This window comes from Canis lupus, chromosome 24, assembly GCF_011100685.1.
Source record: "Canis lupus familiaris isolate Mischka breed German Shepherd chromosome 24, alternate assembly UU_Cfam_GSD_1.0, whole genome shotgun sequence".
Lineage (NCBI taxonomy): Eukaryota > Metazoa > Chordata > Mammalia > Carnivora > Canidae > Canis > Canis lupus.
In genome coordinates, this window is record NC_049245.1 from 9,441,959 (window position 1) to 9,882,360 (window position 440,402).

The 440,402-nt window shown below is 38.7% G+C and overlaps 4 protein-coding genes, 1 long non-coding RNA gene and 1 pseudogene across 12 annotated transcripts; 2 read left to right on the forward strand and 4 right to left on the reverse strand.

The window, feature by feature from the left end:
* Positions 1-11,069: 11,069 nt before the first annotated feature.
* On the reverse strand, positions 11,070-17,420 carry LOC119865587 (protein transport protein sec31-like). The gene is made up of 3 exons (XM_038572977.1): positions 17,245-17,420; positions 16,536-17,149; positions 11,070-11,331 (listed from the first exon to the last, which is right to left on the reverse strand). The coding sequence occupies exons 1-3, from the start codon at positions 17,418-17,420 to the stop codon at positions 11,165-11,167; spliced, it is 957 nt and encodes a 318-aa protein (XP_038428905.1). The 3' UTR covers positions 11,070-11,164.
* On the reverse strand, positions 12,855-14,481 carry LOC608183 (annotated as a pseudogene).
* Positions 16,706-330,462, forward strand: TASP1 (taspase 1). 7 transcript variants are annotated; one of them, XR_005377556.1, is made up of 16 exons: positions 16,706-16,835; positions 26,350-26,568; positions 30,527-30,594; positions 33,626-33,694; positions 58,466-58,586; positions 68,738-68,822; positions 76,693-76,772; positions 93,528-93,634; positions 122,531-122,650; positions 128,711-128,789; positions 164,545-164,655; positions 212,996-213,106; positions 233,744-233,817; positions 238,286-238,384; positions 247,824-247,908; positions 273,939-274,875. XR_005377556.1 is itself a non-coding variant. In XM_038571595.1 (15 exons), exons 2-14 carry the CDS (start codon positions 26,424-26,426, stop codon positions 238,343-238,345), a joined length of 1,230 nt encoding a protein of 409 aa, XP_038427523.1. In that variant the 5' UTR covers positions 16,706-16,835; positions 26,350-26,423; the 3' UTR covers positions 238,346-238,384; positions 273,939-274,875. The 7 variants fall into 7 exon arrangements, 5 of the variants coding, with proteins under 5 accessions (XP_038427523.1, XP_038427522.1, XP_038427520.1 ...); XM_038571595.1 differs by lacking the exon at positions 247,824-247,908; XM_038571596.1 differs by lacking the exons at positions 238,286-238,384; positions 247,824-247,908 and adding an exon at positions 39,175-39,445 and having other exon boundaries at positions 16,820-16,835.
* Positions 205,165-205,617, forward strand: LOC106557704 (60S ribosomal protein L23a-like; the record flags this gene model as incomplete). The annotated part of the gene is made up of 1 exon (XM_038571597.1): positions 205,165-205,617. A coding segment is annotated over exon 1 (453 nt), but the record flags the coding sequence as incomplete, so codon positions are not given.
* Positions 241,276-293,028, reverse strand: LOC111092202. Its single transcript, XR_005377558.1, has 3 exons — positions 292,939-293,028; positions 267,269-267,378; positions 241,276-242,485 (listed from the first exon to the last, which is right to left on the reverse strand). It is a non-coding gene; the product is annotated as an uncharacterized LOC111092202 (long non-coding RNA).
* A 9,550-nt stretch (positions 330,463-340,012) lies between the features above and the next one.
* On the reverse strand, positions 340,013-411,455 carry ISM1 (isthmin 1). Of its 2 annotated transcripts, none has more exons than XM_038571590.1 (6): positions 411,271-411,455; positions 366,182-366,421; positions 357,035-357,299; positions 349,056-349,199; positions 345,477-345,566; positions 340,013-341,733 (listed from the first exon to the last, which is right to left on the reverse strand). In XM_038571590.1, the coding sequence occupies exons 1-6, from the start codon at positions 411,406-411,408 to the stop codon at positions 341,216-341,218; spliced, it is 1,395 nt and encodes a 464-aa protein (XP_038427518.1). In that variant the 5' UTR covers positions 411,409-411,455; the 3' UTR covers positions 340,013-341,215. The 2 variants fall into 2 exon arrangements, with proteins under 2 accessions (XP_038427518.1, XP_038427519.1); XM_038571591.1 differs by lacking the exon at positions 411,271-411,455 and adding an exon at positions 410,983-411,024.
* Positions 411,456-440,402: the final 28,947 nt, after the last annotated feature.

A 440,402-nucleotide genomic window follows, 5' to 3' on the forward strand; every position in this document is an offset into this window, starting at 1 on the left:
TTGTACTATAACTTAATCTCTTAATGTTCCTAATTTATTTTTTTTTAATTTTTATTTATTTATTTATGATAGTCACAGAGAGAGAGAGGCAGAGACACAGGCAGAGGGAGAAGCAGGCTCCATGCACTGGGAGCCCGATGTGGGATTTGATCCCGGGTCTCCAGGATCGCGCCCTGGGCCAAAGGCAGGCGCTAAACCGCTGCGCCACCCAGGGATCCCCAATGTTCCTAATTTATAAATTAAACTTTATTATAGATATGTTTGTATAGCAGAAAACATGGTGTATATGAGGTTCGGTACTATCTGTGGTTTCAGGCAGTGGATACTGGGGGTCTTGGAATGTGTCCTTCATGGATAAAGGGGACTCCTGTACCTGGCACAGAGCTCTAAAACCCTTGGAATTTCCTAAGTGATGAAAGCAGTAAAATGTCTTTTGTTATGTTAATGAGGTGACTTTTGGGACTCCCACCTAAGGATGGGGTCTGGTTGCCAGCAAAACCAAAAAGGTGCTTAAAGAGATGGAATTCTGTTCAACCCTCTGACCTCCAGGGGAAGGCTTCAATCATGATCACCAAAGGCCAGTGATTTAATCAGCCATGCCAATGTAAGGAAGCCTCCATAAAAACCAGAAAGGACTTGTGAAAAAGAAAATCACAGCCCAAAGTTGGGTCACTTAGGTTAAGACCCCAAGTCAGTAGACCAAGACTTAATAAATAACTGCAGTTTCAATGCCCTAAAAATGTGACCTTTAACCAGCCAACATGGAATTTCCTGGTCACAACTAGGAAGTTTACCAATGGACTCCTACTGTTCCCCTTAGAAAGACAACTTTGCCTAAAACAACAGATTTTTTTGCTAATAATTTCCTTTTGCTTATTCCCTCTCTCCTTTAAAATCCCTTTCCTTTTCTGTAGCTCTTAGGAGCTCCCCTCTACTTGCTAAATGGGATGCTGCCCGATTCATGAATTGATTATTAAAGCCAATTCAATCTTTAAACTTTACTTGGTTGAGGGGATCCCTGGGTGGCTCAGCGGTTTAGCGCCTGCCTTTGGCCCAGGGCGCGATCCTCGAGTCCCGGAATCGAGTCCCACATTGGGCTCTCGGCAAGGAGCCTGCTTCTCCCTCTGCCTGTGTCTCTGCCTCTCTTTCTCTCTCTGTCTGTGTCTATCATGAACAAATAAATAAATCTTTAATTTTTTTTTTTTTTTTTTTACTTGGTTGAATTTTTGTTATTAACAGACTGGTTCAGAGAGCTTCTGGGGTTGGTGAACATGTGGGTGTGTGGAGGGGTGGTATGCCTGGAGAGGGCAGGAAGCTGCATGCCTTTTCCTCATACTTTGCTCTATGCACTCTTCTATATTACTGTTCCTGACTTATAGCCTTTTACAATAAAATGGCAATCTCATGTTAAAAAAAAAAAAAAATTCAGAGGTGCCTGGGTGGTACTGTTAAGCATACAACCCTTGGTTCTAGCTCAGGTCGTGATCTCAGGGCCGTGAGATTGGTCATCAAGTCCAGCTTCATGCTCAGCACAGTCTGCTTGAGACTCTCTCCCTCTCCCTCTGCATCCTACCCCTACCGCACCCCCCTCACTCGTACACTCTCACATTCTCTCTCAAATAAATAAATAAATCTTTGAAAAACAAGAAAAAAAATTCAACTGAGTAAATTTGAAGATCTAATTGGCTTTAGTAAGCAACTTATGAATCAGGCAGCATCCCAACTAGAAAGTAGAGGGGAGCTCCAAGAAGTTGTGTAAAATGAAAGGTTTTTGTAGGAAAGCAGGCAGAGCAAGAAAGTTATAGGCAGAAGAAAGACAGGATTACTCTAGGCAAGGTCATCTTCCCTTAGGTGGAAGGGCAGGGGGTCTCATTAGGTGGATTATCTTAGGTGGAGAGGACCCATGTGACAGATTACCTCATTGGTGTTTATCAGAAAATTCTGATTGACAGATTAAGACTTAATTTCTGGAGGACAGGTTAAAACTTAATTTCTGGATGGAAACTGTATTTCCATTAGGTATTAAGCCCCAGTTTGATGACTTGGTCTAAGTGACAGCAATTTAGGCCTGTGATTTTCTTTGAACACTAACAAGTAAAATGTTTTCTAAATTCTGTGAGTGGCTCTAGCAAATTAACCAAACCTGAGAAGGGTGTTGTGGGAAACTCTGATCTTTAGCCTGTTGGCCAGAAGCATAGGTAACAATCTGGGCTTTCAATTGACAGTCTTATGGGACTGAGCCCTTAACCTATGGAATCTCATGCTATCTCCAGATAGACAGTGTCAGAATTGGTTTCAGTGGTAGGACAGCCAGCTGTTTGTCTGGAGCATTTGTTATTGTGGGGAAACCCTGAAACCTCCCCTCCCACCCCCATGTTGAACTGGAGGTGCAGATCCATTTTACCTTGTATGATAACATACTCACAGGTTCCTGAGATTACTACACAGACATCTTTTGGGGGCCATTATTCTTCCTATCACAGATTAAATTGGAAGCACTCTAGTTTTTGGGGTTTTTTTGCTTAGAAATGGGTTCTAGAAAACAAAAAAGAGGAGGGCCAGCCCAAACAGCTTCTCTTTATCCATGTTTCTCACACCCAGGGGCTGTGCAAAAAAAGTTACATGACTAATTAGAAAGTAGGAAGTATCCATAGCTGATAGTAACTATTTATTGGATGGATGATTAAAAAGTACAATGAAATTAGAGGTACTTTTATTGGCAGCTCCTCATTGGAGTGTTTAGCATCTCTTGGGGCAAATAAGAGCATTTCCTATAATTTATTACCTGTCATGTTATGTATTTGCAAACTTTAGAGATAAGTCATAGAGATTTGAAGAAAATGATATTACTAATCAAAAAATAATGTCTCAGTTGCTCAGTGAATGCTTTTGGACTTGGGTAAATCTATGAATATTTTTTTCTATTGGGTTACCTTCCTTGGGTATAGATGATTCACATAACTATCCAATTGATCTTCATTGGCTTCTGCCTCTCCTAGTTTCCATGAGCGTTGGTTAATAATGTATGAATAATACTGGAATGCAGGAGAGAATTCATGCACTTGTCATTGATAACACCTCCCCTGGCTCTGATGGAAGATAACTCAGGTCCTGGGTCAGAGGACTCCATCATTTCCACTTGCCTAGAGATCTACCTCCCCATGACTAAACTGGACCCAAACCTTAGTAGGTCTTTAACAAATATTTGCAGATTCATAGATTGGGTGAAAGAGTGTTTTGGAATAGATGAACTTCTTCTCCTCAGGTCTTACATGGGATTCTTCAGAAGCAGGTCCTGCAGTTCAAGTCATATGTTAAAGAGGGACTTCAGAGAGAAACAGGTACCAGTGTTGGGGAGATAGGATGGGGAAAGGAAGAAGCCAAGCAAAGAAGTGACTTTGCTTCAGCAGAGCCCCAGCTTCTGCTAGATCCCACAGGGAGGCTCTAGAGTTGAAATTATACATCAAAGTTAATTACTTTTTCCAGGAATGGGAGATGGGCTTTATATTTTGGTACCAGTCACTAGTGGAGTGTGAACTCCCAGGCACTTTCAGGTCTCAGTAAGTGGGCAAAGTGTCTTCAACAACCCAAAGGTTGGCTTCTGGAGAATCACAACTGCTGGCTGTTAAAAGCAAAACACAGAAGACAAGGGAGGGGCACAGAAATGGCTCCTCAAGGGGATGTAGGTAAGCCCTGACAGCATTCACAATAGCTTCTTCCAGCCCTACAGTTGTAGAAATATTACTGCAAAGTGACAATGCATCTGTATTTGTATGTGCAAATATTCACATATTGAGAATTCTTGAGAGACACTCCTGTACTTGAGAATTGCCCTTAATAAATATAGTTTTGTTCCCAGGAAATAAACTTTTCCAATGATAAATCTGGCTCTAAATGACCATGGTATACATAAAATCTACATTTTAAAAAATTCCATTTTGTTGTCTCTAAGGGTATTTCAGACTATTTGTACTATTTCTGTAATATTGGATTAGAAAAATGCAGTTGACCACATACTAGATCCAAATGTCTTTCTGATTGGTTATGGTATTAATTTGTTTTAATATTGATGCTTTGGACATTAATCATGGCACGGTTAAAAAACTCTAAAAATAAAACTTGAAGCATATGTTCTTTGGCTCATTTTTGAACAAATATCTCCACAATTAAAGAAAAAATTACTGAATATAAAAGAAGCTGAAGAGGCCCATCTCCTTATGATCCTGAAACCAATGAGGGTAAAATGGTCCCTCAGAAGATTAAGACATTTCATGTATAAAGCTTGAGGTTAATCTGGTTTCCAGTGAGGGCAGGGCAAAAAGGCACTGGAAAGCAATGCAAAGTGTTGGTTTTGGATCATTTTAATGCTAAAACACATATTTAAGCCACTTAAACAAGATAAACTAACAATTTTTTTGGCCAACAGCCTGCCAATTATGGTGTTAAAAGAGCAGCATAAGAAACCATGAGTTGTTTGGGATGGAATTTGAGCCTGTTCTTTGGACCAGCAAAATTGTGAAAGACCAACATGTTCCTGTTTAGGGCCAGCTTGTTTCTGTAGGCTTATGGGCTGCTGTGTGTCAAAGCTACTCTTGGAGCTGTTTATCTGTGTCTAGAAAGTGACTGGAAGAGTTATGAAGATAACCATTTGGCCAATATAATTACAAACAATACGTAATAATTCAACTCACCTAGAAACAGCAATGACTGATTATTAAATATATCACATGTACTTCCAATCATAATGAGGACATTGATGATGATGTTGATGATGAAGAGAAGAATGAAAAGAAGAAGGAGGAGTAGGCAGAGGAGGGGGGGAAAAGGGGAAAGGAAACGGCGGGTACTGTGCCATGCTTATTTATGTTACTAGGGTTCTCTGGGGTCTTTTTACTTGCTCTTCCTTCTGCCCCAAACTTGTTATTTCATATTTTGGCATGTTTGGTTCCCTTTTTCACTGAGATATAATCCCAAAGTCACATCTACTATGAACTTTTCCTAGGACTGATCTGGTATTGTATTCCCTGACACACAAGAATGCTCTATGATATTGCTCTGCCTTATATTCTTCCTAACACTCATCACTAACAAAAATTATTTTGTCCACTTATGTTTTTACTTTTTTGCTGTGAATTTCCTCCAGGCTCACCACTCTTAACTTATGGAGGCTTCTGACTCACATCTACTTCCCTTCCTTTCTCATCCCTGGTTCCATTCTGTGCCATGAGGGGCCCTTGTACATCATGCATATGGACCAGCCAGTGTGCCCATCCAAGCCCCATCTAACATACCATCATGTCTATAAAGGTGAGATACAGCATGACAAAGAAGAGTGGTTTCAATTTAGTTTGAAACTCATTTTATTTTATTTACTTATTTTTAAAGATCTTATTTATTTATTTGAGAGAGAGTAAGTGAGCATGTGAGCAGTGGGAGGAGCAGAGGCAGAGGGAGAAGTGGGCTCTCCACTGAGCAGGGAGCCTGATGTGGTACTTGATCCCAGGACCCCGGGATCATGGCCTGAGCTGAAGGCAGACACGCAACCACTGAGCCACCCAGGTGCCCCAAACAATTTCTTTTTAATGTAATTCTCACAGTGTCTGGGATTTGTCCAAGGTTAGCTCTACAAGTGGGTAGCAGAGCTGGAACCTTCCAACTTTCAAACCAATAGATATTCCAAACCATAGATCTGACTTCCAGACCAATTCTCTTATTTTTTTTTCTGTTTCTTCCAACTTTGTATGATGAGGGGATCCCTGGGTGGCTCAGCGGTTTGGCGCCTGCCTTTGGCACAGGGCGGGATCCTGGAGTTCTGGGATCCGGTCCCATGTCGGGCTCCCAGCATGGAGCCTGCTTCTCCCTCCTCCTGTGTCTCTGCCTCTCATTCTCTATCATAAATAAATAAATAAATAAATAAATAAATCTTAAAAAAAAAAAACTTTGTATGATGAAAATTTTCAAACATACAGAAACCTTAAAAAATAAAAAAAGTACCTATATAACTACCACTTACATTCTACCATATACATTTAACTGTACTTGCTTTATTATATATCTAGCCATTTCTCTATCCAGGCAAAAATCTATCTCTTTTTTATTTTTTTTAATTTTTTAATTTTTATTTATTTATGATAGGCACACAGTGAGAGAGAGAGTGGCAGAGACAGGCAGAGGGAGAAGCAGGCTCCACGCACCAGGAGCCCTACGTGGGATTCGATCCCGGGTCTCCAGGATCGCGCCCTGGGCCAAAGGCAGGCGCCAAACCGCTGCGCCACCCAGGGATCCCCTATCTCTTTTTTAAAATGAGTTTCAGGGGTACCTGGGTGGCTCAGTCAGTTAAACGGTCCTGGGATCAAGTCCCACATTGGACTCCCTGAAGGGGAGCCTGCTTCTCTCCTCTGCTTATGTATCTGTCTCTCTCTATGTCTTTCATTAATAAATACATAAAAATCTTAAAAAAAAAAAGAAATCGTTTGATTATGTATCAGTCACGACTCTTTTGGTTGGAAGTGACAGAAAACCATCTAAAAGTAGTTAAGAAAGAGGTTAGTACACATACCTGGGAGGGAAAAGCTTTCAAACTAGACCATTTGAAATTTCTCCCCATCTCTTCTTTTTATGTGTTGGCTTTTCCCAACACATATTTTTTTCAAACTCCATTTGGACTTTTTCCATGGAACAGAGAAAGGGAATGGCCACAGATATCATCTCTTTCCAACTTAGTAACCTTACATGTAAAAGAGGATTCTCTCTCTTGGGAGCACCTAGCTGACTCGGTAGAACATATGACTCTTGATCTTGGGGTCACAAGTTCGAGCCCCACCCTGGATATGGAGACTACTCTAAATTTTTTTTTTTTTTTTTTAAAGAGGACACTCTTTCTAAAAATCCATAGTATAAGACTCCCGGGAAGAATTTTGATTGGCCTGGAATGAGTCATGAGCCAATATTTATAGCCTCAGGATGGTATGTGATAAGCTATGCCTTAATTACATGTTCATACCTGCTCCAGACTTATGCCTGGAACACCCAGCAAAGCCATATAAAATGGGAGTAGGAATCAGTCTCCATAGTCCAAGAAACATTGTTACCAGGGGAAAAAAGAAGAGAACTTGGAGAGAGAAAAGAAGATGCCTATTATTGAGCCTGGGCTCTAAAAAAAAATCTTCTAGTACTAATATTTTGAAAATGCTGATTAGACTGCTAGTTACCTAGTATATGCTCAGAAAGTATTTCTTCAACGAAAGAATGTGTTAAAAAACCATGAAAATGACAAATTACTGGAAATATTAGTAATGGGAAAGTTCTTTAGAGATCAGCTAGTCTATCCTCTTCATTTCACAGATAAAGGAAAATGAGATCCAAAGAAGTTAAGTGGTATTCCCAAAGACATGTGGCTACGTCTAGAACTCAGGCATCCTGTTCTCCCATACTGCCTCTCCATCTTTCTTTAAAGCATTCTTATTTCAAACATATTCCCTTTGCCCCTCAGCTTTCAGTAGACTAACCAACAGCTAATGCCACCCAGGCATCCTGATAGCAAAGAAAATAGAGGTTAAAAATTACAAAGAAAAGGAAAAGAAAAAAAAAAACTACCTTTGTTTAATTGTTATTCTAATGAGTTAAGCCTTGCATTCAACACAGGCAGGCTCTTCTAACAGAAAAGAAAAGACAGATCCATTGGCTGCCCGCACAGACAGCTTGTGGATAAAAGTGTGTTTACACAGCTGGATTGGTCCAGAAGGAGCCATGGCTGAAAACAGTCAGTGAACAGGCTGATGGCAGGTGACAGCTGGGAGCATCTGTTTTCCATTACAGACACTAGGCTACAACAGTGCTGTCCTCTGACCCTTGGGTCCAGCTTCCCTGGGGGCCTGGGTGTGTTCTCAGGTCTCAGGTGCTGACAGCCAGTTTACTTGGTAACACATCCTAAGAGTTCTCCTGACTTTAGAATGGTTCTAATCTGGGATTTGGAAGTAAAGCTCAGAATTCAGATGGGGTGGATGAAGTTATTTATATTCAGCTCCTAAAGCAAAATTTGATTCTGTAGTAAAAACTGTCAGAATAAGTCATTCATTTCCTTCCTTAAGCTTCTTTCCTCCCTCTTGCCCTTTCTTTCTTTCTTTCTTTCTTTCTTTCTTTCTTTCTTTCTTTCTTTCTTTCTTTCTTTCTTCTTTCTTTCTTTCTTTCTTCTCTTTAACTAAGCAGGAATATTATAAGAAAATGCTACTCTTAATTTTTGTAGAAAAGCAGAATTATGCTGCTCCTAACTACTCTACAGCATTTAGCCACATTGACCAGTGCCTGGAAAAAGGTCTGTCCTGTCTGCAAAATGATCTTCATAGGAATGAATATTAGACTTTGACCATAGTCAAAAGATATGACTGGGTGAAGGATGCCGTCTTCATTTGGGTTCCCCTGAATATAGACCCTGAGAAGGGAACTCAGGTGCAGGAAGTTTTTTGGGAAGTGGTTGTAGGAAGCATAAGTGAGGATCATGGAGCATAAGGAAGGGTGGCTGGCAGGAAGTGCTAGTGTAAAGATGCTTCATTATTTGCTGCTGTAGGCAACTACGGTTGCCTACAGCCTCTCAGTACCCTGAGAACTCTGCAGAGTTTATAACAATGGCTTTCATAATTGAGCTGAAGGACAGAGGTGGAGGCTTTAAACCTGTTTTTGGCTGAAGGTTGCCCTGGGGAATGTTAATACCCAAACACTGCCTAGAATCATTTCATTGCATTAAGGCTGAGAAAGCTACTATGCATTTGGAAATGGCCTGGGGCCAGAAAGCCAGGGAAGCTCACAGTCCAAGTGGAAGCTACCTGCTCGAGATGAAATCAGAGCCAAAGAGATGTGGTAGGGACACCAGAGGCATCTGCTAACAAAATGTGAGCAACCAGAATAAACCCAGATAACTGTAGAGTAATTCGTGATTAGGATACAGGGATGTCATGACAATGTCCTCGCTACTTTTGTACATCTTTAAACATTTCCATAATAAGTTAAAAAAGTTATAGCTTAATATGTAAATTGTTTTCCTTTAGAGTCATCCTCACACTTAAGAGAAAACATTGCAATAGAAGCTAAATAACCCATTTCTCTTCCAAATACTATTAGGCACATTCTTCCTTGTAAAGATTATAAAGCTGGAAGACGTGATATTAGTTCTAAACAATATAAAATAGTAAGTTAATAATTTCAAACAAATAATTTGCTCTAAATTTGCTGGAATTGCATTGGATTCACAGAAGTAGACAATATAGCACAGGCGGATATTAAAATTATAGGGAGGAGGGATGCCTGGGTGGCTCAGGGATTTAGCGCCTGCCTTCGGCCCCGGGAGTGATCCTGGAGACCCGGGGTTGAGTCCCACATCAGGCTTCCTGCATGCAACCTGCTTCTCCCTCTGCCTGTGTCTCTGCCTCTCTCTCTCTCTCTCTCTCTCTCTGTGTCTCTCGTGAATAAATAAGTTAATCTTTAAAAAAAATTATAGGGAAGAAAAAGACCCTGACTGGTCCTCTTATTTTAAAGAGTTACAAAGTTATACACAAAGCATCCTGGACAATGAGCATCTGCCATCCATGTATGTCCTTTTCCCTCAGTTAGTTTTAAGTTTTGGTTTGGATTTAGAAGAAAGGGAAACAGGGAGATGGAGATTTTTCTTGAAGGAGATTAACTAGTAGAGGCCTTTCTTTTACATTTAACAGTTTATGTGAATTGATTAACTAGGTAACTGTGCATCCTAAATATTTCAAAAGACCCAAGAGCTACTTCACTGAAACAGGTCAGAAATTTGAAAAACTGGCTCTGAAGACAGGTTAGACAAAATTTTGTTACTTTCACTTAAATTGCTAGAGGACTCCAGACTGGTGCCTGGATTGTGTGCCCAAGATCAAGGTGTGCAGAACAGGATTGGGAGTGATTGTCTCTTGTAGCTAAATTCCGGGGACACTGCAGGTAACAGTGTTGTCCAAGAAATGGAAGGGAGCCTATCTCTGAGTTTTAAAATTTATTTATTTATTAATAATTTTTATTTGAGTATAGTTGACACACAATGTTGCATGAGTTTCAGATGTATGACGTAGTAATTTATCTATGCATTTGAAAAATCTAAACATCTTTTCTTCTATTTCTGACTGTTCCATTTAACATTGCTGTGTAAAAAACCACTCCACATTTAATGACATAAAAGAACAACAATCTATTATGCTTCTAGATTCTGTGGGTCAGGAATTCAGGCAGGGCACCCTGAAGATGGTTTATATTTCCTCCCCAAAGCCTGGGCTGAACTTTTTGTTTCAACGTAATAAGGGACCCTATTCTCTGGCTTTCAATGACATCTTCCTTAGTTTCTTCTGTGCCTCTGTTGAAGCCTCCTCAAGGCCTTTTAGATTTCAGACATTCTCCTGTAGGATCCCCTCTCACCTTTGCTGCTTCACAGACTCTCAAAGCCACTGCCACATGTTTTACTTTTATTATGTTATTTTGTTACGGTATTTATCCACTTCTGGGTAACAAAATCTGTTCCAGTTACTTCTGCCATATAATAAATGCATACTTTTATGATTATTATGTAATAAGCTTTCCCTTCCACCCCTAGAAGTCACTGGTAGAAAAATAAAGAAAAACACCTGCCAGGTTATCTACAGTGGGAGAGTGTGAAAGAGCGAGAGGAGAGATGACTAGCTAGTGAGGATAAACAGGCAAACTGGAGGCACTGGAGATGTCTAGAACCACGAGGTGATATTCCCAGCCACTAACAGCTTTCCTTGAGCTCCATGGCATGATGCCCTTAGTATAAGAGCTGGTGAATTGTGGCTCTGTGATCAAGTACTACTAGTAGTGTGAACATAGTGATGTAAAACGAAAGCCAGGGATCCCTGGGTGGCGCAGGAGTTTGGCGCCTGCCTTTAGCCCGGGGCGTGATCCTGGAGACCCAGGATCGAATCCCACGTCGGGCTCCCAGTGCATGGAGCCTGCTTCTCCCTCTGTCTGTGTCTCTGCCCCCGCCCCTCTCTCTGTGTGACTATCATAAATAAAAAAAATAAATAAATAAAACGAAAGCCATTTTATTGTATTATTATGATAAGATTTAGAAAGGGCAAGTGGAGATGGCCTGTTTCTGCTCAGGATGCCTATGCTGGGAAGACTCAAAGGCTGGAAGCTAATCCATGGCTGAGGACTGGAATCTTCTGAAGGCCCATTCAATTACACATCTGGCAGTTGGTGCTGGCTGCAGCTGGGACCTTATCTGGAGTTGTTGGTCACAACATCCATACATGGTTTTCCCATGTGGCTGCTTGATCTTCCCCAGAACATGATAGCTGGGATCTAAGAGCAAACATTGCAAAAGAGAATCACAAAGAAACTGCATTGCTTTTGTGACCTTCCTCAGAAGTCACGTGGCATGGTTTCTACCCTACTCACAAGCTGGCTCAGATTCAAGAGTAGGAACATAGACACATCTCTAGATGGGAGGAGTATCAATGTCTCATCATTCAAAGCAGCATGTGAGGTGGACAATGTTGTGTGCAGCGATTTCAGAAAAAATGATCTTCTGCACTGTCATTTACCAAAAACAGTAAGATAATTTATTACAAATATAGAACATTTTGTGGTTACTGGTGATACATCAAATACTTAACCATAAAAAGCAAATAGCACAGATTTCAGAGGATTAGAGTCCAAGTCTGTGGAGATAAAGACAACTCTATAAACCTGTTATGAGAATCTTAGGCTCAGAACTTGGGCTCCCCAAAGTCAACATCTTTTTTTTCTTCAATAATTCTTCTGGAATTATCTTCTTCTTTCTGCATTGTACCTTTATGAATACATTGGTTCATGCTAAATTTTCTTAGTTTGGCTTATCTGAAAATATTCTCATTATATTCTTGTTCCTGAATGCTTGTTTAGCTGGGTAAACAATTCTAGGTTGACATTTCTTCAGTACTTTGGAAATACTTTTCAGTAATTCAAAAATACTATTTTCATCTTCTAATTTATTTTTCTTTTCTTTTCTTTTCTTTTTTTAAAGATTTTTATTTATTTATTCATGAGAGATACACAGAGAGAGAGGCAGAGACACAGGCCAAGGGAGAAGCAGGTTCCCTGCAAGGAGCCTGATGCCGGACTCAATCCCAGATCCTAGATCCCAGGATCATGCCCTGAGCCAAAGGCAGACCTTAACTGCTGAGCCACCCAGGCATCCCCATCTTCTACATTCTTTTTTTTTTTTTTTTCCTGGTTTAATAAGGACTTGTTTATTTGAGAAAAAAGGGTCCCAAACATCAGGCTGTTCACAAAAATAACCCACAGTATCAACTTTAGAAAACAAATCTTAAGACTATTAGACTAATTATTTTTCTAGAGGATGCATTTGATCTGCCAACTCTCATTCACAAAAATACATTGTTACATTTGTGTTAAACAGCCCTACATAGCATTCTTTTTTTTTTTTTTCCTATATAGCATTCTTATGTGGGGTGTAACACACATACCTCTAACTCAAAGCTGCTCTCAGGTGCTACTCAACTAATGCAATTGCCTTTGCAGTTAGGGAAGCAACTACTGAGCTCATGTATGAATGGAAAGAACTGTACTCCCTGCATAACAAGAGATTATTTTGGAGACAGTTGATAAAAACCACACATCCCTTTTATTGTTAAGTCATAAAGAAGTATCAAAATTAAAAGCAAAAATTAGGGAACCCTGGGTGGCGCAGTGGGTTGGTGCCTGCCTTTGGCCCCCCAGGGCGCAATCCTGGAGACCCGGGATCGAATCCCATGTTGGGCTCCCGGTGCATGGAGCCTGCTTCTCCTTCTGCCTATGTCTCTGCCTCTCTCTCTCTGTGACTATCATAAATAAATAAAAAATAAATAAAAGCAAAAATTACAGGGTAAGACTTAACATAAGTACTAGGAGCATCAAAGGAAGTGAAAATGGGACTAGGCACAGGGCAATATGAATTAATAAACATGGGAAGGATAAGGATGGGGAGAACAGTGAGCATGTGCTGAAGAAGATACTAGGGGAGAGGATCTGGTGAAAATTTTGATCTTAGACAAGCGCCCAGGTAAAGAAATAATGGGACAAGATTTCTAAACCCTACTACGTGCTTAAGAGTCATCCTCGCCATTGGCGATGTCTCTGTCATCCTCTCCTTCCTCAGCCTCTTTTTCATCATTCTTGACCAACTCCAGCTGGTCATACCCCCGATCTTCATTATCATCACCATCCAGTAGGTCCCCCTCCTCAGCAGAGTCATCTGCACCCCCCCCTCAGACTCCATCTTCACATTAGTCTCATCTTTCTTCAGGGAGCTGCTGTTCTGCTCCTCTTCTGACTTATCATTCTTCATCTCTACTCCTTGTTTGCTCCGTTCTTTCTCAGTTTTTTTCCAGGCTTTCCAGTAAAGAATCCACTTTTTGTTTTATCTAGGTCAACTCCTTCTTAATGGTCTGAAGGTCATCTCCTTTCAACTTTCCTTACTTGGAAGAAGATCCTTGCTGTCCACTCTTAGAATTGAAACCACGTTTGTCCCTTCCTGAGGTGTTTCCTGATACACGCTGGTATTTTGAGGGAACCACAGCACAAGCAATTGGAGGAGGAGGAGGAGGAACACATGCTGGGAAACTGTACATCCTGTTATAATAATCTTGTTGAAAGTCATAGTCCAAATCAAAAGAGGAGCTGAGTAGAGGGGATGGAGAAGGGTGTTCTGGTACTGACCTGTACATCTCCACTACAGATCGTTTCACACCTGCTTTTCCTTGGTTTACTTTTGACTCTGCAGCCAGATTAATATCTAAAACCTGGCCAGCAATCATTCTGCCATCCTTTCCTGCCACAGCAGCCTGGGCATTTCTCTCATTAACATACTGAATGAAGGCAAAGCCTTTATGAACAGAGCAACCCACAATTTTGCCATATTTTGAGAAGATTGCCTCCACATAAGATTTCTTGACCACAAGAGTATTGAGATTCCCAATGAATACACGGGAGTTCATGGAGCTAGGATCTGTCTTGTTGGTAACATTGCTGGCCATTGTCTTTGATGGTAAGGTTCCTCATGAAGCTGAAAATGTAGCTGTAGATCAAAAAAATCTCACTCAAAGCAAAGCTCCATTAACTTACATATTTCAAGTGATTTGTAACCAGGAGGGGGGAGGGAGAAGGGATTTGATTCTGAATCTCCCACTCCTGGGTTCTACATGGAGAAGCCAACTGCTGCTCGAGGTCCACAACGCGGCCCCGACCACTCAGCCTTTGTCTCTTGACAAAATCCATCTTCTATTTTCATTTGTTAAACTGAGACATCTCCTTTCATTTCTTTGTAGGCATTTTGTCTCTGATTGCTTTTAAGACATTTTTGTCTTTGATCTTTTGAAATTTCAGTATGTGTCTAGGTTTGGATTTCTTCCAGAGTTTTTGTTTTTCATCAATTCTGGAAAATTCATATCTATTATCTTTTAAAATGCTGTCTTTCCCTTGTTCATTTCATTTTTTTAATGTTCCTGGAATTCTAATGTTATATATTTTAGACGTTCTATCCCTACCATTGTATCTTCTATAGCTATTACATTCTCATCCATCTCTGTCTCTCTGATTCTAATTCTGGGTAATTTCTTCATATCCACCTTCTAATTTGCTTAATTTGTTTTTGCAAGTTGTGTCTAAGTAATGTTTAACCCATGTACTGTTTTTTTTTTTTTTTTTTAATGAGCAATTTTGTACTTGTAGACCTTTTATTTATTTTTTTCAATTCTATCAGAAAATTTTTTGGTATTTTCTTAATCTTTGCTTGATTTTCTACTCCATCACTTATTTTTTTTTCTATCCCTTATTTTTAAAAACATTTGAGGAATATTTACTTTATATTCTTTATCTGATGACTTCAAAACCAGAAGCCAATGAGATCAAAACCCACTGTGTCCTGTTTCTGTTCTTACTAAAGGTTGCTTGCATGTTTGTTTCTCATCTTATGGGCTTAAAAACCCAAACATTATTAGGCTTCTATTATATGTAAATGCTTTCAGTAGCGATGAGCTTCAGCACTGGCATCCTACTCTGGATTCTCGAGACATTGATTTTTGGTCTCTGGGAATTTCTTTTAGCTGAGCACAAGGATACTTGCTGTGTTTTATCCAGCATTTTTAAGTGTTCTGTACTTATTGATATAAATAAAATAAAAATGATTTCACCCCTAACTCAATCCAATCTTATTTCCATTAATAGCTTCACTTATATTCTGACACATAACCTTTTAACCATCTTCCACATACACTATGTATGTATATGTAAATATACAGAAAATAAGTAAGTACACAGATATGCATAAAAATGGGATGTAAAATATTATTTTGGATTTTTAAAAAGTCATATGTCTTGGATAGTTTTGCATCTGAGTACTTAAAAAATGGTTGCATCATCAGTTTGCATTTTTATAATATATTAACTAGTCCATATATATATATATTTAAAGATTTTATTTATTCATTCATGAGAGACACAGAGAGGCAGAGACACAGGCAGAGGGAGGAGAAGCAGGCTCTGTGCAAGGAGCCCGATGAGGGACTTGATCTTGGGAATTCAGGATTATGCCCTGAGCCAAAGGCAGATGCTCAATTGCTTAACTAGTCCATATTGATAGAAATTCAAGTTTCCATTTTTTTCTCCTACATGAGCTATGCTGTAAAAAAACCTCCTTGGGCAGTGCCAACCACATAGAAATTATTTGATAAACATTTTTTGCATGAATATATAAATATAAATATAAATATAAATAAATATATATATCGTTGTGCACATGTGGAACATATGGAAATATTATAAGTAGATTCTAAAAGTGCATCTTCTGGGTCAAAGGGTAAATACATTTAGAATTGTGGTAGGTGACCATCAAATTGCCCCCTCCCCCCATTTGTGCAAATCTTTATTCCACCAACAATGAACAAGAGTGATTGTTTTCTCAATCCTCACCAACAGGATATAGTATCAGTTTTAACATTTTATATAATCAGATAGAAGAGGACTGCTATTTTTATCCGCGATTAAAATAATCCCCCCCCCCCCCCCCCCCCCAGCGAGGTGGAACATCTTTTTATAATTGTACTTCTAGGAAGGGCGGAAGGGCCCAGGTCATGTTAAGCTTCTTGTCTGGGGACCATACTTAGAGCTACTACTTTACTTCTTTCAATCTCTCCTTTCTGAAACACGTCTAAAGGTGTGTTTTTTTTTTTTGTTGTTGTTGTTTGTTAAAGGACTCATGTTAATAGTTACAAAGAAACATTAAAGGGATTACATTGTTACTGGGTCTTGATTTTAGACGCTAGATGGTAAAAGACCACCCACACTTTCATGCTCCCCAGGGCAGATCTGGCCCCACCTTCCACCTGGAATCCGCGCAGAATTCTAGTTTTCCCTACTGCATGCGGTGCTGCAGGGACTGAATAAAATTAAGCTCTGAATAAAATTAAGCTCTCAATAAATCAGGGCTATTGTAATTTCATTTTGTATCACATCGCGGGTCTGCCCACCACTGGGATCCGCGGAGTCCCCGGAGACCGGATCACTAAGAGCCTGGGCGAGCGGCGACTGGCAACGGCGCCTGCGCAGCTCAGGGGGGCGCCTCCAGGTGAAGTCCTCGCGTAACTTCTGCCGGCAGGTGAAACGCTCGCAAGCAGCGGGCGGAGTCAGAGCCCCTCGTGGGCGTATGCTTCCGGCCACGTGGCTACGCGCACGCCCAATGGGAAAGCTTGACGTCAGCCCCCGCTTCCTCACCCTGGCAACGGGCGGGTGACTACTTCCGGTGCTGTGAGGGCTCGGGGCTGAGGCGGGTGAGTGTCCCTCTTTCTCACGCTGTCCGCGCCGCTGCCGCCGCTGCGGCGCTGTGTCTGTCCAGGCCGGTCCGCTCGCGGGGACGTCCTCCGCGGGGCCGGGAGGGGGCGGCGCACACGATGCCCACTGCCTGGGGCGGTGCTGAAGGAGCGGGTCCGGGACGACCGTCGTCCCCTCGGTCGCGCGTGGCGCCGTGCCGGCCGCCGTCTCGTCCGCGGCTCCTGCTCCCGGGAAGGGACTGCCTGTGCGCGGGCCGTCCTCGCTGCCCCTCACCCAGTGCAGTGGCGCGCCGCGGGCTTCTCCACGGCGGAGGCTCGCGGAGACCGAGGGGGTGCGCCCTAGCCCTGCGTGCCTCGGGGCCGCCGCGGCCGCGTGGTGTTAGAGCGGCCTGGTTAGAGTCTCCCCGACGTTAGCAGGCGGAGGCGGAAAGGACCGAGAAGATGGAGCGGGAGCGGCCGGAGAGGAGGGTGGAAAACAGGAGCTGGACGTGCCCTGGGAATAGAGGGCACCGTGTTTCCGGGAGGAGGGAGTAGCTTGACTCGCCTCTGCAGGGGAGGGGAAATAAAAGGTATTTTCTGGACCATGTGACCGAGATCGTTTAATACTAAGCTACTCGGGGGTTTGATAATTTCCGTTTTTGCTTGTTTTAAGTAAAGCTCACGCCCCCCCACCCGCACCATTTATAAAAAGCAGCGCATGCTTTTTAAAGAATATCTGGAAAATGCAGGAATAATTAATAGAGGTCACCCATAGTTTCACCAACCCAGCATTTTGATCCCTAATTTTTTTTTATAGTACATTCTTAACCTATTTATGAGCATAGCGTGTGTGTAGAAATACGATTGTAACCAAAAAGTATACTTTTTGTACATTCCACCCATTGCACAGGTCGATCTTTTTTATTTATTTATTTATTTATTCATTCATTCATTCATTCATTCATAGACACAGAGAGAGAGAGAGGCAGAGACACAGGCAGAGCGAGAAGCCGTCTCCACGCAGGGAGCCGGATGCGGGACTCGATCCCGGGTCTCCAGGTTCACACCCCCGGCCGCAGGCGGCGCCAATCGGCTGCACCACCAGGGCTGCCTGGTCCATCTTTTTTTTAAAGATGTAATTCACATACTATAAAAAAACCACGCTTTTAAATTGTAACTTTCAATAGTTTTTACTATATTCATAAATGTATCTAATTCCAGACCGTTTTCATCATCTCCGAAAGAAACTACCCACTACAGTCGTTTCCCATTTGATCTCCCAGTCCCTGGCAACCACTAATTTGATCCTTCCTTCCCCCCTACCCCAGTCCCTAGCAGCCACTTCTGTGTCTGTAGATTTTCCTATTCTGGACATTTCACACAAATGGAATTATATAATATGTGGCCTTTGTGTGTGCCTTCTCTTATTTAGCATAATGTTTCCAAGGCTCATCCCTGTTGAATTTTGTATCAGTACTTCATTCCTTTTTATGGCTGAATAATATTCCATTATATGAATATGCCACATTTTGTTTATCCATTATCAGTTAATGGACATTTCTTTTCTGTTTTTGACTATTATGAATAATTCTGCAAACATCCATGTACAGGTGTTTGTGTGCATATATATTTTCATTTCTCTTGGATTATATGGGGGAGTGGAATTGCTGGGTCATATGGTAACTGTTCAGCGTTTTTTTTTTTTTTTTTTTTTTAAGATTCTATTTATTTGAGAGAGAGGGAGCGCATGAGTAGGGGAGGAGGGACTGAGGCAGAGGGAGAAGCAGGTAGAGCAGGGAGCCCAATGCAGGGCTTGATCCCAGGACCCCGGGATCATGACTTGAGCCAAAGGCAGACCATCAACCAACTGAACCACCTGGGGGCCCCTCTGTTTAGCTTTTTAAGGAACTGCCAGATATTTTGAAAGTGGCCTGTACTAGCAGGATGTGAGGATTCTGATTTCTCCATATCCTTTTAACACTTAAATGATCTGTTTTTTGAATTATAGCTATGCTGTTGGTTATGAAATGGTACCTCACTGTAGTTTTGATTTCTATTTCCCTGATGGCTAGTAATGTTGAGCATCTTTCAGCCCTTTGTGTATCTTTGGAGAAATGTCAATCCAATTCCTTTGCTCATTTTTATATTGAATTTTAAAAACCTTTGATGTTGTTTGAGTCCCTTATCAGATATGCAATTTGCAGTGTTTTTTTTCCATTTTCTCTCATTTTGTGTGTGTGTGTGTGTGTGTGTGTGTTTAACTTTTTTGAATAGTGCCTTTTGAAGTACAAACATTTAAACTTTTGGTGAGTTCTGATTTATCTATATTTTCTTTGATTGGTTGTGCACAGTGTCATATCTAAAACCACGGCCAAATCCAAAATTATGAAGATTTACCACTATGTCTTTTCCTAAGAGTTTTACAGTTTTGTCTCTTACGTTTAGTTCTTGATCTATGTGGAATAGGTAGATAGGAATAAGTAGGAATCCAAGTTGATTCTTTTGCATATGCCTCTCTGATTTTTTGAGCACCATTTTTTTGAAAAGACTATCCTTTCTCTATTTAAGTTCTTTTTAAGGGGAGCAGAGGGAGAGGGAAAGAGGGAATCTTAAGCAGGCTCCACACCCAGCATGCAGCCCTACATGGGCTCATGACCTGAGCCGAAATCAAGAGTTGGATGTTTAACCCACTGAGCCACCCTGGCACCCCTATCCTTTCCCTATTTAATGGTGTTGGCACCCTTGTTGAAAGCCAATTGACCATAAATAATATAGGTTATCATTTCTTTTAACCATTTCTCTATGTTGGACATTTAGATCACTCCCAGATTTTTGTTTTTCTAAATTATCCTGTGTTAAACACAGCGTAACAGGCGTAAAACCCTTTCTCCTTTTGAAGTTATTTTGGTAGAAAGTGTTCTCAGAAGTGAAATTACTGGGTCAAAGATGAAAGAAGTGTGTTTTAGAGCTCATTGAATGAGGCATTAAACCTTCAATGTCATGATGTTAAGAGTGACAGAATGCTTTATTCATCAGTTTCTATAGCTTAAGGGCTGGATTTCTGTAGAAGTCTTTTGCTATAAGATGGATAGATTCTCTGACTTACTATTCTTTTGACTGCTTCTAGGAGACTAAGTCAGTCTAGAGTGAAAAACCAACACCAGAGGCCAACAGGACATGTAGTAGTTTTCTAAATGGTGTAAAGAAAAAAAAAATGTCATCACCATGCAGGAGGAAAATAAAAGTCTTTGAGAGAACTAGAGTCAAGATTTAGACTTTAAATCAATGCCGTGAAAGTCCCTGGAGCAAAAATGATGTTTTATTCTGAGTTTCTCTTCTGATCTTGATAATTGGGTTAATTTACATTCATCTTAGTCTCAGAGATAACTTAAATGCATGTTTAGTAGATAGTACCTGGTGAAAAAAAAATCAAATGCAGAAGGCTATTAGGAGAAAATCAAGTTTCCTTTTCATTTTGCCCTTCACTCTCCCAGTTCTCCTTAGAGGTATCCATGGTACTATTGTTACTTGTGTTTGTAAAGACTAGTTCATACATAAAGTATCTCTGGAAAGATAGTATATGCAAAATTATACATTTTAAGGCTCTTGATGCTGACAAATTCCTTTTCAAAATGGTTATTTACATCAGTTTATGGTGGCAGTACAGTGCTTGTTAGGAAGACTATTTTTGTTTATTTGAATATTCATTTCTTAATATTGGATATCTAGTTTATATTTCCTCTTTTGTATATTGTCTGCTCATGTCTTTTGGCATGCTGTTCGTTTTGATTGGAGTTGTCCTTTATGAAATTTATTTTGGCAGTCTTTTTGTAGTTGTTTTACAATAGTCTGGATTTGGGAAGAAAAGTTAGGCTGCTTTTTGTAACATATATACTCAGAGGTATGTGAGCTGAACAAGGGTCAAGAAGTAGGGAAAAGGAAGTTAAATGCTTGAGGGAGAAATGTACAGGATTTAGAAAGTGGGTGCAGTCCAAGATGACTTCAAGGTGAATTAGAAAAAGAGCAGTCCTATTAAGAAAAATACAGAGTGATATGGAAAGATGAGTTTATTTTGGGGAGGTTAAGAGTGAAGAGGATTCAGGTTGAGCTATCCAGGAGACTTGTGACTAGAGCTCAAGAGTAGAAGATAAAGAATTACAAATAATTTGATTTACTGAGAGAGGATTGTTTTGAAAGGTTGGCAGTGGATGAAATTGCTGAAGGAGACATTTGAGAATAGGTCTGTGAACAGGGAGTCTTACGAGGACAAAATTGGGAAGGGTCAGCGGGGTCATGAAGAGCTAGGATGGTAGATTGGCATGTTTGCCAAGAAGAACAGAGGATCTAGAGAACAAACGTTGCAAGCAACAGAGTAAGAAAAGGCCATTAGGTTTGGTAACTTGGAAAAGATGCAATTTATGGGAAGCATGAAATTTGTTTTGTTCTGAAACAACTTTATTAAGATATGATTCATTTATCATATAATTTATCCACTTAAAGTGTACAACTCAGAGGTATTTATTATATTCAGGATTGTACAACCATCACCATAATCAATTTTAGGACATTTTTATTGCCACCAAAAGAAAGCTTGCCCCCATTAGCAGTCACTCTCCAATGCCCCTTTGGCTTCACAGCCCAAGGCAACAATTAATCTACTTTAGATTTGCCTACTCTGGACATTGCACATAAACGGAAACATACACTATGTGGCCTTTTGTCTTTGACTTCTTTCATTGTTTTCAGAATTTTTTTTTTTTTTTTTTTTTTTTTTTAAAGATTTTATTTATTTATTCATGATAGTCACAGAGAGAGAGAGAGAGGCAGAGACACAGGCAGAGGGAGAAGCAGGCTCCATGCACCGGGAGCCCGATGTGGGATTCGATCCCGGGTCTCCAGGATCGCGCCCTGGGCCAAAGGCAGGCGCCAAACTGCTGCGCCACCCAGGGATCCCTTGTTTTCAGAATTCATGCCATAGTATATATCTGTACTTATTATTTTTTTTATGGCTAGTTAATGTTCCATTGTATGAATGTACCACATTTTGTTTAACCATTTTTAGTTCATGGACATTTGAGTTATTACTTTTTGACTGTTATGAATAATTCTGCTATAAACATCTATGTACAGTTTTTTGTGTGGACATATTTTCAGTTCTCTTGGGTATATATCTATGAGTGAAATTATTGGGTTATATGCTAACCGTGTGTTTAATTTTTGACGCAACTATTGCAGAGGATGGACAAGTTGCTAGTGTTTTTTTTTTTTTTTTTAGAAACAATTAAATGAATTTTAATATCATCACTAGTGGGAAATTATAAAATGTCCCTTTTCAAGCATATTACTCAGAAATAAAGGCATAAAAAATGAGCTATACAATTGTTTTCTGTTGTGTAAAACTGTAACATGCTTATACATTTCCTTTTGTTGGAAACCTTGTGTGTTGAATGTCACCTCAAAGCTTAGCTGGAATGTTAGAGTTTTTTCTTATAGATCAGTATATTGATGTAAGTATACTTCATCAATTTCAAATAATGATTTGTAATAATGAGTACAGATGTGATAAAAAATAATCCCAGGGATATTTGATGTTAATCTACAGTAATGACTTATTTTTTACTCATTAGTCTAAACTAGAGATCAAATACTATTGATTTTTTTTTTTTTTAATTTGGATTACCTGTAGTTCATGTGGCCTCAAAAGTTCAAGATCCAGAAAAACAAAAACAGAAAAAACAACAACAGACAAACAAAAACTTTTAGGTCAGTATTGTTGATTGGCCATGTTTTTAGTCTGTTCCTGACCTAGGTGGGGTGAGTGTTGAGAACAGTCAGCATGTGGTATTTTAAAAATTATTTTTATTTTAATTTTTTTTAAGATTTATTTATTTTATTGGAGAGAGAGAGAGAGAGAGCGAGATAGTGAGAGACAGTGTGAGTGGAGAGGAGAGGGAGAGGCAGGCTACCTGGTGAACAGGGAGCCCAAGTTGGGGCTTGATTCCAGGACCCTGGGATCATGAGTGAAGGCAGATGCTTAACAGGCTAAGCCACTTGGGTAGCCCCTTACAGAAGTTTTTTTATTTTATTTTATTTTATTTTATTTTATTTTATTTTATTTTATTTTATTATTTTATTTATTTTCTTATATTATTATCATTATTAATTATTAATTATTATTTTTTTTTACAGAAGTTTTTAAGTGGGATATCATAGGCTTGCTTTATTGGAACTTGGATTTAGCTAGTCACTTCAGGCTTCCATAAATAAATAAGTGAATAAAAAAAGTTTTGGGGGAGAGTATTATTTTTTTTCAATATTGAAAGGTATAAACTATGAACAATAAAATTTCCATCCTATTTTTGTCTGTCACTCATTCAAATCTTCTTTGGGTGACTACTATTATACTATTTTTTGGGCATATTCTTCTAGATTTATACTTTGCATATATATTTAGCTGTATTTTTTCTTCCCCTTCCTCAAAATATGGTAATTGCATGTATTTCTATACTGTGCCTTTTTTACTACCAAAAATACCTGTAAGATTAGTCAATATGTATTTGTATATCAGGAATATTCTCATTTTTTCCAACGGCTGCTTTTAATTAACTACTTAAATCAAGACATTGTTGGTTCATATCTTTACTATTACAAATAATCCTTCAGTGTGCATTTGTAATTTTGATTGATTTTACTAGATTGCCCTTGTTGAGTTTTGTCATCTTATGCTACTACTAGCAGTGTATAATTACTCCTGTTTCTCAGTAGCCTCAAAATGTGATATTTTGATGTAGGTCAACCCACACTAAAAAATGGCATTTGGGTGTAGTTTTATTTTGTATCTTTCTTTTGAGTGAGGTTTAGCATCTTTTGATCTGTTTAAACTATTATATGACTTTTCTGTTAACTGGGATTTGCCGCTTACCCTTTGTCATCTCGTTTTTAGTCATTTGTTGGAACTCTTTATTTATTAGGCCAGACCTTTAATGGGTTTAGAGTTAAATGGAAACGGATGTTGGAAAAGAAGTTGCTTCATTTCTAATTGAAATCAAAACATTCTGGTAACTATTGGGAGTTGGAAGCCAGAGTCGTACATTGCATAGCCTATTTAAGTTTCTTTTCCAGTCCCGTGGAACTTTGGGAGCCAACATTTTTGGAGGAGTTTATGGAGATGACGTGATTTACTAAATAAATATATTTCAGATAGTCTCTGAGGGATGGTACATTGCTCAAGAAATAGCACATTTATCCTCCACATTTTATTTTTTTTCAGACAAGCCTAAGAAGCAGTGTTTAAAATCTCTCATATACATTAACATGCCTATTACATCAACCTTATTCATTATAAAATATAGATGTTTCAGTTTATTTATGAAAAAATGTATCTTTTTTTCTTTTTTAAAGATTTTAATTATTTATTCATTAGAGACACACAGAGAGAGGCAGAGATGCAGGCAGAGGGAGAAGCAGGCTCCATGCAAGAAACCCCATGCGGGACTTGATCCCGGGACTCTGGGATCATGCCCTGAGCCAAAGGCAGAAACTCAACTGCTGAGCCACCCAGTCATCCCTTAAAAAATTTATCCGATAACAGTGAGTCAGAGTAGCTTTAAGTTTAATAACCCATATTGCCTGGATGTGTTTTCATTTTTTTTTTTAAAGATTTTATTTATTTATTCATGGGAGAGACACAGAGAGAGGCAGAGGCAGCAGAGAGAGAAGCAGGCTTCCCACAGGGAGCCTGATGCAGGCGTCAATCCCAGGACCCTGGAATCACGACCTGAGCCAAAGACAGATGCTCAACCACTGAGTCACCCAGGTGCCCCAGATGTGTTTTCATTTGAACTGAAACTTAATTTTCCAAGGATTGAGTTTTTACTTAACCTATGTCTGTAGTACTAGTGGGCCCAAGCTCATTTCATAGCAGGGTCAGACATGATGGCATGTATAGGCTGGAAGATGAATTGCTAATCACTTAAATTCTGCTTCATCAAGTGATGCATGAATAAATAGTAGTTAAAGTCAAATAACCAAAGAGAAATAACCAAACAACCAAAGTCAAATAAAGGTAACTGGGGCAGATCCTTGTGAAGTCATTAGAAGATCCATTCTTAAACAGCTGCCACCACAAAATAAAAACATATGCAGGCATTTTCATTCACTTTTATTTAATCAACATCAGCACCCCCCCTTTTTTTTTTTAAAGATTTTATTTATTTATTCATGAGATATACAGAGAGAGAGAGAGGCAGAGACACAGGCAGAGGGAGAAGCAGGCTCCGTGCAGGGAGCCCGACATGGGACTTGATCCTGGGTCTCTGGGATCACACCCTGGGCCGAAGGCGGCGCTAAACTGCTAAGCCACCGGGGCTGCCCAGCACTCTTTTGTAATCAAACTTTCTTCCTGTATTTATGTGTTAACATTTTAATATTTAATAGCATATATATATTTTGATTTAAAACTGTTTAGCCTTTAGATGAAATGTTATATAAAAAAGATTCAATGGAGTTTTTTAAACCAAGAATTAGAAGTTAAAATGCCATAAGGCAGTGCTTCTCAGGCCATCTCTGGTATAAAGGTCCAACTTTAAGAACTTTTCAATTGACTGTTGACTGTTTCTTATATAAAATGCAAAAGAACCAAAGCCAAAACCCAAAAAAACAAACCCCAAACAAAACTGAAACATGGAACTGCGAATGAAAGATATCAAATAAAAGCTGAATTTTATTATATTTAATAGATAAAATCAAATATAATTATAAGCAAATAGAAAAATCATAAAAAGTGTACACATTGTTGAAAATGCATATATAAACCAATTAATATATTAACAAAATAATAATCTGTTGCAGACTGGTAACAAACCCTGGTCTGAAGACCATACCTAGGGTAAACACTACTTTTTTTAGGCAGCTAAGTCATTTTTTACGTTACTATTTATGTATTATATTGGCAAAGAAAGACTTATGCCCCTCCCTATTTCTGTTTAGAATAAGGCACAAATTTTACCTAACTGTGAATCTAGGTGTCTTCTTGTGGTAATCATTTTACAGTATGTGTATGTGTCAAATCTGTTTTGTACACCTTAAACTTACACAATGTTATATGTTAGTCTAGAACAATAAGGCTGGGGAAAAAAGTAAGCTGCAATCTAGGCTTTATGTCAAGGTTTTGTGGTGTTTCCAGCATCACCTGTGATTCTAGAGTGTCCCAGAGATTATTAGCATTTGGATTGAAGGGAGTAGAAGGTGATCTCTAAATTATATTAAGGTTTTCTTCAATGTAAATACAATGAAAGATAAAATATCCTTGGACTCAGTATGAAGTCTTTTTACAACAGTTCTTTTATTTATATGATTTTAAGCAAGTATTGTCTGTGGACATAGATTTAAATTCTAACCTTTTCATATTCTTTGTATTACCCAGTTAAATGACTTTAAAATTAGATTTTTGGAAAGTTATCTTTGCACAAATTTGTATAAGTTATGTGTGTGTTAGTGAAAGAAATGTATACCATCTTTGCCTGTTTTTCTTTAGGGTAATTCCTCTCCTGCAGTTACTTTTGGATGGAAGTATGCACTTTTCCCAATAGAAGATGATAATCTCGGAGAATGACCATGGAGAAGGGGATGAGTTCTGGAGAAGGGCTGCCTTCCAGATCATCTCAGGTTTCGGCTGTTAAAATAACAGTCAAAGAGTTGGAAACAAAGCAGTCCCATAAGGAGAAGCGAGGAGGCTTTGTGTTGGTACATGCAGGTGAGCTCTAAGTGGGCAGTCAGAAGATGAAAATAATGTTGATTTTTTTTCTTGCTTTGAAGTACCGTGAGAATTGAATTTCACATCTAGAAGAGGCAAACTGCCAGAAAGGAGTTGGAACTAAAGAGACTGACTTCAATATAGGTCTCTTGGACTTCATACTTGGAAGATGTTATAAGGACAGCTCTTCCTATATCTTCACTGCCCTATCCCATTTTTTACTTTTATCCCTTATATTAGGTATAATTAAGTAGTGTTAAAATCAGAAAAAATAATTTCTTAAATTCTGGTTTGTGTTTTTAAAAATAATGCTGCTGAAAAATTTTATTGACTATGGCTATTTTATTTATTTTTTAAAAATTTCATTTATTTTGAGAGAGAGCACATGCGGGTGGGAAAAGCAGAGGGGGAGGGAGAGGAAGAGATAGAATCTCAAGTGGACTCCATGCTGTGCATGGAGCCCAATGAGGGGCTTGATCCGACGACTCCAAGCTCATGACCATAGCTGGACACTTAACTGACTGAGCCACTCACGCGCCCCAACTGTGGTCATTTTCGAGTCGAATTACACGGTAATGGAGCTGGATTGCCTTCTTAATGTTATAAGTGAGGAAGAGAGAGTCAGCAGTGTCAACCTCACGGCTAGTCTGTACTGGAGCCAGGGTGAGATACCATTAAGTGGGCTTTTAGTTCCAGTGTAGTGCTTTTGGCAACAGATCACCCTGTAATCTCTACTTCAGAGGACGTGGAAGACAGACACAGTGATGTTTAACCCTTGGGTCCCGGATCATTGAAGAGTTTGGGTTTCAGAGGAGTACAGCTCTGCTCAGGTCTGCCCAGCAGGCTTTTTTTAAAAAAAGATTTATTTATCTATCTATCTGTCTATTCGTTTATTTATTTATTCATGAGAGACACACAAAGAGGCAGAGACATAGGCAGAGGGAGAAGCAGGCTCCCTGTGGGGAGCCCGAAGTGGGACCCGATCCCAGGACCCCAGGATCATGACCTGAGCCAAAGGCAGATGCTCAACCACCGAGCCACTCAGGTGCCCCTGCCTTTTTTAAAAGTCATTTTTATTTGCCTGCATTTATCTAAAACTCATGACTTCTATGAAGGTAGAAGAAATGGCTGAATCTCCTTTTAACTTTCCTTAGATAGTCAAGCAGGATGGAATCAAGATTAAATTTGATATGCAGTAAGGAGTAGAATTGTTCTTTTTGTCAAATTGGTGCCCTGCCTGGTCATTAACCTTTGGCTGTATCTGGACTAGATAACTTGGGAAGGCTTACAGAGTCTAATCTAGGAGAATTGAAAAAAACCTAGGTTCAATTTGCTTTTCTTTCAAAAGATTTTACAAAGAAATGAGGTACATTTTAGAAATAATGCAGTTAAAAGTAAACTTGGGACCAGACTGCCTGCCTTCTATACCATGTTAATAGTGCATCTGTCATGGTACCCAGTAAGTTATTTTATTCAGAATGAGTATGTGACAAACGTATAAGAAAGGTTTGAAATTTGTAACAGGTGACAACATAGAGCTTTTGATTAGTTGGAGTGCATTGATTTCTGTGACTGTCATGGTGGTATCCCTCTTCTTTCAGACATTGCCTAGATGGGAATGGCTCTTAGATGTAGTTGATGCTGGGGGCCAGCCGTAGTAGGAGGAAATCTGGGTTATGACAGGAAATTATGTGGATTAAAGTGACCCTTTCCTAAGTTATTAGAAGGTCAGATAGACTGATTATACAGAAATATATATCTTGGACATTTGGACAAAATTTCAGTTCCTCAGTCATTGTAGAGACTTTAAAGCTTATTTTTTTATTTTAGTTTCTTTTTTTTTTAAAGATTTTATTTATTTATTCATGATAGACAGAGAGAGAGAGAGAGAGAGAGGCAGAGACACAGGCAGAGGGAGAAGCAGGCTCCACGCTGGGAGCCCGACGCGGCACTCGATCCCGGGACCCCAGGACCGCACCCTGGGCCAAAGGCAGGCGCTAAACCGCTGAGCCACCCAGGGATCCCCTATTTTAGTTTTTTACTAGAGGAGACTTGCCCAAATTTTATTTTATTTTATTAATTTAATTTAATTTAATTTAATTTAATTTTATTTTATTTATTATTTTATTTTAAAGATTTTTTATTTATTCATGAGAGACATAGAGAGGTAGAGAGGTAGAGACACAGGCAGAGGAAGAAGCAGTCTCCATGTAGGGAGCCCGATGTGGGACTTGATCCCAGAACTCCAGGATCACACCCTGAGCCAAAGGCAGATGCTCAACCACTGAGCCACCCAGGCATCCCTCACCCCCCCATTTTTTTTTCTTGCCCAAATTTTAGTCATTTGAATCTTAGATTCTTGATTTTTTCCTAGATCTTATATTACCTCTACTGTTTACCTAATATTAAAAAGCTGAACACTTTTTACCTTAAAAATTAAAAGATGAAACGTATTTTTAGTTAAATGAAATCTCAGTATCACTTGCATTAGGAAAAAATAAACACAGTGCAACCAAAACAGTGTAATTAAATTTTAGCTGACTCCTCTTGCATGTTAGTGGCTTAGATCCTGAGGCTACTTTTCCTTTGTTAAATAGAGAATTTAGCAAGTGTGAATCAGATATTAAAGATGTACAGTGGCCATGCTGAGACTTTTCACTTATTCAAAACAGAAGGATTTAAGTGTTAAATCCTATTAAAACTGTTATCCATACAGTAAAGTCATATGTATAGCAGTAGTGTCCCATGATTTGGGAAATAAATACTCCTGAAAGATTGGGCCCTGACATCTAAGTTGACAGGTATATTAGAGAACCATGAAGAAGAGAGGCCTGTTAAATATTGGTTCTCCTGAGAAATAGGATTAGAATTTGGGTGATTATGGATTCTTGTTGTTTTGGCATCTTTTTTGCCCTTTTGGGTCCCTGATCGATAGATTCATGGGCTAGTTCTTTCTGTGGTCTGAGGAAAGGTGGAGTAAGATTGTGTCACACAGTCTGTAGTCCCAAGTGAAAAGCCCTGAGGCTTAGAAATGCAGTTCTTAGCCTTCCTTCTGTTGGACCCTTATGGGGCCTTGGTGAATGGGTGAGAGAGTGATTCAGAGCTCTGTTAAAGAACTTTGTTTAAAAGCCTATTCATCCAGAGAGTTTAAGGGCCTTAGTTCTGGTTTCTTTCTTATTTAGATTATTCTCAAATCCCTAACTAAGCAAGTATTAATTTTTTTAGGGAAACAAATTTCAGAGCCATTCTCTTGAGGAAGTTGCTGGATGTTTAAGAGATGGGGACCACTGGGATTTCCAATAGGTGGGCTAGAATATGCTGTCACTGAGGTTTCAGAAACCCTCTGAGCTATATTCCAACAGCGAGAGGATGTAAAAAAGTGTTAGCGCATGGGAGTGGTGGTATTTTGTGGTTGTGGAGAGGTGGGATGTAACAGTCCTCAACTTTAAATGTTATTTAGAAACTACCTAGTTTTCTGAAGTTACTTTTTAGTATATGTGCTGCCAAAGCGAGCACTCTCAAGTTACTTTTAAGAATTCAGGATTCTGAACAGTAATTTACCAAATGGCAGGGACTTTCTAAGGGTCAGCAAAAAGAAACATGAAGGGACTCTGTCCCTGACACCTCCTGGGTTATCACCTCCAGACCAAAAAACTCTTGACTTTGGAGAGAGATTTTCGAAACTGGAGATCTTGATGGGGCCTGTTTGGGAATATGAGCTATTTCTAGTGACTCTGGCAGGAAAATAACCTTTGAAAAAGGAGCTAAGACATGGTGTTAAAAAGGCTTATGGTAGAGAAGGAGGCTATTAGATTTTGAAAACTCCATACATGTAGGACAGTGGTTTTATTGTGATCAGGAGAGTATCAATTTGTATGAACTATTTATATAATATATGTAAAGTTTCTGATATTTTAATGATTACTAACAACTGGTTGTTTTTTTTTTTCCACTACAGGTGCAGGCTATCATTCTGAATCCAAAGCCAAGGAATATAAACATGTATGCAAACGAGCTTGTCAGAAGGTATGAGCAGAGTGTGTCTGATGGAAACATTTCAGTTTTGACCAGCTTTACCTTGAAATTCAGAATTTTAAAATTTGACTTATAAGATGGTCTTTACTTTGGACCATGAAATTATTTTGCTCATATTTGTGGGGTCTCTGTTTTGTTTTGTGTTTTTTATTCTCCAAATGATGCTTAGATCTTTCTCTTCCTTTCCCAGATTAAAGTCTGTGTTTTTGGAATTGTGGGCACATAATCATATATCTTTTAATCTTTGCAAAGGCATTGAGCTCCATAGGAGTAGGGAAAATAGTTCAAAGGCAGCTAGTGTGTCTTTCTATAAAGAGAAGAAAATAAATAATAAAAAATTAAAATCGGTGCTTTTCTTAGGGAGATTACCCTGTGCTTTTTCCTTCTGTTTTTCATTATGTAATTTGTATCATAACAAATTCATTGTCATTCCTGAGCTTAGTTTTACCCTTGTTCTTAGCTGTACTTTTTCTCTCTTTGGTTTTTGAGGCTTTGCTAAATTGTTGAATAGTTAAGTAGAGGCAGGAATGGACTCAGAAGAAATATTGTTTGTTTTTATTTTGATCTTGACTATATATACCCTTTTGGCAAAGCTACCATTATTTTTTGCAAATATAATGTTAATGGATATTATATTATCAAGTAAATATGGGTCTCTTCCAGCTCTTTTCATTTATATTTACATACCATTTAAAAGAAAGATTATACTTTATTAGCGATCCAAGCTTTTTCTTATGACTGAAATCACATAAATAAATAATATTTTGTTATAGGGATTTTATTGTTTTTTTTTTTTTTTTTTTAAATTTATGATAAAGCTAAAGGTTCTCTAAACTATTTCATATTTTTAATCTTTTTTTCAAAGTGTGAGATGTGGCAGCCTGGGTGGCTCAGCGGTTTAGCGCTGCCTTCAGCCTAGGGCATGATCCTGGAGACCCGGGATTGAGTCCCACGTCGGGCTCCCTTCATGGAGCCTGCTTCTCCCTCTACCTGTGTCTCTGCCTCTCTCTCTCTCTCTCTGTCTCTCATGAATGAATAAATAAAATCTTTAAAAACCAAAGTGTGAGATGTTCACATTGTCTGAAAAAAATAAGTTTTATATAACTATAGTCCTAGAATACTAATACAATTGGAATCTATAATCAGCCTCCTCAATCTACACAGTGAATGAACGTCTTAAAAGTTTAATGAGGAATACAACTCTTAGGTTTTGAGCATTTTCTTTGTTGACTAAATTGAAGCTTTAATAGTTCATTTAGAAATCAGTTTACCTTCTTTCCCATACCTTTATCCTTCAGACATAAGGTGATTTTATGGGCCTTTACGTTTTATAGTTTATATTACAAAAGAACATGATTTGTTGATCTCAATATATATATATATATATATATACACATATACACATACATATACACACAGTATACAATATACAGTAGTCTGCCCTCATCCATGGGGGATATGTTCCAAGACTCCCAGTGGATGCTGAAACTGCCTATAGTACCGAACCCTATATGTATTATGTTTTTTCCTATGTATACATACATATCTATGATAAAGTTTACTTTATAAACTATAAACTTTATAAGTTTACTTTATAAACTAAACTACTTTATAAGCAGTAAGAGATCAACAACAGTAATTAGGGGATCCCTGGGTGGCTCAGTGATTTGGCGCCTGCCTTCGGCCCAGGGCGTGATCCTGGAGACCTGGGATCCGGTCACATGTTGGGCTTCCTGCATGGAGCCTGCTTGTCTCTCTGCTTGTGTCTCTGCCTCTCTCTCTCTCTCTGTGTGTCTCTCATGAATAAATAAATAAAATCTTTAAAAAAACAACAACGGTAATTAATAATAAAACAGTAATACTGTGTGTGTGTGTACAAAAGTTATGTGAATGTGGTCTCTTTCTCTGTGAAAATACCATACTGTACATCACTCACCCCTTCTTCTTGTGATGATGTGAAATGATAAAATGCCTACTGATGGCATGAAGTGAGTGAATGATGTAGGCATTGGGGCATAGTGCTAGGCTATTATTAACTTGATGTTATGTCAGAAAGAGGATCATCAACTTCTGGACCATAGTTACTTGGGAGTAACTGAAATTGGGGATAAAGGAAACCACTGTAGTACCAAAAATGCTTTTGTCACAGGTATGTGTCCATTTAAAGATTCTGAAATATTTTTCAGTCTCTGTTTTCTATAGTGAGGGGCGTGGAAAGTAGTAACTGGGAGAAGATGTTGTTAGCTTAGTCTGAGATTCAATTATGTATATAAAATATGAATTATGAGGATATTTATATATTTTTTCTTTATCCAAATATTTATTTAGATTCCATTTAACATACTGTGCAATATTAGTTTCAGGTGCAGAATTAATTAAAGATATTATTTATTTATTCATGAGACACACAGAGAGAGACAGAGAGAGAGAGAGAGAAAGAGGCAGAGAGGCAGAGAGGCAGAGACACAGGCAGAGGGAGAAGCAGGCTCCATGTAGGGAGCCCGATGTGGGACTTGATCCCAGACTCAAGCATCATGCCCTAGGCCCAAGGCAGGTGCTAAACCACTGAGCAGTCCAGGGATCCCCACAGGTGCAGAATTTAGTAATTCATTACTTACATACAACACCCCATGCTCATCACAACAAGCACCCTCCTTTGAATTGTCAGGATATTTAAACCAAACTGAATCACATAATGTCTATAGCTATTTTGAATTGCTGTGTGATGAGTGAAGCCCTTTCATTTACTAAATTGCCTGCACTTTGCATTTAATGGCAGATTTTATTCATTGTCTTAATTTGTGTAAAAAGTGAACTATATCATGAATTATCCTGAATATAAAGCCTTGCTTGTTTTAAATCTAACTAGGTTATGTCTTGAAGTATGGAGTGGAACTAGTGATCAATTTTTATTAACTCTAAATGTCTCCTACACTTCTTTAAGGCTTTGGAAAATTTCTGGGTAGGTATGTTTGGGAAGTTGTGGTTTTACAATGAATAATCTCTCTCCTTGATTTCATAGGCAATTGAAAAGCTACAGGCTGGTGCTCTTGCGACAGATGCAGTGACTGCAGCTCTAGTGGAACTCGAGGTATTTCTTTTTTCTATGTTTTATTTAAAATATTTGTGAGTTTATGTTCATTATTCTTAAATAACATGAAAGTATTGAGTTAGTTAACCATCAGTTATAGGACCAGTGTTTCCCAACTGTACTAACAAATATATGAAGAAGCCTGTGATATTGTTAGGTTGTTTTCACTGAGGACTTCTCTGAATAGCATAAAAGTTGGCTAAATCCCACCCACCCACCCCTTTTTGTGAGATTCATGAATACAAAAGTTATTGGTGTTTGGATACTTAAATTTTCCTATAATGTTCAGTAGGAAAATTCCTGAAGTTAACTCCATTTCCCCAAAGTAATACATGTCCTCTTGTGTAGGAAACAGAAAATTACAGCTGTCTAGAAGTGTCTAAAGTAGAAGTGGAAGTTCCTCATAAATCTATCAATTAGATCTATATCCTGAAGCTGTGCTCTGTGAAGTGTGTCTTGTCCAGTGTGATTGTTAAGTTGGTCTCTGATTAACTGAAGACATTGAGAATTCAGTGGGGAGGCTCTCAAGGTCCCTATACTCATACTCTATAGTGAGGATCTCTCAGTTCTCATAATCTGGAATATTGAGGATGAATTTGTTCTGGTGATATTGAAGCCTTCAGAAGACTGACTGTTGCTCCAACTTAAAGAAGATAGATTTGTGTCAGTCTGTTTAGAGGATTATAGTGAACAAATGGTTTTCTGGTTGAGACCAATTGCTTGGAGACAAGATAGGAAGATAAAACAGTGATGAGTTGAGGTGGGAGGTGGATGGAGTGGGTTTCTCAAGTTGACTGAATTGTGGCCCTTTTGTTTAGGCTCTTATTTCAGAGTACCTTCCCAGTCGTAGCAGGCCTTGCTTTTTCCAATGAAAATTGCCCAGGAGTTTACCAGAAGGCCTGGCTGTGTTTTCTGTATATTTCTCTGCTTAGTTATGGAACTACACTTTTGTAGATTTTAATCTGTCCTGTTAATGCCTTCACATGGGTCCAAGTGTAGTCAAGGAAAGTGAATATAGATGATAGGTACAAGTTCTCTTGTAGTTTTGGTCTCTAACACATCTGACTTGGGATATGTGGCCCCTCGTGTTGTGACTGATACATCTTATATCAGCTGTATCAATCCTTTGCTCTGGGCACCTCACAGATTCTCCTTGACTCAATTTTTCCATTTATAATTTGGGGATAATTCCTATTTTATAGAATTCTGAAGATTGAGGTAACATATGACAAGCACTTGGGTCATTGTGTTGCACATAGTAAGTATCCCTGAAAAGTTAGTAATTATTACTGTTATGAAGTGCTTGGAAATGATATATATATAAGGTGGATATTTATGGTGATATCAATGACATGTTTTTACAATATCAAGAAAAGTTTATATATTGTGGATGAAAGGAAAAAAGTGCTACAAGAAAGAAGATTGATGTTCTTACCACCAGATCTTACCTTTACTCAAAACATAAGGAAGGCTTCATCTAACTTAATTCAGTTGTTAATTACAAATTACTCTCCTTTATGTGTAGGAGGATGTCCTGAAATTATTGGGAGTGCATGGATGGAGTCAGTGTGGGGCCAGGGAAAGTAAAAGAAGGTTAATGAGTGGTTGGAAGGTATACTATAATGGCAATTATGAATACAAAATTGAATAAAAATAAGTTTTTCTTTTGTTTTCATCTTAGAATAAATTTAACTTTCTGAAGTTGTACATATATCATGTTGAATATTTTATTACATTTTCCTCCAGCAATGAATCAATCATACTTTTAAAGAGTTTACTCATTTATGCTTAAAAATGATTAAAAATACATTCTGGAATAGTAAGTTACTGATGAATAAGTGAGGTTTATAGTTTTGAATGATGGCATCTGTTTTTTAAGAGTGTGGATATTAAGTTCTTTTTTAAACAAACTTGTTCTATTATTTTTGACTGGATTATGTTGTACAGATAATGGGAGCATTAGATACTGACCTGAGTGAGTTTAGTGTACTTCTCCCTTCTCACCCCCATTACTAAATTTGGAGAATAATTTCAATTAGTTGTTTAAGAATTCGTTTTTATGTGGAACCTTTGAAATATGTTAGTAGTTTAAAGGCTAAGGCTAACTGCAAGAATTTTCCTAAATCTTAAGAATTATGTTAGAAATCATGCTTATACTGCCCTCTGCAGTTTCAGTCACTTTGATTCACTACCTTTAAATAAGGTGAAGTTTTCAGGAGTTCAGTTGAAGTATTTTAATAGTTTGGGTCAACGAAACAATATAAGAAAATCAGATTTAAGTATTTTAAAAAATATTTTATTTATTTATTCATGAGAGAGAGAGAGAGGCAGAGACACAGGCAGAGGGAGAAGCAGGCTCCATGCAGGGATCCCGACGTGGGACTCGATCCCGGGTCTCCAGGATCAGGCCCTGGGCTGAAGGCAGCGCTAAACTGCTGAGCCACCCGGGCTGCCTGAATATTTTCTGTAATATAAGTAACATATCAAGTCTTTTCAGCTTACTGAAAAGAGAAAATCAGAGAGTCTGATTTATAATGTGTTGTTTAATTTAGGAGTACCTACTTTTCTTTAGTTTTGATCAATTTATTAAGTAAAGCTAACTCTTGTATTAATTGCTGAAATCATACCTTTTTTTTTTGTGACTTTGGGATGTACTCTTTTGAATAAAAAAAGAAAACCTTTTTTTTTTTTAAACATAGGCAGAATTCCTTGAATGCTTTACTGAATGTGAGCTGAAATGACTGAAATGGTTTAATGGTCCTTACTGGCTAGAAGGAATAACTGACCTTGTATTTAAAAAAAAATATGAGAATTTGCACTTATTAAATAGTTGAAAGTACACTGATTTCAACTCCTTGGCATAGAGGAGGAAGAGACAAGGTAAAAGAAAAAGAAATTTATATATGTGTGTATATATATATATATATATACACACACACACACACACACACACACACACACATATACACTTACACAGGCCACCAGACACATTATTTTTGAACTTTTTTTTGGAAACCAGTTACCTTGTGTAGTTTCATTATCCTCGTTTACCACAACAGACAAGTGGTGTCATCCTAAGACTACCACTTCTGTACACTAGAGAGATGTTTCTATCATTTAAATAAGTAAGGAGGTGAGTGCATAAGTTCCTGCCTGTTGAACTGACCAGTTTCTCTCCTCAGGGTTTTGGGAGGGAAAGTGCCCACCCCATTTGAGGTGTGTTCTGCAGTGTGGAAGTGAAAATGTTATGACACTAGAGTGCATTTTGTTTATCTTCAAAATGTGAAGAGGGAAATGGAAACAGTTTATAGATCATATTTTAATTTGTTAAACTGATTTGGTTTCATTGTTTCACTTAGCTATTTATAGCTTTTTTTGAGATTGTCCTTATAAACTGATGGGAAAATGGCTTTTATCCATTGGATAGTACCGTTCTGATCTCCTTCAGTGGAAAAGAGGTGTTATGAAACATCTTGATCTTTCTATCTGGGGTTGTTCATCTGGAAGGTAGTTGTTTTCATGGCTGCTTTTGGAATAGTTTTGGTTCAGATAGTGGCAGTGTAAACTCTAGACCATAATTTTGCACATTTCACACGGTATAACTTCTAATATGAATTTCTTCTTTGAGGAAATTGGCAATAGATCTGGATGAATCATGATGCAACTGTTAATGTAGAAAGTGTGCCACTGAGTCTGATGGAAAACAAGCTACTTGTAAAATACTTACTGAAGCTCCCTTGGCACATTGATTTTTTTTTTTCTAAAAAACATCTATTAAGGCCTGGTTTTAAATTTCTAATAAGGAATCTTGGGGGGAATTTGAATGACAGACTTTTGAGAGTTTTTTTGTAGTCTTGCATGAGAAAACTGATGAATCTGGCTGAGAGTTTGAATATCTTGGTGTAGGCTCTGAGAGATTTTGGCCAATTCATTTTGAAAACTGGTTATTTTGGTAGGTAGAATACTGTGCATTAAAATAGTGGTTGATATAGCTTGGAAACTTCATATAGTGAAAGGCAGCTTGCACAGACTTCTTTGTTAAAAATGTTTTGTTGAGTTTATATTATTCTAAGTGGATGCTGCAGTTCTTGTGTTGACTTGATTTGATTCATCCTTTAAGGCTTCCTATGGTCAGGAGAGATGGTAAGTCATGATTGAAACTAGTTTATTATCCAAATGCTTTAGCATTTAAAGAGCAGATTATATTGGGCACACGTTTCTATGTCTGTCTGCTAAAAGCAGTCTGTTGTCTTTGGGTCTCTCTGTAATCAAATGTAATGCTCGCTTATAAACTCTAAGAAAATTGTTTAAGAAGTAACTTCTTATAGATGGCTGATAGTTTGGGGTAGGAGAGGGAAAACAAGTATTTGCATTATTATATATTTATATTATTATATATAATATTGCTACACATTTATCTGTCTCTACATTCTTTTTTACCCAGAGCCAGCTGGCATAACACCATGCAATACTTTAAAGCAGGGATCTTCAGAATATCATCACTGTTGACTAGTCTGTTGTTGGGGCCTTAGTCCAGGTTCTGTGCAGCTACAGGATTAGGCCACACTCTCTTTTCTTGGGCTGGAATTGTGTGCCACAGTGGGAGAGAGCACCTAAGGCCTTCTAGTCCTTAAAATGCTTAGTGGTCATGGAAATGATATGGATTGCTGCTGGCATATGGGTAGGTCTAGGATGGAAGGGAACATTGGGAAGGGCTGATAAAACCCACTTTCTCTCAACAAACCTGTTCACAAGTTTGGTTGTGGAGTTTGGATGTGGAGTTTCTTTGTGAGTAGGCACTTAACCACATCCCGCCCCCTACCCTACCTCAGTGTTTGTTTTTTGTTGTTGTTGTTGCAGAAAAAGAGGGGCATTTGTTTTATAGGCATTTCTTTTATTTGGGAAGTTAGAAAATTATGTAAATAAATGAACATCTCCATTTTTCTGAACATTTTCTGCTTTGTAGAAATCATCTTTTCATAAACAGCGGATAGCTGAGTATTTTCAGTGGTTCCTTGCTTCCTCCTCTTTATCTCTCCCCCAAGGGGCTGAACACATTGGAAAGGCAGCTTGATGCATTTAACTCACATATATACAAGTGCCCATTAACTGCAATATGACTGATGAGTCTAATTTAGACCTAACACTCTTGAAAGTCTCATTTTTTCTCTTCAATTGATAATATCTTTTATTCTCTATAATGTGGGAGGATCTGTTTTTATGTATTTGAGGCAAGGAGTTTTACCTCTTATCCTTTGTAGTACTTAACCTGTTTTCATTGCATGAAATTTGAGTTTTGTCTTTAGATGCTCTTTTTCCTTTTTTTCCCCCCAACTTAGTATCATTGATTATTTCAGTCAAAGACCCCATTTTGCTTGTCCGTTTAGCATTATTTCCAGGGGTGCTTCAGTATTTCTGTGTATTCCAGCTGTTTATAGAGTCTTTATGTTTCTCTGCATTCTTTTGTTTTATTTTTTGAGGTGTACATACACAGTTACACTTCATGGAGTTGCATCCAGCCAAGTATCCATGTTCTTCTTGTGAAGAGGCAGAGAAAATCACCTCTCCCAAGAATTTCCACCTTCTGACCAAGGGAAATGTGTCCTGAGGAGCTGTACGCAGATGGGAGGCAACTTGTTTGCTTGTTCTGCTGCTAGAGCATTGATTTAATTAGAAGACAGGCTGTGGGTGGCCATGTGCAGACAAAGAAGCACCAGACATGTCGAGCCCAGTTAGCCTGGGACAGTAAAAGTAAGTTACACTCTTTTTAAAACACTTTGGAATACTGATGCTGATTCTTGCCTTTAGTACTAAGGGGCAACTTGTAACTTACTGTTTGTGTTTACACAGTAGGTACATCTGTTCTTTTTCTAGGACCCTAGACATTAAATGTGCTTTCTAGCACAAAGTACCTGCTTAATGCAAAAGCAGTGATTTTTTTTTCCTCTAATTTTTTTTAGAATAAAAAGAAAACTGCACCAATTATTACATTCTGATTTAATTTAACACTGCATCAAAACTGTGTATTAGTTTTTGATCAAGTCAAAACACTGAAGTACAGAGCTTGTTATATTTTACTTTGTACTGATGGGAACATGAAACACTTTTCACTTTTTTCTAGCCATTTCTTGAGGAGTTCTGTGGACCTTATGAGGTGTATTTATCTTGACTGAATCTCGAAGATATGGTCTAAGACGATACATAGCAGATCCTGAAGAACATATAGTTTTATATGTGAACCCTCATTTTGTTCTTGGAATTGTTACTCTGCAAGAACATACTACATTTTGAAATTCAGTTTTGAGCTACTAAAAGCTACACTTGGTAGTAGGGTGGAATTGGTGGTAATTTGTGTTTTGGCTGTGTGGAAGCAGCTTAGGTTTATGAATTGAGTCCTGTATTAGTAGAGATACTAGATTCATTGGCCCTTAGATTTGTAGTGTTGTGTTATTGAATCATTTTCTGTGTGTATGCTTGTGTGCATTTGGGGCATCAGTTTTATAATCGAACATCTACTGTTTTTTTTTTTTTTTTCCTTTTTTGTAATTTCTGGGCTAAGAAGCTATTTCTGTATTCAGCAAAGTCACAGGCTGGTATCATGAAGGTCAGTTGGAAAGACTGCCCTTTGATTTTAAGTTTTTGCTCATTTTCCCAGATCCAGGCCTTTATTTAGAATCTGGAAAGGAATGAGGAAGAGACTATGTTACATGATTTTTAGGAATTCATCAAGCTCACATCCTAATTCCTGCTCTAAAACAGAACAAAATATAGCTTCAATTTTCTTTCGTTCATATTCTCTCTGTCCGTCTCTGTTTCTCTTTAGTTCTTATGTGTGTAGTAGGCTTTATGTAAATGTTAGAATAATGCAGGATTACATCTTATTGTAGCAGAGCAGACAACTTAGAATTGAATTCTAGCATCCCATTTGATGAAAGTTCTTTGGTCATTTCCACTGCCAGGGAGTTTTTACTGGTCGTCATTCTCACTCAGGGTCTAACCTCCTGCATGGTACACACGTTTCCTGGCAGTTCATGACAGACTTCTACTATAATATAGGCCATCAACACTGTTAACACTTATTAGGCTTCTTAGAAAATCCAGGGTGCAGAACTTATTTTTCTTTTCTTTTCTTGGAGTATGTGCAGATGTTAACATTTTCTAGTGTGTTGAAGTCTTTTTAATAAAAAGAAGTATTAAAAAGTTACTACTTATAAATTAGTACTACTCTTTTCTCCCCTCCAATTCTGATCATGTTCTCACTTCACATTTGATAGAAGGATGATTTAAGTTATTATGATTCCATGGTCTGTTAGGTTCTTTTTGAGTGATGTTTCCATGTTACTGTCAACATGGTTAAAAGGTGTAAAGGGAAGTGTAAGTGGATGCCAAATTTAGCTCTAAAGAAACAGCTACATTTGTCTTCTATTGTAACTCATGTGGAAAGGACAATTTCAGGTACTGTGTGTGCTAACCTCTTCCTGGACATCTTAAAGAATCCAACTAAAACAAAGTTTAAAACTATTTCAGATGTGCAAGTCTATTGAAGCCAATATTTTATTTTAGAGATTTGTGTTGTGTTTGACAAGTAACTCTTTGTACTGCAATTCTGTGGCTTTCAATAAAAAAAAAAACACATGAAAATAAACTGCTGTGATGTCGTTTTTCTGTTTTTATGTTCTATTTTTTTTTGCAAATTAGGCTGATTAATAATAGAAAGTAGATGATTATAGATGTACAGTGCTTTTTATTAAAATATTTTTTGTAAGAGAGAAAAGTATACTTCCATTTTTTTTGACAGAATATTGTATGCCAGATTAACAAATGCTCTAATGACAAGTATCAACATTTGTTGCATTTATTCTGACATTTCTAGAAGAGTTTGGATGTTTCATGATGATCATAAAAAGTCTTAGTTCCTAATACACGTGCTGTTGTGTGTGAGGGTTTTTTTTTCCTCCAACATAAAATATGTTGTCTTTTTTGTTACTGAATAGTTAAAAAGAAATGAACTGTCGCAGATACTAAAACTGGGTATTTAATGTAACATATTTGACTCAAATGTTCATAGAGTGTGATGCAAACAAATGTTCTCTCAACTTACATCCAGGATAGCTAAAATATTACTTTAACACATGTTAAAAGTAGAGCAGTGTAACTATTTGGCTAGATATAATTCCGGGCTGTCTAAGTTGAGTAATTTCCTCAGGCATTCCAACTTTGATCAACCACAGCAAGAACTTTTAGTATGTCTGTAAAGCAGCCAGTGCATCTGTAAATATGTCCTGAGGTAGAGAGAATAGAGAATGCCAAAAAAAGAAAGAATACTTTCTGTTGTTAAGGAGCAGTTACAGAATGAAAATGGAAAGTTTTTTGTTTCTCTAGGAACTCTTTTTTAGATCATTGAGCCTCTGATGTGTAAGTATGCCCTGTGGTTCTGTATTAATGAATGAAAGATACTTTATTTGGGCCCAGTAAAAATGTTTTCTGGCTAACTGCTGCTGAACTTAGTGGTTAGAGTCCATTAATTCTTAAACTTTACAGTCTTTATTAATGTAATGTCAATTGGCTAAAAACCTAAAATAAACAATAGTGCATATCAGTCAAGTGTGTCTTGTGCCCACATGGTCTTGTTTTCCAGAATAATTCTAAGAACAGGCAGTGTCACTACAGAAATCATCTCATATACCTTTGTTTTTCCACACATGGATGAAAATAGGTTTTCTGGGTTTTAGTGACCTGAAAATGAATTTGCAAATACCTTCTGGTTTCTATATACAAACATTAAGAGTATTTATAATGGTAAATTGCCCTGTGCTATGTTGGGAGCTGCGCACGTCTCCTGTATTTTTTGACACACCATGCTCTTAACAAATGGCTATCACTTGCCTGGAGATTTTTTTTTTTTTTTTTTTAGAGATTTTATTTATTCATGAAAAACACACACACACAGAGAAAGAGAGAGAGAGAGAGAGAGAGAGAGAGAGAGAGAGAGAGAGAAAGGCAGAGACATAGGCAGAGGGAGAAGCAGGCTCTATGCAGGGAGCCTGATGTGGGACTTGATCCTGGGTCTCCAGGATCACACCCTGGGCTGAAAGCAGGGGCTAAACTGCTTAGCCACCCAGGCTGCCCACCTTGAGATCTTTTAAAGAGTTAACAACTACTTGCCTACTGGATATATATTTTTTTAATATAAATTTATTTTTTATTGGTGTTCAATTTGCCAACATACAGAATAACACCCAGTGCTCATCCTGTCAAGTGCCCCCCTCAGTGCCCGTCCCCATTCACCCCCACGCCCCGCCCTCCTCCCCTTCCACCACCCCTAGTTCATTTCCCAGAGTTAGGAGTCTTAATGTTCTGTCTCCCTTTCTGATATTTCCTACCCATTTCTTCTCCCCTCCCTTCTATTCCCTTTCACTATTATTTATATTCCCCAAATGATTGCCTACTGGATATTAAATCAAATGTTCTATGTAGCTTCTTTCTGACCTTGTTTTCTGTAGTCCTGTGATACCAGATACCATGACCTCTAATTAGTCCCAGTTGTGAAAATTCTGCTTTTTAGGTCAATATTGTATCAAACATTAGGATGAATCCATAGTCTTGTAATTTCCATGTGGCAGAGCTCTATGATTGTCCACATTTTTCAATTACTCAAAACAAGGTTAACACAGGTAAATTAACTAATAGTAAAAAAAAAAAAAGTTTTTATCTTCTTTTCATAGAGTTTTTTTTTTCCATAAATGGACAAAAGGCAGTATAATTGATAGATTTATGGCTTTTAAACCCATCCCCTATATCCTGAAAAAGGTGCAGACAAATGGTGAATGGGCAAATTAGGGAGGGTGGGTAGGGGAAGGATAAAGCCTGGGAAAGCTAATTGTGATTTCATAGGCAGGGTACCAGATTTCTGAGTTGGTTACCTTGTTATTATTTCTCCAAGAATTTTTCTTCTTGTAAATATTGTCCATCTGAATGCTATAATTTTTGAAGAACTTAATAGTTGTTTGATTTCATGTGCCTACTGCCTTGATCTTGAAATCACTAGAGTTCACGCTGAAATGAGAGCCAACTTTTTTTTTTTTTTTTTGAGAGCCAACTTTTATAAATTATGTGGGATCTGGTATCTAATTTATAGACAGATTCTTACTATCTTTTAATTATTTTACTGATTCTCTTTGTCAGTTTTTGCATTATCTGAATATTGACACCACTGCCCCCTGCTCCCCCCACCATGTAACTGTGTAAGTTTTATGAGAGTGTGTGTTTTGTTTGTTGTTTTTCTGCTCCAAACTACTAGCCCCAAAGAGAGTATCATGTTTTATCATTTTGATAATGGCAGTTCACCATTAAAGTTGTAGATTAAGTTGACTAATAGTGACTAAGGTAGTCTTGAGAAAAATACCATGATTCATCATTCTTGTGGATTCTGGATAGAAAGCTTAACTGACTCATTTGTAGAAGCAAAAACGTATTATAAATTCCAATCATTATAATCAGAAAATATGTGGCATTTCTGACCACTAATCTGGCTCTTCTTAGTAAATTGTGTTGACACATGGTAATTAGACTACAGTGCAGGTTAAGTGGCCTACTTCTGTATTTATACTTCTTGTTTAAGTAGCAAGAAGGAAGAATATTCAATATTTTAAATATCCAACTAAGTATCAGAATGAAATGATTTGTTTGAATTGACATTTTTTTTTTAAAAAAAGATATTTATTCATGAGAGACACACAGAGGCAGAAACATAGGCAGGAGGAGAAGCAGGCACCCTGTGGGGAGCCCAATATAGGACTCTTTCCCAGGACCCTGGGGCCAGAGCCAAAGGCAGACAGACGCTCAACCACTGAACCTCCCAGGTTCCCCAGAACTGGCATTTATGTCAAAGAGCTCCTTTGCCTGAAATCTGTATTGTATATTCAGTTTTCACTGAAGACAGCAAAGCTCAGATTTTACATCAGAAGCTTGATAGCTTATTAATTGTTGGGCCCATGGTTGCAGAAGGGACAGTTCACAGATATGTGTTGATTGGCCCGTAGATTAGTTATTAAAAATTAGAATTTGTTGCCAACATTTAAAAGGAGACTAAAAAATCTGGATTTCTAACTTCTCTTGAAAAAATGAGACCTGGCCACGTGGAACGTGCATTCTCTCAGGGCTTCTGTCTACTAGGGCTAAGTGACAGCTGCCACTTTTGAACTATAGGAGGCTTTGTAATTAAGACTATTTCAGGGCAGCCCTGGTGGTGCAGCGGTTTGGCGCCGCCTGCAGCCTGGGGTGTGATCCTGGAGACCTAGGATCAAGTCCCGCATCGAGCTCCCTGCATGGAGCCTGCTTCTCTTCCTCTGCCTGTGTCTCTGCCTCTCTCTCTGTGTCTATGAATAAATAAATAAAATCTTAAAAAAAAAAAAGACTGTATTTCAGCTCAAGGTAAAGCTGAAAAGAAGGCTTGGGCAGATACACAAACTTTTGTCTTGTGGGAAGGACCAAGAAAATGAATTGATAGCTTAGCAGAGATTTCTATCAGAAGTAAGTAAAACTGGAATGAGCTTTGATTTAATTTTTTGCAATTGGAATTGGATTGAAATATTAACTTACTATTTTGAAAATGAACTTCAAACTAAAGAGTTTTCAAAAAATTTCCCATTGGAGCAGTTTGAATCAGAACCAAAGTTTCTCACTCCAAAGAGTTTAGAGCTGGAGCTAAAGCAGATCAAAATACTGTATGACCCAACTAAACTTGAACTAAATTGTTCCTTTATTTACTTCTTGTCTTAGGAGTAAAATATTATTTTCAGTGTTTGTGGCAAAGAATGTACTAGAAATGACCGTAAGTACAAGCATATTGCACTGATTTCTGAACTTTGTCTTGGTAACTTCCTAAAGGATATTTAGCTTCTAACATCATTTATCTTATCTTGATTCTACTACTATTTAATGGAAAACATACTTAGAAAAATTGTTGACTTGCACATAATATTTGTGGCTGTATCTGTGATGATTACCCAGAAAGCTTTGTATGTCCTTTTCAGTAATTCTCTCATTTGATTAATCTTTTTCCAATTCAACAAATTTTTCTTCAATAAAAGTTGAATCTTGGCTCCCAAAGTGGTTAGCTTTTGTAGCCTCTCAGTTCATTTGTGTTTTCTTGCTTTCCACCTCTTCCATACTGTTGCTGATAGATGCCTTTATTTTTTAAGATTTTAGAAAATATTTTATTTATTTATTTGGAAGAGAGAGAAAGCGAGGGTGGGGGAGCAGAGGGAGAAGCAGACTCTTCTAAGTAAATAATCTTAAAAAATGTATAAACTACATTATAGTTCCAAAACTTTTTATATTTTTTATTTATTTTTAATTTTTTATTCATGAGAGACACAGAGAGAGAGGCAAAGACACAGGCAGAGGGAAAAGTAGGCTCTATGCAGGGAGCCTGACATGGGACTCGATCCTGGGACTCTGGGATCATGTCCTGAGCCAAAGGCAGATGCTCAACCGCTGAGCCACCCAGGCGTACCAGTTCCAAAACTTTAATGAAGTGTAATATACACATAGAAAAATATACACATTTATTGTAATGGACAGTTCCTTGAATTTTTTAGAGTGAACATATCCTCATGGAACCTGCACCCAGATGAGGAAACACAACATTTGCAGCTCTCCAGGAGGCTACTTATGCTCCCTTATAGTCACTCCAGGGTAAAGCCACATCTGAAATGGAATTGTGCTGTTTGTTAGTCTTGAGTCTGCTTTTTTTTTGGTTTTTAATTGACGTGAAATTCATAGAACACAAAATTACTAATTTTAGAGTAATTCAGTGGCATTCAAACATTCATAATACTGTACCACTACCACCTTCTGTCTTGTTCTGGAAACATTTTTCTCCCTCCAAAGGGAACCCTGTACCATTAAGCAGTTGCTTTCCATTCCCTCTTCTCCTAGCCCCACAGTAACCACCAATCTGCTTTGTGTCTCTATGGGTTTACCTATACTGGATATTTCATATAAATGAAATCATACAATATGTGATCTTTTGTTTTGACTTCTTTAACTTAGCATAATGTTTTTAAGGTTCTTTCATATCATAGCATGTATCAGTACTTCATTCCCTTTTATATTTTATTCAACATTGTTCACGCTTAGGACGCAATTTGTTTATCCCTTCATCTATTGGTAGACAATCCAAGTTATTTCTACTTTTTCACAGTTGAGAAAAGTATTGCTGTGAACATTCTGTACAAGTATTTGTTTGAGTACCAAATTGTTAGGTCATACTAACTGCATGTTTAACTTTTTGTGGATTCATCAAACTGTTTCCACGGCAGCTGACCCATTATATATTACCGATAGCAGTGTATAGTTTCTCTACGTTCTTGCCAGCACTTGCTCTTTTTTTGTCTTTGTGATTATGGCCATCCTCATAGATGTGAGGTGATATATCACTGTGGCTATGATTTTTATTTCTCTAATGATTAATGATGTTGAGCATCTTTTCATGTGCCTGTTGACCATTTGTCTATCTTCTTTTCAAAGAAATGTCAATTGAAGTCTATTCAAGTCCTTTGGCCATTTTTGAATTGGGTTGTTTTTTGGTTATTACTGAAAGTTGTAGGAGTTCTTAATATGTTCCAGATACTATATTAATATTTCAAGTCTGAAATTATGTCAAAATAAACACTTGAAAGGAAAAATAAAATTGTAACTACTCCCATAGTTTTCTTGTCTTTTCATTATGGCCCTCTGTCCATGCCCAGTACCCCTATCTCTTGGCCTGTTTCATTTTTCTCCATCATATATACTTCTATGTCATATGCGATCTAATATATTTTATTTCTATTGTCTGTCTCCCTTAGCTAGAATGGAGGCTCCATGTGGGAAGGATATTTTTCTGTATCCCCTAATTTTGCTGTATCCTCATGGTTTACATAATGGATTTACAAACTATGGCCTGAAAGCCAAATCTGGACTGCTGCCTGTTTTTGAATGGTCCACAAGCTAAAAATGATTTTTACCTTTTTAAATGGTTGGAAAAAAAATCAAAAGAATAATGCTTCATTACACCAGAAAATTATATGAAATTTAAATTTCAGCGTTTATAAATGAAATTTTATTGGAACAAAGCCATGCTTATTCATTTTTGTATTTTCTCTGGTTGCTTTCATGCTACAAAGGCAGAGTTGAGTAGTTGTAGAATTGCCTGTGTGTCCCACAAAGCCTGAACTATATATATAACTGGTACTTTACAGAAAGATTTGCCTGGCATATAGGTATCTAGTAAATATTTGTTAAATGAATGAGACTTAACCTATACCACCACACAGGAATCTAAATTGGAAATCTTTCAGTAATCCAGTTCTCGAAAGTTTGACCTTAATTAGCTGCTAACCAACCAAACAAAAAAAATCCCTAAATGATTTTTTGGTAATATATTTTCATTGGTCTCTATTTATCCTGTAAATAGTGAGAATTGATGATAAAATACCAGGGAATTTGTAATTCTTAGGAGAGTGTCAGCTAGGGTAGGTGTACCACACAGGTTTTACCAGTGTTAGTTTAAAAAAGACTATAACAACATGGGTATATATCCTGTTTTTATTACTCTTTAAAAATTCAGCAAATTGTTTTACAAGCTGTTTGCTTTTTCCTTCTTTCTCATCAGCTTTAGATTAATAAAGCTACCTGCTTATTAATGAAGGCAATAAAATAATTTTGATATACTTAATTTGAATAAGAAGTCATATTATCACATAATTTTATTCTACTGTGTTTTATTCATCTAATGATGTTTGTTGATTTGCATTAGAATAATGATATTATACTGACATTAGTAATTTCCTATAAATGTCTAACTTCTTAAAGGAAGATTAGAAATTGGACAAATACAAATCATTTTGTATAAAAATGATTTTATAATGTACCAGTCTTTTTTTTTTTTTAAGATTTTATTTATTCATGAAAGACACACAGAGAGAGGCAGAGACATAGGCTGAGGAAGAAGCAGGCTCCCTGCAGGGAGCCCGATGTGGGACTCCCAACACAGGACCCTGGGATCATGCCTTGAGCCAAAGGCAGACGCTCAACCACTGAGCCACCCAGGCGTCCTGCCAGTCTAGTTTTTGTATAACATTTGAAAGCTAAATTGCTTGCGTCTGTAAGAGCTGTTAATAGAGGTCTCATAATAGATCCCCAGAGGTACAGTATACCCTATAGCCTTGCAAACAGTTCTTATTTTATGTATTCAGCAAAGGACATTAAATGGGTAATGCAGGTTGTAGTTTATAGTGAAAGAGTAATGTTTTGCAGATCCTTGCTTGGCTTGGTGTTTCCAGATTTTAAGAGGAAAGGGTTTACGTGTCATGATGGGAGTGTAGCTCCTGACTTACATTCTTGGCTTTTCCTACTCTCTCTTTGCTAGGTCAAGCAGAGGGATCTTACTTTTTAAAACTTTTGTCTCCTCTGAAAGTTATGAGTATGCTTAAAAAATACTTTGCTTTTAAAATTTCATCTTTTAGAAACTGAAAGTGCTATTGCTTGAATTTATATCATTTCTCTTTTAATTGTGAAAAGTTTGGATTCTTGATACTCTTACCTTATTCTGGCATTTCTCTGTAAGAGTAACTTGCAAGAATCAATAAGTGTCAGCTTAAGGGATTGTAGTTCACAGTGATCAATTATTCTGTTTATCTCTAGGTGTAATTAACTCCTGTTCATTCAATCTGCAAATATTTATTGAGTACCTACTAAATGACAAACATTACATTAGACATTGGGATGCAACACCTTTTAAAAAGACAAAATTACTGTACTTATGGGGCTTAACATTCTATGGAGAGAATTAGATACACAAAAAGTACATATAATGTCAGGTAGTAAAAAGTGCCATAAAGAAGCATAAGATAGAGGAAAAAAATAATTGGAGAAGTTGGTGAAATGCTAATAACTCAATAAGGGGAGGGTCCTTTGATACCATTTGAGTAGAGACCTGAATGAAATGGAGGAAAAAGCCATATGAAGATGTTGGGAAAGGGAGTTTTTGGTTACAGGGAAAGAAAAGTACCCTATCATCCCTTCTTATTCCACTTTATTCTTCTTTATAACACTTATCACCATGAGACATCAGCTATTTATACGTGTGTGTATGTTTCTGCACACACACGTGCACAGTCTTTATTTATTGGCTGTTTTCTCCTACTAGAGTCACTCACTAAGCTCAGCATTTCAAAAGAATAAATAAATAAATGTAAAAGCCCTGAGGTGGGAATGTACTCTGTGCTCATGGAATTGCAAGAAGTCAATGTGGCTGGTACATAGGATGTAGAATGTGTGAGGAAGGGGCCTGATCATGTAGGGCTTTGTAAACGTTGGAAATTAGGACTTTAGATTTTATTCTAAGTATTATGGGAAACATTGTAGGTTTTTGAAAATGAGAGTAATAGGATCTGACAGATTTTAGAAGGATTGCTTGCTACTAATTGGGCATAATGATTTCTAGTTGTACAAAGTGATTCAGATCAGAAAATCAACAAATGACATTTAAAAAACATATTTTTTATGATGGAAAAATTAGTATGTAGGTGATCAGTTTATATCAAGTGAGGGGTACACTTCTTTTTTTGTCAGTTTTATCAAGGTATAATTTATATAAAAAATTCACCAATTTTAAGTGTATAATTTGATGTTATGACAAATGTATACAATCATGTAACTGCCAGTACAATCATGATATATAACATTTCCATCACCTCCAAAATTCTGTCTTAATGCCTATCTGCAGTGGATCCCTTTCTCTCAGTGGCCCCTGGCAACCACTGTCTGCTTTTTATTATAATTTGACCTTTTCCAGAATTTGGAGTAAATAGAATCATGTATAATAAATATTTGGTCTTTTGTGAGTGGCTTCTTTCATTAGCATAGTGCTTTTGATATTCCTTCATATTGTTGAGTATATTAGGGGTTTATTCCTTTATTGCTGAGTAGTATTTCATTGTGTTGATACATTATAATTTGTTTCTATGTACTAGTTGATGGGCATTTGGGCTGTTTACAGTTTTTGGCTGTTCTAATTAAAGCTGATATGAACATTTCTATTCAAGTCTTTATGTGGACATATGCTTTCATTTTTTTTGGATAAATACTCAGGAGTAGAATTTCTGGATCTATGGTAAGTATATGCTTAACTTTAAAGAAACTGCCAAGCTATTTGCTATTTTCATTCTCACTAGCAATGGATGAGGGCTGCAGTTGTTCCACATGTTTTTTTTTTTTTTTTTTTTTTTAGCATCACAATCTCTTTATTATGATTTTACATTCTTGCCAATACTTAATATTGCCTGTTTTTTTAATTTTAGCCATTTTATTATTTTATTATAATTTTAATTTTAGCCACGCTAGAGGTCATGTAGTGGTTTTAACTTGCATTTCCTTAATGGCTAATGATGTTATGCATCTTTTCATATGTTATTTGCAATCAGTACATAAAATGGTTTGCCTTTTAGGGATGCCTGGATGGTGATCCTGGATCCTGGATACCTCAGGGTGTGATCCCCAACTCCTGGGATCGAGTCCTGCATTGCGCTTCCTGCATGGATCCTGCTTCTGCCTCTGCCTGTGTCTCTGCCATTCTCTCTCTGTGTGTGTGTGTGTGTGTGTCTCTCACGAATAAATAAATAAATAAATTCTTTAAAAAAAATTGTTTGCCTTTAAAAACTTTGGATTTTTGTCTTACTGAGGTGTGCAGATTTTTTATATATCCCGGATATAAGTCCTTTACCTTTTTGTATGTTTTGTAGAATTTTTCTCCCAAGTTGTGGGTTTATTTTTTTATTATTTTACTTTATTTTTAAAAGATTTTATTTCTTTATTTATGAGAGACACAGAGAGAGTGGTAGACACACAGGCAGAGGGAGAAGCAGGCTCCCCGTGGGGATCCTGATGATCCCCAGGACCCTGGAATCATGACCTGAGCCAAAGGCAGATGCTCAACCACTGAGCCACCCAGGTGCCCCTGATTGATTTTTTTAAAAGAAACTTTTAATTTTAAAATTGTTTTGGATTTAAAGAAAAGTTCAGAAGATAGTATAGAAAATTCCAATATACTCAACACCTGATTTCCCCTATTATTAACATTTATATTAGTATATTTTTCTCAATTAATTAACCTGATTTGATAGATTATAATTAACTAAAGTCAATACTTCCTTCAAATTTCCTTCATTTTTACCTAATGTAAATACTTTTTCTGTTCCAAAGCGTTTTTCACCTTAGATTATTATATCTTAGAAGTTGAATTTATTTTTTTTATAGCTCCTTTTCTTTCCTTTTTACCCTCGTGTTTTCCTATACCCATGTGAACATATAGAGTATGTTTAGAAGAGTGATATTAACATTGTTAGCTAGCACTGGAATTGTTTGCTAATTCTATCGTTTGTCATTTCTACATTTTTTTTATTGTTTGTAATTTCTTCTGGTAATAAGCCATAGTTTTCTGCTTATTTACATGTCTGGTCATCTTTGGTTTTATACTAAACATTGTGAATTTTATATCTTTGGGAATTGGGTATTTTACAACTGTGCTTTGGGATACTTGTTCGTGTAAATCATTTTGATATTTTTGAGGCTTGCTCTAAAACTTTGTTAGTGCAGGTCTAGAGTAAGCTTTCTAAGGCTAATTTGGTTTGATTTTTGTGGCATTATCTTCTGAGCTTACCCTGATACCCTCACTCTGGCTGATGGAAAGACAACTTATTTTCACTTTTGTGTAAACTCCAGAAATTGGTCAGCTTACTGTTTTCCAGGGCTTTTTCCTTTGGCCTTGGTAGTTCCCTAATAAATATATGCAGACTAATACTTAAAGACTCTGAATCTCTGGACTTCTCTGTATGTAACTCTTTCCTCTTTGTACCCTGTACTGCATATTCTAGCCTTCCTGGCTTCCTTAAACTCATAACGTTGTCTCCTCAACTCTGGAAGAGCATTGGCTCTCTTTTGGGTTTCTCTTCACTGTGCTATGGCCTGGAAAGTATCTCTGGGAATTAAGTTGAGGCATCTGATTTGTGTCCCTTCTTTCAGGATCATAGTCCTGTGCTGGCTATTGATTGAAGTCCACTTGTTATATATTTTGCCTGATTTTCTAGTTAGAAGATAAATATAATCCCTATTATGCCTTAATTGTCAGAAGCAGAAGTGCAGTAGACATACTTTTGAAGTTATCAATATATATCTACTTAAATTTTTTTTTTAATTTTTAAGTAATCTCTGTACTGTATGTGGGGCTCAGACTTATACCCCCCCAAATCAAGAGTCACATGCCTTACTGATTGAGCCAGGCAGGTGCCTCTGAAATTATTAATATATTTTGAAGTAGGAGAAATATTTTTGAAAAAATTGCTTCTAAGATATCCTTTAATTTTCTTATATACTTTTTCTTTTTTTTTAATTTATTTTTTATTGGTGTTCAATTTACCAACATACAGAATAACCCCCAGTGCCCATCACCCATTCACTCCCACCACCCGCTCTCCTCCCCTTCTACCACCCCTAGTTTGTTTCCCAGAGTTAGCAGTCTTTACGTTCTGTCTCCCTTTCTGATATTTCCCACACATTTCTTCTCTCTTCCCTTATATTCCCTTTCACTATTATTTATATTCCCCACATGAATGAAAACATACAATGTTTGTCCTTCTCCGATTGACTTACTTCACTCAGCTTATATACTTTTTCTTATGTATTTTTAAAATGTCAAATTTAAACCATCATGCAGTAGTCATTTTCAGAATAACTTTGTTTGTGATTTCCAATTGGATTATGTTAAAAATTTTGCAGAGCTGATTAACCGATATATTATATTTCAAAGATTGTTGAGATAGTATATACACTGGTATGATCTTATGTGATAATTACTACATATAGGTAGATGCTTTATATTTTTCTCACATTTTAGTTCCTTTTCTATACTTTGAAGATACACATGCCTAGGCAAGGGAGGTTATATGCAGTTAAAAAAAAACAAACAAAAACAAAACCCCAAACCTTTGTAATGTGGTAATTTACTTGCTAATAATCTCTTTTGCTCTGTTCTCAAAGTATGAAATGATCCAGGGCAAGAATTCAGTCTTTGTCTGTTAAACCATAATCTTTCTTTGGTTGTCATCTCTTTCCCAAGATTTAATTATTAACTGATTTAACTACAAATATTAGGTTGGAAGACCTTAATCAAAATCCTTAGGTCTAATTATGCATACTCTTCTCCATCTTATAAAATGCCCTTTCTTACTCATGGTTTTATTTGTCTCTCTAGTTTTACAGTTCTGATCCTTTTCCCTCTTTTCTCTCTCTCTTTTTCTATTCCTACTACTATAATTTCCATGCCAGGTAGTTAGTATTTTAAGCGTATGTTGTAAAATAGCCCTCAGTTTGATCTCACTGATTTCAGTCGGCTCCTCTTCATTATCATTCAACATGTGAATGTCAGTTTGTTTCCTTTACTGATATACCCATCTTGACTTTCTCTTATACAGAAAGTTTGACTAGCTTCTTAGTGTTTTTAAAGTCAGGTTCAGATTCTGATGAACAGCATATCTCAATCTTTGTATTTGGCTCCAGTAAATACTTTTTTGTTGAATGTGTCTTCTGTGACTCTGACACTTTTCTATTGCCTATATGTTGCTCATGTCATTTCCACCAATTGGAATTTTATAGCTTCTTGGCTAGGTTTTGCTTTTAACATCCTTCAGGAAGCCTGTTTTGAACTTCTCTGTCTCTCACAGTAGGCCATTTCCTTTTGGGTGCTCAAAGCCTTATCTATTCATTTCTATTTAATTATATAACCATTTTGTTATTTTCTCTCCTGTGATCTTACTTTAAAAATTCTGCGGACTGGGACGCCTGGGTGGCTTAGTGGTTGAGCGTCTGCCTTTGGCCCAGGGCATGATCCTGGAGTCCCGGGATCGAGTCCCACATCAGGATCCCTGCATGGAGCCTGCTTCTCCCTCTGCCTGTGTCTCTGCCTCTCTGTGTGTGTGTCTCTCATGAATAAATAAATAAAATCTTAAAAAAAAAATCCTGCGGACTGTTAGGTTATTTAACTGCATTAGGACAAAAGCCTATTCTCTAATCCCTGACCCCTTTGCTGTAATTGTAGGTACATATTAAAAAGGTTTAATGTTATGATCAGTTTTCTTGGATCTTGTAGAATATACAGGAAACTGGGGACATTTGTAGATGGTATGAGGCATTTGATGATCCATAGGTTGATGCAGATTTGCCCTAGTTTCTTAGATAATATTGGCCTTACCTTAGAACAGTTAGTTTTCTGGATTGACTCAGTTTTCTAGAATGTGTGGTAGAGTTGTTCATTTTTATGGCCTTCATTTTTTTGGAATAGGCCTTTCATCTATGTAGTGACTCTAAGGAGCATCAGTCTTTCCACCCCTGGCTCTTCTTCTTCTTCTTTTTTTTTTTAATGAAGTCTTTTGTCCCCATGATGTTTATTTTTATTGTAAGATTTTATATTGTTAGTTTTTTCCCCATATTTGTGGTTGGAGATCATAAATGATACTATCTTGACATAACAAGACTAGTGGTAGGTTTTTTTTTTTTTTTTTTTTTTTAAGATTTATTTATGATAGACATAGAGAGAGAGAGAGAGGCAGAGACACAGGCAGAGGGAGAAGCAGGCCCCACGCAGGGAGCCCGATGTGGGACTCGATCCCGGGACCTCAGGATCATGCCCTTGGCCAAAGGCAGGCGCTAAACCGCTGAGCCACCCAGGGATCCCCTGTTTAAAAACTTTATCCACAGTATTAGAAAAATAAGGCAGTGTTTTTCTTTTAGGTTTCAAATACATGTCTGGCTTCTGATTCTAGGCCTTTATGTTCTGTGTAGTCTGCTGACATAAGCTTTTTTTCCTTCATAATATCTTTTTATTTTTTTTAAAGATTTATTTATTGAGAGAGAGAAAGCTCAGAGAGAGAGAGAGGGAGGGAGAGAGAAGGGGAGAAGGGGGAGAGGAGAGAGGAAAGTGAAAGGGAGAGAATCTCCAACAGGCTCCATGCTCAGTGCAGAGCCTGTTGAGGGGTTCCATGTCATCACCCTGAGATTATGACCTGAGCTGAAATCAACCAACTGGGCCACCCAGATGTTCCTTCACAATGTTTTTTTAAAGATATAATTCATATACCATAAAATTCACCCTTTTGTAGTATACAATTCACTTGGTTTTTAGTATATTCATAAAGTTCTGCAGCCATCACACCATCTAATTTTAGCTCATCTAAGTCACCCTAAAAAGAAACACAGTACATATTAGCTGTCACTCCCCATTCCCCCTTCTGCAACCTCTAGCAATCACTAATCTACTTTATGCTACTTTATGGGTTCACCTATTCTGGATATATAAATTGGATCATCTAGCATGTGATCTTTTGTGACTGGCTTCTTTGACTTAGCATAATGTTTTTAAGGTTCATCCATATTTTGCCATGTATCAGTACTTCATTACTTTTTACTACCAATTAATACTCCATTGTATAGTTATACCATGTTTTACTTATTTATTCATCAGTTGGTGGGCATTTGAGTTGTTTCCAGAAATGCTGGTGTATGAGTATTAAATAAGCTGTTGTGAATATATGATACAAGTTTTGTGTAGACAATTCATTTCTCTTGGGTATATAACTAGAAATGAAACTGTTGGGTCAAATGGTAACTTTATGTTTAAGTTTTTGAGGGGCTTCCAGATGCTTTCCAAAGTGGGTGTACCATTTTACATTCCTACCAGCAGTGTAAAAGGGTTCTAATTTCTTTATATCCTTACCAACACATCTGTGTTTATGATTCTTTTTAATGTTATTGTAAGTGAATTGTGGGTATGAAGTAGTAGTTTATAGTGGTTTTGATTTGCCTTTTCTTGATGAGTAATGATGTTGATCATCTTTTCATGTGCTTATTGGCCATTTATATATCTTCTTTGGAGAAACATTCATTCATATCCTTTATCCATTTTAAAATTGTGTTTTTATTTCAGAGTTGTGGGAAGTTTTTATATATCCTGTATACAAATCTCTTATGAGATAAATGATTTACAGTCCCCCACCCCCATTGTATGAGTTTTTCTATCTTTTTTTATTATGTATTTTGAAACCCAAAAGTTTTTAATTTTGATCATGTCCAATTTATCTGTTTTTTTTTTTTTTTTTTTTTATCTGGTTTTTTTCTTTGGTTGCTTGTGCTTTTAGTGTTATGTCTAGGAAACCACTGTCTAATCTGAGGTCATAAGCTTTGCCCCAATGTTTTCTTTGAATGGTTTTATAGTTTCAACTCTTACATTTAGGTCTTTGATCCACTTGGAGTTAATTTTTGTATATGGTGTGAAATAAGATTGATCTTTGTTCTCTTGAACATCCAGTTGTTCCAGCTCCACTTATGCAAGTCTATTTATTCTTTCTTTGTTAAATTATTCTGGTATTGTTGAATTGACTATAAATGCAATGCTTCTATCTAGACACTGCATTCTATTGCATTGATCTATATATCTGTCCTTAGCTATATGTTTATATCACATTGTCTTGATTACTATAGCTGTGTAGTAAGTTATAAAACCTAGAAGTGTGAGCCCTCCAATTTCATTTTTCTTTTGAAGATTGTTTTGGTGATTCTGAGTCCCTTGCATTTTCATGTGAATTTTAGGATTAGCTTGTCAATTTCTGCAAAAAATGTAGCTTGGATTTGATAAGGGATTGTGTTGAAGCAGATCAGTCTTGGAGAGTATTGCTGTCTTAAAGATATTAAGCCTTTTGATCTATGTACATGGCTGTCCTTATATCTTCTTTAATATGTTTTGTAATTTTCAGAATATAACTCTTCTACTTTTTTGTTGAATTTATTCCTAAGTCTTTTATTCTTTTTGATGTTATTGTAAGTGGAATTGTTTTCTGAATTTCATCTTTAGATTGTTCATTGCTAATGTGTAGAAATAATAGTTGATTTTTGTTTGTTATCTTGTAGCTTGAAACCCTTTTGAACTTGTTTATCAGTCCTAATAGTTTGTTAGTGGAGCCCTTGGACTTTTTGTATACAAGATGTTACTTTCTACTAAGAGATAATTTTCCTTTTTCTTTTCCAATCTAGATGCTCATTATTTCCTTTTTTTGCCTAATTGTTTTGTCTAGAATATCCAGTATAATGTTGAATACAAGTGACAAGAGTGAACATTGCTGTATTATCCCTAGCCTTAAGGGAAAGCATTCAGTTTTCACCATTAATTATCATGTTTGCTCTGGACTTTTTGTAGATATCCTTTATCATGTAAAGGAAGTTCCCTTCTATTTCTATTTGTTGAGTGCTTTGCTCATGAAAGGGTGTTGGATTTTTGTCAGATGGTTTTGTTTTTTTTTTTTTAATCCTGTTTTTTCCCTTTATTTTCCTTATTAACATGGTGTATCACATTAAATTTCACATATTAAACCAAACTTGCTTCCTTGGGATCCCTCTTTTTCATGATGTATAAGACTTTTATATTTTGCTGCATTTGGTTTGCTAGTATTCCTTCGAGGATTTTTTGTCTTAATTCTCAAGATATATTGGCCTGAGTTTTCTTACCTCATAATGTCTTTGTCTTGTTTTGGAAACAAGGTTGTACTGGTATTATACAATGAGTTGGGAAGTATTCTTTCCCTTTCTAGCCCTTGAAACAGTTTATAAAGGATTAAAATTAAATATTCTTTAAGACTAATGGTATTTAAAATTTTTTTTTTTTTTTTTTGTATCTCTTAGGATTCTCCTTTTACAAATGCAGGAATGGGATCTAATCTTAATCTCTTGGGTGAAATTGAGTGTGACGCCAGCATAATGGATGGAAAATCCTTAAATTTTGGAGCTGTTGGAGCACTGAGTGGTATGTGGACCTTATAACACATTACCTCTATTCTTCAAAGAACTATGAACATTATCATATGATGTCTCTTAAAAATTTAGTCAATCTTGTGTTTTCTACCATTTTTGCCTGGAATAGTCTTGAAGACAACATTGTTTTCTTTGTCTAAATTTAAAACATGAAATCTTAGCTAGGAAAGTTTTAAAGAAAACAGTAAAAAAGCTTATACTTAAGTCTTTGTTACAGTTTGAGCATTCTCTTCCACCTCCTTGAGATTATATTTTTTCTACAGATTTTATCTATTTATTTATGAGAGATACACAGAGAGAAGCAGAGATTCAGGTAGAGGGAGAAGCAGGCTCTCTGCAGGTAGCCCCATGCGGGCCTCAATCCCAGAACCCCAGGATCATGCCCTGAACCAAAGACAGACACTCAACTGCTGAACCACCCAGGTGTCCCTCTTAAATTTGTGATTATTTGAAATACATGGGTAATATATTTTTTTGTTAGAAAATTCAGTTGATATAAATAAAATTTACCATTGATCTTCCAAATCTTTCCTTCTCATCCTTTTCCCCTGGGAGGGGTTTAAACAGTAAAATATAATGTATTTATCTATATTTTTATGTAATAGAAACACAATTACACAAATCTGTTTTAAAAAATATATATGTATATATTATTATGAAATTTTATTTTTTCTTTAAATAGGATGTTTTAGAGATTTTTTCCCCACATCAGTACATATTAGATATATCTAATGTTTTACAGTTCTTTTATTTAAGCAATATATACATGCAATGCACAGATTTTAATTATAAAGCTGCATGATGGGATCCCTGGGTGGCGCAGCGGTTTGGCGCCTGCCTTTGGCCCAGGGCGTGATCCCGGAGACCCGGGATCGAATCCCACATCGGGCTCCCGGTGCATGGAGCCTGCTTCTCCCTCTGCCTGTGTCTCTGCCTCCCTCTCTCTCTCTCTCTAACTATCATAAATAAAAAAAAAAAAAATAAATAAAATAAAATAAAGCTGCAAGATTTTTTAAATGTATACAGCTATGTAAACCATTACCCAAATCGAGATATAAAATGTTTCCATGTCAAAATACAGAACATTTCTGGGGTGCTTGGGTGGTTCTGTTGATTGAGCGTCAGACTCTTGATTTAGCTCAGGTCACGATCTCAGGGTTCTGGCATCCAGCCCTGCACTGGGCTCTTTGCTCCCCACTTAGCACGAAGTCTGCTTGTTCCTCTCCCTCCCCTGCTTGTGCTCTTTCTCTCTCTCTCAAATAAATAAATAAAATCTTAAAAAAAAACAACAAAACAAACATTTCCATAATCTTAGAAGAGTTCTATATGCTCTTCCTAGTCCATACCTCTTATACTCTGCTCCTGCCTTCTCTTTTCCTCTGATTTTGATTTTAGGCACCATAGATTAATTTGCTTATTTCTGAAATTATGAGTGGAATCATACACCTCTGTGGTTTTTTTTTCTTAAAAGTATGCCTGTGAGATCGCCCCATGTTTTGTGTCACAATAATTTTTCTTTTTATTACTTAGTAGAATTTTATTGCAAGAATATATCATAAATTATCTATTCTCCTTTTAGTGGATATTTGAGTAGATGTTTAGTGGATATTTAGTGGATATTTCTAGTTTTTGACTATAATAAATAAAGCTCCAGTGAATCTTCTTGTGCATGTCTTTTGATATACATATGCATTTAATTCTCTTGGGTATAAACTTAAGATTTGAAATGATAAGTTTAGGTACATAATGTGCTTTGCTTTAGTAGAATACTGCTGGACAGTTTTCAAAAGTAGTTGTTATAATCTATACTCCCACAAGCATGTATGAGCATTTTAATTACTCTATATCAGGGCCAACATTTGGTATTGCTATTCTTTTTGAAATTCATCCATTTTGATATATGTGTAGTGGGATTATTGTTTTGAGTTTCCCTATTTACTAATGATACTGAGAACCTTTTGATCTACTTACTGGCCATTTAGATATTGTTGTGCAGTGTATGTTTAAGTCTTTTGCATATTTTATATTAGATTATCTTTTATTGATTTGTTCAAGTACTTTATGTATTTTAGGTCAGATACCTGTATTATGTATATCTCCTCCTAATCTGTGGATCACCTTTTCACTCTTTTCATGCTGTCTTCTGATGAACTGAAGTTTTTAATTCTAATGCAGTTTAAATTACCAACCTTTTATTTTATGGTTTTAAAATATTTTTAAAAATATTTTTTAAAGAAATCTTTGCCTATCTAAAGTTATGCAGATTGTCTCCATTGTTTTCTTTTAATAGTTCTATTTTTTTTTAATATGCTTTATGCCCAATGTGGGGCTCGAGTTCATGACCGGGAGATCAAGAGCTGCATGCTCCCCTGACTGAGCCCACCAGGCGTCCCCAGTAGTTCTACTGTTTTTTACCCTTCACATTTAGCTCTCTTATCAAGCTTAGATTAATTTTAGCATATGTAGATAGGAGCTCACGTTAATCTTTTTATTCTTATGGATATCCAAATGGTTTATTGCCATTATCAAAAGAAAGGACAATGCTTTCCTCTCATAACTGTGTTGGCAGATCAGGTGACTGACCATACATGCAATGCCTTGGTTCTGTACCCTCTATTCTATTCCATTTTCCTATTTATTGCCAGTGCCATGTTGTCTTGATTACTGTAGCTTTATATTCTTTATATCTGGTAATATATTTGTATATTCTTGATACCTGGTAGTATAAGACTTCTAACTTCTTTTTTTTTCTTTAACATTATATTGACTATACTAGGTGTTTGGCCATTTTCATAAAATTTTTGAGTCAGCTTGTCAATGTCCATAATAAAACCCTGCTGGGATTTTGATTGGTATTACAGTGAATGTATAGAATCATTTTTGGATAATTGATGTCTTAACAATACTGAATATTTTGGCCCACAAACATAGTATTTTTATATTTATATAAACATTACTCATTTTTTTCTCAGCAGTGTTTTATGGTTCTCAGTATAAATGTTATGCATACTTTTTATTAGGTTTATTCCAGATACTTAGTTTTTCATAAAATATTTTCTTCTCATTTATGTTTTTTAAGATTTTATTTATTTATTCATGAGAGACACACACAGCGAGAGAGAGAGAGAGAGAGAGAGAGAGAGAGAGAGGCAGAGACACAGGCAGAGGGAGAAGCAGGCTCCATGCAGGGAGCCCGATGTGGGATTCGGTCCTGGGTCTCAAAGATCATGCCCCTACTGAAGGTGGTGCTAAACCGCTGAGCCACCGGGGCTGCCCTCATTTATGTTTTTAAAGAAATTTGTCTTTTTCATTTGAGTTGTCAAATTTATTTGCCTAAAAACTTTCTAGTTTAGTTTTCTTTTTGATTTCTGGTTTAATTTCATGTGATCAGAGAACATTTTCTATATGATTCCAGTCCCTTGAGGCTTTTTGAGATTTGCTTTATGGCCCAGTTTATGGTGTATTTTGTTAAGTGTCCCAGTGAACTTTAAAAGATTATTTATTTTGTAGTTTTTTGAGTGCATGTTCTGTATGTGTCAGTTTGGTTATTCACTTGTTCCAGTCTCCTTTATCCTTTCTGGTTTCTGTGATAGGGGAGAAAGAGTATATCAGGGGTGCCTGAGCGGCTCTGTCGATTAAGCATCTAACTCTTAGTTTCAGCTCAGATAATAATCTGAGGGTCCTGGGATCAAGTTCCATATCCAGCTCCATACTCAGTGTGGAGTCTACTTGACATTCTATTCTCTCTCTCCTTCTCCCTCTGTGTCTTCTGCTTGTGTTGTGTGTGTCTCTCTCATAAATAAATAAAATCTAAAAAAAAAGAAAGTATATCAATTAGTTTTAATTTTAATTTCTTTTATTATGAAATTTTCTTGGTATCTAATGTAATTTCATATGTTTAAAGGCCTAATTAGCATTTCTCTGTGAACTGACTGTTCTGTATCTCTTGTTGCTTGCTTTTTTTAAAAAAATATATTTATTTTGTATTGATGTTCAATTTGCCAACATATACAATAACACCCAGTGCTCATCCCATCAAGTGCCCCCCTCAGTGCCCGTCATCCAGTCACCCCCAACCCCCGCCCACCTCCCCTTCCACCACCCCTAGTTTGTTTCCCAGAGTTAGGAGTCTCTCATGTTCTGTCTCCCTTTCTGATATTTCCAACTCATTTTCTCTCCTTTCCCCTTTATTCCCTTTCACTATTTTTTATATTCCCCAAATGAACAAGACCATATAATGTTTGTCCTTCTCTGATTGACTCATTTCACTCAGCATAATACCCTCCAGTTCCATCCACATCGAAGCAAATGGTGGGTATTTATCGTTTCTAATGGCTGAGTAATATTCCATTGTATACATATACCACATCTTCATCTTTCAATGGACACCGAGGCTCTTTCCACAGTTTGCTATTGTGGACATTGTTGCTATAAACATTGGGGTGCAGGTGTCCCGGCGTTTTGCTGCATCTGTATCTTTGAGGTAAATCCCCAGCAGTGCAATTGCTGGGTCATAGGGCAGATCTATCTTTAACTCTTTGAGGAACCTTCACACAGTTTTCCAGAGTGGCTGCACCAGTTCACATTCCCACCAACAGTGCCGGAGTGTTCCCCTTTCTCCACATCTTCTCCAACATTTGTTGTTTCCTGCCTTGTTAATTTTCGCCATTCTCACTGGTGTGAGGTGGTATCTCATTGTGGTTTTGATTTGTATTTCCCTGATGGCAAGTGATGCAGAGCATTTTCTCATGTGCTTGTTGGCCATGTCTATGTCTTCCTCTGTGAAATTTCTGTTCATGTCTTTTGCCCATTTCATGATTTCTGTGATAATCACAGAAATTGTTTGTTTCTTTGGTGTTGAGATTAATAAGTTCTTTATAGATCTTGGATACTAGCCCTTTATCTGATATGTCATTTGCAAATATCTTCTCCCATTCTGTAGGTTATCTTTTAGTTTTGTTGACTGTATCCTTTGCTGTGCAAAAGCTTCTTATCTTGATGAAGTACCAATAGTTCATTTTTGCTTTTGTTTCTCTTGCCTTCATGGATGTATTTTGCCGGAAGTTACTGTGACCAAGTTCAAAAAGGGTGTTGCCTGTGTTCTCCTCTAGGATTTTGATGGAATCCTGTCTCACATTTAGATCTTTCATCCATTTTGAGTTTATCTTTGTGTATGGTGCAAAAGAGTGGTCTAGTTTCATTCTTCTGCACGTGGATGTCCAATTTTCCCAGCACCATTTATTGAAGAGACTGTCTTTTTTCCAGTGGATAATCTTTCCTGCTTTGTCAAATATTAGTTGACCTTAAGTTGAGGGTCCACTTCTGGGTTCTCTATTCTGTTCCATTGATCTATGTGTCTGTTTTTGTGCCAGTACCACACTGTCTTGATGATCACAGCTTTGTAGTACAACCTGAAATCTGGCATTGTGATGCCCCCAGCTCTGGTTTTCTTTTTTTAATATTCCCCTGGCTATTCGGGGTCTTTTTTTTTTTTTTTTTTTTTTTTTTTTTCGGGGTCTTTTCTGATTTCACACAAATCTTAAAATAATTTGTTCCAACTCTCTGAAGAAAGTCCATGGTATTTTGATAGGGATTGCATTGAATGTGTAAATTGCCCTGGGTAACTGACGTTTTCACAATATTAATTCTTCCAATCCGTGAGCATGGACTATTTTTCCATCTCTTTGTGTCTTTGTCTTCCTCAATTTCTTTCAGAAGTGTTCTGTAGGTTTTAGGGTATAGATCCTTTACCTCTTTGGTTAGGTTTATTTCTAGGTATCTTATGCTTTTGGGTGCAATTGTAAAAGGGATTGACTCCTTAATTTCTCTTTCTTCAGTCTCATTGTTAGTGTATAGAAATGCCACTGACTTCTGGGCATTGATTTTGTATCCTGCCACGCTACCAAATTGCTGTATGAGTTCTAGCAATCTTGGGGTGGAGGCTTTTGGGTTTTCTATGTAGAGTATCATGTCATCGGTGAAGAGGGAGAGTTTGACTTCTTCTTTGCCCATTTGAATGCCTTTTATTTCTTTTTGTTGTCTGATTGCTGAGGCTAGGACTTCCAGTACTATGTTGAATAGCAGTGGTGAGAGTGGACATCCCTGTCTTATTCCTGATCTTAGGGGAAAGGCTTCCAGTGTTTCCCCATTGAGGATGATATTTGCTGTGGGCTTTTCGAAGATGGCTTTTAAGATGTTGAGGAATGTTCGCTCTGTCCCTACACTCTGAAGAGTTTTGATCAGGAATGGATGCTGTATTTTGTCAAATGCTTTCTCTGCATCTATTGAGAGGATCATTTGGCTCTTGTTGATATGATCTATCACGTTGATTGTTTTACGAGTGTTGAACCAGCCTTGCATCCCGGGGATAAATCCCACTTGGTCATGGTGAATCATCTTCTTAATGTATTGTTGGATCCTATTGGCTAGTATCTTGTTGAGAAGTTTTGTATCCATGTTCATCAGTGATATTGGTCTATAATTCTCCTTTTTGGTGGGGTTTTTGTCTGGTTTTGGAATTAAGGTGATGCTGGCCTCATAGAAGGAGTTTGGAAGTATTCCATCTCTTTCTATCTTTCCGAACAGCTTTAGTAGAATAGTACAGTTTCTTCTTTAAATGTTTGATAGAATTCCCGTTGCTTGCCTTTTAACTTTATTTATAATGTGCCTTATTGTATTAGAATTTAAAATTTTTATTTGTCAAACTTATTAGTTGTTCTTTTATGGCTTTTGTATTTTGCATTTCTTAAGGTTTCCCTCATAATTATAAGTATACTCACCTGTATTTTCTTCTAGTACACTTATAATTTATTTTTCATTTACTTCTTTAATACATTGTTTTTTTCTGAAATAATGGAAAAATTGTCCCTATATGATGTTGAATAATAGCAATAATAATGACTACCATTTATTGGGTGATTGTTACATACCATGCATTATTTTCCAGTAGTTTATATGTGTTCTGTCATTAGTTCTCATAATTACCTTTTGAGGACACCACTTTTTTTCACTATTTATTTATTTATTTATTATTTATTTATTTATTTATCTATCTATCTATCTATCTATCTTTAAATATTTTATTTATTCATGAGACACACACACACAGAGGGGAGAGAGAGAGAGAGAGAGAGAGAGAGAGAGAGGCAGAGACACAGGCAGAGGGAGAAGCAGGCTACCCTCAGGGAGCCCGATGGGGGATCGATCCCAGACTGGGATCACGCCCTGAGCCAAACACTCAACCTCTGAGCCATCCAGGCATCCCATCACATTTTTTTTTATATTTAAATTCAATTTGCCAACATATAGTATAACACCCAGTGCTCATCCCATCAAGTGCCCTCCTTGTTGCCCATCACCCAGTTACCCCAGCCCCCACCAACCTCCCCTTCCGATGAGGACACTACTTTTTTTTTTTATCCCTATTTCACAGATAAGGAAATTGAAATACAGAAGGGATTTAGTAATTTGCCCAAGGTTACTGTATCAGGCTGGGTCCAACTAGGAGAAAAACTAGATAGATTTAATAGGGGAAGTTTAATATAAAGAACTATTAAACCAGTGATAGGACAGTAACTATACAAAGGTAGAAAGGGAACTCAAAATGTATTCTAGGGCAGAGGGAGAACACCCAAGTATGGATAAACTTGGAGGGAGATTCAGATCTCATTGAAGAAGGTGTGGTTGTAGCTACTGCCTAGTAGAGAAGTTGCTGTGTTACCCAGGCCACGGTCACTGTGATACCAGGGACAATCCTATGGGGCACAGGTGAGTTCAGACTGGTAGGTGCTTACACAGGGGTGAGGAAACTATGGGAATTGAACCTCTGTTCCACAGGATAAAGATTGGGCTTTTGGCTCACCAGGCAGCCATTTACCCACGGGGAACTTTGCTATTTGTGCCTATGAGGCCAAGAAGGTTTGTGAATTGAACTGGGTACAGTCCTGTTCTTTCTGGGACTGTCATCTATGATGCTATAGTCTGATTCAGGAGCTAGGGAAAACATGTGGTGGCCAAATGCTAGAGAAAGCGGCACCCTGCAGGCACTTAGCACTGGGGAATACCATGTGGGCCAAATAGTGAAGAAACTGATGCTCTCGGGATCCCTGGGTGGCGCAGCGGTTTGGCGCCTGCCTTTGGCCCAGGGCGCGATCCTGGAGACCCAGGATCGAATCCCACGTCGGAATCCCGGTGCATGGAGCCTGCTTCTCCCTCTGCCTATGTCTCTGCCTCTCTCTCTCTCTTTGTGTGACTATCATAAAAAAAAAAAAAAAAGAAAAGAAACTGATGCTCTCCACTTGCCTGGCTAGTAAAAGGTTCCTCCTAGAGTGTCTCTTCGGTGCCCTCTACTGACAAAGCTATCAGTGTGCCAGCTGGCAAAGGAAACCTATTTAAAGGGCCCATATCCATTTTCACAGATCAGGCAATGAAGGGAGAATTTAGCTGAGAAGCAACAGATAATGGCTACAGTTATGAAACAGTCTAACTCCTGTTACTCTGTGTTCCTTCTACTTTTCACATAGAGTCTATCTTTTCCTACTCGTTTGAAATATTGTATCATGTATTAAATATTCAAATGCTTGTGTGTCTGTGTCTGAACTTCAGCTTTTTTTCTGTTCCATTGATGTATTTGTTAATTTGTATTCAAACCACACTCTCTTCTTTTAAAATATATTTTATTTATTCATTCATGAAAGACAGAGAGAGAGAGAGAGAGAGAGAGAGAGGCAGAGACATAGGAAGAGGGTAGAGAAGCAGGTTCCATGCAGAGAGCCCGATGTGGCTCTTGATCCTGGGGCTCCAGGATCATGCCCTGAGTCAAAGGCAGACACTCCACCACTGAACCACCCAGGTGTCCCCAAACCACACTCTTTTAATTAAGAATAGTTTTTAATAAGAGTGGTATCTTGAAGGGTGAATACCTCTTCATTTTTTCCCAGTTAAACTGAGAAGTTTAAGAGTCAGCTACATCATAGAAGTCCTTTTGAAGTTTTGATGGAGATTTTGTAGATTTGAATTTATAACTTAATTTGACAATTATTAAAGTCTACATTGAATCAGCATATACAGAGGTATATTTTAAGAGCTAGTACAGAGAGCTGAGCTTTTTCTTTATTTGGCATTTCATCCTTTTTTTTGGTGGCACATTTTTGTTGTTTAGCTAAATAGTTTTGTTTTGAGTAAATATGGTGACTTTAATTTGATTTTTTATAGTCTTTTTATATCCCACCGCTGATTTTTTTTTTTTTTTTGTACTGGTGTCCTGAGAGGCATTCATTGGTTAGTGGTTTAGGATGTGGTCTCTGACATTAGCTGCTTCTCTTAAAATCTTAGCACTGTGATCGTATGTAGGTGACTTAACGCTTTGTGCAAATATTCCCTTAGTAATCAACGTTCATAAATATACTTACAGAGTTGAGAGATCAATGAAATATACTTGCTACGTTGAAGGGTTTGGTACTGGGCTTGGCTTATGGTAGATACTGAGTTACTGTCACTGTCTTCATCACATTGTCATATTTGCCATCATTGTCATCATGATAGTGTTTTTCACACTAATACTTACTGTCCTATCATTCCTCCCAGACAAGCATCCTCTTTTCACTTTTCTTCACATTCTATTTTCCCTTCTGGAAACAGTCTGAACCATATTTTAGGTTACAATCTGGTACATACTTGGCCTCTTCTCCCCACTGTATGAAGGTAAATATGAAGGTGGGTATGCAGCTATTTGTAATCATGTTGATTCTTTGGAAGAAATTCACTTTTTGATAGTAGATGCCATACTTTCAGTTTATTTTTTATTTTTATTATTTTTTTCAGTTTATTTTTTAAATTCTATTCTGAAATCTATTAACAAGAAACCTAATTTCAGTATCTATTAAGCTGCAGCACCTGACAAATCATGAGAATGTATGTTTTATATTCTTTCTTGTATCCCCTAGGTATTCATTTATTTGTTGATTATTTGTTGATTCATTTATTTATTGATCCTTATTGTTCATAATAATTAAGGGTTTTCATTAGTATACATAAGAGTTTTCTAAGGTATTTAAAAATTGTTTTATTGAAACAGCCACAAAGCTGAGTGGGAAACTTGAAGGTATTTTTCTGACTTCATTTTCTGCCAATTTTACTTTGTAGGAATCAAGAATCCAGTCTCAGTTGCAAACAGACTCTTGTGTGAAGGGCAGAAGGGCAAGCTCTCTGCTGGCCGAATTCCTCCCTGGTAACTGCTTTGTTCTGCCTGACTTTCCCTGGGTCTTTGGTCTTTGGTGCATGTGCTGTTTGAAGGCTGTTTTTATCCACAGAAGGCTGATGCTGTTGGTTACACACCAGCAGTAGCTTGCCTTTGAGAGGAAGACACACTTTATTCTCTAATCTTGGAACATTTTGTACACTTGACAGAGCTTTGGATGCAATTGAATATTACAGATTAAAGCAGAAAGGAGATCAGAATTAATTTTTGGTTTTGTAGTTGATTACAGAGATTTTTTTTGCTGTTACTAAGTGCACAATTGGGATCTTTTATTATGAAACTTTTAAAAGTCCAGAGTCCAAACTAATTTTAATTTTGAGATGATTTTAGAATAAAAGTACTTAATTTTTCTCTTCTGGAGAAACATATTATGATGTTAAGATTAGTCAGATTACATCTTTTCTCCAGCATTAACATATAATTTTCATTAAAAAACTTTGGACTTTTCAAGTATTTATAAATGTAGAGAGAACATTGTAAAGAGCTCTCATGAACCTGGCATCCAGCTCTAATAATTGATAGTTTTTTTTTCTTATAACATTTTTTATTTAAAATTTTTTTTTAATGTTTATTTCTTGATTGATTGATTTTAAGCAATCTCTGCACCTAGCTTAAGCTCGAACTCATGACCCCAAGATCAAGAGTTGCATGCTCCTCTGACTGAGCCAAGCAGGTTAATTTCCAGTTGTTTCTTGCCAATATAGAAATATGATTGATTTTATTACATTGATACTCTTTCCTGAGAATTTGCTAAATTTATTTGTTTTATACTATTATTTTTATAGATTTGATAAGATTTTCTACATAGACAGTAATGTCTCCTGAGAATAAAGATTGTTTTATTTCTTCCTCTCTAACCTGGGTTCATTTAATTAATTTCCTTTTCTTTGTTGCAGTGGCTAGGACCTCCAGTGCTATATGGAATAGAAATGTGAGAGAGAAAAAAAAAAAAAAAAAAAGAAATGTGAGAGTGGGCATCGTGCCTTGTTTGTGATCTTAGGGTGGAAGCATTTGGTCTTTTACCCTTAAGTATGATGGTTGCTGTAGGTTTATCATAAGTGTTCTTTATTATGCTAAGAAAGTCTCCTTCTTGTGTTCTGAGAGTCTTTAATAGGAATGGCTGTTGTACTTTCTCAAATACTTTTCTATCATCTATTAAGATGATCTTACAATTTTTCTTATTTAGTCAGTGATGGGTTGATTGTCAGCTGTTACAGTAACAATTACATTTTTGGGATTAATTCCACTTGACCATAATTTATTATCCTTTTGATATATTGGTGGATCCAACTTGCTAAGATTTTATAAAGAATTTTTGTATCTCATAACTTATGAGATATATTGGTCTGTTTTTTCTTTTTTTTTCTTTTTTGTTGTTTTTTTGTTTTTTCTTTTCTTGTAATGGTTTGGGTTTATTTTGCATCTTGGATATGTAGGGAAATATACTTTATCAAATTTGGAAAAATTTTGACTATTATTTCTATAGTTTTTTTAAAAAATTTTTATTTATTTATGATAGGCACACAGTGAGAGAGAGAGAGGCAGAGACACAGGCAGAGGGAGAAGCAGGCTCCATGCACCAGGAGCCCTATGTGGGATTCCATCCCGGGTCTCCAGGATCGCGCCCTGGGCCAAAGGCAAGCGCCAAACCGCTGTGCCACCCAGGGATCCCTTGACTATTATTTCTAAAGATAATATTTTTAGGACTCCAGTTGCATATGTATTTGACCTCTTATAGTCCTACAGATCATTGATAAATAGTTTACTTTTTCCATTTATTTTTCTGTTTCATTTTGAATAATTTCCATTGCTGTTTTCAAGTTCATTATTTTTCTGCAATATCTAATCATTTGTTAATCGTATGAAGCTCATTTTTCATCTCTGACATTGTAGATGCCTTCAGAAACTTGATTTGCAGCTTTAAAAAGTGTCTTCTGTGTATTTACTTAACATGTTTAATCTTTCATGTAGCTTCTTGAACATACGGATAGAGTTATAATAAATGCTGTAATATCTTCATTTACTAATTGACTATCATCTTTGTCATTTCTGAGTTTTCGATTGAATTATTTCTCTTCTCATTATTGGTTGGATTTCCTTGTTTATTTGCATGCTTGGTAATTTTTTATTGCATTCGAGGCATTGTGAATTTTACCTTATTTGGTGCTATTTTTAAATTTTAACAAATATTCTTGAGCTTTATTGGAGGATGTGGTTAAATTATTTAGAGACAGGTTCATCCTTTCAGGTTTTGCTTTATACTTTGTTACATGCAGCTAGAGAAACATTTAGCCTTGAGCTAATTTTGCTTTGCTATTGGGTAAAAACTCTTCTGAGTACAATAACAGATGGAGCTAGAATGAGATTTCTTACTTTGCTGGGAACAGGGGTTCTTCCTGTCCCTTTGTGAACTTGGGGCTTGAAACTTTTGTGGTATTCTTTCCCAGGCTTTGGGTGATTTCCTATTACACATACACTTATCTCTACTCAGCTGAAGACAAGAGGAAACTGTGCAGATCTCAGAGTCCTTTCTCTGTGCAGCTGTCCCCTGTAAATCCTGGCTGTCTGGGTTTCTCCAGATGCCCAGCTCTTTCTCTTCAACTGAGAAACTGCTTGGCTTTGCCTGAATTCTTTCTGTGTCATGGCCTAGAACCTCTCTAGGAAGTAAGCTGGGTCATTCATAGATTTACCTTGTTTATTTCATTTCTCTCAAGGACCACTGTCCTTATGTTGCCTACTGATATCTGAAAACTATTGTTTCCTACGTTTTATTTGATTTTTAAAACAATTTCTTCAGGCAACAGTGTAAATTTGTTCCCTGTTACTCTATCTTGTCCAGAAGCAGAAATCTCTCACATTCCTGGATGTTCATTGTATACTGCAGTAACTGAGAAACAGTCAAATTCCTTGAATGTTTTAAATCAACAAAACCAATTTTATCATGTTTTTACTCTGAGCTTATTTTCATATGGCCATGATAAGTCTAGTTATGTAATTTCTATAATGATAATAGCTAATAGTTACTGCTTTTGTACACTTAATCAGGCAGTTTTATGTGGTTTGCATGCATTAACTCATAAAAATTATACAATGATTTATGACACATTTTGCAGATAATGAAACTGAATCCCACACTTGACCACTGTTAGGCTATTAGGAAATTTTGGAGTCCTTTCATATCACATTAGAAGCAGCAGATTAGAAGTAAAGGGAAAATAGAATCCTTTTTATAATAATGAGAAGTAACTGTTTATGACCATTTAATTATTAATTCATTTCCCTTTCACTCAGCAAATATTTATTGTTTGTTTTCTGTATGCCAGGCATAAAGGTACAAAAACTGTCAAAAGCAGATGGAATACTTAGAAAGCATGGTCTTCTGGTGTCATCTGTTTCCACTGTGTGGGGACAGCAAGGCATTACATATAATGTGTCTTTTCTAAGAAGTATTTATTTATTATTTATTATTAATTAATTAATTAATTTTTTTATTGAAGTCTTTAAATAACAAGTTCATTTATGGGGCACCTGGGTGGCTCAGTGGTTGAGTGTCTGCCTTTGGCTCAGGGTGTGATCCCATGGTTCCGGGATCAAGTCCCACATTGGGCTCCCTGCATGGAGCCTGCTTCTCCCTCTCCTTCTGTTTCTGCCTTTATCTCTCTGTGTCTCTCATGAATAAATAAATACAATCTTAAAAAAAAGTTCATTTATTTGTATACCTTAGTTTTTGGTTATAGCCACCATGATATGTTGTATTGTTTAAATATTGGTGTTTGTTCAGATTTGTTGCATATTTAGTATCTTCATAAACTTGGTGGGACTACCATTATAAACTATGTCATATTTACCCAAGTTTCTTTATTTTATTTATAAAAGTATAGCTTGAATCTTTCTTCTTCCATTACGATAGGCATTATCATTTAGAACAGGAGTTGGCAAACTATGGCTGATGGGCCGAATCTGGTCTGCTGCTTGCTTTTGTAAATAAAGCTTTACTGGGCATAGCCATACCCATTTGTGTATGCATTGTCTATGGCTACTTGTGTACCACAGGGCCAAATAGAGTTGTTGCAAAAGAGACACTGTGGCTACAAAGCCAACCTATTTACTATCTGGCCCTTTATAAAAAACTTTGCTGACTCCTAATATAGAAGTTATAATTTTTGGAAATTATGTTTCTTTTGATGAAAAGGGGGAAGCTAGACAAATGTTTTATGTTTAGTATAAATAAAACCTAAGGTGCTCATTAGACCCTAGGATTTTTTTCAGAGGCAAATTTACTTTTTGGTACATTGTTTACTTTAAAGTACTATTTAATCTATTATAGTTCATAAATTCACTCAAATTTGTACTACTTTTCTTGTATGAATGTGAAAAGACTATTAAAACATGAATGATTAAAAGAAACTAATCAGAAGGCATAGATTTAGATGGATTCCCATTCAAACATATAATTTAAAAAACAAAATAAAAATAGTAGAAAAAATTTTATGACAGCCAGAGAAATGTGAACATCGATGGGATATATTTTGTAATACACAATCTTTTAGAATTGTTCATTTTTTTTGTGTGTCAATTGCTTATGCTGAGGTTCTGTCTTTTTAAAAAGTCATTTTTTAAATTAAAAAAATTAAAATTGAAATTAAATTAAAAATTTTTAAAGAGTTAAATTTTTATTATTTTATATGGCTGGTATGTTATTTCCAAATACAGCAAGTTCTCCTTTATTTGTACTTTATGTGTCTGTAATTTGTCTTTCTTCAATCTTGTATATTTATTGTGAACAAAGAAGCAATGTGTAAAATAAATAGAAATCAGTTTTTAAGTCTAGAGAAACAGTTCCCATTTTCTCTTGTATCTTTCTCATCCAGAATAATGTATTTTGATTTTTGAGATCCTTGAACATTCTTGAGAGCTTTCTGAATCACAAAATGACACATTTTTAGATTGATTATGGATAGAGTCATGGTTCTTTGAAAATTGATGATTGCCATCCATGAGGTTGCAGTTCACATCTCATATTTGCCCAGAGAGCTCTTTTTGGGAAGTTTGGCTGTGTTAGTGCTTGCAAAAGCACTTGGGGTGCAGCTTGTTGAAAGTTTCAGTCACCAGAGCTCAGGGCTGCTCTCAGTATAGAGTGTTGTTGCTTTTTGTTTTACATCATATCAGATTTGTTTTAATGTTAATTAAATTGGGCATAACACAAGGAAAATGCTGTTCCTTAAGGAATTTTGACACCCTAGTTTATTATTTGTTTGATTTTTTTGCCAGTGTTTATCTGATGCTTAGTATGCTTTAGGCACTGTGGTGAATGCTTGGATATGTCAATGACAAAACAAAGATTCCAACTCTTAAGAAGCTTACAATTTATTTGGGGAAGTTAGAAGTAAACAACAGATATAATATGTAAATTATAAAGAAGTGTCTAGTATGTTAGAAGGTAGAAAAAAGAAAATGACAGGGCAGAATGACAGAGCAAAATGATAGGGACTAGGAGTCCGGGGTAGGGGAATGTAATGTGTTGGATATAGTTTTAAATAGGCCTCATTAAGGGGAGACATTTGAGCAGATGAGAGAATTTGCCATTTGGGAAATAAGGAAGAACCTGATAGAAGAAATACTCAGGGTGAAAGCCTTGAGCCTAGAAGTCCCTTGACATATTTGTGTTTTTACAGGAGGCTGGAGTAGAGTAAGCCAGGGGGCAGGAAGAATCATAGGGCAGGTAAGGAGGGAGCAGAAAGGGTCAGATCACTTGAGATTCTCTTTGAAGATTCCAGTTTTTACACTAGATTTCTCATGAGAGATTTTGCAGGTTCTGAGAAGAACGTCATTGTGTATTATTACAAGGACATCAGTGGCTGGTGAGCATAGTTGGGGCAGGGAGCAAAGCAAGGCATACATGAAAGTAATGAGTCCATTGGAACAATCCAGGTAACAGATGATGGTGATTCAGACAAAGGTGGTAGCAGGAGAGGTGATGAGAAGTGGTCAGATTCTGGATATATTATAAAGGTATGGTCGATGGGATTTCCCAACTTGATTGGGGCAAATTTCTCTAAAAGCTTTCTAGTTGGAGAGTCATAAGATTGAGAGAACAGTGAATTGATACTGCATTTAATTTTCTAGAAAGTGATTTTTTGACATGTTAGTAACATGTAGCTTTTCAGAATTTTGAAATGATTTCAAAGGCATGCATATGCCATTTTGTGTGATGATTAACTACTAGACAGGTAGTTTTTGATAATAAGAAAAGGTCAGTTATTCAGTATTCTTATCCATAAGATGGCATCCAAATAGTCAACTTCTTGTGAATATTGTAAAATGTCTCAACTATTTTAAAAACTTGCATAGCAGCCAATGGCAAATTGATTTAATTTAGAAGCAATGACTGTTTAAGAAATGAAAAATAAAACTAAGAATATTTTGTAAAATGCCATTGATTCCAGATACTGGGATTGGACCCAAGATGACCAATGGGCGTGCTAAGAATACTAGAGTTAGCTCCAAACTTCTGTTCTGGTCATTTAATATGCTACTTTGGCATGTCTTTTACATCTTCACATGAAGAGAAGTTACTTATTATATCACATTCCTTTTCTAGAAGAAGGAAGTGCTAAAAAAGCCATTAGGATGGCTCAACTCCTATTCAGGTTTCTATTTCTGTCATTCTCCATTTGAACTTTATGTGATAGCTTTTCTTTGCAGTGGTCTTCATTTTATATAGGAATAGGATAAACTTTTCTATTTTCAGAATCCTTTAGAATTAAAAAAAAATAGAAGTTTGAAGGGGTAAACTTGTTTATTCATGTTGGCCCTCTCTTCTCTCTTTTTTCAATGCCTCCTACCTTTATATATATTAGAAAATAGTTATTGGACTTAATTATTTACTTTCTCACTAGAACTATTTGGATGCTTTTGGATGGCTCCTTAGATTTTGTTTTGCCAGTCTGTCACTGGTCTTCTTATTAACAAATGAATCTAAAGACTTCAATATGTATTACTTGGAGTTTTAGTGTTAGAATGATTAGAAGAACAGGAACAAAAGATAAGGAGCAGAAAACTTCAAGGAAACCCATTACTAGCTGGCTGAGATCTTTAAGAAGTTGGATGGAAGGAGATGAATGAATGGTTATTATGGCAGCTGCTTGCTATTACTGTGTTAGGGAATAGAGTGGTTAATTATCCTACATGATATTTGAAATCTCTGAAAATAAGTGTTTTACAGTTAGCTAACAGTATCCTTTTGTTTATTTCATTATGTTAAAACTTGCAGTTTAGGGCTTAAAAATTACTTTTGGCACGCACCACAGTACTTAATCACAGTAGAAATGATTCTGAGGGGCATACATATAGATCATATGTACATTTTTGTTTCATCAAGACTTGCAAATATAAGTACATCTCATTGTTTTGGGGCATCTCTACATGTACCCACTCGTACATCTAGTTGTTAAAGTAGGCAAGAATATCAAATCTGAAGACATTCACTGAAACTTTGATTCTTACCCTGATTAAATGGATCTTGTGACCATGATGATCCAAGGTAAATCATAATATTTTCCACTGGGAGATCAACTATTTTTTTCCTTCTTATGTTGAATTGTGCCCATTTTTACTTGTTGGTTATTGCAGATGAAATTGTACCATTTTCATTTGTAAACTTTTTAACTTGGGGAAGATTTTAAAATTTGGGGCATATAAACCATATTATAATTTTGAGGTAAATCTAGAATTAAATCTATATGCAAGACATTTTTTCAATTGCCTTACTATATGATTTATACTTATTGAATATATAGAAGATGATACTAAGTTTTTAAAAGAATAATTTTTCTGTTAGCTTTTTAGTTGGAGAAGGAGCCTACAGATGGGCAGTAGATCATGGAATACCCTCTTGCCCTCCTAACATCATGACCACAAGTAAGTAAAAACTTTTCAAATTTAAGCTATATTGGCATATATACCTGGAAGTGTTACAGTGCTTTAATCCACATAATACTCTGATATTTAAGGAAGGAAGCTTATATGTTGAAATATTTATGGTTAAAAGATACATAAAAAATTATTTGATTTTTAAGGCGCTTTTGTATTCCTGAAGATCCTCCCTCCCCCCATGCTCTTGCTTTTATAGAAGTATTGCTAAAGGATCCCTTTTAAGTCACTTAAAATAATTACTAACAATAAAACCTTAATACTACCTCCTCAGAAAGAGAGAGAAGAAAACTTAGGTCAACATTTATCTGTCTTTGAGCTGCAGAAAGCCTTTCTAGGGACCAAGTACAAGAAAAGGAAGAACAAAAGTGTGAGTACATAAGAATTAAGAGAAAAAAAAAAAAACACTTAACCATAAATATGAGAAAGTGATACCTATCCTTCATCTTGAAAAGGTATGTAAAATTAAAAACCACACAAATACAAATAGTACCCCAAAAGAAAAATGATCAAGAGTCATAAATAGATAATAGAATATAATTAATAGGGAAATTCAAATAAGTACATGTTAAATTTGTGAGAGTTAAAAATACTGTATTATTGCTCATAAGTGTGTGATGCGATGAACAAATGTAAATGTAAATGTAGGTACAAATGTAAATTGGCAGAAATATTGGAGGACTGCTAAGTAGTAGTATAGAGCAAAGCCATAAACTTATTCTGCTTGTAGGAATTTGATATTAGAAATATAGACAAAAATTTATGTAGTTCACAATAAGCATTATTAAGAATGTCAAAAAATTTGAAAAAATCTTATGTCTAACAAAGAGGAATGTAAGCAAATTATCATATGATGACATGTTATGTGGTAACTTAAAATGATCAAGACTAATGTCTGATGATTATCTAATGACTTTGAAAAGTTATAAATATATGTTATAAATATATGTGTGAATGTGTTTTATATGTCTATTTTAACAATGAAATCATAGCTACATATTTATGCATATGTTTTTTAAGTTAATTTTTATTTTTTTTTAAGTTAATTTTTATTTTCTACTTTTCCAACAGTTTTGGAGAAACTGTTCCCTTATGTTCTACTTTTCAGTCTTGCTGTTATGCAATTTGATTCCCAGGTCTTTGTGGTATATTTTTCATCTTTGGAAGGAAGCCTTAATTCTTTTTGTTCTTACTATTACAATGAAGCATCTTGGAATGGGTCTTTTTTTATTCAGTATGCCTGGTACTGAGTACTGAGTACTTTTAATCTGGAAATTCATGTGGTTTAGTTGTGGGGAAACAAAAAAAAAATTGTGTATTAATCTCTTGCTCTATCTTTCCTCTATTTTATTTTTCTAATTTCTATGAATTGGTTGTTATATCTTGTGCTCCAATCCCTTGTGCCTTTTTCAAAAATTATTTTTTTTCTCCTTTGAAATCTCTTACCCTACTGTCTCAGAAATATCTACAATTTTGTCTCCTAAACCTTCTAATTCTGATGAATTTGTTATTTTGGATTTTATTGTTTTAATTTCTAGGGATTAGTCAGTGACTAAGACTTTTTTTTTTAAGTAAGCTCTAGACCCAACGTGGGGCTTGAAATCGTGACCCTGAGATCAAGAGTTGCATGCTTTATTGACTAAGTCAGCCAGGTGCCCCAGTTATTAATACTTTTAAAATGTAGTGCCCTGTTCTTATTTTATGAACTAGGTATTTTCGCTCATCTCTCTTAGGATCATTGTGGCTTAAAATTTGTTATCTGCTGTTATCTATCACTACTGTTAATTTCTTTTTAAAATTTTTTTAAATTTTTTATTCTTTTTACTACTGTTAATTTCTTTTTGTTTGCTTCATACATGTTAGCAAATTTTTCCAACTATCTGGTAACCCCTTGCTGTTTTCATATTCATGAGTATGGTACTTTATTTTTTACTTAAAAATTGTTTTTTTAATATATATGGTACTTAAAATTTGGAAGGTTTGTGTGTATGTCAGGTCCTGTTGACCTCAGAGGGGTGGTATGATTAAGTTTTTTTGTTGAGGGAATTTCCAGGTGTTTCCCAACAAAACTATCTATGTTTTCTTTTTGGATTAGTGAGAGAGATATTTTCCCAGGACTGGCAGCTCTATATAGCCAGTATTCTGGTACAGAATAAGGGCAGGAGCTGGAGGTCTCACCTTTCCTATTTTAGACTTTCATGTAGAACCCTGTTTTAAAGTAGAGGCCCTGATTATACCTGCCCCCATCTGTGCTGATGCCTACTAATTTGGGGCCCATATGGTTTAGTTTCTCTGAAGAGTTTACCTCATATTTTTTGTGAGCATGAGGAGGGGATTTAGGCATCTACATGTTTCTTATTGTCATTTTCCACCAGTCTCCTATTTTTAGTCCCACCCAGGCTTTCAGAAATACCAAATGCCTTCTATTCTCAACTCTTCTAGTGTTTCTTTGGCAGGAATTTGTTTACCGTGGAGATTAGTTTGCTGATGTCTTGGCTATCAGGCATCAGGATTCATCTTCCTCTACTCAATCAGTGACTGTCCATTTACTTTCTAATTTCTGAAAATTATTATAATTTTCAGCTATATAGTCTCAAAATAGTCTCAAAATAAGAACTGTATATTTGTGTTATGCATGGATTCCTTATATAACTGACCAGCAAGAAATGTTCTCTGAATAAATAAGGTATTTGAAAGTTTAATGATTATGTTCATCTTTTTTTTTTTTACAAAAAAAGAATAGTATTGACATATTGTGAATTTGGAAGGAGAAATTCTTTTTTTTTTTTTTTTTTTATTGCAGTTCAGTTTGCCAACATATAGCGTAATACCCAGTGCTCATCCCGCCAAGTGCCCCCCTCAGTGCCCATCACCCAGTCACCCCAACCCCCCACCCACTTCCCCTTCCACTACCCCTTGTTCATTTCCCAGTTAGGTGTCTCTCATGTTTTGTCACCCTCACTGAGATTTTCATTCATTTTCTCTCCTTTCCCTTTATTCCCTTTCACTAATTTTTACATTCCCCAAATGAATGAGACCATATAATGTTTGTCCTTCTCTGATTGACTTATTTCACTCAGCACAATACCCTGCAGGTCCCTCCACGTCGAAGCAAATAGTGGGTATTTGTCGTTTCTAATGGCTGAGTAATATTCCATTGTATACATAGTCCACATCTTCTTTATCCATTCATCTTTCGATGGACACCGAGGCTCCTTCCACAGTGTGGGTATTGTGGACATTGCTGACATTGTGGACATTGCTGCTAGAAACATCGGGGTGCAGGTGTCCCGGCGTTTCACTGCATCTGTATCTTTGGGGTAAATCCCCAGCAGTGCAATTGCTGGGTCATAGGGCAGATCTATTTCTAACTCTTTGAGGACCCTCCACACAGTTTTCCAGAGTGGCTGCACCAGTTCACATTCCCACCAATAGTGCAACAGGGTTCCCCCTTCTCCACATCCTCTCCTGTTGTTTCCTGCCTTGTTAATTTTCCCCATTCTCACTGGTGTGAGGTGGTATCTCATTGTGGTTTTGATTTGTATTTCCCTGATGGCCAGTGATGCGGAGCATTTTCTCATGTGTTTGTTGGCCATGTCTATGTCTTCCTTTGTGAAATTTCTGTTCATGTCTTTTGCCCATTTCATGATTGGATTGTTTGTTTTGGAAGGAGAAATTCTATCTATGATTTAGATTAAAAAATTTTAAATGCTGTCCTATATTGGGCACTTGCCTAATCCTTAATCAGGATTAGTTTGTATACTGGTACTTAATGATGTGCTTTAAACTTGATTACCTTTTGTGGTGGTGGGAGGGCATCTGTGGTAGGTTTTTATCTCCTTCAAGTGTTTCAGAAGTTTTCAGAATGGCTTTCTCAGGTTTATTCTAAAATAATCTTTTACATAGTTTCTCACAAACTTAGTATTTCATTCTTATATATAGATGTGAATTTCATTCTGGTCTTATTCCCTTCAGCCTAGAACAAGCATTTCTGATAATGTGGTAGATGTGGTGGTAAAAAGTCAGCTTTCATTATCTGAAAAAAAAAAATTTGTCTTTACTTTTAAAAGATAATTTCTTGTTGGATACAGACTTGTCAATTTTTTTCTTTCAGCACTTTTTTTATTGTAAAAAATATATAACATAAAATTTACTATTTTAACAATATTTAAGTATATAATTCAGTGGTATTAATAAGTACATTCAGTGTTGTATAACTATCACCACTACGCATTTCCATAACTTTTTTATCATCCCAAGAAGAATACTCTGTACTCATTAAATAGTATCTACTCATTCTCCCTTTTCTCCAGGCCCTGGTAACCTCTATTCTGCTTTTTTTCTCTATAACTTTGCCTTCTGTAGGTAGTTCCTATAAGTGGAATCATATAACATTTGTCCTTTTGGGTCTGGCTTATTTCACTTAGCATAATGTTTTCAAAGTTTTGGATTAGTGAGAGAGAAATTTTTGTAGCACAAATCAGAATTCTGTTCTTTTTCTTTGTTTTTAAGAATTGTTTTTTATCTTTGGTTTTCAGCAGTTTAACAATGATATGCCTAGGTGTGGTTTCTTTGTGCCTTTTACTGTGCCTGCTGAACCTGTGGTTAATATTTTTAATCAAATTAGGAGAACTTTTGGACAATATTTGTTTAGATATTTTTTCTTGTCCATAATCTTCATCATTTGTTTCTGGGACTTTAATTCTACTTGTATGAAGACACCTGATACTGTCGTGTGTTATTGAAGCACTCATTTTTCAGCTGTTGTTTTTCCTCTGTGATTTCTGTATTAGTCAGGATTCTCTAGTAAAACAGAACAAATAGGAGATTGATCTCTTTATCAGATTTATTATAAAGATTTGGCTTTCATATTTAACACAATTATGGAGGCTGACAAGTCCCAAGTCAGTCAGCAAGCTGGAGACCCAGGAGATCCAATGGTATAGTTCAATCCAAGTCCAAAGGCCTGTGAACCAGGAGAGCTAGTTGTGCATTTCCAGTCTGAAGGCTAGCAGGCTCGAGACTGAGGAGGAGCCAATGTTTTAGTTAAGTGTAAAGATGGAAAAAATGTTCCAGTTTGAAGGCAGTCAGGCAAAAAGCATTCTCTTTAAGAGGAGAGTATTCTTTTAGTTCTATGAAGTATTTCAACTGATTAAACAAGGTCCACCTACATAAGGAGGGCAGTCTGCTTCAGTCTACCAGTGTATATTTTTTATTTTTTTTCAGTCTACCAGTTTAAATGTTAATCTCATCCTCATCAGACACACGCAGACACACCCAAAATAATGTTTGACCAAATACCTGGGCACCCTGTAGCCCAGTCAGGTTGACACATAAAATTAACCATTATACTTCCATTTGTATGATTTCTGTTGAATTGTCCTGAAGTTCACGTCTTTTCTTCTACAGTGTCCAATTGGTATCAATCTAATTTGCGTTTTTTTTTAACAATATAAAATACTGTATTTTCAGTTCTAAAGTTTCCATTTTTTAAAAGTTTCTGTATTTCCCCTGAAAGTCCCTTTGTCTTCACTTAAAATACCCATTATTAACATGTTTATTGTTATTTAAAAGCCCTTGATTGTTAATTCTAAAATTTAGGTCATTGGTAGGTCAGTTTCTATTGATAGTTTTTTTTCCTTGACTCTGGATCACATTTTTTTGTTTTGTTGTATGTCATTATATACATATATGTATATATTGCAACCTGGGCATTATGGATGATACATTTTAAAGACTATGGATTTGTTATCTTCCTTTGAATGATACTGAGTTTTGTTTTAGCATGTAGTAAAATCATTTGTAGATCCCCTTGATTTTGTCACAGTCTGGTTTTCAGGCTTTGTGAAAGTGAGTCTCTTTCAGTTTTGTTTTTAAACTTAGGGTTAATCCTTAGTACTAGCTTGTGGTCTTTTGTCCTATGATATGGCCATTGTAGGGTTTCATTCAAAAGTCTCAAACTTGAAATGTTGTCTCTTCTACGGCAAGTATTTTTCAAAATCTGTGTCAGCTTTTCAGCTGTTGTTTTCTTTACTAAACTCTATGGAATCTTGCATCTTGTATGAACAGTTAAGGGCTCATTCAAGAATTTGAAGGGACGTTTACATAGATTTGTGGGCTTCATTTTTTTTTGTATGTGTGTCTTTCTCCTTTCCAGGATTCTTCCCTCAATTTTCAGCTGCTTCAGTAGTGCCAAATACCGTCATCTCCACCTGGCAAGACTGTAGTTTTCAATTTGAGATCTTTTTGTTGTGCATCTACAGTTTTGACTGTAGTGCCTCATGGGGAAAGCTGTGTAAATGTGATCTCACCCAGTATGTTTCTTTTCTTTCAGTGGTTGAATCATCTCCTATTTCTGCCAGCTTTTGGTTACTAGCCTTCAAATAGCTTTGCTTTAAAACATTTTTTTTTATTTAAAAAATTCTGACCAGAGTTTATAATTGTTACTGGTCTGTGGGTTAGTCTCATATAAGCTACTCCATTATCAGGAGCTGGAACCTGTGCCTTATAAATGTGTACTATTAATAGATACAATAATATAAATAATACATATAATATAAATTAACAAAATATAACAAACTTCACATTATAAAATATAGTTGGTTACTTAACATTATATTTGTTCCTTTTTAATTGTGTGGTACAGGAATATGTTACCTTTTTAAAAATGGGAGCATTCTGGGGATCCCTGGGTGGCTCAGCGGTTTGGCATCTGCCTTCGGCCCAGGGTGCTATCCTGGAGTCCTGGGATTGAGTCCCGCGTTGGGCTCCCAGCATGGAGCCTGCTTCTTCCTCTGCCTGTGTCTCTGCATGCCTCTCTCTGTCTGTCTATCATGAATAAATAAACAAATAAATCTTAAAAAAAAAAATTGGAGCATTCTACCTAAACCTAACCTTCCTTTTTACTTCCATTTCCAGTCCCAGTGACTCCGGTCTACTCCCATAGCCATACTTATTTGTTGATTTGCTTTTTTCTGTGTCAACAGAAATGCTGGAGTATATAGTATTATTCTTTTTATTAGTTTTAGATAAATGGTATCAGACTCTGGTATCTATAATAGATTTTTAGATAAATGGTATTATTATATGATACTTACAGTGTTTTTTGTCAGTCATCAAAATGTATTTTGGAATCTTTCTATGTTGATATATATAGATCAAATAATTTTTTTAATTGTTAAAAATTTTTACTTTTTTTTAGATCAATTAATTTTTAAACTACTAAATACCATTTACCGTATTTATTTAACTATTTCTTTATTGATGGGCACTCAGGTTGTTTCTAGATTTTGCCATTAACATTGATGATTTCACAAATATTCATGTACATATCCCTTTGTACATATATGTAGTTTTTTGTTTGTTTATGTAGTTGGAAGTAGATTTGCTGAATCAGAATGTATATTTACCTTATGCAGGCTATTGTTAGTTTACCCTCCCAAGACATTTACTGTTTGTCTACTTTGGAGAAATCTGTCTTTGTAAAGTTGCCATTATTGACCACATAGAGGCACAGAATATAGACCTTAGAGGTATATATCTTTGTGTGACCATGCAAGTTACCTCTAAGAAACTTTTCTTATGGAGATATTGTGATTGAGATAATATATAAAGAATTTTTATTCCAATTTCTGGCACTTAGAAACACTCAAATGTTAACTATGAATATAATTTTACTATTACTAATATGTTGGATATGAAATGATCCTGGTGATATGATTTCATCAGAATTTAATAGGCCTAGCTCTTTAGCACTGACTCATGATTTTAGTAATTGATCCTAACTGAAGTTAGGTGTAGCCTTAGAGAGGTGATTCTCAACTTTGGCTGCATATTAGAATCCCTAGAGAGCTTTAAAAAACTCTGAAGCCCTGGCTGCACCCAAAATCAGCAACTCTATAGCTTGTACCCAGGCATCTGAAGTTTTTGAAATTTTGAAGGTAATTTCAATATATATTCAGTTTTAACAGAGTCTGGGATAAAGCTTGTACATGCTTTTGAGTTCTTCCAGAAGATTCATTAAAGTTGAAATTGAAAGGAATGTAGTTTTGTTGTTTCTTGGTAAAGGGCAACCTTAAATAGTTTGTGCTACAAAGTTGTTACCATCCAGTCCTTAATTTTCAGCTATTTTATGCTTTGATTGGACCTAAGATACGTGTATAAATCAGGTAAAGAGTAGATTGCAGACGTTGTTCTATCCTATCAATTTATGGGCATGATTGTGACACAAGGAATCCTATTTTCTTTTCTACTGACTGTGTTCTGTTCTTATAGTTTTTCTGCCTTAAGGTAGAATACTTTGAAAGATAACATGATTGATAAGACATATTTTATGTACTGATTTTAGGGTTTTATTACTGGTATGTGATATATCAGTACTTTACTCTTTAATATGGCCAGTTATGTTGGTTTAAATTTTTTTTATTTTTAGGTAATTATAAATTCACGGGCAGTTTTTTAATGTATATTTTTTATTGGAATTTGATTTGCCAACATATAGTATAACACCTAGTGCTCAGTGTAGGTCACCCAGTCACCCCATACCCCCTCTCTCTCCTCCCTTCCACTACCCCTTGTTTGTTTCCCAGAGTTAGAAGTCTCACATGTTTTGTCACCCTCTCTGATTTTTCCCACTCATTTTCTCTCCTTACCCCTTTATTCCCTTTCACTATTTTTTTTATATTCCCCATATGAATGAAACCATATAATGATTGTCTTTCTCCGATTGACTTACTTCACTCAGCATAATACCCTCCAGTTCCATCTGCATCAAAGTAAATGGTGCGTATTTGTCCTTTCTGATGGCTAAGTAATATTTCATTGTGTGTGTGTGTGTGTGTGTGTGTGTGTGTGTATCACATCTTTTTAATCCATTCATCTGTCAAAGGACATCGTGGCTCTTCCACAGTTTGGCTATTGTGGAAATTGCTGCTATGAACATTGGGGTGCAGGTGTCCCGGCATTTTACTACATCTGTATCCTTGGGGTAAATACATAGTGGTGCAATTGCTGGGTCATAAAGTAGCTCTATTATTAACTTCTTGAGGGACCTCCACACAGTTTTCCAGAGTGGCTGTACCAGTTTGCATTCCCACCAGCAGTGCAAAAGGGTTCCCCATTCTCCACATCTTCTCCAACATTTGTTGTTTCCTGTCTTGTTAGTTTTTGCCATTCTCATTGATGTGAGGTGGTATCTCATTGTGGTTTTGATTTGTATTTCCATGATAACAAGTGATGCAGCATATGTTCTCATGTGCTTGTTGGCCATGTGTATGTCTACTTTGGAGAAATTTCTGTTCATGTCTTCTGCCCATTTCATGATTGGAATTTTTGTTTCTTGGGTGTTTAGTTTGATTAAGTTCTTTATAGATCTTGGATACTAGCCCTTTATCTGATATGTCATTAGCAAATATCTTCTCCCATTCTGTAGGTTGTCTTTTAGTTTTGTGGACTGTTTCTTTTGCTGTGCAGAAGCTTTTTATCTTAAGTCTCATAGTACATTTTTGCTTTTGTTTCCCTTGCCTTCATAGATGTATCTTGCAAGAAGTTGCTGTGGCCACGTTCAAAAAGGGTGTTGCCTGTGTTCTCCTCTAGGATTTTGATGGAATCTTGTCTCACATGTAGATCTTTCATCCATTTTGAGTTTATCTTTGTGTATGGTGTAAGAGAATGGTCCAGCATCATTCTGCATGTGGCTGTCTAATGTTTACAACACCATTAATTAAAGAGCCTTTCATTTTTCCAGTGGCTATTTCCTGCTTTGTCGAATATTAGTTGAGTGCCCATTTCTGGGTTCTCTATTCTGTTCCATTGATCTATGTGTCTGTTTTTGTGCCAGTACCATAGTGTCTTAATGATCACAGCTTTGTAATACAGCTTGAAATCTGGCATTGTGATGCCTCTGGCATTGGTTTTCTTTTTCAATATTCCCTTGGCTATTTGGGGTCTTTTCTGATTTCTTACAAATCTTAAGATAATTTGACCAACTCTGTGAAGAAAGTCCATGGTATTTTGATAGGGATTGCATTGAATGTGTAAATTTCCCTGGGTAGCATAGACATTTTCATAATATTTATTCTTCCAATCCATAAGCATGGAATGTTTTTCCAACTCTTTGTGTCTTCCTCAATTTCTTTCTGAAATGTTCTGTAGTTTTTAGGGTATAGATCCTTTACCTCTTTGGTTAGATTTATTCCTAGGTATCTTATGCTTTTGGGTGCAATTATAAAAGGGATTGATTCCTTAATTTCTCTTTCTTCGGTCTCATTGTAGTGTATAGAAATGCCACTGATTTCTGGGCATTGATTTTGTATCCTACCACATTGCTGAATTGCTGTATGAGTTCTAGCAATCTCGGGGTGGAGTCTTTTGGGTTTTCTATATACAGTATCATGTCGTCTGCAAAGAGGGAGAGTTTGACTTCTTTGGTAATTTGAATGCCTTTATTTCTTTTTGTTGTCTGGTTGCTGAGGCTAGGACTTCTAGTACTATGTTGAATAACAGCGGTGAGAATAGACATCCCTATTGTGTTCCTGATCTTAGGGGAAAGGCTCTCAGTGTTTCCCTATTGAGAATGATATTTACTGTGGGCTTTTCATAGATGGCTTTTAAGATACTGAGGAATGTCCCCTCTATCCCTACACTCTGAAGAGTTTTGATCAGGAATGGATGCTGTATTTGTCAAATGATTTTCCGGCATCCTTTGAGAGGATCAAATGGTTCTTGTTTTTTCTCTTGTTGATGTGATCCATCACGTAGACTGTTTCACAAGTGTTGAAGCACCTTGCCTCCTGGGGATAAATCCCATTTGGTCATGGTGAATCACCTTCTTAATGTACTCTTGGATCCTACTGGCTAGTGTCTTGTTGATAATTTTTGCATCTGTGTTCTTCAGGAATATTGGTCTATAATTCTCCTTTTTGGTGGAGTCTTTGGTTTTGGAATTAAGGTAATGCTGGCCTCACATAATGAGTTTGGAACTATTCCGTCCCTTTCTATCCTTTGGAACAGCTTTAGTAGTATAGGTATTTCTTCTTTAACGGTTTGATAGAATTCTCCTGGGAAGCCATCTGGCCCTGGACTTTTGTGTCTTGGGAGGTTTTTGATGACTGCTTCAGTTTCTTTGCTGGTTATTTGCCTGTGCAGGTTTTCTATTCCTTCTTGTTCCAGTTTTGGTAATTTGTGGTTTTCCAGAAATGCATCCGTTTCTTCTATATTGCCTAATTTGTTGGTATATAGCTGCTCATAACACATTTTTAAAGCAGTTTGCATTTCCTTGGTATTGGTTGTGATATCTCCTCTTTCATTCATGATTCTATTAATTTGAGTCTGGCTAGGGGTTTATCTATCTTATTAATTCATTCAAAGAACCAGCTCTTGGTTTTGTTGATCTGTTCTACAGTTCTTCTGGTCTCTATTTCATGAAGTTCTGCTCGAATCTTTATTCTCTCTCTTCTCCTGCTTGGTGTAGGCTCTATTTGTTGTTCTTTATCCAGTTCCTTTAGGTGAGAGGTTAGCTTGTGTATTTGTGTTTTTTTTTTTTCAAGTTTTTGAGGGAGGCTTGTATTGTGATGTATTTTCTGCTTAGACTACTTTTGCTGTATCCCAAAGATTTTGAATGGTTGTATCTTCATTTTCATCGTTTCCATGAATCTTTTAAATTAATTCTTCTTTAATTTCTTGGCTGACCCATTCATCTTTTAGTAGGATGCTCTTTAACCTCCATGTGTTTGAGTTTCTTCCACATTTCTTGTGATTGAATTCTGGTTTCAAAGCATTGTGGCCTGAAAATACGCAGGGGACAATCCCAATTTTTTGGTATCGGTTGAGACCTGATCTGACCCAGTATGCGGTCTATTCTGGAGAAAGTTCCATGTACACTTGAGAAGAATGTGTATTCAGTTACATTTGGATGGGAAGTTCTGTATATGTATGTGAAAAATCTATTTGGTCCAGTGTATCATTTAAGGCCCTTGTTTCTTTGGTGTTGTTCTGCTTAGAATAGATGTCATTTGCTGAGTGTGCTGTGTTGAAGTCTCCTCCTATTAGTATATTATTAAGTATTGCTCTACTTTGGTTATTTTTTTTTAAGATTTTATTTATTTATTCATGAGACACACACACACACACACACACACACACACACACAGAGCGAGAGGCAGAGACATAGGCAGAGGGAGAAGCAGGCTCCACGCAGGGAGCTCGACATGGGACTCGATCCTGGGTCTCCAGGATCATGCCCTGGGCCAAAGACAGGCACTCAACCGCTGAGCCACCCAGGGATCCCCCTCTACTTTGGTTAATTGATTGATATACTTGGCGGCTCCCACATTAGGGGCATAAATATTCATGATTTTTAGGTCTTCTTGTTGGATAGACCCTTTAAGAATGATATAATCCCTCTTCATCTCTTACTACAGTCTTTGGTATAAACTCTAATTTATGTGATATGAGGATTGCCATCCCAGCTTTCTTTTGAGGACCATTTGAATGGTAAGTGGTTCTTCACCTCTTCCTTTTCAGGCTGGAGGTGTCCTTAGGTCTCAAATGAATCTCTTGTAGAGAGCATATAGATGGGTCATCGTATTACCTATTCAGTCTCTGTTTCTGTGGATTGTTTCTTTGGGCACCCTCTATTATAGGGTCCCCATTAATATTTCTTGCAGAGCCAATTTGGTGGGCACATAATCTTTCAGTTTCTGCCTATCGTGGAAGCTCTTTATCTTTCCTTCAATTCTGAATGAGAGCCTTGCTGGATAAACTATTCTTGGCTGCATGTTCTTCTCATTTAGTAGCCTGTATATATGATGCCCGGTGGTCTGCTGTTAATCTGATATTTCTCCCCATATAAGTTAGGAATCTCTTGTCTCCAATTGCTTTAAGAATTTTGTCTTTATATTTGAAATTTGCAAGTTTCACTATTAAATGATGAGGTGTTTTAAGAGTTTTTATTGATTTTTGCGGGGGTCCTCTGTATCTCTTGAATATGAATGCCTATTTCCTTCCCCCAGATTTGGGAAGTTCTCAGTTATGATTTGTTGAAATATACTCTGTGGTCCTCTTTCTCTCTCAGCCTCGTCTGGAATCCCAATTAGATGTATATTCTTCCTTCTTAAGCTATCATTTATTTCCCTAAGCCTTTCCTCATGGTCTCTTAATTGTTTTTCTCTTTTTCCTCAGCTTCCTTCCTTGTCATCAACTTGTCTTCTATGTTACTCACTCTCTCTTCCACCTCATTAACCGTAGCAGTTAGAGCATCCAGTTTGGATTGCATCTCATTTGATCTGTTTTTAATTTCAGCCTAATTACATCTCGATTCTGTAGAAAGGAAGTCTCAGAGTCATGTATACTTTTTTTCCAGAGCCACCAGTAGCTTTATAATTGTGCTTCTGAATTGAATTTCTGACATCGTATTTAAATCCATATTCTATTAGCTTTGTGGCAGAGTGTATTGTTTTCAGTTCTTTCTTCTGTGGTGAATGATTCCTTCTAGTCATTTTGTCCAGTACAGAGTGGCTGTATTAGCGGGCTGAGTCAAAAATATCAACACTGACCTAAGTAAAATATACCCTAAACGATTCCAAAGAGGTCAGAGACCTGAAAATAAAAGAAAAAGAAGAACAGAACAAAATAAAACAAAAGGACCACTAAAGTGAAGAACAGTCTTTAAAACAAAGTAGTAAAAAGAAAAGGCCAAAAACCAAAAAGAAAGAGAAGAAAAGAAAAAAAAAAAAAGTAAAGAAAAGAGAAAAAAATGGGGGCTGGGGGGTGGTGGTCATGGTGAGGAAGTGGTAGTGGAGAGAGAATGTAGTCTATCTGATGGTTCCTAGAGGGTGATCTTCTTGGTTCTGAGTGTATTTTGTTCTGTATATTAGAAAATGCTCAATCCTAAGTTTATATAAAACAACAATACTTATAGAAAGACCCAACGCTGACCACAAAAACATAAACACGATAAAAGAGGGGGGCAGAATGGAAAGGAAGAACGAATATAATCTCACAGAATGAACCAACAGTGTGTTCCACTTGGTTCTTGGTATATTTTGGTCGTGTGTTAGAAGGTACTAACTTCCACCATTATAAAACAAAATGAGTTAGAAAAAACAAAAAACAAATACCCATATCTTGTATATCTACCAAAATTAAATTGAGTACGTTGAAGGGAATCCAGAAGTGAAAAATATATCTAAGACATGTAATTGTAGAAATATGAAAGTCAAAAAGGAAAAAAGTTAAGAATGAAGAGTTGGTAAAATATTGTATTTAAGGTGGGAAAAGAAAAAATATTGGAAATTTTAAGTCTGATATAAAAAAGGAGTTGTAATGGATAAAGAAAAAAAAAAGACCCTCTAGTTTTATATACTATTTTCCCTCAGTCCTGGAGCTTTTCAGTGCTGCTTGTTCAGTAAACTTGCTTTTCCCTTGTACTTCCAGCAGTTCTTCTGGGGGAGGGGTCTGTCTGCTGTGCTGATTCTCAGGTGTCTGTGCCTGGGCGGGATGCCCCACCCCTTTCCAGGTGCTGGGCTGAGTCTGAGCTGTTTATTCTGTGAGGCCTTTGTTCCCTCAAGGCCTTGCCTCTCCCAAGCACAAGGTGAAACAAAGCAGAAAGAGAACAATGGTGGTGGCCAGATTTCCAGCTCTGAAGTCAGCTCCCTGGAAGTAACTAATCACAGTCTCCCAGTGCACACTGGCCTAGGTGCTCCTGGGGGCAGACGCAGGTACACTGATCTACACAGCCTGTGCTGCACCCAGTGGCAGGAGAGTTCTCGCTGTCCTGTGCCCTCCCTGCTTCCACCTACTGCAGTTTGCCGTGCGCTTTTCCACTGGGTGCCCCTCCTCTTATAGTGACTCCGGGAATCTTGAGGCTTCACCATGCCTCCTGTGATTCTGCCCAATTTCCCTGCCAAGCACCTTTCCACCATTGAAAACTCTAATGCAGATCTTAAAATTTCCGGCTTCTCCAGGGCTGGGCTTTCATGGCCCAGAGGTTTTCACCTCTCTGCTTTAGCCCTGCTAGTCACGGTTCTCCTCCCCCACTTTATTCTTTTTTATTTTTTTTCACCTTCCTACCTTGTTAGAAGTGAAAACTTTTCTCTGTGTAGCATTCCAGCTGTTCTCTTTTTAAATATCCGGTCAAATTCGTAGTTTTTCAAGATGTTTTGAAAGTTATCTAGGTAAGTTTGTGGGACCAGATGAGTTGAGGACTCCTACTTTTCTGCCATCTTGCCCCTCCTCTCAGGTTTTTTCTAAGTCCTCTTATCCTCGTCTTCTTCCTCCTCCTTATTCACTCCCCCCCCCCCCCAATCTGGCTTGAATATACTTGGTGTTGCAGTAGAAGGTAGGAGCAGATTTTTATAGTTCTGAATATGCTCTATTGTAAGAGCATTATCCCTTTCAATCACCAGCTTATTGTGGGAGGTGTGTCTTTTGAAATTCCCACCTTTAATGGGCTCTGAGCCTGACTCTCTTTGATGCCATTTAACCAAACTCATGTGCTAGGGTTGGCAAATGTTCACAGTGCAATAATAATAGCATTAGTTCTTAGTTTACCTGCAGAATTGATTTGGTACTTTTTTAAGGTTTTTAATGTTTTAAAGGTATTGTGTCTTCACATTTCATCCAACATTTTTAGTAAATTCAATAAGAGAATTACTCTGAATAATTTAGTTTGCCATTTTCAGATACTTTGATAATCTCTTTAGCATTATATTCTAGTTTATAATTTCTCTTTTTTCAGCTGAATCTAATTGGCTTTGAAATCTGTATGTGAAGTTTAAAATTTTTAATTATTTTTTATTTTTAGAAGCTCCACTTTATTCTTTTTTAAGCGTGCCTGGTCATTTCATCATTTTTTTGTATCTTAATTGTATTTTCAGTAACTTAAAAAAACTTTCTGTGAGCATAAACATATTTTATATTCTATGTCTGACTATTCCAATATCTGAGGCTTTTGTAGGTCATATTATGCTTTCTCATATTTGCCTGGCTGTTAGTCTGTTATTTTTGGTGGTTCATTTCTCCTGTATCTTGTAAAAAAAATTTTTTTTTTTTTTTTAACTATGGGCTCATGTTATTTGGAACATAGGAATTCTCTGAGGTCTGGTAAGTTAAGATGTGTTTTTCCAGGGAGTATTTGTAGTCATTTTTGATGGGTTTTTGAAGCTCTGCAACAGAAAGATCATTTGTGCATGTATGTGTATGTGTGTTCAGACCACACAGATAATAAGAATTCTCCTCTAAACTTGTCTGAATTTACTTTTCATTCATAAATTTTTAGTGAACCTTTTTCTCCTTTACATATATAGCCACTGCTGAAACTTGAAGGTTTCCTGTTTCTTTGTGTATTAGTTTTCCCTTTCACTGGGCATATTACTCCTTGAGATTCCTTACTTTTTTTTGGTGGAAAATCTCTAATATGTTTTCTCGTGCTGCATTGTCCCCAGATTTCATTCCTTTATGCACAGAGAACTTCAAAACCAAAGTTGGCAGTAGCATGCATTAACAGATACCTCTAGATACCATCTACCTCTACCTTCAGGACTCATTTGTCTATCTGGATTTAATCTTTTTCATACTTCTTTAACCTTTGGTTATTTCTCTTATTCTCCTACCACCTCTGTGTACATTGGAAAAAACTTTCTTTTAACCCTTTATGCAACATTCTTAAAGAAGGCTCCTTAGGATATTTCATTACCCCATTGTCCTAATATTTCTCAAATTTTATTTTTAATGTTTCTTTTATAGGATTCAGTTTAGCTGCATTTAAAAGAAACAAGAGGAAACTAGAGCTGGCAGAAAGGGTGGAAACAGATTTCATTCAACTAAAGAAAAGAAGACAATCAAGTGAAAAGGTCAGGAGGTGTTTGAAATAATCATTAATGTATCATAATGATACCTATAATCTGCAATTAGACATGTAAGCTTTAAAATGGTACTTTCTTGTAGAAATACAATGGATGCCACATATGTATTTCTAAGTTTTCCAGTAGCTACATTTAAAAAAAAATGTAAAAGAAACAGGTAAAATTAATTTTAACACTTTATTTAAACCAATGAATTCAAAATATCCCTTCAGAAGTGTAACCAATGAAAAAATTATTAGTGAGCTGTTGAGCTTTCTTTTTTCCTTTTTGTATTATGTCTTCAAAACTAGTGTATATTTTATACTTCTAGCACATTTCAATTATACTAAGTTTTCATTGGAAATATTTGGTTTATACTTATATTTAATAAAATTAACAGTTCAAAAATAGGTTTGCATAACAAGTTATGCCAAACATACTTAAAACTTTCTAATAATTGGATATATTTTAAATTTAAATTATTTAACATTTCGTAAAATAAAAAATTCAGTTTCTCATCACTCTTGCCACATTTTAAGTGCTCAGTAGCTACATGTGGCCCATGTCTACTGTTTTGGTTCTTGTTGCTCTAGACAGTGATTTTTAACATGGCTGTGTAGAGGGTAGAGTGTCTTATAAGGAAATGTGTATATTGGATTCATGTAGATATTTTTACATTCTAATTACATGTCTGTTTCTTATTCTTTTGCATTCTTTGTTTGCATTTTACGCATTAGTATGGCATCATGAGTCCATGTGTCACATTTCTTAAGTGTTCTGAGGGGTAGAAAGAATTTGAAAACCACAACATTCTTGTTCAGCCTGTGGCTTGGGGGTCTGTTAGCACACAATTCATGATGGGTGTCTCACATCACAGTCATTTGATGTACTTTGACATCTCATTAATGTTCTTTATTGGTTATTCCTTCTATAATTGCTCATACATTGTTTTATTGCTTTCTGTTATAGTTTTATATCATTTACTCTATATAAATGCATAATAAATTATCTTTCTTACTGATATGTATTTTCCCAGTATGTTGCTACAAGGAACAATTAAACATTTTGGTCTAAATCTTTTCATTTTTCTGCCAGAAAAGCGTAAGAAATTAGGAGGTCATTGAAATAGATCTTGGTGAAAGTGAATAGTAGTGTTGTTCCATTTCTTGGATTTTTGTATCCCATGTGATATCTGAGTGACTAAATTTAAGACTTTTTACCTTTTAAAAAATTGTGATAAAATTTGTATGCAGTGAGCAATTTAATTTTTTATAAATGTGTATACCCATGTAACCCACATGCCTGTCAAGATATAGAACATTTCTAGTTCTTTTGTGCTTCCTTCCAGCCAGTCTCCACCCTCTTCAGGCAACTGCTGCTCATAGATGTTTTGTATTGGTCTTAAATTTTATATAGTTGAAATAATATAGAAGGTACTTTTTTCTGTTTGATTGCTTTCACAAAGTGCTTTTGAGACATTTATCACTGGCTCATTCTTTTTTATTTATTAAGAAATCGATATTCCCTTGTATGAATATACTGTAATTTGTTTTTCCCATTCTCCCATTGTTGGGTATTTGGTTTGTTTCCAGATTTTAACTATTGTGAATAAAACTACTCTGAACATTCTTATACAGATTTTTTTTTTTTTTGACATCAGTTTCGGATTTTTATGCAGAGAAATACCAGTTGATTTCTTAGAGAATTAATTAAGCTGGTCTTATTCAGAAGATTCATTGTTTTCTACAGAAAATATTTATTAAGCAGTTACTCTTGGTACTGAGTTGGGTAGTAAGAAAAGCAATGGTGAACTAGGTGGAGGAAATTCATGCAATAATGAAACTTTACATTTTATTGGCTAGAAACAGAAATGTATAAGTATATAATTAAGTAAGCTAGGTACCATGTTTAGTAACTGTTATGAAGGAACCCTTCCATTCCCCCCCTCCCCTCCACAAACACAAGATAATGTGATACAGAGTAATTTGGATATGAGAGATACAAGAGAGACTCAAAGGAGGACTCCTTTAGTTAGAGTAGTCATCACAGATCTCTTTGAGAATGTAACATTTGAAAAATATGAAATGAGTTTTATGAAGAGTCAGTAGAACTCATTCCAGTCAGTAGAACTCACTCTATGTAGTTCATGTGCAGTGTCGCTGGTGGGGAGTTAGCATATTGGAGGAATGGAGAAGAGGGCCAGTGTGCCTAAAGCAGAATGCAAGAGGAGAATGGTGTGAAATGAAGCTGGAGAAATAGCTAGGTGCTGGAGATGTAGCTAGGTAGACCATGGCAAGGAGTTTCAGTTTTATTTTATGAATGAGTCGCCGTTGAAGAGTTAAAAGTAGAGAAGTGGTGCTGTCTTATTCACATTTTACAGATTGTCTTGGACTGTTTTATGTGGTATAGATTGAGGGTGGGGGCAAGAATAGAAGTGAAGAGACTAATTAGGAAGTTACTACAGTTAGAAGATGTTGACAGTGTGGACTGATAGGGATGAAATTGGAGAGAAGTGAATATATCAGGGGTTTCTTTTGAGACTTCCTGGAAAGACAGGTATTATTGTTGCCTTAGATATTGGTAAGGAAGAGAGAAGAATGAAAGGTTTTAGCTTTAGTGACTGAGTATTGCCATTTACTGAGGTGAAAAGGGCTAGAGGAGGTATGGCTTCATGGTGATAGAGGTAGGAAGTGGAAATTTACCCATATCCCCTTAGTGGACTCAGATTAACCAATACTTTTACATTTTCACCATAAGACATATTACCTGATGCCAAAAGCACCCTAAATACTCTAAAGCTAATAGACCACCTTTTAGTGTACCATGCTCCTCTGCTCCTCTCAGTTGAATTTTATGTCACCAAGAGCCCCATTATGCTTGTTTTTATCATTGTAATTATATAATTCATTAAGCGTCATGTAAACTGATGGATAGTGAGTTTAAAAAGAAAGTTGTAGGCTTGAAAACTATGACTGTTGTTTAGAGCTAACTTGAAAAAATAGAATTGGTTTATAAAAAATTGCCATAGGAAAAAAAAAAAAATTGCCATAGAATTAAGTATGGGCAAGCCAGCTGTAAAAGATTGAGAAAAATAAAAATCTAAAAGCATTCTGGGTGTGTTGTTAGTATCTTTATGTTCTTGTTCTATTTTAAATAAAATGAAACTTGAAATCATGGGACAATTCAGTACATTGTAGTTTATGTAAGAAAGATGATACGGAACATTTGGTTGTGGGCGTGCATTCAAAAAAGTCTTTGGTCTTACATAAAAAGATTGGCTAATGAATGAACCTTTGTGTTTTAAATAAAAAGAAAATGTTTAAGTTATGTCTTCTTTGTTTTTAAATGATTCTCCACTTTACCCAGAGAATATTCAACTTTTGAAAAATTTAAGCAACCACTCATATCGGTTAGGAAGATTTTCAGTGAAAAGCATGATATAGATTAACTGTGGAGTTGAGTTATATGAATCTGAAGCTTATGGACAGATCAGAAGGGAGATTCCCACTTGGAAATTATTGGAATCAAAAGGAATATAAATACATGTAGCTAGGTGAACTCACTTAGGAGTGAGAGAAGATAGAGGTCTGAGAATTGAACCCTGGACCAGTTCAACATGTACAAGTTGGGAAGAGGAAAACCCAGCAAAGGAGATAGAAGATGCAGTCAATGAGACAGATATAGCACCAGCAGAGTTTCTAGGAAGCCAAGAGAGGAGCGGTTCAAAGTCAGTCATCACTTGGGTGGAGTGCTGCTAAGAAAAGGGCTAACAAGGACAGAGGACTGACCGTTGGATTTAGCACCTGGAGACTGTGGACCTAGATAAGGACAGTTTCTGTGACATAGGGGACTGTGGAGCTGTGTGGCATGGGTTAATCAGGGAGAACAAAGATGCAGAAAACTCTTTTGAGAAGTTTTGCCATGGGGTAGTAAGAGAGAGAGATATGAAGTCAAGAGCCTCTACCATTGTCGGTTATGGTCTGTGAATTCAATGAGTAATTTAATATACAAAGGCTTAGTTTCCTTATCATTAAATGAAAATTGTGATATTCTTCCATAGCAAGGCTGTTATGGGGAACAAAAGTGATAGTAGATGTTCAAGTGCATTGTGGCTATTGACTAAGTTGGACACAATAGTCTTTGCCATTGTGACCTTCATCGTTGAAGTCACTTAGCAAAGAAAAGGAAAAAGGAAGGGAGGAAGGGAAAGAAAACTGCTGCCCAAATTAGTTACCCTGGGTGGAGTCTTTTTAATGGAGAAGGGGGGATTGGTAAGGAAGGGTAGGTAGTGGTGGATGGAGAGATTGAATTCAGGCATCATTCCAATAGAGTATTTTAGATGACTTAAGTGACAGCAAAACTATTTTTAATATTCAGAATATATGAGCTTTAATGTATACAGAGCTCTGTGTTTGACACTGGCCTACAAAAATGCCTGGGACCTAAGCCCCTGTCACTAAGGAAAGATGCTGGCCAAAGGCTTTGTTTTATAGATGTTTGGTGCATAACCTTAGTAGGCCTTATCTCAGTAGTAAAGATAATAAAACATGCTCACAGAAAGAAAAGACCACCAGATAATGAGCCAGTGAGGCAGAAAATTATACTTTTAAAGAGAAAGTATAGTAATTTTTTAGAGATATGACAGGAAAGGACAGATAGCTATTTTCTAAATCAACCTGTATTTAGTTTATTTCTCCTTATCCTATGTGTGTAGTTTCAGCATAGTTTTGGTTAGCCCAGCATTGATTAAGGCCCAGGACTACTCTTTGTTGTGGCTATGTAATATACTTATGAGTTGGTTATGTAAATATAATAAGAATAGAGTGTTTGGTAACTTTCCTGATGTTGATATTTTTTGTTACTCAGTGTTGAAGGAGATAAACTTTATTTTGAAGAGTATATGGTAGAATAAGTCAATTATTTTTAATCCTGAAAGTCACGTAAATCAATTAGAAAATTTTGTTGTATTGATATTTGCTTTTCTTTAAAAAAAAAAATTGTACCAACATTACAATAGTAATAGAATTAAAAATTAAAGCAAGAGAAATATTTAATAGTTTGCCACCTCACTAAATTGTAGTGTTTTTATTTTCCTCAGTCTTTGATCATTTACATTTACATTTGACTTAGTTTAAAATAAGAATGGTTAATCCATGGAATGTTTTTGGCGGCAAACAATAGAAAACCTGACTGTGGTTAGGATATGCATATTTGTCTTCCTGCTCCCTGGCTGTTTGCCATATAATAAAAAGTTTGGAGGTGGTTGGTTGCTGGCTATAGCTTAGGTTTCCAGTGATGCTAGAGCCAACATATCTGGAATTCTCTTGGGCCTTTCTCTCATGCCTTTTGCCTTATGGATGTAATATGGCTCCTGCAATTTTAGATGTCACATCTGCATTCAAGGTGAGAAGAAGCGAGATGATGGGGGTGGGGAGACTATTGCCAGATGTATCTGTTACTTTTTAAATCTGGGATGCAAAAGTTTTCCAGAGTCTCCTTATAGACTCCCCTTAGTTAATTTTTTTGGGAAATAGTGGAGAAGGGGCACAATTCAGTCACTTGGCTATTCTTGGTTGCAAGAGAGCTTAGAAGGTTGAGTGGGTTATCCTGATGACAGTCTTACAAAGCTCATGGCTTGCTGCTGGACACTTTATCTTCCTAAACAAAATAATGGTTTTGTCATCAAAGGAAAAGGAGGAAGTGGTTATTAGGTAGGCAACTTATAGCATATAACATAAGGGGAGAAAGTTTTTATCCTTTCCTTCCCCACAATAAACATGCCCCTTATTACTATAAACTGATACTGGGTTAAGGAGCTAGTCTACACATAAATCAAAGAGAAACTCATTTCGTTTTGACTTTTCAGGATATATAGATTTTAAGACAATATTAAAATATGAAGATATAAACTTAGTATTGTCTTGGTAAGTGCATTTATATATATATATTTTTATTTATATATATATATATTTTAAAAAATGTTATTTATTTATTCATGAGTGACACAGAGAGAGAGAGAGGCAGAGACACAGGCAGAAGGAGAAGCAGGCTCCATGCAGGGAACCCGATGTGGGACTTAATCCTGGGTCTCCAGGATCAGGTCCTGAGCTGAAGGTGGTGCTAAACTGCTGAGCCACCTGGGCTACCCCTGCATTTCTATTTTAATAGAAATGCATGTTTATTTTTCGTGACTTAGAGGGAAGACATGGAAGAGAAGGAAAAATTTACTATTTAACTATAGTGCTGTATAAAGTAAAAATAGTAATTGTTCACTCTGTTCTTCCACTCTCCTCTCTGGTGGACCCACCTCTTATAGATTTTTCTTTTACTCACTTCTTTCCCTTAAGATGTATAGACAGTTCATACTTTGCATGATAGTACTGGACCATAAAAATGTGCAAGCTGGAAGTGTGTGAAGGGGTCTTAATGACAAAAAAATTACACTTGTTCCGTGACCTTTAAACACTTTTGTTAACATATTAAAAACTCTATTATTGTTCGTTATAAATGTATAGAGAAATGATTAAAAGTAACTAAAATTAAATTTTATTTAGTATACTAATTTGAAACACATTAGAGGCAGTAAGAATTAAAGTGTTTTATTTCTGTGTTAAAAAAACTTACCAGGAGTAGTTTGAAGAGTACTTCTTGTCATAACATGATATGGAGTGAGTACCTTTTTATGTCGTGGTGAATTGTCAAACTCCTTTTCAGTTTTGGATTAGCTTTCAGCATTGTATCCTTTGCTCTTTCCATGTTGCAAAATATCTCCCAGAGATTTTTTTTTTCCTTCCTGCCTCTCTCCCTTCCTTCTTTCTCCTTTGGGTATAGTTTATTTATTTATTGAGATATAGTTAACATACAATATTATATTAGATAAATAATAGTGAAAGGGAAAATAAGGGAAGGGAGAAGAAATGTGTGGGAAATATCAGAAAGGGAGACAGAACATAAAGACTGCTAACTCTGGGAAATGAACTAGGGGTGGTAGAAGGGGAGGAGGGCGGGGGGTGGGAGTGAATGGGTGACGGGCACTGGGTGTTATTCTGTATGTTAGTAAATTGAACACCAATAAAAAAAAAAAAAAAAAAAAATAAATATTTCAAAATACAAAACAATTCTGGAAAGAGGTAAAAAAAAAAAAAAACAATATTATATTAGTTTCAGGTTATACAACATAGTGATTTGATAGTTCTGTGCATTACTCAGTGTTCACCATGGTAAGTATAGTCAACAACTGTCATCACACATTATATAATATTTTTGATTATATTTCCTGTGCTGTACTTTCATTTTCATGAATTACTTATAACTAGAAGTTTGTACCTCTTAATCCCTTTCCCCTGTTTTGCCCATCTTCTACCCCCCTTCCATCTGGCAACTACGAGTTTGTTCTCTGTATTTATGTGTCTGTTTCTGTTTTTTTGTTGTTGTTCACTTGTTTTTTATATTCTACATGGAAGTGAAATCATATAGTATTTGTCTTTCTCATAGAGTCACTTTAATGTCAAGTTTTTTGCCAATGTCATTTTCTCTGGGACATCTTTGTCCTTTTTATCACAACCACATTCCTTGTTTATGTTAATAAATTTGTCTTCACTAAGTTCCACTGACTGTAGATCTAGAGTATCTTGATGAATGGTGCCAGTGTCAAACATTCCCACTGTCAGCTATTTCCTTATAACTTCATTTATTTTTATTTTATTTATTTTATTTTATTTTATTTTATTTTATTTTATTTTATTTTATTTTATTTTATTTTTTATTTATTTTATATTTTACTATTTTATTTTATTTTATTTTATTTTAAAGATTTTATTTATTTATGAGACAGTGAGAGAGAGAGAGGCAGAGACATAGGCAGAGGGAGAAGCAGGCTCCATGCAGAGAGCCTGATATGGGACTCAATCCCGGGTCTCTAGGATCAGGCCCTGGGCTGAAGGCAGCGCTAAACTGCTGAGCCACCAGGGCTGCCCAACTTCACTTATTTTTGATTAGAATTTTACTTCCAACATTATCACCCTTTCTTTGCTTCACTTTCATCTTTCTTGGCCAGTCCTTCTTTTGATTATCGTTTTTTTTTTTTTAAATGTCATATTTATCACTAGGTGACAAAGAGGCAGCACAGCTACATACTTTGCTGTCTGTGCACAGTGACCCATCACTGACAGACTTTGAAGGAAGTGACATGATTGGTTACTGATCATGATGAACCTCTGATGTTTGTTTACAGAGTGATCTGTGAACTGCAGAGCTAGCAATGAAATCTGTACTTCATGCAACTTATTCATAGTTAATATACCATGGTAACTGAAATTTGAACCATGTTGTTGAGTGACTGATAATATTTAAACTGTGATAACTGACGTTGGTAAATATTGAAACTAGGCAAAGTGAGGACCTTGTGTCTGTAAAGGAACCTGAACTATTTGGCCTGTGGAGGTTCCTTCAGTATGAGTTTTGCTGATCACATATTCATGGTGCTTTTTAGCATGCTTCTCTGTCTTTTCAAATTCCTGCAAATTGGCATTTGGATCTGCCCTAACAATATTGTCTTGAGAACTCACATTGTTAGTATCAGTAATTCTTGTGGTATATGTGATGAAGTGATGACATGTTTTAAATTTATTTTTTGCTTTGTTTTGATAGAAAAAAGAAAAAGTAGTTGTGTTAGTATTAATCTTTATAGTATTTGAGAAAGGAAACCTTTCTTTTGGAATGAAGTGGTTAGCTCATTGACCAATTGCTGTTATTGACTCATGCCACAGAGCTGACTGACTTGCTACAAAGAGGAGATGCTCACATCAGGAAAACAAACAGACTCAATGTATACCATAATCTAGATTTCATAAATATCAGTTTCAAACAGTTAGCCCTGGATATTACTAGAAGGGACTCTTTTATTCTTACAGTATTAAAAGATGTTGGGGGTATTGTTTGATCTCAACATATTTGATGTCTCGGGCTTTTTTTATTCTTTTCATTTTTCACAAGCATGTTGTTGGAATAGTTTCCATGTTTTTTCTTTAATAACAGTTGAATGTCCATAGAATTCTTTGCCTTCTCTTACCACTTTTACAAAGTAATTTAAGTTTTCAATTAATTTCATTGGTTTTTAGGTAAAGCAGTACTTGTATAGACAGTGGAATGAAAGATAATCAGACCTTTTTCCATTTTGTGAATATCTTTCATTCTTCAATTTCTAATGAACAAGTTGAGAAAATTTTGCAGTGCTTTATACAATGCTGTATGTTCAAAACCACTCTAAAGAGATGCTACAACTTTTAATTTTGTGTTCTTTAGCTACCACATAGGGACATCAAATTGGCCACATGTTTCAGAAAGGAAATGTTGGGCCTTGCTTTGTGTGCTTCATATAAATATATTCTATTCTTTTGAAGTATATTGTGGGTAACATTTTTCTCTTTTATCCACCATCTTGAAATTATTATGTAAACGCTTAACTGTATCATACTAAATCACTGTATTTTTTGGGTGAGAGGTAGGTTAAGATCAAAGAAAATAAATGCACAAAAAACAACATGTTTTTCTCAGATTGTTCTATTTGTACTTGTGTACATGTCTTTCTATAATGTGTATAGGGAAAGGAGTAATTAGTCTTTTATAGAAATTTACTTGATCTGGAATTTTGTTGTGTTTCTCAAGAAGATGGTTAATGCATAGATACGAGTAAACAGAAGAAACTTCTTTGAATTCTCTTTATATGAAGAAAGTAATTTATATATTTAAGCTTTTCATAAAACTGAAAATTCGTTCTGTTAAGTGATTACTTTGAGTTGTGAGTAATGTATTAAAAATTACATTTGCATCATCTAAGATTATCTTGATTACTAGATTAGCCTATAGAATTTATATGTAAGTCAGATACATCAATAACTTAAGTAAATGTATTACTTTTGGGGCTCCTGGGTGGCTCAGATGGTTAAACATCTAACTCTTGATTTTAGCTCAGGTCATGATCTCAGGGTTGTGAGACTGAGCCCTGCCTCGACTCTGAGCTGGGCATGAAGCCTGCTTAAGATCCTCTCTCCTCTCCTTTAGCCCCCACCCCCTCCCTCTAAAAAATGTATTTCATTTAATTAGATTACCATCACTTGATGCATTTATGTAGGTTATGGAGCCTGATGATCACTATTCCTTTACAGTTTAACTTGATAGGAATTCTTTAAATGTCTGTGGTTTGTTGTACTTTGTGTCAATTCATCAATTATTTCAAATTAAAAATTTCCGACCTTTGATAGCTGGACAATTGCAGTATTTTCCCCCTATTTCCTAAAAGCTTTTCAATTCTCACATAAAGATTCAATAGCTAGTAGATTGGGTTTCTTCCCAAGTCTTTCTTGAACCCATGCCAAGCTATGCCTTAAATCTATGTTGAGTCTCAAAGTTGTAAGTGGGATAAGATTGAAGCAAGAAGTCATTGTTAACAAATCTTAACTGCTGCTTTTATTTTGTAATGAAAGTAACCTGTGGTTAAGGGACTTATAAGTTGGCATCAGATATTGTCAGCCTTATAAATCCTCCCTCAATTTTTAGAATTTAGCAGTTCTGTAGAGTTCCTTTTAAATTTAATGCAGAATTAGTGGAGAGAGAAAAGAGCATTCCTTCATTATCACTGGAATAATCCCAGGTGATCCTGCATATAATGTAGAAATCACCATATAGTAGCCTTCCTAAAAAAAAGTCCTCCAGTGGATGGACTTTCATTGGGGCTACAGATAGAAGCCTTCCTATAGGAACTGACTTAGGCCATGATATTAAATGCATCTGATTCTAAGTCAGATCTTTTAAATATGTCCTTATATGATATTACCAGCCACTAATGACCTGAGTTGGCCTATTGTAGATGTAGTGATGCTGATACACGTACAGCTGATAAGACCAGCAGAGTAAACCATTATGTGAGAAGACCAGTGTGTATATACATATGTGCACACACACAGCAATTACAGGGGTGTTTTAGGATCAGAAGACAAGAACCAGTGCTTAATTAAGTTGAAGGAGAACTGTCTGTGAGTTGTTAAAGTCTTGATTGGGCTACCTTTTCTATAATCAGTCTTGAAGATTTTGGTAAACAGATGCCAGGAACCATTTGGAATTTAAGACCTGAAGCTGAGATTACTTGAGGAATTGAGGGAGAAGGGCAGGCTAAGAGATGGGGCATAGTGGACCATGAGTTCTAGTCTAGGTCTGCCATTGACTAGTCCAGAGACCTTGGGCAAACATGGAGCCTTTCTAGACTTTAGTTTTCTCAATATGTAAAGTCAGCATGCTGGACCAGGTGTTTACCATGGTTCTTTCCAGCTTGATAATTCTCTGATCTATTTTCTTCCTTTCTTTAAAAAAAAAATTATTTATTTATTCACGAGAGACACACACACACACAGAGGCAGAGACACAAGCAGAGGGAGAAGCAGGTTCCATGCAGGGAGCCTGATGTGGGGCCTGATCCTGGGACTCCAGGATCAGGACTTGAGTCGAAGGCAGACGCTTAACCACTGAGCCACCCAGGCATCCCTCTGATCTATTTTCAGTAGCAGTGTTGAGTTTGTCCAAAACCCCTTTCTGGATCCTCTCTTTAAAATATTCTTTTTTTTTTTTTCTAGTATATCCTAAACCTACAGACCATTAGATTTATCTGGGGAATTTTACAACTGTAGATTCTTAGGCTCTACTCTCAATATACTGAATCAAAATCTGTTTGGGATGGATAAGTTATTGGGCCAGCATTTGAGAATTATTGCTTTCTTCTGCCTAATATATCACAGTGGGCCTAGGAAAACATCTGCTTAGTAATCATTGTTTAAATGAACACAGAACATTCTAGAGGAGTTACAAATACATAACTGTATCCAGTTAATAACTTCATGAGCACATCACTCATTTAGCTCTCCTCCAGGTAGACTAGAGCTCCTTTCTCCCTTCTCTGTGCTTCAGAGTGTGTCTCCCTCTGGGTCATTGTCATTGTCCACAGTCATCTGTTTTAGTTACCATGGTTTCTTAGTTTGGCATGTAATAAGTGCTGAATAAACATTTGTTTAATGAATACATTTTTTGTTTTTTGCTTGTTTTTTTTGGTATAATTAACCATCATCAAGTCTGTAAATTTTCATCCTTGATGACTGGACAATTGCAGTATCTGTCTGACTTCCCTGCTTCTAGCCTTACTGAGTTCATCTTTGATACTGCATATTATCTATCCCAGGATGCATTTCCTTAAAAATATTTGCATTGGTCCTGTTCTCAAAGAAACTTTAATAGAGTCTTTCTGGTTGTAGGTTAAAATCCAACTTTTTAGCCTGACTTTACAAATCCTCTTGAAGTTGGACCCAATCTAGTTTTCTATTATTTTTCTTTGGGAATTATCTTTTTCTCTTACCAAATACATTTGATTTTTCATGAATTTACTGAAAATTCTCACTTCTATATTTTTGCTTATGTCTCTTCTTCATGTAGTAATAATTAATAATAGAATGACAGCCACTTCTCTGCCTACTGAAATTCTAACTAATCCAATTCCAGCTCTAATTTCTTTCTTATACTTAGTGCATATAATGGGCATTTGATAAATGCTTGTTGAATTATCTACACATTTGCCATTTTGAGATTGGTGTATATGGTTATTTTATAATATATATTATGGAGCCGTGAGCATTTTGTTTCTTTATCCTTATCACAGTGCCTAGTAACAGTGCCTTTATTCAGCTAACATTACTAACTTAAACATCTACAAAAGATGATTCTAACATTAATTTTGACAAAGTATAAAATGTTATTTTCTTCAATTTGTAAGCTTTATGGTCTTTCAAGATAAATTTGAATCTATTATTTAAGTGCTTCAAGCATACATTAGTCTAAAATACTGCTTTGCTGTTTACCAGTAAGATTGTTTCTGGAGAATGTAATGAAAAAAGAATATATGAAATATTGTTAATAACATCACTGTACTTCTTTAGTATTGTAGTGATCTGAAGATAATATATAAGTAAGTGAGGGAAATGATTGTGGGGAAATAATACTTTAGAAACAGCCCTCAGTCTCAGCTGACCATTTCAAAGAGGTGTGTCAGGAAGTGCCCACAAGGGGGCGTGCCTATCTAGAGAAAACTTGACCAAGTTCCTTTCCTGTTATGCAGGTAAGAATGTTTTACAAATGCACTGCTAGATCATGTCTTTTTTTCTAGGAAAAAGAATGGACCATCACCACTAGAAATTTTTTTACATGTTCTAGCACCTGTTTATTTTGGTTGTGTGATTTCCTCAGAAGGGATAGGTGGAGATTGCCTTGGAAGCTAAGTTTGTAATGCTGTGATTGTACCTTTTTTTTTCCCTTCATGTGTTGAGAACATTTCACTTTGCAAATATTGCCATCTCTTCTGTGGTCATTTTAGGTCATTTGCTCAAGGGATAGGCGGTGCTCCATTTTCATTGTTCTGCTGATTAGTGTATCCTGAGGCTTACGTCGAACTCACCAAGTCACCTTGAGGAGGACACAGGCTTTGAGTGATGTTTCCACCAGAGGGGTCATGGCCTCATGGGATCCTTAGTTTTTCTTTCCAGTTTCTATTTTACCTTTGACTTCAACATTATCGCCAGCAAACATTTATTGAGTCCCCTTTATAAACAGGTTTTTATGTTGGTTTTAGGGAGTAAACAGAGTATATAGCACCCAGGCCCTGACCATTGCATATTTGGTCCAGGGGAATTAAACAATAAAAAGAAATCATACCATGTAGTATGTGCTAGAAAAATGAAGTAATCAGTGAGGGCCATGGGAATTGGTAGGGTGGAGAAATTGCTCTAAAGTCCCTAAGTTTCTCATTGTAGACTTTATGGAAGAGGTGGAATTTAAGCTGGGTCTTGGATAAAGGGTAGGACTTAGGTATTGAGGTAGAAAAGACAAAGAATTAGGTTTAGAAGCCTGTAGGTAGAGAAGCTTGGTTGCCCTATAGAGTTTCTACAGGATGGCGGTTTCAAACTCAAATGCTTCTGATCGCCAACTAGGTAGCCTAAATGTGTGAGAAAATCTAGAGAGAGCACATGGTGATACGTGTTTCATTTTAAGGTATTTGGAAAAACAAAACGTGCAACACCAAAATTATACTTTGCTGTTGAAAGTAAACTCTGATTTTGGCAGTTTGTAATCGCTGGTAAGAGCATGACAGTTGATCAGCTTTGACTGTGCACATAATTTTGCAAAGTAAAATAGTCCATAGAGACATTAACTCCACAGTCAGAGTTCTCCCTGAACATTTGTCTACTTTTATTTGCACTAAATGTACTTTGGAGCAAAAGAGGAGAATATATTGAAATATATATAATGGGGCCTATTCTGGTGACTGTTTGCATTAAACACAGGCTTTTAAGTGTTGGGAGTCTGAAAACATTCTTGAGATTAATTTGAATGACATTAAAAATTCTAGGTATAGTACTATCATAATTAGGTTTGGATTGCATTTTATATCCTAGAATATACTTAGGTCCTTTCCTATTCTTTGTGATTCTTGATTTCTCTCTACTTAATAAAATTTTAAGGTATTGAGGAATAAAAGGGAAAAAAAGTATGTGGGCATTTTTTCCTTTCCTTTTTGTTTTTTTAGTATGCTTATCTTTAGTAGGTGAGTGTTTATGATTTTTAATAGTTTATTATTTTATTTTATTTTTTTAGTAGTTTATATTTTTGTGGATATATTCACAATTGTATGGTCAAATAGATATTGCTGTACTTAAAAAATCAAATATCAAATAAAATACCTATTATTGTATTATTAAAGTCACTGTTAAATATTCAATCTGGATAGGGTCAAATTTAAAAGGTTAAATGATCCATCCCCATTGTCATGGTGTTTCATTGGCAGGAGTAGACTCCAGATTGTCCAAGTTACCTTCTAGTCCTTTATCTATTATTCCCCACTGCTTTAAGACTCAGTTCAAAGGCCAGTGGAGCTCTGGTATTTAAAATAAAAAGTGTAATTTTATCCAGAGAAGGTAAATGTATGCTCTGAAATGAAAGACCAGAGGTCCAGACCACAGCCAGGTGTTCCTGGAAAGAGCCAAATTGGACAACTAAATTGAAAAAGGTTGCCTGCTCTTATTAAAGAGACTTTGTTGCTGTCTATTTAATTAGCAAGGTTTTAGTTAATTTATTTGGGTGTTTTTTAATCTGCCCAGGTAATGAAGTTCATAGCCTATTAGTGAGTATGCTGGTAGCATGTTGTGCTATCTCTGTCATTGTAGTACTGTGATATACGTGCCTGTATGAAGTGAAACTTCCAAATAATCTTGATTCCCTCCTCCCTTGAACATGTTTTCCAGACGGTGATAACTAAGTTTAAGATAGTCTCCAGTGGAAAAAGCAAAGTTAAAGCTAAAGTGTAATATATGTATTACTTAACAGAACTTTTAGAAAAGTGATTTGGAGTTAGAGAAAGTGAATTGGTTAGTCAAAAATGAAAGAGTGTGATCTGGTGCCAGATGACCCAAGAGGATGAGAGGGCAGTAAAGAAGTGTTGCCAAAAGAAAAACATTGAATGGAAGAGTGTGACCAGTATCAAGACAGATGATTTCTTTATGGATTAAGTGAGTGGGAGAAGGAGGTCTGGACTTTAGTGTGCTTATTATGTGGGCCAGCCAGGGATTTCACAGAGCAGTTGTTTAAGGACATACTTTTGGGAAAGAACCTATTCAGGAGTGTTATGCAAAAGTGTTACGTTTAGGGAAGATCTAAATATAAAATGATTGGAGAGAAATAATTGGAGGAAAACTGTTTTAGATAGGTTGAGTTTGGATCTCATGTCTATATTGAACAAGATGCAATTTTAGAGGGCACAGAGTTTGATTTATTGATGAAGGTCAATTAAAAACTATATGTGATACTTTGTTAGTTGCTGCTTACAAAAGATCCTAGGACAATCCAGCATATAGAGTCTTCCCAGAGAGGGGAGAACCTGTTTCAGGTTGAGCCTTTAGGTGCAAGGGTCTCTTGTGTGGTTTGGGAAGAGATTAAGGGAATCTTTCTGGAGTTACTTGAGGCCTCAGGACTTGAAGAAGGGCAGTATTTTGGTATGTATCAGGGAGGGTGGTAGCTGGGGTATGGGGAGCCACTTTTTCACTGGAGGAAGTGTGAGTGAGGTAATGTCAGTATCTGCTATTATTACTCCAGAGAGCCAGGGCTCTCTTTGGAGGAGAGGGCAGGAGGCCTGGACCTTTGCTGAGATTTAGGTGATACATGGAGAAAATTATTGCCTATCAGATTTAATTTATTCAGTTCATTCAAAAAGCAGTTTTTTCACAGAACCAACTTTACCTTTTTTGGATCTATTTATTTAATGTTTATTGTTCTTTCACCGATTTTTCATCTTCTTTCTGTTTTCTCTTTTCTCTTGTTTATATTAACTTCTTTATTTGGACACTTAGGTCATGTTGTTTTCTAACATCAACATTTTCAGTATAAATTTTTCTCTGTCACTTTTGCTGTATTTCACAAGTTTCAAAATGTTATATTTCTATTCAAATATTTTTATTTCCTTTTTTTTAAAAGATTTATTTATTTATTTATTCAGAGAGAGCAAAAGAGAGGCAGAGACACAGGCAGAGAGAGAAGCAGGCTCCATGCAGGGAGCCCGAAGTGGGACTCGATCCCAGGTCTCCAGGATCACACCCGGGCTGCAGGTGGTGCTAAACCGCTGTGCCACTGGGGCTGCCCAAATATTTTTATTTCTATTTAAATTTCTTGTTTGATTCATTAGTTTTAGAAATATTTTTTCTTCTTTAATTTCTAAATTTTGTTTACTTTTATTGACTATAACTTAATTGTATCATAGTTAGCATATTCTATTTGGAATTATTTCTTGAAATTTGTTGTAATTTAGCTTATGATTTTGTGTATGATCCTGTTTTATAAATATTCATATGTGTTTGAAAATAATGTTTCTGTCTGGTGCAGCCACTCTGGAGAACAGTATGGAGGTTCCTCAAAAAGTTAAAAATAGAACTACCCTCGATCCAGTAATTGCCCCACTAGATATTTACCCAAAGATTCAAAGGGGTACCCTGATGTTTGTAGCAGCATTATCAACAAGTGCCAAACTATGGAGAAAGTGCAAATGTCCATTAACTAATAAATAGATAAAGAAGATGTGGTGTACACACACACACACACACACACACACTATGGAATGTTACTCAGCCACCAAAAAGATGAAATCTTGTCATTTGCAATGATGTAGATGGAGGTGGAGTACACTATGCTAAGTGAAGTAAGTCAAAGAAAGACAAATACTATATGATCTCACTCATAAGTGGAATTTAAGAAAGAAAACATCTGGGACGCCTGAGTGGCTCCGCAGTTGAGTGTCTACCTTTGGCTCAGGGTGTGATCCTAGGTCTGGGGATCAAGTCTGGGATTGGGCTCCCTGCAGGCAGACTACTTCTCTCTCTGCCCGTGTCTGTTTCTCTCTCTGTCCCTCATAAATAAATAAATAAAATTAAAAAAAAATCTGAACATATGGAAAGGGGGAATAAAAAAAATGGAGAGAAGGAAACAAACCTTTGAGACTCAACAAAAGAGAGCAAATTGGGGGTTGATGGAGGGAGGTGGGTGAGGGATGGGCTAGATGAGTGACAGGTATTAAAGAGGGTACTTGTGTTGAGCACTGGGTATTGTATGTAAGGGATGAATCACTGAATTCTACTCCCTAAACCAATATTGTACTATATGTTAACTAAAATTTAATTAAAAAAAAAAAGAAAATAATGTTTCTCCTCTAAATGTTGGGAAAAGAATTCTATGAGTACTTAGGCAATCACACAGCTTGAAGGGGGCAAGACGGTGGAAGAGTAGGGCCCCCAAGTCACCTGTCCCCACCAACTTACCTAGATAACTGTCAAATCATCCTGAAAACCTATGAATTTGGCCTGAGATTTAAAAAGAGAACAGCTGGAATGCTACAGAGAGAAGAGCTTCTAACAAGGTGCTTTTAACAAGGTAGGAAGTGCTTCTAACAAGGTAGGAAGATGGAAAAAAAGAATAAATAAAAAAGAATCCAGTGGTGGAGGGGCCCCCACAGGGAGCCGGGCTAAGGCCGGGCGGCAAGAGCCTTCAGGACAGAAAGCCCCGTCCTGGAGAAGCAGGAACTTTAGCAATCTTCCTGGACGGAAAGGCGCTCGCAGGGAACTTGGGCAGGATCCCAGGAGGGGCAGTGGAGCCTCTAGTTTCCTGGGGTCACTAACAGAGGAAGTGTGCCCCAGGGGAGAGCGCACCACACACCGCAGGTGGAGCGCGGTCAAGGGCTGGAGCGTGTACCCGATGGGGCCCTGGGAGCAGCTCAGGTGACGGCTCTGGGCGGAGGAGGCTGCGTGGCCCTGGGAGCCCGATTCCAGCGGCGCAGGTCCCAGATCCCAGGGCGCCGGGGGACACAGCCCAGGATCCTGCGCTCCCCCCGGGACAGGACAGCAAGGAGACTCCTGCCGCCAGCCCCCCATCCCCCCAGCTGAGCAGGTCAGCGCCCCCCACCCTGAAGCACCTAGGCCAGTGTGGACTGGGACACTACAGTAGTTACTGCAGGAGGTGATGCCAGAGCTGGAGAGCTGGCCACCGCCAGTGGGGTTGTTCCTCCTTGTGTCACCCTGTCCCTGGGAGGGTCGGGGCCACCAGGGAACAGGGGCCTCACAGGAAAAACAGCTCCCACTGAGCCGTGCACCTGGCAGGGGGTGGGGCAGCTCCCCCAGGTACACACACCTGAGAATCAGCACAGCAGGCCCCTCCCCCAGAAGACCAGCTGGAAGGACAGGGGAAGAGCAAGTTCTTGACCAAGCAGCGCTGGAAAGTTCACAGGAAGTCGAGAGACTTATAGTATATAGAATCAGAGGATACCCCTCCTTGTTTTTTGTTTTTTTGTTTGTTTTCCCCCTTTTCTTTTTCCTTTTTTTCCTTCCTTTTTCCAGTACAACTTGTTTTTAGCCACTTTGCATTGAGCAAATGACTAGAAAGAAGAACTCACCATAAAAGAAAGAATCAGAAATAGTACTCTCTCCCACAGAGTTACAGAATTTGGATTACAATTCGATGTCAGAAAGCCAATTCAGAAGCACAATTATAAAGCTACTGGTGGCTCTGGAAAAAAGCATAAAGGATTCAAGAAACTTCATGACTGCAGAATTTAGATCTAATCAGGCCGAAATTAAAAATCAGTTAAATGAGATGCAATCCAAACTGGAGGTCCTAACAACGAGAGTTAATGAGGTAGAAGAATGAATGAGTGACATAGAAGACAAGTTGATGGCAAGGAAGGAAGCTGAGGAAAAAAGAGAAAAACAGTTAAAAGACCATGAGGAAAGGTTAAAGGAAATAAATGACAGCTTCAGAAGGAAAAATCTACGTTTAATTGGGGTTCCAGAGGGCGCCGAGAGGGACAGAGGACCAGAAAGCATATTTGAACAAACCATAGCTGAGAACTTCCCTAACTTGGGAAGGGAAACAGGCATTCAGATCTAGGAGATAGAGAGATCCCCCCTAAAATCAATAGAAATCACTAGACACTCGGACATTTAATAGTGAAACTTGCAAATTCCAAAGATAAAGAGAAGATCTTTAAAGCAGCAAGAGACAAGAGATCCCTAACCTTTATGGGGAGAAGTATTAGGTTAACAGCAGACCTCCCCACAGAGACCTGGCAAACCAGAAAGGGCTGACAGGATATATTCAGGGTCCTACATGAGAAGAACCTGCAGCCAAGAATACTCTATCCAGCAAGGTTCTCATTCAGAATAGAAAGAGAGATACAGAGCTTCCAAGATAGGCAGAAACTAAAACAATATGTGACCATCAAACCTGCTCTTCAAGAAATATTAAGGGGGACTCTGTAAAATAAAGAGGAAGTCCAAGGAAAAAATCCACAAAAACAGGGACTGAATAGGTATCATGATGACACTAAATTCATATCTTTCAATAGTAACTCTGAATGTAAATCCCATCAAAAGGCACAGGGTTTCAGACTGGATAAAAAAGCAAAACCCATCTATTTTTGCTGTCTAGAAGAGACTCATTTTAGACCTAAGGACACCTACAGCCTGAAAATAAAAGGTTGGAGAACCATTTACCATTCAAATGGTCCTCAAAAGAAAGCAGGGTTAACCATCCTCATATAAGATAAATTAAAGTTTATCCCAAAGACTGTAGTAAGTGATGAAGAAGGACACTATATCATACTTAAAGGATCTATCCAACAAGAGGACCTAACAATCATGAATATTTATGCCCCGAATGTGGGAGCTGCCAAGTATATCAATCAATTAATAACCGAAGTTAAGACATACTTAGATAATAATACACTTATACTGGGAGACTTCAACACAGCACTTTCTGTAAATGACATATCTTCTAAGCACAACATCTCCAAAGAAACAAAAGCTTTAAATGATGCGCTGCACCAGATGGATTTCACAGATATTTACAGAACTTTACATCCAAACTCAACTGAATACACATTCTTCTCAAGTGCACATGGAACTTTCTCCAGAATAGACCACATACTGGGTCACAAATCAGGTCTTAACCGATACCAAAAGTTTGGGATTGTCCCCTGCATATTTTCAGACCATAATGCTTTGAAACTAGAACTCAACACAAGAGGAAATTTGGAAGAAATTCAGACATGTGGAGGTTAAAGAGTATCCTGCTAAAAGATGAAAAGGTCAACCAGGAAATTAGAGAAGAATTAAAAAGATTCATGGAAAGTAAGGAGAATGAAGATACAACTGTTCGAAATCTTTGGGATATGGCAAAAGCAGTCCTGAGAGAGAAGTACATTGCAATAGAAGCATCCCTCAAAAAAGTAGAAAAACCTCAAATACTAAAGCTAACGTTACACCTAAAGGAACTGGAGAAAGAACAGCAAATAAAACTACACCCAGCAGAAGAAGAGAGTTAATAAAGATTAGGCAATCACACTTTTTTAAAAAAAGAATTTATTATTCATTCACTCATGAGAGACAGAGAGAGACAGAGACAGAGAGGCAGAGGGAGAAGCAGGCTCCATGCAGGGAGCCCGATGTGGGACTCGATCCCAGGACTCCAGGATCATGCCCTGGGCTGAAGGCAGACGCTAAACCGCTGAGCCACCCAGGGATCCCCAACAATCACACTTTCTAATGTACAATTCAGTTCTTTCTTTCTTTCTTTTCTTTCTTCCTTCCTTCCTTCCTTCCTTCCTTCCTTCCTTCCTTCCTTCCTTCCTTCCTTCCTTCCTTCCTTCCTTTTTTTTTTTTATAAGATTTTTACTTATTTATTCATGAGGGACACAGAGAGAGAGAGAGAGGCAGAGACATAGAGGAGAAGCAGGCTCCAAGCAGGGAGCCTGATATGGGACTTGATCCTGGGCCTCTGGGATCATGCCCTGAGTCAAAGGCAAACGCTCAACTGCTGAGCCATCCAGGCATCCCAGGTTCTTCTGTTTCTTACTGGTAGTTGAGAGAAATATATTGGAATATCTCATCATGAGGTATGGTTTGTTGCTTTCTCCTTGTTGATGTGCTTTTGTTTTACATACATTCAGGCTATTCTTTTTAGATACATACAAATTTATAATTACTATATCTCTATATGTGGTGAAGTTAAACTTTTAGCATTTATCATGTAGAGATATTATGTCTATTAATACCTTTTGTCTTAAAACTTATTTTGCTCGACATTAATATAGCTACATTGTTTGGACTGGCCCTTGCTTGACATTGCTTTTTCTCCCATCCTTTTACTTTCAACTTTTCCATGTCCTTATGCTTTAGGTATATCTCTTATAAATAGCATGTAGCCAGATTTCAAAACCCACCCTGACATTCTAATCACATGTTATTGCTATTTTTAAAGACAATATTAGTTTTGATTTACATGCAGTTTTGCCATTTTATTTGCTTACCCATTCATTCTTTAATGCCTGATTGTCCTTCTTGGATTATTATCTTTAAATCTATTTGGGCTGCTCTAATAATATACCATAGACTGAGTGGCTTATAAATAACAGAAATTTGTTTCTCACAGTTCTGGAGGCTGGGAGGTCCAACATCAAGACCCAGGCAGATTTGATGTGTGTTGAGGGCCTGCTTCCTAGATGGCTATCTTTGTGCTGTAACCTCACATGTCAGAAAGGGCAGGGGAGCTTCTTGGGCCTCTCTAGAAGGGCATTAATCCTATTCATGAGGGCCCTACCATCTTTCAGTGCCCCACCTCCTAGTTGCATCATCTTGGCAGCTAGGTTTTCAACATATCAATTTTGAAAGGACATAAACATTCAGGTCATAGCGATTATTTTCCTTCTTTTTGAAGCATATAATTTACTTGTTTATTCATACATCCATCCAACGTGTATTTATTGAATACCTAAGAGATGTGAAGTGCTTTTCTCAGTGCTTAACAAATGGTAGTGAATAAGCTAAACAAAAATTGCTGCCTTTGTGGAGCTTCCTATCTTGTGGGGGGGAGATTGGCAATTTAAATGCCAACATAAATTGTATAGTTTAGAAGATATTAAGATGTTATGGAAAAGAATAAAGTAGAGCCAGGAAAAGGAGATTATCTGTGCTCGTGAGTAGGTGGTAGAGAGGATATAGACAGAGGTTAGGTGTAGTATTAAAAAGAATGGTCCTTCATTAAGTGTAGGTCTCTTGGTGGTAGGTCTCTTAGGTCATTTTACTTATTTACAAATGGCTTCGTTTTATTCTTGTTCCTAAAAGATAATCTTGTGGGGCACCTAGTTCTGGGTTTATAGTTATTTTTCTCTGGGTACCTTGAAGATATACCACGGTCTTCTGGCTTTCATTGGGCGTCTGAACATTGTATCATTCTGTTGTAGGTGATGTTTTCTTTCTAGCTGACTCCTTTCCTTTCTCTGTGGCTTCTGGGAGATCTGGATTCTTATATTTTATCAGTTCTGGGAAATTTTAGCTTTTTCTCTTTCATTATTTTCTCATCTTTATTCTGCCTGTTCCTTCTAGTTGGACAAATGTCAGGCTTTCTCTCATCCATGTGTATTTTTTTTTACCATCTTTCATGTTTTCTATCACCATCCACCCCCACTTAACAATCATCATCAAATGTGTATTAAATGTTATATAAAGCTAAATGTGTTATAGTATACGGACAGAATTAGAAAATTTGTCCATGACTTGATGTTTTGAATTCTTGGTTGTGTGCTTTTAGATAAATATTTCAGCTATTGATTTTTTTTAGTAGTAGACCTTGCATGCAGTGCAATGCACATGTCTTAGAGTGTATGATTTGATGAATTTTGACATGTATAAAGCCATGTAACCCATATTACTATCAGAATATAAAACATTGCCATTACTCCAGAAAGTTTTCTCATGCCTCTTCATAGTCAAGCCCGTCTCCCGAGACAACCGCTTTTCTGCTTCTTTTTCACCACAGAGTGGTTTTACCTTTTCTAAACCTTCATATAAATGGGAGCATATATTCTGTACCCTGTTGTGTCTAGCTTCTTTTACTCAGTGTACATCTAAAGGATTACCCATATTGTCATACATATCACTAGTTCCTTTTTGTTTCTGGGCAGTCCTCCCCTATTGCCTATATCATGTTTGTGTACCCATTCCCCTCTTGGTAGGTATTTGGGTTGTTTCCATGTTTTGGCTGTTGGAGTTAGAAGTGCTGTGAACATTTTTCATAAGGCTTTTATTGTACATACTTTGATTTCTCTTGGGTAAATACTTAAGCTTTTTTGCTGGGTGTATATTTAGATGAACATTTAAAAATTTTGATTTAGAATTTAAAAATTGTGGTTAATATTTATTCCAGAAAAATAAGAAGCCAAATTGGATATATTCATCATCATATTTTTAAACCCATATTTGAAGCCATTGAGGTATATTCTTAAGTATTTTGATCAGAGGAATGCAGTTTAATGATCTAATTAATATTATCTCATGGACTTTCTCAGACTTATTGTTAAATTCCTTAACTTTTATTTTTTTATTTTATTTTATTTTTTAAAATTCCTTAACTTTTATTCTGACTCCAGTATATCTTAGGTTTACATTCCTTAACCAGTGGCTCATTATAAGTATAAAGTAATTTTAATTGAACAACATATGAATTATAATAAATATGATTTAAAGCTGCATATATAAAACTACCCTCGTGATTTTTACTATTCAGCTTTGTGATGATTTAAGTCCTGAGTATGTTCATCTGGTCTCTTCCATCACTTACTTATACATGCTCACTCAACATGCATACTGAGGCTCTCAGACTGTTATATTTTGAAGCAAAAAAGCCCATAATTCATTATTTGAAATATTTTAAAAACCATTACTTTTTCTACCTTGAATGTTGCAAGCCTTAGAACACTGTCTAGGTATTGTGCCATATGGAAAACATTGTCCTTTGCTGTCTTTGAGGGTTTGGAATTTTTAGGTGATCGATCCTTTGGAACTTTGTGATGGTATGAATTTATAATTAAAGCTGTAATGTAGATATATTAAAGCACCTTAAAAGCATAGTTAACCTACTTTAGTTTTATTTTGATCTAAAAATGTTTCTGTTAACTTTTGTTGAGTGATTTAGGGGATAAATAACAATTTTCATATAATTTTTTTATGTTTGAAACTAATTTGTGTAGTGCTGCAAAGATATTTAATGTTACTTATTAAAAAAAGAAAATAAAGGATTATTTAAGAATAGACATCTTGACTGTAATTTACAGAAACATTGTTTATAGTATGGGCATCGGAAAGGTGATTTTTCTAATGAGAGAAGAAAAAGGTCATTGGGTATTCTTATATCCAAATTTTCTTTGATTTCAGCCATGCCAGATATATAAGTAGATAATTCTACCTAAATCATACTTTGTTTATACATACCTGATATATTCTAATCCTATGGGGGCCCCACTGTGGGGTTGGTTTGTGGGAGATAGGCATGGAGCCAGATCTAGGTCTCTTAGCCAGAGCTAATTCCATGGTTAGAATACTCAAAGACAGCAAAGCTTTATGCTGCCATTAATGTACTGTCATATAGGGCATAAGTCATCTGCTTTTCTCAAGTAGAAACTCATGCCAATTATAATGCTGTGCATAAATATTGAAAAGGTATATTATGAAGGTTTGTTATCTTTTCAAAAATATATTTGTGTTTTTTATTGGATTAGGATAATCCCACCATATATACCAGTTTCAGGATGGACATATATTTGAGATATTATTTTTGCATTTTAACTATTTGATATCTGAGTAATTCTGTGTAGAAGAAAGACGAGGTTAATGAGATAAGTAACTGATAGATGGTGTCTCTTGGCAGATTTCAGAGTTAGAACACAGATTAGAGGCATAATTTTCTGGTGGGAAGTACCTAAACTTTGTATTAAGGTGTTTATTCCTTTTAAAGTAGTTCATGTGTCACTTAATTTAATTTTACAATAATTGTATAATAGCCATCTCCAGTTTGGAGCAGAGAAAAGTAAAAACTTTTGACATTAAGTCCAACATGATTACTAGTTTATTGGTTACTTGAAGAAAGTTTTATTTCAGTGTTTTCCATGACATGTGCAATCTCTTTGCTAACTTTATATACATGTGTTTATTGTAAGGGGAACTATAGTTTATACAGTTGCTTTTTAGTCACAATTTTATCAAAAAAGTAATGCAAATAGCATGTTTCAGTAGAGGACAATAGGTGCATGTGTACCTATGTGGTGCATGTACTTTTAAGTATTTATGGAGTGTAAGAGCATAATAGTAGCTCTATATAGTAACAGTCATTGTGTGTTTTTTAACCTTTCTAAGATTTCATTTCTATACAAATGAGTTTTGTGAAATTATTATGGCCAAAATATCAGTGTTTATCTTTCACTCAATTTATCTACACTTCATAAAAATGCTTAAATATTACTTCATCATCCTTAAATTTGCCTTTCAGTATGTGAAATCTATGAACTAATTCTTGAATATTTATGAAGTAATTCTGATTTTTGCAGGTGTTGCAGCCCTTAGGAATATGTGGCTTAATTTGGAACAGGATTCTCTATTTTTTGCTTGATTTTTCATTTTTAAAAACCAAGTTACAGTAAATCCACCTATGTATTATATTTTTATATCTTTCCGTTGTTGTTTGGTTAGACATGATAATCCTCATAGTTTATAATATCCTGATTGAAATGCTAAGAGAATTGTTTTATAAGTAATGTGTATCATTGTGTATATGTCATGTATACCCTCATGTATCCTCTTAAAATTCCATTTTACAGAATGCTTGGGCTTAGCCATCACAGTTAATAAAGAGCTAATGAAGAATACCTTTTCTTGACTTTAATGTTAAGGAAAGTATTTTGCAGTTTCTGTTTATTTGTATGAGAGTTGTCTATTTCTAAAAGAGCCATTACGAGACCAGTACTTCAAAATATTTTATAGTATGTTCATTGTGGTATGACCATGGTGATATGCTGCCAGTTGATATTTGAACAGATAGAACTTAAATCTTTTATGCTGACATAATATTAGTCTTAGGTGGTTTAAGTTTCTCCTTTAGCAGATTTGTGTCCATAAAATTATTTGCCTTAAAAGGAGTAGAACAGATGGTTGGCTGATATAATTAATCCTGTAGGATGCTATCTTACCTTGTTTCTCAGGGTGGGGTCTGGGGACCAGCAACATCAGCATTACTGGGGAGGTTGTTAGATGTACAGTTTTGACCAATGCTAGATTACTTAATCAGAATTTGCATTTAACAGATTCTCAGATGATTTGTGTATACATTAAAGTTTGAGAAGGCCCCCTGTAGGAGACATAAGATTTGTCATCTGGATAAGGAACAAACACTTCTCTATTTGAAGTTGCAAGGGTATAAAGATTTAGGAATTATTTCTTAGAATAATGAAACAGATGTTGCCCCTTTACATTTCTCTTTAGGATTATTCATTTTTTTCCCCTGGAATAAAATGTGTCTAATGCAATTCTTTACTTTCATACTTTCATCTTATCTACCAAAGAAGATAAATTTTACTTCTTCCATACCAAATGAGCAAACCCAGTTATTGTTAAGTCTTCCCTAAGATTGTGGCATCCTCTGGATTTGCATAAAATTGAATCTTGTGAAAGGAGATGGAAAACGGAGGCCCTGATGTTACAATTGCCGGGCATCTATCATCACTTGTTTTTCTTGTGTCTGTGATATCAGAGATGCAGACATGCTTTATTTCCTCCTAACTGAAGAATAAGTATGCCCAAATGTCTGCTGTGTGCAAAATGGAACAGTGGTCAGACCTTTACTCAGAGAGTTTACAGTCGGGATAAGGAACTATCCTTGAATGTCAGGTATTCTCCCACCTGCAGAACTGTGCTGTTCTGGGATATGGCCTTATGGATCCATTGGCCAGACATCCCCTGGCTGTGGTTAAAAGGGAGAGGGGAAATAAAGGACTTATTTGAGGGATCCCTGGGTAGCGCAGGGGTTTGGCGCCTGCCTTTGGCCCGGGGCGCGATCCTGGAGACCCGGGATCAAGTCCCACATCGGGTTCCCAGTGCATGGAGCCTGCTTCTCCCTCTGCCTGTGTCTCTGCCTCTCTCTCTCTCTGACTATCATAAATAAAGAAGTAAAATATTAAAAAAATAAATAAAGGACTTATTTGAGCCAGTTACATGTTTTCTAGTAAAATAAGTAATGTCGCAGTGTATCAGTATATTTAAGAGGAGTTAGAATGTAGAGCAATGTAAATGTCTAGATGTACCTTCTCCTAACAGACTTCATGTAATATTTGTTGAGGCATACTCTGCCTTTGGATTTTTCAATTTGCTTGAAATAAAAATCTTTTGCTTGCATTATGTCTCCACCACTTCAGAACTCTCTTCAATGCCTGAATATGTAATTTCAAAAACTTCTTAGCTAGGGATCTCTCAGTACAAATGAAGTCTTGCTCAGTAGTATGGGCAATAAACTACACAGGAGGAGGCGCTGGTCTTGTTGGGTTTGGGGTTGTCCCTGCCTCCTTGTGGAAGTCTTGGTTTCTGGGCCACAGTTTAAAACCCAGTACCCTAGAGTGAGAACACTGCAATGACTACTGTTAACCTACAGACCTGCAGTAGCCTCTCTTGTTAATATATACAAAGAGATTTTTTTTTTTAATGAAACTCTTTTCCTGTTTTCCATGATTCTCATTTTTATCCAGAATTGTAAAGTTTGTCTGTCTTGCACAGGTGACCCAGAAATCTTTGACTAGGAGCAGCTGCTAGTAGTCAATACATGCGAAAAGCCTTAAACTTGTGGACCTGGGACAAGACACAGAAATGCAAAGATGCCTCCCAGGAATGTATAGTTTTCTACTATATAGTTGGCAAGCATATTATTAATACAACAGAGAAAGGCGGTGGCCATAAATTTCTCACAAGCAAGGAACAGTAAAAGAAAATTATTGCATAGTATACTTCAAGAATGTAAAGGCCATTCTGTTCATTTATTGTCCTGAATATACTGCTTACTTTTTAGAAATTTGTATATAATATTTAAAAATATACTAATGCATTTATTGGTTCACTTATGCCATAGGTCTTTTCCTCTTACAGATTTTCAGTCACGAACTTAATACTGGAGATTAGGGAGACACCGCAATACACTAATTTATAGTAGATGGTGTTTTCTCTTTCTCCCTTAGAAAGGCATGCTAGGCTTATTATTAGAGAAAAGCGACAAGACACCTTTTGCTCAAGATTTTTCAGTAGAAAATACATTTTGACTTGAACAGGGTTTTAGTGGCAACTTGATAATAGATGATTTTAGGAGTTTGCTGAATTATGTCATGATTGTACTGAGAAGTGCTATGTGGTCATATCAAACTGTGACACACTTTGCATAGTGAGTGCTCATGCCCTGCTTGCTCTCCAGGAGAATGACGCAGGCACTTTGGACACAGTGGGCGCCGTAGTGGTGGACCACGAAGGCAACGTTGCTGCTGCTGTCTCCAGTGGAGGCTTGGCCTTGAAGCATCCAGGGAGAGTTGGACAGGTAAGTCATTACGGGGTTTTTAAAAGAGCTTTTTCAATTTAAAAACATGGTTTTTAAAAGAGCTTTTTCTAGCTCACCATTTTTTTAAGCCAGTAGAAACATTTTTTCTTTAGGAAAAAAAAATATTACTGTGCGTGTTTGTGTGTGTGTGTGTGTGTGTGTGTGTTGTTTACATTTATGTAATAAAAATAATCAAGTACCTTTTCTAGATTCTAAAAAAAAAAACCCAAAACCTTTCTCATAGTAAGAGTTCTTTTTGATCTTTACAATTAGTAACACTGTGTTTTGTTACTTCCAACAGGCTGGGTATTGGGTATTTAGTAGACAATCAAAAAATAGGAGTTGATACTCATTTTCTTTCTTTTTAAAAATTATTTATTTATTTATTCATGAGACACAGAGAGAAAGAGAGGCAGAGACACAGGCAGAGGGAGAAGCAGGCTCCATGCAGGGAGCCTGACATGGGACTTAATTCTGGGTCTCCAGGATCAGGCCCTGGGCTGAAGGCAGTGCTAAACCGCTGAGCCACCCGGGCTGCCTCTCATTTTCTCTCTTTGCAAATGAGACTTTTCTTTTCTTTTCTTTTCTTTTCTTTTCTTTTCTTTTCTTTTCTTTTCTTTTCTTTCTTTTCTTTTCTTTCCTTTCCTTTCCTTTTCTTTTCTTTTCTTTCTTTCTTTTCTTTTTTTCTTTCTTTTCTTTTCTTTCTTTCTTTCTTTCTTTCTTTCTTTCTTTCTTTCTTCTCTCTCTCTCTCTCTCTTTCTTCTTTCTTTCTTTCTTTCTTTCTTTCTTTCTTTCTTTCTTTCTTTCTTTCTTTCTTTCTTTCTTTCTTTCTTCTTTCTTTTTCTTTTTTTCTTTCTTTCAAGACATGCTCAGTCAGCCTTCCTCTGAGTTCCTGATGAGGACCGGGGCAAATGTTGTACACTCTATACAAGAATCTTGGGGTGGCTGGGCCAAGACTCCTACAATGTCATTCTCTGTAGGAGTAAGCACTACCTGATTATATCATTGCTTGCTTTTTAGGTGGGAAATGATTTTAGAGTTACATTGTGTATTTCCTCTATTGGAGGAACAGTAAAATTTTAATCCTCTAGATCCCTCTTCTGATTAAGCATTTTAGCTATTTTATAGACTAACCAGTATTTCAGGTCACCAACACATAATACCACGTAAGAAATCGGATTTATATGTAACTGTTTTATTCCCGTTTCATTTGTGCATCTTCTTTACCATTCCTCCTTCCCCCATCTCCAAACTTTAGTTCTATACTGAGAATGATGTTTCACAATCCATTTGATTTACTAAGCTTTCTGAGCATAAACCAATTTATACATTATTTATGGGCTTAATATTTGTTGAGTGAACTAATGACTCATGGAGTCTGTTAAAGTAGTTGCAAGGGTTGTGCCTAAGCTCAGTACTTGGATCTCATGTTACATGCAGAGCACTGCTTGGCATACTCTATATGGATACTTTGTCCATCACATTTAAAGAAGAGTAGGTATCACAGTTGCTTTGGACATGGTGGTTAATGAATACTTGGAGCAGAGTGATCTGATTTATGGAGGGACATCTTTGGAAAGCTCCAAATGATATTCCCTGATCTGCCCTTTATAGTGTACAAGCCTCTTATAATCCTGTGGGGGGATGGGGTAGAGAAGAATAATTAATTTTGTGCTACTCTTTGCCTACCGTACAAAGGGGATTTATGGGGAATGATTACTCAACATGTGTACAATGCTTTGAACTCATTATAAAAAGCTTTTGTCTGGTCATGGTGTTTTTCCACATTATAAAGCCCTGTGTATTTGTCAAGTTTGGAATAAGAACCAAGCTTGGCATATCAGATTTGGATGCCTTGGTGGAGAAGGAGAGAGAAAAGCCAGCATAGTTGCCTTCATTGCATTGTAATTCCCATGACTTTCTCACTGTTTTTTGTTTGTTTTGGTTAGCAAAATAGCAGCAACAGAACCAAGGATAGTTCTGGACGATGTTAGCAGGATATTAAATGAGCAGTCTTAAAAAAAAAAAAAAAATGAGCAGTCTTGAAGCCATTCTGCCACTACACATGGGACTGTCCTGGAAAAAGAAATACTTCTATAAAACTTAAATGTATTGATTTGCCTCACTTAGCTAGTTTATGAAGACATAGTTTGTGAGAGTTGAACATCAGCAAAGGGTGTGGTGGATAGAAGTAAAGGTACCTAATAGGAAAATATGTTTGCTTAATTGGATGATATTGCATGGATGGAGAAGATGTAATAAGCCTGGAAATATGTAAGCATCAGATGACAGTAAGAAAGCATTCTTCTTGACAATCAGGAGGGAAGGAAACAAAATATACAAGCAAAGTATTGAAAAAATGACTTAAAAATATGCTGAAATGGGGATCCCTGGGTGGCGCAGCGGTTTGGCGCCTGCCTTTGGCCCAGGGCGCGATCCTGGAGACCCGGGATCGAATCCCACGTCGGGCTCCCGGTGCATGGAGCCTGCTTCTCCCTCTGCCTGTGTCTCTGCCTCTATCTCTCTCTCTGTGACTATCATAAAAAAAAAAAAAAAAAAAAAATGCTTAAATGAGATGCTAAATGAGATGCTAAAATAAATACATTTTAAATGCACAAGTGAATTATTTAAAAGTCTTAGCATATTACCCTGCTCTAGATATATTATGATAACTGTTCAGATGGTAAAATGGCTATTTGAATTAGAACTTATTTGCTTGGCTTACCAACGATAGTTAAAATTTACAAATAGGAGAGGTGAAGGGAATTATTATATTCCATTCTCCCTCCACCCCCAATAGAGCCCCACACAAATAGGCAATAGAGTTTAGTGGTTAAGAGTGTGAATTTTGGATTCAGGTGAACCTTTATTCTAATCTCACCTCCCCACTTAGCATTTCCTTACTGTAAACAAGTTGTTTAAGCTCCACTTTCCACAATTGTAAAATGAGTATATGTGACTATCTTACAAAGCTCTGGAAGATTAAATGATGTAATACATTAAAATTGCTTGTCACAGTCCCTCATAGCTATATATTAGCTGTAACTACTGTTTATTAATCTCTTGCTTATGTGCAGCAAGTATGTTCATTCATGTGATCTTATAACAACATTATGAGGCAGGGGGTTTTGTTATGCTCATTTTACAAGGGAAAACCAGTCCCAAAGAAGATTAAATAACAACAACAATAATAATATTTATATGACCTATTGTTACTGAATGTTAATACCTTTATTAAATGTTAATGAGATTTTACTACTGGAAAGAAGGATGCTTGTTTTTGTTTTTTAAGGCCTTCTTAAGGTTGTTATCGTTTTTAAAAAAAGATTTATTTATTTATTTTAGAGAGAGAATAGGGGGCAGAGAGAGAGAGAGACAAGCAGACTCCTAGCTGAGCATGGAGCCTGATGTGGGGCTCGATTTCACGATCCTGAAATCATGTCCTGAGCCGAAATCAACAGTCGGATGTTTAACCGGCTGTGCCACTCAGGTGCCCCAAGCTTGTTACGTTTTATCCAAAAAAGTAATAGGAGAGAGACAGTCTCTGAATCTTTCTTTTATTTGACCTGTCACTGTCTGAACTCCATTGATTTCAGAAGATTAAAAAGGAAGACAATTTTAAGTCATGAAATTGAGGGGAAGTAGCATAAAGGGATTTTGTTTAGAGAGAAGAAACAAAGACTAAGTGTTCTTTTCTTTAAAAAAAAAAAATGACCTCTTTTACATTTCTAAGAGATGTCCTTGTGACTCTATTTGCTATTTTTGGGTGCAGGCTCCTGGGTCAAGATAATTGTGGGGAATGGAGTCAGGCTCCCGGTGCATGGAGCCTGCTTCTCCCTCTGCCTGTGTCTCTGCCTCTCTCTCTCTCTCTGTGTGTGACTATAATAATAATAATAATAAAAAAAGATAATTGTGGGGAATGGAAAGGACAGTAGACTAATGTCCAGGGTTTTCAGTGAAGGAAGAATAGGCTGTTCCCCTCAGGTCAAATGTCTTCTGAGGCTTTGGCTCACTTAGCACCTGTCCCAGGTAGTACCAATTGAATGGCTTATTCCACAAGTTTGCTAGTTTTGTTCTGAAATCCATGTGCTGAATCCCTTCTGTAGGGCCTTCAGTTCCCACTCTGACCCAATAGTCTTGTGTATTTTAGAAGCATGGTGTTTCAAAGGCTATAATAGATTTTCTCCTGTTTACCATATTGGGAATGTTGTATTGAATTCTTGGTTCTACTTTTAAGAAGGCTTTGTCAGTGATAGCTAGGGATGGCAACTATGGATCACATGAACATGGGAGACTTCATCTCCAATTATCTTGGATTTTGGAATATTTCTCAAGGAGGGTGATTAGGGGAGTAGAGGGTGTGGGTGTATCTCAAAGTCTTAAGGAGTAGTTCTAGGATTCTCTGAGTGAGGAAGGAGTACTCAGGGCACTTGGATAGCTGTTTTGAAAAATTTAGAGAACTTCAGCAGGGAGGGTAAAGTAATTCCAGAGAGCAGAACCAGGATTAGTTGGTAGAAGTTATATTAAATCAGATATTCCTTAAAGCAATCTAAGGAAGAACTTTTCACCAAAAGCAAGTGTCCAAAAGGGGAATACATTCCCACATGAGTATGGAGGTTCTTGGTATCAGAAGTGCCTGGAATGTTTCATGGAAATTCCTGCTCTGGGTACAATATTGAAGCAAATGAGTTCTGAAGTCCTCATAAAAAAGAATGGAATATTGAAGAAAGCTAGTCTGTCTGGTCACCATTCCCAGTCTTCGCTTCTTCCCCAAGTCCTTACAAGTGAGCTCCTAGAAAAAAACAGTTACTATTTTATGGGAATACCTTTTTTCTTCACCAGTCATAAGTCATACTGAATACTCAATGTATTACAGCATGTCTTCTTTTTCTTTTTTTTTTAACTCAAAAATATGTTTAGAGATCTTTTTGTATTAGTTCCTAAAAGTCTTTTAAAAATTTAAATATTTATATTGAACGTCTGCAATGAATTCCACATATTGCTAGGCCAGTGTTTAGCCATTTATTTACTGATGGTCATCTGTGCTTTCAGTTTTCCATTCTCACCAAACTTGTGGTAATGAGCATTCTTGAACAGGCTTTCTTGTATTTCTTTATGCTAGCTATCAAAGCAGCTAATTCTGCTTCTAACTAAGGACTAGAAGAGTTATCAGTTTCATTTCCTTTCCCAAAGGCAGAGAAGTCATTGTGGATATTGAAGAGATGAATCCAGACATTCTGGGGGGCATTATTAAAAACAAAATAGGAATGATTGTTACATTCTTTTACAAAACTATAGTAATTTGTGTTATTGGTGGTTTCAGACATATAAATCTGTTCTACCACCTCATAAAGTGACTAGCTTGAATTGACCTTTTTGGCTCCTTTCTTTATATCTGGCCAAATCCGGCACAGTGGTAAGCATATACTCGGCCCTTTGGTAATAACTGTTAGCAGTTCCTGTTGTGCCACTTACAGAGAGCGTGGCAAAAGCCTTTCTAGACAGGATTTGTTAGAGTATGCCAGGAGGACCACGTGCATCCCAGGCCCCTTGGGGCCCTGATAATAATGCCATTTACTTGGTGTAACCATTTACTTGGGCAACCTGAGACCACTGAATCAGAAGTATTGGGGAACCACAGTCTTATCACCAAGCTTCTCTAGCAGTTTGATATATACCTAGTTTGAGCACTATTTTAAGGCAGCCACAATGATTTTAAGGAGGTAGAAGAGAAGAATTTGTCAGAACTAGCTGACAAACCACTTGGGGAAAGGTTGTTCAAGGAAGAAAAAAACTATTGTTGATGGAAGTCGAAGAAACTTTCTTTTGCTATTTTCTGAAAAATTTTAGATTAATACAGTAGTTGAAAATATAGTTTAAATACTGTTAGGACCATTGTTTGGGAGGTCTTACGCAGCCTCTGGTATTATTTCCCAGTTGATATGAATTGTTATTAAACCAGTCTTTATTAGATAGGTATGATTTTGTCTTCTGTTGAAAGCAAGTAATTACATATAATATTTTTGAAATACACTGTATATCTATTTTTTATTTTCCCAGGCTGCTCTTTATGGATGTGGATGCTGGGCTGAAAATACTGGAGCTCATAATCCCTACTCCACAGCTGTGAGTACCTCAGGTATTTGCTGCTTTCATGACCATTTTTCATAACTGCAACATTGTAGGTCACTTAATGATTGAAAGTATTTTTATGTAAATGCTATGCTGAGACACTGTATAGACAAGAGCATTTATGTATGAAAGGTCTTTGATATGTGGGAGCTTTTAAGGATTCTTTCACAGTGTAAATATCCCAGTGTAAATGGTTTGCTAACATTTCATTACAACTCTGTAGTTAATTATAACAGTTATATTTTTAATGTTTCTTTTTCTCTAGTGACTCATGATAGTTCCAAACTTAGATCACAAAAGATACAAAAGTAACAAGGTATTTCAAAACCTAAGATAATATTTTGAATAATATGTTGGTATAAAATATAAAGTGTATTTCAAAATGTGTGTACATATACATGTATTTAAACATTTTATTTATTTATTTGGGAAAGACAGCAAGAAAGTGCATGCACACAAGCCAGAGGAGGGGCAGAAGGAGAGGGAGAAGCAGATTCCCCAATGTTCAAGGAGCCCAACGAGGGGCTTTATCCTAGGACCGTGAGATCGGGACTTGAGCTGAAGTCAGATGGTTAACAGATTGAGCCACCCAGGTGCCCTCAAAATGTGTATTTTATGACATCTTCCCCTCTACACTTTTTTTTCCCCTCTACACTTTTAATTAAATATAGGCCCTCTTTTTATATCTGTGTTAGAAGTCATTATCATTTAGAAATTGTATGTAGTGTTTGTGTATGTGTGTGGAGGGTGGGAGTTTAATGGGTAGAATGGTTGTTGTCTAGATCCAGGTTTTCATATGCTTGTGCCAGTTGTACTTGAAGCCTTTTCTCTCAATGTGGTAATATGCATGGTTGACAAAATAATATTGGTTCATCCCCTTTGCTGTGTTATCTCTCAAGTTATAGTCCTAGGCTTTCTCCTCCATATCCTCAGGCCTTATCAGGAGGATGGATATGGCTGCCTTTCCTTCTTTTCTTCAGTTTCTTGCCACATTGGTTTCTGTATCGTCATACACACTACCCAGTCCAACCCAGCCCTCTTTTCCTGCTTACTCTTGACTCTGTGATCCCTGATACAGGTAGCTCTATGCTTTTGTAGCATAGATCATGGAACTCTCTTGGTTTGTCCTGCTTCTCTGACCTACTCCATCCTGACTCTCTTCACAGACTCTTCCCATTGCTATCAGCTCTAGATTTGGGCGTCTCTTGGTTTTTCTTCATTTTACTCTATATGCTTTCTCTTGGTGATTTGGTATTATTGCTGTTCTTCTGATTTCAGCAGTTATCTCTTAGGATATTTGCTTCCATGTCTATCTCTCCTGGACCTTTCTCTGGAGGTCTACATGAGTCTTCTTTTCTTTTTTTTTTTTTTTAAAGATTTTTTATTTATTTATTCATGATAGTCACACAGAGAGAGAGAGAGAGGCAGAGACATAGGCAGAGGGAGAAGCAGGCTCCATGCAGGGAGCCTGATGTGGGATTCGATCCCGGGTCTCCAGGATCGCGCCCTGGGCCAAAGGCAGGCGCCAAACCGCTGCGCCACCCAGGGATCCCTGAGTCTTTTTTTCTGATTTCCTGTTGGACATGTCCCTCTGGGTGTCATCTGTGCACATTAGATTCAGAAGGCTCAATGAAATGCCTTGTTCATTAATCACATCCCTTAGCCACCAAATTTCTCATATGTTCCCTCTCTCTTTTCTTGCCATCGCTATCCTATTCTTTGTTCAAACTTGAAATCTTGGTACCATTTTCAGGTTTGTTGCTTCTGTCCATTTCCTTGCATCAGTGGAAAAATAATTGTGTGTCACTGATCTATCAGGTGAAGTCCAAACACGAATTAATGTTGAACCTTAACCATACTAATATAATTGGCAAAAAATTGATTTTAATTCTTTCAATTTTGAAGAGATGAGTATAATATGAGTTAATTTTTTAAGAGATTCTATTTATTTATTTATTTATTTAGAGAGAGAGCATAAGTAAGTAGGGGGAGGAACAAAGGGGGTGGGACAAGCAGACTCTGCATTGAGCACAGAGCCCGCCATGACCCTGAGATCACCACCTGAGTCAGACACTTAACCACCTGAGTCAGACACTTAACCGACTGAGCCACCCAGATGCCCCAATATGAGTTAATTTTTAATTTAATATTGATAGCACATGAAAATTTCTATGCATAATATTTAGGAATTAGCTTGTGTACATAATTAAGTATGACCCTATGTCTATAGAAAATTGTGGTATTTGAGCCAACTAAAGTCTAAAAAAGATAATTCATTGTTTCATTTTTATTTTCCAAAAGACGTATTAGTGTCATATGTGGTGTATTGACTTTATTTTTGGTCTATATGTTATTCATTGAGTTGATTACAATTGTTTAAGTGTTATTCTCATATCTAGATGTTTGGAGACTTGGATTCTTCTTTAAGGTGAAATCCTGAAAGCCTGCCTGACTTTGTCACTTTGGAAAGGAAATTCATTCTCTTTGGGATTGTCCACCTCTTTCCTTTTTTTTCAACTGGTAATGTGGAAGTTGGAATAGGAATACATTTCATCAATTTAATTATATTAAGTACAATGCCAGTGGGTGGGTAAAGCTAAAATTGTAAAATTAAGGTCTTTTTCCCTTCTCCTTGGATATTTCCTCCTTTGCACATCTTGCATTAGCTGAAAATAGTTTCACATGACTAAAGATAACTTTAGGTTCCTGTTCATGACATCCAGTGCAGCTTTTGAGCTTGAATGCCCAGTTTGTCCTGTTGTATCCTTCTGAAGTTTAAGGACTAACTGTCATCAGCCCTCATAACTTGAGAATAATAGAGCAAGTTTTTAGTTCCTTCCATCCCAGGGACTTTGTGTGATTTGCTTCAGTCTTATTTCTCCTGGGGCTCTTGCTATGAGGTTGACAATGGAAACACATAGCAGAGTTGGGTGACCAAGTCAGAAGAAAGGTGGTGCACACAGAATTTTGCAATTGTTTGGCCAAAATAAAACTGGTGCCTTAAGCTGTTGTAGAAAATTTAGAGACCTAGCCTACATTTTAGGCTTATAGTTCTTGGAAGGTGATAATTGAAAGGCAGAGGGAAGATAGTTATGGTCAGGGTAGGGCTCTCCCAAGGCCAGACAGGCAATTTGATCATTAACCTGAGGGATAAACTCTAGCATCTTGTTGTCATCGTTGGGTGCGGAGGAATGAATGGGGAATGGGGAAGAGTAGTGTGGCAGGAATTGGCCATGGAAACTCTGACTAATATTCTGGCATCATGGAAATTTGTCTAGCTAGGAAGGCAGCAGAGTAGACACCTGGGTTCTTGTGCAGACTCACTCACTGGCTGAGACATTGTCACAGGGTTATTTGTAGAGCAGGAATACCTGCTATTAATATTAATCTAAAAATTAATCTGTTAATACCTTAATATCTGTGGGTATTGAATAAGTTGACATATGGAAGGCACTTAGCATACTTCTTGGCTTAGATTAGTAGTTCAGTACTTAACTGTGTATCGTTGAATCTAAGTCACGATCTTTTATAAGACAAACTATTATTTAAAAAAATATTGGTTGATTCATATTTTTTATTGTAGTAAGAGTACAATATGAAATCTATTTTCTTAACAAATTTTTTAATGTATAATACAGTATTTTTAACTTTAGGCACAATACTGTACAACATATCCCCTGAACTTATTCATCTTGCATTTCTGAAACTTTATGAATTTTTTTATTTTTGGAGAGGGAGGGGAGGAGGTGGGCACAGGGAGAGGGAGAGAAAGAATCTTAAGCAGACTCCATGCCTAGTGTGGAACCAGATATGGGGCTTGATCTCACAACCCTGAGATCATGACCTGAGTGAAACTCAAGAGTCGGATGCTTAGCTGACTGAGCCACCATGTGCCCTGAAGCTTCATGAATTTTTAGTAACAACTCCCCATTTTTTCCTTCCTCCAGTACCTAGCAATCACCATTCTACTCTTCTGTGAGTTTGACTATTTTAAGTGCCTTATATAAGTGGAATCATGCAGTATCTATCCTTCTGTGACTGGCTTATCTCACTTTGTATAATGTCTTCAAGGATTATCCATGTTGTTGTATGTGGAAGGATTTTCATTGTTAAAGTTGAATAATATTCCATTATATATATATACCACATTTTCTTTATCCATTTATCTGTTGATACATGTCAGCCATTATTAATAATGATGATGTGAACATGGAGGTGCTGATATCTCTTCAAGATCTTGATTTCCAGTTCTTTTGGATAAGTATCCACAGGTGGATTTGGTGGATCATATCATAGTCCTATTTTTAAGTTTTTGAGAAACCTCCATACTGTTGTCCATAGCAGCTGCACCATTTTGCTTTCTCATGACTGTGTACAAGGGTTTGAACATTTCTACAGTCTCACCAACCTTTATTATCTCTTGTCCTTTTAATACTAGCCATTCCAATAGATATGAGGTGATGTCTCATTGTGATTTTGATTTGCACTTCCCTGATGATTAATGAGATTGAGCACCTTTTTTATGGACCTGGTGGCCATTTGTATGTCTTTGGAGAAATGTCTGTTCAAGTCCTTTGCTGATGTATTAATCTTACTATTTGTTTTTTTGTTATTGAGTTTTAAGAGTTTCTCATATCTTTTGGATATTACCACCTTATCAGATATATGGTTCATAGATATTTTCTCCTATTGTATAGATTGCTTTTTTATTTTGTTGATTGTTTCTTTTTCTGTGCAGAAGCCTTTAGTTTGACTTAATCCCACTTACCTATATTTGCTTTTGTTGTCTATATGATTAGTGTCATATCCAAGAATATAACCCATATAAGATACATATACCAAGAGTGGGGAGAAGACTGTCAATTATAGAATGACAGACTTCTTTCTCATCACTTAACACATGGTTGTTGCTTTACAAGAAAATAAAGAATTTGGGGATTTTCCTCTGAAAGTCCTCAAGAAATATTTGCTGCACTGATAACAATGTCATGTTCCATTGCTATTTGCATGCCTTCCTATGTTTCATAATTTTTGTTTCAATCCTATATCATACTGTAATCCTTTTGAACATAGGGTAAATGACAAACTCAAAACTTGTAGTTCTAACATGGCACATAACTCAATGGAAGGGTCAGCAACTGGAACAGCTTACCTACTTCTAGAGGCAGTGGTAGCTATCTATGTCACAGCTGCAGCTTGGAGAGCAGCACAGGAGGATGCCATCAGTTATAATGTATGTACTGATTTCAGAAAATATTCAATGTGGAAAAAATACTTTAGAATTGATAAACTATAATAAAAGCTTTCCTTATTCTCAGCTTTATGTGTGTGTGTAAAAATAACAATTTATTTTAGGCTTTCTTAAACAGTGACATAAGCTCTTGAGAAAAGGGGATCTGTGGGTATATTTGTGTTTCCTGAGTACCTGGCACAGAATTTTGCACTGAGTAAGTGCTTACTAGACAAATTAAAATTAAGACAAATGATGATTATTATAATCAAAGTTGCCAAGAGACTGGAACCTAATTATTCCAGTCACTAAAAAGAATGGATAATTATATAAATGTGACAGAGGTACTAATTATTGCTACAATGGCAGTCATATTACAATATATAAATGTATCAAATTAACATGTTGTAAACCTTACATTTACACAATGTTATATGTCAAATCTATTTGTTAAAAGAAATGTGTATGTGATTTCTCCCTTTTCTAGAAGACTGGTTGTCATTTCAAAAAGATTATTCACCATGCAATTTCTTTAAATAGTACTTTAAAATTGGATTTAATTTGCCAAAGTCAGAATCACACATAATTTTTCAGTAACACATCAGATACCTAATGTAAGATACATCTGTGGTCTTTCTCTGGCTATGGAAAGAAGAGCAGATTGAGGATTAGAAGATCAGAAGGAGGAAAAAAGAGGGGAGATTAAGTTTATGCTCTGATTGACCTTAACACTGGTATGCTATTACTTGTCTGTGCAGTATGTTTTTTTCTTAGAATCAGTGAGTCCAGGGGTTATATGGCAGCTGACTAGAGTTCAGGAGACACAGGCTTCAGTCCTCTTCCTTGAAGTGTTTTGGCATGAAGAAAGCTCTGCTACATGGTTTTCTGGTATATGGCCCAGTGATTTCTGACTTTGTAGGTTCTTTGATATTCTAGGTTTTGGCTCTGGGTAGTTCTAGAACCCTCACGGTGGTGAGAATGTGGCCATGGATTGCCAAGAGTAGGTTCAAAGTTGGGGTGATAAAAAATGCAAAAAATAAGACCAGGCTTTTGCCTTAATATCTGTGAGCCAGTGATTCTGAGCCAGCCCTCTTCCTCAAAGGCTGGGAATTAATGTTATCCCTTCTTGGTTCTTCAACCTAATGAGCAGCCACAAGTCTTCCTCTGCTCCTCTGTGGGAGATTGTCTGTTAAGCCAGTGCTGCAAACCTCTTCCCCAGGGACCTTTCTCAGAGGCACAAGGCAGCCCTCCTTACAAGAGTGGAGTCACATAATGCAGGAGCCAGTGGCTGACCATTGGTGAGACATCCACATGTACTATATAGTCATTGTTCTGGGGTGCAGAAGGGGTGGGGAGGCAGGCAGGAATACATGCTTTTGCTTCCTTTTTAAGAGTAGCCAGTATGGGATGCCTGGGTGGCTCACCGGTTGAGCATCTGCCTTTGTCTCGGGGCGTGATCCCGGAGTCCCAGGATCAAGTCCTACATCGGGCTTCCTGTAGGGAGCCTGCTTCTCTCTCTGCCTATGTCTCTGCCTCTCTCTCTGTGTCTCTTATGAATAAATAAATAAAATCTTAAAAAAAAAAAAAAAGAGTAGCCATTATTTTTCTGTAGGATTCTCTGTCACTAGCACTCTTGGTGGCTTAGCCTCCTGATTAATGTCCTGAATAAAAACCTTATTTTAGCCAGGACTCTGTGTGTAGGTCACCTAGGGGTTCAGCCTCTCTTCCCACTCTTACTATTTTTTTTTTAATTTTTATTTATTTATGATAGTCACAGAGAGAGAGAGAGAGAGAGAGGCAGAGACACAGGCAGAGGGAGAAGCAGGCTCCATGCACTGGGAGCCCGACGTGGGATTCGATCCCGGGTCTCCAGGATCGCACCCTGGGCCAAAGGCAGGCGCCAAACCGCTGCGCCACCCAGGGATTCCCCCCACTCTTACTATTTTTGATCAACCTTTCAAAGTGAAACATCAAGGAGTTATCTGTACTTAAAGTTCAGTATTTTTCTTAGTTCTCTCATTTCTCTTTACATCAATCAGGCCATCCCTCTCTTATCACCACCTCACCAATCTGTTCTTGTCCAGATAAACAATCACCTCCAAAATCCAGTGATCATCTTTTAGTCGTATAAGCATCACTTAACAGTTATTTGAATGGCTTACTCCCCCTGGAAGTACTTTCTTTTGTAGACTTCCAGAGTACCACTGCTCTCCTGGTCTTCTTTTTACCCCACTGACTGCTCCTTCTCAGTCTCCTCTGTTAATGCTGCTCATCTTCCTGATCTCTAGGTTTTGGACTACCCTGAGACCTAGCCTGTGAACTTCTCTCTCTCTTTGTATACTCACTCTTTTGGTGTTCTCATCCAGTCTAATGGCTAAGTATCATTCACATATCTGCTGATTTTTATCTCTTAACCTGGGCCTCTCCCTAGAACTCAGTTATGTATTTAACTGCTTGTTCAGTCTCCACTCATATGTCTAATAGGCATCTCAAATTTAGCATGTCCAAATATGAGCTCTTGATATTGCATCCCCTCCACCGCTGGTCATGTGCTTCTTTTTCAGATTTTCCACACAGCAAATGGCAACTCCAGCCTCCTACTGGCTTAGGTCAAAATCTTATTAGGCAGTGCTATTCCTGTTACAAAATCTTGTTACACTCAATAAAAATCTTCAGGGGTTTAGGGTAATGAGCAGCTACTTAAAGCTGAAATAATTTGGTATATAATATGTAGGATTGGGAATCATGTCATGAGAAATCTTTTTTTGTGAATTGTAACTTCTAGATGTGAGCATAGATAAAACCCTAACATTTGTAAACATCATCTTAAAAGTACTTGACTCTTTGGATTGTTTGATTGGAAGTTGGTGGGGGAAGAAATGTTGTTCATGTATAGATAACAGAGTATTTAAACTACCAACACATTTCTAAGAACTAAAATAATTATCTGGATGGAAATTCTATTCTAAGAGTGTTGCTTATTCTAATTATGTCATTTTGTATCTGATAAACTATTAATATATTATTTCCTGCTTTTTACATAAATAAAATCACTGATTGTTCAAAATAACATAGAATTCTGAATTATGCAAGGTCATTTTCTATGAAACCAGTTCAGTGTGACAGCTTTGGTTATTGTGCAACATAGAGGTCTTAAATGAGTGGATTTTTTCCTAAATGTGAAAACACATGCTCCTTGAAAAGAATCTGGAAAATGAAATGGGTAATTTTGCCATCCTGTGGTAGGTAGTATTAATATTTTTGGTAGATTTCTGATAGATAAAACAAAAATGGCAATACTGCTCAGCTTGTATTATGCTTTATTTAATATTGTATAGTGAAGAATGTGTCATTAAATATTCTTGGAAACATAATTTTAAGGGATGTGAAGGATGCCTTTTAATGCATGGATGAGTGCATGTATTTTGCTCTTATGTAAGATGACTCATAATTGCTCTCATGCTAGAAAACAATACCTATTTTAGAGGCTTTTGCTATAGTCTGGGTATGGTAGAAGAAAAGTAAAGATGTTCTCTGTCCTAAAAGGGCTGAAGTCTATGGCTGTACTTGATAGTGTAGGAAAGTTTCCTATTGCCATTATAGAAATATGTTGAAATATTGGATATGCTAAAGGCTTGCTAGTTCTGAATGGGGTTCTGCTACATCCATTCACGAAGGAATGGGCACTCCAGTGCCTCCCAGAGGGTCACTTGCAGGCACATCGGTGCACCTGATGTGTGGACTGCTGCTGCTGCCATTAGTATATCTTCCTGTCATGTATCCTTCCCCTCAAATCCCACCAAAACTAGTTGCCTTTAAGTTTAGCACTACCTATCACACTCATATACTCACTGAAATGTCCAGCATCCTATAAGAGCTCAGGACATTGTGAAGAATAGTAGATCTTTTTTTGAAAGAGATTATTTAGAGTTGGGTTATTGTGGATAAAACGTTCTTTTTGGTGTTTGTACTTTCTCAGATTTCTTTTTTTTTTGCCAGATACTTATTTTGCATTGCTTATTTGCATTGCATTGTTTTGTGAAAGAATAGACTTCTAATTTTAAAACAGAAGGTGAAGAAATGGTAGAAACAGAAGCATAGGATCAAGTGATAGGTTAAAATGCCAATGCTCTGATCCTTAATGTAATTCTCCCTTTGATTGTTCTCACTTGAAAGAATGCCTTTTCCTTCCTATTGTCGACTACTACCTGCTGTCAGTTAGAGAGGGAGTAAGTCGAGCAACTTGTCAAAGACTTTCTAAGCTCCCTTCATATGGTTCGCAGAAACAGAGCTGGATTTTCATTTCTTCTTTCATTCAACAGGAGTCCCTTTCATGTTTGAAAATTGAAAACGCGTGTTTTTCAGTGTGGAGCGAGGATGTGTGTGCCCTCTGGCACACCTGTTTCTAATTTCCTGACTTGAAAGCATAACCCATCAAAAGGAGCAGAAAAACAATTTCTTTCTGACACGCTGCTTCGTGCTCCTTACTGGACTGAAGGCCTTCGTGGCTTTGCCATCTTAGTTCCCTCTGTAGAAGGTTCTTGTTAGAGGCAGAGTTCACTCAATACAAGCAGTACCTTTTATAGCACAGAGCCATTTTTGGTGTTATTTTGTTGTGGTGGTGGTGGTGCTTTTCAGGTCAGGAAATTTACTTGAAATAAGATTTATTTAAAAAACACAAAAAGGTCTTTAAAAATCTTAAATATTAAAGGTAGCTGGGCAGTGTATGTTGGAACGATATATGTAAGCTGATCAGTGAACCGATTGGCTAGGAATAGGGTTTGGTTGAGCATATGAATGTTTAAATTCCAGAGCGCTGTTTAACATAAATCAAATATTTCCAACGCATTATTTCAGATTTGTGTGTACTTTAAAGTCTTGCCAGCTTAAATGACTGTGAGGCACAATATGTTGACTTTGAGTTTTGTAAATTGATAATTTGTTGCTATGAAAGTTGTACATGGTATAACTCATCACTTTCTGAAGGTGCATAGTATGTCTGATGTTGGCAAGCTGTTATAAAGAAAAATGATGCCCAGGGAATTCAGGGCTTTAGCTCTCAGATGCTTGAAGTATGGATCTTTGGTTCCTCTTAAGGTTTCCCCTGGATATTTTCAGCATAAGGTACATGGTTCTTTAGACACAAACCTTGGTTTGAGATTCCTATTTCTGAGAGTTGTTTGGGATAATAATCTTAATGATCTATCTTTAGAAACAGTCTCTCAGGCTACTTTTAAAGAACACCTACTCTTTTCACACTTAAGCATGTATAAATCACCTGATAAAAGGCATATGATGACCCAATGGGCCTGAGGGGGGCTTGGATTCTGCATTTTTCACAAGCTCCCAGGTGATATCAGGGCTGCTAGTTCATAGATCATACTTTAAGTAGTAAGGCAACATTTCTTTCTTTCTTTTTTTTTTTTAAAGATTTTATTTATTTATTCATGAAAAACACACAGAGAGAAAGGCAGAGACACAGGCAGAGGGAGAAGCAGGCTCCAGGCACGAGCCCGTTGTGGGACTCGATCCTAAGACCATGGATCATGCCCTGAGTCAGGGGCAGGCGCTCAACCGCTGAGCCACCCAGGTGTCCCGTAAGGCAACATTTTGATGGGCAGAGTAGTGCTGTTCCCCAGCTGTGCCTTGCCTATAACACACATCATACAATTTACCAATCTCTTCTCATACTATGTTTTGGTGGATCAAAAGCTAAAGAGATCTGGTATATATCCTAGACCCTAGGTATTCCTGAGAGCATTAACTGTAGAACAAGTTAACTTATGGACCAGCATTGATAAGGGACCACTGAGACAGGATCATTGTGCTGGCAGAAATGTTATTTATGTTTCCAGACTCATCTGAGATGCACCCAGCCCTAGCTGAGGTTCTTGTTGCAAATAGAAGTGGATAAAATTGCTAACTCTAAAAGATGCCAGTAGAAGGGTCAGAAAGACATAATGCTGAATCAAATGTATTTATTTTAACCAGTTCTGTCCATGGTGACTGGTTAATTTGGGCAAAACGATTTATTGGCAAAGGATAGAAAAAAAGTGTAGATAATGTAAAATGTAGAAACAGCTTGCATTTTTATTAACTTGTTATTGAATACATGTCATGGTTCTCATTAGTGAATCAGAGTACGATCAAGATACACATTGTGACCAAAGGATACCTTACATTTTTATTTTTCAGAATGTTTTCTTCATATCACGAAAAAGTATATTTATTTGTGCGCTGTATTTGTCTTCTGGCTTTGATGAAAAAGATTTTAATAACCACTGTCTAGAAGAAAGCATGGATAGATACGTTAAAAAATCTGAGTTAGATACTAAGAAATTAGAGACTTCATTAAAATTCTACAATGGTATTTTAGGTATCCACATTGAATGTAGGAGCAGGTTATATGTTGGTGGCAGTTTAGGGTGCAGGATATCATGGGTTTGGGAATTAGACTTGGCTTTGAATTGTAATGGAGGGAGCAGGTTGTTAGGGTATATCCACCAGTGCCAGGATCAGGACTTTTTTTTTTTAATGGAGAGGAGACAAACAGATATGCTAAATATCATTGAGATTATCATTTAGTACCATTGTATCTCCTGTTGGTTGGGACTCAGTGTTGTATGTTTTGTAATCCTGAGCAGCTCTGTTCACTTCCTTTTCTTCTCTCTGTTCTAGCCCTACATAATAATGTTTTCCTGGTTCTTTATAATACCTTGAAAATTATGTGTTGTAATCTGTCGTATTAGTCTTTATTTATTAATGTTGGTGATGATGGAATAATAATCTTTAACAAATATTTTATTTAAATTCAACTTGCCAACATACAGTATAATACTTAGTGCTCATCCCATCAAGTGCCCTTCTTAGTGCCCATCACCTGGTGATCCCATCCCTCCACCCACCTTACCTTCTGTAACCCTTTGTTTGTTTCCCAAAATTAGGAGTCTCTCATGGTTTATCTTCCTCTCTAATTTTTCCCCACTCAGTTTCCCTCCTTTCCCTTATAGTCCCTTTCACTATTTCTTATATTCCACATATGAGTGAAACCATGTGATAATTGTCTTTCAATGATTGACTTCTTTCACTCAGCATAATACCCTCCAGTTCCATCCACATCGGAGCAAATGGTAGGTATTCATCCTTTCTAATGGCTGAGTAATATTCCATTGTACATATATACCACATCTTCTTTATCCATTCATCTCTTGAAGGACATCATGACTCCTGATGGAATAATAATCTGCTTGAATTCTGCTATGATGATGTGGTGATGTGTTCTCAGAAATATAAGAGTATTTGCCCCATGTAGCTGAGGTAGGTAGTAAAATTCATGTCAGAGGACAATAAAGATTTAAAATTTACTGAGCATTTGTTTCATCTGAGTTCTTCTTTATCCTTTAAATTTTGATTTGCCTCCGCTTTACTTGTTACGCTTTCATACTTATGCCAAGGTAAATTTAGTGGAATATAGAAATGTAATATTCTCAACTGAATTATTTTTCATATGTTATATACATCTTTATTTGGTTTGTATTATTTGCTTTGACTTTGCTTCACGTCTTAGCAGCAGTTCCTTCTTTGTAGCTTGTCACATCAGAATTATTTGTATCTGGGTAGAGACTTGGGTTTGTGTACCACTCTGGGCTTTCCTCAGAACAGCTTTTTGCATATTAAACCCTGCCCATGGTCTTCAAGTTCACGGACAGTTCTTAGCAACTTACTATCCTACTATGCGAATTGCACTGGTAAGTTTTATTATGATCTACAAAATAAACTCATACTATAAAGTCCTAGCTTTATCATTTACCTCATTTCTTTATTCCTGTCATTGCAATATAAAAAACTTAGCACAGTATCTTGAGAAAGGATTGTATGTTTCTTTTTTCTATTCCTGTTTAGAATCTCTTCTCAGAAGTCTGGTTCATCTTTTAGGATTGAGCTCAGATGTCTTTCTTCTCTTGTCTGCAGTCTCCCTCATTTACTCTCTTCCTCCTTCCCTCACTCAGTCCTGCAGATTTATTTCCTCCATGGTCAGTGGGGCCATAAGATAGCATTATGTGACTTGTATGGTGGTTCTTCATTACAAAGCCTGGGAACTCCTTGAGGAAAAAGCTGGCGGCTCAAAGATATAGTTGGTATTCAATAAATTGAATTTAGTAATCCTTTACCTATTTTTAGGCACTGTCATACAGTCCGATTGGCAAAATGACTTGTTGCCACATTGGTAAACCAGAGCTAGTGCTCCTGCTTGTTTGAGAGCTTTATGTGTTCATGGTAGAGGATCTGTTCTTTTGAAGAGAAGGGTGGTTTAACTAGTTTAGTTTTGATAAAATCTATTATGGTTTTCATACCTTTCCATTACTATAGTAATTAGAGTACTTTGGGCTGCAGGTAGCAAAAATCACAATTTGAACTGGCTTCAACAATAAGAAACAATATGATTTCACATATGAGGAAGTCCAGAGGTAGGTGGATTCCAGGGTTGATTGGTTCAGGAGCTCCACTGTTGATATCAGGGACCTAGTTCTCTGTCATCATCATTATTGACTTCTTCCTTAGTCTGATGGCAGAGAAAGGATACTGCATTGCCAGAAAAATTCATCATACAGAAATCTCTAGAGAAAGAAAATATCTTTTTTGGTAGCTCTTTTCCAGGGATGAGGAACATTTTCCTCATTGGCTTTCCAGCAGACCTCTCCTCACATTCTAGTGATTTGCTAATGTTGGATCACATGCCCATTTCCTAACTAATCACTGATGAAAGGGAATTACCTGTCCATAAACCTGTCATGGTTACATGAAATGCTGTGGGGCACATTGGTGACTGTGGTTGAGGGGAGTAGAAAGCAGAGCAGAATCAGGATTCTGTTAGGAAAGGAGAAGGAAATAGGTGTGCAGGTAACCACCAGTATCCTACTAACCTGGGCACTTGCCATCATTTTGTGATCAATAATAAGGATGATAATTATAGCTATCACTTGTTGAGCATTTGCTATGGGCAGGCACTATGCTAAGTACTTTTTACATAGTGATTCTCATTTCAAATGAGAAATCTGACGTTGAAAAGGGTCAAACAGTACATGAGAACCTAGAGAATCTAAAGAATCTTCACTCAATGACAGTAGAGAAATATGAAAAAGAAAAGGGGCTACATTGAAATTTAATCAGCTGTTGTTCTACTTAAAATATTATAGGTTGTATTTAAAGAGTTAAAAAATATGCAGTTGTCATTTAAACCTGCCCTTACCAAAGCCATGCCTTTTGCCATTATTTTTGGCTAACACAGAGCTGGCTGTGGAAAATGGATGTTTTTGTTTTGAAAAATCAAATGCAATAGATTAAAAAAAAACACGCCACCACAAAGTTTGTTTATATCTTCATTTCACTCAAATTGAATAGATGAAATGGGATCTGGCCTTTTTCATATTGTTTATGTTCTGCTTTGCTTCTTGGTTCTGGGGTAGAATTCCTGATTCGGTTTGAGTTTGTTTTCCCCTCAAGTATCATTTGCAAGATTATTGTGTAAATTAATAAGAGAGTGTTTTTATTCAGTAAGCATTGTAATTGTCCTAATAATAATAATAATACAATGTTATTTTATCAGCACTATAAAATACTTTTTAAATGCGTGTTCCCTTAACCTCAATACCTCAATCTACTTTTTTTTTTTAAAGTCTAGAGGGTGATTTACATAACTAACCACTGTAATATTTAAAATGAAGGGTCATTTAAGGGTCTCACTCCTTTTCATCTCTTAATATAAGGGCAAAGTTAGATGCTTGATCTGTATTTCATTTATGTGTAATAAAAGGGCCTATGTAAATAAAGTACATGAAATCAAAGGGACTAAAGTTGTTTTTGTTCAATGAAGCTATTATATAAATGCCATTATTGTGTGTGCACGTTTGTGTGTGTGTGTGTGTGTGTGTGTGCATGCACCTACTTGCCCACATGGACAGGGATTACACAGAGGACTGAGGAATGATGTTATATCCTCTGATGGATAGCCTCTGATTTTTGTTTAGCCATTATACTGCAACACATTAAGTGTTTAATTAGGTGAAGTTACTCAGTCTAAACCAGCCATCTGTAGCTATTTGATTGCCTATTGTTGTTAAACAAATCACCCCCAATATTTGTGGTTTAGAAGAACAACCTTTTTCTTATGATTATGTGTGTTGGCTGGTTCTCAAGTGAACAGCTCTTTTGCCAGTTATGCTTGGGTATTCTTCTATGGCTGCATTCAGGTGATGGCTTAGCTAGATGTCTGTGACAGCCTTCTCACATGGCTGGTGCCTTGGTAGGACGATGGAAGGTTGGGCTCAGCTGATACGTTGGAATGCTTTGGACTTGCTTTCTTCCCACATAGTATCAGGGCTTCTTTCTCTTTAAACTTCTTACATAGTAGTTCTGGACTCTCAAAGTGCAAAAGGAAAAGCTGTCAAGTGTCCTTAAGGCTTAGGATTGGGGCTAGCATTCTACTTGTTAAAGTGAATCATACAGCCAGTCCAGATTCAGTGTAGGAGAAGGGGAACACAGGAGGGTATGAATACCGGGGAGCTTTATTCATTGGGGGCCATCTTTGGAGATTAGCTACCATAGTAACTATTTTTTTTGTTTTTTTGAGTAACCATTTTCCCTTTGAGAATCTAAAAACTATGGATTCTCTCCCTAGAAACATGCCCATGAACACATTACCTGCATAAATGTATACACAATTCTAGTAGAATTTCATGGTGTCATAATCATGGATTGCTCAGCTTAAGTATCCCTGGTCTAACTCATAAAGTTTAGGAATTAATTAACTCTTAAGTTAGTGATTTAAATAGTAATTTTATTATTTTAAAGTAGCTGAATAAAATTCTGTTCTACAAAATAAATCATTCTCTAAAAATTCTATTCAATAAAATTGTTTCAGTTTCTTAGAATGACCATTGAGTTGTTTCCTGGTTTTTGGTTTTGTTTTGTTTTGCTATTCAAATGACATTGATTTTCATGTGCATAGTGTTTGTATACTTGTCTGTTTCCTTAACACAATTCCTGGAAATGTATGTTATGACTCAAAAGCATTGGACATTTTTAAGGATTTTGGTAGATATGGACTGATTATCTCATCATTTCTCTTATTAAGAACTAAGCATTTTTAAATTGTGTTATTGAGTATATATAAAAGAATGCATCATATGTAAGTTATGAAACATAAAAATGAAATCAAACCCCTTAAACTTTTATCATCAGCTTAACCTGAACATTAGTAATTGTATTATATCTACTCCTATCTCTTCTGAAACATCTGCCTCTCCTCCAAAGATAACCACTATCCTGGATTGTGTATCATTCCCTTTTTTTGAAAAAAAAAAAAAAAAAAAAAAAAGTTTAAAATGTATGCAACCTAAGCAATGTATTTCTTAGTTTTATGGTTTTTATTGAGCTATAGGAACATAATATCATGGTATATAGTTCTCTGTGGCTTGCTTCTTTTGTTAAATATTATGTTTTTATAGTATTTGTCCAGAACGTTGCTCTATAATTCTAGTGCATTTATCTTAACATTTGTATAATACTCCCTTGTGTGACTATATCCCAGAATTCTATGATTTCTTCTGCATTTATTGGCTGTAATTATTCTAAAAAAGAAAACCTTTTCTTCATCATCTATTTGGCTACCAACAGATATAGTTTATACAGGAAAGACAGAAAAGATGCTCAAGTCTTTTTATTTACACATCAGTTTTCAAAATAATGAAATGATGCTCAGGTAATTTCCTAAGATGTGCAACTAGGTCTTATTTTATTAGACTTAGTTTTTTTTTTAAGGCAGAATTTGTTTTTTAAATCTACATTTATTTGTTCATATGTGAAATTGTCAATTTGTAGGTTTTTATGTATTTTATGTATTTCAGCCCATTGCATTCATTATTATTTTTCCTTTTTTATTTAGAAATGCTGACATTATAAAGAATTCTAAATACAGCTGTGTATTTAGAAGTTACAAGTTACATGCACATTTAAGATTGTTGTATCTTCTGAAAAAATTGATACTATTATTGTTATAAAATATCCTCCCTTATCTCTAGATAGTCCTCTTTGTTTCAGTTACTTTGTTTAACATTGACACAGTCACACCAGCTTTCTTAATGCTTAGTGCTTGTCTGGGGTATCATTTTCCACAATTTTACTTTTAGCTTGTCTTGCTTTTTATATGAAATTATGTTTCTTATAAACAAATGGGGCCCCTCCTCTTTTAAAATTAATCCAGATTCATAATCTGAGCCTTTTACATGGAGTGTTTAGTCCATTTACAATTAATGTAATTATCGATCTAATTGGGCAAAATTTTACCATCTTGCTTTTCATTTTCTACTTGTTCTTTCTTTTCTTTGTTCTATTCTTTTCCTGTTTTCCTTTGGGTTGGATATTTTTTAGTAGTTCATTTTTTTTCTCTATTAGTATTTTGTTCTAATTCGACATACTATGTTTTTTTGTAGTTGCCCTAGAGATTATAATATATATCATTAATTTACCATAGTCGACTTTAGAATAATAATATTTTACTCCAGAAACAATGTAAGATCCTTTTAACAGGATAAAATCATTATTTCTTTTTCTATCCTTTGAGTTTTAGCATATATTTTATTTTATTTTTTAACATATATTTTAATGTTTATATTATAAACCCCACAATGTATTATCTTCATTATTACTTTTACTTTATTTTTTTAAAGATTTTATTCATTTATTCATGAGAGACACACAGAGAGATCGAGAGAGAGAGATCGAGAGAGAGAGAGAGAGAGAGAGAGAGAGAGGCAGAGACACAGGCAGGGGAAGAAGCAGGCTCCATGCAGGGAGCCTGATTTGGGACTCGATCCCGGGACTCCAGGATCCTGACCTGGGCTGAAGGCAGGCGCTAACCCACTGAGCCGCCCAGGGATCCCTACTTTATTTTTTAAAATTATTTTTACTTTGAATGGTCTGTTATCTTTCAAAGAAATTCGCACAGAAATATATATATGCAAGCATACTTAATAGCCTTTTAAAAAAAAGATTTTATTTATTTATTTGACAGACTGAGAGACAGCAAGCATAAGCAAGGACAGTGGCAGAGGGAGAGCGAGAAGCAGGCTCCCCACTGATAAGAGAGCCCTACCCAGTGCTTGATCTCAGGACGCTGAGATCATGACCTGAGCTAAAGGCAGATACTTAACTGACTGAGCCACCCAGGTGCCCCACTTAATGGCTTTTTAAAATTAATTTTTTTTTATCCAACTAGCTCCTCTTTTCGATGCTCTTTATTCCTAATACCAAACTAATACCAAACTTCTTCTATTATTTCTTTTTAGTCTAAAGAATGCTCTTTAGTATTTTTATAGTTTGGCTTTGCTGGTGATAAGTCTGTCATCTTTATCTATCTGAAATGTCTTCATTTCCCTTATTTTTGAAGGTTATTTTCCCAGCACAGAGAATTCTGTGTGACTGTTTTTTTCTTCAGCAATTTATTTTTTATTTATTTTTTATTTATTTTTTAAATCTTTATTTATTTATGATAGTCACAGAGAGAGAAAGAGAGAGAGGCAGAGACATAGGCAGAGGGAGAAGCAGGCTCCATGCACCGGGAGCCTGACGTGGGACTCGATCCCGGGTCTCCAGGATCGCACCCTGGGCCAAAGGCAGGCGCTAAACCACTGCGCCACCCAGGAATCCCTCTTCAGCAATTTAAAAATATTATTCTGTTATGTTTTTCAATTCCATTGTTTCTGGTGGGAAGTTTTATAATTGTCCTCTTGTGTGTAATAGATCTTTTTTTTACCCCTATATATTTTTAATATTTTACCTTTGGTTTTCAGCGGTTTGACTATGATGTCCCTGTGATATTTTTCATATTTATCTTTCTTAGGCTTTGCTGAGGTTCCCAGGTTATTGAGTTGATTTCACTTGTCAAGTTTGGAAAATTCTCAGCCATTATATCTTCAGATATTTCTTCTGTCTTGTCCTGTCTTCTACTTCTGGGACTGCCATTATATGCCTTTGGTATTCTACAGATTCTGGGGCTCTTTGTTCCCTTTTTAGCCATTCTTTTTCTTTTTATGTTTCAGTTTGGGTATTTTCTCATGACTACTATTAAGTTCACTGATGTTATTCTTTTGCTGTCTCTTATTCTAAGTAATAGAAATGCATTCTGTTCAATGCATTTTCATTTTTGATACTGTATTTTGTATTTTATTCATATTTGAATATGTTCTCTATGGAGATTTCCCACATTTTTATGAAAATTTACCTCTTTTCTAATAAATAATTACATAAAATAATTATTCTAGTTATTTAATGTTCTCATGTGATAATTCCAACATTGGAGCCATTAGTTGCCTGTTTATATTGACTGTTCCTTCTCTTGTGTATAGGGCACATTTCTTGCTTTTTCATATGTTCATAATCATTCATTATATGATAAACATTATGGATGGAACGTAGACAAGATTAAAGAAAATATTTGCTACTAAAGAGGAGCACATTTCATAATCTAGTGTAGAGGATTGAGTCAATCTCATTTACAATTGACATATTAAAGAGTTTAGAATCATCATATTTTTTTGCTGGTAAAATTGTTCTATCTTTTGTTAATAAAAGCCCCTTTAAGTTGAATTCATTTCTCTTTGACATAGCTATCTCTGATAGTTTCCTTGCTTTTAGATAGAACAGGATATGTCAGACTCCTCTTGGACACTGCTTTAGCCAGGTCCAGAACTAGTTTCTCCAAGAATCCTTATTTCTTACAGGAAATAGTATGATTCTAACATGATAGTCTAGTTTCAGTATTTTTCACTGCAATGTCCAAGTTAGCCTCTGGGTAATGATAATGTCATTGTTTTATGGAGTTCACGGTTCTAGCAGAAGGCCTTTTTATTGGAAATCAAAATGAAAGTTTAGCTTCCTGGTTTTTAATCATATGCTTGTAGATTTTTAAATAAAGTCTTAGTTGTGTGGATTCTTAATTTGGGGTTTATGGCCTCTATGGAATCTATACATGGGTTTTCATGGAAAATTCCCTGAATTTCCTGAGACTGTTTAATTTTAGGCAAAGATATCTCTCCTGTCCTAGCAAGCATAGTCTTAATCAACTTTTGAATAAAATCATAATAAATTTCTTGACTAAAAGTTTAAGAAAGTAATACAAATGAATGTATTTTCTTCTTTAGCATTATTTCTTAATGATGTCAAATGAAAACTTTGAGAGTTGCTAAACTATATTATTTGCCTTTTACTACATGTCTTATTTGAGATGGTCTACTATTTTGCTTTTCCCTTTTTTTACTTATATGATTTTTCTGCTAGTTGTTGGTAGGATATCTTTAGGACCTTTTTTTTGTTTTGTTTTGTTTTAAATTCTACTCTGGTCTAGACAAATGAATATGATTATCATTTTCCCCTTTCACCTTCAGAACTTTTGTGTCTTTCTCAAGTCTTGACACTGTGTTGACTAGAGAAAGGGATAAGCAGTGACTGGTGAGCAGATTTAAAACTTTCCCCCCATGATACTTCGTGAGGCCTCCAAATACTGAATGTTGTTTTAAAACTCTGAATAGAGCTTTAAAACTGATGAAATGATTTATATTGCTTCTCCTTTGTACAGAGGAATTTATTGAGAAATAACATCAACTCAGACTTCCTTTTTCAGTTTCTAAAGAGGCTGTGGCCATTCAAATCACCCCTATAAATTGCTTCTAAATTTTGTCATTAAGAAAATTATTAATTGAATGTTTAATATATATGGTCAGCTTAGTAGTTACAGGTTAAATTTACGAGATAGTATAACTGCCTTGCTTACATTCTTTCTGTTTGTGGGCTTTGTAAATATATATGTAATCAGTGTGTGTACTGAAATATTTATTTTACATTACATCTACAATAATGTAGATGTTTATAACCATATCTTGGCTTTTTTTTTAACTCATAAAATGCACACTATAGCCTTGATGCAAAATGAAATCTCCAACTTTATTTTTTTTTATTTTTATTTTTTTAATTTTTAATTTTTTATTTATGATAGTCACACACACACAGAGAGAGAGAGAGAGAGGCAGAGACATAGGCAGAGGGAGAAGCAGGCTCCATGCACCGGGAGCCCGACGTGGGATTCGATCCCGGGTCTCCAGGATCGCGCCCTGGGCCAAAGGCAGGCGCCAAACCGCTGCGCCACCCAGGGATCCCGAAATCTCCAACTTTAATACTATTCCTTTGGGACTTGTTTAGTAATTGTTCCTAGGATGTTATCTTTAAATTGGGAGCTATCTACAGTCCTAACTGTTGCTATCAAAATTTGTTGTGCTATTTATCTGCAGGTAATTGTTACTTTGATCTTGGCCATGGACTTAATTTTTTGAGGCTTTTGAGTTTTTCATGATTTCTGGACCATCATGGAACAAGCATGTTACTTACAGTTACAAGACTTGGCTGTTATCTTTGGTTTTCCAAATTACTTTTCTTATTTGTCCAGTGGGTGTGGCAATACCTTTCTTACAAGTTAATTGTAAAACCTTAATAAGGTGATATTTGTGAAAGCCCCAGATATACAGTAGTTGATCAATTGATGGTGAGTCATGACCTTTTATTTTCCCCTTAAAAATAAATTTCTCTTGTTGAATTTAACCTAAATATATTATTTTATTAATTAACAGCATTTTGTAAGGGGTTTCTCATAAGTTGTATGTTCATTGCAAGCCTCTTAACTAAATTTTAACTGGAATGTTACTGAAGTTCTGAAAGTACTTAGAGCTATAAAATTTTTTCTTATGAGGAATTTAAGACCACTTAAACTAAGCCATTTATTTTTTTCCAGTGAGGAAACTGAGGCATGGAGACCTTCAGTGACTTATATCACGTTCCACATCTGGAGGTGATTCTCCTCATCTGTGGTTCTTCTCTCTAATTGAACAGGACTCTGGGTAGAAGGCATAGAAGAGCATCAAACATTACAAACAGTGATGCTTCTTTTATGGCTACTGCCCTAATGAAGTCTTCAAATGTAGATAAGTCTGAATGAATGCTTATGCATGTAGTATATTTCCCAAACAAATGTAACAGTAGTGATAGAATTTTAGAGGCTCCCTCATAGCTAAGAATACCACTTGTAGTGAGGTAGTTTTCTTCTCTGATATTTTTCCTTTCTGGTACCATTTGTCCCAGGTGGTCTAATCAGAGTGTTGTAATTTAGAGAACTAAATTTAGAATATATAGATAAAAAAGCAAGATACTGTTTTATTGGAGTGAATATGGGGTACACTCCCACTTTGGGATGTGACTTTGACAAAGGGAGGAGCAAGGGAAAGAACGGGTGGCTCAAGTTTTGAGAAGGGGTGCCTCTGTGTTAACCACAGACTCTTTCTGACATGGCAGATTGGATAAAGGTTTTTCACTACTCATTTTTGTTGGGTCTTTTTCCTTTGTTTTTTAATTTGTGAAAGTATTGACATTCACAGAACTGGAACTCTTCTCATTTATGTAGCTACCTCTTATTCAGATGGTTGAATCTTTTGTGGTTTGGTTATACTTTGCCAATAAAATTGATAATACTGATAATACTAGTAATTTTCAGGCAGTTAGTATATGTAGCATATGCCAAGCACTATGCTATAGATGAGATGTTTTCCTATGTTTAATTATATATAACTGTTCTTATATATTTTTCTGTACAGTGATTTTGAAATGCTAATGCATATATTAATCACATCCTAGTTTGTAAGAGATGAGATCTCTAGGAACTAATTATAAAATTGGTTTTCTTTTGGCTATGTGTTATTGATCAAAAAAATTGGAAAAGCTTGAGTTGTTTTTGATAGATTACTATAAATATCCTAAGTGTGCTGTTGGGTTATGGATTAGAGAGAACTGAATATTGAGGAAACACTAAATGTTTGTTGGTAAATATAACTGGCTTGACTGGATTAGACATCTTCACTACTTATTCCATCTCTTTATAAAGATCCTTATGCTTTCTTCTTGTATATAATAGGTTCCAGGTTTGATAACCATGGGGACACTGTGAAGACTGAAATCATGTGTGTTCTATCACTTTTAAGGCAGTCCTCTCTTTAATTTCACAAGACAGGCTTGAAAACCAGAAGTAACCCAACTCCAAAATTGGCAGTAAATCCTCCAACAGGGAAAAGGTGACGTACTATGTAATAAATTCCTTTGTTGAAAAAGAGATGTTGCAATACTGGAAACTGAAGTACCAAATGTTTCCTTTTAAATTTGGAAAGGCCTTTCCTCATTACTTATCTGTCCCTGTGGACTTCTAACAGGGGATGTGTTGAAAGATTTTTCAGATGCCCACTAGCCACAGTGAGAGTGAATGGCAGCATTTATAAGATGACATAAATACTTCACAATCATCAGTAATCCTTGGAGATGTGTGGTGTGCCAGTGGTACTGAATGTGAGCTTTTGTTGCTGCTGATCCTGTACTCGTGTATACAGGCTGCCTGGGAATGTGGGTTATGTATCTACTGTGAATGCAACTTCACTTTCCCCCTCTGGGGGCTCTTTGTATTAGAACTGGTTTAGAAGAAATAAAGTCTCAAAGAAGAGCAAGATCTGTGAGATTAGGAGTTATGCTTTAAAATTCTAATCTAATTTTTAGGTCCTATGGAGGAATTATATCATAATCTTCTACCATTTAAACACTACATTAAAACCCCACATTTGAAAACTACATCAAAAACTTGACACATAAAGTCCTTTTAATTTTCATTTTGTTAAAAAAAATAATAATAATTTTCATTTTGTAATAATTTGGCTTGTACTACCACTGCTGCCACTATTAAATTGAGACAAAGATTTAAAGAAGTTAAAAATTCTCTTGAAATGATGAAGATATATCTTAAATGACAGTCAAGAGTTGGTAAAGTTTTGTTTCTCTATGCTTATTGCAAACACTTTTCAGTTTGTTACTTAACTTTTGGAACTAAACCATGATTTGGTAGTATGATTTTTGGGGGCTATTATGTTTCTTTTTGTTGTTGTTGTTATTTGTTTGTTTGTTTGTTTGTTGAGAGAAGGGGTGGGGGAAAGGGAGAGAAAGAATCTCAAACAGGCTTCATGCCCAGCACAGAGCCTGGCTCTGGGTTCTATCTCACAACCCCCAAGATCATGACCTGAGCCAAAATCTAGAGTTAGACACTCAACTGACTGAGCCACTCTGGCACCCCTATGTTTGCATATTTTTAATTCTCTTAGTTTGAAAGCTGCATCTATCACTAGAACTGAAGTGAAAATCCTAAATGTGTGATGATCAAATGAGTAAGACACCTATAGCACTAGTTCACAGTCTCCCTTACCCCAATTCATGAACTCACATATAGGGAAGTAAGTGAATGGGACCAAATTCCATTATGGGAGACTCTGCCTTGCTCTTTACTGTCTTGTCTTAAGAGAAAGAAGTGTTATGAATGCAGGAGTGTAATATTAAAGTCAGGCAATAAATCTGGTGGGAAAAAAGGAACTATTACACAGAGAAAATAATAAGAATAAATAACAAACAAAAATTATGCTTAGCCCACAATTCCTGGATAACCACAGTTAAAATGTTTTCCACCAGACTGAGAAAGACTTTTTTTCACATTACTTGTTTTGATAATGAAACATTTACTTAGGGAGTCATTTTGCTTCTATGTGAAGGCTCAGCTTGCTTTGAAGCAGTAGCCTTCAGAATGGCAAATCAAAGGCTAAACTCTTTAACTGTATTCTAGGCTCTCAGTGATGATCGTCAGGCTAGCTGAGAATCACTTTGTCATAACAGAAGAAAAATACAGAAACTAGGTTGAGGAGAGACAAGAAAATGATAAAAATAGTTTTCCTTAAGCAGATTATTACCCTCATTGTAGTATTTATTAAGTGCTTACTGAGGGTCTAACCCCATGTTAAATGTTTTATGTTTCACTTTGTCCTCACAAGAGCTCCACGAGGTAGTTGCTACTTGCATTTCTCATTTTACAGCTGAGGAAACTGAGGCTTAAATGAAGAGTTCCAAAGTCACTCAGCTAGATTTAAAAACAAGTCTGGTTATAGAATAGAAAATACTAACTCCTCGGGCACCCGGGAGGCTCAGTAGGTTAAGTGTCTGACTCTTGGGCTCAGGTCCTAATCTCAGGGTGCTGAGATCAAGCCCCTTTTAAGGGTCTGCATTCAGTGAGGAGTCTGTTTAAGACTCTCCCTCTCCCTCTGCCTCTCCGCCCCCAAGAAAAGTGCTCTTAAATATGTAAGACTATTTTTTCAGGCATCATAAAGGATTTGTTTTAATCCAAATGACACTCATTTATTCAAATAAATTAAAAAGAAATTTGGTTGGATGGTAGCAAATATATCATGGATTTTCCAGAATAACTTAGTGAAAATGAATATACTCAGACCAAATGACCTTTTTCATGTATTGCTTGCTGCTAATGATATCTAATAAATATACCTACTTGAACTTAACAGAAGTTATATTTAACTCAATGCAGTTTTGAGTTGTAGGAAGTATCTAGAAGTTGTCTTCTTTCAGTGTAAAGTTTTCTGAGCCATATTCTATCTCAGCAAATAGCTCAAAAGAATGCATTTGGCCCAAATGTCCATTGATAGATGAATGGTTAGACAAAATGTTTATATGCAAAACAATAGAATATTATTTAGACTTAAAAAAGAAGGAAATTCTGAAACATGCTACAATATGTAACAAGCCCTGAGGACATTATATTAAGTGAAATAAGTCAGCCACTAAAGGACAGAGTGTATGTTTTTACTTATATGAGATCCCTAGAGTAGTCAAATTTGTAGAGATGGAAGATAGAATGGTGGTTTCCAGGGTTGGAGGGAGAAAGGAAGTGGGGAGTTGTTGAAAGGGTACAGAGTTTCAGTTTGGGAAGATGAAAAAGTTCTGGAGGTAGATGGTGGTTGATCGTCTTACAGCACTGTGAATGCTACTGAATTGTACACTTAAAAAATAAATGGTAAATTTTATGTTCATATATATTATACCAAAAGAAAAAATGAAGAAAAGAATACATTTGGACTTTAAAAAGAACTTAATTACAGTGGCTTAAACAGGTAGTTTTTTGTTTTATTTCCTTCTAGATCTCGTGTAACAGGAAACCTGGAAGGAGCCTGGGGCTGATCGGGCTACCCAACAATGTTGCCTGGTACCTGGTCTGTCCTTTGTCTTCTACATTCCTCATTGGATATGCCTTCCTGTTCATATATGTTATCCCATGGTCACAGGATGGCTGCTGTGTAGGTGCAGGCATGGAAAGTTAGATTTAGTCAGACGACAGGGACATTTAATATATTGCTCCCTATTTCCTATGCTTCTCCATATTTCACAGCCCAATTGTTGTTGCTTGAGACCACGTGACTATTTCTGGCCACTGGACTGGAATGGAAATGATATGTGTGACTTCCAGGCCTGCGATGGCCCTCTTGTTCTAGAAGGGGTATGGTCTAGGAGACTTTTCAGCCTAGGTTTGTTCCTGAGTGACTGTGTGGAGCACATTATCTGGTGACCCAAGTGCAACCTATAACAATAATAAGAATTATATTTCTTATATGTTAAGCCTCTAGGGTTTGGGGGTTATTTGTTTTTGTGGCCTTGTGTAGTACCTTTGACTAATACTCCAGGGCAAGCTTCTGCCAGACAAGTTCGATGAAGTGAGGGAAACATGGAGGCTGTCAGGAGTAAGAGATTGGATAGAAGTTGATGAAGCATTGGAATTTTAAGGAAGGCAGTGAGGTCCCAAGAGAAGTGCAGGATAGTTTAAAAGCAACAGAGTTAATGGATGGCAGTTTTTGGTGAGATGGAGGGAATGTTGTAACCGAAGTACTCAAGAAGTGAGCTGGAAAGAGGAGAGGGGTGGGATGATTGCAGCTGAGACTGTAGAGGAGCTAATATTATTGATAATAACATAGTCATGGTACTGAATGTATGAGATAATGTGAATAACCTCAAGAGAGGATATCAGGGAATCTAGATATCAAGGTATTAGGAGAATCATCTAGGGAAATATTAAAATCAGCAGGAATTATGACAAGATGTGGTGTTGGGATGAGTAGATGTAACCTGGGAGCTAAAATCTCAAAGGAATGAATTTGTTTATATGTCTGAACAGTTTGTATTCACTCTCACTCTAGAATGGTAGTTTAACTAATTCTGAGTTGATAAGTTATTTTTTGTTTATTGCCTTAGCATCTTTAAGATATTTGTCTTCTGGCCTTTTTTGTTGGCTGGGAACTTATCAGTTAAATTTTAAAATTTCTTTGTAGATGATTCCTCTTTCCTTTATAATTAATTTTTAGATGTCTTTGGTCCAGAGCTTGTGGTATACCTAAGGATGGGTTTGTTTTTACTCATCTTTTTTGGAACTCTGTATGCATCTTTAGTTTAAGAATTTCCTTGTAACTTAAATTCTGGAAACTCTTATTCATTATCTCTTCAAATATTAGTACTCCCTCACTCCATTTTTTCCCCCTCTGTTTCAGAATGCCTATTAATCTATTGGATATTCTCATTTTATACTTCAGGCTTCTTAACTCCTTGATTTCCTTCTCTTTATCATTCTAGATACTTTTTAGGTTTATTTTTTTTCCCATTGGTATACCATTTATTTCTCTCTCTTGCATTCAGTTTTAAACCATTTTCTTTTAATTTGAAAAGTTTTATTTGGTTCCTTGAAAAATCTGCATACCTCCCCCTGGTGCCTGCTCCCAGATTATTCTGTTTTTAAAATTTATGATCTCTCTTCCTTTTAATCTTTGTACTACAAATTGGTCTATTATAGAGATAGTCAAATTATGACCTGTGGGCCAATTCTGGCCCATGGCCTATATTTGTACAGCCCATGAGCTAAGAATAATTTTTAAATTTTTAAAGAGTTGTTGTAAAAATAAAACAATATTTGTCAGAGATCATATGTAGATTATAAAACCTAAAATACTTAGTTTATCTTTTTTTAACAAAATGTCCATTTTTTGTTCTATTATCACTTCTTCGTCTGATAATCCTCCTATTTTTACATTTGCTCATTTCATCTTATAAGTGTGTGTGTGCACATATGTGTATGCATATGTGATTTATAATTTTTTATTGTGAATTCATCCTTAGTATAGGTTTTGAAAGGTTAAGGATTCTCATGAGAGGAAATGTAATTCTCACAAGAAAATGTTTGATATTTTTTAAGTCTTTGAGTATGGGGCATATTGGAGTCTCAGCAACAGGAAGCATACTGGGAAGGAGTGAACTGAGACTGGGCTCAGGGTTGGGATTAGTGGGAGATAACTGAGCCATAGAGAGTGGCTCATAGTCGGCTATGGGAATGACCAGGGTTCTTTCTGAATATAGGGTTCTCATCTAAATCCCCAAAGTTGATCTGTAAGATACACAATGAGGGCACCGGCATCTGGATTTGCCAGGGTGACTGTTGACTACTTAGTAGCAAAGTAGGGATCCACCACCACTAGGGAGATCTGACATTATGCAATAGTGCCCTGCCAACTGCTATGCACTCTGGGACTGGCACCAAGAGGGTGTTCAGTAACAATCTGGTGAGTGAGTGGTTGGGGGAAGAAATGAAAATCAAAATCAAGTCCACGTTTTGGGGACTGGTAAATACCAGGCAGGTATCTGTTGCCAACCTTTGCCCTAGACTACTAACGAGATAGGAAGAACCTGGAGAGACACCTCTGGTAGTTGTTCTGTAGATTCCCTTGGATTTTACATAATAAGTTATGTCATCTGCAAAGCAGTTTTGCTTCTTTATTTCTGATCGTTATGCTTTTTATTTCTTTTTCTTGCCTATTGCCATGGCTTGAACTTCCAGAATATTGTTGAATAGGACTGATAAAAGTAGGCATCATTACCTTGTTTCTGATATAGGGAGAAACAATTCAGTTTTTAACCATTAAGTGTGATGTTAGCTATAGTTTTTTTGCAAAAGCTCTTTATTTATGGAAATAGATAACTGAATTTAGAGACTTGTTCAGATTCAAGTGTAAATTTTTTAGTGTGGGGCAAGACTACACAGGTGTAATTATATCAAAGGACATTTAATGTCTGTGTCCTTTTGTGGTATTAGGAGCTATTGATGATTGCTGCTATATCAGGTATCACTTTATAGGTTACAAATGATTTTATTCTAATTCTGTTTAATTCTTCTTTATTGGGATACTTCTATGGAGAAAATTGTCCTTTATAAAACTATTTGGTTACCATGGTGTACAGTTCTTACTGGAAGGACAGAGAAATGCTAGATTGTTTATTTTTACTTACCAGTTTTTGGAATATGAATTGGTTCTATAGCATCTTCAAAGGTGACAAATGCTTTTTAGAATGTAAGTTATGAATTCACTATGTGTTTCAATCCATGCAGTTTTCACTCTTACTGATGCTAAATAAGTTAGTTCTTTTAAACTTAATATTTAAATATTAAATATTTATTAATATTAAATATTTTTAATATTAAATATTAAATGACATACTTCATTTTATTGTGCTTTACTTTATTGTGGTTCACAGATATTACTATTTTTTTTAAACAAATTGAAGGATTATAGCAACCCTGTGTTGAGCAAGTCTGTTGGCACCATTTTTCCAACAGTGTTTGCTCACTTTATGTTTGTGTCACATGTTGGTAATTCTCACAATATTTCAAACTTTTTCATTATTATTATTATATTTGTTATGGTGATCTCTGGTCAGTTATTATGACTTACTGAAAGCTCAGATGATGGTTAGCATTTTTTAGCAATAAAGTGTTTTTTTTTTTTTTAACATCTTATTTATTCATGAGAGACACAGAGACACAGGCAGAGGGAGGAGAAGCAGGCTCCATGCAAGGAGCCAAATGTGGGACTCGATCCTGGGAATCTGGGATTACGCCCTAAGCCAAAGCTGACGCTCAACTGCTGAGCCACACAGGTGTCCCTAAAGTGTTTTTTAAATTAAAGTATGTACATTGTTCTTTTTAGACATAATGTTATTGCATACTTAATAAACTAGAGGATAGTGTAAACATAACTTTCGTAAACATAACTTTCATATGCACTAGGAAACCAAAACATTTATTTGACTCACTTTATTGCAGTGGTCTAGAACTGAACCTGCAATATCTCTGAGGTATGCCCATATCACTTTTCTTCTATGTTTGTTGTTAGGTCTTCATTCTATGTATAATTTATGTTTTCTGTTAAGATTTGAGAATATGAATACACACTTGCCTGAATAAGGACAGAAGGAGGATACAACGAAAGGCTTATTTCTTCATATTCATGTATAAAGAATGGAACTGTTTGCCTTTGAATCACACTTCAGCTATCTGGCAGGATATTCTAAGAAACCTTGGAATTTTGTGGGTAAAACCACATAAGTCATACTTTTCTTTGATTGGAACCTGCAGGAGAACAAGCTTTTGATGTCAACGCTCTTATGTTAGAGGTGATATATGTCCGAATAGAAGTCATAATTTTAAAAGTTTCTTGGTGAAAAATCAATCATTGGAAAACCCTGTATATTCTTGTGTAACAACGGAGGAAAGTCTCTCTGACCACATATTGTGTACTTTTGATGTAATGTTAACTTCATGTGGTTTAGCTGTTTGACTTGAGGCATGTGTACATAACCTTTTGAACACCCATTTAGCTTATAATATGCCAATTTCCTAACAATTATTATTGTTCCAAAGTATAACATTTCACTCTTCAACATCAAATATGTACACAAAAGGGAATTGAAATTTACGGAGTTTCATGAACTTAGCACAGTGTCTTAACATATTAAGTGTCAAAAATGGTTTCTTTTCTATTAGCTTTATTGCTATTTTCTCCCTGATTATAAAAATAATATTGCAAAACTTTTACAAAATAGGGAACACCACAGTCCTGCTCAGAAAGTTATATATTAAATTGCATTTCTAGATCTTCCTCTAAGTGTAAGTACATATAAAATGATATTCAGATCTGGAAGGATATTTACATTTACACTTTACCAAAAAATTCAGGGAAATTACTTCTAGCAAAATATCAAGTGATTTTTTAAAAAAACTTTCACACTTTTTGAATGGTTTGTGTTTCTTGGCAATAAGTATATATTGTATGTGTATTCATAATATGCACATATCTGTGTATGCATTTGTGCGTGTATATATTGGGAGGGATAAAGGGAAGGAGAGAATGAGAATGAGAGGTATTACATATGAAGGGAACATTACTGATATGAAAGGAATAGCAATGGTTTAACAATTATAGATAACATTTTTTAGGGTGATTGTTGTTGGTGCCAATGCTTGTCATAGTATATGCCAGTTAAACAGAGAATTGTGTATTATATCAGTTTGTATTGCTTTATGATTCACAAATTTAAAAATTTGTAGACATTTTTTAAAAGAAGTTCTTTCATATGATAATCTTAGCTCATATTTCTGATTGCTAAGAACCTTTACCAGTGGGGTGTGTGTGCGTGTGTGTGTACACGCTCGTGCGTGCAAATTAATAACATGAGAAAACGTTGCTTTGTCCCTGGACCTGTGGGGGGAATTGGAGTGGATGGTAGAGATGCTCCTTCTTTTGCTGTGGATTTTTTGACTATAGAATTGAGTCATACTTCTCCTTTATTCTCAGTAGGTGCTCAGATCCTCTGATACCCTTTGCCTATTATGTGAATAAATGTAGAACTTGATTTTCTAATAAACTAATGAAATACCTTTGGCACGAATTTTTTTTTAAGGTGAGCTTTTAATTTTTTTTCTCAACAGGAACATTTTTTACTTGAAACATACTTCAGAATATGTGGTTGTAAAAGATACGTATATAACTTTCCATCTAAGAACAACAGAATATACATTTTCTTCAAGTATACACAGAAGAATCCCCTAGTTAAGTCACGTAAAAAGAGGCATAACAAATATTACAAATTTAAGAAGACTGAAATCATACCAACTATATTTTCCAACCACAATGGTACAAAACTAACGATCAACAATAACACAAAGATGAAAAATCCACGATGTAAATATTAAATATTTAATATATAAATATTAAAAAAACATGCTACTGCACAAGCAGTGGGCCAAGTAGGAAATCAAATGGAAATCAAAATATCTCTCAAAACAAAAGAAAAAGAAAACACAATATTTCAAAACCTATGGGATGCAGCAAAAGCAGATGTTAGAGTGAAATTTATGCTATAAATGCTTGTATTAAGAAAAAGTTCAAATAAACAACATTACACCACAAGGAACTAGGAAAAAAAGCTTAGCTGAAATTTAGTAAAGGAAAGAAATAACAAAGAAAAGTCAGAAATTTTAAATAAAATTGAGACCAGAATAAACAATAACATAATATTGAAAATAATGACCCATTTTTCCAAAAAAGTAAACAAAATTGGCAATGCTTTAACTATGTTAACTAAGAAGAAAAAGACTCAAAAACCAAAATGAGAAAAAGAAAACAACACAACAGATAATCAGAGAATTACATAGGGTGATAATAGATTACTATAAACAAGTATATACTGACAAATAATTAACTTAGAAAAAGTTTCAGATAATTCCTAACAATGCACAGATTATTAAGATTCAATCATGAGTCTTGAATGCAAGAAGTAGGAAATCTTAGGCCAGCAATGAGAATGAAAGTTGAATTAGGAATCAAAAATCTTCCAGCACAGACAAGCCCAAGACCACATGGTTTCATTAGTGAATCCTACCAAACATTAAACTAAATTAATAAAAATCTTTATCAAAACTTTATAAATAATGGAATAGAGGGAACACATTCAGAATCAGTCCATGAGACCAATACTACTCTGTTGCCAAAGGAGGATAAAAACAGTACAAGAACGGGAGTACCTGGGTAGCTTATTCAGTTGAGCGTCCGACTCTTGATTTTGGCTCACATCGTGACCTCAGGGTTGTGCCAGGTGCCCCACTCAGCCAGGAATCTGCTTCAGATTCTCTCTCTTTGTCTCCCTCTGCCATTCCCCGTTTGCACTAGCTCTCTCTCTCTAAATAAAATCTATAAAAAAAATTACAAGAACAAAAAAAGTCTAGTTTGTCCACTATATATTGCTACTCTGGCCTTCTTTTAACATCCATTTGCATAATAAATATTTTGCTACCTCCTCACTTTCAATCTGCAGGTGTCTTTAGGTCCAAAATGAGTCTCTTATAGACAGCATATAGATGGGTCTTGTTTTTTCACTTATTCTGACACCCTGTGGCTCTTGATTGGAGCCTTTAGTCATGTACATGTGAAATAATTGATAGATATGTATTTATTTTATTGCCATTTTATTACTTTGTCATTATTTCTGGAGATTTTCTCTGATCCTTTCTTGTTTTTGTCACTTTTGGTTTCTCTTTGGCACTCAAAAAAGTCTCCTTTAATATTTCTTGCAGGGCTAGTGTATTGGTCTTGGACTCTGTTGGGTTTTGTTTGTCTGGGACTGTTTCTCCTTTTATTTTGAATGATAGCCTTGCTGTGTGCACTGTGCTGTATTATTTTGGCAGCTCTGTCCTTCAGGCCACTCATCTGCAGAGGTTCTTTTAACTTGTTGTGGGCAATGTTTGGTTACTCACCTAAATGTGGAAAGTTTTAACTAGGTGGGCTCTGGTCTACTTGTGAAATGACCCTGACACCAACTCCACCAGAAGTTGGCCCTATAGAACTCTCTGGCCAGGAGGTATGGTCTGGGCAGGGGTTTCTGCTGGTCTTCTGGGTGAGGGACCCATCCCACTGGAACTGAAGCAAGCTTGACTGATAAGGGCAGTGCCAAGAGCACAGGGGTTTGGAACTTGGTGTAAGCAAGTTAGGCAGCCAGTGCCCATGTTGAGCTGCTTCCCTCAAGATTTTATTTTATTTTTGGGGCACCTGGGTGGCTCAGTGGTTGTGTGTCTTTGTTTGGCTCAGGGCACGATCCTGGGATCCTGGGGTCAAGTCCTGCATTGGGCTCCTTGTGGGGAGCCTGCTTCTCCCTCTGCCTATGTCTCTGCCTCTTTCTGTGTGTCTCTCATGAATGAATGAATAAAATCTTAAAAAAAAAAAAAAAAGCCTTATTCTTTAAGAGACAGGAAGCAGGTCTTATGTATTATCTACTGTTCTCATTTGTGTAAGAGGAAATTTACATTTTAATTAATATAACTGATTTTATGTAGAATAAGCATTTCCAGTAGCACTTAGTATTTTTTTTTTTTTTTTAAGATTTACTGATTTATTTGAGAGAGAGGGAGAGAGAGAGAGAGAGAGCGCACACATGTGTGTGGTTGGGGAGGGCAGAGGGAGAGAATATTCAAGCAGACTTCCCACAGGGGGCTCTATCTCATGTCCCATGAGATCACGACCTGAGTTGAAACCCAGAGTGGAATGCTTAACTGACTGACCCACTCAGGTGCCCCATTACTTAGTATTTTTTTTTTTTGAAAGATTTACTCCTCCAATGGTTATCAAAGTAGCTTTTTAATATTTTTTATATCTAAGAAAAAAGTAAGTCTCTTTCTTCAGAAATCTTTTATTTGAACTTATCAACCTATAAATTGAATTTCCTTTGTCTCTGCTTTTGCAGGAAGTTTCTACTTTTATTTATTTATTTAAATATATATTTTTAAAAGATTTTATTTGAGAGAGGGTCCACAAAAGAACACAAGCAGGGGAAGAGGCAGAAGGCTAGGGAAAAGCAGGCTCTCCGCTGAGCAGGGAGCCCAATGCCAGGTCCATCCCAAGACCTTGGAATCATGACTTGAAATGAAGGCAGATGCTTAACCGACTGAGTCACCCAGGTGACCCCAGTTTCTACTTTTAACAGATAGAAACTGTAATGGAATTTTAGGCAGTGCTTTCCATTGCCATTATACATACTCTTTCTTAGTGTGTCTGAATGGTCCCAAGTTCACTCCATGGATTTAAAATGCATTCTTTTTTTAGAATTACAGAGTAGTTCTGTAGGCTATGTAAGTTACTATTATAAGGTGAGAAAGCTGCTATTTTATTAAGTCCACTTTGCAGCCGTTGATATGTGGCGGACATTTTAGTGAAAAGTAGGTAGATGGAGATCTAGATTGCCCTGGGCTGTTTAGATTTCTCCCATGCTCCCAGGTGTGTGGGATGGTGAGGCAAAATTGGGGACTAGGACAATTGTATGTAAACAAATAAATTATAAAACAGAATTTCTGTAGTTATCCAACAGTGAAAATGAGACAAAGCCCTAGGAGATTCCTAGGCAGAAAATCTGAATTCAGGGAATCTGAATTTATTATGTAAATCATTCCTATGAAAAAGGGGTTTTCTTTTATTTTTCTGTTTCCTTTTGATATTAGACAGTTATTTATTTCTTTACGTTCTACTGAGTTTTCTAACTAAAATTCTAGATCGCTCATAGAAGTCATTTCATCCATCACTGAATTATTCTCCAAAACTATTTCTTAAATGACATATGAAGATGTTTTAATGCTAGTACGATAAGGATGTTTAGAACTGCTTTTCCTCAATAGCTCTTGGTCTTCTTTTATTTCTAGGATGTGGGGAGCATCTTGTACGTACCATATTGGCTAGAGAATGTTCACATGCTTTACAAGCTGAAGATGCTCACCAGGCACTGTTGGAGACTATGCAAAACAAGTTTATCAGTAAGTATGACTTTAAAAGTATTGTTCTTCTAAATATAGATTGATCACTGAGCTGTAAATCAGTCAGATACTATATTTGTGCAACAAGGCCTAGCTCCAGGGCCTAGCATAGACTTCGACCTTCAGTTAATATTGGTTATGAAAAGAATTACAGGAGATACCCACAGATGCTTGAAATTTGCCATATAACTAATCTAATGCCCAAGCTGAGACATTATCTAAGATTAGAGTGATATAGCATAAAATTCTACTAAAACACAATTCAAGGGATAACATCCTTTAAAAGTTTTTTTTCTAATACATTTTGATTCATCTTTTAGTCCGTGATATATTAATGAATCCAGTGCTGCTATGTATAGTTGTATATGAGGTTGAGTTGAAATCCTGCCTGGGCTCCATTTGCCAAACTGTGTAACCAGATGTGAGACTTCATCAGTTTGGAGGAAGGGGTGCCTTTTTCTAATCTGTAGAAAGATTTTGTATAGCCTAGCAATGGCCCTATCCACAACTGTTACATAGGGTTAAAACTCTTTGACTTAGTCTGATTTTCCTGTCATGTAACATTGAGCTTACCACTATGTGAAGGCTAATGAAGTTATATAAGACATATAAAGTATAGTTAAAAATGAGTTAGAGTAATAGCCATGAATAGATTAGAGAAGGGTATTACAGGGTTAATCTGGGAAGTGGTATCTCTAGTTGGAGAATTAAGACAGGGTATATGAAGATGCTAATTATGTGATAAGGATAACACAGACAAAAGTGTAGCAAGAAATCGTTCCCCAAAGAACTCATGGATAGGGGCTCTTAGAACTGGTCCCAGAAGACTTTGGAATAAGTGGGAAAAGAGGGAGAAGAGAGGAGCATGAACACAGACATGACAGTAGGATGTAGTATCATGTTGACCAGACACCTACATGACTTTTACCTGGCAGGAAGTATTCCAGATGTGCAGTGGGTCTGGTGAGGCCAGGTCACAGAAAGCCTTAAAATCTCAGCATAGGAGTTCATATTTGATCTGATAGAAAGGAGAGAACCCTTATGTGTTTCTAAGTTGACAAACAAATTGGTATTTGGGGGGAGGGTTTATAAAGTAGATCTGAGGTTGTCCAAGACCATCTCTATAGGAAGGAGACATGAGGGGCTGGGAATGGTCCACGGGATAGAGACGAAATGAAGAAGTGGAAATATTCATAGATTCAGATTTTGAGACTAGGTGGATGTAGCTCTCTGGGTCCAATCAGGAGACAGAAACTATACATTAGGTTAACTAGGGGAAGTTTAACACAAAAAATTGTTAACTGTGTTGAAAGAGTAACTGTAAGATATAAAGAAACTGTAGGTAGTACTCTAGAGGTGAGAGAGTGTCTCAGTAAGGACATACTTGGAAGGGGTACAGATCTTGATGAAGGAGGTTTGGTTTGGCCACCAGGTAGCAGAAAAGTTCATTGGTTTCACCAGACTGGGATGGGTCTGGAGTTGCTGTGCAAACAATAGGCTATTCTTGAGTCTCGAGTACAGATAGGGAACAGATGATTAGTATATACTGGCCAAGTGTATAGTGGGAGATTGGCACTAGTGGGAGCAGAAGACATAGAGCACCTCAGCTCACAGGCCACAGAGAGTTTATAGAAGGACTTACTTACTTGGTGTTTGACCCTCTGGGCCATAGGGGCTACATGGCAGACTGTGTGGGGCCTTGCCAAGGGGGTCCTGTGCAGCTGAAGGGGGCCTACTGCTAGGCCCAAACCTAGGCTTCAAAGTCACAGAAGGACTGTGTTGGCCTGTATCTGGGGCATACTTCACCAGATGTCCACAGCCATAGTGTCTCTCCTTCCCAGCCCATGCTGGAAATTGCAGGAAAGGTGCCTTTTGTAACTGTTTATCTTCTTTAACTCAGTTTAATGCCTGACTGCTTGCTTTCATTCTGCTAGTTCCTTCCATGTAAGCCTAGTCTCTCTTTATACATGGCATTGTATATTTGTTTGCCACTTTTCCCTCTCTACTGGGTGCCATGGGGTTTCAAGGGAGCTTCTTTGTCATTGTGGGAGGGACCATCTCGCTCATGGTCATCCTCCTCCTGCTGTTGACTTCTGCTCAGATGAGACTTGCCTTCCATCTCCTTTATGGGTTATTGGCTTCTATTACTGCTGAATTCACTATGGTGACCGTGGTCTTGTTGTAACATCTGGTTTCCTTAGTACGCATAGCATCCACTGACAGTAGATGCTAGTGGTAGTAGAATCAGATGGTCTGAAACTTCTGGAATAATCAGTGAGAACATCAAGTATTCATGGCCCAAGTATATCAGGCTAGTTTTTCTACTTTACTCATGCAGCATCTTATTGGTCTGAGTGTGGCATGGAAATGGGGAGCTTCCCTACCTGGCTTTCTGTGTCTTGAGGTCTCATCTATTCTTGGATTCTGAAGATCTAGCTAGGGCTTTTTTTTTTTTTTTTTTTTTTTTGGGTCTCCTCTTTTTCCTCCACTTTCAGCAGCTTGGAAAGAGGGACAGAAACCTATACTAGTGATCCATTCTTTTCTTCTGGTTTTCCCACCGATGTCCACATGTCTAGTCACAGCCTAGCCCCAGTTCTATCTAGGATACTGGTGGGAAGCTCTAAACTACTTATTCTGCCAAAATTTAGGATTTACCTACTTAAAACACATTTCATCCAAAAGCTGCCTTTACTTCAAATTTATGAAAGTCCACTTAGAAGCTCAAAGTATAAAACTTGTATCAACTAGGTATGCACACGTATAACTGAGGGGATCAATGGAAAGTTCTGGGGGTGTGGATAAAACTATTTCATTGTTAAAGCCTTTAATAAGTATCATAGCCTATTATAAAAGATTTTTAGGGCAAAGAGAGAAAGAAAAACAGTTGGTGGGCAAGAAAGAATTGGATATATCTGAAGGAAGAACAGAGTGAATAAAGAAAGGAAAAGAATTCAGTAAGAAGAGATTTTGTATAGGTGCTTTCTTACAGGTAGTTAAACTGAGGTTATGAAGATACAAGTAATGGTATTAGCTATATTCATGCTAGCAAGAATTGCCTGATAGCAAAATGTGAGCTGAGGAATGAGTTAGGAACAGGTCTTTGAAGTTTGCCTCTTAGGATTTTTTGGAAAAAGATTAATTACATTCGTGTTACTATATCCTCAAATATATCAGAATCAAACTTAAGTATTATTTTTGTTTGTTTGTTTTAGCAATTACTGATGTTGAATGCTTTTTTTTTTTTAAGGAAACCGAATTCTTGGCCTTAATACCATATATAATTTATATAATTTGGTATTAGTTGTCCAACTTTATTAGATGCATTCTCAGAACAATAGTGAGAAAGAATACTAAGAGGTGAAAACTAGATGCTCAGGAGAAGTTAACTTCCTGTAAACCTGTGGTAGGTGTAGAATTATGGTGCATGGCAACTTTCTGAAGCACTGTACTGAATCTGAAACCACAGATTCACCAGCTAGTTAGTTCTACCTTTCCAGATTTGGAATTCCTAAAGTCCACTCTGCTCTCTACTGTTGTCTGTGCTCTCCTTTTTTTTTTTTTTTTTTTTTTGTGCTCTCCTTCTCAATAGCTCTTTGAAGGTATTCAGAGTTAGACTGCCACTGTATTTTTTGCCACTGGATCCCATAACCTAATGCATTTGAGCTGTATTTTTAAAATTCCAGGTTCACAGAAAGAAGTGAGAAACTTCAGAGCTCATCTGATTGACTCTGTTTATTTAATAGTTGAAGAAACTTAGTTTCCAAGTTTAATGACTTGCCCAATGTCACCTAGTCAGTGTGTATTCTTTCTACAGGATCACATTGCCTTTTTTTTTTTTTTTAAAGTAAAATGAATAAAAAAATACAAGGGGAGAATATCCTGGGGGTTAGCAGAGTTGGGTTGCACTCTGGACTCTGTGTCTGACTCACTGGATGTAGCAAGCTACTTATGTTGTTTTCTGAATGGCCGTTGGTTTTAAGGGGAAGGGGAAGGGGGGAAGGGAGGAAGGGAGGGAAGGGAAGGAAGGGAAGGGAAGGGAAGGGGAAGGGAAGGAAGGGAAGGAGGGGAAGGGAAGGAAGGGAAGGGAGGGAAGGGAGGAAGGGGGAAGGGAAGGAGAGGGAAGGGAAGGGAAGGGAGGGGAAGGGAAGGGAGGGAAGGAAGGGAAGGGAAGGGAAGGGAAGGGAAGGGGGAAGGGAAGGGAAGGGAGGGAAGGGAGGGAGGGGAAGGGAAGGGAAGGGAAGGGAAGGGAAGGAGGGGGGAAGGGGAGGGAAGGGGGGAAGGGACTGGGGAAGGGAGGGAAGTGAATGGAAGGGAAGGGAAGGTAAGGCAGGAAGGAGAAATGACCGTAAGGTAACTGCCATTACAAGTACGTCTGCCATTCAAGTTCCATTGCCAGTACCTTCCTTTCCTTTCCTTTCCTTTCCTTTCCTTTCCTTTCCTTTCCTTTCCTTTCTTTTTTTTCCTTTCCCCTTTCCCCTTTCCCACTTTCCCACTTTCCTTTCCTTATTTGAAAGAGAGAGTTTCTAAATTCCTTCACCATGCTAAGTTCTTTGACTTTCTACTGCACCCAACCTGAAAATGTGAAATTCTTTTTATTAATCAGGTGATTTGGAAAATGAAAATTTTCTGGAACCACTTGGGAATTTTCAGGAACCACAGGTGATATTTATAAAGTAGTTAGAAGAAATAAATTGAATTTACCAGAGTCCTGAACAAGGAGCAAGAAGGTTGAATTCTTTCCTCTTTTAACAGTGAAGAAATTAGTTGTTTGTTTTAGGACAAATCTCTTTGTTCTCAGTTTCCTCATGTGTAAAATGAGGGGCCAGAAAGTCCCCTCTAGTTCCAAAATTCTCTTTGATCCTTGGTTTGTTCACAGGCCAATCTAAACTATTTGTGTAAAAGTATAGTTGTAAATCAAATTGCTCCTTAATTGAAACTATAAATTAAATTGTTAATGGTGGATCTCAAGTTCCTATTTGAAGTAATTTGGTTAAAATCATTCTGTCAGTAACTGAGACAAGCTAGCAATGACTTTCTTGGTTTTATGGAAAGACACTACTATATTTTTCCTTTCTTGCTTCCTTTTTTTTTTTCTTTTAAAAAAGCGTCTGCATAGATAATATATCTAGAGATTCTCACTGCAGTGTATACATAGAAAAATTTTACATAGTAACCAAGACAGATACCCCCCTTCCATTTACTCTAAGTCCTGTTGCTTTTGCCAGAAAGAACTGCTGCCGACAATTTGGTGTAGGTCTTTATAATCTATTCTGTTTGTCTGTGTATCCCCCACCCCCACTCTCCTTCTTTCATCATTTTAAACAATTATAAAGAAGAGATTTCTAATATATTGTTTTGCAGCATACTTTTCACTTAACGTATCTTGATTTTCTTTTTAAAGATTTTATTTATCCATGAGAGAGAGAGAGAGAGAGATTGAGAGCACGAACAGGAGGAGGAGCAGAGGGAGAGGGAAAAGCAGGCTTCCCACTGAGCAGGAAGCCCAGTGCAGGGCTTGAACCCAGGACCCCGGGAACTCAATCTGAGCCAAAGGCAGATGTTTAACTGGCTGAGCCACCCAGACACCCCTTATCTTGATGCTTTTAATATATCAGTATACAGAGATTTATAGCTGAATATTCTGTGGTTCCATAATTTATCTGTTTCCCTACTGAGAGAGATTCATGTTGTCTATAATTTCTGTCTATATCATTTTCCCGTGTAGGAATGCCTGTTTCTCTATACTCTGAGCATCTTACAGGATGCCATTTTCTCTCCTTTTGTAGCATATCAATGTTGTTTTGTTTTGTTTTGTTTTACTTTTTCTGGTGGTTGCCCTACAGTTTGTGATATACTAATCTAGGTCCACTTTCTTTTTTTTTTTTTTTATGATAGTCACAGAGAGAGAGAGAGACAGGCAGAGACATAGGCAGAGGGAGAAGCAGGCTCCATGCACCGGGAGCCTGACGTGGGATTCGATCCCGGGTCTCCAGGATCGCGCCCTGGGCCAAAGGCAGGCGCTAAACCGCTGCGCCACCCAGGGATCCCTAGGTCCACTTTCAAATAATACCATACCACTTGATGGGTAGTGCAAGTACCTCGAATAACAAAAAACTCCTAATTCTTCCCTTATATCCCTATATCATTGCTTTCATTCATTTCAGGCTTTCATAATCATATAAACACACATACACTAAGATACATTATTGCTATTATTATTTCGAACAAATTATTGTCTGTTGGATCACTTATAAATAAGAAAAATAAAAGTTTATTTACCCTACCCTTATTCCTTCTTTAATGTTCTTCCTTTCTTTATGTAGAGCCATGTTTCTGGCTTATCAATTTCCTTCTCTTTGAAGTGTTTCTTTTAATATTTCTTGCAAGGCAGATCTACTGGCAACAAATTCCCAAATGTTTGTCAGAGAAAGTCTTTATTCCTCCTTTTGAAAGATAATTTTGCAGTCCACACATTCAAGTATGGAGTTTTTTGTGTGTTTTTGTTGTTGTTTCTTTTGACATTTGAACTATTTTGCATCACTCTCTTCTTTGTTCCATGATTTCTGAGAAGTCAGATGTAATATTTATCTTTGTTCTTCTATGGGTAAGGTGTTTCTTACCTGTGGCTTCTTTCAAGATTTTTATCTTTATCTTTGATTTTCTATACTTTTTTTTTTATTTAAGATTTTATTTATTTATTCATGAGAGACACACAGAGAGAGGCAGAGACACAGGCAGAGGGAGAAGCAGGCTCCACTCAGGGAGCCCGACGTGGGACTCGATCCCGGTTCTCCAGGATCACGCCCCGGGCCGAAGGCAGGTGCTAAGCCGCTGAGCCACCCAGGCATCCCCGATTTTCTATACTTTGAATATGATTTGCCTAGATATAGTTTTTTTTGGCATTTATCTTGCCTATTCTCTGAGCTCCCTGGATGTGTAATTTTGGTGTCTGATGTTAATTTGGAGAAACTCTCAGTCGTTTCAAATATTTCTTCTGTTCCTTTCTCTCCTCTTCTTTTGGTGTTCCCCTTTTGTTTTAGGTTACATCGTTTGTTGTTGTTCTATAGTTCTTGAATATTCTGTTCTGCTTTTCTTTTCAGTCTTTTTCTTGTTGCTTTTCCAGTTTTAGATGTTTCTGTCTGCATATCCTTAGTGTTTTTGATCTCTAGCATTTCTTTTGTATTCTTTCTTAGACATTCCATCTCTGTACTTATATTATCCTTTGTTCTTGCATGTTGTCTACTTTTTCATTAGAGCCCTTAGTTTATTAATCATAGTTCTTTTAAATTCCTTGTCTGATAATTCCAGCATTCTTGTCATATCTGAATCTGGTTTGATGCTTCTTCTGGCTCTTCAAACTTTGTTTTTGGCATTATAGTAAGCTTTGTAATTTTTTCTTGATAATTGGACATGATGTATTGGTTAAAAGGAATTGTGGGAAATCGGCCTTTACTAATATGGTGATGAGAGGTAGGGGGAAGAGAATATTCTGTATTCCTATAATTACGTCCCAGTAATTTAGTGAGCCTGTGTCTCTGGTCTGTGATTTCTCAAGTGCCTCTTAGTTTTTCACCTCTGCTCTCTTCTTTCACGTAGAAGGTCAGAACTGGTTGGAGTTGAGTATTTTACATTGAGTTTAGGCTCTGATAAAATGCCACAGACTTGGCTCTGGTAAAATAGTTTCTCTTGAGGGCAGGCTTTGTTTATAAGAACGGAATGCTCTCTTATATTTAAAAATGGTTTCTTCCTCCTCCTCCTAGGAGCATGAAAGAATTTTTCTCCAGTTTTCATTACTGTGAAAACCTAGTAGGGCTCCAGGTGGTAAAACTTACAAAGTGTCATCCCATTCCTAGCCCCCAGCCCCCTGACCAGAGTTTTTAACTCACAGACTGTCTACACCGAGACTCTAGCAGTTCTTCAGTTACAGTTCTGGTTTTCCTACCCCATCACTAATTCTGTGGAGGGTTCTGTTCATACTTTTGTGCTCTGATAAGTTGTGATTCTCTGTATCTGTCTCCAGTTTTGGGTTGCTTTGTGCCCTCAGTTTTCTAATGAATCTAAGAAGAGTTGTTGATTTTTTAGTTTGTTCAGCTTTTTACTTGTTGTTAGGATACAGTAACAACTTCCAAGCTCCTTACATGCTAGATTGGAAACTGGAATTCTCCTTCACATTCTAATGGTTATTATCAATGTTAAAAAAATATCCAAAATAATGGATTAGAAATATGGTTTCCAGTTTTAAGTCCTCTTTTTTTGATGAGTGAGGCTGAGCAACTTTTTACATGTAACTTGGCCTTTTGTATTAATTCATGAATTACCTGCTCATAGCTCTTGACCATTTTTGTATTGTTTGGGTGATTTTTTTAAATTGACATTTAACTTTTTAAATAGTAAAATTACCTAAAATGAAAGATTTAAAAATGGTGTGGCAATAACCATTTCGACAGAATTTTAAAATAATCCATCTTTTTTTTTTGAGTCGTGATGTGTTTGGTATCTCTGACCTTCTGCAGCAATGAGGGATTTTTTAAAAAACTAATTTTATACTTATGATTAAATAATTTGTTTTTATGTATTTTTCTAGTCCGTGACTTGTTATTTCCTACTTTTTTGGTAGTTTGAAACAAACTCTGAAATTATCTTAAACGCAGGGCTCTTTAAACTATTTTTGATAAATGAGACTTTAATGTGATAAAATGAATAAAGTTGAAAGACATTATGAAAATTGAACTGTTTTTGTTTCCACTTGCATTACCAATATGCCAAGATCCAGAGCATTGGTTTGACTTAATATAGGAAGCATGAAAGAGAATAACCAATTCATGCATTTTTTAAAAAACCACTGTTTGTGTAACATACAAAACCCATAAAAATGGGTACTGTAAAAATAGTGCCTTAATAATACTTCATGCTAACCAGCTGATTATAGACTGAATGCTTAGTTAAGTAGGGAAAAGAAATAAATAGATTTCCTTTTTAGTTGTGCTTTTTAAATGAGTAACACACATTTAAAAGCTCTTACAATGATTCAGATGTGACTTTTCCTATTCACGGTTAGTTTTGAATGAACTTAGTTTCATGAATTATTCTTTTTTTTCCATGCAAACTGTGGCTGTATGTGTGGTATGTGACCTTCAGGGTAGCATTGTAGCTTCTTGCCCAGTTCTCAACAAGTAATGTCACAGTACATTTTTTAGTTGGTTCAACGCACTAAGTAAGTATAATAGTTGATAAAATGTTATCTGTAAAAATCAAATTTCTTCTTCTCTTTGATTTTCTAAGTTATTCGTATTATCAACCTATACTCTGTGTGGCCATTATTGAGAAATTCTATGTGGTATAAAGTATTATGATTAAAAAAGTGGATTTTGCTCTGTGTTTTTTTATTTAATTTCTTCGGGGAATATTCTTATACTTTATTAACATATTGTGAAATGCAGAATGCCATCAATAATTGAGGTTGAAGGGAGTCCCCTCTTGTGGTTTTTCTGCCAAATTGAGAGGTTGTATTCAATAAAGGTTTTCTTTTAATGAGCAAATCTTAACTAAAATCTTGATAATTCATGAGCATTAGCTTCCATAGGAAGGGCAAAAGAAGCTGTCATTATACATTTTAACTTTTTTCTGGGATCAATAAAGTATCATCAATTTCTTTATAATTTAGAAAACTTTAAAAATAATTTTGAAAACTTCAAGAAAAACTTCACCAGTGCAGTTTTGCATTTTTGTAAGACTTTTGTCTATATTCCTTGCAGACATTTTTCTTTTTCAAACACTAAAATCTTCTTCCTTCATAGCTGCCTGGAGCTTGAGGGAGACCCTTAGGATAATTTACTCTTTATCCATTAAAAAAATCAAACATGTTTCTGCTTCATTATCATAAAAAATGTGATACTTAGTCTGTTTTACTCACGTGTATAAATAACAGATTAGGAAAACAATAAAGTAGGCAACTGTCAAAGCATTATTCATTGATAGTTCTTGGGTCCTATGCATTTATACTTTCAGAATTTTAAACATTTTTTATTTAATAAATATTCATTGAAATCCATTATATACTTTGTTGGCTACTACTAGAGGTTCATAGATGAAGAAAACAAAACAGCTTTTCTGTCAAGGAACTTGACTTGCATTGTATGGAAAGAAAAAAGGCAAATGCATCATAAATAAAATGTAAGATGCAATAAGTACCACACTAAAGTTTAGAAAATATAGGCATGCCTGTTTCTGGTAATCGTGAATGGAGATCTTGGAACCTTCTGATTACAAATAATCCAACAGTGCAGGACAAAATACTAACTGCAAAAATCACACTTTCAAGTGAATAGAACAGAATTTTCATTTAAGGTAGTCCTAGATATGTGTAACTTCCAGGGCTTAACAGAAGAAAATGAAAATCTTTTGTGAAGGAATGCTCTTTCAAGTCAGATCTCAAAATAGCCCTCAAATGTGAATCCATATTTATACAACCTTAAATTGAAATAAAACTTTACATAAAGGAGAGTAACCATGAGGGAGAGTACATATGTCAACAAAAACTTTAACCAGCTTGTCAAAGACCTTACGTATTAGAATCACTAGATAGAAAATATGAAATAAATATGTTGCATTCATTTTTTTAAGTTTTTATTTTGATTCCTATTAACATACAGTGTTATATCAGTTTCAGGTATACAACATAGTGATTCAACATTTCCATACAACACATGGTGCTCATCACAAGTGCACTCCTTAATCCCTCCCACCCCCATCCTCCCTGGTAACCATCTGTTTGTTCTCTATAATTAAGAGTCCATTTTGATTTGTCTCTCTCTTTGCTCGTTTGTTTTGTTCCTTAAATTCCACACACGAATGAAATCATATAGTATTTGTCTTTCTTTGAATAACTTATTTTGCTAAACATTATACTCTCTAGCTCCATCCATGTCATTGCAAATGGAATGATTTCATTTTTTTTATGACTGAATGATATTCCATTATGTATATGTATCATATCTTTTTTATCCATTCATCAGTCAATGGGTACTTGATCTGCTTCCATAATTTGGCTGTTGTAAATAATGCTACAATAAACAATGAGGTGTTTGTAGCTCCTTGAATTTGTATTTTTGTATTCTTTGGGAAAATACTCAGTAGTAAAATTGCCAGATCATAGGGTAGTTCTATGTTTAACTTCGTGAGGAACCTCCATAGTGTTTTCCACAGCGACTGCACCAGTTTGCATTCCCACCAACAGTGTTCTTATTTTTCCACATCCTTGCCAATACCTGTCGTTTCTTGTGTTGTTGATTTTTAGCTATTTTGACAGGTGAGAGATGGTGTCTCCTTTTAATCTTTTAAAAAAGATTTTATTTATTTATTCATGAAAGACACAGAGATAGAGAGAGGCAGAGACACAGGCAAAGGGAGAAGCAGGCTCCATGCAGGGAGCCCGACGCGGGACTTGATCCCAGGTCCCCAGGATCACACCCTGGGCTGAAGGCAGCGCTAAACCACTGGACCACTGGGGCTGCCCTCTCATTGTAGTTTTGATTTGCACTTCCCTGATACTAAATGATGATGAACATCTCTTCACGAATCTGTTGGAATCTCAATGTCTTCTTTGGAGAAGTGTCTATTCATGTCTTCTGCCCATTTTTAAAATTGGATTGTTTTTTGGGTATTGAATTTTATATATTCTTTATATATTTTGGATACAACCCTTTATTGGATACGTCATATCCAGATATCTTTTCCCCCCTCGTAGGTGGCCTTTTAGTTTTGCTGATTGTTTCCTTTGCTCTGCAGGAGCCTTTTATTTTGATGTAGTCTCAATAGCTTATTTTTGTTTTTGTTTCCCTTGCCTCAGGAGATCTATCTAGGAAAAAGTTGCTACGAGGCTGCCTGTGTTCAGGATTTTTATGGTTTCAGGGCTCACATTATGGTCTTTACTCCATTTTGAGTTTATTTTTGTGTATGGTGTAAGGAAGTTGCCCAGTTTCTTTCTTTTGCATGTGTTTGTTCAGTTTTCCCAGCACCATTTGTTGAGGAGACTTTTTTCCTTTGGATATTCTTTCCTGCTTTGTTGAAGATTAATTGGCCATATAGTTGTGGGTTCATTTCTGGATTTTCTATTCTGTTCCATTGATCTGTGTGTCTGTTTTTGTGCCAATCACATACTGTCTTGATCACTACAGCTTTGTAATACAACTTGTTGTATGTAATTGTGATGTCTTTTCTTTTCTTTTTAAGATTGCTATGGCTATTCAGGATCTTTTGTGGTTCTTTTTTTTTTTTTTTTTTTTTAAAGGAGACCAAATATTTTATTTTATTTTTTATTTTTTTTTAAATTTTATTTATTTATGATAGGCACACAGCGAGAGAGAGAGAGAGAGAGAGGGGCAGAGACACAGGCAGAGGGAGAAGCAGGCTCCATGCACCGGGAGCCCAACGTGGGATTCGATCCCAGGTCTCCAGGATCGTGCCCTGGGCCAAAGGCAGGCGCTAAACCGCTGCGCCACCCAGGGATCCCGGTTCTTTTTTTTTTAAAGATTTTATTTATTTATGCATGAGAAACAGAGAGAGAGAGAGAGAGGGAGAGAGGCAGAGAGAGAAGCAAGCTCCACGCTGGGAGCCCGACATGGGACTCGATCCTGGGTCTCCAGGATCAGGCCCTGGGCTGAAGGTGGCGCTAAACCGCTGAGCCACCAGGGCTGCCCATCTTTTGTGGTTCTATATAAATTTTAGAATTGTGCTAGTTCTGTGAAAAATGCTATTGGTGTTTTTATAGGGATTGGGTTTAATATATACATTGCTATGGGTAGTTTAGACACTTTAATGATATTTGTTCTTTCAACATATGAGCATGGAATGTTCTTTTATCCCTTTGTGTCATCTTCAATTTCTTTCATCAGTGTTTTATAGTTTTCAGAGTACAGATCTTCTACCTCTTGCTTAGGTTTATTCCTAGAGATCTTATTATTTTTGGTACACTGTAAATGGGATTTTCTTAATTTCTCTTTCTGTTGCTTCATTATTGGTGTATAAAAATGCAACAGATTTCTGCACATTGATTTTATTTCCTGTGACTTTACTGAATTCATTTATTAGTTCTAGCAGTTTCTTGGTAGTCTTATGGTTTTCTATACATACTATTATGTCATCTGTAAATAGTGAATGTTTAACCTTCCTTACCAGTTTGGATACCCTTTATTCCTTCCTCTTGTATGATTGCTGTGGCTAGGACTTCTAGTACTGTGTTGAATAAAAGTGGTGAGAATGGCTATTTTTGTCTTGTTCCTTATCTTAGGGGGAAAGCTTTCAGTTTTTCACCATTGAGTATGATGTTAACTATGCCTTTCTGATATATGGCCTTTATTATGTTGAGGTATGTTCCCCTTAAACCTTCTTTATTTAGGTGTGTGTATGTTTTAAATCATGAATGGATGTTGTACTTTGTCAAATGCTTTTTCCATGTCTACTCAAATGATCATATGGTTCTTATCCTTTCTCTTATTGATGTAATAATCTATAACATTGATTGATTTGCAAATATCAAACCATCCTTGCATCCCAGGAATAATTGCCATTTGGTTGTGGTGAATGATTTTTTAAAATGTGTTGTTGGATTTAGTTTGCTGATATTTTGTTGAGAATTTTTGCATCTACATTCATCAGAAATATTGGCTTGTAGTTTCCTTTTTTCGTGGTGTCTTGATTTGATTTTGGTATCAAGGTAATGTTGGCTTCATAGAATGAATTGGGAAATTTTCCTTCCTTTTTTAATTTTTGGAATAATTTGAGAAGAATGTATTAACTCTTCTTATATGTTTGGTAGAATTCACCTGGGAAGCCATCTAGTCCTGGACTTTTGTTTCTTGGGAGGTTTGTTTTTTTATTACTGATCAATTCTTTGCTGATTATTGATCTGTTCAAATTTTCTATTTCTTTCTTATTCATTTTTGGTAGCTTTTATGTTTCTGGGAATTTATGCATTTCTTCTAGATTGTCCAGTTTGTTGGCATGTAGCTTTTCATAATATGATCTATAATTGTATTTCTGTGATGTTGGTTGTTATTTCTCCTCTCTGATTTGTGATTTTACTTATTTGAGTCCTTCTTTTTTCTGATAAGTCTGGTTAGAAGTTTCTCAATGTTGCTGATTTTTTTTTTCAAAGAATCAGCTCCTGATTTCATTGATCTCTTCTATTGTTTTTTAGTTTGTATTTCATTTTTTTTTTCTGTTCTAATTTTTATTATTTTCTTCTTTCTGCTTGTTTTAGGTTTTGTTTGTTGTTGTTTTTCTAGTTCCTTTATGTGTGAGGTTAGGTTACTTGTTTGAAAAATTTCTTGCTTCCTTTGGTGGGATTGTAGTGCCATAAACTTCCCTCTTAGAACAGCCTTTGCTACATCCCAAATGTCTCCCTTCCTTCCTTCCTTCCTTCCTTCCTTCCTTCCTTCCTTCCTTCCTTCCTTCCTTCCTTCTCTTCCTTCTCTTTCTTTCTTTTCTTTCTTTCTTTCTTTCTTTCTTTCTTTCTTTCTTTCTTTCTTTCTTTCTTTCTTTCTTTCTCTCTCTCTCTCTCTCTCTTTCCTTTTCTTTCTTCTTTCCAGATTTTATTTATTTATTCATGAGAAACACAGAGAGATAAGCAGAGACATAGGCAAAGAGAGAAGCTGGCACCCTGTGGGGATCCGGATATGGGACTTGATCCCAGTACCCTGGGATCATGACCTGAGCCGAAGGCAGATGCTCAACCACAGATTTTACCCATGTGGCCCATGGATTGTTGTGTTTTTATTTTTTTTTCCATGTAATTTTTCCCCCTTGATGATCCATTCATTGGTTCATAAGCATGTTATTTACCCTCCCATACATTTGTGGTCTTTCTGGATTTTTTTCTTGTGGTTAACTTACAGTTCCATAATGTAGTGATTAGTAAAGATTCATGATATGACTTTGGTCTTCTTGAATTTGTTGAGGCTTATTTTGTGGGCTAATATATGACTTATTCTAGAGAATGTTCCATGTGCACTTGAAGACAATGTGTATTCTGTTGTTTTAGGATGGAATATTCTGAATATATCTGTGAAATCCATTCGTTCCTGTGTATCATTAAAAGCCATTGTTGCCTTGTTGATTTTCTGTTTAGATGATTTGTTCATTGATGTAAGTGGGTTATGAAAGTCCCCCGCTATTGCTGTATGGTTGTTGATTAGTTCTTTTCTATTTGTTATTAATTTTTTTATGTATTTGGGTGCTCCTTTGTTCTATTCACAAATATTTACAATTTTCATATCTTCTTGTTGGATTGTCCCCTTTATTATTATTATTTTTTATAATAAATTTGTTTTTTATTGGTGTTCAATTTGCCAACATAAAGAATAACACCCAGTGCTTATCCCGTCAAGTGCCCCCCCTCATGCCCGTCACCCATTCACCCCCACCCCCTGCCCTTGTCCCCTTTATTATTATATAGTATCTTTTTCTTAAAGTCTATTTTGTCTGTTGTAAGTATTGCTACTCTGGCTTTCTTTTCATATCCATTTGCATGATCAATGTTTCTCTGTCCCTTGACTTTCTATCTGAAATTGTCTTTAGGTCTAGAATGAGTCTCTTGGGAATCCTGGGTGGCTCAGCGGTTGGGTGTTGGCCTTCGGCTCAGGGCATGGTCCTGGAGTTCTGGGATTGAGTCCCACATCAGGCTCCCCTTGCCTGAAGCCTGCTTCTCCCTATGCCTGTATCTGTGTCTCTCATGAGTAAGTAGTTAAAATCTTAAAAAAATAAATAAATAAAATGAGTCTCTTGTAGGCATCATATAGATGGGTTGTGTGTGTGTGTGTGTGTGTGTGTGTGTGTGTGTTTAATCCTGTGTCTTTTGATTAGATCATTTAGTCCACTTACATTCACAGTAATTATTGACAGATAAGTATCTATTTGTTTCATGGTTTCTGAAGATTTTCTCTGATCTTTTCTTGTCTTTCATGATTTGCTGATTTTCTTTAGTGACATATTTATTATATTTCTTTCTCTTTATTCTTTGCATATTAGTGGTTTTGATATATGGTTACCATTAGGTTTGTATATATCTTCTGCATGTAGTAGTCTATATGCAGGTGGCAGTCATTTAAGTTTGAACCCATTTTTTACTCTTCCTCACATTGTAGTTATATGTTGTTACATTTTACACTTTCTTATTTTGTGAGTTCCTTGACTGATTTTTTTTACAGAAATATTCATTTTTACTGCTTTTGTGTTTCCTACCTTTATATTGTTACTTTTGGTCTCTTCTTTCCACTCAAAGAGTCCCCTTTAATATTTCTTGAAGGGCTGGTTTAGTGATTGAACTCCTTTAGGTTTTTTTTTTTTTGTCTTGGAAACTCTTTATTCCTCCTTCTATTTTGAATGATAGCCTTGCTGCATAGAGTATTCTTTGGCTGTGGATTTTCCCTGCTAGCCTTATGATTTTTTTCCCATGTAAGCTACTGTCTTCTTTTTAATTTTTCCAAGTCTTTATTTAAATCCAGCTAGGTAACATACCATGCATATTAGCAGTATTAGTTTCAGGAGTAGAATTTACTGATTCATCACTTACATACAACATCCAGTGCTCATCACAAGTGCCCTCCTGAATACCCAACATCTGTTTAACCCATCCTACTACCCATCTCCCCTCCAATAACCATCAGTTTGTTGTCTATAGTTAAGAGTCTGTTTCTTGATTTGCACCCCCATGTTCAGTTTGGTTTCTTAAATTCCACATATGAGTGAAATCATATGGTATTTGTCTTTCTCTGACTTATTTTGCTTAGCATACTACTCTCTGGCTTCATCCATGTCATTGCATTTGGCAAGATTTCATCCTTTCGTATGGCTGGGTAATATTCCATTGTACATGTATACCACATCTTCTTTATCTGTTCATTAGTCAGTGGACATTTGGACTCTTTCCACAATTTGGCTTTTGTTGACTATGCTACAAAAAACATCAAGGTACCTGTATCCCTTAGAATCAGTATTTTGTATCCATTAGGTAAATACACCTATTTAAAAAAATCATTGTCTAGGCTGGCAGTGGAGTAAGAGATTGTCCCTAGACTCATCGTATCCTATGAATATAAATAGATAACTATCAAATCATCCTAAATACACCAGAAACTGACCTGTAGACTAGTAGAACAAATTCTACAACTAGAGGTAGAGAAGAAACCACATCAAAGAAGTAGGATGTGTGGCGAGGCAGTTTGGGAGAGAAAGGGATTGTGGTCCTGGAGGTGGGGAGGGAGCCATAGTCCTGGAGAATGGTGAGAGACAGACTAACACACAGTGGGGAGCACAGTGGAAAAACAAATGTCCATAGTAATTGCCTTTGAAAGTGAAAAGGAACAAATTTCATAACATTTGGCAACAGTGAAAGCCTGGAATTTTAGAGGTCAGCAGGCTTGTCTGGATAGGCTTCGAGAGGAGGCAGGCAAACAACCCCATGGACACACAGCATGGAAGTGATCTGAGAAGCCTGGAGCACACAGCGGGGAGAGTGTTTGCTCATCTGGGAGCATGTCCCAGAGAGTATTCTTGGAGAGATCCCTCCAGACACAAACTGGCAGGTGCCATTTCACTCCTGTGCCTCTTGACATAAATAGAGGGCCAACTGTGGGAACCAACTCAGGGTTTAGAGTTTGATATATGACTGCCATCCACAACTTTGCATAGTATATAAATTTATTGAAGATTAATACTTTGCTTTTCATCTTTTCTTTGTTAGCTGGAATATATCTCATAGAAGGTCACAAAGTTGCAAAATAAATCATATTTTTCTTCTCGTGTAACAAAAGATACATATGTAGAATCCTAGAATATTTCTAAATGTATAGAAGTTTTATAAATCAGAATAAATTGGGCAGCCTGGTGGCTTATTGGTTTAGCGCCACCTTCCGCCCAGTGCGGGATCCTGGGCACCCAGGATCAAGTCCCATGTCGGGCTCCCTGCATGGAGCCTGCTTCTCCCTCTGCCTGTGTCTCTGCCTCTCTCTCTCTCTGTCTCTCATGAATAAATAAATAAATTCTTTTAAAAAAATCAGAGTAAATTTAAGTGAAAGGGTGGGATGGAGATGAAAAAGAAAAATAGCAAGTAATTGTAAAGATAATAGTTATTTAATTTTATTTAAGTTTATAGACAATCATATTAGAAATGAATGTGGTTTTCCAAGGGCCTTCAAGAATTGAACAGTTTTTTGCTTATCTCTTTCTGAGCAGTTGCTGTGTGGTTTTGAAATACTTCTCAGAGTGGTCTCCATTTTTTTTTTTTTTAAACAGAGGTTTAGGAAATAGTTATATACTTAAATCAAGATGTAGAAAGATTGTATAGAGAGGCTAGGAAATCTCATTATAGGAGGAATGATTAGATAATATTCAGTGGAACTGTTGAAAGTAGTAAAAATTTAAGAAATTATTTTTTTTTCCTTTGGCTAGAAAGGATGGTTAGAAATCACATTTATTGACCTGGACAATCATTTTGAAAATAAATAGTTCATTTCCTTATTAAATTGAGTAACACTCAGCTTTGCTTTTTTCATTATATATTGAATGTAAGAAACAGAAGGATCCCAATTTTCAAGAAACCCTAAGTTACCTTCTATGATATGGCTGATGCATTTATTCCTAAAGGAGAATCTTGGGATAAAATGGTGTCAGGCTGTTCTGGGAAGCCTCAATTAGTTTTCTCTTTTTTCTCTCCTCTTACAAATAAGAAAAAAGAAAAATTTGTTATCATATTAAATCACTAACAGAATTGATCAGCAACAGACTAACAAGGTAGACTTACCAGAATAAGTGGAAATGGGTAGCCAGCAACAGAAATGTAACTTTGTAGGGCTTTGCACATTCACGGCTGACACTGGTTTTCTCCCTGTGGCCTAGGTTTCCTGTTTATACAAGAGCTCTAGCCTCTTCTACAGCTTGGAAATACCAAATATTTTGGATACTTGGAGATTTTTACGTAGCAGAGGATGGTTTGTCCATAGCAGATGTGTTCTTACTCACTCACACAGACCTGTGGGGAGAGAAGGAAAAGGCTATTTAAATTAGCTACCACATTTGGATAATTGGAAATAATTTTGTAATATTATTTGGTTAGTAAGCAAAAAATAAGCACAGTGCTAAAAAGGAAGAAGAGCAACACCACCTCTGTAAGCATGTTACACTAAAAAGAAGCTTAGTTTTGTTGCTTTTTTATTTGATTTTAAAGGTGGCTAGATATAGGGACTGTAGACTTGATTATAGAAGTTGGTACCATCACAGAATTGGGAGCTGCTGAGCTCTTCACTATAGGTACTGTATTTTACAATTTATGCTAAAAGATATTTTTGAAATATTAGGGTGTAATTAACACCTCATAAGGAATTTATTTTATCCCATGCAGAAAAAAAATAAAGATCTTTGTTTCCATATTAGCAATAATTTTTTTCTAAATTTTTTTCCTACTGACTGATTAGGTGATCTAAAAGTTTTTTGTCTTTTCCTTTAGTTTGTGAGCATGTGGACAAAACCATTAATATTAGTTATAGTAAACTCAGAGAATATAATTATAATACTGCATGAAGGAAAGGCAAATGAAATCATATGAAGCTGAAGACTGAGCTATACAGTATATTGACTGGTTAGTTGGAACAGACCTTATATTACAGTTAGTGATGTGGATAAATCAATCAATCTTAGTGGATGTGGATAAATAAATCAATTCATGTATTATAATGCTCATAAGAAATTGGAGAATTCCTTTCATGGTTGTTAAGTTGCTTCCCCACATTGTAATCTAATAATCAGGTATTTGAGAGTAACTATGATTTTTGAATTTGTGAAAACCACATATTCATGAGGGAAGAATAGAATGTATATAAACATTATTCTGAACCTTTTATGAATGTGGTAGAACCCAGTTCGTTCATTAGCATTAATCATGGGAAGCTTTGTGGAATGCTTCTAACATAGTCCATCTGAGGCTCAATGACACTGATGATTTTCTGCTCTGTTACCTTGCTTCTGGCTTGATTTTTCAGCTTCAAATTGGGTAAACTCAGAGTATATTCTTTGTTTGATTAAAATAGCAAATTTATATTTATTTAAAACACTTAAATCAAGTAGCAGTCTTTATTATTTGAGTTTGTAATTTGGAATTCTATATTGTGTTTTTGGGGTAAATTTTGAACACGTTTGATCTGTGTCTGTGTGTGTGAATACATGTGTGTGTATGTGTGTACATGCTCACATGTGCTCATGTGCATTTCCATTCTTTTTTAAGGTAAAAAATAATTCTGCCTGTCTTCCTTCCCTACTTTTCTTCCTACAAAATATAATGTTCTCAAGAGTTTCTCTTTGTATTCTGTAATCATTTAGATACAAAAATGCAAAACAAATGTTTATTTTATAAATATAGAAACTTGTATTTAAGGAATCCAATCCAAATACTAATCGACTGACAGCCAATAAAAATGATATAGGTAAAAATTAACTGCCTTTGGATGAATAATTTTGAAAACATGTCACTTTAAACAAAAACATTTGGGTGTGATTAGTCTTTGATTAAAAAATACTTTTGGTGGGCAGCCTGGGTGGCTCAGCGGTTTAGTGCTGCCTTCAGCCCAGGGCATGATCCTGGAGTCCTGGGATTGAGTCCCCCATCGGGCTCCCTGCATGGAGCTTGCTTCTCCCTCTACCTATGTCTCTGCCTCTCTCTATGTGTTTCTCATGAATAAATAAATAAAATCTTTAAAATAATAGTTTTGGGGACATTTGGAGAAGTTTGAATACATTAAATGATTAATACTTATTCATAAAAATTACTAATTAATAGTCTTGTTAATTAGAATCATTAATAGTCTTAGAAATGATAATATTCTAGTTAGGTAAGAGAATGTCTTTCTTTTTAGGGGTCTCTTACAAAGTATTTAGGAAAAAAGCTTATAATGTCTGAAACTTAACTGCAAATGACTCAGGAAAAAATATTTGAGTGTGTAATGCTTTTGCACTATAGACTGATGGTGACACTATAGGGAGTAGACCTTCTTTGTAGAAAAGCTTATGATAAAATTAACAGTTCTTTGCAACTTAAGTTATTACAAAACTTTATCATATAACACAGTGGAGGGAACAGAACGTGTCTATAGATCCTGAGAAATCAATTGCAATTATAACATAGTTCATTAAACAAATGAAAACTTGCATTTAAGGAGAAATATGAAGAAAATAAACGTCTATAACTTTTGGATGTGCATTTGTTTTACCAGACAATTACATCCAATAAGAAGGCACATAAATACAAATGTATAGCTTGTACATTAATTTTTTATTTTTAGATTTATGAAAAGCCTTCAGTACTTTTACTTGTCAGCTTGTGCATCCAATCTAACATCCATCATATTGTCACATTTGAAAATATTCTGAAAGTAGGCAATAAAGAACGTGAACTTTTGAGGGGGGGTCACACTTCATCACCTCTATGTGCCAACTTTTACAGTCTCTCAGAGTACTTGTGGCACACACTGTGGGCTGGTTGTCCAGTAGTCACTCTTAGCTTATTTTGCCATTGCATGCTTTCATACACTGTAAAAAACAAATATTTATGTTTTAAGTCTCCTTTTCAGAAATAACCATCCCATATAGGTCAGGCTAATGAGATACAAGCAAGAGTCTGCTTGAGAGTTTCTGGGAGTCTTTTATTTTCTTTTTTCTTTTTCTTTTTTTTTTTTTTTTTAGTCTTTTTTTTATTTTATTTTATTTTTATTTTCTTGATAGAAAGTACTAACATTACCTCCTTTATCTTCTTCCTGTCCTGAATATGGATGTGATGCCTAAAGTGTTTTATTTTCTTGATAGAAAGTACTAACATTACCTCCTTTATCTTCTTCCTGTCCTGAATATGGATGTGATGCCTAAAGTAAGAGCAACCATCTTGTTGCCATAAGGGAACAGACAGGAGACTCATAGAAATCATGGCCTTGACACTATAGACATGCTACCACTAATGGAAAAGCCACTTTCCTCCAGACTACTTATTAGCTGGGGAAAGTAAACTCCAATTTGTTTAAGTCACAGTAGGTCTGTGTTTCTCTTAGTTGTTGCTGAAAACACTCATAAATTGTTCCTTGTGTATCCTTAGTGAGTATTTGTGAAATGGAAAATGTATTAAAAATCTGGCTACTCATTTATTTTCATACTTTATTGTGTATGTGTGTGTATTTGCATGTGTGTACACTGACATATGTACATACATACATAAATGGGGGGATGCTCTTGTTTGAATACCTAATTGGTTATTTTAGCCTTTGTGTTTTGCCAGTAGAAGCATGTGTTTGCTCAAGTGTTGAGTGACCATTTGCTTCATGGTCCCTACCATGAAGTTGATAGGGGAGGACAGGATGATTAGGATGATTTTAAAAAAAATTTTTCTTTTTTTTAACTTATTTATTCATGAGACAGAGAGAGAGAGAGAGAGAGAGAGAGAGAGGCAGAGACATAGGCAGAGGGAGAAGCAGGATCCCTGCAGGGAGCCTGATGTGGGACTGGATGCCAGAACCCCAGGATCATGTCCTGAGCTGAAGGCAGATGCTCAACCACTGAGCCACTCAGGCATCCCATGACAGAATGATTGTTATATTCCAATCACTACCCTATGTTAACACAACTATTGTGTTAGACTATTAAACTTAGTGTTGATCTCTGGCAGCCAAAGGCATTAACCTCTGTGCTTGGTTATTAGAGATCTGTGTGACCTGGTGGTGTCTTTGTCATTCCTTAGGTTTTTGCTGTATAATACTATCATTCTGTCTATTTGGTGCAAAGTTAATATGATGTGCAATTCAAAAGATATAAAAAGATACAAAAGTCTCTCCCACAGTCTGTTCTTCAGCAAACCCAGCTCTTCTTTGTAGTGAAAACCAAGGTAATTAGTTTCTTTAGATTTATCCCAAGAGATCCTATGCCTTTATGCATGGCATCTTGGTATGTGTTCTTTTCTTGCCTCTTACACAAATGGTAGCAGTATAGCTATATGCCAGTCTTTCACTTAGCTTTTTTCACTGAATGTATTTAGGTAATCCAATCTGAGTTACTTCATAAAAAATTTCTTTATTCTTATTAACAGCTATATAATATTCCATTATAGCGATGTGGCGTAATTTTATTATAGAGCCTCTTTTTAGTGGACATTTAGATTGTTTCAGTGTCTTGCTAGTTGCTGTGACCACAGCAAATGACCAAAAATATGTCATTTCATCTAAGTCATTTAAAGTTTGAAACAGTATGTATATGGATAATGAAAACTTTTTTACTTTGGTTTTTAAAGATCAACAGAGTGAGAAGGTTATGATTAGAACAGAGATGGGAATAGAATGGGGCAAGTCATTTCTGATGGGAACATTATGGGCCTGTTACTAGTCTCAGGAAGGTCGTGCATCAGAGTTCCTGTCTTTGTGTTTAGGCTGCGCTTTGTGGTGCTCATCATTTTAAAGGATATTTTAAAGATTTTTATAGATTTGGATGAAGTAGGAGTCTCTTTCCTGTTTTATATCAGTTGTATTTATTCACTTATTATAATAATCCTACATAATTATATAGCACTTCCTACTTTTCCAAGATTTTTTCAAATACTCTGTTTCATTCTGTCTTTTAATACTTAAGGCTAATGTTAGATGAGTCATTTCCTTTTGGTAAATGATTGGAAAATTCAGAACCAGAGATCATGGGTCAACCTATTAGAGAATTAAGCCTACAACCCACATTTCCTAATTTCTTGGGATAGGCACAAAAAATCATATATGTTTGTATGTGTATTTGTACGTGTAGGAACACACTTTAACATTCCTCTTCCTGTGTCTTCCAATGTTAGAGTCCATTGTTTACTGAGAGGAACCATTGAGACCCCGTTTGGGTGAGGCTGACCCATTTCCCATGCCACAGGGGTGAGTGTGTGAACCAGTCTAAGCCAATCAGAATAGTCTTTCTTCTACCTGTTCAAGAATGAGCATGGTATCCAAGTAAAGTAAATTGGAACCCTTTTTGGCCTTTTCTACCAAATCTATATACAGGAGCCATCTCTCTCTTTAGATTGTGTGTGATAGGATTAATTTAGGGGTGGTCAGTGATGTGGATCTGACATCTGAAGCTAGATAAAATCTCCAGAATTCCTAGTTATCTTAACCTGGGAAATAATCATTTTTGGATAGGAACAAAGCTTGTCTAATTCACATGCTGTCTACTCTCCCTGGAGTAACATGTTGTACCTTTTATTCTTTGAGTGAGAAGTGACATGAGACAAAGACAACTAAAGTGGAAGTCACAGGATCAGTTCAAGTTTCTGTTATGCCACTTGCTGGCTTTAGGATCTTGAATGACTCATTTTCTCTTTACAGGCTACTTATAGTGTCTTAACCAAATATTCATTTTCTCTCCTTAATAAGCCACTTTCATGGCTTAACCAGAGATTGCTTTTTCCTTTTATAACAAGACATCTGGAGAACCTGTACATGAACTCCACAGTGTCTTCAATGTACCTGCCTCTTCTACTCTGCTATCTTTGGGATGTGCCTCTTACCACTTCCTGGGCATCACATTTGCATTTAAAACAGGAAAAAGGGCAAGAGCAATGAACAAAAAGAGTGTGCCACCTGTCAACCCTCTTTAAAGGACTTTTTCTGCTCACTCAGTTCCCCTCCTTTCCTTATAATCCCTTTCATTATTTCTTAGATTCCACATATGGGAAAAATTAGAGAGGGAGACAAACCATGAGACACTCTAACTCTAGGAAACAAACAAAGGGTTGCAGAAGGAAAGGTGGGTGGGGGGATGGGGTAATTCAGTTAAATTGAATTTAAATTAAATGTAAAAAAAAAAATAAAAGAAAAAGAAAAAAATAAAGGACTTTTCCTAAAATGCCCTCCACATGATGTCTCTGTGTGTCTTATTGGCCAGGGTTTGGCCCACAGTCACCTCTAGCTGCAGAAAGGCTGAGAAACATAGATTCTTAGCTGTATATATTGCCGTCCCCTCAACCAAATGGGGTTCTTTTTGGTAGAAGGAAGGAGAAAATGGATGCTAGGTAAGCATCTACTGTCTGTCACAGGTTTAGATTAAATGATTGATCTAGATGGTTCTAGCTCTAGAAGTTATAAAGCCTGTTTCATAAATTCTGGGAGAACTGGTAATTAAGGCTTTAATGCTCAGTACAACAGAATAACCTAGATCGGAGTTTGGCAAACTATGGTCCACAGGTCAAATTCTGCTGGCCACCTGATTTTGTAAATAAAATTTTATTAAAACACAGACACATTCATTTGTTTAACATATTGTGACTGCTTTTTCATTACAATGGCAGAGTTGAGGAGTTGTGACTTAAACCAGAAGGCCTGCAAAATTGAAAATGTTTACTATCTGGCTCTCTATAGAAAAAAATTTGGCAATCTCTGGCCTACATGATTCAGAAAAGCCTTTCCATTTTGGTGCTCCCAAAAACATGCATTTATTCCTTCATTTAATAAGTATTTGAACATACACTATATTTCAGACATGAGAGTGGAAATAGGGGGTATAGCAATGAATAAAACAAAGTCCATGTCGGCATGGAGCTTATATTTTATCGAGTCAAGCAGAGAGTAAATAAATAGGTAAAGCTTCTCATCTGTCACATAATCATAAGAGCTATAGAGAAAAATGAAGTTTTTGAGAATGGTCAGGGAAGACTTCCTTTAGAAGGTGACATTTGAGCAAAAATCCGGAGGTGATAGATGGAGCCAGTGGCCCATGATGGGAAGAACATGCCAGGACAGCATGTGCTACAGAGGTAGCAATGTGTCTGTAGAGGTTGAGGAATAGCAGGAAGGCTATTGTGCCTGGAGCAGAGGGAACAAGGAGGAAGATGGCTAGGGATGAGCTCAAAGAGTAGCTTCTACCATTATGTAGAAACTTACTCATGGAAATTTATAAGAAGGGGAATGACATGACCTGATTTACATTCTAACATGGGTCATTCTGGCTATAGTACTGACAATAGACATGAAGTGCAGGAACGGAACCTGGGAGACCAATCAGATGCTCTCAGGCTATATTAGGCAAGAGATAGTAGTGGCTTGGCCTAGAATGGTAGTGGTAGAAAGGAAAGAAGTGGTTGGATTCTGACAAGTTTTTGAAAGTAGAGCTAGCAAGATAATTAATACAGAGTAAGAGATAAAGAGAGTCAAAGACGACTTGGCTTTTGGCCTGGACAACTGAAAGAATGAAGTTCCTGTTTATTGTTGTGGGGAAGCTTCCAGGAAGGAGTAAGTCTTGGAGGAAAGGTCAGGAGTTCCAGAAAGTGCTTATTAAATATGCAGGTGGAAATTTTAATTAGGCAATTTTATATTCAAGTCTCTAGTTCAGAGAGAAGACCTGGGCTAAAATAAACCTGAGAATTAAGAGTGTGCAGATGATATTTTAAGGTGATGGACAGGTGGTGAGAGCCTCTGGTATCACTGAGATCCTTGAATGAGTGGAAAGGGGGACAGGCATAGCCATTGACCTGAGAGGAACATGAGCAGCTCATCTGTGGTAATATTTGAATCAAGAAGGTGTTGTAGAATGTATGGAAGTTCTCTCTCTCACTTCTGTTTTCCTCAGGGAATTGGAAGCAAAGTCAGCTGCAGAGTTGGGATGGAGGAGGAGATACTGGAAATTTGAGAAGAAATGTGATTGGAAAATGTATGATTTCTAGGCAGCATTAAGAACTTAAATTGAGGTTAGTGATCACAAGGGGTTAGCATGGTAGTGCCAGTCTCCAGTCAAATTCAGCTTATAGGTCTAGGCATGGAGTAGTATTTAACTATGGTTGGAATTTTGCCAGGTGAGTATGATGGTCAAGAACAAGGCAGATAGTTTCTGCAGGGAATTAATTATAATGATGGACCATGGACTTTAGCCTCCTTAAGGACCAAAGGGAGGATTGGAGTAACAGATTGAAGGATTGTTGGAGTCTGGGTACTAGAAGGTGCACACTAGAAAGTTAGGAATGGTGAGATGCTTGCAAGTGAGGTCTATAAAAGATGTGGAAGTTGTTGGTAAACACAATGTGGTATAATAGAGTGAGTGGCTGACATAAAAGATAGGATTCTTGGGAGAGAAGAGGTCAAGGAATTAAGAGGTCAGGGAGTTGGAAGCATAATCTCCATACCTTGAAATCACCAGCAGTTATGGCAAGATGGATGTCAGAGAAACAATGACCTAGGAGCATTAATCTTTGAGGAATGATGGGGAGTAATCTCTGGGGGCCAGTGGATAAACTGCCACAGGGACAAGTCTGATGATGGGAAACTCAATCTGGTGACGAGTCAGTCTGTGGGCAACCCTGAGGAGAAAGACACTACTTCACTCAAGGCATGACATGAACATTTTTTGTTGTTTCCACGAAACTCTTTATATTAGTGTACATTTCAAACTTTGTATACCCCTAGTAAGTGTAGCAATGTCAACTGTTTGTCACAATTAAAATTAAAAGAAAAATGCAGTTTTCTGAATCCACAGGCACTGAAAATGTATGTTGGCTAGTTTACATGACTGTTTTGAAATCTATTTTTTGCTGAGCTGTGGCATTAACTGAGCTGAACATGAAGCAAGCCACAGGGCTCTGGAGTCCTCAGATGGCGCCCAACCTGATGGGTACAGAAAATTAATGATTCTCCTTTCCTTTAGCCCAAAAATTGATCCATAAACTTAAGTATGAAAATGAAAAATTTGAATTACTGGCACTGTCCTCTTTCCTTCAGGCTGTTCACCATCAAAATGTTGCTCACTCAACTGTCTGGATAGATTCTGCTCTTCTTAAAAGTGGCCCTCAAATGTGTTGTTTTGAAACTTTTTGGATTCACCACTGTTTCTAACATTATCCTTTTGGTTGCACACTAGATTAAGGTTTTGTGAATCACCACTGACCAGCTATATTTGGTTGTTTTTCTTGGTGGGAATGCATAATTGAAAATGAACAAATGAAAACATCCCTCTATTCTCTCTTCAAATTTAGAATTTATAATGAGTCTCACAACGGAACTACACTTGATTCCTGTGTTGTTGGGCAGTTTTATGGGTGAAGGATCTTTTTGCTCTTTAGTAATTGTCCCCTTCTCGGAGACAGGTCCAAAATAGACCTTGCTTCTTTGGAACTCCCCCAGTTCTTAGAGATCTTTCAGTGTTTATCTCAGCTTATTAACACAGCAACTCTCTTTGTGAAATTGCGAGTGTGCATATATCTGTGTATCTGGATAAAATTGCTCATCTGTAGGTGGAGTTCCTAAAATTCTTGAAAGTGACCCTTCAACGTTATTTGAGATTATTAATAGTTATTGATGAAGTTGCAATAGTTTTCTATATTCATCTATATTATATGTAATATGTAGAATATTTTTCTTCATTTAATTTTGGATTAATTTAAGTCCTTCAAGTGGATCTGCAATATGGTTTTGTGTTTTATTATTTTTTCTTACAAAAATTCTATAAAAGTTGCTTTTGAGCATAAAGTGTTATTTATTGATTTTAACTTTCTAAAGCAAAGCATAAAGTGTTATTTATTGATTTTAACTTCCTAAAGCCAATCCCATTATATATGCACCATGCTGTTTTTCAAATTTTACTTTCCTGAATGATCAAGTATAATTCAGAGACCCCCATTTTCATTTTTTACGCTTCTCAATGTTATGGACCAAGAAAGTCAGTTTTCCTTATGGATTATATTGCCTGCTTTTTCCTACTAGGTACCTATTTTTATTCTTGGCCCTTTTCTCATTACAAGCTTTTAAATTTAATTTTATCTTAATATTTTATTACTTTATTTTATTTTTCCTAGGGTTGCTTGAGTTTGAGTCTACTGCCTATTCTTCTGTAAGTTAAAACAGATGACTGACAAATCAATTTGGCCTTTCATTGCCATTGATAACGTATTAATTTTAGTAGAGATCCTTCTAAAAATAGAAATGAAGGAAGAGTTACTTTTTTTGGGTTACTTTTGCTTTCTTTCTAGCTGTTCTGTAATGAATGATAAGATCTCACTCTCCAAGAATGTCTGTAAAAATTTAAAAATTCATGGCTCTCCTTTTTGCCTATTTGTTAGTCTTTAAGACATTTATGGTTTACTTCCGCAATTTCTTTTTTCTATTTTATTTATTAGACATAGTAAAAGGTTATCCACAGCCCAAGGCTTCTAGGCATGTGTAGACTGTAAAAATCTACAATTAAATCAAATAGGGCAGCTGAAATTCCACAACGAAGATGAAAAAAAAGGTTAGGGCTGTATTTAGTGAAGAATGACAAGCCAAAAAATAGATCCTGCTCAGCACCCTACAGTTAACAAATTAGAGCTCTGCTGAATTAGGATAGAAAGGGAATTCCAGAGATGAACAAGGCCATGCTGGACCCAGAAAGGGAAGGAAGTTGGAGCAGTAGACCAGGGAAAGAATTTCACAGGAAATGGTAGACCTCACTGTGCCCAGTATTCTCTGACAACTGTCCTCATGGCCCTGCAGTCGATCTTACATAACAATAAGGGGATGTTTAAATAACCTGATTGAAATGACAGATCTAGGTGTGTGACTGTATACACACATTCCAGTGTGGTACCTGGGCCTCCTGATGGAGAGCAGTGACCCAAATGCTCTCCTTGGGAGAGCACCTGCCTTCAGTCCCCAGTGCAGTTTCTTCTTGTCCCACTTCTACTCTGAGCAGTATCTGCTGTAGCATGTACTCAGTATGGTGAGGGCTGTGGTCCATTTGCCACCTCACTGGGCCTGGGCAGGAGGGGCCTCTCCAGTGATATCCTGAACATTCAGTGAGGAACTCTCATGTGGACTGCCATAGAAACATCCTCAATCTTCCTGCCTCTCCTGACAGCTGCCCTCAACCCAGTCTGTTCTCCACACAGCAGCCTGTTCTAATTCCTCTATTGCTTTGATGGTCCTCCACTATGATGAGGATAAAAATGTACATGTTACCTCATGGCATCTCTAATGTGATTCCTGCTTTTCCCTCAGCTTCATCCCTGGTAACTCTCCTCCCTCGCTTATTATGCTGGCCTCCCTGCTCTTATGTTTTTATTTTTTTTACAAATTCCTAGGTATTTCCACACTTTAGGATCTTGGCATTAGGTCCCACATTTAGGACCCTATTTCCTGGCTGGATTGTTCCCCTTTCCGATCTTCTCTGGTTCCTTTCTGCTCATCCTTTAGTCAGAATTAAAATACCACCTGCTCAGAGATGCTTGTTGGGTCCTACCTGCTGCCATTAGTCTCCTCCTTAGCCCCCTGTTTGTTTCCTCTGTAGAACTGTCACAATTGTAAATAATGTGTGTATGTATTGTTTGTTTGGCCATTTCCCCCATCAGAATGTAACCTCCCTATGAGCTAGGACCAAGTGTGTCTTGTTTACCAGTGTAATCCAGCACTCAGAATTGGGTTGAATACATAATCAATCAGCATTCAACATATAGAATAAATGAAGGAAAAGTAGCGATGATATTCACACAGTCTTATGATGATGAGTCACCTTTTTGTTGCTCCCCTTCCCTTTCAGTACAGCTTATTTATCTATCTTAACCCAATTTATGTGTGTGACACTCCCAGCAGGAACAGAATGCCTTGCAACTCTCCCTGTGTGTGCTCCAGGGTCTAGGAGCTCTTGCTTGACTTTTTGAAACAACTAAAAATATTGTTGGAACTCTGTTAGCAAGTTAAGTCCTTGGTTAATGTGACCACTGTTATCACTTTGCTAAGCAGAAGATCTTGGAGATGGTACTGCTTTCTTGACTTTCTCGTTCACTGATTGCTGTTTTTTATAGCTTTATCTCATTCTTCTCTTTTGGCACAAGATCCCTCAGATCTGTTTCTTCCACTGCAAGTTGAGCAGTTCTGGACCACTGATTGCTTGCCATTCCCCTCTCATCTTTTAATTCAGTCAGTTGGAGTTGTTTGTTCTCATGTCATTTTTCCCACTGTGAATGTCTCCCTAGATATTCTCTTTACTGTTGGCCCTTGGATTTCCAAACTCTGCTCCTGTCCTTTCTCTTCTTGGCTTCTCTCATTAATCCTTAAAATTGTTCTATTTCCAGACCCAGTTGTCTCTTTTCCCAATGTTGCCTGTGCCTGGGATAGCATCCTTCTGCATGTTCTCAGCCAAGTAGCCTCTTAATCTTTCTCTAGGTCTAGATCATCTAGTAGATATTAAGTACTCAGTATATTCTGAGCACTCTTTGCTCTTCTTTATGACCTTTCTCAACATTCATGTTGTGTAAATAGTCAAGAGTTGTGAACACTCATTTTAGAGCTCTCTAATAAGTATAGTAAGTATGCCCTTCTCAAGTCCTAAAACACTTAACACAAGGCCCTCTAATGGACTGTCCATTCATTCATCTAACAGATTATTTATCAATCACCTGTTATTTATCAATCTCTGTTATGTGTCAGAGACTATTCTAGTGGTGGCTGGTGAACAAGAGGTTCTATATATGCATGTTCTATCTATGGATATTGCTCTTACATTTGGTGGGATATATGTACATGTTTATAGTAATGTATTTGTGTAAAAATTTAATAGATATTATTATATACTGTTCTGTAGCTTTTAGCTACGTAAATTATGTCTCACCAATAGGATTATACATTTTTCAGAAACAAATTTTTTAAAAGATTTTATTTATTTATTCATGAAACACACACACACACACACAGAGGCAGAGACATACGCAGAGGGAGAAGCAGGCTCCATGCAGGGAACCCGACGTGGGCCTCGATCCTGGATGTCCAGGATCACATCCCGGACTGAAGGCAGCACTAAGCCACTGAGCCACCGGCCTGCCCTTTTTTTTTTTTTTTTTAAGATTTTATTTATTTATTCATGAGAGAGAGAGAGAGAGAGAGAGAGAGGCAGAGACACAGGCAGAGGGAGAAGCAGGCTCCATGCAGGGAGCCTGACGTGGGACTTGATCCCAGGTCTCCAGGATCAGGCCCTGGGCTCAAGGCGGCGCTAAACCGCTGAGCCACCTGGGCTGCCCAACAATTTTTTTTAAGTGTTTGCATACCTGCTTGGGAGGATGTTGTATAGAACATGTATTTAATGAGTTCAGTGACTTCACTAAATATAAAATACATAGAGAATTACATTCAAGTGAGATATAAAACCGCACATGTTATTATGTTGATATGTTGTTTAATTGCAGTTTAGCCTTCTGTGTAAATGTCCTTTTGCATTAATGAGTGTCTCCACTGTTACGTGTTCAGGATATGTTAACTCACTGTACGTGGCTACAGGACAGATTCATTTAAAGTTCACAGTGTAACAATGCAGTGTTTCTAGAATTAGAGTTGTAAGCTTAAGCAATGATAGAAAATTGCACTTATAATTATGCTGCTATGTGCCACTATATGCCTTTCAATACAATAATAAATGTAAAAAATACTGTGGCATCTAGAAACTTACAGGAATCTCAGTATCAGCAATCACCATTTGATAAGGAAAAACAGTCCTGCCTTCTCCTCTACTGTCGTACTTCACTTTAACACTTGTGGTCACCCAATGTGTATGAGGGGTTTCCCACACAAGGTAATTCTCTGATTCTCTGATATCAATCAGTTGGGTGACCTACAATTGAACTCACTTCTGCCATTATCTACTTGGAGATAACATCAGATCCCACAACTTAAGGACTCAGGATCTCACAGGATTGCATTACCCTCCACCCCCAACTCCACATGCCACTCACAAACCCAGATTGTCTGTCATCTGTGCTATGGATATAAATTGGAGGTTTACTCGACCCTCTCTTTAGGTTTAATTAATTTGCTAGAGTGGTTCACAGAAGTCAGGAAAACAGTTTACTTAAGAGGCTACTGTTTTTTTAAAAAAGGATATAAATGATAACAGCCAGATGGAAGAGGTGCATAGGACGAGGTGTGTGGGAAGGGCTTGAAAGCTACTGTGCCTTCCCTGGGCTCACTGCTCTCCCTGTTGTCAACACAAAATGAACAAACCTTTTAGAATCTCTAAAAGTAAGGAAGAACATTTTATTTACCAAATTGGGACAGCTGCTTGAGAAACATGCTCTTTACAGGGAAGAAAGTGTTCCTGAGAATGAACAGTTTTTACAGTTTTATACTTTTTTATATCTTGTAAAAACTCAGAAGATTATAGATTAGTATTTGGGTAGGAATCATGAGTTTTATCATAAAGGAATGGTATAGAAGAATTCATATTCCAAGGACAAGGTGGTTTTCCTTTAGGTTACTCATTCACAAAGCAGAAGTGCAATGCATAGGTGGCAGGCCATAAATCAGTCTTTTGATTGAACAAAGTTGATATACAGCCATGTTGACTTAGAAAGAAATCTAAAATGGCTTCTCTTGTCTCTCAGGCCTTTAGAGAGTTTTTTTCTCATCACTGTATCCACTAATTCAGAAGCTCTCCAAGCCCTATCTTTTTTTTTTTTTTTAAGATTTTATTTATTTATTCATAGAAGACACACACACACACACACACACCACTCACACACACACACACTCACACACACACATAGCCTGAAGGAGAAGCAGGCTCCCTGCAGAGAGCCTGAGGTGGGACTTGATCCCAGGGATCACGCGCTGAGCTGAAGCTTACCTGTGGAACCACCTAGGTGTCTTGTAAGCCCTATCTTTTTAGGTTTTAATGAGGCTTCATTACATAGGCATGACTGATTAAATGATTAGCCATTGGCAATTAGTTCAACCTCTAGTCCCTCCTGCCCTGAGTTGGAAGGTGTGGGGCTGAAAGTTTCAACTCTTTCTAATCACTTGGTTGGTTCCCTTGGCAACTAGTCCTCATCCTTAGGTTACTTAGGGGCTTTCCAAAGTTACTCATTTAAAAAACTCGGGTATGGTTGAAAGGGGCTTGTTATGAATAACAAAAGATACCCATTTTACTTGTATTACTCCAGAGCTATTTCAGGAATTAGGAACAAAACTAAATATTATAATAGATGTCCCTATGGCTCTATTATAGGAAGTTACATGGGTCTTAGGAGCTGTGTACCAGAAACTATGGATAAACTCCAAAATATATATTTCTTATTATATCACAACAATCACACCATTTTATCAAGCTGGAAAGACAGACTATATGAAGCCAATTTTGCCCCCAATAAGATAGATTTGTTTATTTATTTAAAAGCAAAATGCTTGAGAGTACACAAAGTAGGTGCTGTATTAAACTGTCTACGTTAGAATTAAAAGCATGATAGTAAGCCTCAAAGTTATGTACTTCTGCTCATGTACTTGAGCAGGATACAACCTTACCAGGTAAAAAGTGAAAAAAAAAAAAATTGTTCACAGGACAAAATGGCATATGTGCTGAAAGAACTCGAGAAGGAAAAACTCATTGAGCAGAATGAACAGCTCAAAACAATGAACAGCAACAGATGGGTATATAGTCTTCCTAAATATCTTATGTCCTTTGTGGGTCTTTGTGCAATAAGTAATTGGTAGGGACAGTCTGGTGAACTCCCAGATGCTTACCTGCATTATTTGATCACACTGATTCTGTTTATTAAGTCAAGATAAAAAATACCAGCATAGTCCTCCTGAAGTAAATGACATTGCTCAGGAACATTGGTCCCTTGGACAATATTGTAAATATCCTAAGACAGTCAGCAGGGATGGAATCTAGGATTCAATGAGCAATAACTTTGTCTACCGGAAAATTTTTTTTCGTATTTCAAGCACTTAGGATTACTTAGGATTGATTAGTTGACCTAAATATTTGCCAATTCAGTGTTTTCACTTCACTCACAGACAACTTGCCGTCCAACCTCTTTTAGAACTGAGGGGTTTAGTTTTTGGTTTTGTCTTGTTTTGTGTATCTTGAGGGTTACTGAGAATTATTTTCTTGATTTAAGAATATCACAGATGGCAACTATAGCCTGTAGTTAATCAGATAAAATGGATCAGAAGAGGAACTGACCATGAAGAAAAAAAATTGTTTTTTTCATACTAACATCTCAGAAGATATTCTACAAAGATACTTATTTGATCCTTTTCAACTAGATAGAGCCATGCTTGCAAACTTTATTTTGGGGTGCCATGTCACATTTCTTTGCTAAAAATTCACATGGCTCCACCATTTGGAGGTGTCAGGAATATAACTAATTCTATCTTCAGGCTTTCCTTGGAAAAATTTACCAGAACAACCTAAGTGTTAAGCAAAATCACAATTTCATGAAATTATGTTCATATGAAAATTCCAGTGAGAGATAAAAGTATAAGCAAGCTTAGGCTTTTTTTTTTTTTTAAGATTTTATTTTATTTATTCATGAGAAACACAGAGAGAGGCTGAGACATAGGCAGAGGGAGGAGCAGGCTCCCTGTGGGGAGCCCTATTCGGGGACTTAATCCCAGGATCCCAGGATCAGGACCTGAGCCAAAGACAGACGCTCAACCACTGAGCCACCAGGTGTCCCACAAGCTTATTCTTAAAATCATATGGAAAAATCACATGAACATAACAAAGAATATTATGAAAATAATGAGTAATGAGAGGAAACTGGCCCAGTTAGGTAGAATATACTATAGTTAGGATAATTAAAGCCATTTGATACCTGTATGGGAACAGTTTCATCAATGGAACAGGATAATCTAGATATAGACACAAATACATATGGGAATGTAATTTGTGATAAAAATGCATTTCAAATCAGTGGGTAAGAACTGAATTTTCCAACAAATTTATGTTGGGCAATTTGCTGACCATTAAGGGAAAACAGTAATAAAGCAGGATCTCCACTGCAGTCCTTACATCAAAATTAATTCCAGATGGAATGAAGTTTTAAATGTAAAAACTGAAATTATAAAAGCACTCATAGAAAAAAATGGACTATTTTTATAATTTTGGGTTACAGAAAAACTCCCACCACAGAAGCTGTAAAGGAAAATGATTGATAAATTTGACCACATAAGCATTAAAAACTTCTCTATTACAAAAAAGTCATAGACAAAATCAAAATATATATAACAAACTGAGGGAAAATATTTACAACACACACGGCCAAGTACTTGGTGCCTTAACATGTAAAGAGTTTAGCAAATTAGTAAGGGCAGGGGGAAATAATACCAATTCTCCTGACAGAGAAATAGATAAAGGAAATTTTGGGTTTGGGATTATATTTGACTAATATGATAGAAACCCAGCTGTAGGGACTTAACAAAATGAGGCCTTTCCTTTTCTCACGTAAAAAGTCTGAAACTGGTCCAAAGCTGGCACAGTGGCTCCAGAGTGCATCAGAAGCCTAGACTCTATTTGGTAATCTTTAGTAAATAGCTTTACACTTCATGGCCACAAGATAACTGTTCTGCTCCAGGCACTATATCTGAGGCAAATAGCAGCAGCTAAAATGCATCTGTTAGAAACTCTGTTACCTGACCTACCAGCTGCAAAATAAATATCTGTCAAGATACCAATGAGATACCATTTTTCATGTATCAGGTTAATAATAATCAATGAGTTTGGTACTACCCAGTTTTGGTAAGTTTATGGGGCAACGGGCACTGTCAAACTGTTCTTGTGTGTATAAGTCTTTTTAGAAGGCAGTTTGGGGATCTGTAGCAATAATTTAAATGCATATGTTGATTGATTTGTCAACTATATTTACAAATGTATCCTATAGATATATTTACACATGTATGAAAGATAAATGTATCCTGATATTCACAGGAGCATTTCTTGTAATAGCAAAAAAATAGATAAAACTAGAAATAATCTAAATGCCCATCACCAAGGAACTATTTAAAGAAGTGATGGTAGGGACACCTGGGTGGCTCAGTTGACTGAGCGTCAGACTCTTGGTTTCAGCTCAGGTTATGATCTCAGGGCCATGAGATAGAGCTCCGAGTTGGACTCTCTGCTTACTGTGGAGTGAGATTTTCTCCCTCTGCCCCTCCTCCCACTTACATAACATACTTTTGAGTTCTCTCTCAAATAAATGAATAAATAAAATCTTAAAAAAGAAGTGATGGCATATATGTCCAAGGGTATAGTTATTAAAAAGAATGAGCTAAATTTGTGTGTGCTGTTATGGAAGGATCTCCAAGTCATATTATTCAATTTAAAAGGCCAGATGCAGAGCAGTTTATATAACATGGTTCCAGTGAGTGAAAAACTGAAAATAGATATGTGTATAAGTATGGATAATTTTAGGAAGGATATACTCATCTCAATGGAATAGGACTGGAGTAAGACAGATACTGTCATTGAATATTATTTTGTTATTTTTGAGTATTTAAAACCGTATGTATGGTATTCATAGTATGTTTTAAAGAAGTACAGTAGTGAATTAAAACTTTGCCTTTTGTCAGGGCATCGTCAAGAGAGTTAACAGCCAATAAGAACAGCAGTCTTTTAACAATCAGCTGAATACCAGCCCTGTTTCTCTTGATTTAAAACAAGTAATATTATTCTTGGTTTGTTAGGCATGACTACACATGGAAATATATTTCTTTTTTTTTTTTTGAAATATATTTCTTTACTGTACCAGAAATGTTGTTACTTTAGGAACCCAGTACATGAATTACTGTTCTCTCAGTTGCTTGGATTTTTCTCCTCAACTGTCACCATCAGGGAAGCTGTCCCGGACCATTCTGATTAAAATGCTCTCTCCCTCTGAACCCACCTTAGCACTTGTATCTCCCTTATGTTGCTTGATTTACCTTTCTTGCACTGATTATATTTGTGTATAGTCTATCTTATCATAGATGACTTGATATCTTAGTCCATTTAGGCTGCTAGAACAAACTACCACAGGTTGGGTGGCTTATACACAACAGAAAATTATTTCTCACAGTTCTGGAGGCTGGAAATCCAAGATCAAGGTGCCAGCATGGTCCGGGGAGAGCCCTCTTCTGGATTGCAGACTTCTCATTATAACCTAACATGGCAGAAAGGGCAAAGAATCTGTCTTGGGTCTCTTTTGTAAGGGCACTAATCATTTTCCAAAGGCCCGATTTTCTAATACCGTCATGTTAGGCATTTTTCAACATGTGAATTTGGAAGGATACGAACATTCAGACCATAGCACCTGGGGGCACAGATTTTCATCTTAATCACTGAATACCTAGGGACCCATACAGTCTTGACACAGAGTAGAGGCTTAAATGTTTAAAGGTGAAGATGAAATATAAAATATTAGTTGAATGAATGTTATATTCAAATTCATGGCTTCTAGTCTAGTATTAATAAGTAATTATGATCTATACCACCACACCCTGTCCCCACTGAGGACAGCTTGCCCAGTCTGGATCCCTCTCTTCTGCCACTATCACCATTCTGGCCTCTCTGCCTTGTGACACTCCTGGAAATTGAAGTTAGATGATAACTAGCTGTGGGGGAAAGGTGTTCTTTGTATTCCCCATTAGCTTGAGGTGACTTGGTAGAGTGTGAGAGTAGAGAATCCTCTTCTTACTTGTAAAAGTTAACATGGAATGTACCAGGACCAGGGCTGGAAAACTGGACCATTTGGTTTCCCATCCAGTGAATCTTCTGGTTGTCTGTAGGCCATTCTTACTTGCTTTTTGTCAGAGATTCACATTTTTCATCCTGTCATTGCTATGTAAGGGTGAGCTTGTGGAATTCCAGATACCTCCACCAGCAAATAGAACGCTGAGCTGTAATATTCAGGAAAAGAAGATACCTACTGATTCTTCTTGAATTGCTTTATGATTTTTTAATGAAGTATAATTGACATATAACATTATATTAGTTTTGGGTGTGTAACATACTGATTTGATTATATATATTACAAAATTATGTCTGTAATAAGCCTAGTTAACATCTGTCACCATATATAGTTATAATTTTTTTCTTTTAAGGCTTACTCTGGGCAACTTCAAATATATAATATAATATTATTAACTGTGATCCCCATGTTGTACATTATAGACCCATGACTTACTTACTTATTTTATGACTGTGGGTATGATTTCTGAAGTGTATTGTCTTTCTCCTTAGCTAAATTACTCTCTTGAGAACAGAGACCCCATGTCAAACTTAAAAAAAAAAAAAACAACCCCAAAAACTCTTATTTTTAGGGCTGTATTAGATGACTATATTCTGTGATTGGTTAAACCAAGGAACAGAAGCTTTTTAATGGATTCAATTTGGTTTATTTTTTTTTTAAGATTTTATTTATTTGAGAAAGAGGAAGTGAGAGAGCATCAGTTGTGTGTGTGTGTGTGGGGGGGGGGGGGGCGTGTTGCAGAAGGAGAGGGAAAAACAGATTCCTGGCTGAGCAGGGAGCCCAATGTGGACCTCAATCTCAGGACCCTGGGATCATGACCTGAGTTGAAGGCAGACACTTAACCAACTTAGCCACCCAGGTGCTCTAAGTTTGGTTTCTTACTTGTAATATTTATGGGCAGAATCGATAAATTTATCCACAGACTGACTGTCTCTCTGATATGTTTAGGTTCTCATTATACTTTGGAATTTTATGTTCTGAAACAGGTTAACTTTTTCTATCTTTCAAATTATGGTAGATAAGGTACTTCAAAAGGGTCATTGGCCACATTCAACTCTTCTTTTTAAAGACTTGAATTAGAGTCTTTAAAACTATGTTTAAAAACCACCAGAAAACTGGACATAACGATGATACCATGCACTGTGGTAGAGATGGAATAGGAATAGTCTTCAAGGTTTGTAGTGCAAGGATCTGGGTGAGCAGTTAGTGTTGTGATCCCCACTTCCTCTTTGTTTGCTGAAAGCCTGTCATTTACCACCCTGTGCATCAGATTTTTTCTCTTTTGATTTGGTTTCTCATCTGTCAAATGAATATAGTAATAATCATTATATCAGGATTTTTGTTGGAGCAGGAAATGATAGAGTGCAGTTAATATACATCTAATAGGATGATGGCGATGATCTTGTAGATTTCTTTTCAAAGGCAAAATGTAGTGGCACTTCATTAATGGAGCTAATGCTTCTGAACATAGTGATCGGCTCCTCTAATTATGTTATGTAGTCTTCATGTCGTTCTGCTTATACTTCAGATCCAGAAAAGACTAACTCAAGTGCATCTTTAGAAGAAAGATCCTTGGTCTTCCAAGAAGTATATACTTTTATGTTTAAAGAATATTTATAATAATCTCTCTTGTTCTTTTAGAGTTAGAGGTATGTGTTTACAGCAGGGGAGCATTATTATTTCTCAGTCCTCCATTTTCTTGCTCATCTGACCTTCAAGCCATCTTTGTCTCTCTCCAATTCTTTTTCTCAATACGTGTGTAATTCCTCTAAGAGAAAATGACGTTCAAGTGATTTGGCATATGCACTTTAAAAAGAAAAAGTGATGTGCAGAAATGTATTTGAAAGACAGAGGTTCTTTGTTAAGTGTAATGAGAAGGTGGAACACTAGCAGCTGCCTTCTGGCTACGGAATCACTCTTTGATAAGTCCTCACATGTTGAAGAGGAAGCATTGTACCAGGTTTTGCAAAAGGAGCTTTAATGGCCCTTTCATGAAGATGGCCCCAAAGGCGAAGAAGGAAGCCCCTGCCCCTCCCAAAGCCGAAGCCAAAGCAAAGGCTTTAAAAGCTAAGAAAGCGGTGCTGAAAGCCGTGCACAGTCACAAAAAAAAGATCCGCACGTCACCTGCATTCCAACGACCCAAGACCCTGTGTCTCGGAAGGCAGCCCAAATATCCTCGAAAGAGCGCCCCCAGGAGAAACAAGCTTGATCACTATGCCATCATCAAGTTCCCCTTAACTACTGAGTCAGCCATGAAGAAAATAGAAGACAACAACACAGTTGTGTTCATTGTGGATGTCAAGGCCAATAAGCACCAGATCAAACAGGCTGTGAAGAAGCTCTATGACATTGATGTGGCCAAGGTCAACACCTTGATCAGGCCTGATGGAGAGAAGAAAGCATATGTTCGACTGGCTCCTGACTATGATGCTTTGGATGTTGCCAACAAATTGGGATCATCTAAACTGAGTCCAGCTGGCTATAAATCTAAATATAAATTTTTTCACCATAAAAAAAAAGGAGCTTTAATGTTTTGTCTTGCTGGCATCAGGTAATGGCTGGTTGCTGCTGTGGGTAGACATAAATCTCTAAAACTGAAAATACTCCTACCTATTAGAACTGGTAGAAATATTAGAGATTATTTGTCCAGTTTCCCAATTTTTCAGATGAAACAAGAAAGCAAAGTTCAGAGAGATAAAGTGGCTTGATTAATTTCAAGTAGACCGCACCAGATATGGGATCCTTATTTCCTGGTTCTGTGGCCTAGTGTTCTATTCATTTGTGTTTTCTGGACCTCTGTGGATTTGTCTGTCTATCCATGACTTCACTCCACTAGCCTCTTGGTCACAATTGATTGTTCTAGGCTTAATCCCTGACTAAAGCCAGGCTAGTCAAGTTTTTTAATTTTCTTACATCCAACTGATGCCCCCTGAGAATGTTAAAACTGAAAAAGAGGTAGTCCCTGGTGGTGAAAATTGTCAGGAATATAGCCTGGAACTATTGATGGGTATTACTATCCATAGAGAGCTATTTCCAGCTGTTACTAAAACCCATCATATCCCTACGATTGGATTTTATGAACCAGCAAATCCTCCTTTTTACTGAAGATCATTTTAATTAAGATTCTAGTATTAGCAATCAAAAGAATATGGATTAATATTCCTATTAAATTCTCTACTTTAATACTTATAATGATTTTCCTTTCAAGTTTGTTCAAATTCTTCATCCTTAAAAATTATGGCACAAATTTAGTAAGTAGATGTCTCATTTGTTTACAGTATGGGTTTATAATTTAAATGAATATTCAGGTTACATACATTTGATTACAGTAACTATTTCTCTTACCATCTATAATTATACTTTTATTCCATAATAGTTTTGCATTTGAATATTTAAAGAATCTGTTAGGGACATTTTATTAGGGTGAATGAAAATTGATACCCTATCACCACCACTGAATATCAGTTGAATACTGGTTCTGATTGTTGTGGAAGGTTAACCAAATAGGTACAGTAATAGATCTTGTTCAACATGACAATTTTTGAGAACCAGCAAAATGCTGAAGTGTCTTCCTACCATCATTGTTATTACCACCAAATGTTTAGATAACTCTTCAGAGGTTGCAGAGTTCATATATATAATTCAGTCCTTACAACAACCAGAAAGATGTCTTTTAATATCCATAATTTATAATCTAAAAAACTGAAGCATAGATGTTTAAAAAAATATGTCTTTCGTAGAAAGACATAGTTACTGCCCCGAGACTCAAAACAAGGCCTTCTGTCTGAGTCAGTATTTTTTAAACATTACAGTGATAATATGAAATCTGAGTACTTTCCATGAAAAATTTGAAATCTTCAAATATATTCTAATCATTGTTTCATTAAATTATTGAATGGATGCATACTAAGAGTGAGGAGTTCTGATGTAGCTTTCATGGTGCCCTGGGGCCTCCATCACCTTTCATTGCATTAACACCCTGTCTTGTCATCCTCAATGCCACATTGCAGTGATGTTAGTGGGAGTGTGTGTGTGTGTGTGTGTGTGTGTGTGTGTGTGTACAGTGTGTTGAGGAGATTGGAGATCAGGAGAAGGCAGTGAATAAGTGGGAGCATTTCATTAATCACTAAAGGCACTCTACTGGTGAAATACCCTCACTGTAGAGAGCTGTGTCTGTATAAAAGGCACAGAAGGATAGATTCAGTTCATGGAGAGAAAGGGACTCAGGAAGAACAGTTCATAACTGTTCAACGGGCCTAGGATGAAATCTTGGAAAAAAAATGGGATACAGGAAGTTCAATTTGGCTAAAGCATTTTTTGTGTAAAAATAAATAGTGAGATAAGGTTTCGAAGAGAGAGGAGGGCTATGCCAGGCTAAGGTGTTGGGACATTGTTCTGTGGACACTTGAATGCCATTGAAAGTTTTTGAATGGTTTATGATGTAATCATAGCTGGGGTGCATATTTCTTATTAGAGTAAACTTTGATGTCTCTGTTTCCCATGTCCCCATATTCATTCTACGAACAGCCCTTTTGGTTCTACTTGCAGAGTATATCCCAGACCCACTTTCTACTGACAGTCTCCACTGCCAGCAGGCTCACCTAAGCCACTGTTATTTGTCAGTTGGGCTGCAACTGCAGCTTCTTTAGTGACTTGCTGCTTCCATGCTTGCCCTACCAATCCATTCCATACTACAGATTAACCTTTTGCAAGTGCAAACAAAAACTATCATTGTCATGTTAAAGATTTCATAATCTTTTTATCACACTTGCAGTAAAATCCAAACTCCTTAATGTACCCACAAGGTCTTTTGTAACCCTAAGTGACCTGGCCTTGCCACTCTGAGTTCATGTTCTGCCCTCTCTTCCCTCTCCTTCACTCAGCTCTTACCATTCTAATCTCCTTATATTTCTTGAACACCTAGGTTCCTTCTCACCTAAGGTCTCTACTTTTGCTTGTTCATCTGCCTAGAATGTTCTTCCCCCAGGTCTTTACATGGTTAGTTCCTTAACACAAGAGAATTTTCCTCATTGTTGATGTGAAATAGACCCTGCATTGAGTCACACCTTCTGTCCTTTACCAGGATTCGTTTTCTTCACAGTGCTTATCAAGAACTTCATGAAGTTCTTTATTGACTTTTAAGTTTACTTATCCCCTAACCTGTCCAACTAGATGTGAGCAAGGACTTCATTTTTTTTTTTCATTGCTATATCCCCAGTGCCTAGAAGAGTCCTGGCACATTGTACATATTTATTGAGTTAATTAATTTACAGATTTGAATGACTGGAGCAGGGAGCCTACTGCAATGTTTTCAGTACAATGAGAGTACATTGAGGGTCTTGTCAGTGGAAATGAAGGGGCAGAGCCTAGCACAAGTACAGTCATAGGGAAAACTGTTGGAATTTCACATGGTTTCATGTGTTGAGTCATCAAAGAGGGGAGAGTTAGAGCGTTTTAAGCTTGGATGAGTGGTTAGGGACCTAGGAGAAGTTCCTGGATTTGGTAGGGAAAGGACCAATTCTAGAGGTGTCAATAGTTTGAGTGCTGGTGGGGTGGAAGTTTCTAGCAGCAGTTGGAATGTGAACTTATCTGGAGTTTCCTGTTCCCTGAGAGGCATTGCTGCAAAGCAAGCAAGGATTATGGGCTCAGAGAGACATGAGGGAAAACCATATACTCAGCTCAACTGTAGTATGACTATGGCAAGGCATTGAACCTCTCTGAACCTTAGGTTCTTCATCTACAACATAAAAATAGTTCATAGTACGTGGTGTTGGGGAGAAAATATTTTCCTCTATCCTTCAAAGGTTCTTCCAGCTGCTTTAAGGATTAAATTGATGTGAGACTGATTTATAAGAGAAAATCAAATTTAATTTCATACATACAACTTATACTTCTCAACTTATACTTGAGGAGTTCAAAGACAGAAAGGTAAAATGAGATATTTATGCCATGCTGAGCTAAGGCTTGAGGCTTCAAGGGGGAGGAGAGCAATTCACAAGCAATAAGAAGAACAGATGTTTATAATTAGATATTTGCCCTGCCATACAGAGGGGTTATTCAGATAAAATTTATCCCTGGTGATAATTCTAATTCTGGGAAAGACCTCCAATTTCTGTTCTTCTAGGTAGTTAAGGGTGAGGTAAAAACTTTCTCTTGAGCCCACAGGGTCTCAATTGCCTTCAGGTCAAAACAGACCACATGCCAAAATGACACATTTTGGGAGATTTGCTCTGACCCCCTTCGGTGGTTCTGAAAATTAAACTATAGAACATGAAAGCATAGAACCAAGTCCTGATGCACGAGTTTCTCAATGACTGTGAAGTTCCCGTCTCCTTCCCCCTTCTTTAAAAAATTTAGTCCAATTCCCGCAGTTTAAATTTGTGTTGTGTTTTCTTTGCACGGCAAAACAAGTGGTTTAAAAAGACAAAAAATACCCCAGACTTAAAATGAAAATGAGTAGTTCCCTGTTCCAATTACAATCCCCAGCTTCCTCTCCCCTAAGGCTGTTACTTTTAACTCTTATTAACTATTTCTTTTAAAACTTAAATCTGTAATTCAACATAACACACTTGTACTACTATTCCTTCAGCTTTCAATTTTGGATATTATTTGTATATCAAATTAAGATATCTTCATATTTATACCAGGGAAGGCAAGGATTTAATTTCCCTCTATTTCCAGTCCCAAACCTATACATATTACATGTACCATTCCTCCTTTCAGTGTATTATGTCCCCCCACCCCACACCACTTTTATTTATTTATTTATTTATTTATTTATTTATTTATTTATTTATTTAAGCTCATCAGTATTGCGAGCTTATATCTTTGACCCTAGCTGTTGCTAACTGGGCTACATATTTTTTCTGTAGTTAATATTTACATCATTATTGTTTAGGTTTCTTTTTGTTTGTTTTTTAATACCAGTCAGTCTTGATTGTCAAACTTCCCTCAAAATCTGGAACATTTCCTCTAAATAATTTCAAACCCAACATATATTCTGTAAGTTTGACTTTTTTTCCCTTGGATATATCTTTGAGCTTCCTTTGGCTTCCTGCTTCAATTTGGACTGTCCACTCTAAGCCTCCTGCAAAGCTGCATGCCATCTGGGAATCTTTTTGTGTTCTCTTATTTTGGATCCCTGTTTCCAGATCATATTTTCTTTTTCCTATGTGTCTTATTCCTTCACTTTGCCAAGGCATGTTCATCCTATAGCTTTCTGAGAAAAATGTGGGAAGTGAATTCTTTGAGACTTTGTAGACCTTTATTCTGTTTTCACACTTGACTGACATTTTAGCCTAGTATAGAATTCTAGGTTGGAAATAATTTTCCTTCAGCATTTTGAAGGTTTCTTCTAATATTCTAGTTTCCAGTGTTATATTGAAAAATCTCATGCCCCCCCCCCCCCAGTGTGTGTCTCTCATGAATAAATAAACAAAATCTTAAAAAAAGGGGAGGGGGCAGCCCGGGTGACTCAGCAGTTTAGCACTGCTTTTGGCTCAGGGCATGATCCTGGAGACCCAGGATTGAGTCCCATGCTGGGCTCCCTGAATGGAGCCTGTTTCTCCCTCTGCCTGTGTCTCTTTCTCTCTCTCATGAATAAATAAATAAAATCTTAAAAAAAAAAAAAGCCTGATGCTATTATGATCCCCTTGCTTTCCAGGTGACTTTTTTTTCCCCACTTAGAAATTTGTAGACTTTTCTCTGTTTCTTCAATATTTTGATATATGTACATGGCACTCTTTTTTTTCTTTTCATGAATTGTTCTGGGAGGTTGATGAAACTTTTAGTCCAAGCACTTACCTTTCAATTCTTTTTTATTTTTGAATTATTTCTTTGAAATTTCATTTCTTCTAGTCCCTTGTTTTGAAACTCCTATTATTCAGGTATTGGACCTTCTGGCCTGTTGTTCTGATTTCTCTCTCTCTCTCTCTCCCTCTCTCCCTCTCTCCCTCTCTCTCTCTCTGTTACTTTTCTTTTGCTCAGTCATTTGCATAAGTTCTCTGTGTTGCTTTTTTGTTTTGGTCTCTGTCTTTTCTAGAGGCCTAACTAAAACAACTTGTAATCCTAGGTTGTCTATACTGTTTAACAGTTAAATACCAAGAAGCTAAACTGAAAACCTGAAAGAGTCACACTTGTCATCTAGAAGCCCTTACCATAAGGCAAATTTTTCTTAGGGTCTCTCAGGTAGGTCTTTATTCTTGAGCTGGTTGTGTGGCTGAAAAGGAATTATCCAATATTTTGTTTGGAGGATATCAGCCTGACTTCTTGTATTCTGGGAGCCTGTGGGTAAAGGAGCTGGTTATTTCACTGTTTAGCATTAAGACTTCCACTTCCTATATTCACTGTGGAGCCTCTCTCCTGCCTTGTACTAAATCTGATGCCTCCAAGACTCAAGTTCCTCTGGTTCATCCTCTCTAGAGAGTAAATATCCTGGCATCTCCTGGGTTAGGAAGAAGTAACTTTCTCTCCATGCAGAAATCTGAGGCTTTAGATTAGGAGTTGGCCAACTATTTCTTTAAAGGGCTGGAAAGTAAAGATTTTAGACTTTTTGGGCTATATCATGGTCTCTACTACATATTCTCCTTCTCGTCATTAAAAAAAAAAAAAAAATATATATATATATATATATATATCCCTTTAAATTGAAAAATAAACACTCTTAGTTTTAGACATTACAAAAACAGGTTGTAAACCAAACAAGTCATAGCTTACTGACACCTGGTGTAGAGGGTCTTTTTGGATACTCTAAACCAACCATCTTCATTTTAGTCCCACCCTGAATCCCTGCCTTCAGAGAACGTGAAGCTTCCAATTTCTGATTCCTTTTGGGTTTCATGACAAAACTGGATGATTTCTTATAGGTGCCCCTGCCCCCTAATTTCAACCCTGTTCCTCCATGAAAGCTTAGGTTTCAGCTTTTTTTCAGCTTACTAGGTGAGCCAACTAATGTCTATTTTCTATTCATTTTCTAAAAGGTCAATTTTTTTCTTGTTTGCATTTCTCTCTGTCCTCATTGGGCCATGCCTTTGGAAGGAGCGGAGATAAATATATGTGTTTAATCTACTAAGTTTAACCAGAAGCTTCCTCAAATCCAATTTGGTTGGTTTTTATTTTTACTACTTTCTTTGATAGTACTTGGGTTAATTTTGCATTTGTTCCCCACGTGCTTACTTGCTATGCCAGATGTTCGAAGAAGATGTCCTTGGGGAGAAAAAATGAGGGGTTTTAAAATGTAGTGTTCTTGAAATGCTCACAATGGTTCAGTGTGTGGGATCCTAAAGGGGCCTGGTTGTTTCTAACCACCAGACTCTCATAATAGAAATACAGTTTCACCCTTATTTGTGTAAACCATCAGGATCATTTTTAAATGTTTGTAATAAAGTTTGTGGCTTATTGTTTAAAATTGAATTTAAGGTAGTAAATCAAAGCTTTTGGTGGCATGCTCCTGACAGCAGGGAGAGCCTGGTAAGTGATCCCTAAGAACTGATCAAAGAGACTTGCTGAGCATTTTTTCCTGTATTTGTGTTTTCGTCCTTTAATCTGGTAGTGTTTCCAATTCCATTCTGAGTGTAATGCACACTCCACCCCCCACTCAAGTCTTCTTGGCGGCATCTGGGATTGTCTTTGCCAAATGGCTCCTGTTCAGGCATAAGCCTGCTTTTACCATCAAGCCTATACAAGGTACGAACAACAGTGATTGTCAGAAAATGGGCATCTTTCAAGATCTTATTCATGCCACATTTTTGTTCCTGTAATCAAATGAAAATTGAAAATGAAAAAAGTAGAATTCACTGAAAAAAATGACCATTTGCCATTTCTGCCTAGGTTCACCTTTCCTGGCCAGTGAGGATGGTGTGCTTGGAGGAGTGATTGTTCTCCGAACTTGCAGATGTTCTGCAGAGTCTGACTCCTCCCAAGATAAGCAGACACTTCTAGGTAAGCTGGACATATACCTTATGTGTGTATTTCTCCTTTTTTTTCAAGACATGGAAATAATTATATTCTTAAGTTAATAATGTAAATCTATGGGAAGGCCAGAAATGCTCTATTGCTATCTAAACATGTCTGTTCTACTGATCTTTTCACATAGGTAAACATGTAAAAGATGAATATTCATTTTTAAGTGGATACTTAAAACATATTTTTCAAATGGGCTTATAGCCTAGGACCTTTACTAATATTAGAACATTTACTAATATTAGCCCAATATTAAGAACATCAGACCGTGTTCCTTGCCGTATTCCACAAAGCATTTGAGTTGACCCATAACAACATTCATGATAACCAACAGAAAGAAGCTTCTTCCTATTCCCCCTCCCCACATGGAATCAGAACCCTGTGAAGAGGTGCTGGTCAGGAGTCTGTTCTGGTTCCATCGCTCATTAGCTATGACGCCTTTGTGCCTCTGTTGTACTGTTCCATGCCATGTTCTTTTCTATAAAATAAGGGTATCCGTCCTGCCTTCCTCAGAAAGCTGTGGTGAAGAAGGGTCAAGTGAGTGTTTTTCAGATTTGCAGATGTCCATCCAGATGTGTGGTTTTGTGTCTAGCCATGTGTACCACTGGGGTTAAAACCAGCTGGTCCTTCATTTCTCAAGGCATGAACCTGTGCCACTGGGGTGCTTTTTTCTCATCCATTCATCCAGAGGGAACATTTTTTAAAAATTTGCATAAGGGTACCACATAAGCTAGGAGGGGACCTTATATGTTATTTTTAATTGACTTTTTAACTAATTATATATACATTCAGAAAAATACACATTATAATAGCAACTGCTTGATAAATAATTATAAACTGAACCCACCAAGTAACCAGCACACAGATAAGAGCTAGAACTTTACTACAACCCCCAAACTCTCCCTGGTAACCACCTCTATTCTTTACCTCTCCAAAATGAACCACTATGCTGACTTCTAACACCATGATTAGTTTCGCTTGGATTTGTATTTTATATAAATGGAATCATAGAATATGTATTATATGTATCTGGTATGTTCAGCCAGTGTGAAGCCTGTTAGATTTAACCATGTTACATGTGGCAGTCATTCATTTTCATTGCTGTGTGGTATTCCATTATACAGATACACTGCTGTGTATTTATCCATTCTTCCCTAAGCATTTTTTTAAATATAAGTGTTATAGATCATCCCTAGGAACTGTGATAGTTTGACCCTTTGTATAAATTTTTCTTACAGAAGGCATGGGTGGTGCCTGATGTGTATTGTATGATTCTTGTGAATTGCTGTAGTACAAGTTGAGTCTGTAAATTAGAAAACCAAGCATTTCTTATGTGTGTGACTTCTGAGGCTAGATCAAAAAAGGTCTTGCTTTCTTACTCTCAGAAAGACCAGCTGCCATGTTGTATGGACAGTGAGGCAGCACTATGGAGAGGTCCACATGGCGAAAAACTGTGACCGCCTTCCAATACGCAGCAAGGTACTAGGGCTTCTTGCCAATAGCCTTAGTTCTGAATGAACTTTCAGATGACTGTAGCCTTACGTAGATTTCTTGGCTGTATCTCATTAGGGAGAGTATAGGTCTATGAACAAGAATCATCCAACAAAGCTACTCCTGAATTCCTCACCCACAGAAACAGATAGTTTTAAACCACTACCTTTTGGGGTAATTTATGCCAAAGTAATTGGCTAACAAACCTTTTAAATCCTCTCACTGCTGAATGGGCCTCTAGTTTGTCTAAAGAGCTACAATAACAAATCAAGGTGCTCTCTTGCATCTTAAGGCAGCTGAGACTATCAGATTGCATAAGTGGATTCTGGTTTTTTTCTTTGGAATCCTATGAGACAAATGAGATCAGTGCCCTCCTACTTTGCAATCCCTAGTCACTCTTTTCTAGAGCATCTTATTAGCTGCCTTACCTCTATTCTTCTCCCACCTCCATACAGTCACCAGACTTTTCTTGCAATAACACATCTGTAGCTAGCCCAGAGAACCTAAATGTGGGCTCAGAAATGGGCAGTCAGGAGAGAAGCAGCCCGCACTGAAGCAGAAAGGGCAAAAATGAGAACCTGACCTAATTGTGACTTAGAGAGACCAATCCCAAGATCAGAGGGATAGTGGTCAAAAGAAGGGCCACATAAGTATATGTAATTCGTTTACTATATGTCTAAGCTAAATGTCAAATAACTTTCTCTGTGTGTTGAAGACAAAATCTAGATCTCTTACTGTCACTCCCTGTTTTCATTTTTTCTCTTGAGGATGCATACATACTCCTGCCTCTGCTGGTCATTTCCCTAGAAGATAGATGGGAACTACTTGACTCGATGGGAAAGTCCTCCCCAGATCTAACACCAGAACATGCTTTCATTGTCATTTCCAGTTAGTCCTTTTCCTCTGCACAGCCTCAACACCCCCAGTTCTGGCCACTCAAAATTTCTTGGTCTTCATCCAGAGGGTCCTGTCTCCTCCCCCCAGTAACTTTCACATGCTTTTACCTGTTCTTGGAATGCCTTGGGCCAATTATATTCCTTCTTTAAAGACCCAGGACAGATATGAATCTTAATGGGATCCTTTGGAAACCCTTTCCCCAGGTGATTTGTTCCTTCCTTGTGCTTTTTTTTGGCAACATGCAATTGGCATCCCTTGTAACACTTGCCATGACACATCCTAGACATGTGTTAAAGTGTCTGTCCTTCCCTCTAGGCCAGCACCTCTTAAGCTTTTTTCTGAGCCCAATTATTTGACTGGAATAGATCACAGATCTTTGAGACCCAGTGACTCACATGACGGATCCAGGGGTTTAAAGTATCTTTCCAAATATCAGAATTCCACTGCCGCTGAGAATCACACCACCATTGGATTGGTGTGGACCAATGGATTGTGAACCATTTGAGGGCAAGTATTTTTTTTTTTTTTTTTTTGTAATGAAAAGTTTGATCAGAAAGGAAATACCTTTCTTTCTTTTTTTTGTATATTTTTTTATTGGAGTTCGATTTGCCAACATATAGCATAACACCCAATGCTCATCCCGTCAAGTGCCCCCCTCAGTGCCTGTCACCTGGTCACCCCATCCCCCCCCCTGCCCACCTCCCTTTCCACCACCCCTTTTTCGTTTCCCAGAGTAAGGAGTCTCTGAGGGCAATTATTGTTCTTGTACCAACCTCCATAATAGGCTCCATTAGTTATTAGGTGAGTGAATTAAGTGTCAAATGGAATTTTGTTATTGATTATTTAGCAGAAATTTTAAATTGATACTCTTCCAGAAAAATGAAATGTCACAAAAAGTATCCTTATAAGCTCTGAAAAAACAGAAACAAAATAAAACCACAAATCAGTATGGCTCGGAAATGTTGGATAATGATGAGTGTCCGGGAACAAGAAGATTTGGAGACAGTTGAAATGAATTGCAGAAGATAGCCTCTGCAAACAGCCTTGTAAAAAGGACAGTTTGGATGTGAATGTGTTTGCAACACCCATCCCTCCACCTCCCACTCCTCAGATCATGAGATGCTGGCAAAGCCCAGCCTACAAATCACTGCTTTAACACAAAGCAAATGCTTCTCTCTGGAGTGAAACAGCTGAAAAGAATTAATTTTCTCTCTGCTTTTAGAGGGAAAAAAAACCCCAATATATATTTTACCTGCTAAAGTACAATTACATACGCTTTCCAGGCCTGTACAGAAGTGCTTTATTGAGGCTGCTGTATATAATACATAATATGGTTAATAATTGTGTAAACAAAGGCACATCAAACCTCCCAGTGGGGGAAAAAAATGAATCTTTTTCTGTTTTAAACTTGCAATTGGAAACAAGTAATTAGAATATATGCAAATGTATGGCCTAAGCAGCCAATCTTACTATATATATGGGTGCATTTCTCTCCTTACAACTTGCCCTTGCAGTGCTGTTGGGAGCCTGACAGACCTTGTGAATGAAGTTCAGGGTCCCTGCCTTAGGATGGTTACTGAGAAGCAGTGAGTATGGGGATCAATGAGAAACAGACTCCATAAATTTAAGGAAAATCTTAAGCAATTCAGAATAGGGAGCATAAGGGCTCTTAGGGGCAAAAAAGCTGTGTTTAGCCAGTGGCCTCTGTGCCACTGTTGGGGGTCCTTCATCCTAAAAAGATTTGAGGTGCATAGTCCAGCCAGAGCCTGATCATCTGATGAACACATCTGGTAATTGTTACTCCTCCATTAAGTTACCCTCACCTTACTCAGAGAATAACTCCAGGTTCCTTACTATCCAGGAATATGTTCATTATGCTGATAATTAAGTGTTGTACATGATCTTGCTTCTAATTGTCCAGCTACCTCTTTTTTCCCTGTTTTTCATCTTAACTATGAAATGTTTCATATATTTTTAAAAGAATGTAATAAATTTGTAAGTTATAAAGAATAATAATAAAATGAACACCTGTGGACCTGCCACCCAGCTTAAGAAATTGCCCATTATCCATATCTTTGAAGCCCCCATGTGGGCCTGACTTTATGTAAATAGTATGTTATATGATTTCTTCTGTGAGAATTTTTGCAGTTTCTTACATAATTACTTGAAAGAATAATCATTCTATCATTTTAGACTTACATCTATCAAACTAAACTATTTTTCACTTGCCAGTTAAAATTAAAGGTGGCATTCCCTCCCACCTTTTATAGAACAGGCAAAGTTCTTTATCAAGTGCTCTTCTTGTCACGGTTACCAAAACATGCTATAGTTAAAAAAAATGTTAGATTGAGTTGATGTTTTCTGGAACATTAAAAAGATAAAAGGTCATTTTACTGTAAGTTAAAATTCCAAACCGCCTTTTGGTTTTACTGACATTAAAAATTTGGCAAGCACACATAAACACATGCACTTCAAAGGAGCTTCATTCTGGGGGCCCCAGCAGTATCACTGATTTCCATTTCATGGCACATGCCGCTATGAGCACTTATGACTAGGCATTCTGTTGGGCTCACGTGATCATAAAAATAACTCTCAGAGAGAGAGCAAATTAGCTATTAGGCTGGTAGTGGGAAAAGAGATACTGATGGATGTTTATCTGATGTTAATAACTTTGTTCTATAAGAGCATCTAGTGTCACGGTTGGAAACATTTCTTTTTAAATTTTTATTTAAGATCCAATTAGTTAGCATACAATATAATATTAGTTTCAGGTGTACAGCATTCCATACAACACCCGGGGAGATGGGGAGAAGCATATTTTTTTAGTGTCTCAGCAATGCTTTGGAATTGTTACATCTTTACTGTAGCCTTAAAATAGAGGCTGGCATTTTGGTTCTTATTTAAGTATCAGATGGAAAGAAGCAAATTAAGTAGTTATTCTTAAATGCAAGGTAAATAGGCAGATGCGATATTTAAACTTTTCAACAACAGGTTGCATTAATCTATTGAGGTAGTGTTCTGAGATTTATATTTTTCACAATTGTTTTTTTATTTTTTTTTAAGATTTTATTTATTTATTCATGAGAGACACACACACACAGAGAGGCGCAGAGACACAGGCAGAGGGAGAAGCAGGCTCCATGCAGGGAGCCTGACGTGGGACTCAATCCCGGGTCTCCAGGATCTCGGCCTGGGCTTAAGGCAGCACTAAACCGCTGAGCCACCCGGGCTGCCCAATTAGTTGTTTTTTAAAACAAAAAGATGTTGATTACAAATGGTATAATTTGCTTTGTTTGCTTTATAAAAGAACTTTTTTTACCCTTAAATATTACTAATGTACTTTTTAAAAATTAGAAATAGATGTTTATCTGTAATTTTTTTGTCCATTGTAAGAAGTATTAGTTCTAGCTATAATCTAACTATGTAGTATTTTTATTTGGGCCACAAAATTTTCCATTTGATATAAAGAATACAAAGATTTATGGGTTGAATTCTAGTGATTATGTAATTCCTATTACTGTGGTTCTCCTAAAACTCTCAGAAAAACATTTTGACAAATTTTATAGTCAATTTTCATCTGCTCAAAGGGTAATAGAGATCATTTTAGCATGAAATAAATCCTAAAAAAATATTTGTTGAATGAATGAAATCATGTTTCAATAAAAATTTGTTTCACTGAATGCTTTTCTGTTCAGCAGAGAACTTTCATGTTCCAGCCAGTGGCCCCTATTTCCAGTGGTTTCTAATACAATAAAATGATAAAAAAGGGTGCCTGAGTGGCTCAGTCGGTTAAGCATCCGACTCTTGATTTTGGCTCGGGTCATGGGATCGAGCCCCACACTGGTCTGCCAGTGGGGAGTCTGCTTGAGATTCTCTCTCTCCCTCTGTCCCTTCCCCCTGCTCATGCACACACTCTCTCAAATAAATAAATCTACAAATAAATAAACAAAAGATAAAAAAGGAAGAGAACTGAATTACTATTTGACCCACATCCCTCTCTCCCTTTTCAGTCAGCATCCTTTAGTCTTGAACAAATCAGAGCGAGCCTTGGAAAGAGAAAATAGTTATTTTCTTGGCTTAGTATAACTAAGTATAACTGGGATTCTATAACTCCATCCCTTCTGAAACAGTTTAGTGGTGAAAGTTTTTCAAAGAGGTGAACCAACTCAGAGCTACTTCATGGCCACAGTAGAACATACGAGATGTGAATCCTAAGGATTCTGTGTTAGGACAGTAAAGCATCCCTGTATAAACTCCATTCTCGGTTATAAAGAACTTAACCACAGGGGAAAACTACAGAGATAAGAGGTGGCTCTTCTATTTACAATTCCTCATTCTTCCCATTTTAAAAATGAGCTTATCGGGGTGCCCGGGTGGCTCAGATGGTTGAATGTCTGCCTTTGGCTCAGGTTGTGATCTCCAGGCCCTGGGATCGAGTCCCATGTCTGGCTCCCCGCTCAGTGGGGAGTCTGCTTCTTCTCTCCCTTCCTCTCCTCCTGCACATGCTCTCTCTCTCTGTCTGTCTCAAATGAATAAATAACATCTTTTTTTAAAAATGAGCTTATCTTTATTTAGTAAGATGTAACTTAAAGCACTGTGCAAAACGTCCAAGGGTAAGTCATTCCACCTAATTCTAAGGAGCAGCAGCTGACTTGGCAACTGCCCAGCCCAAGATGGTTCTGATTTTAAAGTTCTGTTTTCCTTGCAAGAAAGTCTGGATGTGAAGCCAGGCAGAGGGGATTTAAATGGGTGCAGGAGCCAGTGCAGCTGGGGGTTGTTAACAACAATTGGAGAACAACAATTTTTTTTTTTAAGGGGTGGCTGAGAGCTTCTCTGGTTAGAGAAGAGAATCCACTTGGTAGAGAAAACTTGCTTGCAACCCTAGTAAAGAAATTTTGTAGCTCTAATATTAACTGGTGAAGATGGTGATTTAAATGTCACCAGGAGCCAAAGCCTTGCGTAGGGGCTGAAGGCTATCTTATATAGTGGAAGGACACCAAGACTAAAAAGTAGAACCACTCTTGAGCATTATACTTGTAGGTAAATTTATTTAATGCATTTAATGTATTAAATGCAACTTTCCACAAAGGCTAGCCTCTAAGATTATGTGCAAATCCATTTCGATGTGCCTGTAATACCATTAGCCTGTGATTTTTTTTTTTTTGAAGATTTTGTTTATTTGAGAGACAGCAAGAGAGAGCAGGAGGAGGAGCACAGGGAGAGAGACAAGCAGACTTAGTACTGAGTGTGGAGCCTGATGTGGGGCTCGATCTTACAACCCTGAGATCACGACCTGAGCCAGGAACAAAATTGTATGCTCAAAGGACTGAGCCATCCAGGGACCTCTAACATGTCTTTCTTGAGGAGCATAGCACAACACATCTTATGTAAGCCATTCTCTGGCACTGGAACAGAGTTGGTATTGATGGCTTTTTTCCACATCACATTTATGTGATATGATGTGTTGTGAAGTCACTTGATAGAGAAACTTACCAAATCTCTATGACTATCTTTCACATGTTTAGGAATCTATTTTAGCATGGCTTTGTGTGTTCTTAAAGTTTTCTGATAGAGATCTTTTAATAGTCTGGTCATTTTCAGTAGCTCCACAGTACCTGGGCTTTGGCTTTCATTCTTTCTTTTAAAAAAAAAAAAATCTATTTATTTTAGAGACAGAGTGAATGGGGAGGAGGGGGAAGAGGAAGAGAGAATCTTGAGTAGACTCCCCACTGAGTGCAGAGCTCAATGCTTGCCTAGATCCCAAGACCTGGGGATCATAACCTGAGCTGAAACCAGAGTTGAATGCTCAATTGACTGAGCCATGCAGGTGCCCATTGGGCTTTGGCTTTCTAAAACACAGGCTTTTCAAATTAGTAGTTGAGGTGTAAACAGTCACCAGCCACTGCCAAAGAAACATACACTTTCACAGGCTCAGACATGTCACTCCAGACCATTCATTTATCCTATATGTTGCTTCAGTTCATGATTCTCTACGTGGGATAATCACACAGGAAAAATCCCAGTATCATGATATAACACCTGCCCAGTTTGCTGTATTATTATTAGGATCATATCTTAATACTCTTAATGTAAATTTCCATTTTAGATGTATGAAACAATTTCAAATTTAATCCCTAAAATCAAGAAATCAATTATAGACTTAGATGTCACTCATGATAAGAAATGCTACTCATTTTTTTTTTTTGCCTTTGTGTAACTATATTTGAGCTAATTTTGTACTATCGTTTGCCAGGTTTTAAGTATAATTTAGGATTTAATTAGACAGTTATAAAAGTTTGTGAGATAAACTGCCCTTGAGACAACAAATGTTTTCTACTCATTTTTAAAAACTCATAGTGGTTTTAGAATTTTTAAATTTGTAATGGGAATAATTTTTTTTGTTTGTTTTAATTGATCTTTAAACACAACGGGCTTTGCCTTAAATAAATGTGTCCAGTGTAAATTTATGTAGGGTCTTAATAAAATTGTGGCCCTTTATAAGATCTGGTATATTTTAGGTAGTCACAAGACATGAAACAATTTGAAAGCATTAGATCATTTCACATCATAATAAAGCATTCTCATGAGGGATAATTAAAAATATATGGTAACATCTCATTACATCAAATTTCAGAAGTTCAGAATGTCATAATCTAAATAGGGAAGAAATTAATTCTTCTTGATAACATAGGTTAAAAGGGTAATTGAGATTCCTAGGGGCATTTTTAAAAAATAGGAAATAAACCAAAATAACACAAAATTCAGAAGTTTCAGGAAAGGATATATGGTGAAAAATAGGTTGTTCTCCATTAAACTCCCTTAACCAACCAGTTCTCTTTATAGTAGCGCAACTACTGTTGCCAGTTCCTAAAATATTTTTCCTGAGAGATACTGTGTATTTATAAATGTATTCATCCATGGTGCCCTTCTACCTTGCCTTTTATGTTAGATAAACTATGTATCTTGTAAATCAGTATTTTTTCAAACGGAAGCATGTTGTATTAATGAGGTCTAACGTCAATTTAGTGAGTCATGTGCAGAATCCTTTAAATACAGTGGATAGAATATAAACAATCCAATAGTATAAACTAATGCATGGTAAGTAAAAGGGTAGGTTTGTTTGTTTGTTTGTTTATTTATTTGAGATTTTATTTATTTATTCATGAGAGACACAGAGAGAGAGGCAGAGACACAGGCAGAGGGAGAAGCAGGCTCCATGCAGGGAGCCTGATGTAGGACTCAGTCCTGGGTCTCCAGGATCACGCCCTGGGCTGAAGGCAGGCACTAAACTGCTGAGCCAGCCTGGCTGCCCAAGGGTAGGTTTTATTTTGTGAAATTTCACTTATATAGAAATATGTTTACTAAGTGACAATGTGTGAGACTTTTAAATTTTGTTTGGTTATATTGTGGTTCATGGTCAGAAAGTTTGAAAAATATTCAGTGTAGGTGGTTCCATATCTACCAAGTAGAGCTTCTTCCTTTGTTTTTAATTGTTGCATAGTATTCGACTGTCTAGAGTACCATCGTTATTTATATACTATGGTATATAGTATACTCCCACCAATAGGCAACTTAACTATTTCCAGTTTCTTCCTAATTAAAACTACTTCAATGAATATCTTTGTAAATATGTCATTTCATATATATAAAAGCATATCTGTAATTACCCAGAAGTAGAATTACTAGATCAAAGAGTATGTCATTTTAGTAACTATAGTCTGTTTTCATTATTTACAGATTTCAAATTTACTAATTTTCCTATTTGCTGAAACTTATTTGTAATTTCAAAATTAGGACTCCCAGCACTTTCACAGTCATTTTTAGGCACATGCAGAGTGATGAAAAATTTGAGTCACCTGACATGCACATTCTCAGCTGAGGTGAACAAGGTGATGCTCTGCCTTCATGTCTCAGCTTTCATAACTGTAAAGAAGTGTCCTTTTTGTAGCCTGTTTGATGCCACATTTTTCATATTTTTGTGCTTTTACTGATGGCTTCACTGTTTAAAAAGGCCCCCAAACAACTCAATAACACCATCAAGTCTAATAACATTCATGTTATTGGGATCCCAGAAGGAGAAGAGAAAGAAGAGAGGACAGAAAATTTATTTGAAGAAATAATAGCTGAAAATTTCTGAATCTGGGGAAGGAAGGAGAAATCCAGATCCAGGACATATAGAGATGCCCCCCCCCCCGCCCCCCAACAAAATCAAGCCAAGGAGGTCCACACCAAGACATACAGTAATTAAGATAGCAAAAAGTAGTGTTAAGTGAGAATTTTAAAAGCAGCAAGAGAAAAGAAAGCAGTTAGAAACAAGGGAAACCTCCATTGAGGCTATCAGCTGATTTTTAACAGAAACTTTGCAGGCCAGAAAGGAGTAACATGATATATTCAAAGGGCTGAAAGGAAACAGTCTGCAGCCAAGAATACTCTTCAGCAAAGCTGTCATTCAGAATAGAAGGAGAGATGGTTTCCCAGACAAACAAAAGTTAAAGGAGTTCGTGAGTATTAAGCCAGCTTAACAAGAAATATTAAAGGGGACTCTTTGAGTTGAAAGGAAAGACCATAAGCAAGAGTAAGAAAAGTACGAAGCATAAAAATGGTAAAAATAAGTATATCTGTAAAAATCAGTCAAGGGACTCACAAAATAAAAGGATGTAAAGTATGAAACCATATACCTAAAATGTGGGAAGGAGAGGAGTAAATAATGAGTTCAAACTTAAGTGCCCATCAACTTAATATAGACTCCAAAATGTAGAAGATGTTATATATAAACCAAAAGGTAACCAAAAAACAAAAACTAGTAATAGGTATGTAAAAACAGAAGACAAAGGAATCCAAGTATATCACTAAAAAACGCCAACTAATTGCAAGAGAAGAGAGCAAGAGAAGAAAGGGACAGAGAAAAGTTACAAAAGCAACTATAGAACAAGTAGCAAAATGGTAATAAATGCATACCTAACAGTAATCATTTTGTATGGACTAAACACTCCAATCAAAAGACATAGGTGATGGAATGGATTAAAATAAAAACAAGATCCATCTATATACTGTCTACAAGAGACCCATTTCAGACCTAAAGGCTCATATAGATTGAAAGTGAATGAATAGAGAAGGACAAAATAGACTTTTTTTTTGTGAAGAAAGCATTGATGAGGGAGAGAGGCAGTGGGAGAGGGAGAGGGAGACTCAATTCCATGACCCCAAGATCATGACCTAAGCTGAAATCAAGAGTCAGACACTTAACCAACTGAGCCACCCAGGTGCCCTTAGGCCAAAATAGACTTTTTAAAAATGATTTTATCTATTTATTCATGAGAGACACACAGAGAAAGGCAGAGACATAGGCAGAGGGAGAAGCAGGCTCCCTGCAAGGAGCCTGATGTGGGACTTGATCCAAGATCCTGGGATCACGCCCTGAGCCAAAGGCAGACACTCAACCGCTGAGCCACCCAGGTGTCCCATACGCCAAAATAGACTTTAAAACAAAACTGTAATAAGAGACAAAGAAAGATACTCTATAATCATTAAGGGGAGAAACCAGCAGGAAGATAGAACAATTATAAATATTTATGCCACCACACGGGAACACCCAAATACCTAAAGCAGTTAAAATAATAAACATAAAGGAACTAATCAGTAATAATATAATACTAATAGAGGACTTTAGCACCCCACTTACTTCAGTGGACATTTGTCCAAACAGAACATCATCCAAACAGAAAATCAATAAGGAAACAGTGGCTTTGAATGACACATTGGACCAGGTGGATTTAACCAATATACTCAGAATACTCCATCCTAAAACAGCAGAGTACACATTCTTTTCAAGTGCACATTCTCCAGAATATATCATATATTAGCCCACAAAACAATTCTCAACATATTCAAAGAGATTGAATTCATTCCATTCATTTCTTCTGCCTAGAATGCTGTGAAACTAGAAATCAACCATAAGAAAAAAAATCTAGAAAGAGAACAAAAACATGGAGGTTAAATAACATGCTAGTAAACAATGAATGGGTCACTCAAGAAATCAAAGAAGAAATAAAAAAATTACATGGAGATATATGAAAATGAAAATACAATAGTCCAAATGTTTGCAATGCAGCAAAAGCTGTTTTAAGAAGGAAGGTTATAGCAATACCGATCTACCTCAAGAAGCAAGAAAAATCTTAAATAAACAACCTAACCTTACACCTAGAGGAGCTAGAAAAAGAAGAACCGATGAAACCCGAAGCCCATAGGAGGAAATAAATAATAAATATTAGAGCAGAAATAAGTGAAATATAAACTAAAAACAACAGCAACAACAATAGAACAGATCAATGAAAGTAGGAGCTGGTTCTTTGAAAAGATCAACAAAATTGATAAATCATTAGCCAGATTAATCAGAAAAGAGGGAGAGGGTGCCAGGGTGGCTTAGTTGGTTGAGCATCTGACTCTTGATCTTAGCTTAGGTCTTGATCTCAGAGTCATGAGTTCAAGCCCTGCACTGAACTCCATGCTGGGTATGGAGCCTAGTTTGTTTATTTATTTTTTAAGATTTTATTTATTTATTCATGAGAGGCAGAGACATAGAGGGAGAAACAGGGTCCTTGCAGGGAGCCTGATGCAGGACTTATCCCCAGACTGGGGGTCATGCCCTGAGCCAAAGGCAGACACTTAACCATTGAGCCACCCAGGTGTTCCTGGAGCCCACTTTAAAAACAAAAACAAAAACGAAAAAAAAAAAAAGATGGAGAGAGAGGACTCAAAATCAGAAACGAAAGAGGAGAAATAAATGACACCACAGAAATAAAAAGGATTACAAGAGAACATTATGAAAAATTATATGGGAACAAATTAGACAACCTAGAAGAAATGGATAAATTCCTGGAAACATATGAATTACCAACACTGAATCAGGAAGAAATAGAAAATTTGAACACATCAATTATCAGCAATGAAATTGAATCGGTATATTCAGTTGAATCAGTAATCAATCAATCAATCAATCAGTAAACAAAGATCCAGGTCCAGGTCCAGATGGCTTCACAGGTGAATTCTACTAAACGTTTAAAGAAGCATTAATACCTATTCTTCTCAAATTATTCCAAAAAAATAGAAAAGGAAGGAAAACTTCCAAGTTCATCTATGAGGCCTATGTTACCTGATACAAAAACATAAAGATAAAGCACTACAAGAGAACAACAGACCAATATCTCTGATGAACATAGATGTGAAAATCCTCATTTAAATACTAGCAAGCCGAATCCAGCAATAATTTAAAAAAAATCACCACAATCAAGTGTTATTCCCAGGATGCAAACATGGTTCAATATTTGCAAATCAATATGATTAATCACATCAATAAGAGAAAGAATAAAAACCATATGATCATTTGAATAGATGCAGGCAAAGCATTTGACAAAGTACAACATCCATTCATGATAAAAACCCAACAAAATAGGTTTAGAGGGAACATACCTCAACATAATAAAGGCCATTTATGAAAACCTACAGCTAACATCATATCAATTGTGAAAAACTGAAAGCTTTTTCCCTAAGATAAAGAATAAGACAAGGATATCCATTCTCACTGCATTTATTCACACAATACTAGAAGTCCTAGCCACAGCAATCAGACAAAAGGATGGAATAAAAGGCATCCAGAATGGTAAGGAAGAAGCAAAACTGACTATTTCTAGATGACATGATAGTATATACAGAAAACCCTAAAAATTCCACCAAAAAACTACTAAAACTAACAGATGAATTCAGTAAGGTCACAGGATACAAAATAATTATACAGAAATCTGTTGCATTCCTATACATAATAATGAAGCAATAGGAGACATTAAGAAAGCAATTTCATTTACAATTGTACAAAAAATAATAAAATACCCAGGAATAAATTAACCAAGGAGTTGGAAGACCTGTACTCTGAAAACTATAAAACACTGATGAAAGAAACTAAAGACACATAGAAATGGAAAGACATTCCATGCTTATGGATTGGAAGAACAAATATTGTTAAAATATACATACTACCCAAAGTAATCTATAGATTTAATGCAATCCTTATCAACAGAATTTTTCAAAGGACTAGAACAAACAATTTTAAAATTTGTATGGCACTACAGAAGACTCCAAATAGCCAAAACAGTCTTGAAAAAGAAAAACTAAGCTGGAGGTATCACAATTCCAGATTTGAAGTTCTACTACAAAGCTGTAGTGATCAAGGCAGTATGGGACTGGCACAAAAATAGATACTTAGATCATTGGAAGAGAATAGAAAATCCAGAAATGAGCCCATAACTATATGGTCAATTTTCCACAAAGCAGGAGAGAATATTTAATGGGAAAAAGACAGTCTCTTCAACAAATGGTGTTGGGAAAACTGGACAGCAACTTGCAAGAGAATGCAACTGGACCGCTTTCTTACACCAAACACAAAAAAATAAATTCAAAATTGATTAAAGACCTAAATATGAGACCTTAAACCATAAAAATCCTAGAAGAGAACACAGGCAGTAACTTCTTTGACATGTCTCTTGAGAGAAGGGAAATAAAAGCAAAAAAAAAAAAAAAAAAAAAAAAACTATTGAGACTACATCAAAATAAAAAGCTTTGCATAGTAAGGAAACAATCAGGGAAACTAAAAGAGAGCATGCAGAATGGGAGAAGATACTTTCAAATGACATATTCAGTAAAGGGTTAATATCCAAAACGTATAAAGAATATATAAAACTAATGCTGTTGACCATGAGTTCAAAGTTAATGAATCAATGTCATACATCCAGAAAATGGAAGAGGAAATTCATCAAATTGTTTGTGATGCTCCTCCAGAAACTGCTAAAGTAACATGTGGTTCATGATAAAGTCGTGGAAAAGCTGGAAAAGTAGCTAAATTTGTGGATTCATGAAATAATGACCAATAAACAGAGCATCAGGGATGGAATTATTGTGAGACTGAAAAGCAAAGAAGTTCATGAGCAGGTTATCCAGGGTCAGGAAAATGTTAAACTCTTCTTTGCTACCGCTGTGTTATAAAGAAAGATTATGTATCTAATTATTTAGAAGAAAAATATATTAAATAAGATGTCTTATACAGAAACATATAAAATAAGGTTACTTATTGTTTGAAAATGTTGTAACCAGAGGCTTATAGGAACCTTTCCGTGAATCTCCCTTATGAGCAATTCCTCAGTATTTACTAATTCAGTGTTCGTAGTAACCAAATGGAGCATAAATACCACAAATTACAAGGAACTATTTTCAAATGGTCGTGCCTCCATAATTGGTAAATGAGCGTGCTTTTTTTTTATCCACCCCCAGTTAACATAACGTTGTTTCAAACTTTTGATATCTGATAACCTGATAGTTGAATAATGGTATTTTGTGGTTTTATTTTGTATTTCTTCTAGTATGAAGAAATGTAGAACATCTTTTCATGTTTCAGAGTCAATTATATTCCTTTTAGTTTTCACTTTTTCCTTATGTCTTTTTCTCATTGATTTGTGGCAGATCTTTATATATGAAGAAAATTAGTCCTTTTTCTAAGCATTTTTTATGCAGATATTTTCCCTAGTGTGTCATTTATCTCTTGACTTTTTTCCCCATATGGCAAAAGAAAATACCATAAACATTTTTAATCTAGTCAAATGTATTGATTTTGTCTTTGGTGACCTTTGGGTTTTGTTAGTTTTAATGGTTAGTATCCAAAATCTATAAAGAACTTAGCAAATTCAACACCCAAAGAACAAATAACCCAGTTAAGAAATGATCAGAAGACATGAATAGACACTTTGCCAAAGACGACATCCAGATGGCTAACAGATACATGAAAAAATGCTCAGTATCAGTAATCATCAGGGAAATACAAATCAAAACCACAATAAGATACCACCTCACACCTGTCAGAATGGCAAAAATCAACAACACCGAAACAAATGTTGGCAAGAATGGGGAGAAGGGGTAACCCGCTTACATTGTTGGTGGGAATGCAAACCAGCGTAATCACTCTGGAGAACGGTATGGAGGTTCCTCAAAAAATTAAAAATAGAACTACCTTACAATCTAGCAATTGCATTACTAAGGTATTTACCCAAAGGATACAAAAATACAGATATGAAGCAGTACATGTATCCCGATGTTTATAGCAGCATTATAAACAGTAGCCAAACTATGGAGAGAGCCCTAATATCCATCAACTGATGAATGGATAAAGAAAAAGTGGTATATAAATACAGTGGAATATTACTCAGCCATCAAAAAAGAAATCTTGTCTTTTGCAATAAGGTGGATGGAATTAGACTGTATTATACTAAGCGAAATAAGTCATTCAAAGAAGACAAATACCATATAATTCCACTCATGTGGAATTTAAGAAACAAAACAGATGAACATATGGGAAGGGGGGGAAATAGGAGATAGGGAAACAAACCATAAAAGACTGAGGATAGAGAATAAACTGAGGGTCAGTGAAGGAGGTGGATGGGGGATGGGCTAGATGCATGATGGGTATTAAAGAGGATACTTGTGATGAGCACTGGGTATCGTATGTAAGTGATGAATCACTAAATTCTACTCCAGAAACCAATATTGTACTGTATATTAACTAACTAAAATTTAAATGAAAATTAAAAGAAATTCTAAGAAAATAATAAAAATAACAGCTTTTCTTAAGAGATATTTAAGAATTGTATTGTGTTTGATATTTTGTTGGTTCTTTGTTGTTTTTAACGAATTTAATCCTCTCAATTTATAACACTGATTATAAATTGTTCGTTCCAAGCTGTATAAATTTCAAAGCAGTAGAACAATGGAGGGTCACCAGGTTTTGGAATCTAAAAGTCCAGTTTGAATTGTAGTTTGTGGACTTACCAAAATAAACTAAGCCATTTTACTTACCTACTCTTAGCCTCAGGTTTCCCATCCAGGCTTTACTGAGTTCTATTACAAAAGACAGTGCCTGGCATATGATGGATTCTCAATGTTAGTTCCTCTCTGTCTCCTGCTTTCCTAAATGCCTTGACCAAGAAATATTTTGTTAAATTGACTGAAGACATACACTTCGATAAATAGGACTTATTTCCAAAAGCATTCTATAATTTAAATCATAAGCGATTTCTGTTGATTTTTTGTATTAGTCTGAACCAGTAACTCATACATACATATTTGAATTGTAGGTATTAAAAATAGTATGTCAATACAATGCACATTGCAAAAATATATTTTTGATGATAAATGTTTGTGAAAAGAGTAAATGAAAACTGATTTCTTAAAAAAAAAGCAACTGAATTTCTAGACAGTTACTTTTAAGAACTCCTAAACTATGTGTAGAAACCCTTCAATATAAAAACAATTATTTTTTTTAGAAAGATTTATTTATTTATGATAGACACACAGAGAGAGAGAGAGAGAGAGAGGCAGGGAGAAGCAGGCTCCACGCCGGGAGCCCGACGTGGGACTCGATCCCGGGACTCCAGGATTGTGCCCTGGGCCAAAGGCAGGCGCTAAACCGCTGAGCCACCCAGGGAGCCCCAAAACAATTATTTAATGAAGTCAGTGTACCCAATTTATCCTGTTTCATAATTTTAAATTTTTTGTATATTACATTTCCTTAAAGGAGGCTACATCTTTAGGGAGAGTAATGTATTTAAAATAAGCACACTTGTGTCTTAAAAAATAAAGTGTAGGGCAGCCCCGGTGGCTCAGAAGTTTAGTGCTGCCTTCAGCCCAGAGCAGGATCCTGGAGACCCAGGGTCGAGTCCCATGTCGGGCTCCCTGCATGGAGCCTGCTTCTCCCTCTGCCTGTGTCTCTGCCTCTCCTCTACATCTCTCATGAATAAATAAATAGAATCTTAAAAAAAAAATAAAGTGTAATGTTCTTATCCTTTACTTTCATAATTAGATCAACCATATTTCCATGTACTTTTTGTCCCATGGCTAATTCATGAGCCACCTTAACATTTGGGGCATAAGGAGAAATCACAATTTTAGAAATGCCTCAACTTTGTATTTAAATACAATTGCTTTGTCACTACTTTAAGGAAATTCAGTAAGACTTGAATGCCTTTGCTCTGTTAGGCAATTTAGAATATCCCAGACCTTGCTCTGGACTTCAAGATTTTTGAAGTTCAAAGCAGATGTGTGAGGAAGAAAAAACATCTGGTGGGGAGAACTTGCTTCATTGCGTGACGCTGTTGTCCTGCACTATTCAGCAGAGCGTCTGTTGAGCAGGTTGGCAGGTTTGATAATTAATTAATGATGAGGGAGTGAGCCACGTATCTGAGAAACTCAGTTTTGCCCCTTACTGCTTCTTTCTTCCCCACATGTCTGGCAAAGCCTTCAGAGTCTAGAATCACTGATCCCACAGTTGTGTCTCAACTCAAACACTTGTCTTCAGGCCTAATTAGCTCAGAGATATAAACAGATGGATGGCTTGGGACTCAGAGAGTTTAATGTTGAGCAATGCAGTTTTATTATCAGAGAATTTTAAAATTTTTGTTGGAGAAGTACATCAAAAGTTTAAAAATGCCTTTAAAAAAAACCATAGAATTTTGAAAATAAATACTCGAAGGTGACAGGGTTTTGTAGGTCTCTCTGATATTTGTGTATTTTTCTTTTTGTAACTTTTTATTAAAGTATAATTTCAAACTTACAGAAAAGTTGCAAGAATAGCTTTTTACCCAGATTCACCCGTTGTTTTTATTTTCCCCCATTTGTTTTTCTATCCTTAGTCCTTCCTTCTCCTTTCTTCCCTCTACACACACACACACACACACACACACACACACACATACACTGAAGTGTGCATTTTTTCCCCTGAACTATTTGAAGGCAAGATGGATGTTAGCTATCTTTACTCCTAATTCTTCAGTGTATATATCTTAAGGACAAGCCATGCTTCTAAATAATTACAGTACAATTATAAAAATCATAAAATTTAATAGTGATACAGCATTATCTAATCCGTAGTCTCTTTTTAAAATCGTCAATTGTCTCAATAACATCATTATGACATCCTCTACTCCTAGACCAGTGCAGGATAGCACATTACATTTAGTTGTCATATCTCCTTTAAATGGGAACAGTTTCTCAACTTCCTTTGTATGTTTTGACTTTAACATTTTTGAAGAGTTCGAACCAGTTATTTAGTAGTGTTCCTGTATCAGACTTGTGTGGTATTTCCTCAAGCAATTTTGGTTCTGCAGTTTGGGCAGAAGTACCACAGAAATGGTGATGTGTCGTGTGGTATCTTACCAGGAGGCATGTGGTGTTGATTTTCCCTTAATTGGTGATGTGAGTTTTGATCATTTGATTAAGGAGGGATGGAGGTTCATTGGTTTCTCCACAGTGAACTTATACTTTCCCCTTTTACATTTAGTAAGAATTTTATGGAAAGATACTTTGAGACTATGTAAATAGCTTGCTTTTCTTCAAATTGGCACCTACTAGTTTTAGCAACCATGATGGTTTTCTAACTTGTTATTTCTTCTGTATTAGTTGGCATTCTGCTTCAAGGAAGAGCTTTCTCTTCTCCCCCGTTTATTTATTCATTTATTTATTTGCATTAGTATGGGCTTTTTGGTTCTTATTCAGTAGTGATAATTCATTACTATCATTATTTATTTTGATACTTAGATTGTCACTGATTTGGCCAGTGAGAGCCCCTTCAGTCTGATGTCTGGGTCATTTTGTTAAGTTGTCATCATTCTTTGAGCACTTCCTTACTTTCTGGCACAGTAAGATGTTCCAGATTCATTTTATATTTTCTCTGCCCCAGCCCTGGAATGAACGTTCTCCAAGGAATCCTGGTTCCTTTTCATGGATAATGGTATTTAGAAACCAAAACTGTGTGTGTGTGTGTTTGTGTGTGTGTGTGTATTAAAGGAAACTACGTTATGGAATATTACATGTGCTAAATCATTGTGTACTGTATGTATGAGTGTGTGGTGCATGTGTGTGTTTAAGGTTACAAGTTTCAAACAGAAGAGCATTTATTTTACATGTAATAATCATAAGTTTTGACAAGAAAGAAATACATTTTTCATTTCACAGTAAATGGCATTACACAGTTTTGAGTACTAAATCATCTTGACATTTATGAAGGACCAAATGGAAAGTAGGGAACTAAGTGTGTTAAAATATAAAGCTATCTTTAACTGTTCTATTAAAAAGCAAAGATTTATTTTCCATCTGTGATCTGAATGTGCCTATTTGTGTTCTCTTCCATGGCAGTGGAATTTCTGTGGAGCCACACGACAGAGAGCATGTGTGTTGGATATATGTCAGCCCAGGATGGGAAAGCCAAGGTAAGTGGGAAAATTGGGGCATAACCTGAAAACCTTGCAGCGGTTGCATGAACCTCTAACCAGTAAGGTTGATAAAAATGTATTTTTTCAGCCTCTGTTGGGCAGTAGCTCTGTGATCTTTAAGAGACCTTGATTAAGAAGAGTTAATGATCCCAAAGAAAAACAGCAGATCTTTTTAGCTTTTGATGACAGAGCAGAGATTAGGAAACACTACCTCCCCTTTGTTTTTCATCTTGTTCTTCCTCATTCATTGTGAATAGCTAGAAAAGCAGAAACTGGGAATTGGGAAGAGAAAATGGGAAGAGAGTTGATGGGCTGATAGGGCTGGGTGGTTTTGCGGGAGCATTGGAATAGATCAAGGAAACAGGTAAAGCCAAGTGCCTAGACAGCATCCTGCATGTGTGAGGGTGGAATTAGCTGAGGTGCTTGCACATATGACTTCTCTAGTGCTCTGGTGTGTTCTGGCGCACCCTGGCATGGTGTCCTTGTGGGCAGAGTCAACAGTCTATGCCTTCTGTGGCATACGCCTGCGGCATGTGTCCCTCAGTGAGTCACAACAGTCACACAGACATATGCAGCTATTCATGTGTTTCTTGGTTTCCCTGTATCCACAATGGGTGAGTCTGGAAGTAAGAAATATAATTTATGGATTTTAGTTTATATTGGCCTCATGTTCTTCTTGTTCATAAAATTTTTAGAAACAGCTGTGGCATATGATGTTTACTTGGTATTAAAGTGCCTCAATTGCAAAGCTATGTAGTTGGGTAGCCTCTTCTAAAGGATATAATTTATTTTGCACATTTGGAAATAAAAGTAAGGAACCTTATGATATAAATGTCTGATATAGATTGAATCATTAACAAATCAAGGATACATGTGACAAATTAAGGATACATGTCAATGTATTGCTTATTTATTTGTCATTTAACTAATGGATCCAGTCTGGCCTCCATATTATCCAGCAAGCCAGTAACATCACAAGGCTTCTGTGAGTAGAGTGTATAAGAGCATTTCATCAGAAAAAGATTGGCTTTTATTTGTAACAGTATTCAGCTGAGTTCTCTTCCTCTTTGTGTTACCTTCATCTAGTACAATAATCATATTCCACTAGTAGATTTATTTCATAAGAGAAGGCACAGAGATTGCTTTGTTTCATAGTATATACAGAAGAAAATTATAGTTGCTTGTTTTAAAGGTGACTTTTGAGGGGCGCCTGGGCGGTCAGTCTGTTAAGTATCTGACCCTTGATTTCAGCTCAGGTCAGCAACTCATGTTCGTAGTTCAAGCCTTGTGTCAGGCTCTGTGCTGAGCTTGGAGGACTGCTTAAGATTCTCTCTCTCCCTCCACTCCTCACCCTCCCCTGCACCCAGTTGTGCTTGTTTTCTCTCTCTCTCTCTTAAAAAAAAAAAAAAAAAAAAAAAAAAAAAAAGATGATTTTTTGACTTGAGAGTACTATTACCTAATAGAATTTTGTGTGATGACTGAAATGTTTTATATTTATATTGTGTTGTCCAGTAGGATAGTCACTAGTCACATGTGGCTATTGAGCACCTGAAATATGGCTAGTATGCCTAAGGAACAGAATTTTAAATTAGTTTAAACCTAATTTAAATTACTTAGTTTTAATTTAGATAGCCACATGTGATGAAATAGCTATCATATTGAACAGCATAGGTTTAAAGAAAGAGTAGAAAATGGTTATTCAAATAAGTATTTTCAGAACATTCTTTTCTTCCCAATAACAAAACCATTCCCAAATATAGAATAAGCTTGATAAGCCACAGTAATGGCTTACAAGGTTTTAAGTTTCTCTCACCTTTTACATATTGATTCTGAGCTAAAATTGCTTTTTAACAAAAGAACATGTATGAGCTAGACCTAAGTATTGAAGCCAGTCTTATGGGGATACCACCATGTTATTAAGTCCTTTGTGTGGAAATGTTCTACTTATCCCTGCTGGTTGTCTGTGGAAGACACCTTACTATTTAACATGAAATATGAGCAGTAAAGAGAATGGAGAGTCTCGCACCGAGCCCAAAGATATTTGGCCTATAGTTGCATTGCTTGACATCTGGTGGACGTGGTTTTCATATTGCTGGTAAATTCTCCAGCTGGTAGTCTTGATTGGGCCAACAGATACAGCTGCTCCTCTGGCCTCACTTGTAAGTTATGTTTTTGACCTTCCTTGCAGAGAGTTAATCCTGCTCCCTTTCTTCCTCCTTTGAGCCCTGTGGCTACAAATGCTTTCCAGAAAGAAAAAAGAAAGAAAAAACAAAACAAAACAAAACAAAAAACACTAATGCTTTGGCTGCTGAATTCTGTTGATCAAAAAAACCCATCTCTTCTGTCATAAAGGCTGGAATTTTATTGTATTGCAAGTAAGACAGTGTTATAAATGAGAAGCTGGGCTCAAAAGGGAAAAGGGCGATAGCAAAGTTTAAAGAAAGTAAGCTTTCAGCCTACTCCTCTGATTTCCTGATTTTTATGAAAAAATTGTTGAATTAATGGCATGCCCTTTCAGCATGATGACTGGTTTGTGAAACATGCTCTCACATGATGTTGAGATCTTTGGTAGCAAATGTGAAAGAAGGCATCTTTATAAACCCCACAACCAAACAACAACAAAATGCACACATTTTTTAAATTTAAAAACTATTTCTAAAAAGTCTTTTTTCCTTTCCTTTCCTTTTTTAAAAATATGGTCTTCTTGTTACCAAACACAGAAACTAAAGCCACCTAGCCAATAGAACATTTTACATAAGCCAGCTATGTTCAGTCCAAAGCCTTGAAGTTAAGCTCACCTCAGAATAGTACTGCTTTAAAAATGCTGGATAATAAATATTATTGTAACAAAAATCCATATGCAATTTGAATACATAGAGGTAGGCTCTTTATAAATTTCTTTCTTCTCTTTTTTATAGAACATCCTTTCAATTATATCATTTAATTTCTAAACATTCTGTAGCATAAGTTAAAGAGGTTTTTTTTTTTTTTATTAAACCAAAATTAGGGCATTGATACCAGTTGCATTTAAAAATCAGATTGCCTATGTCCTACCCAGATAGTAATGAACATTTTTAATAAACACCCAATGTGCATGGACTACTGTAATAAAACAGGTGTTAAAACTGGCATGGAACTTACTCAAGTGTAATAAGTGAAACCTAGGTTTCTTTTACTATGTAGAGGTCACTTTTTATAACAATAGTGAAACTACTGTTATAAAAATTCATTCTTTTTTTTTAAGATTTTATTTATTTATTCATGAGAGACGAGAGAGAGAGAGAGAGAGAGAGAGAGGCAGAGACACAGCCAGAGGGAGAAGCAGGCTCCATGCAGGGAGCCTGATGTGGGACTCGATTCTGGGTCTCCAGGATCAGGCCTTGGGCTGAAAGGCAGTGCTAAACCTCCAAGCCACCCGGGCTGCCCATAAAAATTCATTCTTGAGGAAGAGCAGGCTATTTTATGGTCTTAATGTGTCTCCTCACAGATTTCTTATTAGTTGCAGAGAAAAATAATAAATATATAATGGGGAAACCAGGCAACAGCTTGACCTTGTGATCAAAATTAACGTGACCAGTGAGGAGCAGATGGACATCATGTGCCTCTGTATGTGATAACGTGAGAAAGACACAATATCACTTTTGTAGTATTCCATCTGGAAGTGTATAACCTAAATCTAATCACAAGGAAACATCAGACAAATCTAAAATGAGGAACATTCTATGAGGAAAGAAAAAAGGGACTATATTCTTCAAAAACTGTCAATGTCATAAGAGACAAAGGCTGAGGGAAATGCTCCAGATTAAATACTAGAGTATTGGCAACTAAATGCAATATTTGATCCTAGACTGGATCTTATATGGGAGGGGGGAAATGTTACAAATGCTAGGTCAATTTACAAAATTGGAATATAGATAGTAAAAAAGTATTGTATCATTGTTTAATTTGTTTATTATAACTGTACTGTGGTATAGAAACAAATATCCCCACTCTTAGAAAATACACACTGAAGTATCTGGGGATACAGGACCATAATATTACAGTATCTTCTTGATGGTTCAGAAAAAAATATGTGGATGGATGGATGGTTAGATAGCAAATTGCAAAGTAATGGAACAAAATGTCATCGATAGGTGAACCTGAGTACAGTAAGTATGGCTGTTCCTTGAACTATTCTTTAATTTTGAAATTATTTTTGTATAGAAAAATTTAAAAATGTATCACGTTTGGATATTATGGTACATTCAATTTGTTTTGAAGTGAGTAAGTGTTGGAATGAGTTCAGTGCCAGGCGGTTGGAGCTTGGGTTCTTCCTCCATAATTCATACTTGGTGTGTTCACTCTGCCTCTTGGGATCTGAGAGGTCTCATCTGTAGAATGAGAATAAGAATACCTTACTATGCCTTCAGTCCTTCCTGGGATAAAGTATGATAACAACAAAGAAAATCTCTCTCTCTAAATACAGATGACTGGATTCTATGAAGTCCTTGGTATATTATGGATCTATCTCTCTAAATACAGATGACTGGATTCTATGAAGTCCTTGGTGTATTATGGATATATTGTATGTATTATAGATATTTGTATATATTATGACCTGTTACCCCTGGATGCTTGCCTCCAGTCTGCAAAGTCCTAAATTCTACATTCCAGATTACATAAGCAGTTATGCTGTGATTCAGTTTTCAGTAGAATTTTTACAATCTCAGTGTAGTATCTAGCATGTTTCATTTTTTTTTTTTGAAGATAGTGTCTCAGGCTTAAAAAAAAAAAATCTCAGTAAACATCTATTTAGAAAGGATAGAACAGATGGGATTCCTGAGAGTTTTTTGTTAGGCTTAACTTACTTCTCTAATAAAATCGTAGGAGGAAGACACATATAAAATGAAAGGTAGACAAGAAGAAGTTATCAAAGAAATTGAGAAAGACATTCCCTCTCTAAATTAAGTTGAAGAGACTTTTACTCCTACTCCCAACAATGAGAATGAGCTGGATGAACTATAAAATCATAAATTTAAAATATCACCCAAAAAAGCTATGAATATGCTAGAAAAACCTTAACAAACTAAGTCCTAGAAAGAGACTTTTAGGGGAAAAAATAAATAAACTCTTGACTGATTTATTTCTGGCACAACAGTAGGAAGAGGAGTAAAACTGTCATAGAAAAATATAAAGAGAAGCCAGACAAACTTTTAATGAACTATTTGTAGCCTTATGTGAGCTGGTGTGACAGATTAAAATATTAAGAAGCCCCAGTCACAGGGTAAGTCTTGCACCCACCACCAGTTCTTCTCTATGAACCCTTCACTAAATGAGCACACCAAGGGCTTAGGAGCATGGCAAAGAGCTGAGAGTGATTAATCAAGGTGTGTAGGATTTGCACCAAGTACATGACAGTAGCCAAAGAAAGACTGGAGGTAAGGCAGGAGAACTGAGAGACCTCTCCCTGATGTATAGTGGCCCTTTATCAAGTGCAAGGCAATTACAAGATAAGGCTGGAATAAAGAAAAGAAATGAGAAGAAACCCTCCTCCTTATTCCTACAAGGTATACAGGACTTTCAAGGGCAAGGCAGCATACTATTGAATGCTAGTGCCTGGGCAACAGAGTGAAGAAATATGTCATGGCATGGGAAGCTGGGGGAGGTTTTCAGAGCCAAGAGAAACCTAAGCAACCCAGAAATCTGGTGACTGCACAATAAACAATGATAAATCTCCCATGATTAGATTACCGGCAGCAGGATTATAAGACACAGAGAAATCTTTGGAGTCTCATCAGGGCCCAAATCCCAGACCTTGCATAAGGGAAATTCCTGATCCAGACCTCAGAATAGTGAACTAAATCTAAAACTTCCACAAAGCCCAGAACCAGCTCACCTAGAGATTAGACTGACTCAGAGTCCTAACTTAGAGGAAGGGAGTTTGCCATTTTCTTAGGATAAGTATTATCTATTTTAAATATAATTTACTGTTCTTTTACGTGCAATGTCTGTCCTACAATAAAAATCATGAGTCCTCTGGGGCACCTGGGTGGTTCAGCCAACTCTTGATTTCAGCTCAGGTCATGATCTTACGATCCTCGAACTGTCCCTGCATTGGGCTCCCTACTTATTGGGGGTAGTCAGTATTCTCTCTCTCTCCCTCTGCCCTTCCCCCTATTCTCTCTCTCTTTAAAAGTAAATAAATAAATCATAAAAAATTTATGAATCCTCTGAAGAAAAAGAAACTCAGTCAGCAGAAGCTTATGACCTGGATATTGGAATTAGTGGAGAAAGACTATAAAATAATTATGATAAAAGAAATAATAAATAGAAATGGTATAACTGAAAAATACAATATCAGAAACAAAGAACTTATTTGATAAGCTTAACAGGAGATCTGGGTGGAAAATATGATTAGTAAACTTGAAAACCAGTTGGTATAAACTGCCCAAACTTAAGCACAAAGAGGAAAATGAATTTGAGAAACTTAAAAGAGTGACCTGTGGAACTTGACAAGTGGTCTAAAATATGTGCATTTGAAATTATATAGCTGTAAAGTAAGACAGTATGTTAATATTTGAGTGTAGTTTGAGATAAGGATGCTTCTTTAATTTCTAGAATAACAAATTTAAACATAACAAAAAAAACAGTACGAGACATGTAAGAAAGTATACTACAGAATACTCAACCAAAAAAATAGGTTGGAAAAGAGGAACAGAAAAATAAAGAACATTTTAGACAAATAGAAAACAAATACTGAAAGAGTTAAACTCAATTATATCCATAATTACATTAAATATGAATAAACTAAAATACTCAATTTAAAAGACAGAGATTTTCATATTGAATAAAAACTCAGAAGACCCAACTATATAGTGTTTATAAGAAATGCACATGAAATAGACTTAGACAAAATTGACAGTAAAAGTGTGGGAAAAAAATGTATGTGCCAACACCAAGCATAAGAAAGTTGGTGTGGCTATATTAATGTCAGACATAGGAAACATTATGAGATAAAGCAAGACATTTCATATTGATAATATGGCCAATTCATCAAGAAGACATAAAAATTCAAAAGGTGTATGTACCTTATAAAGGAAGCAAAAAATTGAGGGGAGGAACAGACAAATCTACAATATAGTTGGAAATTTTAACATCCCTCTCTCAGTAATAAGTAGAATAAGAATTAGTTAATATATGAACAACACTATGGTCCAGCTTGACCTAAGTGATATTTATAGTTACCACACTCAACAAGTTATTCTTTTCAAGTTCATAAGGAATACTCACCAAAAGAAATCCGAAATTATTTCAAATGGAATGATAATGGAAATAATATGTCAGAATTTATAGGACACAATGAGACATTAAAAATAAAAGTATAACTTTAAATGCTTAGAGTGGAAAGTTTAAATAAATGAGTTAAATTTTCATCTTAAGCTTTAAGGAGAATAAATATGAAATAATCAAGATAAAAGTAAAAAAAAAATAACAAAATTAAAAATAGAGAAAAATCAACAAAGCCAGAGATTGGTTCTTTGAAAAAAGTTAATAAAATTGTCATAACCTTAGAAAGAATGGTCAGAAAGAGAAAATAATACAAATTACAATATCAAGAATAAAAGGAGAATTTTAGTGTGGAATCATAGATCCTACAGATATTAAATGGATAATAAGGTGATACAATGAACAACTTTATTATAATATATTCAGTAGCTTTAGGTGAAATCCATTAATTCCTTGAAAAAAGCCCAATTTAGGAAATCTAACAGAAAATTGGGAAAAAGCATATGTATATTTAAGAAATTGTTATAATTAAAATCTTCTTACAAAGAAAACTTGACGCCCAGATGGTTTCACTGATATGTTATATTAGACATTTAAGGAAGAAATAATACAATCTTTCAACAATTCTCTTGGAAAAACAAGACAGGGGAAATGCTTTCCAATTCATTTTATGATGGGAGGGTAACCTCAGTATCAAAATTTGACAAATATGTTACAAGCAAGGAAAACTACAGACTAATATCTCTCATAAACATAGTACTTGCCATTTGTTGACTTTTTTTGAAAAAAAATCAAGTTGTAAACTTTTATTACAAATTAAAAATGAGGTTCTTAAAAATCTCAACTTGACCAAATATGAAACAATTTAAAAACCTTTAAAGGTGTATTGAGAAAAAAACAGGCTTTAAAAAAAAAAAAAAAAAAAAAACATGTTTGTTGTTACCACAAAGAGATGTCTTTAGGTAAAAATAATAAAAACCCCATGCTGCATAGATAATGTACATAGTTCTGTTTATCTGGTCAATGGACAAAAAGCAAGCCCTTAAGGTCTTCAGCTCCAATCTGTTGTTCATTTCTTGTTGCTGGAATTTCATCTTCATTTCATCTTCATCATGTTGGATGACTAAACTGGATGATGATAGAGATGGTAAGTAGGCATTTACCAGCCCCGGCCTGCTTATAAATTCTAGGGAGCAGATAAATTCTCAGCTGGTGGATCAGCTGCTTTTTTCTCTTTGCCATCTTGTGGTTTAGGGTTTTCTGTCAGTAACTTAAGTTGCAATGGTACCAACGTTGAGGTGGCTGCTGACCTTGGGTCTCTTCTTGATTTTCCTTATTTTCCTCATTGCCATCCTCTCTAGGCTGTCTTTGACAAGGAGGACCCTTGCGGGATCATGGTCTATAACAATAAGTTAATTATTAATTTAGGATTAAAAATCTAGGAGTAATATGTGTGCACACACTCATACCATATATACATACCAAGTAAATTCTTTTTCCCAGGAATGTCCAGTTGAATTAACATTTAAAAACCAATTAATGACAACAGTTGATCCCAAAACCTGGATAGATCCATATGCAAAAGAATGAAGTCGAACCCTTATTTCACACCATTTGTAAACATTAACTCAGAATGGATCAGAGACCAAAATATAAGAGCTAAAACTGCATTTCTTACAAGAAATCAGGAGTAAATCTTAATGACTTTGGATTAAGCAATGTTTTTTTTCCCCCACACTGTGGCCCCAAAAGTAACAGAAAAAAAAAATTAGATAAATAGAATGTCATCAAAATTAGTAACTTTTGTGCTTCAAAGGACACCATCAAGAAGTGAAGAGATAACCCACAGAATAGGGAAAAAATGTATTTAGCAAGGGATTTGTATTCAAAATATATGAACAACTCTTTCAATTCAACAGTAAAAAGACAAAAAAAAAAGGGCAAGGGATTTAAATAGACATTTTTGCAAAGAAGGATATATAAATAGCCAATTAGTACATGAAAAGATGCACAACATCAGTAGTCACTAGGGCAATGCAAATCAAAACTACAAGTAGGTGCCACTTCACATCCACCAAGATGGCTATAACCAAAAAGAAGAACAATAGCAAGTGTTGGTAGTATACCTAACCTTCATTTATTTCTGGTGGGAATGTAACATGGTATAGCCACTTTGGAAAACAGTTGGACACTTCCTTAAAAAGTTCAATCTATCAGAGTATCACTACTACTATGAAACTCTTCTGAATATTCAGACCAATATAATGAACATAAAATAGAAACAAGAGGTATAGGGGTGCCTGGGTGGCTCAGTTGATTGAGTACCAAACTTTTGATTTCGGCTTGGGTCATGATCTCAGAGTGCTGGGATCAAGCCGTGTGATGGGCTCCGCACTCAGTGGAGAGTCTGCTTGAGGATTCTCTCTCTCTCTCTCTCTCTCTCTCTCTTTCTCTCCCTTTACCCCTCCTTCTGCTCCTCCCCCAACTTGCACTCTCTCTCTAAAATAAGTAATCCTTCAGCAAAAGAAAGAAACAAGAGGTATAACTTCTGAAAAGAAAGGAACAGAAAAAAAAAAAAAACACCAATATCTTTGTGATATGATGTAAACCTAGAAAATCCAAGGAGCTCAACTCTTAAATTCTCAGAATTACGAATTTAAGAAGAGCAGGTAGGAAATGGAGATACAAAATTCAGTATCTTCTGCTTGTAGAAGCAATAATAAAAAAAAAAAAGTTAAACCTAGAGTTACTGTATAACCCAGCAATTCTACTCCTAGATATATAACCAAAAGAATTGCAACTATAACCACACAAAAAATTAGCAGCATTATTCATACTAGCTACAAAGTGGAAATAAATACCCATCAACTGATGAATGGATAAATAAAATGTGACAGAATGTAGGTTAGTGGTTGCCAGGGCTGGTGGGGGAGGAGAGTGTGAGAGTGAGTGCTAATGGGTACAGTTTCTTTTTGAGGTGATAAAAGTGTCCTGGAATTGGAGCTGTACAACTTTGCAAATGCAAGAAAAGTACTAAATTGAATACTTACTTAAATGGTGAGTTTTATAGTAAATGAACAAATCTGTTAAAATATCTCAACAAATCTGTTAAAAATATCAAACAATGTAATTTACTGTATTAACCAAAATAAATGAGAAAAACCATATGATCATCTAGATAGATATCATATGATCATTTTAACTTCCGTTCATGATAAAAGTCCTTGCAATACCAGAAATCTGATAAGAACCTGAATTTGATAAAAGGCATCTACCAAAAACCTACAGTTAAAAGTATACTAATTGGTAAAATGCTGGACTCTTTCTAACATTCAGAACAGGCAGAGAGAAGGTCCGCTCATTACTTCTATCCAGTATTTTACTGGAATTCCTAACCAGTACAATAAAGCAAGTAAAAGAAATAAAAGACAAATTTGGAAAAGAATTAAAAACTGTAATTATTCTCAGATGACATGGAATGATTCTACAAATGATGTGCAAGACCTGTCCTTTGAAAACTACAAAGCCTTGCTAAGAGAAATAAAAGAAAACCTAAGTAAATGGAGAAATATACATGTTCACAGATTGAGACTCAGTAACGTTAAGATATCCATTCTTTCCAGATTCATCCATAGGTTCAAAATAACCCCAATAAAAATACCTGTAGTTTTTAAAATAAGAAATTGACAAGCTGATTTCAAAATTTCTATGGAAATGCAAAGGACATAGAATTGTAAAAATCAACTTTAAAAAATACCAAAGTTAGAAATCTTAACTGATTTTGAGACTCCCCAAAAACTACTATAATAAAGGCAGTCTTTGGTGAAACCCAATAATATCAGAAGCTTTGGGATCAATAGGAATACCACTCTCTCTTCTGCAATTGCACAACATTCTAAAGAAATAAGTCACCAGATTTGCTGATGTTGCTGATGTAGCAGGGTTCATAAGACACTGCAGGATTTATAAAAACATTGCCTCAGAAATTCAGATGGAAACTTGTGTCTTAAGAAGAAATTGAATGAAAAAAAAAAAGAAGAAGAAGAAGAAATTGAATGTATCCAACGTGGCAGTCTGGAATAATCACTAGTAATGTGGCTGCTGTTATTGTTACGAGATAAAAGAATTGTCTTCACAGTAAAGGACTTGCAAAATGACAAAAAATATAGTGTACATTCAACCACCTTAATAAAATAATCTGTAAAAAATGAAAGACAGAAAATGTAGATGGATACCAGTACCTTCTAATTTATTTTGGTCAGCTTCTTCAACAAGCTTACCTAATTGTTTATGTACTTTATATTTATTAAAGTATACATTTTAAAATATTAAGTCTAGGAGTTTACTCCTGATTATCAAGTATTGCCAGTGTTGAACTGTTAAAGCACACAATGTCTAATAACCTATCATAAGTTTTCCATAATTTCACTTTTTCTCACCGTGTTTAGAAATGGGAAGAGTTTTATCAGACAGAATTGCTGCTTTAGGGAAATAATCTTTCTGAAATTGGATGAGGATCAGTGAAATAATTACCCTATTATTTGTAATCCTTTAACATTTTTTTCATTCACACGTATAATTTGCTATGTAAATGTTTATTCTCTAAATGATAATAGTATAACCAAAGTAAAACAAGGGACTTTGGGTTATTGAGACTGGAGAGAGAATGAGAAAGACTATTTATAACCTATATTCAGGGAAAATGTCAGAAAGTACAAAATGAAAAAAAAAATTCAGAGATCAGGTGCTATGTCCTCAGAATAAATGTTTGATGAAGTTTATTGTTTTGAGAGGTATTAAAAGTCATGTTCTTTGGTTTATTTTATCATTATGGGATTATGTATGCAAATCCTGGTGACTATTAACTTTTTCTAACAATATCTGACAGCCTCATAATATCAACCTAGATATTTACCTAATTAAAGCAATTTATAAAACTTTATGAAGGTCTTCAGTGCCAAGAGTTTGTACCATTGTGAAAGTAAATCCTCACAAGCTAAATAAATTCTTTTCTATACCTTTAAACAGATAAACTAAAAACATTACATTGAATGAATACAGCCAGACACAAAAGACTACTTTGTGAATTATTCAATTTATATAAAGTATGCCAGATGAAAGACATCCGAAAATTGTTCCTTCAAGAAAAGAAGTACAAGGGAATTTGGGATGTAATAGAAATATAGCTTGTGTGAAAATTTTCTGGATAGGTTTGGTTTCAGTTTCATAGGTATAAAAATGGTCAAAAGTCATCAAACGATTTACTTAACATCTCTACATTTTATCAAATCTGAATCAAACCTCTATTTTTTTTTTAAAGCCCAAGGAAAGATATTAGCAGGCCTGTCTTTAAGAGGCAGTTGGTATAATGATTAAGAGAATGGACTTTGTAGTTAGCCAGACTTTGGAGCCCCTGCTTTTTTATAACCTGGGGCAAGTTACAACTCTGATCCTTGGTTTCCTGATATTTGAAGTGAGAATACTAGTAATGCTCTCATAGCATCCTGAAAATTAGTTGGATAATATAACTGAAGTGTATTTAATAGAGCTACATAAATGATGGTTGATGGTGGTGGTGGTAGTGGTAGGAGGAGGTGGTGCTAGCAAAAGTTGTAGATACTATTTCAGAGCCTTCACATTGCATAGCTCCAAAGGCTTCTTTACATAATGATACTCCCAAAGGTGCCATTTACATTGTCTATGACAAGAGCAGTACCTCCTAGATTTTCATCCTGCATCTCTGGTGGAGATGGTAGTGGTTATTCCATTTAACAAAATGTAACTCCAACTCATAAATATAAACCAACTGACAAGTGAATTCAGTAATCCCAGAAAAACAAAAAAAACTGTTTAAAGTGACAAGAACACGCACACATATCCTTCAATCCTGAGGTTCAGGCTAACCTGACAGTAATGCCCTTTCCAAAAGCAGTTTGACTAGAGATCTGCCAGCTTGATAGCATCACAACTTCAGTTTTTTTTTTTAATTTACTCTAAGACTGGCTTGTAGCTTTTCTCTTAAGCTCATCTACCTGAATAATTCTTCTTTTAAAAGAGGGGAAAATGTTGCTACTAGCTACTGTTGAATTTCTCTTGTGTGAACCTTGAACATACAGGCTAAGACTGATTCTACTGAGCCCTAGACAGTGGAACCCTTAGGAGAATATTGCTCATGAATTCCTTAAAAGAGCTCCATGATAGTACCCAGTGGCATCCAGTCACTGGATTTATTGGGCCATATGTTAGATTTATGAAGATCACCTAGATACAAGTTGGCCTTAGTCTAAACCAAATTTTAACTGCCCCCATCTTGAAGGAGCCTGATAACTGAAGGAACCTGATCCCTGGCAGGAAGCCAACTGCCTCAGGGTGGTAAATTAAGTCCCACCAACAAGCTGTGTACTGAGAAAACATCTCAGACAGCTAAGTTTGCCAGATGCACTTATGGAACACAAGAAAAAGTGGATAATCAGTGATTTTATTTGTACCTTTCATGCTTGCCCAGAATTTCAAATATAGAAAATTGCATTTCTTTTCCATGCTGTTAAGACTGCCAGGAGGATCCTGTTAGGTCTATTTAGAAAGTCCTTTGGAAAACAGGAGAAGACTGTCTAAAACTAAATGTGTGAAAAACAAACTTTGAGACTGAAGTCTCCTCAGCCTCAAGTTTATTTTTAAAAGTAATCAGTGATTTTATTTTTGCCTAATAAGTCTTATGCCATCAATTTCTTCCAAAGGATTCATTGACATTGCTCCAAAGCAATAAAAAGAATAAACAGGAGAGAATTCACCATGTTGGCAAGAGCATAAATCTCCTCAGAGGTATTAACCATATTTATCTAAGTAAATCTCATTTTAATCATGGTGTAGGGTTAGATCTTTGCAAAGATAAATGTGTCTATTATGTGGACTTGTAAACACTGGATGTTGAGGTGAAATGAATAAGCTTTTGTTGTTCTTGTTGTTGTTGTTATAGCAATATGAAAACACTGCTTTGTCTACCTTTACATAGTTACATAGTCATCAGTCTACATAGTTCACATCAAGTGTGAGTTGAACATTAGTGTTATCTTTTTACCTTTCAGTACCTAACATTTTAGATAAATATGTACCTTCCCAAGGCAGACTGTTTGCCCACAGGACATGAAACCATGGCATGTAACTGAGACAACTGTCTTAAGAATGATTGCCCTCATTACCCACAGTGAGTAATGATTGCAGAATGCTGTTTTCTTTCTTTTGGTTATAAAGCAGAGGACAAATGATGAAAGGAATTTTTTCTTGTTTTTTGAAAATTTATAATGGTGATATAGTTGATGTATAATATTAAATTAGTTTTAGGTGTACCATATAGTAATTCAGCAATTTTGTATATTATGAAATGTGTATGATCAGTATATTACAGTATTATTGACTATGCTCTCTATGCTGTACTTTTCATCCCCATGACATTTTGTAACTGGCAGTCTGTACCTCTATATTCTCTTCACCCATTTTTGCACCCCCCCCACACCTTCCTTTATGGCAATCACCAGTTTATTCTCTATGAGTCTGTTTCTCTCTTTTTTGTCATTGTTACTTATTCATTTGTTTTGTTTTTTAGATTGCACATGTGAGTGAAATCATAGGATATTTGTCTGGCTTATTTCACTTAGCATGATACCCATAATACCCTGTAGATCCATTCAAGTTGTTGTGGATAGCAAAACTTCATTCTTTTTATGTGGCTAAGTAATATTCCTGTGTGTGTGTGTGTGTGTGTGTGTGTGTGTATCTTTATCCATTCATCTATCGATGAACACTTAGGTTGCTTCCATTTCTTGGCTATTATAAATCATACCATGATAAACAAAGGGTGTTTTTGTTTCCTTTACATAAATACATACAAGTGGAATTACTGAATAGTATGGTACTTCTATTTTCAATTTTTTGAGGAACCTCTATCCTGTTTTTACATAGTTGGCTATACCAATTTACATTCTCAGCAGTAGTACATGAGGGTTCTCTTCTCCACATCCTAATCAAGACTTTTTATTTCTTGTCTTTTTGATATTAGCCATTGTGAGAGGTGATATCTCGTTGTGGTTTTGATTTGAATTTCCCTAATGATTAGTGATGTTGAACATCTTTTCATGTGTCTGCTGGCCATTTGTATGTAGTCGTTTTTTTGTTTTTTGTTTTTTGTTTTTTGTTTTTTTTGTATATGTTTTAATTGGAGTTCGATTTGCCAACCTATAGCACCCAGTGCTCATCCCATCAAGTGCCCCCCTCAGTGCTGGTCACCCAGTCACCCCAACCCCCCGCCCACCTCACTTTCCACTACCCCTTGTTCATTTCCCAGAGTTAGGAGTCTCTCAGGTTATGTCACCCTCACTGATATTTCCCACTCATTTTCTCTCCTTTCCCCTTTATGCCCTTTCACTATTTTTTATATTCCCCAAATGAATGAGACCATATAATGTTTGTCCTTCTCTGATTGACTTACTTCACTCAGCATAATATCCTCCAGTTCTATCCATGTTGAAGCAAATGGTAGATATTCATCATTTCTAATGGCTGAGTAATATTCCATTGTATACATGCCTCCTGGTGATAAATCCCACTTGGTCATGGTGAATCATCTTCTTAATGTACTGTTGGATCCTATTGGCTAGTATCTTGTTGAGGATTTTTGCATCTGTGTTCATCAGGGATATTGGTCTATAATTCTCCATTTCGGTGGGGTCTCTGTCTGCTTTTGGAATTAAGGTGTTGGTGATCTCATAAAATGAGTTTGGAAGTATTCCATCCCTTTCTATCTTTCAGAACAGCTTTAGTAGAATAGGTATTTTTTCTTCTTTAAAAGTTTGATAGAATTCCCCTGGGAAGCCATCTGGCCCTGGACTTTTGTGTCTTGGGAGGTTTTTGATGACTGCTTCAATTTCCTCCCTGGTTATTGGCCCGTTCAGGTTTTCTATTACTTCCTGTTCCAGTTTTGGTAGTTTGTGGTTTTCCAGAAATGCATTCATTTCTTCTAGGCTGCCTAATATATTGGCGTATAGCTGCTCATAATACGTTTTTAAAATCGTTTGCATTTCCGTGGTATTGGTGGTGATCTCTCCTTTTTCATTCGTGATTTTATTAATTTGAGTCTTTTCCCTTTTGTTTTTAACAAGGCTAGCTAATGGTTTATCTATCTTATTAATTCTTTCAAAGAACCAACTCCTGGTTTTGTTGATCTGTTCTACAGTTCTTCTGGTCTCTATTTCATTGAGTTCTGCTCGAATATTTATTACCTTTCTTCTTCTGCTTCATGTAGGTTTTACTTGCTGTTCTTTCTCCAGTTCCTTCAGGTGCAAGGTTAGCTTGTGTATTTGAGTTTTTTACAATTTTTTGAGGGATGTTTCTATTGCGATGTATTTTCCTCTTAGGACTGGTTTTGCTGTATCCCAAAGATTTTGAACAGTTGTATCTTCATTTTCAATAGTTTCCATGAATCTTTTTAATTCTTCTCTAATTTCCCGGTTGACCCTTTCATCTTTTAGCAGGATGGTCTTTAACCTCCACATGTTTGAGTTTCTTCCAAATTTCTTCTTGTGATTACATTCAAGTTTCAAAACATTATGGTCGGAAAATATGCAGGGGACAATCCCAGTCTTTTGGTATCAGTTAAGACCTGATTCATGACCCAGTATGTGGTCTATTCTGGAGAAAGTTCCATGTACACTTGAGAAGAATGTGTATTCAGTCGCGTTTGGATGTAAAGTTCTGTAAATATCTGTGAAATCCATCTGGTCCAGTGCATCATTTAAAGCTTTTGTTTCTTTGGAGATGTTGTGCTTAGATTATCTGTCATTTGCAGAAAGTGCCATGTTAAAGTCTCCCAGTATTAGTGTATTATTGTGTAATTAAATTTTTATGTCTTCTCTAGAAGAATGTCTATTCAGTTCTGCTCATTTTTTGATTGGATTATTTCTTTTTAATTTTTTCTTTTTAATGTTGAGTTGTAGATATATATATATATTATTTATTTATATATTTAAATAAATAAATAAGTGTACATATATATATATAAACACACACACATACACATATATAAAGATTTATTTATTTGAGAGAGTGAGAGGGAGAAATAATGTGAAGTAGACTCCATGCTGAGCAACGAGCCCAACGTGGGGCTCGATCCCAGCAACTACGAATCATGACAGCTGAAACCAAGAGTCAGACACTTAACTGACTGAGCCTTCCAGTTGCCCAGAAGTTCTTTATATATTTTGTATATTAACTGAGTATTGTATATACCATTTGCAAATATTCTCTCCCATTCAATGGGTTGCCTTTTTGTCTTGTTGATGGTATACTTCATTGTGCAAAAAGCTTTTTAGTTTGATGTAAGGTCTCAATTGTTTATGTTTGTTTTTGTTTTGCTTGCTTGAGGAGACACTTCAGAAGAATATTGCTAAGCTTAATGTCCAAGAGATTACTGCCTATGTTTTCTTTTAGGAATATTGTGGTTTCAGGCCTTAAATTTAGGTCTTTAATCCACACTGAGTTTGTTTTTAGTATGGTATGAGAAAGTGGTCCATTTTTCTTCCTTTGCATTAAGCTGTTTATAGTTTTTCCAGTGCTATTTATTGAAGAAATGATCTTTTCTCCATTGTATTCCTGTCTCCATTGTTGTAGATTAATTGACCTTATATGTTTGCATTTATTTCTGGGTTCTCAAGTCTGTTCCATTGATCTATGTGTCTGTTTTTGTGCCAATACTATATTGTTTTGATTATTTTTGTAGTAAGTGTTGAAGTCTAGGATTACTATACCTCCATCTTTGTTCTTTTTAAAGATTGGTGTGGCTATTTAGCGTCTTTTGTGGTTCCATACAATTTCAGGAATTTTTTTTTTTTTTTTTTTTTTTTTTTTTTTTTTTTGCTCTAGGTCTGTGAAAAACACTGTTGGTACTTTGATAAGGAGTGCATTGAATATGTAGATTGCTTTGGGTAGTATGCACATTTTAACCGTATTGTTTCAGTCCATGAGATAAGTGTGGTATATCTTTTCATTTACTTGTGTCACCTTTTATTTCTTTCATCAGTGTCTTAGTTTTCAGAATATAGGTCTTTCAATTTTTTTGTTAACTTTTGTTGTTTTGGTATAGTTAATACACAATGTTACAATAGTTCCAGGTGTACAATATAGTTATTTAGTTTCTATATATATTATGCTATGTTTCCCACAAGTATAGCTATCATCTGTCACTATGTAACATTATTACAATACTGTTCACTATTTTACCATAGCTATTTTAACCAGAAGGGATGTTTTAAAATATGTTATCACTCTTGACTACTACAAAAGTCTTTCACTTCTTGGTTAAATTTATTCCTAGTATTTTATTCTCTTTCATGCAATTGTAAATGGGGTTGTTTTCTTTATTTCCCTTTCTATTATATTGTTATTAGTGTATAGAAACTCAACAGATGTCTGTATATTGATTTTGTATCCTGAAACTTTACTCAATTCATTTATCGGATCTAGTAGTGTTTTAGTAGTGTCTTTAGGATTTTCTATATATATTGTATCATGTCATCTGCAAATAGTCACAGTTTTACTTCTTCTTTACTAATTTGGATGACTTTCATTTCTGTCATCTTGTCTGATTGCTATAACTAGGAGTTCCTGAACTATGTTGAATAAAAGTGGTGGGAGTCACATCCTTGTCTTGTTCATATCTTAGAGAAAAAGCTTTCAGCTTTTACTATTGCATATGATGTTAGCTATAGATTTGTCAGATATAACCTTTATTATGTCAAGTACGTTCCTTCTGTACCCACTTTGTTGAGAGTTTTTATAATGAATGGATGTTAAATTTTGTCAAATGCTTTGTCTGCATCTATTGAGATGGTCATATGATTTTATCCTTCATTTTGTTGATGTGATATATCACATTGATTTGTTTATACTGAATCATCCTTGCATTCCTAGAATAAATCCCATTTGATTTTGATGAATATTTTTGAATTTGGTTTACTAATATTTTGTTGAAGATTTTTATATCTATGTTCATCAGGGATATTGGCCTTTAATTTTCTTTTTTTTGTGGTGTCTTTACCTGGTTTTGATATAGGAGTAATACTGTACTGGCCTCAGAAAGAATTTGGAAGCATTCCTTCCTCTTCTGTTTTTTTATTTTTTTTTGTTTGTTTTTTTGGAATAATTTGAAAAGAAAAGGTATTAACTCTTGTTTAAATGTCTGGTAGAATTCACTTGTGAAGCCATCTTGTCTTGGACTTTCATTTATTGGGGATTTATGGTTACTGATTTAGATTTGTTACTAGTAATTCATCTCTTCAGATATTCTCTTTCTTCCTGATTCAGTCCCAGAAGATTGTAAGTTTCAAGAAATTTATCCATTTCTTCTAGGTCATCCAATTTTTTGGCATATAGTTTTATATGGTAATATCATAATTTTTTATGTTTCTGTGGTGTCAGCTATAAGTTCTCTTTCTTTTATGATTTTACTTATTTGAGAATTCTTTCTCTTTTTGGTGAGTCTGGCTAAAGGTTTATTAATTTTATTTATCGTTTCAAAGAACCAGTTCTTGTTCTCATTGATATATTCTTTTTTCTTTTTTGTCTTTGTTTTATTTATTTCTGCTCTGATTTTTATTATTTCCCTCTTTTTAACTTTGGGCCTTGTTTGTTCTTCTTTTTCTATAGAATGTTCCTTTAAGTGTTAGAATTCAATTGTTTATTTGAGATTTTTCTTGTGTCTTGAGGCATCATTCTTATTCCATGTTAACTTCCCAACTCAAAACAAAGTATTGGTTTCTATGATTATAAATATTCAGTATCACCAATTTATTTTATAAGAAATTTCATCACATTATTTTATTAAATTGGTGAGTGACAGGAGCTGGATCTACCAAGCATATAGTATATGAGAGGTGCTAATGACCACCCCAGACAGCATATGTAGGCTTTCCATAGTTACATATTTAGTGAATGATTTCTTGTCAAGGTTCAGGGTAGAACTTTGAGCCCAGAGAGTGTTGTTTGGACACATTTGTCCCCACTGTCTCTCCTTCCCAGTAACCTCCAGATTTGAGATCAAAAGTTGGATTCATCAGCAGATCAGCTTTTTTAAATAATTGAAAATTTTTACATAAAAAATTTAAGTTTGCACAAAATCCAAATTTTCCATAACATTTTTACACAGGAGTTAAACATTTTAAATTTTCCATAAAAATATGAAGTTTTTTTCTTCTGATTTATCTTCTAAGAGCAGATTTGGCAACACTGGTAGTCATCCTACTGGTGGGGCCTGCCACTCCACTTTGACAGTCCTACATTGGCTGGCCTCACAGGCATTTGAGATTGATCGATATTGTTGATTTTGATCCCTAAGCAAAGTCTGTTAGAATACATTTTCATTTCAGTACCATGCATTAAAAAAAATATGGATTCTGCCTTTTTAAAAACCTTCATCTCGGAGGGTCCAATCTAATCCTAGGGATTAAAATCTTTTATGCTGGTTGCAATGTATGACTTTTATGTCCGGTAAATAAAGCATGCTATAAATTGGTGAAAGCTTAACAGTTTAGTAATAACTAACGGAGACATTTGGATATGGTTGAGCTATTCTCTCTATTTACATTCCTTTCAAATACTGCTGGATGCAATAAGTGATAGGTACTGATTATTGACTTTTATGCTCTTGAGCTGTCATCACTATACTATACATGTTTGGACTATACTGTCTGCTGTATTGTTGAAGGTATAAAATTTTGGATGAAGATTAGTTGACAATTTGCTATTAAGAGATGCTCAAAGTACTTGGAATCAGCTTTTCTTCACTTGAAATAGAAAATTAATATTGTTTTAAATGCCTTTCCTGTAACAGATGAAAAACTGAATGACCCCCTCATTTCTTCCATTGATAGTTCTTATGAATATTATGGTAAAATTTTGAATAGTTAGAATTGTCAACTATACTGCTCCATTAAAATTATTTATGTTATGTATTTTAAGGATAACAATGGAATATCTTGGCAAAACAAGCTTTTTTCTTTTCTTTCTTTTTTTTTTTTTTTTTAAAAAAAACAAGCTCTTAATAGGCAGTTAGTAATAAGCCCCAGTGATCTCTCTGCACATTTCCAATGCCATATAGTTAGCTAGGAAGACTTGGTCTTTAATGTGATAACCTCTTAGATACAACAAATTCCTGAATATAGCATTTTTTTCAATGTTTTTGTTCAGTAAACATATTTGGCACACAAAAAAGAAATAAGTACAATTTAGAACATCTTCACCATCAAAGGTGACAAAAATACATTTTTTCTTAACCTCAGTTAACCAGTAGTAGAGCTACTAAAGGATCTATTATAGTGGCTAACAGTGACTGGCTAGGAAGGAAGCCCTAATTCTTTGGCTTTGAGATTGTAGCTATTTAAAAAATTCAGTTTAACTAGGAATAGAGTTTTGATAAAACACAGAAACTCATTTTTTCAAATGAAGTATTTATCAAACAAACGGTATGGAGTGCCTTTTATATTCAGATACTTCTCTGAGGACGTAAGAGTCAAGACAGAAGCCAAGAATCCCTGTGCTTGTAGACTTACATGCCAGTGGGGGAAATAATAAACAAGATAAGTAAGGCATATACTATGTTTGTGATAAGTGCTAAAAAGAAACATGAAACTGGGAAGGGTTTTAGGAAGTAGGAAGGTTCCAGTGTTAGTTAGGTCTCACTGAAGAGGTGACGTTTGAGTTTCAAGACAACTGTTCCAAGACATATGTCTTGTAAGATTTATGGGAGCAAGGCAAGAACATTCCAGGCATAAAGAACAGCAAGTGCAAAGGCCCTTAAGTAGGAGTATTCCTAGTATGTTGGGGGATCAGTGAGAAGGCCAGTGTTAGTGGGTTAGAATGCAGTGGGGGACCAGATCGCATAAGTTCATATTGGTCATTGTCAGGATTTGGGCTTTTTCTCTGAGATGAGAGCCATTGGAAACCCACTAGCATCATGTTGCTCACTAGCCCAGGTGTGACGTGATCTGATTTATATTTTAAGAGATGACTCCAGCTATGAAGGGAAGACAGAGTGGAAGGTTGTTGCCACTCACAATGATGATAATGACTTGGACTGTAGTGTTAGTTCTAGTGCAAATGGTGAGAATCAGTTGACTTTTTTGTGAGTTTTAAGGTAGAACAAATGGGATTTGCTGATGGATTGGATAAAGATATGAGGGAAATAGGGATCCCTGGGTGGCGCAGCGGTTTGGCGCCTGCCTTTGGCCCAGGGCGCGATCCTGGAGACCCAGGATTGAATCCCACATCAGGCTCCCTGTGCATGGAGCCTGCTTCTCCCTCTGCCTGTGTCTCTGCCTCTCTCTCTCTCTCTCTCTCTCTCTCTCTGTGACTATCATAAATAAATAAATAAATAAAAATTTAAAAAAAAGATATGAGGGAAATAGAGAAGGCAATAATGACTTCTAAGAGTTTGGCCTGAACAGTTGGAAGGGTGGAGTTTCCCTTTACTAGGCTTGAAGGGAATGAGGGGGAATGTTAATATAGAGATGCCTATAAGGCATTGAGTGGAAATGCCCAGTAGATAGTCGGATGAATGTGTCAGGAGAGAGGACTAAGCTGGAGATATATACTTGGGAATCTCAGCATATAAATGCTTTTTAAAACTAGAAGGCTGAATGAGATCACCAAGTTAGTGAACACAGACAGGAGAAAAGAGGCCTGAGGATCTCTCATGTTTATAAGTTTGGGAAATGAGGAGCCAGCAAAGAAGACTGTGAAATGGCCATAGAAGTTGGTGGAGAACAGCATGACTGTGCTGTTTTAGAAACCAAGGAAAGAACATACTTCAAGGAGAAGAGGGGGACCAACTTTATCAGACGCAGTAGTCTAGTACCATGAAATAGGGTCTGAGGACACATCATTGGATTTAGCATTGGAATGTATTGGTTACCTTGATAGGAGCTATTTCACTGGAGTGGCCAAAGCAAAAACCTGATTGTAGAGCATTTCTAGAAAGGAAGGGGGAAAAAATGAGGTAACAAGTATAGACAAGCCTTTTGAAGAACTTTGCTGTAAATAGATGTAAAGAAATGGAATGAGAACTGGAGGAAGAGGTAGGTCTGGAGAGTTTATTCTTTCCTCTTTCTCCAGTGCAACCAGATGTGTCACTTTCTGTCCAAAACATTTCACAGATATATTTCTATAAAATGGGCAGAGAAAAAGTTGTCCAACTATTGAGCCTGGAGGTTCCCCAACATTTAGTGGTTGGTGAGGTGAGGAAGAACCAGCAAAAGGAGCTGAGATTTCAGCATTAAAGCAAAATAAAAGCACACTCTTTATAGTAGTTTGAGTGTGGCTGGTATTAAAGGAAGGCATTCATTAACATTTGGGATAAGATACCTTCAAGAGCCACAGAGAATTCTTTATTGAAATGTAGGGGAGGAAAATTTTTTTTCTCTGTTCTTCTAGGTTCCTTTGGCTGGTCTACTCATTAAATTGACATAAACCAGGTTAACAGGAGAAAAGCAAATTTAATTACATACATATAGGAGCTCCATAAAAAACATGGAGACACAGGACAAGTGAGTCAGTTGAAGCTTGTATAGAATCCTGAGATAAGGAATGGTATAGGGACCTGAGGCTTCCTAGGGGAGGAGAGTAATTCAGAGTAAGAAGAGAAGATGTTTGGTAATTAGATGTTTGCCCTGCCCTACAGATAGGCCCTTCAGATACAAAATTATCTCCCATAATGGTTCTCTTTCTGGCCAGGCCTCCTATCTTAGTTCTTTTGGGTGATTAAAGGTTTCAAAATTTTCTTGATTCTGCTGGGTCTCAGTTGCCCTCAGCTCAAAATAATCCACATGCCAAAGTGGCATATTTGGAGGTCATGTACTTTGCTCCCCTTTAGAAGGATGTCTGAACCATTAAGTGCTCACATGCCTATCTAGCTCTAATAAGAATGGGCTGGGTTGAGCAATAAGTTTGTACCATTTCCTTGACATTTAACCATGCTTCTTTTTTTCAGAGAGGATCTCCCAGGATGCAGCAGGAGTTCAGCTTGAGAAATGCTGCTGTCTGGGTCTCAATGCTTTAGCAGTTAGTTTTTTTGGCGTTAAATGGGTCAGATCAATAAGAAGTCAGGAAGCGGATGGTTTTGACAAGGAGAGCTTTCTTTAAAGCATTTGTTGGTGGTTTTTATTTTTACCCCTCCCAAATTCCTCACTGACAGATCGACTGAAATTCTCGGGAAATAGTCCATTACGCAAATAGTGGTTTCACTCTTTGTGATAGTTTAAACATTAACCTTTCATTTCTTTTCAAATACAAGATGCTCTTTTCAAGTGATGCTAAAACCTATGTTATCTGGCAGCTTACCAACCAGAAGATTGTAACTGACATTTTGGATTTTCAGTCAGTATAAATTATCAGGATGTTGAGACTTCTCTACTAGGTTCTCTAAGAAGAGGCCACTGGGTTGTCTTCACCAAGGAATTGGTGGTGGCCGAGAGCTTCTTCCTACAGAAATGAAGGTAAACCTCTTACACCTGGGCCTGCAGGACTCAGCTAGACCTTCTCTTCTTAGCTCAGCACCTCATGCCACCATTAGCCCCTCAGAGAAGAAATATCTGAGATACCAAGTTATTTATCTAAGGCCACACAGCTACAAAAAGGTGGAACTAAGATTCAGGCTGAACAATCTGAACTCTGGAGCCCAAGGTTCTAACCACTTAGTCGTCTAGAGAGGTGTAAGCTGGAGATGTAGATTTGGGAGTTTCAGCATATGAATGCTTTTTTAAAACTCTAAGACCAGTTGAGATTACCAAGGGAGTGAACATAGAAGAAAAGGGGCCTGACTCCTGGGGAGCTCCCATGTGTATAAGTTGATGACAAGAGGAGGAACCTGCAAAGGAGACTGAAAAGTTGTGTCCATAGAAGTTGAGGAGAACCAGGTAAGTATGGTGTCTTGGAAGCTAAGGGAAAAATGTGTTCCAAGGAAAACAGAGTGATCAACTCAACTGGGTGCTGTTCCTGGGTCCTCTGTGGCCATTACCGTTATTTTTCATTCCTTTTCAGCAAAGCTAGGGAGTAGAGTGGGGACATAGTTACCCATTCCAAAATGAGTCTAGAACAGTAATACAAAGATATAGATTAATTTATAGATTGTGTTGCTGCATTATACACTCACGAAATCACCATACTACACAATAATGAAGGTGAAGGAAAATAATGGAAAGAAAAAAGAATTCAGACATAGCCCTGAGTGAATCCTTCTGGAATGCAGTGAGCTACCCCACATTAACTACTGTTAACATTTTGGTGTATTTCCTTCTGGTTTTGCAACTGTGAGTTGTTTTTGTTTTTGTTTTTGTTTTTGTTTTTGTTTTTTACACACAATTGTGATTATGTGGAATACATGGAATGGCATATATTGATTTATTTTTTTTATTTATTCTTTTAAAATATTTATTTATTTATTCATGAGAGACACACACACACACACACACAGAGAGGGAGAGAGAGAGAGAGAGAGGCAGAGACATAGGCAGAGGGAGAAGCAGGCTCTTCACAGGAGCCCGATGCGGGACTCGATCCCGGATTCTGGGCTCATGACCTGAGCCGAAGGCAGCTGCCCAACCACTGAGCCTGTCCCTGATTTATTCTTTTATTTTTTTATTTTTATTTTTTTATTATTTTTATTATTTTTGATTTTTTTGATTTGTTCTTTTAAAATCAATTTTTAATATAAAAATAGTACATATTCCTCTTAAAATATCTGAAAAAGAAGAGTAAAGAAAAATTTAAGTCAGAGTAGAGGGTACAAAAGGTCTTTACAACCTGAGTATATATGCATTAGCATTATGGTATCAGATATGTAGTTACATTTAGTCTGCATGACTTATCCACTGACTTTTCTTCCTGCCTGCCCACCTACTCATCAAGAGATAGCCTAGGGACAGGCTTTGCTCCTGCAGAGATGGGAGTGGGGTGAAAATCCAGCCTTCTGGGCCCCAACCTCAGATACTCTGATGTAGTGGGTCCCAGTAGGTGGTCATAAAACCACCCTCTAAGAATACCTCTCAATATTAGGGTCTAAGGACAAGGTGATACAAAGTCCCAAGACCAATTGGGATTTTAACTAGTTCTTAGAGAAGCTAGTAAAAAATCTGTGACTTAAATTTTAGGACAATTTAGACATGGATTTTTTTGAAAAAATATTTATTCAAACATTTAGAGAGCCTTTCTAATACAAAAGTAGAGGAGAACCCCACATATAATTGAATTAAAATTTTCATTTTTTACTGACAAAGAGGCTGAAACCCAGAGAGCCAGTGACCTCAGTCCTGAGACTATCTACTTTGTCAGCAGCAGAGTTAAGGCTCAGACCCAGTTTTCTGAATCCCAGAATCATCCTGAAACTTGTTGGCAAAATTTGTGTCAATAGCTTTTTTGAGCAAGCCCTATTGTCCCCCTGGGAGACTATGCAGTCATAAACCTCCTTCGGTGAGAGGTGTGTCTCTTAACAGAGCTAGATTTAGAATCCTTCACGGTAAGCTTTGTGGCAGTAAAGAGAACCCTAAATTTGGAGTCCACAGACTTTCATTCAAGTATCAGTTTTCCACTTCTTCTGTGACTATAAGCAAACCACATAACCATTCTGAGCCTTGCTTTTTTTTTCACCTGAAATACAGGTATAGTATATATCTTTTTACCTGGCATAGTATTTTGAGGATCAAAAGCACTATATAAATTAAAGTATTACACAAATACAGGGACTTTGTATTTTTTTAAGATGTTATAAGGAACTAGATTTACAAAGAACTAGTTTCGGCATCTTACAAAGACATAATTGCCTTCAGAGCAAAATCCATGTGTGTTTTATTCTTCTCTTCCCTCATAATAAGTGCAGAATAAATATTTGCTTAATAGTGGAGAGCTTTTATCACCTTTAGTGAAATGAAATACTCATGATAATTCTCCATGTGAGTGATGGTATAATAGGTACTATGGGACCTGCCATATTTATGTGGATGCCTTCACAGGGCTTTTAAGTTAAAAATAGGAGGGCAGTCTTGTCTGATGTTGCCTGTGAAGTGTGGTGTCTTCTGCATGGTAAAAGAAGTAACAAAAGTTGCCTTGAGACTGGAACAACATGCTGTTCTCATCAGACGGCATTTTAAGGCTCCTTGGACGTGATATTTATATGTGAGAACAATAGAATTTTTCCCTTTATGTAGCCTTGTTTCAGTACTAACAATGAAATTCACTATAATACCATCTTTGTGATTTGTCCATATTCATCATTGGATCTTTCAGGGCATCCTTGTTTGAAATGTGGAGAACAAGGTAGGGTGACATACGGTAAAATGACTAACATATGGTATTAATTCCTCATCCTGTTGATATTTCTTGATTTGTTAGGTTGAACTTCGGAATTCCATCTTGAAATTGCTTTGGCCTATTTATTACTTTTAGTTTAAGACAATGATGGAATAGAAGTAACACACTTGTTTTTGAACTCATTAACAATGTATATGCAAGCTAAATGAAGTCAGCATCAGAGAATGTTAAAACTTGAGGGGCTGGCTACTCTAGAGATAATCTAATCTGAAGTCTTCATTTTATAACTCAGACTTCACTGACTTGCCCACTATCACAGAGGTTTAGGAAGTGAGCACCCAGATTTTAAGACCTGTAGGTAAATGGGGTTTTGTTCTGTAAAATATACACATTATTCTGGACTGTATTAAGCAGGTTCATGTAACACTGTCAACTACTTGAGGACATCTGCTTTCAGGATGAAGTCTAAAGACCAAACTATTTTTAGAGTAGTAAACTACATTCCAAGGTTTAATGCCACACACAAAGAAGGCTTAGAATATACTTATTCACAAGTTATATCACCTTGAAAGACAGCTCTTGAAACCAGTGGGCAGGGAACTTCTGGGAAAAGGATGGGGGTGGTGGTGTGTCCTGACTCACTCATTAAGGGGGGAGAAATGCCCATAATAGAAACAAAGCAATAAAAACTAACCAGACACACTTCCTCTGCCCTTCTCCCTGGAATCGGTCATTTAAGGTCTATCATATTTGTGCCAGTAAAAGAAAGCACAGAGCGACTATTATCACATGAGGTAAGAATTTACTATGTAAAGACATAAGATATGCTCAGCCAACAGAGCCACCTCACAGTACCAAATTTACATGCCCTAAGTAACATAGTAATAAATATAGAAGACAGACCTAGCCTGTAGCTAAATGGATCTTTATCCTTTAAAATATACAGATTATTCCATAGTATATTAAGAAAGTTCATGTGAGGAGTGCCTGGGTGGCTCAGTTGGTTAAACATCTGCGCAGGTCATGATCTCTGGTGCCTGGGAGCTAGCCCCACATCAGGCTTCCCTCTCAGCAGGGAGTCTGTTTCTCCCTCTCCCTCTGCCTCTCCTCCCTGCTCATTCTCTCTCTCTCCCTTCCCTGTCTCAAATAAATGAATAAAATCTTTAAAAAGGAAAAAAGAAAGTTCATGTGACACCATTAATGGGTGGAAAAATATAAGTTACCAAGGACTCAACGGTTTGAAAAGTAAGGCAGAACTAACAGGAGAAGGGAAGATGTTAGGGAAAAAGAGTATCTGTCCCTTCAAATGCTCATGATAACATAAGATTTAGCTGGAGGCACTGATGTCTCACTAGCCAGGCTAGAGTCCTGCTTTCCAGAAGGAAAAATGCTCATGCAAACCGTAGTGTTTTCCATATTCTTTGTCTTGCTGACTTCATCAAAATTTTATTAATGTGGCCTAACATAAGAGACACACAAAGCACACAGTCCCCACTTGACCACTATCTAGTAGCTGATGTTTGCAATGATCTCTCTCTAAAAGAGGATACTATGTGTGCTGACATGCAATTGTGGTGTAAATGAATGAACAGAATCTGTTGGATCATACTGTGTCAGTCTTGGGAAATGTGCAGACTTTTGTTTTCAGACTTTTTTTTAAGGTCCACAACTTCAATATCATTTTGATTGTTTCATTTATTCAAATTTCACTAAAGGTTTATTACATAAACTATAATCAAAAACTATAAAATGTAAAATCAAGAAATATAAAATGTCTAATTTGCAATTTGCACTTTTGTTTCCCAACTATCATTTATTTAAAATCCTTTATTTGGGGCAGCCCGGGTGGCTCAAGCGGTTTAGTGCCGCCTTCGGCCCAGGGCCTGATCCTGGAGACAGGGATCAAGTCCCATGTCAGGCTCCTTGCATGGCGCCTGCTTCTCCCTCTGCCTGTGTCTCTGCTTCTCTCTCTCCTCTCTGTGTATTCTCAGAAATAAATAAATAAAATCTTTAAAAAATAAATAAAATAAAATCCTTTGTTTATCAGATATATTGAACCCCTGCCATATACCAGACTCTCTTTTAGGAACTAAGGAAAAAGCAGTGAGCAAGCAGATAAACTTCCTGTCTTCACAGAGTTTTTGTCCCATCAGGGGAGACAAGGAATGAATAAGATAAAGGAGCAAAATATATGACTGGTTAGATAGTAGTAAGGACATAGGAAGCCTTGAGGCAGAGAGAGTGATGGTAGTGAGATTCAGGGCCAGTGGCCAGGTTAAACCTTCTTGAAAAGGTGGCTTTGGAGTTCAGATCTGGCAGGATTGAATAAGCGAGCCACAGGGATATTGGATGGAAGAGCTTTCTGGGCAGTGGGCACAGCATCTGTAATGGCCTTCAAGCTAGGGTGTGCTGTGTGGTTGAGTAACAGCAAGGAGGCAAGTGGAGAAAGAGAAAGGACCAAGCAAAGTGGGAAGAGGAGGAGTTCCGCTCCGAGAACTAAAGGAACCAGAATATATGGGCGTTGCTGGATTTCACTCCATATCACTCTGAGATCTGTATCTGTTAGGGACTGGTCCTATTATGGACTGAGTTGTGTCTTTCTCCCCCTTCTCTAGCCCCCAAATTCCGATCTTGAATCCTTAACCCTGAATGTGACTGCATGTGGAGATAGGGCCTTTAAAGAGATGATTAAGGTAAATGAACAGGGTGGGGCCCTAACTCAGTAGGACTCAGGTCCTTAGCAGAAGAGAAAGAGACACTAGGGATAACTGATGGAAAAGAGACCATCTGTATGCCAAGGAGAGAGGCCTCGAAAAAATCAAACCTTGATCTGTGAGAAAATGAATTAATGTTGTTTAAGCCACCCAGCCTGAGGCCTTAGCAGACTCATATACTATCTTAACACCCAGTTCACTTTGATGAAGGAACTTTCTGCTAAATAATCAAATTGACCTTGATCAAATTTTACCATATTAACTGACAGTAGTACTTATGCCAGTCCAGGAGCTAATTCATTCTACTAGGTACTATATTTGACTTAAAACAGATGAATGTACAAATTAGTCCAGAACAGAGCTAGCAAGCCAGTCCAAACAGATATGCAGTTTCTTTCACATCGCCAGTTTGAAAGTAGCTCTTGCAATTCTTTTGTTTCTGTCTCTCTCTTTCGTTATTATAAAATATAGAAGAATTGGCCTTTAGCTGATAGGAATGAAGAAGAAAAAGGCTGCACCTTCTCTTTCCATCACTTTTCCCCACCCCCAACTATGTTCCCTCTAATCTCTTACCACCTTTCTCCTAAAAAAACTGGTTTCTTAACATCACAGAAAATGATGGGGAGAATGATTGGCTGTTTTTGAAGGCTTATTATTTGCACCCTGAAAAGGCTTTGGAAAAATCAAGTATTTATCTTTCCTTTCTTATGTAAACTTTGTTTTGGAATATCAAAAAGTTGATGAGAGAAAGTTCTTCATAGAAGAATTTCAGCTCTTGAGGTAGAGTGAAATCAGTGAGGAAAATCACCCTTTGGGAACTCCTTCATGAAATAAAGGGTCTAAGCAATGATTATCAGTGGCTGCTAAAATCATCGGACAAAAGGTTGATGTGGGAATTTTATATGGAGGGATCAGGCTGCCACCACCTGAACCCAGTGGACCAAACCCGTGGAAAACGGATCACCAAATATTGGGTGCCTTCTGGACACACCACAGGAAGACACAGGCAGAGATTTCTGCCTGTAGAAAAATTCTTGAGAAAAAAATGTACTTTAAGAAGGTAACTCCACTTCATCCCAGTGAAGGAATGCAAGGGTTGTCAAATTTTTCAAGGGAAGCTAGGAATCAGAATGCTTTTGTACAGCTTCTCTATTTAAAAATACTTTCTATTTTTAAAACTTGGGAAAACTATGTGGCTCAAACCACATAAACCTGTCACCTCTCCTTCACTAAGGTCCAACATGTCATTTTTGTGTCCCTCTGCCCTCCTGCTCTACTTGACTTCCAGTGCCAAGGCCTCTGGAATGTCGTCCTCAATTCTTTGATCCACATCCATGTTTTCACTCCTGATTCTATGGCATTTGTGTTTGGATATCTGTAATATTGTGATTTATCATAAGAAATATATATTTGGTCCCTGACTCACGACTTAAAAAGCCTTGGAATAGTGTAAGCACTTAAGAGCAGTGGGATCATATCTTGTTATAATATTTGGTCTTTTGTCCTCAGTTCCTAAAATCGAGGTATATCCATAAGGTGAAATGGGTGTCTCATTGTTCATAACAAGCCCCTTTCAACTGCACCTGAGTTTATGTTAATGAGGCAACTTTCAGAAAACTCCAAGGTAACCTAAAGATGAGGGTTGGTTGCCAGGGAGCCAACCATGTGATTAAGAGTTGGAACTTTCAGGCCAATCCCCCAGTGTCCAGGGAAAGTAACGGGCTGGAGATTGAGCTCAGTCACCACTAGCCAGTGATTTAATCAGTCATGCCCATGTAGCAAAGCCTCCAAAAAACCCCAGTAGGCTGGAGTTGGTGAACTTGTGGAGGTGCTGGGACAATGGCATGTTTGGAGAAGGCATGGAAGCTCTGAACTGCTTCCCAGCTACCTTGCCTTATGCATCTCTTCCATCTGGCTGCTCCTGAATTATATACTTTTACAATAAACCAGTAATTGAATAAGTAAACTGTTTTCTTGAGTTCTGTGAGTCATTCTAGAAAATGAGCAAAATTGAAGAGAGGTATGGGAACCTCCTATTTATTGTAGGTAGGTCAAGTGGCAGTCTGGATTTGGGAATGGCATCTGGATTGGGAAGGAGGAACAGTCTTGTGGGACTGAGCCCTTAGCCTATAGAGTCTGACACTATGTCCTGGTAGACAGTGTCAGAATTGAGTTCAGCTGTAGGACCCCTGATCAATATCAGCAGAGTAGAGTTAATTGCTTGGTGGTGATAGAAAACACACCTTGAAGTATTCTAACCCTTAGAGTGCTTGTCTTCCCTACCATGGTACATGTTCTTAGAAGGCAGTTTGCTAGTTTTCTACCATTTTGGTTTTCTCTTTAGCACCCAAACATGTTCACTGCTTTTGAGTCCTTAGATTAGTTATATAGTGAGCAGATATATACAAACCCTTAGCAGCTACTAAATATTCAGCAATTATTCTTTTATCTGTAGCAGCAAAATAGCACCATCAAAAATACTGACCTAAAAGTGACCATTTTCTTGAACCTTACCTTTTAGCATGCAGCTAATTTTTCTTTAAAATACCTCATTGTTTTTGTAGACTATCAAACTTTTAAAATAGAATTCCCCAATTCTGCGATATGCAATAATCTACAAGAGAGACTGTGCGTTTGATGTTTTATTCATGGCTGTGTATTTGTTTGACTAATGATAATCTTACATTTATTGACACATGTTTTCATTGCATGCAATATCTCATGTAGTCCATATCAACCTGATCATAAATGCCACTAATATATTCATTTTAGAGATGGGGCTCTGAGAAGTTATATAGCCAACAGAGGTTACACAGCTAGAAAGTGCAGAGGCCTATATTGAACCATTATTGATTAAGATAGTGCCAGCAGCTCTAAGAAGGAAACCCCAAAATATGTAGTTGCTCAAACACAGTAGGAAGTGTGTTTCTAAAATCCAAATTGGGGATTGTGATTAGCAGCAGGCTCTCCTCCAAGTTGTGAGCCAAGGTCCCAGGCTCCTCCTCAAGGTCATCAGAGAAAGAACATGGAGAATGATGCATAAGAAAATTTTCTGCCAGACCTGGTAGTGGCACATAGTATTCTAGTCCACTGGCCTGATTCAGTCACGTAGCCACACTTACCTGAAAGGAAGCTGAGAAATGTAGCTCCTCAGTGTGTCCAGGAAAAAGAGGACATGGCCCAGCACCCAAGATGCTCTGATTCTGTACATAGCCATCATGATAAACTGCCTCTGTGGATTAATTTTAGAATTGGACATGATATGTTACGTATTACATGTACTTCTTAAGCTTCTGGTTGATGAAAACACCTACTGTCTGTTCTGAAATACTGTTTCTTAAGTCTTTGTGTGGAATGTTTTCTCAATGTCATTTGTTCTACTTGTAAATGCCTGTATTGCTTTGACAGTACTATCTTGCTTCAAGTTCTATATTTTAAAAACAGAAAACCAAACCCTCAGAATTATGAAACCAATGAATAAAATATTTCCAACAGCTTTTTTTTGGACTGTGTCTGCCCAGATTTTATTTTTCTGACCCCACTAAGAAGGATAATAACTTGTTTAAGAGACTCTTCCCTTGTCTCTTGTGAACAGATCTCGACAATTCTCCTAAGAGTAGAAAGATGGATTAAAATATACCCACTAATAAAGGCTTTTGAGACTTTTAAAATTAAATTGTGTGCTTTGAGTTTTCCTAGAAACCACAAAAGAACAGTCACTAAGGTGGTCTTAAGAGATTTAAAGACATGAATATGAATGATAGGAAGTCTCAGCTACTACTTATTTTTTTTTAAGATTTTATTTATTTATTCATGAGAGATACAGAGAGAGAGAGAGAGAGAGAGAGAGAGAGGCAGAGACACAGGCAGAGGGAGAAGCAGGCTCCATGCAGGGAGCCTGACGTGGAACTCAATCCCGGGTCTCCAGGATCAGCCCTGGGCTAAAGGCGGCGCTAAACCGCTGAGCCACTCGGGCTGCCCTCAGCTTCAACTTAGATTGTGATTAGGACATCAAGGAATTATATTATTTCTATGATATTTTTTCTTTAACTTTCTCATCTTGAAATCTTAGGCTAAATTTATTATTATACAATGTATTTGATTTTTATAATAAGATATGGTCCTAAGAATATTGGGTTTGAATTAGTTTAATTTATAAGTGGATAGTTCTTCAAGGAGTGAAGAACCTCAGTCAGTCAGGAAATTAGCAAGAAAGCAGAGAATTTTAAGTATGAAGCCAGTGGGTTCCATTGGTGTGGAGCTGTTAGCATTTGAGAAATCTAAAGTTCCATCTCTGTTCTAACAGCACAATCACTTGGAAAATGGAAAAGTTTAGTTATCTTAAAAAAAAAATCCATTTAAAAGAATCCATGACAAACTAGTTTTTTTTTTTTAATTGGAGTTCAATTTGCCAACATATACCATAACACCCAGTGCTCATCCCATCAAGTGCCCTCCTCAGTGCCCATCACCCAGTCACCCCAACCCCCTGCCCACCTCCCTTTCCACTACCCCTTGTTCGTTTCCCAGAGTTAGGAGTCTCTCATGTTCTGTCTCCCATTCTGATATTTCCCACTCATTTTCTCTCCTTTCCCCTTTATTCCCTTTCACTATTTTTTATATTCCCCAAATGAATGAGACCATATAATATTTGTCCTTCTCTGATTGACTTATTTCACTCAGCATAATACCCTCCAGTTCCATCCACGTTGAAGCAAATGGTGGGTATTTGTCGTTTCTAATGGCTGAGGAATATTCCATTGTATACATAGACCACATCTTTATCCATTCATCTTTCGATGGACACTGAGGCTCTTTCCACAGTTTGGCTATTGTGGACATTGATGCTAGAAACATCGGGGTGCAGGTGTCCCGGCGTTTCACTGCATATGTATGTTTGGGGTAAGTCCCCAGCAGTGCAATTGCTGGGTCATAGGGCAACTCTATTTTTAACTCTCTGAGGACCCTCCACACAGTTTTCCAGAGTGGCTGCACCAGTTCATATTCCCACCAACAGTGCAAGAGGGTTCCCCTTTCTCCACATCTTCTCCATCATTTGTAGTTTCCTGCCTTGTTAATTTTCCCCATTCTCACTGGTGTGAGGTGGGATCTCATTGTGGTTTTGATTTGTATTTCCCTGATGGCCAATGATGCGGAGCATTTTCTCATGTGCTTGTTGGCCATGTCTATGTCTTCCTCTGTGAGATTTCTGTTCATGCATGACAAACTAGTTTGATTAACTTTTTAATCAAACTGGTCATACTAGTTGATACACTTGAGATTCTTTGTATATTCATAAGGATAGGCCTTGAGGGTGTATTTTAGTCACTTCACTCAGTGAGCATTTCCAGAGTGTGCCTTCTGGGTCAAGCACTTTGACAGGTACAAGGAACACAGAGGTGTATGCAAGACCAGCTCCTGCCTCCAATTGACTTTCAATTACAGAGGCCTAAAAATTCAAAGCAGACAAAAACCAAGACGATTCCATAAAAAGGACAAGAAATGCTCAGATGTGTGCCTTAAGAGTTAGAAGAAGAGCTTCTAGATTGAGTCGGGGATCCAGTCAAGGAAGTCTTTACTTGAGAAAGAACCAGAAAAGGGCATTAGAGACATGGAATCATGGTTAGAGAGGAGTGTGAGTGGAACATGCAACAAAAAGTGGAGGAAAACAACCTGAAATGAACCTGTCTGCTGCTTTTTCATACATGATTTTTATGTGCTACTTATCATTAGTTGTAAATTTTAATAAAAGTACATTGGTATTTAAATGGTTTAATGACACCTTGTTAAGTTCTTTTTTTTTTTTTTCTTTTTAAAGTTACCTTGTTAAGTTCTTAATGCTTATAGGGTGCCTGAGAGTCTACGCAGTCCTTAAACAATGTAAAATACTTTATTGTACTTTTATTTTTTATTTTTTTAAAGATTTTATTCATTTATTTATGATAGACATAGAGAGAGAGAGAGGCAGAGACACAGGCAGAGGGAAAAGCAGGCTCCATGCCGGGAGCCTGACGTGGGACTAGATCCCGGGACTCCAGGATCGCGCCCTGGGCCAAAGGCAGGCGCCAAACCGCTGAACCACCCAGGGATCCCCACCTTATTGTACTTTTAAATGCTAACATATAAGTTCATTGTAGAAAATGGTCTCTTTAGCCACAAGAGGAATTCAAACCCACTTCTCTAAAAGAACTTTTTGAGATGAACACTCATATAAAACATTTTCTTAAACAACTCTCACTGTTTATAATGTGATTTGATGCTCCATTGAAATTTCCACAGAAAGCTTCAAATACATCCTGGCTCAAATGTTTTCAGAGCAAGGGCACTTATTTTGTGATGAGTCAGAAGATCATGTTGATGGATGAAACTGGGCAAGTACTGTTACACAGATGGATGGTTAACCATTTTATTACTCTCAACACCAAGATCACACCAATGTGTTTTGTAACTGCAGAATCCCTCTTGACTACATGATGATTTGGAGAAGGGGCAATCCTGAGAAATTAAACTAGTTTGCCTAGTTGAGCATTTTTGTCTTTGTAAACAGCAAAATTTATACAAATCTCAATGTGTTCTTGAAGTATTTTGCCCAAGTACTGTTAACAGCTATCTCAAGACCACGATCATGTTTTCTAATCCTTTTTCTTTTCCTTCCTAACTCTCCTTGAGGCTTTGTAGTTTAGCTTAGTTTATTTAGATGGCCTTCTATCGTAAAGGGGGCGAGAATGTCAGAGATAAGTTTGAATTGGCCATCTGTGTTTTTGTAAATCTCAAGGGATTGCTATCAAGCCCCCTGGTTTGTGGGGCAAGACTTTCTTCCTTCTAGCTCTGGTCTTTTCCTTGGTCAGCAGGAAATCACTTGCTTTAAGACCAACATCCCCCTGGTCAAGTTGCAGGCCATCTGCTTGGACATATGTTCACTCTTTGATCTTTAAACAATTAATTTATTCTCATGCCTAGACCACTAGGCCTGCCAGGAGGTCCCACTGGATTCTCTCTGAATCTCTGGGAAACATGAAGACAGATTTTCCTGTGAGCTTCTCTCTTAGGGACAGATATTTTAACAAACTTGATTTGAGATTTCCAACCTATTTGTGAACAGAACCTGGTGGTGTTAGTGTTTCTTCGATGGGGGTCTGCATTCTATGGGGGTCTTCTATGGGGGTCTGATTCACTCTTAGCTAGCCCCTTCTCTTAATGCTATCATGCGGAGTACTATTCTAAACCAGGTAGGAAGTTGTTATTTCTGCTTTATTCTTTTCTTTATTGTTATTATGGTAGAATATACATGGCAATTTATCATTTTAGCCATTTTTTTAAAAAGATTTTATTTATTCATGAGAAACACAGTGAGAGAGTGAGAGAGAGAGAGAGAGGCGCAGCCATTTTAGCCATTTTTGAATGCACAGTTCAGTAGCATTTAGTATCTTCATGTTGTAGTATAACCATCACCATTATTCATCTCCAGAACTTTTCATCTTCTCAAACTGAAACTTTATACCTGTTAAACAGTGACTCCCTATTCCTCCTCCCCCCATTCCTGGTAACTACCATCCTATTTTCTGTCTCTATGAACTTGACTAATGGATATCACATATAAGTTAAATCCTACAACATTTGTTCTTTTGTATCTGGCTTATTTCACGTAACATAATGTCTTCAAAGTTCATCCATGTTGTAGGATGTGTCAGAGTTTCCTTCTTAGGGCTGAATAATATTCCATTCCATGTGTATAATATATGTCACATTTTGTTTATGAACTCTCGGGTTGTTTCCACCTTATGGCTATTGTGTTCCCTGCTTTCACTTGTTTGGAGTATTATCCATAAGTGGAATTGTTGGATCATATAGTAATTTCATGTTTAATTTTTTGAGGAACCCACCTACTGTTTTCCAAAGAGGTTCTGCTTCTTCTTGATCCCTGTCATAGCTGCATGACTGTATTCATGACTGAAGAGGGTGAGATCAGGGATACAATTGACCAAAGGGCTTCTATGCTTTCAGGGATCTTTTCTGTTTAGAAAAATCTTAAAAAACAAAACAAAACAAAACAAAAGATGAATGATACTTGGGGGAAAAAATCTCTTTCATCTCATGATAAGAAATTCCTGGAAGAAAAAAGCAGGTCCATCACAATTGAGCCCTGGGAATTGTGAGAATTGAGATTTTTGTGCCTGATGTGACAAACACTCCTGGGTAGCAGAATTAAACCACACACCCTGTTCTAACTCCTGCTAGGTTAATGAGGCATCGCAAGAAACCAAAGAGCCACAAGTTTTCCTACTGTGGACTTCTCAGGTACAATATATCCATATGGTGAGATCCAAGTTTGGCCCTCTGATGTAATAATGAGGCCAGATCCTGGGACACAGTTTCCAGAAGCATGAACTTAGTGAGCTAAACTCACTGATAGCTGTATCCCAGGAGATCCCACAGAGACTGCCTCACCCAGCTCTTGACCTGAGGCAACAGACTTCACCCTTGTGGCACACAGAAAAACACAGTGCCCAGAGAACACTTCCTGTTCTCTAGAACTTTCCAAATTATTGACTTATATCAGCTACTCTAATAGGACTTGTACAGTGAGATTCAAGAATACTGTCCACCCTCAAACTACAAACCAATTAGCTGTCATTCCATCTAAAACATAGGCTTGTTTCATATTTGGTTGCATGAGAGGATGTCATTCTCACTCTAGGCTTGGCCACTTCACGAGCCACATCTAACAGTCTCACCTGGGGCTTGAACCCACTTCCATTCAGTCCTTAGGAAAAACTTGTTTAGAGTAGCAGAATTAGAGAGGATTACCTAAGGGATATACAGTCCTTCTGTTCTTCTTAGAAGCTCCCGACATTTATCTTTCCCCAGATTAAGCCAGATCATCAAAAAAAAGGAATTCCTGGCTGACGTCATCCTGACCCTCTTCTGGAACAGCTTTTACTGTTTTCCATCAGGCCAGCCTCCCTTGAGTAAAGTTAACCCTCAGCCCTACAAAACTCCTTATTGTGCAGCTGATGTCTTCACTCATCCACTAAACGAGGAACCTACTGTGTATGAAGCCCTGTATGAGAAGTAGTTCCTAGGCCTTGTACCAGGAATAGTGGTTCCCTTCTGAGCAATTGGTTTGTTGTGCTCCTGGCCACACATGAACCCCCTCTGTGGTCATGGAATGAAGAAGCTGAGAAATGAGGCAGGAGTGTGCCTCTAGCATGGGTACAAAACTCAGGCTAGATTTTGCATGTTAATCTCACGCCTGTCCTTTCCTTATTTTGTAAGCTCTTATTTTTCTTTTTTCTCATTGCCTCACTTACTTTTTTGGTTGTTTAATTATCTGAACTTTTGCAAGCTATTCAACTCCCTTAGAGAATAAAATGTAAACATGAATCCGTTATTCTTAGTTGCTTTGGATGTTTAGAAGACAGAATGTATATAAATGACTGGTTTTCAGAGAACTAGAATATGCTCAATATAGTTGGCATTAACACCATTAACTACTATTCTGAATAGGACTAAATTGTAAGTTCTGTGCTTGAGAGGGCCCTTGAGGGGCCCTTAGCTGTCTTGTTCAGTCTATACTTCCAGTTGCTAGGGCTGTGCTTAGCATGTCATAGATGCTCAGTAAACATTCCCTGCAAGATTGGAACAAAGAGGATCTCTCTGCACTTAAAGGTTGCTACCACGTAGATGCTGAGAAGCAAAGAGAGGCTGTGTCATTCTGGCATTTCTTCCACCCTCGGCACACGGGAGGACACAGCTGGCACTTCTAACGCTCTCCTGTCTCCCTCTCTGCAGACTCACATTTCAAGACTCCCTCCTGGTGCAGTGGCAGGACAGTCCGTGGCAATCGAAGGTGGGGTTTGCCGCCTGGAGAGCCCAGTGAACTGACCCTTCAGGCTGAGCAGGAAGCGTCTGAGAGGCATTTCAGAACCTGAGCTTTTCGGGGTTTTTAACTGAAGCTGGATGTTTTATCTTCACCGTTTTATAATTCCTGTTGCAGTCTCGTGCACCGCTTGCGACACTAGCGTGGCTGTAGTTAGTGCTCAGTGACATGCAGGTCTTCGGCGGGTGAGCGGGACTGAATGTGTGCAGTGTGTGTGTGTGTGTGTGTGTGTGTGTGTGTGCAGTGCGTGGGCTTGCTTCCCCCTTGATGAAATAGAAACTCCTTATTGTGTAACCTAAGACCAGGAATGATTAAATCATCTTTACAGAATGTGTGCTTTACTGTTTACAAGTAAAACCTAAAGATGCAGGAAACATTTTTGATTTCATAAAGAGGTACCAGCTGTCGTTGATGTATGTGTCTGAAGAGTCAATCTACTTGTTTAAATGATTTGACAGTGGTAGTGCTCCATTTAATAACAGTAATAAGTGATAAAGTGTTTTTATTTGTTAACCAGTTTAAGTGGATCCTGTGGTAACTTAAACTGTTATTCTCATCCCTCATATGGGGCATTTTTTCTTTAACAAAGAATGGTTTCAGTGAAACAATCTAGCAGAGAATTAAGGTCAGAACCTTTTTAAATAATAGTCTTATTGATAAAGTTTGTACTTCTTTCCTCAAGCTTTTCTAAGCTTAAATACTGCATATCTTCAAGCTATATGTACTATATTATGAGAGAATATGTAAAGAGAACATACGGTAATGCACAGTCCTTAATTTGTGTATAATGGAATGTTATTTACAATGTAACACTGTAAATAAGAAATCAAAATTTATGGGAAAATTCAATATTATCTTTGTTTCTTGTTTAAATATATTTTTAAGAAAAAGGCCCAAAAATAAAAGAAGCATATTACTGGGTATAGTGTGTGACTCCTCTTCTCAGATTAATAAATTATCTTTTGAACCCTAGATTGGAGAACCATTTTTTATTTTGTTTGTAAAATGTTACTTCTTCCAGAAATCATACCTTTCTTTTTTGCTCTGACTCTGCTAGTTCGAAACCTGTCTTTGTGCAGTTAGGCTGGACACTAACGAGATGAAAGTTGACCTTCGTTTATAATTGGATGGTCAGTATCAAAATCCCTAAAATTTCAAATGCAAGTTGATAAAAAAAAAAAAAAAAAAAAAAAAACAGAAGGAATAAGAACACTTTGCTTTCAAAAATTGTAGTGGCAACTGAAAACCCAAGGGTTTCAGTTGATAAATTGCTTCTAAATGTTATATTTAGTGATTCTGGAGCCACATTAGGAAACCAAGACTTTTCTTTTGATTTTATGAGTAAGAAGTGGCTATCAAGGAGATACTAAAGATAGACTCACTCAGGGAGAGGAAGTTCCCTGCACCATATAATCATGGCTCTGGGTGGTAACTGATAAAGCCCCAGATGAAATTATACACTTGACATCGATGTATGGCCAAATTATAAAGGAAAGACAACCAAAATGGAGTGGGTGTAAATATGAATGATTTGGGAGTTGCTGATTTATATTCCTTGTACAGGCAATTACATTTGTCTCGCTGTGTTCTCGTAGACAGGTTGGTGCCGTGGTATCTGTTTCTCATTCTTAATGAGGCTGAGAACTTCGTAAGCGATGGGCTGGCTGGTGGGGAGCCTTTGGCTTCAAAAGCTTTCAAAAACCTGTTACCTGTTGGCAGAGTTTTTTGAGGAGCTGGACTGGATCACGTAAAACTATCAGGACACTTTGGAGTCTGAAAATCATCTGACCTATTTCACCAGGAATGCCATTTCTTTTCATCTTCTTTTGACTTTATTCTACTCATATTTAAAAGTTTGGGCTTGTTAAAGACCCCTTTTATGAAGAGTTTAAAAACTGGTCAGTATAAAAGAGCTCAGTCCCTCCAAGAACAGCTTGTTAAGGCTTTATTCTACAATTTCTATTTTTTTTTTTAATTTTAGGAATATTGTCAAACCAGGAGGCCCAAAAAGTGATACTCAGAATCATGGAGGCAAAATGGTAAAGGGTAGTATAATTTCCTTAGCGATAAGATCAGATGTTAAAGAGCATCCTGGAACCAGAGGATGATCGACCTCATTTCACACAAAAGTAGAAAGGGTCGGTAGAAACAGATAAGAAAGTAACCTCATTCCCTAGTCTGGCTTCTGTCACCGAATTCCGAAGCAGTATTTTCACATGGATGATCTTTACTGTATGCCTGTATTCAGGTTCTTTTTAAGCCCCAATCATTGGATGCTTGATTCTCTTGAGTATAAGTAAGCCTGGACTCAACTCCTCAAGGCTATCACTTGATCTTGTTCTGGGTTTGGAAATGGGACACTTCTGGAAGTGGCAAGGAGATGGAGGGCCTGTGCTCTACCTTAAAAGTGGGAGCACCCAGGCTGGGTGCTGAGGCGTGAAGGCCTTGTTTGGACCTGTCCTCGCTTATCAGCTCTGCCTCTTCTCCATGCCTCCTGTGTGTCTGACAGGGGCAGGCCCTTCCTCCTCTTTTCACTGCTGCTTTGAAGCATGAAGTTGAAGTCTGATGGCAATGTTGGTTAGAATTGTGTACAAAGTGTGTATGATTAAGTCCTAAATGCTAGTCTATGGCACTTGTCTGAGCAAAGTGGATGAGTTTTGGCTTATGGCTACTGAAACCTCTCTCTTGGCTGCTCAAAAGTCTTTTTTGCCTAACTGCCCTCTTTGCCCCATGTTTGACAGTGGTGACAGTACATTGCAGTCACTTGCAAATAAGCAAGGTCATTCTGTTTTGAAGCACTGGGCCGAGTGGGGAGGGAGGAAAAGAGATGGTGAAGAAAGGAACATTTAGAAAAGTCCTGAAATTATTCCTGAATCTTGAGATTGTATTAAATTATTGTGTAATTTAAAAAGATCTGATCATTGTTATTACAAAAACAATTCATGCTCATTACAAAAAAAAATCAGAAAATCGATAAGGAGAGCAACAAATAACAACAAAATTAACTCATAACCCCACTTCCCTAGAGACAACCGTTAACAACACTTTGTCTTATATCCTTGTAGACTTTTTAATGCATAAGCTTTCTATGGTTTTAACACCAAAATGGTTTTATATAACCTGCTGTTTTCACTTAAGGATATGTAGAAAAATCTCCAGACCTATACAAATGACCTCATTTATTATTGGTTCGGCTAGTGCTGTTCAGTATGTATATCCTATCCTAAGGCATCTGTAGGAATCCATCTCCAGTACTGGGTACAGTCAGTGTCTACTTTCTCAAGCCCCAAATCCACACAACAAGCAGTGTGGCAAGGTCTGAAAGGCAGCTTGAGCAGAGGTCCCAGCACAGACCACTGCTGTTGCCCATCGATCTTCCTGTGCCCCAGACAACATTCAGAGGCTAGCATCTGCACCTCTGTGCCTGAGAGCTTGTTCTGGAACCATAGAAAGCTGCATTGTCCCTGCACGCGGCAGGCCAGACATGCCCAGGAAACAGTGGGCCCCAGAAGCAGCTCTCAACAAGTGATGAACAGAATTTGTTGTATAAATATACTAACTCCCTTGCCTCTTGGGTGGTGTAAGTCTGGGGTACATGTTCCACACAGTTTGTGAGAGATTTCCCAGAGGAGTTAAGCTTCAGTTGCCCTCCTTTGGTAGTTGACTTATTAATACACTCATGTTGGCCTTCTTCCCTTCCCTGTATCCTTCTTAGTTCCCCTATTTGTGTATCCTGGGGCCATCTCCCAGATGAACTACTTGCACTTGCCACCTTGTCTTAGGGTTGCTTCTTAGGGATTTGAAAGTAAGAAACATTCCCTTCTCCTTGGCCAAGAGGCCTTGATGCACCTTTATACCCTCTTCTGCTGAGAGGGTAAACTCAGGAGTCTGCTCATGTACTGCACTGGGGTCTCTCTCTGCCTTATGCTCCTCATGACCCATCTTCATCCATAATGTCTGACTGAACATTCTGCAAGTCTAAGGCTGGATGTGCCACAAAAGTGGAAGGGAATTTCACAGTGTAGTCAGTAATGACAGGCACTGGAGAGCTGGAGAGAAGGTGCATACTTTTAAGGAGGTGGAGAATAAACGAGCTGAAGAGCCACAATCCACCAAGGATTGAGGGACTCCGTAAGGGAAAGAATCTGGAGTCATGTTAATGGTACTCGGAAGAAACCATAGCCAAAAGTGTGTAATGACCTGAAGAGATTTGAAGAGACCAAAGCAGTGATAGTGTCCCCATGTCACAAACACATCTCCATGATGACCATGTTGGATCACCTTATATGGCGCCCACTCTCAGAATGCTATCTCTCAAACTTATATATCCTTGGCATAATTTTATGGTTAAATTCTTTTAAATGCCTCTCAACATTTTTCTTAAAACGTTTACTAAGTCAAGCACATCAACTTTTCTTCTGTCATACACCCTATAATTGCTCAATTTTGTGAGTCCCTTTGTGACATGAAGTCCAGTCTCCTATCCAACTTCAGCTTCCAGTGGTTAGTCGCGGTGTGGAGGACCAAGAGGGGCCTATGGGTGGAAGCTACCCTTTTCTCCCAGAAACACTAGTCCAAGAAAAGGTTGAGCCCAGAAGAAATGAGCCCCCAGGAATATGATTAATTTGTTTTAGTTTAGCTATATCCTAAAACTTTCCCAAATCCTGATTAAGAAGGAGATGTGAGTGGGTAGACATCGTAGGCTATATGGGTGGGAGTGAGTGAGTGGGAGGTTGACAGTGTAAAAGTAACCCTTCCACATTAATATTTGCTCTGGGGCATTAAGAACTCTTAAGGAACGTACTGCTTTTCCCCAAAACTTCATTTGGGTTCAAGCTTACACAGTAGTAGCCCAGATGCCTATCATCAGAGACCTACAGGCTGACCAAATTGACCAGGCAATTTTCTTTGCCCACATACTGCTGTCTCTAAAGTGTATGACCACAGGAAGGATTACATCTAAAACTGGCAGGGGCCTCCCTCCGAGGCTGTGCCTTCAGCCCCAAGAAGCCCGTCAGCCAAGCCCAAGATGGTTCTTTGTGACCAGTTGTGGAAAGGGGGAGGGAAAGCTACCCGGTGGTTTCTCCTTTACATGGTAGAGTCACCAAAGCCCTGAAACCACAGTAGCAAAGCTGGAAAAACTGGGCGAGGTTTCCCTGCCTTGATGGGGATTACACTGATTGTTGGCAGAGCTTCAGAACCTGGATAGAAAAAAAAAAAATCTAAACAATTCCTTTAATCGTTGCTGTGTCTGTTTTTTGGAGGTCCAAAAAGTTGCACCTCAAATGGCCTTTCCTGGTCCTGGAAAATCCAGCAGTGCTTAAAAGATAGATGATCTTGTTCTTCTAAAATATCAAGAAAACTGTATTCTTTTTCTAAGTAGTAAGATATTAATCTGACCACCCAAGTTTTTTCCCCAAACCTATTAACTAGCATCCTTTTCCATCTAGTTGATGGTAAACTCCATCCTTCTGGGTGCGCAGGCCAAAATTCTTGGGGTCATTTTTTTTTTCACCTGTTATTGCATAACCTAGGGAGGTTAATAATCTTAGTAGTTTAAACAGCAACTGTTTTGTTTTTTCACAGTTCTGTCAACTATGCTTGGCTTCACTCTGGTTTTTCTGTGGCTCTTGCTGGTAGTCACGGGTATGCTGTATTCAGTGGGAGTGTGAGCTGGGGGCTGGGCTGGATAAGCTTCCTTCTTTTTCCATGCAGGTTCAGGGCCTTTCCCTCTGCTTTTTGGCCACTCTACCTGGTCTTTTCATGCTGTTTCTCCTGTAAAACATGGCAGTTCAAGGATTCCCAGGAGCATAAAAGCAAAAGTTACGAGGCCCTTTTAAGGTTTAGGTCAGAACTGGCCCAGCCTTACTTTTGCCACATTTATTGCTTAAATCAAGTTACCTGGCTCAGCCCAGATTTAAGAGGGGACTGCATTAGGGTATTTGTACAGAGAGGCAAAGCTTTTTGGGGACCACCAACTTGAAATCCTTGAATTTACTTTGTCTCCTATTTTCTAACCAATCCATTACTGAATGCTATTGGCCTTCCTTTAAAATGTGTCCTGAATCCAAACACTTCTCCCTCTCTCCACCGCTACCATTCAAATCATCTCTTACCGGAGTTATGACTACAAGGTCCTCACTGGCCTCCCCATATTCACAGTTCCTTGTCCATTTGGCAGCCTGAAATGAGTCTGGCCATGATGCTCCTTTGCCCAAAACCTCATAGTACACCTTGCCCCAGAGTAATTACAAGACTGTGGGATCTGCTCTCTGTCATTCTCTGACCCACTTCCAGTTATAACCCTCGCTCACTCTGCTCCAGCCATCCTGACCTCCTTACCCTTCCAGCAGCCCAGACCTTCTCCTGTCTCAGAGCCACTGCGTGTGCCTTTACCTCTCCGTGGAAAGGTAACTCTTCTTCAACTCTTTCTTAAATGTTACCTTCTCAATAAACATCCTTCTCACCACAATGCCCCCACCACCACTCTGTGTCCCCTTTCTGCCTTATTTTTGTCTGCTGGCACTCACCACTTTCCAATCTACCATATAACTGACACATTTGTTTGGTTTATGTGTCTCCCTCCATTTGCAGGTAAGTTCCCTGAAAACGGGGATTTTTCTGTCATTCATATTATACTTCCAGCACCTAAGACAATGCCTGGCACATAAGAGGTCCTCACTAAATATTTTTTGAATGAATAAATGAGGGTGCCTCATGATGATATGGAAGAGACAGTGTGGAACAGTTTTCTATTGCTGCCTAACACATTGTTATAAACTTAATAGCTTAGAACAACATATATGTAATTATCTCACAATTCTCTAAGTCAGAAGTCCTTGGCTGGTTTCTCTGCTCCAGTACCTGAAAGGCTAAAATCAAGGTGTTGGCAGGGCTGCATTGCTTCTGGGAGGTACTAGGGGAGAATTTGTCTCCAGCTCATTCAAGTTGCTGGCAGGATGTAGTTCCATGAGGTTGTAAGAATGAGATCTCCATTTCCACGCTAGCTATTGGCTGAAGAAAGTAAATACAACAAACCTACAAATATATACTTGCTCTTTCTTATCTCTACTTCTTCAACTGACCTAAAATTATACTAAGTAATTATAATGATGTATTGTTGCATTTGTAACATCTGTAGCTGTAATGTGTGACATAGCACACAAAGAGAGAATAGAGAGTAGGGCTATACAGAAGTAACATTCATATTTCTTGCAGGAATTGTGTTAATATAAATCTAAAGCTGATTCTGATAAAGTGATATATATGGGAAGCCCTAGAGCAACCACTAAGAAAATAACTAAATAAATGGTAGAAAAACTATTAAAGGAATTAAATTACACTTGAAATATTCACTTGATGCAAAACAAGCGGTAAAGGAATAGGAACAAAATAGAAATGGAATGATATAGGAGACATATAGAAAACAAAGAATCTAACCATAATATCATTAGATGTTGTATTAGGGTTCTGCAGAGAAATAGAACCAACACATAAGGAATTGGATTGCACAATTATGGAGCCTGGTGAATCTAAATCTGCAGTGTGGGCCAGTAGGCTTGAGACCTAGGAGCCCCAGCGATGCAGTGCCCATGTTAAGTCGAGCAGTTTGGAGACCCTAGAGAGTCAAAGGTGAAGAGGAAGTCTGAAGGAAGTCTTGCTCAAAGATTGCTCAAGGCTCAAGCAATCCTCTTGCTCAAGGATTCTTTCAGGATTTCAACTGATTGTATGAGATCCACCAGCATTATGGTGGGCCATCTACTTTACTCAGGGTTCACTAATTTAGATCTCATCCCCAACACCCACTAAATTGACACATAAAGTCAATCATTACCGATGTGAATGGATTGAACAATCCAATCAGAAAGCTAAGATTGCCAGATTTGATTAAAAAATAAATTTGAATTATATGCTCTCTACAGGAGACATACTTTAGATTCAAATATACAAATAGGTTGAAGTGAATGGAAAAATATATCACTCAAACAGCAACCCTAAGAAATCTGGAGCGGCTTTGCTCCTATCAGATGAAATAGACTTGAACAAATATGTATTGCTGGAGATAAGAGGGGCATTTTATAATGATAAAAGGATCAATCCATGAAGAATTCATTACAATTATAAACATATGTATGTAACAGCACAGTCCCAAAGTACATGAAGTAAAGGCAGATGCAACTGGGAGTAATAGACAAGTCAGCAATAATGGAGACTTCAATATCTCACTCTGTATTGGATAGAACAATTAGGCAAGAGATCAATAGGAAATAAAAGACTTGAACAACACTACCCACAAAGCACACCTCATAGACTCCTATACAACACCCTACTAGGTAAAGGAGTAGGTAAAGCAACAGAGTACACATTTTTCTCAGGTACAAAAGAAGCATTCTCCAGGATGGATCTTAGAGTAGGCCATAACACAAACCTCAATAAACTTAAAGGATAAAATCATTACAAGTATGTTTTCTGATCACAATAGTATAGAATTAGAAATTACCAACTGAAAGAAATTGAGCAAATTTAGCAATATGTGGCAATCAGACAAGGCACTCTTAAATAACCAATGAACCAAAGATAAAACGCAGGGAAGGTAGAGGCACCTGGCTGGCTCAGTCGGTGGAGCATGCAACTCTTGATCTTGGGGTTTTGAGTTTGAGCCCCACATTACTTATTATTTTTAAGTATAGAAATTACTTAAAAATAAAATCTTAACACACATGGGGGAAGCAGAAAATACTTTGAAATGAATTAAAGACATAACATATAAAAACTTATGGGATTCAGCTAAAGCAGTGCTTAGAGGAGATTTATAGCTGTAAGGGCCTACATTAAAAAAGAAAAAAAAATCTCAAATCAACAACCAAGCCATTCCACTTTAAGACATGAGAAAAAGAAGAGCAAACTCAACCCAAAGCAAGTAGAAGGAGGAAATAATGAGGATTAATTAAATAGAGAGTAGAAAGACAATAAAGAAAATCAATAGAGCCAAAGCTGGTTTTTTGAAAAGATCAACAAAATTGACAAATTGTTATCTATACAGACCAAGAAAAAAGAGAGAAGACTCAGATTAATAAAATCATAAATAAAAGGGGACAATGTTAAGTTACAGAAATAGAATATAAAGTGAATGTCATAAACAACTAAATGCCAAAAAGTCACATAACTTAGTTAAAATTGACGAATTCTTAGAAAGGTACACACTACCACAACTGACTCAGAACAAAACAGAAAATCCAAATAGACCTATAACAAGTAGAGAGATTAAATTAGTAATCAAAAATCCTCCCAGAAAGAAAGCCCAGGACTAGATGGTTAATTCTACCAAACACTTAAAGAATTAATGCCACAAACTTTTCCAAAAAACAGAAGACGAGGGGACACTTCTCAACTTATTCTATGAGATGCAGCCACTCAGTCAGGCAGCTCTCCTCAATTAGTTAAACACTGAGTTTTTCCCCTCCTAGATATATACCCAGGAGAAATGAAAACGTATCACACAAAACTTGTATATGAATGTTCATAGCAACATTATTTATAATAGTCACAAAGTGGAAACAATCCTAATGTTCACAACTGATAAACAAAATGTAGTATATATCCATATAATTGGATATTATTTAACAATATAATACTGATAAATACTACAATATGAAAGAATTTTGAAAACATTATGCTACACAAAAGAGGCCAGTCACAAAGAACCACTTATGGTATGATCTCATTTATTGGAAATGCCCAGTATAGGTACATTTAAGGAAACAGAATCTATAGATTAGTAGTTTCCTAGGGCTGAGCGGAATGGGGAATGGGGAAAGTTAAGTGGTGATAAATAGGAGTGTGGGGTTTCTTTTAGGATTAATTAATGATGTGCTTAAATTAATTCTGTACTGATGGCACAACTCTGAGAATAAAAGCCACTGAATTGTATACTTTAAATGAGTGAATTGACTGATAGTGTAAGATATAACTTAAGTTATATATAACAGTAAGTTGTTAAAAAATAGAAAAAAATTAGGATATAATTTAGGAATAAATATTGGTAAAGAATACCATGCCCTATCAAATTCTTCACTTTCCTGGTTGGTCATTTCCAGTTTTTCCAAACATTTTTCACATGTATAATTAAAAATTAAGGTATTTTTATTTTTTTAAAGATCTTCTTTATTTGAGAGAAAGAGAGAGAGAGAGAGAGGACTGGTGGGGGTGGAGGGAGGAGCAGAGGCAGAGGCAGAGGGAGAAACAGACTCCACGCTGAGCTAAGCTGGGAATCCATGTGGGACTCGATCCCAAGACACTAGGATCATGACCTGAGCTGAAGGCAAACATTTAACCAACTGAGCCACCCAGGTGCTCCCAAATTAAGGTGTGTTTTTTTTTTTTTTTAACATAACCACAATAACTTGCCCTTATTATTACATCTAAAACACTTTACAATAATTCTTTCATGTCATTAAAAGTCTATTAAATGATCCAAATTTCCAGTTGCATTATGTACTAGTTTGTGTTTGGGCAGCCATAACAAAGTATCACAGCCTGAGTATCTGAACCAACATTAATTTGTTTTCCTCCCAGTTCAGGAAGCTGGAAGTCTGAGATCCAGGTATTGGTGGGCTTGATTTCTTCTGAGGCCTCTACCCCTGGCTCATAGATGGCCATCCCTATCTGTCTTGTTTGGACATTATCTTTCCTCTGTGCATGTCGGTGTCTTAAGCTCCTGTTCTTATAAGGACACCAGTCATATCAAATTAAGGCCCACTGATCTGACCTCATTTTATCTTCATTGTCTCTTTAAAGGCCCTCCCTCCACAGTCACCTTCTGAAGTACCGGAGGTTAGGAATTCAACGTATGAATTTTGGTGGGGGAGATACCATTCACTCGTAAGACATTATAAATGTCATTTAAAAAATATTTTCTTGTTTGAATGAGGGAGCCTCCTAAAGGAAAAAAAAACCGTTTCCTAGTATTAACATAAATTACTTCAAATTATTGCCACTTAAAAGTGTACAAACATAAAACTAAGTATAAACTTCCTATGTGTATAGCTCTTTTACAGTTGTAAATCCAAGTAGATTTTCAAGTGAAAACAACAAAATCTAAAATCAAAGTTTATGTTAACAATAATATGATGGTTATATTACACTGTTTTTGTTGTTTTACCTTAAATCATTGTTTGATTTTATTTTGGTTATTGTGTTTTTCAGTCCTAAAATTTCCATGTGATTTTTCTTTGTATCCTAAATTTCTTTGCTGAGGCTTTCTATTTTGTATTCATTTGTTTCAAGCATGTTCATAATTGCTTGTCAAAGCATTTTTACAATGGCTGCTTTAAATTCTTTGTCAGATAATTCTAACATCTTGATGTTGGCATCTATTGATGGTCTTTAGTCATTCCAGTTGAGATCTTCCTGGTTCTTGGTATGAGTGGCATTTCATTGAAACCTGGATATTTTGGTTATCATTTTATGAGTCTCTGGATCTTCCTTAAATTTTGTGTCTTTGCAGGTCTCCTCTGATGCCACTTTTGTGGGAGAAGGGGAGTGCTTCCTTCTTACTTGCCAGATGGGAGTGGAGAAGTCTGGGTTCTCCACTCAGCTCCATTGACACCCAGTGGGGAGAGGTTCCTCATTACCCCCTGGTGGAAGTGGAGTTCAGGCTCCCACTAGGACTTTTGCTGACATCCTGCCCACTGGGAGGGGAGGTGGCTCTTTACTCCCTGCAGGAGATGAAAGTCTCCTTTCCCCTTCGGGTTTCTATGACTTCACTTGGCAGAGGGGGTGTTGGGATGCCTGTATTAATCTGAGGATGGAAGTCTAGGTTCTCCCTGTGACCCTCACTGGAGGGGGTGGGGGTGGGGTTGAACTCTTTTTTTTTTTTTTTTTCTTGTGGTGTTTGGCTGGAAGTAGAGCCATCTGATCTAAAAGTTTTCTGTTGCAATAGCCTGAGAGAGCAGTTTCCTAGGGCTCTTTTGTCTGTGTCCACTGGTATTTATTTTGGGGTTGCTGGCTTCTCCAGCATCCAGTCTGGGCTAGCTGAGGCAAAACGAAAACTCAGGGAATTCATCACCATATTCCTCAGGACTTGTGGTCCCAAACTGGCCTGTCTTCTTTTCTCTACCTTTCCAACTTTTCTCATGTTTGTTTTATATATAATGCTCCATATTTTTAGCTATACTTAGTGGAAGGAATAAGGGAAAGTGACTCTACTCCATCTTTCCAGAAGCAGAAGTCCAAGTTTTATTACAGGAACCTTTATTTGGAAACTTGAATATTTTACTAGTTGACTTGATTCTTTTGATTTTGAATTTGATAGGCATCATTTGAGTTGCTAACGTGCTTTATACTTCCTTTTTGACAATAAACTTGTTTTTAACTATCTATCCATTATTTTTCTAGCCAATCCACTTAATAGATAACCTGGGAAAGTGAGATGTAGCCATTTCATGAAAAACTCCTAGTTGAGGGTTTACTGACAAAAGGTGGTGTGTACATAGACTGATCCATGCACCACTTCTGCTCAACCCTAGGCATAGAGATAAGACCACAAAGGTTATTTTATGTTCAGCATACCTTATTACTGATCATGACTCAATTCTCTCACTTTACTCTTTTCTAGCTACCTGCAATCTTCATTTGGCATCAGCATTACTATAATCCAAAATTCAAATGCAAATGAGATTGCCCGGCCCGAATTAGTTGCAAGTTGACCCTGAATATGTTTTTATTAATTCATTTTAGTTTATCATCAAAATGAAAAATTCTTAAATTGCAGAATGCATTGAATTAGTGGGTTCTGGAGGCTCCATCTATATGGACTCACAAACTGAGTTTGAGAAACAAGTCTACAGTGTTTCCACATCAAGCTGGTTAATAAGAGTTACTAGTATACTGTAAGTTAGCCTGCAAGTGGTTTTTAAATACCAGGGCACATGGTTGGGGACAGATGGCACTATCTGAACAGTAGAGTAATGATGATAATAGGCTCATTCTTTACGCATCTGTGTCATTCACAGACTGTCCCCCTCCATATTCCTAGACACCACCATTTCCAGTGTGATCCAGCTGATTTCCAATTGCCATATGCTGCAATTACCATACTCTGCCTCTCTGTGCCTGTGCGTTCTCTCCCAAATGACAGAAGACTGTTCTGTTGGTGGCACACCGAAGCACCAGGGCATTAACACATCATGATTCTCAGGAGTCGGTGTACAAATACCCCAAATACCTCACCTTTGGAGTGGAATATCACTGGGGCTTTTGTTTGCACCACTTCCCAGAATTTCCCTTTGGTGTTTCCAGTTCCCACAGTGGTGATCGCCTTGTCAGTGCATCCTTTATTGGCTGCCTTCCCCTCTCCCATCTCCTAGCCCCACTGCCAGTATTTCTTGTGCTTCTCCAATAAAACCCATGCATTCAGTTTCTTATCTCGGGATTTTCTGCTGGGAGAAAAACACCTTATAAAGTGCTTTTACTTATGCTCTCTTATTTGGCACATATGACAATTCTGGAAGGGAGGAAGTTATATTCGATAGGTCCTCAACATGGAATGTTGAGCCCCATGTTCTATTACATTCTATCCTGTAACCCAAGGACAGCACCTGGCACACTATAGATGATTAATGAATAAATGATGAACAAAAGAAGAAACTGAAGCTCCTCAATTATCAAATTGCCAATGAGAGAGCCAGGAGTTGGTCTTTTGACTCCAAGCACACTGCTCTCTCCACTACACTCATGTCCTGTTCTTAACCCTGTTGTCTCAGGTCATGGCTTGCAGAGGAACTTAAAGATGACTTAAATATGCTACTATAAATAGCCAGTTCTAAACCATAGTGATGTCAGTGTTTTCGGAGTTGATGGAATAGAAAAATCTGTGAGGATACTAAAGATATTTATGGGACAAATTGCCAAGTCTGCTTGTTTGTGTCACACAGACATTTGGGGGTCACATCACTCCCATGGTGACCATCTGGAGCTGCAGGCCACCATCAAATAGAGGCAACTAGTCTTTCTCACTCCAAGGTAGTTAAACACATTCTAGCCCAGCCTTGTTTTTATATTGTTTTCCTTACCAGTGGTGTGAACATATAAAAGTCACTTTGCTTGAAAGAACCTCGTTTAACATTCTAACTTACGCTTTAAAAAATGATTTCCTATCTGCTTTAAGAATTCTAATGAGTTCTATAATAAGTGGACACTTGAAGATAAAACCATATTCAGCTGTATGAACAAAGAAATAAAATCTATTGCAGTTAGCTATCAGATTAGATATTAACTCATTAATCAATTTTTACTTAAATCATACATCTTCCCCCAAATGAATGGTTATTCTGTGAAGCCATTTTGATTCCTGAGCACTGCTTTCCCTAAAGTCAGTCAGTTTCTCTGACTCCTTAAAGTCATCAGGCACATTAAAGGATATCCAATTTCATTGGTCTAAGCTGAGTGATCACAATTCATCAAGGCATGAAAAGTCTGTCCAGTCTTGTGGAATATCATTAAATGGTTCAAGGACGTTTCTAATCTTAATGATGGCCAAGGGGGAGCAACTATTATGATGATGAATGGGAATGAATATCTGGAGAAAGTTCAAGGCATGTTCTACTTACAAAGACTAATACACGTTGTTTATCTAAATCATCCAACTGATTAAAGAAACACACAAAGCCCAAGACAGTTAAAAGCAGAGAACCAAATAGGGTTTGACCTACCCTGGTATATTTATCGCTGACCATGTCATGCGTGTAAAATGTATTGCTCCACCAAAATGCTGTGTATATAAATCGGGAGGGTCTTTTGAGACTGATGTTGAGTAATATAGGCTGTCCAGTTTATTGCCTGGCTAAATATTTATATAAAATGAGTTCATTGATGGTGGGGAAGCCTCCATAAAAGGAGTCTTTCAATGTTACTGATTAGCTACAACGCCTAAGGCTTAGCGAGAGCTAGGTGGTGGTGATTTTGGTACTTCCACACCTAAAACCAATTCCTGAGCTCCTCAGTGTTTTTAGTCCCTGAGCTGAGTTGAATTGTGTGTGTGTGTGTGTGTGTGTGTGTGTGTGTGTTTAGCCAAGTAAGGCCATACCCTCTTGGTACCAAGATGAGTGCAGAGTCTGTAAGAAAAGAGGAAATGCTTTTTTGGTGCACACCTGGAAGAGTGCTCTTTGGAACCATCTTTCATTGGGAGAACATGTCTATTCAACGCACACTTCGTTCAGGGCAGTCAATGCTGGGAAATTGGGAAAGGCTCATTTTATATTATAAAGGCCAGAGAATGAATCTCTTATGCAGGGGACTTGTTTTTGGCTAACCTTACCCTGGGCAGGAGGAGGAAAAATCAACCACATAGGTGACTGGGGGGGACGTTGGGCCATGATCCAAAGACTTAATCATAGTAAATATCTTTTCAGTAGGTCTAGGAGTGGTAGGTCATTGGGCTGAAATAGTGCAGCCATTGCTTAAAGGATAGCTGGAGTTCTTCTTTAGAAGCTGGAATTCTCGAAGATTTAGAATTAAAGACGTTCTTCACTTGGATTCTGAGACACTTAATGCTTCTGGTTTTCCTCATACTTCCCTCATTTCTTCTTCTCAGTATCCTTTTATGGTTTCTCTTCTCTCCCGCTGAACATTGGTGGTCCTGGGGCTTGGTTCTCAGCCCTTTTTTCTCTGTAGATGATTTTATCTAGTCTTATGGCCATAAGTATTGTGCCCCCAAATCTCCAGCCTGAACGCACCTAAACTGCACACTGCTGACCTGGTATGTCCACTGTGACTCCTAACAAAGCATTTCATAATATGTCCAACACAGAACACTTAGTTTCTATCTCCCCATCCCCTGACCCCCAGGCTTGCTCCTTCCCCGGAATTCACCATTTCAACAATATTGATGTTTACTCAGTGGCTCATGTGCAAAATCTACAAGTTGCCTTTGAGTTCTCTCTTTTCCTCCTCTGTGCAATGCACACCCTGAGCTATAGCATGAGGAGCTGGCTGACTCAGAAAGATGCCTCCTAATCTGGTCTTGGAAGATGCAGTAGGTAGGGCACCTGATGAACAGCAAACTACTCCATGTCACTTCCAAGTTATTTTTTCTCTCAGTGGGCACAGATATCTCAGTGGAGATAACCATTTGGCCCATCTCAGGGGTCAAATATGTAGACTTCAAATCCAGGGTCTTTGTTTACAAAAGTAGGAGTCTCAGTCCAGCTCATAAGCCAATGGACAGGAGCACCGGGCAAGCTGCTGTGCATCAGGTGGACCTTTGCTACCTGTCCATCTTTGGCCACTACAAGCGCAAAAGATGGGAGGAGAACTACCAAAACTAAATCAGTACCTGCCCCTCTCCCAATGGCCATGGCACTATTTATCTCCATCTCCTGGCATCTTTCCTTCTCTAAGGAATTTCTTCCCTTCCTAACCTTGCTTCACTCCTCAGCTTAGTGCCATTGAGAAAACATGGCTTGTCCGCCCTCCACAGATCCCAGGCCAGCACTTTCATATTTCTTACTTCATTTTTCATAATCAAACTTGTTATAATGAAGAAATGGAATTCTTTGTTGAAATTATGGTGAAAAACATTTCTTTATTACTGGAACTACAAAAGTAATACTTGATTTACTAGACAAGGTTTTAAAAAATCAGACAAGGATTAAAGTGAAGTTCCTTTATAATCCCATCACTGAGAAGTAATCACAACACTTAACATTTCAAAGTGTTTTCCTTCCACCTTTTTTTTTTTTAGTGAATTTATATTTGGAAGAAAAAAATATACCAAATTTTATCTGGAATTGGACCTTTTTCATGAGTTATTATACACAAACCTCCTCATAGGAAGAAACTGGCATTCCTGATAAATGCAGAAGCAATTTTCTGATGAATTCTTTCTTTTTGGGGGTAGGGGGGAGGGAGGATGAGAGAGAAAGGATCAGGGGCAGAGGGAGAGAGAAAATCTTAATGAAGCAGACTCCACGCCCAGTGTGATGCCTGAGGCAGGGCTTGATCTCATCCTGAGATCATGACCTGAGCAGAAATCAAGAGCCAGAACTTCACTGACTGAGCCACCCAGGCACCCCAATTTCCTGATGAATTCTGATGGGATTAAGATCATGTCTGAAAAACCAGTTACTCATCCTCCCAGGTGACTGTCCACTGACTGTCAGTTAAGATTCTAAAGATCTTTAACTAGACATTTCTTTCATTTGGTATCTAGTCTAACAATGATTAATTACTTAACCATTTCTTCTCCCCACCAGAATTCTGTCAGTCTTTGGATTAGCCCGATGTATATAGTTCTTTTCTCTGCAGCAAGACTGACATAAAACTTTGACTCAATCAAATTTGGAGTAAAGTTCACCAATCTCATTGGAAAAAAATTTCTTCCACTCTCAGTTCATTTAAAAGAAAAAAAGATCAATTTCATGTAGTTAAAACTTATGTAGATAAAATAGACCCATTTCAAATGTACAGTTCAATGAATTTTGACAGACATATCTTCCTGTGTAACTGCCACCACAATCAAGATGCACATTTTTATCACCCCAAGAGGTTCCCTAATGCCCCTTTGCAGTCAGCCCCTCTTTACTTCTGGCTCTTAGTAACCATTATCTGTTTTCTGTTATTATCAATTAGTGGTGTTTTTTTTTTCCTTTTATAGAATTTCATGTAAGTGGAATCGTGGTATATATTCATTTGCATCCAGCCTTTAGAATGTGTTTGAGAGCTGCATCCCTATTGTTGCATATAGCAGTAAGTTACCTATTGCCTCTGCTGTTTAGTGTTCCACTAGTGAATATGCTGCAATTTATTTATCTATTCTACTGTTGGTGAGAACCAAGTTGTTTTCAATTCGGGGCTATTAAGAATAGTGCTGTAGGGTGCCTGGGTGGCTCAGTCAGTTAAAAGTCTGACTCTTGATTTTAGCTCAGATCATGATCTCATGGTCATGGGATCGAGCCCTGCATCCGGTTCTGTGCTCAACTTGGAGTCTGCTGCTCTACCTGCTTGTGCTCTCTCTCAAATATATAAATAAAATCTTTTAAAAAAAGAATAGTGCTGCTAAGGATATTCATATTTAAGTCTTTGTGTAGGTGTATGTTTCATTTCTCTTGGATAAATACTTAAGAGTGAAAATCCTGGGTTATATGGTATTTTACATTTATATAAAAATATAAATATAAGATATTGCCAGACTTTTTTAGAGTGGTTAAGATCTTCCATTTTTACCATGACTGCTTCTTACCAGGAAAAAGGGAGTTTAACAGTGAAAAACATGGATATGTTATTTTTTCTCTTTGGTTCTCTTCCTTTTGAAATATATTTGTCTTTCTTTTTCTTTTCTGTGAAAGAGAAATAGCCAGAAGAAACAAAATGGTTATCTAATCCTGAAGATAAAGGAACTGAAGAGAATGCTAATAAATTCCTAACCTATTACCAGTGAATTTTTCCTTCAGCTTGCAAAATTGTCCTTCATACTACACTTGAGACCCAATTTTCAGACCTGGAGATTACTCATTCCTCCTAGCTCAGCCCAATGGACTAATCCTTTGCAGATTTCCCATAGTAGGCCTATTAAATGTTCCTTTGGCACCACATCCCTTCCTTTATAGCATTAGCACAATTTATAGTAATTTATATTTGTGGAATTCTTGATTAGTGTCTTTTTTCCTTACTTCATGAAATGAGGAACCAAGATTCTTTAACCCCCCTGGCTCGTAGTAGGTCTCAAAAAAAATTTTTTTAAATGAATGCACAAATGAATGAAAGAAATGTAAAATAGGTTATCAGAACAAGACTGTGAAGCTAACAGTTGTGACAGTACACAAATGATTAAAATGCATGTATTTGTTGACTGCCAACTCCCTAAAAAGATCATAGCAGGACTCTGCTGATCAAACAAAGCTGTTTATTACTTACTGCAATAGAGGAGAACGCCACCTTGACAAAGCCTTAGTAGTAGCTTCAGAGGGAAAGGTCCAGGCAGGTATGTGTAGAGTTTTAGATCTGGTTTTGAGTGGTTTAAGACAGACCTTTCAATGTGGGGATTGCAAGCAGGCAAAGTTCACAGAAAAGTAAGAGTTCTATTTTTTTTTTTTTTTAAGATTTTGTTTATTTACTCATGAAAAACACAGAGAGAGAGAGGAAGAGAGAGAAGCAGACTCCACGCAAGGAGCCCAACGTGGGACTCAATTCCAGGACCCCAAGATCACACCCTGAGCTGAAGGCAGGCACTTTAATCGCTGAGCCACCGGGCATCCTGAAAAGTAAGGGTTCTAGAGCAAAGTATGCTTTGATAAGCAAGTAGATCTGTCCCACAGAACAACTTTTGGCCTGACAAAGGGGGCTGATTGAATAGTTCATTGTTTGAAAATAAGTATTTACTTACAGGAAGATCCTGGAGGAAACATTGAGGTTATTTACTGGACAAGAATTTCCTGGAACAAATAGTAAAGTCATGTTGATGTAGGCTTAGTCTGTGAGTTAAGTTATGAGGCTGCTGACACTCCCAAAACCCAGTTCTTTAAGACTAAGCAGAGAAAGGCAGATTACTTCTCTGACTTCTTTTTTTTTTTTTTTAATTTTTATTTATTTATGATAGTCACAGAGAGAGAGAGAGAGAGAGAGAGAGGCAGAGACATAGTCAGAGGGAGAAGCAGGCTCCATGCACCGGGAGCCCGATGTGGGATTCGATCCCGGGTCTCCAGGATCGCGCCCTGGGCCAAAGGCAGGCGCCAAACCGCTGCGCCACCCAGGGATCCCCACTTCTCTGACTTCTATATGCTGAATGAAGTGACTATTGCTTCACAATGATTGCTCATATTGTTGATTGTTAAATCTGGAAAAATCTGTAGGCATGACTGGAATACTAGCTACTGCATTCCCACCTCTTGAATTTAAGCCATAAAACTTCATATTATATAAAATACTTACTAACATCTCAACAGCAAGATACAGATTTGTGAGGCTTCTCTCTTTCTGCCCTTTCTCTGACTTTTCTTTATTTTTTGATTTATGATTGCTTTAGGAAATAAAACTTTAGTTTCCTGTCAAGAATCCAGTGGGAATAAAGAATGAGAGGAAGTACCAACAGCACATTGGTATAATAGCATATGATTCTAATGATGTCTCAACATTTAGGAAGCAGTAGTGGTTAAGGTATGAGCAAGGTTGTGCATGGTATCAACATAGCTATTTTGCTGCAAAGTGAGGAACAGCAAGCTCTCTATTAGACTTTTTGGGGATGGAGGATCTCCTTGATCAAGATAAACAAGACTGGAGCTTAGGAGGAAAGAGAGCAGAAAGAATTAGAGACGCATTCAAATGTAGCTGAGTTAAGTGGCCATCTCCCCACCAATCAGTTCCCTAGCCACATCATGAACCATTCACTTGGTCAAGATGGAAGACAGAGCCAGTCCATAAAGCATTCCAAAGGCACCATCATATTACACATAATTCGTGGCCAAGGCTTGACACACAGTGTTGAAGGAAGCATGCTAGGGCTTGTGCAATTCCCCAGCCACATGTATGGTGGGATAGGGTTGTAGGAAACTTTCTGGCCATGGAAAGTAAACATCTCACCTCCAAAAGGGCAGAGTCCTGCAAACACCATGAAACAAAGACTCAGTATTGTGAATTGAGCCAAGAATTTCCCAAAAGGGAGGGTGGAGCTGGGGCATGGCTTTCCTTCTCTTCCCTTGTGTAATATTGTCACATCATCTGGGGGTAGTGTGTGCAGAAGGGAGCCTTTAGAAAGTTGGCTTTACTATATTTATGGCTCCCCTCAGCAACTAAATCCTTGTTCTCTGATCTACAGCTTGGCAGCCATAATTTCTCTCTCCCTTTTTAAGTTGTTTTGTTTTTTTGTAAAGTATATGGACATAATTTAAAAATTAAAGAAGCCCCCAAAGAACAAGGACCTTACCACTTCCTACTGCCAAGTCCTGCTGCCTGAGACCTACCTGCTTTCAACTATTTTTTTTCCTAGTATTTATCTGTTTCCTTATACTTTTTTTCTGAATTATTCATTTTAAATCCTGTGTGTTGGGCAGCCCTGGTGGCTCAGCGGTTTAGTGCCGCCTTCAGCCCAGGGCGTGATCCTGGAGACCTGGGATTGAGTCCCACATCGAGCTCCCTGCATGGAGCCTGCTTCTCCCTCTGCCTGTGTCTCTGCCTCTCTCTCTCTCTCTATCTGTGTCTCTCATGAATAAATAAAATCTTAAAAAAAAAAAAAAAACCCTGTGTGTTGACTTCCTGCAAAGGACACAGACTTTTGCACACTCTCTCCCCTTTCCTCTCTCCCTATTTTCATAATTCTGACACAATTTTTAATTAAATCAATTGCCACTATTCATGTTGTTATGGTTGCCAAATATGGTCTCCCCCAGAACCAAGTAGGGAATAATGATTATCTTTCTTGCCCAATGCTTCATTTTATTGTTGCTTTCCTCTTGCAGGGTTTTCTGGGTCCTACCTTAATTTTTCCCATCCAATCTGTCAACACCCACCCATTAATAGCTTTTCCAAAAGCTCAAATATGTCAGATAATTTATTCTACTTTCTTCCTGTATGGTCTTCCTGCGAAACCCCTGCATTCTCCTGTTTTGATGCAGTCTTTAGGGCTGCTGCATGGTTTTTATCCTGGAGTATTTTTTCACCATTGCCCTGTGACTTCCTCTTTGGGTTGCCTCATTTTTGGATCCCCACATCTCTCACTTTCTTGACTTACTCCCTCCTTTTGTAACATCATCTTCTCTAGTAGTTTCCTAAGATACAGCACATGGGAGGCACTAATTTTTTCAGTCCAGAGATGTGTCTGAAATGTCTTTATTCTTCCTCATACGATAATTTATAATTTGGCTGTATGTAGATTCCTGGTTGAAACTCAATTGCCTTACTGTCTTCTAGCACACTTATTGCTGTGACTAGCCCAATGCAAGTTTCATTTCCAATCCTTTGTAAGTGATGTTTTTTCTTCTTCTCTCTGGGATAGCTTTTAGGATATTCTCTTTATTTCCACAAGTCTCACAGTACTGGTCACTCAGCTGGCCTTTCATTCTCACGGCATGCTCTTGAATAATGGAATTTTTCTTTTATTGTTTCCTTAATAATTTATTTCCTCCTCCATTCTCTAAGTCTTTGGAATAACTATTATTTGGATATTGGATCTCCTACATTGATTCCCCAAGACTCTTATCAATCTTTATGAAAAATAGTTTTCTATTTGTTCTACTTCCTGAGAGGTTTCACCAATTTTATTTTCCGAGCCTTTTGATTTTTAAAAATTTTAGCCACCCTGTTTTAAATTATATAAGAGTTCTTATTATTTCCTTCATTATTTTTTATAGTTTCCTCTTCTTGTCTCATGGATGCAATATCTCTTTTCAATCTAAGGATATTAACTTTAGTGGGATTTTTATAGTTTTCTTCTGATCTCTACATTATCTCCTTGACCTTTGTGTTTTTCTCCCTAGTTCTTCATTTTGGCTTTTGGCTTTTATGTTAGGAGACATTCCTCAAATATTTGGTGGTCTTTGGCTCTCTGTTCCTATTTCTAGTGAAGTACTTAAGACATGATTGGAAGCTTTATATGCAAGAAAGGCTTCACAGTGGAGTCAGGCCAGTTGCTCTTTGGGAGGACTCCCAAATGTCAGTCAATTTCCCCATTGAAGAGTCTTCTAATTCTCTTACCAGAGGCTTGCCTAACTGCTGGGGCACTAGGGGTGCATAGCCCACTTCCTGGAGGTGTGGATGCCTGAGCCTGCTGTGAAAGCCACATTACCCAAAGTGCTGAGTGTGGCACTGGTGGTACATGAGTTGACTTCAGGGCGTGAATGGCTAAAATTTTTCCTTATAATATATCTGCTCTACTATGTGCTGGCAAGAATATAATTAGCACACCAAACCCATGGTGTCATGGATAAGATCACATAAAGCAAGCTAAGTAAATGAGAGTGAGTCATGTTCAAAGTATTAAGATCAATAATAGTATAGGAAGGATAGAGACAAGGCAAAATCTCAAGAAAGCAGTACTCAAATGATGGATGTTTGGGAGACACTGTAATAAAGAAAAGGAAGGTATCTTTTATTACATTAAAAGAGTGTAGAAAGGGGACTCCATGTGGAATTGATGGACAAAGCAAAGGAACAGAGATGTAAGGTAGGGAAATCACAAGTCCCTTTCTGTGTGTTTGGAGAGTGGTAAGAGGTGGTCAAGGGCTAGGTTATAAAGAACCATGAATTTTCCTAAGTATTATTTTATTTATTATTTATTTTTGATTTAAATTCAGTTAGCCAACATATCATAAGTGTTATATTAAAACATTGGTTTGATGGCTATACAGTGTCTGAGTCCAAGAGGCAGCATGGTTACTCATTGTGGCCAATCCAAGTCAAGTGAGTAAGTAATTATTTGCATTTGAATTATTTATGACAATTAAAAAAGGATATAGACTGATTTTCTGCTGTCACACAGGAAGCACTGATGTGTCTCCTGCTCCACCCCTCTAACCCCACCCAGCCCACATGCCCATCACTTCATTGGATGTAGTATCCTGAGTGAATGTGAATTTATTTTAACCCAAATCTCCAGAATCCTTAGCCACATTATAAAATGTTTAATGCATTCTTAATGAGTGTACGTGTGATAAATTTTGGATTTCTTATCAATGTAGATATTCCTGCATTTTCTTCATCTATACAAGTTAGATAAACTCTGGAATCCAACACAGCAATTCAAGTGTTCTGTAATTGCACTGTCCAATGCAATAGCTACTAAGTTGCATGTGACTGTTCAATAAAATAATTAAATAATTAAACTAGTTAAATTAAATAAATTCAGGGTCTCAAAATAACCACATTTCAAGTGCCTTCCGATGTCATGTGACAAGTGACTACAGTATGGCATATCAAGATATAGAAAATTTTTCTTAAAGATTTTATTTATTTACTTATAAAGTAAAGAGAGAGAGAGCACAAGCAGAGGGAGTAGCAGGCAGAGGGAGAATGGAGAGAAGCAGGCAGAGTAGCAGAGCAGGGAGAAGCAGACTCCCCGCTGAGCAGGGAGCCTAACGTGGGGCTCAATTCCAGGACCCTGGGATCATGATCTGAGCCAAAAGCAGATGCTTAACCCAGGCACCCCTCAAGATATAGAACCTTTTTATTACCAAAAATTCTCTTAGATAGCACTGTCCTGTGGTTACACAAAACCTATCCTTTTTCACTGAGATTTAATGGATATATAACATTATATTAGTTTCAGGTGTATAACATGACCATTACATATTTGTACAAAGCCTACTTTTAAATTTTAAAAAATCTTAAGATAAAAGTAACCACCACCACAATCATGATGCAGAACAGTTCCATAATTCCCCAAATTCCTTCATGGTACTCTTTTAGAGGCAACTCTCTTACCACCCCAAGTAATTACTAATCTATTGTCACTTCCTATAGTTTTACCATTTCAAGGATGTCGTGTAGATACAATCAAATAATATGTAATTTTTTTTTTTTTAAGTAGGCCCTTTGCCCAATGTGGAGCCCAACACAGGACTTGAACTTATGATTCCAAAATCAAGCTTGGAATCATGAGCTGAGATCAAAAATTGGATGCTTAACCAACTGAGCTATCCAGGTGCCCCAATATGTAACCTTTTGAGGCTAGCTTCTCCCACACAGGTTAGTGCCTTTAAGATATATCCAATTTGTTGCATGGACCCAAGTCTTCAGATCTGAATAATATTCCATTATATGGTGGTTTCACAATTTGTTAATCAACTTACTCACTGAAGGACATCTTGGTTGTTTCCATTTTTGGAGTTTATGAGTAAAGCTGCTGAAACATTTGTGATCAGGTTTCTGTGTGAATATAGATATTTATTTCTTTAAGATAAATATCCAGGAGTAGGGTTGTTGGGTCATATGGTAGGTATATGCTTAATTTTACAAGCAAACTTTTCCAGAGTGGCCATACTAAATTGCATTCCCAACAGCAGGTGTGTGAGACTTCCACTATCTCTGTATCGTTGTTAACCCTGGTATTGTCTTTTTTTTTTTTTTTTTTTTGCCATTATACGGTAGTATCTTGTATTAATTTGCAGTTCCTCAATGCCTTATTCTGTTTTGCTTATTTACTGTCTTTATATTTTCTTTGGAGAGAGGCCTATTCAAATCTTTTGCCTATTTTAAAATTAGATTGTTTGCTTTCATATTGTTGAGTTTTGAGAGTTATTTACATATTCAGGTTATAATTTCTTTGTCAGACACATGATTTGCAAATATTTCTTCCAGTCTGTACCCTTGTTTTACTTTCTTTCTTTTAAGAGTTATTTATATATTCAGGTTATAATTTCTTTGTCAGACACATGATTTGCAAATATTTCTTCCAGTCTGTACCCTTGTTTTATTTTCTTTCTTTTAATAGTGTCTTTTATGGAACAAAAATTTAAAATTTTTATGGTTCTGATTACTATTGCTTTATAATAAATCTTAAATTTAGATAGCATGATTTGTCCAAATTTATTCTTCTTCTTCAAAATTGTTTTGGCTGCTCTAGTTGCTTTTTTTTCCAAATGGATTTTATTTTTTTTTTTCAACTAGCTGCGTTCTTTTTTTTTTAATTATAAATTTATTTTTTATTGGTGTTCAATTTGCCAACATACAGAATAACACCCAGTGCTCATCCCGTCAAGTGCCCCCTCAGTGCCCATCACTCATTCACCCCCACCCCCCGCCCTCCTCCCCTTCCACTCCATATGGATTTTAGAGCCAGTGTTATTTTATCCCCCCCAAAAAATCCTACTGGTATTGGGATTGGAATTTAGTCAAATCCTTAGATCATTTGGGTCAAAAATTAACATCTTGACTATGTTGAATCTTCCCACTAATGGATGTGGTGTATCTTTTTTTTTTTTAAGGTTTTATTTATTTATTTGAGCTGGTAGGGGGAGGGGCAGGAGGAGAGGAACAAGCACTGAGCAGAGAGCTTGATGCAGGGCTCGATCCCAGGATCCTGATATTATGACCTCAGCTGAAGTCAGATGCTTAACCGACAGCCACCCAGATGCCCCTGTGGTGTATCTTTCTACGCATTTAGATTTTCATTGATTTCTTTCACTGCACATATTTCTTTCACTGCACATATTTTTTTCACTGCACATATTTTTTAGATTTCTACATAATTTTGTAATTTTGGAACTACTGTAAATCTTATTTTTTGATTTCTAATTGTTGATTACTAGTATAAAGTAGTATGATTGGGGTTTTTTTCTTTCTTTTTAAAATTTTGTTATATAATTTTTTTTAAGTAAACTCTACCCCTAATATGGGGCTCAAACTTATGACTCCAAGATCAAGAGTTACATGTTCTACCAACTGACCCAGCCAGGCCCCCCTGATTGATTGTTTTTAAATGTTGACCTTGTATCCTGTGACTTGATAAGCTCATTTATTAGTTCTAGATATTTTTTGTAGATTCTTTGCAAATTTCAATACATACTAACATATTACATGTGAATGAGCAGAATCTTCTTTTAAATATGAGGGTTTTGGCAAGAATCTTCTGAGGGATCAGATAAAACTTTCAAGTCATGTAAAACAAAGCTGGGTTTTTTGATCCCTTTTTCTTTTTTTTTTTAAGATTTTATTTATTTATTCATGAGAGACAGAGAGAAAGAGAGAGAAAGAGAGAGAGAGAGAGGCAGAGACATAGACAGAGAAGCAGGCTCCATGCAGGGAGCCTGATGTGGGACTTGATCCCAGGACTCCAGGATCACCCCCTGGGCTGAAGGCAGACTCTTAACCACTGAGACACCCAGGCATTCTCTGATTCCTTTCTTTTTCTTTTCTATCTTTTTTTATTGAAATTACTTTTAGATTATCTGCATGCTTTCTATCTCATACCCCTAATCTTAAGAATAAATATTATCTCAATGAAATGATCTCATGGTAAGAGTGGCTTTGGTGACATAGTCTTTGTGAAACATTAATTATTAAAACCAAAACAAACTTTCCTAGATGTTCTCAAGGATATATAACTTCATACCCAGCGACCCCCTCAGATAAGTTATTCCATATAGTTACTTGGGGTAAATGTAGCATCTTTAGCACTAGTCCCTTGAAAGGTCTCTGGCACTAAACCACGGCTGGCATCTTCCAGACATAGAGTTCCATCATTTGTTTATAGGAAAATGGTCCACCCACCACTGGCTGACCCCTGCTGACCCCAGGATTTTTCAAACAGCTTAGCCCACACAAATGACAGGCTGAAGTTAACTGTACCGTGCTAATTAAGGACTGTCAAAAATACCAACTGGCAGGAGGTGGCAGGCCATGGGTATTTTGCACGTCAGTGTTGCTGGCTCTGGAATGATGCACTTGATCTGTTGTGGATCCAGAATTATCCCAAGGAATAAGAAGGAAGTTAAGAGAAATATTCCTTTTGGGCTGCCTTAGCTCACATGCTGTAGGTCATTAATCTGGCAACAAAACAGGAAGCAACATCGGTGCTCAGAGCCAAAAATAAAGCTCAGGAGCCATGTCCAGAAGCCCTAAACACAAGACAAAAGGAGTCATTTAATTAGGACTGACCAGCCACAATAAACCTATGGAAACAGAACTACATGCTTTCTGGTATGCACTACACCACCCATACAGCAGTATCAGTAGCTAAAAATTCACATCATTTGAGTGAAAAGAGAAAAAAATAAGCCAACATGAAATTTATTAGGTCCCTATGGATGAGCTGACTTACTAAATTTCTTTTCTAGTAATGCACAGCTATGATTGGACTCTATCAAATTCAGTCTCTCTACTTCTTAGGCCCTATTTCCATTGTGTGTGTGTGGGGGGGGCGGGGGCGCTTCCAAAGAGTGCTAGGAGCTGTTGGTAGAGACAAGATTTTTTTTTTTTTTCAATAAATACTCACCAAAACATGTATATCATTGAACTTTTGACAAGCTGCAGCCACTTTATCTTTTTTCCCCATTCTTTCTGAGTTTTATTGGGATAGAATTGACATGTAATATTGTTTAAGGTATACAACATGATGATTTGATACAAGTCTATATTGCAAAATAATTACCATAAGACATTTCAGTGTTCTTGATATTGACGCAGGTCCAATCCAGCCATCGACCCACCCATCCATCTACCCATCCATCCATCTACGCTTCCGTTCATCTATCTATCCATGTATTTACAATTTCCCAGCACCTACCATGTGCCTGCCACCTACTGATACATGTGCTCTAAATACAAATTTGTACAGTATATAAACATCCCTGCCCCAAGAAATTCATAGTCTTAGCTACACTTTCTTATGAAGCCATGTTATTTTCTTCCTTCTCTCCTTCTTCATTTGACAAATCCTAATTGTAGTACCACCATTTTGTCTTCAATTTTATTTTTTTCTTTTCTCGTTTTTATTCTATTTTTATTTATTTATTTATTTATTATTTTATTTATTTATGTATTTATCTTTCCTCGTTTTTATTTATTTATTTATTTTTATAATATATTTATTTTTTATTGGTGGCTGGCAGGATATATCCAGGGTCCTAAATGAGAAGAACACACAACCAAGAATACTTTATCCAGCAAGGTTCTCATTCAAAATGGAAGGAGAGAAAAAGAGCTTCCAAGACAGGCAGGAACTGAAAGAATATGTGACCTCCAAACCAGCTCTGCAAGAAATTTTAAGGGGGACTCTTAAAATTCCCCTTTAAGAAGAAATTCAGTGGAACAATCCATGTCTTCAATTTTAAAGTGACTTTTATTTTTTTCTTTATTACTAAGAAAGTAGAAGACAAATTGCTGTCAGCACTTCTATATTTATCCTTCAGACCAAAGTTTCTCAACATGAGTACTACTGACATTTTAGGCCAGATGAATCTTTATTAGGGAGGGCTGCCTTGTGTATTTCAGGGTGTTTAGTGGCATCTCTGGCCTCTTACCCACTACCCCTTAGATGCCAGTAGCAATTCCCTTTCTACTTCCCATCTGTGCTGGAGCAACCAAAAATGACTCCTGACCATTGCCAAATGTCTCCTAGGTCTAACTGTCTTAGGCCATACTTGGTTCAGAGGGGGGTTTATTGACTGAATCCTATCATTCATCCCTCTTCCCTGCCAGAAGTCTAGGTGACACTTAGAAATTATCAGTTTTATTAATTATTCACTTTGAGGCAACTGAAGCACAAGTGAGCCTGACTGGTTTCATTCATCCAAAGTAAACTGAGAAGCTGGAAGCAGAAAAAAGAGGCCTGGTTGGGCCTGTCTGAGGTAAGAAAAGAGACTAAGGTCCTACCAGAGCAGGTCTTGGAGAGGAAAGGGGGAGGTTCTATTTTCAGGTTTTGAGACAGAAATGACCCTAATTGACTGACTACTGCTGACATGGCCAGTTAAGATAAGCTGCTCTCTCCAGGTTGGACGGTCATCCCCACGGCTGGGAAAGTCATCTGAGAAAGCCACACAGTGGAGAGGGAGTTCTTGCATTATGAATCAAGGCAGGAATGTGAGCATCATGCCAAGAAGGGCTCCTCCACATGGAGATTTTTTCCTGTGAATCTGTAGATAGACACACACATTTTACGTAAAGGCTGTATCATACTGTGTTTGTGGTCTTTTTAGTATCACATAGTACATCCTATTTTATAATCTTTATTCAGTTCTCATATCAACCTACATTAAATTATTTAAGTCATCATTTGAAATGGCTGCATATTTACTTGCTTGTACATAATATACTTCACCAATTCACTTTTGACTATAGTTTTTCAAATTTCTTCTAGTAGGAACACAGTTAAGCATCTAAGAGATTAAGACTGTAGTTCATCACTGATTGTTGCCTATGAGCAGACTATTAGACGTGGAATCATTGGTTTAGTGGTGTGCATTACAATGGCCTCCTGAAAAGGAGTCCCAAATTATACGTAGCTTGAGGAGCTAAAATAAGTAGGGCATAAATGAAGAAAGGGTAATTTAATAGATGCATTGCATATTTTTCTGGCTCCTCTAGAGCCCAGAAGACTGCTAAAGTCTGGGGCACCCAGTTCCAAAGCTTGAGCCCTGCTCTGGGTTTTGCTTCTCCCCAGCAGCCAACAGCTACCAGGGCCCTGGGAAGACTCTTCTCTCTTGTTCCTTGGACACTTAACTTTTGGCATACTGTAGTCCTCTGCCCTCGACACTGTGCTGTGGACAAAAACCACTGCTGTTTTCTGGATTTGGCAGCCATGATGAGGTGACGGGCATTTTCATAGACTGTGGGTCCATCTGGAGAAGGCTATGTGTATTGTAAATATTTTCAATTTCCTGCGTATTATGATGTTTTGCCATCTTAAGAAATTCTTTCTCATGGCCCCTCCCTCAGCTAGGAAATTCTTAGAGATAGCAAAGGATATGTCCAGGAACATGTCCTTGATATGCAAACTAACCCATCCAGAGTTACCTACCTACTCTGCTTGGCCTGTGCATCCCAGGAGCCAATATTCTTCTGCCTTAGTCATCCTAACACCAGTGCCATTGCCAGGCAACTGTTGACTGCTCCTAAAGCCTGGAGCCTGCAGAAAGTTTTGAAATTAGCAGTCCTAAACTGTTTACCCTGCCCTGCCTTGCTTTTCCCAAGGAAACCCCAATAAAGGCTGTGGCCAAAAGACACCCTTCATTCCCATTTTTTGCCTCCTGATTACCCTGGTGTCTTTCCTGCGTGGCCCTGCAAATTGTACTGTGCCCTCTTGCCTCTAGGATCTGTGAGTATAAGAAACTTTGTTTTTCCCCACCCCTCTCTTTCTCCTCTTGTGGCCACACCTGCTGACCATCTCATAAAACATAAACCACTATGGTGCAGGACAAGTCTTCAGGCTTTATGAAGCTGATTCCCTAGGCTCCCAGTCTTGAGTTGTGAGGATTAGTTGTCACTTGAGTGCTTTTGAATCTCAGCACTGATACTTCTGTTTTTGTGTTCTCAGCCTGAGGACCCCATAAAGAAGAACTGCTGGGACTCACCCTTCTGCATTAGAAGTTCCTTAGAAAAGTAGCCTTTAACCGAGGTGGATTTTAAACACTAGCACCATTTAAATACTGTCTAGAAATCAAAAGCTCACTTTGTTCATAGAGAGTTCATATTTTTTTCTTCATCTCTCTCTGCCCCAACTTAAACCTGACCCCAGAAGGCACCATCTAAGTCATGAAGCAGGAGACAGACAGATCGCCAAGGTTAATATTTGCATTTGGAAGCATGGCCCCTGTGGAATGGGCAGTAGCCCTTGAGCTGCCTCCAAGGTTTCTCTTAGGCAGTATGTTGGCCAAACAGTCCTGCTCTTCATTTGCTTTTTATGGTTTGGGAGGGAACTGAGTGTTTTCATGGCAAGAGACCGACCAGGCTTTGAGGAGATTGTGGCAGTGGCAGGGGTCAGTCCCCTGGGGTCCTGCTCCACATCCCACCTGCCCCCTTCCAACCAACCCCTGGCAGAGTGAGGAGAACCCATTGGGTCTAGGGAATCAGTGGCACTGATGGGGTTGACTCTGCTAATAAATGCCCAGTGTTCCACCCACCCTTAATCCAGTGCCAAGGTCCATCCTCAAGAGACACTGACGACTCTGTTCTGGGGCACCAGCCTTGTGTCACTCCAATGGGGAAAGGTACGTGCTAGATCTCCCTCTTGAAAAATCCAGGCCCACCGGGAGTGGTGCCAGAGCCCTGATATTGGATACATATAGGGGTATTCAACTCAGGGAGGTGACTCATTTTTCTATCGGTGCTCTGTGGAGGTCAAGGGCACCTTAGATTCTTTTGGGGAAGAACTAATGGGTGTGGTGTTAGCCCTTTGACATTGCCTCTTGAGTAGCACCATGGGCCCCACCATTACCATTAGTGGATTCCAGGGCCCAAAGGCCTCCTGGTTCAGAAATGTGACTGAGGTGGAGAAAATGTTGGCCAATGAAATTCCTGATGTTCTGCTTACTGCTTTAAAAAAACAAAAATTAAACCTCTGTGCAAACATAAAAAGACTCTACAGAAATAAAAACAAAAGTTTTCACTCTGGTTTCTTAATTTTCCGTAATGTGGTTATATGGTCTTTATAATAAAAAAAAAAAAAATGCAAAGGAAACAATTCTAAAATTTTCACCAGTTTTTCAAAGGTAGAATCTGGGAGATTCATGTTTCCAGGAGTCCAGCCTGGTGAATGTGTATAAACATGCATGAGGTATTGGTGTACTAGGAGTGGGTGGGAGCAGTTTGACTGGACATGCTTACCTGTGTGGGGTCTGACCTCCCTACATGGAATCCAGTACAGTGGAATCCTGGAAGACTTAGGGCCTCCGCTATGCCTCAAGCCAAAGAAATCTTGGAGGCCGCTGGGGCTGTTTCCTGGGCCTGCCATGGCTCATTAATCATGTCCGCCCCTGAGTGAGCCTGGAGTGGGGTGAACACAGAGCCAGCACAGATGGAAAGGGACCAGCATAGTGGGCTAGGGGTGTGGGGCACATGGAGAAGACAAGGCCCTAGGAAGACAAGAGGTAAAGAAAGGATGCTGGAGAACTTGGCCTTAAGGGACATCCTCTCTCATACCAAGTATCAACCCTGTGGTCTAATCTTACCTTTATTTCCCAGAAAGGTAGATATTTCCAAGGGTAGTAAGGAGATCACTGAGAGAATAAAACTTCACTCCAGAAAACCTCCCCTGGGCACAGAGATCTCTACTGACAGATCTTTTTCTTGAATTCTGAGAATCTTTGATTCTTTATGAAGGACCTTTCCCCAATCTCTTCTGTTCCAACTTCCCATCCATTATGTAGACAACTACCCCTTCCCTTTGCCTCCATTTACTTAAATTAATTGTACCTGTATATCAGGGTCTGAAAAATCTAATTCTAAATGTTTTGTTGAAGGAAACTTTGGGTTTTAAAATCCAGTCTGGGCAGGGGTATGTGTCTGTGTGTGTGTGTGTGTGTGTGTGTGTGTGTGTAAATATTTTAGATACTGTAAACTTGAGATTATCCCAAGATATGCCCCCCTCCACACCCCCCAACCCCCCCATGATTCTGATTTCAATTCCAATATGTGGGGGCTTTCCCCATTTCAACAAACAAATAATTCTTTGACACCAGTTGGATGTCCTGCCATTCAACTCAATTCTGTCTGATACTGTCTATTCTGAGATGTCTTCAGATTCCCACAGGCTGAGTCCCCTGACACTGTTACTTCACCCAACTTCAGATACCAATCACAAGTCCAGGTTGTTACCTGTATTTCTACTGACTGTCTATAAATCAGAGATTTATGAGACTCCCTCCTTGGGTTCAACTGAGTTGCTAGAGTAGTTTACAGAACTCAGGAAAACATTTCACTCACTAGATTACCATTTTATTTTTATGCAAGTCAGAAACAGATGGGAGAGATGTGTAGGGCAATGCATGGGAAAAAGGCAAGGAGCTTCCAAGGCCTCTCTGAGAGTGCCTCTCTTCCCAAATCTCCAACTCAGAATCTCATTTTTGGGGGGCTTTTTAATGGAAGCTTCATTAAATAGTCATGATTGATTAAATCATTAGCCGTTGGTGACTGATTGAACCTCCAGCCCCTCTCCCCTTCCCTATGGGTCAGGGGGGGTGGAATTGAAAGTTCCAGCTGTCTAACTGCCCCTTGGTTCTCTTGGCAACTAGCCCCCATCCTTAGGTGGGGTGCAAAAGTGACTTCATTAACTTAACAAAAGGTAACTCATTACTTGGGAAATTCTCAGGGTTTTGGAAGCTCTGTGCTAGAAATGAGGACAAATTCCAAATATATATTTCTTATTATAAATCACAATATGACACCCCCAGAGCCTGGAGATCAAGACCAAGGGCACTTCTGGCCTTCACAGATCATGCTTCTCCCCTCTGGATGAGATTTTTGCTAGTATCCCACAACCAAAAAGTCCATCGACTATCAGAAAAGAGAATACTGAACTAAGTAACATGGAATCTGTCTGGGGTTGGAGCAATAGAGAAAGGAGGAGTAGAACAACTACAAGCAGAAGGGCTGAAAGTGAGAACATTCCTGAGTGGAATAACCACATGGAAACAAGCAGAAGCTCATGGGCTAGGCTGGCCTGGCTGTCGTGGTAGCTCTGTGGGAACAGGCCTGACCAGTTAGGCTTGGGAATCCTCCCAGGCTCTGGATTCTACAGGAATGGACTCTGTTGGTTGGGGTCCCTGATACCTGTCTTTCTACCAGCTGGCTGCAACTACTGGCTGTGGGACCCAAGCAGGTGTTCTCAGACAGGGATCACAGGTGAAAGAAAAGGATGTCAAGGGGAAAGAGGCAGAAGCACAATTCACTGAAGCCTGAGGGGAGTAGAAGCCTGATTGGAGGAGCCAGAGCTGGGTCATCTTTTTAGATTAGGAGGACTTTCCTGCTAATGAAGTAGGGTAGGAACCACAGTCACTTGGCCCAGTTCTGCTGCCCCTGTCCAGTAGGGAGAAACACATTAAAAGAAAGCAGATGGATTTCTTTTGTTTGTGCCTTGGTCCAAGTGTGGTCTGGGGAGTCTCTCTGACTTTTGGAATCAGCCTCTTTCACGTGGGTGCACACTGAATTTAGCATTGTCTCTAGAGCCAGAAAGCAAGTCCCTGAGGAATGAAGCCCAACAGGGCCGTTTTTTCCAAGAGCCAAACTATGCCTCCCTCAGGCACTGCTGGGCCTCTGCTCTCCCAGGAGAGTGGTAGATAAGCATGGCCACAGCTTGTTTGGGTGGAAGTTCTGGCTTCTCCATGTGGGCCTCTGGGCATATCTGATACTGGCCTCCTGCCGGACCTCATTTTAGACCTCCGTGTGGGCGGCAAGGATCGAAAGTAGAATTTCTCACTTTCCCCACTTGCATGGGAATGTCACCAAGCAGGACTGTGCCGGAGGTGAGAGAGGCCAATGAAGGGGCATTTGCCCCCATTGGCTGAGATCCTTCCCTGACCCTTTAGCAGCTCAGCATGTTGCAATATTTCCTCAGGAAGAGGCTCCATCCTCGGAGGCTTTGCCAGCAAAGTGCATGAAAGCAATTTTTCACTCTTCTCGAGACATTCCTTCCTGCGTTTCTGCCAGCCACGTCCTCTAGCTTCTCCTAGTCCAAGCCCCAAGTGGCCAGAAGTGACCCAAGCTGGGCGGACACCCACTCTCCAACATGCACATATCATCAGGGGGTGCCCTGTCAGGAGTATTTGAGCCCTCCTTGTCCCCGTGTGTGATTTCATCAAATGGGACATTCCAAGGCCCTCTGCCACCTTTCATGTCATTTGTGCAATCTCCAAATTTGAAAGCGGAGAAAGCGTGAGCCAGATACTGTCAACCGAGGGCCAGGAATTCCACAAATTCATTAGGCTGGAGTGTCCCAGATGTGCTGGTTAGGTGAACTCGCCCTGTCACCCTTGGCAGGGCTGGGTAACACTCACTGGTCATGCTCTTGACTTGCACAATCTTGGCTGTCGGGCAGCTCCAGGCAGCACTGCAGGAAGACTGTCTTCTTATTTTAGAAGGGTGCACTCCAGTGCCCCAGCAGTCTGTCACAGATTCTGCTGCTTCTGTCCCACGTTCCGGGTTCTCTTGCCACAGAACAATGCTCTGCCACAGCTCATCTTAATACACATGGCAGACAGAACAGAGCCTTCTCTGCTCTGGAAGGAACATCCTGGAAATAGCTTAAAGTCAAAACAAATACAAAAACAAACAACCCATCCAGACCTGCAATCCATGCGCCCCTGGAAAAATAAACTTTGGGTTTCTGGGCAGTGAGGATTTGGGAAGGCCAGCCCACGTGTATGGCTCCAGAAGACTGGTTGGGTATTGTAATTGATTACTAGGAAGGCCACAAATTCTTCCTAACTTTGCCTTTACTTTGAAGTTCCTCCCATCAAGAGACAAGGTCTGTTTCCTCATCTCTTAAACCTGGGCTGGCTTGTGACTTGCTTTAGCTAAGAGAATGTGGCACAAGAAAGCACATGCCAGTTCTGAGCCCAAACCTCAAGGAGTGCTGCACATTTTCTCTCACGCTCATGACCACCATGTGAACAAGCCCAAGCTAGCCTGCTGGAGGATGACAGACATGTGGCTAGTCACCCTATTGCTTGACCCACAGTCATTCAGCCACCAGACATGTGATTGTGGCCATTGTAAAGTGGCCAGCCATCAGCTGACCCTCTCCTCACCACCCCATCTGATCATGGACACATGAGAGAATTTGCCAGGCCGGCTCAGAGGAAAAGAACCACCTAGCACATCCATACCATTTTGAAAAATAATAAATGGTGATTGTTTTAAACCACATGTTTTGGGAGTGATTTGTTATGCAGCAAAAGCTAACTGGTAGGCCAACTCAGCCCATCATCAGGAGAAGGGTGGGGAGAAGGTGAAAGGGACTTCAGAGGAGGGGGTTGTCATGCCTCTTTGTTCAACCTCCCCATAAACACACCATGTCCTTTGATTTATCACCAACCCCAATTTTGCAGACAAAGTTCAAATATGAGCACTTAAGGTGCTTGAGGGGCTTTGTCAGACTCTATAACAGAGATAGCCCAGTGAGGAAATACTTGAGAATGTCTTGATCTAACTAACCAAAAGTCATGCTACAGGGAAAATTTGAATCCCTTCCTTTCCTTTCCTTGCCTTTCCTTGCCTTGCCTTGCCTTGCCTTTCTTTCTTCTTCTTTCCTTTTTCACTTTTTGCTTGCTTGTTCTTCCTGATAGTTTGTTTGGTAACAGACACATTTTGTGTTTTTATAATAAGAAAGACATTGATTAAATTCTATTTAAAAAACTGATCAGGGGAATCCCTGGGTGGCTCAGTGGTTTAGTGCCTGCCCTTGGCCCAGGGTGTGATCCTGGAGACCTGGGATCAAGTCCCACATCAGGCTCCCTGCATGGAGTCTGCTTCTCCCTCTGTCTGTGTCTCTGCCTCTCTCTCTCTCTCTCTGTGTGTGTCTCTCATGAATAAATAAATAAAATCTTTAAAAAAAATTTTTAAAAAAATGATCAAATAAAAGACCTCGGCCTACTGTTTTCATATTGAGCATGATTCAAGAATGGCTCGATTTCACATGTGTTACCTGGTTGTGGTGTCTCCTTCTCTAGTCTCCCAAACTAAGCAGAAGATTAATGTTCAACATTTGTAAAAGGTTGACAAGCTGCCACTCATGACTTTGGGGAAACAAAGTTATTTTGGAGAGTTATTCTATATCATACTCTGCAGATTACTTTTGACACTGTTGTTCTTTACCAAAAGATCACATATAAGAATGAAGTCCTGGGATACATGAAAACTAGTTCAAAATGGGTAACAGTAAAGCATCGCACTTTGGTAGGAATGAGGTATGCAGGCCAAGTTTAAAATCAGAATTCTGGTCTCTGAGTCTAGGAGAAAAATCACCAACTATTATTGACCAAGTGGCTGGTAAGTAAATAAAGAAGGTGACAAATGACGGCACCAGGAGATGTTGCAATCTGCAACATGTTACAGATTAGCTGGTGTTGTCCTGGCCGCTAAGACCAGTTTTAGGGAAAGGGGGGAAATGTGGCTTGATTTACGGCTAATGATATCATATGTCTAGTTACTGGAGATCAAAAGAAAGCTTGCCTGTAAGACATTCCTAATGAAATTGGAGCAAAGGGTAGGCTCTTCTCTTGGGTGTGTCAAAGGAAAGTTTTGCTCTGCATCAGACCAGTAGGACGTGAATCATAGTATGTTCTTTGGGATGTGGTCGTGGCCACGTGACCTCCATGTTCAACTCCAACAGCCCTGAACTCTGCAGATTTATCAATTGTGTGATCAGTCCTTTTAACACATAATGGTTTGGGGACCTAAAGGTTCTTTTCTTTTCCTATGATGTATGACTAGAGACCGCCAGGTACTTTGTTTTGTATTTTCTTAGAAAGTCCCTGATGCACGTGTGTATGTATGTGTGTGTGTGTGTGTGTGTGTGAGTGTGTGAGCGTGTTGGTGGTGCTAGCAGAGAAGTGATTGACTTTCATATTCTAACTCTATAAGGCCAGATTTTGAACAGCTCACCTGTGATGACTCAGTATTTATTTTTCCCCTGAAAATGGAAACTAGTCGAGAAGGGTGAATTGACCTACATCTTCCTTAGATAACTCTGAGGAGTGCTGAGGCCACTATAAATCCAAGAAGTGAATCCAAGAAGTCCAAGAAGTGAATGCCACATTCTCTGCAGTATGGAATCAGCACGAAGGAGGACTGAACATCCCTCGCATGAGACCCCATCAAAAGGAAAATTATACTTGTATTCTCGCACTTGGAAGAAACTCATCACTGTAGAACTTATTATCCTGTGTAAGGGCAAATTCTTTCTTAAATACAGTGGAAACCACTGGCCTTGCTTAGCTCCCTTCTGCTAAGTTCCATGTGCCCGAATTTCCACAGAATTCCTATTTATAACACCAGAGAGGTGCTGAAGAGCTGTCAGAGCCACACTCAAAGCTTAACTGAAGCACTCATGTTTCCTTTCCTTCTGGCCTCCGGTTACTGAAAACATTTGCTGAAAATTGCTGTCCCACTCAAGAACTGTCAAAGGTAATTGTGTTGCACAAAAGTTACCGAGAAGCATGGAATAATATGGTTACCACCTGGCGACCAAGCTAATAGAACCTGTCTGATGAACCGCAAGCCTGGCACATTGTACACACCAGTTTCTGTCTGAAAACCATGACAGCATAAATTTGGGAGGAAGACGTGTATCAGAGGCCTCTTAGTGGCAATTTATGATACAAATCCCTATGTAAAGGGCAGTTGTCAGGTCACCAAATCCAGTGAGGTCTGAGGTTCTGGGGGTGACAGCAAGGGGGGAACTGGGGGAGAATTAAGGGCTTTGAGAATGTGGACCTGTGTGAAGCAAGTAGCAGTACTGACTTCAAAAAGCAAGGTCTAGACTTGGCTATTCTCACAACTGGCAATGACCTTGGTGTCTAAAAAAATGAAAATCAGACACTCAGGAGGTTGGGGGTGGGGCTAGAGAGCTTGAGTTTCCCCACCTTTGCCTCTGGCCTAAACTACGCCAGTCCAGATGAGCAGCAATCTCTTTTCCTCTTCAGATTTCCCAGGGAAGGAAACCCTCCTCATTCCCAATAGCCATTTTCACATCCTCCTTGAGATGGTTTTGCCTTAATTGAACTTAGAAGACCCCCAGAAACTCCCCTAAAACAGATTGCCGGCATTCATATGGCAAAAACCTCACTAAACCCCTAAACCCACTTGAGCGTTTCCTAGGTAGCACCTAGTTCTGTCTGAAACTGTCCTTTTGGGTATGAAATTGTGGCTGTGTGGATGTGAATCCAGTGCCTGCTTGGTGGCCCCCTAATCCAGTAGTCAGGGTGTGGCTCGGAAAAGACACATTGGAACTAGGAATTTCCAACTATGGGATCCGGGGTCCGCATTGGAACGATCCTGACTTCATTATAAAATCAGCCAATATTAGGAGTACTTGCTCTTTTTATCTCTGGTGATATTCACAGTTGAGCTTTGGAGGTACAAAAAAGGTTGTCGCTTCTCAGACAGTCTCTAAATTGAAACCAGGGATGGCTGCAAAGTTCGTGGGTCTCAGCACAAACTGAAAATGTGGGGCCTTTTTTCTCAAAGAGCAGAAAAAGGGATCCCTGGGTGGCGCAGTGGTTTAGCGCCTGCCTTTGGCCCAGGGCGCGATCCTGGAGACCTGGGATCGAATCCCACGTCGGGCTCCCGGAGCATGGAGACTGCTTCTCCCTCTGCCTATGTCTCTGCCTCTCTCTCTCTCTCTCTCTGTGACTATCATAAATAAATAAAAATTAAAAAAAAAACAAAACAAAACCAAAGAGCAGAAAAAAATCCCTTTCCCTTTCTTTTGTGACCTCTCTCTTTCTATCAACCTCTCATGGTATTTTTTCTTTGCTATTTTAATGTACTCCCTCAGGCATGGGGACACTGGCAGGGTGGGTGCAGAGCTTCACAAGCACCCAGAGCCCAGCCCGGCCACCAGGTGTGTGGGGTGTGCGTGACCAATGCCACTTGTCCCCGTACCTGCACCAGGCCCACTGGGGGCAGAGGCCATGGTAGCCTCTCAGTGGGGGTCAGGGGACAGAAGGCCAAGAACCATGCCAGAGCGGTGAGGGGGTGACGGGAGGCAGCACTGTGCATGCACCACTGTCCTCTGGCACTTCACTCCCAATACGCAAACTCAAAGATAAAATTATTTAGGTGTTAAAAATGGGGACCACAGCAGTAAACCCAAGCACGAAGCTCCCTTCTGAGTTTGGGATCCTCTGTGACTTCCCTGGCCCTGGTTGAAGTTTATTTTCTTTCACTGTTTCCAAAGCATAGCATGACTCACTGGCCATCTGAAATCTCATTGCTGGAGTCTTCTTTCCCGATGACTTTTTGATTCCCATTTTTTTCTATGGAATCTGTTTCTAATTCTCGGAAGCTTTTAGGGTCTCCTCTTTAATGCTTTGTCTTCTGCACCTTCAGGTGAATTTTTCTTCATGTACTGTCTAGAGCCCTCAGAGGACCCTTTCAGTTTGGAAACCAACGTCTTTCTTTTCCGGGAAATTGTCTTGCGTTGTATCCTTGGTGATCTCTCTCCTTTATTTTTCTTCTGTTCTGTCTCCTTGCAACCCCTGATGGGAGATGTTGGATAGGTCTCCTAATTTGCTTTCCTTTCTTCTCCTAGTTTCTAGCTCCTTGATCTTTGCCTCAACTTTGTCAAATGTCAGTGAAGTTAATAAAACTTCTGCAATCCTGTTCTTCATTTTCAAGAGCTTTTTTCCTTTTTAATTATTCATTTTTCATAGCAAACTCTTCTTATTTGGATGCAGTATCTTTTCTCATACATTTGAGAATAATAATATTTCCAATCCTTCTATTCATTCCTACTTAAATTAATTCTGTTCCTCCTCCCCCTTTGATCTTTGTCCTATTCTTTCATGTTGGGGACTTGTCATTATGTTTGGTGATATGTTTATGTGAAATAAAAAATATTTGGCCTTTGTTCCAGTTTCCTGGCACAGAACTCCTGAAACCCTTGAAATCTCCTGATGGAGAAGAATGTCTTTGGTATACTAATGAGATGACCTTTGGCTGAGGGGCTCCTAAATGAATTCAGGATGGTAGCTGGTCTCCAGAAAAATCCATCCATGATTAGAAGGTTAGGACCCTCAGTTCAACCTCCTGACCTCTGGGGAGAGATGAGGGGCTGGAGATAGAGTTGAATTACCAATGGCCAATGATATCATTGTTTGTGTCTATGTAATGAAAATTCCATAAAACCCCCTAAAATGCAGGGCTCAGGGAGCTTCTGGGTAGGTGAACACATGAAGGTGCTAGAAAGGTGATGCCTGGAGGGGGCATGCAAGCTTTGTGACCCTCCCACCACACCTTGCCCCATGCATCTCTTCCATTTGGCTATTCCTGAATTGTATCCTCTTTAGTAAATTGGTAATAGTAAGTAAAGCTTTCCTGAGTTCCTTGAGTTGTTCCAGCAAATTATTAAACCTAAGGAGAGGATCGAGGGAATCCCCAATTTATAGCTGGTGTGTTGGAAGTACAGATGGCCTGAGACTTGTGATTAGCACCCAAAGTGGGAGAGTCTTATGGGTCCAAATCCTTTAACGTGTAGGATCTGACACTAACTCTAGTAGACAGTGTCAGAGCTGGATTGAATTATTGGATGGACACCCAGTCAGTGTCAGAGTGTTGGAGAAATGTGTTGGGAAAGACACTGTGTATTTGGTGCCAGGAGGGAAGAAAACCTCTTAGTCTATTTAAAAGTGAGGCACTATGACTGGAGGCACTAAGACCATGGGTCGGGAAACTTTGCTCTAGGGTGGTCAGGGAACAAACCGCCAATTCATTGAGGAACTCCCAAATGTTACTATTTGAAGGTCTTTTCTCTGAACTGTTTAGACGGGAACCTAAATCTGCCAGCATGTATGTTTGTGTGTGTCTGCATGCATGTGTAGGTGAGAGTAGTTCTAGAAACATCACGGGGAAGGATGATTGGGGGATCCACATGTAGACCTTTCTTCACCCACACCCCAAGTCCAGTTACTTTGAAGTATCAACCACCAGCTTTCTTCCAGGAAGTTAAGGAAGGGCTATTGCCTGAAGGTACACAGGGGAGAGGAAACCTGAAGGGCCCAACCACACAACAGGCAAACTTCCAGCAAACACTCTTTTTCACAAGAGAATTTACTCTTACCTTTCTTTTGGAATTTTCGTTGCTTATTAACACTGAGCAACTCAGTTTCTTCAGGGTGAAGCAGCTCTGTCCCCACTTGTCTGCAAGCAATTGGCTTTCTCCTTTCTTCATTTGCCAAGGTAATTACCATTCTTCCATTCATTTCTCACCTTCCAAAAATTTGTTGAAAGCATTTATGGCAAATTGTCTCTCATTCTCTTTGGCCTTGCTGCTTAATTTGTTTTAAAAAATTCCTTGGCTGTATTTTAATGAAATTTGGGTGGGAAGAAAAGATAGTCATGGTCCAGTATTATTAACCAGAAGTTTCCTCTAGAAACCTTGATTTTTATTGGGGTCCAAACCCATGCACTTCTCTTTTAGGCAAATCCCTTCTGTTTAGGAAGTAAACCATAAACAGCCTAGAGAAATAGTAAGTTTTAGTCTATATCTCATAACCTATGTATATTCTTTAAATACAATCCAAATAATCCTGGTTATTTAGTATTCTAGCTTGTAGTAGGTTAGAGGCAGAGTTTTAGTAGGAAGTTAGATATGAATATGGCCAGAGTCATATATGTTGATAGTATCAAGAATAGCTGGCAGACCAAAAGGTGGCAGAAAACTTACAATAACAAGTTAAAAGAATGCACAACAGTAGAACAGTTTATATAGGTACAAACAGTCTTACACTTTTCAAAATGCTTTGCTGCAATTAACGTGTAATGCTGATGCCATCTTCCTATTACAAAACCTTCTATGGCTCCCCATTGTCTGTAGATACAAGTGTAATGTTCTCTCACTGTTCCATCTATTTCCAGACATTTGACCTGTGGTGCCAGCACAACACCTTACTCTATCTCACTATGAATTTCCACTTAAGAGGTATGAATTTCTTAGCCTGGTACATCCTTTCTTGCAATCACAAGTCACCCTTCAAGACCCATTTGAATTCTCATGTATTCTCCATCCTTGCTCTTCTTTGTCTCCATAATACTTGTGTAGATTTGTATAACAGGACTTGTCGTGTTTGGCAAGGAGTTTTGAACTTACACATTTGCCTTACTTCTCCTGTTGGATCACATGCACCAAACAGCTGGGGCCATTGTAATGGACCGAATGTATCCCTCCCAGATCATGTGTTGAAACCTTATTCCCAATGATATTTGGAGGCACGGCCTTGGTAGGTAATTAAGTCACGATGGTGGAGCAAGTGTGAATGGGATGAGAGCTCTTGTAAGAAGAGGCCAGGAGGGAGCTAGCCCTCTTTCTGCCATGAGAAAATACAAGAAGTTGGGTAGTCTGCAACCCAGGAAGAGAGTCTTCAACAAAAACTGAACCATGCTGGCCCCTGACCTGGGACTTCCAGCCTCTAGAACTGTGAGAAATAAACACCTGATATTTATAACTTAGACTATTTTGCATTTGTTATAGCAGCCTGAACTGACTAAGGCAGCCATTACTCTTAACATAATGCCTTCCAGTAAATGTTCCTGAATAAATGTGTGTTAAATCCAACTGAAAGTATAGTAATTGAGGTTTGACATCATAATCTGTAGTCCTCAAAGATAGGACAAACAGGAATCTGTATACTTCATTTAAGAAGAAGGCAAATGTGTGATGCATTTTAAAAAGACTTCAAAAATAACAAAAAGAAAAAAGAAAAAGAAGGAAAAAAGCAAAAAAGAGTGCCATATAATGAAATTATAGAGTATGTGATGTTTTGAGATTGGCTTTTTTCCCCTCAGTAAATGGCTATAAAAATAATAAAAATGAAACAAGAAATAAATTTGTATGATATATAAAAAGAAATAATACCTTTAATTTATCATAAAATTTATTTTTTGGTGATAGAACAGTGTGGTGTTATTTTTCACATGGACCACAATCCTATTGTACCACTAACATGTTTAAGTTTGAACATTATAGCTTACCTATATGGAACATCAACTAGGTCTTTTTAAAGGAAGGCAGGTAGGAAAAAATGTGAATATTTTTCCTTCAGTATGTTTTGGGGAGCAGCAGGGTGTTCTTTGACATAATTGACCTGTTCCTGTAATATTTGAGATCAAACCTTATCTTGTTATTGACTCATGTTGTAATTGCAAGGTGCTTTTAACTTTGCTTTAGATTGATCTTTGATTAGGTGTGACTCCTGACACATTTGCTTTAAATTTCTCTCTCCTCCCCTGTCAAGTGGTTAATGATCTCAAAATGTCACACTGGATTCTGTGGGTTTCCCAGGAAGTCAAGTGTGGGTAGAACAATAAAACAAACTTAAAAATGGAGAATCACCATATTGGTGATTTCTACACATACATGCCAGGCCAGCTTCATGGATATGTGAGTTGGGCAGTGGCAAGGGCCTGTGCTCAGTAGGGCCCCATGCTTGGTTGAATGCTCTGCTGTTGCCATCTTGACATTCTTAATAATTTTATCTTATGTTGCATATGTGAATCTGACAGGGCAATGGAGCATGTATATGAGCTCAAGAGATATATACAATATATGGATCTGCTGTTCTTTGGTGCCTATTTGCAATTAGTGTTTGTAGTGGCCCATAAGCATAGAACTCCGGTAGACCAGTGATGCATGGGAACCCAGCACAATTCAAAGCATGTATGTGTACAACATGCAAAGCAATCTATAGTATTGATAGCCCTAGGAGGCCACATTTTCTGTTCAAACCAGACTTGCTTTAAATGCAGAAAGAAGAAAAGGGCATTGTAAGAAACATGAGCGATCAAGTAGCTTTATCATATATTAGCCAACCTTGTGTGCTGGTAATGATACAGAAGGAAAGAAAAATAGGACAATGAATTGCTTCTTTCCTTTCAGTCCTTCTTAACTCATCAATAAGCCCAAAACAGAGACTCGGTAGAATGTGTGTGAAGAAGTAAGATAAAACACTTGAGGGCAGCCCCGGTGGCTTAGCAGTTTAGCGCCGTCATCAGCCTGGTGTGATCCTAGAGACTCGGGATCGAGTCCCATGTCAGGTTCCCTGCATGGAGTCTGCTTCTCCCTCTGCCTGTGTCCCTGCCTCTCTTTCTCTCTCTGTGTCTGTCATGAATATGGTATGAATAAATAATAATAAAGGTATGAATAAATAAATAAATGAAATCTTAAAAAACAACAACAAACAAACAAACAAACAAACAAAAACACCTGAGTTATCCTTGTACAGGATTTTCACTGGTCTGGTAAGAACAAAACGCATATATGCATGTATGAGGGATGAAATACAAATTGTGGTGATTCCTTGTACAAGTTAAACCCTCTTATATTTTCATTTAAAAGTCGTGTTATACAATTTAAGGATGAATGGTAAAATTCATTCTAATAACTTAAATTTTATTTATATATATACATATATATACACACATATATTTTTTACTTAGAACAACATAAAATAGCAAATAGAAAAACACCATGACAAGTCAAAAGGGAGAAAAAGCTTCACAAATTACCAAACTCACCCAAGATAAAATAGATACTTGAATAAACCTACAATTAAATGACTTGAATCCATAGTTTAAACCTTCCACTAAAGAAAATTCTAGGCTTAGATTTTCTCACTGGCGTATTCTACTAATTATCTTAAAAAGATATACTACTAATTCTATACAATCTCCTCCAGGAAATAAAGGAAGAGGCAACCTTCCTTTCTTTTTTATTTCTTTCTCCCCTGCCTCCCTTTCTTTCTCAGAGAGGAAGGAAGGGAGAGGCTGAGGGAGAGGGAGGGAGGGAGAGAGAGAGAGAGAGAGAGAGAATCTTAAGGGGGCTCCATGCTCAGTACAGAACCCCATGTGGAACTTGATCTCAAGACCCTGAGATCATGACCTGAACCAAAATCAAGTCATATGCTTCACTGACTGAGCCATCCAGGCACCCCAAGTGGTGACATTTCTAATTTCATTTTATGACACCTAATTTATCCTGATACCAAAATCAATGACACTGAAAGAAATGAAAACTATAGACCAATATCCCTCAGGAATACAGGCCCATGGGATCCCTGGGTGGCGCAGTGGTTTGGCGCCTGCCTTTGACCCAGGGCGCGATCCTGGAGACCCGGGATCGAATCCCACGTCAGGCTCCCGGTGCATGGAGCCTGCTTCTCTCTCTGCCTGTGTCTCTGCCTCTCTCTCTCTGTGTCTATCATGAATAAATAAATAAAATCAAAAAAAAAAAAAAAAAAAAAAAAAAAAAAAGGAATACAGGCCCAAAAATCCACAACAAAATGTTAGAAAATAAAATTTAACGGTGTATAAAACCAATAGGGCTTATCTAGCATATGTAAGGCTGATTCAATATTCAAAAAATTAATCACTGTAATCTAGCATATTCACAGTTGAAAGAAGATCATATAGTAGATACAGAAAAAGCATTTGACAAAATTTAACCTTGATTCATGATAAAAATTCTCAACAAATAAGGAATAAAACAACCCCAATTTAATAACATTTTAAAAAAAGATTTTATTTATTTATTTGTCAGAGAGAGAGAGAGCATGAGAGCACAAGCAGGGGGAGTGGTGGGCAGAGGGAGTGAGAGAAGTAGGCTACCCACTGAGCAGGGAGCCCATTGCAGGGCTAGATCCCAAGACTCTGAGATCATGATCTGAGTCAAAGGCAGATGCTTAACCAACTGAGCCACCCAGGCACCCCTAAAACTGATATTTTACAAAAGTCCTATCATCACACCAACTTCATACTTAATGCCTTTCTCTCAAGCAAGGTGAGAATGTCTACTCATTATTTCTATTCTGCTTTATACTGGAAGTCCTAGCCATTACAGTAGCAAGAACAGGAAATAAGAGGCATTCTGAATGGAGAGGAAAAAATTAAAACTGTCCCTGTTTGCAAGTGACACAATTGTCTATGTATAAAATCTTGAGGAATTTCTAAGAAAAAAGTCACAGAACTAATAGTGAGTTTAACAAGGTTACAGGATATGAGGTAATCACAAAATCAGTTGTTTTTCTATATCCTAGCAATGGATAATGGAAACTGAAATTTTTTAAAGGTATGATTATTGTATTACTTTGCTAGGGCTTCCATAACAAAGTACCACAGACCCCATGGTTTAAACAACAGAACATTTTTTCACAATTCTGGAGGCCAGAAGTCTGAGATGAAGGTTTTGGCAAGGTAGGTTTCTTGTGAGGCTTCTCACCTTGGCATGTGGATGGTCATCTTCTCTGTGTCCTCACATTGTCTTCTCTCTGTGCATGTCTGTGTCCTATTCTCTTCTTCCTATAAGGACAGAGTCATTTTGGATTAAGGCTCACCCTCATGACCTCATTTTAACTTCATTATCTCTTTAAAGATTCTATCTCTAAATATAGTCATGTTCTGAAGTACTGGGGGTTAGGACTTCAACACATGAATATTGGGGATGGGAGTATACAATTCAGATCATAACACTCATTAACATAAGCTATTATGACATAAGCTATGTTATGACATAAGCTATTGTTAAAAATGAAACACTCATTTATAAATCTAAAAGTATGTGCAGACTCTCTGTGCTTAAGACTTCAAAATATTATGAAAGAAATCAAAGATGTCCTATTATTTAGGGGAAACATAGCATGTTTATGGATTGCAATTTACTCTGCAATTAAACATAGTAAAATGTCTAATCTACCCACATTGGCCTATGGATTTGAGGTCATTTCACTCAAAATGCCATCAGGATTTTTTGTAGATAAGAACAAGATGTTTCCAAAATTTATATGGAAAATTTAAGGAATTGGGATAAGCCAAACAATTTTGAAAAAGAATAAAGTTGGTGAACTCATTCTGATTTAAAGACTTGCCTTAAAGCTACGGTAATTAAGACAATGAAGTATTGGGGAAGGGATAAACTTATATATCAGCAAAACAAAATAGAGCATCCAGAAAAAGATTCACACAAGCAAAATCAATGTATTATTGACAAAAGTGCAAAGGTAATTAAAAGGAGAGAGGATAGTTTTTTCAACAAATAGTGTTGGAATAATTGGACATCCTATGTAAAAAAGTGAACTTTGACCTCAGCCTCACTCATTATACAAATATTAACTCAAAGGGAATCACAGCCCTAAATATAAAATGTAAAACTACATAAATATTTAAAAAAGAAAAATCTCCCTGATCTGGGGTTTCACAAAGACATTTTAGACATGACACCAAAAGTAAAATAGATGAATGTAGAAAAAAACTGTAGTCTGAAAGAAAATATCTAAAACACGTATATCTGACAACCTGTATCCTACCTGTATCTTTCAAAACTCAACAGAAGCAAAACAAACAACCCAATTTTAATGAGGAAAAGATTTACACAGATATTCCATGAAAGAGGGTATGTGGAAGACAAGTAAACACATGAAAAGATGTTCAATGTCATTAACTATCAAGGAAATTCAAACAAAGAACATAATGAGGTATTACTCTATACCTACTGAAATGACTCAAATAAAAAAAATACTGACAGTACCAAGTGTTGATGAGGACATGTGGCGACTAAAATGCTCACACATTGTTGGTGGGAATTCAAAACAGTACAGCTATTTGGTATTTTCTTAAAAAGTCAAGCATGCATTTATGATATGACCCAGCTATCCCCCTCCTAGATATTTACCCTAGAGAAATGAGATCCTAGGTGCACACAGAAACCTTTATGTAATTGTTTATAGCAGCTCTTGTCATAATCACCCAACACTAGAAACAACTTAAATGTCCCTTACTAAGTGATAAACGAACTGTGGTATATTCATACAATGGATTACTACTCAGCAATAAAAAAATAAACCATTCACACATACACACAACAACAGTAACAACTTGGATAAATCGCAGAGGCATTATGTCCAGTGAAAGGAGCCATTTGCAAATATTTTGTATGTTTTGAATGCAAATATTTGTATTGCAAATGCAAGGAGCCACTTGCAATGTACTGTATGTTTCTAGTTGCATGACATTTCAAAAAGATAAAACTATAGTGATCAGTGCTTGCCAGGGGTCAGGTGGGTGGGATGGAAGATGTAACTACAGCAGGCAGTAAGAGAGTTTTCTGGGGGTTACTGAAACTTTTTTAAATCCATAAAGTAGCCTCCATTTCAAACAGCTGTGAAGAACAAGATTTTCTTTCAAAAATTTCTATTAATGAATCAATTCTGTGAGTAATTCATGGCATGAATAAGAAAAATCATGCCCAAATCGATGAATCCAGTTCATCAAATGGGAATTACGAATGAATACGCATTACCCACATTTCAGTATTTTGATGCTGGTAGGATTTACTGAAGAGCCGAGCCTTTTGGATCTGGCTTTCATCTGAAGTGACTTCTGCCTTCTGAGGGCAGCAGAGGGATTTTGGTCATGGTCAAGTCTCTGGAGGCAGACAATCAGATGACTGTTCCAGGAAACAGGTTGGGGTGCAGAAAGCCATACTATAAGCGGTACCCCTTCTTGCCTTTCTTATAGACGAAATTATGAGTCCTCTCATGACATCTAATCCCTGCTCTTTTCTGCTTTGTTTGGGAATCAAAGCAACAGGTTTCTTCCCATTTTATTCATGGAGACAGATATTAGAAGAGCAAGCAAACAAGAGCGGTAAACAAATACATTTTAAGTTCAAGGTCTGCACGTGTTGCAGATTTTCTTTCCTCACTTTTCATTCCCAAACTTGTTTTCAGAAGGGACCAGAGACCTCTAACCCCTTCTAAGAACAAAAGATAATAGTCTCAGTTGTGGTATCATTTGTGTTTCCCCTGAGAAGGGAGATTCTCCAGGGAGACCCCCCCATTTGCCAGACTGTCTTGTGGGCACCCCCTGGTGGTCACTGAGGTGGAGTGTCTCTCTGTTCCTGGCATCAAGAAGATCCTCGCTGGAACGCTTCTATAAGACTAATAGAAACCTTCTGATTTTTCTTTGGAGCAGCAAGAAATAGATGACCAGCAAGAGAAGAAGGAGCAGAAAAGACACAAACTGTTTTCTGGCCAAATGGTGTTAAAATGTAGTCATCAGAGCTAGGAGTCCTTGTGTTTTTCTGCCAGCTGCATGAGCAGATCTCTTTGCCCTCTCTCTGTGCTTTAGTTTTCTCATCCGGAAAATAAGAAACTTAAACTAGATTATTTCTAAGAGTGCTTTGGCTTTTAACTTATCTCCTATGCAATATATGTGTGTTTAATAAGTGTCTTCTACATAGAGGTGTTGGAAGCCATGTCTGCTCCCTGACGTGGCACCAACCCTGAGAAGAGATCAGTGCCTGGGGAATTGAAAACAATGTGAAGACATCTTGTAGGCATCTTTTTGACCCCCATCACCTACCATTTTCCACCTGTGAAAGGGAAAGCATCCTGAATGTTTGAAATAGTTGATAATGATCAAGGCATAACCAAAGCCAGTTGAAACTTAGTTTCTTCCAAGAGGCTCATCATCCAATCACAGTTAAAACCCGTAAGCCTTCAGAAAGATGTAAGGATGTACGTTTAAATCCTACACTCCTGATAATAAGGTAGACAAGACCCTCTTTCTCTATTTTTGGGTCCTGCTCATCACTTTAAGGTTTAATAAATTCTGAAACTAAAAGTCATATTTTAAAAATACACCTCACATTTGTTATGTCTTATAATGAGGCAATTGATTTCCACAATGGCCTGTGTATTTTTAAGCAACTCACTTAGTTGCTCCCACCTCCATTTCCTTACCTGTGAGTGGGGAATATGAAAGAGAACACCCATGAGGACATGTTTTGTAAGGGGCCACATGAGCATGTGTGAGTGTTATTGAAGCTGATTCTGATGCATAGCCAGACCCCAGCGATGTACCTGACAGCTGCAACATTTTCCTACAGAACATCAAGCAATTATTTCACATGTTTCTTGGCTTAAAGTGATAATTCCTCTTTAATGCAAATGGTCCTTAAAAGGAGGAAGATAGATAATATTTCTTAGAGAAAAATACATCCTAAAAGTGACGAACTGACTATACTGAAATCCGGAAAGACTCACAAGAAATACTGAGTTTCCCAACAATTTGGCTATGAAAAAATCATTTCTGTTGGGAGAAGAGGACAGAAAAGGGTTTGTTCAGTCTCCCATAAGGAAGCCTCCATTTCAAGCTGCTGGTACTGAAGAGCAAGGTTTTCTTTCAAGGCAAATGTTAAAAACTCTTCTTTTAAAAATTGCTTTTAACAGTCAACTTGAGGGGTGCCTGGGTGGCTCAGTCCTTTAAGCGTCTGCCTTTGGCTCAGATCCCAGGGTCCTGGGATTGAGCCTGCATCGGCTCCCTGCTCAATGGGGAGTCTGCTTCTCCTCTTCCCTCTGCCTTTGCTCCTTCACCCCCACTCGTGCTCTCTCTTTTCTCTCTCTCAAATAAATAAATAAAATAAAAGAATAATCAACTCGAGCCCAGGATTTGTGTAAGAGAAACTAGGTCCAAACTGATGAACCCAGCTCATCAAATGGGAGTAATAATCATAAGGGATTTATAAAGATTAAATAAGATAATATATATTTTAAGTGCCTAAAAAATAAAGGATTGGGCAGTCTGGGTGGCTCAGAGGTTTAGCGCTGCCTTAGCCCAGGACGTGATCCTGGAGTCCTGGGATCGAGTCCCACATCGGGCTCCCTGCATGGAGCCTGCTTCTCCCTCCGCCTGTGTCTCTGCCTCTCTCTCTCTCTCTCTCTATGTCTCTCATAAATAAATAAATAAAATCTTTAAAAAAAATAAATGACCAAGAAGTCTTAGCTCCTTCTGAGCTGTACGTGTTTGTTTTTGGAAGTAAAGGATACAAGGATCTCAGCTGCACTGGAAAAAAAATTGTGCTGAGCTTTCTCTGTGGTAATGCACTGGAGGGTGACTCTGGTTCTATAGTCTTTTATCCAGGGGGATGAACTCTTTCTACCTCTGTTTCCTGTCCTGTCCCCCTTGAGCCATTGTATTTTTGAAAAGTGACTTCCCTCCCTTTTGAACCAGCCTCCAGCTTTTTCAGCACCTGTCTTTTCAACAGGTCAGCCTTTGTGTGTGTCTCCTACTTTCTGAGAACACGCCCCACCCCGCTCCAGATCACCAGCTCATCCTTTGGACCAAGGAATGGGGACAGTGGCACTCCTCTCTTGGCCTCTATCCCACATCAGTCTGGTTGCTCCCCCCCAGCGCCTGCTTTTCCTCAGAGTTGTCCTGACACAGTGCCTGGCATGTGGGGAAAAAATCCTTGTGACAAGTGGCTGTGTACCTTTTAGGACTCCTTTGATCCGAGGGGAATGGTGGGTGGTGGGGAGTCTATGCAGAGAAGTGGAAATGGTGTGCCTTTCCTCGGTGCACACCTAGTTGTTCTGGGAAGCCAGGGAGGACTGTGGCTTGGCCCAACATTTTCTGCCTTACTTTGTCAAATGTTGTCTCTTCTTCCTACAGTAATCCTGGGGACTCTTTTCATCCCAGGGTTTTATTCCAAATGGAATGTTAAGAGGGTTCAGATGCTAAGAGACAGCTCACGGGCGGTGGGGGTGGGGAGAGGTGTGAGCTTGTCCAGATCTGTGGCTTTGCCAGGACTGTTTTTAAGTTGACGCAGGACTAAATAAAAAGCCCCTTGCTTTGATCTCAGGGACTTCCTGGGTAGACTGTCTGATTAGATAAAGATCACGTATCCCCCTACCCCCCATCCTTTAGGAAGTAATCTAAGCTTTGCAGGCATTCCTTGTCTTGTACTCCTGTCTCCTTCTCAAAGTCTATTTCTCTGTCTCATTGGATCCCTCCCTGGGTCTTGGGTTTTTCTTTCTGTTTTAGCAGGAAAAGGAGCCTGAGAAAGTAGGGCACTTCTTCTCCCCCTTTAAGCCTTCTTAAGTTATTTAGAAACAAAACAAAAGCTTTGTTTGAGAGCCTCATATGGACCTCGTCTGGTCCTGGGCATCAAAGGGAATTGGTCTCTGTTTGCAACATGGGCAGCTGCTGGGATGCTATGAAGCGATCGAGGTGGCAGGTGGAGGGTTTGGAGAGAGAAATAGAGTCAGTCCCTGTACTGGGTTCATCAGCCAAGACAACAGAGTGTAAGGTGAATGTTGTGTGCAGGCATCTCTTCTCTTAGAGCAACCTGTAACTATGTAATTTAGACCCGGATACTCAGGACATGCCCCAGAAACTGTCTCTGACAGTGATGAACTGGCTTGTTCTTGGGATTGGGGCAATAAAAAAAAAGCTTGAACCTAAAGACGTGCCAAATTAAAAATCATCTAGGGTGGGTCATAGATTCTCAGCTTTGTTCAGGAGACTCTCTTTAAGACATTAAGAAATGAGACTTTGTAAAAGATTTTATGCACTTTTAATATTTTATTTTGGGATGCTTGGGTGGCTCAGCGGTTTAGTGCCCACCTTCAGCCCAGGACATGATCCTGGAGACCCGGGATCGAGTCCCACATCAGGCTCCCTGCATGGAGCCTGCTTCTCCCTCTGCCTGTGTCTCTGCCTCTCTCTCTGTGTGTCTCTCATGAATAAATAAATAAGATCTTAAAAAAATTATTTTATTTAAACCTCTGTGCCAGTCATTCTTCTAAATGATACACACAATGTACATAATATAAATGTTAATTCATTAAATCCTCATGATAACCCCATTGCAACAGTACCAAATGGGAAACTACAGCACAGAGAAGTGAAGTATCTTGCTCAAGGTTACACAGCTAGCATGTGGCAGATTAAAGATTCAAATCCAGGGAGTCTAGCCCAAGACTAACTCTGCTGCCCAGCCCTGCTACCACCACCACCCCCACCCCGCCAATACACATGTGCTTAGAAATTCACTGAGAAAATACACATGGGGAGAAAAAATATACATTTATGAATTCAGTAACATTTTAAAATATTTTCACCCATGTGAAAAATCATCACCCGTGTATATAGGAGGCAGTTGAATGTAGAAGTTCATTCATCAGTTTCATAAACATTTCTTTGAAAGCTGGCTGTGTGTGCCTGGCCCTGGGCTAGGTGCTGGAGATGGCACAGAGACTGAAATGCACCAGGTTCCTGCGGTCAAGCTGAGGCTTTAAGACCACGGGCCTGGGCCCAGAGACCAAGGACCACGTGTGCACAGCAATGCTACTGAGGGTTTTAGATGCTATGGGACCGGGGACCTGGAACTTCCCGGAACAGAGCATTTCTCTCCTTGGATCTGAGTGACAATCTTCACTTAACCCTAAGAGGAAAAGCCCTGCTCAAAGCCATGTTCTGCATGAGGCTTATTGCCTGGTCTGCTCACACTTGCCATAAAAATATATGACTGCAGTTGTCACAAAAATTCATATGGTTTAGGCCCCTGTGGAAGAAACTGCTAATTTTCTCTCTAGTATCTTCTTTCTTTGTCATGGACCTCGTTAGCTGGGGCACTTGGCTACCTAGATAAAGACATCCTCCTCTCTTGCAACCAGAGGACTGAGTTCTGGTGAATGGGATGCAAAGAAAAATGTGCCTGCAACTTCTGAGAAGTCTTTTTCACTCCTTTCTCTTTTTTGCTGGCTGGAGTATGAATGTGATTGCTGGAGCTTGGGTAGTCATTTTAGACCATGAAGTGGAAATGGCTTGAAGAGAAATGTGGAAGAAACTGGATCCCATGACTACTTGGGACTATTAAAGGCCAGGCTTATTTTTCACAAGACAGTGATAAACTTCTATCTTATTTAAGCCATGGTTATCTTGTTTGATATAGCCTCCCTCTTAAATGATATGCGATGTGGTTTTATTCTTATTTATTTGATTATCCCTAAAGCTACACAATATCTGTCTGATATGCTTCATTTCTTTTTAATTTCTTTTAAAGATTATTTATTTATTTCAGAGAGAGAGAGAGAGAGAGAAAGAGAGAGAGAGTGAGCATAAGAGCGAGCATAAACAGGGGGGCAAGGTAGATAGAGAAGCAGACTCCCTGCCATCCAGGGATCCCAATGCGGGACTCGATCCCAATCATGACCTGAGTCAAAGGCAGATGCTTAACTGACTGAGCCACCCAGGGATCCTTGTTTTCTGTTTAAATTAACCAGAGTTAAGTTCTCTTGGTTTCAGCCTTGAGTCCCTATGGCATCATCTCTCTCAATGTGCTGCCCTTGGGTTTGCAAGCACAGGAGCATACCAATGCTTTTAAGGTTAAAATATCTCCTGAAACACAGAGCTAGTGTACCACCCAGAACTCTGCTAATGAAGTCTGAATTCTTTTCAGAATTTCGGAAGTATTTTTGCTTGAGGTGTACTCTACTATCCCTTCCATGGATTTGTCTTTTCTGGGAAAAAAGATAAGATGCTGTGTTTTTCCAGGGCCCATGACCCCTCAGACTTTGCTTGGGGGGGGGTCTCACTGAGGGGCATGGTTAATAGGGCCAATGGTCCCCAGGCCCATGACCCCTCAGCTTTTGTTGGGAGTAGGGGGAGGCTTTTGCTGCAGGGCATGGTTGATGGGGTCAGTGGTCTGAGTTATTGGTCACTTCCCATGGGAAGCCTGGGCCCTTTGCTCTGCAGCTCCACCTGCTGCACATCAAACTTAACCCCTTCGTACCTTCAGTCATCATAGCAACCTTAGAACTCTAAAAACCAACTCTCTCTCTTTTTTTTTTGACAAATAAGCTAGAGTGAGGGATTTTTTTTTCAGGCTTCCATTTCATCATCCTTTTCCCCTTTATTTCTCTCTGTTCTCTAATCAGTACCTTGCTGAGCCTTCTTCCACCTCCCTGAGTGACTGTGCCCTGCTATGATTAAGTGGGGCTCACTTCTCGAACCTTGGTCCCTGGAGACCCAGACAAGATGTGGATCAGTAGCCCCTGGTGTGTCCAAGCTCTGCCTTCTATAACCTCCAGTTTCTGACAGAAGTAGAAACACCTGGCATGTCAGGCTCACATCTGGTTCATCCAGCAGAAACCAGAAGTTGCTCACAGTCTAGTTGTTCTTACTCTAGTTTTCTACAATTCAATTTTTCAGGGGAACGGAGAGTGGGAAAAACCTGTGGCAGATGGATGCGGAGTCATCGTGATGGCTGTGGGATAGACCCTCTGATGGACCAGTGGGGACCAGGGGCCCGACGTGAACTTGGAAGGTGCTCAGATGAGAATAAAATCCCACTCCTTCACACCCCACCCTGATGCTGGTTCCCTGTAGAAAAGGTGGGACAGAGGGGACAGAAGTACCTGCACATTTGACATCCAAAGGGTGAAAGAAGAAATGTGGGTTTGGAGCCAGACATACCCTGGTTTAAATATGGATCTACCACTTGAGTGATCATGGGCAAGTCTTTCTACTACCTGAGGCTTGAGGTCCTCACCTGTGACATTTTTTCAATTTATTTATTTATTTATTTATTTATTTATTTATTTATTTAATTTTATTCATTAGACACACAAAAAGGGGGGGAGCGCAGAGACACAGGCAGAGGGAGAAGCAGCTCCATGCAGGGAGCCCGATGTGGGACTCAATCCCGGGACTCCAGGATCACGGCCTGGGCCAAAGGCAGGTGCTAAACTGCTGAGCCACCCAGGGATCCCCTCACCTGTGACATTTTAAAAGGGTGGCTGAGTTTATTTCCTGATCCAATATCTAGCACAAAGGAAATGCTCAGTAAGCAGGCATTTCACACTGAAATGGGACCCAGTGGCCTTAGAAGGGGCAGTTCTCATGTTTTCTTTGGCTCTTCCAGCAGATCTGGGAGCAGAACTGCAGGGGGCATGACAGGAAGTGTGATTTAGCAAGGCTGTGGGATGAGCTCGGGGCCTTCCATTCAGTAGGTGCTGGATTTGGGACCATGTTCCCAGTACTGGCCTCTGTTTATCCCAAACTGTGCACACAAGAAATGAAGTTAGACTCTGAATTTGGGGAGAGGCAGTGTGTTCTTCTTTTGAAAGAACGAAGGCAACTGTTAGTTGGAGTGGCTTCCTTGCCTAGGAGTTGGTGAATACAGACGTCCCAACTCTAATATTACCATTACCAACCAATGGCAGCCTACACATCATCCTCTGTGTGTGGACTTATATGTGCCAAGGGGCATTAGACTCATGACCTTGTAGGATGCCATCCAACCTCACTACATCATTTATTTTTTTCCCTTCAGTTTTGTGTATTTTTAGTACTTAGTTGAAAATATATTACACATAAAGAAAATAACGTAACAACTGTTCATTACCCAATGCTCAGACTTAACCGGTATTAATATCTTGTAGTATATTTTAGGTTTCTTTTTTTTAAATACCATATTTCCTCTAATGTTTTCCACTTTTTCCACCTACTCACTGTCATCCATCCTCAGGTGTAACTGTTACCTTGAAATTGGATGGTTAGCCTTCCTGTGCATAATTTAGTACTATTACCTATGTTGATGTCCACACATAATATAGCATTGTTTTGTGACTCTTTAAATTATTGAAATTGTGTAAAACTTCATATATCCATTTGCAATTTACTTTTTTACATATTATATTTTTATGACACATCTGTGACAGTAGGCATAGCTTTAGATCATTTTAACAGCTGGATAGTATTCTATCTTAATGCATGGTTTATTTGGCCACTCCTCTGTTGGTAGACAAGTTGTTTCCAATTTTTGACAATAGAAAGAAAGCCCTCAGGAGTGAAATTGGTGATTTCTGCTATATCCACTTTACAGCATCCACTGTACTAGGTATAGTCAAATTATCCCCATAAGCAATGGCAATAAGAATTTCTGTTTTTTCACCATCTTGCCAACACTTGTTATCGTTAGACTTTTTTCCCCCTAAATAAAATGTGGCAGCTCTGATTTATTAAGTACAGTCTCTGTAATTAATCACATCCTCATCTGGTCCCATCGTATCTATCACTTTGTAATATAGTCATCTGAACTAGTCACCCCACTGAACCATTCATTTATGACAGGGTTCCTGCTCCTTTTTTGTGTCTCCAGCATGGTGAATTGTGACAAGCACACAGCAAATGCTCAGCACACATACATTGACTTAAATCTAAAGAATAAAAATATCAAAGAATGGTTAGTGTAGGGATAGAACCAATATTGATCAAAGAACCAGAACCTTCAATCACTCCTGGGTAGAATGTCAACCAATAACTTTGGAAAACCCTCGGACAGTATCTACTAATACTGTGCATGCCTGAGGACCTGTTAATTACACTCCCAATAGAAATGTGTCTATATGAGCACTAAAAGACACACCTGAACTGTTCACAGCAGCGCTGTTTGTAAAAGCTCCAAACTGGCAACCACCCAAATGCCTGTTCATGGCAGAAAGGTAAATAGAAACTTGCGATACTGGACAATGATGAGAATGAATGACTGATAACTCCAAACAGCAATATGGAAGACTCACACAAAATGATGTTGAACAAAAGATGCCAGACCTCAAGGAGCATATGTCAGAGGACTCTAGCAACGTTCGAAAATCAGGCAAAACAAATCTAGTGTCATGATATTGATTACTTTTGGTGGAAAGTGGGTGCTGACTGGAAGGTAGCATAGGAGTGATGGTAATGTTTTATTTATTTTGTGTTGAGGTAACATTTACATATGGTGAAATCCAATCTTTCTATAAGTGGACAATTCATTGAATTTTGACAAATATATATGGTTGTGTAGCCACCACCATAATCGAGATATAGACCATTTCATCCCAGCGAGTTTCTTCATGACCCTTCAATTATTTCTTGACTTTGGTCATGACTGTGTTCACCTTGTGAAAATTCACTGAGCTACACATTTATGACATGTGTACATTTTTCTGATTGTACGTTATACATCAATAAAGTGTTTATTTATTTATTTATTTATTTATTTATTTATTTGAGTATTCAAAACAAACAAAAGGATTGGCCCAAAGAATAGAAGTTGGCTACAAAAACGCCAGTTGGGTGGCAAAAGGAATGAAAGAGGAGCAGTGAGGAAGGCAATTGGAATGGTACAGGGTAGAAATCTTGAAGAAGAGAAAACAGAGAGTGAGTTTGCTTTTATCCCAAACTTCAGTTTTTTACATTTGCTGATGGTGAGTGGTATGAACCAAGCTTTATCTCCCTAGAACAGGATCCCTGCTTTCCTCCTTTTTTGTTTTCTCTTCATCATATCCTGTCATAGTGGGAGGGAGCACTCAAGAGTTGCTTCATGGAGGGCTTTTTCCTGAGGTCTGGAGAAGGTGGGCCTTGACTTCCACTCCATAGAGTCAGTCACCAGGTGAGGATCGTAAAACATTCTTGAAGAAAAATCTTCCCTCCACAGCAATCAGCACAAAACACCTCATTCTCTTTTGACTGAAGGAATCCTAACCATGTGGCTCTGGGGCACGAGGCCCCTGGAAATCTCTTCCTGGTCTTGGCTGGTCCCTGCAGGGGCATTTGAAGGTCCCTGGGGACAGGTGCATCAGTGGTGTGGGTCTCCCCAGTCTTGCCCTGTATAAAGACTTCACTTTAGTTATATTGACAACAGGGGCAATGAGTTACCTTAGGAGGTCCAGAGAGGATTTTGTCTTGGGAAATCCTGGCTTTTCTCTTTGCTTTTCCCCTCCCTCCTTCTCCATCTGCTAAGCTTTCCAAAGATAAAACAGAACAAAACCTGCGCTGGGTGTAGAGGGGTGAAGGAGGACAGAGCTAGACAAAGCAAAACCGCATGTCTACTGGTGTGAAATCTTGAAGTGGTGCTTGTTAAGATCTGCTACTGCTCCATTTCACTAAGGAATTAAAGGCATACTTCATTTAGGCCATTCCCTTCCATGGCAAATAAACCTAATATGTAGTCATGACCTTTGAGAAAAATAAACTTAGCTGCATAGAGAAAAAAATTCCTTTTTTCTTTTTTAATAGTCAGGCTTGAAATTTTTATATCCTTTGAGTCATGTTCTTGAAGCAATTGGCTGGTTAGTTCAAGAAATGTTACTTTCCCAATTCAAACATGACATTTTGAAAATCATCCATGAATTACATGCCTCAAGAATGAAAGACTTTTCTGTGCCGTTTGAAAGTTGTTTTTTAAGTTTATTTTATTTTTTTTATTTTGAGGGCAATCATGAATATCTGTAAGGGCACATTTACTATTCCCAGAACAGATAGAAAATTAGCAAAGTTGTAAAATTCTTACCCAGCTTTGCTTTTGCAGCTGTGTTTCAATCCAGCTCCCCTCCTCCCCGCCAATTCCCCAACCACCAAAATGGTTGAAGATGATGTTCTTTTTACCATTCTAGGCAAGGCACTGATCTTTGTATGTTGACTTTCCAAACCTCTACATGGAGATGGAGATAGAAAAAAGCAAAAACAAAAAACAAAAACAAAAACAGAAAACCTAATCATCTCTAAGCTTTGTTCTTCTGGTTCAACAAAGAGTTGCTAGTCTCATAAATTTGTTCCTAAGATGTCTTACCTTCTGATCCCAGAAAGTGCCTCTCTTCTTCTAATCCTGTATGGTAAACCAACACTAAGCCTCAGAAAAGCAATGGGCTGTAAGCTTTCTGTCTTAATTTATACTACTGTATTCAGGATCTGTACACATGGATGTATGTTCCTGAGTATACCCACCCAGTAATTACTGCGGCAAGCCTTTAATTAGTCTAAAATAGTGCAGGCATAATGTGACAACCCACACATTTTTCCATTGGAAACTGTAAGTGGATGACAAAGGGAGAACCCCATCCTCTTCTCTCCCCACACATAACTTCCTGTGAAGCTTTTTCATGATTTTGTATGTCAGGCCAGAATCACTGCTCAAGGGGGCATTGATCACCGTCGCTTAATTAGAACAGTGCTACTTAAAGCGTGGTCTGTGGAGCAGGGTTGGTTTGTAGCCAGCAAGGAGATGAATTCAAAGATTAGGAGAAGGTGTTCAGCAGTTTTTAGAGGTATCTGGAAGGGTCATTTTCTGTCTGCTGGACTGGATCAGTTTTCAGAAAAACTGAGGGTTTATAACTTTGGTTTGTAAAAGCTCAAAAATCTAGTAGAGTGCCAATCTCTGGTCAGTATGAGATTGGCTTTTCTTTTTTGGTAGAGCTATCACCAACAGCCAAGCCTCATCTCTGCAGGAGCATGATGGTAATGAAAGTAAGCTTATGTTTGAATAGCATTCAGTAAGTATTAAAACATAAAGTTATGTGTTGGTTTGGGACTCCCCTGGAAACGAATCCAAAGAAAATGATTGGAGCAGGTAGGACACTGGGGAGATGATTCCAGCAAGCAACAGAAAGAGAGTGGGGAAGAAACACAAGGATGGGAAGAAAGCCAATAGATAACATGTTAGCAAGCCAGTTACCCCTGTGGGGGCCTGGAGCTCAGTCCCGATGGAGCTCTGAGAATAGAATAAAACATGCTTCAGAATTGCCCCACTTGAGAGTGAGGAAGCTGGAGTATTCATCCACATAGTTCTGCTCAGTCGACTGTTAAGTGCTCTGAGGAGCACTGTTAACTCCCTGGCATTTGAGTCTGTTCCTGTGCAAGCCGAGGAGCCCCACTACCCAGAGAGAGTGATCAGGCAAAGGCTTACAGGAGCTTCCAGTTGAGAGCTGGGCTGGTGGACACAGATGTGTAGGAAGTGTGGGAAGTGCCAAGAGGGTTGTGCCAGTGATTAGGTAAGACAGGTGGTCTTAGCCAATTGATAGATAGTAAACCGAGGACGGGTTAGCACTACAATGCACTGGTAGGAAGATGGTGAGGGGCTGGGAAAGCCCTTTCTTCTTTGGTCGCTTGCTTTGGGCCCATCCAGAGTCCTGTCCGCTGCCTTTCACTCCTGCCTTGTGTAGCCAGGTGGTCTACCTCTGTGGCAGACACGGGCTGAGTGCGTACATAGCCTATCTAGGCTTCCTGCACCCCCAAAGTCCCAACTAAACTCTATTTCTCAATTGTCCTCCCAAAAGAGTGTGGCATGGAACAGAGCTGTGGAGATGGAGTGGAAATGATGTACAGTACTTCTCTGCTTGACCTATGTAAACCTTTATGCTTGTCCTGCCTGCTCTTTACTCAAGTAGACAGGAATAGAGCTGATTCCCAGGACATCCCAGAGAGTCACATCTTGAAGACGGCTGAGCCACAGTATAGAAGGACCCTGGACCCCTGGGTCATCACTCAGAGGAAAGCCACTTGACCAGAAACATACCATAGATTTTTACTGTCTTAAGCCACTGTGATTTTAAGGATTACCCCTTTTAAAAAAAAATTATTTATTTATTCATGAGAGATACAAAGAGAGGCAGAGACATAGGCAGAGGGAGAAGCAGGCTCTTTGCGGGAGCCGGATGTAGGACTTGATCCCAGGACCTCAGGATCACGACCTGAGCCAAAGGCAGACACTCAACCACTGAGGCACCCAGGCATCCGGATTTTGAGGATTATTTATTACAGCAATTAGTATTTCCATAAGTAATACAACATATGTGTGTGATCAAATTTATTTTTCTTTACATTATCTATCACTCTTTCAGATTATGTGCTTACATATTTTTTGGCTGTCTGCTCTTCAACAGGAAGACTTGGATTTGTATACGATTAAAACTCTGGCCTCTGGAATAGTGCCTGGCAACTAGTAGGTGGTCAGTATATAGTTGCCAAATGACTAAATACCAATGTCCAAACTTCATTGCACATGGTATCTGACAGGCCCCAGGAACTTCGTGGTTCTTGTCTTAGTTAATTCTCATAACAACTGCATGAGGAAATGGAAATCCACAGGGGCTGATTCACCTGTCCAGTGGAACACAGCAGGCAAGTGTGAGACCCGGAACTGGAATACAGGCAGTTTGCATCAACCTTCAAATTCTTCAGCTCTCTGCACATTGCCTGACATCTGCCCGGTAAGGTGCTAGGAACTAGGGGTGTAGAGAAGCACGGGATGCAACACCCACCTCTGAGGCCCACCCAACAGGTGACAGCATAGGGCTTGCCTGCAGGAGGGAAAACAGGTCAGTCTCTGTTCTTCTAGAAATGTCGAGCTCTGTTACTGACCCAACTGGAGCAAGGGCTCAGCTAGAGGAGCAAGCATCATCTTACAGAATGACACAGCTGAACAAAATATGTAGAAATAAAGCCAGATCCTCTGTGCCCAATATGAGACACCATAAGGATTGTTGCAGGGGATTCGGCCGACTTGAATAAATTGAGTAAAGGCAGAGTGAGTTAGAGGAAAACAAAAACCACACTGATCCTGTGAGTGTTGCAAAAACTTAGGAAGAGAGTAGAAGAAGGGTTAAGGTTATGAATGTGGGCTTGGTGATTGGAAAGAACTGGCTTCAACCAGCTCTGCCATTTATAGAGCCTTAAGGCTTTGGGCAAGTTCACTAACCTTGTTGGGCTTCTTTTTCCGGTTAAATGGATGTGATGCACTATGCCTGCTTCCCAGGGTAAAGGAAGTAAGTAGCCCAGAGGCACAAAGTGTGTGATCAGGAAAGAGTGGCTAGTATAGTACTTATTCTGATCCCTAATGTTAGACTGGAGAACTTTAATCTCCTGGCCACTGAACTACACAGAGAGAAACGCTCTGGAGACTATAATCATGGTGGACAATTGTACTGGGGCCAAAGAGAAGACTCCGCACGTTCAGTCCTCTTCCTGAACTTTCCCATGTGCAGCCACTAGAGGGCCCTGAGCATCTCTGTTTGCCACTCACTATTGGCTTGCTCACACATGGCACCCAAGAGGCCCAGAGATTATTAGAAAAGGGGGTCTTTCCCCAGGGAGAAGCAAGGGAGCAAAAAATTCCATGGGAGGCCTTTGTAGAGCACTTGCTGATGGTCCTATTTACAGGAACTTCAGGTGAGGTTGTAGGCAGCCACTTTGCTGCATGCTGCTGCTCTTAAGCACAAGGTCCATCTGCAAGAAGGGAATTACCTGGGGTTACCCTGGGGCCAGCTTGAGCCCCTGTGCTGGAAAAGATTGCCTTGTCTTAGTTGATACCTGAGCCGAGGGGTTCTGGCTTTCTGAGCATCACTCATTGGCTTTGGGACTGGAAAATAGCTTTTCCTGATAGAGGCAGATCATCGTTCACCAGATTTCCAGAGGTGTGGCACTAACCTGATGATGTATAGGAGACTAGGGATGTATTCTGTATGCAAAGAGCTCATGGGCCCTTGCTTGCCCCTGATTCACCTTATCTTCCAACTCTCATTTCATTAGGTCAGCAAGGTCTGTTATGAAAAGGCAATGAGGGGATCCCTGGGTGGCGCAGCGGTTTGGCGCCTGCCTTTGGCCCAGGGCGCGATCCTGGAGACCCCGGATCGAGTCCCACATCGGGCTCCCGGTGCATGGAGCCTGCTTCTCCCTCTGCCTGTGTCTCTGCCTCTCTCTCTCTCTCTCTCTCTGTCTCTGTGACTATCATAAATAAATAAAAATTAAAAAAAAAATATTAAAAAAAAAAAAAAGAAAAGGCAATGAGCCCATTGAAAATACTGCTCACATCAGTCATTCTCACTTTAGTAGGAAAGAGCTCTGTTCCTTTTCATCTTCTATGATAAATCCTTAATAAAGACACCTTAGGTATAGCTCCAAAACTTACCACTCTTGTTCCTCTGCTCATCACTCTAAACATGCGGCCTTTAGTAAACCCCAAGCTTCTTCCTCGTTCCTTATTTTTGTTCTTACTTTTTTCTAACTTCAAATGCATCCACTTCCCCCTCCCTCTTTGCTGCTTTATGAAATTCCACTCCTCCATTTGCCTCAACACGTACTTCCCTGCTTCCTGCCTTTTTTCCCATAGTTTTTTGCGCTTACCCTTAATAAAACATTTATCAGAGGGTGTTATTGTTGTCCATTTTTTTCTCTCATCACTCAGTTGAGCTTCATATGTGTTTCATCTCCAGTCTCTGCTTGAATACCTGTCCCTACAGGGAACTTGCCATCTCAAAGGCAATGCAATCCATTGCAACCAACACTCTTTGCAGAAATAGTCTTCCTATTATTATTAGAAACCAAATCTGTTTCCCTGGTAAATAGATGTATTGATTCTCTCCTACCAGTTCAGGTGCCTAAAACTCCTTCAGATGTCAATAAGGCTTCTCATGTCATAATTAGAAATAGCTCTTAAATATAAATGTTCTGAGAAGGGAAATGCATAGGTAATTCACTCTAAAGTGTAAATAATTGATAACAGCTTTTCCAAAAGAACAAATATTATTAGGAGAACTTAAGGGTGGGATTAAGAATACCAAAGACACCACCAGGACACCAACAATTTGATAAAATAGAAAGAGCATTAGGCTAGGAAATGAAAGATGGGCCCAATGTGATATATTTTTCCCCTCTGAGTTTTGGTATTCTCATCTGGAAAAGGAATAATCTGCATGATGAGTAGTTCTACTTACTTATGCCATTGCAGAATTTTGTCTGGAAGCAGCCCTGCTGACCTGGACCATCTCTCTTTCTCTTTCTCTCTCTCTCTCTCTCTCTTTTTTTTTTTGGTTGGGGGGAGATAGGGGAGAGGCAGAGGGAGAGGGAGAGAGAGAATTTTAAGCAGGCTCCAAGCACAGCACAGAGCTCAACTCAGGGCTCAATCTCATGATCTAAGCTCAAGACTTGAGCTGAAATCAAGAATCAGATGCTTAACCGACTGAGCCACCCAGGTGCCCCTCACCTAGACTGCCTTTGCTCTGGCCTGCTCTTCCTTGCTCTTTCTTAGCTCTGAGTGTGCAAAAACTTACCTGTGTGTCAGGTTCAGTTCAGCCTCCTGGGGCCTGGGTTGACATTCTTGGTGCCAAAGATGCTATGAGTTATACCACCCATCATTGCATCAATCAGTGAGTCTTTTATTCCCACCTGGCTTGAACCTTCCTCTCCCCTGCCTTGAAGCCCTGGGCTACCAGGGCTCTTTATGGTATTTGCATTATAAATATTTGCAGTTAACACATTTATTGCAGGTAACACATTTTATTATGATTTTAGTATATATTCTCTTCTCCTGGAGTTTTGCAAGTAAAGATTGCATAACAACAAACTCTTTATTTGTCCTAAGTTCCACACTACAGAACCAGGTCATATCACAATCGCTTGATGCACAAGACTCAATGACTCAATAAATACTTTACAAAAATAATGTAGTTTTTTTTTCGTTTCTTAAAACATAAACAATTAGGATTTTCTAGACTTGAGTCCTCCTACTCTTTCTATATGTATTTACTGGGAATATATTGGCGGAGTAAAAAAATGTTACAATGGTATTAGACTAAAATAGATGAAATGAGGTCCATGTTCTTTTCCCATTTATTTTGCTTCTTTTTTTCTTTGGAAAAGTGCTACTACCTGTTTTTATGTCTGACCTTCCTGCAGCCTTCTGAACCTACTAAGACATAAGCAGAACTTCTGCCACTCTGAAGCCTTTTAGTAGAATTATAGCGTTATGCTAATATTGGCCTTTTATTTTAAAGCCTATTTAAAATCAGTCCTCAGATGTGCCCCTAAAATACCCGTGTGCCCCGCACCCCCTATCCAATCTTAGGCAAGGGCATTCGGGAAGCCGAGACTCCAGCAAGGTGCCTCATGACTAAAGAACATTTGGTTTAAAGTGGGTGTTTTCTTGTTTTGATACACTTCTGTTGAGTTACTTAGTTAAAAAAAAATAATTCCAAAATTCCCTTTCTCTCCCACATCCTTTAGCCCCTGTCTGAACTCTCACAGAAGTGATTAAACAGTTTCACAACTCCAGCGAAAAGGTTATGCTTAAGTCACATTCATATTAAATAAGTTATATATAAAAACTGCATATAACGTTTACAGCTCGGTCTTTTCCGCTTTGCTTCTCTAGGAAACACTGGATCTGGGTGCGCATCGAATCCCACCTGCTATGGCTTCCAGGTTCTTCTTCTGACTCCTCTGTCCTCGTCCTGCCGCCGACATCTCCCCCCCGAGGAATTCCAAGGAGCTCCAGGGGCATCTCGGGTGGCGAGGTGGCTTCAGAGGGCAGCCACTGGGGCCTGGCGCACACCCCTAGCGTGATTGATGAAAAATGCCCATGTGGTATATACACCTAGACATGGATGCGGGTAGGCGCACCTCTGCCCCGGCGACATCAGTGCAGTGCGTCTGTGTCACATATACCCGAGGTGGCATCTCCTTAGTACTCCCTGGCCTCTTGGAACTGCTTGATGTAGTCTTCGTCCGAGGGGCTCTCCGTGCACTTCTGTCCGTTGTTGGGAGGCCGCGCCTCGTTGTATCTGCTCCAGTCGCCCTTGCAGATAATCCAGGGCAGGACGTCCACCTTGTAGTGGAGCTCGGCCGAGAACTCGGTGCTGATGAGGTTGGGCGTCCCCGCGCCTTTGCCCCTGGTGATGAGCTGCATGTTGTCGCCGTAGCAACAGTGCTGGGCTGCCAGCGTGGTGCTCTCCAGGGACAGCATGGAGCGGATGCAGTAGCGGGCCGTGGGCTTGTAGATCTCCAGCTTCTCCTTGGGCCCGCTGGCGTCCTTCCAGCGGAAGTCCTTGCGCTTGATGCGGTCGAAGATGTCCGCTGTGCTGTAGGCCACCTCGGTGGGGTAGGAGCAGGGGCAGCTGGGCAGGTCGTTGATCACCTTGTGCATGTACTTCTGTAAGAACTCACTTTTGCAGCTCATCCACCGCTCACAGCTGTCCGTGTCTGAAAAAGACCGCAGGGACACCCTGTCACCACGTGCAAGACGGGCAGCTGGTTAACACTGAAGCCAAGTCCTGCCCTCCCGGGCCAGCCCCTGCGGTCGGGGAGCCACCAGCCCTCGGTTTGATCGTATCCACCACCACCACCACCACCCCCTGGAACTTGGGAACTTTATTCACCAGGCAACTTCCCCGCTTTAGGCTATGAAACATTTCCAGACGCACAGAAATGTAGAGAGAAGCTACTTCAGCAGTGACGACCTGTATGCCATCGCCTAGATTTCACCAGCACAACTGCTTCATCTGGTTTGTCTTCTGAAAATATATGATACTGTTATCCCTGAATTTTAGCAGTCATCTGGGGAAGAAACGGGAGGATATGGGGGAAAACCCCACTCTCCCCTAGAACAAAATGAACAATAATTCAGAGGGCAAGTTTGAATCTCCTCTTTAAGTACATGGTGACAAGGGAGAAGTGCCTCAGAGGAGGATGGTGGGACCAGGTTTTATTTGTGCCACTCCATGACTGGTTTAAACTAAAGCTGATGGCCTAATCTCTTAATCGTAGGCACCAGAGAGTGACAATCACTGTAAGCAATCCATGTAATAAGATGCCTCAAAGAGGAAGGGGCTGGTGGCCTGTGTTTAGGGAACTTAACGTCTAGGCCAGAGGCTATGGACCTCTAGTCTTCCAGCCAGAACCTGCCCCCATGAGATTGTTGTATTTGGATCTTATAGAATTAAAAATATGTTGAATTAATTGCCAATTAATTAATTGTTGGCTTCATTTAAGACTTAGGTGATTGCAGTTTATTAATGTGGATTCCTGGTTTTATTTGAAAAACCAAGGAATGTTTATCTGGTCCTGCACTGCCTCATGGGAATGGCTGGACCCAGGAGCAGGCAAACAGTGACCATTGGTGAGCAGAAGACATCTGCTGGGGTTGTCTGGGGGAGGGGAACACATTCGGTGTCACAGGAACAGGCGTTATAGGGAAGGAAGTAAGGCTGTTGGTGTCCGATCGTGGGGCTCTTCAGTGTAGTTTAGGCTTGTTTGGAGGACACTAAGGAACTACTGATAGTTTTTGAGGGACAGTGAGCTATTGGCCAAGTGGCACAGTAAGGAGGATGTATTCAGTGCTGCTATCAGTGGTGAGAGTCCAGGTGGGAAGTGAAGGAAGAGGAGGGATCAAGGGTGGTCAGAAGGCTGCCAGGCCTGGGTGGGTTTGATGGTGAGGGAAGAAAGACATCAGAAGCAACTTCCCATCTCTGACCCAGGTGCCTGGGAGGCTGGTGGTGCCCTAAGAGGCAATCAAGTGGCCAGGATGGGCGCGGTTGGCGGGCAGTTTGGAGGAGGGCTCGGGCTTCTCTTCAGTGGAATGAGGACAGGAGAGATAGGGCATCTCTCAGGGGCTCAGAGAGGCCTGGCCTCAGATGAAGAATATGGGATCCTGTGTTTGGTGGCCTGGGATTGAATTCCAGCTCAAGCATCTAGCATACTGCTCATGCCCTCATGTAGGTGTTCTCCCTCACTGTGCTTCAGGATTCTCATCTCTTAACTGGGGACGAAAAGGACGCCTGTGTCCTAGAATGTGATGAGGATCATGCTGAAGGAAAGTAGGGAGCCCACAGCATAGGGTCCAGGGTACGCTGCCATTGGGGGTGTGCTAGGGCTCCATTTGGGCCTGAGCTCTAAGATTCCACCCCTGTGAGCCCCTGACCGGACAGTAGTGACAGAATGCAGGCTCCCTCCTGGGAAATGTGTGTCTACAAAGCCAGTGAAGGTCTCCTTTGGAGGGCATGGTCTTCAGAAACAATATTCAGTGAAGGCCCTAAAAAATGGCTTTTCTGTTTCCAGTGTGGACGGTCATCATAATTCATGTACCTGTAGGATATACATTGGCTTATTTTTACCTATCAAACTTTTGTGGGTCTTCAGTGTGATGGACATGCTCCAAATGCTTTGCAAATATTAACTAATTTAATTCTACAATAGGTCTGTCAGTTCACGCTGTCATCTCATAACATTTTATAGATCAGACAATGGAGATACTACAAGGGGGACAATGACCTTGTGCAGCTCAAGCTGTGTCCCATCTCTGTGAGGAATCCTCTGTTTGTCCTTCTCTATCCTCATTCCATGTTTTTCCTTGCCCTGGAAGGTTGTCCTACATGGACTATATCAATGGGCTCCCTCGAGCCCTGACTTCTCTTTGGGTTGATCCCAGGGGAGGACCTGGCCAGCGACCAGGGGGAGAGAAGAGAGTGAGGTCAAAGTATTTGTTCCTGTATTTCCTCCCTCACTGTTGCAGGTTGGCCACATCCTTCTGAGAGCCAGGAGTGCTGTCAGGCAGCCCTCTCCACACATTTTTTCTATGGGTTCTAGTAGCCACTCCTCCCCCTGGTCCCTTCAGGCCAAGGGTGTCTTTCTATCCTGTTCACCTCTTTGCAAACAGACCCTAATCCAATGCTCCTCAATAACCTGATTTCAGTATGCTGTGTTTGCTCCTGCCCAGAACCTGATTGATACCCATTCCCATTCATCTCAGTTGGCTTTGTGCAACTGGAGCTATCCCTCTGCAAAAAAGCAAGCAGCTGCCTGTCTGTAGGGTGTATAGTATGGGCAAACCTGAGAATCTCTCTGCCCCCAAAGACAACCTTTGTTGCTCTACCATTTTATGTAAATTTCCCACATTTAATCTTTCACTATTTTTCTTTTTGGTGGGGGGAGGGAGTCACATGCATTATGTTTGTAGAAGGCTCCTACTAAATGTAGTTCGTATGTGTGAAGGATGGAGATGGAAGTCCTGGATCACAAAGAATTTCTATACTGCCTCCTGTTTGGCTGATGAGGTAGGGTGGAAGTGAAAAGGCCAGGAAAGAATTTTCGAGTAGCATGAAGAAATGTTGCAGAAGGAGTCTCATCTTTCAGCAATAAAGAATTGCATCCTAAAGCACATGAAGCTATTTTTAATATATTTCTTTTTTAAAAAAAAGATTTTATTTATTTGTTTGAGAGAGAGAGCACAAGCAGAGGGAGGGGCAGGGGAGAAGCAAGCTCCCCACTAAGCAGGGAGACAGATGCAAGGCTTGATCCCAGGACCCTGGGATCATGACCTCAGCCAAAGGCAGCCACTTAACTGACTGAGCCACCCAGGCGCCCCATCTTGGACCCGAGTAGTCACTTTCAATTTGGCTTGGTTCACATTTATTGTGTTTGGTCTAGTACTTTCTAGCAGATAAGTAGCAGAGTATGCCAAGGGTTTACAAAAAATTTATGTGGTAGAGGGAGGCAGGCATAATACTAAGAAAGTTCCTTTTCCCTTCTTCCCTTGGGGGAAGAACTTTTGCTACAGAACTGAGACCAGCATTTCCTGACTTCTTGGGGACACTCAGTGAGTGCTACCAGAGGGGATTCCATGGGGCCTGAGGCCCCATTTGAGACTGAATCCACGCTAAGGGAAGGGCAGCTCTGTCCCACCTCTTGCCCCGGAAGCTCTGTAGCAAGCAAGGCAGACACAGAGGGCACTCTGCTCAGCCTGGTGAAGGAGGCATGGGACTGCTCTCTCTTGCTTGGCGTATATTCAGTGAGCAAAAAATATGTTGAGAGAACTGGACCCCAGAAGAGGAAAATGAAACATTTAAATGGATCCTAGGATGGGATGGCACTGCAAAGGCAAAAGGAATCTCCAAAATATTAAATCAATATTTGGATTTAAAAAAAAGAGGGGGAAAAGATCTCCTTACCAACTTCAAATAGTTTGGTGGCATTAAACTCCTCACTTCCCGCAAGCAGACTCACTTCGGTGGCAGCTGTCCTGAAGGTGTCTTCAATTCCTAAACACAGACAAGAGCTCATTTTCCCCTAGTTATATGGAAAAAGTTACCCCCTACCTCCCCAGCAAATAAAGAAACAAATACACCTGAACAAAGCCTTTTTTGTATTCATTACTACTCATGGGTAGGAATTTGCCAGTGGAGGAAACAGTAAAAAGCAGGTAGTAGAGCATAAAATATATTAAAACCCCAGATACCATTTGCAGTATGAAATCAGATCCAAATGTGCCTGAATGAGTCTTAAGGAACTCATTCACTAGGGCCAGGAATGGGGTTTTGGGTGGTAGGGGACACGTGTCTGCAAGGCTGTCTATCTGGTGGTATCAGGGTGACAAACTGGATTAGAGGCAGTGGTTAATATTTTGTCTAGTGGTCAAAACCAGTTTTAAGGACTGACCGACTGGGTTCCAATCATTACTAACCTGTAACCTTTAAGCCACTTAAAATTCATGTGCCTCAGCTTTCACATCTGTAAAATGGGCAGAAATGAGTGCCCCACCTCCAGAGAGTTAAACACATTCTAATAAATTACGGGTAAAGAAAGCACCTACAGGAGTAAGTGGTAGGTGTTAGCTGATAATTTTCTCAGGAGTATTTTATAGCTCATTTTGGTGATGCAGCAGTTCATAGCTAAAGAGCAGATATCTCACATTCTAGGACTTCCAGCACCACCACTGGTGCTTCAAAGAGAATAATCTGGGCTTGTCATTACTTGCTTTTGCTCTTGTCATTACTTGAACCCAGTTTGTCTCATACTTCCTGGTTCCCCCATCCTCTCCCAAACTACCACCCCATCCAGGCTTCCCCTACAAAACAGAAATCCTGTGCCAGCTGAGGCCTCTGAGGAGGCCAGAGTGGTAGAACATAGTAGTCACAAGGTCTGACTTGATTTTCTTTAAGGGGCTCCCTCTAACTTTGTGTGAGGTCTCTTGCACTTATTTGTAGGGTTGACCTAGGAGACAGATTTTTTTCAGTGTAATGACTGCCAGGCCAGGGAGACTGTCGGCTCCAAGACTCATTCCTCTAAGGCTGAGAATCAGCAAACTAAATAAAAGAGATCCTGTTAAAGAAAAAAAAAAAAAAAGTCCTTCATGTTCCAATGAAGCCCTGAAAAACTGGAAGGCCCAGGAACAGAGAGGCAGAGAGGATGGAAGGGTGGGGTCAGAAAAGAAGAAAATGTATGAGCAGGGCTGCTGGGCACACTGCTCTAGGTGGTGAGAGAAAATGAGAAGGAAACATTCAAAATGGTGGTCACCAGGTGGTAGACTTGGATCTGAGCACTAGCTTGGGAAAAGAAAACAGCAGGCAAGCCCCCAAGCCTTGACACTAAATGCTGTCTGTATCCATGAGTGGCTGAGCCCCATATTCCTCCTCCTGGTGGCAGAGGAATGGTGTAATGGTGAACATGGACTCACCCAGGGGGCACCTGGGTGGCTCAATCGGTTAAGCACACTGTCTGGATTCAGATTCAAGACTGATCTCTTGCTGCTTGAGTGACTCATACTAGTTAACCTCATGCCTATTTCAGTAGCTGTCAAGTGGTACAGTAATAAACCCCTACTTCATGAAGCTATTGTAGGGATTAAATGAAATAAGCCCTAAGAAGACCTTAGAAATTTGCTGGATACTTAAGTCCTCAAAAAATCCTATTCTCCATGATCTTCATTATCATTTTATTTTCTTCTTTCATCTTCTTTCTACTGTCCTTCTCTTCGTTCTTCATTGTCTTCCTGTCTTCCTCCTCTTCCTCCCTCTCATATTATTATTATTTATGGTTTATTTCCACCTATCTAAATCCCATCATATCAGACTTCCAACTCAGCTTCATTATGATGATCATGGGAAAGATCAAGAAAAGTATCTTGATGGTTGCTCCACTTTCTGAAATCCACCTGCATAGCTGACATGGAGCCAGAATTTCATGGAGCTTGTTAAATTCAGCCCCATTTTCTACACATGCCATTTGCTAACATGAGCACGTCCTATCTGATCCTTCTCTCCTCTCAGAAACCTTTTTGCTCTTCCACTTCTTTTTTGTTTCAAATCTCAGCCTTATGATCTGACAACTGAGTTCTAGGAATAGAAAAAGGAAGTCTGGGGGCACCTGGGTGGCTCAATCGGTTAAGCGCCGAACTCCTGATTTCAGCTCAGGTCGTGATCTCAGGGTTGTGAAATGGAGCCCCGCATTGGGCTCTGTGCTGACTGTGGAGCCTGCTTGAGATTCTCTCCATCTTCCTCTGCCCCTCCCCTCACTTGCACTCTTTCTCTCTCTCAAAAAAAAAATAAATAAATAAATAAAAATAAAAGAAAAAGGAAGTTTGAGGGTGTGGGGCTCAAATTTTCCTGTCTCTGAAATATCTTTCAGATGAAACCATTCAGAATGTGCAGTTTTTTTGGAAGAACCCTTTAAGCTGATATTCTTTTTTTTTTTTTTAATTTTTATTTATTTATGATAGTCACACAGAGAGAGAGAGAGAGAGATTGGCAGAGACATAGGCAGAGGGAGAAGCAGGCTCCATGCACCGGGAGCCCTACGTGGGATTCGATCCCGGGTGTCCAGGATCGCGCCCTGGGCCAAAGGCAGGCGCCAAACCGCTGCGCCACCCAGGGATCCCTAAGCTGATATTCTAACTGGCAACGGAAGCACATGTAAAATGTAAAGTTATAGGCCAGGAGTAGGTAAATTTTTTGTAAAGGGTCAGAGAGTAAATATTTTAGGCTTTGTGAGCCACATGTGGTCTTGGTTGTGTATCTCTCCCCCACTCTTTCTCTTCTTTCTTCTTGACCCTTTAAAAATGTGTATGCCTATAAAAACAGGCCACACTTTGATACACAACTGCTATAGAGAGACACAATTATTTTTTACCCCCAATTCAGCCTCTTACCAAGTTTGCAATTAGTTTAGTTTTTAAAACACTGACAATGCAGTTTAAAGTAATAACTAACTGGGGGCGCCTGGGTGGTGTAGTGGGTTAAGCAGCTGACTCTTGATTTTGGCTCAGGTCAGGGCCTCAGGGTCCTAGGATCAAGCCCCACAGGGAATCTGCTTCAGGATTCTCTCTCCCCCTCAATGCCCTTCCCCCAACCCCCAGCCACTTGTTCTCTCTCTTTCTAAAGCAAATAAATAAATCTTCAAGCCTCTCATCTTAACTTCCTTATCAGACCATGAATGTCTCTCTGCATGTGTCTGTCTCTTCAAGGCACAACAAATCCCACATCAAATGCGCAAGTTAACCAGGGTCCCTTCTTTAAATTAAACATGTACACTGTGCCATTGTATTCTTTGTCATGGCCATGGGAGTTGTGCATAAGACTCAGAAAACCCATCTTTTCAACCATTCAGCTCATTACTCATCTCTTATTGTTTCAGTCTGGTCAGAATTCTTATTAGGGAAATGGTTGTCTTTTTAAAACTTATTTTCTCTAAGGTTTACACATAAATGGAGAACTTCCCCTTGAACTTGGAGCCACTCCCCTGCATAAACCCACCTGGGCAGTTTGGACGGTCACATGTCCTAGATTCTGTTGCGGTACATGCGTAGCCACAAGACCTGGTCCGTTTCTGGTTGCCGTTCCCACAGGTGACACTGCAGACAGACCAAAGGCTCCAGTCACCCTCACCATCTGTGGAATCTGGAAGGGAGCCAGGGATATGGTCACCAGCCTCGCCCAAAGAGTCCCCAAATCCCCCTTGTCAAGCAGCCTGCCAGTTGTCTTCTTCCATCGTTCTCACTGTTGGAGGGGACCAGATGCCAGCTGGAGTCAAAAGGCTTGTGGCTCCAGAGTTCATTTTAGGGATTAGCTTCGTGAGAGCAGGAACTCTCTCTGAGGTTTTGAGCACTGTGGTGGTCAGCACGTGGCCAGGCCTGACCCCTAGAAGGTGCCCAGTAAATGCTTATCGAGAATGCGCACATTTGTAGAGTATGGGATCATAGAATACCAGGTAGGTAGTTTCCAAAGATGACCACCATCACTTCCTTCCATCCTTACACATACATTCATTGAGAATGAAAGCAAGAGAGCTTATTTTCCCTTCTCTAAAATCTGAGCTGACTTCAGCCCCATGAGGCCTGAAAGCTTCCGACTTTCACTTTGGGCAATCCAGTCACTGTGGAAGAAGCTGTGGCTAAACCTGTGAATTAAGGGCCACCACATGGAGAGAGAGGAGGTGCATGAGGGGCTGCAGGATACTACACATGTGAATGAAGCCTTGTTGAACCTTCTAGCCCTTCCCAGTGGACAGCTGAGTAGAGGAGATGCTATTAGGAGTGTAGCAGCTGCCTCGTGGGGTGCTCCCTGAACTTCTGAACCACAGGATCATGAGAAATAATAAACTTCTGTTGTTGTAAGCCACCGAGTTCTGGGATGGTTTATTATACAGCAGTAGGTAGCTGCTACATAATGGCAAAGCTAGAAACGATCCCTCCAGGTCATCACTTAATATCCATCCAATGACTACTTACTGAGCCCCGACTATATGCCAGGCACAATTCTAGGTATATGGGAAATATGACTAAATAAAATTTCCAAAGATTTTTGTCCTCATGGAACTAATATTCTAGTAAGAAGAGTCCAAAATAAGTAAGAAACAAAAAATGAGTAAGTTACACAGTATATTAGAAGCCACTAAATGGTATGAAAAAAGAAGTAAAAAATGAGTGGGAAGTACAGGAAGGGAGACAGAACATGAGAGACTCCTAACTCTGGGAAATGAACTAGGGGTGGGGGAAGGGGAGGTGGGCGGGGGTGGGGGTGACTGGGTGACAGGCACTGAGGGGGGCACTTGATGGGATGAGCACTGGGTGTTATTCTATATGTTGGCAAATTGAATACCAATAAAAAATAAATTTACAAAAAAAATAAAATAAGAGAAGTTGATCAAACTAGGAAGGCTTGGGAGTGTGAGAAAGATTGTTGGTATATCATCAAAACTGAATTTCTCTTTTTAAAAGTAAAGAAACTAAGTCCTAGAGTGACTGGGGAGAATTAACCCAAGGTCATAAGGGTAACAGGAAGGAAAGTTTGGGTCCTAGTATTGAGCACTTGATCTCTACAGCCTGACTCCCTCAGCAGCCTCTTTACTCTATAATAACTTCTCCTGGTTTTTCCAGATCGTCCTACAGCCCTGGGGCCTCTGCCAGTACCAAGCTTGGGGCTATAGGTATGTGCTTTGCCGGGAAGGGGGTCCCCTCTGTTCATAACCGGTCGTGGTGATTGTTATTATGTAGGCCCGGCAGGAATGTAGTCCACACATGTTTCTACCTGCAGTGTGGGCTCTGTGCCAGCCTTCCAGCCTGTTGTTTACATGGTGCTCACTCTGAACACTCCTCAGGCAAACAGAGGGCCGTTCTGGCTCCTCAGCCCTTTAAATGGAGCTGTGGGGTGTGGGGTGTGGGGGGGTGTTGGCTGTTCATGGTTGTGTTCTCATCCCTAACCCAGAGCAGAGAGTTTGCCCACACCTTGCCTGCCCTGGGGCCCCCATCCATTTCTTCTTTCTCCCCAAAAGGAATCTTTCTGTTTTTTGATTTTCTTCTAAGAAATGGTTTTCTAGCAACACAGCCAAGCCAGATGTTTGAAATGACTGTCTCGTGTGAAGGAGTTGGGCCTGTCTCCCCAGGTCAGCCTCTTCATCTCTCCCATCACTTACTAGGCATCAACATGTAGAACTGGAGAGACAAGTTGCCCCCAGAGGGAGAAACCACCCGGGTAGGTGCAGCTGCTACTACCTCCAAGACCTCTGTGGTCTGGTATCTCTTGATAATCTCCCTGAGAACATCAGAGATATGCCTGGGACAATCATGAGATCACACTCTTGTCAGTGGGAACATTCAGTTGTGGTGGGTTATATGTACACCCGAACACACTCAGCCACACCCTACATGTACCACCAAGACCAGATTTGTTGAAGGGAACTACAACAACAAAAAGTCACAAGTAAAGATTGTAATGTTGTTGGACTCATAAAGGGGGCAGTGGGTCAGTCAGAAGAAGCTTATTAAAATCACTTAGGTAGAGTTCTTGTCATCTATATGGTGGGTACATACTCCAGTGATGCCAAGTGGTGGCTCATTGGAAGCAATGGGACCTCAACCATCTAGAAATCTCTAGTAACCTTTCGTTACTGTTGTAGTAATATGGGGAGAGAATTTGGGGAAATATGCTTGAACTTTGAGATTTCAGCATTAACCCCGCCATGAGGCTTATATTGGAATCTTTGTGCAAGGTAATTTCTGGTCTTGGGCTCTTGGATCTAAATTATTGAATGTTAATACTGAATCGGATTATGTGAAAAACGGCTTCCATAATTCCTCTCCCCGTATCTACCCTTTGGTTACTCTCCTTTCCTGTTGACCCCTGCCTGGGCCATGTGACTTGCTTTGGCCAATGGGAAAATAGCAAATATGATGCAAACAGAGGCTGGCCAAGTGCTTGTGCATTAGGATTTGTCCTCTTGCTGCAGAGAACTCTTCCATCACTATGTGAAGAGCCTGGGCTGGCCACCTGGAGAGTGAGAGACTCCAGCCAGCCACCGCAGGATGCCCAGCTGTCCAGCTGGGGGCCCAGTGCTGAGTGAAGCCATCCTCGACTATCCAGCCCCAGCCAAGCCAGCCCAGAGTTGAAGAACAGTCCAGGCAAACTGCAGATTCTTACGAGAGAACCCGTTTGTTCTTTTAAGCTACTCAATTTGGGGGGGTGGTTTCTTAAACAGCAAAAGTTAACTGTTACAAATATACCATAAAAAAATCTCCTTAAAATATGCTTTCTAGGTGGCTAGCAGACTCTGGAATAATGAAGGGTTTACTATCCCAGTAAGTGGTTTTCTTTAGGTTTTTATTTTAAATGCTCACAAAGTCATTTATTTTCCAAACTTAAAAGGTGGTCCCTCAAAGTCAGGCACAAAATAGTTCTGTAGCCACATGGCTCATCATTTCTATTAGGCTAGGAATGAAATGAAGCCACCTCCTAGGGCAAGGTGTATATGTCAGCTCATCCCCCTGAAGGCTCCATAGCATACTGTTTCAGATGGATGTCCCAGGAAAGACCCTCCTCTTGGGGAATCTTTATTTGTTTAATGTGTGCAAAGGACAGAAGGCTTTGAGGGCAGTATTCTTTTCTGCTTTAATAAAACAAGTCTGTTCTAATTTGCTCACCTGCCAGGGAACATCGCTCAGAGCAGAAAATGAGTATGACCAGCAGTAATTGCCAAGGTGACAGTGACAGTTAAAAAAAAAACAAAAAACAAACAAAAAAACAGTCCTTATGACAGCAAAGAGCTCAGTGAGGGAAGAAAACAATCCACAGTGTACTGGACTGAGAGCTGGGTTTCAAACATGTCATTTGAAATTTTAAGGTAGTGATTAAACAGTATCTGGGCAACTGGAGTGATTTGGGTCCTGACTTGGTCACAGGCAAGCCTCCACCACTAATCTTAGATGAGAGTGGCTGCCAATTATTGAGGGCCTGCTTTAACCAGCTTCTCCATCTAAACATACTGATTAAATTCCTATAATGATTCTGTGGGTAGGTGGAAATATCTGCCTTTTATGGATAATGAAACTAAGGCTCAGAGAGGTTAAGGGTCTTGCCTAACATCACACAGCTCAAATCTGGCAGAGCTGGGATTAGATGTGGGGTCTCTCTGTTCCAGTCGTATGCTGTTCCATATCCTGGTACTCCTGCAGCTTTAACTCTGGCTCATGTTGGCCTCTTTTTTTTTTTTTTTTAAGACACCCACTTATGTGGCCATAATTCAACATTGCAAAGAAAAGCCTTGACAAAAATCACTGTGAAATTTATTAAAATAGGACCATGACCAGTCAGAGGATTGCAAAGAACTGAGTCCCAAACCCAGGTTACAGTAAGCAATGCCTATCTGATTTCATTATGCGGGTTATTCAGAACATTTTTGGGAATGGTATACTACTATTTGACAGAAAAATATTTATTTGGACTCTTTCTTTGTTCTTGATGATACGTAAAGTATCTCTACAGAAGGTATTTAAAATGTAGCATCTCAAATCCAGTCAGGAGTTGAGCCAACTCATGGTCTCATCATGTTTCCACAATCATGAAGTAGGTCTACCTAACCTCTATTTTGTGTTTTATAATTTATTCTGAAGATCCCATTCTAGTCTATTTTTTCACCTAGGTTTGTTTTTTTTTTTAAGTACTCTTTGGTCCGAAACATTTAAATTCTTTTTTTAAAGATCCTAGCTTTCAAAATCTGAGATCAACACCCTCCACAAAGACCAGTTTCCTGTGGCAGTATTAGCACGCCCCAGACAAGGCAGCACATACCAAAGTACAATGAGTGGCGCTGCTTTGTCACAGCATGAACCCCACCTTCCCCGGCCACCTGTTCTCTCACTGTATCCATCACAGCATCCAACATAGAGACAAATACTTACAAATTGCTTAATAGTTTTTTGTTGATTGAAAAAAAGAGCATTCAGCTCATCTGATGCTGCATAGAATTCTGGAAATCACACATCCCTTGTGAGCCTGTCAGAGAAGTAGTCATCATTTACTCATTTTGCATGCTATTGAGCATTTACAACAGAGTCTTGCTACTCAAAGTGTGGTCTGAGGGCTGGCTGTGCCAGCTTCATCCAGTGCATCAGAAGCTGCATTTGAAAAGACCCCTAGGTTATTTGTAGGCATGTTAAAGTCTGAGAAGCACTCCTTTGGGGGTAGTCAGAGGAACAAATTCTTCTTTACAAAGTAGCAATCCTGATACCTACACTCCAATGATGAGGCAGTTACTAAGAGATACTCCAAAATCATAAAATACAGGAGTTTCTCCAAGGCCCAGGGCTGCTGGAAGGTCCAGATGAGGGACATTCCATAGGTATTCTAGGCCTAGAAAGCTAGGGTGAAGGTGGCTGAGGCCGTTACAGTAACTATTCTAGTACAAGTAAATTCTTTCTTTAAGATTGAAATGGACGATGTTCTTAATGTTCATGAATTCAGCAGTGTCTTCCGTAAGGGTTTTAGATGCAAAAGTTGTTTCTAGTCATGGTCTCCAAACTTTGGTGAGCATGAGAATCACCAGGTGATTTTGGTTGCAAAAAGAAAGAGACAAAAAAGCAGAGTGAGACCAACTCCAGGTCTCACTCTTGGGCATTCTAGTTCAGTAGAAGGATGGCAGCGTCTCTCAAACTGGGCTGCATGCTGGAGCCACTCATGGAGCTTTTAAAAACTGATGCTTGGGCCCTACCCCCAGAGATCCCAATTTAACTGGGCTGAAGAGAAGTCTGGGCATTGGGACTTAAAAAAATTACTCAAGTGACTCTCAGGAGCAACTAAGGCAGAGAACCGTTGCTCTGGAATAGTGGTGCTCAGTGCACTAGAGCCCCCTGGAGGGCTTGTTCAAACACAGATTTGGGGGACCCATCCTAGAGTGTCTGATTGAATAGGCCTGGGGTTGGTGCCTGAAAATGTGCATGCCTGTCACAGCTCAGGCCATGCTGATACGGCTGATTGGGGTTCACACCTTAAGGACCACTGGTATAGAGGGAAGGGGCTGGGGCTGGGATTGGCATCTTCAAACATGCAATCAAGGGATTCTGATGTGGAGGGTCTGAGCTCCATTCTTCAAAACAGTATTCCCTGTGTGTGGGGCAAACAGGTTAAGCCAGAAACCTGTGACACACCAGACTGGCACCCAGGGATCCTCTGTGTTCCTCTTGCTTAACATCACTGGACTTTTCCTTCCATTTATGCCTTCCAATCGAAGTACGCATTTCTAGAACATTCTACTCTCCTAAAGGATGTGCTATATATATATATATTTTTGTTCCCCAGAAAGGCAGAATAACAAAGTGGTTAAAAGAACAGACTCTGGGCTCAGACTGCCTGAAATGAATTCTAGGCCTTGACCCTCAAGGAGAGATCAAGTTGCTTAACTTCTCTAGGCTTCAGTTTTCCCATCTGTAAAATGGGTACCCGCCCCAGGGAGCTGATTAAACAAGCTGATATATGTGAGATGCCATGAAGAAGGCCTAGTGCATGGTGAATGCTATATACATATTGGTGACTATCCCTTGTCCTTTCCCTTGGAAAACAGATAAACTGGACCTGGACTTCTGGGAAAGGGGAGGTTTTACAAGCCCCCTGGCTGGAAGGACGGTAGGAGTTCTCTCTTTCTGCTCCCTTAGCATTTGATGTGTATCTCTACAATGGCACTGTTTTCCTCTATCACACAACTTTTCTCCCTTGTCCACAGAGAGGTGAGATCCTCTTTTGGGAAGGCCTGCATCTTTCTAACTTTTGGATTCCCAGAGCATAGCATGGTGCCCAACACAAGGCATGCCTTTACAAAACGGTCGTCCTGTTTTGGAAGTTGCCTAGTATCATCTCTTAGTGGCAGAAGTGACTCTCCAATATACAGCTGGTCTTTCTACTGAGAAATGGAGGTAAGGGTGAGAGTACAATGGTGTGAGACAAGTCATTCCCATCATACAGCATTTGTTTCTCAGGCTGCTGGTGGTGAAGCCACTAGAACACCATCATGATGGAGGCATGTGCATGACATCAGATATTGTTATTAATACTGACTCTGGGCAGACTCTGATCCCCCATGAAAGCTTGCCAGGTCTCTTTCCTCTTCTTGCACACCCAGGATGTGTTTCCCAGCTTCCTTTGCATCTAGGTGGGGCCATATGACTAAGTGTCACCAATAGAGTCTGAGTGGACACGATCGGATCATCTCCAGCCTGAGTGGTTAAGGGCATGTGCGCCTCTTCCAGGCTGCACCTGTTTCCTTGGCTGCCAACTGGATGCTGAGCTTCCAGGGCATACCCCAGGCCCTGGTAGTTGGTGGAGCTCTAAGATGAAAGGAGCCTGGATCCCTGAATGACTGAGTGGAGCTGAATTTCCCTCAATCTGTCTCCCACTCAACTCAAGTGAAAAAGGATTTTTCATGGGAAACCAGAAGTCCTACTTGGCATCTTAAAATTTATTGGTGGGGAAGCCTGCCTTTGACAACCCATGAAGCACAGACTCCTGTGGATTCCCAAGGGCTGCTCCACTGCCAATGTCAGACATAATAACATGGCTTCCTGGTCAAAAGAAGCAGCTGGACACTCCTCTTTTTACTAAGTTGATTTTCAGTATGAATTTTTCCAGTAAAATATACAAGGAAGTCAATTTGGTGATTTCTTCATTTTTAGAAATAAAACTGAAATTTGGGGGAGAAAAGGTAGAACCTCAACAACCCCTAACTAAAAAAAAAAAAAAGATTCTCTCCTAGGATAATTGGTATGATTTAAAAATTATAGTGTCTCCAGAAAAATGCAGCTGCTGGTGCCTTCTTGGGGCTTCCGTGGAATAAAGTCTTCATGAGGTATGCCTCACAGAAGACCCGAAACCACACACTGTAAACTGGGTTTGGCTTGACTCCGTCTCGATTAGGTCTCGTCATCCTCATTTATTCTCCCCAATTTTATGTCACTGGGTGGTAAACTCACCATATTCTGGCTGCTCTTTGGCCTCAAAAGTCCGGTGGCCTGGGGCTGGACGGTCCCACCCCCTGGGGGGGTTGAGGAAGTTGCTGTCGTCTGAGGTACTGTCGTACTTATAGTCTTGATCCCCGCTGTTTGCCCTCGTCAAGGACAAGGACCTCTGCCACCAGGCCCTCCAGTCAGGGGATGGGACTGACCAGCTGGGCTTATTCTCCGGGTGCTGATCTTTATCTGCTTCAGAGTCAGGACCATCCACCACCTCTATGGTGACCTGAAGAATTCAGAACAGGCCAGAGTCAATGAGGAGTCAACAGCCTCCAAACTAGACACCCTCAGAAGGATGTCTAAGAGAGCAGAGGGAAATGATGGCTGCGCCCCTCATTAAGGAATGCTGAGACTACATGGTGCAACAGAATGGGAAACACCCAGAGGTGGCCCAATAGACCCCATGGCCAGATAGGACTGATGTACATGGGCCTCACACTGGGAGGTCATCACTGGGGCTCCTGATTCACTGATGACTACACTGCTGGGAAATCTTTAATTCAAGGAGTAAACGTCCTCCCAAGGTGACACAAGAATAATTACAATAAAATCAAACATTTACTGAGTACAGTAAATGTTTACTGGCACAGACTTAGTCGATACCAGGCACTGCTCTAAATGCCCTGCTATATTAATTTATTTAAACCTCATGCCAACCGTATAAGGTTGGTACTATTGATTGGGTCCTGTGATTGACTACATGCAAAGACGGGCCCAGCAATTTGTCCCATCCTCATATGTGTGTGCTACACTTCTCATTAAGAAGTGATTTCCTCTCCTCTTCATTCTGGCCTATTCTTGTGATTCACCTCGTTCAGTAGAATATGGTAGGATTGACACTGTGACAAGCGCTAGGAAGTCCTGCAACTTCCATTTTCATTTTTTTGGATCAGTTCCTCCCTCTAGGTAAGGAAGCCTTGCACATAGAGATCATGTGAAGAGAAAGGCCACCTGGTGGAGAACTGAGGTACCTCAGCCAATGGCCAGCTCCAGGGCACCAGTCATGTGAGGCCACCTTGGAGGCTTCAGCCCAGTTGGGTTAACCACAGCCAATACCTTGTGAGCCAGAGACAAGCTCTACTGGCACAGCCTTGTTCATCTTCCTAACCCACAGGACCCTGAACAATCCAATGGTCACCACTTCAAGATGTTAAGTTTTGGTTGCTAGACAGCAACAGGTTAGCTTTTCACAGAGACGTTAACAACTTGCTTAAGGTCATACAGCTGGTAAGTGGCAGATGTGGATAGTCAAGCCCCAGAGCTCATGTTCTTAACAAGTCTGCCACACTGTCTCTCAAGAAGTAACAGAAGTACTGTCCCCTCATGTAAGTAGTGGGGCAAGATGGCCCAGAGGCTAGTGGGGGCTGGCAGCCAAGGTTGTGTAGAGGTGTGAGCACTGTGTCTTCAAGACTTTCACTCATTCCGTATTGGGACCTTGTGTGCACACTCCTCAACTGACCATCAGGGTCAGAGCAGATAATTTCAGAGCCAAGGTTAGAACTTGCTCTCAGATTTACTTAGCCTAGTGTTGAAGTCACAGGGCTGGAAGAATGCAGTTTCTTGGCTCCAAGAGACAATCAACGTAGAGAAACTTGTTTAAAAAAATATAATAAAAGACTCATTGGGTTTCTTTGGCCATCACATAGCCCTTGCAACACCCCCTGGATGAGCTGTGTGCAAATGAATCAGAAACATGTGCTCTGAGTAATCAGCGCAAGATGTACCAGGAAGATGCATTTCCAGTTTTGCCCTAACCCGACATCTGAGAGAGTCGCTGGGATGCTCTGCCAAACTGCACCAGGGTGTGCCCATCCCTGAGACAAACAGCCCCTTCCTATTGTGCTAGGAAGGGGGAGATTCGAATTCTACTTGCTTTGACCTTCCAAGGAAGTTGCCAGGCCAATGCCAGGCCTGGGCTTTGGTCCAGACATAAGGTCAAGAGAATGGTTGTCAGTCCCAGAGTATCCTCGGGCTGCAGCAAGGCAAATGAATCTTTCTTCTGGTGTGGGATGCCTAGAAGGGCATCATTGGCTTTATTCCGCACCATAATTCTCCGGTCTTGAAAGTATCTCTTGCATATTTATAAATAAGTATGGAACTTTTAGTAATCTTTCAAATTTCAAAAAGAAAAAAAAAAGGAATCATATGTCTTTTATCAATCTTATTTGTTGGAATGGCTGGTTGCTGGAGAGAGTGACTCCACATGCAACCCTGAAAGGACAAGTGTCCCAGGAGTACACAGTTGGGCAGTGATAGGGCAATGCTGAGCCTCTGGAGACAGAACCTTTCTCCTCTGCAGTCTCGTCCCCCCTGCCTACAGACAGAACAACTGAGCCGCAACAATCGTCTGTAAGGCTGTTAAGGGTCTCGGAGGGGAGAAGCTGCCAAGAGCCAGGCAAGCCTGCAATTATGGTAATGAAATCAGTCTCTGGGTAGAAGATAAGGGGGAATGTGCCCAACAGTTTTGGTATTCCATTTGTACTCAGACTGGAGTCAAAGGGATTGCCTAAGCAAAACGTGCCCTGCAATTTCTCCAAGCTGGGAATAAAAACAATTTCATGTTTTAAGCTATTACCGTCAATACGATTTTTTTTTTCTCCAAACTGTTGCTCAGATCCAACCAAAATAGATTTGTTGTCTGGCCAGGCAATAAGTAGCAAAATACAAATTTACTCCAAAAACTATATCGATGACTAAATCTCAACAGCTTAGAGGTTTCTTTTTCCCCTTTAATTACTGGCCACTGCCCCAATTGAATTAAAAACAAAACAAAACAAACAAAACCCCCAAAACAAAACAAAACACACACACACACACTCAAACTTTAGAATTCAACCTTCCCTACAGTTAATGTGGAGCTCTCATACTGATATCAAAAGAAGAAATCTAATCTTGAACCTGAAATATTATAGGAATCCAATTAAAGAAACTTAATGAGCATGTCAGTGGCTTCTTGCATGGCAGAGATTAGTTTTATATTTCCAGTTGCTCTCATTCTATTTACATGTTTTTTTTTTTCTTTTTAGCATCAAAGAATGTGCTGATAAAGATGCCTTAAACAATAATTGATGTGATAGGCTGAAGGTGTGGGAGTGAGTACAGCAGATTTCCAAGACGATAAAGATGCTAGACCTTATCATCCTTTCTCTTCCTTAATACACATAATTGATGTGGCTTAGTATATTTACTCTTCTGGACTTTTCCATACCATGAATCAAGACAATACAAGTCAGAGAACTCCTTCAAAAGACCCAAGTCCAACTTCTGGCAGGATCTTATCAGCTCCAAGAAAAACAAAACAAAAACAAAAACCAGAGAGAGAGAGAGAGAGAGAGAGTCCAAAATAGGTGTCAGTTTGGGGAATTCTGTCCAAACTTGGGAAATGAGGATAAGATTCTACAAAGTGTTACCACTCCTTTCCTTCTCTTGATAGTCAAGACATTTATTAGAAACAAACTCTACGCTTGGAAAAGTGTAGAGAAATTATCACAATTCTATCAGTTAATAAACTAATGACTCTCAGAAAACAGAGGCCTAGACTTTCTCAACTCAGGAGAATCTTCTAGAATCTCTTAGTTTTGTCCTCTAAGACTTGAAAACTATGATTTCCCTCAGGAGAACTGAGCATCCAGGGACAAGAAAATAATCTCCAGTGAAAGGCCCTCTCCTTCCTTGACAACTGCTGCAGAAAGAACACAAAATGGGCTACGGAGATATATAATCAGTCCCCTCCTCTCAGATTCACTGATGCTCTAAAAACTATGGTAACCCAGCTAACTGTGGTTAATGCTTTGAGACTTGCGGTGTGCTTGCCGAAACATTATTGCTTGTTCTACACGAGTTAGATTTGAATTTCAGGCAGAGAAAGTGACGTGGAAAATTCAAGTTTCTGAGGTGAATAGCAAGGAAGGTATAGAGCTTGTCTTGAAACGAGTTCTTGTATTTCCAATTATTTTATATGTTTCCTCTGTCATCTCAATCCATGGTCAACACCAACCTGCGTCCACTCATTTGGGGAAGTTTACCATATACCTGGCCCTGTGCTAGGTGCTTCACATGGATGATCTCACTTAATCCTCACAACACCTTCTGGGCAGTATTGTACTATAGAGCTACTCATGGGTAGTATTGTCATCTCATTTTATAGACAAGGAAACAGGGGCATAGAGAGTTTGAGTAACCTTCATGGAGCCATAGTGGCCAAGCCTGGCAGACTCTGGTGGTGCCTATCCCAAAGGCAGGTTAGTGGACTCTTGTCCATGGTCTGGACGCTATGCCCCCATCAGAATCTTCCCAATACAGGCTTGTCCCCATAGGTGTGTGGGTCCATGTTTTGGGCATAGAGATTTCCTGGTTCTCAGTTGGCCAGAGCTGCAATTCTGAAAGTATTTTAGAGAAAAAGGAGGAGGGGAATCAAAAGTAGAAGCACATATGTTTACAGCCCCAGCCAACCCATCTGATTGTATTTTATGGCCCTTAAGAGGCTGATGGCCATGTAAAGTATGGCCATGTAAGTCTGAGTCAAGAGGAAAAAAAAAGATCTTTATATGACTATTTTAAGTCTCCCTCAGTGGGAAAAAAGAAATAAGTATATTGGTTGAAATGAATACTAATCTTGGCTTGATCCAGAAAAGAGAAATATTTGGTTGTGAATAGCTACTGTGGTAATGAATTGATGCAGTAAGCCTAATAATGAGTTTATTTTAGAAACTTTTGTCTTTGCTATCTGAACATCAGCTGGAGACCAAAAACTCAGCCAACAAAATACTGAAGTTCAAGTTTAGCTTGTCCTGGGAGAGTTTCCTTTCTTTCCTGACTTATTTATTTATTTATTTTTAACACAATCCAACTTCGACTATTGTTTTAGATTTAATATGGAGATTGGGTTCAGGAATCTGAGGCTATTTGTGCATTGCTGTCTTTTTCCCACTTACTTCCACAGCCCTAATCCAGTTCCACCTGGCCTGGAGGGGCGGCAGGAGGTGGGGGAGTGTTTCAAAGAGCTCCAAAAAAGCTGGGCTTTTTAAAGGATTTCCCTTCCCCAAAGTTAAGAGGCCCAATAGGGATGTACCCTTGCACAGGCTCAGCAATGTCACTTTGGAAAGGTGTGGGTCATTTGGCAGGAAAGATAGCAGACACTCGTCTTAGAGCGTGGGAAACTCTTTCAGACACTCGAGGAGGTTGGGGGAGGGGTTGTTCAGAGAGAGGGGTATCAAATTCCTGTGCAGCTCCCCGGCTTCAGTGAAGGGCAGCTAGGTGGGGGCAACGGGCAGGTTGCCAGCTGTGTGTGGATGGCGGGAGGTAGACACACCCAGGGGCCCTGGCAGAAGCTGAGCCCATGGATGTGCCCTTCACCTGTCTTTGCTCGGCTCCCTGGGGAGAGGAAATGCTTTGACTGCCCTCGGTGATCACTGGGGCTGTCTGCTTGGCTGAACATCCCCCCCACCCCACCCCCGTGTCAAACCAGTGCATTTCAACAAAAGAGCAGTGCTGTAAGGAAGGGATAAGGGCTGCCAACACAGAAACAAACCATCACCCCCTTTTAGAAAAGCACTTCATCTTTTAAAGGACCACCAGGGAACTGGTTTACTCAAGTGCAGTGGTGCTGCAGCGCCAACGTTGTGTGTATGTGCATGTGTGAGCGTGTACAACCGCATGTGCTTGCGTATGCACCCTCACACACTAGCACACAGATCTAGGCTGGGGCTCTCAGGAATTGCATCTGCTTCATTTTCTTTGAACATATTTGAGTAGCCTTTGTGGCCTTCCAGAAAGAGAAGGCCAGAAATGCAGCTCAATTTCCTTTTCTTTAGGACCAACAGGTCATCAGATCAGTAAAACTGGCTGCTCACTCCTCTCTACTGCCCAAGGAAGGCTAACAGTCATGGGAATCATACAAAGCGGAAGCGGAGTGGCCTGTCTAGGCAGTGGACACAAAGGTGGTGGGTGGTACCTTAGCCTTCATAGGCTTTGGACTCTAACAGTGTCTAGGCTGGAGCGCCATCAAATTTTGAATCCATTCTGCCCATAACCCTGATATTTGCAGCTATGGGGAAACCTATGATCTTGGGAGCTATGGTGATCTTTGCTGTCCAAAGGCCAACTCAGAAAAGGAATGAAGATGTTAAAGAGTGGCTCTGTCCTCTTCCTACTCTGTACTCCAAAGCATCTCTTTCCGAAGAAGCACCTGAGGGCAAGCTTTTTATTCATGTGCTGGAGTGGTGGTAAGACAGACCGAAAACAAACCCACTGATTGTTACTTTGCACCTGTTCTAAATCTGTGGCATCTCAGAGGGGACAAGGCAAACAATTCTCACCTGTACCATCTCTGCGGTCATACTTTCGTGACAGTGCACAGGGAAGCTGCATTTTAGAACAGTGCAAGAGGCTTTGCCAGACTCTCGTGTGCAGTCTTTTCATAACTCCCCTCGCCGTATTCTCTGCCCTCTTGGCTCATTCTACTTCTCTCTACACCTGCCAATGCCAAGAGCCGCTTGCCCTCAGGAAGCCAGGTAGAACTGTTCCAGAGCATTCTTTACTTCCTACCCAGGGAAGCAATACAGATTAGGATGATGTGAAATGAATTTTGACCTTGGGTGCTCTACTGACCTCATGCACAGATCTATTGTGTGGGCTGCAGAGAGCTTAGCACTTCACTGTCGCCCTGTCCTTCTCTTTAGAAAAGGAATCTAGGTTTCCCAGGTCTGAGGATCTCAACCACCATTCTTCCCTAACATTTAGGTTCATATTTTCAAAATGCCCAAGTGAAGTCTGGGGATTCCCAGACTTATGGATTTATCTAGGAGAGAGATGGGACCCTGGGAAATTCTGCTTCAAATCTGGTTCTTAGGTATAGCCCCATGTACTTAGTAACTTTCCAATGAGAAGACAGTCTCCCTGCAGCCTTCAGTTCCCCTGAATCCAGGCATTTTCTTGCAACTTTACAAAAGAAATTCTTAAATCTATTAAATTAAAGCTCAATCCTCAGCATTAAAACCCACAGTGACATTTCTCACCTATAGGGGAAAAAATGTGAGTCACAGCAAGCCTAAAATTGTTTTGGGAATGGCCTAAGCTCCCCTGGAGTGAAGCTGGTCTAGTCCTGAAACCATGAAAACTATAAACAAGGAAAAAAATCACTTCCTGTAGGAAAAGGCCTGATGGGGAGCATGTCAAGCAGCAGTAAGGAGATGTCTGTATTTATTTATTTATTTATTTATTTATTTATTTATTTATTTATTTATTTATTTGCCAATCTACACCTCCCCCAAGTGGATACTTTGTTCTTTAGCAGAGAGCCATGTAGCCACTTCCTGGTGAGAGGACAGTGGGGCAAAATGCCTGTTTTTCCAATTTTTTTTCCTACTAAACATTTTTTTTGTATATTTATTATTGGAGTTTGATTTCCTGTTTTTCCAATTAATCAATTCGAACAACATATGACTTACTGGAAATGTTAACAGGTGCATGCCATGGTTTCTGTGCGTGGGTTGTCAAAGAGTGACCTCTGAAACATTTTTCACTTCTGGACCCTCTCATCATTATCTTGCCCTACTTTTTCTCATCTATTCAGACCTGTTCACAATGGAACATAGCATTTTTTTTCCTCCTCTATCTCCATGATCCCTTTGGCACTGTCATGAGGGGTAGCCGGGAACTTCGTATCTATGGCATTCCCTGGACAGAGAAGGTCTTACATTTCTTAATTTCCCATAACCTAACACAGCATTTTATACACAGTAGGGGCTGGTCAACATTCTAATTGGGGTGTATTCTCAGTGACATTTGTTAGCCACTATGGCAGTGGTGTGATGAGCAAAACAACTCTGACCATGGAAATCTGATCTAAAATGGTGTCATGCAGAGAATGTTAGTCTTGAAAGAGGGATAGTTAACTTAATTAAGGATCAATTATTCTGAGATCAGGTTCAGGAACTTTCTGACATGTTGGCTAATTGGAATTTGAAGCAGAGAGGAAGAATGAGAAAATGCTGCCCCTCCTCAAATGAAAAGAATCGAGAACAAAGCTTAAGAGTATGGAAGCAAAAAAAAAAAAAAAAAAAAGAGAGTATGGAAGCAGGCAAATGAGGACAGGAGCTATGACAGGGATGACGCTGCCTTGTTGACTACTCAGTCCCCTTTCTTGGATATCATGGGCAGCAACCCTGGGAAGACACAGAGGAAATTTTGTACAAGCAAAATTCAAAGTTAGGAGTTTGTCTCTAAAACATGGATTGGTAGGGTGAGTATTCTTAGGCATCCAAGAGCCTAGATTTGAGCTCCAACCACTATTTGCTAGCCATATAACCTTGGGCAAACCAAATAGGAACTTCCTGAGTACCTGTTGCTTGACTGATAATGGAAAAATGATGTGCCCTTCATCTCCTGGTGTTGGGACAGTCAAATCAGATCAACATTTGTTTTGTAAAGCATGTCTATTTCAGTGTAAATGAGGGTTGCTATTTTAATCCCAGGTACCTTTTCCCTAACCCCCCATTTCCTTCAGCTTCATCCAGCCCATCTTAACAGTACAGATTCATATCTCCCCTAGGAACTTCTGTTCTCACCTCCCTACCTCTCATCCAACTTTCTGAAGCAGTCACCTACATTTTAGAGCAACTGAAGTGTTGTCACCTCCTGAAGGAGTTGCTGGTGTCCAAGGCAAGCTAAGAGGTATTTGAGAGTGTGCCTTCCTGAGTACATTTGAAATCATACCATGCTTTGCTGAGTGTACTTCCATGTTAAATTGGCCTTTTTCTACAGCTACCATATTTTATCAATTTCAAGGCATACAATTTTTTTTTTGTTTTGTTTTTACATTTCAACATCTCTGAAAGCAGGATGTATTGTAACCATTGGTGTGCAATACTTTAATTATCAATGTTTTCTTTTTTTAGTGGTTCATAAAATAATGGTGCATCTCACAATCAAGGGTGTCACAAAGATGAAATACAACACTGTTCTGACAGAGATCATCTGATCATAAACCGGATTCATAAGAGGTTAAGAAGGAAAGTGAGTTAAGGCAGTAGTTGCTTTAGAATCAGATCAGGACACAAAGAGATAGATTGTTTCATTTTCTTCCACCTTTCAACTCTCAAGCATTACCTGGATATTTGGATTCTGCCCATTGATATCAGCTTTGGAAAGATCTGGAAAGTTTGGTAGATCAAGGAGAAAGGATCTGGGGCTATCTCTTTGCAGTGAAGGGTGCCCAGGCTCTTGCTGGAATCGCTGTCTGGGGAAGGGTTGATGTGCAGCCTGATGGTCCAGATGTTCCCCTGCTGCTTCTTTAGAGAAAGGAAAGCTTGTTTCTGATGTAGAGTCACTTTCCACGTGGAGGTTATTCTAAAACAAACAGATAGGCAAATGAACAAATAAATAGGAGGCATGTGATTTGAAAATACCAGCCTTAACAGTCCATTAAATTCAGGAACAAAGATGATTCCAGTGGCTGGAATTGAACCAGGATGGTATTCTCAATTCATCTTCACTTCCCTTAGTTTACTTTATCTTGGTTTACTCCCCTTGGTTTACTTCATCCCCTTGGTTTACTCCATCTTGGTTACTCCATATTCAAAAGGCCAAATCATCAGGAACCTGTTCCCAGCCTGCTATTTGAAACTTTTCTGAGGGCTAATGTGTTATGGGATGTTTATTAAATATTGAGAAAGATATCAACACAAAAATGCTATTTTGAAGGAGAATAGGTGTTCGTTCAGAACTGGAATCAGATTATAGTTTTCTCCTTATGGCTTCCGTTAATTAATCACTCTGGCATTAGCTATAGCCCCCATGTTCAGAGGTTATTTCTTTGGTGTAGGCCAAGGAACAAAGGATCTGACCAAACTGTATAAAATACTTGAGCCAAATCATTGGCTATATCCATCCATCCATCTCTCCATCCATTCACTTATCCATTTCCCATCCATTCCATGCATCCATCTAGTCAACATGTGTCAACCACATGCTAGGCACAGGAGATATAATCATGAATAAGACATGGACCCTATTCTCTTAATGTGTACAACCAATTGAGGGAAAAAATAATAAATATGACAAATAAAATCAGATCAGAAAGTGATGACTGGCTAGAAAAAAGAAGAACATGATGGAGAGTGGCCGGGAACAACATTAGACAGGTTCCTGGAGAAAACCTCTTTGGGAAGGTGAGACCTGAACACACATTGCAGTCTAGGGGAGGAACATTCTCGCAGAGGAAATAGCAAGTAAGATGGTCCTGAACCGGGGGTGAACTTGGCCCCTTTGTGGGACAGAAAGAAGGCCAGTGAGGCTGGTATGGAGTGAAGGAGGGAAGATTGCATGGGATGAGGAGGAAGAGATGGGGATAGCCAGAGAAAAAGTGACAAGAAGGCATTTTGAAATTTAATGCCTTTATTCTAAAAAGAAAAGCACAAATCTGTTGTTTTTCCCAGCTAGTAAAAAATGTCTCTATTTAGTTGTCATTAGGGGAGAATTTTTATAGTGATTGAAGAGTGTTGAAGTTGCTGGACTTCTTTCTCAAACCAGCCCTTTTCTCCTCTTGTTCTCCCTGGACTTCTCATTGGAGGTTTCCTCCATCCCTTCAGGGATGGCATTTTCATGTTTACTGGTGAAGAGAGATGTAGAGATAGAATTTCACCAGCGTTTGGGTCAGTGGTTAATGCTCTTGTTATTCTTGGGCATGTTTGGGGGTTTTGGAGTGTATATTCCAGCACACTGTCTCCACATGCACTCCCTGCCCCCACTGTGGGGCCTCTGACCCAGCCAAAGGGTTACATCTGGTATCAAAACACTCTCAACTCTGAGTACCAAAGGTCAAGAACAGCCAGAGGATGAAACACATGTAGTAGATAGATATCTTCTTAGAGAGCTAATTTGAGGGACTGGATCTCTCCTATATCCTTTAAACAGAAATGGGGCTGAGGCATAAACTTGCTGGTGCACAGACTACCTTTGTGAATGTGCCAAGAGGGCAAGGGACCATCAGGCTGCACACCGACCCTTCCGCAGACAGTGATTCTGACAAGAGGCTGGGGCACCCTTCCCTGCAAGTGCAAGGCAGAGATAGCCGTCTTCTGTCTCTTCTTTAAAACATGCAGATAGAGAGCTACACAGTGGGGAAGCTGGCTACTCATCGTCATGTTTTTGCTTGCCCTCCCTTTTTGCTCAAGAAGTGTGGCTAAGGGCAGCGTCTTTCTTTGTTCACCTTTCCAGCCACCTCTCTGCCATGGTTTCTGTCTCCTGGCACATCTTCGTAGAGGGACTTGCACTGGCATTCCTAGGCATTGCTCAATGCAATAAGGGCCAAATGTATTATGTGGAGACTGAGCCCAGCACATAGAGAGAGGGGGTGGAGGGGAAGGAGAGCAGGGGAAGGAGAGAGGAGAATGCTAAGTCTTCCCTCAACATAAGAGTTCTCTCTATCATAGTCCAAGGGGAGATGATTGAAGGTAATTGTTCTCTAGCTCTTCTTCCAGGACCCCAATCCTAAAACTTCTTCAACAGCGTTAGTGAGCATAGTTGGATTCTCATGGAGAATTTCTTGCAGAGTATTTGAGCGTATAACTCTCAGAAGGGGACCAAAATTTGCTTGTCAATTGCTTTAGGGATTACCTGCAAATCCAGCCCTAACTTCGTTATAGTAACTAGGACACCCTGCTTGACTGGGTTAAAAATGGAGCTCTCTTTCCTTTACCTTGTGATGAAGTACACTTTCTACCCTTAAAATTCACATTTTAGAAGAAGAGATAGGAAATGTTATTTGGCATTTTGCTTAGATGGCTGAAAAACCAAGGACTGAATCTGATTGGTTTCTTGGTCTGACTCTGGAATTTCTTGGTAAGTGATAAACTACCACAGAGTGATCCTGGCTCAGTCATGAACCAAGAAAAGCCATTAAACTTTCTGTGGCTCAACACTCCTCCATGTGAAACAGCAGATAATAAGGAGAGTCCCATGCTGTCCCAGCAGGATGGTCAAGACAACTCAGTTGGGTTGTGTCTACACATGAAAAAAAAAAGAGGAGAGAGAGAAGTGTAGAGTTAGGGCAATCGGCTGGCCAGCTCAGGCCACAAGCTCCTCTGCCGGGAATAGACTGGGGCTAAAGTATGTTTTGGCTTGAGTTTTGCATACAATGTGGCATTTCTCCATCTTTTCCCAATCCCCCCACCCATGCTCCAAACAAGCTCAGTGTTCATAAAGCATTTGGAAGATGGGAAGTAATAAAGAAACACTAATCACAATCTCTGAATATCTGAATTACTGCTGCATCTTTATCAAAACATATTAAACTGGAAACCTTAGCTCCCTGCAATGGCGTGGCCCCAAATTTCCAGAAACTAGAAGCCTTAGGACAGGGGAAGGGTGTCTTACAATGCCTCATATAAAATGAAACTCCACTTTATTCAACCAATAACAAGCTTCGGGAGTAGCCACTATTTTGATAATCTCAATTTTATGTCTGGGGTGAGAGACAGCAGACAGGGTCCGCCAGTGATGTAGGAGAAAGCCCTTTCTTGGAAACTGCACATCTTCCTTGCAGAAGCCCCAGCAGAGGTCTTGGTTGATGGCCATCATCCAACTATATCAACAAGTTTACCCGCTGAGTATCCTACTTAAGTTATTTTAGCAGAGTGAAGATTCTCAGGAAGGGTGGACCTCAAGATGAAGATTTTAAACAGTTTGTGTTTTATTCAGAAAAGCCAACGCCCTTTTCTGAATGCATATCTTGGGAAAGTCCAGGACCTGAAGAATGGAAATATCACCCTACTTTCCAAGGTGCTACAGGATTCATTTTGCCTGAATTCATATGACATGGGGAGGTCAGCTTAGTTTCAGAAAACATTTCTTTTACCCACAATGTGTCTTTGAGCCTATCTTCAATCAGTGCTGCAGCTGCAGTAGCACTATTCTTTCTGGAGCTGGGATTACCAATAAAAAGAGCAGCAGAAACACTAATGCTATTACGTGGTTTATACACACGCATTTCTCAACAGCTGAGGCAGGCAATCTACAGTGGCCAAATTACATAGCTAACACTTGATGCTCCTCATCTTTGTGCATAACTCCTGCCCCTCTGTTATTTCACAACTCTTCTTATCTAAAATAGAAAAAAAGTAATCATAAAATGTTAAGAACAATGATAAAACAATAACATAGGAGCCATGTATTTGTGCCTTAGATGGCAGTATTGTGGCAGATATTGCAAGTGTCTACCCAATTCTATTCTCCTATTTTGTTTGTTTATTTATTTCTACTCAGTATTTGTTTCAGGTGGCAATGAACCTGGCTAAAACTACACTTCCCAGCATCCACTGAAGCTCGAAGTGACCATGTGATGCAGTTCCACCCAATGAGATAGAAGTGGAAGGTGACAGATGAACCTGATGAGTGGGAGGCAGTCAGCTTACCTTCTGCTTTCCTCTCTTCTACTTTCTCCTATCTGGAATGCAGATAGAAGTGCTTCAAGTGAAACAAGGCTGCTAGCAGGCATGAGGTTGAAGGCTAGTCTCTAAAGGTGGCTGAATGGAAAGACAAGGGGGTTGGGTCCTGGGATGGCATAGTCATATCACCTGGACTGGTGACTAGGAGCATTAATGTTAACATTGGCAATGCTGCAACACCAGTAGCAATGTCCCCTGTTGTGACGTGAATATTAGAGCTGTGACGACCAACAGAAAGGGAAAAGCCCTGTTCAGTTAAGTGACTCAAAGTTGGGTACTCTGTTCTGTGCAACTGAACACAATTCCCAGCTGACAGACGTACCAATAGGGCATTTAGTGGGTCATCACAGTGAACTTCACAGTGGCAGCCAGGCTACGGATGCCAGCGCTGCCATCTATCCCCTTCTCCATAACATTTACAGAGTTTTCTCATTGTTTCAGCATCTATATGTTATATTTCTCAAATATATTACTCACTGTGTAATGTAATATTTCCTTTAATTTGTCTTAAAATACTATCATTAAATTTCAAGAAGCTTGCCCTCACTGAAAGAAACCAGAGGTCTTTTGGACAAATAGCCAGCTGATTCCAAGAGTTTGAGCAGGGAAGTATAGGTGAGTTTGGGATAATCTGATGTGCCAGAGAATAAGGAAGCTTTTAGTGGTTAATGGTGTCCTCTCCAAAGAACATAGGAGCCAGTCTGAAGGGTACTCACTGCACAAAGATTAGACAATTTGGGTGTCAAACAAAGTTTGTAGTTGACCACTTCACATAGAATCTATGAAAATCCATGAGCTTACAATGATAGTCACAAAAGAGAGAAAGCGTGAAAAACTACTGTCACCATTTGAGATAGGAATTCTAAAAACTCCTCACTTGGAACATTGGTGTTAAAAATAGAGAAAAGTTTTCCTGAAGAAATAATGTTTGAGCCGAGACTGCAGAGGCGAGCAACAGTCAAACAGGTGAAGCAGGTGAAGAGAACAGAGCAGAGGAGGAATTGGGCCAGTGGACACTGCAATCCTGGCAAAGCAAATGGGTGCAGATTGCCCAGGGCTTGGCAGCCCTGAGACCGAGACTCAAAGGGCATCAGAGCTGGATGGAGTGGGACTACTCTGCAACCTTAGTAAAACATTACTGAGTTAAATAATACAAATGTCAGGCCCAGTACAGAGATCGCAACCTGTTAGCCTTTGGTCTGACAGCTTTCTGTCATAGTGCTATGGTTTTCCAACAGGTCACCATTTCCTTGGTGGCATTTTCTGGAAGCTTTATCATTTGTATCCTTTCTTCTCAGGACATCACTGGCCCAACCACTGCTTCCAGCTACTGCATGGCTGGACCTGCTCGTTCTGGCCATCCGCATGACCAAGGTGGGTTGCCACAGCCAATCAAGGTCAGAGTGGTCACAAGTTCAGAGTTTCCAGCTGGTCATTTGGCACAGGCAGAGGGAGAAGGAAAGGTTCTTTAGAGGGATCCAGGGCAAACCAGGGTGATCAGCTCAAGAGGAAGCAATCAAGGTATGGGACTGGGTGATGGGTCCACTTTCAGAAAAAGCATGCTAAGCATCTTTGTCCCAGTCTGCAAAGAGGCACCTGTCCTGTTCTGCAAACATCTACCAAAGGCTAGTATGTGGGAAAAAAAAAGGCTTATCTGACCATTTCCAGAACCTCCAAAAGAGGAACAAATTGGTGGCTGGCTAGGAGAGTTTTAGTGCTTTTTTTTTTTTTTTTTTTTTTTTTTTTAAAGGCTGTAGTAACTATTCCCAGATTAACACAACCAGGCAGACTTCTTGGAGGCAGATGGGATGGCAAATTTCTGGAGGGCAAATCACAAGCATATCTGCAATCTCAAAGCCCACACCCTCCAATTCTACAAGCTCAGGGGGCACCCAATAAGTACTAGTTGATGATAATGATGGCTACGGGCCTAGTTAGATTTCATTTTAATTAGGCTCAGGCTACAGGCCTCATTACCCCTTACCCCTAATGTGGCTTTTATGTGGGATTTTAAAGAAAAAAAACAATCTAGGAATCGTCTATTGAAGATATTAAAGAAGATATTATTAGCAATGCTTTTGGTCTCATAGACTTTGAACAACAAACAACAGAGATTATAATTAATGTCACTGTAGCCTCTCCCCTTAAAACATACTAACAATATAGCTAATTAGCAATATGTCCTCATTTGGGGCTAGACATCTGCATATTATTATCGACAATACTTGTTTCCTTTTTCCAGATTAAAGGAAGCCATACTGCACCCAGGCATATGGCTATGCTCCTTTCACATTAAAACACTCCATTTTTCTTCTACCCATGAAAACACACTCAGGGCTTTATCTGTACTAGGCATCGATTTTTGTTTGGAACACTTCCATACATCTAAAAATAAGTTCAAGAATGCCACTGGTGGTATTTCAAAGGGAAGAGCAAAATTTCCCCATTTGGGGAGATAAAAGAATAAAAGGGCACCCCTGATTATCTTTACACATGACTGGGGAGCTGCGCTTCTAGGAAGAGAAAACCAGAATAAACAGAGTGAGTTTCAGGAAGTAAAGTCAGCTTTCTTAGGGGTTGCACTTGCTCTTTGGGGCTCCGGCAGACAGCACAGAGACCATTATGGCACTGGCAGCAGGGGGTGGTGGAGGCTTGTTCTGTGGAGTGTCACGAGTGTCAAGTGTCGGAAAGAAGGCACCGGGACCCAACTGGGGAGCCTTGCACTGGCAAAAACCCAGATGACAAGGCTGGCCACCTTCTGCTCTCTCTCTGTTGGAGTGTGATGGCAATCGCTCCCCTTCAGGCAGCAGGAGCAGAGACAATATCAGTGGCTTTATTCTACAGCAAGCATGGAAAGGCAAATTCCTGGCAGAGAAGAAAAGGCCAGAAATATGCTTCAATCTTTGCTGTAGAAGCCTGGAGACAACGCTGGGAGCTGGTGATACAGGCACATCATTTCAAGAATGCAGGAGTAGTGCAACTCGGTTGGGAACGGAGCCTTCTGTTGAAAGCCTGACTAATGGCTGAGGAATCTTGCGTTATAGTGGCAGAATGTACTGCAAGAATGTTTATTTTAGGGCTCGGGAATGACCCTGCTTATGATCCCAGGCGAGGCTTTAGAAGACACGAGGAATGGTCAACTAGTTGCACTTGAGCCGGGAGCTGGCTCCCCAGCAAAGGAGCCACTACTGTGGGCCACCCACCCCCGTGCTTCTTTCTTAATTGAAGGCTCTTGGGCCTGGCTGACAAAATGGAAGTCAACACCCCACTGGCTTGTCTCAGATACTTCTATAAACAGCTTTGATCTTGGAAATGTGTGTGCTATTTGTGATTTTTCAAGTTGTGCTTTCTCCACTGCTGGCAAAGAAAAGAGAGTGGGAACTATCCAGGATCTATTTCCTTATGTCCTGTGAGGCTAAAGAATGAATAGAAGTGAAACACAAATTATTCTTTCAAGTCTAAGAAAACATGTAAGAAGTAGAACTCAAGGGTAGGAAGCCAATTTGGCCAAAAGAAACCTTCACCCATCATCTAAAACATCTCTGCAAATGTAAGGCAATGGAGAAATTGTATTTTCCAGAACCTTTCTCAGGGGGAATGGTGGACCTGCCTAGAAGTCACACTTTGAAGAGTCTCTTTTGGTATAAGACAAACCCTCCTCAAGTGTAAGCTAAGGGGAGGTTTTGTCTGCTGAGAGGGCTGTAGAGAACAGGTCAAGGGTGGCCATCAGAGGGCCCTTGGGCCATGTGGGGCTTGGCCTCCCCTCTACATCAAATATTGAGGAAATATTTAATGAGTCTGGATTACTGAAGTTTTTTAAGTTATGCTTTCTCCATTGTAGCAAAGAAATCAGAGTTAAGAACCATCTAGGACCCATTTTCCAGGACCCAATTGGAAAAGGCACCAAATTATTAAAGTGCCTAAATGGTCCAACTAAGTCATCCCTTGGCCAGAGGGGGCCGGTGTCAAAGCAGGAAGCAAACACTGCTGCAGGAATTCTATGTCTCCCCACATGGAATGGGGGATCCCAAACCCCGGTCAAGGCTGGTGTTCTGCTGTTGAGAGGCAGAGTCAAAGAGCATTAGATGGCAGGGTTCAGAGGCTGGCCTGGGGGGAGTGACTCTGGGGACCCTTGCCCCACTTACTATTTTAAGCAAGAAGATGGATTTCTTTCGACATTCAAAATCAAGACCCTTCACTGAAGCCTACCATGCATATCTGCTCCAAGTACCTCTAAAATTGGCTTTTAAAGGGAATGAGAACTTTATTTTGAAATCCTGGAAAAGGATTTATGGTATCATAGAAGGGGCCTGGGCTAGCAGGTATGAGGCCTGGTTCTATGTCCTAGCATTGCCCCCATCTAGTTTTGTAAGCTTAGGCAGGTTACTGTACCTTTTGCCTGTGGTTTGCAAAAATGTCTACAAATACTCTCTTAATAGCCATGCCTTGAGTAGCTGCTCCCCACACTGTCATTGTGTGTGGCCATGAGATTTACTTTGGCTAACGATAAATGCTTGTATATTGGGACTTGTCTGTTTTTGTTGCTCTTGAAATCTCAAGACCACTGTGTGAAGAAGCCTGGGCTAATCTGTTGGATGATGAGACACATGTGGAACAGAGACAATCCACCCCAGACTATCAGTCAGCCCAGGACCAGCCACTCAGATGAAGACCATCCTAGACCATCTAGCCCTAGCTGAGTCAACCCAGACTGGAAAAGCCTCTGGGCTGACCCACAGAATCATGGAAAATAATCAAGATCTGTAGTTTTAAGCTAATGAATTCAGAGTGGCTTGTTATACAGCAATAGCTAAATAATTCAGGGCCTCAGTTATTTCTTCTATAAAATGGGCATGGTGAGGTGGGGTGGGAACTGCAAAAAAACCTCTCCATCTACCCAGTTCTGACATCCTAGGAATGGAGTCCTCAAGAAACACTAGTCCTGGAGAAAATATTTTCCAACGATGCAAAATATGTCAAGCCAAATCCTCGAAAACATGAAATTGAAAGTGTGCAGATGAAACAAAATATTTGATGGTTCTAAATATCTAAAATGTAACTACTATCTCCAATTGTTAGAACACCTTCACCTTCTCCACCTGCTAACTCCAAGCTGGATAAAATCTGTTGGAAAACAACCCCCTGCCTACTGCTTCCGTCAATTACATGTGCTGCTTTGTTAACAGCCCTATTGCCAGGATTTCAAAGTTTTAGACCTGAGATTTAACAGTTCTCCCCTCTCACTTTCATGATGCACCTGTACAGCTCTGTGGGCTGCCAGAAACTAGCAATGCCCATTTATTAGGGAACCCCTACTGACACTATAAAACAATTATAGAGCTATCACAGACCAACTGCAGCCCGAGGTGAAGAGAAAGCTGTGCGTCACCAGGACTGGCTCCATTTCCCACCTGCCCATACAGATTGTTCTTATTTGGACTGCTGGTCTGTTCTCCCAGGGAAACTGTTTGATCCTTATTTGGAAAGCAGGCAGACCATGAGATTGTGGTCCTCTGGTTTAGCTTGGCTAACCTTTCTCTATAAATGGTTGGAGTGTCTGTTCCTTTCGTGGATTCACTCAACAAACACTTCCTGGGCAGCTACTTTGTGGCAGGTGCTCTGCTGGGGGTGAGATGGTTCAATAGCACATCCCTGTTAAAGATAAATTATCCAAAACTTGGAAATAAGGCAAGAGGATGTCTGCAGGTGTAACAGTTCATACCAGGGCACAATATGACAGGCCTGTCCAAGATTACGTAATTTTCTAGGAGAAGGTACCTTTGTTTCACCTATGATTTACTGTGGATTAAGGTCCAGACTTGAAGTACATTTTCATCCTGTAGAAATAGAGGGTTTTGTTTTGTTTTGTTTTGTTTTATGGCCTGATAGAAATAATAACTCATTAAAAATTTTCATCATAAGAAAAAAAATTATGTGAGGTGATGGATATTAACCAAACTTATTATGGTGATCATTTCACAATATAAACATATATCATTTCGCTATATATATATATATATATATATATATATATATACCTCAAGTCACTATGTTTTACATTTTAAACTTATGCAACATTATGCATAAGCATACATTTATACAATTGACATATAACTAGCAGAAAAAGAAATAACTGAAAACTTACTGTTTTATTGCCCTATAGGACATTAACCAGTTTCATTTTTGACTTACAAATTTGCATCCTTATGATTTTCTTAAGTAATGTTTTAAATATGTGTTCCTCAAGTCCTCTGACCTGGCATTAGCATCTTAGTTCCTTCATTCATTAGTTAAATTAATTTTTGACATGTATTCATTTCATATTTGTATCAGATTCATGTTTCTAACATTATGAAAACTTTATTTGGAAGTCCTTTTTCCTCAAGGACTTCAGACTCCATTGGTGAAGTTAGGAAATGCTTATACACATATAAAATGCAAAGTAGAAGAGGGGAATTCCTTAGGAGTGGAAGCTTTCAGTGTAAGGGAGTAAAATGAACCAGGCTCTTCTAATGACTTCAGTTCACCATGTATTGAATCTTTAACATCACCATATTATGTTCTTTGATTTTTTTCTAAAGACCCCTATCTACATACAGGTCCTATGTGGCAGCAAGCTAAAACAAGTGGAGAAGCATGGTTTATGAACAGGACTTCTCTTGGGATCTGGCCTCTGATGAAGGGCCCTGGAGGGAGGGTAGATGGGTACCCACACTACTTTCAACCATTTTATTACCTTCCTGCACCCATACAATTTCCTACTCTGACCCTAGAGAAACAAAGAAACCCCTAAAGTTGTTCTTGACAAAGATAATTCTCCCACTAGAATTCATTCAGTTAGTTGAGGTTCAAGAAAAGAGGACAGCAAGATTCTCAGAAGCTTTCTTTCTGGTGGTGGTCATGGGGCGGGGGGGGGGGGGCTGCAACAGAGAACATGCTTACAGGTTTATTACTTTCCCCAGTATAAACACCATGGCATTAGGATGGATCAGTCTGAATCTGGGCAGGAAATGGATGGCACTGAGGTACTGGGTGGCCAGGGAAAGCTTAATAAAGGAACAATTTACAGATGTCTGATCAAAGACACTGGAAACCACCAAGGATACTGCAGGACCCAGGATCAGTAGAGCCAGGGAGATCTTATACCCCCAGGCCTGAAGAGGCAAGGAAAGAGAGAGGTTACCATTACCCAGAGTGGGAGGAGGAGAGTTGTGTGAGGGTGTGCGGTCATATGGGGCTCACTAAATACTGCTGCCTCCCTCTCCTCTTCCCCGCCTCTGCTGCCCCAGAGAAAGGGAGCCTGTTGCTGTAACACACACAGATCAAGTACCTGAGGCCTAAGGATGGAGAAGGACAAAAGCTGGGTTAGAAAGAGAAGATATAGGGCACACAGGACATTTCTGGAAAAAACACATGCTCACTCGTGCCAGGTGCTGAACATTAAATCTAATCCTCACAACATCCTTTTGAAGTAGCCATGAGTACCCCTATTCTGGGGAGGAGGAAGGTGAGTCAGAGAGGTCTCTAGCTCATAAGTAGGTTCCATGGCCCTGTTCCTTCCACTGTGCCCTGCTGTCCTAATTTCTCCCCTGGAGGTGCTCTTTAGGCTAAGAGTGTCTGCAGCCCCTTGAAGACCCCATCTTCCTCCTGCTGCAGCCCCTGTCCAGGGGTAATGAGGGATAGTGGTTCCGAGGGGGCTAGCTCAAGAACACTCACCTGAGGAACACTGTTGATTTAATCCTCAACTCTGCTTCCTCACTTTGTTTGGTGGGGAAGTCCTGGGCTCATTTTCTTAGGAAAACTCATACTAGCCCAACGCCTCTTGACCTGGGCAGTATGATTATATAGATTAACATATGTGTAATATAAACTTATAAATATATTTATATATAACTTATATTTATAAAAATATTATATATAATTTGTATTTATATATAGTCACACTGCACAAGTTGAGAACGAATGGGAAAATGAGTGCAAGACTCCCCTACTAAACAAAGTATATATTTAAATAGAAATTATAGCTATCTATATCTATATATCTACGTACATAGATATATAGAGAGAGGAGATGAAGTAAGAAGGGAATGGTACACAAGGCACCTAGGTGGCTCAGTCAGTTAAGTGTCGGACTCTTGGTTTCCACTCAGGTCATGATCTCAGGGTAATGAGATCAGCCTGGCATCAGGTTCCACACTCAGTGGGGAGTCTGCTTAAGACTCCCTCTCCCTCTGCTCCTCCCCACCACCCTCTCTCTCTTAAAAAAAAAAAAAAAATTGAATGGCATATAGTACTTCATGCAAATATGTGACAGCTATTCGGGGAGCCAGATGAGGCAAGGAACAGACAAAATAGATCACAAAGAGTCCAGCCTCAAACATGTGCTGCTTTGGATATTAACATTTGGTGCCATCACATTTTTCCTCATGCCTGCTAAATGTTTGGGGTGAACGTTGGAAGTGGCAGCGGCAAATGGCTGGCCATCCACAGTAGAACATATAAGTAAAATGCAGGCATAAAATAGTCACAGGATGAAGCACTGTGGAGCAAGGAGAATGAACAAAGTACAGACACCCAAGAACCTCGATGAATCTCACAGACATGAGAGTGAACAAAGGAAGTCAGATACCAAAGAACGTAAGACATACGATTCTATTCATACAAAGCTCAAAAGCAGGCAAAACTAACCAGGGCTATTAGAAGTTAGGACAGAAGCGACCCTAGGGGTGCTAGTGACAAGAAGGGAGCCCTTGGGCTTCTGGGGCACTGGCCATGCTCTATTTCTTGGTCTGGGAGCTGGTCATGCAGTAAGTTCACTCTGAAAATTGATTGAGCTGTGCACTTACGATGTGCGCTCCCTCCAGTTACTCAGATGCAGAACCTAGCGTAACTACCACAAACACAAAAGAAAAGAAAACAGAAGAAATCATAGAGAAATGGTAATGGGCAAGATCACAGATATTTCTTAAGGATGCCACACTTCTGTATTACTGCTATTTTCTGAACAATAGGGGTACAGGGAAATACAGCTTTTGAAAAAAGAGGAGCTCCACCTTGTCATGTTACTTCCCTGTGGCTCAGTTTTCTCCCTTGTAAAATGGGAAGCATCTCTGTGGTCTTTTCTCCCCTTTATTATTCCTTTTCCTCATTAGCCTTTCTAGTATTCACGGATACAGACCTTTTCTCTGGAATGCCCTCCCCTCCCCCAGGCTCAGCTCCTATCTTCCCTAGTTGTAAGCACTCCTCCACCCCCACCCCCACCCCCTTTTCAGAAACACCTCCTCTGTGCTAGCTTTATCCAAACACTCATTGTGCATCAACTCAGTGCCTCCCAAAGCCCCCGGCCAGATGGGTACAAGCACATCATCTCCTCTGTATGGATGAGAAAACTGAATTGAGGATGCCACCAAAGTCGCTCATCTGATAGAGGATCCAGATGTGTTACAAGTGGCTTACTGGGACCATGAATCCTTTGGACTGGCAGGGGCTGATGGTGTTAACGCCAGACACTGGAGACAGGAGATGGCAGCCTGTGTTGGCGAAAGCCACAGGAAGAATGTTAACTGCCCCAGAGTGAGAAGGATCAGCATAGAGAGAGAACCTAGACCACCAGTCAGCAGCCTCTCCAAAGATGCCTACCCTTCAGGAACAAGGGAGTGGTCAGTGCTTTAGTCTTTTGAATTCTAAAGCCAATTTATCTCCCCAACCCTCTCTTAGCATATAACCAGTCCTGAGAATGGTCGCGCCAGACCTGCCTGGCAAGAGCAGGGCACAAGATAGGTCTGGGGATTTGGCTCCTTATGTTGATGGAATATGATCCCGGGGATCCTTGGGGAGGAGGTGGCATATGGGAGGGCTCCTGGCCTGGGCCCAGAGTACTGGATTCACGACTCCCAGCCTGGGGCTCTTCCTATTGAACTGGCTGCTTCTGTGGTATTGCTCTTGTCCGATGGAATCACAAAAAGTTAGCCTTTCCCCTTAAAGTTGCAGTCCTACCAAAAAATCTGGACCTGCTAAATACCCTCTGAGGAAGTGGATGGAATGACAGATAGATGGATGAACGAACAGGATTTCAAAGCCCCATAGGCGTGGGCACAGCTGAGTCACCTTACCTCTCTGGAATGCGGGGTCCTGGGATGTGGGGGGATGAGCAGAGGCTCTGGCAGAGGTGGGGAAAGATCTCCCTGCCTCAGTTCCTGGCTTGGTCTCCACTTGTGAGGCGACTCCAAGTTCTCTCCAACATGACATGGGATAGGCACCTGCCTCCCAGTGATGCCATGAGCGGTGCCCAGCTTTACTCTCCGCCCAGATAATGTAGAGACTCTGCTGGAGGGACCAATGGGGACAGCCACCTGTGCATGACCAATTCACCTTTCAACACTCAGCAAATGTACCAAGCAGAAGCCCCAGTAGAGCGACATGGGGCAGGAGGGACTTGGGAAGCAGGGATAGAAAGAAGACTCTGGGGACGCCTGGGTGACTTGGTTGAGTGTCTGCCTTTGGCTCAGGTGTGATCCCAGGGTCCTGGGATCAAGTCCCGCATCATGCTCCCCATAGGGAGCCTGCTTCTCCTTCTGCCTGTCTCTGCCTCTCTCTCTGTGTCTCTCTCTCTATGAGTAAATAAATAAAATCTTTTTTAAAAAGTAAAAATAAATCATATTAAAAAAAAAAGAAGAAAGAAGACTCTGAAGGGGATGAGGGGTAGGAGCCCAGGTATTTTGTTCTCTTAAATTCAGTTCTGATTCTGAACATTTTCTGAATCTACTTGCTTCTCTTCAATGTCAAATAAGAATCCAAAGGTGATACAAATGTATGACTATATATGTATTGATTTGCATATACACATATTTATATGTATGGATACATAAGTGTATACATGTGTTAACCAAGCTCACCAAAAGCCGGTAATAAGCTGAGTTATCACTTTAACCTACTTGTTCTCAAAGTGTGGTCCCCAGCATCAGCATTACTTGTTAGCTTGAAAAATGCTGATTCCCAGGCCCCACCCTGCACAATCAGTCTCTGGGGTGGGGCCCAGCAGCTCATGTCTTAACCAGCCCTTCCAGTAATTTGGATGCCGGCTAATGTCTGAGACCCTTGGCTCGAATCAGGCGAATATGAGGAACAGGTGGCTGAGTAGTAGTTACGGAGCTATTATTCTGGTGGTCACTTCAGCCAAGGGAAAGACTTTCAGGAAATGAAGGGCTTTCAATGGTTGGTATATTTTTACCAGGGAAATGTAATCAGGTAAATAGCAAACGAGCCCCAAGGCATCCAGTCCAAGCCTGGGGAGACCCTCTGAGCCCATCACCCATTCCTCAGGGATCTCCTGCCGTGAGGACCCCAAGGGCAGAGCTCCTCACCCTCATGGGTCCTTGGTGCAGGAAGCTGCTACTGGGTCAGGTGACATCAGAAACCAATACACAGGGGGGTGAAGGGGGGGTTTGTGAAAAGGTAGAACCTCGAAGATGGACAGTACTATAAGATTTGACTCGTTTCACACTTATCCTCAGCATCAATATATTCTAGTCCATTCTGCTCACTTAGGTAGCAAGTATCCCGAGTGGGGCAGCAGAGGGTTTCTAACTGACATCTCCTTCACTGTGTATCTGCCTCTGAATAAACTACTTGGGTCCATAGGGAGGGACAGACTTGGGTCCTCATTGGCTACTGGATAAATTTTTCTAGCTCCAAGGGCTGGGCAATTAAACAAGACCCACAAGGAAGCCCTCAGGAACACCAAAGAGAAACTATCCATCAGTATATGTATAAGAGAAGAGGGAAGACAGAAGCAGAAGATAGAGGAGAGGATCAGACCATGAGTTTCTTCAGGACCCAAACACCAAGTGCCTATTGCCATGGTTTGGAGATGACTCCTCTTCAAACCCAAGAGAGCTCCCTGCTGCGCTGAAAGCACCACACCAAGCAAACCCATCAGCAAGGATAAATCCTAAACTGTCCAACAGTTAAGCTGCAATTTCCCAGGAAATTAAAGAATGACTCAGGTAGGATGTTGGAGGAGGAAATCTATCTGTTCTCAGCAGGCCCACAGCAGTCACCATGAAAACCAAATGTTCCCCATTCCAAAGGGAAACACCCCTGGGGAGCATTCCTTCACCAGCCAGCATCCCTGTACCCTTGCTCTTTATTCTTCCAGGGAGACGGTCTGGAAAACAAAAGCCTGATGGATAAGTCCAATCCAAGAAAACGCTCTCTTCAGACAACCCACACAGGCCCCAACTGGAAAGGGCTCAAGCAGCAGCCAGAGCTTTGCTTTTCTCCCCCAACTGTACACCTCATTCTGTGAAAATGCGTTTGTTGGCTTCAGATCAGACTCTCCCCTTCACTTCCCAAGTCTACAGATGGAGAAAAATCCATTTTTAACCAAATTGTGAATAGTCTGTCCCTGAGAGGTCCACAGGCCCACCCTCCCCAGCGGTCTACAGAAAAGGCAAACACTACATAGAAACTTCTCCGAGATGGCATGTTATATACACTTTTGAACAACTTTCAAAATCCTGACTTTGGAAAGCAGGCTCTAGAAGGTCAGAAGATAGAGTTTGTTACAAGTGGATCTGCTCATTCTCTGACAAAGGAAATAAGTTTTGCTTCTCAAAAGACCAAAAAAGCATCTTATGACCCTTCCCTCCTGCATGCCACTGCCTACTCCCTCACTCCCTGGCCAGGCTCTCCGGCCTTGAGCCCAACTCACAGGAGATCCCATTTGCTGGAATTCCTGCCCCTCCCTAAGGGAACTGCTCTCGTCCCAGAGCCTGAACAAAGATTCCACGACGCGTGTTTGATCTCTTCACGCTCCATTTTCATTAGTCCTTCACACTCTCCATCACTTGGAAAAATACAAACAGCATGGTTCAGTTTTAAGGTTAAGAACTGACAGTCTCCATAAACATTTTTACAATGGAAGCTGACTTATCTACTGCCAGGATTCAGTGTCTGTGGGAGGGGGTGAGGTGGGATGAAGGCACAGCGGGTAGTGGAAGCCTTCAGCGTCAGAACACGAGAACATGTACTGTGCATTAAAAGCGGGTGAAAGATGCCCCTGTAGCATTGCTGGCAAAGAACTGGGTTGATCCATCTCTATCACAAGGAGTGCAGGGTACCCCAGGTATAAATTCCCGACTTAAAATACAAAGCAATCATCTGTCCTAAGTTGGGACATTGCCATGCCATGAACATTATAAATAAAGAGCTCATAAAATCATTCTCAGGATGTTTTAAGAAGGGAGACTGAGGGTTAAATAGATGGGAGCAAAGAAGACCCAGAACATAACCCACACTCCACCCTAAACCACCTCAAATATTTAAAAGCTGAAATCATTTGATTGGCTGGGATTCATTTGGAATGGTGTGTGGGCAGACGAACTTCAGGATCTTTACTCATTGACTCACTCAACATGTAATTTTTGAGAGCCAGTTACTCCATCCCAAGCACTGGGGATACAATGATGAGAAGACAGACACCATTCTTGCCTTCATGGAGTTTATAGTTCGCCCACGTCACACCCCAAACCATTTAAATCAGGGTGTCTGGAATAGGACCCAGGTACCAGTACTTTTCAAAGGTCTCAGGCTTTCCATCATGCCATCATATTTGGGAATCACTTAGGATTCTTAGCTGTGTTGCCACAATTTTCCCAATCTACAAGCACCAAAGCATTGCCCATTGCTCGTCCTAGCAGCTCCTGCTATGCTTTCTGAAGCTCCACATGTTCACAAGGACTTCATTCTAATGTCTTCAGAACAAGTGCAAAATTCTATGTAGCTCCCAGGGGAGCTTCCTGACTACAAGTACTAGCCACATTTTTAAATGCTGGAATAGGAACACCACCTATTCCAAACCCTAAATCAGAACACATTAGCCAGCACCTGATCTGATAATGGTATAAAATATATGAGGCCCACGCCATCCTAGAAACTCTAAGCCTCCTGGCTGCCATATTTATAAGGTCATTTCAAGGCATAAATCCTGGGAGCAGACTCCCAGCAGGTTTAAATCACCCAATGTCTTTGTTAAGGTAGAAAAGGAGAACCTGCTTGATAAGCCCTTTCCCTCTGTTCTCTCTGAGCTTTATATCCAGTTCCCTGTCAAGCGATCAATGGAAATCCATTATAGACTTTCTTGGACCTACTCCTGGATTTTCATCAATTTAGAAAGGAAACATTACATTAGGTCTTTTTCTGGAAGGTCCCAGGAATTTTCAAAAATGAGAATAAAAGAAAAGAGAAAGAAAAAAGGAGCCTGCTTTGAAGTTGCAATGAATGTGCCAGAGGAAACAAAACAAAACAAAACAAAAAAACCCAAAACCAAAATGATGGATCCTGAGAAAAATGTTGCAGAAGAAGGACTTCCCTACTTCCCATTGTGCGTTCTGAAGGCTGAAATGATCCCCACTCAAACCACCAGAGCCTGCCAGTTGGCCAAACCAGCGGCATTCCATTATAGAGATTAAAACCAACTTTATGATTGTGGTGCAAATAATAAAGAACCTGGCAGGGTTTCCTTCCAAAATGAAAGCTCATTTATTTTCCGAGGTGTATAATTTGGTTGTAAATGTTTCCTTTGGGCCAAAACATCCCAGATTGGGTTTTTGCCTGGAACACATCACTGCTTTGCTGGAGAAAAATGGACTCCGTGTGGTCCTGCTGCATCCATCCACTCAGGGCATGGAGGAGTTCAAGTTGGCCTGCTATTGCTTCCCATCTGGAGGCAACAGTCTGCTGGGCAGAGCCAGAGATGCGGAAGCAGGAGGCCCTGGGGCCTGGACTGGCTGCACCAGCTCCCAAGTCCTGGTCCATCTGTGAAATGGACAGGTTTACCAATGGCCCTTACTCATGCTTGTTTCAGTACCTCTTGATGGTGGGAAGACCATTAGGAGCCCTGTTCCCTGCAAGACTTGGCTTTTCTTTCAGGTCTTTGTGTCCTCATTTTATTTATCTTTTCAAAAATCATCCTAAAACAATCCACCCAGAAATGACTAATATTTGGATAAAGGCAAAGTCAGATTCTTTCCAGGGCTCATGGGCTGACCACACGTACTTGGGGCCAGAATTTGGCCCATGGTGTGTAGCCAATCTTCCCCAAATACAAACAGCTTTCTCTCCTATATAAGCAGCTTTAGAAATAATAGCCCTTTTTACCAGTTTCATGTTTATCACCTCTCTTCCTTACATCATATACTTTCACTCTGTCTCCCATTTGCATCTTCATGATAAATTTGAAGCCAGTGCTATGCTTTGTAGATAAAAATATATTTATGCTACTTTTCCTCCTCCCAAACATCTGGTAACATAGAACCAGGAAACATCTCGTGGGGTCAGAGGAATGGCATCAAAGCCATGTGACATCCCTTCAGGATATCTGAAGTTGTCACTCTTAACCCTGGGATCGGGGTACAGAAAGAGGCAAGAAGTGGGCTGAAAGGAAAAATAAAATTAGTGCAATTCATCCTAGGGAACACCAGAGGAACTCTGGTAGAAATTAGTGTTATGGGACCTGGCTCAAGTGGTGAAGTTCAATGGTCTCACGTATTATGAAGTCACCTGCTAGGAAATGATGAAGTGTGCTTTGGCTAAACCTAAGATCTTTCTGAGATTGACCCTTGAGGCACTATGTCAGACAAAATGTTACATAAAAAAATAGCTTCCTATGGAGCGTAGACACCTCACTGCTAAGATGAATGGCCCACCAACTTGTCAAAATTATATCAAATTTTCCAGCTGATCATGGCCTCTCTGAGTCAGTTCATGCACCACCAGCTATGGGCAGTTCACATTCAGCTTTTTTGGATAATCACCTGCTGCTGGACATCAGGCTGCTAATTCAAGTAGAGAAACAAGACATGTTCTTAAAGGAGAATAAAGGGATTAAATGCTAGAGAATAAAGGCTTCTGACAATTCATGCACAAAGAAATGTACCAATATGAATGGAGCACCATTGCATTAGCCTCAAATAACCCAGTGGTTAATTCCTTCAGCACTTTTTGCTGCTGCTGTCAATGGCATGGCCCACCTGGCACTCGGAAAATCAGCTTCATATAGTATTTGGAAACTACGGTGCTGATGCAGGATGAAAGTCATAGACGCAATTCTGACTTTCCTCAGTGTCAGATCCACCAAAGCAAGGGATTCAGACAATGCCTGTTACATACCTGTCACTTTTGCACTGTGTGATTAGAGGGATTTATCCTAGGACACTCACTTCATACTGGGATAAAAGATAAACCAAAATCTAACTTTTTGAAAACCATCATTCTTCCTACTTCACTATCTTATGTCAATACATCTGAGCCTCTGGGGCTGTAAGTCACTTCCTGTCATGGTCAAGTTACATCTCCTTTTTGAAGCTTTCAATACTTTTCACAGTTCCCAGGTGCAAATATGACTTGGCTGAAAATTATTTTGAATTCAGAATATTGCCTACAGAGGGTCTGGAGAGTGGGTTTTGAGAAATAATTACCCTTCATGCCTGAGTCTCTCTTTTAACTTGCTCATCCTCCGAGATGCATATGTGTACACACACACACACACACACACACACACACCACATACCCCACTTTCCTGACAGAAATGCCTGTGGTTCCAGCCAAGGCATCTGATGGAAGTGTCCTGGGTCACTAGGAACTTCTTGAGCTGTGCAGGCTACAAGCTGCATCATAACTTACTTCATCACATGGTCAGAAGTGAATCAGGCAACAGCAACACATACACAAGGTGACATTTAATAGCACAATGTTTCCTGATGCTGCTTTTTGGCTAAGTGGAAAAGGCTAACATATACGGAGGAACAGAAATTGCAGATTCAGGCCCCTCCTGCCCCTGGTGGTGTTTTATTGATTTATTTAAAAGAAATCTCTGGGGGGAACCTGGGTGGCTCAGCAGTTGAATGTCTGCCTTTTGCTCAGGTAATGTTCCCAGGGTCCTGGGATCGAGTCCCACATCAGGATCCATGCAGGGAGTCCTGCTTCTCCCTTCTGCCTATGTCTCTGCCTCTCTCTTTGTGTCTCTCATGAATAAATAAATAAAATCTTAAAAAAATAAAATAAATTCTCTGTTCTACTCTCTCTTTTGCCCTGGGATGGTTAAAAAAACAAATCAAAAGAAAAGAACATTTATTACAATGCAGGGATTATTGAATGACTGTGAATCATATCATTCCACCAATAAAATCAGGTCAGGTTAAGTAGTTTTACATTTAAAAGAAAAAAATCAGATGTGAATTGGAGAAGTCCAAATTAGTCACTTCCTTCTTATAGGTCAGGGTGTTGTTGGAACTCAAGAATTTAATCGGGGCTCTGTCATTGTCAGCAAGCAGGTCAATTTTCTGGATCTCAGTTTCCTCATCCATAAAATGAAATAAAAATCTCTGCTGTGTCTTCCCAAATCTAGTGAAGGCATTTCAGAAAGCACAAATACCGACAGAGCACATTTTACTGAACATGAGGGTTACACCATGTGCCATGGGATATAAAAGAGAAGCAAGCTACTATTTCTGCTCCCAGGACCCTTACCCTGTTTTTGCAGGCAGGGGGGGAGGGGGGAATGGGAATGTTTCATACCCTCAGATAATTATATATGAGGGATAATGGAATCATCACTTAATGGATGCACAATGCTATAAGAGTTCAGAAATGGGCCATTTCCACCTTGACAGTTCATAGAGAAACTTTTGCAACTTGACCAGAATTTTCTCAGCTGGAAAGAGGGAGGAAGGCAGTATTAGCCAAGGAAATGGTCTGAGCAGAGAGGCTAAAGAGCATGGGGAGGGCATAAGGATGAATAGGAGTCCAATTTGGCTGCAAATACAGCCTATAAAGTAAAAGGTGAGAAAAGCTGATTAATTCCAGATACGCAATTAATTCCTTGGTACCTGTTCTGAGGCAAGGAATAAGAGGAAGTCATTGGAAGTTCTTAAGCAAGAGAAGGCAATCATTTTTAAGAAAATTAATGTATTATATTCTGGATAGACAAGAGAAACCAGAATTAAAAATAAGGAGATCTAGGGAAGTAGGGATCCAGTGCATCACACCAGACAATGAAGGGGAATGGTCCACTGGGACAAATTGGAATGGGCAGGGACCCATCTACATGAGAAGCAGAGTACAGAAGGCAGTTTCTGAAGGATGCTTAATGGTGGCATCTCCTAGAATTCACACTTTTGTGCAATCCCCTTCCTCTGAGTGTGGGGTAGAGCAAGTAACTTGTTTCTAACAAAGAGGATACAACAAAAATGATGGGATGTCACTGAGTTTAGGTTACAAAAGACCAGGGATTTTGTCTTGCTCACACTCTCTGGCTTCCTCACTTGTTTGCTCTGAAGTGAGTTGCTGTATTTGAGCTGCCCTATGGAGAGGCCCCCACGGCAAGGAGCTTTGGGTGCCCTCTGCTAACAGCCTGTGAGAAACAAAATCTTGCCAATAAGCAAACCATTAAGTCTGGAAGCCAGTGCTCCTCTGGCCATGCCTTGCAATGACTGTTGTCCTGTCTGATAAACTCGATTGTAGCCTCAGCCCGCCCAAGTTCCCAACCCACAGAAAAGGTGAGATAATAAATGTCTCTTTTTAAACTGCTAAATTTTGGAACAAGAGATAACTAACATAGGGAGAAAGATACTTAACTGGCATGGAGAGGGTGGGGACAAATGCTCTTTGAGATTAAAACCCTAGTCTCCTGGTCCAAGGTTGTGCATACTCGTTTTTTCTAGGCTTTGCTGATTTTAGAACTTTTCATAAAAAGAAACCTCTCCACCACCCCCTTCGCTCACTGTTTCCTAGAGCTGATTAAAGAAACATGACTTGATTCTCAATTTCAAGCAACTCAGGGGGGGCATTCCAATAGAAAAACTGGCAGGAAATTAATGCCATGCACACCAGGCAAGGCAGATGCCTCTAAACCTGACATTTAGGTGAAACACACCTTTCCTTGTGCCTTCTTTTGATTTTGCATTGGAGGTTTGTTTTTAGGAGCCTGATAAGGGGAAACTATTCTCTCAATATAAAATGCCTCATCCCACAAATGCATTAGTGGTGCCAACATACTTGAATGATAGTTAACAAAAAACTTGGCCGATGGATTTTTAAGAAACGAATTATCTCTTCATTTGTGTTTAAATTACAGCTATATCTAGCAAAGCTAATATCATGCCTGTGAACTATGGAATAAACTTCCCGTGTTAAACTTTTTAAGTGTTTTTTATACGAAATGCGATTACTTGTAATTAAATTCTTTTCACTGGTCATCTTGTGAGAAAAACAAATTATAAAACTGCCTCACCACATAGCTTGTAGGACTTAAAGACATGCAATGCCCAAAGAAGTAACCACACTCTGTTTTTATTAGCTAAGGCTGTTTCCCCACCCTGTAATGACATCTTCCACAGTAGTGGGAAACAAAGCCTCTGTACTTGAGCTTAACACCTTGGTGAGACCTGTGGTCATCACAGTGGTGAGAGACTGCCACCTGCAAATCAGCCTTAGATGAGCTGTTCTGAATCAGTTCTGCTCATGTATACTTTTCATCTAAGAAAATGAGCTCTGCATTTAGTACAAGACCGAAGCATATTTTCTTTCCTCACCTGTCTGTGAGTGAAGGGGAAGATAGCTGGGTACAGTGTGGGTCTTTCCATAGGTGTGACCTTTCTAAACTGCTACTGCTCTCTCTCTCTCTCTCTCTCTCTCACCTGCAGGTGGATCAGTACCTCCTCCACTGCAGCGGGGTAACATGAACATTCCCTACTGCAAATGCCATTGAGCATTGAGCCTCACCTCCATTCCACTAAAGGAAACATTACCTGGATAATAGAGAAAGTAAGTCCTTCTTTCCTTCAAATGTCTAACTGTTTCAGGGAAACTGTACCTGCTACTCTAACTGCAGAAACACTGTAAACACTAAGTCCTGTATTCCCAAATAGGTTATATAGCAACTTCTACCCAAACTACGTTTTGCTGACTGGTAGCTGGATACATATTCACGGGGCAAGTAAATGCCTAGAGGTGATGAATATAGCTTGAAATTGGGGGCACCCTTAATTTCTTCCTTAGGTTTTGGTACTGGGGAAGGACTCAGTTTTTTTCTTGACTACATGTCTTATATTCTCTGAAATGATGGACTGCATAGTAATTAACAGTCCACTGTTGGTCATGCAATGAGACATACCTAAAGGTGAGATAGGAAGAAGACAAAAAGCAAAGGCCCGAGTGTGGTACACACAAGTGCATACACAGAGTCCTGGAAGCATAAGGCACACTGAATAATAAGGCAGGGAGGGTTAGCCATCCACCAAAAATAGGTACCCCTGCTCCAAAGTGGAAGCAACCAGGGAATGCACTAGCCAGCCACCTTGCAGTAAGGTATGATTGATATGAGCAGGAGTGGTGTGTGTCTTTGAAGCTGGGACTATTAAGGTAAGAGTGCCTCCGTCAGCTTGGGTCCCTTAGTGATGTATGGAAATGACCACTAAGAAAGCTGCAGGCGGATGATAGAAGTTAAGGGCTGTGTCCAAGATAACAGCCAGTTAGTGGCAGAGTGGGGACTCAAACTCATGTCTTCTGACATTCAAGGCAAGAAAGATATCTTTCTGACAATAAAAAAGGAACTTTTGCCCCGACTTACTGTGGTCAGTGGTTGAAAGTAGGGATCTGGAATCCAGGCAGCCAGAGTTCAAATCCTGTGTGTGACTTGGACAAGTTATTTAACCTTAGAGTGTAAAAATAGGGTTAATAAGGGTGCCTGCTCATGGTGTTATTTTGAGGATTAAATAAATTCACATTCATCACTTGTTTAGAAAAGTGTTGAGCCCATAATAAGTGCTATATATGTGTTTGACAAAAACAGGTAGATAAAATCGGGTGCGGTCTGTATAACTACCAGCACACACTGTTCCAAAAGTGAACACTAAGGGAGTTGATGCCTTAAGCTATGGCTGCCAACCCCACGTTGTGAGACGTAAGTGACTCCTATACCTCATCTGATGCCTTTACACCAAACTAACCATAGAAATAAGAGCCCAGAGCCCATCACACCATTGAGAAAAGGGTGTCTCCTTCAAGTCAAGAGAAGCCCAAAACCATTCCCATGATGGTTTCTCTAGCTGTAATTGAGAGATCTTCCATGACCATGGGCTCTCCATCCCACACTGTTTTGAACATCTCTTAATTGGACTAACCTATCCCCCTCCACCCTCCCAAAACCTCCTTCTAGGACTTTCATTCCATGATAAGGCATCGGCTCTCATTTTCAACTTCTCTGGCTATTCCTTAAACCTCCTCCTAGGTCTTCCTAGTCCCCATAGATGCTTCCTGACCATTTCTTCCCCTTCCTCCTGACAAACAAAATAAAAAATGCATGAAAATTTCAGGTTGATGCTCCTTTCAGGATGATGCCTATTCTAATATGGGGCCTCTGGTCCTTTTCCCTCATTCATCGAAAATGTAACCTTCTGGCTCAGTCTTCTTCACCAAACTCATTTGTTATCCTATTTGGTAACTTCAACATCTGGGGAGAGGGCCCTCCCAGCTCCTTGACTTCTCACCACCAACAACCTATTCCCCTACTGCATCTCAGCTACCCTCTGCCCTAGACCCCCTGTCAGCAAATCTTCTACACAAACATAATTCATGTCCTGTTAGCTCATTCCCGAAGATCTCTGGTCTTCTGCCATTTTTCACCACCTTGCAGCTTTCTCTTTTACTTTCGTTCTTATTTAGCACATGTTCCTTTATATAACCATTCTTTGCAACTCCTCTCAATTCTCCTTGCCTTCTTCTCTCCCTCTGATCTATTTCACTGGCAAAACCTCAGTTCTAGTTGAATCCAATGATCCAACTTCTCTATGTTAGTAGCCATGGAGATGGATGATGGGAAAAATAAAATAGTCCAACATGAAAACCTGCTCTGTTTTCCAGATTCTCAAACCTGAAATGAGTACTCAGCACTGTTCCAAAATCAATGGTCCTCCCCTCACAATCTCATCTTCTCTGGTATCCAAGATGACTACTTCATATCTACTCTCTCCAAATCCCCTACTCTTTCTTCCTCATTGTCCTCACTGCATATTTCATTGAAGAAACAGGAGCTACCCATGGTTAATTCATCCAAGAGAGTTGTATGATTGACTCACATTCTCACACTAGATCTACACTCCCATCTGCACAGCTCATCTTTTCCTTCTTTTCAACAATTGCATGGAATGGTCATCCCTGCTTTTATCAAAGGCCAATTTCCACACATACCTTCCTGCTTTCTTGATCAATTTACCCCTTAGCTCTCCCCTCTCAATCTTTCATAATTAATTTCCTCCTTTCTACTGGCTCAATCCCAGCATCAATGACACTCTGGTATCTCTGATCTTAAAACAAATGAACCAAATATGCTCCCTCAACCCCATATCCACATGATAGCATGTTTCCCCTTGATAGCAAAGCTTCACTAAGACTTACTTATGGATTCTGTTTCTTCTTCTTCACCTCCATTTGGTACTTCACCCAGTAGAAGTGAATGGCATCTGTTCCCATAATGCTTCTTAAACTGTTCTCATCAAGGCTTTCAGCAATGGCCATACTGCCCAGCTGAATGGGCACTTCTCTGTCTTCATCTCCTTTGCTCTCACAGCAGCATTCAAAAGGACTCTTTCCTTAAGGCATTCTCCTCCCTTGGTGTCCATGACACAACTCTTGGTTCTTTTCCTACCACTGGGGTCATGACAGTGGTCTTTGTTCCCAGTCCATTTGACCACTTCCCTGCTCACCATCTTCACTTGGATGTCTCACAGGAACCTCAAATTCCCTATGTCCAATATAGATCCACTGATATGTACACCCCACCTTCCATAAAACTAGAAGTTATTTTTGACTGCTCAGTTTTTCAACTGAAATATGATCCATCACCACATCCTATTGGCTGTGTCAGAACGGTATCTTGAGTCCATCCTCTCCTCTCCAACCTGGTCCATGTCCCTTCATCTCTTGCCTGGATTATTTTATTACGGAAACTCCTAATATGTCTACTCTCCTCCATCCCATTCTCCACAAACCAGATAGAGCCATCATCTAAAGTCTCCTTAATGGCTTCTTCATTGCTGATCTCAGAAAACAATTATATCCTTTATCATGACCCAGAAGGCTCCATCCTCTCCTATAAGTTCTCAAATCATTTTCTCCCTTATACTTTCTCCCTTTCTCCAATCTCTTTCCTATCACTTAATCAAGCCAAAGTTTTTTACCTCAAGGCTTTGGTGTTTGTGATTATATTTGTCTGAATTGTTCTCCAAATAGTTCTTTGCAAAGATGGCCCTTTCTTATTCTTCAGCTCCCGACTTCAGTGCCACTTTTCCATTAAGTCCTTCCTTGGTCACACTCTTTTAGTCGGTACTCTCAGGTATTCCCTATCTCTGCTCCCTGTTCATGTCCTCTAAGCACCTATTATAATCTATACTAATTACTTTACTTATGAATTCATTATTTTCAATCTTCCCTTCCAGAGCATAAGCTTATACTCTATTCAATCTCCAGTATCTAGCACAGTGCCTGCACAATATAGACACTTAATACAAAAGTGCTAAATGAATAAATGGGATCCTAGAATGCTTACTCTATAGTTGGGCCATGCCCTCTACTTATATGTACATCATGTCCTTTCCCTGACTGCAAGCTGGTCTCTGAAATAAAAAAGCCACAATCCATGCTCATTTAATTTCCTTTCAGATCTCATAAGAACTTAATGACAAATGTACTATCAGAATCTGGGGATTTTATGTACATTTGCTCCAATTCTCTTCAGCAAAACAAGATCATGAACTCTTAAAGATGTCCAGAAATGGCAGGTTTTGTGGCTTCATGAAAGGGAGCTGGCCTGGGAATCAGACAACCTGAAATGAGTAGCATGATCATGAGAGAGTGCTTTTATTTCTCTGGGATTTGGATTCCTCATGTAAGAAATGAGAAGTTGGGACTCAGTTTTCCAGGTGTCTTGCCAACAACAGAATTCTAAGATTTGGTGAGTGCCTGCAACCTGCTTTCTGAGTGCCTCATCATGGTTGTGGGGGGTGGGGTGGCATAGAGCTTAGATGAAGCCCTGGTTCAACTTGGTGAGCAGGGCACTGACCCCTGCATACACAAGCACCTGTCATATGCCCATGGATCTTGCAGTACAAAAAGCCCTTTATTTAGATTGCTAGGACCTCCCAGGGGCATAGCCAGAGCAATTTTCCTGCCAGCATCCACCTCTCTTTACATCTCAAGAAGGAGCCCACAGATCGCTCCCTGATGTTGCTCCAGGCTGAACACTTGGGATTTTGAGGGTGCTGAGTTTTTCTTTTCAAGGGAGTCTGTGTGGCCTACAGACAGCCCATGCCACTAGGGCAAGCTCTATCTCACTGGCAATTTTCCACCACATTTCCACTTCCACTGCACCCTAAGTGGCATGCAGAACCCCAGTAAAGGAATAGTAGGCACATACAGTAGCCTTCAAAGTAAAGTAAATTGAGTTAATGGTTTGAGTAATCTTGGAGCAACAAGCACTCAGGGGCCCAGAGAGGAGATGCAGGCTTCTTAATTAGAGGATAGCCCTTTACAGCTGTGATTCTGTCTTAGTTTTCCCCCGTGTTCCCATCCCTGTCCTTCGTCCACATTAGGAAGGTGGGAATGGTGCTCTTCTTGGCTCCACAGCACACAGTTCTTCACTTATTTTGGGCCCGTTCATTTTGTAATTGAGTTTTCTGGGTCTGGTCAGGCACCTTCCCTTCTATTCTTTCCTCCTTTCCCCATTTATGAACACATTTAGGGCCAAGGACATTGACATTCATTTCTGGGTTGTCCCAGAGCTTAGCACTGGGTCGGGCCTTGGAGAAAAAGCAGTGAAAGAACCACTGTGGGGCACAGGCACTGCACTGGACTGCACTTCAGGGTGACAAGGCCAGTGGCTTCAGAACTTGGAACAGAAAAGCTGTCTGCCACAGGTGCCCTCTGAAGAGCCTGACTCTCATTATTTCCACATATTGCTCCACAGTTAGCGTCAGTCAGTCTCCTTGGGATCCCACGGCCTCTCCAAATATTTCCAGCTTCTTCCATTTGATGCTTATTCCCATTTTAGGTGAGATTTATCTCATTTCAGAGGTGTCTTATGAGTTGTTTTGCCTCCACCAAAATCTCAACGGGAAAATCACACTGTTTTACATGGTAGATGTGTCTTCATGTAGATGCCTGTGAGAGGAGCAGAAAGGAAAGGATCTACTCAGGAGTTGGCCTTTTTCCAGTCAAGTGTGGCATGCCCAACCTTTTCAAGAGTAATGGATTAAACAGAAGTAGAAACCTTGAGCCAGGGTGACTTGGCCACTCTTGAAAATGTTTTATCGCTTGTGGGCTAATTAACTGATGTAATAAGTGATTGCATATTGAAAGGATCGTTCTGGACTGTTTGGTTTTGAGTGGGTTGATAATTTTGATTACAGAAGCCTCCTCCACCAATTGGGTCAGACCCCAAGTTACGCCAAAGACATCCTGTATGTGTTAAGTGATTTTACTTGCATACTGGAGAACCATTTTTCCTCTTAGAAAGGTAATAAAGTTCTTCATTTACTCGTAGTCATAAGAACAACTCTGTTCTCTTTTCACTCAGTTCTAGTATCTGTAAATGCTAATAACTCCCTGAGATTCCCACCCTTAGGACTGTGTGAAGGAATCCTATCCACGTAGGTATTGAAAGACTGAACAGAACTGATCCAGGCTTCATTTGGTCTCAGTCCTTTAAAAAATGTGTACTCCACAAAGGACAATTCCAAATAAGTTAATGAGTAATGGGATACGGACTTTGCCATTTTGCCTGATTTCCGTGAGGTGGCCCTCTGGCTTGAAGTAGATCACCCCTCATTAAGTACTTTCCCAAGACTTCGCAGAGCCCAGGGAAAGGGCTGGAGCATAAAAATATAACTCAATTAGTGGAAAAAAGTCACCATGTTGAATAGAGGGCTGTCAGACCAATGGCTGGACTTTTAGGAGCGTTTGGGCATAGGTAACCACAGTGATGGAATGCTCATCTCAAAGCGCTCTCAAAAGTATTTTTTTTAAATTTTAAGTTATTGTTTCTCTTTATTGTACACAATGTCCTATAAAGAAGATATATGTCCACAACTGAGCTTTGAAAGAGGACCACGGGGCCAGTTCCATTTAAAGGGAATGAAGTCAAGCAGTAAATTTGCTGGTCATTCTTTTCATATGGACTGTATCTTAGCCAGCAGTTGGTCTTTGATGTTGTAACAATAGCATGGGGCCATGGAGGCAGAGGAGTATCCCCATAACATCGAAATTCGTCCATACTCATTAAAATTTGGAGACCAGTCTGCAGGGTCCTGCACATCAAGAAGCAAAGGGAGTGGGCTCCAAGGCTTGTGGGCTGCCCTTCCCCATGAAAAGTGGCCATCTCTTCAATACTGTCCACCCTGCCTCTTGCATTCTTTACTGTATTTTTTAATTGAAGTATGGTACACATATAGAAAATGCACATATATAACTAGACAGCTCAGTGAGATTTCACAAACTAAATGCACCTGTGTAGCCTACACTCACATCAAGAAATAGAACATTACTAGCTCCCCAGATGGTCCCCTTATGCTCCCTTCTAGTTACTTAACTTGACCAGGTAACCGGTGTTCTCTCTTTTAACAGCATAGATTAGTTTTCCCCAGTTATTTTATATAAACAGTATCATCCAGCATGTATTCCTTTGTGCCTGGCTTCTTTTAGTTAACATTACATTTGTGAAGTTGTACATGTTGTGAGGAGTTGTTTGCTCTCGGTGTGTGCACTTACTGATGATCTGTTCTACTGTTTATGCGCATTTTGCCATTTCCTGTTTGAGGCTATTTAAATAGTGCTGCTCTGAGCATTCTTTCTCAGGTCTTTGAGTGCATACATGAATACATTTCTGTGGGGTATATATATCCAGAGTGGGATCATTGGGTCAGAGGGCACATATATATTATTTTAGTAGTTTGGAAAACCAATTTTCCAAAGTGTTTATATCACTTCACATTCCCTATCAGTGCTCGACGTTCTTGCCAGCACTTGGTGTCTTCAGTGTTTTTTGTTTGTTTTGTTTTTGTTTTTACCTTTTTGCCTTTCTGACGGGATATTATAGTGATTTCATATTACAGTGATTTCATATTTTCAGTGGCCATATATAATTTTTTACAGTTATTTTTTCCTTTCTATTTTAGCCATATACCCAGTCAGTGCTCAATTCTGTGACTATCAACACATTAACAAGCTATTAAGGTTGTTGAAGTGAGACTTGTCCCAATTCAACATTTGGGGTACAAAAGGAAAAGAAAGAGGGAGCTGCAGAACATACCTGAAGTATGAGACACAGCCTATCAAAACAAAACAGAGGATAAAATATGCTGGGGGTTCACGGGAGAAAGGGACTTGAGAAGAATAACTGAAAAAGATCTGAAACCAGAGTGGTCCACAAGCTGATTAGATATTAGTGATGTAATGCCATAACTAAAAAAGGAAATGTGATACTACTCTCAACTATGGGAAACATTTAAAAAACTATTTGTTCTTCAGAAGACCTTGAGGAAATGGACTTTGTGACACACAGAAGAAAGGGAAAATTGGATTAGTCACCAGGAAAAGAAATAATTCTGGCCAGCAGCAATCATTAAAAAACAGAATAGACAGCTCCCAGAGCCTGTGGAACTCCTGTCCCCCAGGCACGTCCTGATTCTCTTGTTATGTCTGGGAAAGGAAGGTAGGAAAGGGTGTCCCTTCATCAAGGAAGTGGTTGCAGGCTTAAACTGTTAAGGCTCTGTGAGTGATGAATAACATATTTGCGGGCACAGTTCCATCCCTACCATGGAGCACACGATTTTTAAGCAATGAGACTGCACAAGGGAGGGCATTCAGAAGGAAGACCTGCATTTCTTGACTCAGACACAAGCTTCAGTTGGCAGAATTCTGTGCTGCTAGAAATCCACAGCCTTTTCTACTTCTAGGTTCTCAGAGGCAGGATCCTTCAGGCCCCACCCTTCTCCTTGGCCTGATGCTGGCCCAGAGCCAGGCTGGGCTCCTCCACAACACACTCCTCCTGGGCTCCCTAGGTGATGGCTGGGTCTCACTGGAAACGCTCATCACATCCATCCAGCATCTGCTTCGGATGTGGCCTCATGGTGGGTGGGGTGGGGTGGGGAGCGCGCCTCCGTTGAAATAGGAGGGCAGCTGCTTTCCCAGTCTCTTCTGTCAAGCTGTCCCTGCTCTTTCTTTTCCTTCTCCCACATGGGAGAAGAAGCCAAGAATAGCCTTTTCAGAAGCATCCCTGATTGGTGGGAGGCAGAATGTGTCAGCCACATGGAGTCAGCCTGGACTCCATCAGTATTGTGATATCTCTCCCTCCACATGAGGTGCTCTGAACAATCAGATGATAAACCTTGATTTCCTGACACTGCTGTGCTTCAGCTTCTTCAGCTGCAAAGTAGAAATAGTCCCCATTGGGCTATTTCATGAATTAAAGGTGTAAATACATACAGTCTTTATAGCAGTGCCTGACACAGAGTCAATGCTCAGTGTTAGCCTTTGCTTCACCATTATTAGTTTTGAAAATAGGGTTCAAAAATTAGAATGATCCCAACAGGATGTCTATTTTTAGATAAAGGAAATGAAATGAAGAGAGTTGAATCGCCCAAGGTCACACAGCTCTAACATACCAATACCCATGAGTTAAATCATTCCTGTACATCAAGGATGGTCCTTGCAACAGTATATGCTCCTAGTGATAGCTATATTACTATTATCCCATTTTACTGAACAGGATAGAGAAGTGCAGTAAAGTGTGCAATTTTTGCCTAAGGGTACACATGTTAGTGAGAAGCAGAAGTGGAGTTGAAACAAATCCAAAGCCTGTGATGGGCCACTCTGTTAAGCCTAATGACTAATTTGTGCTGAAAGAATGATGTGGCCCCAGCAAAGGCCCAAGAGTGCTTGTTGCCTCTGCCGTACTGTGTGTTTTCACTGTCATGAGAGGAACATGCGGCAGGTAGCCTGCTGGTTGCAGAAGTATGGGAGACACATGGAAGACACCCAGACTCAACCCACAGCTTGGATCCTAGCCTGCCTAGATCTCCTGAACCCCGAATGACCTGCGGATCCATGAGCATGAGAATACATGTTTATTGTTACAGCCACTGAATTCGGGGGTACTTTGTCATGCAGCATAATAATCCCTGACCTGTACGGAGTCTTTTCTGGGACTTTGCAACTTGCAAGATAAGCATCTTGAATGGTGCTTCTTAAACTGGGCTAAGCTTATGATTAGCCTGGGGCCCTTATTAAAATGTAGGTCCTAACTCAGTTGTTCTGGGTGAGGCCTGAGATGCTTATTTCCTAAGGAGATCCCAGGGGATACAGCTACTGCTCCACAGAACAGGAACCTGTTCTGGGTGCAAAGGCAGAGTACTTATCCCGAGCCTCTCATTTGTGTCTCTGAGCCACAACTGCACCTGTGAACATCAGGGCAGTGGATCCATGAGGGAAGGCCAGCCCCTTCCCTCTGATGAGAACTGTGGGTGGGTTTCTAACCCTGAGCGCTCTCTTTTAACATCTAGTGTAGCCTGGAGGTCAGCTCATGTTAACGGTTCCTCAGCCCACTTCATGGGCTAGGGATTAGAATCACCTAATGAGATCTCCCCTTTTTTACTTTTTGCCCTTTCTACTTCCTGGAATTTGAAGGTTCCCAGCAATAAAACTGGTTTCCAATTCATTTGGGGCTCATAACCAATACCAGATTTCCAAGTCACAATGTAATTGAGTCCCCAGGCAAGAGATACAAAATCTATTTCTGGTTTTCTTAATTTCTAGTTAGGGAGGGCAGGGGGGCAGGAAGATGAAGGGCACAAGGACAACAGCTTTTGGGGGAAGCCCAAAATAGGAGAATTCTCTCCAAAGAGACAATATCTTCTCTCCTTCCTTCACTTTTTCGTAATACAGTTGACTCCTGAACAACAGGGGCTGAACTGCATGGGTCCTCCTACGTGGATTTTTTACTGATTTTTATTGGTAAATACAGTAGGGTACTGTAAATGTATTTTTTCTTCCTTATGATTTTCTTAATAACAATTTCTTTCTCCAGCTTACTTGATTGTAAGGATACAGTATATAGTATGTATATATACAACATATGTGTTAATTAACTATTTATGTTAGCAGTAAGGCTTCTGGTCAACAGCAGGCTATTGGTAGTTAGGTTTTGGGGGAGTCAGAAGTTACATATGGATTTTCAACTGGGCAGAGAGGGAGGAGCTGGTGCCCCTAACCCTTGCATCATTTAAGACTCAACTGTATATTATAGATCACAATCTACAAATGTTTTAACTGTAGGAAGAGCTCATCCTGAGACTCAACTTCCAAATATTCTGAAGATTTCCAGTGGTGTCCAGGGATTACTAAATATCCCAAACATGTTATATGAGTGCCTTAAAAAGATTGCCACAATTTCCTAATTAAGCTAAACATATACCTATCATGTGACCGAGCCATTCTGCTCCTAAGTATTCACACAGGAGAAATGAAAGCATATGTTCATGCAAAGACTTATACCTGAATATTCATAGCATCTTTATTTTAATAGGCCCAAATTGGAAACAGCCTAAATGTGCTTCAGTGGATGAATGGATAAACATATTGTATGCATACAGTAGAATACTAATTGGCAATAAAAAGGATTAAACGCTTTGTGCATAAAACAACATGGATGATTCTCAAAATCATTATGGTAAGCAAAAAAGCTCACTGTACCATACATTCTGTATGATTCTACTTAAATAAAAATGTAGGAAATGCAAAAACAAATTGATAGTGACAAGAGGCAGCTCAGTAGCCTGGAGATTGCTGGAGAATGAGGGAAGAATCACAAGAGAGCACAAATAAACTTTTGGAGATGATAGATTTATTCATCATCTTGATGATATCACAGGTGTCAAAACTCGTCAGATTGTTCACTTTAAATATGCATGGTTCACTGTACATCAATCACACCTCAATAAAGCTGTAATTTAAGAAATAACAACAGAGTTGCTATTTTCCTCCCTAGTCTCTCCCCATCCCTACCTCTGAAAGGTAGTTGGGAGCCAAGGCATGTTTTTCATTTGTTTCATTGGCACTGCCATGAATATTCTATCTGGACGCCAGTGGGAGTAAGTTAACACCTGGGTGGCCTATGACATCATTTCCAGATTGCCTGGATCCTTCATATAGATTCTAGCCACATCTTATTATTTTTGAAAACGGAGATGTGGTGTCCAGGAAGTGGCCTATTGCATTCACAGTCTGCCTTCCTTTTTCCAAGTCACTTGTGTGAACATCTGGGGATTGGGGTGCCCCAAACAGTGAGTCTAGCAGCCCAGGGCCCCAAACTTGAAGACAGAAACCCTTCTATTCTATTGGCCCTGCAGCACTGTCCTTATGAGCGGGCCAGGGAGTACTGCTTTCTTACAGAGGTATACCAGTCAGACAGACAGTGCTCTATGCAAGATGACTTGGTTTACCAAAATGTGCATAGGTCAGGTCAACAGGAAGAAGGAGTAGTTAGCCTACTGTTTTTATTTCTACTCAGTTTACAGAAACAACTTTTCAGTGACACATGCTGACTGGTGCCTGGGGAGTTGATGAGAAGCTATATTTATCAAGGCACTTTGGCCTCTCCCTTTTTTAGGCATTAGATGACAATCCCACACACCTTTGAGCACTTTCTATTGCCACTCATCCTCCTACTTAAAAGAGCAAACAAGCATGGAATTGGGGCTTTCAGGAGAAAAAAGACCAGTTATCTCTTTAAACACCAGGAATTTGAGGGTTTGCCCAGCCCTGATCTTTCCCATTCCTACAATTTTGGAATTCCCATCTTCCCAGCTGCTCTGGGAGGGCATGGTATAGCTTGATTCTGTTGCTGCCCACAGTGCATACCTTTCTGAGATTAGTAGGCTTCAACTCCGTTAATGAAGTAGCAAGTGCCTCATGGAAACTCTGCTCTGTACATTTCTTACATCATCACTTCCTAGAGAAGTGGTCACCATCCCCATGGTTTGAGTAGTGCTTCATTTAATTTGGGCTCTCTTCCACAAAGAAACTCTTAGACAAAAAGCAAGAAGTATATTTGGGAGATGACCCCAGGAAACTTTGGTAGGGGAAGAGGAAAGAGGCAGAGAAGGGAAGAAGCCATAAGGTTATGTTATCAGGCCAGTAACCACAGTGGACAGTGAGTGGAACACTGGGCACTAGCATGTTGACTTTATTAATATTGTACTCCATCTAATCTCTGGACTCATAAGCCACAGAAAGAAAGAAATTAAATTTTATCTTTTATGTTTACAGCTTCTTTGAAGTTCCTATGGAAGTGGAATACAGAGAAAATATAAATAAAATGCAAAATGATATATGTTTCTTAATAGCACATTCCTTTGCTATTTCTTAAACTCACAGCGTATCATTCTGGGCATTAAATTGACACCACTATCCCATCCCCTAAAGAAATCTTCTGTCTTTTAGGAAATGAGTACAGACAGGGACACCCTTAGCTGTCACTGAAGAAAGAGGCTTCATCCCCATCTCTTTTTTTTTTTTATAAATAAGACAATTCTGAGCGAAGGGTTGCAGAAGAAAGATATTCTCAGAAGATGGGAGAGAAAGAGGAAACCACAGAACCCATTAAACACTATAGAAGAACACCAGTGCAGACAGGTTAAAAAAAATATTAAAAAACAGTCTTCAGGTCCTGAATGAGATGCTTTTTTGAAAAGTGAGTAAATAGTGATAAAAAGAGCAAACATGAAATTAAGATGTAGCATAAAAGATGCAAAGGACACATCAGAGAAAAAAATACTGTGACATTGAAGGTTGTGAAAAGAAATACTTGTAAGACATACAGAAGATTGTGGGATTCTTTCCTTTGGAGGCTTTAAAACCAAAATAGATTATCTGTTATGGAATGGATAGTTCTCATGACTTCTAAGAGTGTCCCCCAGACTCAAAGATCAATGCCTTTTAGAACATGGCTGGGAAAGGATGAACAAAGGGGTTACACAAACAATAAAACTTTCTTCTGGTTTGTATAAAGGAAAATTAAATTAAGAAATAAAATTATAGTACTTCACTTCAAGGTGGCAGACCAAGCATTTTCATTTACTTCTTTTCCCTCCCCAAAGCTACTGAAAAGGCAAGTGAAATAAAAATAAATAAATAAATCCACAACAGACAATGAAATGTAAGCTTTACAAGCTGAGAAGGTTCACCTACAAGAAGTTGACATGGAATAAATGGTAACCAATTGAAAATGAAACACTACAGAGCTGAGAAAGTGAAGAAAAATCTCTGTAAAAAGTGAGTTTCTTTGGTGGAATTCCTATAATAATATGAAGAATAGAGACTATGTCAGTGGCACTACTAAGTATCTACTCATAAGACATGAAAACATATATTCACAGTAAGGTTTGTACAAGAATGTTCCATGGCTTTAAAAAAAAAAAAATCCAAGAGCAATGGAAACAACTCAAAGTTTTACCAATGGTGGGGGTAGATAAACAAATTGTGATATAGTTACACAATGGAACACTACAATAAATTAGAGAAATCTACTGATATGCACACCCACACAAATGAATCCCAAAATCATTATGTTGAGCAAAAGAAGACAGACACATACACAAAAATGTACACAGTATAGTTCCATCTATATGAAGATCTGGAACAGGCAAACTATGATGATAGAGGTCAGACACTGGTTGCCTCTGGAAGGAGTGATTGCCTAAAATGATTTACTGGAAGACTTTCTCAGATGATGTGGACATTCTATATCCTAATTTTGATGGTGGCTACATGGACATATAAAATTGTCGAAAATGGAACTGAACTTTTAAGACTCAGTTATTTTATTGTATGTATATTATATGCATTATTTTTTTATAAAACGCTTTAAAAATGTTGAGAGGCAAAAAGAATGAAGAAGAAGAGGAGGAGAGGATGGGAGAAGGAGAAGGGAAGAAAAGGAAAGAAGAGGAAAGGAAAGGAGAGGAGAGGAGAGGAGAGGAGAGGAGAGGAGAGGAGAGGGGTGAGGAGAAGAGAGGAGTAGCAAAGATCTAGAAGTTAGGAGGAAAAGGTGAGGACAGGAAACTGATTAAAGAGTGCGTAAGCAAAGAAATTACTCAAGAAATATCCTCAAGATGAAGACAAATTTGGAGCTTCAGATTTAAAGCGTCCACTGAGTGCTAACCAGAACTAATTAACTAAAAGCCTTAAATCTAAACACAATATGATGACATTTCTAACATTATGAATAAAGTGAAAAATCCTAAAAGCTTCTAGTTAAAAAAAATAGTCATCTACAAAGATACAGCATCAGGTTTTTGAATGAAACATGAGATGGGGTAATAAAATTGGATTTTATCTTCAAAATTCTGACAGGAAACAATATGGAACACAACCAAATGCCAAATTAGCATTTAAGTGTGAGAACCAAATAAAGATACGTTAAAAAATTTTGGATCTCAGAGAGGTTAGACTTTGATAAAAACTTTCTAAAATAAATTTTTGAGAATGTTTTCCAATAAAATAAAAGATGAAAATATGAGATTTAAGCAGCAGCAACAGCAGATAAAGAAATAAGTAAATCTTATAGCTAGGTCTAGATAATTAAAAAGGCATGTCAGAATCTTACTTTGGGGGGTTTAGTTTATAAATACAGATTGAAAAAAAAATAAATAAATAAATACAGATTGATTTTCAGCACTGACAGAAAAGTGTCAGTTCAAATTTGCTAGAATATTAAGAGTAACAGCAATAGAAACTTTCAAAACTAAAGGAAGAATGAACAAAGTAAATAGTGTTTAAATACTTATTGAATGTTTGTGTGCTAATAAAGTACTTAGCATCATTCAGTGCTTTAACTTTTACAATAGCACTTGGAAATCATTATTACACTAATTTATAGAAGAGGAATTAAGACATATGCTAACTCTCTTGCCAAAGGTCACACTGATAATATATTGGAGGGTATGAGGCAAAATGGAAAAAAATTTGGAAATTTGAGAATACTGCATAAAATGGGGAAAATATCTTCAAATAATAATCATAATAAATATAAATGAGGTAAATTCATTGATTATTGCATGGAGAAAGAAAATTTGGCTCTTGGTTATTAACAAGAGAGATATTTAAAAGACATTCAAATCCCAGAAGAAAAAAATAAAGCAAGAGTTGCAACATTAATATCAAATAAAAAAGTATTGAAGGCAAAAGTCAATAATATGATAAATAAGGAATTTCATCTTGATAAAATAAAACCACCAAAAAGGACATTTTATGTCCTAACACCATGGATTCTAAACAAGTAAAGCAAAAATTAATGGGATTATGAGAAATAGTCAAATCCACGACATTAGGAAAAAAATGAAATTAATTTTCTTGAGGAATTAGCAGATAAGTAGACAATATCAAGAGTTGAGGGTTTTCATATATTCATAAACATTAATATATTTCATAATATAATTAACAATCTTGATCTGATAAGTCTTACAAAGACATGCAAGATTGTACAGCATAAGAATATACAGTGATGAAATATTTGCAAAATATGTTTGTACTATGTACAAATCTTACACTGAGGAAGTCTAATTTATCTAATGTATCAGTATATAAAAATCTATGATTTTCTGGGAAAATGTAATCTACCAAAATTGACTAAAAAGAAATTACATTATCTGAATAGACTATTGACTGTGGAATAACATGGAGTGTTAATCAGAGATATCAAGTAAAGATGTACCAAGCCCAAAAGGGTTTTATGAACGAATTCTAATGATATCATAAAAAGATAGTTCTTATTTAAAGTGCTAAGGTGAAAAAAAATGAAGATTTTCAACTCATCTCATGAGAATCTAATGATCCCACTACTGAAATGGATATTTCTAGCTTTCATGCATACACCAAGAAAAGTAAGCATATATTTCTATAGCTTTCCTAGATACCAGAACTAACAAACTGGAGACTATAACAACAGCAAAAAAATAAAACCCTACTCACAACAGTAACCAAACCTAGGTATGACAGGACAAGTACTCACTTGGACAAAACCCAAAGCTGTATCTTTATCTTCAACCTTAAACCCACAAATAACACCAAAATAGGTCGTTGTTCTAAACAACGACAGCATCAATAACAATAAAAAACTGTAAAATGGCTAGAGCAAAATATATTTAAAGATTTTGACAATCTTTATTCGAGGAACTCTTTCTTAAGTAAGGCAAGAAAACTAAAAGTCATAAGTGAAATGACTCAGACTTGCTTGCATTTAAAACAGAAAGTTTTTGCATGGCCAAAGGCAGCAGAAACAATATTAAAAGATGAGTGGAAGATCGGTCTAAACATGAGCTAGCCATGCAGGCTAGCTTCCTTGAAGATGAAAGACTCGAGAGAGAGCTGAAGTGACAACAGCCTGCATCAAGCATCAGATATGTGAGTGAGGTCATCTTGGACTATCAGGCTCATGTCAAGCCAAAACAAGGCTACAGCCGCATGTGTAATTCTAGGTGAGATTAGCAGAAGAACCACTCAGCTGAGCCCAGAGCAAGTCGCTGACCCACAAACTGATGAGCTAATAAAATAGTGGTTGTTTTTAGCCAGTAAGTAATGGGGTGGTTTGTTACATAGTAATAGCTAAGTGGGACAGTCATCCATAATTTATAAAGAATTCCAGGGTTAAGAGCAAACAGCCTGCCTGAAAAATGAGCAGGCAAGTCATGAAACAAGAAACACAATAGCTGTTGACTCAGATCAGAGCTGGCAGTCTTGCTGAGAAAAGAACTTGGACTCCACAGACTGCCTGCCTGGGGCTGAATCCTGGCCCTGCCCACCACAGCTCTGTGGCCTTGGGCAAGTTACTCAAATCTCTCCAGGCCTCAATTTCCTTATCTGTGAAATGGACATGGAAAGATGATCAATCCCACAGAATCATTACAAGGAAGGTTACTTGTATTAAGTAAAAATAAATGTTCCTTTTGCTTCTACTGCTATAAATAGTTCAGTTAACCTCTTGAATCAAAAGCAGTGAGTGCAAAAAGCTAAACTGTTTTATTGAAGGCAAGTAAAGGGATAAAGGAAGAAAGAACTCTTAAGGACAGTAGTTAGGAGACAGAGAACAAAGACAGTTAATTACATTTCAGAGTTTGGTTTCTTTTAATGGTATTATAAAAATAATCAATTTGATGATTTATAATACTTGCTTACATTTCATTGTTTTAATAAGGTCTAGCTTTATTATTTAAAATCTGTAGAAATTCATGGTTTAAAATCTGACTGAGATTTAGTAGAGAGGCCATCATTTGAATTTAAAGTAAAAGACATATAATAATAATTACTATTATTGCCCATGGATCTTATATTTTAGGATGTTCTATCTTCCAGACTGCTTTTACTAAATATAATTGTTTTCTTACTATTATCAATCAAAGACATGAAAGAACTAATCTGAGTATCTGATCAACATGAGACACTTATTTCTATAAGGAGGTAAGATTTCATTCAAAAGTGAAAAAAGTACACATTTCTATGCATTTTTATGCAGCTATTGCAGACAACTGGACAATTTCTTGTAAGATATTTTAAAATACTGAAAACAGTATGAAGACTAACATTGTTTTCATGAGCCACATGAAATCTAGTGCATTCAGAGCATTTTACTGCCACCTCATAATAGCATACCTACAGTACAGGGGCAGTCACAGAGTCAAAAAAAGGTATCTTCTAGTATGTTGAAACTACCCCCAAAATCGGGTTAGATCATGGTTATGTGTGTGTGTGTGTGTGTGTGTGTGTGTACATATATATAATGTTATCAATGTATGTGTATATAAAAAATATAAATATTTATATTTAACCCAATAAGACTGCCAAGATGTGTTTGAAAATATAAGTTGTTAAAAGGCTTTCTCTCTCTCATACCCAACATAAAGGCTTTGCTAAGAAGTTGGAATAGAAATATTCTTCAAAGATTTTTACACTATAAAGTAATAAAAATAAATTAAGCAGCTTCTAGCTGTGCTTCCTTGGACAAGTTAACTAACATCAGTTTTTTCATTTGAATCAGGGATAACAGATAGTGCTTATTCACAAGACTTTTGTTGATAGATATAAAGTGCTAAGAATAGTGTCTGACACATAAAAGACACTTGAGAAATCTTAGCTATTATTGTTGTTATTCTTACTACTATTTTATTGGGTGTCCTTGATATGTCAAAACCACTAAATATAGGAGTATCTCTTTTTATACGATCCTGAATATACTTCAGTTTGGGTAAGTAAACCAACTGTTGTGCATTTCTAACTGTAACCTCATATTTTTGAATATTTTAAGCAGAAATAACCAAAAAATGTAGTATAAGAATGGATTAACTTTCTAGTTACAAAGAATGAGTTTAGCAACTTTAAATATCACAGTGCCAACAAATAAAATAAAATAAAATATTACAGAGCTAACAAACTTAAATGGAACTTAAGATGGGTTAAAAATGCCCAGTAAACAGAAAGAATATAGTATCCCTAGTTTTGTTTTAAATACACCTGCTACTAGTGAATTTAGTTTCCGGGGCTGAAAACAACATACTAATAAATGTCTTTTGCAGACTTTTTCACTTGGTGGAACATATTCTCTTTCTACATTTAAATCATCGTATCTTTGGAGAGCCAAAGAAATAACTTCAGTCAGGAAGAATATAAAACTCTTACAATAACAAATTACAAAAGAGAATAAAATTATGAACCAAACTGTTAAACTCATCATTCTGCCTGGATAAGTGCATTTAGTGGACAGAATAACCAAACACTATTACAAGATAAGCTGAAGCCGGTGGATTAGCAGCTCTTTGGGACCCAACGTATTCCTAGGAGCACTATGGCTTCTAAATCCTCCATTTCTTTTGCCCTCTTGGGGAAATTCTTCAGCCAAAGGCCCTTTTGAGAATTTAATCCACTTCCCATTTGCAGTTGCCACTTCCACCAGCTGCTTCTCTCATTATCTTACTGTTCAGTCAGAAAAGGCCAACCCCAGGTTATTCTAATGATAGCAAACACCTCATAAAGAAATCTGCCAAATTTACTTTTCCATAGAACATCGTTTTTACAGCTTTTCATGAGTCCATGAGGAAAGAAAGCATCATGTATAAAATATGACCTCCAGAAATCTTGAGGATATTAAGAATTATGCCCACAGTGCTAGACTGGTGGGTGTGCCACAGTCTATAGAGTGGGAGTATCTTCAGTTTCCCCAAAGGAATCCTATCGGTCTGTCATTGTAGCTGTTGGCCCACAGGAGAAGATGGGAAGACCCCACAAACTTAGGACATTTTCAGAAATATCCCAAATTTAAAAGAACGGGAGGTTCTGGGGTGTACACTTTTCCATTCCTGATTCTGCATTTGTGTGCAAGGATCGCCTTGCTTTAGTCTGACACCCTGGCAGAGAGAAAACTTGCTATACTTAATCAAGAGTTTGGAATGTATGAACTCTGGCAAGTTTCCTAATCTCTCTGTGCCTCAGTTTTTGAATCTGTAGAGGAGGCATATTAGCAGCACAGAACCTCATTAAATCAATGAAATTCTGTAAAGCACTTAACACAGTGGCACATAGTAAGGACTATGGAAATATTTAAGTGAATTCTTCTCTCTTTAACAATAGAATCTTTCACAAAAATCACATAAAAATTTTAAAAAAAAGGGGGGGGGGATTAGCAGGGGGCAATAATTGTAAAGCCCTTTGGGGACAACGAATAATACTTATCTGGACATTGCAGAGCAGAGAGTTTGAGAGAGGCTGGTGTGGGGAAGAGATTTTAGGAGCCAGAAAATCCCCACTGGTTCCTGGGAAAATCCTTTCTGACTTCTAGTCACGCTCCAAGTTGACGGTAGTTAACACCCTTAGACTCAAGGAAAAACTTCTTCCAAGACAGCGGCGGGAAATCCCTACCTGAGCCATCCTCCATTCTGAAGCCATAACTGACCCTGTGTTTGAAGCCCACTATCTCCTCCCCAGAGGCGACCCCCCACCTCCACCCGGTCACCCCGCCTTGGAGCTGAATGGATCATCAGAGTCCCGTTCCCAAAGCAACCCTCAAAGGAGCTGAACGCTGGAAGTGCCAGGTGATCCGGTCCCCGAGCACGACAGGTGGCTTGACTGCGGCCTCCGCAAGGCTGGGGAGGGGCACGCGGGCGGACACAGGGCGTCCGGCCCTTCTCCTCGGGAAACTATTCCCCGACCTTCGGCGTCGCTTTGCGCAGGAGCAGACCCAGCGGGGTTCTTTCTCTCCAGCCCAGTTTGGGGATATCACCCTCCAGGTGAGGGCCCCCTGCCGCTCCCCTCTCCCCTCTCCCCTCTAAAAGACGAACCAGCCCTGGCGGCGCCCCAGAGCAGACTCACGCGTACTCCACACACTCCTTCGCCCATCCCGAGCCTCGCGCCCCCGGCACCTGACCTGTGGCAGACCCCGAGGGGAGCGTCTGCGGACCTCAGGGCGGGTTCAGCCTCCAGGCACGCACCCTGCTCCGCCTCTGCCTAAGACAGGCCGTCCCGGTCCCCGCGGGCGGCCGCCCTCCAGCTGCTCTCCGGTGGGGAGGGGACCCGCCTCCTTGCATCCAGGGGGCTCCGGCTCCGCACCCGCCACCCGGGGCCCGCAGCCGCGCGCGCCCTCTCCGGCGGCGCACTCACCTGCAGCTGGGTCCGGCTGGCGTTGCCCGCGGCCGCGTCGGGCCCGTCGGCGGCTCCCGAGCCGCGCAGCACCGTGATGTGCAGCGTGAGCAGCAGCAGCCCCAGCAGCAACAGCAGCTCCGCCGCCAGGCGCACCATCCTCTTGAGGCGCGCGGCTTTAGGACCCGGCGCGGCGGGCGGCGGCGGCGGCGGCGGCGGCGGCGGCGCCGGGGGAGGAGGAGTTGGAGCCCGGGAGCCCGGCAGCGCGGCTCCCGCCTCGGCCCCCGCCGGGGCCCCGCTCCCCGGGCCCGCGGGGCTGGCGCTGGGCTCAGCGGGGCGCGCCGGGCCGGGGGAGCAGGAGCCGCCGCCGCCGCCGCCGCCGCCGCCGCCGCACCACGGCGGAGCCACGGCGGGGCCGGGGGCGTCCAAGCCGACTGCGGAGCAAACCCCGGCACTCCCCGGCGGCGGCGGCGGGGGCGGCGGGGCGGGGGGGCAGCCCGGGACCCGGGCGGGGCCGGGGACCACCCTGCGGGCAGGGGGCAGCGGGGGCGGCGGCGGGGCGGGCGCAGCCGAGCCCCCGAGCGCACATGGGCGCCCCAGATGTGGCCGCGCCGCCGCAGCTGGAGCGGGAGCGGCCGCCAGAGGAGCGCGGGGAGGAGGAGGAGGAGGAGGAGGAGGAGGAGGAGGAGGAGGAGAATGAGGAGGAGGGCTTCAGTGGCGGCCCGGAGTTACCTCCACGCTCGGCTCCCCCGCCCTTGCCGCCCGGAGCCACTCACCCGACGAGCCACCTCCCCTCCTCCCCGCGCTCCCCTCGCCGCTTCGGGCCGCAGGCGGTGCCGCCCCGCCGCCGAGTCCTGGGGTGAGCCGGCTCCGGGTAGGGGCCCCGGCCACGGGGGGCTGTCACTGTACTGTGTGGAGGTGCCCCGGGCGCCCCCGGGGTCCGCCTCCGCCTCCGCCTCCGCGTCCGCCTGCCCGGCTGCGCCAAGTGCGCGCACCGCTGCCGAGGTCGCTGTCGCGGGCGAGGGCAGACCTCGTGCGAGCGGAGGCTCGGGGCTGTGGGTGCGTGGGGTGCCTGGGCGGGTTTGGAGAGCTTTATTAACAAAGTGGAGTTGGGAGTTGTGGTGCGGCACCGAGGGGACGCAGGACCAGCCAGGTGTCCGTCTGCGACCGTGCGCCCCTTGGCGACGCTGGCGTGCGTGTGTACAGGGACGGCCGGTGCAGGGACGCCCAGGAGGGTCTTGGCGCTCGCTCGCTCCTGGACGGCGGCCGCAGTCCCCGCGGCGCCGGGTAGAGCCTGGAGAGCGAGGCGGGTCGATTCCGCGGGGTGTGGGGCCGGCGGAGCGCGCAGGTGGCGCGGCGGGGAGGCGCCGGGGCTGGAGCCCGCAGCTCGGCCGCGCAGGACGTCGGTGCGGCGCGGGCGGTCAGCCTCGGCTCGGGCGGTCGCGGGCCGCGGGGCTCACCCCGGAGGCGCTGCTCCCGGACCGGGCCTAGGGGCCGCGCTCGCACAGCCGCCGCTCCTGGGCCGCCGCCTCATGACCGCGCCGCAGCCTCGGGCTCCCGCGCGCCGCTCATGCCGTGCTGGGGGCCTGGGGCGAGCGCAGGGGCTCCGGGGGCGCTGCGGGCGCAGGGTCCGGGCCTCGGCTGCGGAGCGAGCTGCGTCCGGTGGCGGCCTCGGATCCCGCGGGGCCGGCGCGCCTTCCCCTCCCTCGCGGTCCGGTCGCGGCTCCCGCCTTCCCGGGCGGCTCGGAGCGGCGGGCGCGCAGCCCGGCTGCGGCCTTTTATAGGGCGCCTCCTCCGCCTCCTGCCGGGTTCCCGCCTCCCCCTTCCCTGCGCCCGCCCCCTGGGCCCTCCCCGCGAGCCGAGCCCTCAGCCTCGGCGTCCGCACACGTTCGTGTCGCAGATTTCCAAGCCTGCCTCGCTCCTGGGACTCCAGTGCGCCGGGACTGATCCTTCCGATTCTCCTTCGGTGACCGAAATTGAATAAATGAACTCCCCCCCCCTTACACGCCCCCGCCTTGTTTCTGTCCTTTTACTGCAAACTGAAGATTCTTAAGTCAACCACCTTCCGACCCGACTTCACATCTTTACGCAGGGCACCTCATCGGAGTCGGTGGCATTTTGTAGAAATCAAGTAGCAAGATTAAGATAGGATGTGGTGGGTTTGCGTTTTAATTTGCGTCAGGGGAAGGAAGGGCTAGGCTAGTTGCTGCCTTTAGAGATGCCGCGAGCATCTTTAGGATTCTAACCAGCCCTAGCATTTTATTAATGAGTTGGCAGCTGTTTATAAAACATTCGGTGTCTTCCTTTTCAGTCATTTGGGCGGTGGTGGTAGGGGGAGAGAGGGGAGATGTGTGGAGGGAGCGCTTGCTTCGGATTTTTAAGCAGCGGGTCCTCCCATCCCACTGCAATCTCCAGGCTTTAAATTGTCATCCGGAGCGCGGGGGGAGAATTTGAAACAATAGATCGTCCGCAGTTCAGATGGGTGATCAAAGAGGGGATCTCAGCGGTTTTCAGACCCCACAAGGATCCTCCTGTCTGTTTTCTAATTAGAGTCACTTCGAAAGGAGAGGAGGGCGGGAGAATCAGCGCAATGATGAAATATATAAATTAAGACGGCAAACTAGAACCCCAAAGGCACAGAGAGTTGAAGGCTGCCAGATTATGATGTGGGCGCACAGGGACATTTGGCTTTTCTATTGCCTGAGGCAGGCTGGTCTAAATTAGAATCCAGGCATTGCTGTGCCCTGTATTTCCATCACACACAGTCCCCACATGTGAGTCTCAATTGCCTCTTCTCTCATCTAAAATGAACATTTTTGGATCCTAAGGAAAAATAACTTAAAAAAAAAAAAAAACTCTGGAAAGAAGTCCTTGCAGTGAGTGTAAATTCTTGTAAATTTGTAAAGGGTGAGTTGGAGATCAAAGTCTTGGTAAAATGTTGTAAAAATTGTAAATTGAATTTTGGGGACAGAAGTCTTTATAAAATGTCGAACAAATGTATGAATGAATCTTATTAAAATCCTTTCACGCTGTGAGATCCAAATTCCAGGTGAGTTTATTGATAAACGTCCATGCTCTGTGACTATAGTTGCCAGACCAGGCTGCTTTTTAGGGGTTAGGAAAAACTGGATTATAATTTTTGTGGAAAAGGAATTACAAATTTAATAGCTGGAGCAAGTTAGGTTGCAAGCACATTTATTATCAGGAACTGTACCAATTGCTGATGAAAGTTTTAAAAATATCCTACCTCCTTTTTAAGAGTTCTCAGGGTAGTTATTCATACTTTTGTTGTTGTTGTTGTTGTTATAGATTTTATTTATTTTAGAGAAAGAATGTGAGTGGGGGGAGGAGCAGATAAAGAGGGAGAGAGAGTCTGAACCAGACTCTTGGCTAAAGCTGAAAAGAGCCCAACACAGTACGGGGCAGTCTTAGAAACCCTCAGATCATGGCCTGAGCCGAAATCAAAAGTTGGCTGCTTAATCAACTGAGCCACCCAGGCAGCCCATACCTTTATTATTGATCTTACTTTGCTCCAGTAGAATGTGTCTGTTTGCCTATCTACCTTCTCACTAGACCTGAATCACCATCAACAGTAGAACATTCCAGAGCACACATCCCTCCCTACCTCTAGCATACGGTTTTCTTCTTGGGTTCACAGTTAAAGAATATGTTCAAACAACACTGGGTCTAGGTGGGCTGTAAAGAGCTCTGGTACTTCCAGGTCTGGCCCTAAAATATCACGAGTGATCAACTGTATACACTCTACCTTTCCTTTCTATATAAAAAAGGACTTCGAGGTGGCAGGAACCCAAATATCTGAGTTACTGCTTAAAAGAGAGCTATGGGACCAAGGGGGTCTGCATTTAACCTTGAGCAGCGAGAAATAAAACTTTGTTGTTCAAAACCATTGTGACTTAGGGCTGTTTGCTCTAGCAGCTTGTATTAGCTGTCCTGATAAGTACAATCTGCAAGACAGGGACACCTGTCTCCTCATCATTATATTTCTAGATCTGAGCTTAGCACCCTGCATGGAATAGTTGCTCAATCAGTGTTTGTTTATTTATTTATTTATTTTAATTTTTATTTATTTATGATAGTCACACACACACACACAGAGAGAGAGAGGCAGAGACACAGGCAGAGGGAGAAGCAGGCTCCATGCACCAGGAGCCCGACGTGGGATTTGATCCCGGGTCTCCAGGATCGCGCCCTGGGCCAAAGGCAAGCGCCAAACCTCTGCACCACCCAGGGATCCCCAATCAGTGTTTGTTTAATGACTGTAATAAGTGGGGTCTTTATATAGACCTTATTTAATAAGTTCACTTTCTTTAAAATATTCCTACTGTAGGTGGCTGACCTATAAGTATTAACTCTTCTGTCTTTTGATTGTACTATTTCTCTCATAGATTTCATCTTGTATTCTTGGTCCATTTCTTTTGCAGACAAACTTATTTGACTGGAATATTTGGAAAAAATAAGAGAAATTAATAACAATCCAGAACACCTTGTGAATATTTTGTTGAAGAGAATCTTGCAGTTTATTACCACAGGATTTTATTGTTGTTTTCTTCTTACTGAAAGCTGTTACAAGAGCAAAGAGTACTTTTGGTAATCTTAAAAAACTTTTTTATTATGAGAAATATTAAATAACAAAAAAAGTAAAGAATCCTCACAAACCCATAACCCAGCTTCAACAAAACTCATGGCCAATCTTGTTCTATCTTATATTCTCATGGTACTTTCTCCCTCTCAGATTATTTTGAAGCAAATCTATGACACCATATCATTTTACTTGTACATGATTTCTTTCAATTTGTATCTCAGAAAGGTAAGAACTCAATTTAAAAAAATTAAATACATGTATACTCTATATGAGGTATATGGGTGGAAGAATGATTAGCATTTAGGGATTGCAGTGGAGGCTGTTATGTGTTCACCAAAAATTATGTCCTCTTTTTCTTGGACATATCAGTTGATTATATTACAGTTCCCAATATCCTCTGGATTTAGATTCAGTCACATGACTGATGTCTGCCCCTTCCATATCCAGCCCATAAAAGTCTCCTATGTATGATCCTTTCTCTTTTTCCTTGCCTGCTGGCTGAATATGTCTGTCCAGGATGACCTTAAAACAATGATCAGCCTGGATCCCTGGAGCAAAGCCCTTACCCCACCCCTAACTGGGATGCCCAGAACACCTTGGCTGTGCTTTTGTGTGACTGAAAAATAAACTTGAGAAAAATGTGTTAAATCACTAAAATTTGGGGGTTTGTTACAGAAGTTTTCACTACCTTCACTAATAAAGGGGGAGGGATGGCAAATCTTTTGGGGGCCAGATAGCAAATTTTTTGTCTGTGGGCTATACGGTTTCTGTTGCAACTACTCAAACCTCTTGGTGTAGTGGGAGAGCCGACAAAGAAAATACATGAACAAATGGGTGTGGCCGTGTTTTCATGAAACTTTGTGTACACAACAGACAGCTGGACCACATGACTTAGTTGGCCAATCCCTGTTTGGTGAGACTGGCACACCTCACCACCTCCTCTCAGGTGCTGTAGATGACGGAATCATAGCGGGGGGGGGGGGGGGGGGCGGGCAGTTGGATTCCTCTAACCAGCCATGTAATCTCTTTGGCAAGTTATTGTGCTTCTCTGAGTCTCAGTTTCCCTCGTCTGTAAATTGGAGCTAAGAATGGCTCCTCTAGGGCTGTTGTGAAGTTCAACTATCACTTCCACAGCAGGACAAGGAGAGTAGTCCCAGGTCTTTCTCTCTCCTAGATGAAGGACACCGTATTGTGTCCATGAGGTCAGAGAGCTTCTCTGTGTCGCTCACTTCCAAATTTACATAATAGATGCTCCATAAATATTTGTTCAATGGATGCAACTTTTAGAAAACTGCTGAAAATTGTAGCTAAAAGGATCTGAGATAAACGCTAAGCCCTCAAGGAAATACAAACAAACAAAAAAGCCCAAAGTGTTCTTCCATTAGAGCCCTTTGAACTCTGAAGGGGTCATAGTACTCAAAGGTGAGAAAATCACCACCCTCAGAGGCTCAGAGGCACTGCTGGGGGCTCTATCCCCTGAAGCAACAGTTGGGCTTATTGGACACCTGGACCTCTGGCGATGTTCTGCTTCCTGATGCTCCAACACACACACACAAAACGTGTGAAGATGGAGGAGATGCTTGTGGTGCTCTCCACTTCACCCTAAGAGCCCCTAAATGTACAAAGAACCTGAGACCATTGAGTGCATGACCTTTTGAGGAGGCCAGAAACTGCATTCCAGAGTAAGAGCTCCCAGGCATGAGCGAGAGTGATGGGGAGATTGGATTCACTTTTTGAAAAGGTTTGTGATGGTTCTTCCTTATGTGGCAGGGTCCTTTACTGCATTTCTAGTGTGGTATTAAGACAGAAGTCCTGCCTGTCCACTGACATCTTCTGCAAAATAGTGAGCCCTTGTAGCTTTCATTTGTATGTTAAAAAGACTCCTTTTATTGTTCTTGCTTTGTTATAATTATTTCCTTTCTTGTTTTTTTAAGATTGTATTTATTTATTCATGGGAGAGAGAGAGAGAGAGAGAGAGAGAGAGAGGCAGAGATATAGCCAGAGGGAGAAGCAGGCTCCTCGCAGGAAGCTGGTTGTGGGAATCGATCCCCAGACCCGGGATCATGACCTGAGCTGAAGGCAGGTGCTCAACCGCTGAGCCACCCAGGTGTCCTGCTGTAATTATTTCTGTGCAAATTCTGTGAAGCAAAATAAAATCTCAGGGACATACTAGAGCTGGAAGAGAAAAATGCTTCATAATTATAAGGTTATATATTATACATGATATAATTTTTTTTTAACTTCTGACAATTTCTAGGCAAGAAGTGAGTTGAATCTCGGAGTCTGGATGTTGGGAGGGGCGTTTAGAATATCCAGCTTCCCTTTCTAGATGAGGAAACTGAGGTCCAGAGAATTAAGTAGACATTTTCAATATTGCAAAGGGACTTGGTGATGCTATTAGGTTTCCCAGCTCCAAGACCAATGTTTTGTTTTTCAAAGGAAACTTTTAAAAATGGAAACATGACATACACATTGACAAGAGTACACATCCTAAGTGTAGCTCAGTGGAATTTTTACCACCCAGATGGAGAAACAATCTATTACCAGCACCCCGAGGCCAATTACCCTCTGACAATTACCAGTGTTCTGACTTCTATCACCATACATTTGAATTGCCTTTAAAACATTAACATAAGGGCAACCCGGGTGGCTCAGCAGTTTAGCACTGCCTTCCGCCCAGGGTGTCAGCATATTTCTCCTAAAAATGAAGAGATTCTGCTATATCATCACAGTATTGGTTTTTCTCAGGACATTTACCACCAATACAATAATCTTCTCTAATTGACAATCCTTATTCAACATTCTCTTACTGTCCCTACAGTATCATTTATAATTATATATATTTTTTCTATCCAGGATTCAGGTGACAATTGCTCATTGTGTTTCATTGCCATTGTCATGTCTCTCTCTGTCTTGAATGGTCCCCAGCCCCCTTTCCTTTTGGTCTTTTGTGCCATTAAAATGTATGAAGAGCCTCAGCCCATTGATTTTGCCAAAAGACCTCCAGTTTATACTTGCATGATTGGTTCTCCAAATTGATTTCAAAATATGCACTTTGAGCAGGAATACTACCTGGATGATGCTGTGTTTTTAGTGCATGACATCACAGAGACCATGAAGTCCTTTTGCCCAGTTGTAAGGAAATCTCAAGAGTCAAAGATCTTGAATCATTTTTGTGAGGCTGAGGAGAATTCTTGATCGAAGATATGTTGGTGGGTTATATTTTCTCATGTGGAAAGAGAAAGAACACAAGTTTATCTAATTTTCCAGGACCTTATGCCACTTTGTTCTAAATTGTGAGTCAGTCCTGTCCGGCCCCCACAGGGCCGTGGACTGTGACCATATTAGAGGGTGACTTTCCTATATAATTCAGTTATTCTTTGTTTGTTTGGCCTAATCAGAAGTCATTATCAATTCATTCTTAATCCTTTCACCTCAAACTTTTTTTTGGGGGGAGGGGGAGTGGTGGTAAGCCAGACGTGGTGGAAAAGAGAAATACATTTGTTATTAATCACAAGTGACTTCAGGGATTTAAAAATAATAAATATATTAGCCTTCTGTAGCATTTTTTCCCAAATGCAAAGAATCTAAATATACCTCAAAAAGTTAAAAAGAGCTCAGTCAAATGAAAAAAACCAACAGGCTAGAAATGTTCTCTCTTTTTTAACAACTGAAGAGTAGTGGAAATACTCTTTTCAGCAGCTCCTGGTGGAGTTATATCTGAAAGAAAGCTAAAACTGGTAAATTTGCATTTAGAAATGACTTTAATGACAGCAGTTCCTCAGAAGAGAAAGAACAAACTGACACATTCAAGATGCCACATCAGAGATATCTCCACGCAAAACAGTTTTAAGACCAACTGCTTCTCACATCTTTACTAATAAACACAAGATCTCATCACCAACGCTTATGACAAGGCTTTCACAATGATTGGGGGTGTGGTGCCTCATTTGTGAGCCAGATGTGCCTAAACTGAAATCTGAAGATTCTTATTTGGTAAACTCTAAACAGGATGATGAAAGTTAGATGAGAAATAGCCCCTTGGAAGAATAAGCATGAAAGAGCTTGTTTACACATTTTTGGAGCTCAAATTTGGGATGATTGTTATTTTACAAAGGTCAGGATTTTCCTTTATTTACCTGGTGTCTAACTTAGTTCTGGAATTCTAGTTGTTTTATCCATGAGTGATGAACAGAAAGTAGTGTTTTGGAATAAATATTTTATTTGTTGGGGATTTGAAAACCAAATAAAACTTTAAAGGGATGTTTTGGTTACTCACAAAACCTGAAGGATAAACTCTTCTCACACTTTTTGCGTGTGTATGTGTGTATGTGAGTAAATAATATGCAATGATGATATCAGGCACAATATTGAAAAGTTTTCTACACGTGTATTAGTCAGGACAAGTAACATCATCTGCTATAACAAACAACCCCCAAAGCTCAATGACTTAACACAATAAAAGTGATTGCTCACTTATACCACAACACTTTGGTATTAAAGAGGGCCTTCCTTTGAGTAAGGGGGGCCAGTCTCCTTCTATTTAGTGGCTATGTATTTTCTAGAACCTTAATCCAGCAGACAAGGGAAGAGAAAAAAAAATATATATGGAGCACTGCTCAGGAAGCTATTGGCTAGAGCTCAGTCACATGGCCCCGCCCAACTTCTGGGAAATACAGAATTCCTATGAGTAAAAGGAAAACAAAATGGGCATGTTGAATGTTTACTGCTGTTTCTGAATAGAATTATATCTGTCAAAATACCATTTGTTACAGCATCCATTTCTGATCAAAACTCTTCAGAGTGTAGGCATAGAGGGAACATTCCTCGACATCTTAAAAGCCATCTACGAAAAGCCCACAGCAAATATCATTCTCAATGGGGAAGCACTGGGAGCCTTTCCCCTAAGATCAGGAACACGACAGGGATGTCCACTTTCACCACTGCTATTCAACATAGTACTGGAAGTCCTAGCCTCAGCAATCAGACAACAAAAAGACATTAAAGGCATTCAAATTGGCAAAGAAGAAGTCACACTCTCCCTCTTCGCCGATGACATGATACTCTACGTAGAAAACCCAAAAGTCTCCACCCCAAGATTGCTAGAACTCATACAGCAATTTGGTAGTGTGGCAGGATACAAAATCAATGCCCAGAAATCAGTGGCATTTCTATACACTAACAATGAGACTGAAGAAAGAGAAATTAAGGAGTCAATCCCATTTACAATTGCACCCAAAAGCATAAGATACCTAAGAATAAACCTAACCAAAGAGGTAAAGGATCTATACCCTAAACACTACAGAACACTTCTGAAAGAAATTGAGGAAGACACAAAGAGATGGAAAGATAGTCCATGCTCATGGATTGGAAGAATTAATATTGTGAAAATGTCTATGCTACCCAGGGTAATTTATACATTTAATACAATCCCTATCAAAATACCATGGACTTTCTTACAGAGAATTGAAACAAATCATCTTAAGATTTGTGTGGAATCAGAAGAGACCCCGAATAGCCAGGAGAATATTAAAAAAGAAAACCATAGCTGGGGGCATCACAATGCCGAATTTCAGGTTGTTCTACAAAGCTGTGATCATCAAGACAGTGTGGTACTTGCACAAAAACAGACACATAGATCAATGGAACAGAATAGAGAACCCAGAAGTGGACCCTCAACTTTATGGTCCACTAGGACATAAAGCAGGAAAGACTATCTACTAGAAAAAAGACAGTGTCTTCAATAAATGGTGCTGAGAAAATTGGACATCCACATGCAGAATAATGAAACTATACCATTCTCTTACACCATACACAAAGATAAACACAAAATGGATGAAGGATCTAAATGTGAGACAAGATTCCATCAAAATCCTAGAGGAGAACACAGGCAACACCCATTTTGAACTCGGCCACAGTAACTTCTTGCAAGATACATCCACGAAGGCAAAAGAAACAAAAGCAAAAATGAATTATTGGGACTTCATCAAGATAAGAAGCTTTTGCACAGCAAAAGAAACAGTCAGCAGAACTAAAAGACAACCTACAGAATGGGAGAAGATATTTGCAAATGACATATCAGATAAAGGGCTAGTTTCCAAGATCTGTAAAGAACTTATTAAACTCAACACCAAAGAAACAAACAATCCAATCATGAAATGGGCAAAAGACATGAAGAGAAATCTCACAGAGGAAGACATAGACATGGCCAACATGCATATGAGAAAATGCTCTGCATCACTGGCCATCAGGGAAATACAAATCAAAACCACAATAAGATACCACCTCACACCAGTGAGAATGGGGAAAATTAACAAGGCAGGAATCAACAAATGTTGGAGAGGATGCGGAGAAAAGGGAACCCTCTTGCACTGCTGGTGGGAATGTGAACTGGTACAGCCACTCTGGAAAACTGTGTGGAGGTTCCTCATAGAGTTAAAAATAGACCTGCCCTACGACCCAGCAATTGCACTGTTGGGGATTTACCCCAAAGATACAGATGCAATGAAACGCCAGGACACCTGCACCCCGATGTTTATAGCAGCAATGGCCACGATAGCCAAACTGTGGAAGGAGCCTCGGTGTCCATCGAAAGATGAATGGATAAAGAAGATGTGGTTTATGTATACAATGGGATATTACTCAGCTATTAGAAGTGACAAATACCCACCATTTGCTTCAACGTGGATGGAACTGGAGGGTATTATGCTGAGTGAAGTAAGTCAGTCGGAGAAGGACAAACATTATATGTTCTCATTCATTTGGGGAATATAAATAATAGTGAAAGGGAACATAAGGAAGGGAGAAGAAATGTGTGGGAAATATCAGAAAGGGAGACAGAACGTAAAGACTGCTAACTCTGGGAAACGAACTAGGGGTGGTAGAAGGGAGGGGGGTGGGGGGTGGGAGTGAATGGGTGACGGGCACTGGGGGTTATTCTGTATGTTAGTAAATTGAACACCAATAAAAAATAAATCTAAAAAAAAATTAAAAAATTAAATTAAATTAAAAAAAAGAACATCAAAGAGGTCTTTAGAGACCATCTAGTTCACTAATTGTGCAGATGGAAGACAGACCCAGAAATGGGACTTGTTCAAATTCACACAAGCTGGTGACAGACCAAGGCTGCGATTCTGGTCTCCAAACTCCAAGCCCAATGCTCAAACCTGGGAAGGGTATTGGTTTTAGGGGAACTTAAGCTTTTTTATGTGTTATCTTAGCATCAGATGCATTTTTATATTCATGTATTATATCTAACAAGGATATATTCATGTGATTTGTGTAAATAAAAATGAAAACCACCAATGAAAAAAAAAAAAAAACATTTGTTTTCACCAGTATGTAACCAAAATCTTATGGTGTCACAGATGAGCTAGATAGTGCAAGTATCAACAAATTTTTCTATAAAAGGCTGGATACTAAACATTTTTCAACTTTGTGGGACAAGAAGAAAAATTAAGGACATACATATGTACTTTTATAATCATTTAAAGTATACCTGTTTAAAAATGGTAAAAAAACATTCATATATCAGGGACCATATAAAAATGTGACAGTGGGCCAGGCTGTCCATAATTTGCTGACCCCTGGACTAGACAAATTTTAAAAGGAAATATTTGGAGCTGAGGATTTTCTGTTTCTCAGATTCCTTTCTAAACTAATTTTAACTTTGGTTGAAACTTTTCAGCTGATTTTTTATGCCACATTACATGACAATATATAGACTTAATTGAGGTCACAAAGATTTTGCTGAATAAAACAACATTTACATGCTTAGGAGATAGCATTTAAAATAAAAATATTTGAGAAGGGGGCAAGATGGCAGAAGAGTAGGGTCCCCAAGTCACCTGTCCCCACCAAATTACCTATATAACTTTCAAATCATCCTGAAAACCTACGAATTCAGTCTGAGATTTAAAGAGAGAACAGCTGGAATGCTACAGTGAGAAAAGTTCACACTTCTATCAAGTACAACTTGTTTTTGGCCACTCTGCACTGAGCAATATGACTAGAAGGAAAAACTCACCTCAAAAGAAAGAGTCAGAAACAGTCCTCTCTCCCACAGAGTTACAACATTTGGATTACAATTCAATGTCAGAAAGCCAATTCAGAAGCACTATTATACAGCTACTGGTAGCTCTAGAAAAAAGCATAAAGGATTCAAGAGACTTCATGACTGCAGAATTTAGATCTAATCAGGCTGATATTAAAAATCAATTAAATGAGATGCAATCCAAACTAGAGGTCATAACGATGAGGTTTAATGAAGTAGAAGAACGAGTGAGTGACATAGAAGACAAGTTGATGACAAGGAGGGAAAGTGAGGAAAAAAGAGAAAAAAAATTAAAAGATCATGAGGATAAGTTAAGGGAAATAAATGACAGCCTCAGAAGGAAAAATCTACGTTTAATTGGGGTTCCCGAGGGCGCCGAAAGGGACAGAGGTCCAGAATATTATTTGAACAAATCATAGCTGAGGACTTTCCTAACTTGGGGAGGGAAATAGGCATTCAGATCCAGGAGACAGAGACCCCCCCCTAAAATCAATAAAAACCGTTCAACACTGCGACATTTAATAGTGAAACTTGCAAATTACAAAGATAAAGAGAAGATCCTTAAAGCAGCAAGAGACAAGAAATCTCTAACTTTTATGGGGAGAAATATTAGATTAACAGCAGACCTCTCCACAGAGACCTGGCAGGCCTGAAAGGGCTGACAGGATATATTCAGGATCCTAAATGAGAAGAACCTGCAGCCAAGAATACTTTATCCAGCAAAGTTCTCATTCAGAATAGTAGGAGAGATAAAGAGCTTCCAAGATAGGCAGAAACTGAAAGAATAGGTGACCACCAAGCCAGCTCTGCAAGAAAAACTAAGGGGGATTCTGTAATAGAAAGAGGAAGTCCAAGGGAACAATTCACAAAAACAGGGACTGAATAGGTATCATGATGACACTAAATTCATATCTTTCAATAGTAACTCTGAACATGAATGGGCTTAATGACCCCATCAAAAGGCGCAGGGTTTCAGACTGGATAAAAAAGCAAGACCCATTTGCTGTCTACAAGAGACTCATTTTAGACCTAAGGACACCTATGCCTGAAAATGAAAGGTTGGAGAACCATTTACCATTCAAATGGTCCTCAAAAGCAAGCAGGGGTAGACATCCTTATATCAGATAAATTAAAGTTTATCCCAAAGACTGTAGTAAGAGATGAAGAGGGACATTATATCATACTTAAAGGATCTATCCGACAAGAGGACCTAACAATCATGAATGTGGGAGCTGCCAAGTATATCAATCAATTAATAACCAAAGTTAAGACATAGATAATAATACACTTATACTTGGTGACTTGAATGTAGTGCTTTCTACAATCGACAGATCTAAGCACAACATCTCCAAAGAAACAAGGGCTTTAAATGATACACTGGACCAGATGGATTTCACAGATATTTACAGAACTTTACATCCAAATGCAACTGAATACACATTCTTCTCAAGTGCACATGGAACTTTCTCCAGAATAGACCACATACTGGGTCACAAATCAGGTCTTAACCGATACCAAAAGATTGGGATTGGCCCCTCCATATTTTCAGACCATAATGCTTTGAAATTAGAACTAAATCACAAGAAGAAGCTTGGAAGGATTTCAAACACATGGAGGTTAAGACCATCCTGCTAAATGATGAAAGGGTCAACCAGGAAATTAAAGAAAAATTAAAAAGATTCATGGAAACTAATGAGAATGAAGATACAACCGTTCAAAATCTTTGGGATACAGCAAAAGCAGTCCTGAGGGGGAAATACATCGCAATACAAGCATCCATCCAAAAACGAGAAAGAACTCAAATACAAAAGCTAACCTTGCACCTAAAGATGCTGGAGAAAAAACAGCAAATAGATCTTACACCCAGCAGAAGAAGAGAGTTAATAAAGATTCGAGCAGAACTCAATGAAATAGAGACCAGAAGAACTGTAGAACAGATCAGCAAAACCAGGAGTTGGTTCTTTGAACGAATTAATAAGATAGATAAACCATTAGCCAGCCTTATTAAAAAGAAGAGAGAAAAGACTCAAATTAATAAAATCATGAATGAGAAATGAGAGATCACCACCAATACCAAGGAAATACAAATGATCTTAAAAACTTATTATGAGCAGCTTTACACCAATAAATTAGGCAATCTAGAAGAAATGAATGCATTACTGGAAAACCACAAACTACCAAAACTGGAACAGGAAGAAATAGAAAACCCAAACAGGCCAATAACCAGGAAGGAAATTGAAGCAGTCATTAAAAACCTCCCAAGACACAAAAGTCCAGGGCCAGATGGCTTCCCAGGGGAATTCTATCAAACGTTTAAAGAAGAAACCATACCTATTCTACTAAAGATGTTCGGAAAGATAGAAAGAGATGGAGTACTTCCAAACTCCTTCTATGAGGCCAGCATCACCTTAATTCCAAAAACAGACAAAGACCCCACCAAAAAGGAGTATTATAGAGCAATATCCCTGATGAACATGGATGCAAAAATTCTCAACAAGATACTAGCCAATAGAATCCAACAATACATTAAGAAGATTATTCACTATGACCAAGTGGGATTTATCCCCAGGATGCAAGGCTAGTTCAACACTCATAAAACAATCAACGTGATAGATCTCATCAAAAAGACAAAAAGCAAGAACCATATGTTCCTCTCAATAGATGCAGAGAAAGCATTTGACAAAATACAGCATCCATTCCTGATCAAAATTCTTCAGAGTGTAGGCATAGAGGGAACATTCCTCGACATCTTAAAAGCCATCTATGAAAAGCCCACAGCAAATATCATTCTCAATGGGGAAACACTGGGAGCCTTTCCCCTAAGATCAGGAACACGACAGGGATGTCCACTCTCACCACTGCTATTCAACATAGTACTAGAAGTCCTAGCCTCAGCAATCAGACAACAAAAAGACATTAAAGGCATTCAAATTGGCAAAGAAGAAGTCAAACTCTCCCTCTTCGCAGATAACATGCTACTGTACGTAGAAAACCCAAAAGACTACACCCCAATATTGCTAGAACTCATACAGCAATTTGGTAGTGTGGCAGGATACAAAATCAATGCCCAGAAGTCAGTGGCATTTCTATACACTAACAATGAGACTGAAGAAAGAGAAATTAAGGAGTCAATCCCATTTACAATTGCACCCAAAAGCATAAGATAACTAAGAATAAACCTAACCAAAGAGGTAAAGGATCTATACCCTAAACACTACAGAACACTTCTGAAAGAAATTGAGGAAGACACAAAGAGATGGAAAGATAGTCCATGCTCATGGATTGGAAGAATTAATATTGTGAAAATGTCTATGCTACCCAGGGTAATTTATACATTTAATACAATCCCTATCAAAATACCATGGACTTTCTTACAGAGAATTGAAACAAATCATCTTAAGATTTGTGTGGAATCAGAAGAGACCCCGAATAGCCAGGAGAATATTAAAAAAGAAAACCATAGCTGGGGGCATCACAATGCCGAATTTCAGGTTGTTCTACAAAGCTGTGATCATCAAGACAGTGTGGTACTTGCACAAAAACAGACACATAGATCAATGGAACAGAATAGAGAACCCAGAAGTGGACCCTCAACTTTATGGTCCACTAGGACATAAAGCAGGAAAGACTATCCACTAGAAAAAAGACAGTGTCTTCAATAAATGGTGCTGAGAAAATTGGACATCCACATGCAGAATAATGAAACTACACCATTCTCTTACACCATACACAAAGATAAACACAAAATGGATGAAGGATCTAAATGTGAGACAAGATTCCATCAAAATCCTAGAGGAGAACACAGGCAACACCCATTTTGAACTTGGCCACAGTAACTTCTTGCAAGATACATCCATGAAGGCAAGGGAAACAAAAGCAAATATGAATTATTGGGACTTCATCAAGATAAGAAGCTTTTGCGCAGCAAAAGAAACAGTCAACAGAACTAAAAGACAACCTACAGAATGGGAGAAGGTATTTGCAAATGACCTATCAGATAAAGGGCTAGTATCTAAGATCTATAAGGAACTTATTAAAACTCAACACCAAAGAAACAAACAATCCAATCATGAAATGGGCAAAAGACATGAACAGAAATCTCACAGAGGAAGACATAGACATGGCCAACAAGCACATGAGAAAATGCTCTGCATCACTGGCCATCAGGGAAATACAAATCAAAACCACAATGAGATACCACCTCACACCAGTGAGAATGGGGAAAATTAACAAGGCAGGAAACCACAAATGTTGGAGAGGAGGTGGAGAAAGGGGAACCCTCTTGCACTGCTGGTGGGAATGTGAACTGGTACAGCCACTCTGGAAAACTGTGTGGAGGTTCCTCAAAGAGTTAAAAATAGACCTGCCCTACGGCCCAGCAATTGCACTGCTGGGGATTTACCCCAAAGATACAGATGCAATGAAACGCCAGAACACCTGCACCCCAATGTTCATAGCAGCAATGTCCACAATAGCCAAACTGTGGAAGGAGCCTCGGTGTCCATCGAAAGATGAATGGATAAAGAAGATGTGGTCTATGTATACAATGGAATATTCCTCAGCCATTAGAAACGACAAATACCCACCATTTGCTTCGACGCGGATGGAACTGGTGGGTATTATGCTAAGTAAAATAAGTCAATCAGAGAAGGACAAACATTTTATGGTCTTATTCATTTGGGGAATATAAAAAATAGTGAAAGGGAATAAAGGGGAAAGTAGAGAAAACGAGTGGGAAATATCAGAGAGGGAGACAGAACATGAGAGACTCCTAACTCTGGAAAACGAAAAGGGGTGGTAGAAAGGGAGGTGGGTGGGGGGTAGGGGTGACCGGCACTGAGGGGGGCACTTGATGGGATGAGCATGGGTGTTATGCTATATGTTGGCAAATTGAACTCCAATAAAAAATAAATAAATAAATTTTAAAAAAAGGAAAATTATTTACTATAAGTTGAATGATAAATAGGAAATATTGGGTGTTATTGCAAAATATAGTGAACCTATATGTCATTATGAGAGGTCATTTCTGCCAGATAACACACAATTACAACAGGTTAAAAATAAATATTAATTTTTAGGCACTTTGTAATGATTTATTTATTTTTTATTGATTTTATTTATTTATTTGTGAGATACACAGAGAGTCAGAGACATAGAGGGAAAAGCAGCCTCCCAGCGGGGAGCCTGATGCAGAACTTGATCCCAGGACCCTGGGATCACAACCTGAGCCAAAGCCAGAAGCTCAACCACTGAGCCACCCAGGTGCCCCTGTGATGATTTATTTACTGAGATTCATCTGGTACTTTTATATCAATGAAGCATTAAGATATCTCCTTTCTCCTTGCTCTTCTTTCTTTCTTTGTGTTAAAACGGTTACTTTTTCTGGCTAATGTACAACTGGATAATAATATTAATGAGAAACTGAATTCATTGAATAATCCAGGCAGAACATGCAGGAGGATGTTGGCTTGGCCTGACCATATCAATCCTGACTCATTAGCTGATGTGATAAGGGGTAAGATTTTATATATCATTTAGGTTAAGTAAATATACATTTTTAAAAAGCATTGCAAAAATGTAAGTTTTGTAATATAAGATTTTACTGGGCAGCCCGGATGGCTCAGCGGTTTAGTGCTGCCTTCAGACCAGGGTGTGATCCTGGAGACCCGGAGTCCCACATTGGGCTCCCTGCATGGAGCCTGCTTCTCCCTCTGCCTGTGTCTCTACCTCTCTCTCTGTGTCTCTTATGAATAAATAAATAAAATCTTAAAAAAAATAAGATTTTACTAATGAACAGATTTGTTACTTTTAATTTTTTATTAAACATTTTTATAATTATAAGAGTAATGCATTTTCACTGTTGACAACGTGGAAAATTATAAAAAAGGAAAATTGATTATACATATTTCTATCACCTAAAGATGATCACTATTTGCCTCTGGTATAGTTCTTTCCTGTTTATACACACACATACACACATCAAACTCATACACACGTATGCACATGCAAATATACATAGCCTATATACCTATTAGATGTTTTTATATAGTTTTGGAACATAATTGAAACTTATTTCATATGGCCATTAAAACTCTTCTAAAGGAAAACTTTTAATGACTGCAGTGTATTATCTTGTATGAATAGTTCATAGTGTACTTAACTAACCTCTATTCTTGGATACTTATGCTGCAAAAATATCACTTAAAATATCTCTAAGAGAGATACAGTCAGCAAAATAAATGGTATATCAACAGAAAAACATTTGTGAGAGTATTCATAGCAGCTTTATTCCTACTAGTTCCCAGCTGGAAATGAATGTCTTTCAATTTTAGAATGGATAAGTAATATTTGATATAGCCATATAATGGAATACTAATCATCAATGAAAAAGAATTGACGGCTGGTTGCTGCGTGGAACAATACAGATGATTTTCACAGACATAATGTTTAATGGAAAAAAATAGATACCAAAGAACACATTCTCTATGATACCGTTTATATGAAATTCAAAAAAGGTACAATTAATCTAAGGTGCTGGGAGATCTGAGTAGTGCCCTCAGAGGAGTATAGACAGGGATGGAGCACGAGGAGATCTCCAGAGTATGAGAAGTGCTGTATATTTTAGTCTGGGAATTACATACTACATTAATATGTAAAAATTAATAGAACTGTATGCCTCAGATTTGTGCACTTCATAAGTTTACCTCAATAAGCAAAAATAAGAATAAAAATATTCTGATACATTTTTGAAGATGTTTTTTTTTTTGAAGATAAGTTTTGACTACATTTCTTATAAATTCCTCAGTATAACCTTATATGTTTTAAAAAATCCTATTTTGAACTAAATAGCATATTATTTTGTAAAAAATTTTGTATCTCCTTTTCTGTTATAGCATTCTTATAAGCTAGATGAAGGGCAGCAGTTTTCAGATAATGCTAGTAGTGTTTAGATTTGTTGAAGGATGGTAAATCAGTTGGCAGAATCAGAACTAGAACCCTACTTTAGACTTCATATAAATTTCAATTTAATATAGCATTGAATGCAAGAAATCTGAATTCAGGAGCATCTGACTGGCTCAGTCAGAAGAGCATGTGACTCTTGATCTTGGGGTCATGAGTTCAACCTCCCCATTGGGTGTAGACTTACTAAAAAATAAAGAAATAAACTTTAAAAAATCTAAATTCAAAAGTCAGTAAGTTAAAGGTGTTGCTCCATGAACTGCATCTTACAAAAAGGATTCATAATAGGATTCTTTGTCTTGTAAAATTTCCTCGTATGATCCAGTTATGATATAATTAATGAGCAATTGTTTTATGTGTTCAAAGATGGTGCTAGTTTATAGAGTAAGGTAATATGTGTCCTAAAGTATAAGAACTTTATATACGAATACTCTGCGTATTAGGTTTCTGCTGCGATAGTGCTGCTAAACAAAAATGCCAAAATTTCGGTGGAGTGTAGTAACAAACCTTTTAACTTACACTTGCAAATCCGCAGGTCAGCTGTGGTTTCCCTGATCTTGGCCGGTCCAGGATAGAGTATGGGTTTTGAGTCAGTTTCAAGTCTGCTCCCCATGCCTGCATTCCCGGACTCAAACCAAAGGAACAACAGAGTTCTGGCCCTGCTATGTAAGCACATTTAAACCCTCATCCACTTCCAAAGCACCATGGCCAAGCCCAACATCAAGCCCTGGGGAGAGGAAAGACGGGGCTGAGTACACACCATCTGTATTGGTAAATACTGCTGCATTACCAACAACCCCCAAATGCAGTGTCTTAAAAGAACAATTTATTCTTCCTCATAAGTCTACGAATTGATTGAAGTGGTTTTGCTAATCTGGGCTAGTCTCATGCATCGGAGGTCAGGTGCCAGGTGGGGAGAGGACCACTCCCCTCCAGGGTTGCCTTCCAGAGGCAGCACAGCTCTCTTCTGCATGGTATCTCATACTCCAGAAGGCCTGCTGGCACTTGGTCTTATAACGGTGACAGAGTCCAAGAGAGAATGGAAGATTACAAGGCTCTTGGGCTAACCTTTGGAACTTGTATGACATCTCCTACATTCTGTTATCCAAAGCAAATCACAAGACTAGTCCAGATTCAGAATGTGAGCAAATAGATTCCAGGGCCTGATGAGAAGAGCTGCAAAGGCCCATTGTAGAGTGTGTCTTTCTCTAATAGAGATGCCACATAAAGAAAAAGACCCATACTGGGTTGCCTATCTGAAGATCCTTCTTGGCACTGTCCAAAACCATGAAGACATCACCAGATGATGAATTTTTTCCCCCACTCTTAGTCAGGCTCCCACTGAGACCTTGAGGAAGCTGTTTGCTAGCTCCTTATAAGAGGAGAGGAAAGGGGCACGTTATACTTGATCTAATTTGACTCTTCATATTTTCAGTGTTCAGCATTCAATTAACTGTAGTAAGAAACAACAGGGTCACAGGAACTGATACCAGACTAAATTTGGGTAATGAATAAAATTGTGTAAACAGGGTGTGAATTTTATTCTCATCCCCCCATTCTTTTCTCCCCAAGATCTTTCATTTCCTCTTGTGGATGTTTTGTGGGGCCCTTTGGCGGATCGTACTATTTTCCCCAGTTCTTCAGTGGAGTGTATTTTCCTACCCCGTTGATATTGGGTTTAGCCATTTGACTTGATTTGGTTGATGGCCTGCAGGTAGAAGCAATGTTATGTCAGTTCTGAAGCTAGGTCTTACAAGATACTGTTTCTTCCCATGGTTTGTGTCTGTGTCCTGGAGCAGCTATGGTTCTGAGGAAGTGAGAGACACATGGAGCAGACCTGGACTCAGTCTGCAGCCTGCAGCCAAGGCTCACTGGGCCCAAATTAGGTCATCCAACCTCCTCTGCAGACAAGTGAATAAATGACTACCATTTTAAGCTACTGAGTTTTTGGGTGATTGTGATTTTAGGGTGATCTGCAGCATTATTGAAGAATTAGTTAACTGATTATTGAAATTGCCAGTGAAATGAGCTGAATCATCTATGATTCAGGTTCACATTTAACTACACAAAACTTGAACAAATTCTCTGTAAAATTGTAGAGTCAGAGACATTTGTATCCTATATTTGTACAGTTGTGATTTGCCATATCTGCATAATTCCTTCACTATTATTAACTTAAACTTTCTTTGACTTAGTTTCAAATCAATTATTTAGATAAATATTTCCACCTACCCATGTCCAAGCAATAATATTCATGAAATCAAAGTTTGCTGTGTTGTTATATTTTTCATATCTATCTCTGTATCTATACTTGTATGTACATACAGACTATAGTAGTGATCATTCTATGTGTGCATCACCAAACCTCATTTGCTATTTTCCTGGGCACATAGAAAGATTATCTTTCCAAACTAGGTGGGACCATGTGACCACATTCTGGTCAAGAATGGTCAGATCAAGAATGGTCAGAATCAGTGGTAACGATTTACTCATTTCTAGACCTGGTTCCTGAAATCTCCTGTACTGCCTACCTCACCCTTCTCTTTCTTTGTCTACCAGCTAGATGCAAAGAACATAATCTGGGACTCCAGTTTTCTTAAAAATGTCAGGGTCAGTTGAGGGAAGAAATCTTGATTTTTGAATTGTCTTATAGATCAGAGGCCTATCCCCACACCGATTTCACCCTCCCCACCACCCTATCAACCTGTACTGGACTGTCCATGAGTGAAAAATCAATGCTTACTGTGTTAAGCTACTGAGAATTCAGGACATATTGTTTTTAGCAATTAGAATTACCTGTCTAATAAAAAATACATCGTCCTTAAAATTAGAATATACCTGGGCCCCTGGGTGACTTAGTAGTTGAGCATCTACCTTTGGCTCAGGTCGTGATCCGGGGTCCTGGGATTGAATTCCGCATTGGGCTCCCTGCAGAGAACCTGCTTCTCCATCTGCCTATGTCTCTGGCTCTCTCTGTCTCTCATAAATAAACACATACATAATCTTTTAAAAAATTAGAATACATCTATCCATTTATTACCTAAGCTTACCTATGTACCACCTATGATCCATATGCCATACTTTGGAAATGCTGTTATGATCCATATCCCCATTTTACAGTTAAAAAACAGCCCCAGAGGGATCCCTGGGTGGCGCAGCGGTTTGGCGCCTGCCTTTGGCCCAGGGCGCGATCCTGGAGACCCGGGGTCGAATCCCACGTCAGGCTCGCTGCATGGAGCCTGCTTATCCCTCTGCCTATGTCTCTGCCTCTCTCTCTCTCTGGGTGACTATCATAAATAAATAAAAATAAAAAAAAAAAAAGGAATTGGCTGTGAGAGATTAACCTCTCAAGAACTGAAGTCCTTCCAACATCACATTTCCAACTCTTATTTAAAAAAAAAAAAAAAAAAAAAAAGAGAGAAAAAAACAGCCCCAGAGAGATAAGGTGCCACTCATGTGTGCACAGTGAGTTAAAACAGGAGGTGGGACTCAAAACCAAGATGCCCACGTCCCAGACCAGCCATATTTCGGGAAGGCTGTCCATCTATTTAGTTCCCTCAGGATTATGAAATAGTTATTAGTCCACATTGCCAACATCCCATATCGCCTTGGCACCACTGACAGATGCCAAGGACTTCCCTCCTTGATTACCTGTGACTCTGCTTGAGGCTATTCTCTGGCCACAGGGGTGCATCCTGCCAGCACACCCATGCTGTGATGAATGTCCTGAGCTGCCCTCTACTGGTGCACACACAGGAGTTGGTGGGCAAATGTTCCCATTTCCTTCCTTTGAAGCCTGTTCTACACTGTCTCTCAGCAGGGCTTAGAGAGACTCAGCCCCTCCTCACTCACCTACATCCCCTCTCTTGGCTCCTTATCTTTTGTTCTCACTTCCTCTCCCCTACGTGAATGACATGGCAGAGAACTTAAGGGAAGACATCTTTGAGGTGGAGGCCTTGGAAATAGAGACCTGAATGTCAGGAAGGACATGCTAGAACAGAATTTCAGGCAAAAGATTCACCACTTAAAACATCCCTGGAGGTAGGTGAGGGCTCAGAAATGAAGGCATGTCCAAGGCATAGAAATGAAGCTTGTATGGCTGCAGGAAGGGGGTGAAGGGTGTGTGTGTGTCTGGGATGAGGGGCGGCTCATAAAGAGGCAGGTATAGGTCAGATCTCTATAGCAAGGTTTGAATTTGTCCCCAGAAAGATGGGAGGCCAGCAAAGGGTCTTAAGCAGAGGAGCCATCTAGCCAGATTTGTTTCTGGAGTTCAATTACAGACCTTCCCAAGAGAATACAAGGACCAAGGCATTGGTGCTTTTTGGCAAGAGGCAGCATAGGTGCTCAAGAAGGTTCACCTGTGAGCTCCCTCTTGGAGGGGAGATCAGGCCTGGTGGGGTTCAGGGTCTCTGTGCATGGTGGCCAATGCCTGCTCCCTGCTTTCCATCTTCATCATGATCTGTCCGTTCCTCCTTCCAGTTGGAAAGGGCTGGTGGAGGTGGCCCTGGAGGGGTGAAGGTACCTCCACTGCTTTCTGAACGGACACCTTGGGCCCTAGTCTGTCTTAATTAGCCCCTTAAAGTGCCAGCTACCTCATGCTAAATCCAGAGTAGAGTTAAGTCGACTGGGAAGAAAATATAAGCCACGATTAAACAGGCATTTCCCCCTGTGCCTTGCCCCATGTGGAATAAACATCTTTTTGTACCACAGCCCTGTTAAAATTATTAAAAGAGTCTCCAGCAATATTTCCATGCCCAGGGGAAGAATTCTATTACAAAGGTGGCCAAACTGGGCCCTTGAAAACTCCCACAAGGGATCCTGGAAATGGCGGGGAAAATTGTGTGCTGTAGATGTAACATACTTGACTAAAAGTGGCTCAGACAGGCAGACGGACTCAGCCCTCTGAGGGGAGTCTCTGTCACCCCATTTCCTTCAAAGGTGGGCAATTCTGTTGTGAGAGCAATTAGGTTGTTTGAGACTTGGAACTAAGGCGTCTCAAAATTAAAATAAAAACTATGGAAATCCAAAACCAATCAGTACTCAGAAGACTGATTAAGTCTGTCTTTAAACGTAGAGATGCTTGAATAATATTATTTGAGTTATTATATTCCTGAGGATTCTGAGAAGTCTTACGGTGTTAACAAGTTTTACGCGAAATGATTCTGCAAAGCTATTTCTGATGCGAACCCATGTGACAAGCACTTGTATAAACAGGTTTTTTTCCCTCCAAGAAGCACACTTATTGTGGTTTCAGAATGGATTTAGAGTTGGGTCAGAAATTGTTTTAAAGGGTGAACTTACACTTGCAGGTTTTGCATTTCCTGGTCTGAAGCCCCCAGCTCTCAGCCCCCAGCCCCACTCAGAAGTTGAAAGAGATGATTTGATAGTACAAATTACTTTCTTCGTTTTCTGTCTAATAGAACTCATGTTTTTTATAGGCATATAAACTATTTTTATAATTTAAATCTCTACAAGCTGGGGCATGAAGAGAAATAGTCAATGGTTATAAAAATGTATGATAAATCACTGCTCATCAAAAATGCAAGTATTGACATGTTAACTGAGCCAAATAATTGTGTTTTTTTTTTACATTATCATTTAACTTAATTCTCTTTTTTTTAATCTCAAAAGGCACATTTTATTAAAATGGCCCCTTATCTCAAGAGCACTGAGGCAGTTAAAAATGCAAAAGACACTTCAGTTTCTGAACAATATATGAAAGTTTCATCTGTGGACATTAAGATGAGTATTTATAGATGAAAGAAGATACATATTCACATGGATCTTCCTGAAATTGCTGAAGGAGAGATTTTACTTCATTTTTCTATATTTATCTTTCACTGTAGAGAAAGGGTTCAAATCATTGTATTGTCAACCTGCCCACTCTGTGCTTCAATATTTCTCATAAAACACGGCTAATGATAGTATCTACGTGTAGGGTTGTTGCTTTTGTTGTTAATTCAGTTAATAAAGAATCTAGGACAGTGACTGGCACACAGTCACTCTCAGGACATGTTCCCCAGCTCCTAGCACTCAATTACTGAGCATGTAGCTAATGCTTAGCAACTACTTATTAATGAGTATTCTGGTAAGGTAGACCTTTTCTAGAATCTGAGCAATAGGACAGACATTTTCTTTAGCTCGGGGAGGTCGTTGAAGCTCCTTCAACTCCCATTGTCAGCACTTAGCCTATGCTACAGTGAACCATTCGTGGTGTGCTAGAGAAAGACCGATTGACTTGTAAGAGCCGGATGTTAAATTTCCAGGAATTTTGTGAGCTGCTTTTAAACATGACTGTTATTAAGAATTAAATTACATAAATGTGCAATTAAATAAATTATTCTAAAAGCAAGATAATACTCAAAACTTAACATTTCCTCATTATTTTCTATTTTATGATGACCCTTGCTCTTGAATTTATGTGTATCTTTCATAGATATATGGTGGGAAAACTGTATAATGGTGTGCTCTTACACCTCTCCTCCCAGCTCTGTGTTCAATGATGTTACTTGATGTTGGTAGATTAAAATTGGCTGCAGAGTGAATATCTATACCATAGAAACCAGCAAATGCTACTAATCAGTGCTCCTCCACTCCCCAAGTCCCCCCACCCAAGCTACTAAATATTTATCAGCACGACTCTGACTGCTCAGCCTGGAGGTGAGGGTAGGGGTGGCAGAGATTTAGGAGGGATGGATGTCTTCAACAAGTTTATTATTTACCAAAACTGTACAATTTTTTACTGCTGCATCCCCAATTTTTCTTCATGTTTAAGTTTCCTCAGGTCATTACATCAGGAAAAACTGAACCCATATTTGTGAGATTTCTGATTGCTCAGAATGAAAATTAGCACATATTCCCTCTTCTCATTGTCTTTTTTTGCACATAAATAATTTAGATAGTTAACTTTTGGTAGCATATGAGTAGCATTTTATGATAATAATGGTTCTCTACCCACAAAATACATTTGAAGTTCACCAAGCTGTCACCCCCAGATCCAGCTGCTTGGCCAAGCCTCCTTCAGGGCCCAACAAGACCTTTCCAACAGCCTTGACCTTCTCATTTTCACTCTTGTCTTTCAATCCCTTTCTCCGCACAGCAATAGGGATGATTTTTTCTTTTTTACTTCAGAATATATTAACTTTATATTTTTCAATTAAAAAAAATCACTTTACTGAGGTATGATTGACATGCAAAAAGCTGTATATATTTTATGTATGCAACCTGATGGGTTTGGAGATAACTATATGTTAGCATAATCTATGCCATAAACATACCTGTCACTTCCAGAAGTTTCTTCCTGTTCTCTTTATTATTGTTAGGATTATTATCATTTTTGTGATAAGAACACTCTTGTGATCTAGCCTTGAGCAAATTTTAAGGTCTACAATATAATATTATTAATTATAGGCACTATGCTCTATAGTAGATCTCTAGGATTTAGTCATAGTAATAATCTTTGAGATATGCAAATCAGGTCGTGTCACTCTCACCTTGGAACCTATCCTGGATTGTATATCGCACTTAGAGTAAGATGCAAATTCTTTGCCACGGCCCATAAGACTCTACGAGATCTGGTCTTTGCCTGTTTGCTCTACTTTATCTTATTGTTCCTCTGACAGTGCCTGGAACACGTCCATTTTTTTCTGTGTCAGGGTTTTTGCACAAAAGCTCTGTTGTCTGGACCATCCCTGTACTTCCCTGTTCCTCAAAGCCTCGCTGCTTTTACTCCTTCAGATTTGAGCTGAAGTGTGATTTCCTCAGGTCATCTTTGGTTATACCAGATAAAATAGGTCCCTCCTCTTATATTTGTCCCTACTATAGGTCTGTGTCTCTTTCATTTATTGCATTTTTCATTATTTGTAGACATGTACTCTTTGTTTACTGGCTCGTCTTTTGTCTGGTTCCCTAACTAGATAGTAAGCTTCAAGAGCTCAGGGCCTGGAAACAAGCTGTCTTGTTTCATCAGAGCATACCCAAAGCCTAGCACAGTGCTTGATACACAGTGGATGCTCAGTAACATTTACTGAATGGAAAGACGCATGAAGATAATCTTTAAGCACAGAGTTTACGTTTTGCTATAACTACCAGTTTCAAATGAAAATTAGCACTCATTTTGCTTTTTTTCTCTTTTGACGGGATAACAAAAATTTGTTTCATGACACTCTCATGTATTTCTTCCCACTTTTATGCCTTTAACTGGTCTGCTCATTTTTGCCTGGCATACCTGCTTTCCCTCTGCCACCTGTTGTCCTTGAGGTCTCATCCTGAAGGCTACTCCCCCATGAGCTTTCCTATGGTCTTCCCAGATGGTTGTGCCCTTTATTCAACCTCCCTCCTTCTCTCTTGTGCTTTCTGAAAGGCTCTTACCTTGCTGAATGTGATTGTAAAGCAGACTATAAACTTTTCCAGATTCCATACAACTCCATTTCCCCCAGGAGCCTAACAGCATGCTTTATAGATAACCCTGCCCTCAGTAAAAGTTGCTCAATTAGTTTATGATGAAAAATTGAAAAAAAAAAGAGTTAATTACCCAAATGTTTCCAAATGTCCAGATGTTTATCTTCATGTGGGGAAAAAAAAAGAACTTTGAATGACTGATTAAAAGTCTTCCTTTTCGTCTTTGTGGTTTAAAATTGTTTAAACGCAATCCCATGGTTTGTTTCTTATCAGCTTAACCATGCTCTCTCCCTTGCTCAAACAGTGCAAATTTGTCTTCGCCTAGTGCTTCCTCTTTAAAAAAAAGTCTTTACAAACTCTGTGTTTCCTCTTTAAGGAAAGGCTGAGAAACACTAAAAGTACTAATATTGAATAATAAATATCATGAGGTGAAATTCCTTTGTGCATTTTATAGGAAGAGCCTAGGCAGACCTGCTCAAAGGATTGGCAGTCTTTCTACGATGGGATCAAAGGGCAGGTGACCTAGATTCCAGCCTGATGTTTGCAGCATAATGTGTTTGCAACTTTGCCTCCAAATTCCAAAGTAGGTCACCGTGAAATGAGTGGGGCTGATGATGACTCCGTTTTCTTAACTTAAAAGGTTAAAGAAAGTCATGTGCCACTCATTTCCAAAGTTAATGAAGATATTGTTTTTTTATTGTGACCTTGTAGATATATCTTATAACCTAGCTACACAAAATGAGGGCCCTGAACTTTCTGGGGGTGATGGCGATGTTCTCTCTATCTTGATAGGGGTGTGGATTACCTAGGCACATGCATTCGCTAGAATTCATAGAACTGAGCACTTATGGCCTGTGTGTTTCCCCCTATAAATATCAGACCACAATTTTAAAAGGAAAAAATAAAAGATAAGATGCAGGCATTGAAAAACAAGTAGTACAGAACCGGATAAAGATCCACAATAAAAAATGACAGGCAATTATCACACAATGTGATCCATGGCCAGCAGCATCCTTCAGCATCACCTGAGAACTTGTTGAGAAATAAGACCTCAGACCTCACCAGGGCCCTGCTGAATTGGGACCCAGAGTTTAGCAAGGTGCCCAGGCGAGTGGTTTCCAGTTAAAGCTTAAGAAG

Excerpts from the sequence above, each read along its gene's own strand:
- LOC119865587 (XM_038572977.1), bottom strand. The coding sequence starts at position 17,420 with ATGGTCCAGAAAATACCTTTTATTTCCCCTCCCCTGCAGAGGCGAGTC. Across the intron at positions 17,150-17,244 it reads TTCCGCCTCCGCCTGCTAAC|CCTCCGCCGTGGAGAAGCCC; the intron begins GTCGGGGAGACT and ends GGTCTCCGCGAG. Across the intron at positions 11,332-16,535 it reads GGACTCCGCGGATCCCAGTG|ATCCCAGCTATCATGTTCTG; the intron begins GTGGGCAGACCC and ends GTTTGCTCTTAG.
- TASP1 (XM_038571592.1), top strand. The coding sequence starts at position 26,424 with ATGACCATGGAGAAGGGGATGAGTTCTGGAGAAGGGCTGCCTTCCAGA. Across the intron at positions 122,651-128,710 it reads ATCCAGGGAGAGTTGGACAG|GCTGCTCTTTATGGATGTGG; the intron begins GTAAGTCATTAC and ends TTATTTTCCCAG. Across the intron at positions 164,656-212,995 it reads TATGCAAAACAAGTTTATCA|GTTCACCTTTCCTGGCCAGT; the intron begins GTAAGTATGACT and ends ATTTCTGCCTAG.
- ISM1 (XM_038571590.1), bottom strand. The coding sequence starts at position 411,408 with ATGGTGCGCCTGGCGGCGGAGCTGCTGTTGCTGCTGGGGCTGCTGCTG. Across the intron at positions 366,422-411,270 it reads CCAGCCGGACCCAGCTGCAG|AATAACCTCCACGTGGAAAG; the intron begins GTGAGTGCGCCG and ends TGTTTGTTTTAG. Across the intron at positions 357,300-366,181 it reads GGCAGAATCCAAATATCCAG|GTCACCATAGAGGTGGTGGA; the intron begins GTAATGCTTGAG and ends TGAATTCTTCAG.